General features: G+C 39.8%; 4 protein-coding genes across 8 annotated transcripts; 2 read left to right on the top strand and 2 right to left on the bottom strand.

Moving 5' to 3' along the window:
• The first annotated feature begins 155,415 nt into the window (after positions 1-155,415).
• On the top strand, positions 155,416-172,246 carry PLAAT1 (phospholipase A and acyltransferase 1). Its single transcript, XM_068987449.1, has 4 exons — positions 155,416-155,478; positions 156,087-156,225; positions 162,558-162,826; positions 172,086-172,246. The coding sequence occupies exons 1-4, from the start codon at positions 155,416-155,418 to the stop codon at positions 172,185-172,187; spliced, it is 573 nt and encodes a 190-aa protein (XP_068843550.1). The 3' UTR covers positions 172,188-172,246.
• Positions 172,247-177,305: 5,059 nt separating this feature from the next.
• Positions 177,306-314,746, bottom strand: ATP13A5 (ATPase 13A5). The gene is made up of 31 exons (XM_068968599.1): positions 314,678-314,746; positions 314,152-314,262; positions 273,890-274,063; positions 273,052-273,198; positions 272,621-272,691; positions 272,434-272,514; positions 263,259-263,328; positions 260,246-260,380; positions 249,930-250,002; positions 248,862-248,990; positions 241,346-241,516; positions 238,726-238,883; positions 235,866-236,054; positions 231,971-232,032; positions 229,380-229,530; positions 225,721-225,807; positions 224,910-225,066; positions 222,733-222,850; positions 218,948-219,072; positions 217,994-218,154; positions 216,108-216,233; positions 214,927-215,006; positions 212,515-212,557; positions 210,495-210,604; positions 207,102-207,198; positions 205,031-205,103; positions 189,656-189,830; positions 186,931-187,133; positions 182,135-182,223; positions 179,459-179,539; positions 177,306-177,566 (listed from the first exon to the last, which is right to left on the bottom strand). The coding sequence occupies exons 1-31, from the start codon at positions 314,744-314,746 to the stop codon at positions 177,306-177,308; spliced, it is 3,777 nt and encodes a 1,258-aa protein (XP_068824700.1).
• Positions 314,747-320,224: 5,478 nt separating this feature from the next.
• Positions 320,225-412,973, bottom strand: ATP13A4 (ATPase 13A4). Its single transcript, XM_068968587.1, has 32 exons — positions 412,949-412,973; positions 409,114-409,172; positions 408,348-408,374; positions 403,001-403,174; positions 391,101-391,247; positions 388,590-388,660; positions 388,417-388,497; positions 386,762-386,831; positions 384,594-384,728; positions 379,945-380,014; positions 376,411-376,545; positions 373,622-373,792; positions 372,709-372,866; positions 371,777-371,965; positions 368,354-368,415; positions 361,990-362,140; positions 359,879-359,965; positions 359,501-359,654; positions 358,250-358,361; positions 349,858-349,982; positions 348,253-348,416; positions 347,310-347,432; positions 345,786-345,865; positions 343,836-343,878; positions 342,502-342,611; positions 340,589-340,685; positions 339,282-339,354; positions 331,449-331,620; positions 330,576-330,769; positions 329,173-329,261; positions 325,555-325,635; positions 320,225-320,437 (listed from the first exon to the last, which is right to left on the bottom strand). Exons 1-32 carry the CDS (start codon positions 412,971-412,973, stop codon positions 320,225-320,227), a joined length of 3,642 nt encoding a protein of 1,213 aa, XP_068824688.1.
• Positions 412,974-482,039: 69,066 nt separating this feature from the next.
• On the top strand, positions 482,040-563,625 carry OPA1 (OPA1 mitochondrial dynamin like GTPase). 5 transcript variants are annotated; one of them, XM_068972684.1, is made up of 31 exons: positions 482,040-482,174; positions 486,706-487,024; positions 487,671-487,767; positions 489,398-489,505; positions 490,142-490,195; positions 490,880-490,947; positions 499,703-499,813; positions 504,604-504,657; positions 507,784-507,888; positions 509,921-510,007; positions 510,626-510,739; positions 511,446-511,526; positions 511,653-511,727; positions 512,047-512,118; positions 512,201-512,300; positions 512,855-512,985; positions 515,872-515,944; positions 516,033-516,105; positions 517,237-517,352; positions 518,527-518,591; positions 519,353-519,429; positions 525,339-525,504; positions 527,463-527,615; positions 528,896-529,004; positions 529,459-529,538; positions 532,701-532,841; positions 534,598-534,714; positions 537,017-537,110; positions 537,591-537,701; positions 558,452-558,526; positions 560,697-563,625. In XM_068972684.1, the coding sequence occupies exons 1-30, from the start codon at positions 482,143-482,145 to the stop codon at positions 558,514-558,516; spliced, it is 3,048 nt and encodes a 1,015-aa protein (XP_068828785.1). In that variant the 5' UTR covers positions 482,040-482,142; the 3' UTR covers positions 558,517-558,526; positions 560,697-563,625. The 5 variants fall into 5 exon arrangements, with proteins under 5 accessions (XP_068828785.1, XP_068828802.1, XP_068828811.1 ...); XM_068972701.1 differs by lacking the exon at positions 490,142-490,195; XM_068972710.1 differs by lacking the exon at positions 499,703-499,813.
• Positions 563,626-576,716: the final 13,091 nt, after the last annotated feature.

Below are 576,716 nucleotides of genomic sequence, written 5' to 3'. Positions count from 1 at the left end.
AGACGGGAAGCAGAAAGCAAAAAAAAGAGGAAAGATACACCAATTTGAATGCAGAGTTCCAAAGAATAGCAAGGAGAGATAAGAAGGCCTTCCTCAGTGATCAATGCAAAGAAATAGAGGAAAACAACAAAATGGGAAAGACTAGAGATCTTTTCAAGACAATTAGAGATACCAAGGGAACATTTCATGCAAAGATGGGCTCAATAAAGGACGGAAATGGGAGGGATCTAACAGAAGCAGAAAATATTAAGAAGAGATGTCAAGAATACACAGAAGAACTCTACAAAAAAATCTTCATGACCCAGATAATCACGACGGTGTGTTCACTCACCTAGAGCTAGACATCCTGGAAAGTAAAGTCAAGTGGGTCTTATGAAGCATCACTACGAACAAAGCTAGTGAAGGTGATAGAATTCCAGTGGAGCTATTTCAAATCCTGAAAGGTGATGCTGTGAAATTTCTGCACTCAATATGCCAGCAAATGTGGAAAACTCAGCAGTGGCCACAGGACTGGAAAAGGTCCATTTTCATTCCAATCCCAGAGAAAGGCAATGCCAAAGAATGCTCAAACTACTGCACAATTGCACTCATCTCACACGCTAGTAAAGTAAAGCTCAAAATTCTCCATGCAAGGCTTCAGCAATACATGAACCATGAAATTCCAGATGTTGAAGCTGGTTTTAGAAAAGGCAGAGGAACCAGAGATCAAATTGCCAACATCTGCTGGATCATGGAAAAACCAAGAGAGTTTCAGAAAAAGATCTATTTCTGCTTTATTGACTATGCCAAAGCCTTTGACTCTGTGGATCACAATAAACTGTGGAAAATTCTGAAAGAGATGGGAGTCCCAGACCACCTGACCTGCTTCTTGAAAAATCTGTATGCAGGCCAGGAAGCAACAGTTAGAACTGGACATGGAACAACAGACTGGTTCAAATAGGAAAAAGAGTGCGTCAAGGCTGTATATTGTCACCCTGCTTATTTAACTTGTATGCAGAGTACATCATGAGAAACGCTGGGCTGGAGGAAGCCCAAGCTGGCATTAAGATTGCCCAGAGAAATATCAATAACCTCAGATATGCAGATGATACCACGCTTATGGCAGAAAGTGAAGAAGAACTAAAGAGCCTCTTGATGAAAGTGAAAGAAGAGACTGAAAATGTTGGCTTAAAGTTCAACATTCAGAAAACTAAGATCATGGCATCTGGTCTCCTCACTTCATGGCAAATAGATGGGGAAACAGTGACTGATTTTATTTTTCTGGGCTCCAAAATCACTGCAGATGGTGACTGCAGCCATGAAATTACAAGACGCTTACTCCTTGGAAGGAAAGTTATGACCAACCTAGAAAGCATATTCAAAAGCAAAGACATTACTTTGCCAACAAAGGTCTGTCTAGTCAAGGCTATGCTTTTTCCAGTGGTCATGTATGGATGTGATAGTTGGACTATGAAGAAAGCTGAGCACCAAGGAATTGATGCTTTTGAACTGTGGTGTTGAAGAAGACTCTTAAGAGTCCCTTGGACTATAAGGAGATCCAACCAGTCCATCCTAAAGGAGATCAGTCCTGGGTGTTCATTGGAAGGATTGATGTTGAAGGTGAAACTCCAATACTTTGGCCACCTGATGCAAAGAGCTAACTCATTTGACCAGACCCCAATGCTGGGAAAGATTGAGGGCAGGAGGAGAAGGGAATGACGGAGAATGAGATGGTTGGATGGCATCACCAATTCGGTGGACATGGGTTTTGGTTGACTCCAGGAGTTGATGATGGACAGGGCGGCCTGGCATGCTGCGGTTCTTGGGGTCACAAACAGCTGGACACGACTGAGAGCCTGAACTGAACTGACAGCCATAAGAGTCTTTCACAATCTCTGTTAGGTACTCAGACTCCTCTTTGGGAAGCAAAGATACTCCTGGAGAAAAAAATAGTCAAATACTGCATCTCAATCATGCTAGCTGTCTATGGCAAGCCAACAGGTTGTCTTTGCTCAGCATCATGGCCATCCAAGGATCTGTGATAATGAAAGCTTCATTTTGCTGCATGTTTCCATGGTCTTTTACAGTAGGAACTTCTGTGTGGTGTGTGCTAAGTTGCTTCAGTTGTGTCCAACTCTTTGTAACCCTGTGGACTGTAACCTTCTAGGCTCCTCTGTCCATGGGATTCTCCGGGCAAGAATACTGTAGTGGATTCTCATACCCTCTTCCAAGGGATCTTCTTGACTCAGAAATGGGACTTGTGTCTCTTAGTCTTTATCACTGGCACCACCTGGGAAATTCTTCACTGACCTTAAAGGTCCTACCTAGAAGTGACAAATATCACCTCTATTGTCTTTCACCGGGAAGAAGCAAGTCATATAAACTTACCAAACTTCAATGGATAAGGAAACACAATCCTAAAATGTGGTTAGAAAGTGAAAAACAGGAAATTATTGAACAGTAGAAATGAATACTGGAGTAAAATATGCTGTGATTGATTTAGCCTAACCCCAATGTCTCAAAACTAGTTTTTTGTTGTTCAGTTGCTAAGTCATGTCCAAGTCTTTGTGACTCCATGGACTGCAGTGTGCCAGGCTTCCCTGTCCTTCACTATCTCCCTGAGTTTGCTCAATCTCATATTCATTGAGTCAATGTTGCTATTCAACCATCTCATCCTCCATTGCCTCCTTCTCCTTCTGCCCTCAATCTTTCCCAGCATCAGGGTCCTTTCGAATGAGTCAGCTCTTTGCGTCAGGGTGGTCAAAGTGTTGGAGCTTCAGCTTTAGCATCAGTCCTTCCAATATACATTCAGGATTAAATTCCTTTCAGTTCAGTTCAGTTCAGTCGCTCAGTCGTGTCCAATTCTTTGCGACCCCATGAATCGCAGCACGCCAGGCCTCCCTGTCCAACACCAACTCCTGGAATTCACTCAGATTCACATCCATCAAGTCAGTGATGCCATCCAGCCATCTCATCCTCTGTTGTCCCCTTCTCCTCCTGCCTCTAATCCCTCCCAGCATCAAAGTCTTTTCCAATGAGTCAACTCTTCGCATGAGGTAGCCAAAGTACTGGAGTTTCAGCTTTAGGATTGACTAATTTAGTCTCCTTGCAGTCCAAGGGACTCTCAAGAGTCTTCTCCAGCACAATTCAAAAGCATCAAGAAATTGAATAGAGATGACTATTTCTAGAAGGACATCAGCTCATTCTAAGATGGGTCCCATCTTCATCCTTCCTCATTGTTTTCATGAGACTCATGGATGAATCCTTGGCTAACCTATTCCTAAACCTCTTTTATCTTCTTTGAGATGATTCTCATTAGTAAATATTCTTCAAAAAAAAGTAGACTGAAAAAAATCATCTCCCTAAATGCAAGTGTATTTTGTCTTGATACCTTGGTGCTGTGACTCAGATGGGATTGGAACTCACCTTCAGATGCTGTTGGCTCCATCTTCATAATGGGGCCTCTCAGAGGCTTTTCTGTTCTGTTCCTGACTGGTGATCTGTGGACCTAAATGTGTGTCTGATTTCTGATCCTGTGTTCTGGACTCCTGTGTATCAGTAGCGTAATAAGATTTCGATTTCGATTATTTTTGAGAATTCATTCAATTTCTGGTGCTGCTCCTCTTGTTCATCGTCTCACCACTTAGCAGACTCTATAAATGATTCACAGAGATCTTGTTTCTGTTGTGTGAAAATCAGCAGAGAATCTGGCGTGTCAATTTCTTTTATTTAATTTGTGTGTCTATTTTGAGCCTAAATCAACTGAGAATTCACATCTACTGGGAAAAGAATAACTCTTTGAAATGAAAGTAAGAGTTTCACAAGTCTGTGTTATTCTTGAGTCAGCGCTGAAATTTTTGAATTGACCTATATGGACTCCATCTCTACTTGCCCATAGGTTGATAAGCCTGAAATTCAGGAGTGTCTTTACCTCTTGTTGTATGATTGGGTTATATTTTTTCTAACTCTGGCTGGTATTAATAAATGAGATTATAAAAATCTAATTAGTGCAATAAAATTTTCCTGAAAAATATATTTGCATGCAAAAGAAAATAAATATATAGTTTGCCTGTAAAATATATGTTTAAGTAATAAAAATTAGTTAAAGAGCTTTATTCTGATTGGCTCAAAAATATAACTTAAATTTGCCTGAGAGTCCCTTGGACTGCAAGGAGATCCAACCAGTCCATTCTGAAGGAGATCAACCCTGGGATTTCTTTGGAAGAAATGATGCTAAAGCTGAAGCTCCAGTTCTTTGGCCACCTCATGCGAAGAGTTGACTCATTGGAAAAGACTGTGATGCTGGGAGGGATTGGGGGCAGGAGGAGAAGGGGACGACCGAGGATGAGATGGCTGGATGGCATCACGGACTCGATGGACGTGAGTCTGAGTGAACTCCGGGAGATGGTGATGGACAGGGAGGCCTGGCGCGCTGCGGTTCATGGGGGTCGCAAAGAGTCGGACACGACTGAGCAACTGAACTGAACTGAACTGAACTGAAACTTCCCAGAAATTAAGGAAATTGATCCTCCAATAATTTCAATGTATTAAAAAAAACTAACAGAAACTAATGCAAATGTTTTAAGAAGTCAAGCTCACATAATTTGAGGAAATATTTGGCAAATGAAACTAGCTTAATATTTTTATCTTAACAAAAACCGTCTCTTCTGATTTATCACTGTTAAATATATACACATAGATGTTACTCTACTTGGATATGTTCTTCCTAAACTTACATAAGTTTATTGGTCAAATAAGCTAGCATCACCTCTATACTGAGTTTAAAATTACGTTAAATGTAATTTGTGTTTAACCAAATTGAATCATTATTCTGACAAACTTTATTTCAACAGTAATTATGCTTTGTAGCATGCAGTTTGAAGATAGTTTCCAAGATCTTTAGATAATTTAAAACCTTGGACTGTTAACAAAGTCAAATTATATAATTAATTGGTAACTATTAGATACTTAGAGCATTCCTAGATGAGATACTTAGATATATTAATTTCTAAGCAAAATTTTAGCTTATACTTTCTGCTGTTTATTTTTTTTGTGTGTGGCACTGAGAGGTTATATATTGGATTCTGTTACTGAAAGTGTTCACTTTTACTCCCCTGAGTTCTATACGGGTTGTGTATGGATATACAAAGCAATAGTTCTAATGGAAAATGAACTTTGTTATGGTCAAAGCTAAAGCTGGATGAGCTTACAAGATTTTCACAAACAAGATTATCAATCAATCAATCAATTCAGCCACTCACTCATGTCCAACTCTTTGTGAGCCCATGAACTGCAGCACGCCAGGCCTCCCTTTCCATCACCAACTCCCGGAATCCACCCAAATCTATGTCCATTGAGTTGGTCATGCCATCCAACAATCTCATCCCCTGTCGTCCCCTTCTCCTCTTGCCTTCATTCTTTCCAAGCATCAGGGTCTTGTCAGATGAGTCAGCTCTTCACATCAGGTGACCAAAGTATTGGAATTTCAGCTTCAATATCAGTCCTTCCAGTGAACACCCAGGAGTGATCTCCTTTAGGATGGACTGGTTGGATCTCTCAAGAGTCCAAGGGACTCTCAAGAGTCCTCTCAAACACCACAGTTCAAAAGCACCAATTCTTTGGTGCTCAGCTTTCTTTATAGTCCAACTATCACATCCATACATGACCACTGGAAAAACCATAACCTTGACTAGATGGAACTTTGTTGACAAAGTAATGTCTCTGCTTTTCAATATGCTTTCTAGGTTGGTCATAACTTTCCTTCCAAGAGGTAGTAAAAGTGAAAGTGAAAGTGAACTCGCTCAGTCGTGTCCGACTCTTTGCGACCCCGTGGACTGTAACCTACCAGGCTCCTCTGTCCACGGAATTCTCCAGACAAGAATACTGGAGTGGGTTGCATTTCCTTCTCCAGGGGATCGTCCCGACCCAGGGATTGAACCCGGGTCTCCCGCCTTGCAGGCAGACCCTTTAACCTCTGAGCCACCAGGGAACATGACTGCAATCACCATCTGCAGTGATTTTGGAGCCCAGAAAAATAAAGTCAGCCACTGTTTCCACTGTTTCCCCATCTATTTCCCATGAAGTGATGGGACCAGATGCCATGATCTTAGTTTTCTGAATGTTGAGCTTTAAGCCAACTTCTCCACTCTCCTCTTTCACTTTCATCAAGAGGCTCTTTAGTTCTTCTTCACTTTCTGCCATTAGCATGGTGTCATCTGCATATCTGAGGTTATTGATATTTCTCTGGGCAATCTTAATGCCAGCTTGGGTTTCCTCCAGCCCAGCATTTCTCATGATGTACTCTGCATACAAGTTAAATAAGCAGGGTGACAATATACAGCCTTGACGTACTTCTTTTCCTATTTGAACCAGTCTGTTGTTCCATGTCCAGTTTTAACTGCTGCTTCTTGACTTGCATATAGGTTTCTCAAGAGGCAGGTCAGGTGATCTGATATTCCCATCTCTTTCAGAATTTTCCACAGTTTCTTGTGATCCACACAGTCAAAGGTTTTGGCATAGTCAATAAAACAGAAATAGATGTTTTTCTGGAACTCTCTTGCTTTTTCCATGATCCAGCGGATGTTGGCAATTTGCTCTCTGGTTCCTTTGCCTTTTCTAAAACCAGCTTGAACATCTGGAAGTTCACGGTTCACGTATTGCTGAAGTCTGGCTTGGAGAATTTGGAGCATTACTTTACTAGCGTGTGAGATGCGTGCAATTGTGCGGTAGTTTGAGCATTCTTTGGCATTGCCTTTCTTTAGGACTGGAATGAAAACGGACCTTTTCCAGTCCTGTGGCCACTGCTGAGTTTCCCAAATTTGCTGGCATATTGAGTGCAGCAATTTCACAGCATCATCTTCCAGGATTTGAAATAGCTCAACTGGAATTCCATCTCCTCCACTAGCTTTGTTCATAGTGATGTTTTCTAAGGCCCACTTGACTTCACATTCCAGGATGTCTGGCTCTAAGTGAGTGATCACACTATTGTGATTATCTGGGTCATGAAGATCTTTTTTGTATAGTTCTTCTGTGTATTCTTGCCACATCTTCCTAATATATTCTGCTTCTGTTAGGTCCCTACTATTTCTGCCCTTTATTGAGCCCATCTTTGCATGAAATGTTCCGTTGGTATCTCTAATTTTCTTGAAGTGATCTCTAGTATTTCCCATTCTATTGTTTTCCTCTATTTCTTTTCACTGATCACTGAGGAAGGCCTGCTTATCTCTCCTTGCTATTCTTTGGAACTCTGCATTCAAATGGGTGTGTATCTTTCCTTTTTCCTTTGCTTTTTGCTTCCCTTCTTTTCACAGCTATTTGTAAGGCCTCTTCAGACAGCCATTTTGCTTTTTTGCATTTCTTTTTCTTGGGGATGGTCTTGATTCCTGTCTCCTGTACAATGTCACGAACCTCCATCCATAGTTCATCAGGCACTCTGTCTATCAGATGTAGTCCCTTAAATCTACTTCCACTGTATAGTCATAAGGGATTTGATTTAGGTCATACCTGAATGGTCTAGTGGTTTTCTCCACTTTCTTCAATTTCAGTCTGAATTTGGCATATAAGAATTTCATGATCTGAGCCACAGTCAGCTCCCAGTCTTGTTTTCGCTGTCTGTATAGAGCTTCTCCATCTTTGCCTGCAAAGAATATAATCAGTCTGATTTTGGTGTTGATCATCTGGTGATGTCTGTGTGTACAGTCTTCCTTTGTTTTGTTGGGGTATTTGCTATGACCAGTGTGTTCTCTTGGCAGAACTTTATTAACATTTGCCTTACTTCATTCTGTACTTCAAGGCCAAATTTATAGCAGACATTGTATAGATGTTTTACTAGTATTTGTTTTTCTATCTCTTAAAATGACCCTTTTTCTGGAGTATTGGTCTGCTCTTGCCAAGAGATTATAAAAGATTTAAAAATTTTTTCTGCCTTCATAGCAAAGATTCTGTATCTTACCAGAATAACTGCTATGGTCCAAGTTGACCTTATGATGTCCTTCAATATTTAAGAAAAAAAATTCTCAGATATGGAAGGGTTAAATTTTTTTCATCATGTTACCTCCTAGGTTTACTTTTAAAATATTTTATTGTCACTTAGTTTAATAGGCAACTAAGTGTTGCCTTAGTCACCCTTGATCCAATCTCTCTTTTTTAAACTTCTGAATTCTTAAATTTTATTGTGGTAAGACCCATGATCTTATCCTAATCAGCTTAAATATGCTGACAGTTTTAATAAAATTTGTTTGCCAAGATTGAATTCTAACTAGTGCCTTTTGTATCTAAAATTGTTTTGAGATTTTACAGAAGTTCCCTGGAAAATCACAAATGATTTTCTCTTTGATGTCATAAAAAGACAGATGCTAGAAAAAATTAGGCTTATTTGATATGTTACTATTGATGAATTACATGGGAAGAGTTGTCAAATTGAGAAGTATTTAGCCTTCTCTAGGTTGTTTGTTGGCGGAAATGTTATTAATATGAATATTTCAGAAATTGTATTTTGTTTGGGAAACTCCTAGAGATTTGTCAATGCCCTCACTGTGCATGGTATGCTTCCCTTCATTAGAATCTTGGTGCTGCTTTTCTTGATGTCAGACAAAACAATATAATATCAGTCATAATTTTAGTTGTTTTCTAAAGTATTAACTCAATCTCAATTTTATTTCTTTAATTTGAATCTGGCATCTTCCAACCCTGTGGTTTTAAATTGGAGATTCACATACTTACCTATGGACTTTTATTAATGAAGTTTAGGATGGTTCATGGGGTCGCAAAGAGTCAGACACGACTGAGCGGCTGAACTGAACTGAACTGAACTGAGGACTCTAAATTTACAGCATCTCTGTATTTGATATTTTTAATATATTCTCAATATATTCCAAATACAGGCATGATATATCCTCTTGGTATACCCATTGTAGAGTATGTCTCAGGATTATTATATGTTACATCTGAACATGTTTTTCTTTGTTAAAGAGTATATTCACCTACTTGAAAAGTAGATGTAACATTCACTCTTGTGAAAACAGAGTTATCATTATGTTTAGAGACATTTTACCTCAAAGTTTTTATCTTATTGTTTTACTTTCATGCTGCAGAAACAATAAACTTTCCCAGTCAGTTGTCTTAATCTTAGAATGAACACTCATCAGATTTTTTACTTTTGGAAATTGTAGTAAGAAATTAACCACAGCCATTTAAAGCCTCTTAATATCTTCAGACAGTATTTTGTTTTACTCTAATGCTTCCTTAAGATAAATCAAAACTTTGGGGGTAAAATATCTCTAAACATAATGCTGACTCTATTTTCACAAGAGTGAATGTTACATCTATTTTGTGAATGTTACATCTATTTTGTACAAGTGGATGAATATACTCTTTTGCGAAGAAAAATGTGTTCAGAGGTAACATATAATAATCCTGCTGCTACTGCTGTTAAGTTGCTTCAGTTGTGTCCGACTCTGTGTGACCCCATAGATGGCAGCCCACTAGGCCTGCCATCCCTGGGATTTTCCAGGCAAGAACGCTGGACTGGGTTGCCATTTCCTTCTCCAATGAATGAAAGTGAAAAGTGAAAGTGAAGTCACTCAGTCATGTCCGACTCTTAGGAACCCCATGGACTGCAGCCTACCAGGCTCCTCCGTCCATGGGATTTTCTAGGTGAGAGTACTGGAGTGGGTTGCCATTGCCTTCTCTGATAATAATCCTGAGACATACTCTACAATGGATATACCAAGTGGATATATCAAGCCAGAAATGTGTTTGAGTGTCTCCTGTGGAGGTATGGGTCAGCACTGGACTGCTTCAGGGCAGGGGCTCTGGGTGCAGTAGACCTGGGTATGGTATAAGCCCTCTTGAAAGAGGTTGCCATTAACCCCACCATAGAGCTGCCAGAACTTACACAGGACTGGGGAAACAGACTCTTGGAGGACACAAACAAAACCTTGTATACACTAGGACCCAGGAGAAGAGCAGTGACCCCACAAGAGACAGACTCAGACTTTCCTGTGAGTGTTCAGGAGTCTCTGGTGGAGGCGTGGGTCAGTGGTGGCCTGCTGCAGGGTTGGGGGCATTGAGTGAGGCAGTGCCTGCACAGGACCTTTTGAAGGAGGTCGCCATTATCTTCATTACCTCCACCATAGTTTGGCCTCAGGCCAAACAACAAGGAGGGAACACAGTCCCACCCATCAACGGAAAATTGGATTAAAGATTTACTGAGCAGGGCCCAACCCATCAGAATAAGACTCAGCTTCCCTGTCAGTCAGTCTCTCCCATCAGGAAGCTTCCATAAGCCTCTTATCCTTCTCCATCAGAGGGCAGACAGACTGAAAACCAAAATCACAGGAAACTAACCAATCTGATCACAAGGACCACAGCCTTGCCTAACTGAATGAACTATGAGCCATGTGGGGCCACCTAAGATAGAAAGGTCATGGTGGAGAGTTCTGACAAAATGTGGTCCACTGGAGAAGGGAATGGCAAACCACTTCAGTATTCTTGCCTTGAGAGCCCCATGAACAGTATGAAAAGGCAAAAAGGACACTGAATGATGAACTCCCCAAGATGGTAGGTGCCCAATATGGTACTGGAGATCAGTGAAGAAATAACTCCAGAAAGAATGAAGAGATGGAGCCAAAGCAAAAGCAACACCCAGTTGTGGATATAAGTAAAGTCCAATGCTGTAAAGAACAATACTGCATAAGAACCTGGAATGTTAGGTCCACGAATCAAGGCAAATTGGAAGTGGTTGAACGGGAGATGGCAAGAGTGAACATCAACATTTTATGAATCAACAAACTAAAATGAAATGGAATGGGTGATTTTAACTCAGATGACCAGTATATCTACTAGTACTTCGGCCACCTCATGCGAAGAGTTGACTCATTGGAAAAGACTCTGATGCTGGGAGGGACTGGGGGCAAGAGGAGCAGGGGATGACCGAGGATGAGATGGCTGGATGGCATCACCAACTTGATGGACGTGAGTCTGAGTGAACTCCAGAAGATGGTGATGGACAGGGAGGCTTGGCGTGCTGCGATTCATGGGGCCTCAAAAAGTCAGACATGACTGAGTGACTGAACTGAACTGAACTGAACTGTGGGCAAGAATCCCTTAGAAAAAATGGAGTAGCCATCATAGTCAACAAAAGAGTCCGAAATGCAGTACTTGGGTGCAGTCTCAAAAATGACAGAATGATCTCTGTTTGTTTCCAAGACAAACCATTTAATATCACAGTAATCCGAGTCTATGCCCTGAGCAGATGTCCTTTTCATTATAGGGGACTGGAATGCAAAAGTAGGAAGTCAAGAAACACCTGGAGAAACAGGCAAATTTGGCTTTGGAGTACAAAACAAAACAGACCAAAGACTAACAGAGTTTTGCCAAGACAACGCACTGGTCATAGCAAACGCCCTCTTCCAACAACACAAGAGAAGACTCTACACATGAGCATCACCAGATGGTCAAAACCGAAATCAGAGTGATTATATTCTTTGCAGCCAAAGATGGAGAAGCTCTATATAGTCAGCAAAAACAAGACTGGCAGCTGACTGTGGCTCAGATCAGGAACTCCTAATTGCGAAACTTAAATTGAAGAAAATAGGGGAAACTACTAGATCATGCAGATATGACCTAAATCAAATCCCTGATGATTATACAGTTAAAGTGACAAATAGATTCAAGGGATTAGATCTGATAGACAAAATGCCTGAAGAACTATGGATGGAGGTTCCTGACATTGTACAGGAGGCGGTGATCAAGTCCATCCCTAAGGAAAAGAAATGCAAAAATGCAAAATGGTTGTCTGAGAAGGCCTTACAAATAGCTAAGAAAAGAAAAGATGTGTAAAGCAAAGGAGGAAAGGAAAGATATACCCATTTGAATGCAGAGTTCCAAAGAATAGCAAGGAGACATAAGAAAGTCTTCCTCAATGATCAGTGCAAAGAAATAGAGGAAAACAATAGAATGGGAAAGACTAGAGTTCTCTTCAAGAAAACTAGAGATACCAAGGGAACAGATGGGCACAATAAAGGACAGAAATGATATGGACCTAACAGAAGCAGAAGATATTAAGAAGAGGTGGGAAGAATACACAGAAGAACTATACAAAAAAGATCTTCATGGCCCAGATAATCACAATGGTATGATCATTCACCTAGAGCCAGACATCCTGGAATGTGAAATCAAGTGGGCCTTAGGAAGCATCACTACGAACAAAGCTAGTGGAGGTGATGGAATTCCAGTTAAGCTATTTCAAATCCTGAAAGATGATGCTGTGAAAGTGCTCCACTCAATATGCCAGCAAATTTGGAAAACTCAGCAGTGGTCATGGGACTGGACAAGGTCCGTTTTCATTCCAATCCCAAAGAAAGGCAATGCCAAAGAATGCTCAAACTACCACACAATTGCACTAACCTCACATGCTAGCAAAGTAATGCTCAAAATTCTCCAAGTCAGGCTTCAACAATACGTGAACTGTGAACTTCCAGATGTTCAAGGTGGATTTAGAAAAGGCAGAGGAACCAGAGATCAAATTGCCAACATCCGCTGGATCATCGAAAAGGCAAGAGAGTTCCAGAAAAACATCTACTTCTGCTTTACTGACTACGCCAAAGCCTTTGATTATGTGGATCACAACAAGCTGTGGAAAATTCTGAAAGAGATGGGAATCCCAGATCACCTGACCTGCCTCCTGAGCAATCTGTATGCAGGTTAAGAAGCAACAGTTAGAACTTGACGTGGAACAACAGACTGGTTTCAAATCAGGGAAGTAGTACATCAAGGGTGTATATTGTCACCCTGTTTATTTAACTTATATGCAGAGTACATCATGAGAAATGCTGGGCTGGATGAGGCACAAGCTGGAATCAAGATTCCTGGGAGAAATATCAATAACCTCAGATATGCAGATGACACCACCCTTATGGTAGAAAATGAAGAAGAACTAAAGAGCCTCTTGATGAAAGTGAAAGAGGAGAGTGAAGAAGTTGGCTTAAAACTCAACATTCAGAAAACTAAGATCATGGCATCTAGTCCCTTCACCTCATGCAAATAGATGCGGAAACAATGGCAACAGTGACAGACTTTAATTTTTGGCTCCAAAATCATTGCAGATGGCGACTGCAGCCATGAAATTAAAAGATGCTTACCCCTTGGAAGAAGAGTTAAGACTATGGCGTTTGTGACCGTGGAGTCACAGAATGTTGGAGAAGCACGGAGAGACTGTCACTGCCTCACTCACCCAATCAGAAGGCTTCTAAGTGCCTCTGACTTGTTTGGAAGAGGACTACCGACAATGCTGAACTTTACCTGAGTCTGCTGCTCTAAGAACACAATGACAATTAAGAAATCTCCCTCCCTAAACCTTTTATACACAAAGAGAAAGGCTCATCCTAGCTGTCTAACTATAGAAGACTACTAGGTGCTGGCGTTACAGGATACAGCCCACCTCCCCCTTTCCTCAGTGACTCATTAAGACCAGGTTCCATCCTTCCCATGATCCCCGTAACACTCAGGAACAAACCCATAGTTCATGTACTTCTGTAAATCCCCAGATGCCTTTCTTTCTTTTCCTCTCTCTCACGTTTTTTTGAGATGTTCCCCATTAATGAATGTTCTCCCTATAACAATAGCCTGGATAAAATCTGCTTCTTAATTGTCTGGTACACTTGTCTGATTTTAAATTCTGTCTTTGTTTCTGAATGCTGAAAATTATGCTTTCGTTTTTTTCAAGTTCAGCTAGAAATTTTAAAAGTTAACCCAGTCCTCCTTGTGATAAGAAACCAATGCCACCTCTGTTTTCTTCCTGTTTTTTTCTTAGTGGATATATTTTGTACTCAATTCCTTTAGGGCTTTGCCTTTTGATTTACAAAAACCTCTTTTTCCCTTTAAAACATAAAGTTTAAAATTTTGGCTTTCATAATTATTGCCTCTGAAGTGGGCATAGAGAACCTTTCTTGGAACTCAAAATCTGAACACCAACTCTCTTTGCATTTCAATTACAGTTATATCAATCATTCCTCCCACCCTCCCCCAGCAATGGATGTCTCTGGATTGAAAAAAAGAAGATTTTGTATGTGGAAATGAAAAAGAAAAAGCACTTTTTCCACTTAAAAGTGTCTCAATACAGTCTCAATCATTTATCCCTATTATGTAGCAGAAAATTCTCCTTGAAGCTGTTGTGCTTACTTTCTGATTCTTTAAAACAAACTGCAAAACAGGGGCTCTCTGTTACACACACTCATTCCCAAGTCCCAAACCCCTTTTTTTGACCCTCACTTCAGAATGTTTCTCCTACAAACCAACTTTGCTAATTCCATTAAGCCTTTTCTTTTTCTTTGGATTTGACCCACTCTATTGCCTCATGTGTTATGATTTTGACATCTCCCTAATGTTACCCATCTTAGACAACTCAAATGAGACCAGTCTTTGTTGTCCCACCCTGCACAGAACTCCAAACATTCCCATCAAATTCACCTAATAGGATCTAGACACCTGGGTCCCCCTCAGAAATGTTTAATAGGTCCTTTGTAAGGAACAGATTTTGATTGACAGATGGGAAGTGCAAGCTAGGGAGATGGAGTATCATCTCTGAGATGGAAATGGTGGACTACCAGCAGGAGGGAAAAAGAATCCCATGGGAGAAGAAGCCACATGTTAGCAGTTTATAAAGAAAACTTACTACATAAAAAAAGTATGTGATCAGTGTAGAAGAATGAGGAAGGAAAAAGAAGAAAATATTATTCAGAGATAATCAAGGTTAATATGAAGGTTTTTTAAAGTTAATTTTTAGGTTATATTGGGGTATAGTTGACTTACAATGTTGTGTTAGTCTCATGTGTACAGCAGAGTCGTTCAGTTTTATGCATATGTACACATGAAGACTCTGAAAAAGAATGGAGATATATGTCCATTCTTGTTTAGATTCTTTTCCCATACAGGTCATTACAGAATACTGAGTAGAGTTACTTCTGCTATACAGTAAGTCCTTCTTGATTATCTATAGATGAAGATTTTATTTTCTTGGACATCATCCTAAATTCTGATAATATACCCAAGCATATGTATGCATACATAATTTGAAGAAATCCTTATATTGAACGTTTGGGGTTTTTGGTTGTTATTAGCCTGGCGTGCTGCGATTTATGGGGTTGCAAAGAGTTGGACATGACTGAGCAACTGAACTGAACTGATAAACAAATGATCATGATTATTCCTGTAGCCGGGAATAATTTTTGTATGTTCATTTTGATCCTTTAGTTACATGCTCCTATATTTACCCCATGTAAATATAAAGGAGTTTTGTAGTCATTACTGCTACTAAGTCCCTTCAGTCGTGTCTGCCTCTGTGCGACCCCATAGACGGCTTCCTACCAGGCTCCTCTGTCCCTGGGATTCTCCAGGCAAGAACACTGGAGTGGGTTGCCATTTTCTTCTCCAATGCACGAAAGTGAAAGTGAAGTCGCTCAGTCATGTCCGACTCTTAGCGACCCCATGAACTGCAGCCCACCAGGCTTCTCCGTCCATGGGATTTTCCAGGCAAGAGTACTGGAGTGGGGTGCCATTGCCTTCTCTACTAGTCATAAATAAATAATTGATAACATTCTTGAGTACTTACTGGGGGCTAGGCAATGTTCTCGGAGAAGGCAATGGCACCCCACTCTAGTACTCTTGCCTGGAAAATCCAATGGGCAGAGGAGCCTGGTGGGCTGCAGTCCATGGGGTCGCGAAGAGTCGGACACCACTGAGCGACTGCACTTTCACTTTTCACTTTCGTGCATTGGAGAAGGAAATGGCAACCCACTCCAGTGTTCTTGCCTGAAGAATCCCAGGGAGGGCGGATCCTGGTGGGCTGCCATCTTTGGGGTTACACAGAGTCGGACACGACTGAAGCGACTTAGAGCAGCAGCAGCAGGCAATGTTCTAAATGCTTTGCACAGATTTCTTGGACAATTAATCCTTCATACTAATTCCACAGGACAAGTAAAGGTATTACCACTGTTTTATAGATGAGAAAACTGAAACTTCAAAAGGTTAAGAAAGTTGTCTAAGGTCATACAACTAGTAAGTGGCAGAACCAAATTAAACTGTCTCCTGAGTTCAGAAGCTATATGTGTATGTGTAAATAAACATACACACATATACAAAATGTGCTGGATTAAATGGCAAAGGTTGGCATTCATCTTTTTTTTTTCTAAAGCCAAATTTTAACTATGCCCACATTTTGCCTAGAAGGAATGAACTCTGATTAGTATTTAACATTTCACATAATTTTTTGACTTTTAAAACAATTACATAAAACAAGCAAAAAATAAAATTGGGTCTAGTTTAAGATCTTTAAAAATCATTACAGTCACAAAGATTAATGTATTCATTCACTCCCCCATCCTCAGGTGGCCTTCAATGTGAAAAAAAATTCTAAAAGTTATATATACAAATTCTATATAAGATTTCTAAGAAATTCTGAATTTTTCATAATTACATTGATGGTTCTCTATGAAATCAAATATTTAAATTTTAATTTCTCTCTCTTTCTCCCTGTTGATGTTTTGGAGGATATGAAGGCATTCTTCCATTGATATTGGCTCATGTACGTGAGGTACTTGTCTGTTCATAGGATAATCCAACATCAGGCACAATTACTACTATTGTTAATTTGGAGACTATCAGAAACTGGGAAAGATACACACCCTAACTAGAGATGCTCACCTGGCAAGAGCTGGGGCTGGAAGCCTATGGAGCTTCCAGCTTTCCTGCCCAGTGATGCTCAAAATATGCTCTACAGACCGATGCCAGTAGGCAACTATTTGTTCCTAGTCCTCAGTGTCTAGGTACAGAAACTGAGACTACACATTTTGAAATTTTAATAGCAATTTGATATTGCTCAACAACCAAGCATGGGATTGTTTGACTCATCTCAATAAAGACCGAACAGACCAGTTGTCCCACCCAGTGGAGGATCACGTGGTTGTTAGATGCTTCTGGTCACACGTTGTAGTTTCATGGTTACAGGTGTCATTTCAAGATGGTCTGGGGCTAAGAATGAAGTAGTCATGTAAAATATAGGAAGCCCAGTTAAGTGTGAATTATAGACAACAATGGATAATATTTTAATAGAACTATGTCCCAAGGATTCAGTTCAGTCAGTTCAGTTCAGTTGCTCAGTCGTGCCCGACTCTTTGCGACCCCATGAATCGCAGCACGCCTGGCCTCCCTGTCCATCACCAACTCCCGGAGTTCACTCAGACTCACGTCCATTGAGTCAGTGATGCCATCCAGCCATCTCATCCTCTGTCGTCCCGTTTTCCTCCTGCTCCCAATCCCTCCCAGCATCAAAGTCTTTTCCAATGAGTCAAGTCTTTGCATGAGGTGGCCAAAGTACTGGAGTTTCAGTTTTAGCATCATTCCTTCCAAAGTAATCCCAGGGTTGATCTCCTTGGATTAGACATATTTCTACTAAAAATTATTTTAGGTTTATCTAAAATTCAAGTTTAATTGGGTGTCTTGTATTTTTACTTGCTGAATCTGAAAACTGTAGGTAAGGGTGTGACTAGGTCCTCCACCACAGCTAATGAGAGAAGCCTGCTCCAGTCTCCTTAAGAACTCTGGGCTCAGAAGGGCTCTAACTCATGGTGGTTACAGGCTGAGACTACATCTTTGGTACCTTCCTTTGTTTCACTCACTTGTTCTACCACCAATGTGAGTTAAAACCATCTATGCTCTCTTTTGCTAATCTGCCTAATTATTTTTCAAAACTAGATATTCACAGCAATGCTATTTATTTTTCTTGGCCTTCAGGGGTCTTAAGAGAGTAGGTATTTCTGAATAAAATCTCTGTACTACTTTGAGGATTAATAAGTTAATGCTTCAAAGCACTTTAAGAGATGCATAAATGCTTTTTTCCACAGTTCACTAAACAATAAAATGGTTTCCAGTATACCTTATTGTAATTGTCACCTAATCTGTTTCGCTGTGTTTTCTTCCATTATTCAAATCCATCTAGAAAAATCTCTATTTAAAGATTTATGACCAAATACCTACTGTGCCATGTCCGGTAATTTGAATACAGGCAAAACCAATATGTTCTACTTCAAAGAATATTTGAGCAGCTCAGAAGGGTGAGTTGTCTCAATTTTCTTATTTTTAAAAGTGCATTGTTGTGCTGAGTGGTCTCTAGGGTTCCTCAGCATCTCAAGTGTTCTGCGATTTTAAAAAGGCAGCAGAGAAAGCCAAAGTCTATGTGGAAATGAAGAGCAGACTGCCTACCTCCTTGATCAGGGAGAAGAGTCATAGGCTGATAAATGCCCATGAACACCAGCTGGCAGAGCTGCTTTCTTCTCCACTTCATCTCTAAATCCACCTCCCATAATGAAATTCTCCCATTTATGGGCTCCATCAAGGTGGATTAATGGGGTGGGGAGGTACTGAACTGGGAATCAGGAGGACCTGGTTTGAATCTTGGCTTTGCCACTTGTGAGCCATATGATTTGGGAGCAATTCATAAACCAAATGACCACAGCTACTTTCTACCCTCACAAGAGTGGCACAGTTCACATTAGAATGGATAAATTCTATTGAGGAGAACATCTTGAAGATCTTCATAGACTTTTCTGGTTGTGAAAGGATGGGCTGGGGGTGCTAGTTTAGATGACTAGGGTTGCCTCAAAGAGAATGCAGTGCTGTGCAAGGTAAAAGACAGAGAAGCTAGAGTTTTTGTTGAAGAAAGACATCAGGCCCCTGGAAAAAGAGATAAGGACATTGTAGAGTGAAATATCAGAGAAGGCGATGGCACCCCGCTCCAGTACTCTTGCCTGGAAAATCCCATGGACAAAGGAGCCTGGTAGGCTGCAGTCCATGGGGTCGCTAAGAGTCAGACATGACTGAGCAACTTCACTTTCACTTTTCACTTTCATTCATTGGAGAAGGAAATAGCAACCCAGTCCAGTGTTCTTGCCTGGAAAATCCCAGGGATGGAGGAACCTGGTGGGCTGCCGTCTATGGGGTCTCACAGAGTTGGACACGACTGAAGCGACTTAGCAGCAGCAGCAGAGTGAAATATACAAGCTGTGAGGGCTCCATGCTGGTAATACAACTAGGGGAGCTAGTGTGAGAAGGGCCCACAGAACCGCAGAGGGCAAGGCCAGATGATGCTCTGCTCAGAGAGTAATGCCTAAGTGGAGGTCCAGCACCATCGTATCTTCCAGGGTTTCCATAAAATCCAGAAATCTGGAAAAATCTCCTCATTTAAAAATGTTGAAAACTAAGTAAAAATGTATTTAGTTACTGTGCTGGCCAATAAAATATATCTGTGGAATATATTCGGCCCATGAGCTACCATTGTAGAATTTCTTGTTTAGAGAGAAGGAGTTCAAATGAAGAAACTAAAAATAATTTCAGTAGGGTTAAGCCTTTTATGAGTTGACCTAGTTTGTGTTTGCTATTAGAATCTTAGATTGCTTCAAATTTTCAGTACAAATTTGATATACACAATAGCTTGAATTTGTGATGACTTAAGGGAATGAAAGAAGGGTGCTATCTAGCCAGGGCAAAGAGGTCTAAAAAGGGATTGGCAATTGCAGGAGTGAGATGAAACTGAGAATGAAGATTTGGCAGAAAAAATTGGAAGAGGTGAAGAAGAGAAAACATCCCAAGAACACTGAGAGAAACATAAAACCCTCCTGACAGCATGAATATTGGTGTGATGTCTTGGTCTTTCAGAGCAAATAAAATGGGGGTTGAGAATTTCAGGTTTGATGTAAAAAGAGAGTAACACCAAAAAGCTGGAGAACTTAGAGAAATCCAGGAGCAGATACTTAATTTACAAAGAGAATAAAATGATATTAAACCCCTCAAAGAGTCATGTCCTACACAAATAATACCTGTTGCTAGAATGTTCTGAGGGTGCAGCAGGCTGGAAATAAAAGGAAATAAGGTTTGCTTCTGAGCAGGGCTGGGACGGGTAGGAAAAATTTTGGTGACACTCCTTCCCCCAAAGCTGGTGTCAGACTAGAGAAAAAAGGAAGAAAGAGAAGACCTACTCCAAAGAAATAGAGGAAAACAACAGAATGGGAAAGACTAGAGATCTCTTCAAGAAAATTAGAGTTACCAAGGGAACATTTCATGCAAAGATGGGCTCGATAAAGGACAGAAATGATATGGACCTAACAGAAGCAGAAGATATTAAGAAGAGGTGGCAAGAATACACAGAAGAACTGTACAAAAAGGATCTTCATGACCCAGATAATCATGATGGTATGATCACTCATCTAGAACCAGAAATCTTGGAATGTGAAGTCAAGTGGGCCTTAGAAAGCATCACCACGACCAAAGCTAGTGGAGGTAATGGAATTCCAGTTGAGCTATTTCAAATCCTGAAAGATGATGCTATCAAAGTGCTGCACTCAATATACCAGCAAATGTGGAAGACTCAGCAGTGGTCACAGAACTGGAAAAGGTCCGTTTTCATTCCAATCCCAAAGAAAGGCAATGTCAAAGAATGCTCAAACTACCGCACAATTGCACGCATCTCACAAACTAGTAAAGTAATGCTCGAAATTCTCCAAGCCAGGCTTCAGCAATACCTGAACCGTGAACTTCCTGATGTTCAAGCTGGTTTTAGAAAAGGCAGAGGAACCAGAGATCAAATTGCCAACATCCGCTGGATCATGGAAAAAGCAAGAGAGTTCCAGAAAAACATCTATTTCTGCTTTATTGACTATGCCAAAGCCTTTGATGGTGTGGATCACAATAAACTGTGGAAGATTCTGAGAGAGATGGGAATACCAGACCACCTGACCTGCCTCTTGAGAAATCTGTATGCAGGCCAGGAAGCAACAGTTAGAACTGGACATGGAACAACAGACTGGTTCCAAATAGGAAAAGGAGTACGTCAAGGCTGTATATTGTCACCCTGCTTATTTAACTTGTATGCAGAGTACATCATGAGAAACGTTGGACTGGAAGAAACACAAGCTGGAATCAAGATTGCCGGGAGAAATATCAATAACCTCAGATATGCAGATGACACCACCCTTATGGCAGAAAGTGAAGAAGTATTAAAGAGCCTCTTGATGAAAGTGAAAGAGGAGAGTGAAAAAGTTGGCTTAAAGCTCAACATTCAGACAACGAAGATCATGGCATCCAGTCTCATCACTCCATGGGAAATAGATGGGGAAACAGTGGAAACAGGGTCAGACTTTATTTAGGGGGGCTCCAAAATCACTGCAGATGGTGATTGCAGCCATGAAATTAAAAGATGCTTACTCTTTGGAAGAAAAGTTATGACCAACCTAGATAGCACATTCAAAAGCAGAGTCAATACTTTGCCGACTAAGGTCTGTCTAGTCAAGGCTATGGCTTTTCCTGTGGTCATGTATGGATGTGAGAGTTGGACTGTGAAGAAGGCTGAGTGCCGAAGAATTGCTGCTTTTGAACTGTGGTGTTGGAGAAGACTCTTGAGATTCCCTTGGACTGCAAGGAGATCCAACCAGTCCATTCTGAAGGAGATTAACCCTGGGATTTCTTTGAAAGGAATGATGCTAAAACTGAAACTCCAGTACTTTGGCCACCTCATGCGAAGAGTTAACTCATTGGAAAAGACTCTGATGCTGGGAGGGATTGCAGGCAAGAGGAGAAGGGGACGACTGAGGATGAGATGGCTGGATGGCATCACGGACTCTATGGATGTGAGTCTGAGTGAACTCCGGGAGTTGGTGATGGACAGGGAGGCCTGGCATGCTGCAATTCATGGGGTCGCAAATAGTCGGACACAACTGAGCGACTGAACTGAACTGAACTGAACTGAACTGAATGGAACAAAGAAAAATGCTGAGTCATTCCAGAATTGCATGTCCACAGTAGCTCTGAGCAATTAAGGGAAACTTTCAGTGACCAGCAGTGAGGTATGACCAACCTGGATAGGAGGAATCAAGAAGATAAGGAGCCAGATGAAGTCAGGATCTCTGTGGTTTCAAGGAAAACCACAGGAACTCCTTATTACCAAATTCAGACTTAAATTGAAGAAAGTGGGGAAAACCACTAGACCATTCAGATATGACCTAAATCAAATCCCTTATGGTTATACAGTGGAAGTGAGAAATATATTTAAGGGACTAGATCTGATAGATAGAGTGCCTGATGAACTATGGACAGAGGGTCATGACATTGTACAGGAGACAGGGATCAAGATCATCCCCATGGAAAAGAAATGCGAAAAGGTAAAATGGCTGTCTGAGGAGGCCTTGCAAATAGCTGTGAAAAGAAGAGAAGCGAAAAGCAAAGGAGAAAAGAAAAGATATAAGCATCTGAATGTAGAGTTCCAGAGAATAGCAAGGAAAGATAAGAAAGCCTTCCTCAGCAATCAATGAAAAGAAATAGAGGAAAACAACAGAATGGGAAAGACTAGAGATCTCTTCAAGAAAATTAGAGCTACCAAGGAACACTTCATGTGAATATGGGCTCGATATAGGACAGAAATGGTATGGACCTAACAGAAGCAGAAGATATTAAGAAGAGGTGGCAAGAATACACAGAAGAACTGTACAAAAAGGATCTTCATGACCCAGATAATCATGATGGTATGATCACTCATCTAGAATCAGACATCATGGAATGTGAAGTCAAGTGGGCCTTAGAAAGCATCACTATGAACAAAGCTAATGGAGGTGATGGAATTCCAGTTGAGCTATTTCAAATCTTGAAAGATGATGCTGTGAAAGTGTTGCACTCAATATGCCAGCAAATTTGGAAAACTCAGCAGTGGTCACAGGACTGGAAAAGGTCCGTTTTCATTCCAATCCCAAAGAAAGGCAATGTCAAAGAATGCTCAAACTACCGCACAATTGTACTCATCTCACACACAAGCAAAGTAATGCCCAAAATTCTCTAGGCCAGGCTTCAGCAGTACGTGAACCATGAACTTCCAGATGTTTAAGGTGGTTTTAGAAAAGGCAGAGGAATCAGAGATCAAATTGCCAACATCCACTGGATCATGGAAAAAGCAAGAGAGTTCCAGAAAAACAGCTATTCTGCTTTATTGACTATGCCAAAGCCTTTGACTGTGTGGATCACAATAAACTGTGGAAAATTTTGAAAGAGATGGGAATATCAGAGCACCTGACCTGCCTCTTGAGATACCTATGTGCAGGTCAGGAAGCAACAGCTAGAACTGGACATGGAAGAACAGACTGGTTCCAAATAGGAAAAGGAGTACATCAAGGCTGTATATTGTCACCCTGCTTATTTAACTTCTATGCAGAGTACATGATGAGAAACCCTGGGCTGGAAGAAGCACAAGCTGGAATCAAGATTGCCAGGAGAAATATCAATAACCTCAGATATGCAGATGACACCACCCTTATGGCAGAAAGTGAAGAAGAAATAAAGAGCCTCTTGATGAAAGTTAAAGAAGAGAGAGAAAAAGTTGGCTTAAAACTCAACATTCAGAAAATGAAGATCATGGCATCCGGTCCCATCACTCATGAGAAATAGATGGGGAAACAGTGGAAACAGGGTCAGACTTTATTTGGGGGGGCTCCAAAATCACTGCAGATGGTGATTGCTGCCATGAAATTAAAAGGGGCTTCCTCCTTGGAGGGAAAGTTTTGAGCAACCTAAATAGTATATTGAAAAGCGGAGATATTACTTTGCCAACAAAGGTCCGTCTAGTCAAGGCTATGGTTTTTCCAGTGGTCATGTATGGATGTGAGAGTTGGACTGTGAAGAAGGCTGAGTACCGAAGAACTGATGCTTTTGAACTGTGGTGTTGGAGAAGACTCTTGAGAGTCCCTTGGACTGCAAGGAGATCCAACCAGTCCATTCTGAAGGAGATCAATCCTGGGTGTTCATTGGAAGGATTGATGTTGAAGCTGAAACTCCAGTACTTTGGCCACCTCATGTGAAGAGTTGACTTATTAGAAAAGATGATGATGCTGGGAGGGATTGGGGGCAGGAGGAGAGGGGGATGACAGAGGATGAGATGGCTTGATGGCATCACCAACTTGATGGATATGAGTCTCAGTGAACTCCGGGAGTTGGTGATGGACAGGGAGGCCTGGCGTGCTGTGATTCATGGGGTCGCAAAGAGTCCGACACAACTGGGCGACTGAACTGAACTGAACTGAACTGAACTGAACTGAACTGATATGGAGTTAGTGCACCATTTCATGACCTTCTGGAGAAGTGAAGACAGGGCATATATGAATATAATGAAAATTTCTTTCTTCAGGATATAAATCACGTATTATTTTGAAACTCAGAAGGCAGCTAGTCCTTCTCTTTGCTCTCTACCCTTCTGGGAATTGCACAGGGCATAACATCAATGCTCTCAAAGCCAATGTGGGTTTTCTTTCTCAGGCAGTTTCAGCTTCATCAGGCCCAGAAGTATTTCCATGGCTAACAAAACAGCATTTCTTCTCTCCTTGTGCGTATGGATGGAAGGGTTCAGGATGGGAGTGCTCAGCACCACATTTCTGCAAAGGGAGATAATTTTGGTGCTCTTTCCATGAGAGAGTCTCATTGACAGAAAGGAGATTACTGGCTGTGCCATTCAGTTGGTCGACATAATAAAGAGTGTGTACTGAAGAGAGGCAGTGCACTCTGCACCATCCAAGAAAGCTGGAAGTGTGCCCTATCTGGCCAGGACCATCTAAATGGGTGAGACATGAGGAAGAAAAAGGGACTGGGATTACAGGAAAGCTGGTGCTTAAGGCTGACACATATGGTGCCCTGTGACCAATACTTGGCAAAAATTATCTCATGCCCCACCTCAAATTCCTATGATATAATGATTGTTATCATCATTTTATGGTTGAGGAAACCTAGATTTACAGAGGTTAGGTAAAATGCCTGATGTCACACAGCTCAAACTTGAATTCAGGATTGTCTTATCCAAAGCCCGTGTATCTAACTCCTCAGCAGTGCCATGGTGACTGCTGGCCAGCATATGGCCAAGATTATTGAGCTCAAGTCTTTGTGGAAATACAGATGTCAAACCCACTGCATGGAGAAAAAAGACTGGTCTCTTAAATCACCAATGTGCCATCAACAACTTCAGAGTGCCAACCCCCCACTTCCTTTTTCCTGAAGACTGTCTTTTCATAACTCTTCATCGTCTCCCTACAGTATGGACAGTGTGCATTCTAGCTATTATCCTAGGCCTTCCTTCTGTTCTTCTTTGGACTCCTAAGCCTTTTTCCATTATTTCTTGGTGTTCTCCCCTTGTTTGGTTGTAGAACATCCTGCAGTTGCTTAAAGCCTCACAAAGGAGAGCAGGTGGTCAGTCTCGCAGCTCTAACCAAAACGCATCCAATGACAGGGAACCAACTCACCAACTCACCTTCAGTGACATTCTGACTATTCTATATAAAGGCTGAAATGCTTTTATTTATTCATAACAGCAAACAGAGCCCGAGGGATGCACATTGAGAGAGAGAAAACCTGGCCAGGAACTTGAATATAGCAACCCAAGTGCAGCAACTTGTGTAGATTGTGACTACACAAGTTGTGGCAGATTGTGACTTGTTTTGTTAACCACAACGTCTAATCTGCAGGTGATAAGCTGTGCTCATGATGGGAAAAGAGGGGAAAATATTGATTCATGATTCCAGGGAGTAAGATATTCTTGAAGCAGGAGAGTGGTATTGATTGAGAAGATGGAGTAGAGGCTTTCCCTGATCTTGCCCTGGCCCCTGGTAGATGACACAGGCTATGTAGATTCTCAGGATTCCGACCAAGTATACTGAGGCTGAGGATAATGCCAACCCAGTCTGGAAGTGGAATGCAAATGGGGCAGAACGTCCCTGTTGTCATGAACTGGACAAACCTAGGAAGAAGAAGGATGGTTTGGGTAAAGTGAGTGATAGGATCTGGGATGGCAAATCAAAGCCAACTAATATTCTTACAAGCATCTCCTTATTTAAAACTGTTCATGCACATGGAGCAGTTATTTATCTCCACAGTTTAAAGTTATAGTAGTTCTGGTGGTTAAGATATTTCTGCCTTATGTCTCAGTTTCCTCTGCATAAAAGATATTTTTAGATAATCTCTAAGGAGTCCTTCACATAGAATATTCTGAATCTGAATATTAGCAAAACATAACACAAAAGCATGGAAAAGATTACAGTCATGATCATTCTTGGCTGTTCACAGATTTCTCCCATTTAGCTAGAACCCATTATTAGCCATTCTTAAGAGCTTCTTGCCAGTCCTTTCTTAAGCCACATAATGAAATAAAAATTCATATATTATAAATTTCACTGGAGAGGGATTGAGGACTTTGGCTTTCTAATTCATGAGACAAAGCTAAGCAATCAAAAGACCAATGAATTGTAATTAATTGCAAAAAAAAGAGAGATGAATTTTAAGTAGCAAGGGTGACTTACCTTCTTCTGGAAGGGCCATGGGAGTACTAGGAAGCAGGTTAGGCGAGAAAGAGGAGGGAAACCAATTTCAGAGAAAAGATTTTTGAAAGTGAAGGTGGAGGGATAGTTAGCTGAAAATAATAGAGGAAAATAAGTACCATCTTTCTTTAAGATACAGAAACGAGCCAATTAAGGGACTATATCTGTCTTCTCTCCTTGGTGTCTCTGAGGATCCTGAAGTCTGAATGGCAACTAGAAATATTCTTGGGGAATGGGGAAAAGCACAGACTATACTTTTCTGTTTCACCTGCAATACTTTTGTACAGATGAAATAAGGTTAAAGGGAACGGTAAGACTAAAGGAGTCACAAGGAGTGGCAGACCTAAGAAGCAGGAGACCACTGGACTGTGAGAGCCTTAAAATCCCAGACTGTGATACTGAGATACCCAACACTTCACAGAAGGCTCGGTCCATTATGCAGTAGACACTCCTTGAATGGGTGAGTAGTTAATCCCATGAAATTTGCCTTAGAGAGGGCGAGGGAAAGGGAAAATTTGACTATCGTTATATTATGAGTGATGTATGAATGAGCTAGAGGCTTACAAGCTGGAAGGACTATTTCATCTTAGCCACATACCTTCCAGGATTACCATCCTCCGGTTGGCAATATGGGGCGGGAGGCTATGGTGGAGAGAGCAGTGGAGCAAGGCCTGTGGCATGGTGATCATGACAATTCCTCATCCCCTAGACTTTGGTATGCACTGGTTGTTTTCCTAAAGCAATCTGTCAAGCAAATTCGACTTCAGGAGAAATTCAATAATGTTAAAGATTCAGTAGTTATTTCAATAGAGTGTTTGCCTTAAGTCTGAGTCAAGGCCCTCAGAGATTTAAATTCTCCTTCTGTGTTTAGTTGCTCAGTTGTGTCCGACTCTTTGCGACCCCATGGACTGTAGCCCTTCTAGGTGGACTGAAATAGTCATAGGACTTCCCAGAGTAAGTGGAGCTCCAGATGAGTCCTAGGGAACTCATCTAAGATACTCACGGAAGTGTAACAGTCACCTGTTGCTGTTTCCTTTCTTTGTGTGTTTACTTCCAGCTCCACTTCAGTAGATGGAGAAAGAAGCCTAGACGTGGACCCTGAAGACGGGAATCTCATTGCTTATCAGTTGGTTATCTTTTGGCAAATCTGCAGACATCTCCAAGTTTTCTGATTTGTAAAATAAACATAAAACCTACATGACTTATTACTGTGGGAAACAAAATACCTTAAAATCCAGCAAAATTATCACAGCAATTAGAATATAATCCTAGCACAGAAGCCTAAAAGACTCCTTTTGATCAAGTCCCTGTCTATCTGGTCAATATTCTATTTCTTTCCCCTTATTCCTTAAGTTGCAATGTGGACCTTCTCTTTATTGCTCAATATCAGATATCAGATCTCTCCCACCCCAGGGCTACAGTAATCTTCTCCTTGACATTTCCTTCTTATGCTATGCCACCTAGGTCTCAGCTCATATGACATCTTTTCAAAGACACTTCCTTCATCCATTCTATCAAATATTTCACATCTATACATTCCAGTCCCACCATCAACCCCACTGGTCATGGCCTATTTCATTCTTCTGTTCCATTTTCTTGTTAGCAATTGTCACCATTTGCACTTATTTTGCTAATTTGTTTCTTAACGTGTTTACCAGTTGTCTCTCCCCAATCAATAATATAAATGCAAGAAGAGCAGGGATATTATATTGCTTGTATTTGGAATAATAAATATTTTAGTTAAAGTTGTAGAGTCAATGGCTTTCCAGGTGGCTCAGTGGTAAAGAATCCTCTTGTCAATGCAAGAGACACAGGAAATTCTGGTTTGATCCCTTGGTCAGGAAGATCCCCTGGAGTAGGAAATGGCAACCTACCCCAGTATTTTTGCCTGGAAAATTCCATGGGCAGAGAAGCCTGGAGGGCTATGGTCCATGGGGTCCCCAAGAGTCAGACATGCACACACAGGAAAGTTACTGTTTGAAACAAAATATTTTAATGAAAGGGATTCATAAACTGTGAAGCACTATGCACACATAAAGAAGCATTTGTGTCAGTCGAGAGGGTGCTAGAGGAGAAACAGCAGAAGATGAGGAACACTAGATTTTCATTTTGCCTTGACTGCTTTTCAGTTGTCTGGAGCAGGGCAAGTCACTCCTTTGACTCTCAGTACATTGGTTTCCTCATTTGTAAAAGAAGGGAAGTGGGGACTTTCTTGGTGGTCCACTTGTTAAGAATCCCCCTTGCAAAGCAGGGGACGCAGGTTCGATCCCTGTTTGGAGACCTAAAATCCCATGTCTCGGAGCAGCTAAGCCCAAGCACCACAACTACTAAGCCCATATGCTCTGGAGCCCAGGCACCACAACTGAAAAGCCCATGAATTGCAGCAAAAGACCCCAAGTGCTACAGGTAAGACCCTATGCAGCCAAGTAAATAAATAAATATTAAAGAAAATTAAAAGGACAAATTCATGTTGATGTATGGGGAAAAACCACCACAATATTGTGAAGTAATTAGCCTCTAATTAAAATAAATTAATTTAAAAAAAATTTAAAAATGAAAGGAGGAAAGTGTTACATGCCTCATAGGTTGTTTCGAGACTTAAATGCAATGTTGACACAAATGTCAGTCATATAAATTTTTGTCATTCTCCAAAATGTGATTCTAAACTAGAAGTATTAGGAGTTTCTTAACATCTTTTTTTTTTTTTTTTCCAAAGAAGCAAGCCTTTTGGATACCATTAGTGCAAAATCATAAAGGGAGTTTATTTTATCCAAGAAAGTGAAAGTGAAGTCACTCAGTTGTGTCCGACTCTTTGTGACCCCATAGACTGTAGCCTACCAGGTTTCTCTGTCCATGGGATTGTCCAGGCAATAGTACTGGAGTGGATTGCCATTTCCTTCTCCAGGGGATCTTCCCAACCCAGGGCTCGAACCCAGGTCTCCTGTATTATAGACAGATGCTTTACCATCTGAGCCACCATCCAAATTCTTCCCTAAATCATCAAAATTCTGCCATCCATGCCTTCGTTTTCATAAGAATATTTGCATATCCTAATTAGAACCTTTGGCAAGAATCTGAAGAAAGGAATTTAGGATTTTGCCCTGAAGGAAGAAGATAACTCTTTCCAAAACAGCTACTCTATTTTCACGCTGCAGAAGAGAAGTGGCGAAGGCATCAGTGTTACTTATAGAAATGAGACTGAGCAATCGGATTAACATCAATTTACCAATGGAGCAGGACAATTCATTTCAAGTAAAGCACATGATAGCTTATTTAGCAACAACTGCTTGCTTCTTCTACCTCTGTGTAATGACAGCTGTTCTAAGGCTTTCACAAGGAAGACTGTAAAGAAAGAAGATGAGTGTGTTTACATTTGATCCAAGTCTGTCCACTGCACTTCTCTGCTAAAGTCCAGAGGTTCTTTGGGAAAGGCACGAGTCCAACCGAAACCTTTAGGTCCACTTTTTGACTCTAGAAGAAACTCCGAGCTTGATGGATTCCCAACCTCCCCAGCCCAGGGTTTAGAAAGTCTGGGTTCAGGGAGTGAGTCTGCCATTTACAATTCATGGGTTAACCTTGGGCTAACCATTTCACATCTTTGTAGGCTTTAATTTCTCTGCAACAAAATGGACATAAAACTGATATCTGCCTCATGGAATTGGTGGGGAGATTAAATAAGACACTACATGGAGAAAACCCTTTGTAAAGGACAAAGTGCTATATAAACATCCCACATTTTAAATTCCATCCTCGTCTGTTCTGACACAAGGAGTTACAGCTGTACTCCTCTTGGTAGAGAGGTTTGTAACAGTCAAGGTCCCAAGTGCTCACCGGGGAGGTACATACTTGGTACAGGTGCAGCTTTTTTCCTTCCTGTGCCCTCACTGGCATTGCTAATATATCACAACACTTTTTCCTACTGAGTCTGGACCCAGTCTCAAAGCCCCATCTTCACACTCTGGCAGTTACCATTGATGGAATTGGCATGGGAAATAAAGACTCCTGTGAAACCTCTAAAGCCTGTGGCCAAAGTATCTCACTCTCCTCTCTGTTGTCCAGACTACACATGGGGTGCCAGACATGTGCATAGCAATGTCATCCCAGAGCAACAGAGCTTCAGTCATTACACACATACACAGTGCAATGCTGGCTCAAGCATGTGTTTGTTATGTCTGAGTTAACTTCATGGTGGAAAATAAAACAACCGTTCAGGGAAATGTTGGCAACTGTACAATTTATGGTAAATCAAATTGCCTGAAGACATGTGTAAAAAGGTTTTGGAGAAATCAAAGGCTCTGGAACTGAGCAGCCAATGTCAAGTGAGCTATGTAACTGGTGGGAGTGTAGACATCATGTCACTGGATCTACCCCTTAATTGCTCTGTTTTCCTATCAGCTAGGATAATTAGAAGACATTTTGATTCTCCTTTTGGTTCTGGAAGGAACTGAGCATTTTGTGAAAGTTATCAGAGATCCTTCTTTGACAATCCAGATGTCAGATGCTATCCTGAAAGAACAGAAGTTGATCTGCAGCTGTCAGATATCCTCACTGGCAAATAGGAAACCCTTTTACTCAGTCCTGACACCAGTTTGCCTGACATGAGGTAACCTACTCTGTTACTTTTTGCCAAGGTCAAGCAATGGCACATTTTATGGGAAACTGCACTTGCTGGTTGGAGAAGGCAATGGCACCCCACTCCACTACTCTTGCCTGGAGAATCCCATGGACGGAGGAGCCTGGTGGGCTGTACTCCATGGGGTCGCTAGGAGTCAGACATGACTGACGCAACTTCACTTTCACTTTTCACTTTCATCCATTGGAGAAGGAAATGGCAACCCATTCCAGTGTTCTTGCCTGGAGAATCCCAGGGAAGGGGCAGCCTGGTGGGCTGCCGTCCCTGGGGTCACACAGAGTCGGTCACGACTGAAGCGACTTAGCAGCAGCAGCAGCAGCAGCACTTGCTGGTTACTCAAGCTAGAAGAGAACAGCTCCCTGCTTTGTGTCACTAGGGATATGACCAAAGAAAGATTTACATATAAACAGGTTTTCTTAATTAAAATAATAAATGTGTTTTATATGCATACATAGCCAAAGTCTAATTTTCAAAGAGGTAATTTACAATTTTTATGTTAAATATTTCTTTAAGTCCTAGAAGCCAAGAAGCTCATAATAATGACAACAAACGTGGCATATTTTTTTCTTCTGAGCCTAGAGGTTGTTACTTCTATTTGCCTCAAGGGTCTGCATTAGGGCCCAGTTCAAGAAATACGTCTTCAACAAATGGGTCTTTAACTTGGGCAAGGGATATTGCAGCTCTTCTTATTCCCTGTTGACCCCCTCTTTAAGCCATTTTTTAATCTTAGTGTTAAATAGTTCACAATTTTCTTAGAGTTTATAAAACACTTTTTCAGGCTATGTATCTCTGGTCCTCACATTACAATTTTCACAATATCAATACCAACTTTCAGATGAAATGTGGAGACTCAAGGGGCTTAAACCATTTGGCCAGGATCACATAGCTGGAAAATGCAAAAACATAGGAGTTAAATCCATATAAGCTGATTCCTAGAATGGTCTTCTTTACTACCACACGCCCACCTAAAGAGTGACTTAAGATAGGATTATGTTTCCTGTGAAACTAAGATAGGGAATTTTCTTTTTTTAACCTAATAGAAATTCCTGGGGCCAGGAGAGTGAGCCAAGATGGAGTCAACCTCTCAGTTCTGTAAGCAGTCTCAGAATTAGATAAGTATTAAAGAGAACAAATCAACACCAACAAAAAAAGAGCAAATCCAAAGGAGCCAGAGATACCAGGTTTGGGGCTGGGGGGAGGTAACGGTAAACAAAAGCAGTTGTGAATAAACCAGACTAGTGGTCCCCAACCTTTTCAGTACCAGGGACCAGTTTTGTGGGCAATAATTTTTCCACAGACTTGGGAGTGGGGGGTGATTTCAGTACATTGCATTTATTGTGCACTTTATTTCTAATCTAATGCTGCCATTGATCTGACAAGAGGTGTCAGTTAGCAGTCTGAAGGTTGGGACCCCTGAACCAGACAATTGATTTGCAGTGTACATTGGAAACTAGAAATTTTGTGACGCCAGATTTAGTGATTGATTCAACAGGGCAATTTGTAGCCTTCCATGTGAGCGGAGAGAAAGTAAAGTATCTGAAGTCTATCCCGGTTGGCCTTCTACTGATTCTCTGGCTTAGATGCCCTGGGCTGAGTGGTATTTGGGAGAAACTAAACAGATCACTTTATGGGAAATAAATGGGGAAACAGTGGAAACAGTGTCAGACTTTATTTTAGGGGGGCTCCAAAATCACTGCAGATGGTGATTGCAGCCATGAAATTAAAAGACGCTTACTCCTTGGAAGGAAAGTTATGACCAATCTAGATAGCATATTAAAAAGCAGAGACATTTCTTTGCCAACAAAGGTCCATCTAGTCAAGGCTATGGTTTTTCCAGTGGTCATGTATGGATGTGAGAACTGGACTGTGAAGAAAGCTGAGCGCTGAATAATTGATGCTTTTGAACTGTGGTGTTGGAGAAGACTCTTGAGAGTCCCTTGGACTGCAAGGAGATCCAACCAGTCCATCCTAAAGATCAGTCCTGGGTGTTCATTGGAAGGACTGATGTTGAAGCTGAAACTCCAATACTTTGGCCACCTCATGCGAAGAGTTGACTCATTGGAAAAGACCCTGATGCTGGGAGGGATTAGGGGCAGGAGGAGAAGGGTACAACAGAGGATGGGATAGCTGGATGGCATCACCGACTCGATGGACATGGGTTTGGGTAAACTCCGGGAGTTGGTGATGGACAGGCAGGCCTGGTGTGCTGTGATTCATGGGGTCACAAAGAGTTGGACATGACTGAGTGACTGAACTGAACTGAACTGAAATAAAAAAAGTGGCAGTGCGTCACATTTTAATTCGTTGTTTCCAAGAATGCAGACTGTTACAGCGTAAGTTGTAGTAGGCATGGGAATGGAAACTGACCATCCAGGACTGGACATGTTTAAGAATGAAGGGAGCACATGTACCAGCAATGGAAAATTGAGCCAAATAGTAAAGGGAAGTCAAGGTCAAAGCAAACCCCAAAAAACCATAGCTGACTCATAGAGAGAGCCAGGGACCACCCCAGTAGAAGGTGCTACAGAACCAGACCCATGCTTGAGCCTGTCCATTAATAGTGACTGCTATAATTTAGCATATACTTATGAGTATGGCATGTATACAGTGACTAGAAATATTCTTTCATTAATCTTCAAAATACAGTGAATTGATTATCTTTAAAAACAATGTTTGCAGATAAGAAAGCTCTGGTTCAGAGAGATTCAGTGACTTATTCAAGGCCAGACAGCTAGTAGGAGGCATGCCAGGATTGCGACAGAAACCTGGCTCCAAAGCCTGTGTGGCTTAGCCAGGACGCTCAACATTTTTCCCATTACATGGAGGGATTGGACAGTAAATTGATGGTGGTGAATCATATTTAATAACACTACTCTAAGTATTTTTTTAGTCATGTCAACAACATACAGTTGCCAAGTGTTTTCTTTATGTTTTTACATCGCTCTACTGATTTTTTGCATCATTGGCAGCCAAGGCTCTTCTCTTTTCTTCCTGAGCCTCCAGAACCTCATTTAGTAGCTGATAACTCTCTGGGTACCAGTGTTTGACTAGCTTGTATAATCTTAGAAAATTTTATTGACCTTATAGTGCCCACTGAGCATCATGGGAACAAGCAGTTCAGCATCTCAAGCACAGCTCTAAAGAGAAAGCTTTCACAGAGATTTATAGCGGCCACTGTCTATATTGTAACATCCTTCATAGGCTTTTTCCATTTATTCCACTTTCTCCACCATGACAGTGCATGGCTCATGATAGACAGCTGAGGACACAGGCAAGGTGAAAGCGTAAGCCTGCAGCTGTAACCTTAATGGACAGCTGGTTTGAAGATGGCTATTTTGGGGAATCTCATTTTGATCTGTGAGTCATTCTGTGGACATTTGGCATCACACTGTGGATGAATCTGCCTGCTTTCTCCACATAGGAGCCAAAGATATATTACTTCACTAGTGTCCAGTGAGCTTCAGGATCACAAAATTGCTAGGGCATTTTTAAATATTCCCGCTAAATAAAGGCAGTTGTTGTTCAGTCACTTAGTCATGTCTGACTCTTTGCGACCCCATAGACCGCTGGACACCAGGCTTCCCTGTCCACCATCTCCTGGAGCTTGCTCAAATTCATCTATTGAGTTGGTGGTGCCATCCAACCATCTCTTCCTCTGCCAACCGTTTCTCCTCCTCCCTTCAATCTTTCCCAGCATGGAGGCAGTGATATATTCTAAAACAAAGGGAATGTGAACATCATAAGAAGTAGAGGGTTTTATATTGAAGAGCAAAGAGAAAAGGATTGTATGCCCACATGTCCAACACTCCCTAAACTCAGCTTCTAGTATAGCTCACTCCAATTCAGTTTGATGACCTCAAATCTTCCCCAATAATAACATATTTGTGACTTATAGAGTTGTTATTTGAACATAGGCAGAGTTTTAGTATTAGTGTTTCCAGTTTTAATTAAGAGAAACTGAATTTGTCTGATTTCAACAGAAAAGTAATTCATAAAAATATATATATTAGGAAGCTCTTGGGAAGGCTGGAGAAACAGAGTCAGAATAAAATTAAAAACCAGTTTGGTGAGGAATCTGTTGCTATATGGCCTCAGATGACACTAGAACTCATCTTTACTACGGTCACCGGATCCTGGGTGCAGCCCCTGGCCAGCCTGCCCTTGATGCCAATGAGATGGATTCGCTTCAGATCCTTCTTATTTGCAACACTGACTCCTGATTCAGATTCCCACATGGGTGGGCTGGCTAATCATGCCTAATCTAGGTGTTCATATTCTAGTTGTAAAGGAGGCTGGGGAAATCACTATATGGTCTTGCTGGCTTATAAAGTAGAAGACTGGCTCTATTTCCCTTCAAATTCCATAAAGTACAAAACTGCCCCCATCATGGTACTAGAAGTGTTGAAGGACAGTGGCTAGCCAAAAATGTAACACTTTTTGTCCATGTGACTTTGAAAATTTTCAAATGACATCATCTTCAAATTGCAACATAGGCTTGTGTTTTAAAGACTATTACTTGCTTGTTTAAATTTTTTAAAAATTCTTTTAAAAAGTTTCTGATATTCAAAATTATTCTTATGCCATTCTGAAAATCTGTTCAAAAGCACTTTCTGGTCAGCATCCTCCTAAAACTAGGTAAGTCAAATTCCCAACCCCAAAATATTTATTTTTGTTTCTGGGTCATTTCTATTTAGCTCAATCAGTCACAAAAAAATCCATGATTGCTAAAAATAAATTAAAAAGTAAGCAAACAGATGAAACTGATGAGATACCAAATACTTAATAAATGTCTATTACGTAGATATCTCTTTGTTTTGAATTGCAGCTGTTTTGCAATAAATAGCACAGATAGAAACAAATTCAATAAAAAATCCAGAGTCTTAGAATAGCAGATATTCTATGCTCTTAACTTCCTAAAGAGTCATTCAATATGCCACTCTTTGCTAAGTCACATGGAATCTATTTAGAATCAAATTAATGATTAAACCCCTAAAAGAGGGCCTGTTTCTTTGTCTAAAATGACCAATATTTTAATATAGAAATCCTTTGTGTGTGTGTGTGTGGAGTCAAAATATAACTATATATGTAGGTGTACATGTAATTTTTTTTCACCTGAGAGATAGTCATCATGTTTCAATATTGTCCATGTAATAAAGGACAGAAATGGTATGGACCTAACAGAAGCAGAAGATATTAAGAAGAAGTGGCAAGAATACACAGAAGAACTGTACAAAAACGATCTTCACAACCCAGATAATAATGATGGTGTGATCACTCACACTCACCTAGAACCAGACATCCTGGAATGTGAAGTCAAGTGGGCCTTAGGAAGCATCAGACAAACAAAGCTAGTGGAGGTGATGGAATTCCAGTTGAGCTATTTCAAATCCTGGAAGATGATGTTGTGAAAGTGCTGCACTCAATATGCCAGCAAATGTGGAAAACTCAGCAGTGGCCACAGGACTGGAAAAGGTCCGTTTTCATTCCAATCCCAAAGAAAGGCAATGCCAAAGAATGTTCAAACTACCGCACAATTGCACTCATCTCACACACAAGCAAAGTAATGCTCAAAATTCTCCAAGCCAGGCTTCAGCAATACGTGAACCATGAACTTCCAGATATTCAAGCTGGTTTAGAAAAGGCAGAGGAACCAGAGATCAAATTGCCAACATCCGCTGGATCACTGAAGAAGCAAGAGAGTTCCAGAAAAACATCTATTTCTGCTTTATTGACTATGCCAAAGCCTTTGACTGTGTGGATCACAGTAAACTGTGGAAAATTCTGAAAGAGATGGGAATACCAGACCACCTGACCTGCTTCTTGAGAAACCTATATGCAGGTCAGGAAGCAACAGTTAGAACTGGACATGGAACAACAGACTGGTTCCAAATAGGAAAAGGAGTATGTCAAGGTTGTATATTGTCACCCTGCTTATTTAACTTATAAGCAGAGTACTTCATGAGAAACACTGGACTGGATGAAGCACAAGCTGGGATCAAGACTGCTGGGAGAAATATCAATAACCTCAGATCTACAGATGACACCACCCTTAAGGCAGAAAGTGAAGAAGTATTAAAGAGCCTCTTGATGAAAGTGAAAGAGGAGAGTAAAAAAGTTGGCTTAAAGCTCAACATTCAGAAAACTAAGATTATGGCAACCAGTCCCATCACTTCACAGAAAATAGATGGGGAAACAGTGGAAACAGTGTCAGACTTTATTTTTTTGGGCTCCAAAATCACTGCAGATGGTGATTGCAGCCATGAAATTAAAAGATGCTTACTCCTTGGAAGTAAGGACTGATGCTGAAGCTGAAACTCCAGTACTTTGGCCACCTCATGTGAAGAGTTGACTCATTGGAAAAGACTCTGATGCTTGGAGGGATTGTGGGCAGGAGGAGAAGGGGATGACCGAGGATGAGATGGCTGGATGGCATCACTGACTCGATGGACGTGAATCTGAGTGAACTCTGGGAGTTGGTGATGGACAGGGAGGCCTGGCGTGCTGCGATTCATGGGGTTGCAAAGAGTCAGACACGACTGAGCGGTTGAACTGAATTACAATATTGTATTGGTTTTGCCATACATCAACATGAATCGGCCACAGGTGTACACGTGTTCCCCATCCTAAACCTTCCTCCCACCTCCCTCCCCATACCATCCTTCTGGGTCATCCCAGTGCACCAGCCCCAGCATCCTGTATCATGCATCGAACCTGGACTGGCAATTTGTTTCACATATGATATTATATATGTTTAAATGCCATTCTCCCAAATCATCCCACCCTTGCCCTTTCCCACAGAGTCCACAAGACTGTTCTATACATCTCTGTCTTTTTTAGTGTCTCGCATACAGGGTTATCATTACCATCTTAACAGCATGGACAAAGACCATTCAATTGAAGGGCTTATATATTGCCTGTGTGTTAGTCACTCAGTCGTGTCCAGCTCTTTGTGACCCAAGGGACTGTAGCCCACCAGGCTCCTCTGTCCATGGGATTTTCTAGGATATTACAAGAATACCGGAGTGGGCTGCCATTCCCTTCTCTAATATAATGTATACTATATTATGTTATATCTTCCCAGGTGGTGCAAGTGGTAAAGAACCCACCTGCTAATGCAAGAGACTTAAGAGACTCCAGTTCAATCCCTGAATCAGGAAGAACCGCTGGAGAAGGAAATGGCAATCCACTCCACTATGCTTGCCTGGGAAATCCCACGGAGGACAGAGGAGCCTGGCAGACTACAGTCCATAGGGTCTCACAGAGATGGCCACAACAGAAGAGACATAGCATTCATACTATGTTATGGGGCTTCCCAGGTGGCGCTAGTGGTAATGAAATGCCTGCCAATGCAGGAGATAAGAGACAAGGATTTGATCCCTGGGTTGGGAAGATCCCCAGGAGGAGGGCATGGCAATACATTCTATTATTCCTGCCTGGAGAGTCCCATGGATAGAAGAGCCTGTCGAGCTACAGTCCATAGGATCACACAGAATCAGACACAACTAAAGTGACTTCGCACACACACATACTATGTTATACTGTAGCATAAAATTATATTATATAATATATATATACTAGAACCATATTATGTAATAATGAGAACATTGAAGAAAATACAGAAAGGGAATGTGGTAGAGAGTGATGGACCAAATAGTTGTCCCCACAGAGGGCTGTTTTATATAATGTATCATAAAAGACTAGAGTCACCCTCATATAAATGGTATTTAAAGCTATAGAAGGAAATAAGTTCACGTTAGGAGAAGATGTATCTATAAAAGAGAAAAGAGGGCTGGTTTCTGTTTCAAATAGTCAATACAATGTTTAGACAAAGCAAACTGTTAAATGCTCTTAAGAGTGAAAATGTTTAGAGATTGAAATGAGAAGCAAAGGAGATTGAGAAGGAGAGCTGCATTCAGGATAAGAAAAAGGGGCTGGGGGAAAAGTATACAGAGTATACATGTTCTATTAAGAAGGTTTTAGGAAATTAAAAACTGATAGCAGAAAAACAATTCAATTGAGGACTGAAAGATAAAGTTGAAGAAATCTGTCAGAGAATAAAACAAAAAGAAAGAAATAAGACACAGGAGAGGAAAGATCAGAAATCTAGAAAAATCAATAAATCAACTATACTTGAATTTTAAAAAAAAGGGAATATGAAGCTACTAGCAGGAAAAATAAACAAATCTTGAAAATCAGATCAGTGGTACCATTGTCCAAATGATAGGAGTTCCAGAAAAAGAGAATGTAAAAAGGAGCAGAGGAAATGAATAAAGAGATGAGGCAATGAAATTTCCTGGAAGTGAAGGACACAAGTTTGCAGATTGGAGGGATCCGCTGAATTCCCAGAACAATAGATATTGTATATATTGAACATATATGCTGTCAGGGGAGAGTCTCACCAAACTTTTAGGAATCAGAATGGTATTAGACATAACAGTAACAAAATGGGGAATGAAAGAAAATGGAGCAATGCCTTCAACATTCTGAGGGAAACAAAAGTGTGTGCACAGTAAACCACCCAAGAGTGAGAAGAATAAAGATGTCTTCAGACATGTAAGACCTCAAAAATATTACCTTTTCCACAACACTACTGGAAGATTCGTTCCAACACAATTAGAACATAAACTATGAAAGACACTGAACTCAGGAAATAAGGAGTCACATATGGAAGAATCAAAAGACAAAATCAAATTTCAAAATGATGGGGAAGGGACATCCCAGAATAACAGGTCTAGAGGCCGGCACGTTGAGAGTAGAGAAAGAGGCCAAAGGGTTCACACTAATCTATCTATGGAAGAATAAATGTCTTATAGAATGCCTGATATGCTTGAACAGACTGAGATCTACAATTCTGTAAGGGTTTAGGAATGTTAGTGATAGGTAAATAAAAACAACCAAAAGAAAGTAAGTAAATTCTAAAGAGAAGGAAATGATTTAAAATTATATAAGAACATGTAATCTTGAATAATACATGACTCCACTCTGAATACTATTTAGTCTTAAAAATATAAACACTCACAGAGTGCCTGATGAACTATGGACTGAGGTTCATGACATTGTACAGGAAACAGGAATCAAGACCATCCCCAAGAAAAAGAATTGCAAAAAAGCAACATGGCTGTCTGAGGAGGCCTTACAAATAGCTGTGAAAAGAAGGGAAGTGAAAAGCAAAGGAGAAAAAGAAAGATACACCCATTTGAATGCAGAGTTCCAAAGAATAGCAAGGAGAGATAAGAAAGCCTTCCTCAGCAATCACTGCAAAGAAATAGAGGAAAACAATAGAAGGGGAAAGACTAGAGATCTCTTCAAGAAAATCAGAGATACCAAGGGAACATGTTATGCAAAGATGGGCTCAATAAAAGACAGAAATGGTAAATACATAACAGAAGCAGAAGATAATAAGAAGAGGTGGCAAGAATACACAGAAGAACTGTACAAAAAAGAGCTTCATGACCTAGATAATCACGATGGTGTGATCACTCACCTAGAGCCAGATATCCTGGAATGTGAAGTCAAATGGGCCTTAGGAAGCATCACTACGAACAAAGCTAGTGGAGGTGATGGAATTCCAGTTGAGCTATTTCAAATCCTGGAAGATGATGCTGTGAAAGTGCTGCACTCAATATGCCAGCAAATTTGGGAAACTCAGCAGTGGCCACAGGACTGGAAAAGGTCCATTTTCATTCCAATCCCAAAGAAAGGCAATGCCAAAGAATGCTCAAACTACCACACAATTGCACTCATCCCACATGCTAGTAAAGTAGTGCTCAAAATTCTCCAAGCCAGGCTTCAGCAATACGTGAACTGTGAACTTCCTGATGTTGAAGCTGGATTTAGAAAAGGCAGAGGAACCAGAGATCAAATTGCCAACATCTGCTGGATCATCGAAAAAGCAAGAGAATTATAGAAAAACATCTACTTCTGCTTTATTGACTATGCCAAAGCCTTTGACTGTGTGGATCACAATAAACTGTGGAAAATTTTGAAAGAGAGGGGAATACCAGACCACCTAACCTGCCTCTTGAGAAACCTGTATACAGGTCAGGAAGCAACAGTTAGAACTGGATATGGAAGAACAGACTGTTTCCGAATAGGAAAAGGAGTATGTGAAGGTTGTATATTGTCACCCTGATTATTTAACTTCTATGCAGAATATATTATGAGAAACCCTGGGCTAGAGGAAGCCCAAGATAGAATCAAGATTGCTGGGAGAAATATCAATAACCTCAGATATGCAGATGACACCACCCTAATGGCAGAAAATGAAGAACTAAAGAGCCTCTTGATGAAAGTGAAAAGGGAGAGTGAAAAAGTTGGCTTAAAGCTCAACATTCAGAAAACTAAGATAATGGCATCCGGTCCCATCACATCATGGCAAATAAATGGGGAAACAGTGGAAACATTGGCTGACTTTATTTTTTTGGTTGCTAAGATCACTGAAGATGGTGATTGCAGCCATGAAATTAAAAGACGCTTACTCCTTGGAAGGAAAATTATGACCAACCTAGACAGCATATTCAAAAGCAGAGACATTACTTTGCCAATAAAGGTCCGTCTAGTCAAGGCTACCTATGGTTTTTCCAGAGGTCGTGTATGGATGTGACAGTTGGACTATAAAGAGGGCTGAGCACTGAAGAATTGATGCTTTTGAACTGTGGTGTTGGAGAAGACTCTTGAGAGTCCCTTGGACTGCAAGGAGATCCAACCAGTCCATCCTAAAGGAGATCAGTCCTGAGTGTTCATTGGAAGGACTGATGTTGAAGCTGAAACTCCAATACTTTGGTCACCTGATGTGAAGAGCTGATTCATTTGAAAAGACCCTTATTCAGTGAAAGATTGAGGGCAGGAGGAGAAGGGGATGACAGAGGATGATACGGTCAGATAGCATCACCAACTCAATGGCCATAGGTTTGGGTGGACTCTGGGAGTTGGTGATGGACAGGGAGACCTGGCGTGCTACAGTCCATTGGGTCACAAAGAGTCGGACACTACTGAGCAACTGAACTGAACTCATGAAGAGTGAGAGTCAGTGTGTGCAAGGTATTCAGGACACCAATGCCTTTCACTGTAAACTTTGTAATACTATTTGATTTCTGAAGCTAAGAATGTTAAAAAATTAAGCAGCAGAAAAAATATTCACAGTGTGTTGCAATTGTTTAATGTATTTTGAGTGCAGTATTATATAATTGTTAGTCAGAAAATAGCATATATTGAAATTCAATTATATCTATATCTATATTTATAGAGAAATACAGAAGGTCATATAAAAAATGTTAGCAGTTATTAACTCCAAGTTATGAAATTTTCAGTGATATTTGCTCTCTTCTTTAGAGGTTTATGAATATTATGAACAACACTTGAATTATATTTATAAATAAAATGTATGATAAAGCTACTTCAAATTAAAACATTTCTCAGGTAGATCAGATTTTCATAACCTGACAAAGTTATTATAAAGATATATTTAAGGCTATTTGTGAGCTAAAATGTACTCTAAAACAAAAGGATTGTCTGTGATGCTAACACAAAAGAGGCTACTTTGTACTAGTAATTTTTTTTTTCTATATGTGTTTTGTCTCCCCAGTGATGATGTAAGTTACCTTGGAGGCAATAATTCTTTCTTAGACAATTTTCTCTCCTTCATAGCTCATTCATGGCACCTTGAAAATTATAGCTGTTCTCTCTCTTTTTAGAAAGAGAATTAATCTACTAATACTATTAATTACAAATATAAAATATATAAATATATTCACATTAATTACAAGATATAAAAATGTATTCAATATAAAATGTACATATACATGCATTATATACTGAGAAAACATAGGCAAGTGCCATGCTAAAGGCTAGACGTAACTTGTCCTGTTGAAGACCTATCAATGACATGGAGTTATGTGTGAAAGGAATGTTGAAATCCTAAATATCTGTGATGATTAATTTTATGTGTTGACTTCAGTGGCCCATGGAGTATCCAGACATTTGGTCAAACATTCTGTGCATGCTGGTGTGGGTATTTCTTTTTTTAAAAAATATTTATTTTCTTTTCATGTCAGGTCTTAGTTGCTGATTTTTGCTGCATCACTTGGGATGTTTCACTGTGGTACATGTACTCTCTACTTGTGAAATATGGGCTTAAGTAGTTGTGGCGCGCAGGCTCTAGAGCACACAGGCTCAGTGGTTGCAGCTCCGAGGCATGTGGGATCATAGTTCCCTAACCAGAGATTTAGCCAATGTTCCCTGCATTGCAACTAGGATTTTTAACCACTGGACTACTAGGAAGGGTGGGCTCTTCAGGTGGCACTAGTGGTAAAAACAAAAAACAAAAAACCCACCTGCCAATATGAGTAGATGTAAGTAAGATGCAGCTTCAGTCCCTGTGTCAGGGAGATCCCCTGGAGGAGGTCATGGCAACCCACTCAAGTGTTATTGCCTGGAGAATTCCATGGACAAAAGAGCTTGATAATCCAGAGTGATGCATACAGTCGGAGACAACTTAAGTGGCTTAGTGTGCACACACCTAAGTGGGTATTTCTTGATGAGAATGGTAGACTGAGTAAAGCAGATTGCTCTCCTGATTGTGCCTGAAGAACTATGGATGGAGGTTCAGAACACTGTACAGGAGGCAGTGATCAAAGCCACCCTCAAGAAAAAGAAATGCAAAAAAGGCAAAATGGTTGTCTGAGGAGGTCTTACAAATAGCTGAGAAAACAAGAGAAGCAAAAGGCAAGGGAGAAAAGGAAAGATATACCCACCTAAACCTAGAGTTCCAAAGAACAGCAAGGAGAGATAAGAAAGCCTTTCTCAGTGATCAATGCATAGAAGTAGAGGAAAACAATAGAATGGAAAAGACTAGAGATCTCTTCAAGAAAATTAGAGATACCAAGGGAACATTTCATGCAAAGATGGGCACAATAAAGGACAGGAATGATATGGATCTAACAGAGGCAGAAGATATTAGGAAGAGCTGGCAAGAATACACAGAAGAACTATACAAAAGAGATCTTCATGACCCAGATAATCATAATGGTGTAATCACTCACCTAGAGCCAACGTGAAGTCGCTCAGTCATGTCTGACTCTTTGCGACCCCATGGGCTGTAGCCTACCAGGCTCCTCTGTCCATGGGATTTTCCAGGCAATAGTCCTGGAGTGGATTGCCATTTCCTTCTCCAGGGGATCTTCCCAACCCAGGGATCAAACCCAGGTCTCCTTCATTGTAGACAGATGCTTTGCCATCTGAGCCACCAAAGTCAAGGGGGGCTTAGTAAGCATCACTATGAATAAAGGTAGTGGAGGTGATAGAATTCCAGTTGAGCTACTGATGAGCATCATCATAAAAGATGATGCTGTGAAAGTGCTGCACTCAATATGTCAGTAAATTTGGAAAACTCAGCAGTGGCCACAGGACTGGAAAAGTTCTGTTTTCATTAAAATCCCAAAGAAAGGCAATGCCAAAGAATGTTCAAACTACCGCACAATTGCACTCATCTCACATGCTAGCAAAATAATGCTCAAAATTCTCCAAGCCAGGCTTCAATAGTACATGAACTATGAACTTCCAGATGTTCAAGCTGGATTTAGAAAAGGCAGAGGAACCAGAGATCAAATGGCCAATATCCGCCGGATCATCAAAAAAGCAAGAGAATTCCAGAAAAACATCTACTTCTGCTTTATTGGCTACGGGAAAGCTGTTGACTGTGTGGATTACAACAAACTGTAGAAAATTATTCAAGAGATAGGAATACCAGACCACTTGACTTGCCTCTTGAGAAATCTGTATGCAGGTCAGATGGAACAACAGACTGGTTTCAAACATGGAAAGGAGTATGTCAACCTGCTTATTTAATTTGTATGCAGAGTACATCATGTGAAATGCTGTCTGGATGGAGCACAAGATAGAATCAAGATTGCCAGGAGAAATATCAATAACCTCAGATATGCATATGACACTACCCTTATGGTAGAAATTTAAGAAGAAATAAAGAGCCTCTTGATGAAAGTGAAAGAGGAGAGTGAAGAAGTTGGCTTAAAACTCAACATTCAGAAAACTAAGATCATGGCATCTGGTCCCATCACTGCATGGGAAATAGATGGGGAAACAATGGAAACAGTGACAGACTTTAATTTGGGGGCTCCAAAATCATTGTGTATGGTGACTGCAACCATGAAATTGAAAGACACTTGTTCCTTGGAAGAAAAGCTATGACCAACCTAGACAGCATATTAAAAAGCAGAGACATTACTGTGTCAACAAAGGTCCATCTAGTCAAAGCTATGATTTTTCCAGTAGTCATGTAAGAATCTGAAAGTTAGACTATAAGGAAGGTTGAGTGCCGAAAAATTGATGCTTTTGAACTGTGGTGTTGGAGAAGACTCTTGAGAGTCCCTTGGACTTCAATGAGATCCAACCAGTCAATTCTAAAGGAAATCAGTCCTGAATATTCATTGGAAGGACTGATGCTGAGGCTGAAACTCCAATACTTTGGCCACCTGATGCAAAGAACTGCCTCACTGGAGCAGACATTGATGCTGAGAAAGATTGCAGGCAAGAGAAGGGGACGACAGAGGATGAGATGATTGGATGATATCACTGACTCAATGAACATTAGTTTGAGCAACTCTGGGAGATAGTGAAGGACAGGGAAACCTGGTGTGCTGCAGTCCATGTGTTTGCAAAGAGATGGACAGGACTGAGAGACCAAACAGTAACAACAACTTGTCTGATTTCTTGAGGTGAACATAGGTGTTTCTCTTGCCTTTGTACTTAAAGTAATGCTTTAGTTTTTCTTTCTTTTCTTGGATCTCAAACTTGGTAGCTTTGGGACTAGCACTTACAGCATTGTCTCTCCAGTTCTGAAGCCTTCAGATGCAGGCTGGTATGAGAATCAACTTTCTGTGTCACCAGCATTCTTACTACAATCTTGGAGCTTCTCAGCCTCCATAATCATGTTAGTTGATTCCTTGTAACAAATCTATTTCTCTCTTGTGCTCCACCCTGTTGGTTTCATTTCTCTAGAGAACTTTGAGTTTCTGTATCTATGAAGTTAAGGTCAATATTTATCATTCTTTTGTAATGCAGTACTTGGATGCAAACTCAAAAACGACAGAATGATCTCTGTTTGTTTCCAAGGCAAACCATTCAATATCACTGTAATCCAAGTCTATGCCCTGAGCAATAATGCTGAAGAAGCTGATGTTGAACAGTTCTATGAAGACCTACAAGACCTCCTAGAACTAACACCCAAAAAAGATGTCCTTTTCATTATAAAGGACTGGAATGCAAAAGTAGGAAGTCAAGAAACACCTGGAGTAACAGGCAAATTTGGCCTTGGAGTACAGAATGAAGCAGGGCAAAGGCTAATAGAGTTCTGCCGAAAGAACACACTGGTCATAGCAAACACTCTTCCAAAAACACAAAAGAAGACTCTACACATGGACATCTCCAGATGGTCAACACCGAAATCAGATTGATTATATTCTTTGCAGCCAAAGATGGAAAAGCTCTATACAGTCAGCAAAAGCAAGACTGAGAGCAGACTGTGGCTCAGATCATGAATTCCTTATTGCCAAATTCAGGCTGAAACTAAAAAGAATAGAGAAAATTACTAGACCATTCAGGTATGACCTAAATCAAATCCCTTATGACTATACAGTGGAAGTGAGAAATAGATTTATGGGACTAGATCTGACAGACAGAGTGCCTGAAGAACTATGGATGGAGGTTCATGACATTTTCCAGGAGACAGCAATCAAGACCATCCCCAAGAAAAAGAAATGCAAAAAAAAGCAAAATAGCTGTCTGAGGAGGCCTTACAAATATCTGTGAAAAGAAGGGAAGTGAAAAGCAAAGGAGAAAAGGAAAGATATACCCATTTGAATGCAGAGTTCCAAAGAATAGCAAGGAGACATAAGAAAGTCTTATGATTGATCTTAGCAATCAATGCAAAGAAATAGAGGAAAACAATAGAATGGGAAAGACTAGAGATCTCTTCAAGAAAATTAGAGATACCAAGGGAACATTTCATGCAAAGATGGGCTCAATAAAGGACAGAAATGGTAGGGACTTAACAGAAGCAGAAGATATTAAGAAGAGGTGGCAAGAATACACAGAAGAACTGTACAAAAAAGATCTTCACAACCCAGATAATCACGATGGTGTGATCACTCACCTAGAGCCAGACATCCCAGAATGTGAAGTCAAGTGGGCCTTAGGAAGCATCACTAGGAACAAAGCTAGTGGAGGTGATGGAATTCCAGTTGAGCTATTTCAAATCCTGAAAGATGATGCTGTGAAAGTGCTGCACTCAATATCCCAGCAAATTTGGAAAACTTCAGCAGTGGCCACTGGACTGGAAAAGGCCAGTTTTCATTCCAATCCCAAAGAAAGGCAATGCCAAAGAATGCTCAAACTACCACACAATTGCACTCATCTCACATGCTAGCAAAGTAATGCTCAAAATTCTCCAAGCCAGGCTTTAATAGTACATGAACCATGAACTTCCTGATGTTCAAACTGGTTTTAGAAAAGGCAAAGGAACCAGAGATGAAATTGCCGACATCCGCTGGATCATGGAAAAAGCAAGAGAGTTCCAGAAAAACATCTATTTCTGCTTTATTGACTATGCTAAAGCCTTTGACTGGGTGAATCACAGTAAACTGTGGAAAATTCTTCAAGAGATAGAAATACCAGACCACCTGACCTGCCTCTTGAGAAACCTGTAAGAAGGTTAGGAAGCAACAGTTAGAATTGGACATGGAACAACAGACTGGTTCAAATAGGAAAAGGAGTACATCAAGGTTGTATATTATCACCCTGCTTATTTAACTTATAAGCAGAGTACATCATGAGAAACGCTGGGCTGGAGGAAGCACAAGCTGCAATCAAGATTGCCCGGAGAAATATCAATAACCTCAGATATGCAGATGACACCACCCTTATGGCACAAAGTGAAGAGGAACTAAAGAGCCTCTTGATGAAAGTGAAAGAGGAGACTGAAAAAGTTGGCTTAAAGCTCAACATTCAGTAAACTAAGATCATGGCATCTGGTCTCATCACTTCATGTCAGATATATGGGGAAACGGTGGAAACAGTGGCAGACTTTATTCTTCTGGGCTCCAAAATCACTGCAGATGATGATTGTAGCCCTGAAATTAAAAGATGCTTACTCCTTGGAAGGAAAGTTATAACCAATCTAGAAAGCATATTGAAAAGCAGAGACATTACTTTGCCAACAAAGGTCCATCTAGTCAAGGCTATGGTTTCTCCAGTGGTCATGTATGGATGTGAGAGCTGGACTATAAAGAAAGCTGAGTGCCAAAGAATTGATGCTTTTGAACTGTGGTGTTGGAGAAGACTCTTGAGAGTCCCTTGGACTGCAAGGAGATCCAACCAGTCCATCCTGAAGGAGATCAGTCCTGAGTGTTCATTGGAAGGACTGATGTTGAAGCTGAAACTCCAATAATTTGGCCACCTCATGCAAAGAGCTGACTCATTTGAAAAGACCCTGATGCTGGGAAAGATTGAGGGCAGGAGGAGGACATGACAGAAGATGAGATGGTTGGATGGCATCACTGACTCGATGACCATGGGTTTGGGTGGAGTCCAGGGGTTGGTGATGGACAGGGAGGCCTGGCGTGCATGGGGTCACAAAGAGCTGGACACGACTGAGCGACTGAACTGAACTGCACTGTGACTCATGGCCATTCACGTGTCCTGGGCTACTGCCTATTTATCACTGTTATTCTAAACATAGATTATTCAAAATATGACAACAAATTCCAACTCCTTGTATCAAGGGTAAGAGTTTGAAAGCAACTTTATGTGAATAAATGTCTCTCATAAGCAGATGTTACCCTTACCGAAGTCTATCTGGAGAGAATCATAAATACTGGCAGGATGGAGAGTGTTAGCTTATGGATTCAATATATTATGACAAATAAACATATAATCATCACAGTAATCATAAATAAAGCACCTTCTATGTGCAAAGCATTATGCTAGGTTTTGTGGGCAGTACTGAGATGAATAACATGTGCATGTCTATGAATCACCAATGCTGAGAATAGATAATCTAATATTATGGTGAGTTACAATATGTTTTTTAACATGCAACCCATGGATACAATATAATTTATCTCTTAATGGATATGATTGAGGCATGATTCATGGATGCTTTTTTTATCTGAAAAGAAAAAGTCTTGTGAAAAGACAAAAAGCTACAAGAATTAGTTTCAGGGTTAAAATTTAGTTATCATGGTCTTGTGACTGTAATGGATTTTTATACCCTTGAAAATGTTGTTTGAGTTTCTCCAATAGCCATATCATAGTTATGAGTAATCAAAGAAAAAATATTTCCCTCAACTAACATAATTTCTGACACACACAAAAATGGAAACCTTGATTTTACAATTTAGTGAGTTAGCATCAGTCATGGGAACTATTGGGAAGTTCACAATCATTTGTCCAGCTGACTAAAATCCACCCCAGATATACAGGTAATGGGTTCATTTTTCAAACCATGGCATATTTTGGAATTTCTTAGGTTTCTGGTCCTAGTAAACAAAGTAATCTTGTAGTGGCTAAGGCTGACATAACTTTATCTTTTTCTCAGGAACTAAGAATAGTATTTTTGAACAGCATTTTGTTCAAATATATGAGACTAAAGACATGTGAATAAGTATATTTAAAATAAATGAATAAACAAACAGAAACAGCAAGCACATATAAAGAAAAATATAAATACATAAATATAAAGAAACAAGCTGAATTCTGTTCTTAATTACTTTTTATTTGCTTTCTGCTGATTTTCACTTGAAGTTAAAGTATAAATGGGTTTCTTTACCCTAAGGGTGAATATAACTGGTGCAGCCAGAGCTCCAACTTCAGGCAATACTGGCAAGTCACTCCAGTCTAGTGATAGAATAAAAGGGAAAAAATGAGTTAGGTTGGGGAATGTCTGTTTCTATCAGTTATGTTATCTTGGCATCAATCTTCCTTTCTCAACCAAATGGTAGAACTTTACCTCCCCAATATAAACATGACTATAAATATTTTTTGTTCTGTGAATTTTCAGTTTTAATGTGCATTGTATTTACTGGATGGAAATCAACAGAAAGAGACATCCCTGGCAATAGTTATCTAGGCATACTGAAAAATGGGATTGGGAACTCATGTACACCCATGGCTGATTCATGTCAATGTATGGCAAAACCAATACAGTACTGTAAAGCAAAATAAAGTAAAAATAATAATTTATAAAAAAAGAAAAATGAATAGCTGTTTTCTACATTTTTAGCAAATAGAATTTTTTCTTTAATAAATAATATGGGTATAACTCTTGAAAGTGCATGACTTTCATTGAATCAATTCCATTTGCATGAATATCTCTGTGAAGTACATTCCATGCACAAAGAACCTCAATTTTTAATAGAGTTAAACATAGGCACCATTCATTATATATAATTCTGTAAGTTGGTATTCTGCCTACCTTAAAATTAAATTAAGCCCATATGCTTGCATGCTCAGTTGTGTTCAACTCTGTGACCCCATGGATTATAGCCCACCAGGCTCCTCTGTCCATGGGATTTTCCAGGTGAGAATACCAGAATGGATAGCCATTTTCTCCTCCAGATGATCTTCCTGATGCAGGGATCAAACCCATGTCTTTTGCACATGTCTCTTGCATTGCAGGCAGATTCTTTACCACCATTGTGGCTCAGCTGGTAAAGAATCTGCCTGCAATGCATGAGACCTGGGTTCAGTCCCTGGGTTGAGAAGATCCCCTCCAGTATTCTGGCCTGGAGAATTCCATGAACTCACAAAGAGTTGGACATGACTGAGTGACTTTCACTTCACTTCACTTCTTTACCACCATCAGAGAATCTATCTGTATATATATGTATATGTATATATGTGTATATATATGTATATATGTATATGTATATAGAGAATAAAAACATACCTGATCTGATATAGATTCCTAAAGCCTTGAGATTTTTATTCATATTTGTATGAGGGATAAACAGTGTTAGCAGAAATTAATAACAGGATTTTTTCAATCCTGGTTTGTCATTTTTGAAATTAGCTTTATGCCGCAGTATTGGTTATTTCTTCTGATGTCCTCCTCTAATATCACAAATATGAAGTTCTTTGGTTAATCATGCATGTGTAATTATCAGTCTATATACTGTACAAAATTGCAATCAAAATACTGTGTGACTCTAAAGAAACCCTTGGCATTTTTATTTCTCCTTTTTACTTTTGAGTCACAGATGATAACTCTTAATTCTCAGGATTGTTATGAGCCTTGAATAATTCCATAAGAGTGATTTGTATATCTCAAACAAGTTCTAATACAGCCAGAAGTATTCTATTAACTTTCACAGTGGTAAGTAATCTTGATCTATTTATGACCAATAATATTAGCATTTTATAGGTTAGGTATTTTTAGCCTAAGTATGAGTCCAACTGGTATAAAAAACAAACTCGTTGGATTCTTGCCTTTTTTTGCTGTTTGGGACAATTAGAGAATGTAATCTAGCTGTGAAGCATCTGATTTAGAATAATCAAATTCTAGAGCAGGAAGGATTCGTGAGATCATTGTGTCTTTCATATTTTGCTAAGTATCTTTGAGTCTACAGTGATGGGCAGATGATTTTGAGGGGTGCATACATAGAAGGCTGACCTGTACCTAAAATTCAGATGGTGAGTTTTGAGTCATTATTATAATATGGGTGCAGAGTCATTTTAAAAATGTGATCATGATTTTTTTCTTCTCTTAGTTGAAAACAGTGTTCTAAACAAATTGCATCAAGTTCTTTGGTTTCCACTAAACCTCCCTGACAGTTCTTCTACACCCTCCCTGCCTCTCCCACTGTATTTTGTTGTTGTTGTTGTTGTTAAGTAGTGTCTAACTCTTTTGTGACCCCATGGACTGTAGTCTACCAGGATCCACTGTCCATGGCATTTCCTTCTCCAGGGGATCTTCTTAACCCAGGGATCGGGGCTGCATCTCCTGTGTTGTTGGCAGGCAGATTCTTCACCACTGAGCCACCGGGGAAGTCTCTCCTGCTGTATAGGATGGGTTATATGTTTCTTTACCAATAAGAGAATACTGGCATTGATTCAAATTATAAGCAGCTGGTTGCTGAATCTCATGTAACATTTCAAGATTCCATGATCATGTGTAATTTTTATTTGGAATGTCTTGGGTGAGAAAAATTCATTTCTGATGACAAATTAAGTTTAAAGTTGCAATGAGAAAAATCTTCTTTCATATACTAGCTATAGAATTGTGCTACTGAAATATTAAAGACAATATTTTATCCATCATAAAAAATACCAGAGTGTACTGATGCTTGGGTACCTTGGGTTCAAATCATGATTCTACCAATTCCTAGCTTTGTGACTATGGTCTCAGTTTCCTAGCCAATAACAGTACATAACTAAGTTGCTGTGAGGATTAAATAGGTTAAAACAAGTAAAGTACTCAGAACATTATCATAATAAATGCTAGTTACTTATCATCATCTCATCAACATCTTCCTCCTCTTTTTCAGAAAGAAATCTTTTTAAAGCCCCCAAATACAGACTTTTCATCTTATTGGACATTTGACCAGCCTTTTTTCTTCACAAACTGAAGGTTGAATTTCAACCAAATAATCTTATATCGAAGAAGCCATCTCAAGGGCAGAAACATGCCTACTGAGCTGTTGCACTGTGTTCCAGCACATTGAGGAAGCAAAGTACTACTGGTCTTGGCTCATTAATCTAGGCAATGTTTAAAAACTCCAAAGCAACACACTAACTTGTCTTCAACTAACAAAAACATTTATTTAAAAGACTCAGGTGAGGCATAGAGTTTGGCAAATAAAAACTGGAGTATCAGGCATGCTAAGAAGTAAGATCCTAGGCAGATTCCTTGTCCTATAAGAAAGTCAACCATAGAAATCATAAGAAAAGTGTTTGCATGCTAAGTCACTTCAGTCCTGCCCAACTCTTTGTGACTCTATGGACTGTAGCAGTCTAGGTTCCTCTGTCCATGGGATTCTCCAGGCAAGAATACTGGAGTGAATTACCATGCCCTCCTCCAGGGGATCTTCCTGACCCAGGGATCAAACCCACATCTCTTAAGTCTTCTGCATTGGCAGACGGGTTCTTCACCACTAGGGCCACCTGGGAAACCCATAAGAAGAGTAGAAAATGTTGAAACAGGTAAAAGGCATGGTGTCAGGGGTCATTCCTGGGGTCCCAGGATTTGGGGTCAGTCCATGAGGCCCTGGGATTTGAGTCCACCACATCCAGGCAAATAAGTCATGCAGACCTCTCCATTTTCTCTCCAGACCTGGTCTCCTAGCTGCTCCTATGCAGACGTGATCTGCAAAATATTACTTGGTGTATATGTGTCAAAACACAGTGAAAGATTTTAGTGGCAGAAATACACTAAATACAGATTTTTGGCTAAATAATAAAGACAATATAGAGTCAAATCCAAGATTGAGGCAGAATATAACACTGCTCGTTTCCCTGTGTCCTAGACTTTCTTGATTTAATCAAGTCATGTGTCCAGGAACACCCTTAGTTTCAGGCAAATCAGGATATGCTTGTCACTCTTATCTTCAAATAAGGAATATCTTGAGAATAAGAAAATTGGAAGTGTCATAGAATTTTTAATTGTTCAAATTTTCAGCAGTCAAAATATGGAGTTTGACCTACTGTGGGGACAATAATTTCTCAACACTGTCAATTTTTGTATCACATGTATGGTCAGTGAACTGCACTTTTGAGCTGTGAGCAGATCTTTACTTCCAAGTGAAATAAGTGGAAGAGAAAGATCTTTAGGGCTAACTCTGCTGGTACAGGCAACTGTTCTAACATGTGGTAACCAAGATGTCTAATTTTCTATATTTTCTGATAGTGATGATGGAGGTGAAGATTTCATTCCTTTCAACTCCTGTGGTTGATAATTTAGTCAGTGATAATGATGAATTTCACTGAAGCAAGCTCAGAAACTGAGTATTTCCCTATTTAACTATTGGAAAAATATTTCATTATTTTTCAGTATAAAATGAATGTGTTGTTCACAATCAACATAATCATTGCAGCATTTCACTCTGAATTCATAAATATATATTTATACTTCAACTGATAGGATCTCAAAGACTAAAACATACAAGGAAATTGTAGTCCTACATTTAAAATGCTTACCCATATTTGAAACTGAAAATTCTAACAATGTAGAACAATATATCTAAGTGACATGTCCTATTTCTGTTACACTGACGTTGACACATTGACACATGTGGGTAACTTAGTCAATCTCATGATCATTGAGATTACACATATTATCAGAGATGCCAGGAATGATGCTACAACTGGGTGTTCAACAATTTGGTCTCTTAAAGGCTGAGGCTGAAGCCAAAGTTTGCCGGGAGCCACCACGGGAGATCCCACCCATGACAAGGTCATGTGGAAGAGAACTGTTAAGCAAGGCTTCAGAACTCAGGGGGCTCCCTAGGCTTTCTCGAGCATCTACCCCAAAACCAGCATCTGTCCATTTTACTATTTCATGACTTTCACCAACTCCTCTGACATTAACAGGGGGCTAACCCTGACTACCTTTCTCTGGAGAAAATCAACTTAGGGCTATAGCTAATAAGTCTCCTGGACATGAGAGCAATATTTCAACTCAAACCCCCTCTGTTAGCATTCTAGCTTGCTCGGCAGGTATATCCAGACTCTTACAGCTACACATGTGATTATTTACAGCCTCCCAACTGTGAGAGGCACGGAAAGCCTAAGACATAGAGCCTTTGAAAGAGTTAGAAGTTATTAGAGTAGTGCTGGTGTAGGATTTCATTATTGGGCCAATGCTTGTTGCTAAGTTCCCATATCCCTTATCCACTGTGCACCGGGGAATACGTTAGTTAACATAGTGAGAATGTAAGAAAAACAAGTATAGCCTTGAAATTAACCACATCAGACTTCTGAGCTAACTGGTTCTTTCTTGTAACTCACTGCACCTTTGCTCTGTGAGAAATGTAACTCTGTTTAGCATTTTCTGAGGCTCACATAGATTAGAAATATAAAGAAAAGACACTTTGAGGGAAAATAAGTTTTCTGGTTGAGCAATCTTTATCAAAATAGGGTCATAAAATGTTCACAGGCCTCCAAGGCCAGAAGATACTGTACACAACATCATTTGTGGGAAAGGTATGCAGAAAAATCCTGGGTTCGATAAGGGCAAAACTGCTGGAATGTTTGGGCTGACTCTGTATGACCTTGCATCTTTCATTTCCCTCTATGTACAAAAAAGTATATAAATACCTTTTGAAAATAAAGCTATTGGGCCTCGCTCACCAAAACAGTTTGGTCTCCTCATGTCAATCATTCTCTCTCTCTCCCTCTCACTCTCTCTTTCAGGCTGATCCCTTGGAGCATAGAGGCTCCCTGCGTTCACTTATCTGCCCAGGTTTCTAAGACCTGAACCGGAAGATGTTCTGTGTCTTCACTCCCTTGGGAGACTGGGAGGGCACCTGTGGACTCCATGAACAAGGCAAACTTCTTGTCTCAGAATTTTATTGGCTTTCTATGTAAACCAAGGAATACCAGCCTCTTTCTCTCCTCTATTTTCTTATCTTCAAAATTCTTTCCTTATCTCTCTCTAAATCAATCGCTGACACCGTTTCTCCTTCGGGTTTCTCTGGATCCTGTGGGGGCTGGAATCCAGCAAAAGTTGAACAGCAGATACTGGCTAATTTGGAGGTCAAAGTTATATGTTTGGTTTAGTTCAGTTCAGTTTAGTTGCTTAGTCGTGTCCGATTCTTTGTGAACCCATGAATTGCAGCACGCCAGGCCTCCCTGTCCATCACCAGATCCTGGACTCCACCCAAACTCATTTCCATTGAGTCTGTGATGCCATCCAACCATCTCATCCTCTGTCGTCCCCTTCTCCTCACGCCCCCAATCCCTCCCAGCATCAGAGTTGTTTCCAATGAGTCAACTCTTCGCATGAGGTGGCCAAAGTATTGGAGTTTCAGCTTCAACATCAGTCCTTCCAAGGAACACCAAGGACTGATCTCCTTTAGAATGGACTGGTTGGATCTCCTTGCAGTCCAAGGAACTATCAAGAATCTTCTCCAACACCACAGTTCAGAAGCATCAATTCTTCGGCGCTAGCTTTCTTTATAGTCCAACTCTCACATCCATACATGACCCCTGAAAAAACCATAGCCTTGACTAGACGGAACTTTGTTGGCAAAGTAATGTCTCTGCTCTTGAATATGCTATCTAGGTTGGTCATCATTTTTCTTCCAAGGAGTAAGCGTCTTTTAATTTCATGGCTGCAATCACCATCTGCAGTGATTTTGGAGCCCCCAAAAATAAAGTCTGACACTGTTTCCCCTGTTTCCCCATCTATTTCCCATGAAGTGATGGGACCAGATGCCATGATTTTCGTTTTCTGAATGTTGAGCTTTAAGCCAACTTTTTCACTCTCCTCTTTCACTTTCATCAAGAGGCTTTTTAGTTTCTCTTCACTTTCTGCCATAAGGGTGGTGTCATCTGCATACCTGAGGTTATTGATATTTCTCCTGGCAATCTTGATTCCAGCTTGTGCTTCCTCCAGCCCAGTGTTTCTCATGATGTACTCTGCGTAGAAGTTAAATAAGCAGGGTGACAATATACAGTCTTGACATACTCCTTTTCCTATTTGGAACCAGTCTGTTGTTCCATGTCCAGTTCTAACTGTTGCTTCCTGACCTGCATACAGGTTTCTCAAGAGGCAGGTCAGGTCGTCTGGTACTCCCATCTCTTTCAGTATTGTCCACAGTTTATTGTGATCCACACAGTCAAAGGCTTTGGCATAGTCAATAAAGCAGAAATAGATGTTTTTCTGGAACTCTCTTGCTTTTTCCATGATCCAGCAGATGTTGGCAATTTGATCTCTGGTTCCTCTGCCTTTTCTAAAACCAGCTGGAACATCTGGAAGTTCACGGTTCAGGTATTGCTGAAGCCTGGCTTGGAGAATTTTGAGCATTACTTTACTAGCGTGTGAGATGAGTGCAATTGTGCAGTAGTTTGAGCATTCTTTGGCATTGCCTTTCTTTGGGATTGGGATGAAAACGGACCTTTTCCAGTCCTGTGGCCACTGCTGAGTTTTCCACATTTGCTTGCATATTGAGTGCAGCACTTTCACAGCATCATCTTTCAGGATTTGAAATAGCTCAACTGGAAATCCATCACCTTCACTAGCTTTGTTCATAGTGATACTTTCCTAGGCCCACTTGACTTCACATTCCAACATGTCTGGCTCTAGATGAGTGATCACACCATCATGATTATCTGGGTCGTGAAGATCTTTTCTGTACAGTTCTTCTGTGTATTCTTGCCAGCTCTTCTTAATATCTTCTGCTTCTGTTAGGTCCTTACCATTTCCTTTATCGAGCCCATCTTTACATGAAATATTCCGTTGGCATCTCTAATTTTCTTGAAGAGATCTCTAGTCTTTCCCATTCTATTGTTTTCCTCTATTTCTTTGCACTGATCACTGAGGAAGGCTTTCTTATCTCTCCTTGCTCTTCTTTGGAACTCTGCTTTCAGATGCTTATATTGTTCCTTTTCTCCTTTGCTTTACACTTCTCTTCTTCTCACTTCTCTTCTTTTAACAGCTATTTGTAAGGCCTCCTCAGACAGCCATTTTGCATTTTTTGTATTTCTTTTCCATGGTGATGGTCTTGATCCCTGTCTCCTGTACAATGTCATGAACCTCTGTCCATAGTTCATCAGGGACTCTGTCTATCAGATCTAGCCCCATAAATCTATTTCTCACTTCCACTGTATAATCATAAGGGATTTGATTTAGGTCATACCTGGATGGTCTAGTGGTTTTCCCAACTTTCTTCAGTTTAAGTCTGAATTTGGCAATAAGGAGTTCATGATCTGAGCCACAGTCAGCTCCTGGTCTTGGTTTTGTTGACTATATAGAGCTTCTCCATCTTTGGCTGCAAAGAACATAATCAATCTGATTTCGGTGTTGACCAGAGACCACTAAACACAAGATTAAAGAGGCTCTGGAGTCAAATCCTATGAGCTTCCATCAGCCCTGGCATTTCTTGATTGCTTCTAGCTCTGCTTCTCCTGTTGACCTGCCAACTTACTCACCCACATGAGGTGGGTTGTATTTCTACATTTTGAATCTGAGGGCATTCAAAAGGGCATCCCTGATAACAAGCCTGAGTTCCCAGGTGGCACAGTTGATAAAGAATCTGCCTGCAAAGCAGGAGACCTGGATTTGATCCCTGGGTCAGGGAAATCCCCTCGAGTAGGAAATGGCAACCCACTCCACTATTTTGCTTGGGAAATACCATGTACAGAGGAGCTTGGTGGGTTATAGTCCATGGGGTTGCTAAGAGTTAGACACAACTGCACGCACACACACACATGGATGACAAGGCTAAATGAGACAAGGATATAGTGAGTGCAGATTTCCATAGCTCAGTAAGATGGGATTATACAAGCATTCACGGAGCAATACACACATAATATCTGCGTGTATGGGGTAAGGAGGTTAGGAGATACGTGAACAGATCAGACAGGATTCCCTAATCAATGCAAAAACTGTAGAATATTTGTGCAACCCATTCACCTATTTCTGGCCTCTTGATCTGATGTTTATGAAGAATTGAACCCTCTAACTTTCTTCTAACTATCTGCTCTTACCCCCTACAGCTAGATTCAAAATGACCTCCATCTCTTTATCTCAAGCATGACCCTTTTCCTTAGCAGACAGGATATCTGTCACCCACTCCTCCTACACCCACCCAGTCCCAATTCTTATCTTTCTTTTTTCTCTTTACATTTTTCTTATTGTGTTAACATTTACATAGCAAAATTTACATTTTAATCATTTATAAATATATGGTTCAGTGGCATTCGGTGCAGTCACACTGCTGTGCAACCATCATCACCATCCATCTCCAGGACATTTTCATCTTCCCCAGCTGAAACTTTGTGTCCATTAAGAGGCCAAATAGCTTAACACCTGATATATATAAGTGCATCACATTGCTGTACACCTGAAACCAACACAATATTATAAATGAACTATGTGTGCACGCTAAGTCGTTTCAGCCTTGTCTGACTCTTTGCAACCCCATGGACTGTAGCCATCCAGACTCCTCTGTCCATGGGATTCTCCAGGCAAGAATACTGCAGTGAATTGCCGTGCCCTCCTCCAGAGGATCTTCCCCACCCAGGGATCAAAATTGCTGCTCCTGGCTCCTGCGTTACAGGCAGATCCTTTCCAGCTGAGAGACCGGAAACACCCACATGAACTATACTTCAGTGTAAGTAAAAAAAGAAATTATTCAAGAAAAAAAAAAAAGAAATTACTCAAAGTTTCAAAAGCCAAGGTCATCAGAAGCCAGGGAGCCAGATGAGTGAGTGAAGATTTGAAACAAATAATCCAAAAGTATTATTAAGTAAAGGTTTTAGGGGTCTGTTTTTCTTGGGTGCTGCCCGTGAGACAGAGACTTGGTCCTGCATCTAAGGGTAGGACCTTGCTTCCGAATCTTATTTCTGCTGTTGAGGATGGGATAATGCACAGTAGTAAATGCAAGGAACTCCAGAATAACAACTGCTCTCAGCTTGATTCCAAAACTTCCACCACTACCTGACACTAGTCTTGCTTTAGTCCAAGAGTGGATTGGAATATTGATCCATTAGCATAATTCAGTGACAAGAAAGGGACTTGGAGTTTATCTCATTCACAATTATGTTACCTTTGTAGTCTGGACACTTTCAAACAAAATAGTTTCAAAATTATTCCAGACCAATAATACCCTGTGCGTCTTGCAGAAACAAATGCAGAACTTCAATCTGGGCTACGCAGGATTCCCACAGCCATCAGGTGATATTCACTGAGATAATGGCTTGAGAGATTTTAGGAACCGATGGAAACATTTCACTTTCACAAAGAGCAATGATATCTTCTGCTACGTTGCTAGATATTCCACCTATGACACCCACAAACCAATATAATCACAAGAGGATAGTCACCATACACAAGTTTAAACCAGTGGTTTTAGTATTCTTTTTGTTTCAGTTTTGGGCTTCTCTGGTGGCTCAGAAGGTAAAGAATCTGCCTGCAGTACAAGAAACCCAGGTTTGATCTGTGGGTTAGGAAGATTCCCTGAAGAAGGGAATTGCTACCTACTCCTGTAGTCTTGCCTGGAAAATTCCATGGACAGAGGAGCCTGGTGGGCTACAGTCCATGGGGTCACAAAGAGTCAGACCTGACTGAATGACTCACACTTTCACTTTTCACTTGTTCCAGCTACCAACAATTAAGACAAACTTCTTGCTCAATTATAGTTATTAGTTTGTATCAGGTAATAGTAACATCTATTAATTCTGCTCACTACTTCTTCTCTCACATATATTACGCAATTTTTCATGTAGTAAACTGCTTTTGGAAGGAGGCAGGGTGGAGACCATGAAGGAAGGGGGATGTCATTGTAGGATTGATAATCCTGCCCCTGTTTAAGGGACTAGTGACTCTGACACTAGGATCTGGGACTCCAGTCTGGGTCTCAGGGAACATCTCAAGGTTACCAGAGACCCTTGCTGTTGTCCTCTACTGTCCTTTATCACCTAACTCAATACTGCTTGTTTGCTTCAATTCTTCAAATCAATTGTTCAGTTGGACTTTCTGTACAGTTTTTGGTATTGTAAAGATGATCTTTTTCTTATAATTCTGGGATCCATGATTCAATACCTCTTGCCTCAGCTCAAAATACTAATTTCCAGGTGTTTATCAAGAAGGAGAGAAATGACAAAATGAATAGATTTATTACTTTATTTTACATCTTAAAATTCAACATATTTGCAAGTCACCCTTGTGATTATCAGGATCAGTCACCATTAGAATGGCATGATGAACTCACATTTATGACTGGAGCTATAGATGAACACAATAGATCATCCCATTGTATAAGAAAGAGCACCCCATTCAACTGCAGCTTTCTACATACAGAAATCCTCCTTGGAAAGGAGCAGCCACTACAGGGGAATCCCATTAATGCTCAGCCAAGTGAGAAGAATCTATATCATGGGGAGGGAAATAGCTATAGAACACCAGATGTTTCTAATTATTTTCAAATGAAATGGACTAAGTTGAATTTTAAACAAAAATAATCTGGGAGGGTAAAATAATATAGATTCTTCCCTTGATTTTTATAGGGAAGGGTAATAAATCCATCTAAGTACTCATCACTGCTTCTATTCCAGCCTTATCTCCAGTTATCAAGCCCTTCTTTTTTGTCATAAGAATCATATTCAGCATCTATTTATAAGCTTTTCCTCAGCCCCATCTTCTTGGTTTGCTCTGCTTGAATTCAGTGTAACATGACTGAGGACTTCCCACCTCAAGACTAACTGTCAGATCAGATGCTGCCTCTAGGAATCTCAGAATTATCTGAAGCTGAAGGACCCTAAAGTTTGGGGCAAGAACCCAGCAGTTTTGACAGAATGCACCATATACTCTTTTGGGGATATAAGCTAATTCTGGAAAAGCATAGACCTTCTTCTCTGTGGAGGAATAATTAGTAAAAACACAGAATCTGGGCAAAATTAAAGCTGCAATTCAAAGGAAATGGACCTCACAAAAAAATGAGAATTGCTCTTCACCTAAAACAGATGGATGGGAGGAAGCAAATACATTAAAAACTGTTTTACCCAAGCTCTCAACACAACTCAAAATGGTGCTCTGTCTGTAAAACTAACATGAGACGGACCCTGCATCTTCTTCAGAACAGTTTATCTGACAGCCTATCTCCTGGGCCCACAGCAGATTTCCCAACCTGCTGCTGCTGCTAAGTCACTTCAGTCGTGTCCGAATCTGTGTGACCCCATAGACGGCAGCCCACCAGGCTTACCCATCTCTGGGATTCCCAACCTGGGATCCAGCAAAAGGACTGAGAACCCCTGGGGAATTTGACTTCGAAGTTCAGTGGGATTTGATTACAGAACTTCCACAGGACTGCAGAAACAGACTCTTGGAGGGAAAAACAAAACTTTGTGTGCACCAAGACCCAGGAGAAAGGAGCAATGACCCCACAAGAGACTGAGCCAGACTTGCCTGGGAGTGTCCAGGAGTCTCCTGCGGAGGTGTGGGTTGACAGTGGCCTGCTGCAGAGTTGGGGCACTGACTACAGCAGTCCTGGTATGTTGGTATTTGTCCTTATGAAGGAAGTCGCCATTACCACCATTACCCCTACCATAGTTTGGTCTCAGGCCAAACTACAGGGAGAGAACACAGCCCCACCCATCAACAGAAAATTGGATTAAAGATTTACTGAGCATGGCCTGGCCCGCAGAGCAAGACCCAGTTTCCCCTAAACCCAGCCCCTCCCATTAGGAAGCTTGAACAAGTTTCTTATCCTCATCCATCAGAGGGCAGACAGAATGAAAACCACAATTACAGAAACCTAACCGAACTGATCACATGGATCACAATCTTGCCTAACTTAATGAAACTATGAGCCGTGCCATCTAGGGCCACCCAAGACGGATGGTCATGGTGCAGAGTTCTGACAAAACATGGTCCACTGGAGAAGGGAATGGCAAAGCACTTTAGCATTCTTGCCTTGAGAACCACATGAACAGTATGAAAATTTTCCTTTGACTCTATGCTAAATACATCCTGTATCTGGTGTTTACCCTTATATCACACTTCCCCTTGTAGTTACAAATCAGAAAGAATGCTGCAGAGGCATCAGACTGCCAGACTCAATTACTGGGTTACTGATGCCCATCTGTGACTGTCTTTGAAACAATGCAAGAGGAAGAAATGAACATCCTAATACCTTTGCTTCTCATCACCGACCCCTGAAGGCAAGTCCTCATCTTATATAAACCCCTAGACTCCTTATGGAATAGGGGTACAGCTCTTGATGCATGAGCCTGTTGTGTTCCCCTCTCTGCCAACTGAGAATTAATGCCACTTTTCTATTTCCTCCAAACTTTGTGTCCATATTTTTCATTCAGCTTCAGTGGGCAGAGAAGGCCAAGATTTTGGCCAGCAAAAAAATGACATTTAAATAGTGTCAAATAGTTACAGTATGATGTAATTCTGGGGAAAAAAACTCAAATCTGTCTCCGTCAGGATTGCCTTGCCTTATAAAATCCTGCAAATCCTTTAAAGCCAACTCAAATCCTGCTTCCCTCAAGAATCTCTAAGTGCTCTGGTCAGCCAAACTAAACCTCTCTTTCAGCTCTCTCCTCCTCCAGTGGATGTGTTAACTAATGTTCACGTTTGTATCATTCTTCCAATTGCTTTTATATTCTTAAAGGACAGAAGCTTCACATTAGCCATCTTTGTATTCTTCTATTTGGCCAGAATGTTTGTTGGTCTGAAATAAACTATATTACATTAATCAGATTCACTGTTGTGAAATTTGCAAATACATGGTTCCTCTGAGTTAGAATAGAAAGGGCAACAAGTTCAATGTATTTCTAGTCAATAGTCTTAATTCTGATGAGACATTATTTGCCTGGATTCTAAAAAGGGTATATGAGGGTTTTAATTATAATATTTTAATAAGTATATTCTGCACAGAAGTTGAATCAAATTATTCTATAATGGTACTAACAATATTTCTATCAATTAATTATTATTGGTTGTATTTGGAAAAGTTTTACATAGGGATTACAGTGGAGGAAAGCAGGAATGTCAGAGATAGGTGTTGAGATTATGGGAAATGAAGTTGGGGAAAAGGGGGTGAGAGACTTCAGAGAGCCATGAATGACAGGAAAAACTTAGCACTTCATGGGCCCATTGTTAACTTCTTCCTGTAAAGATTAACCAATGGTGATGATGGTCCTTTAATCTTACTTTTCTGGGGCTTCATTTAAAATGAGGTTTAGCTTGAGACAGTTCCATGAAGGAATCTAAAAACTTTTTTTGTTGTTGTTAACCTAAATTAACCATTTGAAAAATAGGACAGTAAAAGTATGTTTGGGGGAAACAAAAGAGTTATAAAATGTATTAGAAGGAAGAGATATTGGAGACAGGACATTCCTAATAGAGCAGCTTTTTTTTTTTTTTTCAGTAAAAGGAAGGGAAAGCAGAGATTGGAGTGGAAGGAAGGAGAAGGGACAGGATGTGAGAATCACAGGAAACTAAATTGCTCCATTTGCCAGTCTGTCTAGTTACCTCTGAAAGCCTTTTCATTTACTAATGATTCACTCGTTTTGAGTTTTCTTTGGACTTCATTTTTTGTTTGTTACTACTGATTATAATAATAAAGCACTGAATTAGCACTCTCACCATATGTTAAGGTCTTGAAAACAAATGTAAAGAACAAAGATGTTTCTTCTTTGAAAAATCCTTTGTGATTTTAATTTTTCAAGCACTCAGGAAGTAAATCTGAAAGGGTTGGTGATTGAGATCATTTAATAGTATTGTTTTCTGCCATGCTTCCTTGGCTACTGAGTATATTTTGAAGGGGAGTGTGTTATTCAGAGTACTGAGGTGTAAAAGATTTCTTCAGTACTTTGCAATACTTTTCACATAATGGTGAAAAACATGTTCCCTTGGGCCTAAGCCAAAGGCTTTTAATCTATTGCCCAGAAAAGCAACCTTGTCATATAATATAGTAGCTGAGGAACTGGCTCTTACCTTCTAATGAAAGTGAGGCAACAGGGACTGAAATTTTCTTATAGTATTTTGTAAGTTTCACTTTTTAGTAACAAATGGAGTTAACTTGCAAGAAATGTAGAAGTGTCTACAGTTTATTTGAGGTAACATTTTAGGGTTTACTTTATTTCATTCCCTTCCTTAATTTTCAGAAAACAGAAGATATTGGAATACACAAATAAAATAAAAATATTCAAGACAAAAATAAAAACCAACCAGCTGCATTAATTTTGGAATTAGGGTTTTCAAAATGACAAGCTGTTAAATTCCAGTTGCTCTTCTAGATATGATCTCAAGTGGTCTCGGTCTGCAACAGCTTGGAATGGGGCTTGGATTCCCAGCCAGGGATTGAGGCTGGGTCTTGGCAGTGAAAATGGCACACTCTAACCACTAGACAAGTGGTCAGTGACAAGTATCCCGGCCTTTGGCTCTGCAGAAAAGAATTTCCAAAAAGATGGAAAGTAGTGAAGCAAGTAAAGCATTCATTAAGAAAAAACAGTACAGTACGTGTGGATAGACAGGGAGAGAGTCGTTGAGTCGTCCCCTTGTGGTAGCTTTGTTGGGGGTGTGTGCAATTTCCATGTTTCTTTCTCGCAGCAAATATCTGAAACGGGCAGACCAGTGTTACAGCTCAGTTACAACTCAGTTTTGTTCAGGAAACAAAGGATATTTCACCCTCGAGGTGTGAGGGTGCGCTGATCCAAAAAGAGAGGCCTCAATCCATCTTGGCTTCCTTCTTTTACATATTTGTCTCCTCCCCTCCTTGAGCCTACCCTATGCAAATCTGGCTAGCCAAGAAGGGGGCATGTTTGTTTCACCTGAAATTCTCACTTCAGTCCACAGATTATCTTTCATTCCATTTTCACGGGCTTTTCTCTATCTTTGTCTTTTAGCCACTTGCATTTTGGACTCCTTTTTCCTGTTCTAACTACCTAACAGTTTGAATTACTTTTATGGGGTATTTCTTCTGGTTTTCCTTTGGTAAATCATTTGATTGCCTGTTTCACAGTCCATATTTGATGTATCTCAGTATCCTCCCATGTGTGTACATACATCTCTTAGCCAAGATAGATTTTACCAAAAAGGCATCTGGGTAGAACATCATTTGACATAACTCACCTTTGACCTCCAAAGAGTCTTTTCCATGCATGTGTGGACACAGAGGTCTCCTGACTTCGACAATAAGAGATATGTGGTCTGAGCAGGGCCCAGCCTCCTCCCTTAATTATCCTGCTAGTTTTGTTTTGGAATTTTGGTCAACAGAGAATGTCTCAAATTGCTTTACCCAGGGGGAGAAGGGTGTCCATCTGCCTCCTGCCTCATTATAATATGCTGAGAAATGGCGTTTCTGGTTATTAAATCCAGAGCTGAAGTTATTTTCAAATAATTACTGTTTCACTCTTCACAGGCCAATGAAAACAGGCTTGAAAACCAACATTTCCTGAATATGATGCTGAAAGCTCAGCTTCTCCTACACTAGCACCAAATGGAACCTCAGGGACAGTTTGGGTGAAGTAGAAAAGAATAGTTTTATTGTTTTGCTAGGCAAAGGGGGGCACAGCAGGCTCCTGACTCAAAAAGACTATGAGTTTTCATAAGGAGTTTTACAGCAATAGTTCAAGCGTGGGGTGCTGACAAGCTTTGGTTGTATGCAGGGTCTGCAGACACACCCTTAATCTCATCTCAGGTGGTCTCCTGAGCTTGATGAGCTTCTCAGTTCAGTTCAGTTCAGTCACTCAGTCATGTCAGACTCTTTGCGACCCAGTGGACTTCAGGACACCAGGACACTTCCCTGTCCATCACTAACTCCCAGAGCTTGCTCAAACTCATGTCCGTTGAGTCAGTGATGCCATCCAACCATCTCATCCTCTGTCATCCCCTTCTCCTTCTGCCCTCAATCTCTCCCAGCATCAGGGTCTTTTCTAAGGAATCAGTTCTTTGCATCAGGTGGCCAAAGGATTGGAGTTTCAGCTTCAGCATCAGTCCTTCCAATGAATATTCAGGACTTATTTCCTTTAGGATTGACTCTTTTGATATCCTTGCAGTCCAAAGGACTCTCAAGAATCCTCTGTTTTTGAACCATAGTTCAAAAGCATCAATTGCTGATGAGCTTCTCAGGTCCTTTTAATCTTGCCTCAGGTGGTTTATCACCTGCTTTCCCCTTGATTAGCAACTGTTCTAATCTATCTTTTGGAATGCAGAAAAGATCACATAAACTAGATTCTTGCTTACAAGAAATGGGGACAAAAATGTTTCCATGCCCAGGAGCCCCACAGGGTCTTGCTTGGTCTCAAATAGAGAAGGTAAAGATAACATTCAATAAAACATGACTTTGAGAAGTATCTAAACAGAAGATATTTGTTTGCAATTAAGAATTTCTTATCTTACACTGATGCAGGACCCTTCTGGGATTTCTGGGCCCAAAACCCTTTTTGTGTTTCTGTTTTCTTGTTAGCAGGAGATAGGCTTCATTCAGCTTCCATGAATAGGTTATCCCTACTAAATGCTGACTGAGCATGCACACAGCCTTAACAACCTTTTCTGCATTGCAATAGTTAAGTTCAGTTCAGTTCAGTCACTCAGTCGTGTCTGACTCTTTGCAACCCCATGAATCACAGCACGCCAGGCCTCCCTGTCCATCACTAACTCCCAGAGTTCACTCAGATTCACGTCCATCGAGTCAGTGATGCCATCCAGCCATCTCATCCTCTGTCATCCCCTTCTCCTCCTGCCCACAATCCCTCCCAGCATCAGAGTCTTTTCCAATGAGTCAACTCTTCGCATGAGGTGGCCACAGTATTGGAGTTTCAGCTTTAGTATCATTCCTTCCAAAGAAATCCCAGGGCTGATCTCCTTCAGAATGAACTGGTTGGATCTCCTTGCAGTCCAAGGGACTCTCAAGAGTCTTCTCCAACACCACAGTTCAGAAGCAATCAATTCTTCGGTGCTCAGCTTTCTTCACAGTCCAACTCTCACATCCATACGTGACTACTGGGAAAACCATAGCCTTGACTAGATGGACCTTTGCTGGCAAAGTAATGCCTCTGCTTTTCAACATGCTATCTAGGTTGGTGATAATTTTCTTCCAAGGAGTAAGAGTCTTTTAATTTCATGTCTGTAATCACCATCTGCAGTGATTTTGGAACCCGTCAAAATAAAGTCTGACACTGTTTCCACTGTTTCCCCATCTATTTCCCATGAAGTGATGGGACCAGATGCCATGATCTTCATTTTCTGAATGTTGAGCTTTAAGCCAACTTTTTCACTCTCCACTTTCACCTTCATCAAGAGGCTCTTTAGTTCCTCTTCACTTTGTGCCATAAGGGTGGTGTCATCTGCATACCTGAGGTTATTGATATTTTTTCCGGCAATCTTGATTCCAGCTTGTGCTTCTTCTAGCCCAGTGTTTCTCGTGATGTACTCTGCATATAAGTTAAATAAGCAGGGTGACAATATACAGTCTTGACGTACTACTTTTTCTCTTCGGAACCAGTCTGTGGTTCCATGTCTGGTTCTAACTGTTGCTTCCTGACCTGCATATAGGTTTCTCAAGAGGCAGTTCAGGTGGTCTGGTATTCCCATCTCTTTCAGAATTTTCCACAGTTTCTTGTGATCCACACAGTCAAAGGCTTTGGCATAGTCAATAAAGCAGAAATAGATGTTTTCCTGGAACTCTCTTGCTTTTTTAATGACCCAGCAGATGTTGGAAATTTGATCTCTGGTTCCTCTGCCTTTTCTAAAACCAGCTTCAACATCTGGGAGTTCACAGTTCACGCACTGCTGAAGCATGGCTTGGAGAATTTTGAGTATTACTTTACTAGCATGTGAGATGAGTGCAATTGTGCGGTAGTTTGAGAATTCTTTGGCATTGCCTTTCTTTGGGATTGGAATGAAAACAGACCTTTTCCAGTCCTGTGGCCACTGCTGAGCTTCCCAAATTTGCTGGCATATTGAGTGCAGCAATTTCACAGCGTCATCTTTCAGGATTTGAAATAGCTTAACTGGAATTACATCATGTCCGCTAAGTTTGTTCATAGTGATGCTTTCTGAGGCCCACTTGACTTCACATTCCAACATGTCTGGCTCTAGGTGAGTGATCATACCATCGTGATTATCTTGGTCATGAAGATCTTTTCTGTACAGTTCTGTGTACTCTTGCCACCTCTTCTTAGTATCTTCTGCTTCTGTTAGGTGCAGACCATTTCTGTCCTTTATCGAGCCAATCTTTGCATGAAATATTCCCTTGGTATCTCTAATCTTCTTGAAGAGATCTCTAGTCCTTCTCATTCTGTTGTTTGCCTCTATTTCATTGCATTGATCACTGAGGAAGGCTTTCTTTTCTCTTCTTGCTATTCTTTGGAACTCTGCATTCAGATGCTTATATCTTTCCTTTTCTCCTTTGCTTTTCACTTCTCTTCTTTTCACAGCTATTTGTAAGGCCTCCTCAGACAGCCATTTTGCTTTTTTGCATTTCTTTCCCATGGGGATGGTCTTGATCCCTGTCTCCTGTACAATGTCATGAACCTCCGTCCATAGTTCATCAGGCACTCTATCTATCAGAATTAGTCCCTTAAATCTATTTCTCACTCCCACTGTATAATCATAAGGATTTGATTTAGGTCATACTTGAATGGTCTGGTGGTTTTCCCTACTTTCTTCAATTTAAGTCGGAATTTGGCAATAAGGAGTTCATGATCTGAGTCACAGTCAGCTCTTGGTGTTGTTTTTGCTGACTGTATAGAGCTTCTCCATCTTTGGCTGCAAATAATATAATCAATCTGATTTTGGTGTCAACCATCTGGTGATGTTCATGTGTAGAGTCTTCTCTTGTGTTGTTGGAAGAGAGTGTTTGCTATGACCAGTGCATTTTCTTGGAAAAACTCTATTAGCCTTTGCCCTGCTTCATTCCATATTCCAAGGCCAAATTTGCCTGTTACTCCCAGTTGTGGATGTGACTGGTGATAGAAGCAAGGTCTGATGCTGTAAAGAGCAATACTGCATAGGAACCTGGACTGTCAGGTCCATGAATCAAGGCAAATTGGAAGTGGTCAAACAGGAGATGGCAAGAGTGAACATCGACTTTCTAGGAATCAGCTAATTAAAATGGACTGGAATGGGTGAATTTAACTCAGATGACCATTATATCTACTACTGTGGGCAGGAATCTCTTAGAAGAAATGGAGTAGCCATTATGGTCAACCAAAGAGTCCAAAATGCAGTACTTGGATGCATTCTCAAAAACGACAGAATGATCTCTGTTCGTCTCCAAGGCAAACAATTCAATATCACAGTAATCCAAGTCTATGCCCCAACCACTAATGCTGAAGAAGCTGAAGTTGAACGGTTCTATGAAGACCTATAAGACCTTTTAGAATTAACACCCAAAAAAGATATCCTTTTCATTATAGGGGACTGGAATGCAAAAGTAGGAAGTTAGGTTCAAGCAGATGCTAACTAGGGAAGGGAGGGGATGCAGTGTCAAGGGTTGTTGTTGGTCAATCATTCGGTCATGTCTGACTCTTTGCCACCCCATGGACTGTAGCATGCCAGGCCCCCCTGTCCTTCACTATGTCCTGGAGTTTGCTCAAACTCATGTCCATTGAGTTGATGGATACCATCCACCCATCTCATCCTCTGTTGTCCCCTTTTCTTCCTGCCCTCAATCTTTCCCAGCATCAGGGTCTTTTCTATTGGGTAGGCTTTTCACGTCAGGTGGGCAAAGTATTGGAGCCTCAGTTTCAGCATCAGTCCTTCCAATGAATATTCAGGGTTGATTTCCTTTAGGATTGACTAGTTTGATCTTGTAGTCCAAGGGACTCTCAAGAGTCTTTTCCAACATCACATTTTCTCTAAAATGTCTATTTTATTTCATTTTGATGTCTTTGTGAAACCCGTTATGTTCCTTAGGAACCCAAGAAGCAGAAATTTTAGCAGTTTAAATTTCAGAATTACTATAATCCAAAGAACTAAGGTGAACTTTATTTCTATAACTCAATTTGATCTCACTTTGCGTTGCACGGCTTATTGATTGTCAATTCAAATTTCTTCTCCCTTGTCCACCTCCTTCAGGGATACTGTTTGGACTAAAGGAGATGTATATTCCAGGGATGGGCAGGAGGAGTGAAGGTGAGCTTGTGGTCCTTGACAACACCAGTATGGCTTCTGCCACTAACATATTTGGAATGTCTTCTTGGTCTTGCATGGTGACTGCTGTGCAAGAAAAGAATGTGGTGCTTTTCTTGACTCTGCCAGGAATGATACCTAAAGAATTTCAGTCAGTGACTGAAATATCACACCATTTCAATTGTAAGTTTCCTCTCCTCTTTTACGGAAATTTGGGTAGGTAATGGCTCTCACTTTCAGTAAATTTCCATATTCTATTTACGGGCATGACATTTTGGATCTTTTTCCTCACCATTTGTGAGGTAACAAAAAAAATTCAAGAGTATTTATCCCTGTGTCACCTGCCCATTATTTTTAATCCCCAATTATTTAAACACCCAACCCAACTCTCTGCTACCAGGGATTTACTTTTATAAACAAGATGAGGAAAAGTGAGAAAAAAATATTGATTCAGATGGGTGGTAACTACTTTCAAATTCTCCACCTTACACATACATCCATGAGTTTTCCATAAAACCCTCCCTCCCAAATATGATGTCTTTGCCTGTTGGTCTTGACAACTTTTTCTCAACCTTCAAAGGGAACCCACATGCTTCAGGGTTCAAAGAAGAAGGGTCATGGAGGAGAAACACATGCTGATTAGTATAATCAGAATTTACGCTCTGGCCCAAGCGCATGTTTATGGTAGAACCCGTTAAGATTAATGATGGAGGTCCTCGTGGTAACAGAAGAGTGTCATAAGATTCGACTAAATGTCTAAGAAGGTAGGTGCTTCTCTAGATGGATAATGAGTTTTGGCTGCACTTGAGTCTAATTAGGAGAAAATGAGTGTTAATTTTTGAAGCTCAATTGTGTCTCACAGTTTAAAACGTTAACACAGTGGAGGTTGTTGATCACAGAACTAAGATGTCATTTTGCACAGACTCTCAGAGCAGACTCTACCAACGGAATGGCAGGATATTTGCATGAGAGGACATCGTAAATTCACTTGGTACTAATAATGAAAGAAAACTCCTTTCAGAAGAGATACTGTGCACAAAGAGCCAAGAGGGAAGAGATGAAAACGGAAACATCCATCAAGTAAAGAAAGGGTGTTTGGAAAATCACTCCTTCTGCTCCATCCATCATGCTTGCAGAGACTGCTGTGTTAATCCATTTACCACCCCGGAGCATGAGTCCAAAAACAAAGTACAGAAGTACTCCTTGAGGAGAGCTCTCAAGGAAACTTCTGTAGAGCCTAATATAGACAATGGGGATTTCCCTCATGTCACACCCGAAAAATATTGAGAGCAGTTTACATACAGCAACATGCAGCGGCAGGTAGTTTTTCAAATATGAGTCATTTCTTAATTACTTGGCCTAGTGAGTTTTTTTCTTTTCTTTCCTCACAGCACAAATTCTGAGTTGTGAACACATGCTGTAGATTCACCCTCACCTCTTCATGGCATGTAAATTTGCTAATTTCTTCAGGGCTAAAAACAAAATAAGCTCTTACTTCTCTGAATGCTACTGGAGTTTATTGTGTACTCAGTTACAGGAATTTATTAGCTCTCCAGATAAAAGGAAAGGATGTTAGTTAGAAATGTTGCAATAATTACAGAAAATCTTCAAAATATTACTTCCTTAGCTTTTATAATTGCGCCAAAGAAGAAAAGCCAATGCCAAGTCCTTATTTGACTATTACATGTTATCAATTTCAGTATTATACCTTGGTAATGAAAACAGTTCCTTTAATTTTCAGAGTGCTTTTTTGTCTTTTTATAGTGTTTTTGTAACTTTTGGGGGCTTCCCTGGTGGCTCAGTGGTAAAGAATATAACCACAATGCAGGAGATATGGGTTCGATCCCTGGATCTATAAGAGCCCCTGCGGAAGGGAATGGTTACCCACTCCAGTATTCTTGCCTGGAAAATTCCATGTACAGAGGATCCTGGCAGGCTACAGTCTATGGGGTTGCAAAGAGTCAGATATGACTGAGTGACTAATACTTTGTAACCTTTATCACACTTGATTCATTGATATAAATGTTCTGAAAGTTAAGCATTTCCTTATTTGATCAACTAATAATTCTTTCAAATAAGTGAATAAATGTTTCTTTGTGTGTAGAAAAATCATATGAAATTATTCAATGGAAACAGTTTCTGGGCATATTATATTCTAGTGGTTTCAATGGAGCACAGCAACAAAAGAAAAAATAATTAGATCTCATCAAAATTAGAAACTTCTGTGAATTAAAAGACACAATCAAGAAAGTGAAAGAACAACTGATGGAATGAAAGAAAATATTTGAAAATCATACATGTGTAAGGATTTAGTATCCAGATTATATAAAGAAATAATATAACAACAAAAAGAGACAAACAACCCAGCTTAGAAAATGGGCAAAGCACTGAAATAGACATTTTCTCAAAGAAGATAGGCCACTAAGCAAGCATATGAAAAAAATGCTCAATATCATTAGTTATTAAGGAAATGCAAATAAAAGCCACAATGAGATACCACTTCTTGACCAGTAGGAAGGCTATTTTTAAAAAAGTGAAAAGAAACAAGTCTTGGTAAAGATATAGAGAGGTTGGAGCCCTCCTATACTGCTAGGGGTAATGTAAAATTGTTAGCCTCTGTGGGAAACAACCTGGGAGTTTTTAAAAAGTTAAACATAGAGTTACCATATGATCTAACAATTGCCTTCCTATGTATATACCCAAGAGAATTGAGAACATATGTCCAAACAAAATCTTGTACATTAACATTCATAGCAATCAAAACCATAATAGCTACACAGTCGGAACATAGACTGAGCTTCCCTGGCAGCTTAGAGGGTAAAGCGTCTGCCTGCAATGCGGGAGACCTGGGGAGACCTGGGTTTGATCCCTGGGTCAGGAAGATCCGCTGGAGAAAGCAATAGCACCCCACTCCCGTATTCTTGCCTGGAGAATCCCATGGACGGAGGAGCCTGGTGGGCTACAGTCCATGGGGTCACAAAGAGTCGGACACGACTGAGAGACTTCACTTTCTTTCACCTTTCAGAAATAACCCAAAGGCCTCTCAACTGACAAATCTCTAAACAAGATGTGATCAATCCATACAATAGAATATTTTTCAGCATAGAAAAGGAATGAAATATTGATACATGGTACAAAATGGTTTAATTATGAAGACATAATACTAACTGAAAGAGGCAGACAAAATAGGCCATACATTATATGATTCCATTTATGTGAAATGCCCAGGAGAGTCAAATCAGTAGAGGAAGAAAGTAAATTAATGATTGCAAGGGTCTAAGGGAGACAGATCATTCTGTCGTTTTTGAGACTGCATCCAAGTACTGCATTTTGGACTCTTTCGTTGACCATGATGGCTACTCCATTTCTTCTAAGGAATTCCTGCCCACAGTAGTAATCCAAGTCTATGCCCCAACCAGTAATGCTGAAGAAACTGAAGTTGGACAGTTCTATGAAAACCTATAAGACATTTTAGAACTAACACCCAAAAAAGATATCCTTTTCATTATAGGGGACTGGAATGCAAAAGTAGGAAGTCAAGAAACACCTGGAGTAACAGGCAAATTTGACCTTGGGGTACGGAATGAAACAGGGCAAAGGCTAATAGAGTTTTGACAAGAGAATGCACTTGTCATAGTAAATACCCTCTTCCAACAAAACAAGAGAGGACTCTATACATGAACATCACCAGATGGTCAACATCAAAATCAGATTGATTATATTCTTTGCAGTCAAAGATGGAGAAGCTCTATACAGTCAGCAAAAACAAGATCGGGAGCTGACTGTGGCTCAGATCATGAACTCCTTATTGCCAAATTCAGACTTAAATTGAAGAAAGTAGGGAAAACCACCAGACCATTCAGGTATGACCTAAATCAAGTCCCTTATGATTATACAGTGGAAGCAAGAAATAGATTTATGGGACTAGATCTGATAGATAGAGTGCCTGATGAACTATGGAATGAGGTTCCTGACATTGTACAGGAGACAGGGATCAAGACAATCCCCATGGAAAAGAAATGCAAAAAAGCAAAATGCCTGTCTGGGGAGGCCTTACAAATAGCTATGAAAAGAAGAGAAGTGAAAAGCAAAGGAGAAAAGGAAAGATATAAGCATCTGAATGCAGTGTTCCAAAGAACAGCAAGGAGAAATAAGAAAGCCTTCCTCAGCGATCAATAAGAAGAAACAAAGGAAAACAACAGAATGGGAAAGACTAGAGCTCCCTTCAAGAAGATTAGAGATATCAGGGGAACATTTCATGCAAAGATGGGCTCAATAAAGGACAGAAATTGTAGGAACCTATCAGAAGAAGATATTAAGAAGAGGTGGCAAGAATACACAGAACTGTACAGAAAAGAGCTTCACGACCCAGATAATCATGATGGTGTGATCACTCACCTAGAGCCAAACATCCTGGAATGTGAAGTCAGTGGGCCTTAGAAAGCATCACTAGGAACAAAGCTAGTGGAGGTGATGGAATTCCAGTTGAGTTATTTCAAATCCTGAAAGATGATGCTGTCAAAGTGCTGCACTCAACATGCAAGCAAATTTGGAAAACTCAGCAGTGGCCACAGAACTGGAAAAGGTCAGTTTTCATTCCAATACCAAAGAAAGGCAATGCCAAAGAATGCTCAAACTACTGCACAATTGCACTCATCTCACACGCTAGTAAAGTAATGCTCAAAATTCTCCAAGCCAGGCTTCAGTAGTATGTGAATAGTGAAATTCCAGTTGTTGAAGCTGTATTTAGAAAAGGCAGAGGAACCAGAGATCAAATTGCCAACATCCACTGGATCATGGAAAAAGCAAGAGAGTTCCAGAAAAACATCTATTTCTGCTTTATTGATGATGCCACAGCCTTTGACTGTGTGGATCACAAGAAACTGTGGAAAATTCTGAAAGAGATGGGAATACCAGACCACCTAACCTGCCTCTTGAGAAACCTGTATGCAGGTCAGGAAGCAACAGTTAGAACTGGACATGGAACAACAGACTGGTTCCAAATAGGAAAAGGAGTATGTCAAGGCTGTATATTGTCACCCTGCTTATTCAACTTATATGCAGAGTACATCATGAGAAACACTGGGCTAGAAGAAGCACAAGCTGGAATCAAGATTGCCGGAAAAAATATCAATAACCTCAGATATGCAGATAACACCACCCTTATGGCACAAAGTGAAGAGGAACTAAAAAGCCTCTTGATGAAAGTGAAAGAGGAGAGTGAAAAAGTTGGCTTAAAGCTCACCATTCAGAAAACTAAGATCATGGCATCTGGTCCCATCACTTCATGGGAAATAGATGGGGAAACAGTGGAAACAGTGTCAGACTTTATTTTGAGGGGTTCCAAAATCACTGCAGATGGTGATTTCAGCCATGAAATTAAAAGACGCTTACTCTTTTGAAGGAATGTTATGACCAACCTAGATAGCATATTCATAAGCAGAAACATTACTTTGCCAACAAAGTTCCGTCTATTCAAGGCTATGGTTTTTCCAGTGGTCACGTATGGATGTGAGAGTTGGACTGTGAAGAAAGCTGAGCGCCGAGAATTGATGCTTTTGAACTGTGGTGTTGGAGAAGACTCTTGAGAGTCCCTTGGACTGTGAGGAGATCCAACCAGTCCATTCTGAAGAGATCAGCCCTGGAATATCTTTGGAAGGAATGATGCTAAAGCTGAAATTCTAATACTTTGGCCACCTCATGGGAAAAGTTGACTCATTGGAATTTGGGGGCAGGAGGAGAAGGGGACGACAGAAGATGAGATGGCTTGTGGCATCACTGACTCGATGGACATGAGTTTGAGTGAATTCCAGGAGTTGGTGATGGACAGGGAGGCCTGGTATGCTGTGCTTCATGGGGTTGCAAAGAGGCAGACACAACTGTGCGACTGAACTGAACTAAACTGAGGGGAGAGAGAAAAGGGAAGTGAGTGCTTATAGGTATGGGATCTCTTCTTGAGGTCATGAAAAGTTTTTTAACTTTAATATTTGGCACGTGTGCTTAATCGCTCAGTCATGTCCAAGTCTTTGCAATCCCATGGACTGTAGCCCTCCAGAATCCTCTGTCCATGGGGATTCTCCTGGCAAGAATACTGGAGTGGGCTGCCACGTCCTTCACCAGATATATGGCGTAGCAGATTTTTTTGTAAACAAAAAATAATCAGTAAACTGGAACATAGAAAAAAATACTCAAAATGCTTATCAGAGAGGAAAAGTAACTGAAAGTGAGAATAAGTGATATGGAAGGGAGTGAGAAGTCTTGGCAAACTTCTAACTAAACTACAAAAGAAGGGCAGAGAGGCAATAGAAGGGAGTCAACATGTATTTTAAAAAAGAATGGAGACTCAAATATATTTTAAAATAGAAAAGCAGTCCTCATTTCAGAAAACAAAAAATTCTGAAGAGTATATATAAGAAAAAATCCGCAAGTAGACTCAGCACAGCAGAACACAACGACAAGAAAGGAGAAGACAAATAACCTATTGATATGGAAAGAAAAGATAGATTTCCCAAGAGAAATAAATATTAAGATGGCAGTTAGCTTCCCAAGGAAAAAAAATGAAAAAAGCATGCCAGAAAAGAATGGCATAACACCTTCAAGGTATTGAGAGAAAATAACTAACATTCTAGAATTGTACACATCATAAAAATATCTTCCAATAATGAGAGCAAAATAAAACCTTTTCAGGAAAATACTGAGCGAATGGGACAATAACAAACTCTAAATAAAAGCTATTAAAAAAGGTGGGAGGTTTGATAATGGGCAAAGACATAAATACACGACAAATATAAATATGATGAACATAAATATAAATCTAAACAAAAAATCAATAGTATAATAATAATAATAACATCTAACTTATAGAGTTAAATAAATAAGGTGAGTCAAAATGCTGTACAATAGTATATCACTTGGGAAGAAGCTGATTAGAGTTACAGTCATCTGAGGTTCTTGCATTGTTTATGAGGAAGGAAAAGATAATGATTAAACTTTGCATATTAAAATTTTTATACTGAGCATTAACAGAGTAAAAAAAGGCAGTAAAATTTTGAATTGCTAAAGGGAAAAATAAAATGAGAGGAAAATACCAAACCAAATTAAAGCTTCTATATTCACTGTGTAACAAACTAGCCTAAAACATAGTGCCTCAAAACAGCAATCAATTGTTACTGCTCATGAGCCTGTGAATTAATCAGACAGTTCCTCTAAACTGGGCTAGTTTAGTTGTTCTTGAATGGAATCACTTATGCCATGTTATCAGACGCTTTGTCCTTGGGAGCTCGCTAGTCTGAACTAGTCTTAACTAGGACGATTCATCTCTGCTCTATGTGGTTTCTTATCCTCCAGCAGACTGGCCTGCTCTTATCACTTGGCAACTAGTCAAGTTCCAATAGAATGAGTGAAAGCCTGGTCCAGAAACTGGCAAACTTTTTCTGTAAAGATCCATACAGTGAAAATTTCAGACTTTGTGGACTAGACCTCTCAACTCTGCCATTTTATCAAGAAAGCATCCATAGCCAATATGTAAGTGGTTGAGCTTGGCTGTGTTCCTATAAATCTTTACTTACAAAAATAGGCTGCAAGCTAGATTTGGCCAGTGGGCTGTAGTTCATTGACTCCTGGCCTTGGCTTAGAACTGGCACTAGATTCTCTTTCACCTCTTAATATTAACAGAAGGAATTGCAGTCTTATTACCAAAGGGATTTGCTTATAGGGAAAGACCTAATTGTATCATATTTTGAATGAAAAACCCTTTATAATTTCAGTAAATCAAAAAGAAGTCAAGAAAAGATGGGGGAAGGTCCACAGAAAAAGCGAAAATAAGATAATAAGGCAATATAAATAAACTCAAACAGGCTGTTATTCATAAATTCACAGTAAATGTGAAGGGAATCTTCTCTCAATTTAAGGCTATAAAGCCAAAATTGCTAGAACTGCAGAGAGGAATTTTAAAATTCATCATCACTGTGGGAGATTTTAGCTCATTTCTCTCAGTAATTGATTAAGCAAATGACATTATAGAGTGCAGCTGAAGACGTGCTTCACAGCCCTGCAATGCTAGTCCCTGATACATATTTGAAAGTTATTCATATACGTATGCACCAAGTCTCATGTACAAGATTGTTCACAGAAATCATCACGTATAAAGCAAAAGACTGAAACCAATCAAATGTCAGGCAAAAGGAGAATGAACAAAGAAAATGTGCATGAGATCCATAGTAGAATCCTACACAATAGAAAGACAAATAGAAAGACTCCAGCTACACAGATGAATCTTAGGAACTGAGAGGGTATGTACAAAGCACACTGCAGAAAAGCATCCATAATCTGACTTCATTCACCCAATGCACAAAACAAACAAAATTAAGCAATGTAGTTTTAGAAATATACAAATGGTAAAACTATTAAAAAGGAGCTTACCTGTGTAGGTGACCTTTGTAGGATGGGAGTGGGATTGATTTTGGACGAGTGATGCAGTAAGCAGCAGCTTGCAACAAGCAGCAGTGAGCTGCAGCTGGAAGCAGAGTCTTAATTTCCTGGATGGGTGTTCTAACCCCTGGACCACAGGGGCCAGCAGTTAGGGCTAGAGTCCTCAGTCCTTGCCTGCCTAATCAAGAATGAATTCAGATGAGAAGGCAGAAGGTAAGGCGTAAAGGAAAAATTTTATTGAAAAGAAAATTACTGAAGAAAGGCACATGGGCAAACAGAGTCGGGTTTTGAGGAAGTTTAAATCCTTTAGAAGGTGGCAGTTTTCTGGGTCTTTGTCTTCCCTCAGGCAAATCATCTTGCTTTGTCTCCACTTCGTTAATTTGTCTCAGGACCCTCCCCTGGGGTGTGCATGTAACCTTCAGCCAAGACTGATCTCGAAGTGAAGCCTTCTGGGAGGAGCAAGACTCATTTTGGCCTGGAATTATCCCCTGGTTTTTTACCCCAAGGAGCCTTTCTGTGCATGTATAGTGTCTCCCTTTGATTGGTAAAGAATCTGCCTGCAATGCAGGAGACCTGGATTCAATCCCTGAGTTGGGGAGATCCCCTGGAGAAGGAAATGGCAACCCACTCCAGTATTCTTGCCTGGAGAACTGCATGGACAGAGGAGCTGGGCAGGCTACAGTCCTTGGGATTGCAAAGAGTTGGACATGACTGTGTTACTAACTTTCACTTTCACTTTCAGAGATACCTTAATCCTTTACTCAGACAGGGTTTGCCTCCCTTTGTCCTTGCTACAATGGTCATCTGAGTTAAATTCGCTCATTCCAGTCCATTTTAGTTGGCTAATTCCTAAAATGTAGACGTTCACTCTTGCCATCTCCTGTTTGACCACTTCTAATTTACCTTGATTCATGGACCTAATATTCCAGGTCCTATGCAGTATCACTCTTTACAGCATCGGATTTTACTTCCATCACCAGTCACATCCGCAACTGGGTGTTGTTTTTGCCTAGGCTGTGTCTCTTCATTCTTTCTGGTGTTATCTTTCCTCTCTTCTCCAGTATAATACTGGACACCTACTGACCTGGGAAGTTCATCTTTCATTGTATCTACTACTGTGCAAGAAATACCTCTTCCCTGGTGGCTAAGATGGTAAAGCATCTGCCTATAATGTGGGAGACCCAGGTTCAATCCCTGGGTCAGGAAGATATCCTGGAGAAGGAAACAGCAACCCACTCCAGTATTCTTGCCTAGAAAACCCCATGGACAGAGGAGCCTGATAGGCTACAGTCCATGGGGTCCCAAAGAGTCGGACACGACTGAGCAACTTCACTTTCACTGTGCAAGAATCACTTAGAAGAAATGGATTAGCAATCATAGTCAACAGAAAAGTCCAAAATGCAGTACTGGGATGCAGTCTCAAAAATGACAGAATGATCTCTGTTTCCAAGGCAAACCATTCAATATCAGAATAATCCAAGTCTATGCCCAACCAGTAATGCTGAAGAATCTGAAGTTGAACAGTTCTATGAAGACCTACAAGACCTTCTAGAACTAACACCCAAAGAAGATGTCCTTTTCATTATAGGGGACTGGAATGCAAAAGTAGGAAGTCAAGAGATACCAAGTGTAAGAGGCAAATTTGGCCTTGGAGTACAGAATGAAGCAGGGCAAAGGTTAACAGAGTTTTTCCAAGAGAAAGCACTGGTCACATCCAACACACTCTTCCAAAGAAACAAGAGAAGACTTTACATATAGACATCATCAGATGGTCAATACTGAAATCAGATTGATTATATTCTTTGCAGCCAAAAATGGAGAGCTCTATACAGTCAGCAAAAACAAGACTGAAAGCTGACTGTGGCTCAGCTTATGAACTTCTTATAGTCAAATTCAGACTTAAACTGAAGACAGTAGGGAAAACTACTAGATCATCCAGGTATGACATAAATTAAACCCATTACGATTATACAGTGGAAGTAACAGATTGAAGGGATTCAGTTAAGTTCAGTTGAGTTGCTCAGTCATGGGGTCGACTCTTTGCGACCCCATGAAATGCAGCATGCCAGAACTCCCTGTCCATTACCAACTCCCAGAGTTTACTCAAACTCATGTCTATTGAGTTGGTGATGCCATCCAACCATCTCATCCTCTGTTGTCCCCTTCTCCCCCTGCCCTCAATCTTTCCCAACATCAGGTTCTTTTAAAATGTGTCAGCTCTTTGAATCAGGTGGCCAAATATTGGAGCTTCAACATTAGTCCTTCCAATGAACACCCAGGACTGATCTCCTTTAGGATGGACTGGTTGGATCTCCTCACAGTCCAAGGGACTCTCAAGAGTCTTCTCCAGCACCACAGTTCAAAAGCGTTAATGCTTCTGTGCTCAGCTTTCTTTATAGTCCAACTCTCACAACAATACGTGACCACTGGAAAAACCATACCTTGAAGACGGAACTTTGTTGGCAAAGTAATGTCTCTGCTTTTCAATAGGCTGTCTAGGTTGGTCATAACTTTCCTTCCAAGGAGTAAGTGTCTTTTAATTTCATGGCTGCGATCACCATTTGCAGTGATCGTGGCACCAAGAAAAATAAAGACAGCCACTGTTTCCACTGTTTCGAATCTATTTTCCATGAAGTGATGGGACCAGATTTCATGATCTTCGTTTTCTGAATGTTGAGCTTTAAGCCAACTTTTTCACTCTCCTCTTTCACTTTCATCAAGAGGCTCTTTAGTTCTTCTTTGCTTTTTGCCATAAGGGTGGTATCATCTGTGTATCTGAGGTTACTGATATTTCTCCCAGCAATCTTGATTCCAGCTTGTGCTTCTTCAGGCCAGTGTTTCTCATGATGTACTCTGCATATAAGTTGAATAAGCAGGGTGACAATATACAGCTTTGACATAATCCTTTTCCTATTTGGAACCACTCTGTTGTTCCATGTCTAGTTCTAACTGTTGCTTCCTGACCTGCATACAGGTTTCTCAAGAGACAGGTCAGGTGGTCTGGTATTCCCATCTCTTTCAGAATTTTCCACAGTTTCTTGTGATCCACACAGTCAAAGGCTTTGGCATAGTCAATAAAGCAGAAATAGATTTTTTTCTGGAACTCTCTTGCTTTTTCAATGATCCAGCAGATGTTGCCAGTTTGATCTCTGGTTCCTCTGCCTTTTCTAAAACCACCTTGAACATCTGGAAGTTCTTAGTTCACATATTGCTGAAGCCTGGCTTGGAGAATTTTGAGCATTACTTTGCTTGCGTGTGAGACAAGTGCAATTGTGTGGTAGTTTGAGCATTCTTTGGCATTGCCTTTCTTTGGGATTGGAAAGAAAACTGACCTTTTCCAGTCCTGTGATCACTGCTGAGTTTTCCAAATTGGCTGGCATATTGAGTGTGGCACTTTCACAGAATCATCTTTCAGGATTTGAAAAAACTCAACTGGAATGCCATCACCTCCACTAGCTTTGTTCATAGTGATGCTTCCTAAGGGCCACTTCACTTCACATTCCAGGATGTCTGGCTCTAGGTGAGTGATCACACCATCGTGATTGTCTGGGTCGTGAAGATCATTTTTGTACAGTTCTTCTGTGTATTCTTGCCACCTCCTCTTAATATCTTCTGCTTCTGTTAGGTCCATACCATTTCTGTCCTTTATTGAGCCCATTTTTGCATGAAATTTTCCCTTAGCATCTCTAATTTCTTGAAAAGATCTCTAGTCTTTCCCATTCTATTGTTTCTCTCTATTTCTTTGCATTGATCCCTGAGGAAGTCTTTCTTATCTCTTCTTGCTATTCTTGAAACTCTGCATTCATATAGTTATATCTTTCCTTTTCTCCTTTGCTTTTAGCTTCTCTTCTTTTCACAGCTATTTGTATAGCCTCCTCAGACAGCCATTTGCTTTTTTGCATTTCTTTTTCTTGGGGATGGTCTTGATTCTTATCTCCTGTAGAATATCACACCCCTTGTCTATAGTGAATCAGGCACTCTATCAGACCTAGTCCCATAAATCTATTTCTCACGTCTACTGTATAATCATAAGTGATTTGATTTAGGTCATACCTGAATGGTCTAGAGGTTTTCTGCACTTTCTTCAATTTAAGTCTGAATTTGGCAATTAGCAGTTCATGATTTGATCCACAGTCAGCTCTTTGTCTTGTTTTTGCTGACTATATAGAGCTTCTCCATGTTTGGCTGCAAAGAATATAATCAATCTGATTTCGGTGTTGGCCATCTGTTGATGTCCATGTGTAGAGTCTTCTCTTGTGTTGTTGGAAGAGGGTGTTATGACCAGTGTGCTCTCTTGGCAAAACTCTATTAGCCTTTGCCCTTCTTCATTCTGTACTCCAAAGCCAAATTTGCATGTTACTCCAGGTGTTTCTTGACTTCCTACTTTTGCATTCCAGTCCCCTATAAAGAAAAGGACATCTTTTTTGGTCTTGTAGATCTTCATAGAACCAGTCAACTTCAGCTTCTTCAGTATTACTGGTCTGGGCATACACTTGGATTCCTCTGATATTGAATGGTTTGCCTTGGAAACAAACAGAGATCATTCTGTCGTTTTGGAGATTGTATCCAAGTGCTGCATTTCAGACTGTTTTGTTGACTATTATGGCTACTCCATTTCTTCTAAGGGATTCCTGCCCACAGTAGTAGATATAATGGTCATCTGAGTTAGATTCTCCCATTCCAGCCCATTTTAATTCACTGATTCCTAGAATGTTGACGTTAACTCTTGCCATACCCTGTTTGACCACTTCCAATTTGCCTTGATTCATGGACCCAACATTCCAGGTTCTTATGCAGTATTGCTCTTTACAGCATCAGACCTTGCTTCTATCACCAGTCCCATCCACACAACTGGGTGTTGTTTTTGCTTTGGCTCCATCACTTCATTCTTTCGGGAGTTATTTCTCCACTGATCTCCAGTAGTATATTGGGCACCTACCAACCTGGGGAGTTCAATTTTCACTGTCTTATCTTTTTGCCTTTTCATTCTGTTCATGGGGTTCTCAAGAAAAGAATACTGAAGTGGTTTGCCATTCCCTTCTCCAGTGAACCACATTTTGTCAGAACTCTCCACCATGACCTGACTGTCTTGGGTGGCCCCACACGGCATGGCTTAGTTTCACTGAGTTAAACAATGCTTTGGTCCATGTGATCAGATTGGCTAGTTTTCTGTGATTGTAGTTTCAGTCTGTCTGCCCTCTGATGTCCTCTCTTAGTGCCTACCGTCTTACTTGGGTTTCTCTTACCTTGGACATTGGGTATCTCTTCACGGCTGCTCCAGCAAAGCACAGCTGCCACTCCTTACGTTGGACATGGGATTAGATCTGATAAACAGAGTCCCTAAAGAACTATGGACAGAGGTTCCTGACATTGTACAGCAGGCAGCGATCAAGGCCATCCCCAAGAAAAGGAGCTGCAAAAAGGCAAAAAGGTTGTCTGAAGAGGCCTTTACAAATAGCTGAGAAGAGAATCTAAAGGCAAAGGAGAAAGGAAAGATATACCTATTTGAATGCAGAGGTCCAAAGAATAGCAAGGAGAGATAAGAAAGCCTTCCTCTGGTAAATGCAAAGAAATAGGGGAAAACAATAGAATGAAAAAGACTAGAGATCTCTTCAAGAAATTTAGAGATACTAAGGGAACATTTCATGCAAAGATGGATGCATTACAGCATAGAAATGGTATGGATCTAACAGAAGCAACAGATATTAAGAAGAGGTGGCAAGAATACACAGAAGAACTATACAAAAAGATCTTCATGACCCAGATAACCATAATGGAGTAATCACCCACCAGACATCCTGGAATGTGAAGTGAAGTGGGCCTTAGGAAGCATCACTACAAACAAAGCTAGTGGATGTCATGGAATTCCAGTTGAGCTATTTCAAATCTTGAAAGATGCTGTGAAAGTGCTGCATGCAATCTGCCAGCAAATTTGGAAAACTCAGCCATGTCCAGAGGACCGGAAAAGGTCAGTTTTCACTCCAGTCCCAAAGAAAGGCAATGCCAAAGAATGCTCCAGCTATCACAATTGCACTCATCTCTACTGCTGCTAAATCGCTTCAGTCGTGTCCAACTCTGTGCGACTCCATAGACGCAGCCCACCAGGCTCCCCCATCCCTGGGATTCTCCAGGCAAGAACACTAGAGTGAGTTGCCTGCCATTGCCTCCTCCAATGCATGAAAGTGAAAAGTAAAAGTGAAGTCGTTCAGTCATGTCTGCCTCTTTGCGACCCCATGGACTGCAGCCTACCAGGCTCCTCTGCTCATGGGATTTTTAGACAAGAGTACTGGAGTGGGGTGCCATTGCCTTCTTTGTGCACTCATCTCACACACTAGCAAAGTAGTGCTCAAAATTTCCAACCTAGGCTTCAACAGTATGTGAACTCGGAACTTCCAGATATTCAAGGTGGATTTGGAAAAGACAGAGGTCCCAGAGATCAAATTGCCAACATCTGTTGAATCATCGAAAAAGCAAGAGAGTTCCAGAAAACCATCTACTTTTGCTTTGTTGACTACACCAAGCCTTTGACTGTGTGGATCACAACACACTATGGCAAATTCTTCAAGAGATGGGAACCTGCCTCTTGAGAAATCTGTATGCAGATCAGAAAACAACAGTTAGAACTGGACATGGAACAACAGACTGGTTCCAAATAGGGAAAAGAGTATGCCAAGGCTGTATACAGTCACCCAGCTTATTTAACTTATATGTAGAGTACATCTGGAGAAGGCAATGGCACCCCATTCCAGCACTCTTGCCTGGAAAATCCCATGGACGGAGGAGCCTGGTGGGCTGCAGTCCATGGGGTTGCTACGAATGGGTCACGACTGAGCGACTTCACTTTCACTTTTCACTTTCATGCATTGGAGAAGGAAATGGCAACCCACTCCAGTGTTCTTGCCTGGAGAATCCCAGGGATGGGGGAGCCTGGTGGGTTGCCGTCTATGGGGTCGCACAGAGTTGCAATGACTGAAGCGACTTAGCAGCAGCAGCAGCGGAGTACATCAAGAGAAATGCTGAGCTGGATGAAGCACAAGCTGGAATCAAAGTTGCTGGGAGAAATATCAATAATCTCAGATATGCAGATGATACCACCCTTATGGTAGAAAGTGAAGAAGAACTAAAGAGCCTCTTGATGAAAGTGAAAGAGGAGAGTGAAAAAGTTGGCTTAAAGCTCAACATTCAGAAAACGAAGATCATGGCATCTGGTCCCATCATTTCATGGCAAATAGTTGGGGAAACAGTGGAAACAGTAAGAGATTTCAGTTTTTTGGGCTCCAAAATCACTGCAGATGGTGACTGCAGCCATGAAATTAAAAGACTTTTGATCCTTGGAAGAAAAGCTATGACCAACCTAGACGGCATATTAAAAAGCAGCAATGTTACTTTGCCAACAAAGGTCAATCTAGTCAAAGCTATGGTTTTTCCAGTAGTCATGTATGAATGTGAAAGTTGGATAGCTTTCTTTATAAGAAAGCTGAGCACCAAAGCATTGATGCTTTTGATCTGTGGTATTGGAAAAAACTCTAGAGAGTCCCTTGGACTGCAAGAGATCAAACCAGCCACTCCTAAAGGAAATCAGTCCTGAGAGAAGGACTGATGCTGAAGCTGAAACTCCAATCCTTCGGCCACCTGATGCGAAGAACTGACTCACTGGAAAAGACCCTGATGCTGGGAAAGATTGAAGGCAGAAGGAGAAGGGGATGACAGAGGATGAGATGGTTGGATGGCATCAGTGACTCGATGGACATGAGTTTGAGTGAACTCCGGGAGTTGGTGATGGACAAGGAGGCCTGGCGTGCTGCGATTCATGGGGTCGCAAAGAGTCAGACACGACTGAGCGACTGAACTGAACTGAACTGAACTGTCCTTGCCACGATTATTACCTTGACTATTGTCGTGACTATTATCTTAAGGTGTTTACAAGAGACAAAGACTGGGTATTTACCCTGTTTCTGTTGTTACTTCCATTTTGGAGGGCAAGCAGTAGGTTGATTGTAAAGTCCTCAACTGGAGCCCATCTATCTCTTGTCTCAGGGAAGGCAAACAGGAATCTAGCTGTAAGTATCTAGCCTGAAGCCTGCTTTGTGCCCCATGAAATGCAAACTGGAGGTCAGCTGTAAATGTCAAATTTGGAGCCCATCTATCTCCTACCTCAGGATTGAAAAGGGCATACTGGGGTCTTCGAAGATATTTTTTGAGGAAGGAGTCTATTTTATATAATCTTTTCCCAATATAAATCAAGAAAGATTTTCTGAGTTTCCTTTTCTACCATTACTTACTTCATATGCATAATATATACCCTGTGAGGCCCAACACATCTTAGTGGAGGAGAGAGAGAGAGGTTATGTGGCCATGGCAGATGAGGCTCTGGGTTCTCATATATTAAAAATTCCCTTGCAATTATGTTGTCCAGAAAGTGGAAATTGTACCTAATTCTACTAAATAGAAAGAGTTTGCCTTTTTCCCAATTTTTTATAAATGATATTTATCCTCAGGAGAGTATCATTTGATTTTTTTTTCTTCATTGATTCTGGTCTTTATATATGATTTTAATAAATGTGCATTTAGGAATTTTTGTATCACTTAAAAGACTCTTCAAGCTAAAATCTACAAGTCATGTGTAATTGTTTAATACACCAAATAAAATGTGTTATTGCAAAATTTACTCTGAGCATGGGATTGTTTAATCCACCAAGTAAAGCATGTTAAGTATTGCAATTTTTACTCTGGTGTGGGTGTTTTCTCTAACCTGATGCCATTAAACCAGGTGTGCCACCTATAAACCTTGCATTGCATTGGTGCGAGCATACTCAGTCATGTTCAACTCTTTGTGACCCCATGAACTGTAGCCCACCAGTCTCTTCTGTCTATGGAATTTCCCAGGCAAGAATACTAGAATCTGTTGCCATCTACTTCTCCAGGAGATCTTGCTGATGCAGGGATCAAACCTGCATTTCCTGTGTCTCCTGCATTGCAGGCAGTTCTTTACCCCTTAAGCCTTCAGAGATGCCTGTAAACCTTGCATCCTTTAGTAAATGAAATTGAGTCTTGGGTATTCTAGCCATCATCCTATTACTTCTCTGGAATCCTCTTGCTCACTCAGTCACTCTTGATTGGATGAAATAGGAAGGAGAGACGGAATATTTACTCATCAACCAAGGGCTCCCCTGCAGATGCAACCCCTAGAGGATTAAGTGGAGAAGGCAATGGCACCCCACTCCAGTACTCTTGCCTGGAAAATCCCATGGACAGAGGAGCCTGGTAGGCTGCAGTCCATGGGGTCACCAAGAGTCGGACACGACTGAGCGACTTCATTTTCACTTTTCACTTTCATATATTGGAGGAGGAAATGGCAGCCCACTCCAGTGTTCTTGCTTGGAGAATCCCAGGGACAGGGGAGCCTGGTGGGCTGCTGTCTATGGGGTCGCAGAGAGTCGGACACGACAGAAGTGACTTAGCAGAGGATTAAGAACTTCCTTTGAGAATCAGAGACTTCCCTGATGGCTCAGATGGTAAAGAATCCACCTTCAATGCAGGAGACCCAGATTCGATCCCTGGATCAGGAAGATCCCTAGAGAAGGAAATGACAATCCACTACAGTATTCTTGCTTAGAGAATTCCATGGACAGAGGAATCTGGGGGGCTACAGTCCATTGGGTCACAAGGATTCAGACATGACTGAATGACTAATATTTTTCACTTTCGAGAACCAGAAAGGCAGGGAGCACAATATTGAGAGATGACTGATCTCTTAGATGGGATGAGGCAGAAGCATAAACTTTACTCACTCTTTCCCTCGCCTTGTCTCTAGTGCCCAGGCAGCTTTGGGCTTTGTGACCTTGACCCTCACCCTGATTCATGTTCGCCTGTGGGACTTTCTGGCAGAAGTGAATTTCCATGGCTTGCTGCTTAGCAGTCCCTAGCCCAGGGTTTTCACCCTTCCTCTAGCTCTGCCTGCCATGTGATATTTCAGTGACCCATCCCCTAATCCAGATCCAACAGCCAGTGGAGCTATTATTATCCCTTGTAAGTGAGGTTCACATAGCATTAAGGCCAAATCTTTATTGATTTCTTCACATATATTAAATTACCACTGATGGTTAAGAATATTATCTGTAGCATGGGTGAGACTGCTTGGGTTCTAATCCCAGCTCGATCACTTACAAGCTGTGTGCATGTGTGCTCAGCTGTGTCCTATTCTTCGCAACTCTATGGACTGTAGCCTGCCAAACCCCTGGGTCCATGAGATTTTTCCGGGCAAGGATACTGGAGTGGGTTGCCATTTCCTCCTCCAGGAGATCTTCCTGACCTGGGGATCAAACTTGTGTCTATTGCAACTAGCTGTGTGGCCTGGAACAAATGTTCAAGGCTTTGTTCCTGGATTTCCTGTTTGTAAAATAATGTCCCATAAAGCCCAACATGATCTGTTTCCCATTTCTTTCCTCACTTCCTTCAGGTCTTGGTTCAAATCTCAGTCATCTCAATAGAAAGACTTTTCACCACTAGTTTCTGTAAGATAGCAATCTCCCCCTCCTCATCTGATGCCAACCTTGTTCTCTACACCTTGTAACCTGTTTTAGTTGCTTCCAAGTGCTTATAAACATCCAATATGTTACATATGTTGTTGTTCAGTTGCTGAGTTGTTCTGACTCTTTGCGACTCCATGGACTGTAGCATGCTAGTCTTCCCTGTCCTTCACTATATTTGTTCAACTGTTCTCTCCCTCATAGTAATGTAAAATCTGTGCACAGGAATTTCATCTTCTCTGTTCATTACTGTATTCTGTGTGCCAAGAACAGTGCCTGATACTTAGTCGTTCCTCAAATGTTCTTGCTGGTCACTTAAACTCTATGAAACTTGATTTCTTCTTTTGAACAAAGGGAGAAAAATCAAATTGTCTTGCAGTGATGCGGCAGAATCAGAATGAAAGAAAATTCATTTCTCTGACCTCCAAGTCTGGGTCAGAGATGACTCCTAAAGTCTCCTCCAGCACCCAGAGATTATCCTTATGGTGATACTTGTTATAAAGAGCTTGCTTCCTTTTCTCTAACTGAGGTCTATGTGATACCTGTGATGCTTAATTACATGGTAGATGCTCAATCAGAGTTTTGTAAGTGAATAAACGACATAAAAAACAAGGCTTTAAAAAGTAATACATCGTTCCATGCGTACTTAGGCTGCTGTCTGAGGAAGGAGGGCTAGCTTCCTCTTTAAACAATACCCAAGCTAGGGAAAGGAGAGGGTAAACAGAGAGCCTGAATGGTGACAGCAGTCATATTTCAACTGATGTAAATGGGTAGAAAATGAAGGAAAATAAACACTGGTTAGCTCCAGACTATTTCTGATTCCAGTTATGTAGCTGACAATCACCACTACACAATGCATAGGAAGCGTTTCTATCAGTAACACGTCATATTCTGGTTCTTTCCATTTTTACTTATTATAAAGAGATTCTTGCAAACTGAATCCCACAGTGGAATGTCCTGCTGTAAGCAATATGTATTCTTTCCTAATGGACTGATCTGGGTGAGAAGACTTTCCCATCCAACCTGTGCAAACTGATTCTGTGAGCAAAGTCTAGATGGATCCAATGTCATCCATACTGTTTTATTGAGATGAGATAATAGAGTTTCCTTAGTCAACAGTTTCTAGTTTATGAAGCCATAGATCCATTCCAGGAAAACATCTGTCACGTTGCTTTTATTCCTATGAAAGTGTTGTGGTTTTTTTTTTGTTTTGTTTTGTTTTTTGTCATGGAAAATTACTAATCTAGGAGAGAATACTCTTGTCTGGACTTTGCAACTTATTAGCTATGTGATCTTAGTACAATTAAATAACCTCTATGAACTATGATTTATTCATCCAAAAACTGGGATAATTGTAAGAGATGACCCCAAGCGTCTCTAATTCACCAATCACTTTCCCCAGCATCTATCTAGTTTAGTTCAGTTCAGTCACTCAGCCGTGTCTGACTCTGCGACCCTTGGACTGCAGCAGACCAGGCCTCCCTCTCCATCACCAACTCCCGGAGCTTTCTCAAACTCTTGTCCGATGAGCTGGTGATACCATTCAACCATCTCCTCCTCTGTTGTCCCCTTCTCCTCCCACCTTCAATCTTTCCCAGCATCAGGGTCTTTTCCAATGAATCAGTTCTTCGAATCAGGTGGCCAAAGTATTGGAGCTTCAGCATCAGCCCTTCCAATGAATATTCAGGACTGATTTCTTTTAGGATTGATTGGTTTGATTTCCTTACTGTCCAAGGGACTCTCAAGAGTCTTCTCCAACACCACAGTTAAAAAATGTGTTCTTCAGCACTCAGCTTTCTTTACAGTCCAACTCTCACATCCATACATGACTACTGGAAAAACTATAGCTTTGACTATACAGACATTTGTCAGCAAAGTAATCTAGCAGCATCTAGAAAAGTGTCTTAGACATAAAAGATGCTTGATAACTGTTCAAAGAATTCTGATACATGATACTGAGAAACTATGATTGGTCTTTTGCATTTTTATAGCATATCAACTCCTAGCACATAAGTAGAGTTCTGTACATATTTATTAAAAAGGAAATAATTTCCTTTTACTAGTAATAAAGAGTTTCAGATATTGCAATTTGAATTGTGAGTAATCTAGAGTTAATAATTTTAAAACTGTATTATTTAAAATGAATAAATAGATACAAGAAAATCAATCCCCGTGACTTGTGCTTCCTCAGTCTTCCCTGGAAAGCTCAGTCATGTAGTTGCTGATTCATTGCCTTCATAAGGGGACTGTGTCCACACAGAGGAGCATCCCATGTGAATCTGAATCTGAAGATCTCAGGGTATGGTTTTTGACATGGAAATTGGTGAGAAAGTGAGGTCTCAGGTTGCTCAGTGTTTTCAGAGTCAATAACACAAATGTCAGAACATGAAGGAAGCTCTCACACTAGCAATATGAGGAAGAGACAGAATTTATGATGAACTATTTTCCTCCAGGAGAAGAGGAACTCCTGTGGCATTGGTAAAAGTCACCTACTGCCCAGCCCAACAAGAAAACCTTAGAGCCCTCTTGGTGGACACAGCATAGCCTAGAGAGTTGTGAATGGAATCACTGATTTGCAGGCTCTATGGACAAATGATCTTCTCTATCTTGATTTTTTGACATTATGTATGAAGGAATTGTTGATGTCAATCTGTTACACAAACATGGTTTCCCTAATGAAGAGTTGTTTACTTGCAGATATAAATCACATAAAATCTATGAAGACCTCAGCACAGAACCATTAATCTTGCTGAGAAATGAATACCTTGTGAATGCTCTGGAGACTGGAGGATATCATCTTCTGTGAGGTTAGAACATTTTGGATGAAGCTCTATTTCTGTGTATCCAACTGAAAGTGAGTTGTCTTCCTTCTTAGGGTTGGTTTCTCCTGAGGTCCAGAGAATTTATTCCTTCTATTACAGTCATTTGGATGTGTATTTCATTTTTTTTTCTTCTTCCAGTCTTATATGAGATATAATTGACATACAACATCATATTTGTTTAAGGCATATGACATAATGACTTGATATATGTATGTTTTGAAATGATTGCCATGGTAATTCTAGTTAATATTCATCACCTCACAAAGTTATAAAAATTTTTTTGTGATGAGAGCTTTTAAGGTGTTCCCTCTTAGCAAGTTTCAAATATGCAATATAAAGTTATTCATTATAGTCACTATGTTGTACACATTCCCAGGGTTTATTGATTTTATAACTGGAAGTTTTGACCACCTTCACCCATTTGGCCCATCCCCAACTCAAACTTCTGACAAACTATTCTCTGTATCAATGAGTTCAGTTTTTTTTTAGATTCCACATGTAAGTGAGATTAAGTATGGGTTTTCATTCCTTCACTAGACCAAGGAACTGGAGTTGATTTCATAATCATTGCCTCCTGAGCTGAGCCAATTACTTGCCAAAGTGATGTTCCACGTGTGTGTGCGTGTTCAGTAGCTCAGTTGTGTCTGACTCTGCAATCCCCTGGACTGTACTCAACCAGGCTCCTCTGTCATGGGATTTCCCAGGCAAGAATACTGGAGTGGGTTGCTGTTTCCTTCTCTAGGGGATCTTCCTGACCCAGGGATCAAACCAGTATCTCCTGTATTGACAGGCAGATTCTTTACCAGTGAGCCACCTGGGCAACATACTCTAGTAAATAGTAAAAAAAAAAAAAAAAAAAAAAAGGAATGATTTAGGCATTAGTCTACTATTTCAGAATTAATTATTATCATCTTCTCTTTTAAATAAACTCCACTTGATTCAGCTTTAGAAACTAATTGATGCAGAAGCCCTCTGGCTTAGTAGATGGAGTTAGCTTGGAAGTCAGGGGAAGTTTTTTACTGTTCATTTTTTAAGGACCCTTGGGGGAAAAGACCTTACTTAGCATTTCTTTCCTGGAATAATAGAACTGAAACGACTCATAAAGGTCATTCGGTGTATTACCTCAGACACACAGAGGAAGAGGGACATGTATAGATTGGCACTGTACATTAGTGGTCAAGGAGAAGACTGTGTCCTGACCCTCATCTATGGCACACGAGACAAGATAGTGTTGACTTTGGTGGGGAACTGGCTTCGACGCAGTAGGAGGACACTCTATGAAGTGATAGAAATATTCTCTATCCAAATCTGGATGATGATTGCTGGCATGTGTAAACATGTAAAAATCCTGCACTTCTACACTTAAATTTATATATTTTATTGAGTATAACATTATATTTCCGAAAAAATGAAATATTTTAATGAAACTGCCTAGTTCCTCCTCCATCATTTTATTATTTCTTATATGTCTGCCATTTTTCTGATTGCAAAATAATGCATACTTAGTAAAAATTCTGACATATCAGATATGTAAAAAGTTAGATAATGAATAACTTTCAAAATGCCATTATCAAGAGAAGAAATATTGTTAAAATTTTATTATTCCCAGGGTGAACTTTCATTTTAAAAAGCAGGTCCTTTGAGAGTACGGAAGTACTAAGTGTTGCCTTCACCCCAACCTACACCCAGCCCCGGCTCATAATCTCTAGGATATATTTACAGTGGAGAAGTAGTGACAGGCACTACTGTCCCCTGCTTCTCAAGCTTGTTAAGCCCAAGTCTCCTTTTGGTTCTGGACAAGTCTTAGTTTTCTCCACTGTTGGTTCTTCTCTAGACTCCAGAGTTTGAGGCTTGTTTGCCTTTTCGGTGACTCCTCCATTCTACCTCCCTACAATTGACATTAGGAAAGTATTACTGTGTCACTGGTTCTTCCACTATTAAGGAACTTAAAACGGGTTCATGTTACTGCTCTGTCTCAAAGATATTGTGCTAAACATCACAGAAGAATGAATGAGCGATGTGATAGGAATAACCAGCCAAGGAACTGACAGTCTCAGGGAGCTGTGAACACAGTTCTCCTTTGTAAGATACAGGTAGCAAGATTTTAAATTTCCTCACACTTCTGTTCCTATTAGCAGAGGATTAGCAGTCAATTTTGTCTCCTTTTAAATTCCACACATTGGATAGGAGCTAACGAGAACAGAAATTAGCTTGTCTGTCTGAGCCTGGAACTTGCTAGCTCATCTTTTTCCTATCTCTTCCTTTCTGATCAACTCAATCCTGAATAGAAACTGGTGGGTCCAAGTAGATTAGAGGTCAGGACTTAGAACATCTGGTTGTGCTAGAAGGCTAAGGAAGTGCTCAAAGGATGATGGAGATACATTAAAATGACACAGAGCATCAAGATAAGCAATGATAGTAAAGAATTATAAGCCATATTACATACACATTGATTATGAGTCAGTAAATGAATCAACTGAAACCGTGGGAAAGAAAAGGATATTTACATAGTTTCAAGGTACCTCAAAATGCTTGTTATTACAAACAGGAAAATAGTAACTTTATAGTGGATTGGCAGACTCTAATTGACTGATCAAAGTGCACATCATCAGTAATGGACCAAACTGAAGATCAGAGAAATAGAGTCAAGGGATTAGATATGATAGATGTTTGTAACATTGCACAGGAGACAGGGATCAAGATCATCCCCAAGAAGAAGAAATACAAAAAAGTAAAATGGCAGTCTGAGGAGGCCTTACAAATAGCTATAAAGAAGAGAAGTGAAAGGCAAAGGAGAAAAGGACAGATATACCCATTTGAATGCAGAGTTCCAAAGAATAGCAAGGAGAGATAAGAAAGCCTTCTTCAAGGATCAGTGCAAAGAAATAGAGGAAAACAACAGAATGGGAAAGACTAGAGACCTCTTCAAGAAAATTAGAGACACCAAGGGCACATTTCATGCAAAGATGGGCTCAATAAAGGACAGAAATTGTATGGACCTAACAGAAGCAGTGGTAAAGCATCTGCCTATAGTGCGGGAGACCCGGCTTCAATCCCTGAGTCGGGAAGATCTCCTGGAGAAGGAAATGGCAACCCACTCCAGTATTCTTGCCTGGAAAATCCCATGGACGGAGGAGGCTGGTAGGCTACAGTCCATTGGGTCGCAAAGAGTCAGACATGACTGAGCGACTTCACTTTCAACAGATGCAGAAGATATTAAGAAGAGGTGGCAAGAATACACAGAAGAACTGCAAAAAAAGATCTTCACGACCCAGATAATCATGATGGTGTGATCACTCATCTGGAGCCAGACATCGTGGAATGTGAAGTCAAGTGGGCCTTAGAAAGCATCACTATGAACAAAGCTAGTGAAGGTGATGGAATTTCTACTGAGCTATTTCAAATCCTAAAAGATGATGCTGTGAAAGTGCTACACTCAATATGCCAGCAAATCTGGAAAACTCAGCTGTGGCCACAGGACTGGAAAAGGCCAGTTTTCATTCCAATCCCAAAGAAAGGCTATGCCAAAGAATGCTCAAACTACCGCACAATTGCACTCATCTCACACGCTAGCAAAGTAATGCTCAAAATTCTCTAAGCCAGGCTTCAACAGTACATGAACTGTGAAATTCCAGATCTTCAAGCTGGATTTAGAAAAGGCAGAGGAACCAGAGATTACATTGCCAACATCTGTTGGATCATCAAAAGCAAGAGAGTTATAGAAAAACATCTACTTCTGCTTTATTGACTGTACCAAAGCCTTTGACTACGTAGATCATCACAAACTGTGGAAAATTCTTCAAGAGATGGGAGTACCAGACCACCTGACCTGCCTTTTGAGGAATCTGTATGCAGATCAGGAAGCAACATTTAGAACTGGACATGGAACAATAGATTGGTTCCAAATAGGGAAAGGAGTACGCCAAGGCTATATACTGTCACCCTGCTTATTTAAGTTAAATGCAGATTACATCATGAGAAACACTGGACTGGATAAAGCACAAGCTGGAATTAACATTGCCGGGAGAAATATCAATCACCTCAGCTACGTAGATGACACCACCCTTATGGCAGAAAGTGAAGAAGAACTAGAGTCTCTTGATGAAAGTGAAAGAGGAGAGTGAAAAAGTTGGCTTAAAGCTCAACATTCAGAAAAAGAAGATCATGGCATCTGGTCCCATCATTTCATGGCAAACAGTTGGGGAAACAATGGAAACAGTGAGAGACTTCAGTTTTTTGGTCTCCGAAATCACTGCAGATGGTGACTGTAGCCATGAAATTAAAAGACGCTTACTCCTTGGAAGAAAAGTTATGACTAACCTAGATAGCATATTAAAAAGCAGAGACATTACTTTGTCAACAAAGTTCCATCTAGTCAAGGCTATGGTTTCTCCAGTAGTCATGTATGGATGTGAGTGTTGGACTATAAAGAAAGCTGAGCGCCAAAGAATTGATGCTTTTGAACTGTGGTGTTGGAGAAGACTCTTGAGAGTCCCTTGGACTGCAAGGAGATCTAACCAGTCCATCCTAAAGTAAATGAGTCCTGAATATTCATTGGAAGGAATGATGCTGAAGCTGAAACTCCAATCCTTTGGCCACCTGATGCAAAGAGCTGACACATTTTAAAAGACCCTGATGCTGGGAAAGATTGAAGGCAGGAAGAGAAGGGAATGACAGAGGATGAGATGGTTGGATGGCATCACTGACTCAATGGACATGAGTTTATGTAAACTCCGGGATCTGGTGATGGAGACGGAGGCCTGGAGTCCTGCAGTCCATGGAATTGCAAGGAGTCGGACACAACTGAGTGACTGAACTGAACTGATCTGAAGATTAGATGCATTGAGAAGAACACAGCAGCACTCCTGTGCTATTTCTGCCAGAGATGAATAACCTAGATCTAGTTGTGAGGAAACATCAGAAAATAGAAACTGGGGGATATTCTACCAAATAACTAGGCAGTAACCTTCAAAAACATCAAGGCCATGATAGTGTTTCATATAGAAATAATTAAAAAGACATGCACTGTGTGATTCTGTACTGTGTCCTTTGGCTATAAAGGATAAAGGACGTTATTCTGGCAATTAGTGAAATTTGAATGGATCCTGAAGATGAAATGGTGGCCACATTATCAATGTGAATTTCCTGATTAATGGTTGTGCTGAGGTAACGGGGAAGAATGTCCTTGTAATGGGGAAGAATGTTCTTGGTTTTTGGAAATAGAATATATTAAGTATTGTGGGGGGTTAAAAAGTATAACCTCAACAACACTGTTGTTGTTTAGTTGCTAAGTGGTGTCCAACTGTTTTCTGACCCCATGAACTGTAGCTCACCAGGGTCCTCTGTCCATGAGATTTCCCAGGCAAGAATATTGGAGTGAGTTGACATTTCTTTCTCCAGGGGATCTAAATTTACAAAATAGTTTTATTGATACTCTCTAATTAAAAAGGATAATTAATAGACATATAAGTGACATAGTATAATTCAATAGAAAGAAAACAGGTGGGTAACAGAGGGCTAGAGTCTATCTAGTTCCCTCACTGTCATTAAGAAACTTTGGGACTTTAGACAGTCACTTTCTGAGCCTTAGTTTAATATGTATCAAATGAAAATAATAATATCCATCTACATCTGTCTATAAGGATAGAAAGTCACTAAGAGATATAAGTGAAGTAAATTTTTAAATGTTTCAGTATTACTATATAAATGGAACTTACCAGATTTTCTATAAAATCATTCTTAGAATCTATGCATGGGAACATTTTATCTGGTGAAGACAATTAAAAATAGGTCCATATAATACAGATTAAAGCCCTAGAGATAAACTTGGTCCTTTAATGAAGTTTGCTGTAGAGCAAAGCGAATAAAACGCTATTCCAATTGACTGCTGCTGACTCGTTTCAGTCATGTCCGACTCTGTGCGACCCCATAGATGGCAGCCCACCAGGCTCTGCCGTCCCTGGGATTCTTCAGGCAAGAACACTGGAGTGGGTTGCCATTTCCTTCTCCAATGTATGAAAGTGAAAAGTGAAAGTGAAGTTGCTCAGTCGTGTCTGACTCATAGTGACCCCATGGACTGCAGCCTACCAGGCTCCTCCGTCCATGGGATTTTCCAGGCAAGAGTACTGGAGTGGGGTGCCATTGTCTTCTCCTCCAATTGACTATTTAATGCCTAATTAAATATATGATGCCCTATGAAAGTAACAAGCAAAGTATTCAGGCAGTGGGATAAGTTGTGGGGGAGGGAGCAGTGGAAATAATCCCTATGGAGAATTTTAAAAATATTAAAACCAACCAAAAGACCATCTGCTTTTAATTTTTACCATGCGCTAGTGATTGTAGATCGCTGTCACTGTTCATATACCACCACTTTCAGGATGAACCATAGTTCTGCCCAGTCCTTCTACCCAATCCTTATTATATCAACGTATCATAGTGTTTAGGAATAGAAAGTAGACCTTCAGTCCTGCAAGGACAATGTACAGGCTACAGAACACAACTCCTCTTCACACATACATCCACACACACACTCACCCCTCAGTTGGCAGTACATTTCTGACCTTTCTTATCCAAGATCTAAAGGATCTTATAAGATTTTTGACAGAAGTTTGTCAACTAAAGTTGGAGTTCTGCTATGCTCCCAGGCAGCAGAACGTGGAAAGATCAAATCCAGGGAGGCCAACATCTTCTGGAGTGTGAAGAACTGGCTGTGATTAAAGATGAAATTTTATGAAACTTCTTTTATATGGTGGACTATCTTTATCAACGACTTGCTCTTGCTTCGTATTTTAGTTTTGAAATATTTACTTTCATTGCTTCTCACTAAGAAACTATTCAATTTGGCTCCCCATAGTTAGCCAGATAATGAATCATTTATAACTTGCCATTAACATCGAAGTTTTAATTTTTATATCTGGATATAATTTCTATGTCTTTTTCAGACACAGCTTATAGGATTTTTTAAAACTTCTGTGAGGGTTCTTTAAAATCCTCAGAATCTGCAAAATTCAAGTATAGCATAAAACTGAAAACTTTACTATAGAACGTGATTAATAACTAGATGACTTAAAAAGTCTTTGTTAAAAGGAATATTATGTACTTGCAAGCTTATTGGGAGTTTTCAGTTTGTTTCTATTTATTCACTTATTATGTCTATCTTCCATGAAATCTATAAGCCTAAACACAGGAGCTATTTTAAGCATCCGTCTGCTAATTTCAACCCCTCAGTCATCTCTGGGTCTGTTGCTATTGACTACCACATACTCCCCCCTGTTATAGGCGACAGACACCTTTTTGGCTTTTAAAGATAGCTATCTAATTTTTTAATTATAAGCCAGACATTGGCAAGGCTCCATTTTTAAGAGTCTGGTTGCTTTTCTTCCAAGAAGGAGTGTTGAATTTTTTTTATGGCAGGAATAACTGACTGACAGATCAGCAAATTCCCTTGGAGGCTTGTTTTTAAGCTTTGTTAGATGGGGTCTAGGGCTTCCCTGGTGGTTCAGTGGTGAAGTATCTGCAACATAGGAGCTCTGAGTCCGATCCCTGGATTGGGAAGATCCGCTGGAGAAGGAAATGGCAACCCACTTCAGTATTCTTGCCTGGAGAATCCCATGGACAGAGGAGCCTGGTGGGCTACAGTCAATGGGATCACAAAGAGTTGGACACTACTTAGTGACTAAATCATTTTCATCATCGTCAAATAGGGTCAAATGCAGTTCTTAGTGGAGAGCCCGATCTCTTTGGTTCCCAGAGAGAAATCTGTATTTTCAGTGGTCTCTTCAATTGAGATGGTCAAGCTCTATGGGAAGCCCAAAACTTCCTGAAAGCTCACAGAACCCCTGTAGCTATTTTCTGCCAGTTTCACTGAGCTGCCTTGTAAGAACCATATTTAGGTGAAGATAAGAGACCAATAGGTGGGTTTCTCGAACTCTTTCTCTGTGTGACTCCTTCTTCCTGGTACCCTGGCCCACAAGTCCCAGCTCCTTCAGCATCCCCGCTCTAATCTCTGCTCTCCTGTCAACTCAGGGAAACTGCTCTGCGGGGCCTTCCCCTCCCCCACCCAGAGAGTGACTCAGGCTAATGCCTATCCATCCATCAGGGGCTCACTTAGTGCATATTTCTTTTCTTAGGAGTGAAATTCTTGAGCCGCCCATTGTCCAATGTCTGAAAACACTGTCTTCATGTTTTATGCCCACTTTCATATTTGTTTAAAGTACAAGTCTAGACCTGTCAGTACCAGAAGCAGAGACTAATTTGTTTGCCTTTACTTCTCTGTTTTCAATGTATTCAAAAATTTTAAAATATTTATTGACCCCTTAAAAAGTGTTATCTGTGGTATGATTTTCCAAAGTGTGTCCCATGAAAAATTTAAAAGACTGTGTGCTAAAATAGCTTAGAAAATGCATTTGTCTTGACAGCAGGACACCTCAGAGCCATAAAAGGCTAATATGGATTATACATTTTCAAGGGACTACATTATTTGCATTTTTCGAATTCATTTTACCACAAAATCCATTTTTTAACAAACTGTCTTGTGATAATACTAAACAATGGACCACTTTTTGAGCAGTGATGATCTGTGGCTGCTATTTATTAATTTTATTAAAAATTTATGCACCTAATTAAAAAGGAAGTATGGTTATAACTATCTTCTAAAATTAATTTTTAGATGGAAAGTAAGCTCAGTTTCTTCTTCTTTTCCTTAACACACTTCCAGCCAAAATTATTCCAGGAAATCCTCAAGACATCTAGGGAAATACATGTGTACATATACATAGATTCCCAATGGTTAAGTTTGCAGCTGGGCCCTTTTAATATTTTATGTATCATGAAAAAAGGATAGTTTTAAAAGGATAAGTATAATTTTATATTATGGAAACATGTATTTCAGTTTGACATTTTTTTCTTAAAAGAAAAAGGCATTTTTTTGATACTGTAAGATTAAGTCAGTATTTTTCATTCTCTGAAGTTATCGTATTATTGTGCTATTTGATAAACGAGGTGTCACTAAAACATGAGAATGATGAGCCTTCAGGAGAAGCAGCAGCAGCTGTGAGATCTCTTCTTTACCATTAATAATTAAACTATTTTAAGTGTTTCTTACAGAGCTGTCCTCCTCCAACACACACAAGATCTGGATACAGCTGGTCTGGTTGAGAGCACTTCCTAGCTGCCACAAGTCTAGGAATTATATGGAAACAGCAGGAGTTGGGAAGATCCCCTGGAGAAAGAAATGGCAACCCAATACAATATTCTTGCCTGTGAAATCCCATGGACAGAGAAGCGTGGTAGGCTGCAGTCAGTCCATGGGGTAGCAAAGAGTCAGACACAATTTAGAGACCAAACAACAACAGGAGAGGGAACAGACATGAAGCCAACGGACTGAGGGACATTCAAGGCCCCGGGTATAATCTGATTATTTTGCTTATGTCTGCTAAGCAGTGTCCCTCTCTGGACCTTGGTTTCCGCAACAGACAATGAGCTCCTTGGACTAGGGAATTTCAGAATTTGCTTCTAACTCTTACATTCTCTGGATCTTGTTGAATAATACGGTGCTCAGATGCTCATTCATGTCTGACTCTTTGTCACCACATGGACTGTAGTCTTCTAGGCTCCTCTGTCCATGGGATTCTCCAGGCAAGAATACTGGGGTGGGTTGCCATTTCCTCTTCCAGAGGATATTCCTGACCCAGGCATCAAACAGGTATCTCCTGAATCAGCAGGCAGATTCTTTACTACTAGCGCCACCTGGGAAGCCTTGAATAATATTGTGAGTGTGTTGAGTTGCTCAGTTGTGTCACGCTCTTTGTAATCCCAGACCATAACCCACCAGGCTCCTCTGTCCATGGAATTCTCCAGGCAAGAATACTGGAGTGGATAGCCATTCCCTTCTCCAGGGGATATTCTTGACTCAGGGATGGAACCCAGGTCTCCTGCATTGTAGGCAATAAGAATGTGTCAACTGCAAATTGGCACCTACCAAGAGCATTGCCAATGACTGAACAAGGCCTTCGCCATCTGCCTCCATGGAGATTGAACCCCGTGCTGCTATAGCTGTTGAACTTCAACAACCCCGGGGGAGTTCACGGTGGAGTGAGGCACTCCGTGCTCCAGGGAATCTGATGGGACAGGTCTTTAGATAGTTGGATGTTTTTAGGAACAGATTTGGTGATCTCAATCATTGCATCTCCTCATATCTAGAGAAACACTAAATCCCTTCATGGTGACATCAGATCCTCATGACTAACAAAAAACCTTTGTTAGCACTCGACCTAAATTGAGTGCTTCATGGTATTGAACTCCTCCTTCACCAAAATGTTATATATTGACTTTCCCCCACCGCTGCCTTGGAGCAGTCTCTCAGAGCTATCTGCGATGCTGCCTCCCAGGCTGCAGTCCTCATTTTGCCCCAAATAAAACTTAACTCACAATTCTCAAGTTGTACATCTTTTTTAGTCAACAAATGTCACTTCTAGATAGCATTCCTTCTGCCTGGAGTACAAGAGATGTGTTCTGGAAAACACTGGAAAATATGGCTGTCAAGCAACTTGTGGGTTCATTTTAGCTTTATGCCTGTAAACTGAAAAATTCTTACCCCTCATATTTGGCCTTCCTGACTTAAATAATTCCCCCCAATCACTATCAATTTGTTATCTGTCAAAACCTCTCATTTCAGTTCTTGTCAAGTGACGGAGGTGATGGCTTTTCTCCTGGAACATTATTCCATGTTCCTTCCTACCAATAGCAAAAGATTATTAAGCAGGAGAGAGGCTTTTCCTGCAAAAATACAATAGGGTTTTGCAGAGAACTAGAACAAAAGGTTTTTAAATCCCTAAATGAAGTCAGGAGGGAAAAAATAAGTCATTCTGGTTTTAGTTGCTAACAAAGGCAGAGAAAGAAAAAAATCAGTTGCTCTATTACTTCTCCATTATCCAAGCTCAGCACAAAGTGAAGAAGGATTTCCTGATACAACTGTATATTACCTTCAATTGCATTATTGGTTTAGATTATAGCAGAGGGGAAAAATCAAAGATTTCGCCTTTGTTTTCCCTGGAGCCTCAGATGCACCTGATAGTGTATCTATCTCTAGGAGCATTATATACAGATACCATGGGATGCTCTGTGTTGTTGTCCTAAGGACAGGTAAACCTGCAGAGCTGCAGGTCCTGAGGCTGCATTCCCTGAGGCAGTGCATTTCCCCAGAGAGCTGGAGCACCTTGGCTAAGGGTGGTGCAGACTGGAGACTACCCACAAGTAGAAATGCAGGAAGGCTAGCCCTGAGGGGCAAGGCAAGTCCATGAAGCGGGGGAGGGGCAGCGAAGAGATTTGAGGTCTAATGCAAGGAAGAGGGCCCCTCAGTGGGCCATTGATTTAGCTTTCTCATTTTGGAATCCCACAGGCATAATGGCTAAGTACAGGCTATGACAAAGTCACCTACTTACTAACGATATGAACTGGGGTGAGTTACCGAAATCCTCTGAACTTCAGTTTCCTCCTCTGTAAGATGAGGATGATAAATTTAAAACAAATAAAAGAAGTGAGGATAATAAACTTAACCATAAGATGATGAGAAGTATATTGAATGAGTGAAGGCAAGTAAAGCACTTAGTATCCGACTTGCCAAAGTTCAGTGTTAGAAATACTACAGTCACATCCTTCTATCCTCTAGCTTTGCCTGCTTCCAGCTATTCCTAGTAGCTACTAGAATGTAAGCTCCAAGAGGGCTCAGATTGTATCCTTAAGGTTCATGGTTGTATCTTCTGCTTAGTAGAGTACCTGACACATTGTAGGCACTTCATGGATAATTGCTGAATGAATAAGTTAATACATGAAAGAATTTCTGACTAGCACTCTTGGACAGCCTGCCTCCATCTCTGTGAGGGTGGGTCATGCAGCCACGAAACACTGGGCCATCCCAAGCTGACAGGCTTTGCCCTGTGCCTGACCATTCACATTATCGACATATGGCTCTGATGATGTAGGCAAATGTATTTGCGTTTAAAAGGAAATGGCAACCCATTCCAGTATTCTTGCCTGGGAAATTCCATTGACAGAGGAGCCTGGTGGGCTTTAGCCCTTGGGGTCACAGAGAAGTGGACATGACTGAGCGACTAACACTAACTAACTGTAGTTTCCAGCACTTTGGTCCAGGTCTTTCTTGTATGTGTGTGGGACTGTAATGTTATCTTTTTTTGTTACACGTAAACATTTTAAAATTCATGGTGCTGGGCCAATAGGTTAGTAATATCACTTTGTCCTATCTCTCATAGAATTTCCCAAAGGAAGCAATTATAGCAGGCACTTCATTTCATCTGGTCTTCTACAGTAGAGTTTATCTGTACACAGGCAACTCATTATCCTGATACAAATTTTCCACACTGAGACTCAGCCACTCAAAATCTTCTTTAAAGCCCTGCCCATGGAATGACTATCACATTTTAATACAGCTCTTGTGGAATCTCATTTCATAGGCAAGGAAAAGAGAGAGAAAAGATGGGTGAATAGAAGAAGGCATGTCAGTAGCGGTGCAAATAGTAGGCTTAGAAGTTGACAACTGAAGGGGTGGAGGATAACACAGCAGATCAGAGAGGAATCAGAGAAATGAAGGAGGTAGGCAGGAAGGCACTAGTCACTAACAGGCTCCCACCATGTGCTGTTCATGCTTCTTATTATAGTATGCACCACATTCGATGCTATTTTTCTTTTTCTAAAAGTTGTTCCCTACCACTGTATTGTAGAGTTGATGATGCAGACCTTGTTTTAGTCTCCTAGTCTAGCCTAGCCTCTGTCATATAGTAATTCTTAATAATTTTGAATGGGTTAGTGAATTAGTAGATGGAAGGATGGATGAATGGCCAGAATATAAGAGAGAAAGGAGAAAAATAGAGATTATTTAATAAGAGTGATCCAAGTATCTAGGACCCAGAGCAATTCCCAAGGTTGACCACAGGTGCAGAGTCTCTTTGGGTTTGGACTGAGGGAGTTTCTCTCCTGAGAAGGAGAGGATGCAAAAAGGCACAATTTTCAGTCAGAAAGCTGAGTTCCGTATGATAGAGAAAAATCTAAATATATTACCACATGAGAGCAAGAATCAGCATCTAGTTTTGAAAGTAGAGACAGTAGCTTGAAAACAAGTAGACCACATTTCAGGGTACTTACTGGAAACAGATATTGCTACCTAATTAGATCTGATGTGTCTCCTTAGGAAAGCTTATGGGTGAATGGCCAGTTTAAGTGTAGCAACCAATATTTCCCTGCCAAATCATTGATTATTAAAAACATAAACTTGGATTTGAAGGGTTGAGGACGGAGTCTGAATACTGCACAGAAATCTTTCTTACAGAAAAGCTAGGTCATTGGGAGAATGAGTTCATTGCATTTGAAAGGTACAGGGGATGGAGACTTCAGCATGGCTTCAAGAGTCAATATGAGTATGATTAGACCTCAGAGTATAACTCTTCTTGGAGGAAGAGAAGCTCACAGTGGTTAGTTTTGCTCTTATACTTGGGGTACCAGATACCACTATGCTGCCAAGCTGAAGATATAAAGCTCAGAGGCAAGAGCTGGCACATTAGCATAATGGGAATGAAGCCATTCAACCTGCAAAAGGAATGCTGAGGATTTTAAGTTCCAGAATATGAAATGATTTTCCAGGAATAAAACTTCTACCAAAGAAAGAGACTCAGTTCAGTTCACTTCAGTCGCTCAGTATGTCCAACTCTTTGCGACCCCATGAATCGTAGCACGCCAGGCCTCCTTGTCCATCACCAACTCCCGGAGTTCACTCAGACTCGGGTCCATCGAGTCAGTGATGCCATCCAGCCATCTCATCCTCTGTCGTTCCCTTCTTCTCCTGCCCCCGACCCCTCCCAGCATCAAAGTCTTTTCCAATGAGTCAATTCTTCCCATGAGGTAGCCAAAGCACTGGAGTTTCAGCTTTAGCATCATTCCTTCCAAAGAAATCCCAGGGTTGATCTCCTTTAGCATGGACTGGTTGGATCTCCTTGCAGTCCAAGGGACTCTCAAGAGTTTTCTCCAACACCACAGTTCAAAAGCATCAATTCTTCGGTGCCCAGCCTTCTTCACAGTCCAACTCTCACATCCATACCTGACCACAGGAAAAACTATAGCCTTCACTAGACGGACCTTAGTTGACAAAGTAATATATCTGCTTTTGAATATGCTGTGTAGGTTGGTCATAACTTTTCTTCCAAGGAGTAAGCGTCTTTTAATTTCATGGCTGCAATCACCATCTGCAGTGATTTGGGAGCCCCAAAAAATAAAGTCTGACACTGTTTCCACTGTTTCCCCATCTATTTTCCATGAAGTGATGGGACCAGATGCCATGATCTTCGTTTTCTGAATGTTGAGCTTTAAGCCAACTTTTTCACTCTCCTCTTTTACTTTCATCAAGAGGCTTTTAAGTTCCTCTTCACTTTCTGTCATAAGGTGGTGTCATCTGCATATCTGAGGTGATTGATATTTCTCCTGGCAATCTTGATTCCAGCTTGTGCTTCTTCCAGTCCAGCGTTTCTCATGATGTACTCTGCATGTAAGTTAAATAAGCAGGGTGACAATATACAGCCTTGACGTACTCCTTTTCCTATTTGGAACCAGTCTGTTGTTCCATGTCCAGTTCTAACTGTTGCTTCCTGGCCTGCATACAGATTTCTCAAGAGGCAGGTCAGGTGGTCTGGTATTCCCATCTCTTTCAGAATTTTCCACAGTTTCTTGTGATCCACGCAGTCAAAGGCTTTGGCATAGTCAATAAAGCAGAAATAGATGTTTTTCTGAAACTCTCTTGCTTTTTCCATGATCCAGCGGATAGAGTATCCTATTTAGTGATGTTTTAAGGGTTCCTAGATTTGTGTTAATCCTATATGCTGAGACACATAAACATGGAAGTTATTGTCGCAAGGGAAGAAACTTATTGTATTCACAGATTCCCTATAATCAGCTGGGCCACATGGAGTAGCACCAGGGTCAATTAGGAGTTAGATGGAGAGAAGTAAGAGGCTTTGCTGTGTTTTTTGTAGGATAGAATGGATGAATCAGGGGGCTTCCCTGGTGGCTCAGGGGTAAAGAATCCACCTGCCCAGCAGAAGACATGGATTTGATCTCTTGGGTCAGGAACATTCCCTGGAGAAGGAAATGGCAACCAACTCTAGTATTCTTGCCTGGGAAATCCCATGGACAGAGGAGCCTGGTGGGCTACAGTCCATGGAATCACAAAAGAATCAGATATGACTTATACTAAAACAACAACAACAATAACAAAGGGTGAATCAGGGTAAACAGGCTTAAAATTGGCTAGTTTGAATAATTTCAGCAGGCTCCAAGACTTAGGGGTTGTCACCAGTTATCTGCTATTTGGCTCTGATAGTTTTAGGTTTGACTTGGCTGAGCCATGGTACCTAGATATTCAGTCAAACATTATTCTGATGTTTCTGTGACAGTGTTTTGTTTTGTTTCGTTTTTAGATGAGATTAACATTTACATCCAGGGACTTTCAGTAAAGCAGGTTGCTGTCCCTAATGTGGGTGGGCCTTATCAAATCAACTGAAGGCCTGACTAGAACAAAGACTGATCTCCCCTGAGCAAGAAATATTTCTGCCGGAAGTCTGACTTTGTACTCACATTACAACTCTTCCCTGAGTTTCCAGCCTACCAACCTGCCTGTAGATTTTGGGTTTACCACATCTGTACGAGCACGAGAGTCAATGCCTTGAAATAAACTCTCTCCCTCTCTTTCTCCACAGCACACACAAACACACACACATCCCATTGTTACTGGCTCAGCAGAAGCCTGACTAATTCACTGGACATGGGGTGATTAGAACAGATGGATAGCAGCCAGGAGTGTGAGAGTAAAGGAAGTGGCTGGGGATGTAGGCTCTGGACTAGTTGGTTTGCAACACAAAGGACCCACCCAGGAGAGTGGTCACTACCTCTAGGAACTGGCTAGGCCTGGGACAGCAGTCCCTTCAGTGTCATCAAGGTCACTTGTGTCAAACCGTCAACATTTGGAAAAGAAAAAGAGATGGTTATTACAAGTAAGAAAGAGGAAAGCTATGGGAAACTGATGGAATAGATTGGGGGTCATTCATATCTCCAAATAAAAATGCTGCAGAAACTGTTACTGAGAAGCTTCTACGACGCGTGGAGACCAGCAAGGCCCCTGCCCTCAATACGCTTACTTTTAGCATTGAATAAAGGCCTGGAGAGAAGCAGCGGGAATCCTCGAGCTTACTAAAAGGCTAGCAAAAATATAACATATCCCACCCTAGGCTGAGGCTGGTGATTGAAGCAGAGAGAGGCTTGGCCAGGGAAATCTAAGCTCTTGGAAACTCAGAGCTCAGACCATTTAGAATAGATCCATTTAGAACAGGTCAGGGCAAGGGCGATTGTGGGTGACTCTCTCAGCACTGAGTTCATCCAGACTGAGACTGATTTCTAAGTGATCCAGAGGACCTCAGCACAGCAAAGACAGTTGCAGTAGTCCTGCCTGTGGTGTTGCCAGGTCATGAATGGTAGAGGTAGAATGAACCAGGTGGATGGGGAGGCTATACAAGCAATGAAAAAGGTGACCACTGTTTTTTTTTAATCGGAGTATAATTGCTTTACGATGTTGCGCTAATTTCTGCTGTACAATGAAGTAAATCAGCTATATGTATATATATATCCCCTCCCTCTTGGACCTCCCTCTCCCCTTCATTAAGGCAGCTCACCTCGGTGCTCTATGGTGACCTAAAAAGTGAGCACTTTAAGAAACGAATCGCCAGTCTATGTTCAATACAGGATACAGGATGCTTGGGGCTGGTGCACGGGGATGATCCAGAGAGATGATATGGGGTGCGAGTGGGGAGGGGGGGTTCAGGATTGGGAACTCATGTACATCCGTGGCTGATTCATGTCAATGTATGGCAAAACCAATACAGTATTGTAAAGTAAAATAAAGTAAAGATAAAAATTTTTTAAAAAAGGCACTGCCTTTTTCCAATTTATCTATAGGTTCCTATAATCTGCCTTTCATATTTCTTGGTCTAATCTCGTAATAGAGGTGGCTAGCTGTTTACCAAATTAATTTTCTCTGGCAATTAATGTTTGTGGACAGAGTTTGACCACATTTTCCAGCCTCTTTTACTCATAGGGGTGGTCATATGACTCAGTCAGTGGAATGTGAACACAAGTGATGGGTATGGTTTCTAAGCTAAGGGTTTTAAGAAACAAAAGTGCCGCCTCCATGCTCTTTCCCCTTTATGGCTAACCGGGATGGCAACCCCCAGGCCGATCTTATAAATCACAAGTTAAAGACGGCAGATGCATCGCCAGCATGGGTCCCTGAATGACTTTAAGGTCTGAACTGCAGACCAGGAACATTTACCTTGGACTATTAACGTGAACAAAACCCAGATTTTTGGAGCCATTGTTTATGTTACATCAATTCAATATCATGACCCTACTATAAGGATAAATGAACATTATTTTCTCTATGTACAAAGGGCAAAGAGACCATTTCCCCCTTTCTCCTCTTAGTAATTTTTTGTTTTCTGAGATGCACTGAATCTGAGGTTTTGCTCTAACCTTTGGAATAAAGACAAATCTCCATGGGAATTAAGCCCAGGCTGCAGTTTTTGTAATATAGAGATATCTCCAAAGCCATGAGCCACATAACCTTAGCTTAGGGCCCCTCATGAGATGAACTGAGACTGTCACAAGCTTCAGCCCTTTTGTCTCTCAAGAAGATAAAAAAGCTTTTATTGCTTTTCTCCACCATTTTGCTGTATAAATTTGTCTGAAACTCTGCTCATACTTTGTGGTCACTTTTCTACGTTTTGTGCATATAAATATTTTAATGTTCACTCAATAGTAGATCATGTTCTCTCTCTCCTACATAGAAGGATTGAATTATTGTTGGCAGGATTAGATTATCGGATTATTTCTCCAACACCAATCAGAAACTGGTCCCATAAGTGGGACTTTGCTATAACAAAACCCTAAAATATTTAGATTTGACTTAGTGGTCAAGCATCTGCTGGGGAGGAAACAGATATATCATGTTATACAGTGGCAAAATGACAGGTAATATTTTCACCTTCATTGACCTGGAAGCTAGAACAAGTGTATTCTACATTTTTAGTTCTAGGGGAATAGGTTAGAAAAAGCAAGAATGTTTTCACGTCCATTGTGTGCTTTAGTGCACTTAGCGAGGTATTATAAAGAAGAAGTGAACCTGTACAAGAATTGGCTGGTTTGAAAGTAGAAATAAAAGTTGAAAGAGGTGTAGAAATTTAGGTCTGAAAAGTTCACTGCTTCTGGATTCCAAACTGGAAGAAACATAAAGGCTTTGAGCTTTTGAGAAGGTCTGTAAAAACTTACCAATTTAATGAAGAAACTCAGTCCTATAGCACAGACCAGATTAAGAATCCTATTAGTTTGAGAGAATTCAGCATAGGTAAAAAAAAATAAAGATATACAGCCAGCTGGAGCACAAAGTCCAGGAAGGAACTTTGGGTATGATCATTGGTCATTGATGGAATTGACAGGAAACACCCAGATCAGAAGCCTAGCGTTTTTGAAGGAAGTGAAAGTGAAAGTTGCTCAGTTGTGACTGATTCTTTGCAACCCATGGACTATACAGTTCTTGGAATTCTCCAGGCCAGAATACTGGAGTGGGTAGCCGTTCCCTTTTCCAGGGGATCTTCCCAACCCAGGGATCGAACCCAGCTCTCCCACATTGCAGGCAGATTCTTCACCAGCTGAGCCACAAGGGAAGCCCTTTTGGAGGAAACACATTGCTAAAAACAAAACAAAACAAAAACTATAGGATAAGCTTGGCCTTAAAAATTCTTGACTGCAAAAATCTTTGAGCCTCCATCTTCCCAGAAGATAGAGATAGGGACCGTAGAAAACTATAGATTGGGGAGTTCATCCAAGGAGCAAGATCCAAGGTTTATTAAGAATTTTCTCCTCTACAGAATCAGTGTTCTTCATAAGACCCGTCCCTCAGTACCCCTTCCTTGCCATGAACCACTGCCTCCTAGTTGGCCTTACTTCCTTATCCAGAAAAGAAACTTTCATTTGGTTGCTCTGTCCAGGACTGCCCTTGGGTGGTGGGCTAAGTGTCCAGTGGCAGAAACTTCTTGTCTATATTCCCGAACTCAAGATGCCATAAACAGAAGAGAGAGAAAGAAACACATATCTCCAAGTATTCTGGCCTTAGAGGTGGTAAGATGGGACTTTGGGCTGTCTCATTTTGGGAGGAAGGCAAGTGAAGCTTTGGGGAACAGATGGATAAAGATTTTAGGAAGTTATGCTCTATATTTACTCATTCAGTTTTCTTTCTTCTCGTCTTCAAATCTTTAGCAAACCTTGAATGTTTTTCAAAACTTTCAGGGATGGATTTGTTTTTTATTTAATGTTTTTCCCCAGACAGAGAGAGGTTTTAAGGCAGAGCAAATGGTTGAGATATGACCGTGTTATACGCACATCACATTTATTTGGCTAAATAAGCACAGCATAGTGAAGATACCACTAGTACATCAGCCTTTTAAAACAAGCATTATACTTCCATCTTACAATTAAAAATTGTCCCTAAGTCCTGATAGTAGCTTGTTTTACCCATTTTCTGTTTCTATGAAGGAGCCCAGCTTGCTCAGTATATACATAGGTTATTATTACTTCTTTTTAACTCTAGGGTATTTCTGTCTTGAGCTGCAGAGCCAAAGAAAGAGACAGTGTTCTCACAGAAAATGCATGCTTTTCTTCCTCCACTGTGGGGATGGGATGGCCCACAGTTGCACTGGCTTAATCATGCCTGCACCTGGCAATCAATCACTCTTCTGGAGACTGCATCCCATTAGGCAGCAGCACAAAAAGGACTCTTGCCAAGCAGAAGCAGGGGCAGAAAATGCAATTCCAGTCTCTGACAGTGATCGAACATAGATTATGCCAAATCTTTGCCTGTTGTCCCTGGATATGAAACAGGCACAGAAAAGTTGCCAACTGAGTAGCTCGGCTGATGCTTCCTTTAGAAGAAAACACCATGTTTTTTCATTACACAATTTATCCACAAGGGACACAAAACTAAAACTATTATGTTTTTCCTAGAAGAGGAATTATAATATGATACGATATGTGAGATATACTCCAAGTAGAAAGTTCAGTGGCAAAGAACTGACTTAATATTTCCAACCATGTGCAAGAATTTTGTGAATATTCTTTGCAGATGTAACCCTTTCCTTTTCTACCTAATCCCTCAACTGCCTACTTCATTTTGTTCCCTCCCCAAAACAGTTCATTAAAACCCTGGTCCAACCTAAATAAATCCTTCTTGAAAATCACAAGATCACAGAATGTTGAGACAGGAAAATTTCATGAGTGATTTTTGCTTCATCACCTTGTTTTGAGTACTGAGAAACTAAGCCCAAGAATGATGAAGTGATTTAACCAGTTTCAAACAGCTAGAGAAATGTCAGGCTCAGGATTAGTTCAGAGATTTTCTCTTATTTCTAAGCGTTTTTCTATTTACAGTGAGGTTCCTGAATGTTTGATAGACATTTTGTCAGCTGAATCCAGTAGGTCTTCAACTACAATTCTAAATTTTAACTCTGCTGAAGAGACACTGAAGAGGCAAGTTCAATGCTCTATTTAAGGAGAAAAAATAGTGCTCCTTGGGTTCTTTTATGAATTGCTTCCTTTGTACTCATAGATCTTCCTCAAACAAAGATTTGCTGCCTAAGAGTCTAGAGTGAGAAATATTGGCTTGTCCAAAAAAGGCATTTATCCTAGACAGATGAAAGTTATCAACTGTAGACCTGCATATAAACAATAGTTATGTAAAGATGGTTAAAGTTGATAATCAATTATTCAATTAGTTAATTCATTCTTTACTCATTTCATATGTAAATATTTAGTGCCTGTGATGTAGGCAAGATACTGTGCTAAGGCTGTTCATGAAGAACCCAAAGGTGAATAAGTCCAAGTCTGCCCTGAATGAGCTAATTTCTGGTCACCTACGAAACACTAAGAAATGGGTTTTCAGCAGAGTATTTTGACTCCGTAGGAGTGGAGAGAAGCAAGATGTTTCTGGAGGAAAAGGTTATCTAACACAATTTCTCTATATATCCATTTTCAAAAGTAGCTTTTATTGAGGAATGATTGACATACAGTAAACCTCATATATTTAAAGGGAACAATTTAATATGTTTCACAAATGTAAACATCCATGAAAGTCAAGTCCAAATGATAACATATCCACCACACTGTAGTTTGCTAGTGCCCTTCGTAATCCCCTCCTCTCACTCGTTCTTGACGTTATAACCCAGCCCCCAAGAAAACAAGGAGTGCTCTCTGTCATTATGATTAGGTGCAGTCTCTATAATTTACGTAAATGGGATCATCAAACTCTCTTTTGTTTAGCTTTTTTCACAGCATAATTATCTTGGGATCCATCTACACTGTTGTGTGTATCAACAGTTTGCTTCTTTTTATTGCTAAGTAATATTTCACTGAATATATATAAATATATATATAATATATACATACACATATATATACATATACACACATATATATTCACTGAATAAAATATTTACATATACATATAATATTTATTTATATTATAAATATATTATATTTATAGATATTTATACTATTTATATATATTATACATGTATTTGTACTATATGTTTATTTTTTTATATTTATATATATATAATATAGTAAATGTGTGCATGTGTGTGTGCTAAGTCATTTCAGTCGTGTCCTACTCTTTGCAACCCAATGGACTGATCCTGGCAAGCTCCTTTGTTCATGGGATTCTCCAGGCAAGAACACTGAAGTGGGTTGCCATGGCCTCCCTCCTCCAGGGGATCTTCCCAAGCCAGGGATCCAACCTGGGTAAATGTATAAATATATAAAAATAAATATATAGTACAAACACTTATATAATATATATAGATAGTATAAATATTATCTATAAATATAATATATTTATAATATAAATAAATATTATATGTATATGTAAATATTTTATTCAGTGAATATATATACGTATATATCACAATTTGTTTATCCATTTATCTATCACTGGAAGTTTGGGTTGCTTCCAATTTCTGACTGTTACAAATCAAGCTATAAATATTCATGTACAAGTCTTTGTTTATGCAGACATGTGCTTTCATTTACCGTGAGTAAATAGAAGGGAATGGAACAGCAGTGTCACGTGATCTATGAATGCTTAACTTTTGAAATAGCTGCCAAACAGTGTTCCATAATGGTTGCACCATTTTGAATTCTTACCAGCAATGTATGAGAGTTCTAGTTGCTCCATGTCCTTGACAATATTTGGTATAGTAAATCTTTTTAATTTTGGTAATTCCAAAAGTATCTTTCTATATCCACATATACACTGATTTACAGAAAGGCTGGTAGCCTCTTTGGAAAAAACCTTGAACTCCATCTATCATTTCCATTCAGACTTATATATGGAATAAGACAAAATGCACCCCTGGAAAAAAATGTATCATAAAGGGGAAAAGAGTGTGTCAGCGGGAACCAGACTCAGGAACGGAGCCAGAGAAGACTATCAGTCCTGGAGACAGTGTGGTGGTGAGGAAACTCATCTTGAGCCACTTTGCTGGCCTTACACAACACACGCATGCACGCGCGACCGTTGTTCCTTCCCTGAAGTCTGAAGCACTGGAAGTGTGGGAGCCACCTGGCTAAGACGCTCTTTTTCACCCACATAGCACACAGAAGGTGTGCAGTCCTTTTCACTTTACAAGGGTGATGGTAGGGATCTCTTAGGTCAAACTGTCCCCTATCCATCAACAATGGACATGGCAGCTTCCCAGCCCCACTGGGCCTCCTGTGATGGCAGTGGTATTGGTGGGGGTAGAGTTTCAAATCCAGGTAACACCTCTGAGGAACAGTGGGGCTCAGGCTGACCGAGGGGATGATTTCTAATCAGAACTTGATGAAAGAAACATGACAATAGCCTTGAGGATAATTGAGAAAAAACTGTGATTTACTGTTGCATTTCTAAAATAATCAAGCGGAGGATCAGAGTCATTGATCTGATCAATAGATCACATCAGAATAGAATAGATGGTAGAACAGATGGAACTATCCTTACCAATTGCAGAAGCCTGAGACTCTCAGGTAACACACTTATGTAGCCATTAAGTCAGAGAGAATTTAAAAGAGACATAATAGATGGGTGAGGGCCTCCCTGGTGGCTCAGCAGTAAAGAATCCACCTGCTAACGTAGGAAATGTGGGTTCTATCCCTAGGTTGGGAAGAGCCCCTGGAGATGGAAATGGCAACTCATTCCAGTATTCTTGCCTGGGAAATCCCATGGACAGAGAAACCTGGTGGGGTACACTCCATGGGATCACAAAGAGTCAAACACAACTGAGCAACTAAACAACAACAAGAAATGGATAATGACAGTGGATATTTATTAAGAACATAATGATGTATCAGGTAGTATTCAGAGTGCTTTAAATGGATAAACTCATTAAATCTTGTATCACAAGGCTTTCATGTAGGTTGCAAAGCCAATAAACAAAAGTCAAAGCATCTTCATGGGAAATGTATGGGTTTTTTCTTAAGCTATAGGGATGTAGTAACATAGATTCATTTGCTTTATCATATTATCATAACTGTACCTAGAGATGCTGTCAAAAATATTATTCCCATTTTAGAGGTGAGGAAACTAAGCCCCAATGAGCTTAAAATAATTGCCCAAGGTTACGTAGCTTAGAAGTGGCAGGATCAAGATTAGAACCAAGGCAATCTGGCTCCACAGTCTGTTTTTAATCATTCTACTGTGTTGATGTAGAGAGAGATGCAAAATGTTCCTGATTTCAGAGAAATGTAGCATTAGCTTTTACTGAGGGAATTAGAGGAGCTTCATGCACAACAGAGTATTTTAAATTACATCTTTGCATAATTATGACAGTAGAGAATGGGAGGTTTATAACCATTAGGTCAGGATGGAGAGCATTTCTGCCTGATATCAAATTATGCCAATGATTTTGGATACTTTTTTTTCACTCTAAAATTGAGTGGAGTCAGCTTATATCAAATATAGCTGGACTGATTTATTAAGGATACATACATATTTTATTAGCTTTTATATAATGTAACACATATATGAATATTATCTTCATGTCTTCTGACCACTTAGAATCTTTTTTTTTGTAATTAGGAGAAAAACAAATTAAATAAGTAAAAGCAAAGTACATTCTGTAGATCATAGTAAATTCAAAATATAAAATAATTCAATGTACTAGATCAAGGTATTTTTCAGTTACATTATTATGTTACTTAGAGTCTTTTAATGTGATGGGCTAGACAAGGCTGTGGTCCCTGTGATCAGTTTGGTTAGTTTTCTATGATTGTGGTTTTCATCCTGTCTGCCCACTGACAGATAAGGATAAGAGGCTTATGGAAGATTCCTGATGGTAGAGACTGACTGAGGGGGAACTGAGTCTTGTTCTGATGCACAGGGGCATGTTCAATAAATCTTTAATTCAATTTTCTGTTGATAGGCGGGGCTGTGTTCCCTCCCTGTTGCTTGAGCTGAGGCCAAACTATGGTGGAGGTAATGAAGATAATGGCAGCCTCCTTCAAAAGGTCTGATGACTGCTGACCTCAGTGCCTCCAACCCTGCAGCAGGCCACCACTGATCCACACCTCTGCCAGAGATGCCTGGACACTCATGGGCATTTCTGGGTCAGTTTCTTGTGGGGTCACTGCTCCTTTCTCCTGGGTCCTGGTGCTCATAAGATACCAAGGGAACATTTCATGCAAAGATGAGCACAATAAAGGACAGAAATGATATGGACCTAACAGAAACAGAGATACTAAGAAGAGGTGGCAAGAATACACAGAACTATACAAAAAAGATCTTCATGGCTCACATAACCACAGTGGTGTGATCACTCACCTAGAGCCAGACATCATGGAATGCAAAGTCAAGTGGGTCTTACAAAGCATCACTATGAACAAAGCTAGTGGAGATGATGGAATTCCAGTTGAGTCGTTTCAAATCCTAAAAGATGAAGCTGTGAAAGTACTTTACTCAATATGCCAGCAAATCTGGAAAACTCAGCAGTGGCCACAGGACTGGAAAAGGTCAGTTTTCATTCCAATCCCAAAGAAAGGCAATGCCAAAGAATGCTCAAACTGCTGCATAATTGCACTCATCTCACACGCTAGAAAAGTAATGCTCAAAATTCTCTAAGCCAGGCTTCAGCAATACGTGAACTGTGAACTTCCAGATGTTCAAGCTGGATTTAGAAAAGGGAGAGGAACCAGAGATCAAATTGCCAACATCCATTGGATCATCGAAAAAGCAGGAGAGTTCCAGAAAAACATCTATTTCTGCTTTATTGACTACGCCAAAGCCTTTGACTGTGTGGACCACAACAAACTGGGGAAAATTCTTCAAGAGATGGGGATACCAGATCTCTTGACCTGCCTCTTGAGAAATCTGTATGCAGGTTAACAAGCAACAGTTAGAACTGGACATGGAACAACAGACTGGTTCCAAATAGGAAAAGGAGTACGTCAAGGCTGTATATTGTCACCCTGCTTATTTAACTTATATGTAGAGCACATCATGAGAAATGCTGGGCTGGAAGAAGCACAAGCTGGAATCAAGATTGCTGGGAGAAATATCAATAACCTCAGATACAGAGATGACACCACTCTTATGGCAGAAAGCAGAGAAGAACTAAAGAGCCTCTTGATAAAAGTGAAAGAGGAGAGTGAAAAAGTTGGCTTTTATCTCAACATTCAAAAAACAAAGATCGGATTACAGATAAAGATGGCGGAGGAATAGGACGGGAAGACCACTTTCTCCCTCACAAATTCCTCAAAAGAACATTTCAACGCTGAGCAAACTCCACAAAACAACCTCTGTAGGCTGGCAGAGGACAGCAGGCAACCAGAAAAGCAGACCATTGTCTTCAAAAACAGGTAGGAAAAAATATAAATGACGAAAAAGGAGACAAAGGAGGTGGGGAGGGAACTCCGTCCCGGGAAGGGAAGCCCGTCCCGGGAAGGGAATTTTAAGAAGAGAGGTTTCCAAACACCAGGAAACACTCTCCCTGCTGAGTCTGTGGCGAGTCTTGGAAACCCAGAGGGCAACATAACAGGAAGGAAAAATAAAGAAATAATTAAAACCAAGAGATTACAAGCCCAACAGTAACTCCCCCAGCGGAAAAGCAGCACAGACGCCGGCATCCGCCATTGGGAAGTGGGGGCAGGGCAGGGACGCGCGGGAGGCGCGGGCTGCAGTGCTTTGTAAGAATCGGGCAGGAACGCCCCACGCGCAACCAGAACGATCTAACTTGTGCTAGCAAACCAGACTGTGTGATAGCTACCGCACGAAAAGCTCGAACATAAGACGCCACCAGGACCGAGCACAGAACAAAGGACGGAACGGAAAAAGCCGGCTGCAGACCATCCCCCGCCGGGGACAGGCAGCCAGAGCCGTAAGGACTGGAAACGGGCAATTGCAGACCCGGAGAGACTTTACTTACCTAACTGCAAGCGGGCTTCTTTGCTAAGACTTCTGGGGGTGCTGGACAGTCACAATCTGCCTCACTGGGGACGCCAGCGGTCCACCCAGAAAGTTGAGCAGCAGCGACAGAAAAGGTGACAAGCCGCGGCGATCACGCTCGCCAAACTCCTGAGCTACTCGGACCTGGGAAGGGCACAAAGCGCAGTCCCAGCCGAATCTGTGCCTCTGAGGGCTGCCTGAGCGCCAAACCTGAGCGGCTTGGACCGGGAAGTGCACGCAGCCTAGGGCCGGCCCCAGACGGTTCCCGGCTGTGCATCGTAGAGCCGGAGCGGTTTGTGCGCCGCAAGAAGGGACAGGTCAAGCGGGGCTGTGACACTGTGAGCACACAACAGCGCTATTTGTTTGCGGTATCCCCCCTCCCCACAGCGCGACTGAACTAGTGAGCCTGAAAAACCAGCAAACGGAAGAAGTTAAACAGAGGGAACCACGTTGGAAGTGATCCCACACGGCCCAAAACATCAGAGAAGAGCCAGATATATTTTTACTATTTTAAAAATCATTCCTTTTTTTTTTTCTTTTCTTTTTTTTTTCTAACCTTTTTTTTAAAATTGTTAAGTCTTCTATTTCTCCTCTAATTTTTATTACTATAACCTATTATTACTATTTTTTAAAAAAAAGACTTTTTTTTTTTTTTTAAGGCAAACACCATATATAGCCTTTGGATGGTTGTTGGTGGGGTTTTTTTTTGTTTGTTTGTTTTGTTTTTTTTGTTTGTTTGTTTGTTTTAATAATTCTTGGTTTTTTTTCTTTCTTTCTTTCCTGCTTTTTCCTTCTGCTTCTTTTCTTTAATATTGTATTTTTGAAAATCCAACCTCTACTCTAGATTTTTAACCTTTGTTCTTAGGTTTTTGTTGTCAATTATGTTCATTTAAAAACCCAAACTTCACTACCCAAGTTTACCTGAGAGCGAGATTACTGGCTTGACCACTCTCTTCTCCTATGGACTCTCCTTTTTCTCCACCAGGTGGCCTCTGTCTCTTTTCTCCCCCATCTCTTCTCTATCCAACTCTGTGAATCTCTGTGTGTTCCAGACAGTGGAGAACACCTAAGGAACTGGTTACTGGCAGGATTTGTCTCTCTCCTTCTCATTCCTCTCTCTTATCCTCCTGGTCACCTCTGTCTACTTCCTCCCTCTCCTCTTCCCTGTATAACTCCGTAAATACCTGAGCGGGCCAGACTATAGAGCGCACATAAGGAAGTGACTACTGCCTAGCTTGCTCTCTCCTCTTTTGATCTCACCGCATCTCATTCCAGTTACCTCTAACTACCCCCTCCATCTTCTCTTCTCCTTGTAACTCAGTGAACCTCTCTGAGTGTCCCTCAATGTGGAGAAACTTTTCATCTTTAACCTAGATGTTTTATCATCGGTGCTGTATAGATGGAGAAGTCTAGAGGCTACTGTAAAAACTGAAGACCAGAAGCAGGAGGCTTAAATACAAAGCCTGAAAACATTAGAGAACTCTTGAATTCAGGGAACATTAAGCAATAGGAGCTCATCAAATGCCTTCATACTTACACTGAAACCAAGCTCCACCCAAGGGCCAACAAGTTCCAAAACAAGACATATCACTCAAATTCTCCAGCAACACAGGAACACTCCCCTGAGCTTGAATATACAGGCAGCTCAAAATCATTCCAAAAACTTTGATGTCTCATAACCCATCACTGGTCACTCCACTGCACTCCAGAGAGAAGAAACCCAGATCCACCCACCAGAACTCCAACACAAGCCTCCCTAACCAGGAAACCTTGACAAGCCACTGATAGAACCCCACCCACAGTGAGGAAGCTCCATAATAAAGAGAACTCCACAAATTACCAGAATATAAAAAGACCACCCCAAACGCAGCAATATAACCAAGATGAAGAGACAGAGGAATACTCAGCAGGTAAAGGAACAGGAGAGTTGCCCACCAAACCAAACAAAAGAGGAAGAAGTAGGGAATCTACCTGAGAAGGAATTCCGAATATTGATAGTGAAAATGATCCAAAATCTTGAAATCAAAATGGAATCACAGATAAATAGCCTAGAGACAAGGATTGAGAAGATGCAAGAAAGGTTTAACAAGGACCTAGAAGAAATAAAAAAGAGTCAAAATATAATGAATAACGCAATAAATGAGATCAGAAACACTCTGGAGGCAACAAATAGTAGAATAACGGAGGCAGAAGATAGGATTAGTGAAATAGAAGATAGAATGGTAGAAATAAATGAATCAGAGAGGAAACAAGAAATACGAATTAAAAGAAACGAGGACAATCTCAGAGACCTCCAGGACAATATGAAACGCTCCAACATTCGAATTATAGGAGTCCCAGAAGAAGAAGACAGAAAGAAAGATCATGAGAAAATCCTTGAGGAGATAATAGTTGAAAACTTCCCTAAAATGGGGAAGGAAATAATCACCCAAGTCCAAGAAACACAGAGAGTTCCAAATAGGATAAACCCAAGGCGAAACACCCCAAGACACATATTAATTAAATTAACAAAGGTCAAACACAAAGAACAAATATTAAAAGCAGCAAGGGAAAAACAACAAATAACACACAAGGGGATTCCCATAAGGATAACAGCTGATCTTTCAATAGAAACTCTTCAGGCCAGGAGGGAATGGCAAGACATACTTAAAGTGATGAAAGACAATAACCTACAGCCCAGATTACTGTACCCAGCAAGGATCTCATTCAAATACGAAGGAGAAATCAAAAGCTTTACAGACAAGCAAAAGCTGAGAGAATTCAGCACCACCAAACCAGCTCTCCAACAAATTCTAAAGGATATTCTCTAGACAGGAAATACAAAAAGGGTGTATAAACCCGAACCCAAAACAATAAAGTAAATGGTAACGGGATCATACTTATCAATAATTACCTTAAACGTAAATGGGTTGAACGCCCCAACCAAAAGGCAAAGACTGGCTGAATGGATACAAAAACAAGACCCCTCTATATGCTGCTTACAAGAGACCCACCTCAAAACAAGGGACACATATAGACTGAAAGTGAAGGGCTGGAATAAGATATACCACGCAAATAGAGACCAAAAGAAAGCAGGAGTGGCAATACTCATATCTGATAAAATAGACTTTAAAACAAAGGCTGTGAAAAGAGACAAAGAAGGCCACTACATAATGATCAAAGGATCAATCCAAGAAGAAGATATAACAATTATAAATATATATGCACCCAATATAGGAGCACCGCAATATGTAAGACAAATGCTAACAAGTATGAAAGGGGAAATCAACAATAACACAGTAATAGTGGGAGACTTTAATACCCCACTCACACCTATGGACAGATCAACTAAACAGAAAGTTAACAAAGAAACGCAAACTTTAAATGATACATTAGATCAATTAGACCTAATTGATATCTATAGGACATTTCACCCCAAAACAATGAATTTCACCTTTTTTTCAAGTGCTCATGGAACCTTCTCCAGGATAGATCACATCCTGGGCCATAAATCTAAACTTGATAAATTCAAAAAAATCGAAATCATTCCAAGCATCTTTTCTGACCATAATGCATTAAGATTAGATCTCAATTACAGGAGAAAAACTACTAAAAATTCCAACATATGGAGGTTGAACAACACACTTCTGAATAACCAACAAATCACAGAAGAAATCAAAAAAGAAATCAAAATATGCATAGAAACTAATGAAAATGAAAACACAACAACCCAAAACCTGTGGGACACTATAAAAGCAGTGCTAAGAGGAAAGTTCATAGCAATACAGGCATACCTCAAGAAACAAGAAAAAAGTCAAATAAATAACCTAACTCTACACCTAAAGCAACTAGAAAAGGAAGAATTGGAGAACCCCAGAGTTAGTAGAAGGAAAGAAATCTTAAAAATTAGGGCAGAAATAAATGCTAAAGAAACAAAAGAGACCATAGCAAAAATCAACAAGGCCAAAAGCTGGTTCTTTGAAAGGATAAATAAAATTGACAAACCACTAGCCAGACTCATCAAGAAGCAAAGAGAGAAAAATCAAATCAATAAAATTAGAAATGAAAATGGAGCGATCACAACAGACAACACAGAAATACAAAGGATCATAAGAGACTACTATCAGCAGTTGTATGCCAATAAAATGGACAATGTGGAAGAAATGGACAAATTCTTAGAAAAGTACAATTTTCCAAAACTGAACCAGGAAGAAATAGAAAATCTTAACAGACCCATCACCAGCACGGAAATTGAAACTGTAATCAGAAATCTTCCAGCAAACAAAAGCCCAGGTCCAGACGGCTTCACAGCTGAATTCTACCAAAAATTTCGAGAAGAGCTAACACCTATCCTCCTCAAACTCTTCCAGAAAATTGCAGAGGAAGGTAAACTTCCAAACTCATTCTATGAGGCCACCATCACCCTAATACCAAAACCTGACAAAGATGTCACAAAAAAAGAAAACTACAGGCCAATATCACTGATGAACATAGATGCAAAAATCCTCAACAAAATTCTAGCAATCAGAATCCAACAACATATTAAAAAGATTATACACCATGACCAAGTGGGCTTTATCCCAGGGATGCAAGGATTCTTCAATATCCGCAAATCAATCAATGTAATTCACCACATTAACAAATTGAAAAATAAAAACCATATGATTATCTCAATAGATGCAGAGAAGGCCTTTGACAAAATTCAACATCCATTTATGATAAAAACTCTCCAGAAAGCAGGAATAGAAGGAACATACCTCAACATAATAAAAGCTATATATGACAAACCCACAGCAAACATTATCCTTAATGGTGAAAAATTGAAAGCATTTCCCCTAAAGTCAGGAACAAGACAAGGGTGTCCACTTTCACCGCTACTATTCAACATAGTTCTGGAAGTTTTGGCCACAGCAATCAGAGCAGAAAAAGAAATAAGAGGAATCCAAATTGGAAAAGAAGAAGTAAAACTCTCACTGTTTGCAGATGACATGATCCTCTACATGGAAAACCCTAAAGACTCCACCAGAAAATTACTAGAGCTCATCAATGAATATAGTAAAGTTGCAGGATATAAAATCAACACACAGAAATCCCTTGCATTCCTATACACTAATAATGAGAAAGTAGAAAAAGAAATTAAGGAAACAATTCCATTCACCATTGCAACGAAAAGAATAAAATACTTAGGAATATATCTACCCAAAGAAACTAAAGACCTATATATAGAAAACTATAAAACACTGATGAAAGAAATCAAAGAGGACACTAATAGATGGAGAAATATACCATGTTCATGGGTTGGAAGAATCAATATAGTGAAAATGAGTATACTACCCAAAGCAATTTACAAATTCAACGCAATCCCTATCAAGCTACCAGCCATATTTTTCACAGAACTAGAACAAATAATTTCAAGATTTGTATGGAAATACAAAAAACCTCGAATAGCCAAAGCAATCTTGAGAAAGAAGAATGGAACTGGAGGAATCAACTTGCCTGACTTCAGGCTCTACTACAAAGCCACAGTCATCAAAACAGTATGGTACTGGCACAAAGACAGACATATAGATCAATGGAACAAAATAGAAAGCCCAGAGATAAATCCACACACATATGGACACCTTATCTTTGATAAAGGAGGCAAGAATATACAATGGAGTAAAGACAATCTCTTTAACAAGTGGTGCTGGGAAAACTGGTCAACCACTTGTAAAAGAATGAAACTAGATCACTTTCTGACACCGCACACAAAAATAAACTCAAAATGGATTAAAGATGTAAATGTAAGACCAGAAACTATAAAACTCCTAGAGGAGAATATAGGCAAAACACTCTCAGACATAAATCACAGCAGGATCCTCTATGATCCACCTCCCAGAATTCTGGAAATAAAAGCAAAAATAAACAAATGGGATCTAATTAAAATTAAAAGCTTCTGCACAACAAAGGAAAATATACACAAGGTGAAAAGACAGCCTTCTGAATGGGAGAAAATAATAGCAAATGAAGCAACTGACAAACAACTAATCTCAAAAATATACAAGCAACTTATGCAGCTCAATTCCAGAAAAATAAACGACCCAATCAAAAAATGGGCCAAAGATCTAAATAGACATTTCTCCAAAGAAGACATACGGATGGCTAACAAACACATGAAAAGATGCTCAACATCACTCATTATCAGAGAAATGCAAATCAAAACCACAATGAGGTACCACTTCACACCAGTCAGAATGGCTGCGATCCAAAAATCTGCAAGCAATAAATGCTGGAGAGGGTGTGGAGAAAAGGGAACCCTCCTACACTGTTGGTGGGAATGCAAACTAGTACAGCCACTATGGAGAACAGTGTGGAGATTCCTTAAAAAATTGCAAATAGAACTACCTTATGACCCAGCAATCCCACTGCTGGGTATACACACCGAGGAAACCAGAATTGAAAGAGACACATGTACCCCAATGTTCATCGCAGCACTGTTTATAATAGCCAGGACATGGAAACAACCTAGATGTCCATCCACAGATGAATGGATAAGAAAGCTGTGGTACATGTACACAATGGAGTATTACTCAGCCGTTAAAAAGAATTCATTTGAATCAGTTCTGACGAGATGGATGAAACTGGAGCCGATTATACAGAGTGAAGTAAGCCAGAAAGAAAAACACCAATACAGTATACTAACACATATATATGGAATTTAGAAAGATGGCAATGACGACCCTCTATGCAAGACAGGAAAAAAGACACAGCTGTGTATAACGGACTTTTGGACTCAGAGAGAGAGGGAGAGGGCGGGATGATTTGGGAGAATGGCATTCTATCATGTATACTATCATGTAAGAATTGAATCGCCAATCTATGTCTGACGCAGGATACAGCATGCTTGGGGCTGGTGCATGGGGATGACCCACAGAGATGTTATGGGGAGGGAGGTGGGAGGGGGTTTCATGTTTGGGAACACATGTAAGAATTAAAGATTTTGAAATTAAAAAAATAAAAAATTAAAATTTAAAAAAAAAAAAAAACAAAGATCATGGCATCTGGTCCTGTCACTTCTTGGCAAATAGACAGGGAAATAATGGAAACAGTGAGAGACTTTATTTTTTGCGGGCACCAAAATCACTGCAGATGGTGACTGCAGCCATTAAATTAAAAGACGTTTGCTCCTTGGAAGAAAAACTATGACCAACCTAAACAGCATATTAAAAAGGAGAGATGTCTCTTTTGCTGTCTTGCATACAGGGTTATCATTACCTTCTCTCTAAATTCCATATATATGTGTTAGTATACTGTACTGGTGTTTTTCTTTCTGGCTTACTTCACTCTGTATAATCGGCTCCAGTTTCACCCACCTTATTAGAACTGATTCAAATGCATTCTTTTTAATGGCTGAGTAATACTCCATTGTGTACATGTACTACAGCTTTCTTATCCATTCATCTGCTGATGGACATCTAGGTTGTTTCCATGTCCTGGCTATTATAAACAGTGCTGCGATGAACATTGGGGTACACATGTCTCTTTCAATTCTGGTTTCTTTGGTGTGTATGCCCAGCAGTGGGATTGCTGGGTCATAAGGCAGTTCTATTTGCAATTTTTAAAGGAATCTCCACACTGTTCTCAAGAGGGAGAGGGTGGGATGATTTGGGAGAATGGCATTAAAACATGTATACTATCATGTAAGAAACTAATCGCCAGTCTATGTTTGATACAGGATACAGGATGCTTGGGGCTGGTGCACGGAGATGTTCCAGAGAGATGATATGGGGTGGGAGGTGGGAGGGGGGTTCAGGATTGGGAACTCATGTACGTCCATGGCGGATTCATGTTAATGTATGGCAAAACCAATACAGCATTGTAAAGTAAAATACAGTAAAAATAAAAATAAAATAAAAGAAAGAAAAATTTTGTAAAAAAAAAAAAAAAAAAGAGAGAGAGAGAGAGATGTTACTTTACCAACAAAGGTCCATCTAGTCAAAGCTATGTTTTTTCCAGTAGTCATGTATGGATGTGAGAGTTGGACTATAAAGAAAACTGAGTGCCTAAGAATTGATGCTTTTGAACTGTGCTGTTGGAAAAAGACTCTTGAGAGTCCCTTAGACTGCACGAAGATCCAACCAGTCAAATCTAAAGGCAATCAGTCCTCAATATTTACTGGAAGGACTGATGCTAAAGCTGAAACTCCAATACTTTGACCACCTGATGGGAAGAACTGACTCATTAAAAGACCCTGATGCTGGAAAAGACTGAAGGCAGGAGGAGAAGGGGACAACAGTGGATGAGATGGTTGGATGACATCACTGACTCAGTGGACATGAGTTTGAGTAGGCTCCAGAAGTTGGTGATGGAGAGGGAGGCCTGGAATGCTCCAGTCCATGGGGTCGCAAAGACTTGGACACAACTGAGTGACTGAACTGAACTGAACTGAACTGAATGTGATGGGGGAGAGCATGTGCTAGGAAGTAGAACTACCTGTGCTGCTCCAGTTCCTGGCTCTACAACTTTTTAGCAGAGTGGCCTTAGATAAGTTGTCAACCTCTTATCACAACTGTAAGGAGTTTGAGATGTTTCCCTGCTTGCCATCCAACAAGTCAGCCCTGTGACAGTTTCATGGATACTGGAAGAAGATATGAGACTTCTGAGTCAGAGACAAAGAACTTGATTACTCATGGCAATAGCAGTGGCTAAAGTGCCAGCATCTGTGCCAGTCTCCTCAGCCCCGGTTCTTATAGGATGATAGAAAGAGAGCCAGAAATGCCTACACATGCCATGGATTGTGTCCACAAGAGAGGAACCTCAGTGTAGGGAACCTGAATCTTTTATAGTGGGCAGTAAGCCTGCCTGAACTTTGTCCTAAAAAATTTATCTTTATTACACAGGTCAATTAACAGACTTGCCCTTTGTACCTGAGGGAGATGTTATCTCTGTTTTCCCAGCCTGTTTGCCATACAAACATTTCTGAATAGATAGTCTGGAAAAAACTCACCAGTACCTCTGCTCACAAGTTGTACAAAAACATGAGAGACTCATGGAGAATTGTCTCCCAACTTTTGTAGGTGCACAGTTTATTCTTCTAAGAAAGAGGCATAATTATACATTTTCACAGAATTGCTGTGATGCTATATTTGAAAAGAACTTAGAAGATTATACCCACATTTTAAACATTCAGTGTTAGTTGTAGTTCTTGTTGTTGCTGTTATTTTTGTTGCTATTATTAATTATTATTATTCCCTACATCCTTCCAAAAAGAAAAAAAAAAAAAAACTTGTGTACAATCTCAATTAACATCAAAAAGTCCTGCAAATGATTACTGGGGTTTGCATATTATCCATTATTCTAAACTCCTGCTCCTGGTACAGTTCTCTAATTTTTAATGTCTGTTTTTCAGATTCTCCAGTTCTCTCTGATTTGTTCCTAAAATGTGACCATAGTCTCATCTCCTTTAGCCCTGTCACAAGAACAAATAGAATATTCTTGCATTTCCACTGAAGTAAACCTTACTCACTGGAAAACCATTCAAGTTTAGAAAAATGCAACATCCTCTCTTCTTGACAACTGAATGCTTTCCTGTTCACCTCCTCATAAAAGATGCCAATATTTATAAAATAGAAGCATTTATTTTGGCACATTAAGGTTGTTTGACTTTCTTCATATGTATTTTCATACTACCTTCTCTTTTGAATATTGAGATGAATAAATTTAATTTTTCCTACTGTTCAAAAGCAATCAAAACAAAACTTTTTATATCTGCACTTTAATGAGCTTTGCTTTAATGATTAATTTAATGTGAAGTTAGTCAACACTTAATCATTACAAAAATACAAAATAATTATTCAAATGCCTGAGTTGGGGTTCAGTGGTAGTTAAGTACAGCAAAATCATGTTTAAACTATTTTAACAGGAACTTTTGGGATTCCCCACTGGCTCAGAAGTAAAGAATTTGTCTGCAATATAGGAGACAATGCAATAGATACAGGTTTGATCCCTTGGTCAGGAAAGTCCCCCAGAAGAGGGCATGGCAATCCACTCTGGAATTCTTGCCCAGAGAATCCCATGGACAGAGGAGCCTGGTGGGCTATAGTCTATAGAGTCGCAAAGAGTCAGACATGACTATAGTCCATAGAGTCGCAAAGAGTCAGATATGACAGAAGCAACATAGCACATGTGCACCACTGCTAAGTCACTTCAGTCATGTCCGACTCTGTGTGACCCCACAGACGGCAGCCCACCAGGCTCCATCGTCCCTGGGATTCTCCAGGCAAGAACACTGGAGTGGGTTGCCATTTCCTTCTCCAATGCATGAAAGTGGAAAGTGAAAGTGAAGTCGCTCAGTTGAGTTCGACTCTTAGCGACCCCATGGACTGCAGCCCACCAGGCTCCTCCGTCCATGGGATTTTCCAGGCAAGAGTACTGGAGTGGGGTGCCATGGCCTTCTGCGACATGCACCTCAGGAACTTTCAATTAAGGTTTCATTTTGTTTGGGAGAAACAGAAGAGCGAAAGAGGGGGTTACGATCAAATAAGACAGAGCAAAGTAGTTTGCTCCACACTGTGGAACAATTTAAGATAAATTCAGGTAAACACAGGAGAGACCAAGCAGAAGAGGGGCACAGAGGAGAAGTTCAGCACCCTGGTGGTGGAGGTAGTAACGATGGTGGTTCTTGTGATGATGGGAGCTGTTAGTTTTGGGTTATTTTCTTACTATGGCTACTCACCTTGCTAAGCATTTTACTTGTTGAAGTACATTCATTAGGCTCTAAGACTCTTGCATTCAAGTCAAAGGGTGGACAGACAAAAGGTGAATATAATTTAAGAATTTAAAAACAGAATTGGAATTTGTGGAAAGAAACAATGTTTGCCCTTAGGACCATTTCTAGGAGCTTTACTTTTTAAAATGTAATTTTCACAATTGTCACTGGGGTCACTGGGATCATTGGACACAGGAAGTTGGTCTCCTCAGAGCACTTTCAATGGATACATTTCACAATGGGTTGAAATGCCTTGGGTTTTATAAATTTTGTGATTTATCCTAGACCCTGACAAATTCCAGCTGGACTTTTTGGCCTGCAGTAATCACTTCACACAACCAGGCTCAAAGTGGGTGATTTAGAAGATTTATCACAATAGTACAGAAAATATATTTGATGTACAGTCTAAGGAAGGACAAACCCCCCACCGTGTGCCTATCTTCTGGAGCACTGAAGAGGAAAGATGGTTCCTCTCTCTTGGATTCAAATCCAATATCTCTTGGCTGGTTTATTTTAATTAGAGTTAGGAAAAGAAGTGAACCTACAGATTTCATTTTAATCAATACATTCAGTTTTTTTCTACCTAAAACATCTTTTTCCGAATTTTATTAAAAACCAAGCAATGGGAATGGAATTAATTATACAATTTCTTTGCATAGTTGGAGTGTTAATCTAGAGTGTTATGTCTATGGGACAGAGACAAATCCAGAAAGTTCCTGGACCTGATTGAGAGTTAAGCATCCAGGCTATAGAATGGGTTTGAATCCTTGCATTACACTCTCTGAGTATATGGCTTCATTTTCTTCATAAAATAGGACTGTCTGGGAACTCTGCCCCAAAGGACTGTGGGTTAAGAGAACGCAGGACAAGCCCAGAGGATTGTGCCTGGTACACACTGATCACACTATTAGCTACTCTCCCCAGAGAATTCTATTAGCTATTCTGTTAGCAATTCTCTACAGCAACTTTTCTTATCACTTTTCCCGCGTGACTTCTCATGACTCTAATCAAAATAAATTTATAGTCCTATTCTAAGTAGAATAAGATTTTATGTCCTATTCTATGTCTAATGACATAGAACCGCCTCATTACTCAAGGAATAGCATCAGAAATGTCCACACAGATTAGCCAGTCACCTCTCTGATGGGTGCACAGGTATTTTTAGGATGTGGCATTTCTTTGGTCTCTAGTCTCCTGTTGCTAAACTGAGTCTGCATATGTGGTCTTACATGTAAATCGTGCTTCTGGTGACAACTGGCTAATGTACTTTGAATGGAGACCGCCTAGCAAAGGTCCCGGATCATGGTGGTAGAGGTTGGTCTTTTACCTGGATCACAGAATACATCTCAGGCATTGTGTTTATTTATTTATACTTATATGTTTTAGGTTTTTTTTTTTAAATTTAACACAATGTTAAAAGTATACCAGATGGCTAATTATAGCTTCCAGAAACAAAAGACTACACCTAAGTTTATTGCAGTTGCCTCATAAGGAATATTATGATGAAATCATGGTTCCATAAACTTGACAACAAAACAGTGAAATAAACTTTAAATTCAAATTTTGGTTCATTTACAGTCTCATGCCACTTTGCTTCCCAGTAAACAACACAAAATGCTTGCTTTGCAATCACTGAAAAACCCAGAAGTATCTAACAGCATACTCTTCATCTCCAGACTTCCTTCACAATGCCTTCTTCCTCATTATTTTAAGTGGTATTTTTTTCTCAAGTTGAATGTCTATAACCACATTCTTCAACCAAAAAATCATATATTACTTGCTAACATAGTGAAAAATCAGAAAGGTCTAAATTTTCAACAATGAAATAGTGCTTAAAAATTATGAACAGCTAAAGGACCTCTGTACAGTCATTAAAAAAAAATCATGTTCCTACACTTAATATATCATCCAGTCATTCCACTCCTAGTTATTTACCCAAGAAAAAAGAAAATATACACTAAGACTTGTACATGAATGTACACAGAAGCTTTATTTGTAACAGCCCCAAACTGGAAACAACCCAAACATCCATCAACAGGTGGATGGATAAAGAAATTGTTGGCTATCTTATCAGGCATTGCATTCAGTTTGACCTTCTTGCAGAAATTCCTATATTTTAGACATTGTACTTAATTTGATTTTCCTAAAGAACACCATTGTGGAAAACCAGACCACTGGGGCTAAAGTGTAAATAATATTGTATTACTACCCACTATTCCCCTGATGGGGAAGCCTTGGTAGCTCAGCTGCAAAGAACCTACCTGCAATGCACCAGACTGCCTGCAGTGAAAGAGACTTGGCTTTGATCCCTGGGTGGGGAAGGTCCCCTGGAGAAGAAAATGGCAACCCCCTCCAGTATTCTTGCCTAGGAAACCCCATTGACAGAGCAGACTGGTGGCGACAGTCTATGGCATTGCAAGAGTCAAACATGAATGACTTGGCGACTAAACCACCACAACCACCACCACCATCCCTCTGATGAGTTTCAGTTCAGTTCAGTTCAGTCGCTGAGTTGTGTAAGACTCTTTGCAACCCCATGAATCACAGCATGCCAGGCCTCCCTGTTCATCACCAACTCCCGGAGTTCGCCCAAACTCATGTGCATCGAGTCTGTGGTTAGATGATTAGATTAGTCAGTGACTAGATTTCTCATCCTCTGTCGTCCCCTTCTCCTTCTGCCCCCAGTCCCTCCCAGCATCAGGGTCTTTCCAATGAGTCAACTCTTCGCATCAGGTGGCCAAAGTATTGGAGTTTCAGCCTCAGCGTCAGGCCTTTCAATGAACACTCAGGACTGATCTCCTTTAAAATGGACTGGTTGGATCTCCTTGCAGTCCAAGGGACTCTCAAGAGTCTTTTCCAGCACCACAGTTTAAAAGCATCAATTCTTCGTGGCTCAGCTTTCTTCACAGTCCAACTCTCACATCCATACATGACTACTGGAAAAACCATAGCCTTGACTAGATGGACATTTGTTGGTAAAGTAATATCTCTGCTTTTTTAATATGCTATCTGATGAGTTTACTATTTTGTAAAAGGATTTCTAATTCTTTACATTCTCTAAATTTCATAAGCAAGGTCAGTAGGAGCAAGGAAAGGCTCCTTTTCTTGTTTTAAACACAAGGAAACAGAGACACAGCTCTCAGTGTCCTACTTGAAGTCATATGCATTTCAAGCTGCAGAGCCAAGACCAGAATTCAGGCCTTCTGACTACAAGCTGGTGCCTTTTCAGCTCTGCCAGAAAGCAAATCAGCAGGGAGGATGCTGAACAGCTTCTAGTTGTCAGAAAGCCGAGTTTGCAAGCAGTTTCTGGAATGGTAGTGATGACAGCAGGTGAGACAGGGCAGCTGTTTTTATCAGGTCATAATTCTGTGTTAGCAGCTTCCACAGAACATCTTTCATTTACCCTGGAGGAGTTAGTGAGAGTCACCTTACTTTCACTGGCATCTGAGGTTTTACTGCGATGTGGTATCAGAGCAATGGGAACTGGCACTTGTGATTAGCAAAATGAATCCCTGGTGAGAAGTGCCAAATGATGGTAGGGAGACAGAACATAAAACAAAGACAAGCTCCTTCATATTTTCATCCCACTAAAATTAATTTAACCACTATGCAGTCCTGAGTTAGGTATTAGGAACAAAATATGAATAATAAACTACAAAACTATCAATAGTTTTGATTCTGGTGTTCACAACCAACTGGGAAAGAGATCAAAGCACCTCTGGCAAGTACTGTCTTAGAAAGTTATACAGAAATTGTAAGAAGAGGGACAGGCTGCTTTGTTTTTGGTGTAGTAATATTTAAACAACCCCTTGAGATATGAGGCGCTTTTATCACTGAAACAGAAGTCGTAAGGGCATAATGGATGAGAAGACAAGATGACATGTGTCGTGGTCAGGGAATTCTAAGTGTTCATTGTGGCTGAAACATATGGTGTAGGGACTGGGGCTGGAAGGGTGGCAGAGAGAGGTAGAGGTGAGAGATGAAGTCTGAAAGGTATAATGGAATCTGACATCAAGAAGGAAGTGAAGGGCTGAGGAATTTACACTTTATTTCACAGGTGGAAGAGAAAGGTTTAATCAGGAGAGTGACATAATCAGAGCTGCCTTAGAAATAATTCTGGTTCGCCATGAAAGTTAAACCCAGAAAAGTGATGCTAGGCGGGCATGAAAAGGCAACCCAGTAAAGCAATGGGTGTTGCCTGAATAGGAGAGCTGATTTGTATATTTCCCCCCTTAAATTTGCTTCTACTCTTTTATGTATTTGTTTCCCCAGTAGTTTACAGGCATTCTGGAGACAGCGCTGTTTCCAACTAGTTTAGGAGTCATAGTCAATGGTCAACATGAATATTCATGACAGACCATACTATCATTTAACATGAGTAATTAAAGATGTGTTTAAACGGTTCTGGGGTCCAGGAGTCTCTGGCAGAGGCACAGGTTGGTGGTGGCCTGCTGCTGGGCTGGGGGCACCGAGTGTAGCAGTGCATACATGGGACCTTTTGAAGGAGGTCACCATTACCTCCACCATAGTTCAGTTCAGTCGCTTAGTCGTGTCCGACTCTTCACGACCCCATGCATAGCAGCACGCCAGGCCTCCCTGTCCATCACCAATTCCTGGAGTTCACTCAGACTCACATCCATCGAGTCTGTGATGTCATCCAGCCATCTCATCCTCTGTCGTCCCCCTCTCCTCCTGCCCCTAATCCCTCCCACCATCAGAGTCTTTTCCAATGAGTCGACTCTTTGCATGAGGTGGCCAAAGTATTGGAGTTTCAGCTTTAGCATCAGTCCTTCCAATGAACACCCAGGATTGATCTCCTTCAGAATGGACTGGTTGGATCTTCTTGCAGCCCAAGGGACTCTCAAGAATCTTCTCCAACACCACAGTTCAAAAGCATCAATTCTTCAGCACTCAGCTTTCTTCACAGTCCAACTCTCACATCTATACATGACCGCTGGAAAAACCATAGTCTTGACTAGATGGACCTTTGTTGGCAAAGTAACATCTCTGCTTTTTAATATGCTATCTAGGTTGGTCATAATTTTCCTTCCAAGGAGTAAACATCTTTTAATTTCATGGCTGCAATCACCACCTGCAGTGATTTTGGTGCCCCCCAAAATAAAGTCTGACACTGTTTCCCCTGTTTCCCCATCTATTTCCCATGAAGTGATGGGACCGGATGCCATGATCTTCGGTTTCTGAATGTTGAGCTTTAAGCCAATTTTTTCACTCTCCTCCTTCACTTTCATTAAGAGGCTTTTTAGTTCCTCTTCACTTTCTGCCATAAGGGTGGTGTCATCTGAGTATCCAAGGTTATTGATATTTGTCCTGGCAATCTTGATTTCAGCTTGTGCTTCTTCCAGCCCAGCATTTTGCATGATGTACTCTGCATATAAGTTAAATAAGCAGGGTGGCAATATACAGCCTTGAACTACCCCTTTTCCTATTTGGAGCCAGTCTGTTGTTCCATGTCCAGTTCTAACTGTTGCTTCCTGATCTGCATATAGGTTTCTCAAAAGGCAGGTCAGGTGGTCTGGTATTCCCATCTCTTTCAGAATTTTCCAGTTTATTGTGAGCCACACAGTCAAAGGCTTTGACATAGTCAATAAAGCAGAAATAGATGTTTTTCTGGGTAAATAACAGGGAGGGAACACAGCCGCACCTATCAACAGAAAATTGGATTAAAGATTTACTGAACATGGCCCCGCCCATCAGAACAGGACCCAGTTTTCCCCTCAGTCGTCAGTCTCTCCCATTAGGAAGCTTCCATAAGCCTCTTACCTTTCTCCATCAGAGGGCAGACAGACTGAAAGCCACAATCACAGAAAACTAACCAATCTGATCACATGGACCACAGCCTTGTCTAACTCAATGAAACTATAAGCCATGCGGTGTAGGGCCACCCAAGACGGATGGGTCATGGTGGAGAGTTCTGACAAAATGTGGTCCACTGGAGAAGGGAATGGCAAACCACTTCAGAATTCTTGCCTTGACAACCCCATGAACAGTATGAAAAGGCAAAAGATAAGACGCTGAAAAATGAACTCCCCATGTTGGTAGATGACCAATATGCTACTGGAGATAAATGGAGAAATAAGAAAGAAAGAAGAGATGGAACCAAAGCAAAAACAATACTCAGTTGTGGATGTGACTGGTGATGGAAGTAAAATTCAATGCTTCAAAGAGCAATATTGCATAGGAACCTGGAATGTTAGGTCCATGAATCAAGGCAAATTGGAAGTGATCAAACAGGAGATGGTAAGAGTGAACATCGACATTTTAGTAATCAGTGAACTCAAATGGACTGGAAAGGGTGTATTTAACTCAGATGACTAAAATATCTACTACCGTGGGCAAGAATCGCTTAGAAGAAATGGAGTAGCCATCATAGTCAACAAAGGAGTCTGAAATGCAATACTTGGATGCAATCTCAAAAATGACAGAATGATCTCTGTTCGTTTCCAAGGCAAACCATTTAATATCACGGTAATCCAAGTCTATGCCCAGACCAGTAATGCTGAAGAAGCTGAAGTTGAACGGTTTTATGAAGACCTACAGGACCTTCTAGAACTAACACCCCCAAAAGATGACCTTTTCATTATAGGGGACTGGAATGCAAAAGTAGGGAGTCAAGAAATACTTCGAATAACAGGCAAATTTGCCCTTGGAGTATGGAATGAAGCAGGGCAAAGGCTAATAGAGTTTTGCCAAGAGAATGCAAAAACACCCTCTTCAGAAAACACCCTCTTCCAAAAACACAAGAGAAGACTGTACACATTGACATCACCAGATGGTCAATACGAAAAACAGATTATATTCTTTGCAGCCAAAGATGGAGAAGTTCTATACAGTCAGCAGAAACAAGACTGGGAGCTGACTGTGGCACAGACCATGAACTCGTTATTGCCAAACTCAAACTTAAATTGAAGAAAGTAGGGAAAACCACTAGACCATTCAGGTATGACCTAAATCAAATCCTTTACCATTATACAGTGGAAGTGACAAATAGATTCAAGGAATTAGATCTGATAGACAGAGTGCCTGAAGAACTATGGACCGAGGTTTGTAATATTGTACATGTGGCAAGGATCAAGATCATCCCCAAGGAAAAGAAATGCAAAAAAGGAATATGTTTGTCTGAGGAGGGCTTACAAATAGCTGTGAAAGGAAGAGAAGTGAAAGGCAAAGGAGAAAAGGAAAGATATACCCCTTTGAATGCAGAGTTCCAAAGAATAGCAAGAAGAGATAAGAGAGCCCTCCTCAGTGATCAGTGCAAAGAAATAGAGGAAAACAATAGAATGGGAAAGTCTAGAGATCTCTTCAAGAAAATTGGAGATGCCAAAGGAACATTTCATGCAAAGATGGGCACAATAAAGGATAGAAATGGTATGGACCTAACAGAAGCAGAAGATATTAAGAAGAGGTGGCAAGAATATACAGAAGAATTATACAAAAAAGATCTTCATGACCCAGATAATCACAATGGTGTGATCACCAACCTAGAGCCAGACATTCTGGAATGCAAAGTCAAATGGGCCTTAGAAAGCGTCACTATGAATAAAGCTAGTGGAGGTGATAGAATTCCAGTTGAGCCGTTTCAAATCCTAAAAGATGATGCTGTGAAAGTATTGCACTCAATACGCCAGCAAATCTGGAAAACTCAGCAGTGGCCAAAGGACTGGAAAAGGTTAGTTTTCATTCCAATTCCAAAGAAAGGCAATGCCAAAGAATGCTCAGACTACCACACAATTGCACTTATCTCACATGCTAGCAAAGTAATGCTCAAAATTCTCCAAGCCAGGCTTCAACAGTACATGAACTATGAACTTCCAGATGTTGAAGCTGGATTTAGAAAAGGCAGAGGAACCAGAGATCAAATTGCCAACATGGGTTGGATCAAAATAAAGCAAGAGAGTTCCAGAAAAACATCTCTTTCTGCTTTATTGACTATGCCAAAGCCTTTGACTGTGTGGACCACAACATACTGGGGAAAATTCTGAAAGAGATGGGTATACCAGACCACCTGACCTGCCTCTTGAGAAATCTATATGCAGGTCAGGAAACAACAGTTAGAACTGGACATGGAACAACAGACTGGTTCCAAATAGGAAAAGGAGTACATCAAGACTGTATATTGCCACCCTGCTTATTTAACTTATATGCAGAGTACATTATGCAAAATGCCGGGCTGGAAGAAGAACAAGCTGGAATCAAGATTGCCAGGACAAATATCAATAACCTCAGGTAGACACATGACACCACCCTTATGGCAGAAAGCAGAGAAGAACTATAGAGCCTCTTCATGAAAGTGAAAGAGGAGAGTGAAAAAGCTGGCTTATGACTCAACATTCAAAAAACAAAGATCATGGCATCCGGTCCCATCACTTCTTGGCAAATAGATGGAGAAACAATAGAAACAGTGAGAGACTTTGTTTTTTGGCGGGGGGCCTCCAAAATCACTGCAGATGGTAATCGCAGCCATGAAAATAAAAGATGCTTGCTCCTTGGAAGAAAAATTATGACCAACCTTACAGCATATTAAAAAGCAGAGACATTACTTTGCCAACAAAGGTCCATCTAGTCAAAGTTATGGTTTTTCCAGTAGTCACATATGGAAGTGAGAGTTGGACTATAAAGAAAGCAGAGCGCAGAAGAATTCATGCCTTTGAACTGTAGTGTTGGATAAGACTCTTGAGTGTTCTGTGGACTGCAAGGAGGTCCAACCAGTCCACATTAAAGGAAATCAGTCCTGAATATTCATTGGAAGGACTGATGCTGAAGCTGAAACAGCAATACTTTGGCCACCTGATGCAAGGAACTGACTCACTGGAACAGACCCTGATGCTGGGAAAGATTGAAGGCAGGAGGAAAAGGGGACAACAGAGGATAAGATGGCTGGATGGCATCACCGACTCAATGGACATGAGTTTGAGTAAACTCTGGGAGTTGGTGATGGACAGGGAGGCCTTGTGTGCTGCAGTCCATGGGGTTACAAAGAGTCGAGCACGGCTGAGTAACTGAACTGAACTGAACTGAACTGAGGTACCTACTGAAAAGACCCGCAGGCAGACATGGTGGGACTCCTTTGTGGCAGCCCCATCAGGAAACATCCACCGCATTTCCATATGTCTGTGCCCCTCTGCCCATTGCAGGTCATTTTGCTTCAGATATAACAGCTCTGTAGTTTATGTGCAAAATCCCAGGTACTGGCCTGTAAAAGGACAGCGTTAGCAGGATAAGACAGATACTGAGAATCAGTAGTCTGAGGATTCTTGACATTTCCTGTAGCAATAAGCCACATAGAATCACTATTCAAAGTTTAACTTTAAGAAGCAGTGCTTAGGTTGCCCTGGGCAGAGTTAAGAGTAGTAATCTGCTAAATAAAGAAAAAAGTTGGGAGAGAAGTTGTCCCAGGCAGCCCAGAAGATACCTCAGGTGGTTTTGTGATCCTAATGCAATCAATCAGATAAGTGTGGACAGAGAAGAACAAAAAGAAAAGGGTCACCTGAGCCAAAAACTTGATTTCAACAATTTCGTTTCCTGAGTTGAATGATTGGTTTCTGAATAAATTTTCCAGGTAGTTCAGTGACTTGAAGTCACTGTTTTATGTCTAATTTTACACATACACATGAATATGCATAATTTTCCAGGCAGTCAAGTTTTATGAATAGTCCCAGCTAGAGATATATGGGCATCTGTGATCCATTTTACGTAAGGTAATGTCTTTTGTAAGTAAGACATATGGAAGTAAATATCATGCTATAATTTCTTTTGCAATTCTTTTTTTATTTGGAAACAAAATATTTATGTTTTCCTTGTGTCCTTAAATCTACTCAGTCAAAAATCCGCCTCCACTATATCCTTCCAAGTGTCTACTCACTGACCACTTTGGGTAGGGACAATGACAATAATAGCTAACATGTACTTAGCATTTGCCAGGTACTATTCTAAGTATTGAAGAGGGCATGGCAACCCACTCAAGTATTCTTGCCTGGAACCCCGTGGACAGAGGAGTCTGGTAGTTTACAGTCATAGGGTTGCATAGAGTCAGACACGACTGAAGCAACTTAGCAAACAGCACTTTCTAAGTATTTACTATTTATTAATTTGTTTAATCCTCACATTTATCTAAAAATATAGGTCTTCATAAAAGCTGGGAAAATTGGGAACAGAGAAATTTAGTAATCTGCCACAATCACAATGCTACACATGGTGGAGCTGGAGCCCACCTCCAGGCAATCTGTCTTTCTTACCTTTCAGAGTGCCGCCTGGCCAGAGGCTCATAAACAGCAAGCACTAGAATTTGATGGAAATCATGTTAACTCAAGGGCAAAGTGTTCACCTTTAATATCCAGTATCTTTTTCTTTTCTTTGTTGATTATTCCACAAAAAGAACTGAAAGCAATTTTCTAATAGACTAGAGAGCATGCCAATTTGATAAGATGTACTATCTGTGAACCAGGGGGCAACAGGCCTGGGTCCTTATCCCAGATGTCACATTTGACAAAAGATTTCACAGCTAGTGCTCATTTTTTATTAATTTTATTTTACCAGTTTCCCATCCATGCTTTGTTGAAAAAGAGATCCGAGTGGCTAGGCATTCAAATATCACAAAGCTCAAAATGCCTGTGTCACATGTCATCATAACTATCATTACAAAACATAAAACAAAACAAACCCAAAACCCCTCTGCTTATTCTTTAAAAGGCTGCAAGAGAAAACAGTGGGGTTCCACGGTGTCTTATGATCGTATTATACAGGACTTACTTGAAAGTCCGGGAGTGTTAGCATCTGTAATCTTCAGGTCCACATTTCAGACCTGATTCTAGGGCCCTGAGATTCAGAGCCATTATTTTCTTTTGCACCAGAGAACTAGATGCATGGGATGCAAAGTGCTTGAGATGAAAAGGTAAGAAGGCTTCCCTTGCTTCCTCTCCCTCCGCACTTGGTGTTCTGTACAGATTGCTTTCTCATCTATTGCCCTACATATGAGACCTGAATTATGCCTTCACTCTCTAGTTGATACATTACACCACTGATTGCTCATGAAAGACGTGAAGAGGAGAGCTTATCTGGCATCAAAATCTGAGTCTTTTCCAGATTCCCTTGGAACTTGAAGGACACTGTCCTGGGTTATAGTATCAACCTGCCAAGAACCAAGTTTTGGTAAATTATTTAAAGAGAGAAAGATATGTCCAAATGTTACATCAAAACCTGGTCTTATTCTTTTGCAAATCATGAATAAGAATGTGATATCAAGTAGGAAAATATGGCTTCTGGCTTTTGTCCTTACTCCCCAACTCCCACCACTGACACAGCAGACCTTTTCTCAGCTCTTCTGGGCTTGTCCCTTTGGTCATTTTCCTTTATTTAACAATTCAGTTCTCTCCCTTGTTATACCCTTCTACCAACCTTCTCTAACAGAATTACATGTGTAATTTTTTCCACATAATTATATGAAAATATTTTCATTTAATGAAGCTGTGATGAAGTTGGAAAGATAAATCATATAGATGGCTACATTTTCAAGAAGTGAAGGGTGGAAGAAACAGGCATTACAGGGTGAAAGCACTTACTGAGTGCTTCTGGTTTACTAAGCCTTATGGTTTACTAAGTCTCTAATCAGCTGTGTGATATAACTGGAGTATGGGAAGCACATAATTTTATCAGCATGGTGGTTTCATTAGTCATAAGATTCTCACCTGCCTGTGTCCTTCTTTAAAAGCCTAGAAAAGCCAAATACTTTCTCAGCCTCTTTTGCAAATAGAAGTAACCCCTGACCCAGTTCTAGTCAATAAAATATGAAGGGAAATCTGCTAGAAAATTCTAGAAGAATCTTCTCCCTGTTTTCTCCCTGTTAAGAGAGCAGTGCAGGAGGAAAGGCTCTCTCCCCACTGCTCCTTACTTCTATACGTGGTTATGTAAGGACATGATGATGGGAGCTGCTGTAGCCATCTTGCAACAAGAAGGCCAAGAGAATTTCAGGGACACTGACAGAGGGGTTGATGTCACTCAGTTGCTGAAGTATTCACTCAAAAACTGTTGAAAGCTTATTATGCACCAGGCACTGTACTATGATAGGGGTTCATACGTACAAAATAAACAATGTCCCTGCTTATAGGAGGAAAGACAACCAATAATAAATATACATCAACTAGAGTTAAGAGTTATGGTGAACAGTTACGAAGGATAAGGGGTCTGGGAGGTGATGGAGTGATATTATATATAGGTGGATAAAGTGACATTTGAGAGACCTAAAGGAAGTGAGGGAATAAGCCAAGCAGATACTGGGGGTGGGAGTGAGAAGGAGTGCTCCAGGAAAAGGGAATAGCGTATGCAAAGGCCTCATTGCCTCCCTGGAAGCATCGACAAAGGAGAAGATGTAAGTAAGTAAGATTCACTTACCGAGATTTTGCCATGGAGAATCACATGGGTGAAAAAGAAACTGGACCAAGAAAGGAAAGTATGGTTGAAAGGATTTCTTTTTCAAGGAAACAATCAGTGCTTCTAATCTCCTTATTCTGATAAAACATATGGCAAGTCAATTCTGAGACTGAGTGAGGCTGGAAATGACCAAAAATAGTCCTCTTTGGAAAGCTCTGGATAGTTTCATTAGAGCATTTAGTAAGTATATTAAAAAAGTAAAAACAAGCTAAATTAAGGTCATATGTTACTTAACTGAATATATTCAGCTATTATCATTTTGACATGTGACACAAGCCACATTTCAAGTGTCCAGGAGCCACTAATATGGCTGGAATATCGAACAACATATCTTCAGAGAACCGAACATGAAAAGAAATGTTTTTATTAGAAAACTTCTGTAAGTTTGTGTTTTTAAAACTCATTAATAATTGTACCTGTTTTAATGTATGGGCTTCCCTGGTGGCTCAAATAGTAAAGAATCTCTGCAATGCAGGAGACCCAAGTTTGATCCCTGGGTTTGGAAGATCCCCTGGAGAAGGGAACGGCAACCCACTCCAGTAATCTTGTCTACAGAATTTCATGGACAGAGAAGCCTGGTGGGCTACAGTTCATGGGGTCACTCCATTTTATGGAGTCAGACAACTGAGTGACTAACATTTTCATAACCAAAATACAGATCATTTTTAAATCAATAAAACCTAGAACAATATTTGAAAAAAAATCCAGGTCTTGCAAATTCAAGGGAAAATGGAGATAATAATATCCACTAAGTTGATACTTACTAAATGAGATGATACATGGGTTTAAAAAAAATTGAGCACTGTAAGAATACGCCTCTATGGATGTGAATAGTATTGTTTTCTTATTTTATTAGAATCTTGGTTCCTGGTCCCTGGTTAAATAAACACTTCAGAAATCTGTAGATAATTCTTTCTTTCCAATATTATTATGTCATTGCCTTTAAAGCCATTATACACACTGACCAGGAACACATTTAAAGTCCTAGGAATAGCCATTTTTATAAAAACTGTGACCTTTCCCAACATTCGAGAAATATCTGAGTATGACCACATGGAAAATCTAGATAGTTTCTAAAGTAGCTACAAATATGTGGGGAGAGGGAAATTCTGATGGTTTCTCAAGACTTTTCTGAATTAAAATCTGATTTAATTTCCTGTATTCTGTGAGATATAAGTAAATATAAATATGTAAACATCTTTTTTATTGGTAATGACTGAGATTTCTGAATTTCTCTGTAATTATGTTTAGCAGGGGGCTATGCTGAGCGGCTCCCTGGAATCTGTCAGCTTTTCACAACATAGTAACCCGCCGATCACTGCCTCAGACCTTCAGTAAATACACAGGCCATGTGCCTGCACCTACAGAACTTCACAGGTTTCCATGGATACCGGAATTTTAGTGCTAAGGCACATTTACTACCGTTTTTCTTGTCACCGAGAGTCCTGTAAACATTTGTGCTTTAAGATTTTGTTCAGAAATTTAGCATTTTAAAGAGGACTGAGTCAGAATTGCATTTTCCCAAATGCTTTGTGTGATTTCCCCTTAGGGCAAAGTCCCTGAAATCATTTACATTTGTGGCCTCTTTTTAGTGATGCGCTTTTCTTTATTAGACTAATAAAAGACAATAAAGGCTTAACTGCATTGTCAGTATCACTTTTAAGGGATAGATATTTATAGTATATAAATGTTACAATTAATAAATAAGTTTGATCTATATTAAAACAGAAAAAAGCAAAAAGGAAAGCAAGAGCAGGAATATTATGTAGATATTTTGCCATTTCTCTTTCTGAGTAGGGTGAAATATAAGCGTCAGTTTTAAGGACACCCCTGTATCACATCTATTGACCAATCATTGTTTGAATGAACTTTCTTATATTCAGTTTTTTTTTTGTATAATTAAAAGATCTTTTTGTAAATCTGTGAACATGGAAGGCTATGTCATTTCTTTTTTCATTTCCTATGTGTATAACTGAGGCTCAGGTTTAAGGAACACACCCTGTGTCACACAGCTAGCAAGTGGAAGAACTGGGATTAGAACTAAAGACTCCTAACTCACTGTCCAGAGCTTTTCCACTGTGCTTTTCCTGGGCAGAATACAGGCAACTTCCTCTGTAGAAGGCATGCCCCTGTTCTTCCTTCCTTGCCACATGCAGATAGGTTTCTGTGCCTCTGACCTGGGCTCCATTAAATCTTCCTTTTCTCCACTTGTTTTCCGATCATTCAGTCCCCTTAACTGCCTCAGATACTTGGCTCAGCTTAACACACCAAGCTGAGTAATTTCACATACACATAACCATTGGGAAGCAGAGTTGCAGAGACATCACAGAGCCTGGATATGCACTGCATAAGGACTCAGTATGGAAACAGATTTCTAGTTCCAACCATATTGACCAAGAATGTACAAAACCCATTGAATGAGAGGCTCAAGAACTCCATACCAAAATGCAATCTGAGCAGACATGTTGCCTGGATAGACAAGTAGAGGAAAAAGCTTTTATTTTTTGCAGCATTGACTTTTGGGGCAGCACTGGAAGTATATGCTTGTCTCCACTCTCATCTGTTACGCTCTTGTAGCCAAAAACCTCTGCGTCATTTCAGCAAGCATCTCAGTTAAGGTCATGAGATCATCATAACACCATTTTTGAATGAAGTCTCATTCACCATGTATTTGTATAGGCCTTTTGTTTTTGCAGTTTTTTCACCTAAAAGGAAGACATTGCTTTTAATATCTAAGGGAGTCTGGGTAGAGGATGAGCTCTTTTCTAAATTTATTATTAATTGGAGGATAACTGCTTTACAACGTTTTACTGGTTTCTGCTATATAACAATGTGAATCATCCATAAGTATACATACATTCCCTCCCTTCTGAACCTTCATCCCACTGCCCCCTATCCCACCTCCCTAGGTTGTCACAGAGCATGACGTTGAGCTCCGTGTTATACAGCAACTTCCCACTAGCTGTCTGCTTTGCATATGGTAATGTATATGTCTCATTGCTACTCTCTTAATTCATCCCATTCTCTGCTTCTCTTGCTGTGCCCACAAGTCTATTCTCTATGTCTGTATCTCTATTCCTGACCTACAAACAGGTTCACGAGTACCATCTTTTTGGATTCCATGTATATATGTTAATATATGATGTTTGCTTTCTCTTTCTGACTTACTTCACTTCGTATAACAGGCTGTAGGTTCATCGACCTCAGTTCAACTGACTCAAATTCTTTCCTTTTTATGGCTGAGTAATATTTCATTGTACATATGTACCACAACTTCTTTATCCATTCATCTGTCAGTGGACATCTAGGCTGTGAGGAAGAGCTCTTGACTAAGAGACTTGATCTGGACCCTTCCTGGGGGAGGCCCTGAGTGAGGAACTCCATGTCTCAGGCCTCAGAGTGACTGCCAGAACCTGAGGAATCATGGGTTTGTTGTCAGGCTCAAATGAGAGAAAGAATAGGAAAGTGCTTTGCTACTTGTAAAATATGCATTAAAAAATATAGGGTTCTTCCGGATAAACAAGGTCCTAATGTATAGCACAGGAAACTATATTCAAGATCCTGTAATAAACCATAATGGAAAAGGATATAAAAAAAGGAATGTCTACCTGTGTACAACTGAGTTACCTTGCTGTGCAGCAGAGATTAGCACAACGTTGTAAATCAGCTCTTCTTCTATTAAAAACCAAACAAAACCAAGAATTCTTTTGCGGAGTAACGTCACACATTGCCAATTGATTTTAGAGTCCATATGTTAAAAAGGCAAATAATGATTCTTGTTAACACTGAGCTTTTGCTGGATTTTATTCATTTTACAACAAACATGGCCAAAGTATCTCCATTATGGTTATTTCAATATGTGTCAACCCTTTCAGCCTAACTAGGCAGCAACTTAAAGTGTCATCCATGTGGTGCTTCACTTAATATAATAGCCAAAATAATGGGAATTAGTTATTTGGTTGTAATCTAACACCTGGTCCCATCACATATCATGTACAGCCCTTGACATCCCAGGACTACAACTCTAGATTCAGGCAAACTGGCTATTACTACCCTATGCTAATTCCTCATTCTTTCTGGATGGAAATTTTAATTCTGTACTGTTCATCCATAGAGTACCACTGAGGAGTGATTAAGTATCTCTTCAATCTGTAGAAAGGAAGAGAGAACCCAAGAGTTTTCTTGAACAACAAAGCTTTCTCTGTTTCTCCTACAAGTTCCATTCAGACATCAAATTGAATTTACTCTTAACCGAATGCATTTTATCTATACCTGGCAGGGATCTAGAAGTAAAATTACAAGATTTATTTCATTTTAATTCTATCATGATGCATTTAATCACAAATACCCCCCAAAAATGAAAAGACAATTTATCATTCTGTTCTGACTGAGCAACCCTCCTTGGTTCACATTCATGAATCTATAATGCAGGGAGGAGAGCGGATGATTAAGTGTCCGATTAGAGAAAACAGATTAACCTGGCAAACATAATAAATTTAGCTCATAAGCAGGATGGCTTTATAAATGCTCACAATAACTCTCCTGCATAAAATCATGAACCACAGCCTTCGGTGATGACTCAATTGAAATAGTTGGGGAACATAAAGCAAATGCATGTTTATGGATTTCTTTTTGACATATTAAAAGAACACTGAAAGGTATATCTAATTCTGTGTATAACTCTAAAAGTACACTAAATAGGGAACATGTAGGGAAAATATTAACTCATGAAAATAAAGCTACACTCTCAAGTGTTCAAGTTTCTACTCTATCAATAAATATATCTAGATTCCACGTATTTTCAATGTCTACTGAGTAATTTCCAAAGATGTCAAAGCCAGACCTCGATTTCAAAACCTACAGATTCACCCTTAACCTTCACCACAGAACCTGGTTCCTTTATAAAGGCGGCTGCATCTTTAGGTAGTTCTTATTCCATTGGGACAAAACAACATAAAATTAGAGAGCTAGTTCAGCCTTTGAATCAGTAGGGAAAAATCCTTTCTTTTAGCTGAGAGACCACTCATATCAGAGTAAAATCAAGGTTAGGACGACTTGTTTGAAGGCAAGTCCTTGTGCTGTGCTCCAGAAGGTTCACTTAGCAGTCTGTGGGCCTTCCTTACTTAGCTGGTTTGTTTTCCTGGCCTCCCTTTTTTAGCAAGGAGAAAATGGATACCCTTCACGCCCAGCTTTATTTTTAAACTCTTCTGGCTTTATTCCTGGAGGCCTCTGTTGGCCTATGGCCTGAAAGAGAGTCAGATAGGTGCTACCCTGTCACATGCACCCAGGTCACACTGAATAAGAGACCTGCTCTGCTCCTCTAAATAGAAGCAGACCCTTGCTAGGGGCAGGGCAGGGATGTGGGGGAGGGGAATTGGCTGCCTCGGAGAGCCTTGTCTTTAAGGAAGGCCGCATCCGGAGCCAGGTAAATTTCCCACTGGAAGAGACGGGTACCTGTGCACCCTTCCTTCCTCCGTTCCCCACTCCGCCCACTTCTGAAGTTGATCTTGGGCTGCAGGGTGGCGACAGGGAGAAGGCCAGAGTGGGTGGGGGGTCCACGCGTGTCCCCACAGTCCTGGGCGCTGGATCCGGCTCACAGAATACACCATGTTATGTAGGTATGTGTGGTGGGAAGGAGGAAGGTTTTCTAAAGTCACTGCTTCCTTCCCTTCCCCTTTCCCCATTACCCTCCCCCCACCCCCTAGCTTAGACTGAGGTGCTCTCTTGGGGCACAGGGACCGGGACCCTTTCTACTGACTCCGAGAGTCTGTATAGAGCTAGGAGGGGGCGCACTTCGAGCGGATGCAGTGTGTATTCATGCTTACAACATTTCTGGGCTCAACAAGACAAGTTAACTGTACAACCTCCGCGCCTCGACCAGCCAGGACGTCCCAGTGGCGGGGCGCTCCTTAGTTCCCGCGCTGGGGCTGCGCCTCGGCTGTAGGGTTTGTGTGTGCGCCTGTGCGGGGTCGGGGGGGGCAGGTGTTCTGCGGGGGCTCCCAGCAGTGCGGCGTCGGGGGTGACAGAGACGTGTGCGCAGTCGGGGGCGAGCGAGCGGAGGGTACTCCGGCGGCGGCGCGGGGCCGGCCGGCTGGGCGGGCGGCAGGAGCGGCGAGCGTGCGAGCGCGTCAGCGTCGGGGCGCCGGGAAGTCTCCGCGCGGCAGGGAGGAGTTGGCGCTGGAGGCCGCCTGGTTACCGGTAGGCGGCCACTGCCGCCTTGACCTCCCTCCCCGCAGATGGAGCGGAGCCCCGGCCGTTAGCGGGAGGGGCAGCAGCCGTGAGGCCGGCGCGACCCCAGGACCCTCGCCGCTGCCCCTGGAGGGGACACCAAGCCGGCGTCAGAGTGAGGTGTCTTAGGGGTGGGGAGGGAAGACTGCTAGGCCCGCAGACAGCCTTGCTGAACCTATTGTCAGGCGAGAGCCCAAAAACCAGTGGAGAGCGTGTAATTTCACCCACATCTTTTTTTTTCTTTTAAGAGGCCACAGGGAAAGAGAGACTCGCTTTCCTAAATCACACAGCTATCAAATGACAGAATAGGGACTGGATACCTGGTCTTGCTTACCAAGGCCTCTATCCCTTGTGTGTGTGTGAGGTGGGGGTGGTGGTGGTGGTGGTCGTGGGGTGCGCAGGGGGGTGGTAAGTCGCTTCAGTTGTATCCGACTCTTTGCGGCACTATAGACTCGACCCTGCCAGGCTCCTCTGTCCAAGGGGTTCTCCAGGCAAGAACACTGGAATGGGTTGCCATGCCCTCCTTCAGGGGATCTTCCCGACCCAGGGATGGAACTCGCATCACTTTATGTCTCCTGCATTGGCAGGCGAGTTCTTTATCGCTGTTGCTGTTGTTCAGTCGCTCAGACTCTTTGCAACCCCATGTATGCCAGGCTTCCCTGTCCTTCACCATCTCCCAGAGCTTGCTCAAACTCATGTCCATTGAATTGGTGATGCCATCAGACCATCTCATCCTCTGTTGTCCCCTTGTCCCTCCTGCCTTCAGTCTTTTCCAGCACCAGATCCTCATGGAAATGAGTTATAATATAAACCTTTATTATTATTGGAGAAGGCAATGGCTCAAACAATGGTGATATCACCATTCAGGACTGTTAACATAATTTATGTGCTGGAAAAGCCCAGCCATTCTCTTCTCCCTGAGCTTGGGATCCTCATTCCTTCATTTATTAAACATTCTGGGCAGTTATTTGTGCCAGATAAGCTCTGCAGCAAACTGAAGGTGTAGAGATGAACAGGAACCGGCCGTCTCCATGGAGCAGGAAATTCCCTAGACACCAGTAAGTGATGCAGGTGTAGGAAACATAGTGGGAGTTAGAGAAAGGAGTAGTGGTAATTTGGAAGCACACAGGCAGTTCTGGCTGAGTGGAGGAAGACCCTGGGGAGGAGGTGGTATCTGATCTGGACCTTTAAGAGTGGGTCATTTGGAAATGATCAGCAAATGCCAAGTAGAAATTTCATTATTAGCAAAGTAACTCCAGGTGAGAGAGGAATAATGGTCTGGTTTGCTTAGAACATAGAGATGAATAAGGAGTCCAAGATTACAGATGGGGTGCGATGCAGACTCAACATGAGGATCCATGGAGGGGTTCCAGGCAAGGAATGACTGGGCAGTGGCTGAGGAAGCTTCATCAGACTGAGACGTGGAACCCTGAGCTGTAGGGAGAGGATGTTGGACCAAGGATCCTTGCAGCTCTGAGAGTTTGTAAAGTAGCCAGTCTGGGAACAGGGAGGTTTGTGGAACCATGTCAGTGTGGCAGGGCTATGGATGAAATGTGCTGCTGGAGTGGGAAAGGGTCCAAATTGAATTGGGAGACTTTTGGACTGTAAGGATAGCCTGTGATCATGTTTCAGACTGCCGATAGTGTCCTTGGGAGTAGTTTGTGAAAAAGTGCTCTTAGTATTCTTGTAGCACAGGTGGCTTCCATGGACATGAGCAGCAGTTAATCAGCCTGTCCCTCTCTGTGGAGGGGGCTGTTATTTCTTTGGATGTATCCTCGGGGACCAACAGGGAGCTATAAACAGGGCAGCTTGTTTTGGCAGTTGAAAGAGGAAATTCTTGCATAAAGATTACGGACTTACTTTCTTGTCACTCTTTATTATAAACTAGTCAAACAGTTCTGTGCAGATGAACTGTTAAAATGAAGTATTTTTACCTTAAAGGTGACACACACAGCTTTCAGCAGAGGACTTAAAAATGTGTCTTTAATTGGTTCTGAATTATTGTGTTTCAGAAGCACAACATGACATACGTGGGCTTGAATGAAATGAGTGGATGGCCATGAAAATAAAATTATTCAAGCAGACAAGTTTTAGACATTTCTATAAGGTATGAGTCTGGGAACCTTCTAAATGCATCTAGAACCTTCTCATCTTGACACCTCCCCTGCAGAAGAGCAGGGGTTCCCTAAAGCTCCACTTCCGATGACTCACTGGTTCCATGTATGAATGTTTAAAACCTTCTGATGTTGTTTTATGAAATACACATTCTGTATGCTTTTGCAGCTTCTTTATCTGATGGATATTTGAGGAGAGGGGAAAGGTGAAATTTTGTTTTGTAGCAGTTCCTTTGGTTAGTGATGTTAACCAGTGATGTAAGGAAGGAGCACGCAGTCTGGAAAAAGAAGAGACTTGGGACTGAGTTATAGTTCTGTCACTATCTGTGTGACTTTAGTTCTGACACTTAAATCATATGAGTCTCTTGTTTCTTCATCTGTAAAAAGGTGACGGTAATCGTCAGGTCACAAATGTCACGCAGTCTCAAAGGTCAGTAAGGGAGGAGATACAGTGTACATGGGGACAAGCAGTTAAGGATGGAGAAGAGGCTGGCCTAGGCGTAGGCTAATCCAAGTCCAGATGTGGGCTCTGCCCTTTCCCACTGTGTGACTTTGTATACGTCCCTCAGCTGTGGTAAATGTCAGCTTCCTCATCTTTAAAACGAGGGAAATAAGTACGTCTACTTTGTGGGGTTGGTTTGAGGATTGCACAGTTACTGGGAAATAGAATGAGATGAACACTGGAGATCAAAGAGAACTTGGAAGGCCTCCTTACCCTACTACCATCTTCCCCACCTCCCATGGAAATCTTCTTTTTATTGACTGTGACTGTGACTGTGTTTAAAGATCTTCAGTGACAGGGACTGCTATCTGTACGAGGTCCTCCATTTCATTGTTAGATCACCTTCAATGTAAGAAGAATTTTCCTCATATACAGCTAAAAGCTGTCTCCGTATAATTTCCACATATTTATCCTCTTCTATGCTCAGTGGGAAAAAATACAGTGAATTTTCTTTTTCTGTTAGAAGATTTTTATTTTGAGGTAACTGTAGATTCACATGCAGTTGTAAGAAATAATGCAGAGAGATCCTTTGTACCATTGCCTGCTTTTTCCCAGTGGCAACTTCTTGCAAAACCACACTGCAGTATCACAGGTTATTGACATGGACCACATGGAGAGGCAGCATTCCACCACCTCTAGCTTCTCATATGTTGCCTTTTTATAGCCACACCCACTTCCTTTGTACCATTTCGTTAACCCCTGGCAACCACTATTCATTCTCTATTTTTGTAATTTGGTCATGTCAAGGATGTTGTATATAGATGGAATTATATATATAACGAGTTGTGTCATTGGCTTTTTTCACTCAGCACCGTTCTCTGGAGACTCATCTTGGGTATGCTGTTGCCTTTATCAGCAGTTTGTTCTTTTTATTCCTTAGTAATGTTCCATGTTGTGGATGTGCCACAAATTGTTTCTTGTTCACCCATGGAAGATCATCTGGGATGTTACCAGTTTGGGGCTATTATGCTAGAATAGGTTTTTGTATAGGTTTTATACAGGTTTTTGAGTAAATATAAGTCTAATGTCTTCAATCTCTGGAATAAATATGTAGGAGTGCAAGTGCTGGATCATATGGTAGTAATAAGTGCTTCCTTGGTGACTCAGTGGTAAAGAATCTGCCTGCAGTGCAGGAGACATGGGTCCCACCCCTGGATTGGGAAGATCCCCTGGGGGAGGACTTGGCAACCCACTCTAGTATTCCTGCCTGGAGAATCCCATGGACGGAGGAACCTGGCAGGCTACAGTCCAAGGGGTTGCAAAGAGTCGGACATGACTGAAGCAACTTACGCGCACACACACACACACACACACACACACGGTAGTTATGAGTTACGTTTTTAAAGGAATTTCTAGACTGCTTCGAGTGACTGCAACATTTTATATTTTCACCAGCACTGAGTGAATGATTCAGTAACTCTACATCCCTGCCAGAATTTTCTCTGGTCACAGTTTCTTTTTTATTTTAGCTATTGTGATAGGTAAGTAGTACTATCGTGGTTTTAATCCAAATTTCCCTAATTGCTAGTGATGTAACATGGCTTGCTTGACATCTGTGTCTCTTCTTTGACAAAATGTGTCTTTGTGTCTTTTGCTCAGATTCTAATTGTAGTCTTTTCAGTTGTTAAGTTTTGAGTGTTCTTTTTATGTTCTTGATACTGGTCCTTTCTTGGGTATGTGGTTTTCAAAAATATTCTTCTGCTCCATAGCTTATCTTTTTTGTCATTTTAGCAGGATCTTTTGTGTTGCAAAAGTTTGACATTTTGAGGACATCAAATTTGTCAGTTTTCCCTTTTATGGATAGTCCTTTTGGTATCAGTTTCCCAGGTAGAGCAGTGCTAAAGAATCCACCTGCCAATGCAGGAGATACAAGAGATGCTGACTCGCTCTCTGGGTCGAGAAGATTCCCCAGAGAAGGAAATGGCAACCGTCTCCAGTGTTCCTGCCTGGGAAATCCCATGGACAGGGGAGCCTGGCAGGCTGCAGTCCATGGAGTCGCAAAGAGTTGGACATGACTGAGCACACATATGCACACTTCTGGTATCAAGTCTAAGAAATCTTTGTTTACCCTGGAGCCTGAGGATTTCCTCCTGTTTTTCTTCTTTATGTTTCATAGTTTTACATTTTGCGTATAAGTCCCAAAGTGACAGAAGTAACATGGAGAAGACCTGAAACAAGAAATCATATCTCTCACACGTAGACCAGTTATTTTTTCCCCTCCATGTTTTATAATTCAAGGATTTCAGTGAGTATTTTTCAGAAATTGGCATTTGCTACTATCATTTTAGCTGTAAAATGGGATAATAACATAATAAACTCAAATCATGGTAGATTTTTAAAAAATTAATTAGGGTTAATTGAGATAGTGCACTTGAAAAAAAAAACATGCTATACTACAAAGTACTTTCTGTTCAAATGGTGGTTATTATTGTAAGCTTGGATAGATCTCTGAATGCTAACAGGCAGCTGTGTGTGCTTGCTGCTTCCTATTCATGGGAAATGTGTTTGTTTATATCATAGTATAGTATCTATTTTTCCTTTTAGTGCCCATGTGGCCAAATTTTGAACTGCCATTTTAATAAGACTCAAACATATTTGAGAGGGTGGTTAGACTTAACGGTTTCCATAAAGTTGTTTTAATAGTTGTTTTTCAACAGATGGACAGCTTGCATTTGGCCTCATTTCTGTGACAGGGTGATGATTGAACTTTTCAACAGATGGCATACAAATACTTGAGAAAACACCCTCCCAATATTAATTGTTGTAAAAAAGACTTTTTGCGTGCCAGGGAAATAATAGTCTGTATTCCCAAGTCCTTTGCCTGTGCTATTATAATTATAATTTAGATGATTTGGAAGTTTCCCTTTCTGGCACTGGGGTTTATTTTGTAAATGAGTATCTACATTAGAGTGAGAGATGCCGAGGAATACTCTGTTGTCAGTTAGATGTTCGACATGGATATAGCATGAAATCCCTTTTTGATTATCAATGAATGTACATAACTTCCTTTTACTGAGTCATTCTGCTTCAATGCTATACATAGGAAATGTAATGTTCCATAAAAACCACCCATCAGAGACTTACATGTTCTTTCTTAAAAATACTGTCTTCAAAGGAAAAAAATCACCAAACTGAGAATTTTCAGACATACACATTAATATGATGAACCCCCCAAACTTCAAAATTGTCTCCTTTCTGCCTCAACTACTTTGCACTGTTTTAGGATTCAAAAATGAATAATCAGACAGTAAGCAGGGCAGTTGAGGAGTGGTGGAAATCTGGAGGGTGTTTGTGATTGTCACAGTAACAAGGAGCATTTGCTGATATTTAGTGGGTATGTTGCTGAACCTGGATTTGGGTCCTCTTGCTTGACATGCAGCAAAGTCAATCTCCTGAGACTGGGTTGTGGTGAAGGAAAGTATAGCATTCATTGCATGGTGCCAAGCAAGAAGAATGGGCAGTTCATGCTGAAAAGATCTGAACTCCCCAATGGCTTTCAGAGAAGGGTGTTTAAAGGCAAGATGAGGGAGGGGTTCACAGGCTGTGTGATCAGCTTATGCTCAGTTCTTATATTGGATGGTATCCATGTGAAGTTTCAAAGATGATTAATCTTGTGATTTCAACCATTTGGGGGTCTATATGCCTGAGGTCAGTAGTTTTCACCTGTAAAAATAATTTAGGAATGTGAGATCTTTATCTGTATCTTTCAGGGAACTAGGAGTTTGGTAACTCTACCATGTGGCTGATTTATAGTCTAAATTGTTACCAGTTTCCCCACTCAACAGCTATTCCTTTTTTCTACCTTTTCACATTTCCTAATCATTAACTCTTCTTTTAAATTCATTAACTCTTTCTTTGAATAGAAATTATAACAAAAAAGTATTTGTGGGGAATGTCCCAAAGATTAGCTATTTAATTGAGACAGTTGAGACATATATACTACTTGTTATGTGCCAACTACTTCTTTACTTATTTTAAATTTAGTTTTAGCTGGAGGATAGTTGCCTTACAGTGTTGTGTTGGTTTATGCCATACACCTAATCATTAACTCTTGAGCCAGCCTCTTGAGACTCAGGGGAGGTCTGGGAGACTCAGATAAAGCAAAAGACTTTTACTTCAAAGGACAGTGACACAGGGAATTGTATATGGTTTCAGGCGGAGGCAAGTGTGCCTAAGTCTGCACAGCACAGTTCGGCACAAGGAAGAAAGGTCCTGTGTCTTACCGTATGCCTGGATATCGGACTGGAGACTCATCTGAGCCTGGAACTTGTGTCTGCTTAAAACACAGAGTAAGTTTTGCAATTCAAGGTTTTTGCTTTTTTTTTTTTTGCACAGAATGTTAGTGTCTACCCAAACCTCTTCTTTTTGATTTTACTATGTTGCTATATGAAAGGCTGAAAGACTCTGATCTTCTACTTCTAAACCCTGACTTATGTTTATTAGAAGTGCTTTATTATATTTTTGGGTATTCATGAACTGAGCATTTACACAGTAAAACAAATATTATTACAAATTTATTTCCCCTTTCTATTCCAAATAGGACATCATATTAATTTTTGAAATATTGTGTATAGGTAAATTACCTTATCCATGAATTTCTGGATTTAAAGAGAGAATTATGAAATGCTTATTATAACAAAGGAGGCCTGGGGTTAATCAGTATGAGAAGCATTGCTGTAGAAAATTAAGCAATAGCAGACAAATTCTTTCTCCACTTGCCTGTATGTGCACACATAATTCTGTGTTGGAATCATTCAAAGGACAGTGGTGTGAGTCTAAATATTTACTAAGGAATGCAATCCCAATAAAGTCTGTATTGTTATATTTCTGTAGAAGCCTTGAAGTGATTTTCTTTTGGCAAGTCATATCAGCTAGATCTTGGTGTCTGTCATTGCAGATGGCATTTAATGATTGCTTTAGTTTGAGCTATCCTGGCAATCCTCAGCCAGGGGATTTGATTGAAGTGTTTCGTCCTTGTTATCAACATTGGGCACTGTACTTGGGTGATGGGTATGTTATCAACATAGCACCTCTAGGTAAGTTTTGCTTTCTGAAGTTCCTGGGATTTTTTTAGCTTTCTTGCTACAAGGAGTAATCATAAACAAAATCATAAAATAAACCAGAAATACAGTGTAGAAACTAGGTAAATCCAGCTGTTCTAGGTTTTTGGAAGGATATTCTCAGACATCCTGGACTGTGAAGTCAAGTAGGCCCTAGGAAGCATTACTACGAACAAAGCTAGTGGAGGTGATAGAATTCCAGGGCTTCCCTGGTGGCTCAGAGATTCCAGCTGAGCTTTTTCAAATCCTAAAAGATGATGCTGTGAAAGTGCTGCCCTCAGTATGCCAGCAAATTTGGAAAGCTCAGCAATGGCCGCAAGACTGGAAAAATTAAGTTTTCATTCCAATCCCAAAGAAGGGCAATGCCCAAGAGTGTTCAAACTACCATACAATTCACTAATTTCACATGCTAGCGAAATTATGCTCAAAATCCTTCAAGCTAGGCTTTAGCAGTAAGTGAACCTAGAACTTCCAGATGTACAGATGCCAACATCCATTAGATCATAGAGAAAGCAAGGGAATTCCAGAAAAACATCTACTTCTGCTTCACTGACTACACTAGAGCCTTGGACTGTGTGGATCACAACAAACTGTGGAAAATTCTTAAAGAAATGGTAATACTAGACCACCTTACCTGTCTCCTGAGAAGCCTGTATGCTGTATAAGTCAAGAAGCAGTAGTCCGAACTGGACATGGAACAATGGACTGGTTCAGAATTGGGAAAGGAGTACGGCAAGGTTATATATTGTCACCCTGCTTATTTAACTTATATGCAGAGTATGTCATGAGAAACACTGGGCTGGAGGAAGCACAAGCTGGAATCAAGATTGCCAGGAGAATAACCTCAGATATGCAGATGACACCACCCTCATGGCAGAAAGTGAAGAACTAAAGAGCCTCTTGATGAAAGTGAAAGAGGAGAGTGAAAAAATTGGCCTAAAGCTCAGCATTCAGAAAACTAAGATCATGGCATCCAGTGTCATCACTTCATGGCAAATAGATGTGGAAACAGTGTCAGACTTTATTTTTGGGGGCTCCAAAATCACTGCAGATGGTGATTGCAGCCATGAAATTAAAAGACTCTTACTCCTTGGAAGGAAAGTTATGACCAACTTAGACAGCATATTCAAAAGCAGAGACATTGTCAACAAAAGTCTGTCTAGTCAAGGCTATGGTTTTTCCAGTGGTCATGTATGGATGTGAGAGTTGGACTATAAAAAAAGCTGAGCACCGAAGAATTGATGCTTTTGAACGGTGGTGTTGGAGAAGACTGTTGAGAGTCCCTTGGACTGCAAGGAGATCCAACCAGTGCATCCTAAAGGAGATCAGTCCTGGGTGTTCATTGGAAGGACTGATGTTGAAGCTGAAACTCCAATACTTTGGCCACCTGTTACGTAGCACTGACTCATCTGAGAAGACCCTGATGCTAGGAAAGATTGAGGGCAGGAGGAGAAGGGGACAACAGAGGATGAGATGGTTGGATGGCATCATTGACTCGATGGACATATGTTTGGGTGAACTCTGGGAGTTGGTGATGGACAGGGAGGCCTGGTGTGCTGCAGCTCATGGGGTCACAAAGAGTCAGACACGACTGAGCGACTGAACTGAACTGAACTGAATCAACTGGGGAAGATATTTGCCACAAATGTGACAAGAGTCAGTGTCTTTATATATAATACAGATAGATTATTTCAATCACTTGACATCTATTTTTAGATTTTTATTGTCTGTGCCAAATATTATTCAAATGCCAGGGATACATAAGCCAGTCCCTCTACAGTAGAACTTACATTCTAGTGCACAGAGAGAGAGAGAGAGACAGAGACAGAGAGAGAGGAGACAGAGACAGAGAGAGAGGAGACAGAGACAGAGAGAGAGGAGACAGAGAGAGAGAGAGAGAGACAGAGACAGAGAGAGAGGAGACAGAGACAGAGAGAGAGAGGAGACAGAGACAGAGAGAGAGGAGACAGAGACAGAGAGAGAGAGAGACAGAGACAGAGAGAGAGGAGACAGAGACAGAGAGAGAGACAGAGACAGAGAGAGAGGAGACAGAGACAGAGAGAGAGAGAGACAGAGAGAGAGAGAGGAGACAGAGAGAGAGAGAGAGAGAGGAGACAGAGACAGAGAGAGAGGAGACAGAGAGCCAGAGAGAGAGAGGAGACAGAGACAGAGAGAGAGAGGAGACAGAGACAGAGAGAGAGAGAGACAGAGACAGAGAGAGAGGAGACAGAGACAGAGAGAGAGAGAGACAGAGACAGAGAGAGAGGAGACAGAGACAGAGAGAGAGAGAGACAGAGACAGAGAGAGAGGAGACAGAGACAGAGAGAGAGAGAGAGACAGAGAGAGAGGAGACAGAGAGAGAGAGAGAGAGGAGACAGAGAGAGAGAGAGAGGAGACAGAGAGCCAGAGAGAGAGAGGAGACAGAGAGCCAGAGAGAGAGAGGAGACAGAGACAGAGAGAGAGAGGAGACAGAGACAGAGAGAGACAGAGACAGAGACAGAGAGAGAGGAGACAGAGACAGAGAGAGAGAGACAGAGACAGAGAGAGGAGACAGAGACAGAGAGAGAGAGAGACAGAGAGAGAGAGAGGAGACAGAGAGAGAGAGAGAGAGGAGACAGAGACAGAGAGAGAGGAGACAGAGACAGAGAGAGAGGAGACAGAGAGCCAGAGAGAGAGGAGACAGAGACAGAGAGAGAGGAGACAGAGACAGAGAGAGGAGACAGAGAGCCAGAGAGAGAGAGGAGACAGAGACAGAGAGAGGGAGTATGAACAGAATACAGAAAGCAATGTTAGATTAGAGATAAGTGATATGGAGAAAATAAATCATAGAAACAGGTTAGGAAGTGCTGGGGAGTTGTAGTTGCTGCAGTTTGAAATTAGTTGGTCGGGAAAATCTCACGAGAAAGTAACATTTGAGAAAACTTGAAAGAGGTGAGGAAACCCAGCACATATTTGGGGCAAGAGTTTCTTTGTCTGAGGGAACAGCGAATACTCAAATACCAACAAACAAGTGAGTAAAAGATTGTGAACAGTTTGTAGAAGATGAAACTCCAATACCCATTTTTAAAGCATTCAGCTTTTCAGTCATCTAGGAATTATAAAATGATAGGTTTTATGCTTCTCACATTAGCAGAATTTAAAAAAATGAAAATCAGTGTTGATAAAGGTATAATGAAATGAACACAGGATATTGTTGATAGAAACACAAGTTGATAAAATCATTCCCCAAGACAATTTAGCAAGATGTGTTAAGAGTCTTGAGCTTCCCTGGTGGCTGGGTGGTAAAGAATCCGCCTACAACGCCGGAACTGCAGGAGACATGGGTTTGATCCCTGGGTTGGGAATATCCCGTAGAAAAGAGCATGGCCACCCACTCCAGTCTTCTTGCCTGTCCAGGGACAGAGGAGCCTGGCAGGCTACAGTCCATGGGATTGCAAAGAATTGGGCATGACTGAAGTGACTTGGCATGCATGCATGTTAAGAGTCTTAAAGTGTTTCCATGCTCTGACCCTGTAATTTTACCTCTATGAATCTATTCTTGGGAAATATTTTTAGAGAACTTATTTAGGATTCGTGTATGAGAGTATTCACTGCTATCTCATTTATAATGGTTTAAAAAAAGGACACTGGGAAAAAATAGGGAAAAGAAATAAGTAACTATTGATTTTTTATGGTGGGAAAAAATTAGACAATGGATTAATAATATTTAAAAGATAATGGTTAAATGAATTAAGATTTAGCCACAGATATTATGATTCTGTGTTTGGTAGAACTTTTTAGTTGCAGGTAACATAAATCAAGTTAGTTTAGACAAAAGGCAAATTCATTGCTTCACTGAAGGAAACTACAGGAAGGGTAAAGATGATGCTGGTCTCAGGGATACCTGGATCTAGAAGTTTAAACACTATCAAAACTCTTTGTCCCACATCTGCATTCTTTTTGCATATATTTTATTTATTTTCCCAGGCTGTGTCTAAGAAGCTGAACTGATGACCTTAGGCATCCTTAGGCTCACATCCTTGTAGGCTGGTGACCCACAGGAGAGAGATACTCCTTGTCTGCTGAAGTTAGAAAAATCATGGAGAATGATTCTTGATTGTCTGGTATGGGTCCCCTGTCCGTTACTGAACCATCACTATATCCAGGAATGGGACAGTATGACTGGCTTAGACAGAGTCTTTTCTAGAAAGAAAGAAGTAGTGGTAGGATGAGGTGCTAAGCAGACTAAAACAATGGCCACTTTAACAGCTGAAAGTCATTTCTAGATATCTTTAATTGTGTGAAAGATGATCTTGTATGACAACTATTGGCAAATTACAGATTAAAATGCAACGTGTAATATGGTACCAAGTTTGCAAAGATATCATATATACACACATACATGTTAATGCAAATACATACATGTGTATTTGCAAGTGATAAAGACAGTATAAATACATTAAAATAATAAGGATAGTTGTTTATAGCAGGATAGCAGGTAACTTATATTTAATGTTTATGCTGTATTTTTCTGTATTTTCTACATATTTAGAAATGAGCACAAGCTATTAAGAAAAATGTACGCAAATAACAAAGAGCCTAGAATATTTTTTCCCTCAAGATGCGTTAAAAAAGAAGTGTTTACAGGCTGAAGTTTTACTATCTTGAGAGCTTCTGAGAACCTTTAATGGAGTGATTTTTGTGAGATTTTGAGCTATTTGCCACTTTTTCTGGAATACTGGAAATGGAAATGGCAAATAAAATGACATTTAAAATACAGAGCTATTCATTCTGTAGAGTCTAGTGATTAATACTAAGAAATTCTTTATATTATCTCTGCAGCTTTCACATTTAGAAAACAATATGAGGCTTTTGCGCTGTTTCCTTTTTTTTCACGTCTTTGAGCTCCATACTAATATGGTTCAAGCACTGAGCTTTGACTGAAATTAAATTCCTGTTTCTGTTAACTACTTGTATGATGTTCCATAAGTTTCTCTCTCCAAGCTTTGATTCTGTCATCAATAAATTGATTGCTTCAAACTAGTTGATGAGTAATTCTAACTAGGCTATACGTGTTCTGTGAACTTGTACTGTGTAAGAATTTAGAATACGTAAGGTATTGAAAATGCTACTCCAACGAAAAGGAGTTCAAAGGAGTGAAAAAAAAGAGGAGTAGGAAAAAAAGTTTGCTTTTAGTCATTACTGAAAGGAGAAGTGTCTAAACACTGGTTATATAGCAGCCCTTCATCTCATGGTTTTCTTGAACAATGGCCAAGCCTAGCAATCTTGGGCAGATGGAGAGGGCCTAGGGCCTGGCCTTAAAGCTGAACACTAAGGAATCACTTTTCCAGTCTCAGATGACAACCATGGCAAGTCAGGATACAGAGATTTGGGGCTGTTAGGCAAATGCTTACCAATAGCGGCAGTAAGATGGAATGGCGCGGCACAGGGCACTGTAACGGGGGCAGAGCACAGCAAAGGCCCACGTAGAGTGGATAGTGCCTACTGCATTAGGGTTAGTTTTAGGACTTAGTTTCTTGGCTGAAGGAACTAGCAAAACAAAGACAGGGCTCCAGCTGATCCCAACTGACCCTGTCAAATGTGTAGGGTCCCCTGCAGATTTCAAAGTAAAGCCTGATTAAAAGAACAAGTGTAAAAGCAGAGAGGTGGCTGTAAGAAGTGCAGCTTAATTGTAAGAGGAGAGCATCAGTCTTAACACTCTGCTGCTAAGCCCAAGCATACTAGTTTAGAAGGGTTCTAATGCCAAAGAACAGGGGCTTTATAGAAAAAGGGGGCAATGATCTTCTCTGTACTATGTTAGAAACATATGCCAAGATCCCTAATAATAATACTAATTGATAGAGAACTTATACCTCAAGAATGAGTAGATTTTTCACACCCAGTTTGTTCTATATGTTGTTTAGTTGCTCAGTCATGTCCGACTCTTTTGCAACCCCATGGACTATATAGCCCACCAGGCTCCTCCATGGGATTTCCCAGGCAAGAATACCGGAGTGGGTTGCCATGCCCTGCTCCAGGGGATCTTCCCAACCCAGGGATCGAGCCCTCATCTCTTATGTTTCCTGCATCGACAGGCAGATTCTTTACTGCTGAGCCACCAGGGAAGCCCAATGGGGAGATAGAAATTTTCAGAAAGTTTTCTTATATTCTCACTCTTACAGTATCGAATAAGTGTTATTGGTAAATTAGAGAATGAATGTTGATGGTTAGTAAGATTAAGTGGTTTCTGGTTTGAGGATGAGTTAGGATGGCATTGGAGTTCACTGGGCTGGATTGTTGTGTTTTGCTAACCAGAATTCTCCTTATAGAGGATGGCATTTCTACATCGTTTACAAGTGCCAAGTCTGTATTCAGCAGAAAGGCCCTGGTGAAGATGCAGCTTTTGAAGGATGTTGTTGGAAAAGACACATACAGAATAAACAATAAATATGATGATACATATCCCCCTCTCCCTGTTGAAGAAGTTATCCAACGGTCAGAGTTTGTTATTGGGCTAGAGGTGGAATATGACATACTTGTCAACAACTGTGAGCATTTTGTGACTTTGCTTCGATACGGAGAAGGAGTTTCAGAGCAGGTGAGTTTTCTTTAAGAGAAATAAAAAATTCTTACATTGGGAAGATAATAACTACCCAGTCTTGATCAAGTTTTCAGGCCTCAAACAAATGGAAAAGAACAAGAATATATGAGAACACTGAAGGACAAAGAAGGGAATTGAGTTACCCAAGGTCACTCAGAAAGGTCATGACCAATCAGACGAGAACATTTTGTGTCATGAATCTGGGGCTAGAAGGGACTTGAAGCAGAGTCAAGACCATGTCTTTCTGTCTGTCTTAATGCCCCCTGTCCTTCAGTGTTTTTTTTTTTTTTTTCATTACCATACCATACAGCAGTTAAATCAGTAACTATATATATTGAAAAGAATGTTGACTTTTTTGAGTGGGACTTCCTTTGCCAAAAACATAGATGTTAGTACTGAGATTCTTTTCCATTAACTGAAAGAGGCTAACTGATACCATGGATTTGTGGATGTCTTTTTCCCTGGTGGCTCAGAGATTAAAGTGTCTACCTGCAATGTAGGAGACCTGGGTTCAATCCCTGAGTTGCGAAGATCCCCTGGAGAAGGAAATGGCAACCCACTCCAGTATTCTTGCCTGGAGAATCTCATGGAGGGAGGTGCCTGGTAGGCTACAGTCCCTGGGGTTGCAAAGAGTCGGACACGACTGAGCTACTTCACTTTTCAGTTTCCTTGCAACACTAATTTCAAAGAAATGTTGTGCTTTTAAGTGGATCCAACACTAAAGTGTCTGTCTACAATGAGGGAGACCCAGGTTCAATCCCTGGGTTGGGAAGATCTCCTGGAGAAGGAAATGGCAACCCATTCGAGTATTCTTGCCTGGAAAATCCCATGGACAGAGGAGCCTGGTAGGCTATAGTCCATGGGGTTGCAAAGAGTCGGACACAACTGAGTGACTTCACTTTCACTTTTGATTCATTGAGCTTTTGGATGATTTTTTAGTGGATTAATTGACTTTATTTTTAAAGTAGCTTATAGTTTTGTTATTTACCACCACTGTTCAGTAGTGTAGCAGATTCCTCACTGAAAGCAAGGTTGATTCAGTTGCCCTTTCCCTACTTACCTTCCCACCAATTCAATTGCATCATTGATATTTTAACCCAAAGGTTTATTAAATTAGCAGTATCTTGAAATGGTGGATCTGTTGTATAAATGTCTATTCTAAGCATTGAAATTATAACTCTGCTCACGAAAGCTTGGAAGAATGGAAAATAGAACATAATGAAAGGATACATTTATTTTTGTTAAGAAATAATTTAATTGGAAATTCATTTTTACCAAGAAATATATTACTCTAATGAACTATACACATGTAGCAATAAATTGTTTCTGAGCCAAAACACAGAGGATACAGACATAAATATCTGCTCATTTTTGCATTGAAAAGTAGTGGTATAGCTAGGAAATAAAGTTTGTTAATGATAAAGTCATCCACAGTATTCAATCAGCAATTTTTTAGAATGTGGCTAAATCAAAAGATGGTACAGGTCTCTTTTTGCTCTGACTCTTACCTGTACTCTCTCATAGTCTTTTCACCTTTCATACCCAGATCAAGATCCATGAAAAAGTAACTATTTTTCAAGAACTAGGAGAACTCTTCTCTAGCAGGTTCTGATGGGTGTAGTAACAGCCTTAAAGACACATCTGAGCTTTGGAATTCTGCTGATCTGAGCTAGAACCCCATCTTCACCACTTCTAACCTGGATAACTCTGGACACGTTTATCAGTTTCCTAATCTATCAAACAAAGTTGTTTCATAGATTGTAAGAGATTTTTAAAGTCTCTTAGCATGTTCTATTAAATATTATTCATCCCAATAAAAGGTATACTTTCCATCGATATTACTTTTTATTTTAGCAATTTTATAGGTCTTTGTTGATACTGTTCAGTAATATTCTGTTGATCTAACAGAAACTGCAGCATTTGAATTATTATTTTTGTTACTATCAATAATAGTACTAATAATAGCTAATGTTAGATTTGTTTCTGGGGTCCCTTTAAGGCTCAGGGATCTTGAGCATAGAACAGTTTCCTTGGGAAGTGGCTGTGTATTTCCAGTTCAGTTCAGTACAGTTGCTCAGTCGTGTCCAACTCTTTGTGACCCCATGGACTGCAGCACGCCAGGCCTCCCTGTCCATCACCAACTCCTGGAGTTCAGCCAAACCCATGTCCATCGAGTTGGTGAAGTCATCCAACCATCTCATCCTCTCTCCTCCCCTTCTCCTCCTGCCCTCAATCTTTCCCAGCATCAGGGTCTTCTCAAAAGAGTCAGTTCTTTGTATCAGGTGGCCAAAGTATTGCAGTTTCAGCTTCAACATCTGTCCTTCCAGTGAACACCCAGGGATGCACTGGTTGTATCTCCTTGCAGTCCAAGGGACTCTCAAGAGTCTTCTCCAACACCACAGTTCAAAAGCATCAATTCTTCAGTGCTCAGCCGTCTTTATAGTCCAAATCTCATGTCCATACACGACCACTGGAAAAACCATAGCCTAGACTAGACGGACCTTTGTTGGCAAAGTAATGTCTCTGCTTTTGAATATGCTGTCTAGGTTGGTCATAACTTTCCTTCCAAGAAGTAAGAGTCTTTTAATTTCATGGCTGCAATCACCATCTGCAGTGATTTTGGAGCTCCCCCCAAAATAAAGTCTGACACTGTTTCCACTGTTTCCCCATCTATTTCCCAGTTAAACAAAAAATGGTAAATGATAAAAAGATTAGAAAGGTGGAAGGATTGTGGGTCCTATCCTTTTCTTCTTTGTACTTTTCTGTATTTTTTGAAAAAATTAATGGACTTTGCTTTTTAGAGTTTTAAGTTCACAGCAACATTGAGCTGGAAGTATATACAGAATTCGTACATATTCTCTACCCCTCACCCCGACACACACACACATATCCTTCCCCACTGTTAGCATCCCATAGCAGTGTGGATTATTTGTTATAAAAGAAGAGCCAACATTGATACATCATTATCAACCAGAGTTCATACTGAAGGAAACTAGAGCATACCACCCCAAATATGTTACTTTGGCATAAGGATTATTTTGAGCAGTTGAGAAGCAATTGAGTAGGAGCAGAAGGAAATAAAGCTCCCTGCCCTCCTCCTGTTTTTCTAAAAGTAGGACAGAAATTTTCAAAGGTGGCCCCCCTCCCCACTCTACCAGGAAGGACAAAAAGTAATCACCCTGGACAACCCGTGTTTAATGTCAGACCCTTAGCAGCCTGGAGAGGGCACTAGAGGAATCTACTTAACAAACTACTTACAGACTTCTGTATACCATTAGTTTCCTACCATCCCACAGGTTGTTGCCCTTGGAAGACGAACCACTTTTCCCTCACTTCTCTACAAATTTATTTTTCTTTGGTGAAGATGCTTTATAAGGTGGCTCTGAATTCTAAGCCACCTCTTTGAGTTACTTCTTCCCTGAATTTCTCCCATGAATGTATGAGATGTGCATGTTAATCAACTTTTGTTCATTTTCCTCTTGTTAATTTGTCTTTTATTACAGAGCCTCAGCTGAGAACTTGAGATAGGTAAAGAAAATAATTTCCTTTCATCGAATAGTTAACGTTAGGGTTCACTCTGTGTTGTACCTTCTGTGGGTTTTGACAAATATATAATGACAGGTATCCATCATTACACTGGTCATAGCAAACACCCTCTTCCAACAACACAAGAGAAGACTCTACACATGGACATCACCAGATGGTCAACACCAAAATCAGATTGATTATAGTCTATGCAGCCAAAGATGGAGAAGCTCTATATAGTCAAAAAAAACAAGACCAGGAGCTGACTGTGGCTCAGATCATGAACTCCTTATTACCAAATTCAGACTTAAATTGAAGAAAATAGGGAGAACCACTAGATCATTCAGGTATGACCTAAATCAGATCCCTTATGATTATACAGTGGAAGTGAGAAATAGATTTAAGGGCCTAGATCTGATAGATAGAGTGCCTGATGAACTATGGAATGAGGTTCGTGACATTGTACAGGAGACAGGGATCAAGACCATCCCCATGGAAAAGAAATGCAAAAAAGCAAAATGGCTGTCTGGGGAGGCCTTACAAATAGCTGTGAAAAGAAGAGAAGTGAAAAGCAAAGAAGAAAAGGAAAGATATAAGCATCTGAATGCAGAGTTCCAAAGAATAGCAAGAAGAGATAAGAAAGCCTTCTTCAGCAATCAATGCAAAGAAATAGAGGAAAAGAACAGAATGGGAAAGACTAGAGATCTCTTCAAGAAAATTAGAGATACCAAGGGAACATTTCATGCAAGGATGGGCTCGATAAAGGACAGAAACGGTCAGAAGCAGAAGATATTAAGAAGAGGTGGGAAGAATACACAGAAGAACTGTAAAAAAAGATCTTCACGACCCAGATAATCATGATGATGTGATCACTAATCTAGAGCCAGACATCTTGGAAAGTGAAGTCAAGTGGGCCTTAGAAAGCATCACTATGAACAAAGCTAGTGGAGGTGATGGAATTCCAATTGAGCTATTTCAAATCCTGAAAGATGATGCTGTGAAAGTGCTGCACTCAATATGCCAGCAAATTTGGAAAACTCAGCAGTGGCCACAGGACTGGAAAGGGTCAGTTTTCGTTCCAATTCCAAAGAAAGGCAATGCCAAAGAATGCTCAAACTATAGCACAATTGCACTCATCTCACATGCTAATAAAGTAATGCTCAAAATTCTCCAAGCCAGGCTTTAGCAATATGTGAACCGTGAACTCCCCGATGTTGGGTTTAGAAAAGGCAGAGGAACCAGAGATCAAATTGCCAACATCCGCTGGATCATGGAAAAAGCAAGAGAGTTCCAGAAAAACATCTATTTCTGCTTTATTGACTATGCCAAAGCCTTTGACTGTGTGGATCACAATAAACTGTGGAAAATTCTGAGAGATGGGAATACCAGACCATCTGACCTGCCTTTTGAGAAATCTGTATACAGGTCAGGAAGCAACAGTTAGAACTGGACATGGAACAACAGACTGGTTCCAAATAGGAAAAGGAGTACATCAAGGCTGTATATTGTCACCCTGCTTATTTAACTTCTATGCAGAGTACATCATGAGAAACACTGGACTAGAAGAAACACAAGCTGGAATCAAGATTGCCGGGAGAAATATCAATAACCTCAGATATGCAGATGACATCACCCTTATGGCATAAAGTGAAGAGGAGCTAAAAAGCCTCTTGATGAAAGTGAAAGAGGAGAGCGAAAAAGTTGGCTTAAAGCTCAACATTCAGAAAATGAAGATATGGCATCCAGTCCCATCACTTCATGGAAAATAGATGGGGAAACAGTGGAAACAGTGTCAGACTTTATTTTGGGGGGCTCCAAAATTACTGCAGATGGTGATTGCAGCCATGAAATTAAAAGACGCTTACTCCTTGGAAGAAAAGTTATGACCAACCTACATAGTATATTCAAAAGCAGAGACATTACTTTGCTGACTAAGGTCTGTCTAGTCAAGGCTATGGTTTTTCCAGTGGTCATGAATGGATGTGAGAGTTGGACTGTGAAGAAGGCTGAGTGCCGAAGAATTGATGCTTTTGAACTGTGGTGTTGGAGAAGACTCTTGAGAGTCCCTTGGACTGCAAGGAGATCAACCAGTCCATTCTGAAGGAGATCAGCCCTGGGATTTCTTTGGAAGGAATGATGCTAAAGCTGAAACTCCAGTACTTTGGCCACCTGATGCGAAGAATTGACTCATTGGAAAAGACTCTGATGCTGGGAGGGATTGGGGGCAGGAGGAGAAGGGGACGACAGGATGAGATGGCTGGATGGCATCACGGACTCTATGGACGTGAGTCTGAGTGAACTCCAGGAGATGGTGATGGACAGGGAGGCCTGGCGTGCTGCGATTCATGGGGTCCCAAAGAGTCGGACACGACTTAGCGACTGAAATGAACTGAACTGAACTGATCCATCATTACAATATCATACAGAATAGTTTCCCAACCCTGAAAATCTCTGTTCTCTGCTATCCTTCATTCCTGCCTCTCCATAAACCTCTGATAATCACTGATATTTTTTTTTACTGCTGTGTGTTTTATCTTTCCCAGAGTGTTATATAGTTGAAATCATACCAAGCAAAATGCACTTAAAATTCTTCCATGTCTTTTCATTAGATGGTTTGATTGCTCATTTCTGTTTATCACTGAATAACATTCCATTTTCTGGATGCACTACAGTTTATTTATCCACTAACCTACTGAAGGATATCTTGATTGCTTCCAAGTTGTGGTGATTATGATTAAAGTTGCTAGAAACATTTGTGTGCAGCCTTTTTGTGGATGTAAATTTTTGGCTCATTTGGATAAACACCAAGGATTATGATCACCAGATCATATGGTAAGAGTATGTTTAGTTTTGTTAAAAGAAAAAGAAAAAACTGCCAAGCTAGCTTCCAAAGTTGCTGTACTAGTTTGAATTCCCACCGGTAATGAATGTGAGTTCCTGTTGCTCCACATCTTCTTTAGCATTTGGCATTGTCAGTGTTTCGGAGGTCAGCCATCCTGATAGGTACATAGTGATGTCACCATTGCTTTAATTTGCAATTCCTTAAATATGTATGATGTTGACCATCTTTTCATATATTATTTGCTATCTGCATATCATATTTGGTGATGTGTCTCAAACTTTTTTGCCCATTTTTAATTGGGTTGCTTACTTGTTTTCATATTTTTGAGTTTTAAGAGTTCTTAGCATATTTTAGAAAACAGTCCTTCATCAAATATGTCTTTTGCAAATGTTTTCTTCCAGCCTGTGGCTTGTCTTTATTTTTATAAATTCCTAAAATCAACATTTCTCACTGTTAGAGTCTAAACAAGTTATTAAAATACGCCTGTCTTTGTGAACTATGGCAGCACCCTTGAATGCGCCTGTACGAGCTGACACACAGTACACCCTGACTGTGCCTCATTGCAGCACTGTAGCCTTAGAGTCTTGGGGGAAGAGAGAGTTTTGATAACCACTGTAGTTGTCTGTGACCCAGCTTCACTGATAGCTGGACCCAGCTGCTTCAGTTGTAGCTAACATTTCACTGGGCATGTATAGATCCTCAGAATGAGGTCTTTATCATGCCTGTCCCCCATCCCACACACACACCTGAAAGCCCTGTATAGGACAAAGTGTGCAGGATAGGATTTAGTGATAAGATAATTCTAAATCATTCACAAAAAATTCTTGTTCATGCTGGCTCACCACAGACATCCTGGGATATTTTAATCTTGCAGATCGATCCTGTTACACATAACTCTTAAGGGATTTTTCCTTTTAGAATGCAACTTGAAATAAATGTTTGGAATTTGGGGAACTGCACACTGGAAGTAGTTTATTATAATTTTATCTTGCCTGTGCAGTGTCAGGGAATTTTGATTTAGGATTGAGTTGTCTGTCCTCTCCCCAGGTCTCATAGATGTATGAGATTTCTCTCACAAGTTCTGTTTCTAGTGGCTGAAAGACAGCCAGTGAGTTAGGACTGCATCTAGCTGTCCCCCTCCCCCCACAGGATCCTGCAGGTTTTCCCAGGGCTGTCCCCTGCTGCCATTTGACCCCTCTGTCTACAGGCACCAATTACACCTTCCAATTTTTTCACTGCCTGCCACTTTTCCTGTCAGACCCCCTTGGGATCTCAGCAACTACCTGGAATTGTGTGACGCCTGGGCTTGGTTTGCAATCCTTGATCCCTGTCTGATTATTGACTCTGCCCCGTTTTGGAATTCTGCCAGGTATCTTGTATCTCCCACCCTATTTTTGCTCCCTGTGTGCTATGTGGGTAGTTCTCTGCTACAGTGAATTCTGCTTGGAAACAATTTAGGTAGCAACTAATGAAGAATTACAAATAAAAGAAATAGCCAACCAACCAAATACATAAAATGAAGAGTTGTAAACTAAAATAGGATTTTTCAACTGTTTGCCAATGTCATTCTGCCTGGCAACTAGGGATGGTGGCAGAGCAGAGACAATTATAGGCCATGTCCCTACAGACCACAGGGTGGTGTAATGAAGTGAATACTCTTACCTTTGTGCTGCTTTCCTGGCCAGAACCCTTGCTGCCTGTTCGCCATAGGGAAGCCTCAGTTAGGGAGGGAGCATTATGTTGCATTTGTGGGTGGCAGGCTCAGTGGTGGAGGGCTATGGGTTAGACAGAGGGCATGCTCCAGTGTTAGCTGGGTCAGGTTTCTCAGCATTTGGGCTGGTCCCCAGAGTCGTTTAGGAAAAATGTTTTGCTTTATTTGAAAGCCTGACTCTTAACTCTTAGAAAACAACTCTTGTTTTCCAAATACCTGATGACACTGAAGTATCTGAATGTGACCTTTGGGTCATAAAACTGCACTCAGACCCTTGCAGATGGAAGGTAATATTAGTTGAGTGCCATGTGACCATGAATATTCATCAGTTCCCTCATCATGATGATGATTAATACCCTTAAAGCTATAAATGTCTGAACTCCTTTATGGACAATTGAACTTGAGAGTGATTTATTTTTGTTTGTCTACATGAGAAATTTTTTGCCATAATAGTTAACATTAGTATTGATTTATCTTAAAGTTTGTTTATTGGAATAGAAAGTGTATCGACCAAGTAAGAGTATATGATATTTAGCTCAGATCACATTTCTGAAGTATTTTCCTAACAGCTTTAAGTCAGGGAACACACACACACACACACACACATGTCCATCCAAATGCTGTCATATTTTTAATAGACTTCTTGAGTGAGTACTCCTGCTTTCTTATCTTGTCTACACTCCCTTGACCAATGCACACACATACACGCACACACTATTCACCTTGGTATGGACCCAGCCAAATGAGTATGTGCTTAGGAGGAGGGGTGTATAGGGGGAGGACACATGGTTCAGGTCTAAACTATATCTAAATGCCCTGGTGCTATTACCTCCCTTGGGCAAATCACTTTTAACTTCTCAAATTGTATAAAACAGTAATGCTATACTGTCCAGGTGTACCATGTTGATTATTAGGAATTGTGGCATAATAAGTTTATAAACTGTCAGAGGCTATAAAAATAGGACTGTTTACCTATGTGTATTTATATCTTTGTCATAATTATAATAATTATAAATTTATTTCATCTTCATCCAAAATTTTAATTTTGCATTCAGCTTTACATTGTACATTAAAATGAGTTAAATGAATTAAAATTTAGGAAACAAGCTAAAGCTGAGGTTTAGGACACTAAGATGCTTTTAGAATAAGATGTGTTTTTGATTCCTTTTTCCTTATAGGCCAGCCGAGCAATAAGTACCATTGGGTTTGTGACAGCTGCTGCTGGTGCCTTCTCCTTCCTGGGCTTGTTTCCAAAAAGACTAAGACCAAAATTCTATTAATTTACTGAAGAGATATTGGAGCTGAAGGAATTTGTGAGGAGGAAAAGTAACCTGGGATAAATACTTATTTTCATTGCATCATTATTGTTCCAAATTCCAGTGATGGATGGCAGACTCTTTAATAAATGGCTTACTGGCATTATCTCATCATTGAGCCATGGAAATTTTTCTCCCTTCGTAGTATAGATTCATGTGGTAGCTTGAACAAGAAGCAGTGGCCTTTTGAATGAACCAGCAGCAGATCTTAATATCACATCATCATTTATCCTTTTTCTTCTATAAATATTGTTTTTCTTTCCCCTGAGGGTAACTATTCAGAGAGATGAAGAACCTTTTATATGTGACTGAAAAAAATGTTAAAAACCCTTAAGTGTTTGGATTGGTATCAAAATTCATATTCCTTTTCTGGTGAGAGAAGAAATTTGAAATAAAGCGTTTGGTTAGGTAGCTTAAGAATCTTTTATTAGCAAACTGTCTGAGAGTGGATACTCGTCTCCTTGACCCTGTGTAGGTGTGAGCAGGTGAATGGGAGAAGGAGCTCTTGGTTCCAGTGTCTCGGAGCCAGTGATTTCTCTGGCAGCAACTCCTTTGTCAGGAGTATGTGACAAGCAGGAATGGGCTGTGGCTTCTACCGAGTTCCACTGTTCCCTTTGGATTTTGAAGTATTTGAAGACTTTGGCCCTTTAAACCTGAGTTCTGTTCAGTTCAGTTCAGTCGCTCAGTCGTGTCTGACTCTTTGCGACCCCATAAATCGCAGCACGCCAGGCCTCCCTGTCCATCACCAACTCCCAGAGTTCACTCAAACTCATGTCCATCGAGTCGGTGATGTCATCCAGCCATCTCATCCTGTCGTCCCCTTCTCCTCCTGCCCTCAATCCCTCCCAGCATCAGAGTCTTTTCCAATGAATCAACTCTTTGCATGAGGTGGCCAAAGTACTGAAGTTTCAGCTTTAGCATCATTCCTTCCAAAGAACACCCAGGACTGATCTCCTTTATTTTTTTTTTAATTTAAATTTATTTATTTTAATTGGAGGCTAATTACTTTACAATATTGTATTGGTTTTGCCATACATCAACATGAATCCGCCACGAGTGTACACGTGTTCCCAATCCTGAACCCCCCTCCCGTCCCTCTCCCCATACCATCCCTCTGGGTCATCCCAGTGCACCAGCCCCAAGCATCCTGTATCCTGCATTTAACCTAGACTGGTGATTTGTTTCTTATATGATATTATACATGTTTCAGTGCCATTCTCCGAAATCATCCCACCCTCTCCCTCTCCCACAGAGTCCAAAAGACTGTTCTATACATCTGTGTCTCTTTTGCTGTCTCGCATACAGGGTTATAGTTACCATCTTTCTAAATTCCGTATATATGCGTTAGTATACTGTATTGGTGTTTTTCTTTCTGGCTTACTTCACTGTATAATCGGCTCCAGTTTCATCCACCTCATTAGAACTGATTCAAATGTATTCTTTTTAATGGATTGGTTGGATCTCCTTGCAGTCCAAGGGACTCTCAAGAGTCTTCTCCAACACCACAGTTCAAAAGCATCAATTCCTCGGCACTCAGCTTTCTTCACAGTCCAACTCTCACATCCATACATGACCACTGGAAAAACCATAGCCTTGACTAGACGGAACTTTGTTGGCAAAGTAACGTGTTTGCTTTTGAATATGCTATCTAGGTTGATCATAACTTTCCTTCCAAGGAGTAAGCATCTTTTAATTTCATGGCTGCAATCACCATCTGCAGTGATTTTGGAACCCCCCAAAATAAAGTCTGACACTGTTTCCACTGTTTCCCCATCTATTTGCCATGAAGTGATGGGTCAAGATATCATTAAACATAGGTTTAAGGTGCCATATTTGGAAAACAATATCCTATATTACTTTTTATGGCTTTTACTAGAAGGCAAGGAGTATGGCTCAGACTGTAAAGCAGCTTCCTGCAATATAGGAAAGTTGGATTCGATCCCTGGGTTGGGAAGATCCCCTGGAGAACAGAATGGCTACCTACTTCAGTATTTTTGCCTGGAGAATTCCATGGATGGAGGAACCTGGTGGGGTATACAGTCCATGGGGTCTGAAAGAGTTGGACATGACTGAGTGACTAACACTTTTCCTTTTTCAAGCAGGGAGAGACTCATGATTTTATTCTTGCATTTTATTGATTATGTGTTGGATGAAGCAAACTGCTTTTTAATACCTTTCCAATGGAATTCTTGTTTGGTAGCAGATGGGGAAAAATGGATGACAGTCTCTCTATCCTGGGATTATATCAGATATTATAATGTTACCCTCCAAACCACATTGCTAGTCAGTGACATCTTTATTGTATCACGGCCAAAAGCATGACATTAAATAAAGGAAAAGTTTAAGTAAATATGGGGGGTTGTGGTGCAGGGACGGAAACAAAAATATGGTAAAGGTAACAAAACAGCTGCCTCAAAGTCTTGGACATAGTAAACTGATTTGATTTTACTCGTGGGCCAGAAAGTCTGTACAATCTAATTGTAGGATTAAGTACAATGATAACAAGAAAGGGTCATGTGGTTCCATCAGGGCCCATAGAGACCCTGTCTTTCTTCCTGTTCCCTGACTAACCCCTTCCCTTTCTTACGGCACCAATTCTGTTTCCAGATAAACCCCAAAACTCTGTCTTCCTCCCCTGTTCCTCTGGGAATAGTGTAAGTGTCTTCTATCTGATAGCATGGTCCAATATTATCCTTTCATTTTCATTCTAAATTCAATTTCTTATTCCTATTATGTCCTACTCTTAAGTAACAGTAACATTAAAAAAGAAAAAAAAAAAAAAAACAGGCTCTTTCCTAGTATTGTCAAGTCTGGGCAGAACTGGCAGCAGCTTTATGTGTTACGTCCCCCAGGATATGCTTACTTTTTAGTAAAGATGCCTGCAGAGGACAAATGTTAGCCTTGAACAGGAGACCTGGGTGTGGTGGGATTACCACACTGCCTGTGACAGAAGGAATGGAATTGGCAACACAGAGGATATTTTGAGGATCCTTAAATCACACTTCTGGATAGCTGGACACGCCCACTCCAGAAGACAATCTTAGCAATACTGAATAATTGTAACAAATGCACTTTTAAATTCATGGATTCATTTTTTTCACAAATAGTGTTCAGGGCTCTAGTAATGTTCATCCTTAAGGGTAAGCACATAAAGTTAGTCATCAGTTTCCCCTGAAAATGGCCACTCTTGGTGACGGGCAGCTTCAGCCTGTCCATTTATATGTGGCCATGTTCATTGTGCTTTTATCGAACATCTTTTTCCAAGACTAGTAAACATTTCTCTGAGTGTATTTTTACTGTATTAGTCTAGTGTAGAGACCAAATTTATCATGTCCCGTCCCCACCTTCAAAAAGATGTGTGAAATAAATATATCACCTATCAGATACCTAATAGATTGTTGAAGAAACTGGGAGAAGCGAAACATTTATTGAAAAAAGATTAAAAAATATTTTTATGCTATCTAGATATACTAGAGTATCAGCTGAATCCTCTCATTCTAAAAGTAAATTACTAGAGATACGTCAGCTCAAGGAACCTAGCTGCTGTATGTTTTAGGTTGACATATTTCTTAATCTTAAGCTAAAAATATTTTTGATATTTTGTTCTTTTATTGGTATCCACTAAATTAGACATATTTAAAAATTATCACTCTCCAAGAGTTGTGCATCCAAGAAAAGGTTAAAAAGCAAATAAAATATAAACATAAAATGCTTGTTTTCATAGGAATTTGCATTTATGCTGCTGGCTTGTGTAACAAAGTGTATGGTACTATTTACAGCAATGAATTGCTAAAATGTTGAGACATTTTTTCAATCCTAAAGATCTCGTAATTGTAAAGACATGATTGAATCCATATATCACAGTATTAGGCATGTAATGGACACTCATGGAATGGGACTGGTTAGCTAATTGCCTATGACCCATTAAAGATCTATTTAATTAGCAAAATTAGGTTTATGGTTACAAGGAAAATGTAGTAGGTAATTTCAAATGTTCACTAGGAATAAATATCCTCTCAAGGTCATAGTGAGGTTGATATATGTTAAAGGTAATAATGTGCAGAACGTATTTGTAAAGGATGTACCCTTTCTTGTGATCCTTAATGTGCATCTAATTGATTTAGATTATGAAAAGATGAAATGGATCGTAAGGTTGTTTAATATTCTGAGAATTGTCATGCTGTAGATAAAAACATTATGGGTTCCTTCCCTGGGATTGATTTTTTTCAGATGAGCAATGATGAGTCTGGGCCAACTTTTAAAGTTAGAACTTGAGATTTTTCTTTGTCAGTAATAAAAAGCAAATAAAGGTACCATACTTCTTAAGAGTGAAAAGTACATTTTAATAGTTTTATTATTTTTGTGATCTAATCCAGAACCTCTAGCTCACTAGCCCCGAAGCAATATACTTGGGAGATGCCAATTTCAGTAGAGTTTGCTTAGCTGTGCCCAAGCCAAAGTTATAAACAATTATCAGACACCTCCATCTTTCTCCACTTCCATACTTAACAACAGGGATGAATTTTCTGAAGTAAATTTCAATTCTTATTTCTCTATTAAAACCATACAAAGAACCAAAAAGAAGAATTCTGTGACCTGGAGAAAAGATATACGCATGGATGATCTTTGCAGGTGAATATAAGATTAAGTAAATGTGTGACAAGTTATTGAGAGAAGCTTTTTAAAATATATAGATTCTTTTATTTCAGTAGATGAAAATAAAAATACCTTGGTGAAACTTTCAAAATTAAACTCTCCTTTAATTTTTCTTTCTTCTATTGATGTACATGCTATTAATTTTACTACCATAAAAAGCTGTGCATTTGAAGCAAGTCAGTGCTATGCATTGTGAATAAAATTTATTAGAAAAAAATGATACTTTAGAAAATACATTATTTTTCTTAGTGATAGAGGATGAGGTCAAAATAAACATATATAAAGTCCTTTGTTGCAAGGTTCAATGCACTGAGAAACGCACTTTGAATCTTCAGATGGAGGAAGAAAATAAAAGGGTAGACTATTATCACCTCTCTACAGTGTTTTAGATTCTGGTAAAAGGAGGATGCTATTTAACAATTCTGATTACAATCTGGTCCAGAAATGTTGTTCTGTGGTTTGGCCTCCCAAATTAAGTTTTTTTTTTGGAATCTGTTCAGAGCTTTCAAAGCCTTGGTTGATGTAGAATCCATGTCTGCCATCGCCTGAATAATCTGTCCTGTTTGTAGGAGGCCAGGTTGGATCTTTTGCCAGTTTTCTTTGCCAGATCCTATACTGACTTTTAGAATAGATTCCACATTCTTTCTTGATCAATAGCCAGAGAGCTCGATTTTGAAGGATGGCATCCTAGAAGATCAGGTAGAAAAGACAATCAAACCATCACCTATTTTCCCTGGCAGCCAGGTTGCTCATTGCTACCCTGTTTCCCCAGGATTCCTCTAAATGTGCTTATTATTTATGCTCAGTGGCCACTTCTTCTTGTAGCCCCATGAAGCCTAGCAGCTTCCTGGGTTCATTTCCTTGAGAACTGAGTGAGCTTGTGTTCATAGAAATCTGCCAAAAGCTTACAGTCTTTCATTTCCACAGATTTCCTAGTTCAATTCTGGCAGGAGAGTCACTTAAAATTATTTTACTGCCAGAATGAAATAGCAAAATAATGTACTCAAAATCAAGAAAAGAAAAGAAATATCACTGTTACTTGCTCCTTGATACAAAGAAGGCATCAAGTAATGGTTTGTTGAATGAATGAATGAACTCTAAAAACCAAATGGGTTTTGCTTTCCACTTTTTGTTGTTGTTTAGTTACTAAGTTCTGTCTGACTGTTTTGCGACCCCATGGACTATAGGCTCTGCCAGTCTCCTCTGTCCATGGAATTTCCCAGGCAAGAATACTGGAGTGGGTTGTTATTTCCTACTCCAGGGGATCTTCCCAACCTAGGGATCAAACCCACGTCTCCTGCATTGGCAGGCAGATTCTTTACCACTGAGTCACCAGGGAAGCCCTTTGCTTTCCATTTTGGGGGTTCTCTTTTTTCTGTGATTACAAGCACACACAATTTTATGCATTTATAGTAATAGAAGTGATCAAATATTGCATTCCACTTTCTCTGTCATATACAGTTTGTAGCTATCATCTTCTCAATAATCATTTTTAATGATTGTATAATGTTTACTCAAATTTCTGTATTACTATTTAGTAGCACCTCTACTTTTGGAACACTTGATTCTAATATTTTATCACTGTAGATAATACTGTGATGAAAATCTTCATACATGTAAAATTTTCTCTCTTTTTAAGTTATTTTTTTAAATGAAATCTCAGAAATGGAATTCCTTAAAGAGTATGAGAAATTTTAAATGCATTGTGTACAATGGAATATTTGTATATACACATATTTTTTCCTAATTTGGTTGATACCTTTTCTCAAGGAACTTTATGAATCTTTTCTTTTAAACTGTCCCTTAAAAAATAGTACCTGAGTTTTTCACTGAGAAGGTAAATTCATTTAGTGACACTGAGTAGAAGAGAAAGGCTATAGGAAAAGACCTTCAAGGGTAAGAATTGACTAGAATGAGCAATGGCTTCCCTTCTCTCTTAATTAAGGAAGCCCTTCTAGACGGCTCTTCACTCTAAAAGGTCTCACTGAATTTTAGAGCTGGAAGGTCATTTGATCTAGTCTCTACCAGATTATTAAGACTACTAGGAAACACTTCAGTACTCTTGCCTGGAAAATCCATGGACGGAGGAGCCTGGTAGGCTGCAGTCCGTGGGGTCGCTGACAGTAGGACATGACTGAGTGACTTCACTTTCACTTTTCACCTTCATGTACTGGAGAAGGAAATGGCAACCCACTCCAATGTTCTTGCCTGGAGAATCCCAGGGACAGGGGAGCCTGGTGGGCTGCCATCTATGGGGTCGCACAGAGTCGGACACAACTGAAGCGACTTAGCAGCAGCAGGAAAGTACAATATAAGGCCTTCATGTGAGACAAAATTAGCTTAATTTGATGTTTTGCATCCTACACTGCAGATACCGAGAGCATTTCTTTGCAGCCTTCAAAGAATTTTAAATCATTCTCATTTCCCCCAAAGAGGACATGTGTAGTTTTTAAAAAACACTTAATAACCATTACTTTTGGGGGATAAAAGTGGTTGCTCTAAACAATGAGCATCTGTTGAGAGTCAGCCCTTTATTTATCCTTCCCCCCAGATGGTGAGCCATACAGAATCTTCTTTACCTCTACAAAGAAGGCCACACAGAACTGGGTGAGAGCTGCCACCAAAACTGAAACCCTCCATGATGTTACAGTTGGGACGAACTGTTGAAAAAGAAATACTACCTTTATACTTTGCATACTTTACACTTGACATGCATTCTCTTATTTAATTTATATATATTTGTAACAACTCTCTGGGCTTAGAGGGTAGATGTTACTCTCTCAGCTTTACAGATGAGAAGGTCAATACCTTGCCCTAGGACTCAATACCAAGAAATAAATGGCAGAGTCATGAATTCAAATAAAGTCTGACTGCCTCTTGCCCAGTGCTCCCTCCGCTGCCTGATAATAAACATGGAGTCAGCATGCCCTGGATCAAAGACATGAGACAGGACACTTTGGAGCCTGTGTTCTCTCTCTTCATTTTTATCTTCTCAAATACAAGAAAGATTAAATCATGCATCTAATGATATTATTACTTCTAATGCTCCCAAAGCAAAATCTACTTGGAGCTCATTCGTTCAGTAACATTGACATATGAGTAAAAGAAATAAAAGGTAGACAGAGGTTCAAGTTTATTTTGATAGACACTTGGTGGCTAATTTTTGAATAAATATTCTCAGCCCTAAATCTAATGCCTTGATGAAAGCTGAACTGGCTCAATCTATCTCCTTTGAAGGATTAGAGAGTACCCTTGACTACCAAATACACTTATTGAATAGGTGTGAAATCTACAACTTCCTATAGATACATCCATAACAAAAGATGAATTATGAAATTCCTTTCTTGACTCTAAAAGGTAGGATGACTGTGTAGAGGCTGAGCTCTGCTTAGGACTAAAACCATAGACCCTCCATAATGTTTAAATGCTCACCTTTGATTCTTATTCCTGTTCTCATAGGTTATTTAAAGTAACAACATGTTATTTTTCCTCCTAAGTGGAAACAGCCTTTCTCGAGGATGTGAAACAGGCTTGCTGGGTAGCAGGTGGTCTCGAGGATGTGAAACAGGCTTGCTGGGTAGCAGGTGGTCTGGAGAGGGCCGTGAGATCCGGCAGTGGATCACTGGTAGTGGAGCACCTGCCCTCTCCCACATCCTGCTACTGCCCTGAACTGGGAGGTCACTTCTCCAGGCCTGGGCCTGGAAGGGACTTGTCACATCACTTTGGAATTATCTTCTGTGATGCTCTCCCCTCCTAGCTTCTGAGCTATTTGAGAGCAGTGACCACATCTTACTCGTGTTTGTAACCCCAGTGCCAAGCCCACTCTGAAGCTTCACAATGCTTTGTAAGTGACTGAATGGTCTGGGTTTTCATATCCTAACTGCTTCTCTCTCCACAGCTTGTCTTCCCTCACACACAGCGTTCCTGCTGTCATCTAACGAATCTGTCTTAATGCTCCCCTGAGAAACCTGCTCTGATGTCTTCAGTGACTCCCATTGCTCTCGGCATAGTGTTGAACTATCATTGTCTGCCTTCCCCCATCCACGTCTACTCCACAATTTACTGGCTTAATCTTAGCTAACCTTCTAGGTGGTCTGTAAAACAATTCTTGCTTTGGATTTTCCTCTCGGCCATGCTCCATTCTTTTGCATTTCCAAAACGAGAGAGATTGGGCCAGCCCTCTCTGCTTGCGCTTAGGCTGTTCTAGTTGGGAATATCCCTACCTCCTACTTAGCAAAGACGAACCTATCCTTCCAGACCAGATCAAGCTGCATCTCCTGCATGAAGCCTCCTGTGGAAGCCACAGGCCCCAGGGAGAGCTCTTCCTTCCAATGTCCCTCCCACTTCTCTCTGTTTTACACTCTTTTCAAGCATGGATGGCCTCAGGTGGCCATGCCATCACTTCACTGGGCGTGGCTCATCTTTGGAACTAAACTATAGGTAGAGGGCCAGAGCCAATCTTTGTCTTTCTATTTTTCCTACAATGCCAGGTCCAAAAATAGGCTCAATGAACTTATTAATAAATTTAATTTTAACCCTTGAAATAAGACCCCCCCCCCCATTGTCAGTGTCTTACAGACAGAACATGACTGGCTTACAGTCAACATTTTCTTACTCTTCACAACTGCATTATAAAGGACTTACACTATATGATTAAAAAATTAAAGTTGGAGGATTAATTATTGTATTAATGCATTAATTTCATTGTATTAGTATAACATAGAAGAATAAAATATCCAAACACAGTGTTTCAGGTGTAAACAGAATAAATGACCCAATCAATGATACTAATAATATGAAAACACTCAGACCAGCATGTGTGAGATAGAGATATGTTATTTGCTCTTCTAGTAAATGAAAATCTTCTTGTGCATTGCTTCAGTCGTGTCCAACTCTGTGCGACCCCATAGACGGCAGCCCACCAGGCTCCTCTGTCCCTGGGATTCTCCAGGCAAGAACACTGGAGTGGGTTGCCATTTCCTTCTCCAATGCATGAAAGTGAACAGTGAAAGTGAAGTCGCTCAGTCGTGTCTGACCCTTAGTGACCCCATGGACTGCAACCTACCAGACTCCTCTGCCCATGGGATTTTCCAGGCAAGAGTACTAGAGTGGGGTGCCATTGCCTTCTCCGAATAAATGAAAATAGCCTCACAATATTCAGTGACCAGAGAGAATATGGGTGTAACTGACTTATAAATTATCAATACAATGCAAATACAGCCCCACTGCACACAGGAGTCACAGATTCCACATACCTCCATTCCACGGTATATATCTTGAAAATCAGAAAACTGAAGGAAAATTGTGAGGCCCAAGGCAGATGCCAGCAAAAATGAGAATATATCTGAAGAAACAGCAAATATTATTTTTAGATGCTGAGGGAATGTTTCCTGTAATTTGGCACACATGTTTCAGTATCAATTATCTATGTTGGGCAAATACTGGATACATCTTCAGATGTTTTGATATATCCTCATATGTTTTAAAATGTGTTCTAATGCTTACAAGACAAAGGTGATATCTTAAAAATCTTTCCTTGAAAGGCTGAGTGTAGAAAGTTGGTAATTAAATATATTCTAGTAAACTCCATGAAGAAGTTACCTCAACTGAGGAGTCCTTGGGGCTGGGAAACCCTGCAGTGACCAGCTCATGTAAATGGTCACCAGAGAGTTTCTGATGCTTTATCACCTTGGGTCTAGTGAGTCATACATGAATAAATTATTTACACAGTCAGTCTTCTTAGTGGCACCTCCCTCTTCTTCACTGCTTAGAGAACAAAGTACAAGGGTCTTGAATGATTGATGTTCAAGGCCTTCCACAGTCTGGTTCCAATCAGCCTTTCTAAACTCATCTCTGGTTGCTCTTCCTTAAGTTCCGGGAAAGTTAAACCATAAACCTGCTACTCACAGAGACCCAATGCCTTCTAGCTTTTGTGCCATTGTTCACAAAATACCCTGTGTAGATGGTAGTCTTCCAGTCTTGGCAAGTTCCCAGTTTTTCTTAAAAAGCCCTGTTCCAGTACCACTTTCTTTTTAAAGACTCTCTAATTCTCCCTTACCAAGTTTTATTTCATATGGTATTTATCACTCTGCTCTGCATGGTCTTCATATATATATATTCAGTATGTTATAACCACCTTAAAGGGATTTTGATCTGCTTCTCTGGGACTCCAGTTGGAAGTGGAAGTGAGAAACTCACATGCATATCTGCTGGCTTCTTTCTCTCCAACCTGCCCAGATGGCTTTACTTTGGGATGCTCAATTTCTCAGGATGCACAGTGCCAACATCCCCGTCCTTATTTCCCCAACCCCATCCCCTCTTGTGGCCATCAGCTTCTAGGCACTTTGTAGACAGTGCTTTATATATGCTTTTCAATGGGATTAGCTCCTTCAGGCCCAAACAGCAGCATTTAATCAGTGTTCCTGTGATATAATACTTTACAGTCTTCAAAATTTAAAAACAAACTAGATTTTCTCTTATATTCTCTCTACCTCATTTCTTCCAGTGTTGATGGTTTATGGGCCCCTAACTCTGCATAGATCTACATTAAACAGAAATCAGAGGAACTGTCCCACTACAGCAGGCCCTATATTTTGAAGCCACAAGAGCTCTGTTTTAATCCTCACCACCTACACTCACCTTCATATTCATCCATACCTCACTCTACATATACAACTAGACGAAGCGCCTCTTAGAAGAATACCCATGCTTGCTTGAGAGGAGTGTGAGGCAGAGAGGAGAAAGGAGGGAGCTGCATCTCCTAAAATAAAGCAATCTGAGCAGACTGGTGACGAGAAGGCCCTAGGAGGTGGCTGTGTGGAATTTTAATTTCCTTCAGTGTTTCTAAGTCCCAAGGACCCAGATGTTGGGAAGAAGATGATGCCCCAAATGTCCATCCTGATAAAGTACTCACTGAAACTGGGCTGAGTACTGTGCACGTCACACTGCTCTCACACCCGGGGTCTGAAAAGCAGACCAGGCTAGGGCACAAATGAGCAGAATGGAAACAAAATGATGAGGCTCTCTTCTTTAATTCGGCTCTGGACAACTTCATAAAGAACTGAAGCGAATGTTGCCCTCCTATAATTAATTACTAATGATGAGGAAACTGGAATGAATGGGGTTCTGTTTGCACAGGTGATTTGGGAAGACAAGCCCTGGGCAAACCATTATAGACTATTCTCAGATAAGAGGCTTAACAAATTTTCACACCTGTTTCCATAAAAATTAAATCTGTACTTGTTCTATAGCTCATCATCATAAAGTTGATCTGTCAAAGACTGTTAAAAAAGGTAAAGACTTTTCTGTTACATTAAAATAGAATTGTGTATTTTAATAGCCATTCTGAGAACTTCTGACTTGTAACCTTGAGACTATATGATTTACTATAAGATAATGTTTGTTAGAATATGTTTATAAAAAACTTTTTTCATTTAAAATTACCAGTTATGTTTGACATAGAGACTTGAATTTACCCACAAAATTTAAGTCCCTATGATGTAACTAGTTCAGCTCTAATTAACTCATTATGTTTAGAATGACTTTGCAGCTATTATTCAAATTAAAGTACTAGCCAATGCAATATATTCTCCTTGTAAAATCTATTTACAATAAAAAAAATAGTAACCTGAAAACATAAAATAGAATCTTGATTTGTTTTGACAGAAGCCAGGGACATTATCAGATACTATATCAAAATTAAGAAAAATTTGAACAAAAATAAGAAATTCAGGAAAAAAACATTGTAAAAACTGTAATTAAAACAAGATTTTAGCATGCTCTCAAAATCTCTGACAAAACAGCTATACAAAAGAAAATGGTAGGGGGGGATGAAAACAGAAAGTATGTGAATAATATAATTGCTAAAACTGGTTTTATATGATAAATTAATTTTTAATTTAGGAATAAAAATGAGACTTACTTCTCTAATATCTATGACTCTTTTTGAAAATTAGAAATTAGAGTTTATGACATGTGATATACAAAATTGCAGTAAAATTTCCAAATCAGAAATATTACAGGCTAGATTTTCTTTGACCATGACAATAAAACTAGAAATTTGTAACTAAATTTAAAGGAAAAATCTCCCCGCATACAAATCAAAATTCTATAGATCTGTTGAGTCAAAAAGGAAACTAATAGCTTCCCTTTGGAAGCTTTTAAGAAAAAGAGTAGTAAGAGAATGAAAACAAAATCCTTTCCCACTTGAAAATTGAAAACCACTATTCTTGTAACTAGTGGGTCAAAGAGGAATAAGTCATAATAAGAGAAATATGACAATGTAAATAATGTAACCCAAACTACAATTATTGGTCTTGATGTTTTTTCTAATTTTATAAGAATAAAAGAAAATATATGGATTATAAAATCAATTCAAACATTAAAGAATTTTCCAAGGAAAGTAAGAAGAAGGGGAAAATGGGAAAAGCAAAAATGAATAAATTAGAAAATAGAAAACATACAGAAGTATTAAATGTGAGAGCTGGTTATTTAAAGAAAACCAATAAAAGTACATTTCTGGTAAGAATAAATGAACACAGTGCACATAAACATAATATGAGAAGATATTAAAAGTTGTAGATGGCATTAAAATTATAACAATATCATTCAAAACCCTCTCCTAAAAAAATATAATCTCACCAAAATGGAATTATGGGTAAAATTTTTTTAATTTTAAAAAACAGTTTAAAAAGAGGATACCTAAATAAATTCTCAAGAAATTAATTCTTTTAATGAAAATATTTGGAACCCGATGATTTTACTGGGCTCTCATAAATAGTGAAGGAAAAGACTATTTCTAACTATAAAATATTTTTCAAAGGAAAGAAAAAGTGCAAGAATTTTGCAGTCCTAATATCCACACCTAAAAAATCTCTAACACAAAATACTTCAGACCAATCACAGACAAAATATAGATATTAAAAGCAATATTGAAAAACAGTAGGATTCATTTTACTAAAAGTGAAATCCACCACAAATAAGTAGAATTTGTTCAAGAATATGGAAATATTTAATAAGTTTATTAATGTAACATGTTCTAGCAATAGGTCAAAATAGAAAACAAGTATAATCATCCTAGTAGGAAGGATGAAGAGCAGGATGTAAGGAAGACAGTTGATGAAATACATCTCCCATTTTATAATTTTAAAACATACTCTTGATTTACTGGAAATAGAAAAGTATTTTCCTTCACATGATGTGGCCCACCTTGAACCAATATTCAAAACCATATTTACAAGTGAAAAATTACTAGAAGTATTTTTATGAAGGAGTAGAACTATCTGCTGCTTCCACTAGTACTTAACATTGTCCTGGAAATTCTGGATTGTACAATAAAACTGAAAATGTAAATAAGCATTATAGCTATTGGAAAGGAAGAAGGAACATTGTTTTCTTTTTTGGTAATGCCGTGCGGCTTGTGGGATCCTAGTTTCCCAACCAGGGATCAAGCCCGTGGCTCCTGTAATGGAAGAGCAGAGTCCTAACCACTGGACTATCAAGAAATTCCCTGTGGAACATTATTAATTGCAGATGATAGTAATTACCTTTTTAGAACACTCAAATAGCAAAGACTAATAGCAAAATTCAGAAAGGATTCTGAGTAGAAAATAAACATTATAAACAGCACTATATCATTCACATATATTTGTGATCACTGATTAGAAAATATTATGGAAAAAAGTCAATCACTATATAAAAAAATACAAAAAGCAGAAAGAAATTCATTTTTAAAATAAATGCATAGGATCTATAATGGAGAAAGCCACAAATATTTACTAAGAGACATAAAAGAAAGTATGAATAAATTAATAATACTCAAATTAGGATGTGACTCATGACTAATCAATACAGCACATGCTTATCTGCACATAAACGTGTTTCTGCCCTTGGGCTTTTTACCACCTGTGATAATTATGGTTCAGTACTCAATTTTAGAGTATTGCAATTGTTTCCTTCTCGGCCAATCACTTCACCAGTAAGTTGCAACTCTGGGGATAGTGGGAGAGTAAAAAAAACATATTTGAAAAGAAAAATTAAATTTCACACTTACAGTTTGTGTAGATAGGTTTTCGAAATGGCTTGCCCTTAGAAAAGATAAACGCTGTTGTGATACAGTTGATGGTGGTGATCGGCCACAGTGTGGTACTTTCAAAGCTTAAAACTGAACCAGGAAGCAATGCTCCATTTCCAGTCCCGTTTCTTGACAAACTCACATTTGTTGAGAAATTACTCTGGCTGTCCAGAAAGCACTTACTGGAAAAGAATAACCAGCATTTATGGAACTTTCATTGTATTTTTATCCAGCCAGTAGGAAAAAATTAGCTAATCATGACCCAGGGACCTCACCTTGCAAGCTGTTCCAGCAAATAACTACCAGGATATATTTTGTTCACCTCTTGCAGTGGCAAAGCAGAAATAAACTGCAGAGGAAGTCAAGATTGTTCTTTGTCCAGAAGCCTATCTAGAACAAATGATCTGTCTTGCAATGGCACCCCACTCCAGTACTCTTGCCTGGAAAATCCCATGGATGGAGGAGCCTGGTAGGCTGCAGCCCATGGGATCTCGAAGAGTCGGACATGACTGAGCGACTTCACTTTCACTTTTCACTTTCCTGCATTGGAGAAGGAAATGGCAACCCACTCCAGTGTTCTTGCCTGGAGAATCCCAGGGCTTGGATGACAATTTCCTGTGAAATTCCTTTCAATTCAGAGCATATGAACTCTGTGTATGTATGCGTGCATGCTGTGTTTCCTTTTGTGAACTGATATAAATCTCTTAACATGGGTCCTGAGTTGGAATCTGCCTATTCTGACCCACTCTCCTCACATAACCAAAACCTCTTCATGAGGATTTGAACAATCTTCTGCTTATGAGTGTCTGTGTTTCTGTTTTGCTAACAAATTAAACTCTAACTTTTCAGGCAGGCCCAGAAGACTTTCAAACTCTGGTCTCAGTCAACCTTTCCAGCCTTATCTTTTGCCAGACTTCCCATGCTCCTTATACTCCAATCATAGGGGAATATTCCTTTTCCCCTTTGGCACACCTCTGAGTCCACATCCTATTTCTATCTGAAACTCTTTACATTCAGTGGTGAGCATAACTAGTGCCCTTCAGTCTTCTCTCTAGTGATGCATTTAGTTCATTGTTTTGCAATTATTCCTTCACATATTTTTATTTTCCATTCTTGGGATCAGAGTTCTTTGAATGTGAAACTTTACTTCTGGTTTTATTTCCCTTTGCTTGTTTGTTTTACTCAAATATGTAGCAAATTCTTAGCACCTAGCACAGTGATGCCACATGATGTTTTCTCAGAAAAATATTTAAGATATGGACTTTCTCAATGTTAACTGATCCATTTGCAATCTTCATTTTTTCAGTAATCAAACCCACAAGGAAATTTGTTTTCATCGGCTTTCTTGTTTAGTTTCAAACTTTTTGCTAGTATTACAACTGTTTGTAGATAAAATTCATTTTTCAATTGTGAATTCAAATGCGAGGCATAAGTCTTATCCTAGACTTCCTAGGCTCCCAAAATGTGCTTTGCATATAGTAGACATTCAGTTGGTGCCTGCAGAATACATTAATGAAGCAAGCAATCAACAGTCACAAAGCTTTTTAGCCCAAAGGGAATAGATAGACTAGAAGGCCTGAATTACAGAGTTTAACACCAAAATATATCTAATCTAATACACTTGCATGGCAGATAAGACAGTTGAGTAGTTAATGACAAAGGCAGGACAACCCATCCATCACCCTTCTGGTTACCCCAAGTTGCCTCCTAGATTCATTCAGAAGGCCACTTCTCCGAATACATGTGCTCCAATTAGTGGAAAAATCTGGTTTTGAAATAAAAATGAACTCTATACTCTAAGTAATGCTTGAATTGCTGAATTTGGGTTTTAAATGACAATCTGAGACATAATTTTGTAGTTTCCAATCTCTCCACTGATCCCTGGGGCTCTGATGCCTTCAGAATGACAGAGGAGTGAAGGGGAATTTGTACAAGCCCTCCTCCAAAAGGATCAGCTCTTTCTGCCCTTCTCTTTTGGAGATTGGGCAGGCTTTGTCAGAAAAAAACAGTTTGAGCATCTAAGTTGACCTCATCTTACCCTTTTTTTATAGTTAAGGAAATTAAAGCCCTGGCAGGTGAAGAGACTTGCCCTGAGTCTACAGTAAAATCAGAACACTGATACCATCAACAAATATTTTAATTTTAAATTCATTTGAAAAACTGAAACTAATATAAACAAATCTGTTTTGTATAGCAGGGGCCTGTTGACTTAAGCCCATCAGCCAAATCTCGACGCCTGGTTTTGTCAATAAAGTTTTATTGGCACACTGTCACACTGACTTGTTAATGTGTTGTCTCTGGCTGCTTTTTCACTGCAACTGAAGAGTAGTTGCAGCAGAGACCACAGAGCCCACAAGGCCCAAAATTTTTACTACCTGGCCCTCTACTAGAGATGTTTGCCAGCTTCTGGTTTATATGACATCCAAACCACCAGGGAGTGATTATATTCATCCAGTCAAGTAACTATTGCATCTATATATCAATAGCCAACGTGGAGATCCTTTCCCAGCCACTCCACATAGCTCACCCCCGGACTCCAGCCATTGACTCTGTCCTGGGTTCTATCCCATCACTGAGGTTTTGTAGTACAGAAACAACTTTGGTTAATTAAAATTTTTGAATATATTTCAAACTAATTTGAACAAAGTCATTATATATTCATTATACCACCTTCAGAAAGGAAAACTAAGGAGCAAAACTTTACCTGTATCTGTAGACCTCACAATACCAGGGCTGCTGCTTCAACAAAAGAAATGCGCAGACCTGCACAATGCAGCTGAAGCAGGTGTTCAAAACAACTGACAGCAGCAAAGGGGGAGAGAGGAGCTGTCCTGATGGCCGGTATGGAGCCAATTTTGGGTACGCGTGCGTCGCGCTCACTGAAAGACAAATGTATTTTTCCTAGGTCCAATTTCACTATTGAGAATAAAAGATTGAGATGCATGTTATTCTGAGTCTTGCATCAGGGTTCGGATACAGTAAACATGCACTGAGGGTTTACATCTAGATAAGTTCACTGCCCAGCTGCACACCAGTGCTACCAACCTTGGCCTCGTCCATGCTTTGGTTTCATCTTCAGAAATGAAAAGTGATGGATTCAAAAGTTCTATAATTAATACATGTAGGTATATAAAAGATGGCCTCCCACCTGAATAAGAGTACTGTTATCTCTCAAGGATGATGGGAAAGTGGAGAATTAAGTGGTAGAGAGCAAGGAGGCATCCAGTTGGACTAATGTTCATGTGCTGGGAAATGTTTTAAAAAAGCAAAAAACGTTCACTCTATTATTCATTCAGCCAACATTCTTTGAGCACTTCAGTGTACCAGGATAGATGCTACAGGTGTGTTCTGCCATCTCCTGAAGAAGTGTGCAAACGGAGGACTGCTAGAGTGCATTAGACTTAGGAAAAGGAACTTAAAATATTGCCTTTAGATGGGAGTGTTAAAATACATTTTGGTCCTAGTATTTGTTTTTTAACATTTGGGGTTGGCAATGGGCAGTCACCCGTGGCTCAGCAAGAAAGCATCCACCTGCAATGGGTCGGGAAGATCCCCTGGAGGAGGAAATGGCAACCCACTTCAGTATCATTGCCAGGAAAATTGCATGGACAGAGGAGCATGGTGAGCTATAATCCATAGGGTCACAAACAGTTGGACAGAACTGAGGGACTAAGCACACCCTGCAAACCAAACAAAAAAAAAAAAGTGGTTACATCTGTCTTAGAAGTCTCATATTCTAGCAAACTGATAAAAATGGAGTGTACTTTACTCTCAGGGCAGAGCAGGAAAGAAGCTTGGCGAGGTCAGGATGTTTCAGTTCTTTACATCTGTCACTTCTCTCATTTTCATAGCTTATGACTGCTTTCTTTGATGAAAGAAAAAGGGGTATATATCCTTAGGGCTGTGTTCATTCCAGGGGGGACAGGGCACTGAGGAATGAGCATCCAGTGCTGGATAATAAAAGTGAACAGTGGGTCTTTAGTTTGTTCGGTGCATGTTCTGGGGTAACCACAGACAGTCTTTGGTCTTTCATGATCTCATGCATGCATACTAAGTTGCTTTAGTCATGTCCAACTCTTTACAACCTTATATAGACTGTAGTCCACCAGCCTCCTCTGTCCATGGGATTCTCCAGGCAAGAATACTGGAGTGGGTTGCCATGCCCTCCTCCAGGGGATCTTCCCAACCCAGGGACTGAACCCATGTCTCTTGCCCTGATGGGCAGATTCTTTATCACTAGTGCCACCTGGGAAGCCCCTCTGGGGCTTCCAGATGTGTGGGAATATCTAAATGACCTCCAAAGGCTCTAGCAGCTCATTTAGCTAAAGCTCTCTGGCTGTCTAAGCTTTAACTTTACTATTTAATCAATTTTTCCAGAGGATGTAGAGCTAGAGTCTATGAGGTATGCAAAAGTAAGAAGGACATCTCATCTGCTTCCAAACAGCTTGAGTCCCATTGGGAAACACATGGGGTGTGTAATAAACAAAGTGACTAGTCTTTGTCTCAGATTCCCGGGAGGTCACTTCTGGACTCTTGGAGTGAAGAGTCTCACTGTCTTTGTCTTCACTTCCTGGAATATATTCTCTAAATTTTTGGAATTTCCTAATTGATCAGTTCAGTTCAGTTTAGTCGCTCAGTTGTGTCCGACTCTTTGAGACCCTCCCTCCCTGTCCATCACCAACTCCCGGAGTTCACTCAGATTCACATTCATCGAGTCAGTGATGCCACCCAGTCATCTCATCCTCTGTCGTCCCCTTCTCCTCCTGCCCCCAATCCCTCCCAGCATCAAAGTCTTTTCCAATGAGTCAACTCTTTGCATGAGGTGGCCAAAGTACTGGAGTTTCAGCTTTAGCATCATTCCTTCCAAAGAAATCCCAGGGCTGATCTCCTTCAGAATGGACTGGTTGGATCTCCTTGCAGTCCAAGGGACTCTCAAGAGTCTTCTCCAACACCACACTTCAAAAGCATCAATTCTTTGGCACTCAGCTTTCTTCACAGTCCAACTCTCACATCCATACATGACCACTGGAAAAACCAGTCTTGACTAGACGGACCTTAGTTGGCAAAGTAATGTCTCTGCTTTTGAATATGCTATCTAGGTTGGTCATAACTTTTCTTCCAAGGAGTAATCCTCTTTTAATTTCATGGCTGCAATCACCATCTGCAGTGATTTTGGAGCCCCAAAAAATAAGGTCTGACACTGTTTCCACTGTTTCCCCATCTATTTGCCATGAAGTGATGGGACCAGATGCCATGATCTTCGTTTTATGAATGTTGAGCTTTAAGCCAACTTTTTCACTCTCCTCTTTCACTTTCATCAAGAGGCTTTTTAGCTCCTCTTCACTTTCTGCCATAAGGGTGGTGTCATCTGCATATCTGAGGTTATTGATATTTCTCCTGGCAATCTTGATTCCGGCTTGTGTTTCTTCCAGTCCAGTGTTTCTCATGATGTACTCTGCATATAAGTTAAATAAGCAGGGTGACAATATACAGCCTTGACGTACCCCTTTTCCTGTTTGGAACCAGTCTATTGTTCCATGTTCAGTTCTAACTGTTGCTTCATGACCTGCATACAGATTTCTCAAGAGGCAGGTCAGGTGGTCTGGTATTCCCATCTCTCTCAGAATTTTCCACAGTTTATTGTGATCCACACAGTCAAAGGCTTTGGCATAGTCAATAAAGCAGAAATAGATGTTTTTCTGGAATTCTCTTGCTCTTTCCATGATCCAGCGGATGTTGGCAATTTGATCTCTGGTCCCTCTGCCTTTTCTAAAACAGCTTGAACATCAGGAAGTTCACAGTTCACATATTGCTGAAGCCTGGCTTGGAGAATTTTGAGCATTACTTTATTAGCATGTGAGATGAGTGCAATTGTGTGGTAGTTTGAGCATTCTTTGGCATTGCCTTTCTTTGGGATTGGAATGAAAAGTGACCTTTTCCAGTCCTGTGGCCACTGCTGAGCTTTCCAAATTTGCTGGCATGTTGAGTGCAGCACTTTCACAGCATCATCTTTCAGGATTTGAAATAGCTCAACTGAAATTCCATCACCTCCACTAGCTTTGTTCGTAGTGATGTTTCTAAGGCCCATTTGACTTCACATTCCAGGATGTTTGACTCTAGATGTGTGATCACACCATCGTGATTATCCGGGTCATGAAGATCCTTTTTGTATAGTTCTTCTGTGTATTCTTGCCACCTTTTCTTAATATCTTCTGCTTCTGTTAGGTCCATACCATTTCTGTCCTTTATGGAGCCCATCTTTGCATGAAATGTTCCCTTGGTATCTCTAGTTTTCTTGAAGAGATCTCTAGTCTTTCCCATTCTGTTCTTTTCCTCTATTTCTTTGCATTGATCGCTGAAGAAGACTTTCTTATCTTTTTTGCTGTTCTTTGGAACTCTGCACTCAGTTGCTTATATCTTTCCTTTTCTCCTTTACTTTTCGCTTCTCTTTTTTTCACAGCTATTTGTAAGGCCTCCCCAGGCAGCCATTTTGCTTTTTTGCATTTCTTTTCCATGGGGATGGTCTTGATTGATCCCTGTCTCCTGTACAGTGTCACGAACCTCATTCCATATTTCATCAGGCACTCTATCTGTCAGATCTAGGCCCTTAAATCTGTTTCTCACTTTTACTGTATAATCATAAGGGATTTGATTTAGGTCATACCTGAATGGTCTAGCGGTTTTCCCTACTTTCTTCAATTTAAGTCTGAATTTGGTAATAAGCAGTTCATGATCTGAGCCACAGTCAGCTCCTGGTCTTGTTTTTGTTGACTGTCTAGAGCTTCTCCATCTTTGGCTGCAAAGAATATAATCAATCTGATTTCAGTGTTGACCATCTGGTGATGTCCATGTGTAGAGTCTTCTGTTGTGTTGTTGGAAGAGGGTGTTTGCTATGACCAGTGCATTTTCTTGGCAAAACTCTATTAGCCTTTGCCCTGCTTCGTTCCGCATTTCAAGGCGAAATTTGCCTGTTACTCCAGGTGTTTCTTGACTTCCTACTTTTGCATCCCAGTCTCCTATAATGAAAAGGACATCTTTTTTAGGCGTTAGTTGTAAAAGGTCTTATACGTCTTCATAGAACCGTTCAACTTCAGCTTCTTCAGCGTTATTGTTTAGGGCATAGACTTGGATTACCGTGATATTGAATGGTTTGCCTTGGAGACGAACAGAGATCATTCTGTTGTTTTTGAGATTGCATCCAAGTACTGCATTTTGGACTCCTGTGGACCATGATGGCTGCTCCATTTCTTCTGTGGGATTCCTGCCCACAGTAGTAGATATAATGGTCATCTGAGTTAAATTCACCCATTCCAGTCATTTTAGTTCATTGATTCCCGGAAAGTCGACATTCGCTCTTGCCATCTCTTGTTTGACCACTTTCAATTTGCCTTGATTCATGGACCTGACATTCCAGGTTCCTATGCAATATTGCTCTTTACAGCATCAGACCTTGCTTCTATCACCAGTCATATCCACAGCTGGGTATTGTTTTTACTTTGGCCCCATCCCTTCATTCTTTCTAGTTATTTCTCCACTGATCTCCAGTAGCATATTGGACACCTACTGACCTGGGGAGTTCCTCTTTCAGTATCCTATCATTTTGCCTTTTCATACCGTTCATGGGGTTCTCAAGGCAAGAATACTGAAGTGGTTTGCCATTCCCTTCTCCAGTGGACCACATTCTGTCAGACCTCTCCACTGATAGGAGTATCTTTTCTGTTCAGAGTAGGCCTGAAGAGAGTTTGTGCTAATGAGATGACTCAGAATGTATGAGTTGGCCATGCCCAAAATATCAACTGTCTGGTTAGAAGGCTGGGGGCTTTAAGCCACTTGCTATCAACTCAACCTTCAGGGGAAAAGAGAAGAGCTGGAGTCTGTGTTCAATCTTATGGCCAATGGTTCAGTCAATCATATCTATTTAACGAAACCTCAGTAAAAATTCCCTACACTAAAGCTCAGGTGAGTGTCTCTCTCTCTCTCTTTTTTTTTTTTTTTTCCAATATTCTGAATATGGCCATACATCACTGTGCAGGAGAGTAAGGCAAACTGACTCCTGAGGGAGAGGCCAGTGGAAATGTCATGTTTGAGATCCTCCCAGACCTTGCCCTTATGTCTTTCCCTTTGGTTGTCTCTATCTTGTACCCTTTTGCTATAATAAAGCTATAAGAAGCTAAATAGCCCTTTCCTGAGTTCTGTGAGTTGTTACTGTGCATGATTGAATTCTGAGGGACTAGTAAGAACCCCTACATTAATAACCAGCAGATGAGAGGTGTTCATAGCACGGGGACTCTCAAGCTTACAGCTGATATCTAAAGTGAAGGCAGTCTTATGAAGGCTGTGAGGTCTGGCCCAGCTCCAGGTAATTGGTGTCAGAAGTTATTGCATGGGCTCACAGGGCGGACAAGGTGGCCTGTGGTCAGTGCTGAGAAGGGGTGCAAGGAGACGGGGGCTGCAGGAGGCAGAGGCCACAGTGCTTGGAATTCTCTCTGTCATCTAATGTCCAAGGTAGAATGTGACCACAGAGTTCATGGACAGGCTGTGGGTACTGGAGAGACGTGTAATTGCATCTCCGTGCATCTGCCTTCTACTTATTTGGTTTTCTCCTTTTTTGGATGCTCATTGTAATTTCTGCCTTTTACACAGGGGCTGTGAGAGACTGAATTATTGGTCTCATCTCATTGTGAAAGAGTATACTTTATCTCCCCTTAATGTTTTTTTGGACTTCGCTGGTGGCTCAGACAGTAAAGTTTCTGCCTACAATGCGGGAGACCCGGATTCGATCCCTGGGTCGGGAAGATCTCCTGGAGAAGGAAATGGCAACCCACTCCAGTATTCTTGCCTGGAAAATTCCATGGACGGAGGAGCCTGGTAGGCTACAGTCCATGGGGTTGCAAAAAGTCAGACGCGACTGAGCAACTTCGTTCGTAATGTTGTTTTTTACTGTGTGATTTTCTCTGGCCAAAGAGATGTTTGCAGGGTTATTATTTTTATTTTTAATTGGAGGATAATGACTTCACAATGATGGTTTTTGCTACACATCAACATGAATCAGCCACAGGCATACCCAGGTCCCTGCTTTCAGGAGCCTCCCTCCCCATCCCACCCCTCTAGGTTGTCACAGAGCACTGGCTTTGGTTCCCTGCATCATACAGCAAATTCCCACTGGCTATCTGTTTTACATATGGTAATGTATGTGTTAGCAGAGTTGTGAGGCATACTTGCGTGGCTTGGCTTGCTCTCTGGCTCTGCTCTCTTTGCTCTATACTGATAACACGCCCAGGTCTGTCTATTCAGCCTGGCCTCAGAAAGAAAATTGTGAAACAAACCTCAGGTAAACCCAGAACCTGGACCACGACCATCTAATCTACATCCTAAGCAGAGTGGCTCAGAGGAGTCCACCTAGACTAACTGAATGATAGTCAGCTCACAGAAGCATAAGTGGGTGTTGCAAGCCACTGAGTTTTGAGGGTGGTTTATTATACAGCATTACTGTGACAATAGCTGATTGATACAGATTATTACATAAAGATTATTTTAACTTTTTCTGTTTTAAAGATGTTTCATACTTTCTGATAGGGAAATATACTTGTATACTTGAACTATGGACAGAGGTTCGTGACATTGTACAGGAAACAGGAATCAAGACCATCCCCAAGAAAAAGAAATGAAAACAGCAAAATGGTTGTGTGAGGAGGCCTTACAAATAGCTGTGAAAAGAAGGGAAGTGAAAAGCAAAGGAGAAAAGGAAAGATATACCCATTTGAATGCAGTTCCAAAGAATAGCAAGGAGAGATAAGAAAGCCTTCCTCAGCGATCAGTGCAAAGAAATAGAGGAAAACAATAGAACAGGAAAGACAAGAGATCGTTTCAAGAAAATTAGAGATACCAAGGGAACATTCATGCAAAGATGGGCTCAATATAGGACAGAAATGGTAGGGACCTAACAGAAGCAGAAGATATTAAGAAGGTGTTGCCACCTCTTGCCACCCAGATATTAAGAGGTGGCAAGAATACACAAAAGAACTGTACAAAAAAGATCTTCACGACCCAGATAATCATGATGGTGTGATAACTCACCTAGAGCCAGACATCCTGGAATGTGAAGTCAAATGGGCCTTAGAAAGCATCACTAGGAACAAAGCTAATGGAGGTGATGGAATTCCAGCTGAGCTATTTCAAATTCAAAAGATGATGGTGTGAAAATGCTGCACTCAATATGCCAGCAAATTTGGAAAACTCAGCAGTGGCCATAGGACTGGAAAAGGTCCGTTTTCATTCCAATCCCAAAGAAAGGCAATGCCAAAGAATGCTCAAACTACCGCACAATTGCACTCATCTCACATGCTAGTAAAGTAATGCTTAAAATTCTCCAAGCCAGGCTTCAGCAATAGGTGAACCATGAACTTCCAGATGTTCAAGGTGGTTTTAGAAAAGGCAGAGGAACCAGAGATCAAATTGCCCACATCTGCTGGATCATGGAAAAAGCAGGAGAATTCCAGAAAAACATCTATTTCTGCTTTACTGACTATGCCAAAGCCTTTGCCTGTGTGGATCACAATAATCTGTGGAAAATTCTGAAAGAGATGGGAATACCAGACCACCTGACCTGTCTCTTGAGAAATCTGTATGCAAGTCAGGAAGCAACAGTTAGAACTGGACATGGAACAACAGACTGGTTCCAAATAGGAAAAGAAGTGTGTCAAGGCTGTATATTGTCACCCTGCTTATTTAACTTATATGCAGAGTACATCATGAGAAATGCTGGGCTAGAGGAAGCACAAGCTGGAATCAACATTGCCGGGAGAAATATCAACAACCTCAGCTATGCAGATGATACCACCCCTATGGCAGAAAGTGAAGAAGAACTAAAGAGCCTCTTGATGAAAGTGAAAGAGGAGAGTGAAAAAGTTGGCTTAAAGCTCAACATTCATAAAACGAAGATCATGGCATCTGGTCCCATCCCTTCATGGCAAATAGATGGGGAAACAGTGGAAACAATGGCTGACTTAATTTTTCTGGGCTCCAAAATCACTGCAGATGGTAATTGCAGCCATGAAATTAAAAGAAGCTTACTCCTTAGAAGGAAAGTTATGACCAACCTAGATAGCATATTCAAAAGCAGAGACATTACTTTGCCAACAAAGGTCCGTCTAGTCAAGGCTATGGTTTTTCCAGTGGTCATGTATGGATGTGAGAGTTGGACTATAAAGAAAGCTGAATGTAGAAGAACCAATGCTTTTGAACTGTGGTGTTGGAGAAGACTCTTGAGAGTCCCTTGGACTGAAAGGAGATCCAACCAGTTCATCCTAAAGGAGATCAGTCATGGGTGTTCTTTGGAAGGACTGATGTTGAAGCTGAAACTCCAATACTTTGGCCACCTGATGTGAAGAGCTGACTCATTTGAGAAGATCCTGATGCTGGGAAAGATTGAGGGCAGGAGGAAAAGGGGATGATAGAGGATAAGATGGTTGGTTGGCATCACCGACTTGTTGGACATGAGTTTGAGTGGACTCCGGGAGTTGGTGATGGAGAGGGAGGCCTGCTGTGCTGTGGTTCATGGGGTTGCAAAGAGTCAGACACGACTGAGCGACTGAACTGAACTGAACTGAACTGAAGGACAACCATTTTCAAGTCCCTACTCGTTCCTGGGATTCTCCAGGCATGAATACTGGAATGGGTAGCCATTCCCTTCTCCAGGTGATCTTCCTGATCCAGGCATTGAACCCAGGTCTCTGGCTTTGCAGGCAGATTCTTTATTGTCAGGGCCACCAGGGAAGCCCTTTTACTAGGTCCAGAGGCTGTGCTGAGTGTTTTATAAATATTATCATTATTTCTTTAAGAAAGAATGCAATATATGTATTTTTCTCCTACTTTACAGGTGAAGTAACTGATGTTTGGAGAAGTAGAATCCTTGCTATAGTGAGGAACACAGTGGTAATGTATGTCTGTCTGATTGTAAAGCTTCATGTTGGCTCGAATGGTAAAGTATACATGTACCTAGCCGACTGTGAGCTTCCTGAGGAAAGAAATCCTGTCTTGCTCAATGTCTGTCCTTTACTGAAGCTAGCACAGAGCCTGCTGTATGGGAGGACTTAGCAGCTTCAAAGTCTATTCTCAAAGTATAGTTTTTAATTGCTCATCATCATCTGGATATTATGTATGTATGTTTCTCCTAAATAGTTGGCTTCCTGTTTTATTATGGACATTTCAAGTCACGTAAGTCAAATTTTAGGAGGCTAATGAACCCACCCAAACTTAATGCAAAATTTTGAGCATGTGTCAGGAAATTTCTAAGGAGAAAAAGTATCTTTATCTTTCATTAGATCCTTCAAGAGGCCCAAGACCCAGAAAGGACTCACTGAAGCACAGATGAAACTTAAGAGATGTATTTATGTGATGGATAAATCCTCCCTGCAGCCTCCTCCTCTGTACACTGCCTTCTTCCATGTGCTGGAGTGATTGCCCAAATGGAGCTGAATTACATGACTCTTTCCTCATTCATAAAAGTGATTGACCTAGAGTGGGCATCTCACCCAAGTGAAGATGATCAGTTTTCTTTCTAAACAATTTGCAAATGACACTGAGAGGTTGAGCTAAATGGCTGTAGGAGGACAAGCAGAAAGGTTATGGAGACCCAATAATAGTTACCATTTGGGGTCATTTGCAAAGCGAATGAGTAGAAGTCAATTGAAAATAAGGTTAGATAGAAGAAGAAAGACAGAAGATGGTCTCTTGGAAATAAGGGAAGAAGAATCTAGCCCTCCTCAGGCCCAGGTGCTTCCCAGTTTCTGTTCTCAGATTATTTTTTTTGTGTGAGAACTGTAGTCTTAAACATGCTCCTTCTTCAATTTTCTTGTTCTAATTTGAGTGGGATTTACTGAAGAGAACAGAGACATAGCTAAACAAGTTCCCTTCAAGATGGCTTCTATACCTATGAGGGTCAAATGGGACTTCAAGAGATGCATTTTCTTTTTCTTTCTTTCTTCTTTTTTTGGCACTGGTGCAGCTTGCAGAATCTTAATTCCCCAACCAGGGATTGAACCTAGGCCCCTGGCTGTGAAAGCTTCATGTCCTAACCACCAAGGAATTCCCAATGCACACATTTTCTTAATTGACTATTGACTCCATCTTACTTTTGTCCTAGATTTTTCCTTCATATATTATATCTTACTGGTGGTGGTGAAAGTCACTATACAGTCCATGGAATTCTCCAGGCCAAAATATTAAGAGTGGGTAGCCTTTCCCTTCTCCAGGGGATCTTCCCAACCCAGGGATCGAACCCAGGTCTCCTGCATTGCAGGCGGATTCTTTACCATTGGAGCCACAAGGGAAGACCAAGAATACTGGTGTGGGTAGCCTATCCCTTCTACAGGCGATCTTCCCAACCCAGGAATCGAACTGGGGTCTGCTGCATTGCAGGCTGATTCTTTCCCAGCTGAGCTATCAGGGAAGCCCATCTTGTCTTATTAACAGCCTTTGTCAGTTCAGTTCAGTTCAGTTCAGCAGCCTTTTGTTGCCTTAAAATCTTGTGGGGACAATGCGGGGTGTGGCTATATAAGCAAGTAAATAAATAAATAATATGATAGTATTATCTTTTTAAAACATTCTCCAAGAGAATATACTGATAGATTTATTTCATTATGGTTTTGAAATTAATTTTGTAATTTTTTTATACAATTTTCAAGTGTTACAATCCATTCCACTTGCAGTTATTACAAAATATTGGCTATATTCCCCGTGTTGTACAATTTATCCTTGTAGCCCATCTTACATTCAGTAGTTTGTACCTCCTACACCCCCGCCCCTATAGTGTACCTTCCACTCCACCCCAGGTAGCCACTAGTTTCTTCTCTATATCTGTGAGTCTGCTTTTCTTTTTTTCTTTTGTCATGTTCACTAGATTATAGATTAGATTCCAGGTATAAGCAACAGTATTTTGTCTTTCTGTCTTATTTCACTTAGCATATTGCAATGGCATTATCTTTGTTCCTTACTAATTCAGGCTTGAAAGTCAAACCTGGGAACCTGGAAATGTAGATGGGTTGATGAGAGTGATTTCACATTGATCGTCCATGACTCAATGTCGGCAGATAAATGTTCACAGTTCTCAGCCTAGTAGTCAAGATTCTGTGATCTGACCCAATCTACTTTTTCAAATTTTATCTCCTGCTGTTCTTTCCACACACCCTACAGTGTGGTCAAATTGAAAAACTCATGCCCTATATTTATCAGCTCTCTCTTGCTCACGCTGCTTCCTTCTACTTGAAATGCCCTTCTTTTGGTAAAAGATATTTGAAATCTATTCCGTCTTCTTATTTTGTTTTAAATGCTACTTCTTCCATGAAGCCAACCCCAGTATCTCTCTTTTCTCCATTGCTGTCTTGTCCCTAACTACAGATCATCAAAAACAAATTCCCCTTTTCCAAAACTCCCAGAGCATCTGTTGTTTCCTGGTACTCACTATTTTTGAGTTGTATTTCATCTATTAATGTATGTGAATTCTCCACTAAACTCTATATGTCAGTGATCAACATTCTAATGCCCAGGTACTATGTGCCAAACACACAGTAGGGGACGAACACTTTTCTGAGGTGAAGTTGAATGGAGAGTCTCCTCTTGTCTGGGGAATTTTGCTGACCTTCATATTTGAGGACGATGAAAAGAAAAAATAAGTGAAAATGAAAGTGTTAGTGGCTCAGTCATGTCCAACTCTTTGCGACCCTATGGACTCTAGCCTGCCAGGCTCCTCTGTCCATGGAATTCTCCAGACAAGAATACTGGAGTGGGTAAGCCAATACTTTCTCCAAGGGATCTCCCCAAACCAGGGATTGAACCCAGGTCTCCTACATTGCAGGCAAATTCTTTACCATCTGAGCCACCAAGGAAGACCAAGGACAAAGAAAGGTAAGTGCCAATTTAATGTCAAGAGAGACGACTGCCATGTTGCTATCGTACCTACTAAGAGGGATTTGTAATGGTCCTTCAGGGGCAAACAGGCCGTCCTCCATCCCCCAGGTACCTACGTACAGACTATATAAGAGAAAACCATGGAGATGATGAAGAGATTCCTTATAGGAATTGTTAGGAGCAGTAAGAACTGTGGTTTTAGTCTCAGCATCACGGCACAAAGGAAAGCAAATCATAAGAACCTCTGTAGGAGAAGTCCTGAAGTGGCGAGGGTAGAGATTAGCACTCATTGTCCTGCTTGTAATATCAAAGGGAAGAGAGAGGGGGCAGCAGTGAGACCATGTGCCACATCTGTCTAGTAGGCCAAGCAGAAGCTCTGTAAATTAGCCGGGCTAGAGCAGTCTCAAGGAATTTGCCCAATGGGGCAGTCAGCTGAAGTTAGAAAGACCAGCAGAAGAAGAAAGCTGTGTGACATGCACCACCAGAAGGCAGTTAATGAAAGGAATCCTGAGGGGTCAGAGGAGAGAGCACCACCTATGTAAGGGAGTGGTCTGGTTCAGACAATCCACAGGGAATCTCTAAAGAACTCAGGAACTCACTAGTGAGCCCCATGCAAAGGGCCTGAGTTTAGATGCTTACCTTGTTAGAATACACTCGACAGGTGATAAGTACAATATCCCCATTTAAGTAAAAAGTCCTGGGCTCTTGCTACTTGCATTCACCGAAGCAGGGTTGAAAGTAGCTGACACAGGAAAACAGAGTTCATGGCCTTCTCTAACACCACCTACTCCAAGCCATGGGTCAGGCTTCACTTGGGGAAGAAAACTTTGAATTGGATGATAATATGAAATGTTGATTTATAATACCTGGACTTTTCACATCTGAAGATGAGACCATTTCAATACCTGGAAATGACTGGGAAATGATCTGCCTATAGTATGACTGAACTCACAGGGATGGGAAAGTGATAGTGTTCAAAGGCAGAAAGTAAAAAGAGACCAAAAAATAAAAGGTATTTCACTCTGTGTTTCTCACCTTCATCAGTCTCGCTGATTTAGTAAGCCAGCTACACATTTGTTGCATACTAATTGAATGAAGTGCTCTCCTTTGGAAAGAACACTATGATCTATCACCCTTCTTTTTACTCCCACGGGTAACAGTGGTCCTGCTCTGAGTCATCCCAACTCTCCCACTCAGCCTGCTCTGAGATGAGAGGCTATTTCACAGGGTGAGCAACTGGTATCAGAGTCCATAGGCTCTTGCCATGGGAAACAGTAAAGTATACTCATCACCTTGAGAGTCAAATTCGTGACCAAAATGAAAATTAAGTGTACAAAAGCTCAAAACAACTTGCTTGAGGTCTTCTGGCAATTCTGAGGCAAAGCTACCAACCATATTTTTGAATTTCTAATCCAACAGTCTGCTTGTACACAGTCTTAAGTTTTTTCAAGCGCTCAACAAGTTAGTCCATCATCTCAAAAACAAAAAAACACAATGAGGGGTGGGGTAGTGCAATATCGTTCATCTTGTAATGAGTGTTTCTAGGGTGCCATGCACTATGCTATACACTGCGTGCACTGTGTTATCTAATCCACACAACCCTGTAAGGACCTTTCACATGAATCGATTTTATGTGTGTGTGCGTGCTCAGTCACGCAGTTGTGTCCGATGCTTTGTGGCCCCATGGACTGTAGCCTGCCAGGGTCCTCTGTCCATGGAGTTTGACAGGCAAGAATACTGGAGTTGGTTGCACTCCCTTTGGGGGGATCTTCCAGACCCAGGGACTGAACCCACATCTCCTGTGCTTCCTGCAGTAGCAGGCAGATTCTCACTCAGTCACCTGGGAAGCCCCAGTGAATCAATTATTTATTTAGTAAGTAACTTACCAAAGGTCACAGAGATAGGAAATGATGGAGGATGGCCATACCCTTCACTTCATGCTTCTGCCTGCTAGCTTTGCTCTTGAAACCTCCTGGTACTCTTTTCTTTTTTATATCATTGTCCATGTTCACAAGAAAATCATGCAAATTGCTTAAAATATAGCCAACATTGTAGAAGCAAATTTACCCATCGATTTATCTGATTCAAAATTATCCAGTCATATGAATATTAATAACAGTATTTTAATGGGCTATGAATAGATATTTCATTCCTAAGAATCAAAATTGATATTACTTAAATCTCTGACACTGGTAAATTTTGTCACTGTGATAATATAATAAATGACTTCAATATCAGTTTCATGTTTTATGATGCTACATGAAATCCTCAAGGTTATTAATATCCTGCATTGCTGGATGTTTTATCTGTTATTTTTCATAACACTTCTATTGTTGAACAAGGAAAAAGAGATGAGTGTGTCATTCTTTTTCTTTGCTCCCTGTTAAGGCAGTCACCTTTCTCACTTATTAAGAGTTAGTATCAAGCTTTGAGTTCCTTGATAGGAAATATTGTATCAGTGTCATCTCAAAAGAAGGAAATGAGCAATAGTTGCTGTGAGCCACACCTTGCTTTTGAGAGAATTCCACTAGAATAAAATGCTAGCATTTGTTCTCAAACATCAAAGGCCGTAGCAAAAATCTGGTTTCCGGTCAATGAGAAGTATAGCTGAATAATGGAGAATGACCTTTGGGTTTTAAAGATTTCCCTTCCTGGATTTCTTGTACACTTTTCTGTGTATAAGACACAAACCTACAAAGAACTCAGAATATGTTGACAATTTTATGAAATTAAGACCTATTTTTTAATCAGAATATATTAATGTCAAGTCTGAGGACTTCAAGCCTCACCTTACTACCAACACCACTTTCAAAAAAATTGATAGGTAATGAGGTCTGGCGGGCTTCCCAGGTGGTGCTACTGATAAAGAATCTGTCTGCCAATACAGGAGACAAGAGACTCGGGGTTCAATCCCTGGGTTGGGAAGATCCCCTGGAGGAGGGCATGGCAACCCACTCCAGTATTCCTGCCTGGAGAATATCATGAACAGAGGACCCTGGTGGGCTTCAGTCCAGTTTGCAAAGAATTAGACACAGCTGAAGCGAATGAGCACGCACGCACACAGTGAGATCTGGAGTTAAAGTGTCATTCTCAGAAGCTCTTATTTGTATGAATATTTCTAGAATTTTATGGATAATAAAAACAATATGGTTTACTTTGCTAAAGATCTTACTTGTTAAACAGACCATCAACGTAATGGCAACATCTTGCATGAGATACTGGTAATTCCCAAACAGTTGTAGTTGCTGAAAATGAAGAAAAGTAAAGATAAGTGAGGATTCTGATATCAAAACATCTTCACCATCCCCAACACTCTTCTTGAAATCAGTCAGGAAGCAAGTGTTATTTCCCTCCCCATTTTAGAAGGAAAGTGATTTACCTAAGCTCTTTAGCATCTCATTGGATAGAATAAAACCAAATCACTCTTTTTCCAATGTTTAACTTAATTCCATATTATTAATTGCAATGAGAATCAGTCAGTTGGGAAAAACACTCTCTTATTGGTCACAGTGATTTTGGCAACTGCAGACTCAGCCTGGGTAGTTGAACTCTCAACAGAAGATATTAAAACCTGAAAATTTTGCTAGGGACTTTACACTTAAAATTTGAAATCAAGGCTTCAAATCATTGAACAGGGTTTTCTCTCTGTCTTTATCCATGGGTTGAGTTCACATGATTCTCTTGAAACCCAGTTACTTTCACAAACAAGTTCCCTATCCCAAGTAAGCCCATTCAGACTTCATTCTGGTACACCTGCCTCTTTAAGGTTTGTGTAGACATAGAACTCCCTTTCAGTTTATACTGGAAGTATTTAAATAAACGAGTCAGCTAAGTACTCTGCAAGAACTTGCCTTGCAATACCTTTTGCAGACAGGTCAGGTTTTCTTCATAGCTGTTTACTGAGCACTAAGTCATAATCTGGCTCTATGCATATTACCAGATCACACTGATGCCAGTGAAAATATTTCTGTCCCCTTAGAAAGTGAACTCAAGGCCAAGATGTTTCCCGGCGAAGGTTCTTGGAGAACACTCTTAACTTAGATCTAGACCATCAGAGTGAATGACTTGGAGTAGACTGATTTCAATCAACTCTATCCATGGAGACTTTGGAACTGAAATTCTGATTTCTTAACTTTCAGAGAATGCAAATGGTTTCTGAGTTCTTCTCATCCTGCAATTCTATCTCTGTCTTTTTTATATTTCCTTCTCACATTCTTTTCCCCTCAGAATGGTAACATTATACATGCAGGGTGAGATGGAATAGGGAGCACTTTTCAAAGGCAGCTTTACTTTTTATTTTGGGAGTTTTCAGAGAACTATAGAGGGCTTTAGAAATCAGTCAGCCTGACTTCCCGGAGGTGGATAAAAACTCAGCCAAGGGCAAGAATGAATTTGTTCTTAGGGACAGAAGTAGAACTTGAATCCAGGTTTCTTGGCTTCCAACCAATTTCTTCTCTCTATCCACCTGGTTGCCCCTTAGCCTCTATGTGCTTCTCACAATCGTTATCCCACCCGAGGCTGGAGTCCTGTGTTCCTCGCTTTCATCACTATGTCTCAGGAAGGCAGTAAATTAATTCCCCTTGCCCCCAGTGTTCCTTGAGCCTGATGGATTATTTTACTGTAGACCAAGTTATGACTGATGTGATGCAGATTACTTTCAACCTATACGTATTTCTTCCATATAGCTAGTTAATTTTTAGATGATTATTTTTATCATTTCATTTCAAAAGACTTTTCCAAACATTTTTTACAGAACTGCTAATCCTTTACTAATGACATGTAGAGGTTCTGGGCAGGTTCAGAACTAAAGCTCTGGTATGGGAATCTTTCCAGTTTTTAGTCCTTCAAAGTCAAATTCAACAACTTCTCTCTCTTTTTAATCTCTTCTTAGTCTGCCAAAAATATTCCACAGTTGGAGACTGATGCATTGCCTGCTGAGTTATATTTAGGCTGCTCTGAAGCTCTCTCCATACTCTAAGTGAAGAAGTAGAGGCTGGAGGAGGTCAAGTGTCTCAGGTTATCTAGAGAAAAACAACACTCTCAGAAACTGAGCCACATCTACTCATTTCTAGCTCTGTCTCATGCACAGTTATACCAAGTTCTCAAGTTTGCGGACACCTATTTTGAGAAAAAGTAATTTATTTATAAAACATTAAATCCTGTGTAGGAGCTGCACCCCCACCCAAAATAAACAGGGGATGTAAATGCAATTAGAACTGGGAAGAAATTATTTTGGTTCATACCCAATAGAGCAGTGATGTGCCAATAAACTGGATCATGCCGTACATGGTCAAGTATTTAAATACCCCGAAGGATGAAACAAGAGCAGCTCGGCCTTCTCTGTTTAAGAAAAAATAAAAGTAATTGGTTCTATATGATACATATCTCCCAGTCTCTTTTATATTTTCAAAGGAGCTCATTTTAATGGCTTGTTGATATATACTTGGGCTTCCCTGGTGGCTCAGATGGTAAAGTGTCTGCCTACAATGCTGGAGACCTGGGTTCAATCCCTGGGTCAGCAAGATCTCGTGGAGAAGGAAATGGCCACTCCAGTACTCTTGCCTGGAAAATCCCTGGACAGAGGAACCTGGTAGGCTACAGTCCATGGGGTCGCAAAAAGTTGGACATGACTGAGCAACTTCACTTTCTTTCTTTGATATATACATTCACTTCATCACTGATTCATCCTCTCAATGATTCATTTAACTATTCATTCACTCATTCTTTCCTTCAACCATCATCTCACCCATTCCCATTGACTCTTAAGCTCGCTTTTACTTAAAGCTTATAAGATAGCAGCATTATGCTCAGAGTCACAGAGGATATAAATTAATCAGGCGCAGTCCTTATTTTCAACAAGCTTCCCATGAATTAAGAAGATTATAAACACAATACACTATGACAAGGTGCAACATGTCAAGCACTGGCTGGCTTGTGCTTCATTTCATCCTGGCAACACTTGCTCCTTGTGTATGTTTTAGAGTCCCTTAGAGTCATGATGCTAAGGACTGGGTGCTCTCACATTATAGGAAAAAACTAGATGTGAGGCCAATATTTGAGATGAAATGGGCTTTGTTGGCTTCAGTACACCAAGAAGAACCCAGGGTAATAATGGGAGCTGGTTTGGAAACACAAAGAGAAAAAGACAATTGTAAAAGTCACAGTGTCAAAAGTAAATAGTCCCTAGTCAATAATATTTAATAATTTTCTAATGTGTCAGATGGTTACTGGACTTATCATGGTGATCAGTTCATAATATACATATATGTTGAATCACTATGTTGTACATCTGAAATTAATATAATGTATGTCAACTATACTTCAATAAAAAAGGGAAAAGGTAAATATTCTTTAAGAAATTCTGTTTGAACTATTATTCTTCTAGCTGGGTCTAATTAGTAATGGATTATGTCAGGCCAAAGTAGCACATGTCGGGGGAGGGAGGAACTTGGCCAACAAGCACTCCTGCAGCCTCCTCTTGTCAAGGTAGAAGCGAATCCATATGGGAGGCAGCCCATATACTCCTGATCTCCAGTCCCCAGTGACATGGACACCTGTGCTGCTCAAAGTTTTCCTACAGGCCAGGGACATGAGAAGGAAAACCCAGACAGCCAAAAACCACGCTGGGTCTTGGGCAAGGTGAGAAGGTTCTGGTGGGAGATAGGCCAGGACACCTCAGGTCAATGCTTTTCACCAGACTGTGAGACACTACCTTTCTATTTTCAGCACAGAGGGGAGAGAGAAAACCAGGTGAGAAGGGGAAAACATGTGAAACCTAGATTGTTTTCTGACATAAACTGTGTGATTTCATCCTTTATTCTTCAGTTGTGTACATTTCCCAGAGAATAGACACCCAGATCAAAAAAAAAAGTGCAAAAATCCAAAGTGGTAAAGCATAAAGAGTGTTTGCAAGGCCTCCACAATGACTGCTATTCCTAATGGACGTGAATTTTAAGTGGTTCATTCATTTACTTAATGCATTCCACAAACGTTCATCGAAGACTCTGATGTGTCATGGGAGGCCCAACGACATAGAAGTTAATAAGGCATAGTCCTTGCCCTAAAGGACTTGCACTATAACAAGCCAATCATGTTTCAAAGAATAATAATGGAAACCTGTAGACCTATGTACCTAAAACTGCACATTATCGCTCCTCTAAAGGATATTTTCTCAGGACTATGCAGGCATCAAGAATAGCAAGGGTAAATTCAGCATAACAGAGCTGAACTCTGTATTTTTATGAATTTGTGAAGTATAAAAGAAGAGGGTTTCTATCGTGAAGACTTACTAAGCCATCTGCCACTAGAGAAAATTCTGCATCCTGACTTGTATTTTAAAACAATATAATGCAATCATAAATGCATCACACAACTTGCACGAGAAAGAGCATCGGAAGTTCAAGTGCTACTGCCTTTTGGATGAATCAAGTATGCACTTGGTGCAACTGTCCAGGAGTTTGAATCCCCTATCTGAGGCCTCCACACTTGGTGTTTCAGCCTCACCTCCACAGTTCCCATCTGAGAAATCTTCCAGCTCAGTTTAGCAGTCAGGCCCCTGCACTCTCCAATGAAAGCCCCATTTCTAAACATGGCTCTCCATTTCCTTTATCTGGAATTCCACTCCCACATCCTTAGTGTTTCCATACATCCCATTTATCCTTCAAATTGCAACCTACCTCTGAAACAGTCCCTCCTAGCTTGAGTTATCATTCTGAACTACTGGCATGATGACTGTATTGTTTGCACGTTCATTTACGGAAAGCTAATGTATTGAGCACCTCTCATTCCTTAGGCAGAAGATTCTGTGTTAGGTGATTATATTCTACATATATCTTTCTATACCCCTTACTGGAATGTGAGTCCTCCAGGGCAAAGTTCTGTCTCATTTTTAATACACCACATTTTTAAGAACAGTATTTAAAAAGAGCCGCATGAGTGAGGTGAGTGTCCCGGGCACTCTTGTTTTGTAGTCACCATGACACAAAGCAGGTTAAGACAGTAGTGATAGTAAAGGTCAGTTCAGTTCAGTCGCTCAGTCATGTCCAACAAGACCCCATGAATCGCAGCACGCCAGGCCTCCCTGTCCATCACCAACTCCCGGAGTTCACTCAAACTCACGTCCATCGAGTCAGAGATGCCATCCAGCCATCTCATCCTCTGTCGTCCCCTTCTCCTCCTGCCCCCAGTCCCTCCCAGCATCAGGATAGTAAAGGTAGGTGCAGTCATTTTGGATATTCACTAATCTGGACTTTGGAGACATACTACTACTAGGAGAAGGCTATGTGGTAGAGGATTCCTCTTCTGCTTCTGGTCCATCCCCAACTCCTGAGAGAAAGGTTCCAGTAAGCATCCAACATAAAACTAAGGGAGAGGAGAAGCGAGATATACAGCTGGCTTTAAAATATCAATACTAGCGTCCAGAGCCATGTATTCTTTAAAACTCAGCAAAGTCACCTTCTTGATTTTATCAGCATTCTTAGGCAGCACTCACAGCCCCCTCCCCTTAACTGGTTCTCGACAGCACTGCAGCCAAGTTTCTGCCGTGACGTTTGTCACTTTCAATTAGAGTTGAATTCCACCTGGAGCCAAACAGCGAGCCAGACGGTCAGAGGATAGAAGAGGAAGAGGTAGCTTACCTGATGAGATGAGGCACGCACTCGATGTTGGTTGTTTTTGAGGTGAAAGGGGAGGCCACAGATGCCTCCTGCTCTGACAGTGAAATGCCCGCATGAGCCATTTTCAAAGCCTAGAATGATAAATCCATGTTATACCCATGACTCCTCAGACCAGGCTCTAACTGTTCAAACACCTCAAGGCTATTTTTCACATTATAGAGTTGATAGTATTGTACCCTTCCGCTGCTGGATCTCTGTTTAGGCTGCCCCTCCACCTGGATACATGAAGTCACCAATTAAAGAGGCACCAACAATGACTCAGTGGTAGAAGAAGGGGTGTGTGTGTGTGTGTGTGTGTGTGTGTGTGTGTGTGTGTGTGTTTGGGTGTGTGTGTGTGTTGGTTGAGGGGATGTAGACAGGCTAAGAAAGTGGAAGGACTTATTTGAGAAGTCGATTAAAAAGATGACAGCGTTTGGATGGACCTTTGTAGAGGCCTTTACCATCACAATTTTATACTTAACAGGTCATCTTCATGAACTACAGGAAAAACTGTCTAATGCCCACCTTCTCCCAGGCTGCCTGATCCAGCCAACCAGCTAATTGCTGGGATGAACTTTGGGACATAGAGCACCTTTGCTGGAGGCAGGGACCAGATTATACTCATCAGAGAACCTTTCCAAGGTATAGGATGTCTCACTGACATAAGGACTAACTCTTTTCTCATCAAGACTGAAAACTCCTCAGAGAGTGCCCTAGGTAGACAGCAGCCAATGAGCAGGGCAGCCAGCCCCTAATCCTACAAGAAGGGTATGAACATAAAATGAGATTTTGTATTTCTGTACTGCTATAGAACTTGCAAAGTTCCTGGTAACCATGGCCAGTATACACCAAGTTCATGTTCAATGAATATTAGAATATTTCCTTCTTCCTCATTTTTCCCTTAGTACTTTGTACCTCTACCATGTAATTTAGGACCATCTGCTGTATATGTTAGGATTAGTTTTATGCATGATTTTTTCCCCCACCAGGTAATGAACTTTTCAGTGGCAGAGACTATGTCCTGTATAACATCTGATTTATTTGTTTTGTTTTAAATTCCACATAATTAGTGAGAATGTGTACTCACCCTAGATTTGAAGAGCAGACTGACAGCTAACTCCTTTTCACAAGTATGAGGCAGAAAAATTCATAACCACTATCTAAGTATGAGCTTAGTTTATCACAGAACTTTGAAGAAAATATTTAAGAAATAAATAAAACAAATACCCAGACCTTAAGTATACAATAGGCTTTGGAAATACAAAACAATTCTCTTCATTACTTCTCCCACAGATTGGCTCCCAAAATATTTTCTGACATACATAAATCTTCAAGGTAAGCTACTATTTCAACTGTATCTTTGAAACTCAGATTATAAAACATGTAATGCCTTCTATTGTATCAGAGAAGTAATCTGCTGAGAATCTTGTAATTTCAGTTTGCTATTGTATGTAATAACCAAATAATTTGGTTTATGATTTTGCTGAGTGTGAAAATTTGGGAGTAAATCCAGATTGTATAAAGTAACCCTGGTGGAGAATTTGGCAGGAATAAATACGATTTGCACATAATTCAAAGCTTTATCATCAGTTTCAAATTTTTCCTTCACTAAGCCGTTACCAGCTGTGTGACTTTAGGCAAAAAAAGGAAAAAAAAAAAAAAAGAATTTACCTCCTTGAGGCTCATTTCCTTATTTATAACAGGAGAGATTTAAACCACCTAGTCTTGTAAAGTCCCTTTTGGGTCTGAAATACAGGAGCCTCTGTAGCCTTTCTTTGTCTTTATTATTCTAAAAGTTGCTAGAAAACAGCTGAAGTGACTTGTCTCACTTTACTCATCACCACATCCAACCCATACTCTGGTAGAAATGAATATAAACATCAGAATGACTAAGTGATGTGATTGTTGGCAGAAGGGTGAAGAGTCAAACCACAGGGGATGTGGGGTCCTCAGGAGGGATATCAATGCACCCCCTGCGTTAGAAGAAGTAATTTCTACTCACCCCACAGTCATTAGCTCCATCTCCACACATGCCCACATAATAACTGTGAGGGAAAGGATAAGAAACATTAATAGCTTAATGCCTCACTTGAGTAATTTACATCATAATTAACATGCATGATGTGTGTGTGTGTGTGTGTGTGTGAGTGTGTGTGTGTGTGTCTCCTGAGCATGTGTAGAATCAAGCTGAAGGAAAATAACTTGGAGAGAAATATTCCCAGAGGAATAAAGCTCTGGAATATTGTTTCAATCAATCACATGGAAATGATGGCAATACTGCCTAGGACATCCATAAAGATATTTGCACACTTCAAAAGAAGTCCTGTTGGATTATATCCACCAAGGCCAAGTTGAAGTGAGTACTGTCATAATCACAGTGTTTCTCACACCCTAATGCACAGATCATAACCTAGCCCATCTGTGTTTTGGTTGCTCACTGCTGCTGAAAGTTTAGCATGTAGACACTAGGAGAAGAAACATTTGGGAAATGGTTTAACAGATAACAACTAGAGATGTATATACATATTCTAGATGCATCTTGGAGTGAAAATAAGATAACACGCTTCCCATCTATACCAGTTTGATGTGCAGGCAACTGTATAAAGAGAAGAGTGAATTTTAAAGCTGTTACTAAAGGAGTTTCTGATGCAAGACACACTGTGTGTTCCATTATAAGGAAATAATACATTGGAGGTATTGATTAATGGCAATATTATTAAAGACTCAGTGGCAACTTGCTAAAAACACGTAAAATAATACAATATAGGAGAAAATGAAATTCTCAGAGAATTTCCTTATTATTAGTTGACATAAAAAATGGCCATCTTTATAGGTCAAATATGGCCAAATGTAAACAAGTTTGTAGGTTCAATCTACTCTTTAGTAAGTATATATGAAAATCTCACGGTAAACATTTATTTGTGCTGATGTACCTGTCAAGACTATACATTTGCTGAAAATGGCTTCCTTTCATCAGGCATAAAGTATGTATTTAGTCTTTATATCACAGGAGGAATCTTACATCTTCTAGTGTTGTCTGAATAAAGAATAAATGCTGAATGAAGAGCAACATCTGGAAATTGAGAAGATAACTTATTCTGAGATAGCATATATCACCCTGAATTGATTTTTCTTTAGGGGAATACAGCTTTTCAAAAGTAAGCATTTAAGCTGGCAACATTTCTCAAGTATTTGAGAAGGGCAAAATTACTTTCTTCAGCCAATATCATATAATGACCATGTAAGTAAAAATAGTCATTTTAGACACTGGTTACTAACCCAGCCTCAAGGCATTATGGGAGTTAATAGGCAGTTTTGGAAACGTCCCTAAGAATGCTTAGGCAACAAAAAATAATAGTCAAAAGCAGTCTCTTGAGTTTATCTACTACTTATCAGCCATTATCTAAAGTTTTACGACTCTTCATTCCTTACTTCACTTTCTAGAAATCTGAGTCCAGAAGCTGTAACCTTCCCAGCAAGTAATAATGGTCTCAAGAAGAACCATTTCACTCTCATGTGACTTGGTCATCTGTATTTTTGAAGGAGTTAACAAGGAACTTTTTCCTTTGTTTTATTTTTGCCTCTGTACCTAAAACAGTAAAAATATAATTTCTTCTCTTTCCTGGAAGATCTGAAATTGTTTACGTATCTTCTAATGGACCAACCTCAAATAATTCCAGGTGATAACTCACACGCTTCCTCACTTCCCCCCCCCCCCCCAATTCTGAGCTGTACAGAATGCTGTTGTTTCTAGTCTCTGTATGCAAGCAGGGGGATCTTCCTTTATGATAAGCCCTACCAGCTGCAAAAGGAATGTTCTTTGGGGCAGACAGCTTCTAAAATGGCCCACCTTCTGGAATTCATGAGGTTATCTAATGCCTTCCTTTGAGTGTGGACCAACCGAGTGATTTGCTTCTAGTGAAAGGAGTAAAGTGACAGGATAGGATGTCATTTCTAAAATGAAGATATAAAAAATAGTCATCTCTCTTCTCTCTCTCTGACTCTTCTTGCTTGCTAACTCTCACTGGAGCTAGCTGATACTCTGTGAGAATCCCTATGAAATCACTCATGGCAAGGAAACAAGTGTGGCTTGTGCCCAATAATGAGTGAAAAATTGAGACTCTTAGCCCAACTTTCCACAAGGAACTGAATCTTGCCAACAACACCTGGAGTGAGGCTGGCGGCAGATCCTTCCCCACCAAGTGGCTCAGATAACTGCAGGACTGGTCGACGCCTGATGACACCTTGAGAGGGACCTGGAGCCAGAAGACTCTGCTAAGCACGCCTGAATTCCTGACCCACAGTAACGTTAAAAAAAATAAATCGTGTTATTCTAAGCCACTGTGTTTTGGGGATAATTTGTTACACAGCAATTGATAACAAATACACTCTCCTTTCATGCACTATAACCTACTTTAATTTCTGAAATTCTTCAACAAGGCTAGATTTCTGCCCAGGGGACATTCTTGCAAAAATCGTTCCATTCACCAGAATCTAAAAAGAAAAATAACAATTGCAATAAGATTAGAACAAAGAACACTTTTAAAATAAAAGAAGAGTCTTGAAAAATTACTCCTGGCCACCATTTTAATATAGCATTGGGTGATATAACTTCAGACCAAATATCAGGAAAGGGCAAAAGGGGGATTTAACAGTTTAACTTTCCCTTTTGGTTCTCCATCACAAGTCTATTACTTTGTTCCCGATCATTTTTCCAAGATGGGATAAGCTCTAATGAACAATAGTAACTGAAAAGCAGAGGAGTATAGAAGATTAAAAAGCTTAGGCAACTACAGTTCTTTTCATTAAGCACCATCTCCACAATTGCAGAGGAAGGAGCAATAGATTGGGAGTTAAGAATCAAGGTTCTATTATAGTTCTGTCCTGGACTGTGAAGACCTTAGGCAAATGACAATGTCTCTGAATCTCAGCTTTCCCATCTCTTCAATGAGGAACTGCACTAACAGCTTTCTAGACACCATGGGGGTCTAGACTCTGTGGTCCTCGACTGGAAAGGTGACAGGACTTTCAAGACACTGCTAACAGAGGGTTGCTGCCGCTCCACTTGTTTCCTTCCCACCAATGGCATCACTCTGCACGGCACTATTTTAAAATAGACACACAGCAACAAGATAACAAATGATTTTGAAAATAAACCATAAAGCCTTTGTTTCCTCCTGCTGTAATTTAAGAATCCAGACAGGAATGGGAATAGAGCTCAGCCTGACATGAGTTAGTGGCTTTCAGAGAAGAGCAAATTCCAAACAACAGGGAGCGTGTTTGGAACTACCTCTAGGTTCCCTCTGCTGGGGAGGCAGGGAGGAGGAAAACGGATTGCACTGGCTACGGGGGCGGGGCAAGGGGCAACATCAGCCTCAGGCTCTGAATAGGAGGCCTTGGACACGTGGATGTGTGATGAGTGATATAAGAGGAGTGATGAAGGGAAACCTCTTGAAGAAACAGTGCTCCCTGTGAGGCTGTTTATTTCCTAATTCTGAGATAACCTTGCTAATCATCTCCTTTACTGTTCACTTACCCTTTTTATCTCACTAATTTGAGGAGCAAAACTAAACATGTCGTTTCTCCAGTACTTACTTTTGGAAGCAAGCTGTTGAAATGCTGCAGTATCACTTGGTATGATTTCCCACTCATTGCAAAATGGTAACAGCTCCCTTTTTCTTCAACAGGCACTGAACTGTTTCCAATGTTGATGTAGGTTTCCTAAAATCAAAAGGGCATTATTTCTACCTTGGATCTTAAGGATGTTGCTGTTTTCCTACATTTTATGGAAGGAAGTGTATTCATGTTATGCAACAGTGTGAGGACCAGCAAATACATAATATAGAATTTGTCCACAGAACTTAGACTCATATAAACATGACACTCAAAATGTTCCCCAAAAATTAAATGTGTGATGTCAGGCTACTGAGGAAATCATTCCAAGGTTCCAATGAGTGACTCCAGGGAAGAAGAGGAAACATTCTTCCCTTCTTTTCCTGCTCCTCAGCCAACCTTTTGTTTCCTAAGATCTCTTACCATTCATTCAGAAATCATGCCCGGATTTCTTCCCTGTAAAGTAGGTAAACCCTTTCTTCAGAGCCTAACCTGACCTCTGCCCAACACTTCCCTCAAGGTGCCCAGATCCCCTTCCACCTCGTGTCCCTGCACCTTATTATTGTTATTTTTGATGCACTATGCATGGCAGTGGGAATCTTAGTTCCCCAGCCAGGGATGGAACCCATGTCCCCTGCGCTGAGAGCACAGAGTCTTAACCACTGGGCTGCCAGGGAAATGTTTGGACTCTATTAAAAATTAGTGAAAATCTGTATCCTGTAATAAATTATAATGGGAAAAATATGAAAAAAGAGTATATATGTATAACTGAATCACTTTGCTATATAGCAGAAACTAACAACACTAAATCAACTATACCTCATTAAAATACATTAAAAAAATATACCATCCTTATTTAAAAATCTGTATATGTACATGCAAACTAATTTTTATTGAAATATGCTAAGGACTTTTAAAAAATTAGTGAGAATCTGACTTTCATCACACAGTGCAGTTGAGGCAATACATGTAGTTGCTGAGGCAAGTGAGTTTAGAAGGAAATCAGCACCAGAAATCCCCTGAAAGCAGAGATTGGAGCACAATGGATTTGAGCTAAGTTAACACACCTCTTCACAGGGTAGGGGCAGGGCCACTCCATACAGCTGTGTAGCTTGTGTGCTGCACAAAGTCATACTCGACACTGAACAATCTGAAGGGCTGGTCAGCCTGAAGGAAGGGAGCTTTTTGTAATTTATCGCCCTGAGAACCATCTCTTTGAATTCACACAAAAGCAGAGGCGACCCATCTAGTAATGAAACATCAAGCTGCAGCCCATTCTCTTCACAAGAAAGAGCCATCCTGGGGGAAGTGCACAGGAAGCTTGCTGCCTAGAGAAGCCCGACATCTGGTCACGCCACTTCGAAAGTCCAGTACAGTCTAAATGACCATGAATTAGGGAAGTGGGGGTCAAACAGCCCGCTTGATGCCCTGCTCTGCAGCTCGCCAGTGTGTGTCGTGGCAAGCTTACCTCTCTAGGCCTCAGCTGTCTCGTTTGTAAAATGAATACTTTGCTCAACTGTGTAGGGTGACTGAGGATCAGATGGGAACTATGGATGTAAATCAGTGAGTCTCAGCCACATCTGTACTCAGGAATCACTAGGTGAAAGACTCAGTTCCCAGCCCAGAGTGTCTCACTGAATCTCTAGTTTTAGCCTTGGAAGCTTGAAAATGCTTCTGGGTAATTTCTACATGAAGCCAAGCCTGAGGAGTGTCAGTGGAAATGCTAAAAGCTTTGCAAACTGTAAACTCTGGGCAGATGGGAGGGATTACTACTGTGATGACTTCTAATGCTGAGAGAGGGCTGCCCAGGGTCAGGGCTGTATTGCATCAGCCCCGGTCCATGGAGAGGCTTTCTGACATTCACTCACATTCTTTCCAGGCCCATTCTCCTGGTTCTCCACCAGCTGCCAGGTCACAGAAGCAGGGGCGAACTCTTCAGGTTCGTTGGCTTCAACAAGGATGACTTGGCTCCCTCGAGGAATCATTTCAGAATTCTTCGCAACAGTAATGGCTGTTTGAAGATTGTCACCTAGATGACCAAGAAAGAGGACTTGATTTATGTAGAAACCTCTCAGCATCCAGGACTGAATGCTCCCTCCTCTGAGTGACCATAATGTTGTTAGTGCTCTTCGGGGGCATTTAACACTTTCTGCATTTTTTCATAATGTTTATCAAGCCTGTCTGTTCCTAGTGGTCAAACATTATGTCTACCTCTCCCTTTCATCCTAGCATCAAGTCCAGGAACATCTCCTATTTCCAAAATATGCACTAGTGAGTAAATAAATGTTCAAGTGCTTTACAACTCATCCTCAGGAGACTGACAATTTTCAGTGGTGAAGGTATAGGCTTGGTCTGATAACATCAACCTATTCTTGGGATCTCAATTCCAATTAAGTTAAAGAAAAAAAAAACACTTAGGATCAGCCATGTTGAATTTAGTCATCACAAACCATGCCTACGCCACCTCCCTGAAGGACAGTCTCACCCCTTTACACAGAGGTGTCACTGGGGTTCTTCAGGGGTTCTTCATGAGAACCCCGTTCTCATCTTTCAATATCTGCTGTGAGCCTATTGGCCCTGAACAAACCCTGGATAGGAACAGAGGGCCTTAGGCAAAGAGAATGAGACATGGTCCTTGCCTCCAAAGCTCACAGTCATTGAGAGGAGCTCCCCAAGTTCCCAGGTAACTGGAGCAGAGGGTAATAATCTTGACAGCAAAGCATTGTTCCTCCTGCCTCGGCCACAGGGACTCATTCAGCTCACATTGCCTTTTGCTTATGCCTAGGATGGATTTAACTTGTTAGGCTTCCAGAAACGCATACCAGTAATCATCACAGTCCTGATGCGGGCCTCACTCAGCTCCTTCAAGACTGCTTTGGTTTCCTTTTTCAAGCGATTCTCCATTACGAGAAGTCCCAGAAATGTTAACTCTGACTCCACATGTTCTCTTTGGGTTTGGGAGAAAGTCAATATTAAAGCATATCCATATAGTCTCAACAGTTGAATTTATTTCTTTTTAAAATTTCTAAGTTTTATCAATGTCATACATGCACAGGTTTAACAAATCAGAAAGAATCCAAAAGTTCATAATAAAGAAAACCTATTGCCCCTGTCTTCACAGCACGTTCCCCCTTCTCCTTCCCAGATGTGACCACTTCTGCATCTTTTAGCTGCTCTTTCCATGTTTTTTAACTCCATTCTTTTAAAATAATGTATTTATCTTCCAATTCTTCTGTGGGTATTTAAAATTTTTTGTTAGTCATATATATTTTAAATTTGTAAGCATATAAGCAGTTTAAAATTTATAAGTATATAATCTGACATGTAAGCATGTATTTTTAAATTTGTAAGCATTTTAGTTTAGTAGACATTTATTAAGTACATACTGAATACCAGATATTATAGTAATAGTTGGATATGGAATCATTTATTTCAGCCTCCATCTGTTGCCTCCAGTAAATACATGAATGACATCAGTCAAGAATTTAGTTTTCAGAATTTGAAATTGGAGGCTTGGAGTCTAACTGTGTTCCATTAGTTATGTGAGACTTCTCCTTGAAAATAAAGCTCAGGTGTTTTTTAGAAAATAAATTTGGGGGCCAAGACTTCTTTCTTGATCCTCTATTGTTCCTTTTTCTGTCCAGAGTGGAGTTACGATTGCAGGGAGAGGAAGGGGGAGGAGAGGGAGACCTACGGAACCGATCTCTGTGCCTGCTCTCAGCTCACCCCCCACGTTCAGGGTCTACCTTCCATGCGCTGTGCTTAGTCGCTCCGTTGTATCCAAGTCTTTGTGACCCCATGGGCTGTAGCCCACCAGGCTCCTCTGTCCATAGGGATTCTCCAGGCAAGAATACTAGATTGAGTTGCCACTCCCTCCTCCAACGGATCTTCCCAACCCAGGGATCGAACCTAAGTCTCCTGTATTGCAGGCGGATTCTTTACCATCTGAGCCATCAGGGAAGCCCACAAATATGGAAGTGAGTAGCCTAACTCTTCTCCAGGGGCATCTTCCCAACCCAGGGATGGAACCAGGGTCTCCTGCATTGCAGGTGGATTCCTTACCAGCTGAGCTACCAGGGAAGCCCCTACTTTCCATAGTACATGACATATCAGAGGCTCATCCTCCCAGGTTCTACAGGGTGAACCAACTTTCCTCTTGGAGTCTCTCTCTCTCTCTGGCATGATGTAGGCTACAGTTTCTTCTATCCTGCTGATTCAGCTACCACTCTTCCAGTTACTTTACATCTTATAGAAATTTGTAGAAATCTCTCATCTACACTTACTGCTTCTCTAGTTTTCTTTGAAACTATTTCTTTTCTATTATGTTAGTAGGACTTGGGAGGGAAATGATCACATGGTCAGTAAACTTCTTTAAGAGAAAGAATAGAGTTGAATCTCTTGATGAGAAATAATCTACCCTTGGATAAGAATACATTAAAGAAACATCTCTCTGCAGTAGAGAGTGAGTAGCTACATCCTCCATTCAAAAGTCCAATCACTAAATCACTACTTTAGATCTTACATTAGGCACGCTGGTGAACACTCAGATAATCAAATATGAATTCTGCCATCGTGATCTCAGAAAATATTATAATTCCCATCATTTAGCTTCATGACTTTCTATTAAAAATTGGATTTATGTTCTTATTAACTAGAACTGAAAGAAAGATCCCAAAATCTTCTCATCAATTTGTTCTGTTTTGGATCTCTGTTTTATGACTCTTCCCTTGTTCACTGCTTCAGGTACTTGGGTATCTCAGGATTCTACAACATTCCAGCAAAATCCTTTGCACTATCCACTGTTCCTATTGTCTGCAGTGCTTTGCCCTGGATATCTGTACGCCTTACTCCCTCACTTTTACTCAGATCTCTGTTCAATGTCCTCCTTGGAGGACTTCCCTGATCACCCCATGTAAAATACCACCCTCCTGTCATTTAAAAAATCCTTTTAACCTGCTTTATTTTTTCCTTCAGAGCATTTATCACTGCCTGACCATATGTTATAGATTAACTTTATTATTTGTTTCCCCCAAGTAGGATATAAACCTCGAGAAGGCAAGGATTTGATTTTATTCACTTCTGAATCCTCAGTGCCTTGAGGGACATCTAATAATAGCCAAGCTCAATAGGAATGGGCTAAATTCACAAAAGGGTGAGTCTTGTTAAGGAATTTTCTTCTGTTTTTATTTTGTCTTTTTTTCCCTAAGCCATCCTAAGAAACTCATCTACTTCCTCACTATGATGCCAGCTTTTAAAACATTTTTAATTTTCCTAATTGGAAACCTCTCCTAAATATAATTTGACTCTAAAAAAAAAATCCTATTCTTTTACCCTGTTTGAAAATAATAACTGTATTCTAGGAAGCATGATAAATAGGCTCCTGATATTCTTTCAGAAAACCTGAGATGGTTGGAAATCTAGCACATTTATGCTCATTTTTTGTTATATTTATAATAATGTCTATCTCACTGGTAGTTTTTAAATGAGACTATCACAGTTGCCTCCATATATATAGCAGCTGGGTAGTGTCTACATTCCACTTCAAGCAAAATACATCTTGTCTTCACATATGACCTTAACTTTCATTATTAAAATTTGTATCTTGAAAAATTACAAAATCCTGTGTTATGAGTCTTTATGTTTGCTCAAGAATAGCTAACACCTTGAATACTAAACCTGAGAGTGGCATTCATATTTCAAAATGAGCTTTGTGATTCTATTTAGAAGATTAAAATGTCATGACTGAAAGACTCGTTAGAGATCATCTAATCCCACATTTTATAGTTGGGGGAAATAGACACGTATAAGGAAGGGATGTGATTGTTGATTATATTAGAGTAGATGGACTTAGGTTGTAAATAGTAACACACTACATCTATGCAGATGGGCAGATAATTTTTAAAAATTGTATTAAGTGAGGACCTCTCTGTCAGCAAAACAAAATCAAAGATGAGTAACATATACGGTCTCTTATTCAATTTGGCACAGTATTTCTTTACTCTTTTGTCATAAACAATTCAAAAACAACCTTTAAAAGCTGCAAAACTTAAAAAGAAAAAATAATTTACAGATTACCCTCTGCAGAGGACAATTTACCCGTTGAATGTAATAAAGAATACTGAATTCTATTTCATATAAGGAACTCAACTTGCACTCACTCCTCCAGCTTTGAGAGGGTATACTACTGATTCCTGAAAGAAATCAAGTCTAAAAATTTCTGGAGGTCATTCGAAGTGACAACTGTATTCTCTGAACCCTATTTTTCTAGGGGACCCCTAATCTGTCAGCCACATGATACTCCAAAGTTGAAGAGGGGTTGTTTGTTTTGGATGGGATGATGGGACATAGGGCAGAGATAACTCAGTGACATCTGAGAGTTAGGAGATCTCAACTGCCATCCTTGTTTCATCACCAGCCAGCACTGTGGCCTGAGCAAGTCCTCCCCAATGTGGCTTAGAGTTGCCCCTCTCTAAACCAAGGCATTCGATGAGTGATTCTCCATCTCTAAGTGGTTTCCTGGTGATTTGGCTTCCATCCATTCATCTCCAGGGCTCATTCTCTTCACGCACACAGAGCCTGCCCTGGTGCCAATTTCTGAGCTCCCTACCTGGTTAAACTTTTCACTTCTGAAAGCTTCTCCATCTTCAAGACTTTGTGGGCAAGGGCAATGACACGGAAGCCTTGCACTGTGTAACTTCTTAGCTCCTTTGGGAAATTCCTGGGCACTGCCAAGAGAGAAAAGAGAGGTAAGCGCAGGTCCCACTAAAGGTGGCTTAACTCCTAAACAAAATCCTGGATGCAGTCACTATGCTTTGTTCTAACGTTCTCTCCATAGAAATGCTTTAAGAGAAACACTATGGGGCTTTCCCTGGCAGCCCAATGGTTAAGACTTCACCTTCCAGTGTTTGGGGCAGGGGGTGTGTGGGTTCAATCCTTGGCCAGGGAGCTAAGATCCCGTATGCCGCTCAGCCAAAAAATCGAAATGTGAAACAGAAGCACTATTGTAACAAATTCAACAAAGACTTTAAAAATGGTTCACATTTTAAAAAATATTTTAAAAAAATAGAAACACTATAACTTCAGTTAAAAGCCACAAACAACTTCATCGGTATGTTATTCTTGTAATCTAACAGAAATAAATGCCAAACATGTACTGGTCGTCAACTGGGTGTCACATACATTAGCTGAGTACAGTAAAGACAGACCTCAGGACCATCTACCCAGATGAAATGAGGTACTGCAGGCCAAATCTATCCCAGTCTTGATTTGTAATTAAGGTTTTATTGGAACACAGCCATGCCCATTTGTTTGTTACCTATGGCTGCTTTCAGGTTACAATGGCAGGGTTGAGCAGTTGAGCCAGAGATGGTGTGGCCTGCAAGACCTAAAATATTTATTACTTGGCTCTTTGCAGAAACGTTTGCCAATTTAGATAATGGATGACATACACCAACCTTTGTGTGTTTTGACATGATAATCATAACTAAGGTTAATACGTCTATAAAATTTGTATGGTTTATGTATGTATGGTTATATAAAGATATTAGGGAAAAGAATAGCATAATAAGTGTAGTAGCTTAGGCTCGAGTCTCCACTGTGCTGCCAGCTAGCTTCCTGACCTTGGGCATTTTAAGTCTCTCTTCTGCATCTCAATTTTCCCATCCATAAAAAGAAGAGGTTATAGATGTCTATGCTCCCACTCAGCACAGACTTTCTGTAATTCTAAAATATCAATAATTCTGGAGGTGAGGATCTATTTCAAGGAAGCTGCTAACTCTCTATTTCTTAAACACAAGAAGGAAAAAGAAATCACTGAATATGATATGATCATATGTCAAGGATCAGAAGTTAGGACAATAAGAAGAATTAGACTGACCAGACAAATAAGCAGTGGCAAATGACACCTTAAAAAAGTAACAGCCAACTATAGACCAACAGTCTGTAAAGGATGGAGTTAATGGGAGCTATGAGGAAGATCAATGTCAGAAAAATAGAAGGAATTCTTTAGAAAAATGACTCCAAGTAAAGAAAGAAGTGAAAGCAATCATTTGCCAATTCTTAAAATTCTATGCACAAGCTGATGGCTATCAGCAATTGTAAGGAGAATATAGATGAAAATCAGGAGAAAAAAAGGCCAATTTTATCCAAATGAACTCATTTGAATGCAGCAATATTCTTACAAATCTGGACTGCAGCTTAGAGAGTACATGTTTATAAGATGAAGAAACAATACAAATCAGCTTAAAATCTGGCCCAGAAAGATGAAATTGCTGTGAAAATGATCAATTACCTTGCTCTAATACCACCTAATTTACTCTAATCACTTTTTTCCCCCTAAAAGATTTCTTGTTTTTATATTCTCCTCCCACTGATCTGAGACACCATAAGCGGTTCCAGCTCCCAGGAGGTGGGTGACAGAGCATCCCTGTTTGGAGAGTGAGTCTGATGTTCAGACCTGTCTCTTTGGTTCCTTCTGAGCGCTACTCATTCTCACCATCCCTGGTCCTCTGACCCCAGTGTAGTTTCCTGATTGGTCCTGATGCTTGTTTCACATCTTCTCTAATGCCGCAGTGTGGTTGGGCTTTTCTGGCAAGACCACAGTCTGATATTTACTCTCTTTTTGTCTGCTTTGAAATGATCACCTCTGCCTTAGCAGATCTGCTGGGCCCGCTTTCCACCTACCAAGAAAACAACCACCTCCATGTTCATTGATTTAGGCTAGTCTGCTCTGTCTGCGTTTTTAAGTAGTTTCACCTCCTGAAAGAGGGAAGTGCCAGTTAGTACCTGTTTCAGGTCTGCAGAACCGAGCCAGCATCTCCGGGGCTCCCTTCACGTAGACATGGAAGTGATCCTCTCCCGCCAGCCGAGCAACCACAGACATCCTCTGCAGGCTGGAGGAAAATGGAAACTGACGCAGGACGATGATGGCTTCCACCGGACTCTAAGCGCACAGAGAGAGGGGAGCTTAAGAAGCTATTAAGGAAGATTTAGAAGATGTACACCAACAAATAATCTTTACTCTGCAGTGAGCCCAGGGACGTGAGGTGGTATATTGTCACAACATTGATATTTTTCTAGCTGTGTCTAAAGCGGTTCCCTCATCAAGTTGTCTGGTCTACAAAGCCCTTTCCCTTGGGGGCCTGAGAAATCCTAATCATCTTCCAGGCCAAGCTCATAGGTCACCTTCTCTGAGGTACTTCTCTCTCAGCAACACTACTGACTCCCACCTCTGGACTCCCGCTGCTCTTTCTTCAGCCTTTATTCTAGCACTTGGCACATTGTATTGCATTTGTTTGCACTGGTATTGATTTTTCTATCAGTCCATGTATTCCTCCAGCACAGAGCACAACACGTCTAGTTTTGAAATCACTTTATCTCTTAGCACCTAGCACAGAGCTTGAGTATACATAGGTATTTTGTGAGTGTTTGTTGAATAAACTAACAGACAAATTTAGGAATGAAGGAATGAGCAAACCAACTGTACATACAGTTAGGATAAGACAAAATAATAGAAATACAAAAACAAATAAAAGGCAGGGGAATTTCACCAGTTTTAAGGGGAAAGATTTATATAATTTAAAGACGCAAACTATACCTGACTGGCTTTTGGTCCTGGCTTTATTATTACATTTGAATCTGATATCCCAAGTTCACAGTAGTCTGCATTGCAATCTTCGATTATCTGCTTTCAAATGAAAACATTCATAAGATTCCTTACAGAAAAATAATTAGAAAGAAATACCTCTCATTTGCATAGCACTTTAATCTTTTCAAAACCCCTTTTACATTTTTTTCTCTTCTAAGCCAATTATTTTAGTACCATCATTACCAAATTTCTGTTGTTTTGATTCATATTAAGGATCTTATTGTAAAATGTCAAAGAGCAGAATCATTGGGATTACATTTTACGTAGTAACTCTGTGTGTGTGTGCGCGCGCTCAGTTGTGTCTGACTCTTTGAAGCCCTGTGGACTGTGGCCCTCCAGGCTCCTCTGTCCATGAGATTCCCCAGGCAAGAATACTGGAGTGGGTTGCCATTTCCTTTCCCAAGGCATCTTTCTGATCCAGGGATTGAACCCGTGTCTCCTGTATCTCCTGCTTTGGCAGGCAGATTCTTACCTCTGAGCCAGCTGGGAAGCCAGCAATAACTGATGGAGGAAGCATTAACTGCAGCCCACTGGCTCTTCCTAAAAGGCATGTCTTGTAAATGGACAAGGGTAGAGCCCTAGTCTCCACTACACCTGAGCACATTAGCTCCCAGATGACAGAGGACTGAATCTTGAACTACTTCTTATGCTACGTCTATGCTACTAGCCTAACTGGTTAGCTAGAGAGTTACAAGTTAGCTGCTAGCAAATTAGAAAGCATATTTGAAAATAGTTTGTATTCTTCGGATGTTACAGCGCTCTAAGTTATACTATCTGAAGAACCAATATTTAGCTAAAATATGGGAAAGGCAGTCAGATAAAAATAAATAGCAGAAGTCAGAAAATAAGAGACAACATCTGGTCTCTCCTCTACCACTTACTTGTTCAACCTTGGGGACATCACTTTGTTTCTCCAAATCTCAATTTCTTTGGAAAAATATTCTGACATTCCTTATGGTTGCTTATATTCTTAGAGTCTATAAGAACATTTTCACTCCCCCTTATGGTTAGTGAAAGTTTCTTAATAACCAAAAGAAATTTAACTAGAGATTTATCCAGCTTTAAACTCAGTGAACGATCTTGCACTGTTATGCTCCGTTTGGAGTGGATACAACTGGCCTTAAAAACAGTGCTTACAGAGCTAATACTAAAGATTTATGTCCCCATATAAGACCCCAACTCGTATGTCACTTGTGCTTAGAGAGGAAGCCTCCTCTTTTGGAGAAGGGGAAGCAGTGTTAGAGGCAGGATCAAAGTCGTATAGAGGAATAATGACCGTGTGGAGCTCCTCACTGGGTCAGCACCAGCGATGCTGGTAAGGACATTGGCGCTGCTTGCTTACAATAATTACACTGATTCCTCTTCATTAAGATCCAGGAAAGTGATTTCTGTTTTGCCTTTATATTGCAAATAAAAAATACTGCCTTCCGTATCAGCAAACAAAGAATGTTGCAGCCATCAAGCCGTCACATTACAGCCATCTGGATGGTGAACCCTGAGGGAACTCAGGATGGAAACTCTGCCTGCCACCCAGCCACTTCCTACAGTGAACCCTTAGGAGGAGACTCAGGATGCCTGATGGCTCAGGGGTAAAGAATCTTCCTGTAATACAGGATATGCAGGAGACATGGGTTCGATCCCTGAGTCGGGAAGATCCCCTGGAGGAGGAATATCTTATGGGCAGAGGAGCCTCACAGCCACCTCCATCAGTGCACCCTGAGGAGACTCAGGATGTGAAATCACAGGACACTAGCCCCAGACAGCTGAGATGCATATCAAAGAAAAGATTGCAGTGAGCCCAGACTCTTGCATCTTCCCATACAAATAAAAGCACTAAACTCTTTAACTTGAGATATGTGGTTTTCTTTTTTTTTTTATTCCAACTACCTTGTCTTTGCTGCAAAAAATCCTATACATGTATCCTAGCTACATACCCCTTCTTCCCTCTTCGGGACAGTCTCTTAGAATTATCTGAGATGCTGTGTCTTGGGCTTAAGTCCTCAGTTTCGTCTGTCAAATAAAACCTAACTCAATTTTTAGGCTGTGCTTTTTTTTTTTTTTTTTTCCCGACAGTATCAAGCATCTCTCCACAGCAAATGCTCTAATTTTACTTACTGATATCAGAAATTCCCTGTTTACCAGGTTTCCCCTTTTATTACTTTGGCCTCTAGAAATCTACAATTTTCCTACAGTAAATCCTTGAATTAGCCTCTTCGTGAACTGTCCTTCAGGCTTCCCAGGTGGCAAGTGGTAAAGAACCTGCCTGCCGATGCAGAAGTGGCAGGAGACATGGGGTGGATCCCTGAGTCAGGAAGATCCCCTGGAGTAGGAAATGGCAACCCACTCCAGTATTCTTGGTGGAAAATTTCATGGGCAGAGGAGCCTGGTGGGCTCTAGTCCATGTGGTCACAAAGGGTCAGAGAACATGACTGAGCACACACTCTGTCGAGCAGTTCTACAGGTCCCTCCAATTGTTTGTTTTCACTTCTTTACAGCTCTGTTTAAATGCTGTTCTGCATTTCATGTAAGTAGTTTTAGAAAAAAAAATTTTTTTTGAAGGGAAGAACCATGTGGTTAATTAACTAACTAATGAATGAATGAATACCCTCCATTCTTTGGACTCTTTACAATGCCTGGCCCCTGCAGGCTCACAGTTTCAAAGCTCCAGAAGTGAGTCATGGTTATCCAAATACACATATGAGGTAACGATTCAGAACCTTTGTTCCGGATTTGAGGTCAGAAAGCTGGAGAGTGGTGAAGTTGAGTACTTTCCCCATCCTGTCCTGACCGTTGCCAGTAGGACCTTATATCCTTACGCTGTCATTCACACTCAGCTGAGGAAATTGAACCCCCTGGATTGACGGGCCTCCCTTCTGGTGTCAAACCCTTTCACTGGGTTGGGAGGTCCCCTGCAGAAGGAAATGGCAACCCGCTCCAGTATGCTTGCCTGGAGAATTCCTTGGACAGAGGAGCCTGGGGGCTACAATCTGTGGGGTTGCAAAGAGTGGGACATGACTAAGCAGACTAACACTTTTAAGACGTATACTGTCTATTAATACAACAGCTACCAACCAATTGTGGCTATTTCAATTATTTAAACTTTAAAAATTTAAAATTCAGTTCCTAAGTTGCCTACCCACTGTTCATATGCTCAATAGCCAGTGTGGCTAGTGGCTACTGTGTTTACAGCACTGCTTTGGATGAGTGTTTCTCCAAGGGTGTTTGTGCTACAATTTGGCCTGTCAAGGTTTTTGTGGTGAAACAGGTTTAGTAAATGCTGCATATTATATCCTCTCTTGAATATTCACAATATACCACCGTATATTAACATTAAAGAAATTCTATAATCAAGAAATCAAATTATCTTTGTTTAAATATCAGTTCCCAAATTTATTTGGTGGTAGACCCCTATATCATGTTGCAAAGCTTTGTAGAGTTTTGGAGCAGAGATTGGGAGATTCAGGTAGGATCAGACCTTCATTCATTTATATACTGCTATGATTCTCTGGGTTTCAACCAAAGTTAGGAAAGCCTAGGCACTCCCAGTGAGTATTGGATATTTCTTCACATTTTCCTCATTCAGCTGAACCAAGGAACAATCACCTTACCCAAGCGGTGCCCTCAAACATTTTGAGGTCCAGTGGGTCTCCCTGGATGGTCCCATCAAGGAGGATCAGAGAGTGGCAGCTGGCCATGGCTGCACACAGTGGGCCCCAGGGCAGAGCCTTGCCTGAGGTAAAGCTGTGGACTTCCTGGAAACTGGTAGAGAAAATAATTAGCAAGCTAAGGTCTTCAACAAAATCATTTTGCACACCCTGCCCTGCAATTTTACTGAGATAAAATTTACTGATACCTCACCTCTATGCTCAAAACCTTCACTAGCTCCCTTTCCCCCCATACCTTATATGATAAATTCTGAATGTTTGGGTATAATGACAGGGCATCATTGACTCGACGAACATGAGTTTCAGCAAACTCCAGCAGATAGTGGAGGACAGGTAAGCTTGGCATGCAGCAGTTCATGGAGTGGCAAAGAGTTGGACACAACTTAGTGACCAAACAACAACAGAGCCTTTTGTCAGGTTGCCTACAGCCAGCCCACAGGCTGGCAGTGTTGTGGGAAGGTAGAATGTGGGAAGGCTCAGAGCTGACATCCACAAATTGCAGAGCTGTCTCTAGAAAACGACCAGGCAAGAAGTCTCAGTGGGGTAGCAGGGATGGAAAGGAAGCCTGCCTGCTGGCTCCATTCTTCAAGTAAGAGCAGGCATGGATGGGGAATTTCCCTGGCAGTCCAGTGGTTAAGATTCCACCCTTACAACCCAGGGGCCGTGGTTCAATTTCTGGTCCTGGAACTAAGATACTACATGCTGTGCTATGCTGTGCTTAGTCGCTTAGTCGTATCCAGCTCTTTGAGACCCAATGGACTATAGCCTGCCAGGCTCCTCTGTCCATGGGATCGTCCAGGCAAGAATACTGGAGTGGGTTGCCGTGCCCTTCTCCAGGGGATTTTCCCCACCCAGGGATCGAACCCAGGTCTCCCACATTGCAGGAGGATTCTTTACCATCTGAGCCACCAGGGAAGCCCATGTTGTGTAGCATGGCCCCAAAATTTAATGAATAAGTACAATAAAGAAAAAAAAAAGCAGGCATGGATTCAAATAGTTCTCACAAGTCGGCCCTTTGGCTTTCACCCCTATTTCTTAAAACTCCTGGCATGGATATCTAGCATCAAAAACTCATTTCCCTATTTGACAATAGACGGTCTCTCCTCCCATCTTACAGCTGAATAGAAACTGTATCCAGGGTTTCTACTCCTCTCAAAGTCTCCGAGTACTAGGGCAAAAGGAAAGAAGGAATGGAAACTGCAAACATCCCTTTCCCCTTTCATTGCTCTGGTCCGTAGAGGTCTGCCTGTCTGGACCAAAACCTGATCTGTGCATCCAAGCACCCAGAAGCAGAGGCACATTAACAGGAGCCCAGGGACTTCACTGTCACGTAGCCCAGGAATCCTCTGCACCATCACACTGCCTGACTACTGTTCCCTTGTGCCAGGGCTGTGCCCAGGACCCTGTCCCCAACCTGGAGAGTCCCTGCATGACTCCTTCAGTGACAGCAGCCGCAGCCACTGTTGGAGCCCAGGTGGTATTCCCAGAGCTCAAGAGCAGAAGTGTCTCCACTGACTGAGAAGGTGGGTCCCAGCCCTGCAGGGAAGGGAGTGCAGGGGGCATTCTCTGAGGATGGGCCTCCCTCCTGTCTCTAGCTCTGTTTGGGGATATTATTTATGTGATTGCCCTCTCCACTCCCTGTTGTTGTTGAGTCACTAAGTCATGTTCGATTCTTCACAACTCCATGAACTGTGGCACACCAGGCTTCCCTGTCCTTCAGTATCTCCCAGAGTTTGCTCCAACTCATGTCCATTGAGTCAGTGATGCTATCCAACCATCTCATCCTCTGTCACCTCCGTCTCCTCCTGCCTTCAATCTTTCCAAGCATCAAGGTCTTTTCCAATGAGTCGGCTCTTCATGTCAAGTGGCCAAAATATTGGAGCTTCAGCTTCGCTCCCTAGTGCCAGCTTTTAAACTTCATCTGTAAAATTTGCAGCCATACTCCCTTCAAAACCCATCTCATTTGTTATCTCCTCCAGGTGGTATTCCTTGATCTATTCATTTTCAAAATGAATTTCTACCTTTTATCCACTATGTTATTATAAAAATCAGGACTGTGTCTTTTATCAAGCAATCGTTATCATGTCTTCTTCCTTATTGTGATATCTGTGCCTTAATTCTTTTCCCAGCCATGCGGTACATTGCAGATGGGTCCATTTGCACCTTTTATCTCACTAAAGTGTGGGGAGATGGAGGTCTTCCTTTCTGGATTTCCCACCTCACAAGCCACCCAGGAAGTCTATGCAGTTTTAAATTAAGCACAGTCCTGATTTCACTCTTTGCCTTTTGTTTTATTCACTCAACTCCCTAATCATCCACCTTATTCTATTCCATTTTTCATGTGGAGTTTGAAGATATGCTTTCCCCCTCTGATTCCGAATTTAGAACTCATTTAATTTAACAAGCTGATTAATGGGGAGCCAGTACCAGCCAATTATTATGTATATTTTATGTGAGATTCATCCCTCAACACTGGAAGGATGGACTGGTAGCCCTACCGATCACACACACTCTGTCTTCATTACAGTGCCTACCAGTTGTCAACAGTAGGGACAGTCCCCCAGAGGCCCAGTCCATCTTCTGTAAGAGTGCCAGTCTGCAAAAAAATTAGAATGGGTTTTAGCAGAAGATTTAGAGCTTTTAATTATAATTTACACAAAACCCAAGCTCCCAAGAAAACAAAGTATGTTTAGCTGTCCCAAGCCCTTCCTTTTTACATTAGCTGTTCATTAAAAATTTTTTCATTATTGTTTATATTTGTAGTAGGTGTGATACTCAGCTCTCCATTAGTTTTCCTTTTTTTTCCTTCTAAGAACATACTTTAAAGATTTTTATTTTCCACTTGTTCAATGATTCTTTTTAACATTTAATTTGCTTTTTATATATTATTAAAGTATAGTTGGTGTAAAATATTCTACAAGTTATAGGTGTACTATATCACTATAGTGATATTCACAATTTTTAAAGGTTATACTCCATTTACACTTATTATAAAACATTGGCCAAGCTCTTACTGGCAAGCATCACATTTTAAATCAGAGATGAGCACCTGAAGGCAAGATTCAGCCAGTGACAAATGATTCCCAAAAGACCATATTGAAAATTAGGTTGAGTCTAGTCACTAATTACCAAATGCAAGTGTTTCATTTTGTGTGTTTACTGCCGTGACCCCTGCTGTTGCTGAATGAGAAAGGTTCAGTGAATAGAAATACAAGAACCAGCTCAGTCTGACTTCTCAGTTGGCACCTGTTGTCTTTCTAAAGCAGAGGTCAGAATGTTTTTCTGTTTGCAAGACTGTTTAGTTCCTAGTCTGCTATATAGTTCACAGCTATTTCCTAAAAATATGGGTGATATGGTGACTGTCTAGATTGATAATGAAATGTTGATAAAGGGCTTTGAGACTACAGAGAGAAGTGAAGTGCTCCTAATAAATACTAATTAATGTCCAGGGATGGTTTTGACTGTTAGATCAAGAGGAAAATGGTGGGGAGGGCTGATTTGCTGCATCAGGGGAAAGTATTTGTCAGATAATGTAGCAGAGAAAGCAAAATGGGGCTGAGTGCTATCACAGCACTTTTAATTTGCCCATTGCTACACAGTCAGTTATTAATTACAAACCCTACTGTCTTTATGCAATAGGCCAATGGCATTTGGCCTGGTCTACACCCTGTCAGAGCAAGGAGGTGGGTGGCTACCACTGGCTCAGCTCTAACTGTCAGTAATGCATTGCAAAGTGATAGGAATGTCCTTTTCAACACTGACACCTATGTTTCTGACACTTTTTTTCTTGTAAATCTTCACCGTATAAGACACTGAAGTTTTTGGTTTTCCATCAAATGATATCTTTTATCATCGTAGCACATTTGCATTAGCACCATGCTTTACAGAGAAGTGTCTGCAGTGCTTTCTCTTCTTACAACTGAGTAAATAGGGTATAGACAGTCTCAGTATAAAGGTGAAATGAGCGGGCAAGGGTCCATTGGCACATAGACTGGAGAGAAAGAACCAGAATCCAGCCTGTTTGGAGGCTTCCACCAGAAGACAAATGTTAAGTGAATTCTGAAAAGCATGTGGAGAGACAACGTCTGAGCTTCTGGATTAAAGAAATAGGAAAGTTTGTTTTATTAACTAATTTGGACTTCAAGGAGAGCTAACATGCTTCGTGTAGGTTATTCCTTCAAGAACAACAACAGCAAAAGAAAAAAGCAAAACATGTACCTCCTATATTTTATAAGGACTCCAATCTGTGTGATTAGATTCCAAAGGCTCTTGAGTTGCTCCATTTCAGCAAGAGTTAGCAACTTAATTCAAACTGAAATGTTTTCCTGATGATTAGATATGTTTTAAAACATCAATATCTTGAACATGAAAACAGAGATGATACCGTAGCAAAAACAGATAAGGGACAAAGTTATTTCTCTACATGAAAATAACCCTTATACAATAAAACTAGCCATAAATGGAAAAAGCACTAAAAATTACAGTTGCTGTTCTAAAGTGAATAAGATAGAAAAATAAAACTTCTTAGTATAAATACTAGTTCAGGCTTAGACTGAATTGAATAGAAAAGAGAGAGAGAAAACTTGTTTTAAAGAACTTGTAAGAAACCAGTGTAAAACTAGAATATATGGGAATAAATGTACTCAGAAGCCCAGTGGTGAATATCTTCTAAATTGAAATAACACTAGGTGGAAATTCAATTAATTGTGGAGGGTTTTATTCTAACATCATGGTGATAGAGTTTTATAATATGAAAGCTAGAAAGAAACAGAGAATTGTACTTCAGCTATCTTATCTTAAAAAGTCACACAGAAACTTAGTGTCAAATTCATGATTAGATTTCCCATTTTGCTGATTCCCAGTCATGAGTGTTTGCATTATAAGATGCCATCACAACATATGGAGTCTGGCCAAGTCTGCTGTCGAGCATCCTTAAGACAGTCTAGCAAAGGAGCACAAGGATGTGGAAAAGATTTCTGCAGGAAGGAAAGGGAACACCTCTGGAAAAATTAGTTTTAGAAACAGATATGTAATGAACACATTTTGTAAATCTCCCTCCTATATTCTACACCCTGGTGAGGCTGCTGGGTCAGTAACGAATTGTTGTCAAGAGTAGTTCTCTGGCCCTGAATCTAAAAGGTAGCTACTGTTAAGTTAACCTTACAGGTTTCTTTGTCAAAGGAAACTAGAAAAGAATAGAACTGAAACGATGTAAGAGCTATGCCACTTCTACCTGGGGACCAGGACTTGTCAGGTCTGCTCATGGTGTCTCTCCAGCTTGGCCTTTGCTCTCTGTTCCTCTTTGTCTAGGACAAGGAGCCATCTTCTCAGAGCACGTGAAGCCCTGAGCACCTGGGCTCATCGGTTCCAGCTGCATCCTGACCTCATAGCCACGTTCTTACCACCCAGAGTCTGGCTCCCCGCCTGTGGCAGCCCTGGTATCTGTGTGCTGCTGGGCTGCTCATGGCTGAGCCTGGGGCCCATTCTGCCTGACAGCCAAAGCCACAGCTCAGAGGTGAGGCAGGTAACCACACCCCGGTGCTTGGCTTATACTTATTTAGCATGCATTTCACTGTGTTTTCATCATCTGTGTTTCCCTGTTTCCTTCTTCCTCATCTAGCTTGTGAGCTTCTCAAGAGCTTGCAACATCTCACTAATGGGGCTCTCTGCCAATGTCAGTTATCTAAAAAGCAGCAAAACCTTCATCATTTATTTATTCTCATGAAGACAAAGTGAAGACATGGAGGGACCAGACCAGACTTCTGCATTAGAGCTGGTAAACTGGGTGCCCGGGTGAGGTGACTGATACTGCAGCCCTGCCTGGTCCCCCACAGAAGCCACAAGGAGGGGTCCTGGGACCTGTCCGAGAACAGCTGTCCCCTCCTCCGAACATACTTCCCTTCTGCCACCTTTCCAGGCCCTAAGCACAGACAATCTGCCCCAGTCCTAAGGCTCGACATCCTGGGAAGCAAAGGCAAAAAGAAGGACCAGAGTGTGTAAACACAGGTCACAGCCCCTGCTTTCCAGTTCTTGAAAATAAGCAGCGGAGGAGAAATGAATATGCCCCCTTAAGCTCTGGACAAAGCACCGAGGGAACAGAAATGTTCCTCATATTATTTTTTGACTGAAAAAAGCCAGTCACTCATAAAAGTGATTACAGTAAGAGATTGTTTTGAAACCTGAAACAGGCACGAAAATATTAAATTTGCCAGGAAAGAAATGCTGATATGACGGCTAAACCACTTCCTCAGGACTCGGGAGAGCAGGCTTCCAGAACATGCTCTCACACCAGCTCTGTGTGTGACCCTCGTGGCCTCCGTATTCCCATCTGTCCCAGGAGGGTGCTGGGCTAGACAGTCTCTGAGGCCCTTCCCAACTCAGCTATGTCCCAGTATCATTAACCTCCAACATGGGGAGTTGAGCTCATACTTTGTCAAAGCACACAAGGTTGATTTGCCCACACATATTGATCCGCTGTGGGGAGATGCAAAAGATTCTCTTTTTCTTCAGCCTCCTCTGTGCGTACACGATGCCTGTGGTCAGGGCAGCTGGCAGCACAGGAGGGACCGCCACGGTGAGGAGGAGCAGGGCCATGGCCATGGTGTCTTGTGGAGAGGCCTGCGGAGGGAGGGACACACAGGTTAGCCTGGCAGAAAGCACGTGCACCCTTCCGCTCCATCTCCTGTTGCACCAATGAAGTTCTGGAAGCTCAGAATAGTCATGAGCCAGCTGTCTTGGTTGGACTGAGATTTCTCCAGGTTGAGTCTGAGAAATCAACAAATTGTCACCCTCTGCAGAGGAAATGACACCCTGGGCCCCCAGACCACACCCTACTGTCCTTCCTGACCCAGCTTCTCTCCGCTCAGCCTTCTGTCCATCCAGAGGGCCACCCCTTCTTTGCCCATCAGGCATTTGCACACCCTCTGGACTCCTGGTCACTGGGACTAGACTTAAGTTGTAATAGTTCACACGTGGCCTGACTGTGGCTTTCTCAACGGTTCTACAAACTCCTCCGGCACAGCAGCTGTGCCTCCTTCATCTTTGAAGTCATCTTGGAATTCATCTTACTCGTCACCAGATGCAGAGCCTAGCGCCTTCTGACACAGAGAAGGTGCTCAACACATACGTGGAGTGCCTGGAAACCTGATGAAAACTCGGACCAGGATTCTGCGAAGATCTCAGCATATATTCACTGCTGTGGGTAAGCCAATAAAACTAGCTTGTTCTCACTGGATACACACCCTGAAACACTGTATACACACACTGTTTATTTACTCCTCACAACCACCTTGCAATGTAAATACTGTTATTTCCTCCATTTAACAGAAAAGGAAACTGAGACTTTAAAAAGTAAACAACTTTCCCAAGGCCACATGCTGCTTAAATGGTGAGGATATAATCCCTAATCTATTCATCTAGAGGGAGGGCACAAACGTGTGTCATATCACCAAGCCAAGTCCCACAGAATCAGGATTCCAGGCAAGCTACCGAGGATCACAGGACTAATAAAGGCAGGGCCGAGATCAAATCATAGGCTGCATAACTTTCCCTTGCTCTGTTAACTAATGGCTTTCCCTCTACAACCTTGCCTAGGTTTTTATGAAATTACCTTGGTTTTAGCCATAAAGTTCTCTTTTCAGTATTGAAAACATAGATTCAAGTTTAGTAACAATGGCTGCTTGGCACATCTTTGGGCCAATTCTAGTTTATCATGAAATCCATCATTTCCTGATTTTTCCAACCCCAGCCACAGAGGAGCTTTAACCCTGAAGACTCAGCCCTGCCTCATGCTGAGCCAGTGCAGACAGAAGCAGCCTAAAGGTCTGCAGGTCCAGACCTACAAGAAGATGGGATGTGCAATGAGAATGCTGCTTTGGTATGTATTGGACATTGAGTCTTGCCCAAGAAACTCTCATGTGCTATCCCCACCAAGGCTTCCTGGCCCATAGGAGAGGGCTTTTGCTTGTTTTCCTGCTCAATGCTCATGTTTCCCAGATGAAACTGGCACACTGCCTCAAATTCCAGCCCCACTGGTTTTGACTTTCTGCTTCATTCTTTCCAGACTCTATTCCACTGGTGCCCATGTGCCCTGACCTCCTCTAACCTCCTTCCCCCTAGAAATGCTCTCTGAGAGTTTGTTTCAGATTGCAATGACTATGCAGAGTTCAGATTTGAACGTGAACATTACCTAAAAATTCTCATGACTGCCTTTGCCTCTCCCACACTCAACACACACACTTTTCTATGTTATCACCAATGCCATCAGTTTGGGCATTTTAGAATCCACTCACTCCCAGTTTCATACCTGTGTTTGGATCCTTTTATTCACAATGTTTTAATTCTCCCCTATAAGCCCACACTGCTAAGATCCCAGCCTGTTTTATAGAAGGGACTGCAAAATTCATAACAGAATCAGATTCTCAGGACCAGAAAGGACCTCATGGGTTATTTGTTACAATTCTTTTCTGCACAGCCATCACAACTATTCAGGGAGACATCCAAACAAAACCAGACATCATGAAGCTTATAAAGGGAAGGGGGGGGGGGGGGGTCCATATAGTACACAACTCCGTAAAACCAGACATTCAACTTCATCTCAGAACCTAACAAGAACACAGGGCAACTCATTGACTGCATGGTGTGTTGAGTATTCCCTTGACAATGTACACGCTCAAATACAGCAACACTTTCAAACAGGCCAAACATCTAGGCATGGCATTCAATATCCCCTTTAATCTGATCTAATCCTACCTTATTAGATTTATCTCATAACTGCTTGCTCGTTCCAGAATTCCTTTGTGTTTTTCTCCCTTTGCATTTTTGTCATTCAAATGTGTGTATTCTTACTGCTTTCTAATCTTAAGACCAAATCTTCCCCATCCTATAATGCTTGAGAAGCATGTTTTTCCTCTGAGGGAACATGTATTCCTCTGGGCTTGGATATCACAAATGCCACACATGCAGTAACCTTTCACTCCCATCCAGGTGGTGAAAGGAGCTGTGAACTTCACAACTTTTAATAGCTACACCTTCCAATACCATTTCCACTAATCACATGTGGCTATTTTACTTTTTAAAAATTGAAAATTTATTTCCTTTATTACACCAACACATTTCAAGTGCTCAGTGAACACACAGTTAATGGCTAGCAAGTTGACCAGTGTAGAGATACAGAATATTTTCATCATTCGAGAAAGCTCTATTGGATGACATTGATTCTAACCCTTTAGTTAGGTTAAGTTCCTCGAGAAAGTTATCCTATTAAAAAGCCCTACCCCCAAGTACTTACTCCATGGTACGTATATACACCAAGGGCATAGAAAAAACCCATGATTCCAAGGAAGGCCAGGGACACTATGAACTTGAAGGCGTCATTGTACAGTTTGAAGTTCAGAGGCCGGGGGTAGAGGATGGATCTCACCAAGTCCCCTTTGGCTGTATTGTAACCTACACAAAGGTAATCACAAGTGGTGAAAGGTCTTTTAATACATTTTTCCCTAAAACCAAAATGAAAAAAAAATGGTTTGCATTGAATTAAGAATTGGTTAACAGACTCGTTTGAAAATGGAATTAAAACAGTATTGTTGTGACCTAACAGTTTTACATTGATTATTCTTCCAAGTTGCCAGGAATAATAAATGGTGTTCATTTCGCTCGTCTCAATTTCTCTTGCTCTGGAGGGCAGTGCTTCAGTGGCTCAAACAGTGTAACCCCCACTTCACATATGGGGCTGAGGAAACAGACCAAGGAGCTGATGAAGGCAGTGACCAGAGAACAAGAGATGCTGAGAAGAAGACGTACAGAAACATGTGTGTTGAAAGTAACGGAAAATTAAGAGAAAAGTAAAGCACAAGGCAAGGAATTTTATATGCCTCTGGTCATGTTGTTCTTAAATTCAAAAACCTTCCAGGACACACACATTTTAGAATAAAGATCAAATTTGTAGACATGGCATTTGAGGTCTCCCGCCTTATCCCTAGTCCCTGCTTCCTGGTCCCAGAAGACCTTCGTGCATTCCTTCTCTTATGCTTCTTGGACACAAATTAGCCTATTTTCCCAGCTCTCTGCTGTGATTGGCTAAATCCTTCCCATTGTATCAGGTTTGGCTCAAAATACCATCTCTTCAAATAAGTATTTCCAGAATTCTACTCCCATATTTCACAATCAAAGTAATTTATCCCTCTGTCTGTAATTTAGAGCTGGTATTTGCTAGTTTTAAGAAAGGATAAAAACCAACTTGGTATGACATCCCTCTATGCACTGTGTTTTGTTAGCTATAAATGCATTTGTCTCTTGTATCAGATCATAATCTACTTTGTGGGCAAAGAGTATTTCACATTTGCTTTTCTTTAGCCCTCTATGAATAGCACTTAGTAGATACTCACTCACTTCTAAAGTACTGGCAAAAAAATTGGCTACTATATATTCCAGACATGAATCAGTATTGTAAGTATAAAGCATGCTTTAATCCCACTTCTTGATGAACATCTGCTCTCCTCAAACATGACTTTGTAGACTTTGAAGGAAAACAGCCAAATTTTCTCTAACCTGTTGCTTTAGCGTTTTACAAGCTCAGATCAGTAGTTTCCATGATCTCCACCCATGAGCTTTTTCTTAGGCAGCAGCTTGAAGGATATTCTCATGCCCACTGACTACTTTGAGCATAAAAATCCCTCAAACCTTGATATTTTTGATTAAAAAACTAGGTAGAACAGTTGAATCATGGACTAAACTAAAGCATAGGGATATCAAATGCAAGATATATTTTGGGTCTATAAATATATGGGGTGGCAGAAACACAGGTCATGAGTAAATACAGAGAGCTGAGACCAGGTCATGGAAGGTATTGTCATGTGAAAGAGTGGGACTAATATGGGTCGTCTTGAAACATTCTTGAGCATGGTATTTATGAATTGCTCCAAACTATATTTTTGAAGTGAGACTTGGTGACAAATTGAGGAATAGGTTAGAGAAAAATTAAGCAAAGCATAAAAAAACAATATTTAAGGTGAAAGTTAAAGTGATACTTTCAAATAAATATTTCTTCTGTAATAATTTAGACACGATGTGATAGATTCAGTTCAGAGGGAGACAGGATGCAGGAGGTATTTGCAGAATCTGTAGGATGTGGTGCCTTATTTGGTAGGAGAGAAAATGAGGAGTAAAGACAATATGAAGAAACTTGCTAGATTGGTGATGATGTCTACAGAAAGAGGCACTAGAGGAGGATGAGCCCCCTTGTAGATGCCTTGACTTTGAAGCATCTTTGGACCTGCTGAAGGCGTCCAGTAAAACCTTGAGATAACAGCCTGTCATATGACTCTTTGAAAAGAAAAATTTCTTAAGTGATCACAGTTGAAACAGTTTATTTGGTAATCACTCAGAGGCAGTACAGAGTGAAAAGAGAAGAAGTCTATGGACACAGAGTAAAACCAAGAACACAGTTTTGCCTCTGAGGAAGTGTGCTTCATCCCCGTATGCACTTTATCACAAACAACAGTATTCACAATGAACAGTTCAGTTGGAAATAGCAGCAACAAAGGCAATGGCACCCCACTCCAGTGCTCTTGCCTGGAGAATCCCATGGACCGGGGAGCCTGGTGGGCTGCAGTCCATGGGGTCGCTGGGAGTCGGGCACGACTGAGCGACTTCGCTTTCACTTTTCACTTTCATGTATTGAAGAAGGAAATGGCAACCCACTCCAGTGTTCTTGCCTGGAGAATCCCAGGGACGGGGGAGTCTGGTGGGCTGCCGTCTATGGGATCGCACAGAGTCGGACACGACTGAGGCGACTTAGCAGCATTGGAAACCAGAATGTGACAAACTCCATGATTGTAAAGAAGATTTCCCTAATCCAGCTCCCCCACCTCTAATCATGGACCATGTTTACAAAAATGGAATCTACTGACCTGTTTGCAAAACGACTGCTCTTACTGGCCCCTGCCCAGAGGGCTTGACCTGAATAACTTCTGTTCCACAGAAAAGGACATGTTTCCGATAATCTTCCAAGCTGTGGGATTTCCAGGCTGTGGTGTTCTCCGCATGGGGCAATGGTGTCTTTATAACAGGTATACTTTCTCCTAAAGAAGATGGTATTTTGTTGATATTGCGTGAACTTGGGTAGTAATTTAGAGCTGGTATTACCAGTTTCAAGAAAGGATAGAAACCACAGTTAATCTGTTTGTTCAGTCAGATGACTATTCTTAAGGATGTTAGTGATGCAAGCAGTGGTATACTTGATTATATTTCAAATATTTGTTTAAGATTTGGCTATCTTTCCCACACATGGCCAGTATGGTTTACTGTTTTTTATTTAAAAAGCATCCCATTTTAGAGAAAGGAGTTGCCACTTATTCTGGGCATGAAGAAGCTACAAAGCACGTGTATAGTTATTGTACTTGCCTCTTATTCACTTGTTTATCTATCCATTCATCCATTGATTTGGCAAATATGTCTAAGTACTTATTCCATACCAGGCATTGCTCTAGATGTTGGCAACATAATCATGAATAAGACAGAAATTCTGACCTCCTAAAGCTCAGGAAGCCAGACCTGTAAATATCGGTAAATAATTAATTAAAACACAGTGTGGTAAATATTTTGATAGCAGAACCAGGTGATCTGAAGATCCAACCCAAAAGGAAAATCAGGAAAGATTTTGCATGTAAGTAATAGGTGACAATTGAAAGGCAATAAGCTCCGTTAGCTTCAGGAGGAGGGGAGAGTGCTCTTAGGAGATCTAAGAGAAAGAGCATGGTGTGTTCTGGGTATCAATGGCAGTTGAGGGTGTTTGGATGTCGAGTTTGGGGTAGAGAAAAGCAGCCCTGGAAGTACAGAGATGGGTGAGAAATGATGCCTGCCGGAAATCTGTACAATATTCTCAGCACTCTTCATGCTGGGGTGGAAGGAGAGGGAAACAGAAGACTGTCAAAAGGTACCAACTTCTCAATAAGATAGATATATAGTAGGGATGTAATGTAAACATGAGAAATATGACTAACACTGAATATGACCAATACTGTCACATGCTATATATGAAATTTGTTGTGAGAATAAATCCTAAGGGTTCTCATCATAAGAAATTTTTTTTATTTCTTTATTTTTTGTGAGATGATGGATGTTCACTGAGCTTGTAATCATTTCATGATGTAAGCCAAGTCATGCTATACACCTTACATTTATACAGTGTTATATGTTACTTACATCTCAAATCCCGAAGGAAAAAAAATATTCTTCATGATCTTTTTTGGAGCTTGCAGTGAAAGAGAAATTAATGTAACAAGATAGAACCTCTGTTTCCTCTTCCCCTTTCTGGATGACCTCAGCTGTACTTCCATTAATTAGCGTGTCTAGAAGGATATACCAGTAATTCCTCGCTCCATCTTTCCTCTCTCCTGGGCCCTTGTTTGGTGCATCTCAGTTGTTGGCTGTTCATCCCAACCTGGATATTCTGCTAGCCTCTGGAACTCACCATTTCTAAAATCTGTATCAGTATCTTTAGCCCTAAATCTCCTCTTTAAATTCCTGTTTCTCTTATAGTCTTACCTTGTTGCTGAGTCACAGATTTACAGTCTCAGAACCATTTTGATTCCTCCTCTTTCCACAGTCTGCCTTTTCACAGAACGATTTTCCAAGTCCTAACACACCTTCCTCTGAGTGTCATTCTTGGACTCTTGCATCTGGGTCCCAGTGGCTTAAATGGCAATCATTGTCTGGTTCTTGGTAATTGCATTAACAATGGATTAGCTGTGATTTGTTTAGTTCTCTGAAGTGCAAACATGTCCTCTGGGTAACTTGAGGTTACAATGGAACTAATCAATCTTTTTTATAAATAAACATCTCAGCTTTGAAGCCCTGAATTAGGAAAATCCCCAGTCCTTCCTTATGTGTTTTGTCTTTAGTCTCGCGCCTACTACCATATTCACAAAGCTTCTGACACCAGAGGTGTAGGGTTTTTTTTCCTCCACAACATGCAATTCTGTGACATCAGCTGATTGTCCTATAATTTAACTCAATTAAATTCAATTTTGATACCATCTATCTGGAGATAGTGTCACATTCCACAGGTTAAGGGCTCGGTCCTATAAGACTGTCCCCACCCCATTCAGATGTCAGTTGCAAATCCAGTTTGTCATCTGTGCTTCTCAAACATGACCCATAAATCTGAGGTTCCCATGATCCCTTCCTTGGATTCAGTTAATTTTATAAAGTGGCTCACAGAATTCAGGGAAATACTTACTTACATTTAGCTGTTTATTAAAGAGTATTATAAAGGATACAGATGGACAACCAGGTGAAGGGATACCTGGGGAACGGTCTGGGAAAGTTCTGAATACAGGAACTTCTGTCCCCCTGGAGTTGGGGTGCATCATATTCCTGGTATGTGGGTGTGCTCATTCACCTGGAAGTTCTTTGAATCCCATCCTATTAGGATTTTATGGAAGCTTCCTCATGTAGATGTGATTAATTATCAACTCCATTTGCAGCCTTTCTTCCCTCTATAGAGAATGGGGGTTGAGGTTGAAAATTCCAAGTTTCTAATCATGGTTTGGTCTTTCTGGGGACCAGCCCCCATCCAGGAGCCATCCAGGTATCCACCAACAGCAGCCTCATTAGAGCAAGAGATGCTCCTAGTGCTTTTATCAAGTAGGAATTTACAAGTGTTTCAAGAGCCCTGTGCCAGGAACTGGGTCAGAGACTAATACATCTATTTTCTCTTATCTCCCATTCTCCTAACTGTTCCTCCCCTCCAGTCCCCCCTTTCAGTCTTCCCAAACCATTTCCAGATGAATCCTAACAGAGGCCCCTTTTATTATCTCATTCTTTTCTCAAAAATCCGTCAACCTTTTCAATTGCCGTTACTCATAAGCCTCAAACTCTCCTGCTAGGTTGTCAGAGCCACCGCCATCTGAGCACCCATGGCTGTTACTACCCTACACAGACTTCAGCTAAACTAGGCCAGGGATGTATTCTATTACTGATTCCCATTCTTTGCCAGTATTCTTCCTCGACTTTCCCTAATGGTTGTACAACCAGATATTTCAGATACAAAGAAAATCAACTGGGAGTTCAAAAAGAATAAGCTTCAGAGACAAAATTAAAATGCCAATAACACTTCTGGGCTCATAGATTTAAAAAGCACTAGAATCAGTTGAAACTGTCATCAGATTTTTGCTATTCAATTAGCAAGATAATGTTATATTTCCTACTTGGAAATACAGTTGTACTGATGATAGTTATACAAGTTTAGGTTCTTTCTCATGATCTAAGTAATATCAGAGGACAAGGACTTTGACATTTAAAATTTTTATATTCAGCATTTTCCCAGGGATCCCAGGAAAGTATGGATTCTCCAAACAAAAGTTTGGATATCTATGTAGGCTGGAGAGGGTTTCAGAAGGAAAGACACTCACAGCCAACTGTTCACTTGGCTTCTGAGACCCGAAGATCCTGGCTGCTGTGAAGCTGAAACTCCCTCCTTTGTCCACAATGAGCCAGATGTCTCCACATGGTGACAGTGCTTTGAAAGGTCAGGTCCTTGTTTATTTATACTTCTGGGACCATCAGATTATAAGCTACTTGAGGGCAGGGACCTTTTCTCATTTCTCTTGTTGATTCTAGCACACAGTGCAGTACCGGCACATAGCAGGCATCTCTGAAACTTTATTTAATAAATGGATGAATGAGTGAATAAATGAAAGAAAGACAGGAGTGAGAGAGAAGAAAGGAAAATGGGAAGAGAGAAGAAGATCTGATCTGTCCACTGACTACAAGCTTGTCTGACAGGATATAAACATGAAATCACCTCTTAGGGGAATTCCTGTGTCCAGCTCAGATCACTACATGATTCTGCACATACGATTCAGATAGATCAGTAATTCTGATGAGCAGAGGAGGGCGAGGGATTGTGGCAGAGTGAAAGTTACCCCTCCCCCTCATAATTATCCCTGAGACAACGAGGGACAGCAGCTGCAAGCGTAGGCTCTGGGGACACAATGGCTGGGTTTAAGTATTTTATTGTCTTCATAGAACTTACTGTTATTGGGAATTTGTGTCATTTATCTGCCTTCATGTTTTCTGTCCTCCAACTAGAGTCTGCTCCACGAGGGAAGAAGTCTGCCTGTTCACTGCTATCTCCCCAGCACCTAGTAGGGCGTCTGCTCCATAGTGGGGGCTAATAAACATTTGTGGAATGAATGAATGAATGAATAAACAAATGAGTTCTAATTTCAGCTCTATCACTTTCAAGCTGTGTAACCTTAGGCAAATAAATTACTCTCTGTGGACCTCAGATTCTCTCACTTTACAGACTTGTGGATTGAATGAAAAAAACATGTGTAAAATGCTAGCATAACACCTAATACTTATGAGAGCTAAGAAAAATAAGCTATTGCTCCCAGGAAAACATTTCTGCCCATGGTACTCCCTTTTTTCTCTGGACCCTTTGGGAAGAGCTAAATCTTGAAGGGGATCACTGTCTCAGGAGGCACAAGAAAAGAGCAAGGGACTGGCTTTTGAGTTTCAGAAGGCACTCATAAATTTACCATAAATTTTAGAGACCATCTGAGAGTAAGAACAAAGCTTTTCTGCTCATCTTGCCTTTCTTTTACTACGTTTCTAGCCAAATAAAAATCCAAGGAGTAGGAATTGGAAGAAAGTCTAAAGAGAGCTTGGATACTGTATGTCTATGAGAGAAGGGGCCCGAACCAAATAGGACATAGAAACATTCTATAAGTTTGTGGAAACTGAGAGGAAACGTCACTGGGGTCTGCCTCATTTCCTGGTAGATAGGTCCCTGATGTTCCCTGAGCTCTGAGTGGCATGAGAGGCAACCACAGAGAGGAGTGTGTCCTAGACCAGAGGCCTCTCCCCAGTACCTGGCACAACTTCTGTAGCCAGACTAGAATGGGGCCGTGGCGGTGGGGCTCCTGCTAACTGCTGGGGAGGTCCTGCTAACTGCTGGGATATCTGACTTATATCAGATGCTTCACACTACACACTTTCAAGAATGGCCAAATTTGAAGCCGAAATTAAAATGAAGTGTAGGTATAAAATAAAGTTGAGCTTTTTGCATAGTGGAGTTTATGACGAGAGGATGAGGTTAAGATGATGCTAAGGAAAATTTTGCAATGCGCATGGTGCTATAAATGGGACTAATCCTGACAAAAGAAAAGGCAAGGAGACACAAAACACAAAAACAGTAGCTGGACCCCTCCTCGAATCATTGTCTTCACTCCTATGGTCCCTCATGCCTGGAAGCCAATCCACCTCCAACTCCGACGATTCACTCATTAGCTGAGCAGCCCTAGTCTCTTCACCTCAGTTTCCCTATCTGTAAATTGGGTGTTATAATAGTGCCTAGTCTAATTTGTTTTATGCTACAATGAAGTGACATGTAAAAGTTGTTTATGAAAGTATAAATTGCTATACAGATGCTAGGACTATTGCTACTCTTCTTACATAAAGACTTCTGTATATGTAAAGGACTATTTTTGCACATGGGGGATTATTACCTGAGTCACATTTGTGACTCAAATACATACTCAAGAAATACAGTTGCAGTTTCAGGAATCTAACCTTAATCTAATTACTCCATCAGGATCCTTCCCAGGAATACATAGTGAGTGGGAAGATCTAGTCAAGCTATGCAATAAAATATTCAAAGCATGCTGGTACTGAGGTCTATTTCAAGAAATTAATGAGAAAGAGATGGATATATCTCTATTTTATGATTATCTTTAAAGTTACTTTATCAGGACTTAGGCTACATAGATATTAATGCTGATGACTTTGTTTTTCCTGAAACAGGCCCTCAGAAAAGCCACTGACCACTTGAGGTCATTTTAGGTCAACTTTGCACCTTTATTAAAAGGTGGCATTTTTGCCTTTGCTGCTTCTCTGGGACTTTCTGAGCTTTCCTAAGAATCAGGCAAGCAAGGTCCTCCAGGTCAGTAGACCCAGGGAAGTAAACCCAGCTGTGTGTCCCCTCTCTATTCTCACTGCCACGCTCTCTTGCCTTCAGAGACACTGTTCTTGGTCGTCAGGCTGTTGGGAATGAGAGATAGTCATTGCCTCTGAGTGAAGAGCACGGTTTTCTTGAGTGTGAGGCCTGTACCTGAGATACTATGGCGCCATTCTGGATGAGAGATATGATCAGTATGCAAATCCTCATCACTACCATTACAAGGCAGTCAGATCTTCACACATTGGGATATTTTGTAATTATACTGCACATATTTATGTTTACTACATTTTCTTGTCTCAGTTTTAAATTAAGCAGGCTCATCTTTAATGAGAAATATGCTTCTGTTGAACAATTTAAGGATTAGAGAAGGACTCTCTTTATGTTTAGGTGATGTTAAAAAGTTTTATGCATGTGTTTTCTCTTTTCCTTGTCTTTACACTATTTGGAAATGGAAAAACACACCAACTGTAAACACAAAAGACCAATAATTTCTTTTTTGTGATTCCATATGGTTTTTTCCTTCTTTTATTAAGATGCCCTGTGAATATTCTTCTTTTTGCCTTAAGGAATATGTTATAGATAGTGCCTTACTAATTACACAAATTCAAATGGACTGTACAAAGTACAAATGAGGACAAGGACAGTTCAAGCCATAACTAGAAAACCAGTTTTATGCTCAGTAAGAACAACTGGAAACACGATTCTAAAGAACAGAACTGTTTTACTGCCTTTCTGGAAGACCCAACTCAATCTTTCTCCCACTGAAAACTGGGGCTCAGTTTTCCATCTACAGAATACAGGGCTGGATAAAATCTCTATGCCCTGTCAATTGTGAGGTGACAGTTTTTGTCTGTGTTTTGTTCTAACAGGTGTATAAACCATCCTTCCCTGGTGGCTCAGAGGTTAAAGCATCTCCCTTCAATGCGGGAGACTCGGGTTGGATCCCTGGGTCAGGAAGATCGCCTGGAGAAGGAAATGGCAATCCACTCCAGTATTCTTGCCTGGAGAATCCCATGCACAGAGAAGCCTAGTAGGTTACAGTCCACGGGGTCACAAAGAGTCGGACACGACTGAGCGACTTCACCTCACCTTCACCTCATATTTATAAAGAGATTGTGCATCAAACAGTATGGTCCTCTCACCCACCTTTGAACTCAAAGCATCTTATTCCTCTCTCTCATGGGTAATTAATTCCAAGTTGAATCAGTCTTTTCTTCTAGTTTCATATGCATTGTGGTTTTCATTCTTACATTTTAAAATCTTCCTTATCTACATATATTGTTTTCATTCACATGAATAGTCGGGACGTGTCTTCCCCATCTATCTCTCAATACCTTTGTTGCTGTTGTTCAGTCACTAAGTTATGTCCATAAAGCAGGTAAGTGTATGCTGATCTGCTTTGCTCACTTGGCCTGGTTGTTGGAAGGAAAGAAAGAGGAAGCTCCATGACAACTGCCTACCTGTGAGCATGCCTTCATTCACCACACAACTTCCATCAATCAGAACAGCATCGCAAGGCAATGAAAGCTTTCCTGGAAGAATAAGAACATCTCCAGGAACCAAGAGACGGGATTCCAGCTCTTGCAAACCTATATAAGAGCAACATTTTCATGATCAGATGAACGTTTCATGTTTTTACCTAACAATAAAAACAGCTGAGAGCTCTTATCAACTTTTTGATCAAGAACTACCCTGCATGTTCACCTGCTCCAGCCTCTTTACACTCAACTGCAGATTCCCAGGAAACTAGGATTAGGGAATTGGTGTCTGGGTCTTAGGAAAAGATTTGCTCAGCAATAAGATCCCATCTTGATCCTAGTACCTGGGACAGCACTCTGTCCACAGGAGACCCTTAAGGGCATTGTCCATGGAAGAGTGCCCCTTTGTGTCTGCTTACATCCTTTAGCTGGGTTCCTGACCCCCTGTAGCACACTCAGTACTTGGATCGGGGCCCATGTAAACACTCCAGACAACTTCCACTGCTCTGGAGTGCAGCTCCTCACTTCTTGCTGAGAGCCGTGGTCACCTCAGCCCAGGTAACTCAGAGCAAATGCCCACTGTCCATCCAGCCATCCATAAGCCTTATACAGGTCTGGTTTCCATATAACAGATACAAATATATGCTGCTGGGTCTGTTTGAGATGGTTAGTTAGCAAATCAAAAAGCCTTAAGAAGGCTTACCCAGTAACATCTCAATGAGTGAAATATGGAGTACAGAGGGGATTTGAAATAAACCAGACATTGAGTAGAAAGAGTTCAATCAGGGCTGGGGTCAGGGTGAGGCATGCCAGGCACCTAAGGTATAGAATTCAACAAGGGGCTCACTCTCAGTATCCTGCAGGTACAAGTCAGCATTCTTATGGCCTTGCTGCCTTAAATTTTCAATCTGTGATGACTTGTTTGCCTTACCCAGCCCCAGTGCTCAGTATAATCAAAAAAGACTTCCTCCTTGACTAATCATCAAAACAAATGAGACCAACTCCACTCCAAATACCAGGATGCTGATGAAAGCAAAACACATCACTTACCTTTGCCTTTTACAGTGATCTTGACCTGGACTTTGTTGTGATCCTCCACGAGGTTGTGCAGCTTCACTGATTGCTGTAAATTTAAAGTCAGCATTTAAATATTAGATAATCCATATCCTGAAAACCACCTGATCTCAATACAGTAAATGCTGAACCTGCTGCCACAGTCAAACTGACTCTGGGAAAGACTCATCTACTTTCCAAGCTCCTACTTTCCTGTTTCAACCCCTACCTCACTCAACTCCCTATTCAGAGCAGCAAGTATGCTCGTTAGCGTAAACTATTTCAATCCCAGGAAAAATGATGCACAGCCAGTTTCACCGGCTAAAGCTAAGGAGCTGAGACTTCATTTCTGGAAGATGCATGATTAGACTGAAGAAAACCAATGACACCACAAACAGGTTACTCCCGTTCTCTGTCTCTGTTGCTCTGTATGTAAAAAGCAAAGCTGAATTTGATCTGTAAGGGGTTTCCATTGTAAGAGTCTTTGAATATTTAGGTTGTATTTTGATTGCACGTGGAACAACCATCACCTCTTCTATGAACTGGTGGATTTTCATATTGGATAATTCTGCAGACTGGAGTCATACTGCTCTATTTGGAATTCTGGTGCTACCACTTTTGAGTTATTCAGCCTGTTTAACCCCCTTTTCCTCATCTAACGGCGGAGATAAGAACAGTATCTATTTTATACGGTTATTTTAAGCTACTTTATGCTTATTTTACTCATCACTTCGGATAGTACTCATTACTATAGTATGAGTTTGATGAGAGTTGATGATTAATAAGAAAGCTGTAATTAAAGAAACAAAACAAAACACTTTTCTGAGTACATCAGCTGAACAAATTCACTTGAAGTGGGATTCATTGAGATAGGACCCTGACAAAGTGGAGAGAATGGAAGCAGCCTGGAGAAGTGGAGGAAGCATCTCCTAGGATAACTCAGGGATGAGAAAACAGAGGTGAGAGAGGATGTGATCCACAGAGCCATCTAAACTGACTCCTAGGCCACCAGCCAGAGGCGAGCGCAATGCCAGACCAACCGGAGCCTCCTGGAAGGCTGTGTATGGATGTCAGTTGCTCAGATGCCTCTAAGTAGAAGAGGTCTAAATACTGTCAACAGTACTTAAACACCATAATTTAGCTTACCATACAGCTTACCATAATTCAAATATAATAAAACTTCTCTTTAGACATTAAATTATTTTTGTCTGTTTTGTTGATAATGTTTAATGTTATAAATGTCACCAGGCTTAGACAAGAATTCCACACAATTATGCAACTTTCCTCTTGAGAGAACATAATGAGTTTGCTAAGTTTGATATTAATATTTATGTAGAACAATTTATTATTTATTTCAGTTTTGCTTGAAAAGCTAAACTTCAATCATTTGGGCCAATTGAGTGGAAGAAGTGATATTATTGTTGGGCACAGATTCATTGGCCTAAGGTGACTTCCTGAGGCTTACCTGTTGGCGCATTCATTTAATTATGGATGACAATGAGAACGTGGTTTGGTAGCAAGACCGCTGGATTCAGTCAGGATTCCTGAGTGGTGGGTCAGGCTTACCCACTAACCTGTCAGGTACCCCTATATAACTAACACATTTCACCGTATAAGCTGTTTCCTTTGTCAGCAGACAACAATGAATTGGATCATTTTCAGGTTCCCTTCAAGCTCTACGAAAACATGATACTGATTTATTTTGCATATCAAAGATTCATTCAGACTTCCAAGGCTTCATAGGAGAAATAACAGTATAGCAAATGACTCAAATTATTGTTTTTAAATAGTTTAAAACTTTATTCAGTCACCAAGGGCCAAGCGTTATTTTAGGCACTTGGAATATGTTGCTTGATTTTTTTAATCCTCAAAATAATCCTATGATGAAAATGCTGTTACCTCCGGTGTACATATAACTAAAAACAAAAACAATAAAACAAAAAACAGGGGCTTAAAAATGTTAAAGTAACTTGCCCACAATCACTGACTTATTAAGTATATGAAAATCAACAACAACAAAAAGGTTCATGTGACTAAAGCCTTTTCTGTGGGTGAAAATGTTCTCTGAAAGTGCTTGAAAGCAGCTTTTGTCCTAAAGAGAAGAGAAACATCCTTCCTTACAAATTCCTTTATTTTCTTGCATAGCAAACTCCTTTAGTTAATGTCAATTTCAACTTTGCTTAAGAGGACGGTAACACATTTGGAAGTGGTGAAGTCTGGGTCAATAGTGCTTGACTATAATTCTGCAAACTTATGAAGGCATAAAGCTGAATTTGTTTATCAAACTTAGCATCTTGCATAACCTGCCAAGCTTTTCTGTCTTTGCTTGAGCTATTCCTTAGGATATTCACCCCCGTTTTCTACTAGCCAACTCTTTCTATTCCTATACATAAAGCCCTGCTGAAATATCTCCAATCCATAAGTCCTTAACACTCGCAGGAAGAATTAATTGTTCCAGTCTCTGTGTTTCCTCCCGTGTTAGTGCACAGATCCCATTCCACTAGGGCTATCTGTTTTCTTGTCAGGTCTCCCCTCCAAGTCAGGAGGTTCAAAGATGGGACTACATATTCATCTATGTATCCCCTGTGGCCTTCACATAGTAGGACCTCAGCAAATATTTATTTAACTGAGCTGAATAATTCTACTTCGCCCAACAGTTCTGCAGTAAGATAATATAAGCATTCTCTTTGAGCTAACGCACTCAGAAACGCTACACACACGGGTTTCTATGACAACCAACCAGCTAGGAGAAAGCCAGCACTGTGATGCTTGCCATGATTTCCAAGCTCGCTGCCTGATTTTCATTAGGTCCCCTCTGGTTTCTCCAGTTCCTGTTCAGTGAGACCAGGATTCGCTTCCAAAACGAATTTGCATATTGTTATTATGTGGAGTCTGTTGCTGTGTGTCCTTGTGTTTGCGGTGGCTGGATTTCCTCCAGAGATGAATAATGAGGGCATTAACTCAGGTGTCTCCTGAGCCCAGCTCAGTCCTGAATGAGGCAGAGAACTATGGGCCAGCTATGTCCATGCTATTGACAGCAGCCACCCGTGGAGCCGGCAGTGGAGCGTGCAGTACGGTTCAATGGAAATGCAATTGGGTGCCAAGGTCTGTGCTCATATCTGCGTCAAAAGTGGCACAAAGGGACCACGTTGCACTGGGGCGTTTCTTGGCCTAGGCAAGGTAACCTCTCTCGGTGCGACATTGTCAGTGGCTAGAGTGGATGCAGGGAGATATCTTCTTCCACTTCTGAAAATGTTCTTCTCCTTTGCAGTTTTCAAAACCATGTATTTGTTTAGCATAATTTAGAAATGGCAGTAAATAGATGCTTTTTCTTCCCTTTCTCCCAGCTCTGCTGCCCAAATCTGCTCTTTGTTGTAAATGATCAAAACATCATTTACTGCCACAGGAAACTCACAAGTTACTTGGAGATTTTGCTCAAGGGGAAAGTGACTCAGAGTCAGGAAACCTGGGATGAAGGTCTCTAGCCACCCTTCCCGGGGTGAATGTGATTAAATCACTTTACCTCCTGGTCGCTCCTATCCTCCCTCTCATTTGAGTGTCATTTCACAGTTTGCCAACCCTCATACAAGCACTTCATTATAAATATCAAATTCCACTGCAAATTGTAAAGTACTAAATGGATTAGCTGAGGATTATTTAATTAATTAATAATATAGCAATTAACTAATATTAATTGCTGAGGACTTGTGATTTAAACTACAAAGAGATAGTTTCAGGAAACTGGCCCTTTTTGTATAGTGTTACAAGAGGCCTTGCAGGTTGGGTCAGATAAGCTTTTATTAACAAATGCTAACTGCAAATGGGCTTAGTGTCATCATTTCAAAGAAGTCTTTTGCAATATTGCCATCAAGTCTGAAAGTCCCATGCTACTGTTTGGAATAAAGGGAGGCATTCAGGGATTTTAAAGTTGTAGGATCTGAATATTTAAATGCTATGAATAATTTTAAAGTAAATATTAAGAAAATGACAAATATAAAAAATTAAAATACCTAATTTTGGAAAAGGAGAACTTTATAACAGAAAAAAGAGGAGACTTAAAACAAAAACCCAGAAACCATAAAGAAAAAAAAACATTTAAAAGGACAAATTTTTTAAATCTAGCAAAAGTCAAGGTCAAGATAAAGAAGATTTAAAAAATAGAACTTTTTCACATATATAATGGATATAAAAAGATGGTAAATAAAAGTGCAAATCTCTTTTAGACAAAGGAAAGTGTGTCTAATCTCACTAGCAATCAGGGAAGTGTAAATTAAAACATCAATGAGACATAATTTTCAAAAATGTATTAGATGGAAAATTTTAAATACCAAGGTATAACACCTAATGCTGGTCAGGATCTGGGAAATAGATATTCTCATATGTTGCCAGTAAGAGATTGAATTATTCCATTTAGGGAAAATAATACTACAGTATTTATTAATGTCCAAAATATACATATCTTCTTTTGCTGAAAAAAGAGACACAAACACTAATATGTAGGACGCACTATATTGTTCAGTTCAGTTCAGTTCAGTCGCTCAGTCGTGTCCAACTCTTTGTGACCCCATGAATCGCAGCACGCCAGGCCTCCCTGTCCATCACCAACTCCCGGAGTTCACTTAAACTCACGTCCACAGAGTCGGTGATGCTATCCAGCCATCTCATCCTCTGTCGTCCCCTTCTCCTCCTGCGCCCAAATCCCTCCCAGCATCAGTCTTTTCCAATGAGTCAACTCTTCGCATGAGGTGGCCAAAGTACTGGAGTTTCAGCTTTAGCATTATTCCTTCCAAAGAAATCCCAGGGCTGATCTCCTTCAGAATGGACTGGTTGGATCTCCTTGCAGTCCAAGGAACTCTCAAGAGTCTTTTCCAATACCACAGTTCAAAACCATCAATTCTTCGGCGCTCAGCTTTCTTCACAGTCCAACTTTCACATCCATACATGACTACTGGAAAAATCATAGCCTTGACTAGATGGACCTTAGTCGGCAAAGTAATGTCTCTGCTTTTGAATGTGCTTTTGAATGTGTTGGTCATAACTTTTCTTCCAAGGAGTAAGCGTCTTTTAATTTCATGGCTGCAGTCACCATCTGCAGTGATTTTGGAGCCCAAAAAGATAAAGTCTGACACTCTTTCCACTGTTTCCCCATCTATTTCCCATGAAGTGATGGGACCAGATGCCATGATCTTTGTTTTCTGAATGTTGAGCTTTAAGCCAAACTTTTCACTCTCTTCTTTCACTTTCATCGAGTCTTTTTAGTTCCTCTTCACTTTCTGCCATAAGGTGGTGTCATCTGCATATCTGAGGTTATTGATATTTCTCCCAGCAATCTTGATTCCAGCTTGTGTTTCTTCCAGTCCAGTGTTTCTCATGATGTACTCTGCAGATAAGTTAAATAAGCAGGGTGACAATATACAGCCTTGATGTACTCCTTTTCCTATTTGGAACCAGTCTGTTGTTCCATGTCCAGTTCTAACTGTTGCTGCCTGACCTGCATATGGGTTTCTCAAGAGGCAGGTCAGCTGGTCTGATCCCACCTCTTTCAGAAGTTTCCACAGTTCCTTGTGATCCACACAGTCAAAGGCTTTGGCATAGTCAATAAAGCAGAAATAGATGTTTTTCTGGAACTCTCTTGCTTTTTCGATGATCCAGCAGATGTGGTAGTTAGTTTTAATTCAATATATGTGTTGTAGAGAAGAAACCCCTTATTTTCCATAAAGAGAAAAACAGTTGAATAAATTATGGTAGGCCATGGAATATCACATCATTATTTTTAGATATAATTTAGAATTATTTGTTATGGTAGATGGCCATTATATAAATTGTAAAGTGAAAAACACCAGTTCCAGTTTAATTCATATAGGACAATTCTGTTTTGATTAAAAACAAATTAAGAAGTTCATCAAGGAACTTCTCTGGTGGTACAGTGGATAAGAATCTGCTTGCCAATGCAAGGGACATCAGTTTGATCCCTGGTCCAGAAAGATTTCACATGCCTTGGAGGAACCAAGTCCATGTGCCACAACTACTGAGTCCACGTGCCTAGAGCCTTTGCTCTGCAACAGGAGAAGCCACCACATTGAGAAGTCCATGCATTTCAAGGAAGAGTAGGCCCTGTTCCCAGCAACTAGAGAATGTCAAGCGACTGAACTAAACTGAACAGAAACTTGTCAGGCTGGTTTAAGCAGAAGTTGAGAGTATGAAGATGCAGAAATGTCTTATGAACCTAAGGTGGGAAGCACAGCCAAGTCTCCCAAGGGAGTTTCCAGACTAGATACAGGGAAAAGCTGTGAGAATCAGGTTGCTCTGTCTCTGTTGGACTGATTATTGCTTACCTCTATGTCTCACTGTATTTTGTTCACTCTTTTCCCTACTTTTTCTGAGGAAGTGTGTGTGTGTGTGTGTGTGTGTGTGTGTGTGTGTGTGTGTGTTTGTCTGCTTGTCCATATGCAGGGATAGAGGGTGGCCACGCTGGCCCTAACTATACATCACAGATCACTTTCCTAATAGAATATGGCCAGCAGCTTCAAGCTTTTATTCCAGGATCCCACGCAGAAGGATCCCAGTCAGCTTCCACCAGATCAGATGCCCCCTTTCCAACTAGTTGTGCCAGTGGAGGGAGAAAGCCACATGGAACAAACCATCTGTGGGCTTCCAGAGCTCTAGGTACACCTAGTTTTCAGAAAAAAAGGAGTGAAGGTGCAGCATTTTCTCCAAAATATGTTTGCTTCATTGCATACTTGCCATAGAATAGGAGGCTGGGAGGAGGAACCCAAGTTCCTCAGCTCAGCCCCCTGGTGAAGTCCATCTATGCTTTAGGTTCTTGGATTCCATGAACTCAGTTCAGTTCATTTCAGTCACTCAGTTGTGTCCGACTCTTTGTGACCCCGTGGACTGCAGCACGCTAGACTTCCCTGTCCATCAGCAACTCCCAGAGTTTCCTCAAACTCATGTCCATTGAGTCAGTGATGCCATCCAACCATCTCATCCTCTGTCATCCCCTTCTCCTCCTGCCTTCAATCTTTCCCAGCATCAGAGTCTTTTCAAATGAATCATTTCTTTGCATCAGGTGGCCAAAGTATTGGAGTTTCAGCTTCAGCATCAGTCCTTCCAGTGAATATTCAGGATTGATTTCCTTTAGGATGTACTGGTTGGATCTCCTTGCAGTCCAAGGGACTCACAAGAGTCTTCTCCAACACCACAGTTCAAAGGCATCAATTCTTCGGCGCTCAGATTTCTCTATAGTCCAACTCTCACATCCATACATGACCACTGGAAAAACCATAGCTTTGACTAGATGGACCTTGGTTGGCAAAGTAATGTCTCTGCTTTCTAATATGCAGATATTAAGTATGTCTAGGTTGGTCATAACTTTCCTTCCAAGTAGTGTCTTTTAATTTCATGGCTGCAATCACCATCTGCAGTGATTTTGGAGCCCCCCAAAATAAAGTCAGCCACTGTTTCCATTGTTTCCCCATCTATTTCCCCTGAGTTACTGGTGTGTATTTATAATATATATTCCTTTTGTGATGAAGGGAGTTAAAATGGTCTTCTATTATTTGTTCACTCCTGACAGAGTAGTTTATGTGATTAATCAGTCTAAAACTAATAGGGTCCTATAGAAATTTACTCTACAGCACATGCCCCCACATTCCCCGTGGCCAGCCAATTTCTTAATTAATGTTTAAAGTTTTCAAGGGTTCTTGCTCATGCCTTGCTGGTAGCCCTGGCAAAATGATAGAATCCTAAAAAGGTGGGACCTAAAAAAACAGTTTAACCTCCACTATCTACAGCTGAGGAAAGTGAGTCCAGAGAGGAGAAAGAGTTCCCAGAGCCACAGTGGATGAATCAGTAGTGGTTAGAAGCTTATCCTGGGGCCTTCCTGCACTGCTTCTTTGTTCAAGTTAGAATGCCTGTCTTCCCTCTCTAGGCCACCTCCCATCTTTATAATAATCTAGTTATAATAATCTAGTTTCTCCATGCCAAGAATAACAGTAAAAACAGCAACAACCATATCAGTGGTAACAAAAAGTAACATTTGATGAGTGCCTACTATGGACTAGGAACATATGTAATTCAAATGCATTGTTTCATTTAATTTTCTCTACTATATACATGGCATCACTGACTTGATGGACATAAGTTTGAGCAAGTTCCGGGAGTTGGTGATAGACAGGGTGTGCTGCAGTCCGTGGGGTCGCAAAGAGTTGGATATGACTTAGCAACTGAACTGAACTGAACTATAACAGTGAACACACACACACACACTCACACATCTCACAGAAAAGGAAACTGACTACTGAAGTGTCCAGTAACAAACAGTGTCAAGTAATACAAATAGGATTAGTGTGTGTGGGGAGGGAGGATTTTAACTTGAAAAGATCTCCCTGCCAAAGTCCCCAGATCTTTCTGTATTTTTCCTAGAACCCTGAGATGGTCAGCGATGATATACTCAGGTATATGTTGAGTATGTGTCTTCCCAACAGAAGGAAGCGCATGGAAGAAGAACAGTATTCACTGATGTTTGACATCAGCCAGAAAGCACATGAGTGGCTTGCAGGTATCAAATTATCCATTCTATTAAAACAAAGATTTCTCAAAACCCAGGAGCTAGAAATTTGATTTGGGGCTTCACATTACATACCTCTATCAAATGACAAAAGTAAAACAACTATAATTTGTTTCCTACTGTGGCTGAACAGAATCTGGCAGATCCTTTATTGTCCTGGTGTCTATTTTCCTCCTTTTGTTCACATGCTAAGAGTTCACCAGAACAGTCACTCTTCCCCTAGACTTGGCAGCCAGACACAAAGAAATTGTCACCATGAAAGGCAGGTTACTTACTGATCATTATTAATATTTGTGTGGCTTTTGTGATTTTAAATTAGTTCATGATGAAATACACTAGGCCACTCATTTTTAAAAAAGCAAAAACAAACAAAAAACCCTAAACAAAAGAAACCCCTCTAGTCTTCACTCTCTAGCTCAAAGTGTCTCCATTCATTTAACTTTTCATTTTTAAGTCCTGCTTTCTAACTTTTTAAATATATTGCCTTTCTTTCATTTCTCATCAAACACTTCCTAACTCAAAATTTGCAGAATCTAAAACCAGATAAAAAGCCAATCTTAGACCTCATATTTGCCTAGTGACTGAAACAGAGTAAGAATAAAAATCTCTTTCGATTGGACTTGTTTAAAGCCTCCAGGTCTGTTTTACTGACATATGCCCAGACTCCTGACAGCTAGAAGGCAACTCTCCTCTTCTTTCCCAGCAATGTGCTACTTTGGAAAGGATCTTCTGCTAAAGAAATATCACACATGTAATAGAATTTCATTTATAGGGAACCAGAAGCCCTGATTCTGTCACAAAATCACTTTATGACACGAACCAACCCCCTGTATCTTAGCTTCCTCTTCACCAGATGACGGACGAAGTTTGAGACCTGGTGATTTTAAAAGTTCGACAGAGTTGACAGATACAAGTATCACTCTTTCCCCTGTCTAAAAAGTCAATTTCACAATCAAGTTTCCAAAATTATACAACAAATACATTGAGACACACTTAGAAGTTGCCTCATAGTTTAGCCTGATGAATCTTGAGCAAAGTAGCAGAACATTTTCTGGAAAGGTGCAGTGCGAAACAGAGACTTAGAGGGGCTGTGGATTTATAAGTAATATTCAGCTAGATTCCACTTCAGAAAGCATTAGTCACTCAGCCTTGTCTGACTCTTTGCGACCCCATGGACTGTAGCCCACCAGAATCCTCTGTCCATGGAATTCTTCAGGCAAGAATACTAGAGTGGATAGCCATTCCCTTCTCCAGGGCATCTTCTTGACCCAGCTCTTGAACTCAGGTCTCAATTCATTGCAGATGAATTCTTTACCGTCTGAGCCACTAGGGAAGCCATCCACTTCAGAATACGCTGTTATATCATTTATAAGACTGATTTTCCTTAAAAGGAAGATTTTAATTGGCTATAAGATGAACAATGATGGAAGATGACAGAAAGTTGCTATACTGTCATCATTAATCCATCATTTTCCTATCAGACTCAGACATAGCCTCAGAGTCCTTCTAAACATAGTTACTCAATGCAGCCTTCAGTCGATAATCAGAGTTTGCAAAGATGTTTAAATCTATCTGACATTCCTGAAACCCTCCTTCTGAGATCCAAGATTTAGTAAGCCCTTGCTTTTTGCTTTATTATGACTTACGTTTAACAAAGCAACTCTTTGCTCTCAGTGGAACCATACGTTTGGCTTTTCGTGTAGCCTGAGGCTAAATAGAATCCAACTATGATTTCTGTTCTTACCTGTCGCAAATCATACACACTTAAGCCAATGGAGAGAACAGACAAGATGATGATGGCCACTGAGTATTCGATGTAACCTTGAGACAGCCACAAAGTGAGGGTAAAGACTTGTAACACGTAGAATGGATTTAAAACCTGCAGGTACGAAAAGAGATTCTGGGTCACCTGCATGGACCTTAGTGGTAATCTAGATGATGTCATTTCTTTATAGGATTTTTTTCTTTCATTTTTGCAACATACAACAATAGAATTCACTCAGAGCTCCATTAATTTCAGTAGAGGCAATGTCAAGCTCATAGAATGCGATACGGTAGAAGCGAATTTATTTTAGGCGTTCAGAACCATGCTCACAAATTGATCCTTCTTATTTATTTTGAACTTTCAAAAATATTTGACCAATAACAAAATCTAATAGTTTACCTTTTAAAACAGATGTACCCACATTGGGGGAGAAACATGATTCAGACTCTTTTAAGAACAAACTTCAGTTTTGAACTTTGTACTGCAGGCTTCTTTTTCACGTAATCACATGCTACAGATGTAGTCAAGTTGTGCAATGAAAATGAAGGATTTCACTTTTATCCAAATAATTTGTTTAAAAATAATACTCTCATGTCACAGGTCTTAGCAAGATCCTCTGAGAGCATGGACCTTCTCTTAAACAAGAAGGGATAGTCTTACTCAGGAAAGAGAGAAGTCTTTTTCAAAGTTGTAGTGAGAATTATGTGCAGAATGTATCACCAGTTCCAAGCAGGTATTTTTGGTCTCTTAATAATATCTTGGACTTTTTTTATTCCCTCAATTGTCCCCATTCTAGTCCTGCTGACTTTGCTATTAATAATAATAGCAGAGAGGGCAAACCCCAGGGAGCTAGAGAAGGTCACATGACCTACACACTTAGCTTGAATTAAACACCCCTGCTGAGCCGGACAAAGATTTTTCTTTTTCTCAGTAAAGTGCTCTTTATAATTAAAATGAATTAGATGAAATATTACTTAAAATCAGTGCTGTTCTTTCTTACCTCTATCTTCTATAATTTTCTAATATATTAAATAAATTTCTACCTTCATCCTAAAAATAAACTGACATCCTGTTCATAAGTTAATAGGATATAACTTTAAAGTTTCTGAAACCCTTGGCTGTATTTCATTGGTTAAGAAAGCTTGTGTTCCTTAACTTTTTTATTATTTCCATTGCAACATGCTTTTCTTACAAATTATAGCTATTCTGTCTGTTTGGCATGAAATGCTTTAATTATAAATTATGCATTTCTAGTAATACAATTTTGAGTTTGTATAAGCTCAGTAGAAAATTGGTTAAATACTTCTTGTAGAAGAAACAAAACCATCCTAATTAATTTAGTTCTCTTATTCAATATTCTTTTGAAATCAAATGTAAAGACATAGGTTTTCTTGTTATTTTTTCTACTAAAGACCTAATAAGTAAGTGACAGGAAATATTAGCACTCTTTTCAAAGTAGACTAAATAGACACTTGAAAGAGTCTTTGGTAATTTGAAAATATACTTGAATAAGAAGTTTTAAAAGCAATCTGCTTTTTAATAGTAGGAGAGACTGTGCTTATGTGGAGGCATGGGATACAGAGAAAACCTCAGTACCTTCCGATCAATTTTTCTGTGGACCTAAGACTGTTCTAAACAAAAAGTCTAATAAAAAATTATTTTTTAAAAATGGCCATGTAAAAACCAAAATGGCCATCTTTGTGGATTAGAAACAGACTGGGAACATGGAGCACTGAGCAGAGACAGATTGATCAGTGCGTTAGGTTTTACACAAAGACAGGAGATCACCGGCTAGGAGCTCAATTTTATGAGGAGGCAATGGCACCCCACTCCAGTCCTCTTGCTTGGAAAATCCCATGGACGGAGGAGCCTGGTAGGCTTCAGTCCATGGGGTCGCAAAGAGTCAGACACGACTGAGCGACTTCACTTTCACTCTTCACTTTCATGCATTGGAGAAGGAAATGGCAACCTACTCCAGTGTTCTTGCCTGGAGAATCCCAGGGACGGGGGAGACTGATGGGCTGCCATCTATGGGGTCACACAGAGTTGGACACGACTGAAGTGACTTAGCAGCAGCAGCAGCAGCAGCAGCAAGTATCCCACAAATGGCAGGAGACATAACCAGACTTGCTAAAGATAACAACAATAGCCCCTGGATTTGTCCTGCCCCAGAGCAGAGGCTGAGAAAAGTCACAAGCAGCCAGGGTTCCCCAGCAGCAGAGGGCGGAATAGGAGAGACAAGTTTGTGGTGCAGCTGTGACTTTGGCCAAGCACCAAGCTGACTCAGGGCCTGCATCCAACAGATCCACGATGGACAGAGCACAAACCTCCAATACAAGCTCCAGTTCTGAACTTGGGACCCATGGTGGCCAGTATGACCCAGAGAAGGAAAGTGAGCAAGGAGTGAGGGATGCACGGAGGAAGGAAAGTCCCAGCCAAGCTGAGCCTACTAAAATAAATAGATAACTCCACAGCATACAGAGAAAACAAACAGAAACAAACAGAAACACTAAAAAGGGAAGAAGTCACTATCAAGAGACTAGATATAATAGAGTGATAGAACAATACAAAAAAGGGTCAAATAATACTTTTTAAATCTTCAAAGAGATCATGAAATGATAACAATCCCACTATAGCCATCATCGAAAACTGAAGAAAACAAAGAGGAGATTATGAAATGAAAATCTCTCCCTCACACTGGGAAGGAATTTTTTTAAGCAGATTTGAATTTAGAACAAGTGATTATTGAAAAGGACCAGTTATAAATCCTGGAATAAAAATATATATATTTATTAAAATAATAATAAAAAATAAAGCCTCAATAGACAGGAAAAGTAGAAACTAAAGTCAATGGAAATAACCAAAGAAAGTTGCGCAAAGTACAGATTTTTGTCCTTGTCAAAGTATCCATGTTTTTAAGATTTCCCTGGCTGCTAGAAATGAAAAAGGAAAAAACAGTATTTTATTTTTAAAAACAAATGAAAACAGTTACCTGTTTAACAAGAAGCTTCCATATGGGTTGGATTTCAACCTCAATGGCATTTGGCCCGCACACTAATCTTCTGTAGGAGATTGATCATCTATTAGTGTCACACCAACATGCTTATCAATAAGTGAGTACAGGCAACACGAAGCAGTAGTCCCTTCTCTCCCCTTAAGGGACTTTGTGCTTTCAATTAAAAATTAATATGCCAATCTCAAAATACTACTATATTTGTAAATGAAAGCACATGGTGGACAAGTTGTTTTTCTGTTAAATATACCTTAAGTACAGTATAACTCATGAATCAAAATGAATTTAGAAAGGCATTTTTTTAATTGATTATATTCTAAGAGCAGCTAAAAAGAAACAGATATGACAGTGTTCCTAGAATTCTCAGGAATTCTAGATTGCTCTTGATGTTGGAGATCATATCTGTCTTACCTTGGTATCTCTAGCACCTAGACAGGTCTTTAGTTTTTGAACTCAATGAGTACATGAAGAAATGAACCAATGAACTGGAAGATGGTATATGGCTTTCATGGCTAACACTTTGTAAATCCACACACATGTACATTACAATAAGAAGCCCTAAGGGAGGAATACATTAGGAGGTTGGGATTAACATATACATATTACTATATATAAAGTAAGAAATCAACAAGGACCTACTATGTAGCACCGAAAGCTTTACTCGATATTCTGTAATAACCTATCTGGGAAAAGAATCTGAAAAAGAATGAATATATGTATATACATAACTGAATCACTTTGCTGTAATCACCTGAAACTAACATAACATTGTAAATCAACTGCACTCCAATATAAAATAAAAGTTAAATTTAAAATAGTTTTAAAAACAAAAGAAAGAACTGATATTCTCACTTTGCCAATGGGAAGAACTATTCAATGTGGGTATTTTGACAAAGATGCACATACCTAATATTAATCATGACAATGTAACTTTTAAGCAGAGATGACGGTGTCAGAAACTGCATTTAACCATTCATATACATTTTCCCTGTGAGACTTTATATTATCATCATTATTATAAAGAAAACTGAAGTTCAGAGAAACTAAGTAACTTTCCCAGAGTCTCAGAGCGAGAAAGCAGCAGAGCCAGGCTTCCCACCATGGTCTCTACGATTCCACTTTACTCTCTCCCTCAGTAAAGATGGACGAGAAAATCTGCCTGATGGACTTTTGGTCTATGACGGAGAGCTGAGTCCAAGGTTGTCTGACTTCTAAACCATGCTAGTCCAAATGCAATTATCACTTGCAAGGGATTGCAAGGACTCAAACCAAGGTCTTCTGACCCCATGTGTGAAAACACCGTGGTTCAGAGATATTAAGAAACAGTGAAGTCAAATAGCATGTACTACTGTAAGGGACGTGAGAAGTCCCTAAGTCTCACATTGAGAAAGGACCATAGCTCAAGCCACTTTAGTGGTTAAAATCCTTTTCCAAAAGCCATCAAAATAACCTGTGGTTAGCAAGTATTCAGAACTTCTAAGAATCCTAAACTTGGTTTTCCTCTCTCTCTCCTTGGAATACCCTCCCCACATCCTTCACTTTGTTAAGGTCTGCTTAGCCTTTGAGAAGGCGATGGCACCCCACTCCAGTACTCTTGCCTGGAAAATCCCATGGATGGAGGAGCCTGGTGGGCTGCAGTCCATGGGGTCACTAAGAGTCGGACACGACTGAGCGACTTCACTTTCACTTTTCACTTTCATGCATTGGAGAAGGAAATGGCAACCCACTCCAGTATTCTTGCCTGGAGAATCTCAGAGACAGGGGAGCCTGGCGGGCTGCCATCTGTGGGGTTGCTCAGAGTCAGACACGACTGAAGCGTCTTAGCAGCAGCCTTTGAGAGCTAAATCTGATAATAGAGCTTGGTGGTGATACGGAGAGAGTAGGATAACCAAACAGTTTAGAAATCCCACTAAGGGATTATAGATAGAGAGGGAAATTTAGGGAGCTTTAGGAGGCAACTGTAAGTTAATATCACTTGAGAAAACAATCCAGACATTGTAAATATAGCAGGCTTGCTTAATAACAAAACTATACAGGTCAATGGCACCTGCATCTTGCTGGTTGAGGTAAGTAAGTTAATGATCCCATATATATATGAGGAAATGACATTCTAAAGTACAAGTATCTCTTTACACTGAAACCTGAGATAGTTTACTACACTTTAGCATATGTTAGCTTCCCTCATGGCTCAGTTGGTAAAGCATCTGCCTGCAGTGCAGGAGACCTGGGTTGGGGAGCTACCCTGGAGAAGGAAATGGCAACCCACTCCAGTTTCTTGCCTGGAGAATCCCATGGACAGAGGAGCATGGCGGGCTATAGTCCACAGGGTCGCAAGAGTCGGACACGACTTAGTGACTAAACCACCACCACCACCACCACCACCTTTCTACTGATTTGAATAGCTCCATGACAATCTGGGTTTGACTGTGGCGGGACAAGAAGACTCCCCCACCTGATTTAGAGGAGAAACTGATGATGGAAGCCTGATGTCTACTCAAGGATGAGGAAGAAGGTAGTCTCCTCCCCCTCCCCACTTTCCCTTTGATTATAAAAAATGTAGCCCACTAAGTTCTTATGTAGAGTCCTCTGGCCTGTCCACTTGTATCCTTCACAAGTGTCCTATACTAATAACTCACGCTTATCTATCACTTTGCCTCTCACTGAATTCTTTTTATGTCTTGACTCCACCAAGCTCTGAAATGTATGCTGTGGTTTCAGGGGAAAGCACTTTGAGATTCAACAGGCTTGGGTACTGCTAAGCCTTTGTACTTGTTGCCCCTTCTACCTGGGCCAGTTTCTCTCACATCTTTGCATGGCTCATGCCCTCATTTCATTCAGGCCTCTGTTTAAAAGGCATCTCCTTATTGGAGGCTCTTCTCCAATTCAATTTAAAATAGCTACCCTGACCACCAAATCAGATTATCTTTATCTCCTTAACCTAACTCATTTTTCTTTATAGACTGTTTGATAATCTGAAGTTATACCTTATCTTTTACATGTTAATCGGCATGCAAACAATAGACTATCTTCCACTGTTAGATAAGCATCTAGAGGTCACTGGTATATTCTGAATGCCTAAAGCAGGGCCTAATTCATAGAACGTACTGAGGAATGATTTGTTAAATGAGTTGAATGGATGAATGAAGTGTGAGCCTTGGTTCTCTTACCTAGAAAATGGGTTGATAATACCTGCCTAATAAAATTGCTATTAGTAGCCAAATAAGCATTTAGCACAAGTGCCTAAAACATGTGCCATGCTCAGTCATGTTTGACTCTTTGCTACCCCACTGTCCGTGGGTTGGATTGGGTTGCAATTTCTTCCTCCAGTGGATCTTCTCCACCCAGGGATCAAACCTGTGTCTCTTGCATCTCCTCCATTGGTGGGTGAATTCTTTACCACTGCACCACCTGGGAAACCCACCTAGAACATGACAGATCCTTAATAAGTAACAACTATATTTGACATAGTCTCCATTCCTGTATTAATTAATTATTTTTCTTGTCCCTAATAACCCTTCATTTCTTAGTAACCTCTTTGAATTGTAACATATAATTACACGTCTTTTAGCTTGAATTTCCTAGGCTCTCTTTAATGGCAGAGAGGGAGCTTTCTCAGCTCTATTTTTCTGACATCTAGGGGCACAGTATCTGTCACAGAGAATGCTCCCTAAATATTGGAATTAATTAATGAGGACCTTCATGAACCATGACTAGAATACTGTCTCCCCTAACAAGGCTGTAAACCCAGTTTACAGAACGATAGCAGCACACAGGCTGTGGAAGTCAGTTTAGAAAGAAGCAAGCCAAGTGCCCTATGACCTTTTTCTTTGTTGGGTGAGACGGTTTCTAATGTTACCATTAAAGGAGATGTACCCAGCTCTTATGAGAACTGAGATCCAGTAGGTTCATACTGGCCTGTGATGATCCTCTTTAGGGGACATCCGGAACATGTGAATAAAAAATATTGCCTGTCATGTCAGTGAATAAAAGACGTTGTAGCCATTTGACCATCACATTGCTGCAGCCACCTTGAAGTTTCATCCTGAGGGAACTCAGGATAGAAACTGGATGCTTGCTATCTAGAGGCCTGCAGTCCACAGGGTCACAAAGAGTCGCACACAGCTGAGATGACTTAGCACGCCATGTAGCAGTCAACTGCTGCAGCCTCTGATGGTGCACGCTGAGGAGACACGGGATGAAAAAACATAGGATACTGGCTCCAGAGAGCTAATGTCCATACCAAAGCAATCATTTCAGTGAGCCCAGATTCTTGCATCTTCCCATACATAGAAAAGTGCTGCATTCTTAAAACTTGAGACCTCCAGTTTTCTTCAATTAACAGTAACCTGAAGTTCTCACTACCTGGTCTTTGTTGCAAAACTTCCTATATGTCCTGGCTCCTCAACCCCCTTGGCTCTTTGAAGCTGTCCCTCAGAGTGATCTGAGAGTCGGGTCTCACTGGCTTAAAGTCCTCAGAATGCCTGCCAAATAAGACATGATTCTCAACGTTTACGTTGTCAGACAGCAACGATGTTTGAATCACAAACTGGCTTGCCCCTTGATGTTTCACCTTTTCCACTGTCTCTTGCCAAAATGTATTGTGTGGCTAGAGATCATGTACTCATCTCAATCTCAGCATGAACCACATAGAACTTTCAGGGATGTTGACCACTGGTTGAAAACCAGAAGAAGAAATACGAGGTTTGAGTTGGGTCACATTAGCAAAGTTCCAAGGAACAAAGGAGATGACATTCCCTGACTTTAAAAATCTGATAAGCTGGCAGGGAAAGGAAGCCCTAGAACAATTCCAGGTGGCCTGACGAAACTCAGTAGTCTAAATGAAATTAAGTAGACTTGCCTAATATTCAGAACCATTCATAATTACTTTGGATGTAGAAGATCTCTCTTCAAAAGAGATTGAAGCGTTTCTTAACAGGGAAGTTATGAAGGCATTTCTGCACTGGCTATGGGCTACGCTTGAAGAAGCACTGAGATTTCTTGCAACCATGAGATACTAGTAAATGTGCTGAAAGTTATTTATTTCTTAAAAACCAAGCATGAATGACTAGGAATATTTTCTCTGGCAACGGTCTATATCTCTTTTCAACATGATTATTAGTTCATTCATTCATTTGTCAATTTATTCACCAAATAATTGTTGAGAATATGTTGTCTGCTGGGCCTTTTAGGCTCCGGATGGTGAAGACTAGGCTGAGAGTCCTCAAAGAGGCAGAAGGACCATGTCAGAATCACTGGTGAGCATTTTCAAACTTCATATAATCACTCTGCTTCCATTCTGATAAGCCTTCGTTAGTGTCCTTGGCAGGGAGGAAGGTCTGAGGTTTTCCAAAGAGTTAAAACTAAGCCAGGGGATTCTGGCATGATCCATTTTCATGAAATTTGGGATTTTAGGGAGCAGCTTTATTAGTGTTTGAAAAAAAGTTCCCAGGTGATTCTACTAATTAATCCCTCGCTCTCCTAACGGAGACCGAGAAGGAGAGAAGGCTTGAGAAATTCACAGATGCAGAGAAATGGCATCCAACTGCTGGCATTTGGGTATGTCACAGAGTATAACAGGTATGTTAGTCTTTGAGCCCTCCCATTTTAAAATAATAATAAAAGTAAGATCAGCATCTTTTGAGAAATTGCTTTCAGGGGAAAAAATTCCCAATTTTAGCAGTCCAGAGGCTGCTTCTGTACTTTATAATTTATACAGAGAACATTCGTTTTACAAATGACAAAAGTCATTTTATTTTTTCACACTAGTCTTCATCTGTGACCTGTTCCTTTCATTTCCTAAAGCATGTTTCCAGATAACCTCAGGGAAAGTCAAGTTCTTGCAGAATTTCATGCCCTGTATGTGAGCTAATTGAGGTGCTGCTCATCAGCTTTTCTGGGGATGTGCACAGAGCATTCCCAGGCAGGAAGATCCAGAACACAGAGGACCATGAGGGCATCTAAATGGAGGTGGGGGTGGAGAAATCCCAGGGACAATCTCACCAGGGAGACTCGGGTCTTAAGCTTACTTGTGCTTTCGTAATGTTTTGCTCTGAAACAAAGCATTGGAGTTAAGTGATTTTATACTTTCAGTGAACCCAGAACCATCAAAACATGGGTTATATTTTTAAGTGTGTTATTGACTTCTAATCTAATGCTAGGATTTGAGACAATTTAATTGGCTTCCAGAACAATGAGGAAGCCTGTCTCCTCCACTGTGATCAATTCTTCCTTGTTCTTTTCCAAAGAACTGATCTGATGGACAAGTGTCTACACTTGGGTTGTATTTCTAAAGATGGAGATTTCCAAGAGGATAAAGGTCGTGGTATATAGATATGATTTCTTTTCTGACTTTGGCTTCCCACAAGACCTGAGGAGTAAAAGAGTAGGATTTCATAGCAGCCCCGCTCTTTCTCTCCCCTGCCTTCCCCTTGCTTAGTTTTTCTGTCTCTATTCTCTGGGAAAAGCTTCTATCAGCTTGGAGTTGAACACTGAAGGCAAATCCATCCTCTTTTGCTGCTGTCCACTCAGATTTCTTTCCTCTGGTACTAACAAGCATGCCTTTTTTCTCAGTGGTGTAACAAGTGTTGAGAATAAAGTTTGGTCCTATAGAATCACCAAGCCAATTGTGAGTACCACTCCACAGCTCCACATTCAGTGATGTCACACTGGAATCAGCCATGGTTGGAGTATCCCTATTATAGAAATTGGTAAAGCCTATCCATCAAAGCTTTTTTGTTTTTTTCCTTCCAGTGTTCTGGGATACAAGGTGATTGGTCTGGAGCTAGCCCCCAGTTAGGAGGCACCTGGATCTCTTCTGCCAGAAAGTTTTTATGTTTTCAGGAGGCTAAACAGAGGAGGCAGGGACAGGGAGGGCTGAGTGAGGAGATGAAGTGTCACTCGACTGAAAAAAAACTGTTCTAACATGAAGACAGCTTGGATGGATGGGGGATGAGGTAGGTGTGTTTTTTCATAGGGCCCTGTGTCCATGAGGTAAGAGAATTACTCCAAGTGTCTGTATACCTGTCTAGGACAGTCACTAAGATGTCAAGATGTGTTCAGTTCTTGGATGAGTGAAGGTGAGAGGAGGGAACCTTCTCGAATAATTTTTCTGCTTTCCTCTTGATGGATTCCCTGGTGGCTCAGATGATAAAGGATCCACCTATTATGCAAGAGACCCAGTTTCAGTCCCCTTGATACCCTCTGATAGTTTCTCTTTAGGGTAAATGTGTCACTCCTGATGTCTTCATTTGCTTTTTGCTACTGGAAAGTGAGAACTATGTTCATCTTTGCATTTTCTCTCTTTTCCTGGCTGCTAGGAAGACTGAAATAGGAGGTTGTATTTTTTGATGACTTTTCATGATCAGAAACTTTTGTGTATCCCTCTTTCTTTATTTCTTATACTGGGTCCTGGCTTTTCATGCAAGCAAGCTCAAATTCATTGAGGAAACTGTTTAGCTATCACTCAACCAACCAATCCATCATATTTAATTTTTGGAAAAAGTGTTTAGTCTTACATTAAAAAAATAAAAGGGAAAATTTGTGGATGGGTGAGGAATGCTCCATATTTTACTTTTTCTCTTTACTCTCCAAATGGAAAGACTCACAAAATAAAATATGACTATATATTTCTAAGTAGATTATCTCCTCTGTTCTTCATATTTGGGAAACTAGATACTTTATCTTGGTTGTTAGATTGTCAAGTTCTTTATTGTGCGGACCAAGTTTAAATTTAATTATGTATGATGTTTATTAAAGCTTGGCACCTGATAAATAAATAAACGTGAGGTAGCTACATGGATGGAAAATCTGGGGAAATGGTTTCTTAGCAGAGTATATCTATATTCATCAACTAGATTTCCTAAATAGATCCATCCTTTAAAGGTCTTGTCAGTGCTAGGAAAGCAATGTGTTTTTAATGACTTTGAAAACTTTTTGTGCTTCAGTATTTAAGCATTGTATCTGAAATCTTATATAATGAAACCCTGCTTCTAAGGCATTTTGGAATATTGTCAGAATCTAGATGCCCAGTTCATTCTTCATAGTGTTCAAACAGAGGGAAAACTTGAAAACAATAATAGATCAATAACTCACAGGCTTGGTGTGAACACAAATCATGGAGATGCTTGCTAAAAATCCTGTTTTTCTCTCACCACCACCCTAGCTTCTACTTACTAAATCAGAATTATGGAGAAGAACCCAAGAACCTGTATTTTAAAGACTGAATTGCTCCTTCACTTGAGAATTTGTGTTTCTGACCTAGTGTGAAGAAGATCAGGCAAATCCTTCTTCTCATCCCTAAAACTGGGCAAGAAATATAGGGGATTATTAAGATTCTTGGGAAAACTTGCAATGGTTTTCTTTCAGAGTCACCAGGATTCACCATTTTAAATTACAGATGAGTGAAGCAGGGACTCTAGGTCACTGTGAGTTAATGAGAAGCCTAAGCATTTCCTGCACTATTATCCTATCATTTCCTAACCTATGTGCCTTTATAGATCTCATTCTCACAACTGTACCTCTATTCTTTGTCGCTCTTTCCCACCAGTCAGTTAATGTCTCCTGGACCATGACTAAGTCTTATTTATCCTTAGATCCCTAGTGCCTTGCAAAATGCCTGGCATATTAGAGGAGTTTAGTTCACAGATCAATGAATGCATTTATTTATTCATTCCTTCCACACAAGTCTATTGAGCTTCTACCATGAATCAGGCACTGTTCTAGATTCTGTAAATAATAGTGGTGAATGACATAATTAACTGAGCAAACAAAATCCTCATCTCCAGGGCCAGTTCTCCTAGTAAAATGCAATCATTATATTGTCTTTCTGTCTCTCAGAGGACCTGGAGGATTAAGATGCTGATGCTTATGAAATGACTCAAGTTTTTTTGAGGAAAGAAATGAGACAACACAGAGAATACTGTTCTATAATCCTGAGAGAAAAGATCAAATACTATTTGATTGCATTGTTCTTTTAGTCTTCCCTTTTTAATAAGTGTGCCTAAAATGAGAATAATTTAGAACACTCTGATGCCAGTAAATGAACTGGGGTTACGTGAAGTTGAGGTAGCCTTGTGCCAACAATTCACTCATCTTAAGCCATGCAACATTTCCATTTATGCTAGCAAAATTTTCTCTGGAGTACCCCAAACCCTACCTGATCTCTTGTTCTTCAGTGGTAAGACCCAGTCCAAACGTGTGATGGATGTCATAGCAGCTGTTGCTATCTTCCAGCAACCTAGGATGTGGTCAGGACAGGAACTGCACTTCAGTTCATGGTGCTCAACAAATCAGTGTTCTTCCCTTATATTCTGATGAGTGCTGAGGGGAAAACTCAGACTTACCCAACTTTCTGAAACTTCTTCTCCAAGTTGTTCCAAACATACCTGATTTTCTGCACTTGGATACATCGCAACTGCGAGTACAAATGTGACAGAACAGAAAAGTGAAAAGAAAAGAAAACCGCTCAGTTGTGTCTATTTGTGACCTTCCCAACCCAGGGATCAAACCCAGGTCTTCCACATTGCAGGCGGATTCTTTATCAGCTCAGCTAGCAGAGAAGCCCATAAAACAGATGTCATTCACTAAGTAAAGCCCGTCAAGGAAGGTGAGGGTTGGTTAGTCCAGGTCCTTAAACAGCTCTCACTTTTCTTGACATAGAGCTACAATTTCCAGCCCAGCAGTGTGATTTTCAGAACTTTCATCCAATAAATACATTATTCTCTTGCAAAGAAAACACACTGTAACATTGTACTCTTAAAATCAAATCACTTACTTTTAATTCTGGCTTCAGTATAGCTTTGTTTATGACTGAGTGGCAGTCGGCCACCAGGGGTTCTTCTGTGTTCTTGCTTATGGGAATCTTCAGTGTGGATAAGTAGAGGCAGATTACCTTCTTCCTCATATATCTTTGAAATTCATCCTAGAGAAGACAATTCAGCCCATGAAATTCTGCAGTGTTATTCCATAAAGCACTCAGTCAACCAAATACCTGCCAAGTCCTAGACCAAACGTTGCCAAAGTTTGGGCTACTGATAAAAGCATTTGCATTGCCTTGTAACTTGCTAGACATGTAAGAGTCTTAGTCTCACCCCAAACTTGCTGGGTCAGATATTATTGGGAGGCTAACAGTCCATGTTTTAAAGAGTCCTCCAGGTAATTCTGAATTGCACTAAAATTTGAGAACCACTGTGCTAGGGAAAAAAGAGAAAGATATACTTTGCAAGAAAGTTCATATCCAGGAAATAGTCTCCAGCTATCTTAAAATGACATCTAGGTGTTTACAATGTATAATATCCCTCAAAACACATGTTTTTGAAAAACTGAACAGTAATTCCCTTGTATATGTTTAAGAGTTATAACACTGACAGCCATTGCTCATGTTATGGCTAAGAGCACTTACAATTAGCCTGACATGGCAGAAAGTTCTCCAGGCAGATGTGGAGGAAATGTCCTACATTCCTGGGTCAAAATAAGATGTAGCAAATAGATGACAGAGATAGTCCTGCCATATTGTATCTGGGGGCAGGGAAGCTCTTAAACAGAGGAGGATCTGCTCTGGAGTGCTGAGCGTCACAGCTTGTGCACTAGATGCAACACAGAAGGGCACGCACCGTTGTCCTTAGCAAAACAGTGTCTGCTTCTTGCAAGGAGCATGGGATACAGTAGGCCCATACCCTCCACTGGGGCTTCCAGTAGAATATTAGGGGAAGGACCCCACAGGTCAGCAGGGATGTCACAAGGAAGAGAACTCTGCGTAGCTTCTGGGTCTGGTAACCAAACACCTCCTGGAGAGTAAATAAAAAATCACTCTATGTTTTCCCCACATAAAATCACATTTTGTTCCAAGACACACAAACGTTAGGTGCAGGTTGGGTTGGGAGAGGAATCTAGTTTTGGTTGGATAGATCAGATCCTTTGCTTACAGCTGTCAGCTGATACAATAAAAAAAGAAAAAGAAAGAAAGACTCATTTTGCTATCCTGGCACATGGAACTAAAATGTTAGGAGCAAGGAACAGGCAGACTTATTTGGTTCTAAATATTCATGAGTCACCTCAGATTTATTAATATAAAATACCTATGTTTTAGATAAGATTTACTTCTTTTAGATAAAAGGCTTTTAAAAATTATTAATATGAACTTATTGGAGGAAGATGATAAATTATGACCAATAGGATTCATATCTTGTTTTAGGAATGAAAGTGTGCATAAATGTACTGCTTTGTAAAACAGTAGGGTGATATAAATTAAGAGATTATTTGTACATGTGAAAGATTTTCAACAGACAGCTTATAGGTATTCATCCTGAGAGTAACATGTGAAATATTCCTGCTTTTAATAATTGATTAGTTAAAACTTGTCATGAATTGTGTAAAGACTTGAGATGTAGTTTTAGGGGAATATAAATAGCCAAAAACAATAGATTTGCTTAATTAAAGCTAATTTCTAGTTTCCACCTCCTACCACGAAATTTCACAGTATTGTTTTCTAAATTTCAAAAAACTAGATGGTGTATTTAGAAAGCCCAGAGGGCTCCTGATTATGAGTGACATTGTTACTCTACCATTATTTTACTTTCTGCTATTATTGTGTGTGTGGGTGTGTTTTCTATGACTGAAATCCGGGTCCAGATCATAGGAGTGTAATGTCAAGAAAATAGGTTTTTCTACAGCACTTTCAGTGGCGGAATCTCCTGAATTTTATGCCAGTTTACTTTTAAAGTTTTCTCTATTTTCGACCGTGCTGAGTCTTTACTGCTGCACGTGGGCTTTCTCCAGCTGTGGTGCGTGCACTTCTCACCGCAGTGGCTTCCCTTGCTGTGGAGCACAGCCTCTAGGACACGTGGGCTTTGGGAGATGTGTCTGCAGGCTTAGTTGCCCTGCAGTACGTGGAATCTTCCCTGACCAGGGATTGAACCGCTACACTGGCAGACAGATTCTTAACTGCTGGACCACCAGGGAAGTCCTTAGGACAGTTTGAAAGTGAAAGTGAAGTCGCTCAGTCGTGTCTGATTCTTTGCGCCCCATGGACTGTAGCCAACCAGACTCCTCTGTTCATGGGATTTTCCAGGCAAGACTACTGGAGTGGGTTGCCATTTCCTTCTCCAGGAGATCTTCCCAACCCAGGGATTGAACCCGGGTCTCCTGCATTGTAGGCAGACACTTTACCGCCTGAGCCATCATGCTCATAGTAAATCTTTTGGCTTACTTCTTTGGGAAAATTTTTATCTTCAAAATAATCATTTTAATTAATATTTTCTAATAAAGAACTCTGGTAGATCAAGATTTCAATAAAAGTTGATGAAAGTAACACTTAAACATATTGAAAAGGTCCCAGGTTTAAGAAGCAAAGACGTAAGTTAGAGTCACCACTCTGTTGGTTTCCAATTATGTAAACTTTGGTAAATCATTTCATTTCTAGGAAATCCCAATTTACTCTTCTACAAAAACAATTAGAAATATGTACTTTACAGGGCACTTGGACTCAAATGAGATAATGTCACCTTAAGTGTTCTGCAAAGTAATTACAAGGTTAAGAGTTTCTTTCCACTACTCCTTAATAGGATCACCTACTTGAGGAAAAATTATCCATTAAGTTTTGCGATGCAACTATTTGGAAATTATTCATGATAAGCTTTACATGCATCTTAGAAACACACGTTCACTCTGCTTTAAGCATATTTTCAGTTAGAGCTCCTTTCTCTCTCCTGTCTTTCCTCTGATTCTGTAAACCTGCATTGGTTTTATTTGTCAGGTACATTAGGTTTATTAGACTCAAATAAAAAGTACATGCCAGTGCACATATTATGTCAAAAATATGCATTCTTTCACATTTTAAAAAATGGAATAGCTTTAGCTTTACGTTTGTAAAATTTATTTATTTACTTTTAGTTTGGGCTGTGTTTAGCTCGTTGCTGCAAGTGGCTTTCCGTGGTTGCAGAGCCAGACCCGCTCTTCAGTTTTGGTGTGCAGGCTTCTCTTTGCATGAGCTTCTCTTATTGCGGAGCACAGGATGGAGGTGTGCGGGCTTCAGTAGTTGTGGCACATGGCCTTAGTTGCCCCATGGCACGTGGGATCTTCTCAGACCAGGGATTGACCTACTGTCCCCTGAATTGCAAGGTGAATTTTCAACCACTGGATCACCAAGGAAGCCCAATAGTCATTCTTTTACAAAGCTATTTACAGGGTCTGTTTCCAAAGCCCAAGAGTACGCAAAATAGAAGCAGAATAGTTTGGAATTTTAGTTCAGCTTTTAGCTGAAATGAGCACATTTGTAGACAACATAACTTTTTTCTGTTTACTTACATACAGCAATGGCATTGGTAATCATAATTCTGGTTTTCCATCAGGTCTTTTCTATACAACAATTTTTTTAATTAAAAAAGTAACTCACAATCAAGACTTCAATGAAATCACTACGGCTACATACTTCCAATAACCTTATAAATTGAGTAATTCTTTAGAGAAAGCAAGGTGATAAATTGTATTAAGAATTATAAAGATGTTTCTATCCCTTGAATCAGTAATTCCACACTCAAAAATATACCCTAAGGAAATAATACAGAAAGTGATGTATATAAAGATTTCACCACAGCATTATCTGTAATAGCAAAATTATTAGAAAGAATAAATGATAGCTAACAGTTCAATAAGATGTGAGTCAAAACAATGGGCTATTGTGGAGCCATTTAAAACAAAATGTATGAACTCGATTTAGAAGTATGGGTATGATATGCTGCTGCTGCTGCTGCTGCTGCTGCTGCTAAGTCACTTCAGTCGTGTCCAACTCTTGTGCGACCCCATAGACGGCAGCCTACCAGGCTCCCCTGTGCCTGGGATTCTCCAGGCAAGAACACTGGAGTGGGTTGCCATTTCCTTCTCCAATGCATGAAAGTGAAAAGTGAAAGTGAAGTCTCTCAGTCGTGTTCAACTCTAGCGACCCCATGGACTGCAGCCCACCAGGCTCCTCCGTTCATGGGGTTTTCCAGCAAGAGTACTGGTGGAGTGCCATTGCCTTCTCCAGGGCATGATATGATATATGATATAATGTTAAGTGAAGAAAAGAACAGATAAAATAGATGGACAACAAATAGCAATATGATGAACTTTAACCTAACTATATCAATAATTACATAAAAGCAAAAGGTCTTAATTCTATATTTGAAAGCAAAGATGATCAGGCTAGACAATAAAAGATTTAGTATATGCTGTTTAAAAGAGACATACTTTAAATGTAAAGAAGCAGATAGATTACAAGGATAAAGAAGGGGAAAACATAGCATACAAACACTAAAAAAAACAGAATCAATAAAGCTATATTAATGGCAGACAAAATAGACTCTAAAAAAAAGAAATAAGAGGAAAAGGACAAAGATTCATTCAACAAAGAGACATAACAATCTTAAATTTTTGTGCATCTATAAACACAATTTCAAAACTCATAAAGCATACTTGATAGAACTTAAATTTACTCTCATTATTGGAGATTTTAAAACATAAAGAAGGAAATAATAAAGATAGGAAGAGAAATAAAGAAGATAGAAAGCAGACATACAATAGACAAAATCAGTAATGCCAGATTTGCACTTAGAGGGGTTAATAAAATTGATAAACTCAAATCTGAATATTTTATGGTTATTAAAGAAAATGAATGTGTAACTAAAAGCCATAATACCAAAACAGATCTTCAATCCCAGATGGCTTGTGAATCCTTTCAAATATCTGAGGTAGAAGCAATATCAGTCTTTCACAAACTCTGTCATAAATAGAGGATGTAGGAATACCTCCAACTCATTTTATGAGGCTGGCATATTCAGATACCAAGATCAGATAGGTACATAATAAGAAAGAAAAATTATAGGCTAGGATTTATAAGAAACATGGATGAAATCATCCTGAAGTACGTTTTCTAAATCAGTGAAATATTTTAAAAGTGATGTGTCATTATCAAATGCAGTTTATTCTAGGACTACAAGAACCTGAAAATCAATGTATTTTGGTAAATTAACTTGAGGAGAAAAATGATAATCAGATACAGAGAAATTTTCATGAAATTTAATACCAATACATTAAAAAAGAAAGAAACCTCTCAGCAACCTAGCAACAGATAAGAACACCTGTCAGCTAATATCATGCTTAATGATAAAATATTACCGCTCTTGAAGTGACGAGCAAAATAAGGTTACCAGCAATCACCACTAGTATACAGTGTAGTACTGGAAATCTTAACCATTGCATAAGACAAGAAAATAAAATAATGTTTATAATAATTAGAAAATGAAAAGTAATAATACTATATTATATACTTGAAAGTTGCCAAGAGAGGAAGTCTTAAATGTTCTCACCACAAAAGAGAAGTGATAATTATGTGAGGTGATGGAGGTGTTAGCTAATATTATGGTGCCAATTATTTCACAGTATTTAAGTATATCTGATCAATTCCCTGGTGGCTTAGACGGTAAAGCATCTGCCTACAATGCTGGAGACCCGGGTTCAATCCCTGGGTTGGGAAGATCTCCTGGAGAAGGAAATGGCAACCCACTCCAGTATTCTTGCCTGGAAGATCCCATGGACGGAGAAGCCTGGTAGGCTACAGTCCATGGGGTTGTGAAGAGTTGGACATGACTGAGCGACTTGACTTGACTTTACTAATCAACATGTTGTATGCTTTAAACTTACAAATTTTTATATGTCAATTATATCTCAATACCTTTGGAAAAAAGTAAAACTCTGTTTATGAGTAGATAATGTGATTACATACGTAAAGAAATTCAAAAGAATGTGCAAACAATTATCGCAGTTAGTAAGTGAAATTATCAAGGTTTTTGGATACTGTGTCAATATAGAAAAACCAATTGTATTTATATACTATATACTGGTTACTATATACTGTTACTATATACTGGTAACAAACAACTTGAGAGTAATGTTAAATATCATTTGTAGTACTATCAAGGGGAAAAAAATCAATTATCTTGTCATAGTTCTATCAAAATTGTACAAGAGCTCTGAACTGAAAACTACATATTACTACTGAAAGCAAAGATACAAATAGAGAGGTTTATTAAGTTTAAGGACTAACCATTAGCAATCCCACTTAACTAACTGATGATTGAATTCATGGAACTGTACAATGAAGATCAGTGTACTTTTTGACATCACTGTATGTATATATGTCGATGAAAAATAAAACAAAAGTGGAGTTTGTTATTAGATGTCCAAGCAGGTGAAAGTTACTTTACTTACATTAGTGCGATTGAATTGAGCAAGAGAGAATGACAGCAAAATTCGGGAAGTGAATGATAAAAGAAAAGGACCATAGAAAGGACTTCTATGGAAAGTGGGAAGTTCGGTGACCCGGGGAAGACAGTAACTTTCTTGAGCTGTGGATGACTGGAAAGTGCCGAGATACATAGGAACAGAGTTAAAAATCACATCTCTAATAACCAAGATAAATTTCTGTGTAAGACATTGCTTATGGCTGGAAACAACTCAGTATTAAAATATCAACAGCTTTTTCCCTGATCTGTCAAAAAAATCAGTAGAAAAATAGATAATAGATAGAAATAAAAGACCTTGCAAATGTCAGAGTAACTTTCAGAACTGTGTAGCTCCTTGAGCAAAGATGAGCAGAAGGAATGTTTTTGTTTCCTTGATAAACTGGCCTCATAAATCTTAATAAAATTCCTTTCTATCCTTTCTCAGTTTTCCTAGAGTTTATGTGACTAGATATGCAACTTGAGGTCTCAGCTAAAAGAATCACTACTTTATTTGGCGCTCTTCAACCTAGTCTCAATTGGTTTGTCAATGTTTGCGTGATTCAAGTTTATCATATTTTCATTTTAACCAATTAATCTCAACTATAATTTGATTGTTCTAAATGATTATTCTTCGATACAGTAAGTTCACTCAGATTTCTCCTAAATACTGATTCAGTTCTAGTAAAATCCACTAAGAAATGCAGGATAGATGAGAGAGCCAGGAATATTATGTGAGCCATGATCGGAAGACAAGTAGAATGTAGAGGTTTTTAAATATAAAGTTACTGCAAATAGGAGTGAGAAGATCAAAATTTCAAGCTCCTTTCAGTGAAGTGAGCTTTGCCACCTATTAGCTATGTGACCTCAGGACTTAACCTCTCTAAGTCTCAATTTCCATCTCTGTACTCAGGGGATATTAATAACACACACCTGGACAAATAGTTGTGAAGGTTAAACATGAAGTGTAAGGTGCTGAGCACAAAGGAAGTGCTCAGTCAATGTTAGCAGTGGTTTGATAATAGGTTCCTAGTGGCTCAGACAGTAAAGAATCTGCCTGCAATGCATAAGACCTGGGTTTGATCCCCAGTCAGACAGATCCCCTGCAGAAGGAAATGGCAACCCATTCCAGTATGCCTGCCTGGAGAATTCCATGGGCAGAGCAGCCTGGTGGCCTACAGTCCATGAGGTTGCAAAGAGTCAGACACGACTGAGCAATTAACACTCCGGCTTTCCAGTCCAAGGAGGAAAAGAGGTGACTCAGTTTTGAGTTGCAATATACTGAGTCAAGGTTGGCATTGGAAACAGGCTGTATTCCATTGGCTGAGGACCCCAGACCTGCCACTTACTACTGGAATTGAATAGCACAGAGGTTGCGTCCATCTTTGAATAAACTTGAATTGTAGTTTCTCAAAGAAGTAATGTTCCCTCACTTCTTTGTTCCCCAACAGAATTCTGTATTCCAAATACTAGGAGAGGTGGCACAGCCTTAAATGTCTTTTCCTAGACCCAGAGTACAGAGTAGGCAGCCTCTGTACTGACTAGGAGTAACTGAAATGTGCAGGTGCCTTTTGACGGAGGTTCTCTAAGGTCACAATTTAGAGCCTTCTCCAAGTCTGCCAGCAGAGCCCCTGTTCTTTACAGCCGACTCTGTTACCTTCTAGAAGCCCTCACTCCTATTTCTTGCTCTGTCACTTGCCAGTTAATGTGATTTGCGTAAATGATTTAATTCTCTGAACTTTAGATTCCTTGTGTGAAAAATGTGGCTGGCTGTAAAATAATGGAAGTTGTCTGACATCACAGTTAAAAGCTGGGGATAGGGCATAAGAAAACTAAGTTCAAATCATGCCTCTACCACTTAGGCACTTAACACTTGGGAAATCCACATGACTTCGGATTATTCAATTTCTTTCTTCATAAATAAAAATAGAAACATTAACTATTTTTCTGGGTTATTGTGAGAAAATGATGAGATAATGCATGCAACGCACTTAATACAGTTCCTGAAACATCTTGAACATTCAGTATATGTTGAGAGTAAACATTAGCTTGGTTAATTTACCATCCAACAAAATTTCAGTGGCCAGTCTTGTTGAACTGACTGTGAAATGATTTGACCATAGGCAATATTCAGAGCTAAATGCTATTTGCCAAAACCATAAGTCGTGCTTCTAAAAGTGGCTTAAGTGGAATTTTTGCTTTTTCCACAGAGCACAAATTGTCAAAACTGAAATAAAATGCAGGCTAAAGAGAAAACTGCTCACCTTTGTGATGTGTGAAACTAGGAAAGGCTTTAAGATAAACACCAACTTGATCCAAAGACTTACTAGATGTAGTAACTACATACACAAGTATCCCAATGCATACATACACACCATTACAGTCACCCTTCACTAGTATGGGAGGTAAACAGTGTATCAGATTATTCTCTCTCTGATGCTGACATAATATGACCTTTTGTATGTTTCCTTCACTGAGTCCAATTTTCTCAGCTGTAAAACTGATATCTGAGTAACTAGCTCGTAGGGATTTCGTGAGAACATACGTGAAGCACTAGCACATAGAGGACATTAATTATTTCTTCTTTTCTTTATAGGTAGTTTGGCAGATATATAGCTACCATCAGAGACAGAACCAAATTGTTCACACTATTTAGGAAAGGAGAATTACAGGGCCCAGCTTCATCTAAACATAATTTCTTCCCCAAATTCCCCTTTGGTGGGGTATTCTTTGTCTTATAGAACTATCCCCTAGGGTTCCCTTTCTACTTGTTCTGGAATTTTCATTGCATCTGGAGCACTAGAATATATGAACCCCTGGTCTTGTGAATAGGTCTTTTTTCAGTTTTTGTAAACTGTCTTATTATGTTCGCCATTCATGTATTTATCCATCTGAAATATTTGTCACATACCCACCATGCAAAAGCACAATAGTGATTCGAGTTTTTTGGAATGGGTATTTTGGGTTACAGTTCATAACATTCTCATTTATTCAAGCCAGATTATTACAGCTCAAGGTTACAAATTTATTTACTCAAACAAGATATGACATAAATAACTCTCATTACTTCAATTACCTTTTGTGGACGGCAATGCCAATTTCCTGTTGTGACAAGTTGGGTTTTACCGTAAGTAAGAATCTTTCAATAACATTAGAGTAAGTTAGCCTTTTCTCTGTAGGTCTCAAACTTTTAGTCCTTTGAATCATAGCCAAAGAGATAATGTCTCTGTGTTCTTTTATGAAGCTAGAATTCATCATGTTTTATCTTCTTTTTTTAAAACAACAATCACAGCTCCAGGTTTCTATTCATTATTCACAGTCTACCCTTTGTTGTCTTTATCTGGACATGCCAAATTGTGTTCTTTTATGTGTTAAATGGGAGGATATTCTTAAAACTGCTCTCTTATCTCTAACTCTGCCATGTTTCAAAGTTCTTTTCTTTAATGTTAAAGGTAATATTGTCTGTAGGTAATGAATCATAGTAGTGTGGCCATTGTTCCTCATCCTACTATTACTGGTTTGGTGTGATCACAGGTAGTAATTTGTGTTAGTTATCGCTTGTTACCAAGTATTGTTAATTATAGCTTTCTATATTTTGTCCTGCATTCATGCCATGGAGTACCCTTTGGGTAAGGACAAAATGTCATGAGTACTTTCACTTTTATCCACATTTGGCAATAAGAACTAACCTTTCTGAGCATTTACTTAGGTGTCATTTAATCTTCACAAAAATCCTATGAAATAGATATTACTATGTATTAAAATAGGTACTATTATTAATAATAATATTTGTAAATTGTTATTTATAGATCAGATAAACTGAGTTTTAAGGGGGAGGAATAAATTAGGAGTTTGGGATGTACATACATATACTACAATATATGAATAGATAACCCACAAGGACCTACTGTATCAGTTCTGTTCACTTGCTCAGCCATGTCTGACCCTTTGTGACCCCATGGACTGCAGGACTCCAGGCCACCATGTCCATCACCAAATCCCAAAGTTTACTCAAACTCATGTCCATTGAGTTGGTGATGCCATCCAACCATCTCATCTTCTGTCGTCCCCTTCTCCTCCCGCCTTCAATCTTTCCCAGCATCAGAGTCTTTTCAAATGAGTCAGTCCTTTGCATCAGGTGGCCAAAGTATTGGAATTTCAGCTTCAACATCAGTCCTTCCAATGTATATTCAGGACTGGTTTCCTTTAGGATGGACAGGTTGGATCTCCTTGCAGTCCAAGGGACTCTCAAGAGTCTTCTCCACAGTTCAAAAGCACCAATTCTTCAGCACTCAGCCTTCTTTATAGTCCAACTCTCAGATCCATACATGACTACTAGAAAAATCATAGCCTTGACTAGACCGATCTTTGTTGGTAAAGTAATGTCTCTGCTTTTTAATATGCTGTCTAGGTTGGTCACAACTTTCTTTCCAAGGAGTAAGTGTCTTTTAATTTCATGGCTGCGGTCACCATCTGCAGTGATTTTGGAGCCCCCCAAAATTAAGTCTGTCACTGTTTCCCCATCTATTTGCCATGAAGTGATGGGATCGGACGCCATGATCTTAGTTTTCTGAATGTTGAGTTTTAAGCTGACATTTAGGCTCTTTAGTTCTTCCTCACTTTCTGCCAGAAGTGTGGTGTCCTTTGCATATCTAAGGTTATTGATGTTTCTCCTGACAATCTTGATTCCAGCTTGTGCTTCATTCAGACCAGTGTTTCTCATGATATACTCTGCATATAAGTTAAATAAGCAGGGTGACAATATACAGCCTTGACGTACTCCTTCCCCTCTTTGGAGCCAATCTGTTGTTTCATGTCCAGTTCTAATTGTTGCTTTCTGACCTACATACAGATTTCTCAAGAGGCAGGTGAGGAGGTCTGGTATTCCCATCTCTTTCCACTAGCTTTGTTTGTAGTGATGTTTCCTAAGGCCCACTTGACTTCACAGTCCAGAATGTCTGACTCTAGGTGAGTGATCATAACATGATGATTATCTGGGTCATGAATATCTTTTTTGTATAGTTCTTCCGTATATGCTTACCACCTCTTCTTAATATCTTCTTCTTCTGTTAGAGCATTCAGGTATGACCTAAATCAAATCCCTTACGATTATACAGTGGAAGTAAGAAATAGATTCAAGGGATTACATCTAATAGAGTGTCTGAAGAACTATGGATGGAGGTTCATGATATGGTACAAGAGGCAGGGATCAAGACCATCCCCAGGAAAAAGAACTGCAAAAAGACAAAATGGTTGTCTGAGGAAGCCTTACAAATAGATGTGAAAAGAAGAGAAGTGAAAGGCAAAGGAGAAAAGGAAAAATATATCCATTTGATTGCAGAGTTCCAAAGAATAGCAAAGATGGATTAAAAACCCTTCCTCACTGATCAATGCAAAGAAATAGAGGAAAACAATCGAATGGGAAAGACTAGAGATCTCTTCAAGAAAATTAGAGATATCATGCCAAGATAGGCACAATAAAGGACCAAAATGGTATGGACCTAACAGAAGCAAAAGATATTAAGAAGAGGTGGCAAGAATACTGTATAGCAAATGGCAAATATACTCAATATTTTTTAATAATTACAAAGGGAAAGAATCTGAAAAAGGATGTATATATGTATGTGTTTATATATACGCATGTGTATGTATACATATACTGAATTACTTTGCTGTATGCCTGAAATTAACACAATATTGTAATCAACTATACTTCAATAAATAAATAAATAATCAAAAATTGAAATCTTTGCCAACTCTCCCAAACAAAATAAAATAAAATAAAATGTAGACTTGTTGACAAACTAGAAAAATAAAAAATAAGCACATGGGCTGCGCAGAAGTAAAAGTACAACTAAGAATTTTTGTTTGATAAGACTCATGGTGAGAGAGCACTAAATATACATCAAAAGGAAATGAAATGCATAGGCTGATTACCAGGGGCAATTTTAAGAACCAAAATTGGCCCTGTGTCAAAGGCATGGGGCCACATGGCACATTCTGTTTAAAGTTATTCATGGAGTAAGAGCATCACTAAACAGGAGAAGTATCTCAGTAATTATTTGCTTCAAATTTCTCTCTTGGAAAAAAAAATAGCTGTACACCATCTTTCACAGATGAACATCCATTGTCTGCTTAAGACAGACTACTCACTACCTGGCAGGGCTGCACCTTCACTTGTTGGACAGCTGTGATGGCATATTCATTTTTCTATCACTGAATAACAAATGGCTTAAAACAACACAAATTTATTATCTCACAGTGTCCATGAGTTAGGTCTGCCTAGCTGGGTCCTCCGCTCAGAGTCTAATAAGACTAAAATAAGGTATTGTCTGGACTCTGCGCCTTCTGGGGATCAAAGATTTCATTCAAGATCACATAGCTGTTGGTAGGATTCAGTTGCTTGTAGCTTTAGAACAAAGGTCCCCATTCTGTTACTGGTTGTCAGCCAAGAGCTATTCTCAGTTCTCAGTTCTTACAGATTACTCAGAGCTTCTTATTACTCTGAACCTTCTATCTACAAAGGTGCAAAGTAAAGCCTCCTTTGCTCATATCTCTCTCGTCCTTTAAAGCTCTCTGACTTCAAGAAATGTCCAGTTTTTGTTTTCTGGGCTCACTGATCATGTCAGGCTTATCCAGATACTTTCTCTCTCTTTTTTAATTGAAATATAGTTGATTTACAAGATTGTATTAGTTTCAGGTGTACAAAAAAGTGATTGAGTTTTTTTATTCCATTATAGGTTATTGTAGGATACCGAATATAATTTCCTGTATTATACAGTAAATCCTTGCTGCTTATCTGTTTTATATATAGTTTATACTCATCTCACATGCTAGTAAAGTAATGCTCAAAATTCTCCAAGCCAGGCTTCAGCAATACGTGAACCATGACCTTCCTGATGTTCAAGCTGGTTTTAGAAAAGGCAGAGGAACCAGAGATCAAATTGCCAACATCTGCTGGATCATCGAAAAAGCAAGAGAGTTCCAGAAAAACATCTATTTCTGCTTTATTGACTATGCCAAAGCCTTTGACTCTGTGGATTACAATAAACTGTGAAAAATTCTGAAAGAGATGGAAATACCAGACCACCTGACCTGCCTCTTGAGAAACCTAGATGCAGGTTAAGAAGCAACAGTTTGAACTGGACATGGGACAACAGATTGGTTCCAAATAGGAAAAGGAGTACGTCAAGGCTGTATATTGTTACCCTGCTTATTTAACTTACATGCAGTGTACATCATGAGAAATGCTAGGCTGGAATCAAGATTGCCAGGAGAAATATCAATAACCTCAAATATGCAGATGACACCACCTTATGGCAGAAAGTGAAGAGGAACTAAAAAGCCTCTTGATGAAAGTGAAAGAGGAGAGTGAAAAAGTTGGCTTAAAGCTCAACATTCAGAAAATGAAGATCATGGCATCTGGTCCCATCACTTCATGGGAAATAGATGGGGAAACAGGGAAAGCAGTGTCAGACTTTATTTTTTTGGGCTCCAAAATCACTGAAGATGGTGATTTCAGCCATGAAATTAAAAGACGGTTACTCCTTGGAAGACAAGTTATGACCAACCTAGATAGCATATTGAAAAGCAGAGATATTACTTGGCCAACAAAGGTCTGTCTAGTCAAGGCTATGGTTTTTCTTGTGGTCATGTATGGATGTGAGAGTTGGACTGTGAAGAAAGCTGAGCGCTGAAGAATTGATGGTTTTGAACTGTGGTGTTGGAGAAGCCACTTGAGAGTCCCTTGGACTGCAAGGAGATCCAACCAGTCCATCCTAAAGGAGATCAGTCCTGGGTGTTCACTGGAAGGACTGATGCTAAAGCTGAAACTCCAATACTTTGGCCACCTCATGTGAAGAGTTGACTCATTGGAAAAGACTCTGATGCTGGGAGGGATTAGGGGCAGGAGGAGAAGGGGACAACAGAGGATAAGATGGCTGGATGGCATCACTGATTCGATGGACATGAGTTTGAGAGAACTCCGAGAGTTGGTGTTGGACAGGGAGGCCTGGCGTGCTGTGATTCATGAGGTCGCAAATAGTTGGACATGACTGAGCGACTTAACTGACTGAACTGAACTGATACCTGTTAACCCGCACTCCTAATTTGCCTGTTCCTCCCTCCTTCTCCCCTTTGGTAAACATTGTTTTGTTTTCTAGGTCTGTTTCAGTTTTGTACATAAATTCATTTTTATTATTTTTTAGATTCTACACATAAGTGATATTATATAATATTTATCTTTGTCTGACATTTCATTTAGTATAATATTCTCTATGTCCATCCATGTTGCTGCAAATAACAATGTCTCATTCTTTTTTATGACTGAGTAGTATTTCTTTATGTATATATACACTTTGTCTTCTTAAACCAGTTGTCTATTGATGGGCATTTGGGTTTTTTCCATATCTTGGTGATTGTAACTAGTGCTGCTGTGAACATTAGGGTGCATGTATTTTTTTTTTAAACTAAGTTTTCATCTTTTCTAGATCTATGTCTAAGAATGGGATTACTGAGTCATGTGGTGCCTCTATTTCTCTCTCTCTCTTTTTTTTTTTTGTCTCTAGCTGTGTATCACTGCAGATGGTGATTGCAGCCATGAAATTAAAAGACGCTTACTCCTTGGAAGAAAGTTATGACCAACCTAAATAGCATATTCAAAAGCAGAGACATTACTTTGCCGACTAAGGTCCATTTAGTCAAGGCTATGGTTTTTCCTGTGGTCATGTATGGATGTGAGAGTTGGACTATGAAGAAGGCTGAGCACTGAAGAATTGATGCTTTTGAACTGTGGTGTTGGAGAAGACTCTTGAGAGTCCCTTGGACTGCAAGGAGATCCAACCAATCTGTTTTGAAAGAGATCAGCCCTGGGATTTCTTTGGAAGAAATGATGCTAAAGCTGAAACTCCAGTACTTTGGCCACCTCAGGCAAAGAGTTGACTCATTGGAAAAGACTGATGCTGGGAGGGATTGGGGGCAGGAGGAGAAGGGGTTGACAGAGGATGAGATGGCTGGATGGCATCACTGACTCACTGGATGTGAGTCTGAGTGAACTCCGGGAGTTGGTGATGGACAGGGAGGCCTGGCGTGCTGCGATTCATGGGGTCGCAAAGAGTCGGACATGACTGAGCGACTGAACTGAACTGAACTGTGTATCCTTATTTTTAATTTTTTGAGGACCCTGCATACTGTTTTCCACAGTGGCAATACCAATTTATATCCACCAACTGTTTAGGAGGGTTTCCTTTTCTCTACACCTTCTCCAGCATTTATTATTTGTAAATCCCTTTTTGCCCTATGTCCCCTGTATTACAAGGCAGATTCTTAACCAGTGAACCACCAGGCAAGTCCCCAGAGAACTTTTTAAATCTTGATTCTGTCACCTATATTGTTCTTTCTCCCTCATAATGGGGTGCCAGTTGAAGATTAGATAAGCTTGTCAATCTATAATATAAATGGTGACTAAATAAGAAAGAGACAGTAAGGCTCACTTTAAAATTTTCAAAGTTAGTCGTTTGAGTTTTATTTTGTTTGTCCTTTAATGGAAGATTAGGAGTATGTGATAGTGTTTAAAACAATTCAGATGTTCAAAATTTCTGATTTTTCTTACCAACTCTTGACATATTATTTTTGAAACAATAGACTTCAAACAATTATCATCCCCCAAGTTTAAACAGAGGAAGAGGAAATACCCTTAGCATCAAATTCACCTATTACATTATCTCTGTAATTTTTAAAGCCACGTGACACCCCCTGACTCCTTGCATGTAAATTTACCCTTTATATTTTCATAGCACTTTCCATGTTTCCTACATGACCCTTGCAAACCTTGTGAGTCAGAAGGGGTAACTGATGTCATTCTCAGACAACTAGCAAGGTTCCATAAGGTGTCCGTAGCCACCCAGTCAGCTGTGGAGCCTTGACTAAGATCTGCTGTCTGAAGGCCATGGCTCCTCCACTGTGTTCCAGAAAAAAGTTACCACAAAGGGAAGTTCTCTCCTATCAAACCTGTGTCCTCCGCGCCAAGCGGCCATTTTGCCTTCCGGGCTGCTGCCATTTGTGATTCCGACACTGAAGTGGTGGGCATCTGTGCAGAGGGGAGCACCGAGGGAATGGTTGGGCCTGACAACCCGTGTGACTCATGCAGCGCTTCTGTCTCAAGGGCAGAGTCTGTCTCATCTCCACCAAGTAAATGCAGCAAGCAAGGCCCGAGAGGACCCCGGAACAGGGGTGCTATGCACCCCCTGTGCCTCCTGAGGCACGTGGCTGAAGAGAAACATGACTTTTTCTCCCAGGAGAATAATCATAATGCTGAAATGATACCAGTCATTCATTGAAAACAGCCTTTCTTCCAGAGGTTCCATGGAACAGTAGTTATGAGGGAATCTGCCCCGCCAAGAAAGGATTCCATGTATACCATGTGTGAAATAGAGCACACGCTAATGCCCTTTGTGTAGATTCACAGTGAAGTACAGTATACTGAAAGCTCTGAGAGGCCCTGAAGTTATTGGTCAGCCTGTTTCACCAAGTACTTCTCAAACTTAATTGTTGGAGAGAAAAGGGAGAGTTTTTATATAATAAATACTATTAACAATATTGTACAACAGAAGATATTTTTGGAAAGGCTATCTTACCTCATTATATCCTCACCACAATTCCAAATGGTTGGTATTACTAGCCTCATATAACAAATGACCCAGGGAGGTTAAATAACTTACCCAGCAGGACCAGAATCTAAGCCCAGGTCTGCCTGAGAACAAATCCTTATCCATTAGGCATGAACTGTACAGACTCCAGACTCAGTGAGGTTCTGTGGCTGTGAAGGAGGCTGTGGGCTGTGAGTGAAACAGCAGGGTCCTGAGAAGATCACAAGAGGAGACAAGAAAAGCTGACTGCAAATGGAGAGGCTGATGAAACACTTGGGCAGAAGAAAGGTGATGCTTTTGGGGAAAACGTGAAGGAACAAGCGACCACTGGAGCCAGGTGGCGGTGCGGGGGTAGGGAGTGGGAGGCAGGAGACTGGGAAGGACAGTCAAGGCCTGTACACTGATGCTATCTATCACATGAGCTATTGTGATGGTAACCTGAAAGACTGTTTGTCAAACACCCAGCGCAGCACCCACACAGGAAGTATGTGGAGGAGCAGGGGCTGGAGAACAGGAGATGGTAAGGCAAGGTTCAACTGTGATACGCCGGCCACACCTTGTATCTGAGATGAGCTCAGGAAAATGACCCAAGACTGCACGTGGATCACCTCACAGGTCCTCTCCACCCATGGAGGTAGTTTCCACCTCACACCCTTTCACACAATCACAGTGTTTGTTCACTGGAAATGATGACTGCAAGGAGAAGTCAAGTCTGGGCCACAGGAAACCTTTGGGAAAGGAAAAGCAAGCGCTGAGAGGTTGCAAAGGCTGGGATGAGGCCAGGCCCTGGTTGAACTGGCCTACTAATTATATAAGAAAGAAAAATTCCAGAGTTTATCATAAGGCTATTTTACATAAGTATACAGATTTCTGGCTTCTCTTTCAAACTCAAAAGATCTGACAGCGCTGGGCCTGCGACATCTAGAATGGCAATTGCCTGGTGGCAGGTGGCAGTGTCCTGTCAGCTGTGGACCTAGGTCACCCCTTTAGCTTGCCTACTAGCCAGGTTTCCTGACTCACCTCAGTAGGATTTGCATCTGTGCTCTCTGCCTAAGTTCTTGAGTAAGATTTATGAAGGAGAGATCGACAGCCGCTCCTTCTCCCCCTCCCTAAGATGCCCTGACAATGAGGTAAACCTAGTGGGGTTCCTAACAGAGGGTTTTTTTGGTGGATTTCTCTAGAATTGTTTGATCACCAAACATTTTCTTCACGAAAGAAATTGGTGACTCCTGCTATTTAATCCTTTGATACCCATGCCTTCTGTGTGGTTAATAGAAGTAAAACACTAGACTGTAAACTTTAAAAATACAGCACTGAGTTAGAGAACAATGAAGAGAAAACAGATTTTTCTTTTGAACACTCATCGACATGCTGGAAAAAAGCAGCAGACCTGGTACAGAGTTGTTCAGTAGTGAACACAGGCGAGTAAGTTTTAGTTCTTTCCATCCCTTTAGTCTGAGGAGTTTAGAACACTATACCACTGTCAAGATCAAGAAAAATGTAAGCCACTGATGTGAGCCACTTTTGTAATTTCAATTTCCCAGCAGCCACATTGAAGAAGTTAAAACAAAAAAAAGGCAGGTGAAATTAATTTTCATAACATTTTATTTAACCCAATCTATCCAAAACATTGTTACTTCAATGTGTAACCAATATAACAATTATTCATGGGATATTTTACACTTTGTTTTTAGTGAGCTTTCAAAAGCCTATGCGTGTTTTATTAACACACTAAAGCACATCTCAGTTGGAATTAGCTACTTCTCTAAAGGGGCTTCCCTGGTGGCTCAGTGGTAAAGAATTAGCTTGCCAATGCAGGAGACAAGGGTTCAATCCTTGGGTCAAGAAATGGCAACTCATTCCGGTATTCTTGCCTGAGAAATCTCTCGGACAGAGGAGCCTGGCAGACTGAAGTCCATGGGATTGCAAAAGAGCTGGACATGACTAAGGGACTAAACAGCCACAACTTCTCTAAAACCACATGTGGCCAGTGCAGGTATAAATGACATCATTTATTTTCCATAGGTTCACAAGCACAGTAAGTACGGAGAGAGGGGATATGAATTTCCGACAGATTTCACAGGGAACCGGAAGAACAAGGCAGAAAATTGATACCCTTTGGATATATGAACCCTGTCCTCTGGGTTCCTTTCTGCCCTTCAGTGCACCCTCTCTATTCCAGCCTCTCTTTTTCTTAATCTCTATTTCTCATTGCCTCGCTAGAGTGCAAACAGCGCAGGGTGTGCAGCCGGGAGGAGTGGACTGGTTTCCTAGGCTGGCCCTTGGAGGCTAAGGGCAAGTTGCTTAACCTCCCAAGTCTCATGTTTCTTGTCTATGAAATAGGATTAATTCCTTCCATGAGTTCTGAGGATCAAATAAAATAATAAATGTGAAGTCTTCAGTACTAAAGAGATATTGTAGTTTTCAAGATTTTCATAATTACTTTTCAAGATTTATATGTGTTTGGTGGAAGGGGCAGTGGGGAAAAAGAATCAAAGAAGTGAGAACTGTTTGTTTGTTTGTTTAATATGGTTACACTGTAGTCCTTCTTCAGTACTTGGTGCTTAAAATCTCTCTCTTGGCTCTTGTAAGGCATGATTTCAGCCCAGAGCACTAAAAATAAATGAGAAATCTTTAAAAAGAGTTTCGTTTTTTTGCCTGCATTTGTCTAATTATATAGAGTGCCAGATGATAAGTGGGAATGCCTCCGTGAGTACCCTGTGGGTGTGTACAGCCATTACTCTGCAAAATGTCTGAGGAGGGAACTTCATGGGTCCAATCAAAGCACATCAGGATGGCAAGAGCTAAAAGACACACGGTCATCATCTAGAAGACACAAGTTTCTCTCCCCTGAAGGTTCCCCTGCTGTGAAAGTGTGCCTTGTGGATCTCCAGGAGCCTTATCAGACTTCAGCCTCTCCAGCTCCAAGTAGCCTACAGGCTCAGACACTTTTGAGAAACTATAATAAAAAAAAAAAGAGAAGACTCACCAGTTCGTTCTCCTCTCCTGGGTTGAGCAAAGCCTGATGGTCCTTTCTACTTTCCTCCTCCATCTGAACAGGACCGCCAAACTAATTCCCTGGGGAAATGTCAAAACCGCCAGGGCTTCAGTGAATTCAAGAACAATCACTAATTGTCATTGCTGTTCTCAGGCACTTTTAAAATCTCTTAGCACACGCCTTACCTATTAGACTAACAAAGGAAAGAGAGGAAATACTTTCCTCAGCCACAGGATTGGTCTGTTAATCTACCCGTTTCTTTTTTTTAATTCTTAGTATTTACTTGCTGAACTAAATGTAAGTGCCTCCAGACTTAAACTGTTGAACTAGGAAGATAAATCATTTCATGTACTGTCCATAAATATCTCAGCCAATGAATGTGAATGGTCACTTTGCCAAAAACCTGAGACAGAAGGATTAACCAGTGACAGGTGACGGAAAACCTTATGGACTTCGGGAAAGTAATGAGCGTACTGTGACCATGAAAACTGAAGGAACGGGTTTTGGTTCCTGACAGGGAATGCAGGAATCATTTTGGAATCGGGAAAATCTGAATTCTAATCCCTGCTCTACTGATGACTCTGGACAAATCACTTAAAATCTGAAGTGAGGATTTCTATTATATAACATGTCAGCAGGAAGGATAGAGTTGACATGAAGATCTAAGATAATGCTGATAAAAGTCCAGCTATAGCACGTGTCACACTACACAAGAGACCATCATAGTCACACTAACCAAGAAGAAACAAGCTTTCTAGAAGTAAAGTGTAATAATAAAACATATTTTTTTCACTTTCACTTTTTAGTTTAAAAAGTTTTCAGATTAAAAAAAAGTAGATGGATCTAGAAAGGCTAAATATTGGGAATGTCATCTAGATTTCAACAATTGTATAATCACCCCTAAATTTTATATTTTAACAAAAAGTAGGTTCCTTGTGATCTATTCAGGAATTGGTTAAATTGCTCACAATAAAAAATTTTATCATCTTGTTGCCTTTTTGTTCCATCTAGTCCTGGTGCAATAATGTCAGGATGCAATAACTGAACCAAATTCTTGCAGCTTTGGCCATGGAAGAAAGTTTTCTAGGAATGAATACTACTGGAGGATGCTACTTATTGATTGCCTTGAGGGGGCACCATTGCCCACGTTGAAGTTCAGGAGAGGTCAACATGTTTTCTGCCTCAGGAAAAAAGTGGCTGATGAGAATAAACAGACAAGTATAGCATTTCATGCCAGAGGGGCTACTAAAAGAAGAACATGCCGTCACAAATGTTGCATTTTAAGTGACACCAATCTAAAGTAGAGCTCAGACTCAGAGGAAAAGAGCCCACCATTTTAGTAAAACCTAAGAAGAGGTGGCAGAAGTACAGAAGAACTGTACAAAAAAGATCTTCATGACCCAGATAATCATGATGGTGTGATCTCTAATCTAGAGCCAGACATTCCAGAACGTGAAGTCAAGTGGGCCTTGGAATGCATCATTACGAACAGAGCTAGTGGAGGTGATGGAATTCCAGCTGAGCTGTTTCAAATCCTGAAAGATGATGCTGTGAAAGTGCTGCACTCAATGTGCCAGGAAATTTGGAAAACTCAGCAGTGGCCACAGGACTGGAAAAGGTCAGTTTTCATTCCAATCTCAAAGAAAGACAATGCCAAAGAATGCTCAAACTATCGCACAATTGCACTCATCTCACATGCTAGTAAAGTAATGCTCAAAATTCTCCAAGCCAGGCTTCAGCAATACGTGAACCGTGAACTTCCTGATGTTCAACCTAGATTTAGAAAAGGCAGAGGAACCAGAGATCAAATTGCCAACATCCATTGGATCATCAAAAAAGCAAGAGAGTTCCAGAAAAACATCTATTTCTGCTTTATTGACTATGCCAAAGCCTTTGACTGTGTGGATCACAAGAAACTGTGGAAAATTCTGAAAGAGATGAGAATACCAGACGACCTAACCTGCCTCTTGAGCAATCTGTATGCAGGTCAGGAAGCAACAGTTAGAACCGGACATGGAACAACAGACTGGTTCCAAATAGGAAAAGGAATACATCAAGACTGTATATTGCCACCCTGCTTATTTAACTTCTATGTAGAGTACATCATGAGAAATGCTGAACTGGAAGAAACACAAGCTGGAATCAAGATTGCCGGGAGAAACATCAATAACCTCAGATATGCAGATGATAACACCCTTATGGCAGAAAGTGAAGAGGAACTAAAAAGCCTCTTGATGAAAGTGAAAGTGGAGAGTGAAAAAGTTGGCTTAAAGCTCAACATTCAGAAAACTAAGATCATGGCATCTGGTCCCATCACTTCATGGGAAATAGATGGGGAAACAGGGGAAACAGTGTCAGACTTCATTTTTTTGGGCTCCAAAATCACTGCAGATGGCGATTGCAGCCATGAAATTAAAAGACGCTTACTCCTTGGAAGAAAAGTTATGACCAACCTAGACAGTATATTCAAAAGCAGAGACATTACTTTGCCAACAAAGGTCCGTCTAGTCAAGGCTATAGTTTTTCCTGTGGTCATGTGTGGATGTGAGAGTCGGACTGTGAAGAAGGCTGAGTGCCGAAGAATTGATGCTTTTGAATTGTGGTGTTGGAGAAGACTCTTGAGAGTCCCTTGGACTGCAAGGAGATCCAACCAGTCCATTCTGAAGGAGATCAACCCTGGGATTTCCTTGGAAGGAATGATGCTAAAGCTGAGACTCCAGTACTTTGGCCACCTCATGCGAAGAGTTGACTCATTGGAAAAGACTCTGATGCTGGGAGGTACTGGGGGCAGGAGGAGAAGGGGACGACAGAGGATGAGATGGCTGGATGGCATCACTGACTCTATGGATGTGAGTCTGAGTGAACTCCGGGAGTTGGTGATGGACAGGGAGGCCTGGCGTGCTGCGATTCATGGGGTCACAAAGAGTCAGACATGACTGAGCGACTGAACTGAACTGAATGAAAGACTTGAAGGACAGTCATCATTCACTTCTTACTGATCAGTTATCTACTCATATATTTTGCTAGAAATAGTTCTACTCTAGGGAGCATGACTTCAGGTAAAAGCACCAAGGATGAGTCATGACATGTCTTAGAGTGGGCACAGGACCCAGTTCTCAGCAGTAAAATACCAGGGAAAGAGCTGGAGTCTTCTGGGAAAGAATGTCCTATTGACAAAAAAGAGAGAACTTTTTTCTTCCTTCCTTTAAAGATGATACTTGAGAATGCAATACTCCATGTGTGACAGCCATCTTTAGATCATGAAGAAGATGAAAATAGTCAAGTTAATGATGGCAGAGAAAAGGATAAAAGAGCTTAGATCCTTACAATTCCACTGAACCACAGTGCTACCCTGGGACCACCTAGCTCTAGACACTTGTTAAACATATAATTAAATGTTCCTAAAAAGTCACTGTTTGTGGTTTCTGTTACAGCCCAAAGATACAAAATATAACACTCATAGCAGCTCCAATTGACTTTTACTCAGCAATTATGAGTTAAACAACAGGCATTCCAGACCCTGTGCTGAACTCTTGGGAGTCAGTGGTGAAAAGGAGAGAGTCACCACCCCAACGGCTGGTGCTTGGGTACAGTTGCTATAGGCAAATAAACAGCCTCTTAAATAGGAAGGGCATCAAACTCAGGCTTAATGGGATAATAACAGGATAATAACTCAGGATAATAACAGCTTCCTGAAGGAAGTGACACCTATCTGACATCTCAAATATGAGCACATGCTAACTAGGTGAAATTGTGAGCACCCACTAGTTGCGGATGGTGAACACACTCTTGACCAGAGACAGAAGCATAAAATGTGTGAAAATGTTCAAGAGAGGTGAGAAAATATAGCTTATTTGGGGGTACCGAGAGATATCAAAGTAAGGCTTGAGAACCAAGGGAATGAGGAAGAATATTGGACAATGAGCTTGGAATGAAAACAGATGCGCCTGCCACGAAGAGCTTGTAAACCGAGTTAAACTGGTTGATCATGAAGTTCAGTAAGTACTGAGCCCTGGCTTCAGCCACCAGAGGACATGCTCTGTAAGAAAATAATCACTCCTGGTTTAAATCCTACCTCCTGGAGGATTTGCAACAGATATTAAAACTTACAGGATCTGCTGAGAGACGCCCGTAAGCAAGAGAGAGCCAGTCACACCTCAGTGGCTTAGCCAGCTCCTTGAAGGCCCACGAGAGGAAGAGCCTTGTGGGGGGTGGTGGCTAGTAGTGTGGGGGTGAGGATAGCAAGGAAGGTGACTCAGTCACGGTGGGAGGACCTCCTAGGGGTTGTTTAGTCATGGAGCTCAGGAGGTAGAGGTTGCCACTTAAGCTGGCACTCTTCCAATCTTTTCAATCTGGAGAGGCCAGATTCCTGATTGCCTGTGACTGGAAGCAGAACACAGTCATCCTGATGAACCAAAAAGGCAAACTTCCTACTCATGAGCAGCTGTAAGCATCACATCCTGTAAGGTAGGGCCCTCCAGGGACACCACCTGCAGTGTAGGAGCTGCAGGAGACTTGGGTTTGATTCCTGGGTCGGGAAGATCCCCTGGAGGAGGGCACGGCCACCCACTCCAGTATTCTTGCCTGGAGAATTCCATGGACAAGGGAGCCCAATGGGCTACATAGTCCATGGGGTCGCAAAGAGTCAGACACAACTGAATCAACATAGCACTCACTCACTCACTCCAGAGACAGGAAGGAAAGGAAGAGCCAAATGAGGAAATAAAAGAAAAATAAAGTGAAATATTCACTTCACACAAGGACCTGAGGAAGTGATTAACGCCCTTAAAGCCAGGTCTTAGCTCTTCAAAGGGTCTTTTTGTTCAGAGTGAAGCCAGAAGTAAATGACTGAGAGAGTATCTCCCTGGACAATCCTTAACTCAAAATACAATTTCCAGAAAACAAATAAATATAGAGATGGAAGTTGTTTGCTCAAAGCTACACAGCAAAATACTGGCAGATCCAGGACACAGAGCCAGGTCTCTGTTCTAGTCCAGTTTATTTCAACCAGGAAATACAATACCTCCCCCTTTAATGCTGTATTTTCTCTAGAACTCTGCCGTGGTTCTGGAGAGGTGAAGGACATGGGGGTTACGTGGAATAAGGTAGAGGAAACGTCTCCACCTCTAGTCCATGAGGCCTAGAAATGAAGAAGCAACAGGCAGAGTGGAATGTATTAGAACCGTGCATCACACGCCTACATGGTAGGGACAAGATTCCTTCTGAAAGGTTGTTGTTGAATCACAACGCCGGGATTCCTGGCCTTGAAGGAGAATTCAATCCGGGGCCAGAGACGAGGCTTGATTGTTCAGAGCTTTTGTGTAATAAAGTTTTATTAAAGTATAAAGGAGATAGAGAAAGCTTCTGACATAGGCATCAGAAGGGGGTTAGAAAGAGTACCCCCCTGCTAGTCTTCAGCTGGATGTTATATAGTCACTAGCAGTCTGTTAATGAAAGAAAGGAATGTCTTAAAACTCAGAATGGCACCAGGCCCCTCACCCATAAGATGCATTTTGGGATAATCTTGGCACCAAATGGTTCATCCTGGGCCATAAAATGATTAACTTGAATCTTGAAGAAGGGCAGATCACCATACAAACAGTTTCATTTACATAGATTCCAGGAACAATATCTGAGTATAACATACTGGTTTGTCAAGTAGGTTCTGAGCCAAAAGGCGGAACTGACTTGAAGACTGAGTTTGGGGTAAATGCATAGCACATTAGCATAGCTTAAGATAAACATTTCCATAAGAAAAAGGCATCGGTTATCTCTAGGTTTGAGAATAGCTTCAGGTGAAACCAGGTGTCTTTATGACAACACAGTATTTTGAGAGAAACCTTTTAAATTTGTATAAAGAAGGAAACTATCGCTGGTTTGTTTCCTCCTGCCGCTTAAGAGATAAAAACGTCTGACACTTGCAGGCTATTTCCTCCGTTTGGAGACCCCTGGCCTTCCTGCCTGTTACCCTCTCACTTCTCCCCACTTACCCATGACCTAGAGAGAAAACTAGTGTGGATTTAGATGTTTTATCTAGATTTCTCTACTGCACTGGAGCCTTTCTGAAGCATCCCATCGCACAAACATTGTTGGACACCTACATGGGCAAGATTGCTTAGTTAAGGTAAACTGACTGCATAATGACCACAACTGTAACAATTTTCCGTGGTTTAACACAGTAGAAGTGTGGGTCTAAGTCTATAATAATAGGAGGGCATTGGTGGAGTAATCGAGGGGGGGTCTCCTCCAATGATTCTGAAGCTGCGTTCTTCCATCCTGCATCTCCACCATCTTCAACACAAGCTGTCTGAGGCTGCTATGATTGTATGAAAGATGGGGGAGAGTTAATGAAGGTGTCTATGGACTAGTCCTAGAAGAAATACTTTGTACTTGTGCCAAAAGATTGGCTAGAACTGGGTCAGATGACCACACCTAACTGCAAGATGATTAGGGTATGTGGTCTGCCTATGTGCCAAGAAGAAGAAAATGTGAACTTGGTGGTCATCCAGCAGTCTTTGAAGAGCTAAGATTTCCACATAGACCCTGTGATGATCCCAGTGAGGGATAAAGGGGTGGATCAGGTCCGATTCCTTCCCTGAGAAGACTCAGAGTCTGATGAAAGTGGCAAAGCCACGTAGAGATGACTGCAACACAAGAAGTGAGGGCGGCTGGGTTATTGCAGACTAAGGAGGAGCATACGTAAGAGGCCCTATTATCACTGCATTATATTATATCACAGGGCCTGCCACACCCGATGATTCCTCCACAAAACAGGCTTCATCAACCTACAGGAATCTTGTCCCGTGCCGATGAAATTCCATTTCATCCCTCTTACACAACCAGACTTTCCAGGGCTCTCAATCGAATCTTACTAACATAATATCTGGTTGAGGGACCTTATAAGCACTCTGTAATGACCACAACATTAAGAAAATACTTGAATTTCTGTACATGACTAATCTTCTTTCTGAAATATGGATTCAAGAATGTAGGCAAATGTCCACTCTAACTGCACTCAATCTGCTGAGAGGCAGATCTGCCCAAAACTTGCTCCTTCCACCCTCAGCCTTCACTTCACCAAAACAACCCACACTTTTCCCACAAAACAAATCAGGGCAGAGGGAGCTCTGTTTAGGAAACACAAATACGGTGAAGGTATGCTTTGTCTTTCCCATTCTCTACTTTAGATTTCTATTCAGAGATCATCAGCAAATAGAGAATTTGGTGACTGTGTCAAAATTTAGACGAGTAGAAATAAAATTGTATCTTATCCGAGGACAAAAAAAGAATCCAAACTGTAAACAGGGACCTTCCCTTTTTACCCCTCGGCTTCTCTCTATCCTGTTAATTCATTCAGCAAACAGCTTCTGAGCACTCAGATCAGGGTTAGGACTGAAGCAGGTGGGGAAATGAATCACTCTCATCCTGTGTTTGGGGCTTCCCAGGTGGGTCAATGGTAAAGAATCTGCCTGCCAGTGCAGTAGACATGGGTTTGACCCCTGGGTCTGGACAATCCCTTGGAGGAGGAAATGGCAACCCACTCCAGTATTCTTGCTTGGGAATGGACAGAGGAGTCTGGTGGGCTACAGTCTTTGGGGTCCCAAAGAGTCAAACACAACTGAATGACTGAGCACGCAGCACAGTCCTGTCCGTAGAGAGTTCACAGTCCAGTAAAGAAAGAGTCAAAAATGTGACTCTGCTTTAGGGGAAAAAAATGAAATAAGCCAGAGGGAACAGATGGAGAAATGGCTGGAAAAGCTCAGAATCCTTGAAAGCAGAGGAATGACAAACATCTCTCATCCAGGAACTTATTCACTTTGGTGGGGTTACAGAGAATTTTGAGAATTAGGGAACTTTTATCCTCCAAAGAGTAATACACCTATCTATACACATGCATAAAATTTTACTTACATCAGATTTACCTACCCATTATCAAGGCCAATCGGTTTATTTCATATTTCATGAATTTGTTAAACAAATACTTACTGGGGGCTTCCTTTCTAGAAGGTCCTGTTCAAGGTGTTAAAAGGACAGGAAGGGTCAAAGCAGACAAAAGTCACTGCCCGTGGAGATGACAGTACAGTGGGAAAAGACTGACAACACAAGGAAATGCGTTAAGTTCACAGCTGGGGAAACAGTGACATGGCTGCGGAGGGAAACAAGGGTAAAATGGGACTAGGCACGTCAGAGGTGTCTGGAGTGAGGGGGCAGGAAACAGAAGATGTGGAGTTGTATTTTAAATGAATTGGGCAGGGAAGATATACTGACAAGGTGACAAGGACAGAAATGGGATGGACCTGACAGAAGCAGAAGGTATTAAGAAGAGGTGGCAAGAATACACAGAAGAACTGTACAAAAAAGATCTTCACGACCCAGATAATCACGATGGTGTGATCACTCACCTAGAGCCAGACATCCTGGAATGTGAAGTCGAGTGGGCCTTAGGAAGCATCACTGCAAACAAAGCTAATGGAGGTGATGGAATTCCAGTGGAGCTATTTCAAATCCTGAAAGATGATGATGTGAAAGTGCTGCACTTAATATGCCAGCAAATTTGGAAAATTCAGCAGTGGCCACAGGACTGGAAAAGGTCTGTTTTCATTTCAACCCCAAAGAAAGGTAATGCCAAAGAATGTTCAAACTACCATATAATTGCACTCATCTCACACACTATCTAAGTAATGCTCAAAATTCTCCAAGCCAGGCCTCAATAGTACATGAACCGTGAACTTCCAGATGTTCAACCTGGATTTTAAAAAGGCAGAGGAACCAAGATCAAATTGCCAACATCCATTGGATCATCAAAATGGCAAGAGAGTTTCAGAAAAATACCTACTTCTGCTTTATTGACTATGCCAAAGCCTTTGACTGTGTGGATCACCACAAACTGTGGAAAATTCTGAAAGAGATGGGAATACCAGACCACCTGATCTGCCTCCTGAGAAATCTGTATACAGAACAAGAAGCAACAGTTAGAACTGGAGATGAAACAACCGACTGGCTTCAAATTGGGAAAGGGGTACGTCAAGGCTGTATGTTGTCACCCTGCTTATTTAACTTATATGCAGAGTACATCACAAGAAATGCTGAGCTGAATGAAGCACAAGCTAGAATCAAGATTGTCAGGAGAAATATCAATAACCTCAGATATGCAGGTGACGCCACTCTTATGACAGAAAGTGAAGAGGAAGTAAAGAGCCTCTTGATGAAAGTGAAAGAGGAGAGTGAAAATGTCAGCTTAAAACTCAACATTCAGAAAACTAAGATCATGGTGTCTGGTCCCCTCACTTCATGGCAAATAGATGGGCAAACAGTGAGAAACTTTATTTTGGGGGGCTCCAAAGTCACTGTGGATGATGACTGCAACCACGAAATTAAAAGACACTTACTCCTTGGAAAGAAAGTTGTGACCTACCTAGACAGCATATTAAAAAGCAGAGACATTTTTTACCAACAAAGGTCCATCTAGTCAAAGCTATGGTTTTTCCAGTAGTCACGTATGGATGTGAGAGTCGGACTATAAAAAAAAAAAAAAAGAAAGAAAGAAAGATGAGAGCCAAAGAATTGATGCTTTTGAATGGTGGTGTTGGAGAAGACTTCTTGCCAGTCCCTTGGACTGCAAGGAGATCCAAGCAGTCCATCCTAAAGAAAATCAGTCCTGAATATTCATTGGAAGGACTGATGCTGAAGCTGTAACTCCAATACTCTGGTCACCTGGTGTGAAGAACTGACTCTTTTGGAAAGACCCTGATGCTGGGAAAGATTGAAGGCAGGAGGAGAAGAGGATGACAGAGGATGAGATGGTTGCATGGCATCACTGACTCAATGGACATGAGTTTGAGTAAGCTCCAGGAGTTGGTGACAGACAGGGAAGCCTGGCATGCTACAGTCCATGGGGCCACAAATAGCTGGACACGACTGAGCAACTGAACTGAACTGAAGGCATATGGCTATCTGGGCCCAGAGAGCTCTGGGTAAAGGGGATAGCAAATGTCCAAATGCATAAGCTGGGTGCCAGGAAGGAAGTTAGTGTGCCCAGACCTGTGTCTACAAGGGACAGGGCCACAGGACTGGAGGTAGAGATAGACGCAGTACTGGGGCACTGGTATATTTCGCACCTAGAGCAGATAGTTTTATTTTTCATTTTATTTGAAGTATAGTTGCTGTACAATATTATATGTTACAGGTGTACAATGTAGTGATTCTCGATTTGTAAGTTATACTCCATTTGTGGTCATTATAACATAGTGACTCTAATCCCTGTGATATACAATACATCCTTGTAGCTTGTTCTATACCTAATAGTTTGTACCTCTTACTCAGCCAAGTTGCCCCTTCTCCTTCCCTCTCCCCACTGACAACCACTAGTTTGTTCTCTGTCTGTGAGCATTTTTCTTTTCTGTCTTATTCACAAGTTTGTTGTATTTTTTAGATTTCACATATAAGTGATGCTATAACGTATTTGTCCTTGTTGAGTAGTTCATTCTTTTTCCTTCCTCCTCTATGTGACAACTGATTTTCAATTTGTGAGAACAACAAACAGAAAATAAACACAGAGGCCAACATAATATTTTATTGGATTTTGTATATGTAATTACACCAATAAAGCGTTTTTAAAATAAATAAATAAATATTACTGTGCATGAGGAGAGATAATGTTTTAAAATTTTAATAATGTATTTTTACAAAAGAAAAAAATTCATGCAGTATAATTAATAGATATTGTGGTAACTAATACATGAATTTTAATAAAACCAAAACTGCGGTGAAAGGTAAAATTTGGGCGATTATCAAACTGTTCCATGTGATGTAAAATTTTATCTTCTTGACCAGGTCTTTAGTTTTATAATGAACAGTTGAAAATTTAAAAGAAAAATAAATTTGATTTTAAGGATATTCAAATTAGGTAAAATACTTCAAGTATAAACTAAAATTTGCACTTACCAAATGGTATTTCAGTTTGCATTGTGCACTCGATTTTATTCTTTTTGAAGAAAAACTGAGGAAGTAAAACTGGATAAATAGCTGGAGAAGGGATAGGATACCCACTTCCATATTCCTGAGCTTCCCAGGTGGTACAGTGGTAAAGAATCTGCCTGCCAATGCAGGAGACACGGGTTTGATTCCTGGGTCTGGAAGATCCCCTGGAGGAGGAAATGGCAACCTACTCCTGTATTCTTGCTTGGGAAATTCCATAGACAGAGGAGCCTGGTGGGCTACAGTCCGTGGGGTCACAAAGAGTCAGACATGACTGAACAACTAAGCGCACGAATTAAAGCCAAAGGATGGAAATCTGAGCTCTCTGGATAACAAGCTGGATTTACACGGTTGGAACAAAAGCAGCCTTTGGAGTTGTAATCGTAGCTCATCAACCTCCTAAGTTCTTCTCGATTCAATCCTGCCCACACGTACGAAACGCTGCCATAAGCAAAGCACTGTTCTAGGCCCTCAGATGAAAATCTAGTGATGACTGAGACTGGAATCTCGTCCTTGAGCTCAGTTTACTGCAGCCATGCTCTAGAATCAAAATCTTCTATATTCTCCACTTCCCTCCAGTTTCTCTTAGGATCCATGTCCCAGGGAGTGTTGATGAACTCATCTCTCATGGACAGGCTCAAGTTTAGCTTGTCATTGGATGCATAGACCATCCATTGCTTAGGTGGAGTGTCTGAGGTATTTTCCTCCTATAGAAACTAGGTAGTTCAGAATCTATTGACAGAGGCTGTGACTTTTGAAAATGACTGATTGTTGGAATATCTGAGCTTGTAGTAGAACAAGGCAGCCCAGGGACTTCGGATTAGAGCATTTGAATCTAAAGGGAAAGAAACATTCCACTTTGAACACTTACTGCTGTGACCTGGTCAACTGGAAAAAGGCTCCTCCTCTTCTGTTAATGGCTTTTCTCTGGGGTTCTCATTTCTGCTCCTATTTTAGGCATTAGTGCCCCTGCATCTGCCCTTTGTAAGGGCAGAGACACAAGTTGGGTAGCTGACCTAGTTCTTCCATGGCCCTTGTGGGAGTCAAGTATGAGAATTTGTATCTAATACAAGGCTCTACTTCTTCTTTATTGTAAAACTTACTTTATTTAGTTCAGGAACAGTGATTTTGTGTGAGTCACTGAAGCATTAAATTTGTATTTAATTGCTCCTATTTGAGATTTTTAAAATGTTGTCTCTTCAGTCATTAAATGTGTTCATTTATTTTCTCTATTATATAATATTTACTCTATTTATTTACTCTATTATTTATTTAGGGAAAACCACTAGACCATTCAGGTACGACCTAAAACAAATCCCTTATGATTATACAGTGGAAAGATTTAAGGGCCTAGATTTGATAGATAGAGTGCCTGATGAACTATGGAATGAAGTTCGTGACATTGTACAGGAGACAGGGATCAAGACCATCCCCATGGAAAAGAAATGCAAAAAAGCAAAATGGCTGTCTTGGGAGGCCATACAAATAGCTGTGAAAAGAAGAGAAGCAAAAAGCAAAGGAGAAAAGGAAAGATATAAGCATCTGAATGCAGAGTTCCAAAGAATAGCAAGAAGAGATAAGAAAGCCTTCTTCAGCGATCAATGAAAAGAAATAGAGGAAAAGAACAGAATGGGAAAGACTAGAGATCTCTTCAAGAAACTTAGAGATACCAAGGGAACATTTCATGCAAAGATGGACTCAATAAAGGACAGAAATGGTATGGACCTAACAGAAACAGAAGATATTAAGAAGAGGTGGCAAGAATACACAGAAGAACTATACAAAAAAGATCTTCACGACCCAGATAATCATGATGGTGTGATCACTTATCTAGAGCCAGACATCCTGGAATGTGAAGTCAAGTGGGCCTTAGAAAGCATCACTATGAACAAAGCTAGTGGAGGTGATGGAATTCCAGTTGAGCTATTTCAAATCCTGAAAGATGATGCTGTGAAAGTGCTGCACTCAATGTGCCAGGAAATTTGGAAAACTCAGCAGTGGCCACAGAACTGGAAAAGGTCGATTTTCATTCCAATCCCAAAGAAAGGCAATGCCAAAGAATGCTCAAACTACCGCACAATTGCACTCATCTCACATGCTAGCAAAGTAATGCTCAAAATTCTCCAAGCCAGGCTTCAGCAATATGTGAACCGTGAACTTCCTGATGTTCAAGCTGGTTTTAGAAAAGGCAGAGGAACCAGAGATCAAATTCCCAACATCCGCTGGATCATGGAAAAAGCAAGAGAGTTCCAGAAAAACATCTCTTTCTGCTTTATTCACTATGCCAAAGCCTTTGACTGTGTGGAAAATTCTGAAAGAGATGAGAATACCAGACCACCTGAACTGCCTCTTGAGAAACCTATATGCAGGTCAGGAAGCAACAGTTAGAACTGGACATGGAACAACAGACTGGTTCAAATAGGAAAAGGAGTACGTCAAGGATGTATATTGTCACCCTGCTTATTTAACTTCTATGCAGAGTACATCATGAGAAACGCTTGGCTGGAAGAAACACAAGCTGGAATCAAGATTGCCGGGAGAAATATCAGTAACCTCAGATTTGCAGATGACACCACCCTTATGGCAAAAAGTGAAGAGGCGCTAAAACGCCTCTTGATGAAAGTGAAAGAGGAGAGTGAAAAAGTTGGCTTAAAGCTCAACATTCAGAAAACGAAGATCATGGCATCCAGTCCCATCACTTCATGGGAAATAGATGGGAAAACAGGGGAAACAGTGTCAGACTTCATTTTTTGGGGCTCCAAAATCACTGCAGATGGTGACTGCAGCCATGAAATTAAAAGATGGTTACTCCTTGGAAGAAAAGTTATGACCAACCTAGATAGCATATTCAAAAGCAGAGACATTACTTTGCCAACAAAGGTCCGTCTAGTCAAGGCTATAGTTTTTTCAGTGGTCATGTATGGATGTGAGAGTCGGACTGTGAAGAAGGCTGGGCACCAAAGAATTGATGCTTTTGAACTGTGGTGTTGAAGAAGACTCTTGAGAGTCCCTTGGACTGCAAGGAGATCCAACCAGTTCATTCTGAAAGAAATCAGCCCTGGGATTTCTTTGGAAGGAATGATGCTAAAGCTGAAACTCCAGTACTTTGGCCACCTCATGCAAAGAGTTGACTCATTGGAAAAGACTCATGCTGGGAGGGATTGTGGGCAGGAGGAGAAGGGGATGACAGAGGATGAAATGGCTGGATGGCATCACTAACTCGATGGATGTGAGTCAGAGTGAACTCCAGGATTTGGTTGTGGACAGGGAGGCCTGGCGTGCTGCGATTCACTGGGTCGCAAAGAGTCGGACACGACCGAGCGACTGAACAGAACTGATCATTTATTTACTCAAGTATATTATTTACTCTATTATATTCTAGTATTTTCCTAATGCTTTATATGTCCCAAGTTGGTGGCCCTCACTGCCCTTGAATCCACTGACTTTGATTTGGGGACTATTCGCATAGCATTTTATACATAAGTCAATAATGGCTCTTAACACTCTCAAGGGAAAGAATCACTCATCTTCAAATCCAAGCACTTACCTCAGGGAGTGGAAGAAATAGCAAGTGTTCAATAAATACTGTAGATGAATAAATCACTCTTTTCTTGCTTGGGGAAACTGCTTTATACTATTGCATTTTTCAGATTAGGTGAATGCTTACAGAGTTTTCCCTTTAGGATGCTCAATGGCAGAGTGGAAAATAGAACTATAGGAGATATCCGTGGTCTGTCTAAATCCCCTTGAATGTTCTTCAATGCATTTATGTGTTTTCTTCTGAGGTACCTGCAACTCTATGTAGAGGATTGCCCTTGAACCCTTTAGCCTGCCCTAGCAAAGAAACAAAAGTACCTGGAGTTTATTCCCCATACCCACCTGGCCCAAACAGCCATTACCAATGACTAAGGCTGAAGCCTGAAGCTCTTCCTCTTCACCAAGCGTTGGCACACAGAGGTGAAGTTTACATTCTAAAGCTGCCTAGTAGCATTGGGTTGAGGTTAAGACTTTGTCAAAAATGACATTCTCCTTTGTGTTATCTTCTCCCTCATCAGTTTCTCCGAGGAATACTTCCTTAATAAAATATTTGCATATGAATCCATGGCTTAGTGTCTGTTTCTGGGAAGTTCAACTCCAGAAAAGAGCTAAGGGTTCCTAATATTTGTAACCCCCATTCTGGATCTATCAAGGAACTCATTTTTGGGGGGGAGAGATGGGGAATTACTTACTGATAAGCAGATTTCATCTTTGTTTTCTTTCACCTGGCTCTTACCTAATACCTCACTTCAAAGCCTCTTCTCTCCCTAATTTAAAATTTTCCATTCAACTTCTCTGAGTTTGGTCTAACCATTCTTTCTGCCTAAGGTATTAAGATTGTTCCAGGAGAATTCAATAGCTCATTTTATACTTCTGGAAATGTATTGACTCTTGTCAAGGACTTTAGGCCTGGCTAAGCTTAAGCCACATTGTCCCAGCCCTCTGTGTGTTTAGTAGCAGGATAGGACCAGAATGCCTGTTTAATTTCATATTCTGGAGGGTTTTCCAGATGACTGGCTCCAAGAACAAATCTACAAAAGCTGCCAGGTGCATGGCTTGTCAGCTGAGTACTGGAAATGTCAGTGAGAATGATTGTCAACTGTTAACTGCATTTGTCAGGTTAAGTCACCTACCAGTGTCTGACTAGTGGCCAAAAAGGTGTCCCAGTGTTGATAGATACAGATTGATAGAGGCAGAATGAAGGGACAGGGTAGCTGATTAAATAATCTCACTAGGGGATTATAAGTAGAGAGAAGTATGGAAGACCCTTATAAGTTAATGATCATTCAAGAAAACAGATTTGCTTAGCAACAAAACTAAGCAGGCTTGCTCAACAACGAAACTACCAACAGAACTATAGAACAAGTCAATGACGCCTGTATCCTGCTGGTTGAGGTCAGTAAATTAATTATTCCTAGAACATGCTCTCTGAACACACTAAAAACAAAAATATAGGGGAAAGGTGACATTTGAAAGTAGAAAATCTTCATTACACTGAAATCTAAAGGTGATTAGCCATATTTTAGCATATGTTACCACCTTTCTACTGATTTGAATAACTCCACGACAGTCCCAGGTTAACCATGTAGAACAGAAAACTCCCCTACCCAGTGTGGAGGAGAAGCTGATGCTGGAAGTTTAAAGTCTACTGAAGAATGAGTAACCAGGTGATCTTCTCCTCCTCCCAACTTTTCCTTTGATTATGAAACTGTAGTTCTCAGTTCTCAGAGCAGCTTTCTCTTGCCTGCCCACTTGGATCTCTCTTAAGCATCCTATACTATGAAATCCACTTCTTATCTATCACTTTGCCTCTTACTAAATTCTTTCTGGGCCAAGACAAAGGAACCTGAGCATCAGTAAGTCCTGACACTAGATAAATGGTTTTAATTAAAAGACAGTGGGTTCAAGTCCCCTCCTAAGTCATGAATCATGGGTTCAATCCCCTGTCTGAGGTGTGCTTGGGTTCAAGTTCCATCCAAGAATTGCGGCTTCAATATCAATACCTTGGTGAACACTAAACTCATATCTCTGCTCCCCTCACAGCTAAAAATGTTATTGACCATTGAGACCAAATAAAGATACTGATCAGAAGAACAGTGGCATTTCTAAAACTGATGTTGTCACTGCTCAAAGAACAGAGGTTCAATAACATTCATCAATATAAGAGGCTTCCCCAGAAAGAAAACTGCTGGGATGAGATGGGAAGTTACAAAGAAGAGAAATGGACTTAGACATTCTAAAGTGAGCTGGGGCCCAGGATCTATCCTAAGAAGAATATAACCCTCTAAATTCACATCCTAAAGCAAATTTATTTCTTATTAATCAATTCTAAATGATCTAACCTGGTTGGAGAGACGAGTATATTCAGACCTGGGTATGGTCCAGGATCAGTTATTCTTTTTCTTCGTCATCTAAAGGATGGACTAGATTGGATGCCTTAAGGAATGAAGGTTTTACATATACTAACTTCAAGAATACAGAGTATTAAACACCATTCTACATTTTTGCTTTTGGTTAGTGGCAATGCTTTGCTTTCCCACTGAACTTAGCCAGCAGGTGATTGTTTTGTCAAGAATGGAGTACTTAGTACTCTAACAAACAGCAGGGATAAATGAGCTCATCTCAAAGGGAGAGAAGTCTGTCAACAGGCTTTCTTCCCACCAGGAACTGCTTTTTAACATAGAGTCAAGAATATAGCAGTGGCATAGTATTTCCAAAGGAAATATGCCACAAAATATCTCAACACTGCAGGAGATGGCAGAAAAAAAGTGTAGATGAGTCTCTATGAGGACAAATGCAAGACAGTACATTTAGGGAAAAATAAACTAAGTTATTCTTTTAGGATTATAGTTCATAAATCTGATTCATCATCAGAATCACCTGGAGAGCTTGACAAAGCTATGATTCCTCAAGACTCATTCTGGAGATTCAGAGTATATCTGAGCTTGGGTGCAAGACTTTATTTCTAATAAGCTCCTTGGGGATGTTCATAATGGATCAAGTTTGAGCACCATGTTCCAAAAAGAACTTTATGAAGTGTTGTGGACAATTCCTTGGAGAGACTGGGCAAAAAGATCAACCAAACACTACCTACAAATATGTCTGAATCTGGACTATTTACACAGGCCTTTGCATCTCATGGGAGATTCTATAGACTCGGAAGTCATCCAGGAAGGGCCAGTTTCTAAAAAGCAGTGCTTCAGAGCTGTCAGATAATGGGACAAGAAGGGCTTCAAAATAAAGTCTGAAAAGAAATTTGGCTTTAGAAGTGCAAGTAACTCATTCCGTAAACAAAAGCCAGCAGTAGGCCACCCTGCATCTCATTTTAAATAAATAAGGAGATTAACTAAGAAAATAATTTTAGACAATTAGCAAATCATAGATAATTACATTTTAAGTAAAATAAAATTAGATTCATTCAAATCCTGCAAGTTTCTCATCAGTTCATTCATTCTCAACTTATGCATTCTTTTATTTACTCCTTCACTGATTCACACTACACATTAAATAGCTATATTATGTGCAAGGCCAAGATTTTAAAATCCTCTTTAAAGCTTGAGAGGTATAGGAAAAAAATAATGTGCTGCATTTAATATTATTTTATTTTTGCAGATACAAATTAGGTAATAAATAATATTTTCATGCCAATAGTCAGGGAAAGAAGATGTAGACACAGTAATTTGCTCAAAATCACAAATGAAAGAAGTCTGGGTTAGAGTTCAAACCTGCCTGACTCCTAAGCTTACACTCTTAGCTACCATATGCCATTATCTGAAAGAGACACCTTTGAGATTGACTTTATCTATCTGAGCACTGCTTGACCCCATTGAATAGGTCAGACATGGGATACTGGTCAGGAGCCCATGACCTCAGCTAGCATGGCTATTCCTATGCCCACAGAGGCTAGCTCTGTCCCACCCTCCAGACTCCAGGTGCAGGCCTGAGCTCCCACTTTGCCCTGGGACACCTGCTGTGCCAGAGTGAGGTGTGGACAGACACAAATATTTGATCTTTCCCAAATACGAGTTTTGGCATCCAGATCAAATAGGTTATAGGTTATAGAATTTATCTAGGGAGGATCTGAACTTTAAAAATTGTCCCCAGATCAAACCAGTTTTCAATTAGTCATGGATTGTGGTTCAACGCTTGAGGCTATTTTAGCCCTTATCCAATTCTCAAGGGCTTCCCAGGTAGCTCAGTGGTAAAAAGAATCCTCCTGCCAAGACGAGAGACACTGGTTCAGTCTCTGTGTCTGGAAGATCCCCTGGAGGAGGAAATAGCAACCCACTCCAGTATTCTTGCCTAGAGAATCCCAAGGACAGAGAAGCTTGGTGGGCTACAGACCATGCGGTTGCAGAGCAGGACACAACCGATCGGCTGAGCACTCGCACCAATTCTCAAGACTAACCTTAGCCTGAGTCAGGAGAGAAGTGACTCAGCTTTCAGGAAAGTGCATCCAGCCAGCTGTCTTGTACTTTGTTCAGTTCCTGAGCAGATCAGGAACTTGGTATAGCCTTGGGTCTCTGAGCTGTTTGCTCGGAGTGCTTTATCCCTAAGTGTTCCTGCATATACTTTCACCAGATGCACCTTCACCTCCTGGAGAGGTATCTCTCCTATCTTTGTAACCGATGTTTCCTTGGTCACATAAACCCAGGACTGTAGTCATAAACAGGGTCACAGAAGCACTGTCGTACTGAAGTCCCTCCTGGATCACTGAGAAGATACACAGAGTGCTATAGCATGCTCTTCTTTCCCCTGCAGACCACAGTCCACCAGCCCAAGATGATGATGCTTCCGTGAGGTTTCTGTGAGTTTCATTTCACCTGGAGGTTGGTTGCAGAGGACTGCAGTCTGGATTAGATCAATCTCATTGCAATCTGGATAAATCTGGATTAGATGCTCTAATCACGTCTCCTCATCTTCTGTCTCCTTTAGCTACTCTCTAACTCCCTTAGCCATTTGGAGACATGCTCAGACTGTTTGTAACACCTGTGTGATACCATCAGCCACTAGCAAAATGCATCTTACTCTGGGGCTCGCAGAGTAAGCCCCAGTCACCTCTCTGCCAAGTGACAGAGGGCACAGGTGGATTCCCTTCACTGCGCTTTTATTACACCCTGACACACCAACCACAGAGTGGGCTTCTATCTCTACCTGTGCCCCTACCCCTATCCTTCTCTCTCACTGTCTCTATCTCTAGCCCTTTCTCTCTGTTTTCATCACAGGCCCTTGCGAAAGTTTGTAAATTTAGGGTGAAACAGATTGAAAAATATACAGTTAGTTATACTTAAACTTTTCCCCTCTTCCCCAATATCCATTGTTCAGTTTTTCAAACAAGTTTGCCTGGTTCGATTCTCTCTTCCCTTGAGTTGAGTACCTTTCTAGAAGTGCCTTTGCTGTCACAAATAAAGTTCTAGTGTCCTCTGCATACTGAGATGGTCTTTCTAGCATATATCTAGCCCTTCTAATTTCACAGCACACCTCCCCACATCTACTATACACATGGACAGCCAAATTCATTAAGACAACTTTGGAATCACTATACTTTGTACTTTTGGTTGCTTTTATTCATGTGCATTGTTTTAGTTAAGCTTCTTTGTATTGAATGGAAAACAGATGTTCCCAGACAAAGAAGGAGAAGTAAATCAACAAAATGTCCCAGTGATTATATTTTTTATTCAGTCGTGCCACAGCTGCTTACAAAGTCCCAACCATGGCGTTGTTCCGGGTGCAGAGTGGGAAGATGAAATGAATCAGGCTTTGTTCCCAGTTAAAATGGGGTTGCATAGACACTGGGGGAAATTGAAACACTACAGGATCATAATACAAGGTGAAAAGAGCTGCCTGCTGCACAAAGGGTGAATATATAGAGTGTGATGCATATGTAGATATCTTTTGGCTTGGCAGGTTCAGTAGCATCCCAATTGAGAAATAGGTGGGATTTGGATATATGAAGATAAGAGCAACAGTTATAGAGAAAACAGCATGAGAAAAGGTATTGAGGTGGAAAAATGGTTCCTGTATGCTGGGAATAACAAGTGAGTTACTGAGTGCTGGGAACAGTAGTTTGCTGCGTTAGAGAGTGCAAGGATGAGACATGTCTGAGCTGAGGCTACATGTGACCATTGCAAGGGGTCTTAAATCCCTTTCTAAGCAATATGTGTTTTATTTGGTAGATGATGTAGACTATGAAGGGTTTCTGACCGTGGACAGACATGATCAGAGTTGAGCAATAAAATTCATAGAGACCTAGAGAAGCAAAAACAGAAGAGTGACTTCAGTTGGGGAAACTAGATAAGAGATTCTTAATTCAGGCAAAGTTTTGGAGGGAAGGAATTTCTACATGAGAGACAGTGCCGCAAGAGTGTGCAGGGGCTTAAAAACTGATTGGAGCGGGGGACTAATGAGATTCTTTGTTGCATGCTAAGTTTGTGGCTACACAAGGAAAAGTCCTCACTTACCCACAAAGCCTTGATGTCACACAGAGATGCCTCTTTTGGCTTGTGATCCAATAGGAATGGTGTCCTGTGAGCTGTGCAGTGCCTAATACATGCAACATATGTGAGACCTACCTGTGGAGTAAGGCCACAGGTGCAAGGCTTTGAACCAAGGCCACAGAAGCAGAACTCAGAACCAAGGTCACCTCCAAAGCTGACTGAGCCCCTTTGTAACCATTGCCAAAAGGCCCCTGGTCATCACTAACAAGCTTCCTGACACCAAATTAGGCAAAGGTGCCCGGTCTGGTAGTCAGCCAATGGCCTAGTAACCAATCACCTAACGCTGACTTTCCAGCAGGAATTTTTTTTTTTTTTTGTCTTAGGCTGTAAAAATTGGCCATTAACTCACAAAAACTGTTGACTCTCCCTGGTCTGTCAGGAGGTCAGCCCACCGTGTTGGCAGTGCCCACATTATCTCTGCTCTTTGTTCTTAATAAACTCACTCCCTCAAGAAATGCTCTATGTCTGGAAATTCTTTTCCAACCCTCACTTGGACTGCCTCAACACTTCCGGCAATATTGTCATCCCCACCCACACCTTCAAATTCAACAGTCTCCATGGTCGATGTGTGTGCAGAATTTATCACAGGCCAGTACTTTATCAGATTTTTCATGGGGTTGAAACACTGAGAAGAGATAATGGGGACGAGAGAGCAAAGAAATAGAGCTAGGAGAGCCTGGATAATCCCTTGAACATGCTTCATTCAAACATGGAAGTTGCTCTAGAACATGTTAGGTTTCCCCCCCGCCCCAGTGAATTAGCTGATTTGATTAGCAGAATCTGGCTAGAAGTGAAGACCATACAGGATTTTCACTGGGAAGCCTAGACTTGGATATTAGACCCAGGTCACCCATTTCCTAAGTGCATGATTTTGAACAATTGGGGTTTTTTTCGACCTCAGTCTCCTGAAAGTTTGCTCAAGTAATTATGTAGAAAACAAGCTGAGCTAGCAGGGTGAGGAAACCCTTGGATAAAGTGCTCAGATCAGGCTAGACTTTTTGGAAGAAGTGACCAGTGAGCTGAAATCTGGAGGAGAAGGAGACGGCCATGAGGAAGGGGGGTTGGTGGAAGTGGGGGGAATATTTAAGCGAGAGAGCATGGCCAGAGCGGCCTTCCTGATGAAGGAACAAGGTAGACAGGCTTGGGAAGGCCAGGGGGGCTCGGTCAATACCTCCAGGAGAGATACGTTTGGTCATTGTTGCTTTTATTTGTATGTTTGTTCAATTCTGAAGAAAGTCATTTGGCTGATAAAGTTCAAAGGGTCATATTAACAAGTCTAAAGAAATCAAAGGACAGACAATGTTGTGTGGCAGCAATTTTCAAGGGTTTTTTTTTTTTCTTTCACATAAAAAAGTGAGCATAGTACACAGCTGAGAGAGAATTCATATGCCCCTTTTACAGAAACTGTACAAAGCAGAGGCGGAGCAAAGTTCAAGCAGGGATACAGGCTTCTGCTTCTGGAGACAGAAGGCAGAAACCAGAGCTCTATCTGCTCTCATGACATCGGCTCTCAGAGCTCTGGTTTTATTTTACTCTCTCAGCTGTGGGAGCTGACATTTTCTGTGATTGATGGTTAGCTCCAAGAGAACTTCTAGGAAAACTAAAAACTCTTTCTGGAGGAAATCATGTTCATGATGACAATCCAATGGATAGTTGCCTTGCTTGCCTTCTTGTCTGTTGATGCTATGAACATCCCAGGGAGAACAACATGGAGGAGTGACGCCGCAGGGACTTCACGGCAGGGGTCCCGTGTCTGAAGCCAGCTCCAGGCTCCACTCATGAGTCGGGCGCCCACAGACAGGTTACTGAGGCTTTGGAGGGTTTAGTATCTGATGAAAAGGAGGAGGGTAACCCTCACCCTGCCTTCCTCCTAGGATTGGTATGAAGCTTAAATAACAGACTGAGAATGAATTATTTTGGAGACTATAATGCCCTGTAACAAAGCAGGGAATAATCACCTCTGCAGTGTTAGAAATGCCTGGGACTTTGTAAAGAAGTGGCGGTTTTGGCCACATAACTGAAGGAGACTATCTCATTTTATTATCCAGAGTGAAAGACTTCATTGCAGAGAAAGAGAGATCGATTTTAGAACAACAGAATGATAGATTCTACTCATCGCTTTTGTACAGGATAATTGCTGATAGTACAAGGCTCTGAACAGTCACTTTTTCCAGTCATCACATCTGCAAGTGTGCAATGCACACTTCTGTGAACATAGAAGGACACAAATGGCACAGCCATATTTTCATTCTCTATTTCCACCCTTCCATATTTAGTAAGGTGAGCCTGGAGTCAGGGTTCTTCTCCATGGGTAAGAGCTGTACACCTTGGAGTGAAGATACAGGTGAAACCGTTACTCACTCAGTTGTGTCTGACTCTGTGACCACATGGATTGTAGCCCACCAGGCTCCTCTGTCAATGGAATTCTCCAGGCAAGGGTTACTGGAGTGGGTAGCCATTCCCTTCTCCAGGGGATCTTCCTGGGTCTCCCGCATTGCAGGCAGATTCTTCACTGTCTGAGCCACCAGGGAAGTGGTGGTAAAAGAATCTGCCTGCAATGCAGGAGATCCAGGTTTGATCTCTGAGTCAGGAAGATCCCCTGGAGAAGGGAATGGCTACCCACTCCAGTAGAAAATTTAACCACCACTGCTACTTTTAGGGACTTCTCTGGTGGCTCAGATGGTAAAAGAAGATACCAGGGACTCTCCCAAATGATTTAGACCAGGTGACTATGTCCTTTTCTCCTCTATGTCCTGGTTAGGAAAGCACATTGGGTACAAGTAGTGTGGCCCTTGGGTTTGGGGCACTTTCTCATGTTCTTTTTCTTAAATATTTCAAACATTTCTTTCTGAGAAAATACATCAGAAGTATCCCCCAGTTGTCAATTTGTCAGTCAGGACCCCTCACTGTGCACTGTTTTTTTAGATTCCTGTCCCTATCAGAAGCCACCTTCCAAGTGACAGAGCAGTCAGCCTGTGTATCCCCAGCACAGGACCTCCCCAGCCCAGCCCCCCACAGGGTCCAGCTCCTGTTTTGTGTGAGCAGCAGTCATAAAAACTCAGTTGGAGGCTGAGATCCAGGCTATCAAGTCTGAAAGGGATCCAGCAGGTAACTGAGTTTCATCTGATACTTGACTTCCTTTGCTAAATGGTTTTCGAATACCCATTGCAATCACCAATGTCAGGGAGTGCACACCTTGTGAGGTCACCAGCTTCCACCTCTATCCACGCTGACTAATAAGGCAGCAGTCTTCATGTCAGCCTGAAGCCATTCCCACCATGGTCTTAACCCATTGGTGGAGCCACCAGATCCAAGTCAGAACTTTCTCCCTCAGGTTAACCCCTTTAACTTTGAATACCATTCTGGTGTCTCTTGAATCTCCATTTTTCCTGTTTAAACATTTCCTGCTATTTTACTCACTGCCTCTAAGATCTAGTTCATCTCAAGAGCCATGCTTAGAATAAGTCCCTTTTGGCCAAGGTTTTAGGGCTGCTTGGTGGGTGAGGAACCAGAGTTTTCCACCCCTGTTCTCTGCCAGCTGTGTGTAAATTGCTAAGGATGGAATCACTTCGGATCAAGACAAAAGCAACTGAGTTGCAGAAAAACAAACAAACACCTGTGGTCTGGGGTTTTGTTAACACACCTCTAGTCCAAGGCTGGCAGGCTGCCTGACATTCTTTTGAACTGGAGGTGCTGGTATTACAAAGGCTTGCCTCTTTGCACCTGACAAAGAAATTCACTCTTTGTTTGACCGTGAGATCACACCATGCACCCTGCCCTGTTGGAGCTTAGTTATTAGGAGGCATTTGGAGGTTACAGAAGGTTTGCTCAAAAGATGTGTGTCCAAGGTCTGGGTGTGCTCTCCTTCCCCTGAATCTCAGCTTTCGCATTTGTAAAGTGGGGATGGTAAGCCCTTCCTTGTCTGAGTTCCGGGAGAACTAAGTAACTCAGATGGCTAGTGGAGGTGACATAATTGGTGAGAGGGGGCTCTTCAAAGTGTGAACGGTGCACCCATGCTTGCTCATCACTAGGCTGCAGGCTGTCTCCAGCTTGCCCCTGCCCACAACTTTTGAAAAATGAGAACAACTATTAGCTTTAGAAAAGACATTTAGAGCTGGCCTGTCATTGCCAATGCTGACTTTGTAAAAGGAAACATTCCTTTCTGTGCTGAGGAAGACAATGATCCTGCAGCCTGTTTTAATGATTCTTCACACCCTATTTTAAAACCAGAAGCAACAAGATGTCTTTATGGCTGAGAAACACCATGTTCCAGAATTATCTGCAGTCACAGGGCACTGACAATGCGGGAGTTCAGCCAAGGAAGGGAATGCTTGCAGATATTCTCGGTAAGTAGCCAAGTCATAGGGACTCACTCTCTGCCCCGAATATCCACTTAGAATTAGCTGTTTGTCATGAAAATGTTGCTTTTGCCTTAAAAATACTATTTGTGGATGTTTCCCTAGAATTCAGTGTTGTCTGCTGAGCTAACAGAAACCTGGGTGTTTTCTATGCCAAGTGAATTCAATATAACCAATCTGTAGAAGTGATAAGGGAAAATTTTGCTTTCTAAAAACTAAAGCCTCAAACTTAAGAAATGCATAGGTTGTACGAGGACTTATGTCAATGATAATATAATGTTGTAGCACAAGACTAACTTTTCTCAAAAATAATAGAACAAAGGGGTAAAAATTTCTGGAACTGGGCACACAAGATGAGGGGTTCCTAAAACAAAGAAGACCACAGGGTCAGGAGACAGTTTAGTGGACAATTCTAGTGCTCTGTGATGTGGGCTACTTCCCTTTCTTTCCCAGGAATATAAGCCAAACCAACTAGACAATCTGTGGGGATGCTTGTTAAAAATTAAGAATTTCAAGATGGCAACAGCAGAGTACTAAACCAAGAATGGGACCTTTCTGAGCCCTGTTTTGACCATCAGATTGCAAATCCGTGAAGCCAGCCCTAAGGAGACTCTACTTCCAAGCTCCTTTGCCAAATTCCTGGTTAATGAATTGTGAGTGATGGGAGAGATGTATGCCACCTTGGCACAGTGAAGAGCCTCCATCTTCCTTTCCTGTCTCAGTACACATGGAGTGCTTGTGTTGAGTCAGTAAAACCATCAGATTGGAGCAGTCACCATCCTGAGGAGGGCTATTCTAGAGTCACCTGGGTCAAGAAGGACATTCTTGAGTGTAAAGACACTGAGATACTGGAATTGCTTGTTATTACAGCATTGGCTTAGCCGAGAAGGCAATGGCACCCCACTCCAGTACTCTTGCCTGGAAAATCCCATGGATGGAGGAGCCTGGTAGGCTGCAGTCCATGGGGTCACGAAGAGTCAGACAGGACTGAGTGACTTCACTTTCTCTTTTCACCTTCATGCATTGGAGAAGGAAATGGCAACCCACTCCAGTGTTCTTGCCTGAAGAATCCCAGGGATGGGGGAGCCTAGTGGGCTGCCGTCTATGAGGTCGCACAGAGTTGGACACGACTGAAGCGACTTAGCAGCAGCAGCAGCAGCAGCAGCACTAATACATAGGAGAGGCCGAAAATAGAAGAAAACATCTCAGATCTAAAAAGTACCACAAAGGAAAGGAAACCAGATAGTAAAGAGCACTGTGATGGTTCTCCAGCATTTGTTTTTCGATCAATGAAATAAGAACTCAAAAATGATCTTTAACATGTTTATAGTTCTATGCTACTTTCCCTCAACTCATTAAAACATATACATCTAAGAAGAAAGATTACATACTCTCTTCCTTCAGCCAGGCAATCTCTTGGCCCTTTGCCATCCCTGGGATATTCTTCTAATACTTTCAGAAGCCAGGAGAAAAATGCTCTCCTTAGGGCAGTGTTCAGCTCTGTAGAAAGTATCTTATCAAAAAGACTTTAATTTGTCACCATGATTGGATAGGTTTTTGATTCCAAAACCTCCAGCTGATATTATAAGAGTCTTGTTGCTTAAAAAAAATAAAATAACTGAAATTGGTCCCTTTTGTCAATGTTTCTATGTTATATAAACTTGGATATCACATTGTCTTCATAGTTGATCCTCGTTGCTCTCAAACACTGGGTTGCTGTAAGACACTCCCCTGCCACATTCTGGCATATCAGAGTAGGAGGTCTGGTTTACTGGGGGCCAACTGGGGTCATTTGCCAAGGCTCTCTGCCATATCCGATACTGGCTTTTTGATTGATAGCCAAAACATCTTTTGATTATCATCCACAGGGCTCTATTTTCAATAATGGCCTCCTGCAAAATAAAAGAGTTATTGTTTACAATCAGAGGTTGTTTCCAGAATATAGTCCTCATAAGGCACTACAGCACTGACTGCTTCAATCTAGCTTGACAAAGATCTTGAGTCTCTGCCTCCCAAGGTGATTTCATGTAAGAGGTCAAGGCCTCTCAAACCTTTACATTTAAGAAACACTTCTGGAAGAGAGTTTCTAAAACAGAAACATAGCTTGAAGTAGTCTACCTCAAGGATGAAATTTCTTTTGAATTTCATGTGTATCTTAAATGTGAAGTGAAAGTCGATTAGTCGTGTCCAACTCTTTGCAACCCTATGGTCTTGACAGTCCACGGAATTCTCCAGGCCAAAATATTGGAGTGGGTAGCCTTTCCCTTTTCCAGGGGATCTTCCCAACCCAGGGATCCAACCCAGGTCTCCCGCATTGCAGGCGGATTCTTTACCAGCTGAGCCACAAGGGAAGAATACTGAAGTGGGTAGCCTATCCCTTCCCCAGCAGATCTTCCCAACCCAGGAATTGAATCTGGGTCTCCTGCATTGCAGGTGGAATCTTTACCAACTGAACTATCAGGGAAGCAGTAAAAGCATCTAAATTCTGCAGTTTACTCCATATCACATCTATACATGGTTTAATATGCTGCTGCTGATTTAATATAAATGACACTTAAAATACCAAATGGTATTGACCTAATAGAAACCAAGTGTATCCCAGCATATCATTGTGTAACCATGAACACAGGTAAAATTGAGAATGTGGGCCACAGTTTTGGAGTTGGACAGATTTGGATCCGAGTCCTATCTCTGACATCTACCTCCTCTGTGCAAATTAATTACCCCATCTGAGCCTCAGGGATTAGAAGTAATTCTGTCCTCTTAGATTTGTCATTGGGACTGTGTAACTCCTGTTACCAGAGGAGGCGATGGCACCCCACTCCAGTCCTCTTGCCTGGAAAATCCCATGGACAGAGGAGCCTGGTAGGCTGCAGTCCATGGGGTCGCGAAGAGTCAGACATGACTGAACAACTTCACTTTCACTTTTCACTCTCATGCACTGGAGAAGGAAATGGCAACCCACTCCAGTGTTCTTGCCTGAAGAATCCCAGGGATGGGGGAGCCTGGTGGACTGCCGTCTATGGGGTCGCACAGAGTTGGACATGACTGAAGCAACTTAGCAGCACCAGCAGCAACTCCTGTTACAATGCAGGGCATGGCATTGCATAGCTGCCTCCCTTTACTATTCTTCTGAACTATTCATTTAACAAAGGGTTTGGCATTGCAGCCTTTTTCATATAAACCTCTAAACTTCACCTACAAATATTTCATTGCAATCCTTTTTCTAAGATAGCAAAAGATATGTCTCTTCAAAAACATTTTATGTCATGAGTTAAACTGAACCTTGAACAGAGCCCAAGTTATAACTTATAACACATAGTGCCTAAGAGGTTATCATGTTAATTTCATTGTTTTGTCCTGTGTGGTCACAGAGATAGACCATCTTAGAAATTATCATGAAAGAAACAAAGAGGAAAATATGAGGGCCTAAGAGGTCCCTTAGAATTAGAACTAGTTTTGGTGTCTGTCAGTGGTATTTTTGCTAAACTGAAAGAGTTAATTCTGTGGGATTCTACAAGGAATTTTGCTAGAGACAGTGGTTTCCTAAAATCCACCCATCTTTGACATCTGAGTCCACTGCTTATAGAAATCAAAGAGAAGAGCTAGTCTGAATATTCCTCTAAAAATTGATCATCTGCTGATCAGTTAAATGAGTACATAGCTATCTCATCAGCATCTTGGAAACCTTAGGAAACACCTCACCAAAGTTTTTTTGTCCTCCTTAATTAACTAGAGAACAGTAGTTCTCTTTAGAGCTAGGATAAGGTAGGATCATGGGTATTTAATTAAAGGTTTTAAAATCCAACTTACATCCAGGAAATCTTAGCAGGCTTCAGACAAAACAAATCAACACATACACACACACACACAGAGAAAGACTTTTGTGCTCTCCACCATATCTTGAATTTTGTTACAATTCTAGAAATGTGATAACCTATATTACTTTGCTGCTCTGAAAGGGGAAACCAAAGAAAGCACTGAGATATTTGTCTTGTCATTCTACATTGTAAATTAGATACAGAAGGAGAAACAAAAGGAAAGTCTTGATAATACACCATTTCTCTAAAAAACAAACAAACAAGAAACAACAAAAATTTTATCACATGAACTCTTCTGACAAACAATTCAAATAATTCATATATATCTATATATACACATATACGTATATATACACTTACATATCCACACAAATACATAAGCAATACAAGGAGGGCTGTTAAAGCTGCCCACTTTAGCTCCTCTGCCTATAAGAAGGAGGTTAGATCGTGAGATTAGCAAGTATAATAAGGTCTCATTCAGACTTGTTTTTTGCATATCAAATTACCCTCTCCATATGTGGGGTGGGGTGGGGGTGGGGAAGTGGAAGTGGAGGTGGACAGGCTCACTTCTTACATTTAAGAATTGAATAAACCTTTATGCTCAGCAGTGTCCAACATCTTGTGACCTGACGGACTTCAGCCTGCCAGGCTCATCTGGTGGTGGTTTAGTTTCTAAGTCATGTCTGACTCTTGCAACTCCATGGCCTGCAGCCTGCCAAGCTCCGCTGTCCATGGGATTCTCCAAGCAAGAATAATGGAATGGGTTGCCATTTCCTTCTCCAGAGGATCTTCCTAATCCAAGGATCAAACCCAGGTCTCCTGCATTGCAGGCAGACTCTTTACCGACTGAGGCATGAGGGATGCCCTTTGCCAGACTCCTCTGTCCATGTGATTTGTCCGGCAAGAATACTGGAGTGGATTGCCATTTCCTTCTCCAGGAGATCTTCCCATGCCAGAGATTGAACCCATGTCTCCTGTATTGGCAGGTGGATTCTTTACCACTGAGCCACCTGGGAAGCCCAACTCTATGAGACGAGTTACCATTATTATCATCATTTTGCAGATGAGGAAACAGAGACTCAGAGAAGTATAGAAACTTAACCAAAATCAGCCAGCAAGAAAGGGTGGAGCCAGGATTCAAAGGCAAGTAATCTATTCTGCAACTATATTCTTAACTGCAAATATACTGAAGGAGAATGGTTTTCTGTAGGGGGATTATGGCAGGCTTTGTTGCTTGATTACCCTACAATCCATTCCTCCTGGCTCCTCCTTGCCACCTTAAAAAAATTATAACTAGTCTAGGACAATTTGTCTAAGTTTTTGGCATAGATCCACTTTACCAGAATCCTTTTCTACTAAAGCTGACAATGAGACATAGTTCTAAGCAATGAGGCATAAGAGGAAGCTCACTGGTAAGCTGCAGGAAAATTTTTTGTTCCCTGATAAAAGGTTCATACTTGTGAGAAAAAAACCTTGCTGGTACCTCTTCTTCCATTTTTTTTTAACCTGCACTGAAAACAGACTTCAAACCCAGCTAACACAGCTACGTGGGAGCTAAGCTGAGCACCATAAGCAACAAGCACAAATATGAAAGAGCTTCTAAGGATGGTGAGACAGAAAGGTGGAAGAATGCAGATTCCCAGTAATGCCAGAGACCCTAAACTAGATCTGAAGCCACTGGCTTCCAATCTTCTTGCTAAGTGAGTCAATAAATATCTTTATTGTTTAAACCACCATGAGCTGAGCTTTGCTACTTGTCTAACTGATCCATGGATCAGGAAAAATTCACGAACAGGATAATACCAGCTGTGCCACGGAGGATGAGATGGTATTTCAGTATGCAGAAACTGGGAAAGATATTTGAAACAGAGGAAATAAAGTTATCATGGACAGGAATAAGATCTACACATAAGACTATTCCTTAAAGGGCAAGGACAATCTTTTTGCAACTCCTTAAGAGGACTCTCGTGGTGATGCTCTTTGATTAATCTGGTGGCTTTGGGAACTGTATGGTTTAGCATAGGGCTCTTTACTGTGGTTCCTGAGTCAGCTGCATCAGAATGACCTGGCAACCTACTAGAAAAACTAAAACTTGTGTTTACTGCAGACCTACCAAATCAGAAATGCTGGTGGCAGGGCTGGACAATCTGTGTTCTAACAAGCCCTCCAGGGAACTCTGATGCCCACTCAAGTTTGGGAGGCCCTGGTTTAGCGTATAGAGAGATGCTCCTTACCCTAATTCTATGTTCTCTTCTGCCACCAGCTCCTGCGCAGCCTTCACTCTGCTCAGTAAAGAAGGCTCTGTGCTTACAAGACACTGCAGGGACGTAAGGCCCTGGGGCACCCAGCCCACCATGAATCCCCCCTCACTGGAACCATCCTGGGTTTGCAAGAGCAGGATGAGGACAGATGGAGTTTTATAGCTCATCCTCATTCAAACTGGATGCCTTAACTCTCCCCAAGAGTAAGCCTTAAGAACTGGAGACTTTGTCTGATAGCGCTGAAGAAGCAGCGAGTAAAACGGGTAGCAAGGGAAAGGGGAGCACCAGCTCATTTTACCGAGGAAATGGAGCATAAAGAATAAAAGTCCAGAAAAACTTACTGTGAATCTCATTTCCCATCAGTAAAGTAAAAATGATCCAAGTTGTTCAGGGAAAGAGGCTAGACACAACAGGCCACATATCATATGATCCCCTTTCTATGGAATGACCAGGATAGGCAAATTCATAGAAACAGAGGGTGAAGGAGGAAAAAGGGGAAATAAGAAGCAACCACTAATGGGTATGAGATTTCTTCTGGGGTAATGAGAATGTTCTGGAATTAGAAAGTGGTGGTGGTTACACAACTCGGTGAACATACCAAAAAACCACTGAATTGTACACTTTAAATAAGTGACTCTAATATTCGTGACTCATATCTCAATTTCAAAAAATAAATTTAGTTGGCTCTCTAGATGTGAATTTTAGATATGCATAAGACCCTATTCCATCCTCCCCAGCCCCACTTTACAGACAGCAAAACTAATGCCCTGTTTGGAATTCATCACAGGGAACCCTCATTGCTCATGCTGCCAAGGAAGGGAGCCCCTTGCACTGCCGAACCTTTTTGGCTAAAGCTGTTCCTTCTCGGACTCCCAGAGAATGGCCCCCACCAACCCAACGAGGTATCAGCAACTCGAGGGCACTTACCTCCACGACAAGGGACACAACGAAATTGGAGCTCAGCATAATGACGATGCAGACCCTCCACAGGACAGGAGTGCAGAGCAGCTGGTGGGAGATGAAGTAGATTCAGTTTGAAGACAAATCACGCTGCAAAAAGTTCATGCTGTTCATAGTGAACTTTTCCATAGCTTTCAAATTACGTATGTAATAAACCCATGCATAGACGTGTACATTGTATTACATTTAGATACATACATATGCATTTTATATACATGTCTATGCATCAATGCACAGAAAATATGGAAGGATTACACTCAATGATTCCAATAACTTGGGGACCGATGGTTGCTTTCTTTTATCTTCCTTCTTTCTTCTTTTTACCTCTCTGTAATTTCTAAATTTTCTAAAATAAATTTGGTTATTTTGCAAAAAAAAAAAAATAGTAAAAGTGTTTTTGGGGGGTTTTATTAAAATTTTTATTTATTTGGCTGCACTGAGTCTTAGTTGTAGTATGTGGAATCTAGTTCCTTGTCCAGAGACTGAACCCAGGCTCTCGGTACTGGGATTACAGTCGTAGCCACTGGACCATCAGGGAAGTCCCCAAAGTGTTTCTTGTTTACTTGCTTTGTTTCATTTTTACGAGGGAATACAGGAATGTGGCTCTACTCCCAGGAGATTCTGAGGGTACACTTGTCAAACCTCTTCTTTGTGGTGTCATATCTCCCTTCAGCTGAGTCCTGGTTTGATCCCTAAGTCAGGGCTTCCCCCTCAGGACTGTGCGTACAGCTTCCCAGGCTGTGTCATGACAAGGCTTCTCACCAATGCAGAAATCAGGGATGAAACAGATTGTCACTACTATCTTTTGCCCCTCTTTGTCTCTGTCTTCCCTAATCCCTCCCCAGGCACATAATATTTACATATTCATGTTGAATGGTTGAACAAATGAATGAATGAGTGAATGGAAGCCAAGTATACTCTTATGTACCTGGCACTGCCTCATACATTGCCTTATGCTTTGGGGAGGATAAAAGCTGTACAACTCCATGAAGGGCAGGGATATTAAAATTCAAAGTTCAAATCCATTTCAAGGAATTTCTCTTAGAGATATACATGGCTGAAATAATATATGTGTAAAGTTATTTTATTTCAGCTTTGCTGGTAAAGGTAAAAAAATAGAAGCAATTGAATGTTTATCAATAGGGGATTCATATAAATTATGGTATACATAAATAGACATTGAAATATTACATTAGTATAAAAAAGAATAAGGAAACATTATGTGCTCATGTGCAACAATCACCAAAATATACTGTTACATGAACGAGCGAAGTGTAGGATCGTGTATGCGGTTGTGGAAGCCATGAAAATGCTTCACCTGGATCTCCTGCTGCTTGGAGGATAAAAGGCAAACACTCCAACTACCACCGTGCTTGGAATCTACCACCATGCTCACCCTGTGACCACACTGCATCCATGGTCGGCTCAGAGTTAGTAAGTGAGGACACCAGGGCTGCTACTTACACTCATTCTTGTGAGACACCTCTGATGGGCAACTTTGGCTTGACTTTCCTGGAACTGTGCTGCAGTCTGAAACCTGACTCATTCAGCTCACCTTCCATGCCTCTGTCCTTCAGAGGGATCAGACCCATATCATAGTGTGGCTCCCTCCCCACCTTCACTGGCTGCCTAATCTCTTTCCTCTATGGGTAATTTCTCCAACAACTTTCTTGTACATCTCATCTCACCTGGACATCTCCATATCAGACAATTTGGACAAATGTAATAGTTTGCTATTATTTGTGTAAAAATGTAGTAGAATATACCTATAAGAAACCTGTGTATAATACACATGTATACCTATATACACATGTGTATAATACATATCCAAAAGTATGCAAAGTAACTGGTGTTATAAGTTGTCTCCAGAGAGAGGGAATGGTAACCCGGGAACAAGGATGACAAGGGAGATTTTTCACCACACAGTTTCTCTAACTTTTGTATTTTAAACTACGAGAATGTTTTCTCATTTTAAAAAAATTATGAATTTTTTAAAAAATGAGCAATAACTAGGTTGCAAAGCAGCATGATTCCATTTAAAATAAAATAAACTTCATAACTCAGTCAAATACATATGTATAATATATGAATTTTCAAAGATGGAGGGATCCACTCAATAATGTTATAATTTTCCTTACCTGCATAGTTTCATTTTATAAAATGTACCCGTAATTTTATGAAATAATAAAAAATTTATTCTAATGTGAGAAATAATTCTTTGCAGAATCTTTTGAAGTCATGCAAAAGAGTCTTCACTATTTTGTTGTTGTTTAGTCACTAAATTGTTTCTAACTCTTTGAGATCCCATAGCCTGTAGCCTACCAGGCTCCTCTGTCCATGGGATTTCCCAGGCAAAAATACTGGAATGGGTTGCTATTTCCTTCTCCAGGGCATCTTCCTGACCCAGGGATCAAACCTGTGTCTCCTGCATTGGCAGACAAATTATTTACCGCTGAGCCACCAGGGAAGGCCCCTTGTTGTTAAAGAATATAATTAAATTCAACATGTCCCAATCTGTAACTTCTTCAGGATTAAGGAATTTTAACTCACTTAGAAGGCTGGTTGGCAAAGACTATTTATCTCCATGAGTACTTAATCTAGTTCATGAATACAATTGCACTGTTAATACAGTAATACAATTATAAAAATAAAAAAGTGAATGTAGATATTAGCATATATGTCAGATGTCACTGTGCGCTTGTGAAGATATTGCTGGTTTTGAATGCACTATGTACTTAAAAGGCTCGTCTACATTTAGGAACCTAATCTACAAGATCAGTCATCAGTCATTGCCATTATGTACCATTCACTATGCCAGGCACTGGAAATACAAGAATGAATAAGATGGTATCTTGGCCCTCATGAAACTTATCTTTGAGATGGAGAAGCAGACAGGAAATTTTGCAAAGAACTAAAACCTCAGTTCCTTTTATCATCTCTTCTGTATTATATTTATTGGTCTAAAAGACATTTATTAATGGTTAACTTCCAATTCAAAAGAAGAAAAAATTAGAACAAATCAAAATATACATTTTCCCTTGCTTGACTATGTAAAATTTCTGTCTCTTATAGAGTTTCAAAGTTGTCTCAAAATTACAAAATGTAGGAGAGTTCTTGAGATAAGATACGGATCTTTGAAAAGTTTTGAATACGTTTAAGTATGTACGTACAGAAAAAGATGCTTTAAAGATGTTTTTAAAAGATGTAAATACAGATTTGAGAACTAACCCCAAAACTGTTACAGGCAAAACTGTTTAAACAGCTTCAAAACAAAACCATTTAGGAAAAATTCTCTCAGGTTTGAAAAAGGAAATGTATAAATAGAATTTCCAATCTTACAGGGATCTTTCAAAGGTAAAGTGTTCAATGTTTTTTTAAATACTTGAAGTCAAGACTAAACAGAATTTCATCTCCTGACTAGTTTAAATTAAAAAAATGAATAAATTCAGCATTCTTTTTAACCCTCCCATCTCAAGAGAATAATAGCTGTAGAGAATCCATGTCAGTTGCGATTGCAGCCCAGTTTTTGAAGTCAGGGTTTTATATAACTATAAAATATCACCATATCCCAGAGATAAGACTTACATCCAGCCACCTATATAATTCTGGAATATCAGCAAATAGAATGAATAGACACACACTCAGCTGTACGACCAGCACAAGGACAAATATATCTGAGGAAATAAGAATACAAGTTATCATTTAGAGAAATCTAAGTAGAAAGTCTCACATCCACTGACAGACATATACTGATTAACACTGATTAGATTTACTTGATTTCTTCATCAAAATATGCATAATAGATGAAAAGTACTCATTTCTATGAAATGAGTCTCACTTCTACAATTTTTTGCATGCCCTTGAGTTAAGTGGAAATTTTAGCATGCTTGCTATATGTTTTAATTAATAAAAATGGGAATTAGTAACATACAGGGTAATATTGACAAAATATGTTTTCAATAAATGCCTTGGGGATATCCAAATATCTGAGTCTCTTTAATGCAAATCATTTGCAAATACAAATCCTTTTCTGGAAAAACGGAGGGCTGTAAATAAACAGGACAGCAGCAGCAGGAAATGTTTAAATTGCAGTCATGTGGAGGTCAGCATTCCATGGCCTCCTCACCCCAAGAAGAGCAAAATAACTTTCTCTGAACAGATTTATATGAGGATATTGATTCTTCAAATTGTGCATCTAAATTTTCCCACTTGGGGGGCGGGGGTGATGCTATATAAATATATGTCTCTTACCAGATCACTCAAGTCTCCTAACATGCTCCCTTACCCCCAGCCCAGACTGTAAGGAGATGAGAGGGACTTTGGTCATCAGCCTCAATGATCTATAGTCAAGATCCCTCAGGCTGAACCTGCTCCCAGAACTGCCAGTCACGCAGACCACCTGACTATTGTACTGTACATGTCAGTAGACATGTCCAGTTGAGTGCTATAATCCTTCTCACCTCCTCTGAGATGAATTCTGATAAGCAGAGAATTAAATGCCTCTTCCCAACTGGTGGTAAAGAATCTGCCTGCCAGTGCAGGAGATGCAAGAGACACAGTTTCGATCCCTGGGTCAGGAAGATGCCATGGAGAAGGAAATGGCAACCCACTCCAGTATTCTTACCAAGCATATCCCATGCACAGGGGAGCCTGATGGGCTACAGTTCACGGGGTTTTACAGAGTCAGACACGACTGAGTACACACGCACAAGGTCCCCAATTTGGAGTAATCCCATGAAAAGATACCTAGAGACACTTCTAGTGAGGGGAAGAGGTGGATTAAGAAATTCTAGCATTTAATGCAGCTTTGACAGAGGTAGCAAAGGTCTAGGAGATGAGGCTGCACGTGTTTACAGAGCCCTGGAGTGGAAGTCAGAAGACCCTAGATGAGCACCAACTCTGCAACTGCACCTTGAGTGAGCCAGGCATGTCTGTTCTCCTCTCCAAAGAATGAGCTCTCTCCTCTGATTCGGTGTAATTCTACTCACAGTTTTTGTATGTGGGCTGCCTGAATGGTTTTCCTTTAGAGAAGACAAGAGCCACAATGATGCAGTTGATTGTTCCCAAGAACCATATAGTAGTGTTCTCAAAACTTGTGAAGACACCATTAGTTCCATTCTTTACTGGAGCAGTTGGAGAAATGGTTAACTTTGAAATGGTGTCATTTTGCACTGTGCAGGCACTAAAAAGGAAACCAAAAAGGCTAATGAAGTGAGATGACAAGCCCTTCTGAAGCATATGTATTTACATGACTCCGTGCCCCCCAAGGCTTCTATAATTGCCTACACTTTGGGAAAGAATATTGAAAAGTACAACAGGAAGAAATCAGCATGTGTAGATCTGTATTTTTGGTAGATGAATAGATGATAAATAGATAAATAAACAGGTTCAAAAAGTTACTTATTCAATAAATTGGGCATGAATCATGTATTAAACCTATGTGGGAGAAAAAAATGTAAGTCATGACTCTTTCCTCTGTTTGCTTAAGATTTACGAACATTTACAAGAAGGGTGACTGTACAGTTGATTGTCCAACAGGCACAGATTTCAATGGGAAAGGAAAAAATTTAACCATTTCATTGGATTGTCAAGCTTAAAATAGGGCTGCCAAGCTAAACTATAATGTATGCTCACCTTAGATATAAATGATGGTCATAGTTCACTATCATACAAAATGAGTAAAGAGAAATACCAATGAATGAAGCTACCAAACAGAGCTACAAAGATAGACACTCTGTGTGCCAAGGGCATTAAGGAAGCCAAAACCTTTAATGGAATGAAGATCCATTTGCCTGTCGACATATGGGCCAGGTGATGTTTGATAGAAATTGGAAGGTGAGAATCTAAGGCTGTGATCATACCTGTGCAGCCCCATGGAATACCATGGCTGCCTCTGAACCAGAATGAAGCCCACAGTGTGCATGGCGAGGCTGAGAAGAATGTTGAGAATCACGGAGAGCAGCAGAGGCGGGGAGATCAGCCGTCCTGCTGGTCTGAAAGGCACCAGCTTGGGATAGGCACCGTTCAAATTCACTACAAGATAAATTCAGGTTTTATATGGTATATGACAGGAGGCAATTTTTATATTCTTCATTAGAAGTATGGTATAACTTCTTGGTCCCACATATTTGAAGAAACTGACAAATTGGAATATATCACAAATGGAAGAAATAAAACAATGAATGTATGCAAACTTAAGTCATATGAGGAATTCTTGAAAGAGAAGACATAGAACAACCACAAGATACCTTTTTTTTCCCCCTGATGAATAAGCAAACTATTAAATTATAGATGAGGAAGTGATGAAATGAGCACTCTCATATACTGCTTGTGGAAACATAAACTGACACAAAAATACCTTCTGCAGGGCAATTTGGCAATAAATATGAAGAGACTGAAAAATGTTCATAACTTGTGACGTAACTATTCCACTTCTGGAAATTTATCCTAAGCTAAAAAAATAGAGATGTAGAAAGATGTTCACCACAGCATTGTTTACAATAAATTGTGGTACATCTCTACAATGAAACAACAGGTAATCACTAAGAAGTAATGCTTTCAAATACTAATAGCAAAACAAGGCATGACATTAGCAAAATGGCAGATTAGGTGGTTCCAAGATCTCACCCCTCCATAGAAACATTGAAAGACAAAAGGAAGCTGTCAGAACCAGCCTTGTCAGAACTCTGAAAGACAGACAAAAGTCTCCAGCAACCAAGCAGATGCTGAATCAAGAAAAAGATAGCTTAAAAATGGGAGGAAAGCTTTGTGCCATTTTCTACTTGCCCTTGCCCCACTCCCTCCTTAGTTTACTGGCAACCATGAACAAGGTTGTCTGCATTCCCAGCAGGGGATCCTGGTCCCTGGTTAGAGAAGGGAAAAGCAAGCTTTATAGACGAGTTATTACGTATGCCTGTTCTAACCTGTCTGGGGACTACCTGGGGACTGTGCAAGGGGTTCATCTCTCTTTCATCTAATACAAAACTTAGTAAAGGCAGAAAAGCAGCATATACTCCTTGAAAATATCGGAAGGCTAACAAGCAACCCACAGTCACAGGGAGCAAAAAATTGCAGTTGAGACATAAAATAACCATTTGTGGCTTAGAAAGAAAAGTTAAGGAACGTTTATTTGGAAAATTATCGTATTCAAAAGTACTTGCGCCTTTGGAGAATGTAGAAAGTCATGTGCATGCCAAAATGAATGGTCAGGAAAGACCAGAAAAGACCTTGAGTTTTTAACCCTGAATAATCACTCAACTCAGCACAAGCTTGGTCCTGTGTTGAAGTGCCTCAGTACAGAACCAGTCTGCAATACTGGGAGAGGTATTTCTTTGTTCATGTCATGGAATTCAACTCATGGATATTTCTATCAAAATATTAGTTGAACAAAAGCTAAAGCAATAGAGATTTTATTGACCACATGTGACAAATGATCCAAATCTTTGAAAAAATAGTTCAGAAAAGTTACTAAATAAATGGAGGACTATAGCCATCAAAAAGCAGCAAAACAAAAAACATCAAGACCTAGGGAAGGGAAAGAATCTGATTTCCAGAGTTACATTACAATATTTAATGGAATAAAATAAACTGACAGAAATTATTTCTGAGAAAGCCCAAACACTGGACTTACTGGGAAAAGACTCTAAAACAACTGTCTTTAATATGCTTAAAAAACTAAACAAAGTCAGGCAGATAATATATGAGCAAAAGGAGGGTATTAATAGAAATTTTAAAATGAAGCAAAAAGACATTGTTTTTAAAGGACTCTTTTTAATAACTTCTCTTTATTGACATACTCATTTTTGACATCAGTAAAGGTAATTACTTAGACAAATATAAAATCCTATATTATTCCAATTTTGTTTTTTAACCTCAGTTTTTATTCCTACATGATCTAAAAGACAAATGCGTAGAAATAATTATATATGTTATTGAGCACAAAATGAACAAAGATTTAATTTGTAATAACCATATAAAAGGAAACAGAGCTATAAAGCAGCAGTTTTTGCCTGCTACTAACGTTAATGTACCTATTCAACTAGACTGCTATACATTTAGCTTATTACATGTAATCCCCATAATTACATATTATATAATAAAAGACCTACAGTTAGCATCACACTCAAGGGTGAAAGATTGAGAACTTTCCCCTTAAGATCAGGAAGGAAACAAAGATGCCCACGTTCACCATTGCTATTCAACATTGCGCTGGAAATTCTATCTAAAGCAATTAGAGAAGAAAAATAGATAAAAGTCACTCAAATTGAATGAAAGAAGTAAAACAATCTCTACTCACAGGTGATATGATCCTATATTTTGGAAATCCCAAAGAATCCACATGAAAACTACTAAAGTTAAAAAATGAATTCAGCTATGTTGCGGGATCAATACATAAAAAAAAATCAATTGTGTTTCCACACACCAACATAAATGGATAAACAAGATGTGATATATACATATATATATACTGGAATACTATCCAGCCATAAAAGAATGAAGTTCTAATGCATGCTACAAAATAGGTGATATGAAACTATTGTGTTGAGATAAGCCAGAAACAAAGGGACACATATTGAATTGTTCAACTTATTTGAAACGCTTTGATTTGGCAGATTTACAGAGACAGCGAGTAGAGCAGAGGTTATGAGAGACTGGATGGAAGGGCAATATGAATTATTTCTTATTAGGTAAAGAGCTTCTGCTCAGGATGATGCAAAGTGAGAAATAGATAGTGGTGACTGTTGAACACTGTTGTGAAGGTAATTAATGTACCTGAATTGTATACTTAAAACGGTGAAAATGGCAAATTTTATATTATGTATAATTTAATACAATCAAAAGGGTTGAAAATATTCAATGACATTAAAAAGTGGGCATAAAGGTAAACAGAAAGAATCAGGATGCAAAACAATATAGGAAACATAATTCAAATACATGCATATGTATAGACATATATATGGTTGGAAGGAAATATGTCAAAATGCCTCCATTGGTTAGCTCTGGATAGTAGAATATAAACGGGTTTCTTCTTTGCTATATCTTGTAATGTTTTCCATTTTATTTTCACAATGAATTATATTAATCAACCATAAAAACAGTAAAGAGTCAAGTATATTTATCAAAAAATAGATAAAAATCTGGAAATATTTGTTACGGGCAAGAGAAGAATCACAAAAGAAAATGAGAGCTGTTTTCAAATATCTGAAAGACTATTTCAGCAGAAAAATCAGATTATTCTGTCTTCCCAAATGGCAGAACTGAGAACTGAGATGGGTGAAAGTTACAGAGAGACAGAACTGGCTTGATGTGAAGGATTACTCTGTTAACAGTAAGGACTGTCCAAGATGGTTCTTATGGTAGATTTAACAAATATTTAATGAGCTCCTTTGATGTGTCAGGCACTGTTAGAAGTACTGGGAATACAGCAGTGATCAGGGTAGATAAGGTGCTGTTCTCATGCAGTGTACACACTGAGAGAGGGAAAGCAGGCAAAAACAAATAAAAACAGAGATCAAGGCCATAATTTCAGATTGCAGAAATAGCATGAAAACGATAAAGCAGAACGAGTGATGAAGAATAACTGGCTTGGTCACTGTTTAAATGACGTTTCTGAGGTGGTGACATTTAAGCTAAGATCTGACTCTAAAGAAAAAGCCAAAGCCATAGGCAGTTCTACTGGGAGAGTATTTTAGGCAAAGAAAATAGAAAAAGAAAAACAAAAAGATGCTGAGGTGACCACAGCTGGCAATGTTCACAAGACAGAAAAACCAGGGTGTCTAGAACAAGGACGTGAGTTGCAATATGGTTAGAGGTGAATTTAGAGAAGTAGGCAGGATCCGGATCATGTAAGATTTCAGACTTGGTGGAAATAGGAAGGATGACAACAAAATTTACGTGTAAAAAAGTTAACACTTTTACTATTGTGTAAAAGGTAAACTGGGGTGAGGAGAAAGCAGCGAGAGTGGAAGCAAGATCAATTGTGAGGGTTATCACAGAAATCCTTACGTGAGGTGACAGGGCTTTATGACAGTAGCCACACTGGGGATGGCGGGCAAGGATGCAGGATATTTTTTGGAGGCAGAGCCAGTAGGAATTGCAGATATATTATATGTAAAGGTGAAGAAAAAAGGAAAATTAAGGATGACTCTGGGTCTTCAATTTTAACAACTTGCTAGATTGTGGTATTATTTTAATAGAAGGTAAATTTCATGAGGAAAACAATTTTTATTTTTTTTTCCACTGAAGTATTTCAATTGCCTACTACAGTAAGTAGTACAAACCAGATACTCAGTAAATATTTAATAATTTGTTGACTCTCAGATCTGATGAAATAAAATGTTCTGTTTGGGCCTCTAAAGTCTCCATACTGTTAAATAGCTAAGATTAGATGCTTAGCAGCTGCATTTCCAGAGCTTGGGATAGACATCAAGGCTAGAGACACAAATTTGGGATTCATCATCATATGGGTGACATTAAATTCATAGAGTTGGTTGAAATCACTTCAGGAGATGGCGTAGATTGAAAAGACAAGAGAACCTAAGAACAAGCAAGCCTTGGAACATTCTGAAAGTCAGAGCACAGGTAGGTGGCTCAGTGGTAAAGAATCTGCCTGCCTATGCAGGGTATGTAGGAGATGAAGGTTTGATCCCTGGGTCAGGAAGATCCCCTGGAATAGAAGATAACAACCTCCTCTCGTATTCTTGCCTGGGAAATTCCATGGACAGAGGAGCCCGGCAGGCTACAGTCCATGGTGTCGCAAAGAGTTGGACATGACTAAGCACGCATAAACACACACACACATACTTAAAGAAGCAGAGAAATGGGGAAAGAAATGGGGAAGCTGTATTCTTTAAAGCGACAGATAATTCAGGAGTAAGTGGCATCACAAAACCCAAGAGAAGAAACCTTTTAAAGAAGGAGAGTGCTGTTGAGAGATTCAAGTACAATGAGGAAAGAGAAGTGATCAGTATTGTTGACAGCAAGGAAGTCCTTGGTGGACTTGACAAGAGCAGTGTTGGGGAAGTGGCTGCAGAGGTGTGGATAGAACACAATAGTTACTCTCCTTGAGTATGTTCTCTGAAAGCAGAGCTTTTGAACAAAATTTTTTAATGATAAGTTGGTGTGATAGCTATTAATATGATGATGAGAAGGTTTTAGTGGAAATAGTGTGAAAGCAAGACCAGGAGCCATGTGGAAGTGGCAGTCTAAGACTGGTACATCTTTTTAAATGAAGTATAGTTGATTTACAGTGTTGTGTTAGCTAGTACAGCAAAGTGGTTCAGTTATACACACACACATACCCATATACTTTTAATATTCTTTTCCATTATAGTTATTATAAGATATTGAGTATAGTTCCCTGTGCTATACAGTAGACCCCTGCTGTTTACCTACTTCACATACAGTAGTGTGTATATTCTGGTATTTTTGAATGCGGACCCTCCCAGCCAGTGGTGGCTAGAGCTGCTCATACAAGACCACAAGAGACAACTGTGGCAAAGTTCAAAAGTCAGCTATTAAACACGGCCATTATTAAAATAAAATTATATTAAAGAGCAAGTAAATAAATGTCTTAAAAACAAAGATAATGAATACTCAAAACTGATAACGTCGTAATGACAGTTCTCTCTGTTCTTGAAGTTAACAATGGAGATTGAACTTAGCCATTACATCATGAACAATTGTTTTTTAATTGAGGAAATATTCTTCCAGTTTTCAAGAATTATTAGTCAAACTAGCAAACGAGATGCTCACATGACTGACGGGATGTGATTAAAGTTTAATCACATGATGATTAAAGTTTCAGCATAAGGCTTTGTTGTTTTGCTCATTCAGGAAAAGAAAAACATCAACCAACTATTGATGGCTGATAAACCATCAATAGTTTGTCATCAACTAAACATCATCAATCATCACATCGGAACTATTTCAGTCATCAATCACAACCATATAGTGACTAAGGATACAAGATTTTGATGAAACTCAGTTAAAGCATTCTGTGAAAATCAACTGGTTAAATGGAATTTGCAAGAAAGAGTAATGTATATTTTATTATTATTTGTTAATTGTTCACTACTTATTTTCCTTTTTAGTAAAGCTTATAGTAAACTTATATGCATGAAAGTGATAGTCCCTCAGTTGTGTCTGATTCTTTGCAACCCCATGGCTGTGTTTAATAGCTGACTTTTGAACTTCGCCACAGTTGGCTCTTGTGGTCTTGTATGAGCAGCTCTATAGTACATGAACTGTAGCCCACCAGGCTACTCTGTCCATGGAATTCTCTAAGCAAGACTACTGGAGTGGGTAGCCATTCCCTTCTCCAGGGGATCTTCCCAAGCCAGGGATCAAACCTCCATCTCCTTTACTGAAGACAGATTCTTTATTGCCTGAGCCTCCAGGGAAGCCCAAACTTATATGCATATGCAAATATGTGTGTGTGTGTGTGTGTGGGTGTGTGGGTGTGTGTGTGTGTGTGGGTATGTGTGTGTGTGTGTATGAAGTGAAGTGAAAGTCACTCAGTCGAGTCCAACTGTTTGCGACACCATGGTCTGTACAGTTCATAGAATGTTCCAGGCCAGAATACTGGAGTGGATAGCCTTTCCCTTCTCCAGGGAATCTTCCCAACCCAGGGATCCAACCCAGGTCTCCCTCATCGCAGGCAGATTCTTAACCGGCTGAGCCACAAGGGAAGCCCAAATATATACATGTATATATACAATTTTTGAAGAGCTGGTTGTTAAATATTTGCCAGGAAACCACTGCCTCCCACCAAGCAACAGCACAGGTTCAACATCCAAATCCATTCCCTTGAATGTTAGAATCTGGCCGATTAAAACAAAATGACAGTAGAATTAGAGATGGCAGTGGACAAATTTGGTCTACTCAACTATTTGGGAAGTTTGACAATAAAGGGGACAACAGTTTATGGTGGATTTGGGGTCATGGAAGAGCTTTCTAAAGAAAGAAGATACAAAAATATATATGTATACACTGCCTGGAACGATCAAGTAGACCAAAGAAAAGTTGATGGTGGAAAAAAAGATTTTTTACAGAAACAAAATCCTTTAGGAGGTAGGGGCAGGTAGGATTAAAAGTACAAGTGGAACTGGTGGCATTCATATGTAACAGAAAAAAGCAGAGAATATGGTCAAGATGATGGTTAGTGGTCAGGTTGGGAAAACAATCCCACATCAGGGACACTGGGGAGACAGTTCATATATTATTGATAGTTGGAGGTGGTGGGTGAGAGTAGCGTAATGGCAAGATTGCATTTAATCTCTGTTCTAAATCCTGAGAGGCTAGGATTGGAAATGGAAACCATGAAAGCCATTTAGCTTCTATAAATTGGGCACATTTGGACCATAACTATACTTAAAAGCACATGGAAGTCAGTGTTCCTGATTTTCAAAGTGCATTTTTTCATTTTAAATGTTTAGCAACCTTTTATAGAAGCTCTATATTTTGTGGAAAACAGTAAAATAACTAGCCAGCTTTTCCTTGGATAACTCTTTCAACACTTAAAACTGACGATTCTGTTTCCTCTTTCTCTCCCTGCAGACTATATCCCTTTGAGAAGAAGTCACGCATCACTGCTGCTATAGCGACTACCTCTCATGGTGGACCAGCCCTGCAGGGAGAGAGGGACACAGGTGCAGGAGAGCATCTCTGAGAAGAAAATTTAAAAGATGTCTTACTTGTTACACCAATAATAGTTGTAATGGCCAGATCCTGGAACAGAAACTGGTAATTTGAAAGGTTGTTTGTCTCCTGAAAATAAAAATGAAAGTGGCTCAAAAGAGTTAGAACCTTCTGGATGAAATGTGATACAAACTGTACTCATTTTCTCATGGCAACATAGGATTTTTAATTAGAAGACCAAGGCGATATGGTCAGGGGCATGGTCATGTCATCAAGAGTACCAAAGACAAGCCCAAGAACTTCTCCCTAATCAGTAGGGGCACCGCTGTGTGCTTTCTGGGCTGGTTCTTTGAGCATCTCTGTCATTCCTTGTTGAGGGGAATACCTCACTCTATTAGATTCATCTCTTCTCTCTGTTCTACTTGTTATCAGAAAGATTGGAGTTTGGTCTGGCACAACAAAATGGACTTTCTAAATGGCAAATGAGAAATGGGGTGATCTTACTTAAATTTCATCAAGGGAAAATAAGAATAACTAAACCCATGATTTGCATTCTTGGGTGTTGTTAGAAAGTCTTGATAAAGCATGCTGATATTCTTAAGAAAGAAATATTCAGGTCTTATTGATTTCAAGGAACTTGCTTCCTTGCCCCCCAACCCCTTAGTGAAAAGGCAATAATGATTATCCATTATCTCTACTTTTAACTCTACTTTTGAGGATAATGAGTTACTGGGATTCTAAAATACGGCCAGATTTCTGTAACCAGCCTCTCCATTTTCAGCCCATTCATCAGTGAAAGGAAAAGGACTTATATAATCTGAAAATAACAGAAGTAAAACCTTCAACCCAGGAGCAAGAGGGTAAGACATAGAGATGAATCTGGATACCTTCAGCAAAAGTGGCATTCCCTTTCTCAGGGTTAGTCAATAGAAGAAGCCTATAGGTTGAGTTCACAAACAGGTATGTCTTTTCTTCTTTGATATTTTGTTAAATAATAAAAGCTATCACAAGATCTATGTACTTTGGGGGATATGATATGCCTATTTTCAAATCCCTATATTCAAGGAATCAGTGATATGCTGCTTTGTACTAACTCATGAAAGTCAATTGCTAAATTTTCAGGAATTTAGTAAGTTAGTTGTGCGTGTTTAGTCATTCAGTCATGTCCGACTGTTTGCGACCCTATGGACCATAGTCCATCAGGCTCCTCTGTCCATGGAATTCTCCAGGCAAAAATACCATCTGAGTCACCAAGGAAGCTTGAAATATCCTATTTGTACTCTTTCTTTAAAAGGCATTGCAGATTGAAAGTGACCACTACTTTTAGCTCTCACTAACCAAGAGACTAGGTCCCAAGTCATACCCAGTAGAGCAGCAGAACACCAACATATTGAATCATGCTGTACAGAGCCATGTACTTAAACATGCAAAATGAGGTGACGAGAGCTGCACGGCCTTCCCTGCATGAGAAAAGAAATGAGAAAGGAATGAAATGAAAATCACAGGAGGAGATGAGGTCAGTTATCCTGTGCTGTTCAGCTGAGCTCAGAAGAAAAAAATCAAAGCCTGATAATTTGATTGTTTGTCTAACAGACTGGACAGTCTTGAGTCAGTGGGAATCAGTGGTCAGTATGCTAGATTTTCAATGAAGACTAATTCCAGTCCAAGGTCCACAGGCCTTTGGTCGAGCTTTGAAGCCCAGATATGGAGTTACTTTTGTCCTGTCTGTAAGCATTATTTCAGCTCCGAATCAGGAGATTTGAGAAATAGTCCCAGAGTTCATAATCATTCACTAATGTGGCTTGGAAGCTCATTTTCCTTCTCTTGGTCACAGTTTCTTCATCTGTGAACTAAGGAATTTAAATAACATTGCAGGTTTGGGAGCTATTTTCATGCTCCAGGTGCTTCAGGGGTTTGGCAAACATCTCATTCAAATTTCATTTGGCAGTCCCAACTTTTTCTAAAACTGAACTAAAATAATATACACACTCAAATAAGGCTTGCATCCAACTTAAAGAGATTGGAATCAATGAGCATGTTCATTTGTGTTACTGTTGATTAATTTGAGTCAATGGTATAAATTTAAACCTTAAAATAGATCATTTGGGGAAAAAAAGAATTTAAATTTACTTCTGGTTGGAATAGTTTCCTGGGATTCCAAAACCTGACCCTCAAATCAGACATTTTCCTGTATCGGGGCTTTGCTGCTATAGCTAATTCCACCTAGAAGGTGGTTTCTCCTCCTCCCTCACCTCCTGAGAAAGGCGCCCCGACACAACCACATCTGAAGAAATTGATTCCATCCACTGAGCTGTCTCGTGACTTTTCACACTGCTCCTGATTTATTTGTGTATGAGTTACTGCCTGGCTTCTTCACCAGAAGAAAGCTTAGTGAGATCAAGGAACGTTTGATTTATTTGCTTCTGGATTCCTAGTGCCTCCAACAGTTCTGGGTACTGAGTCCCTGTTTTATAAATATTTGTCGAGTGCATGAATACATTTGTTAAATAGGGAGGAGCTAGTCAAAACATTATTTTAATGTGGTGGAAAGAGTATGACATTTGTACATAAAACATATCAAAACAAAATTAATTCTAATACAATCTTCAATCTTATATGGCAGTGAGCTTGGCTACATGAAGTTCTCAGAGCCTCAGGTTCTTTGTTTGTAAAAGAATTAGTGACCATCCCTACAATTCCAGGCTGGCTGGCACTTCATAAACTGTAAACACATACTAGTTATAATAACCAAAAGCAGCCACAATGCTCATCATCTCTATTATTCAAACAAAATGCAACAGAAGTACATGTTCTGGGATGGGGGAGGAGAACAAAGCACCAAGGGAAACTGTAGTAGAAGCAGCAAAGATGAATAAATATTCTGGAAACCGGGGATAGGAAGGATATTCCAAAGAAGTTTAAAGACGCAAGAGGAAAGGAAGACAGGTAGGGAGAAGAGGGTTTCTGTAAATCCTCCATTAAGAAAGTATCTAAGGAGATATATTCAAAACAATGCTGAGTATGATTAACATTTTCAAAGCAGCAGCAAGTTCCAGATTCCAATCTTCTAAAAATAATCTATTCAGTGCTTTTCGTTAGAAATGCCACTGCTTTCCCAGGAGGTAAATCCACCCCAAAGTAGAATCTTTGCTTCCTCCCATAAAGCACCCTTTCCACCCAGGGACACACATTTCCCCTGGTTTTTGCAGAATAAAGGGATCTACACCTAAAAGTCAAGAGAGGTTAAAACAGTGCTGGAGGAAAGTACCTACTTACTTGATAAGGTGAGGTACACATTCAATGTTTGGAGTTTTGGAGGTGAAAGGCGAAGCCACAGACGCCTCCTGCTCTGATAAAGAGACGCCCACATGAGCCATTTTCAAAGCCTGAAAGCAAAGAGTCAGCTTATTGTCTACTCACAAACATCTCTCCTGAGGCTGCATAAGAAAGAAAGTCTACAAGCAATAAATGCTGGAGAGGGTGTGGAGAAAAGGGAACCCTCTTACACTGTTGGTGGAAATGCAAACTAGTACAGCCACTATAGAGAACAGTGTGGAGATTCCTTAAAAAATTGCAAATAGAACTGCCTTATGACCCAGCAATCCCACTGCTGGGCATACACACCGAGGAAACTAGAATTGAAAGAGACACGTGTACCCCAGTGTTCATCACAGCACTGTTTATAATAGCCAGGACATGGAAGCCACCTAGATGTCCTTCAGCAGATGAATGGATAAGAAAGCTGTGGTACACATACACAGTGGAGTATTACTCAGCCATTAAAAAGAATACATTTGAATCAGTTCTAATGAGGTGGATGAAACTGGAGCTGATTATACAGAGTGAAGTAAGCCAGAAAGAAAAACACCAATACAGTATACTAACGCATATATATGGAATTTAGAAAGATGGTAACGATAACCCTGTATGTGAGACAGCAAAAGAGACACAGATGTATAGAACAATCTTTTGGACTCTGTGGGAGAGGGCGAGGGTGGGATGATTTGGGAGAATGGCATTGAAACATGTATAATATCATATATGAAATGAATCGCCAGTCCAGGTTCGATGCAGGATACTGGATGCTTGGGGCTGGTGCACTGAGATGACCCAGAGGGATGGTACTGGGAGGGAGGTGGGAAGGGGGTTCAGGATGGGGAACACATGTACACCCGTGGAGGATTCATGTTGATGTATGGCAAAACCAATACAATATTATAAAGTAATTAACCTCCAATTAAAATAAATAAATTTATATATATTTTTAAAAAAAAGAAAGGCGAGTTAATCTTGCCACAAGGTGGCTTGTAGGCCCAGGCTCTGGCCAGAAGATGATTATACTTTGCTCTGCCTACCACATAGGAAAGAGATGTCACTCCGACACCTAGCCAAAGAAATTCAGAATCCAGAGCCAAATTCTACCCATTCCGTCCATACTGGTCATTGAGTCATTGTGTGGCTCTGGTCTAAACCTTCCGAAATCCTTCCCATCAGTTTCACCATCAAGAGGAATGGAGATGGTACATAACCCCAGAGATGCTATCTCTTCCTGGGCTTGGAGCAAATACAGTTGAGGGCAAGATGCTGGCCCCACACTGGCAGCTACTTACCCCACAGTCATTGGCTCCATCACCACACATACCTACAAAGTAACTAAAAGGGAACAAAGTGTCAATTGTAGAGGAGATCAAAGCAATCTTACCTACTAATTGTTCTAATTAAAAAGATAAAATAAGCTTTATTACTTAAGACCCAAACTTATTATTTATTTTAAGGGAGTTTCCCTAACAGTCTGGTTTGACCAAAAGTAGAGTTTGACTCAGCATTTCCTGAAATGGATTAAGAAAACCAACATGGCCGTCCTAAGTCCAGGTGCTTCAAGGAGACCCTGCACTTCACTATCTAGGAGGCAACTCTGTCAGCTGTAAAATAGGAAGTTCATCATTATATGACAGCATGGCATGGTGGGAGGCGCACAGGATTTGAAACCAGGAGATCTAGATCTTTAACACTGATCACTTTCCATTTTGACTCTCATTCATCTCCCCTACAAAGCATTACAAGTATTCAGTGAGGTGGGGCATTCTAAAATGATAAATAAAAAATAGTTGTTAGCAACGTTTAGTCACTGGAGAGGAAATCCACTGTGTCAGCAGTCACTTGAGTGACTCAAAAATGGGCTGCCAGGATCAAAAGCTGAAGAAACAAAATCTATCTCTATTTCAGGATAGATTTTCAAAGCTGAACAGATACTGCTATCTTGAGTTGTTGATGAAGATAGTCTGCTTTTTAAGGCAGGAGCAATCTGACAGTGTTTGCGTAATTTGCTGTACTTCTCTTCCACACTGCTACTTAAGACAACGAGTTTACTGCAGAGGTTTTCAGCCATGTTCAGAAGAGAGGACTGTTTGCCCTTTCAGTGACTGAATCAAGTGAATAGGAGCTGGAGTTGCATGGGTGTGGTCCAGTACCAGAGGTAGAGAAAGCCTCAGAGACTCAATGGAGTTCCAGTAACAGGAAATAAAGGATCCCAAATGATGGGATTCTGTTAGTGGAGATACTTTGTATTAAGAATATCTTTCTAATTTAGGATGGATAGGATTCTTTGCATAAGAATGCTTTAATATTTCAGGGTTATGTGAATCTCTCTCTTGTTATAGGAGTCCCCCATATATTATAACTATAAAAATAATTTGTAAAAATAAAGTGTACATTTTCATTGTACCTTCAGGAGTCAAGTTCAAAGGACCTTTCCAGAGTTACTTCTTGTGCCCCCTATGTTCTAGTTCAGTGGGATTCTCAACTCTGGATGCAAAATTGACTTATGAAAGGAATTTTTTTAAAGTGCTGATGTCCAAGCACCCATAGGAGTAACTGAATCAAAATCTCCAGACTGTGGTGTCTTGGTATTGCTAATTTTTCAAAGCTCCTGAGGTGACTGTCATGAGTAGCCACATTAAGAACCCTGCCCTGGACTTCCTTGGTGGTCCAGAGCTAAGACTCTGCACTCCCAACGCAGGGGACCTGGGTTAGATCCATGGTCAGGGAACTAGAACCCATAGGCTGCAACGAAGACCGAAGATCCTGTGTGCTACAACTAAGACCTGGCCCAGCCAAATATATACATGTTTAACATATAAAAATAAAAGAGGAGGGGACATATGTATACCTATGGCTGATTCATGTTGATTTTTGGCAGTGAAAGTGAAAGTCGCTCAGTCGTGTCCAACTCTTTGCGACCCTATGGACTATTCAGCCCGTGGAATTCTCCAGGCCAGAATACTGGAGTGTGCAGCCTTTCCCTTCTCCAGGGGATGTTCCCAACCCAGAGATCCAACCCAGGTCTCCCTCATTGCAGGCAGATTCTTTACCAGCTGAGCCACAAGGGAAGCCAATTCTGTAAAGCGGTTATACTTCAATTAAAAATATTAATAAATTTAAAAGAAATTATAAAACAAACAAACACTGCCTTAAACAGCTGAGTGACTTCCTGTACTTCTTACTTTCCCCCGGTTATGCCTGTATGCACTTAACACGACCTGAATTAGTAAAGAACCTACTCTAGTTTCTGAAATTCTTCCACCAGACTGGATTTCTGCCCTGGAGACATTCTTGCAAAGATGGTTCCATTCATCAGTATCTGGAAAAAAACGCAAAAGGGAAAATTTTTAATCATGCCAGCTGGTCATACCTGAAATAACTGATAGCATTCAGAACACTGACTGGTTAATGATATCCATGAGTGAGAAAACAGTGTTTCTAAGAAGTCCTCCTTCGGATTTTAAGACAGATATTGAGACTTTGGTCATCAGGTTAGCAATCAGGAAGACTAAAATCAGTAAAGATGACTACTTAATAGACAGAGTTGATGAAAACAATGACCTACAAGAATTTAACTCAGCTGCCATGGAGATTGCGGTCCTGAAAAACCTGGAGCTTAATAGAACCTTAAACCAGCAGAGTATGAGAAACTGCAAGATAAAATGAGGTCAGGATCCCAAAAGAAGGAAAGGAGGTAACTGCTTTTTGGAAAAGTCGTTTGACTCTAGCGGGAAAACCACCTAGTGATGAGAGAGTGATTATCTGTAGCCTTTGACTTAACCGTACTATCTGGGCTTGACCAGTTGTGAAACTCAGCTGATGTCTCCAGCCTAATTTGGGCTATGAAACATTAATTGATTGTTGTATAAAAACCTCTACCAGTTCCATCAACCTGAGCCCCATCTGACAGAGTCTAAATTCTTCTGTTACAGCTGTATGCTCCCTGCTCTTCTTGGCAGTAACCTCAGCTTAGAGTTCGCTCAGCTTTAAGTCTTCATTCTTTTTTTCTTAAACAGTACCCAAGATAATGAGCAATTGAATGCAAATAAATCATTTTGCTTTACTATGAACATAATCCTCCTCTAGTTTGTTCAGATGTTTTATATATATGACTTACCAGCCCCCACTATGGGTTTAAGTTTGACACTCTTTTGTATAGAGATTCTCTATCAAAAGCCTAGTGGAATTCCTCTATCTTTGGTCTGCCCTTGCTGTGTTGCTTCAGTTGTGTCTGACTCTGTGCAACCCCATGGACTATAGCCCATCAGGCTCCTCTGTCCGTGGGATTCGCCAGGCAACAATACTGGAGTGGGTTGCCATTTCCTTCTCCAGGAGACCCTCCTGATCCAGGGATTGAACTCACCCCTCTTAAGTCTCCTGCATTGGCAGGAGGGTTCTTTACCCCTAGTACCATCTGGGAAGCCCCATCCTTGGCCTGCCTTCCTGTATAATTGCTGGATTCCACTATACTGTGAGCCCCCCTCAATAGTGGCAATATAGTGACAGCTACCTCAAAGCAATCTTATCACTTGAGAAGTTACTAATGCTTTAATCCTACAGTTGATGGATAACTGGTTAATCAAGTTTACTTATTTGAAATCTAGCAGGAAATTAAACAGGGACCTCTGCAAAACTATCTGCTTTCCTTATAATACATTCTATAGTTATATCTAACCTAGTTAAAGGTTTGAAATTACTTACTATCGTGCTCTTTGACATTGTTAACATCTTTACCAGGAGATAGGTACCATCTTAGAACTTACCTTTGGCAGTAGGCTACTGAAATGTTGACTTATAACCTGGAAAGATTTTCCGTTTAGAGCAAAATGGTAACTTCCTTCTTTGCTATTATCAGAGATTTCTTCCCTGATATTAATGTAATTGTCCTGTAAAGCAAGACACAGTTATTTTAGACTTGATAAGGTGGTTAGGATCACAAGCATATCTAAGCAAAGGCAACTATGACAGTCTGGGGTCTCTCTTTTAAAGTCACACTCCAGCCTTAATTCCTCAGAGAAGCACTTTCTCTTTGCTGGATCAACCTTTGCTCATCAACGGCCTCTAGTGAACAGAAGGATAACACTCATGTCCTGTTTGCATCCTGATTTGATCTCGGTGAGTCCCAGAGAAAAGCACATTTCACACATTTTAAGTGTAAAATATGAAAGCATTGCAGCTTAATAAATCTCTTCCTGAAGGGAAAACTTTCCTTTTTTTTTTTTTTTTTGCTAGCAGAATTAATATTGTTTCACAAGGGGACAATAAAGATAGGATACTGACAAGATTGGGGATAAAGGAATAAACTTTTTTCCCCCATCTTGAAGACATGGTCTGATTTTCCAGTGCACACAGCAGTGTCTCTCCCAGGGACTAAATCCACTTTGAACTCAATGGGATAGCTGGCAAGCAAGGGCGAAAAGGGAAATTAGATTTGCAGTCTCACTTACTATATTCTTTCTAAAGACTTTTTAAAGTTTAACAGAATGTATTATTTCCACATCCTGGAAACCACCACACTTTAAAACTCAGTATGAATGGTATGGAAAAGTGATATAGTTGAGTGCTTTGAACTGCATACATGTTAGACATCTGAAGAAGTATGTTGACCCCAGGTCACCCGTACACCTCTGCCAGTCAAAGCTGCTCAGTAGCCAACACTGTGTGATGAGTTAGATAATATGGCAGAAGGTCTGATTTTCGGTATACCTGATTCCTGTATGCAGTATGTTTCTTCTCTTCTAGTAGTTTCCAAGAAATAGATGCTGATGAGGACCCAGTTGTTTCATTTGCTTCAATGAGAATGACTTTCTGGCTTTCAGAAACCATCCCAGACTTTCTGGCCACTGTTATTGCAGTCTGCAGATTGTCACCTAGAAAGGAAGAGTACCCCAAAATGGGATTGAAGAGACAGAACCAATTCATGCAGAGCCTGGAAAACTATGTGTAAATACTTATCAACTGTGTAAAACTATATATAAAATGATGTGTAAACATGAAAATACATAACTGAATCACTGCTGTACACCTGAATCTAACACAACATTGCAAAGTCAACAATAGTCCAATAAAAACTTTCAAAGAAAGACTCTAACCCAAACTTCCTATACCTAGGCAAGACACATTCCCTTGTCAAAGCCAAGAAAGATATTTCAGGGTATATAATAAATCAGAAAGCATATCTCCCTTTCACCTCATCCAAAGACAACTCTTCAGAAAAATTACAACCAAGCAAGGGAAGAAGCAGGACAGAAAATTTCAATATGAGGAAACAGGTGAAGAGGGAAGGTTGTGAGCCATGAGTTCTCACTTCTACATAAATCTAACTGGTTAAAAATAATTATGAGAATGCATACAATAATTTTACATAAAAATTTTGAAATAGAAGCGCCATAACAGAAGCGGAATTCTAGTAAGTAGTAAATTAACTCAGCAACATCTAGAAGTTGGACTGAGGGGCTCAGAAAGGAGAGGGTAAAAGTGATCCAAAAATCTCTTGGTTTGGAGGGGTGGGTAGCGGAGGTACCATAGGGGAGGTGAATGTACACTTGAGTCCCCAACATAGAACTGAGTTCAAGGGCAATAGGGTGGAGAGAGAATTCTTTGGTGGGGAAAGACTATATCTTGGTGCCACAATTCATAGAGCTAAATGCATCTGACTTTGAGAGCAGAGAAAGGGAAGGCAACACACACTCAAAAAACATAAATAATTAAGGAACTCATTGACTCTCCACTCAGAAGCATTCATTAAGAAATTTTACACATTTCTCTTGTGTGATCCTTTCTCATCATTCCCTTGTTTGTGATTTGGGGTTTGAGAGTGAGACTAGAGGGACATTTCATAATTTCCAGAATCATAGATCTCATTTGATGGGCCTTCAGCATAGTGTACAGACCACGCTGACTAAGCATTCTTCTTCTCTGAATATTTAACAATGAAATCAGCATCTCTGCGTGGCTTAAGTCTTCTTATTCAAGTGTTATTTCGAAAGTCCCCTTTCAGAAAGAGCACCTCATCTAAAGTAGCCGGTCAGACACACTTAACCACATCAGCTGTTCTGTTTTACGTAGCTTATAACACTTATTGTTAGCTGTTTGTTTGGTTTGATTGATTGACTGATTTTCTATCTTCACCCATGTGAATGAAAGCTCAGTGAGAATAGTAACTTTGCCTTTTTTGTTGCCCATCTCCAGCATCTAGAATGGTGCCTGGCCCATATTAGGGAGTCAAAAAGATATGCTACTTTTTGAGAGAACTATGTCTGTTTCTGAATCACATTCTTCCTGTTTTCACACACGCATTTCGTTCTATACCTGTGATCATCACAGTCCTTATCCGGGCTGAGATAAGCTCTTCAAGGACAGGTTTCGTCTCTTCTTTCAGTCGATTCTCCAAGATCAGCAGTCCCAGAAATATCAGGTCTGATTCTACCTGGTCCCTGGAAGTATATGAATGACTGAACAGAAATCGCCCATTATAGTCTTTCTTACAGGAAGCAAAACAAAAACAATGACAGATATCTTCCTCTCAGAGTGGTCCCTACTCACTCATTCATGCACCATTGCTGAGGCCCTGAATATGTGCAGGAACCTTCCAGAAAAAAGACAAGAGAGAGCACAAGGATATGGAGACATTTGCTCTGATGGAATTGAGAGGAAGAGAGGGTGCTTATTCGGTACATGATTCACTTTAATCTTGGTAGAGAATGAATAAAATAACCACAAAATTGTCTTCCATCTGATGGCGTGATTTTTGTCACCTCACCTGTTAGCAACCACCAGAGAAGTTCTAGCTCCAGTACAAAACATCATGAAAACTAAAGCAGCACAGAAAAATAAAATAAAACACTAGTTTCTCTAGAAATCAAAGCTATCATCAATACTGTTTTGGTCCCGAGAGGCATGAGGCCATAGTCTTAAAAAGAGCCCTTCTTTTGAAACCAAGCTTCTCTCTCTCTCTCCCTTTCTCTGTGTGTGTGTGTCTAGCTCTCAGTGGGTAGCATTGCTCTTCTACATAAAGCATGACTGTTTCTGTAAACAAATGAATTCTCTGAGGCTCCTGCCCATCACAAGAACATTTCCAAGACATTCCACAGGACTAATTACAGGGGAGTACATCTGGGGTTGGGGTTTCAGTGATTCTTCCATGATTCATTTATCTGAGACCCAGATATGTCTAGCAGACACAAGAGCAAGGCACTAGCACCTCTCAAGTCTGGCCCAAGTACAGATGAACGCAGAAGAACTAAACTGCCTTGCTTGCTGTGTGTGTCTCGATGCTGGGCCTCACTTCAACCAGCAGCCCAAACTAGAATGAGGGACACTCCCCAGGCCACTGCTAACATCTCTACAGGAGTGGCAGGAAGTAGATATAACTTGAACTACTCACCTCAAAGCTGGCTCAGAGAGATAGCACTCCCTATCCTTCTGAACCTAGCATTTAAATCTCTCCATAATCTGAGTCCAAAAGATCTTTCCAGCTTCATCTATCACTAAATTCTTCATCCACCCCAAATTCCAGCCAAGTTAGACCATGGGTATGTGTGTACACAACCATCTTTAAACATTTGCTCTAGACTGCCAGAAGACATTTCTTCTTACTTCATAGAAAAGGTTATAAGTTCCCTGTGATCTGCCATGGAAACCCTTCTTATATTTTGCAATCAAACTCCCATGCACCTCCCATGAAGACGTCCCCAAATAGAAATAATTTCAGCCTCAACCTATTACTTCTACGTTCAGCTCGTATTTTATTGGTCATTCTTTGCTATTTGATCTATCTCTCTGTCTCTGATCCTTAACAGTAAACTTGCTTGGTTCAATGACAAGTTCAACAACACCCATGTGGTGCCCAGCACAGAGGATGTGTTCAGCAAGTATTTGCCAGTTGAAATGCCCTACTGCCTAGTGTAACTGTTTTTCCTAGACATCCCTGGAAAATTCATTTCCTCTTTCAGAAATTCTACTGCCAGAGTGTTCTCATGGGAACTGAAGCCAGAAAATCTGTCAGATCAATAACCAGTTAGTGGACACCTAAATAAATGTAAGAACGTTTCTGGTGGCTCAGTGGTAGAGTCTGCCTGCCAATGCAGGAAGCGTGGGTTGGATTGCTGGGTCAGCAAGATCCCCTGGAGAAGGAAATGGCATCCCACTCCAGTATTCTTGCCTGGAAAATCCCATAGATGAAAGAGCCTGGTGGGCTACAGTCCATGGGGTTACAAAAGAGTCAGACATGACTTAGTGACTAAACAATAACAACGAAATAAATGCAAGGAATGGGGCTCAGAAAAGAGGAAGAGAATATACAGGGGTTATAGTAGTTCCTAACTCCAGAAACTTGACATTCAACTTGGAAGGACAAGATTAATCCTGATCACTTTGATTATATGGAAAGCTGGGGAAAGCATCGTGATCATGTACAAGTAAGAGTTCTCTGGTGTCACAGAGGAGGGTGTAATCATTTCTGGGTGGAATGACTAGAGAAGCCTTCCTAGAGGAGGTGATATTTAAGCTGCTTTTTGAAGGATAATGTAGTTGATGCCTAACTGAGGTCCTCCAATCTTTCTAGCAGTTTTCATACACAGGCATCAGGTTTTAGATATTTTCAGAGATCACTGACATGGTCCAACCACAAGGCACCAGGCACCAAGAAAATGGCTGCAGTGTCAAGATCTGACAAAGTCTGCAGCCCACTTCGGCAGTTATTTTCCTGGTTCCTCTGGTACATGGGTTGAGGGCACAATAATCAGGAGACCAGCATTCCAATCCGAGCTCTGAGGCTACCCTGCTGTGTTACCATGGGCAAATCACTTTCTTTGCCTGGCAATTTATCTCTACTTTTTCAAAAGCAGGTGGTGAAAATAACGAATCTGCAAAGTCTCTCCTAGCTCAAGTGCGGCACAATTCTTCTTTTCATTCAATGTGATCTAGAAAATGAGATGAGGAGAAGACATAGTCCCTTGAAGGGGCTCACACTCTGTAACTTGGAATGGCATGCTATCTTTTCCTGTTTCCTGCACAAACGTTGTACCTCCTCCGGAAGCACCTAGAAATAATGAAGAATAGGGAGTGTAATACAAAGGAGCATTGTCACTCCTGTGATTACACTTCATGTTCTTAAAATCCGTGTGATTTTTTTAAAAATGAAATAGATATAAAGAAAGCCAGGAACCATCATAGAAATTATGATATCAGTGCTGGAAGCACTCTGAGTAAACACACACACCAGAAAGAATGTTCTGCTCTAATCACGGATTAGGGCAAATTTCTAATTAGGTAAATTGACTTTGCCAGAAGTAGATATGGTGGTGATGCAGCTTTAACACAAGATGGGCCAAATGACGACCAAGGGTCAGATTCTACCAGTGAACTTGGATATAGACCTTACCAGATTTTGGAAAGTTGGAATTTCAGTGCTGTGGGCTATGTACTCTCCTGTCTGCTGCTGCCCTCACCAACCGCCCCTCCCAACCATGTGTCCCTGCTGTGAGTGCTTTGTTATATTCACAAGCTCCAAAGTCATGAATCTGAAACTTGATACACAAATATTTCATCATAGTAATCAGAAGCAGCAGCGCCTCAGCCAGAACCTTGATATATATGTGTCAAAAGACTCTCAGGAAACAAAGCTCCATTCCCAATTCTGCACATCCCCGACCCAGGTATCCTCTTCTTTAAACTGACATTCAGTCTCAAGTTCACTTCTAGCTCTCTAACCTGAGTGACCTGGGTTGGTTAAATTACAGCAAAGATCCAGAGCTGTAATAGCCAAAGTTTTAAGGGTCACAGTAAGCTGGCCCACTGTCCTTGGGCCAATAAGTCCAGGGAGTCAACACTCAGTGATTTTGGATGAGTCACTTCCCCCTCTGGGCCTCACCTACCATTGACAAAGGTGGGGTTGAAACTGATCAGTAATTCTTAGCAGGGGCGATACTGCCTCTCAGTTCAGTTCAGTTCAGTTGCTCAGTTGTGTCTGACTCTTTGCAACCCCAGGGACTGCAGCACACCAGGCTTCCCTATTCATCACCAACTCCAGGAGCTTATTCAAACTCATGTCCATTGAGTCGGTGATGCCAGCCAACCACTTCATCTTCTGTCGCCCCCTTCTCCTCCTACCTTCAATCTTTCCCAGCATCAGGGTCTTTTCCAATGAGTCAACTCTTCGCATGAGGTGGCCAAAATATTGGAGTTTCAGTTTCAGCATCAGTCCTTCCAGTGAATATTCAGGACTGCTTGGATCTCCTTGCTGTCCAAGGGACTCTCAAGAGTCTTCTCCAACACCACAGTTCAAAAGCAGCAATTCTTCAGTGCTCAACTTTCTTTATAGTCCAACTCTCATATCCATACATGACTACAGGAAAACCCATAGCTTTGACTAGATGGACCTTTGTTGGCAAGGTAATATCTCTGCTTTTTAATATGCTGTTTAGGTTGGTCATAACTTTTCCTCCAAGGAGCAAGAATCTTTTAATTTTATGGCTGCAGTCACCATCTGCAGTGATTTTAGAGCCCAAAATATAAAGTCTCTCACTGTTTCCATTGTTTCCTTATCTATTTGCCATGAAGAATTGGACCAGATGCCATGATCCTAGTTTTCTGAATGTTGAGTTTTTTTTGTTGGTTTTTTTTTTGAATGTTGAGTTTTAACCCAACTTTTTCACTCTCCTCTTTCACTTTCATCAAGAGGCTCTTTAGTTCTTCTTTGCCTTCTGCCATAAGGGTGGTTTCATCTGCATATCTGAGGTTATATATATTTCTCCTGGCAATCTTGATTACAGCTTGTGCTTCATCCAGCCCAGCATTTCTCATGATGTACTTAAAATTCTCCAAGCCAGTTCAGCAATACGTGAACCGTTAACTCCCTGATGTTCAAGCTGGTTTTAGAAAAGGCAGAGGAACCAGAGATCAAATTGCCAACATCCGCTGGATCATGGAAAAAGCAAGAGAGTTCCAGAAAAACGTCTATTTCTGCTTTATTGACTATGCCAAAGCCTTTGACTCTGTGGATCACAAGAAACTGTGGAAAATTCTGAAAGAGATGGGAATACCAGACCACCTGACCTGCCTCTTGAGAAATCTGTATGCAGGCCAGGAAGCAACAGTTAGAACTGGACATGGAACAACAGACTGGTTCCAAATAGGAAAAGGAGTACGTCAAGGCTGTATATTGTCACCCTGCTTATTTAACTTCTATGCAGAGTACATCATGAGAAACACTGGACTGGAAGAAACACAAGCTGGAATCAAGATTGCCGGGAGAAATATCAATAACCTCAGATATGCAGATGACACCACCCTTATGGCAAAAAGTGAAGAGGAGCTAAAAACCCTCTTGATGAAAGTGAAAGAAGAGAGTGAAAAAGTTGGCTTAAAGCTCAGCATTCAGAAATCGAAGATCATGGCATCTGGTCCCATCATTTCATGGCAAATAGATGGTGAAACAGTGGAAACAGTGTCAGACATTACTTTTTGGGGCTCAAAAATCACTGCAGATGGTGATTGCAGCCATGAAATTAAAAGACACTTACTTCTTGGAAGGAAAGTTATGACCAACCTAGATAGTATATTCAAAAGCAGAGACATTACTTTGCCGACTAAGGTCCATCTAGTCAAGGCTATGGTTTTTCCAGTGGTCATGTATGGATGTGAGAGTTGGACTGTGAAGAAGGCTGAGCCAGACGAAGAATTGATGTGTTTGAACTGTGGTGTTAGAGAAGACTCTTGAGAGTCCCTCGGACTGCAAGGAGATCCAACCAGTCCATTCTGAAGGAGATCAACCCTGGGATTTCTTTGGAAGGAATGATGCTAAAGCTGAAGCTCCAGTACTTTGGCCACCTTATGCGAAGAGTTGACTCATTGGAAAAGACTCTGATGCTGGGAGAGATCGGGGGCAGGAGGAGAAGGGTACGACCCAGGATGAGATGGCTGGATGGCATCATGGACTCGATGGACGTGAGTCTAAGTGAACTCCAGGAGATGGTGATGGACAGGGAGTCCTGGCATGCTGCGATTCATGGGGTCACAGAGTTGGACACAACTGAGTGACTGAACTGAGCTGAACTGAACTCTGCATATAAGTTTAATAAACAGGGTGACAATATACAGCCTTGACATACTCCTTTCCCTATTTGGAATCAGTCTGTTGTTCCATGTCCAGTTCTAACTGCTGCTTCTTGACCTGCATACAGATTTCTCAAGAGGCAGGTCAGGTGGTCTGGTATTCCCATCTCTTTCAGAATTTTCCATAGTTTCTTGTGATCCACATAGTCAAAGGTTTCGGTCTAGCTAATAAACCAGAAATAGATGTTTTTTCTGGAACTCTCTTGCTTTTTGATGATCTAATGGATGTTGGCAATTTGATCTCTGGTTCCTCTGACTTTGCTAAAACCAGTTTGAACATGTGGAAGCTCACAGTTCATGTACTGTTGAAGCCTGGTTTGGAGAATTTTGAATATTACTTAGTGTATGAGTTGGGTGCAATTATATGGTAGTTTGAACATTCTTTGGCATTGCCTTTCTTTGGGATTGGAATGAAAACCGACCTTTTCCAGTCCTGTGGCCACTGCTGAGTTTTCCAAATTTGCTGGCATATTGAGTGCAGCACTTTTACAGCATTGTCTTTCAGGATTTGAAACAACTCAACTGGAATGCCATCACCTCCACTTGCTTTGTTCATAGTGATGCTTCTTAAGGCCCACTTGACTTCACATTCCAGGATGTCTGGCTCTAGGTGAGTGATCACACCATTGTGGTTATCTGGGTCATGAAGATCTGTTTTGAATAGCTCTTCTGTGTATTCTTGCCACCTCTTCTTTATATCTTCTGCTGAGGTCCATACAATTTCTGTCCTTTATTGTCCCCATTTTTGCATGAAATATTCCCTTGGTATCTCTAATTTTCTTGAAGAGATCTCTAGTCTTTCCCATTCTACTGTTTTCCTCTATTTCTTTGCATTGATCACTGAGGAAGGCTTTCTTATCTCTCCCTGCTATTCTTTGGAACTCTGGTTTCAAATGGGTACATCTTTCCTTTCTTTCTTTGCCTTTTGCATCTTTTATTTTCTCAGCTATTTGTAAGGTCTCCTCAGACAACCATTTTACCTTTTTGCATTTGTTTTTCTTGCAGATGGTTTTGATCCCTGCCTCCTGTACAATGTCACAAACCTCTGTCCATAGTTCTTCAGGTACTCTATCAGATCTAATACTTTGAATCTATTTGTCACTTCCACTGTATACTGCCTCTAGAGGACATTTTGAAAACTTTTTAGGCATGCAAAATTTTACCCTGCATCCCACATGCCTTTTGAATATTTTACAGGATTCACAGACACTAAAAACACCCATGGGTATATTGAAATAAGCAAATATAAAATTGTTTATACTTCCCTTAGCTCTGTCTTACATATAAACACAAAGTATTTTTTACATATTTTTAATATTTCATTGAGTTTTCCAGGAATATAATGTATATTGAGAGGAAAGTGTTCTATTATATTCAGGTTTACTAAGAATTTTTAGTCATTTCACAGAGTCACCTCATTGACAGACTGCCAGAGATATCTGAGATTCCAATAAATAAAACACGTATCAATCTGCATTCCTTCCTGTTAACATCCCCAATGATTCTACATATGGTGTAAGCAACGTATTGTTTCGTTTTGTTTTAATGGAGTCGATTGAGTATTTATTGAACTATTTATTACTTTTTGTAAGGCACTATAATTTGTGCTTCTATTTTTGCTATATAGAGGGCATTATATTTCTTTCTTAAACAGAATGTGTGCAGATCATGTTACCTATGAATTTTATTTTCTTACATTAAAAGAAGTGATACCCAATAGTTATAGTAAGAGAGTGTTGAATCTGGCAAGGTTGAAAACAATTACATTGAAAACAATTACAGACCTTCCAAATTTAAAATCCTAAATAACAAACTAAGCCTTGATTATCTCCATAGCAGTGTCACCAATAGTGGCTGACAGAGAATATTGGACATGACTTGAAAACGAAATAAATACCATTCCCTGAAAACAGTGAAAAATAAAACAACAAATAAATTTGAACTACTAATCACTCCAGTACATTTTAACTTTTGAGCATCCTTATTTTAATCTATCTATAATAAAACTCTCTTTAAAACTCTCTTTATAACAGATTCTCTGAAGTTTTTCTTGTTTTTCAACAAGTATTACCGAGATTATATGTTAGGCCCAAGCTATATTTATTTGTTTTATTAAGTTGTGCATTTTTTATCAAGATTTTTTTTCAGTCAAATGTTATGTTTTCTAACTTTCAACAAATTCACCACCTTTGACACAAAATAAAAATAATAAAATCCCCAAATAGCTAAGTAATGGGAAACAAAAAAATAATTTAAAATCAAACTTATATTTGGTCCAAAATGAGAGCAGGACCACAATTTCAAACTCTCTGAAACATAGGTTATATTCATATATTTGGTTTCACAAAGCTGCACAACCATATTTTACAATTTTTACAGCTATTTCTGGTCAATTCTCCCAGTCAAGTTCACATCACCTTTGTGATTTGGGCAGGAAAGGAATGACTATATCCCCGTTTACTAAGTTCAAGGACATTTTATACATAAAAATTCAGAAAGCTGTGTTGCTGAGTCCACTGCCCAGTCTGGTGTATCTTCCCATGAAATCATTCTGCTTTACCAAAATTCTCCCCTCCGCCCCTCTTACCTCATCAAGGCAGAAATGTGGTGATCCATTTCCAGCTTTTTGTAGGCCAGTCCTATGACCCGGAAGCCCTGTGTCGTGTAAATCTGAAGCTCACTAACAAAACTAGTTGGTACTGTTCAGAAAATAACACAAGATTAGTGTGCAATATAAAACTCAATTGGTACTGGCAGAGAAATTCCTTGCAAACAGAACCAACACTTGCCCAAGAAAACACACCTCTACAAAAGGTATGCAAACAAGTCAGTGGGAACTTTAAATATCACTACGTTGTCATGACTGACTTCTTGGGATCCAGTTAAGCAGAAGTGAAAAGGAAGTACTCGAAAAAAAAAAAAGAATGAGTAAGTGTATAATTCTTTTTTCTCCAGTTTAACCAACAAAAATTTATTGAGAGTCTATTATGGATCAGGCATTGTTTATGCAGAGATTGAACTGTAATCCCTGCTCTGAGGGTCTTTGTCTAGTAGGGTCACAGCCAGTAGACTAAGAATACAATTGAATGAGACGCTTGCTATGACCCAGGCAATTGGGCAGCACACTTTGGGAGCATTATGCATCTACCAGACTGGGAGGAGGTGGTCAGATCGAGAAGGAAAAGGGCATGTGGCTGAGGGAGCATCGTGTACTCGGGCATGGGGCCACGAGGCAGTAAACCTTGACAATTCAGCTCAGGGGAAGCACAGGATGTGAAGATAGGAGTAGTAAAGAAAATCTGGAAAGTGTGATAGAAGTCAGATCAGGAAGGCTTTAGATATGATTCTAAAGAAGTTTGAGATTATCCTGAGCCTATGAGAAGCAACCAAAGAATGCAAGTAGGAAATAACAATATAATTAGGCTACGTGACAGAAAAACTGATCTGCGCATAGTGCAAAGGATGAATGAGAGTAGGGAACGCTGGGGAGGAGGAAGCCAATTCACCAACTATTGAAGTGATCCAGGAGCAGGAGGATGAGAGCCTGAGCTGCTGGAGTGGCAGAGCCGTGGATTAGCAATTGGCAAGATAGAAGTGCTGAGGGAGAGACAGGAACCTAGGAAGAATCCTGAATTGGGGTGGGGGAGTAATACTTTCACTCACTAAGTTAGAAAATACAGAGAGTGAGAAAGATAAGCTTGATTTTGGTACTGAGTTTGGAATACCAATGACTCATCAGATTGGTGATGACCAGTAGACAATTGGATTTGCCAATCCAGTGCTGAAGGGACATATGTGGGACAGATTTTCCTGTTGTAATGTAAGTCTGATCACTTACCTGTCTCAGGTTGGCAAAAGCTGGCCACCCTCTCTGGCGCACCTTTCATGAACACCAGCTGGTCACCCCCCATCTCTTGGACAATGACGGTCATCCTCTGCAGCGCTGAGGAGAATGGGAACTGATGCAGGATTGCAATTCCTTCCACTGGGACCTGGTTGAGGGAGGGGGATGGAGACAGACACACCACATAGCTTCTAGCTACGGGGAGTTAGCTACTGCTCCCCAAGTCCTCAGTCTGGCAAATAAGGGAAACAAGGTCTCACCAATTTTCACACAAATCAAAGAACACACATTCCTGAACTTTCAAAATTGTGAGTCTCACAGGACTTTCCCTCTGAGTTGGGTCTTGTGGGGTAGAGAGCAGGCAAGGCTTACCTGACTGGATGTTCCACAGGGCTTAACAACCATGGCACATCCTGGCACTCCCTTGAGGTGGAAATCGTCCCCGGAAGCCACCATTTCCTATTTCATACAGGATATTTCATTGTGGAGATTTCTTTCCCTTTCATCCACGAATACTGTGCTCAAATCCTCCCCTTGAGAAAATCCTCAGACTGTCTCAATGTATTCTCCTCCCTCAGATACATGGAGGTAAACAAGACTTTAATTCACCACAAAAAAATAATACATCAGAAATACTATGGAACTTGAAGGCCAGACACTTCTGAATTAGTTATATAATTTCTCCTGCTTTCTCTGCTAGAATTTGTGGCATAAAGGCTCTCTCCATTTCAGAGGGCTTAACTTGAAAACACTGAGCATGGATGGCCAATACCTTATTGTCTTCCTTCTCCTGGTTCACTGTTTCTCCTGCTCTTTCCTCTCTGTCTAATTTGGATGGACGGTCCTCAGGGTACAGGAGGGCAGGGACTATGATGTACATGGTTAACTTTTGGTAAACAGTAATTGCTATAATAATGATCCTAAGTTATAGGCAAAGGAACCTTTTACACAAAGATGCCATAATGCTTTATAATCATCTCGTGGAGTGGCAGAAAAAAAAAAATCTCAGAGAGGAAATTATAATTCCTACTTAAAGATACAGAAACAGTAACCCAGGAAGGATGGAGAAAGTTATATCACACTGCTACAGACGCATGCCCTATTAACAATGGGAGGTGGTAGTGGTTTGGTTGCTAAGTCATATTGGACTCTTTGTAGCCCATGAGCGGAATCTCCCAAGCAAGAACACTGGAATGGGTTGCCATTTCCTTCTCCAGTGGATCTCCAGACTCATAGATTGAACCCATGTTTCCTGCATTGCAAGCAGCTTCTTTACTGACTGAGCCACAGGGAGGTCCTATTAATGCTGGAAGGGACCCTAAAGATTGCCTCTTTCAGTGAGGATTTTACACATGTTATTACACAGACCTGGAACTGAACCAGATTACGGAGAGTGAAGTGGGCTGTGGCTAAGCACGTGGGGACGCATGTTCCCTAAGCTGTACCTTTACTCCCCATCTTCTATCTCAACCAGAGTAACTCCAATGATTTGTTTTGGGTAGGGTGCTTTTGAATAAAGTTCCCTTTTAAGGAAAGATTCCAGCTTTTTTGTTTTCTTTTATGTGAACACTGCTGGTCTAGTTCAATTCCCTCATTTTAAAGTCATGGAAATTCCCAACAGGATAGATGACCTCATGAGGTCAAGGAGTCAGAGCAGAGCCAAGATGAGAACTGGGAGAGCCAGATACTTGGTCCCGAACAAGATCATTTTCTCTGAAATCCACTTCAGAGTCTCAACAAAAGCTCTCATGGTGTTCTTTTTAGTGCCTAGTCTTAGAGACAAAAGTATGCTAAAGTGATAGAAATAAAACTCCTGGTAACAATGAATTACCCTAAGCACTGGGGAAGTGATGCTTCCTAATCCCCATGTTCTAGACAACTTTGAAATCAGACACGGCTCATATTGTAGTTGAGAAGAGTTAGAACGTAATTAGGAGAAGGCAATGGCGCCCCACTCCAGTACTCTTGCCTGGAAAATCCCATGGACGGAGGAGCCTGGTGGGCTGCAGTCCATGGGGTCGCTGAGGGTCGGGCACGACTGAGTGACTTCACTTTCACTTTCATGCACTGGAGAAGGAAATGGCAACCCACTCCAGTGTTCTTGCCTGGAGAATCCCAGGGACGGGGGAGCCTGGTGGGCTGCTGTCTCTGGGGTCGCACAGAGTCGGACACAACTGAAGCGACTTAGCAGCAGCAGGACATAATTATATGATAATTATACTGAGACTGTTGAGCTAGTAATAGATTCCAGGCACAGTACCAGGGATTTCTTACATGCATCAGTCCGTTTAATCCTCACAGTAACCCCAATACAGAAATACATTGTACAAGCAGAAAACGGTTTAGATGAGCCCGCCCCTCACTGCCACATGTAATCCATATTGGAGACCTCTAATGCTATAAGCAGTGCAGAGCTGTAATAAAACCTGAGTTGGCCTGGCCTTGAAGAAGCTTCTTAAAATCTCTGAAAAGCAGAGGCTTACCCAGGTGGTGGCCTCAAACATTTTGAGGTCCAGTGGGTCTCCCTGGATGGTCCCATCAAGAAGGATCAGAGAGTGGCAGCTGGTCATGGCTGCACACAGTGGGCCCCATGGCAAAGTCCTGCCTGAGGTAAACCTGTGGACTTCCTGGAAACTGAAGGAGAAAAGGGAAAGGACTTTAGTCCTCTTCCTCCGGGCCAAAGTGAAGCTTCTGGAGGTCATTATCCTTTAAAAATATAAGTTAATATGCTTTGTTGCAATACATACTCACTTTCGAATCCCCTCAAATGAACAGTGTTTCATTCAGCCATCAGCCTTATATGAGTTCAGTGAGTATGAGAAAGGTCCTGAGGTTTCAAGCTCTTTCTTCCCTCTTTTCCCTATGCCCCTCTCTGGCACTGATTTAAATCCAGAGATACAGAAAGAGCTATAAATATCACCCTTAGTTCCAACTGCGTCTACTCCCACCTGGACTTCTGGACCCACTATTTCCTATGCTGTGAGACAGAACAGGCTAGCTCATACTATAGCTTCTTGTGTATATATCGCCTTCAATCTATCCTTCAGGGCAGGGTTGTTTCTTCCATAGCTCTTTTCAACATATCTGATGTTTGGTCCACGGCAGACAGTTGGCAAATTTAAGAGTAAATAAATGAATGAGTTGGTTACTGGAGATTTGAAAGACCATAATGTTAAATAAATGAAAAATTTTTAAAGCATTTTAAAAAGGACACTGCATTTTCCTCTTCTACCCCAGCATCTAGGGTCTATATTGCAGGCATCATTTCCATCACTTCCTATAGAAGTGGCCTCATTTAAAAATTTACCAAGACACAACTCAAATGTCACATGCAGGGTTCTTTCACTAATTCAGTACGGAAGTTACCAAATTTGGCCTTGGGCCTATGAAAGGGTCTCCTCTTATTGGTCAGGCCCTTCTTACACGTGCTGCACAGTAAGCAGTTTACAAAGCAGTCTATCCTACTTGGAGAACCCTGAGTAGCAGAAGGTGCTTCCCAGATTGAGGCCAGATCTGTTTCTTGGAACCAGTCAGAATCTACTTGCCCATCCTCCTCCATGTGTCCACTTCTTTCAGGTTTGTGGGCAGCTTGGTTGCACACGCTGTATTACTCCCTTCCTCTGGGATTCCACAGGAACCTCTAGCTGTGCCTTCAATATACAGTTTCTAGACCTCTGAACTTCCTATTTACTCTTTCTTGGAAGAGTTGGTATTTTTCACTTTTTGTCATAGTTTGTCTTAAAATTTGGTCTTCAGGATCAGACTATTATTTCTCATGATATGGACACTGTGTTTCCCTTGGTTGCTCTAGCCTTTTGTTCCTGAAAGCAGGTTCAGCAGAATATTAACTCATAACCTAACCCATTTTTCTTCCTGGCTTCCTCATTCAAGCTTCCTTAAGAGCTCAAAAACCTCTTGACTGATTACTGACCTTGTTGATGGTGGTATCTATTATTATATCCTGAAAGTTCAAGTACCTCAGCGGTTACAATGTGTCCCTGGTATTTTAGTAAACAACTAAAAGGAACCAATCACCATCAGGGATTAAAACAGGTTCTCAAGCTCACACTGTGCAGCAAATAGATCAGGAAAAAAGAATCTTATTTTTAACACGGCACAAAAACTGTCTTCCATATTAATTCTGGATAGTTCTATATTTCTGAGGATTGGGCCAGACTCTGATTTGTACAACAAATAAGTAGAATTCTCTGTCATCCTTGTCCTTGAATTTTTATTTGAATGTTTGCGATTTATCAAGGTCCTGTAGTCAGGTAGATTTCCAATGGTTTTGAAATACCTGGCACATTGGGAAGGCACATTTTGAAGTACCTGGCACATTGAAGTACCTGGCACTCTTTGGAAAAGATAAGAATTATTACAAAATGACCTTATATTTTACAATAATATATTTAATAGCTTTAAATCAAGTGCTGACTTCTTACTTAGAGCTCAATCTGTTTTCTCTTATTCTACTAATTAAATCTGTCATTTTTTAAAAAACTAATTGCTCTTTTAGTCACTTGCAGCCAACTTTGAGCATTTGGAGAAAGGAAGGGACTGGGAAAGAGAGTGACAGGCTGAATTAATCCATCAATAATCTAAATATTATATCAGTTAGTTTTATTAAATTTGACAAGTCACTTTTAGCAACAGAAAGTTTTAAAAATTTTGTGACTAAGATGATGTTAATTCAATAAGCAGAAGAGCATTCAAAAGACAGAACATACTTGGTTCATTCTAGATAAACAAACATTTATGGTGCATCTACTGTGTATGCCAGCTATAGAGCTATATGTCACTAGGGACAAATTTAATAAATAAGAAAAAGTGCTCTCTAAATCCTCACATATTTGAATAAATGCATATACTTTTTATAGAGCTGAAACAGAAAAATACTAATAAAACTGGCTATATATCCAAACTTACCTTTGAAAGAAAAAAAAAAAACTAGAAACTTTACCACTTACAACAGCCTTCTTCTATAGACTAAAATGGCTAAAAGCACCAGAATCAACTTTTTAACTCAGGAAATGGACTTGTATCTTAATAGTATATTAATATGGAAATGTATTCAGTTCAGCTCAGTTGCTCAGTCGTGTCCAACTCTTTGCGACCCCACGAATCGCAGCACGCCAGGACTCCCTGTCCATCACCAACTCCTAGAGTTCACTCAGACCCACGGCCATCGAGTCAGTGATGCCATCCAGCCATCTCATCCTCTGTCGTCCCCTTCTCCTCCTGCCCCCAATCCCTCCCAGCATCAGAGTCTTTTCCAATGAGTCAACTCTTCGCATGAGGTGGCCAAAGTACTGGAGTCTCAGCTTTAGCATCATTCCTTCCAAGGAAATATCAGGGCTGATCTCCTTCAGAATGGACTGGTTGGATCTCCTTGCAGTCCAAGGGACTCTCAAGAGTCTTCTCCAACACTACATTTCAAAAGCATCAATTCTTCGGCACTCAGCCTTCTTCACAGTCCAACTCTCACATCCATTCATGAACACTGGAAAAACCATTGCCTTGACTAGACAGACCTTAGTCGGCAAAGTAATGTCTCTGCTTTTGAATATACTATCTAGGTTGGTCATAACTTTTCTTCCAAGGAGTAAGCGTCTTTTAATTTCATGGCTGCAATCACCATCTGTAGTGTTTTTGGAGGCCAAGAAAATAAAGTCTGACACTGTTTCCACTGTTTCCCCATCTATTTCCCATGAAGTGATGGGACTGGATGCCATGATCTTCGTTGTCTGAATGTTGAGCTTTAAGCCAACTTTTTCACTCTCCTCTTTTACTTTCATCAAGAGGCTTTTTAGTTCCTCTTCACTCTCTGCCATAAGGGTGGTGTCATCTGCATAGCTGAGGTTATTGATATTTCTCCCAGCAATCTTGATTCCAGCTTGTGTTTCTTCCAGTCCAGTGTTTCTCATGATGTACCCTGCATATAAGTTAAATAAGCAGGGTGACAATATACAGCCTTGACGTACTCCTTTCGCTATTTGGAACCAGTCTGTTGTTCCATGTCCAGTTCGAACTGTTGCTTCCTGACTTGCATACAGATTTCTCAAGAGGCAGGTCAGGTGGTCTGGGATTCCCATCTCTTTCAGAATTTTCCACAGTTTCTTGTGATCCACACAGTCAAAGGCTTTGGCATAGTCAATAAAGCAGAAATAGATGTTTTTCTGGAACTCTCTTGCTTTTTCCATGATCCAGTGGATGTTGGCAATTTGATCTCTGGTTCCTCTGCCTTTTCTAAAACCAGCTTGAACATCAGGAAGTTCACGGTTCACGTATTGCTGAAGCCTGGCTTGGAGAATTTTGAGCATTACTTTACTAGCATGTGAGATGAGTGCAATTGTGCAGTAGTTTGAGCATTCTTTGGCATTGCCTTTCTTTGGGACTGGAGTGAAAACGGACCTTTTCCAGTCCTGTGGCCACTGCTGAGTTTTCCAAATTTGCTGGCATATTGAGTGCAACACTTTCACAGCATCATCTTTCAGGATTTGAAATAGCTCAACTGGAATTCCATCATCTCCACTAGCTTTGTTCGTAGTGATGCTTTCTAAGGCCCACTTGACTTCACATTCCAGCATGTCTGGCTGTAGATGAGTGATCACACCATCGTGATTATCCGGGTCATGAAGATCTTTTTTGTACAGTTCTTTTGTGTATTCTTGCCACCTCTTCTTAATATCTTTTGCTTCTGTTAGGTCCCTACCATTTCTGTCCTTTATCAAGCCCATCTTTGCATGAAATCTTCCCTTGGTATCTCTAAGTTTCTTGAAGTGATCTCTAGTCTTTCCTATTCTGTTCTTTTCCTCTATTTCTTTGCATTGATTGCTGAAGAAGGCTTTCTTATCTCTTCTTGCTCTTCTTTGGAACTCTGCATTCAGATGCTTATATCTTTCCTTTTCTCCTTTGCTTTTTGCCTCTCTTCTTTTCACAGCTATTTGTAAGGCTTCCCCAGACAGCCATTTTGCTTTTTTGCATTTCTTTTCCATGGGGATGGTCTTGATCCCTGTCTCCTGTACAATGTCACAAACCTCCGTCCATAGTTCATCAGGCACTCTATCTATCAGATCTAGGCCCTTAAATCTGTTTCTCACTCCACTGCATAATCATAAGGAATTTGATTTAGGTCATACCTGAATGGTCTAGTGGTTTTCCCTGCTTTCTTCAATTTCAGTCTGAATTTGGTAATAAGGAGTTCATGATCTGAGCCACAGTAAGCTCCTGGTCTTGTTTTTGTTGACTGTATAGAGCTTCTCCATCTTTGGCTGCATAGAATATAATCAATCTGATTTCGGTGTTGACCATCTGGTGATGTCCATGTGTAGAGTCTTCTCTTGTGTTGTTGGAAGAGGGTGTTTGCTATGACCAGTGCATTTTCTTGGCAAAACTCTGTGAGCCTTTGCCCTGCTTCATTCCGCATTCCAAGGCCAAATTTGCCTGCTACTCCGGGTGTTTCTTGAGTTCCTACTTTTGCATTCCAGTCCCCTATAATGAAAAGGACATCTTTTTTGGGTGTTAATTCTAAAAGGTCTTATAGGTCTTCATAGAACCATTCGACTTCAGCTTCTTCAGCGTTACTGGTTGGGGCATAGACTTGGATAACTGTGATATTGAATCGTTTGCCTTGGAAACGAACAGAGATCATTCTGTCGTTTTTGAGATTGCATCCAAGTACTGCATTTCGGACTCTTTTGTTGACCGTGATGGCTACTCCATTTCTTCTGAGGGATTCCTGCCCGCAGTAGTAGACATAATGGTCATCTGAGTTAAATTCACCCATTCCAGTTCATTTAAAATATGTTATGGATAAGTCACTTGCATTCGCATAATGCAGAAGAATGTATAACAAGTATGTTATACTCGTGACTTCCATTGCAAGTATGAGAGGGAAACATTCTCATTAAAAAAACAAAACCTGAAATCAACTATTGTTGCTGTTGAGTTGCTGTCGTGTGTGACTCTTTGTGACCCCATGGACTATAGTCTGCCAGGGTTCTCTCTCCTTGGGATTTTCCAGGCAAGAATACTGGAGTGGGCTGCCATTTCCTTCTTCAAGGGATTTTCCTGACCCAGGGATGGAAGCCGGGTCTCTTGCATTGCAGGCAGATTCTCTACCATCTGAGCCAAGAAATCAACTATACCTCCATTTAAGAATAAGCAAGCAAACTCAAAACCTGAATTTGTCAAATGTTCGTGTTCAGATCAGACTGGAAGTTGTAGTGGGAAGAAAAAGGAGGCTGTGAAACAAACTGAAACGAGAGAGCCCCAGGAGAGGGACAGGCAATACATCTTTACTACCTTGAGTTGAAAACTGTCAAAATGGAATCCTTTCTGGCCAGAAATAGAGGAGTTTCCAGGAGCCAGAACTAGAATATAAAGGAAAATGAAGTACACTAGCTGTGGTTCCACAGATACTCCTTGTACTGAAATTCAGTGTCTGCAAGTCAGGGCCACGTTCCTCCTAGCACATGGAAGGGCTTCAGCTGGTGCTATGAACTTTAACTCCTTGAAGGACAGTGTCCAGGTATTGCCCAAATGATATACACTGGCCTCTGACTAATACGCCGACAGCCAATCACACGGTAGCAAGATGAATGCAGAGTCACAACGTGCCCTTCATTTCCTGGGTTCTGTGAGAATCCTGGGGCTGGGACAGGGGTGGAGGGAGGCTGCACATTTTAGTGAGTCTGGAAACAGTGAAGAAGAGAAATTAAAAGAAGTTTGGCCATCACTCTGGCAATCACTGCTTACCAAAGCCAGTGCCAGAACCTCTTCTTTATTAGTGTTCAGGATAAAGCTGGGAAACAGGAAATGATAACGCATTTGGTCCCGAGTACTTACCCGTTCCCATCACAAGGCACGACTCCCCAGAGATCCAAGCCATCCCTTGTTAAGGTGCCTGTCTAAACAGAAACAAGAGCTCACTTTACTCTGAAGATTCAGCAGCCCATAGTGACACCAGTAAGCTATGCTTTAACAGGGAAATGTATGTCACAAACCCATGATCAAGATCAGCACTTTGAGGAATGACACGATCAGATGGGCATCTGGAGTCCTGGGTGGAAGCTTTGATGAACTCATACCAGTTGTGGGACAAACTGGCTCTTAATCTCTTTGAACTTTAGTGTTCTCAGAGATAAAGGAAAGAAAACAGTTGCTGCCTACATATTTCAGAGGCCTGTTTTGAGAATTTAATGAAAGACTGAATGGATGGGAGAGGCGTTGGTAAGTCTGCTCTGAGAGCTAAAATGTGTGTCCACTGACATAGACAACAGACTTGTGGTTGCCAGTGGGGAGGTGAGGTGAGGGGGATGGACTGGCAGCTTGGGATTAGCAGATGCAAATTATTATATATAGGATGGATAAACAGAAGGCCCTACGGTATAGCACAGGGAACTATATTCAGTGCCCTCTGAGAAACCATAATGGAAAAGAATATGAAAAAAATATATTTGTGTAACTCAGTCACTTTTCTGTACAGCAGAAATTAAACACAGCATTGTGAATCAACTATACTTCAATAACTTTAAAAAAAATGGGTGAGTCCCAGCATTTATAGCAGAAGTTAAAAGTATGTCATCAGAAATAATAGAAGTATAATTTTTCACTGTTCTAAAGAAATAGTTTGCTATTTTGACATCTATTTGTTAAAAAGGTGTTTGTTGGTTTTTCTCTTAGTGCAGTATAGTGATGAAGAGTTTGGACTGGCTTAAAACACGGGCTGTGTGACCTGGGCCAATTATTTAGTCCCCTAAACATCAGAGTCCTTATCTGTAATGTGGTCATAATCATATAGGGTTGTTGCAAAGATTAAATGAGATAATATAGTGTTGAATATAATGTCTGCAAAGAGTAAAAGCTGAGAATAATGAAAGTTGTTCACAATTGTTACTTTTTATTCAAATTCATATCACAATTATCTTTCCCACCCCTGTCTCCCTTTCCAAGCTCAAGGATAATATGATCCTAGAAACAGAACATCTTTCTGTGTGATGCTAGCTTGATCACAAATTAACATTGACATGGTGGCATGAACCATATTAACCTTCTGTTCCTCATAAATCTCTTTGATATTCCAGTAATTATAAAATACAGCTCTGATCCCAGTAAGTTTCTGCTATCCCAGACCTTCCCAGTACTGTTTAATGTGTACGGAGTTTCAGTTGAGGAAGAGAGAATAAGTTCTGGAGATGGATAGTGATGATGGCTGCATAGCAACATGAAAGCACTTAAAGCCCCTTAAAAATGGTTAGCATGGTAAATTTTATGTTATAAATCTTTTGCCACATTAAAAAATAAGTAAATGGAAGGAAACAATAAAAAAGAAGAACACACTTTCAATGAACGTCTCCCCACTATCTAAAATGCACATAAAAATTTCTTAGCCAGATATTCCAGGTCTACCACACCCTTTCCCATCACTAAGGTTCTGCTCTGATCAAAGTCATTCTGTTCTCTCCTGACTCCATGCCCACATTCACATGACTATAATGTCTGCAAATTGTTTATCTTTAAAAATTTTTTGTATATATTATGACATTTGACATGCAAAAGGACTTTCTCTTTTTCAATTTATTTTTAATTGCCAAGACAGTGGCTTACATTACATTATAAATAACATTATATAAGTTTTTCCAACATTATATTTCTATTTCAGTATGCTGCTACTGCTAAGTCACTTCAATCGTGTCCGACTCTGTACAACCCCAGAGATGGCAGCCCACCAGGCTCCCCCGTCCCTAGGATTCTCCAGGCAAGAACACTGGAGTGAGTTGCCATTTCCTTCTCCAATGCAGGAAAGTGAAAAGTGAAAGTGAAGTTGCTCAGTCGTGTTCGACTTTTAGTGACCCATGGACTGCAGCCCACCAGGCTCCTCCATCCATGGGATTTTCCAGGCAAGAATACTGGAGTGGGGTGCCATTGCCTTCTCTGTTTTCAGTATGCTCACCACCAAAATTTTAATTTAGGAAACCCTTCTGATGGAGAGACTGCCTCCTTGGAGCTAGCCAGTTGTTAGAAATAGCCAGAGTCTCAGCCAAGAACATGCCTTTGATATGCAAACTAACCAGTCAGGAGTCATACCTTCCCTATCTGGCCACACTCCCCTGGAAACATCACCCCAAGGCCAGCTACTAGACAACTAGAGATCAATCCTATAGACCAAAACCCATCAAAATCATTCCAAATAGCTAGTTGTCATCTATGTACCCTGCCCTGTCTTGTCTTTCCTGCAGAAACTCCTTTATAAAGGCCATAACCTGAGCACTCCCCTCAATCTTCCTTTCCTTCCTGATCAAAATCTGGCATTCCTTCTCTGGCCCTGCCTGGTAGGACACACCTCTTCTGTCGGGGAACTGTAACATTAAATGCATTTTTCAATGGCATTTTCTGCCAACAGGCACTTAGTCACCTTTATAAATTAAGACACGGGTACAAAACAGCCCTTCATATCCATCTTACCCTCTTATAGCTCCCACCTTCATACCAGCATGTGTATACAGATGAAAAGAATATATTCAGGAGAAGGCAGAATAAGAGGCTGGTTGGGAGTAACTGGTATGGGATCAAGGATTATTTTAAGCAATTTACTGCAGATGGAAAACTATAGAAAAGAAAGATTTCCTGGGGATTTATTTTAACCTAGTCTCATAGTAAGAGACAGCTAGATAAACATTTTCTTTTTTATTCGTTCATTAAGTCAATGAATATTTATTGAACACTGACTATACGCCAGGCAATAAACCTAACATTAGGGATTCAGTAGTAACCATAGTTGCTGCTACTGCTGCTGCTAAGTATCTTCAGTCGTGTCTGACTCTGTGCGGCCCCATAGACGGCAGCCCACTAGGCTCCTCCGTCCCTGGGATTCTCCAGACAAGAATACTGGAGTGGGTTGCCATTTCCTTCTCCAACGCATGAAAGTGAAAAGTGAAAGTGAAGTGTAAAAGCTTTAAATTTTGTATGATGGTTTTGACTATAGAGGGACAGAATGCTATTTTGATTCATTGTGATTCATAGAATATTGGAGCTGGAAGAACCCTAAAAGATTCACCTACTCAGTTCCTACTTTCCCTCCTCTAAACCCTAGAATCTGAGATCAAGAGATGTATCTGTCCTAGATGACATATCCAATCAGAGACTAAATGAAATCAGGTACCCAGTACCCACATCCAAGGTTTCCTGCCTCACAAGAATGTAAAGCACCTATGCATGATGACAGTGATGATAAAAACGGCGCTGAGGGTGATGATGAAACATACATACCTTGTCAAAGCAGACCAGGTTTAATTGTCCACATACGTTGATCCTCTGGGGGCTAATGCAGAAGATGCTTCTCTTCTTCAGCCTCCTCTGGGCATACATAATGCCTGTGGTCAGAGCAGCAGGCAGAGCGGGAGGAACTGCAATTGTGATGACGTCAAGGGCTTTCTTCACTACCTCCCCGGGAGTTTCCTGGGAGGACAAAGTTAGCTATTACAGAGAAATCAATTATGAACACTTTAATGCGTATGACTTTTCCCCTCCTCTTTATTTTCTATTTTGGTACAGATTTCTAGAAATCATATGAGCTGGCCAAATGTGATTTAAAGAGAATGAACACGTTTATTGGCTCTCTCTATATTTTGCCAAAGTGTAATGAAAAAGTCTGTAACAATTCATACTGCTACCAGTGGAGAACAATGTACCAGTGTGCCACAACCTTATCAACATTGGTTTTTATTTAAAATTCCTCATTAAACAGCTATAAAATACATTATTGGAATAAACATATTCTCAAATTGAAGATGAAAAATAGAGTAAGGCAAAATCCAAGAGTAGAGGCATGTTCAGTTCAGTTCAGTTCAGTTCAGTTCAGTTTAGTCGCTCAGTTGTGTCCAACTCTTTGCGACCCCATGAATCGCAGCACGCCAGGCCTCCCTCCCATCACCAACTCCCGGAGTTCACTCAGACTCACGTCCATCGAGTCAGTGATTCTCTATAAACACAGTGTTTTATTCCACTAGATCCGATGGCTATTATGGAGCTTGGTGATCAACTGCTTATATTGGGGATCTGGGAATATGTAGGCAGGTTTCAGCATTTGGCTTTGTTTTCCCAGGTTTGAAAACCACCCCTTAGATTAAGGTCAACAGGAGAATAAGAGACACTATAAATGAGCGTACATGCGCTGTAGTAAAAGAACAAAAGCAGCTTACCCCACTGAGCACATAGATGCACAAAGTATAGACCATCCCAAGGGTGGCTGTCCCTACGAGGCACAGGAGGAACCTGATGGCGTCTCTGTAGAGCTTAAAATTCATCGGCTTGGGGTAGAGAATGGACCTCACGAGGTCTCCCTTTGCAGTGTTGAATCCTGAAGCAGTAAACACACACCTCACACTCTCAGGATGACAAGTCCTTCTGCTAGTGCTCTTCTAATCTTCAACAGGGCTATTGTTTCCTCTAGAGAAACTTAAACAGTGCTTAAGCCCAAACACAATTAAAGGATGATTGGCAAAGTACCTAAATGCTACAAAGAATATATCCTAGCTCTTTCAGAGCCTGTTCCTCTCTGGCTTTCCTTCCTTATATTTCTAATTTTAGTGCATCCCAGAGATAGTAACGGAGAAAGCAATGGCACCCCAGTCGAGTACTCTTGCCTGGAAAATCCTATGAACGAAGGAGCCTGGTAGGCTGCAGTCCATGGGGTTGCTAAGAGTCGGATACGACTGAGCGACTTCCCTTTCACTTTTCACCTTCATGCATTGGAGAAGGAAATGGCAACCCACTCCAGTGTTCTTGCCTGGAGAATCCCAGAGACGGGGGAGCCTGGTGAGCTGCCGTCTATGGGGTCGCACAGAGTCGGACACGACTGAAGCGACTTAGCAGCAGCAGCAGCAGGAAATAGTTTATAAATTACAAAGCACGTGAATAATACTTATTGTCACCAGTGTTATTGTTTTACTAAAAGGTATATGCCATAGTTAAATTCACATTTTAAATATCTTTATTTACTTATATGGGGTTTGTCATCTAAAGACTGCTCCTTACCTAATTCATTTAAGGCACTAGATAAATGGAGTGAAAATATTTCATGAAAATAATAAAATGCAGGAGATGCTAACTAACCTGTCTGCAGTACCACTGCTTTCACGGTGCTGGAGCAGGCCCCCTTGGCCTGGATAACCTCCGTTCCACAGAAGAGGACATGCCGCTTGTACTCCCCTTCACTCTGTGTTTTCCAGGGCACTGAGCCATCCATCTTAGGTAATGGAGTTTTAGTGACTGGAATACTTTCTCCTACAGAAAACAAGCATCTCAGTTTGTGAGGTGGGGGACATTCATTCATTTAAATCATGCATTCACCAACCCATCACATGCCAGGCATTTTTTTGTGAGCTTCTCTCGTAGCAGGAACCTTTGGTATGGACGATATAAGGAGAAAGATAGTTCTTGTGTTCAAGAAGTTTGTAGTCTAGAGAGGGAGACAGCCATTAAAATAATGAAGTATAATGTCATGTTAGAAATACTCTAAGACTTATAAAATCAGACAGGGATGCTGAAATAGATTGGAAACAACCATTTAGCGAATAGCAAGTTGTGCAGTCTAGAATGCAGGATCTGGGGAATAAGAGGTCATGAGAGCTATGCAGGAGCCAGAGCTTGGAGAGCCCTGCGTGCACACACTTGAGTGTTTAAATCCCTTTCATTAGGCACTGGTGGCAGGAGAGAAATAGGGAGGTATTTCGTTGTTCGATTCAGGAGAGTACCATCACATTTACGTACAAGAGAGTGTACTATCTCTTCAATACAGGGAATGAATTGGAAGACTGATGAGGCTGCAGGCTCATACAGTCGGGAAACCATTGCAAGGGTCCCAGTTGAAGAGGACAAGGTCTGAACTGTGGCAGCTGACAGTAGGAGTAGGAAAGAACTGGTTTTGAGAAATAAAAAGTGAGCAGCTACCAAACTTGGGGAGATTTTTATATTGGTAGATCATAGCGACAGAGGAATTTTAAGTGGTTTCCTGGTTTCTGACTTGAAAGAGTGAGCAGAGGGTGGGTATTAATCATGAACATAAAGATTGTTGGAATCCTTATAGGAGGAAGGAGGGACTGCCTTTGGTCTCTGAGTTAAAGGTGACTTGTGGAAGGACCACGGTGAGTCGCTTTGTAGGTAGTTAATTTATTTGGGTCCTGAGCTCACGGGAGAGGTCTTGACTGGAGATATTTAGTCACAGTTCATCACCCTATAGACAATGATTACAATTATGGGAAGAGACAAGATTATTTAGGGATCACATGAAAGATGAAAAAAGAAAAAATCAAAGAACCCTGAACAGCTTCAGAAATCGAAGAGGTGGAGGAAATGGAGCCGCACAGGACACCAGAGTATTATTCAGAAAGAGACAGTGCTATCTGGGAAGGTTAGAGAGACGTGTTTTCAGAAAGAAGAAGTGGTCAGAATAGTCAAATGCCACGGGTTGGATAAAAAGATGAGAAATTTAAAGAATCCATTGGATTCGCCAATTGAGACTTTAGCGACTTTCACCAGTGTACTGGGAAGGGCAGATTTCAGTGGACTGAAGTGCTAATACAAGGTGGTGAATGAATTGTGAAAGTAAATAATCGCGCCTGTTCTGAGAAAGCTCGTTAAAATCCTCTACCTCCATTCATAGAAAGGATAATATAAAGTCAGGGATATGTCCCAGTATACTAGAGCTGCTTTCATTAGGAAAATGATATATGGTATTGTAAGCATCCCAGCACAAAGGGGTTTTTTATCAAATCTATGGATTACTTGGGGAAAGAAACCTGACCTGTCACATCGTTTTTGTTTTTGTTTTTTCGTTAAGTTCACACAGGAGGGGACTCTGTGCTGCTGTCTGCATTTCATGCCTTCCTGGCCAGCCAGGAGAAATGGTTTGATTTGGACTTTAATGGGAATCACAGGACATCAATACGTTTACAGCCTCCAATTCCATCTCTGAAAAAGTGTTTGTGATTCTTACAGAAAGGCTGTAACATCTCCTCCTAAGTGCATATGTGAGTTAGAACTTAAAGCACTGTGACCTTTAGTAAGACCTTCTCTCTGAACCTCAGCTCCCATATCCCTGACATGACATCCCTCCCAGCTCCAGCATGCAATTGAAAAATTAAATCCAGGGACTTCCTTGGTGGTTCAGTGGTTAAGAATCCACTTTATAATGCAGGTGATGCGGGTACAATCACTGGTTGGGGAATTAAAGTTCCATATGCCTGGGGCAACTAAGCCCATGTGTCATAAAGATCCAGCATGACCCAACAAAACGTTCCATGAGCCGCAACTACGACCCAGTGAAGCCAAATAAATAAATATTTCTTTATTTAAAATTATAATAAATAACAATGAAAAGTAAAAATGAAACACAGTTATTCAAAAATATCCAGTGTGCATTTTCAAAGTAGCAGCTTTGGCAAATCCTGCATCAACTACTTTTCAACATTTTCAGACCAAGCTAGAAAGAGCTTGAACTTGACCTGGGGCATGAAGGGTGTTTCAGGATGTCATTAACGGTTTGCAAACCATCTGTGTTTATCTGAAGATGCATTTTATAGAAAAACACTAAACATAAAAGCCACAAGTGATTCTGAAACATCAAATGATCTTTAAATTTTTTTAAATCTTTAAAATGACAGGATTGTAATAATCTTTTTTGCAGGAAAGAAATGCTAAACACTCAAAAAGTTAGGACTGTTATTAAACCTAGCATATAGAAATTAGCTTTAATTTGAACTCTCAGGTCTGTCCAGTGCAGGACTATTAGTAAGATCTGTGAGAGTAGGAAGGTCCCATAGCAGCCGCATGCTCTGCCATTATCATTCAGGAGAAACCTGGGAGAGCCAGCAGAGGCTGTATGTGAGGCGATAGAACTGTACCTGTCAACATGCTTTCATTCACTACGCAGCTGCCATCAATCAGAATGGCATCACATGGCATGTGCACTTTGCTCCCCATCAGAATTAACAGATCTCCAGGTACCAGGAAGCGTGATTCTAGCTCCTGGACTCCAGCTGAAAGTGTGAGGAAACAAAGTTGAGTCAGGTTTTTTCCCACAAAAACACAGTACAACCTCTACCTATATTGGGAATCAATGAAAAAGCAACCAAAGCATATATGACAAGGAAGCAATTCCACAACATTGACTCTAAATCTGCAAACAATAAGAAAAAAAAGGTAATAAATTATGTTATATAAAATGAAGACCTTTGTGTGACAATAAAAAAATAGAGAAAAAACTAATGACAAATTCAGAGACCATGTTTGAAACTTACGTTGCAGACAAAAGATTAATATTCCTAATTAAAAGAGAGTTTGAGAAAAAAAGAGATGTAAAGCAAATGACTGTATAGCAAAATTGCTGGATATGCTACCATATAATTCACATGCAAACAGACACACATATATACTACAAGGGGCATGGTGTTTGAAAAGATATTTATTCTTACTCATAGTAAGAAAATTGAAAAATATATCCTTCCTTTCTGCCTTCTGTCCTTCTTTCTGACCTTCCTTTATTTCTTACCTTCCTTATTCAGTCCCAAAGCCCCAAAGCTACAAGCAGTGAAGCAAGATAGACATCATGCAGGGGGCTGGGTAAAGTGCGGATACGAGTAGTAGTACACCATTCCACATGGTGAAGCCTTAACTGGATGAGTGGGTGCTTACGTGGCTGGGTGCAGAGTGTCAGAGCCCAAGGAGGGAGACAAGATCTCCATAGTGGCAGTGGTCTAGTTTGAGATATTGGAGTCCAGCCAGGGTGAGAAAGGCAGGATTGATACGATAAGTTGATATAATGAGGCTGAAGAGAGACAGGTTTCTCACTGAAGAAAGGAAGTTATAAGAAACAGAAATAAAATCAGAATGAACTTTGTGGTACTGGACTGGAATTGGAAATGATAGTGTAAATGGAGGATTTTCAATAGATAGACAGTAAAATAACATAGATGTGCATGTGTGTATATAAGAATATATACAAATATATTTGCTTGTCTTTTTCTATATGTAGTTTCTCTAATTCTGTTCTCTGAGAGGGGTTGTGAGCAGTAAAAACCCAGTAATGAAAAAGAATGTAAAAGGCTCTACACTGAGAACTATAAGACATGACTGAGAGAAATCAAAGATTAAATGGAGAGATAGCATGTCCACAGGTCACAAGACCCAAACGTGTTAACATACCAATTTTTCACCAATTGATCTACAGATTCAACACAATCCCAGTCAAATTTTTAGCATTTTTTTTGGTAGAAATCGACAAGCTGATTCTAAAAATCATATGGAAATGCAAAGAGCCCTATATTGCCAAAACAACTCTGAAAGAGAACAAAGTTGGAGGACTAATATTATTCTATTTTAAGACTTATATAGTCACGTTATGTGGAATTAATATAAAGACAGGTAAATATTAGAATAGGATGAATAGGATAAGGAGTCCAGATAGATCCATTCAAGTACAGGAAACTGATTTTTGACAAAAGTGCAAAGACAATTAAGTGAAGAAAGGATTGCCCTTTCAATATATAGTATTAGGACATTTTGGATATCTGTTTGCAAAAAAAGAAAGTGAAAGTGAAGTTGCTCAGTCGTGTCTGACTCTTTGCGACCCCATGGATTGTAGCCCACCAAGCTCCTCCGTCCATGGGATTCTCCAGGCAAGAATATTGGAGTTGGTTGCCATTTCCTTTCAGGGGATCTTCCCAACCCAGGGATTGAACCCAGGTCTCCCGCATTGTGGGCAGACGCTTTAACCTCTGAGCCAGAACTTCAATCCTAAAGAAAACCCTCAAAATAAAGTACAGACCTAAATGTAAATCTTAAGACTATAATACCTCTAGAAGACAAAGTGGAAAATCTTGATGACCTTAAATTAGGCAAAGATGTCTTAGATGACACAAAAACGTGATCCACAAAAGAAAAAATCAGCAAACTAGACTTTAACAAAAGTAAACAAAAATCTACCCTTTTAAGATACTATGAAGGGAATGAGAAGATAAGTTACAGACTGAGATAAAATATTTGCAAATTATATCTGTAAAAAGTCTTGCATCCAGAATATAGAAAGAACGCTCAAAATTTAATAATGAGAAAATAATCTAATAAAAAGATTTGAATGGACACTTCACCAAAGATATAAAAGTAGCAAATGAAAATGTGCTCGATGCCATCAGTCATTGAAAGAAAGTGAAAGTGAGGTCGCTCAGTCATTCTCGACTTTTTGCAACCCCGTGGACTGTAGCCCACCAGGCTCCTCTGTCCATGGGATTCTCCAGGCAAAAATACTGGAGTGGGTTGCCATTTCCTTCTCCGGGGGATCTTCCCAACCCAGGGATCGAACCCAGGTCTCCCGCATTGCAGGCAGACAGTTTAACCTCTGAGCCACCAGGGAAGCCCTCCATTAGTCGTTAGGAAAATGTAAATTAAAACAACAATGAGATACTACCACTCACCTATTTAAATGATTAAAATGAAAAAGACTGACCATACTGAGCAGTGGTAAAAAAGGGAAGCAACTAGAACTCTTACACACTGCTGGTGGGAATGCACAATGGCACAACCACTTCTGAAAACAGTTTTGCAGTTTCTTTAAAAGTTAAATATGTATTTTTCATATGATTCAGTCATTCTACAGTCAGGTATTTTCCCATAAGAAATGAAAATGCATGTCCATAGAAAGAATTGAATCCAAACATTCAAGTAGAATTATTTGTAATAGTCCCAAAGTGGAAATAACTCAAATTTCCATCAACAACTAAATCCATTCACTAACTGGTCTACCTGGACAATGGAATCCACTTATAAATAAGAATAAGCTATTGATGTTCTTAACAAAAAGGATGAACTTCACAATTATTATAAACTTTGTTCTCTGCAAAATTAAACCCAAGATATACTTTAAAAGTTGATGATGGAAAGGAAAGCCTGGCGTGCTGTAGTTCGTGGGGTTGCAAAGAGTCGGACACGACTGAACGCCTGAACTGAACTGATACTTTAAAAGGCAAAAATGCATACAGTGCAGTACCATTTATAAAATATCCTGAACATGCAAAGTGGTTGCCTGAGGATGGGGATGCACAGTAAGAAGTTGAGAGGGAAGATTACAAACAGGCACGAGGCAACTTTTAGAGGTGATGGACAGTCATTATCTTTATTGTGGTGATAGTTCATGGGTAGGTACAATGTCTAAACCTACCAAATTGTACAATTTAAATATTAATATGTTCAGTTTATGGTATGTCAATTTTACTTCACATTTTTTAAGTGAAAAAAAATGTCAAGTTCCTCAGCCCTTTAAGTAATTGCACAGTAAAACAGACATGTGAAGATGAGAGTAGTAGAAACAATCAGAAATAAAAATTTAAATCCCTTTCTGATTTCATATGGACAACACATAGATCTAAAATGAAGTGACTTACCATTTTTCCCACATATAGAGACTGTAATGTTATTATGTGCTTCAACTAAACGGTGGAGCTTTACAGATTGCTGAAAAAGAAGAACAGACAATAGAAAAAAAAGCCTTTTCTATTTTAGGATAGGCCCTAGATAATAGCCAGTAGAGTCTCAACCTTCTTTAAAGATGGAGCCAATTGAATGTACTCTTTATAAACAAGACGGAGTAGCCTGCTAGTCAACTGAAAAAGCATCCAACTTGTGGTGGTCTTCATCCAGTGATAAGAAGCATGTGTTGCTTAGTAGAAAGAAATTTCCCAGCATGCTCTGTCCACTCAAAAGAACTTTGATCATTCAAGATTTATGTTTATACCTAAATAGCTTCAAGAACCAAGCATTATTTCAGCTTTGGGTCATCCTACATCAGAGTTCCTAATTTAACTTCATAAAGAGTTTAATGGTTCCTGTTCTTTCCTCATAGTACTTTATATACTTTAATATATAAGATATATGGGACATTGACAGTGAAAAAATAAGAGCAGACAAAAATAGTAATATAATTATATTTGATTTCACATTTATTAGGAAACTATTGTGTGAAAGACCTTTTACATGGTTCTGGGGATTAAAAAGTCCCAATCATTTGGTCTTTTCATTTTCTTTTTTCTGATTTTGTTATTTAAGACATTCCTTCAATCTCCTAGCTTCAAATCATTTACAGATTTGATTAATATGTCCTAAGAATAGTCAACAGAATAATATAAGGCGAAAAAGTTTTCTGCTATTAATCTATTATTTTATTTATTTATGCAGTCATTCCACATTTATTGAGTAATCTTTATGCTAAGAGATAGCAGTAGAATGGTCAACAAAGCAGAAATGATTCTTACCATCAAGAAATTTACAACCTACTGGGTAAATACATCTAATCAAATAATCACGCACATAAATACATCACTATGATCAACAATAAAATGGAAAAAGTAAAGTATTTTTGGAGCATATATAGCTAATGAACCAACAGAAATGTTAGTGACATTGAAATAAATAGGTTTTTGAACTATGAGTTTCAAATTCAAAAGAGATATTTGGACTGGAAATATATACATAAATTTGAAAGTCATTAGCATATGCTTTCAGAATTCATTAGTATATACAATATAAGGATAGTGAAGACTCAGTTGTACTCTCATGAAAGGACCATCAAGACATCATTATTAATAATAGCAATACAGCTAGGTAGAAAATAATATAATTTTGCTCCCTCCTACATAGGAAAGAAAAACAGAATATATGTATATTTCAAAAAAAAATTTTGGAAGAAATCACAAGAAGTTAATAAAAGAGGTTGCACAAGTGGAGGGATGAGGGAGAGGAAGCCTTTAAGTGGGTAAACATTTTCACATTGTTTTGGTTTTTAGACATCCATGTTTTGAAAAGCCAGGTTGAGGAGTTTGAACTATGAAAAGAGACTTCCCTGGTGGTCTAGTGATTCAGACTCCTCAGTTTCACTGCAGGAGGCACAGGTTCAATCCCTGGTCAAGGAAGTTCCTCATTGTGAAAGGAGCAGCCAAAAAGGAAAAAAAAAAAGAGGTGGGGGTGGAGGGGTTGGGGGGAGAATGGAGGAACATCTAGAGAAGTGGAGAGTGTGTTGTCAGTGAAGCCAAAGGGAAAGTAGTTAACATAGTCAAATACAACTGAGAGGTTTAGTGAAATCTACAGTTCGGAAAAAGTATTCACTGTAGGAAAGGAGTCATAAAATCTGCAAACTAATGACCAGCCACCCAATAAAAATTAATGAGGGACATGAATACAGTTCACAGCAAAAGAAAAACAAACAGCTTAAAACAAGAAAAAAAGTTCAACTCTCAATGGAAAACATGCAATTAAAGTTAAAGAATTCTGTTTTCTCTTATAGTGGCAAAAATGAGGAAAACACTCATCTACTCTTGGGGGAACATTAGTATTACTTGTTTAAGAGACATTTCACAATGTCTACTAAAATAGTATACAGCTTATGATTAAGTAGTTCTAGTTTCAAATATAGAAAATTCATATCTCCTTATCAATATGGATACATTATACACACATTTACATGTGATATAAATTACACATACTTGTGATTTATACATATTTGTAAACACACATATACATTGATGTGTGAAAACATATATGTGTAAATATCCTCAGTGTATCAGTGTTTTACCAGCAAAAGACTAAGAACAATCTAAATATCCATCAATATGACTGTCTTCAAAATTATGATACATTTAGAGAAAGCATATTTATGCAGATATGGAAATATATTTAAGATACATTAGGTGAAAGATATTTAAGATATATTAGGTGAAAATCGCAACTGTATAACAGTATACATAGCATATTTCCATTTGCACAAAACAAATTAACGCATATGTGTTTAACTGTGCTGCTGCTGCTGCTGCTGCTAAGTCACTTCAGTCGTGTCCGACTACGTGCGACCCCAGAGACAGCAGCCCACCAGGCTCCCCCGTCCCTGGGATTCTCCAGGCAAAAACGCTGGAGTGGGTTGCCATTTCCTTCTCCAATGCATGAAAGTGAAAAGTGAAAGTAAAGTTGCTCAGTCGTGTCCGACTCTTTGCGACCCATGGACTGCAGCCTACCAGGCTCCTCCATCCATGGGATTTTCCAGGTAAGAGTACTAGAGTGAGTTGCCATTGCCTTCTCCCTTAACTGTGCTAGAAGCATGTAAAGCATCTGGTCCCAGTGAATGCCTCTTAAAAGGAGACCCAAACACTGAAAGGAGGAGTATTTACTCCTCATTTACAGTTTTGTCCTGTGTGAATTTTTTTTATTATATCCATATGTTATTCTTTCTATTAAGAAACACCACCACCACCTAATTTAAAGAAAAGTATTGTCCTTTAATTTTAAAGTTATTTTAGGATTACAGTGATGACCTTAACAATAGTTGTTTGAATGGAATCACAAGAGAGGAAGCCAGCTCAGTATCAGTGAAACATGAGAGGGAGATGAGTAAATGAAGAAAGAAGCAAAATGAGCTCAGTAAGTTTTGCTTCAAAGGGAGAAAAGAAGTAGAGTCGTAACTGAAGTTTAAGGCACGGTAAAAAAAAAGGGGGGGGGCAGATTTTTTTCATTTGTTTCTTTTTCTATTTTTAAGTTGGGAAATACTTGAACATGTTTAAATGCTGATGGAGAAACATGAGCTTGTTTAAATGCTGATGTGAAAGCTCCCAAGGAGGGGGAGCCAGAAGGAGTCATTCACTGACCACATTTGCAGGCTGAGAAGGTAGGACAGAATGCTATAAAGCATGGGCACAGGACTTCCCTGGTGGTTCAGTGGCCAAGACTCTGAGCTCCCAATACAAGGGGCCTGGGCTCAATCCTTGCTTGGGAAACTAGATCCCACATGCAGCAACTAAGAGTTCCCAAGACCTGGTGCAATCAAATAAATAAAAATAAATACAAAAAAAAAAAATTAGAAGAAGAAGGCAGGCAAATGGCATTTCCTCACATGTAAGAGAGATCAAGGCAGGAGGAAGGTGGAGACAAAAATCATCTGGTTGTTGGAGAACGGGGAACGGAGCAAATTCCTGTCTTATGGTTTCCATCTTTGTGAAAAAAAGCAATGAAACAGACTATTAGCTGAGTTAGAGGAAAGGTAGAATGTGAATAGTTAGGCATCTTAGAAACTCGAATGAAGGTTTGGTCTGAAACTTTAATTTCAGAGAATTGGAGAGCATGTTGACTAGAGATATATAGAAAGCTTGCATCAGATTTATAGCACAATCAACCAACCTATATTGTGTAATACTTTTTCCCAACAGCACCTGGATCCCCTGGTATAGGTATAAGGAAAACCAAGAGTTGGATTGGGGTGTTGACAAGTGAGTGCCAACTCAACGTAAAAAGTAAAGATACTAAACATTCTCTGGTGGCGACGGTTTAGTCACTAAGTCATGTCCACCTCTTTGAGACCCCATGGACTGTAGCCCACCAGGCTGCTCTGCCCATGGGATTTCCCAGGCAAGAGTACTGGAGCTGGTTGCCATTTCCTTCTCAGGGGATCTTCCTGACCCAGCCCAGTGTCCTGCACCGTGGGCACTCTTTACTGACTAAGCCACAGAAGTCCCTATTAAACATTAAAGACTCCTCTACCTCCACCACCTTTAAGATCCATCAGTATTCTCCACATATTTTTCACTTATTTTTATATACATATTCTAGTAAAAATAAACTAAACAGAGGGGAAAAATACCTTGAAAGGTTAGGGATTGAGATGTGAAGGAATAGAAAGAACTAGTACTTGTTGAGTATCAGCAATTGTGCTAGATATTTACAAATGTGGTCTCATTTGTTATGAGGTGAGCAGTGACTTCTTCCAGGTGGCTCAGCAGTTAAGAATCTGCCTGCAAGGCAGGACACCTGGGTTTGATCCCTGGGTTGGGAATGTCCCCTGTAGAAAGGAATGGCAACCTACTCCAGTATTCTTGCCTGGAAAATCCCATGGATCAGGAGCCTGGTGGGCTACAGTCCATGGGGTCACAAAACAGTCAGACACGACTGAGCACACACATGGTGGGCAATGACTATTTCCCCATTGTACTCTTTTCTAACAAAATTTCAACAAAGTCAGAATTCTTCCCTTTTGAGACTTAGTGGTTAAACTCACCTCTCTGAGATCATATACAGTCAAAGCGATGGAAACGATGGACATGATTATGATGGCAAAAGCATACTCCTTATAGTCTTCACTAAACCACAGACAGACACTGAAGAGTTGAAATACATAAAATGGATTTAAAACCTATTGGCAGACATAAAAACAGGAAGACAAAGGAGATATTTAGGCTTTACACTTGGCTATTCATTGGCTTTTTTGTTATCATAATCATCTCCATGACACAAATCATCCTATTAAATATTCTTATTTTATTTATGCAGCAATTACCATGTGCTAGATACTACACTAAGCAACTTGTCCTGAATTTACTCATTTAATTCCCATAATTATCTCATTAAAACAGAAGTCATTACTTATCTCCATGGTAAAGATGAAGAAACTGACCTTAGATATTGAGAAATTGCCCAAAGTCACAGAGCAGCAAGTATCATAGACCAGGACCTGAACCCAGACAATCTGGCCCCAGAACAACTTACTTTTAATCACCACCGCTGCTGCTGCTGCTGCTGCTAAGTCACTTCAGTCGTGTCCAACTCTGTGCGACCCCATAGACGGCAGCCCACCAGGCTCTGCCATCCCTGGGATTCTCCAGGAAAGAACACTGGAGTGGGTTGCCATTTCCTTCTCCAATGCAGGAAAGTGAAAAGTGAAAGTGAAGTGGCTCAGTCGTGTCCGACCCTCAGCGACCCCATGGACTGCAGCCCACCAGGCTCCTCCATCCATGGGAATTTCCAGGCAAGAGTACTCAAGGGGGGTGCAACTGCCTTCTCCGTTAATCACTACTGGACCTTATTAACTTACAAAGGATCATCACATGTTTCCTCATGTTGACCATGACAAATGTCCTTTGAGGAGTACATAATATCATGGCTTCCCAGGTGGCTCAGTGGTAAAGAATCTGCCTGCAATGCAGGAGACCCAGGTTTGATCCCTGGGTCAGGAAGATCCCCTGGAGAAGGAAATGGCAACCCACTCCAGTGGTTTTGCCTGGAGAATTCCATGGACAGAAAAGCCTTGAGGGCTACGGTTCATAGGGGTCACACAGAGTTGGACACGACTGAGTAACTAACTCATTGTATGTCTATCACATGTACGTAGTAGTAGAATCATGTCCAGTTTACATTTATTGGCCTTCAGAAGACTGAAGCAGTAGGTCAGGTTTACAAAGTTTAAATTCTTTCTAGTTTACTGTCCTTCTCTATGACAAACATTGTCATATCTAAAGCCTTTCAAGTACTTTATTGTATGAGTTGAAGACTAAATTTTCTCATAAATAGAGAGCCAAGCTGAAGGGATAATCTGTAGCTGAGCATCTAGAACACTATGGGAGAAAGTAGAGATTTAACTCCAACAGTTGTAATCCTGCTCGGGTTAAAAACATTTTGTGCCTTTACTCAAATTCCTTCTAGTTGATTTTCATCTTTCTAAAACAGAAATCGTAATCTTTGCCTCTGGCTAGGGAATAAGCACAGAGAAACTTTTCTTATCGGTGTTTTCTGCTCTCATTCATGCCTTAGAGCTCGCTAAAAATTATTGAGAAAGAAGCTGGGGTTTAGTAAGCCTGTTTTAAGGCAACGAGGAGCAGAGGTCATGTGCAGGAGAGGATCCAGAGTATAGCTGTACAGTTACAGTGTCAATAATCACTGTAAAATGAAGAAGCAGCCCAGGGGTAGAGTTAAAGAGAAAAAATTCAAGGAAGTAAATGATGGTCAAATCTTTCTTTCCCTCCCCCACACACACTGAGATCAATAGAACTAATAAGGCTGAACAAATGCGTTTCTCTTACAATTTTAGGTGCTGAGGTAATTGTGTATGTTGTCCATAAGAAAGGGATTGAGTTGGTTAAGTTTTAATTATTATTACAGTGTCACAAAGATGAGACAGAAGATAAAAGCAAAGGATTCAAAAGGAAACATAGAACGAAAATCCTATGTTCACTGAGTCATTAAAGGGTAAGTAGACACGTGACCATCCTATCTTATGCTATAACAGGCAATGTGTATGTAAAAATGGACCCCAAGAAAGAGTAGGGATGTGAATATGCTTACCATTCTTTTAAGATAGTCCAAATTATGGTTACCATTGACAAATAGCATTCTTGATCATTTGAATAGAACCAAACTTTTCTAGCCAGCACCAAGAGAAAATAACGATACCTCCTTGATGAGCAGCTTCCAAATGGGTGTGATTTCAACATCGATAGTATTTGGCCCACATATCAACCTCCTGTGGGGAGAGATCACAGATCACTCAGTCACTACTAATAAAAATAAACGATTTCTCATCCATTCATAAAAAGGTCTGGTCCATGTTCACTATCTCACTTGTCAGATCAATATAAGTCTCCCTTGTAACATAATACCTCCATCTTTCTCAGAACAACTGGAGAAAGGGAGGATTTCCAGGTGCAAAACCAATAAACATGATCCTATTACATTTACTGAACTAGACTCTTCATGAAGTTAAAATTTTTTCCTGACGGTAATTTGGATATTTAGTTTTAGTCATTGTTCTATTCAGTTTCATGACTGGCACCCTCTCAACTCTGTCTCTCCCCAACTCTGGCTCCATGGATGTGAGACAGGGGTTCATTACAAGAGAACAGTTTTACTGATAAGAAATACCATGCCTGCTTCCCTCCTCCTATTCAGTTCTGGGAAGCTGCAGAATTTATTTTAGTGTGAGTGAAAAGATGTTGAGTTCTCAAAAATAGTTGCACAGATACACAGCCCTTTAATTGAAAACTCAGAGATGTGTTTCCTTGATTCTACAGAACAATGACTCTCTGTGAGTATTTTGCTGTTAAGAACACTAAAACACTTTATCTGTGGCTTCTATGTAAATGCTCAGATCAAAGAACTTAACAGAATGTATTACAGCAGTGCTTCCCAAATGTAATGTTCACATAGATAACCTTGTGGTCTTGTTAATGGCAAGATTCTGATTCAGTAAGGGTGAGGTTTGGTCTGAGATTCTGCATTTCTAACAAGCATCCAACTGAGGGTGATACTGTATGTAGACTGTGGGTCTATGCAAAGTGCCACCAAGGCTCCACTCTAAAATGGTCAGGAGGGGAATGCACGGATCATAGAAACTTAGGACTAGCAGGGTGTGTATAGAGTTCTCCTTCCCCTCTTTTAACAATTAGGAAACTGAAACCCAGAAAGGAGAAGCTATGTGCTTAAAGCACACAGGAAATTAGTAACAGGCTCTTGACATTCAGCACAATGCCCTTCCCAAACATCACTTCTATGCCCAGTAACTGATTTGGAATTGTAGAAGAGCTACAAGTCTTGAGTGATATTCTTCTACCACTCTACGATTATTATTTTGCTACATTATATAGTACATATTTCCTGATTAGTCAAAACTGGTTCAACCTTATTATAGTAACATTGAGAAGCATCGTGCAGAGTAGAAAGATAACAAAACCTATAGTCAAAGATGTAATTCTTCCTCTGTCACTTCCATCTGTGTGACCTTGTCTAGGCCGTTAACCGTTCTGAGTCTCAGATTTTTCATCTGTTTTATTGAGATGATAAGGGTGTCTGTTCTAACTCCCCCACAAAGTTGCTCTGATGAAGTAAGATAATGGATATAAAAGCATTTGTTTTAATAATATTAAATAGAGCACTACAACATATTCTGATATTATTAATAACCAGTTAAGACAGCTATTTCCTGGGCCCTCTTTTAGACTACCTGGTGACAGTCATTTCCAGCTTTCAATATAGATTGATAACAATATAGATAACAGTATAGGCGTTTATGCATCTATAGGTACGTAGATAGATAACAAGAAACTTGGTACCTAATCTCTTGTTCTTCAGTTGTCAGACCAGATCCAAACTTGAGGTGTATCTTGGCAGAACTTAGGCAGTCTTCCAAACAGCTAAAATAATAATAATATTGAGAAAGACATATTAGTAAAATATATCTGAGATAGTATTTTTCTTTTTGGATATAATTGTTCAAACAACTTACCCAATTTTCTGGAAATGTCCTTCCAAGTTGTCCCAAACATATCTTATTTTCTGCACTTTTATGCATCTCACCTGCAAAAGAAAAGTGCTAAGAAATCTCCAGTTTGAGTATCAATGGATACACACAACCCAGAGACTAAAGAAGCATTTGTGAAAGAAGTGAAGTATGTTAGCAAATCTAACATACTTAAGATTTTATCCTTTCCTAGCATATCTTATCCTTGGCTATGACAGAAATGGCATTCTTTATTTGAAGTCTTCATTCAATCAATGTGTACCATGGACTTTACTATATAAGTAAAACTCAGCCTCTGCATTCCACTGCTTGATAACCTAACAAGGGAAGGAAATATGTTATAAAAAGGGAAAACTGTATCATATAATCAAATTATATAAATGTCAAAGAAATGAATGCATAATAAAGCAAAAATTATAGGATTGAAATACTGTAGAAATATAGAGGGTAGATGACAGAAGGTGTCATGGAGAAGAATCAGAGCTGCATTCTTAAAGGATTGGAAGAATATTGTTCAGACGAGAAGATGACATTTCAAAGAGGTTTTGTACAATTTAGTTGTGGGGGAAGGCAAGTGAGGGGACCTATTTGACAGCAGAATGGAGAAAGAGGCTGGAAGGATGAATAAAGATCAGAGTATGAATTCTCAAATGCTTGGGTAAATATTTAGAACTTAATTTTGTAAGCAACAGATTTGCAGAATAACCTATGGAAGAGATACTAAAAAAAAAAAAAAAGATTAGACTGACAGGTTCTAGAAGTCTTTGAGGACATTATTGCAAGAAAATGAACTCTAGGAAATGAGCATCCAAGGGTACTGACAATGGGAAGGAGAAGAAAGGTTAATGCTTATGACATTATGACTTTCTATTTCTAATTTTTAAAGCAATTTTACCTATGAATCTGAACTTCCCTTAACTGGTGGTCTAATTAAGCACAAAGAGAAATGTAAGACTGTCATGTTGTCATGCAGCACTAGTTGGAGTCAACTAAGGCACTTTTAAAAACACTGATAAGTGCAGATATTGAGCCTAGGTCCCAGAACGTTCCTTTTTAAGACTTCTGCCCCTTCCTCACACTTTGTTGAACATGTGTCTTCATTTGTCAATCCACTTATTTGTTTGACGGAATTAAAGATGGTGGAGAGACTTCCCTGGTGGTCCAGCGGCTAAGACTCTGAGATCCCAATGCAGGGAGCCCAGGTTTGATCCCTGGTCAAGGAATTAGATCCCACGTGCCATAACTAAAGACACCAACAAAGACTAAAGATCCCATGTGCTGTAACTGAGACCTGGTGCAGCAAAACAAATAAATTATGCTGTTGTTGTTGTGGTCAAGCTCAACTTTTGTGATCCCACGATCTGGAACCCACCAGGCTCTCTGTCCACGGGATTTCCCAGGCAAGAATACTGGAGTAGGTTGCCATTTCCTTCTCCAAGGGATCTTCCCAACACAGGGATTGAACCCACATCTCCTGCATTGGCGGGTGAATTATTTACCCCTGAGCCACTAGAGAAGTCCAGATAAATAAATAAAATTTTTTTTTTTAATTTAAAGATCGTAGACGCCAATAATATTCTGAGGTTGTATCCATGGGATGATTTGGGATGCCTACTTCTCCAGGTTCATGGCCAGCTAACAGGTTAAGCAATCTGTCAGCTGGGTGCTTGACCTTTTTTGCTTTTGTTTATTTTGGCAATTATGACATCTGAGTGGTAACAATTGACAGTAGAGAAACTCTCAGCAATTGATTTTATTATTTCCAAAAACTGACCTTGAGCTCATAACCAATTTAAACAGTTGCCTGCACCTATATAAATTTAAGAGAAAGAAGTCTGTTATAAATATGTTTTAAATATGAATGTTAACTAGTCATAATTTAAGTAATACTAATTTAATATGATGGGAAAAGAGTAACCCAAATGCATTTGAATGACAGAATTCAAAATAAGATGATCTTATAGACAAATTTCCTAGGATATTCTTTGGGGATTAACCTTTACTGTAAGACAAATCCTGTTGCATAGGTTATAATACAGGCATGATACTCCTAAGAGTTAATATGCACTGAACATCTACTACATACCTCCAACCATATTGATCTTTGCATTTCTTAATTAACTGAATTGCATCAATTAATATTAGCAGTAGGCATTATCAGAGTTTAGTAATTGACTCAAGATTGCAGTTTTGAAGGATGAAGATGAGATTTGAACTGAGCTCTGGCTCCAAAATCCATATTCTTTATAATGTTCTATACTGTAAATTAAAGATTGGCCCAGTGGAGGATCTGAATTTAACCACTTTTATTGAAATATAGCAGCTGTACAATATTCTGTAAGTTACATGTGTACAATATAGTGACTCACAATTTTTAAAGGTTATATTCCATTTTTAGTTACTTTAAAGTATTGACTATATATGAATTTAATCTTGTATTTGGAAGGAAAAAGATTCAATTTCTCTGGCATGTGCAGGAGCCATAATCGCACTTACCTTTAGGTCTGGCTTTCTTACGGCTCTATTTATGATACTCTCCTCGTCCGTGATGAAAGGATTGCCAGGACTGAACTGAAACGCGCTGTTCAAGGCTGACAGGCAGATCCACGTTACCTTTTTCCGAGAGTAAGTCTGGAATTCATCCTGAGGAAGTAAATACCAAAACTCCCGTGAAGTTAAGGAAGTCATCAGGCTAAAACTCAACCTGAAAAGCAGTGTTTTAATATAACTGTGTAAGTTTGCAGAGTTAATAAACCCTCTTGATGGGACTCTATGCCTTTGAAAGCTAGTAGATTTAGAGCTTTAAGGGGGCAAAGTCTCGGCATGACTTACTGAGGAATCAGAAGGTGAATATGATGCCTTGGCATACAACAGCACTCAAGAGTCCTGAGGCAGATGTTCAGATAAGAACCAGTTTTCCCTATTACCCTCCAACCATGGGGCTACGACCACATACAAATTTCACAGGGAAAAGAAAGTCTCAAACAAGCAAGCATTCCAAAGTGTTTCTAAAGGGCTAAGAGACCAGGTGAACCGAACCATCCTCTTATTTTGAGGCTGAACTTCAATTCCACGGCTTCCAGAACAACCCCTTTAACACTTCTTGTGGGGGTGGGGGTGGGGAGGACCGTCACTACACCAACTCCAGAAGACTGCCACTGTCCCTCTCTCGTGCTCCCAATTACCTTCTGCCTTACATTCCCTTAGCTCTTCCAGACTGTCTTGAAGGTAGGTGCCATATTTTACTGTCGCTTACACCCCATCCGCGTGGGGAATTTTGATTCACTCAATGAGAGTCTGATGAATGGATGAGAAAAGTATGGAAAGTGTGAGCGGAACATGCCCAGGGGTAATTGTCAAGATGTTGGCAGAGGCAGCACTGAGGAAGGCATCTTAGTGCATGACCCTGATTGAAGCTGCTTCCGCTTCAGTTCGCTGATGACTCCATCACAGCATAGGACTACAGGCAGCAGCTCTGGACTGAGTAACCATGATGGCCCCTTAGAGGCTGATTGATAATAACCGTGGTTATCATCTGAATGGGCAAATGGCACACATAAATTCCACTTGGATGTCTGGTAAACCTCAGGAGCTGGGAAGAATGGCCAGGAAAAGGGAAGCCTGGGAAGCAATTTGAGGCCTAGGAATGTAGGTCAGAACCAGAGATTGTCTCCATCACAACCACTTTTGCCACGAAGAGTGAGCTGACTGCAAAAGGCAGTGAGAAGCGTTAGTAGTTATTGTAGCTAAGTCTCTTACAATGATTCTCCTCAGGCAAAGCCCACCTCCATGCCTTTGTTCCTGCTGTTTCCTCAGCCTGGAGTCTCTATAAGTCTCCCTGGGGCCCGATCCTAACCATCCTTCTGACTCAGAGTTCACGTATGGGAACATTCCTAGTTTCTCTGATCTTTCCTCTAAATCATCAGGGTACCTGAGATTCTTACCACATACAACCTCACTGCATCATCTTTTGTCCCCTCACCTTATCACTCCTCTCAGACTGTAGGTAGAGATCATGACTGATGGATGTCTGTGCTCCAGCCTGGCTTAGCACAGATTCTGAGAGAAACAACTGGAGAGAGAGAGAGAGGAGGGAGATGATCAGGGAAGGCAAAACAAAGGGAGTAGAGAGAACAGAAGAAGGGAGAGGAAGAGAAAAAAGGAGAGGAAAGAGAAGGAAAGAAGAGAAAAGGAGAGGAAATTTTAAAGAGAGAGGAGGGGAGGAAGGAAAAACCTTAGTAGAAATTTGAAAGTTAATGAGTTAATATTAAAAACCAGTAAAGTTGGCTATACTTCATTTTTTAATTACTAAATCAAATCATATCTGCATGGAGTTACCTTCACAGCCTAAGAATGACTGAAGGTGGCTGCATTTCCAGTACTAAGCCACTGAACTAGGGCCTGTTCCAGGTACTGTGGAATACACCACCAGCTCCCTAGAACACAACTCAACACAGCTCAACATCATCCAGCTTTGCCTTTAATCACATGAAAGAGTCAAGGGCTCTGTTACGAGAAAAACTTTGTGTTTCCAATAGCAGTAATACAACAGTTAATATTTACTGAGCACTTATTATGTTTTAGGCACATATAACGCCACATGCGTATGCTTTCATTTAAAGCTTGAAAACCCTAGGAGGTAGTTACTGTTCATCACCATCCCCATTCTATAGGGAGGAAACTAAGTCACAGTTGGTAACCATTAGAGCAAAGATTTGACACCCTCATCCCCCAGACCTTCTAGAACCTGTCTTACCCTCTGCTCTAGTCTATATTTTGTTTAAAAATACAGTTTGATTGAATTGCCATTTTATACCCAGCCTGAGCTAAGATTACCAAAGGACAAAGTATCAAATGAAGTATCAGTGAAAACCTTGGTAAGAAAGTATATAATTTTTAGATAAACAGGAATACAAATTACAAAAATGGCCTCAGGATCAGAGACCTCAGACCACCAAGTGAGGACAATTAGGAAAATAAGTTCCTCTGCTGCTGCTGCTGCTGCTGCTGCTAAGTCCCTTCAGTTGTGTCTGACTCTGTGCGACCCCATAGACGGCAGCCCACCAGGCTCCCCCGTCCCTGGGATTCTCCAGGCAAGAACACTGGAGTGGGTTGCCATTTCCTTCTGCAATGCACGAAAGTGAAAAGTGAAAGTGAAGTTGTTCAGTAGTGTCCGACCCTCAGAGACCCCATGGACTGCAGCCTACCAGGCTCCTCCATCCATGGGATTTTCTAGCTAAGAGTACTGGAGTAGGTTGCCATTGCCTTCTCCAAAGGTCCTCTTGGTCCTCTTAAATGAAGCAAAATAATATTAACTACTAATTTTCAAATGATTACTTGATAGTTTTAAGCAATTGCTGTGCCAGTTGTCATATTTTAGGTTCACAAATCTCCAAAGTTGATATTAAAATCTCCATTTTGCACATGAGAAAATTCTCCATCAATAAGGCTAAAAATTGTCCAAGCCAATCTGGTATGGGGAGCAAGAGGGAACAGAGACCTGAGACCAGGTCTTCTCATGCTAAATCTTGTCTCCTTCCTCTTTGTTTCAACAAGTCATCCAACAGTGTTTGTGGTTCATGTATAGAAATCACCTTGATTTCTAGACTGTATATCAAATAGCATCAGTTGCTCAGAATCTCTGATCTCCTAGCAACAGAGAATCTGACTCCCAAAATCAAGCTGTCACCCTCTGGTTCAGTGTGACAGCAAACAGACCTCTAGACCTTAATCCCTAAAAGGGAAAAGGCAAATTGGAACACTGGAACTCCCAAGCTCTCACGGGCCAGTATTAATCCAATGTACTGACTGCATATCTTAGTCTAGGCAAGTATTAAAGGCTGAAATTCTTCTTATTAGTCTAAAGTATTACTAAACTGAAGGTGCTTGGATATAGTCGTCTCTAACCTCATCCCCTTCCTGTCATCCCCTTTACTCCCAGGGCCATTTAATTCAAATTCTCTGTAATGCAAAGTAGAACTCTATATGCTAAATAAAGATGCCACCGTGACTTTTCCTTTGTTTACTACTCTGTTAAAAACTGTAAAATCCTGCATATTTTTAATAACTATAAATGAAAAGTAACCTTCAAATATTGTATACTTTTAAAAAATGATAATTAAAAAAAAGAAATACACCCAACTTTTTAAGGACAATATAAGACAAAGAAAGGGAAGGAAAGTGTGTCACTGTGGAGTGGTCACCCTGGGTGAGCTCATAACTTCTCTCCATTTTCAACTTGGTGTTGTCCAGTATGGAAAAGGCATGGGCTCCTTCATGAGATCAAATCTCAGCTCCAAACCCAACTGGAAAATCATCGCCACTCTCTGAACTTAATTTTCATTATCCAGGAAGTGGGGGTCATAATACACACTTCATGGATGTTTTCAGGGTTAAAGGCATAATGTATGTGACCCAGGCTGAATCTGGCCTCTAACTGCTGTGACAAATGTTGGTTGGGTGCAGTGCTGAACCTCATTTCCCTAGTATGTTGTTCCTGAGATTTGCTATAACTAGGAACTTATTTTCCCTTTAAAGAAATTTAGAATCTCTAAGAGTCTGTTTCTCCTTCTGGAAAAGAAGTATGCTGCTGCTGCTAAGTCACTTCAGTTGTGTCTGACTCTGTGCGATGCCAGAGACAGCAGCCCACTAGGCTCCCCCATCCCTGGGATTCTCCAGGCAAGAACACTGGAGTGGGTTGCCATTTCCTTCTCCAATGTATGAAAGTGAAAAGTGAAAGTGAAGTTGCTCAGTCGAGTCCGACTCTGCAACCCCATGGACTGCAGCCCACCAGGCTCCTCCGTCCATGGGATTTTCCAGGCAAGAGTACTGGAGTGGGGTGCCATTGTCTTCTCCCAGAAAAGAAGTATATTTACCTAGAAATGGCTATTTCCTCTTCAGTCTGTTTCCTAGCTCTCTCAAGCACTTACTGAGTTACAAAATACTTAAATACACTGAAGACCTACCACTTTAAATAATTGCTTTGTAATGCATGGGCTGGAAGAAGCACAAGCTGGAATCAAGATTGCCGGGAGAAATAACAATAACCTCAGATATGCAGATGACACCACCCTTATGGCAGAAAGTGAAGAGGAGCTAAAAAGCCTCTTGATGAAAGTGAAAGAGGAGAGTGAAAAAGTTGGCTTAAAGCTCAACATTCAGACAACGAAGATCATGGCATCTGGTCCCATCACTTTATGGGAAATAGATGGCGAAACAGTGGAAACAGTGTCAGACTTTATTTTGGGGAGCTCCAAAATCACTGCAGATGGTGACTGCAGCCATGAAATTAAAAGACGCTTACTCCTTGGAAGAAAAGTTATGACCAACCTAGAGAGCATATTCAAAAGCAGAGACATTACTTTGCCAACAAAGGTCCATCTAGGCAAGGCTGTGGTTTTTCCAGTGGTCATGTATGGATAGGAGAATTGGACTGTGAAGAAGGCTGAGCGCCGAAGAATTGATGCTTTTGAACTGTGGTGTTGGAGAAGACTCTTGAGAGTCCTTTGGACTGCAAGGAGATCCAACCAGTCCATTCTAAAGGAGATCAGCCCTGGGATTTCTTTGGAAGGAATGATGCTAAAGCTGAAACTCCAGTACTCTGGCCACCTCATGTGAAGAGTTGACTCATTGGAAAAGACTCTGATGCTGGGAGGGATTGTGGGCAGGAGGAGAAGGGGACAACAGAGGATGAGATGTCTGGATGGCATCACTGACTCGATGGACGTGAGTCTGAGTGAACTCTGGGAGTTGGTGATGGACAGGGAGGCCTGGCGTGCTGCGATTCTGGGGTTGCAAAGAGTCAGACACGACTGAGCAACTGAACTGAACTGAACTGAATGCATATAATCCAAACTGTTTGCCTGGCAAATCTAGATGTTTTAACACTCAAGTGTCGTCTTTACCTCCTCTTCACCAAGGGAATGAATCAGACCCGTCCAGTCCTTGAACTCTAAAAGAATAAGATTTAAAATAACTTGAGTGGATTTCAAAGAAGGAATGTACACAGAAGACTTAGGTTTGACCTGGACAGAAAGATAGAGAAGCAAACCTGGACAATTTTTATCTCCTGTGGACTTGTACTTTTTGGACCTTGGAAATACCAGACTAACTTTTATATTGAATGAAGTGAGTGACCTTGCTTATCTCTTTCCAACCTTCTGCTGTAAGCACCTCATCTCTTGGAGTTTAAGAACAGTGTAATGGTCACTTCAAGTTCAGGCTTATCCTCTTGTATAGAAGTTCACTTCACAAAATGCAGTACCTCTAAGATGGCCTTAAGAAAAAAAATGTTACGCATTGCAAAATTCCAAACAGGTAGTAGGAATCAGTATTTTTCATTTGGGGTTGCATATATTACCTTGGATCTGAGTAAGGCAACTGCAAGATTCCAGTGTGCTCTGTGGGCTCCCTCAGTGGCCCTAAGGAGACCTAGGACCATTGTCCTGACATGGCAGTAAGTCCCCTGTACTGGAACCCCCTGTCTTGGTAGGAGTCAGGTTGTCCTTTGTTACCAGCTACTGCCCTCTAGGATCTTTCTCCCTATCTTCTCTATTTTGCCCCAGTGGCCTTCAAGGTTTCACTTTCTGTTTTGTTTGGTTTGCTAGCTTCTGTTCTCAGGATTTTGGTTCTCTTTTTTCCTTTCTGGTAAGTAATTACTCTTGGAATATGGGAAGTTCACTCTCTAAGGGCAGTCTCCTTCTGGAATTTCTGCTGGTCTTCTATATAAGAACTATGGACCTGAGTTCTGCAAGTATTTGTCTTGCTGGACTACAATTACTTGGGATGATTTATAATAAAACTGGCCAACGTGGGGCCTCTTTGAAATTCCTAAATTAGTTTCCCTATGCAGGGCTTCCTGGTGACACAGATGGTAAAGAGTCCATCTGCAATGCAGGATACCTGGGTTAGATCACTGGGTAGGGAAGATCCCCTGGAGAAGGAAATGGTTACCCCCTCCAGTATTCTTGCTGGAGAATTCCATTGACAGAGGAGTCTTATGGACTACAGTCCAAGAGGTCACAAAGAGTCCGACACAACTCAGCAACTAACACTTTCATTTTCACCCATACAGTCAATTAGAAAAATGTAAGGCAAAAATGGAAGCATATCTCAACAAGCATTTTTGAGGACTCGGGAAACATAATAATTAATCCACTTCCCTCAGAGAAACTGCTCACAATTCTGTTGAAGGATTTCAGAACTGGAAATTCCTCTGAGGCTTCTGAGAGCTCTCTTTGTCTCTCTGACTCTCTCACGCTCACTCTGCTCCTCTGTGTTCCTCTGAAGATTCATCACAATGTTTTCCTTGCTATCCATATCTCTCTGAACTTTCTTTTTATAGCGCTGCTGATTGATTATTACAACAATAATTGTAAGGACCTGATGAAAATGTCTATGATTATTGTGGTCATTTTGAATTGATGGCCCTAATTCTGACCCTAAGGGAACAAAAGTCCTCAGAGGAGTTGTGCATTTCTCCCCCTGTTTCTTTGAGATATAAATGTTCTACCTCATCTTCTCAGGAAACTCCTGTCTAGACCATCTCCAACTCATAAGACTGAAAAAAATGGAAAAGAGGTCTTTTAATTCAAACTGCTAAAAGGACTCTCTGGCCCAAACAGCCTCCTTAAAATTGCTTGTCAAGGGCAAATGCAAATCTTCTAAGTCTTTCCCACACAAAATAAAAGACTTCAGCCATCTGAGCAAGCAGATATAATTTGTTGCAACTGTTATTTATAAACTAGTGAGCTTTTTTTTTTATTGTACCTGATTCATGACTAAAGTTTTAAAATTCAAGCTATGAGATTTCTAAACTCTCTAAAATCATATACCTTCTGCATGATCACCTCTCTTTCTCCTCTGTGGGACATGGCTGTCTGGGAATGAGTCTCCCCAGTGCCAAGGGGGTTAATACTAATGTCAAATAACCAAGTGGTTGATCATTAATGCTTTCTAAAGAAACGTCTCTATCAGAAGGGAGAAATTTGGAGAACTGTGAATGGAAAACCAAAATGGAGTCAGTATTGCTAAGAGAGCACTCTTAAATGGAGCCAGGAGACTATTAAGGAAGTGTGACTTATGCACCTTTCACCCTGGATGAAATCTGACTTTTTGATCTGATGAAGTCATCCACAATACCTGCCACAAATTCAAAATACTTATCAGGCCCTTACCCTAAGATAACTTACATCAGTCTATTTATTTATTTGACCTCTACCCAGAAACAACTGTGATTTCTTAAGGACAGACATATTCTGACTTGTGTCAGAGTCAATCATAATTGTCCCCAGGCAACAGTGGTGACTTTTTATTCTTATTACCCTTCACTCTCTCTTTGCCAGAACACTCTGTCAGGGTACTCAAATCTGTCTCCAGAATTGCAGTTCTTGAGACTTCAAATAGGTTGTATCCATGTTTATAAGCAAAAAAAAAAAAAAAAAGGAAAGAAAGAAAAACCACAGAAATCCTTAACAACTCACCATAAATTTTGTTTTCACTGCTTACAGCTCTGGAACCATGAGCCTTTCTTTTAACTTCTCTATGTCTCCATTTGTAAAATAGGGAAAATATAATCTCTACCAGTAAGGACCAAATAAGACAGCATATATGCAAATGCTTTGCAAATCATAAGTCACAATATAAATAACCCTATCTTATAAAAGATAGTAGCCTCAAGACTATTTGCCCTAACAAAAAAATCATCTCAGAGATTCCAGCTTATGAAATTTCAGGCATTTCTGGCTAGATTCTTAACCAAAAAGTCGTTTAAAGTAGGGGGATAGGGAAACAGAATTCAGAGAAAGGAATGCATACCTAAAAGAAACATAATACTATCTCCTCTTACTTTCTCACTCATAGTGTTTCACTTTACTGTCTTGATAAAGTTTTGGTAGAATCTGTGAAACCATTTATTGCATGTTCAACTCATTTATTTAGTTTAAATAATTAGTGAGCACCTGCTGTGGCCACAAGCTAGGTGCTACACACAGTGAAAAGCCATGGTCACTGTCTCCAAAATACTTCTAGTCTAACAGGATAAAAAGCTATAAAAAGAACTATAACATAGTGGGGAAAGCTCTGGGCTTAGAGATTAGGAACTCAGGTTCCCCTTCTTTATCCATGTGGTCCCCTTTACCTGGACCATTCCCCATGTGCTCCTCCCCATCAGCCACCATCACCTTTTAATGTTTGTCATCCTCTGATGCTCAGAAAAGTCTTCCCTGGTTTTCTTGACTTGGTCAATTCCTTACCTCTAATCCTATAACCATGAAACTTTCCTAAGTATTGTGTTGGCCAGTAAGTTCATTCAAGTTTTTCCATAAGACATAACAGAAAAACTCAAACTTTTTGGCCAACCCAGTAAGACTTGTAACTGTTGGATTTTTGCATTTACTTGTATAGCGATCTGTTGAATTCTGTGAAGAACCCTGATTTTACTATGATACTTCCTGCTCCTTGCCCTGCCCGTGAGCTAGCACTATGGTTGACATACAACCTGTGCTCATCAAGTTTATAAAGGGAGGAGGAAAGGAAAGAGACAAAAAGGAAGGGAGAGGGAGATCCTGACTGACATTTACCAGGTCGCAAAGTTATTGTCCTCTCTGTATCCTCATCTCTAAGATAAAAATGATAATGCCATTTTCCAGGGCTTTTCTGAGAATTAAATAGCATAATCAAGGAGATGCTGTTTTGTAAAATGCAAAGAGAATTGCACTGTAATGGAAGGCAGACTGCAGAAAGCATTATAGCAATGAGACTTGAAAATACAGAGCTAAAAAAGAATGAAGGAAAGGTGATTAATTTCTTCCAAACTTAGGACAGAGAATGGATCAACAAAGATTGAATAGACAAGGTGATTTATGGCCCAGGAATGATTAGGTTTAATAAGTAGAGATAGAATGCCTACTCTCTATATTTACTGTTATACAGAATGTCAGGATGAGTGCATGCAAGTGAAAATGAGTTGAGTCCTCTCCAGAATGTCACTCAGTAAGAAGAGGGATTGCTATCTGTTTTGTTCATAGCTGTATTCCCAGTGTCTATAACAATGCCTGGTAGATGATTGGTGCTTGCTCAACAAACAATGAATGAACAAATAAGTGAAAGAATGCATGGAGGAAATAGGGAATATCAGAAGAAATGTATGAGTAAAATCATGGACAAATTATCTGATTATCTAAGAAAATGTTGCCGATGTGGGGAGCCTGGGTTTGGAGAGAGGAGGCTGAGAGGAAGAGGGAGGGGAGGAAATAAGGGATCCAGGAACCATGATCACACATGAGCATCTGGGTGGTCTGGTGGACCGCAGGTGTCATTTGCATGGCTGATTTGTGGGATTTTGAAGTTTTCAAATTAAAGCCCCTAACTTTGACATCTTTAGGTAAAACTGGAGGGAAAATGTTCCCCGTGAAAACATAGAAGTGATATGCCTAGAGTCAGGCCTAATAGTCAATCATCACAAAGTTTTCTGCACATCCTCCTTGGCAACACGTGACACACAATGACAATGAAGGGAAAAAACGTATTTGTGATTATAATAAAGATTAAAAACTACAGAAATCATCAAGAGCATCTGAATTCAAAACACCAATGAATGTAAATCATGTTATTTGCATAGAAATGTGGCATTGATACAAATATTGGTTAAAATTCAGGAGTAGATGAATAATAAATAAAATGCCACTTTTAAAATTATAAAATAGAAATGTAATTACTCTTATCATTTAGAAAAAATCTCACTCTTCGAGGCACTCAATAAGAGGAGGGGAACAGAAAGTGAACTACGTGCTAAAGACTTCCAGCCAGTATATCACGCTACTATTTTTTTTTCAGTTAAAAAATGACTACCTAATCAGTAGCTAGGATAATGATCTGTAATCTTACCAGTGTGAGATTGATGATAAATACCAAGTACTGATTTTTTAATAACACAAAAAACAGATATACAACACATTTTCAAGTAGGAGTCATCCAGGTTTCCTTACTGGGAAATCTTTACTGTTCAGCTATTATAATATAATTCAAATAATGTATTTCTTAAAGTGTCATTTTAATGCGAATAACCCAACAGCAGACTTTTAAACTTTTGGCTCCAAAAGCTTATTTTTGTCTAAGACTCACAGAGTAGAGGTGTTTGAAATAATTGAGTTCTCCTCTAATTACATAAAGACTAATTTAGCACCTCATTTATTTGGAGAGCCTCTGGCATAGCAAATCCATTTAAAATGACTCACAAGAGCAGGTAATTAAAAATTAAGGTTGAAATCAAGATGAAAAAGACAAGATTGAAGGTGGTTTCAACAGCTCTGATTAGTAGAAGAGGATAGTGAAATGAGAGAAAGCCTTTCAAAGAGTTAGGGGGTGGAGTGATGGAATACAATTTCCTGAGGCACCAATGCCTTTTTGGACTTTCTGCTGTATGTTCAGTTGCAAAGCCAGCATGTAACTAGGAGACGAGACCTGATTAACTGTAGATGAGTGTTGGGGATTCCTAGCTAAAGGGTACTTTCCCCATGTATCCTGTCCTACAAGGAAATGCCTATGGCTAGTAAGGGAAGGACATAGCACCCAGATGAGCAAGGCCATTATAGGTAGATGCATCTAGGCTACAGCAAGCCCTTTTGTTCAGTAAGCCTGTAAAGTTGCTGGATAAAAAACACATACACGCACAAATTGGTTCACAGTGCTTTTCAGGTCTACTGAATCCTTCTACATCTCTGTATAATCATTCTATTAATTTTTTAGTGTATGATATTGAAACTCTAACTAAAAATCTAAATTTATCTACTTTTTAAAAATTGTAATATATAGTGGAAATATATTCTGTATATTTTGTACTATAACTTTATTCTGTATTTTCCAATACTCCTGTAAATGTGTTATCATATTTTCATAATTTAAAAAGTAAAAAAGAAAGAGAAAAAAAATGCATACACAGACACACAAAACAATCTTTGATAATGACCAAAGACCATTTACAATTTGTAAATGAGAGTGATCAAACCATCTACATTTTGTAAATGGCTTCTACAAATGTAATCTCACTTCAACCTCACACCAACCCAAGAGAGAACATGTGCTTTTACTAGTTCCATTTTACAGATAGAGAGACTGAGGTCCCGAAAGGTTAAGTAACAAACTTAAGGTGTCACTCCCTAATTTGACATTCACTACAATCGTAATTTTAAAAGGAACACCCTATGAATTAGCTCTTCTTAACGAAATCAGATCACATACAAATTATTAAATTTTTGGTATATAACTGTAAGGCTAAGATGGATCCAGAGGCTGGACCTCTAGCCACTGCCTGCCTTGTCCTCATCTCCCCACAGCCATCCCATATCAAGATGATCAGGAGAAAGGACTGCCAGTTAGAGAACCAGGGACACACTTACCGTTGTCCTCAGCAACACGACATCTGCCTCTTGCAAGGAGCACGGGATGCAATTTGCCCACACGTGCCAAGCGGGTTTCCAGTAAAACACCAAGGGAAGGATCCCAAAGGAGAAGATGGATCCAGCAAGGCAGAGGGTTTTCCGGCAACTCTGAGTCCGGTAGCCAAATATCTCCTGGGGCAAAGCCAAAATGAATCCAAATATTAGTTAAACACAATAAACAACAAATGAACAAATTGGAATTTTGCTGACAAAACTGGTGAGGGGACCTGCAGAGTGTGAAGAAACTGAAGAGGCTGAGGGGAGAACAGAAGAATGGAGTGAGGGGTTGAGAAAGTGGAGAAAGATCCCTGACAAAAATTCTTCATAAGCTGTGATTTCAGACTTCCAAGAAGTTGTATTCCAACCGGGGAAATTCGATTTCTACAATTTCAGCATCTGGCTACCCTGAGCCAAACACGATACATCACCTTGTTTAAGTCTCCCAAGCATGCTCTGAATAGGATAATATGACCCTCACTTCATAAATGATGAGGCTGAGCTCAGAAAGGCTGAATGCAATGATTTGTCCAAGGTCACGGAGCTGGCAAGTTCTGCTGTCAAGATTCAAACCCAGATTCATCAGCCTTCAAGTCTTGAACTTGATCCACAACCTTCACAGATGTGACCATGAGCCATGTGGGAGACAGCAAGAGTGAATGATTTCCCTAGCTGAGACCAGCAGCTTTGTAGGGAGAGCAGGAATGGAGTGGGGGGAGCTGGAACCAGGCCTTGATTTAGGAGTCAGGATTTGGTGAAACTGTTTGACAATGAGGAGAAGGCAATGGCACCCCACTCCAGTACTCTTGCCTGGAAAATCCCATGGACGGAGGAGCCTAGTAGGCTGCAGTACATCGGGTCGCAAAGAGTCGGACACGACTGAGTGACTTCACTTTCACTTTTCACTTTCATGCATTGGAGAAGGAAATGGCAATGAATAACTAAATCTCAGCTTGCCTTTGGGGATTTAGGGCAAAGACAGTTAGGCCTTTCCCCCCTCCTCTCTTGTTTAGTAGCAAAAAGAATTTTATATTAAGGGGGGGGAAAACCATAGAGACTATTTGATTTATTTCATCTCCTGCTTATTGAGCAGCTGCTATGTGCCATGAGGGGCGTTCTCATGGAGAACTCAAACATTAACAAGGTAAGAGTCTGACGTGTAATAAATTTCTAATCTGGACAAACTTTCCCCTTCCAAGGAAAGCCTGGGACAGAACAGAAAAACTCCCCTGAAGTTTATGGTCTCTATGCCACAGCTATAGCCCACAAAGCCATAGGTATGTTGCACATTAAGTATAATAACTAAGGTTGAGAGGAAGGAGCATGTCTGGTTTAAAAGCACATTCTCTGGATCAAGATACTTTGGGTTCAAAGCCTAGTCTTTGGTTTACTGGGTGTGAGGTTGAACAAGTAAGTTAACCTTTTAATTTCTTGCCTTGTCATCCATAACATGAGGGTGGTGACGGCACCCACTTCCCAGGGTTGCTGTGAAGTTTAAATGAGTTACTATATTAAAGTGCTAACATGAGTAATTACTGCTGCTGCGGCTACATTACCGTTTCCTGGAATATAGACCTAAAATTTGATTGGAAATTTGACATAGCTTACAGGCATTTAGATCTAAGAATTCTTGGTATCAACTGTTCTACTTTTGTAGAACAAAAAGTAGGAAAAAAAGGGGATCTGGAAAATGCAACTTTAAATCCTCCAACTTTCCTGTCTCAACTTGATAAAGATGTATTAGCAGGAAAGTTCCTGTGATCCTTGGCTGAAAGCTGCTTGCAGATGTAATTACTGGGTTCCTTTCTCTTATTAGCAGTGCACACAGATGCTGATAGCTTCCTTAGGTAGTGTTCACATCTGGAATGCCTTTGATAAAATGTTCACCTCACTGCAGAAATACAAGCTCTTGACTGACTTTGCAAAGTAGAATGTCTATCCTGACATAAATACTCCTCTGTCCCACACTCCAGTTGCCGCTCCCCAGATGCCAAATCTGAAATGTTTCTGTACCCTCACCACACTGGAAGCAACGCTTTGTTGGCTTCATACCAAGCAGGGTACCAATTCTAAATTCCAGACCTGTCCTGAGTCCATCCCATTACATTATTACATTGCTACACGGTGGAACAGATCAACTCTACCCACCCTTCCCACCCAGCCATTTTTTCACCTTTTTTAAAATATTACATTTCTATGCATCCTTATCTTGCCATTCAACTAAGCCGCTGGTTAACTGTGCTGAAGCTAGGCCAGTTCTGTCCCTAATACAAGCACAAATCTCCTTACCACTGTGCATTCTTTTACAGGCTATTCAGGGAAAGCTTTCTGTAGTTTCCCAAGTGTCTTCATGTTCATTATCAAAGTAATGCAAGAATGATGACCTTCAATTTCCAGCTAAGAAAACTAGAGTTTTAAACAAGTATAGTAATAGTTTTTATTAGCAACTAATGATTTGGGGCTTCCCTGGTGGCTCAGAGGTTAAAGCGTCTGCCTCCAATGTGGGAGACCGGGGTTCGATCCCTGGGTCGGGAAGATCCCCTGGAGAAGAAAATGGTAACCCACTCCAGTATTCTTGCCTGGAGAATCCCATGGACGTAGAAGCCTGGTAGGCTACAGTCCACGGGGTCGCAAAGAGTCAGACACGACTGAGTGACTTCACTTTCAAACTTTCAATGATTTGGAAACAATGATGGTAGCTAACATTGACGGAGCACTGAAAAACCTTTCACCGTGTACTTTACACACACTTTGATCTCACTGAAAAAGATCTAAATACATTTTTCAATGCACAATATTCATAAGTAACTCAGAACTGAGCCTCAAGTCCAGGTGTAGGCAGCACACTGAAGGTAATGTGAGCTGACCATTTCTACTCTAAGGCCTTTCTTCATTTTGCTTTTAAGTTCAATTTAAGAAAAAAAATTTTAAGTGTACAGCAAATTGCAGGCATTGCAGGGACTATTCATAGATACTGGGTTTAAAATGGTAAAAATGTGTTCAGTGAGGTTTCTTATCAACCCATAGCAATTTCTTTCCTGCATTACAGAGTGCGTTCCATGTCTCTGAAAATGTTTGAGGGGATGGTTCCTACTATTCTGCATTCCACCCACACTTTGTCCCACAAAAAAAGAGTCCATCAGACCAAAAAAAAAAAAAATTGTTGGGCAATCGTCCCTGAAATACTACCCTCTTGGCAGTCTTCTTGCATTACAGAATAGCAAGCTATCCCTTTCTTCATCCCCCTCCAACCCACAGATTCTCCTCCTCCCTCTGTCCCAGGGCATCTACATCCTTTTACCCCTAAGGACCAAAAGTCAGACTACTAGGTGTATAGGTCTTCTCCCTTCTCCCCTGTGCTCAAAAGTCAAACTATGTTCCCTGAAAGTGAAAAGTGTGACTTCCTCGGTTGTGTCCGACTCTTTACAACTCTATGAACTGTAGCCCGCCAGGCTCCTTTGCCCAGAATTCTCCAGGCAAGAAGACTGGAGTGGGTTGCCAATCCCTTCTCCAGGAGATCTTCCTGACCCAGGGATCGAACTGAGTCTCCTGCATTGCAGGCAGATTCTTTACTGTCTGAGCCACCAAGGAAGCCCCAGGCAATGATCTAAGTCGCCTTGGCCAACAGAACTCCGTAAGAGTCTACAGATGTTCTCCTCAGAAATACACACACATACATTTCCCCACAGAGATTCAGGGGGGTCCTAGAGTCTAGAAAAGACCCTGCACTAGAGGGCTAAGTCTAAATCAAGGCTGATCTTAAAGAATTTACACTCTGTATGTGAACTTGGGACCTGATACTAGGCAAGCACTTAGTGAAAGGAGACGAGTGAGGACAGGATCTCATGGAAATTCGGGGGAGGGTGAGAGGGCGGCCACCAAAGCAGAGCACTGGCCGACTCCAGGAAGCTCCGTGAGGTGCTCTGGTCACCCGGGGGCCACTGAGTCCTGAGAATGGCTGTCAGCCTTCTCGACCCAGTGACTGACAGGAGAACTCTTCCCAGAGAAGTCTCCAGTTAAACAGATCCCAGAGACAGGGGTGTCATGAGAGAGAGACGTACATACCTGTCACACGGACCAGGTAAATACATGTGTGGGCGTTAGGAGTTCGCTCTCTTTCCAGTGGCACCACCTCCACAATTGTGATTGTCCTGCCGGTGGAGCCATATGCAAACATAGCGCTTAAACTGGGCTCTGGAATCTCCTCTCACCCTGACTAACATGCTTTCTTTAAATATATTTGATCAATTACAGTCAGATCCTGTTGGCCTGGGAGCCATTTATTCTCCTTACGACAATTTTGCTTTTCTCTTGTAGCTTCATTAAATATTGGAAAGTTAAAGTGATTCATTTTTTAAAAGCACTGCCCTAAAGATAATCTCTTTTCCCTTATTTTCAGAAGTTTCACGTGAAGAGAATGTTTTGTTCCATTTCCAAGCAGTACAATAAGTTGTACTGAAAGAACAAGGTTTAACTCCCTGCTGATCTTAACCACACATTCTATTCAAATTTCTGCCTGGGTTGTTTCATGTTTGCCATTCTTTAGTGCTAAAGAATGATTTCCTAAGTGTCCCCTAAGTTAATTTAACTTCTCCATTCAGGTGAGAAATTCTCAACCTGAATGACCTAATCTTAAACTTGGAGGCTCAAAACGAATGGCCTGCAGAAAGGTTTCTTGTTGGCCTGTAAGTATTTCTTAAAACTTTAAATTGGTGCCCCAGTTATTTTCACACAGAAGTTCTACTTTTTCTTTAAAATTAAATGAGAAATTGTGACCATCCTGTACTCACATTCTTGCATTGGAAGAAACAACTGGGGACTAAAAAGATGACACAAATAAATTTATTTACAAAACAGAAACAGACTCATGGACACAGAGAACAAACTTATGGTTATCGAAGGGGAAAGGTGTGGAAGGAACGATAAATGAGGAATTGGGGATTAACATATACACACTACTGTATGTGAAATAGATAAACAACAAGGACCTACTGTAAAGCACAGGGAAATATACTCGCTATTTTGTAATAACTTATATGGGAAAAGAATCTGAAAAGTATATATGTATGTATGTGTGTATATATGTATATATACACACACGCCCATGCACACATATATATGAATCACTTTGCTGTAACCCTGAAACTAATACAACATTGCAAATCAACTATTACTTCAATAAAAATAATTTTTACAAAAAGAACCAACTAGGGAGCACAGACTCTTGTACAAAATAGTCCAGGAACTAACCCAATACCACCCAGGGAGACAGAAGATGATACTCTGTGGTGTGTTCACACTACAGGACCATTTGGCTCTCACCTGGTGAGAGGTGCTATGAACATGACAGGTCCCAAAGGACCTGATACAGCACTTCAAATAAATCAGCTCCCAGCAATACCCAAGGGTAGGGATGACTTCAGTAAAACAATAGTAAATGAAAACAGTCAGTGCAAAGGCTTACATCAGCATGGTAATCTTTTTATAAAGTTAAACACAACTAAAATGTTAAGGTTACTTATAGGATACACTTAGAGAAAAGAAAACTGCATAGAGAGGAAATAAGGGAGTAATGACCACATGGTACAGGACAATGGGTTGCTTCTCTTGGGGTGAGATAGGGAAAGAGGGACCACTCTGTCACATGTAGGTTATTGTCAAAATTCTAGATTTTATTTGAGTGGTGGGGTCATCAGATTATTATAAGGAATTAATTAAATGACTAAATTAATGCTAGACAGAATGGGCAGAGGACGAGTATGTCACGAACCAAAGATTATGGACCACTAATTGTGAGACCTGAAGTCTTAAGGAAAAAAGGAAGGATCAGCCAGAGTGAGTGGGAGATGCCCCCCTTGAAATGAGCAGGTGCTCCTCATGTCCCATGGTCTCTGCCAGGCTTTCCCTTTTCCCCAGCACTGAGGGTCTATGCCAGCTTCTATTTTTCATTTCATCCGGGTCCTCCTCACTGGAAATACAGCCTCTCACTGTAGGTCAGTGGTTCTCAACCAGGGCTGATCTTGCCCTACAGCGGACATTTGGCAATGTCTGGAGATATTTGGGGTCACTCTCACCTGGCTGAGAGGTGCTACAGACACCTGATGGGTAGAGGGCGGGAAGGCTGCTAAACATCCTACAATGCAGAGGACAGCTACCCTCAAAAAGTTATGTGGCCCAAAGTAGTGAGGAGGTTGAGAAGCGTGCTTTAGGATTTGAGCTTCCCCCAGCTAAGCAGGTCTCTAAGTCCTAGTGCCTCAGACGTCATCCTCAGCACTCAGAAGAGAATTAGAAATTTTGACATTGAAATCTATTGTCAAAAAGGACTTAATGCCAAAAGACCACTAAATTCAGTAGTGGTCACAACAATTCATTCTGCAGATGAGGAAATAGGAATTAAGAGAGAAAATCAAATGCCCCTATGGACTGCACCCATATCCCTCTCGGACCTGATCCATCCCCTCGCTCTCACTCTGCCCCAGCCACCAGGACATTTCCCTTAAACTCACAGAGCCCTATCCTGCCTCAGGACCTCAGAGTGCATTGAAGAACAGAATTCCAGTTTAAGGTAGTCCAGGTCCGTGTATTGCGGCGTTCTAATCAACCCCCTCTTATACGGACAAAGAATGCAACTTTGGGTGGGACTTCGGGATTCTAGGGCATGTCCTCTAAGCCACTAATCAAAAGAGAGCTTGCCAAACCCTTGAAAGGCACACTTGCATCTCTCCCCTTCCACAAACAGCAGGCAGACCTCTTGTGACAATCCTAAAGCTGGGCCCTTGGGCAAAGTCAGGGACCGAGGCCTCTGCCTAGCTGGGCATTCCAGGTGGGCAGCAGTCTGGTTCTGGAAGGAGGAAGAACAAAAATGTCTGGGGCTTCAGTGTCCTTCAACCTAATCAGGGTTTCCTTTTCTCAGACCAGGAGGCTTCCAGCCTGGGCTGTGGAAACACCTCCTTGTCAGGGCAGTTAGTTGACAGAAAAGCAACTTGTTCCACCCATTAGTGACACCCTGCCCTGTAGATAATTGTCCTCGCAAGCTTGGCTAAAGCTCATGAGACATACAGTTTATATAAATAACTTGTCATTGTGTACCAGTCGCCCTCACACTCTGCTTTAATCTTCACAACCCTACAAAGAAAGTAATATCATCTGGAGGTGAGATTAAGACAGGTAAGGTTCAGGGAGGTTAAGGAAAGTCCTCAGAGTCACCCAGCTGGTAGGCAACAGGGAAAAGTCTTTCCACCAATAGGGTTACCTCTCATGAAGACACTCCTGCCCCTGCCCTCTGATAGTCTCATCTGGCGGGGGATAGTGCTTGGATCCTTGCCGATTATTCACATTTGAGCTAATGGATGCACCACCCAGACAGGTTCTTAGGTTCCTCTTAAACAGGTTTTCACAAGCTTCAAACGGCAGAGAGAGAGGAAAGAGCACAGAGGGACACCACCCAGCAACCAGACAGTGGTTTCCACAATCAACATCGTTTTCTGGTCTGGTAACATTGGCAAGATGCATTTTCTAGATTTCCATGTGATGCTGAAATGAAAACTTTCCTTGCTGGTGATGTCTGAGTAGTGCTAAGACCGGTAGGCCTCAGGTAGATCAGTATCCGAAATACCATCCCATCTGGGGAGCCTCCTCAGTGCACAGAAGAGAGACTCAGACAGCAGAGCAGGGGAAACACCACAGGCAAAGACCAAACTCTTGAGTTCAAGACCTGTTTCTGCTACTTACTAATGTTAGCATCTGGAAGTCACTACACCACCTAAATAAAAATAATAATGCCTGCCTCACAAGACTGTTATTGACAAGGAAATGGGATAACAGTGGCAAACAAGCAATTTAAATAGAAGTTGTTCTTATTACAAGGGCTTTTAGACTTAAGGTTAATTGATAAACCCTCAGAGATGCCCTAACGTGGCGGCCCGCCCCCCATTATCACTCAGATCTCAGCTTCCCCAACCACACAGTCTAAAGACGCTATCCAATCATGCTCTTCCCATCATCCTTTTTAAATCTCTACAAGCCCCTATTTTTATCTTTGTTTGTTTGTTTGTTTGTTTGTTTCATGATAGGTTCCTAGAATGTAAGTTTCACAGGAGCAGAGCTTCTGTCTGTCTTGTTCATTGCTGAATCCCTGGTACACAGCAGAATACATCCTGGAACAAAATAGGCTCTCTAATACTTTTTTGAGTGAACAAATGGCTCTGATGACATTATTAAATATCACTAGACTGCTAAACAGAGATGCCAAGAATGAAAATTCCAGACTGTTAGCGTGTGGTGAATCTTAGCAAATATCCAGTCAAGTATTTTTTAAGAGGAGAAATCTGAGACCATAGGAGAATTCTCAAACAAGGGCACACACAGAGAAAGCATAGGAAAAAAGCAATGATCTCCTTCCAAAGTCACAATTTCACTCTCGATCAGTGGAGAATTTATCTTGACAATAGATTGTATCCTCAAGGATTCTGCTTTTATCCCCAGATATGATTGTTTGTCACTTACCATAGGATATTATAAATGAAAGATGGGGGAAGTATGCTATCTGAACTCTGAGAGAAGGAAGGGTCAGAGATAATCCTGCATTTCTTTCACAATATGAAACATCCAGACTACCAATTAACCAAATCCTACTTCCTGGGTAAGCCTGTTTCATTTTCAGACAACCTTACTAATGACCATCATGTACCAGAAAGTGGGCTGAAACCCAGAAGCTGGTATTCTAAACTCGAACATTTTCCTCTCAAACTGAACAATTCCATTTCTATCTGTTCAAACAATATAAAATCAGTATAAATATACTGACCTTCCATTACAGGTACATGCCTAAACAAGGTGGTCTATAGACAAAAATAATTTGGAAAATCATCATTCTGAAAATTACCAAGCTCTTTTGTTGAGATGGCCTGAAATCTTTTCCATAGAGAGCAGGTGGGTAGAAAGCATGCCTATAATCACTACTTACCATCTTTTTAGAATCAGCTCTTTCTTAACATTGCTGTGCTATCCAGCCTGCATATCTTCCACTGGTAAGAACCTTCTCTGCAGAAATGTATGCATGTGTGTACCAGAAGACATGAATATTAAAAAAATCAAAGATGAAAGCAATCCAAAAGTCCATCAACAACGAAACCAACATTTTTAAAGTATAGTCTTATAATGATCTGTTTGGATACAATGAAAATGAATAAACTCTAATTTTATGCAATAATATGGATATATTTCAAAAATAAACAGAAGAAGCAAAACACAAAAGAGTATAATCAATGTGATTTAACTGTATAAGTTTCAAAAATATTGTCATGGGATGGTTAGAAAAAACATTTTAAAGGAAAGAAAAAGGGAATTACAGAAAGCAAAAGGTTATTTCTATATTGGGTGACAAAGATGGGTTATGGTTAAGGAGGGCCTCAGGAAACATCTGGAATGCTAGCAGTGTTCTGTCTTCTGACTTATGCAACGGCCATATGAGTTTTGATTTACTATTAAATTGGTTGTACACTTTTTTTGCACATTTATTTGACAGCTTTTAAAATGATTGGTTTCTGCTTTTGCCTATGGAAGCTGTGAAAGCTTATTGGACATACAAATCCTTGGACTATAGTGATAACTCTTGAGAGTCATAGATTTGCAAACACCAATGCAGAGGGGAAAGCACTGGCTTGGAAATGGGGAATCCTGGGCTCTAGTCTGAACCTTGATTCTATTAAATAACTCCTTTCCCCAGTTTGGGCCTCAGTTTCACTCTGTCACAGAGGTGATGGAATTATATGATCTCTCAAGTCCCTCTAAATTTTGATGTCTGTAGTACTTATAACAATAGGAACCTCGCAAATATCACTTATATGATCAGCTTGCAGTCCCCTCATAGGTGCACATTATGGTTATAAATCCTTTCCATGGAAATACCTGCCCCTACTTCATAGCTGCCCATGTGGCCTTCACTCAAGCTTCAACATTCCTTTAAGGGAAAAATAGAGGGTGCTTCCTATGGTAGCGTTTGGGCAGTTTACTGCCAACATATTGTGCAGACCACTTGCCTGAGACCATCAGACAGCCCTCTGAAAAAGGGAGCATGCCACATGAAGAAGCCCCATGCCTGGCCCCAAGGATGGGGGCTGGCACACCACCCCATTGTGACGTAGTGTGACTTCCTGGCCACTGTGCCTTATTCATCAACTGAGCATCTTAATTCCCCAGTGTGACAAAACTACATTATTCATTTCCATAACTGGTATTCAGACTTGAGCACTTCCTTAGGGAAGGTTTCTCGCAGTTCTGTAAGATGGCACCATCATGCCATGAGTTTTGACTGACAGAAAAGAAGCTTCCTAATCTGCTGGAGAGTTTCAAGCAATAATGCACCAAAGTGGAAGTTGATGAAGCTAGGCTGGGTGATAGGGAAATGAGGGACCACAATAAAAATGGAAAGTTTAGAAGAGTAGTGGAACAAAAGGGAGGCCAGAATTTCTAGTTTGTTGGCATAGCCTGAGATGCCACACCCAACTAAAGGGTAATTCAGTACACTTAAGCTGGGCCAGATAGTTATGATATATTTGCAGGTATTTGTTTTATGCCTTTGCTATTACAGAAGCAGTACTTGTTCATTTAAAATCAGAAAAGAAAAATATAGTTTTAAATCCCCATAGCCCAAAGTCACAGTTAACAACTTACTGCATATAGGTTTCTTTTATCAAAATGAAATTGTACTATAAATACTCTTTTATAATTTGCTTTTTCAATCACGAACCTCTATTTCTCCATGTCTATGAGTTTTTAATCTCAACTAGAATGCAAATTATATTCAGATTTTTCAATGGCTCCACTAATGTCCACTACAACTGTTTTTTCCCCAAACTGGAGTGGCATTATCCTGTTTCTTAATCTTGATGATAATTAATAGATTTTTCACCTTATAGTTAGCTTTCCTGGTGGTTAAGATGGTAAAGAATCTGCCTGCAATGCAGTAGACCCGGGTTTGATCCCTGGGTCAGGAAGATCCCCTGGAGAAGAAAATGGCAACCCACTCCAATATTCTTGCCTGGAGAATTCCAAGGATAAAGGAGCCTGGCAGGCTACAGTCCATGGGGTCCCAAAGAGTCAGACACAACTGAGTGACTAACACACACACACACATACACACACACACATACATACACACACACACAAACACTGCTTGTAACTATCCATTAAGCTATATAAAAATATTTCTTGTGCTTTTATATAGGTACTATATAATATCTCACAATAAAAGAAAAGGGGAAATGTCACATATTCTTATATGTTCACCATTGTACTTTTGCTGGTTCATTTAATCTAGTTCTTGCCCTATTTCACGATAATAACTTATGAAACAGACAGTGCTTCTGCAAGAGTTCAAATGCTAATAGCTACATTTCCACTGATATCAGATGTTACACAAAGACAACAGAAAAATGACCTAATCTTCAGCTGATTTTATTTTAATAGATTTTTTTAAGAAAAATAATATCTATCCCACAAAGAAATGGTAAAAAAGAGTTCTGTTTACAAAGAACTTACTCATTTCACAATATATACATATACCAAAGCATCACATTACACACCTTAAACTTACACAGTGTTATATGTAAGTATGTATCAATAAAGCTGGGGAAAAAGTTGTCTATGAGCAAGAAAGAAAAAAACATAATTTTTGTTTTGTTATCTTGCATTTTAATAAAAACAGAGGCATGATTTTATGTCATACTTAAATTAGCTTGACTATGTGAGTGTTAGCTGCTCAGTCGTGCCCGACTCTTTGCGACCCCATGGACTGCAGTCCACCAGGCTCCTCGGTCCATGGGATTTTTCAGGCAAGAATACTGTAGTGGTATGCCATTTCCTTCTCCAATTTGACTATAAACCAAACCATTAAAAGACATTTCCTTAGCACAGTACTTCTAAATCTTTTTTCTACAGTGAGACCCATTGAAAAATGATAATATTTTCACAGTGCAGATCAGATAAGTAGGTGAGGCTGCTTAAAGCTGGAAGGAATCAATATCTCAGCCTTCCCCTAAGAACACCTATAATCTATCTCTAGCACCCCAGTGCCATCCATGACATATTACTGGGTAGCCTTGCCTTAACCTATATTCGTAGTAGAACACCACCTTTTTTTCCTCTTATTTCTCTCAGTCTAATCAGAGTCATAATAGGCAAAGTTGTATTTAAAATGAGTGTCAAAAATAAAAATAAATAAAATAAATAAAATAAAATGAGTATGTCCTACAACTACACATCATTCCTAGAAACACCCTCTTACCTATCAGTATGCCTTTATTCAAGCAGGGTTTTTCTTTGTTTTTACTTTGCAAATGCCAGCCCCTATCTTGTTGTTCCTTCTCCTAGGGAAAATAAAATCCTACTGATCTTTAAATAAATGGATTTTATTCAAATAAAACTTTCTCTATGAAGTCTCCTCAATCAGAATTCATCACAAATTTAAAACCCTCTTCTCTTTCTGAATTACCACCACCACCACACAACCAGTTACATGACTCAGAAATCTAGGGATTCCCTTGGATATCCTCCCCCCTCCTCCCTCAACATCTAACTAGTTCAAAGACCACGGACTGTGTTTCCTAGATTTTTCTCAAATTGGTCTCCTCTGCTCCATCCCTGATATATCTCTCTGCTTAGTTCAACCACTATGCTCACTAGAATCACTACAAGAGCCGCACTGAGGCTCAACGTGCACCTATAGTGTTGTCCACACTGTACCTTCCCAAAGCAGACATCTGCTTTCAATCTCTTACTAGAGTAACAAACCACCCCAGTTTGTCAAGGACTGAGCGGTTTTTCAGGGTGTGGGCTTTCAGTGCTAGTGACCAGAAGGTCCAACCAAACCACTATGGTTGGCCACCTTCTTAGACCCCTTCATTCCTTTTAGAATGGCAAGCAAAGCCATTCCTAACCTTCCCCACACCATCTTCTCAGCCTCATCTCTCTCTGTTCTTCCTGTCCCACTCCAGCAGATTCATGACACACCGACTTTGCCAAACTGCAGTCAGTTCTCCAAATAGAATGTGCTTTGTCTCTTTACACCTCGGTACCTTCATACATTGTGTCTCCTTGATTTAGAATGTTCTTCACCTTATCTGGGCTTACTGGTAAACTCCTCTTTGTCCATCTCGATTATTTTCATTGGCAATTTTTCACTGAAATCATCCAGGAGTTGGCTGTTGCTTCCTCTATGTTCCCACAGAATCTTGCTCTCATAACACTAGCCCACTGAAATCCCTAGGCCCTGTGACTTTTCTTTGTAACCCTAATACCAAGCACAAGGACATTGTACAGGAGCCAGTGATCAAGACCATCCCCAAGAAAAAGAAATGCAAAAGGGCAAAATGGTTATCTGAGGAGGCTTTACAAATAGCTGAGAAAAGAAGAGAAGTGAAAGGCAAAGGAGAAAAGGAAAGTTATATCCACCTGAAGGCAGAGTTCCAGAGAATAACAAGGAGAGATAAGGAAGCCTTCCTATGTAAATAATGAAAAGGAATAGAAAAACAATAGAATGGGAAAAAATAGATACATCTTTATCTGTATCTAAAGACTAGATACATCATCTGTATCTGTATCTTCATCTGTATCTAAATACTAGATGCATCAAGAAAATTAGAGAAACCAAGGGAAAATTTCATGCAAAGATGGGCACAATAAAGGACAGAAATGGTATAGACATAACAAAAACAGAAGATATAAAAAAGAGGTGGCAAGAATACACAGAAGAACTGTACAAAAAAGATCTTAATGACCCAGATAATCATGATTGTATGATCACTCACTTAGAGCCAGACATTCTGGAATGAGAAGTCAAGTGGGCCTTAGGAACACTATGAACAAAGCTAGTGGAGGTGATGGAAATCCAGTTGAGCTATTTCAAATTCTAAAAGTTGATGCTGTGTAAGTGTTGCACTCAATATGCCAGCAAATGTGGAAAACTCATCAGTGGCCACAGGACTGGAAAAGATCAGTTTTTATTTCTGTCACAAAGAAAAGCAATGCAAAAAATCTTCAAACTACCATACAATTGCACTCATCTCACACACTAGCAAAGTAATGCTCAAAAAAAGAACTTCCAGATGTTCAATCTGGATTTATAAAAAGCAGAGGAACCAGATATCAATTTGCCAACAAACACTGGATTATAGAAAAAGCAAGAGAATTCCAGAAAAACATCTACTTCTGCCTCATTGATTATGCTAAAGCCTTTGACTGCATCAGTTCAGTTCCATCAGTTCAGTTGCTCAGTCATGTCCGACTCTTTGTGACCCCATGAACTGCAGCACGCCAGGCCTCCCTGTCCATCACCAACTCCCGGAGTTCACTCAGACTCACGTCCATCGAGTCTGTGATGCCATCCAGCCATCTCATCCTCTGTCTTCCCCTTCTCCTCCTGCCCGCAATCCCTCCCAGCATCAGAGTCTTTTCCAATGAGTCAACTCTTTGCATGAGGTGGCCAAAGTACTGAAGTTTCAGCTTTAGCATCATTCCTTCCAAAGAAATCCCAGGGCTGATCTCCTTTAGAATGGACTGGTTGGATCTCCTTGCAGTCAGTCCAAGGGACTCTCAAGAGTCTTCTCCAACACCAAGTTCAAAAGCATCAATTCTTCGGCACTCAGCCTTCTTCACAGTCCAACTTTCACATCCATACATGACCACAGGAAAAACCATAGCCTTGACTAGACGGACCTTTGTTGGCAAAGGAATGTCTCTGCTTTTGAATATACTATCTAGGTTGGTCATAACTTTTCTTCCAAGGAGTAAGCGTCTTTTAATTTCATGGCTGCAGTCACCATCTGCAGTGATTTTGGAGCCCCCCAAAATAAAGTCTGACACTGTTTCCACTGTTTCCCCATCTATTTGCCATGAAGTGATGGGACCGGATGCCATGATCTTCACTTTCTGAATGTTGAGCTTTAAGCCAACTTTTTCACTCTCCTCTTTCACTTTCATCAAGAGGCTTTTTAGTTCCTCTTCACTTTCTGCCATAAGGGTGGTGTCATCTGCATATCTGAGGTTATTGATATTTCTCCCGGCAATCTTGATTCCAGCTTGTGCTTCTTCCAGTCCAGTGTTTCTCATGATGTACCCTGCATATAAGTTAAATAAGCAGGGTGACAATATACAGCCTTGACGTACTCCTTTTCCTATTTGGAACCAGTCTGTTGTTCCATGTCCAGTTCGAACTGTTGCTTCCTGACCTGCATACAGATTTCTCAAGAGGCAGGTTAGGTGGTCCGGTATTCCTATCTCTTTCAGAATTTTCCACAGTTTCTTGTGATCCACACAGTCAAAGGCTTTGGCATAGTCAATAAAGCAGAAATAGATGTTTTTCTGGAACTCTCTTGCTTTTTCCATGATCCAGTGGATGTTGGCAATTTGATCTCTGGTTCCTCTGCCTTTTTTAAAACCAGCTTGAACATCAGGGACTTTACAGTTCACGTATTACTGAAGCCTGGCTTGGAGAATTTTGAGCATTACTTTACTAGCATGTGAAATGAGTGCAATTGTGCGGTAGTTTGAGCATTCTTTGGCATTGCCTTTCTTTGGAATTGGAATGAAAACAGACCTTTTCCAGTCCTGTGGCCACTGCTGAGTTTTCCACATTTGCTGGCATATTGAGTGCAGCACTTTCACAGCATCATCTTTCAGGATTTGAAACAGCTCAACTGGAATTTCATCACCTCTACTAGCTTTGTCCAGAGTGATGCTTTCTAAGGCCCACTTGACTTCACATTCCAGGATGTCTGGCTGTAGATGAGTGATCACATCATCATGATTATCTGGGTCGTGAAGATCTTTTTTGTACAGTTCTTCCGTGTATTCTTGCCAGCTCTTCTTAATATCTTCTGCTTCTGTTAGGTCCATACCATTTCCGTTCTTTATCGAGCCCATCTTTGCATGAAATGTTCCCTTGGTAACTCTAATTTTCTTGAAGAGATCTCTAGTCTTTCCCATTCTGTTCTTTTCCTCTATTTCTTTGCACTGACCGCTGAAGAAGGCTTTCTTATCTCTTCCTCTATTTTTTGGAACTCTGCATTCAGATACTTATATCTTTCCTTTTCTCCTTTGCTTTTTGCCTCTCTTCTTTTCACAGCTATTTGTAAGGCTTCCCCAGACAGCCATTTTGCTTTTTTTGCATTTCTTTTCCATGGGGATGGTCTTCATCCCTGTCTCCTGTACAATGTCATGAACCTCATTCCATAGTTCATCAGGCTTCTATCTATCAGATCTAGGCCCTTAAATCTATTTCTCACTTCCACTGTATAATCATAAGGGATTTGATTTAGGTCATACCTGAATGGTCTAGCGGTTTTCCCTACTTTCTTCAATTTGAGTCTGAATTTGGTGATAATGAGTTCATGATCTGAGCCACAGTCAGCCCCTGGTCTTGTTTGTGTTGACTGTATAGAGCTTCTCCATCTTTGGCTGCAAAGAATATAATCAATCTGATTTCAGTGTTGACCATCTGATGATGTCCATGTGTAGAGTCTTCTCTTGTGTTGTTGGAAGAGGGTGTTTGCTATGACCAGTGCATTTTCTTGGCAAAACTCTTTAAGTCTTTGCCCTGCTTCATTCTGCATTCCAAGGCCAAATTTGCCTGTTACTCCAGGTGTTTCTTGAGTTCCTACTTTTGCATTCCAGTCTCCTATAATGAAAAGGACATCTTTTTGGGGTGCTAATTCTAGAAGGTCTTGTAGGTCTTCATAAAACCGTTCAACTTCAGTTTCTTCAGCATTACTGGTTTAGGCATGGATCACATCAAACTGTGGAAAATTTTTAAAGAGATGGGAATACCAGACCACCTGACCTGCTTCCTGAGACATCTGTATGCAGGATGAGAAGCAACAGTTAGAACTGGATGTGGAACAACAGATTGGTTTCAAATCGGGAAAGAAGTACATCAAAGCTGTGCTTATTTAACTTATATGCAGAGCACATCATTAGAAATGCTGGTCTGCATGAAGCGCAATCTGGAATCAAGATTGCTGGGAGAAATATCAATAACCTCAGCTATGCAGATGACACCACCCTTATGACAGAAAGTGAAGAAGAGCCTCTTGATGAAAATGAAAGAGGAGAGTGAAAAAACTGGCTTAAAACTCAACATTCAAAAAACTAAGATCAGGGCATCTGGTCCCATCACTTCATGGCAAATAGATGGGGAAACAATGGAAACAGTGACAGATTTCATTTTCTGGGGTTCCAAAATCAGCACAGATGGTGACTGCAGCCATGAAATTGAAAGCCTCTTGCCTCTTGGAAGAAAAACTATGACAAACCTAGACAGCATATTAAAAAGCAAGGACATTACTTTGCCAACAAAGTCCATCTAGTCAAAGCTATGGTTTTTCCAGTAGTTGCGTATGGATGTCAGAGTCGGACTATAAAGAAAGCTGAGCACCAAAGAATTGATGCTTTTGAATTGCGGTGTTGGAGAAGACTCTTGAGAGTCCCTTAGATTGCAAGGAGATCCAACCAGTCAATCTGAAAGGAAATCAATCTTGAATATTCATTGGAAGGACTGATACTGAAGCTGAAGCTCCAATACTTTGGCCACCTGATGAGAAAAACTGACTCATTGAAAAAGACCCTCCTGCTGGGAACGACTAAAGGCAGGAAGAGAAGGGGACAACAGAAGATGAGATGGTTGGATGGCATTACCAGCTCAACGGACATGAGTTTGTGCAAGCTCCAGGAGATGGTGAAGGACAGGGATGCCTGGCATGCTGCAGTCAATGGGGTCTCAAAGAGTCGGGTATGACTGAGCTACTGAACAACAACAACAAAGCACAGAGACCCATACACATAAGTGCTCAGTAAGAAGGAAGGAATGAAGGAAGAAGGAAAGGAAGGAAGGAAGAAAAGGCATTTCCTTAGATCACTTTACCTTCTGTGTATAACTAATATTTGGATTAGCTGAATAAAATGTTTGCCTCTTCCATTAAAACATTAGCTTGTTGAAGGCTTTATCTAGCCCTATAGCATGCACTTTCAGATGTCCGTGAACATCCAGACGTTAAAGCTGGTTTTAGAAAAGGCAGAGGAACCAGAGATCAAATTGCCAACATCTGCTGGATTATCAAAAAAGCAAGAGAGTTCCAGAAAAATGTCTATTTCTGCTTTATTGACTATGCCAAAGCCTTTGACTGTTTGGATCACAATAAACTGTGGAAAATTCTGAAAGAGATGGGAATACCAGACCACCTGACCCGCCTCTTGAGAAACCTGTATGCAGGTCAAGAAGCAACAGTTAGAAGTGGACATGGAACAACAGACTGGTTCCAAATAGGGAGAGGAGTATGCCAAGGCTGTATGTTGTCACCCTGTTTATTTAACTTATATGCAGATTCAGTTCAGTTCAGTTGCTAAGTCGTGTCCGACTCTTTGTGACACCATGAATTGCAGGACGTCAGGCCTCCCTGTCCATCACCAACTCCTGGAGTTCACTCAGACTCACTTCCATCGAGTCAGTGATACCATCCAGCCATCTCTTCCTCTGTCATCCCCTTCTTTTCCTGCCCCCAATCCCTCCCAGCATTAAAGTCTTTTCCAATGACTCAACTCTTCGCATGAGGTGGACAAAGTACTGAAGTTTCATCTTTAGCATCATTCCTTCCAAAGAACACCCAGGACTGATCTCCTTTAGAATGGACTGGTTGGATCTCCTTGCAGTCCAAGGGACTCTCAAGAGTCTTCTCCAACACAACAGTTCAAAAGCATCAATTATATCATGAGAAACACTGGGCTGGATGAAGCACAAGCTGGAATCAAGATTGCTGGGAGAAATACCAGTAACCTCAGATATGCAGATGACACCACCCTTATGGCAGAAAGTGAAGAGGAACTAAAATGCCTCTTGATGAAAGTGAAAGAGGAGACTGAAAAAGTTGGCTTAAAGCTCAACATTCAGAAAATTAAGATCATGGCATCCGGTCCCATCACTTTGTGGCAAGTAGCTGGAGAAACAGTGGAAACAGTGGCAGACTTTTTTTGGGGCTCCAAAATCACTGCAGATGGTAACTGCAGTCATGAAATAAAAAGACACTTGCTCCTTGGAAGAAAAGTTATGACCAACCTAGACAGCGTATAAAGAGCAAAAACATTACTTTGCCAACAATGGTCCATGTAGTCAAGGCTATGGTTTTTCCAGTAGTCATGTATGGATGTGAGAGTTGGACTATAAATAAAGAAAGCTGAGCACATAAGAATTGATGCTTTTGAATTGTGGTGTTGGAGAAGACTCTTGAGAGTCCCTTGGACTGCAAAGAGATCCAGCCAGTCAATCTGAAAGGAAATCAATCCTGAATATTCACTGGAAGAAGTGATGCTGAAGCTGAAGATCCAATACTTTGGCCATCTGATGGGAAGAACTGACTCATTTGAAAAGACCCAGGTGCTGGGAAAGATTGAAGGGAAGAGGAGAAGGGGATGATAGAGGATGAGATGACTGGATGGCATCACCGACTCAATGGACATGAGTTTGAGTGAACTCCAGGAGCTGGTGATGGACAGGGAGGCCTGGCATGCTGCAGTCCGTGGGATCTCAAAGAGTCAGACACAACTGAGCGACTGAACTGAACTGAACTGATAGCATGCACACTGCAGAGATTCATTACATTTATCAATTGATGTTGCTTATCTATTGTCTAAGTCTGAGAAAAGATGGATGACATGAAAGTTCTTTGAAAGTGGATTCTTTACCAGCTGAGCCACAGGGGAAGCCCAAGAACACTGGAATGGGTAGCCTATCCCTTCTCCAGCAGATCTTCCCGACCCAGGAATTGAATCAGGGTCTGCTGCATTGCAGGCGGATTCTTTACCAACTGAGCTGTGAGGTAAGCCCATTTAGAAATAAAGTCATAAGATAATATTTTCTTTAAAAACAACTGAGACTTTTACTTCTGGAAACATGGAGTAGACTTACTTTCCCCTATTTTTCCCAATAAGTGCGACTAAAAATCTGTGAACATTATATAGAAAACAAACGTAAGAAGCCTGAATGAGGGAGAAAAGCCAGACTGACTACAAAACTTGGAAACCAAGGAACCAATGACACAGTAGTGAGTTCCCTGGGTTTCCTCTTTGCCTCATCTGTGGCTTGGAGCAAAAGAGACTGGCAGTGAGAGAAGACATAGAAACACAGACACACACAGCGACACACACACACCGAAAGCCTTATCTCTCTATCCGAATGGCCAGGAAAGAAGTCAAAGTCCACACATTAACAAACTGGCCCCACCCCACCTATACCAGCAAAAGCCAAGTTCGGAGTCTAGACTGTTCTTCTCCCTGTGCAAAGAAGGAACCTTAACCCCCCAGCAGGAATGGTGTCACATAAGGCTAAATAATGGAGCCGAGACTTTCATTTCCAGCAAGTAGTAGCAAGCACCCTTTTCCCTGTGGTATCAGTGGAAACCATGTGGAGCCTGGATTACCACTCCCGCCAATCAAGTAGCAAGGCTCAACCCACTCCCACCGATCAAGTAACAAGGCTCAACCCACTCCCAACGATCAAGTAACAAGGCTCAACCCACCCACACCAATCAAGTAACAAGGCTCAACCCACTCCCAGTGATCAAGCAACAAGGCTCAACCCACTCCCAACGATCAAGTAACAAGGCTCAACCCACTCACACCAATCAAGTAACAAGGCTCAACCCACTCCCAGTGATCAAGGAACAAGGCTCAACCCACTCCCAGTGATCAAGGAACAAGGCTCAACCCACTCCCAGCGATCAGGTAACAAGGCTCACTTCCTCCTCCTCCATGCTGGGGTGCTGTCAGATGAAGACTATGGAGAATCAAAGCTTTTTACTATCACCTAGCAGTGGTAAGACTCCCTTCCATGGCATCAGTGGAAGCCATGAGGAGAAGAGCAATGAGGCACTTCTAACTCTCTAAGCCAGAGAGTTATCAGTAGAGCCTAGAGGTACTGAAACTGTCACCCTCAACCAGCAATAATGAGAAGCATTCCCCTCCTCAAGTGTCAGTGGTAGTTGAGTAGGTTACCTGACTTTCCCACTAACTGGCAGTAATGAGCTAGTGCCCTACTCTTCCTCTGCTGGAAGAGTTTGGCAACAGAAGCGGACTAAGATATAAGTTTTAAATAAGATCCAGAGTTTGTAACATAATATATACGGTTTTACTTTTTAAAAGTCATGCCGAAAAGAATAAGAACTCAAACTGAGTGAATAAACACAATCAATAGATGCCAAACCAAGATAACAGAGATGTTAAAATAATCTGATAAAGATTTTAAAGCCATCATAAAAATACTTTGAGGAACAACTATAGTCAAATAGACAACAAATGAAAAAAAAAGAATATCTCAGCAAGAAGTAGAATATCAAAGTAGAGCCAAATAGAAACTTTAGAACTGAATAACACAATGCCTGAAAAAAAAAAAAAAAAACAGAAAATTTCAAAGGATGGGCTCAATAGTAGAATGGAGGGACAAGAAATAATCTGTGAAATGAAAGATTAATAAAAGTGGCCCAAACTGAACTACAGAGAGAAAATAGTCTTATAAATGCTGAATAGAACCATAAGACCTGCGAAACTATAACAAAAGATCTCATTATTCCTATCATTAGAAGGATAATAGATAATTTGAATAACCCTAGAACTATAAAGAAAATTGAATTTATACTTTTTAAATATCTAAAATATCTAAGGCCAAGTGGTTTCCCTGAAAAATTTTACTAAACATTTAAAGAACAATTAACATCAATTCTTCACAATTTCTTTCAGGAAATGAAAAAAAGATGAAACATTCCCTATGCATTTTATGAAGCAAGTGTTATCCTGATAACAAAACTAGACAGACAGTATTTTTAAAAAGAGAGGAAGGAAGGAAAAAGAAAGCAATCAAACTGCAGACCAATACTCCTCAGGAATATAGAAGTTCTAAGTGAAATATTAACAAAGAAAAATCAGCAATATGCTAAAAGAATTATGCAATGTATAATTACAGGGTGTATTACAGGGATATAAGACTACTTCAACATTCATAAATCAATCAATGTAATCCATCCTGTTAAGAGAATTAAGAAAAAACACAACCAGAATCAGATCAATCAATACAAAAAATATATTTGATAATAGTTCACACCCATTCATGATTAAAAACTCTCAGAGAAATAATAAAAGGAAATTTCCTCAATTTAACAAAAAGCATCTTAAAAACATATAGGTAGCAATATATTTAATGATGACAGTGTTTTCTCCATAAGATCAGAAACAAGACAAAGTATCTGTTCTTTCCACTCTTATTCAACACAGTACTAGAGTTGCAGTTCAACAAGAAAAAGAAATAAACAGCTACAGAAATAAAAATCATTTTTACATGTATATGTCAAGATTTTCTATATAGAAAATTCCAAGAAATCTACAAGAAAATAACTTCTTAGAATTGATAAATGAATTCACCACATTCACAAGGTACAAGGTAAACACTCAAAAATCACCTGTATTTCTATATTCCAGTGATTAAACACAAGAACACCAAAAATAAAAATATAAGACAACTTGCAATCATTCAAAAAAAAAAAAGAAATATTTAGGTGTTAATATAACAAGATATGTACAAGACTTGTATATTGAAAACTACAAAATGGTAAGGAAATAAACCAAAGAAGATCTAAATAAATGGAAAGACGTCATGTTGATGGTTTGGAAAATTCAAAATAGTGAAAATTTTAATTCTCTACAAATTGATATACAGATTTAATATAATTTCTATCAAATTTTCAATAAGAATTTTTTAGATGTAAATAAAATTATTCTAAGATTTGGAATATGGAAATGCAAATGAACTGTAATAGCCAAAACAATTTTGAAAAATAAGAATTAAGTGGGATTTCAAAACTTATTATATAGTTGCTTTAATCAAGACAGTGAATGTAGCATTGGCACATAGCTCAGTGAAACAGAATAGAAATCAGGAAATAGACTCATACAAATATGCCCAATTGACTGTTGACAAGTATGCAAAAGTGATTTAATGGAAAAAAATAGCCTTTTCAATAAATGGAACAGGAGAAATTGGATATCCATAGGCCAAAAATGATCCTCAACATTAAGTCTCATACCTTGTATGAAAATTAACTTTCAAGTGATTACACACTTATATGTAAAACATAAAACTTAAAGAACAAAAGTAGGAAAATATTTTGGGACCTACGGTTACCCAAAGAATTCTTAGACTTAACTTCAAAAGCACAATCCATCAAAGGAACAAAAAATGATAAATTGGGATTCACTAAAACTTTAAACTTTTGCTCTGTGAAAACTTTTGCCTGTTAAGAGGATAAGAGTCTATTGACTTGGAGAAAACATTTGCAAGCCACACACCTGACAAAGGACTAATATCTAAAATGTATAAGGATCCCTCTAAGCTCAACAGTAGAAACAAACAATTCAATTAGATAAGACAAAAGGCCTGAAGATGTAGATGGCTAATAAGCTATGGTTTTTCCAGTAGTCGTGTATGGGTGTGAGAGTTGGACCATAAAGAAGGCTGAATGTCAAAGAACTGATGCTTTTGAACTGTGGTATTGGAGAAGACTCTTGAGAGTCCCTTGGACTGCAAGGATATCAAACCAGTCAACCCTAAAGGAAATCAATCCTGAACATTCTTTGGAAGGACTGGTGCTGAAGCTGAAGCTCGAATAATTTGGCCACTTCAGCCACAAGAGCCGGCTCATTGGAAAAGACCCTGATGCTGGGAAAGATTGAAGGCAGGAGAAGAGGATAACAGAGGACGAGATGGTTACCTGGCATCACTGACTCAATGGACATGAGTTTGAGCAAGGAGGTGGTGAAGGACAGGGAAGCCTGGTGTGCAATAGTCCATGGGGTCGCAAAGAGTCGGACACGACTGAGTGATTGAACTACAGCCACAAGCACACAAAAAGATGTTCAAAATCAACAGCCATTAGGGAAATGGCAAACTAAAACCAGAGTGAGGTATTGCTACATAATACCTATCAGAACAGTTAAAATTTAAAAAGATAGTAACAACAGTAAATGCTGATGAGAATGTAAAGAACCTAGATCATTGAGACATTGCTGATGGGATAATAAAGTGGTACAGCCGTTCTAAAAAACAATTTGGTACTTTTGTTAAAAAAAGAAACATGTAACTTATATACAACCCAGCAATTTTTCTCCTGAACATTTGTTCCTGAGAAATGAAAAGTTACTTTCACACAAAAGCCTATACACAAATATTTATAGAAAGCTTTGTTCATAACAGCCTACTACTGGAAATGACTCAGATGACCTTCAATGGATGAATGGTTAAATAAAACATGGCACCACGGAAAACTAGGAAACACTAATCAGCAATAAGGAAAGAATGAACTCTTGATACACACAGCAACCTGGATCAATTTCCAGAGAAACAGAGTGAATTAAAAAGTCAATCTCAAAGTTTATATACTGTATGACTACATTTATATAACAGTCTTGAGATGATGAAATTATTGAAATGGGGAACAGATTAGTGGTTGCCAGAAAATAAGGAGGGAGTCCAGATAAAAAAGAAATGGATGCAGCTATAAAAAGGCAAATGAAGGATCTCTTGGGTAAGAAATGTTCTGTACCTTGATCATATCAATGTCAATTTCCTGATTGTGAGACTGTATTGTAGTTTTACAAGATATTATCAATGGTACACAGAATCTCTCTGCATTATTTCTTACACCTGCATGTGAACCTACAATTATCTTTACCAAAAAAAAAAAAATTTGTGTTTTAAATGACTATGTCAGACTAGAATATTTCTGAGTAATTTTCTATACTTGAAATTCCATGATTTGAGGGGTCTAAGGATGCATTTGACTCTTGGCGATAAATGGCTACTCTATGTCCAGCAGGCAAATCTTACAGATCTGGGCCCCGTGTTCATGCTAGTAAGAGTCTAAGCAACCTCAAATGAAGACAGGTATGAAACTGAACCAGACAGATCTTACACGTCTACATCTCTCTAGAGATGGAAGAAACAGAGGCCAGACAAGGGACATTTCTCTCACAAAATGAATGATTAATGGAAGTATTTGTACTGGAAAGATACTGGACTTCTAAACAGGCCCTTTCAACTACAACAGTTTGTAAATATCTAATGCTCACACAGGCAGCCTGTCCAAACCCTTAAACACCACCCAACCCCAGGCCTTTTGGAACTCTACTAAACCAGTATTGGTGGAAACCAGTATTGGTAGATAAAGAAAATATGGGCAATCTTAACAAGTAACATTTTACTATAGCAGTGAAGGAAAAGTTGTTCTTTAAAAAAAATAATAATAATAAAGAATGAGATCAGAAAAGAAAAGAAAGGAAAAGAGCTTTTCTATAAAGTACCAGATAGAAAATATTTCTAGCTTTGTGGGCTATAAGAACTCCCTCACAACTACTCTGTTCTGCTGAGTAGGGCAAAAGTAGCTAGAGACAATCTATAAACAAAAGCAGGGATCTGTTTTCCAACAAAAGTCTATTTCTAAAACAATCAGTGAGCCAGATTTTACCCACAGTCCATAATGTGGAGACCGCCGCCACAGGAGACCATCAGAAGCATTTAATAGTTGCACCTGTAGAGACAGTACCTGCCTAATAGGGTTTTTATAAATTCAAAATGAAGTATCACTTGAAAAACTGCTTATGAAAGGACATAGTTACTATTAAATAGTCAATAAATGCTACTGTTACAGTTATTAGGCAAGAATTGTAAGTACTTTTCTTTTTTTACCCATTTTCTGTTTGTCCATCTCTATTTCCCTCAGACTTTAATTATAAAAATGAGATCACTAGGTAACATTTAACCTAACACATGTTTTATGCTCTACAAAATATACACAATGCTTTGTCTAACTTATTGATTTCTTTCCTGGATTAAAAGGAGTAAGAATGACAACTTAAGCAGTTAAAGAATGACTGATTCTTCAAACAGAGAAGGAGAAATATCATATGACATCATTTACATGTGGAATCTAAAAAGAAATAACACAAATGAACTCATAAAACACTCACAGATTTCAAGAAAGAGCTTATAGTTGCCAGGTATGAGGTTGGGGAAGGATAGAGCAAAGGATAATTAGGGAGCTTGGGATGAACACGTACACACTGTTATATTTAAAATGGATAACCAACAAGGACCTATTTTATAGTATGTGGAACTCTGCTCAGTGTTATGTGGCAGACTGAATGGGATGGGAGATTGGGGGAGAATGGATACATGAAAATGTATGGCTGAGTTCCTTTGCTGTTCACCTGAAACTATCACAGCATTGTTTGTTAATAAGCTATACCTAATACAATATAAAAAGTTTAAAATAAAAGAAAAAAGAGTGACTTTAACCACAGCATTGCTGTTGTTCAGTTGCTAAGTCATGTCCAGGTCTTTGCCACCCCATGGACTGCAGCAAACCAGGCTCAGCTGTCCTCCACTATTTCCCAGGATTTGCTCATATTCATGTCCATTGAGCCAGTGGTGCTATCTAACCATCACGTCCTCTGCCAACCCCTTCTCCTTTTACCTTCAATCTTTTCCAGCATCAGAGTCTTTTCAAATGATTCAGCTCTTCCCATCAAGTGGCCAAAGTACTGGAGCTTCACCTTTAGCATCAGTGCTTCTGTTAGGGGAAGCACACTGATTGAAACCGCCCACCCTGGCCAGCACATGTGTCTCCTCGGACAATTCATTGCCGAGTGTTAGACAAGAGCCCAGTTTCGGGCCCTAGAAGGGGTGCCTCTTCCTGCAACACTTCCAGTGAATATTCAGGGTTGATTTCCTTTAGAAATGATTTGTTTGATCTCCTTGCAGTCCAAAAGACTCTCAAAAGTCTTCTCCAGCACAATTCAAAAGCATCAGTTCTTCAGCTTCCCTGGTGGTTCAGACTGTAAAGAATCTGCCTGCAATGCAGGAAAACTGGTTTCAACCCCTGGGTCAGGAAGATCCCCTGGAGAAGGGAATGGCTACCCACTCCAATATTCTTGACTAGAGAATTTCATGGACAGAGGCTATAGTCCATGAAGTTGCAAAGAGTTAGACATGGCTGAGTGACTGACACTTTCAGACTTCTTTATGGTCCAACTCTCACATCTGTATGTGACTACTGGAAAAAGCACAGCTTTGATTACGTGGACCTTTGTCGGCAAAGTGACAGCTCTACTTTTTAATATATGTCTAGGTTTGTGATAGTTTTCATTCCAAGGAGGAAGTGTCTTTTAACTATATGGCTGCAGTCACTGTCCATAGTGATTTTAGATGCCAAGAATATAAAATCTGTCACTGCTTCCACTTTTTCCCCACCTATTTGCCATGAAGAGATGGGATCAGATGCCATGATCTTAGTTTTTTGAATGCTGAGTTTTAAACAAGCTTTTTCACTCTCCTCTTTCACTCCCATGGAGAAGTTCTTTAGTTCCTCTTTGCTTTCTGCTGTTAGAATGGTGACATCCGCATATATGAGGTTGTTGATATTTCTCCTGGCAATCTTGACTCCAGCTTGTGATCCATCCAGCCCAGGATGTCACGTGATATATTCTGCATATAAATCAAATAAGCAGGGCGACAATATACAGCCTTGTCTTACTCCTTTACCAGTTTGGAACCAGTCAGTTATTACATGTCTGATTCTAACTGTTGCCTCTTGTCCTACATACAGGTTTTTCAGGAAGCAAGTAAGGTGGTGTGGTACTCCCATTTCTAAGAATTTTCCACAGTTTGTTGTGATCCACACAGTCAAAGGCTGTAGTGTGGTCAATGAAGCAGAAGTAGATATTTTTCTGGAATTCTTTTGCTTTCTCTATGATCCAGTGAACATTGGTAATTTGATCTCTGGTTCCTCTGCCTCTTTGAAACACAGCTTGTATGTCTGAAAGTTCTCGGTTCACGTACAGTTGAAGCCTAGCTTGGAGAATTTTGAGCATTACTTTGCTAGTGTGTGAGATGAGTGCAATTGAACTGTAGTTTGAACATTCTTTTACATTGCCTTTCTCTGTGATTGAAATGAAAACTGACCTTTTCCAGTCCTGTGGCCACTGCTGAGTTTTTCAAATTTGCTGGTGTATTGAGTACGGCACTTTCACAACATCATCTTTTAGGATTTGAAATAGCTCAGCTGAAATTCCATCCCCTCCACTAGCTTTGTTCCTAGTAATGCTTCCTAAACCCACTTGACTTCCCACTCCAGGATGTCTGGCTCTTGGTGAGCAATCACACCATCGTGGTTATCTGGGTCATTAAGACCTTTTTTATAGGGTTCTTCTGTGTATTCTTTCCACCTCTTCTTAATATCTTCTGCTTCTAATATGTCCCTACTGTTTCTGTCCTTTATTGTGCCTATCCTTGTATGAAATGTTCCCTTGATATCTCCAGTCTTCTTGAAGAGATCTCTAGCCTTTTCCATTGTGTTGTTTTTCTCTATTTCTTTGCATTGTTCATTTAAGAAGACCTTATTATCTCTCCTTGCTATTCTCTGGAACTTGGCATTCAGTTGGTTATATATTCCATCCCCCTTAGCTAATCTGTAGGCAAGATAGCATCAAAAGAAAGCTCAGGGGGAGTCTCCACGGAATGGAAACATGACAAAGAATCTGACCCCCTTAATGATTAACTGAGATTTTTCCCCCTTTTCCCTTTACTCAGGACAAGCAGAATCTTCAGTTGACTTGGGGACACAAAAACCACCTTCCACCCTAACTGCCAACTTCCTGAGTAAAGCAAACTTTCCTTTCAAACCAAGACTTGTCTCTTGAGTATTGATTTTTCAAGTGGCAAGCAGAGGAACAGAACTTGGTAACAGAATAAGCCTGCTCTAAGACCTGTCTGGATCTGAACAGGCTGCTCTGAACTCCTTACCATCAACAGCCTTAGTGACCCAGTAAGCGGCTCTTCTGTGTTCCCCCTGGTAGACGCACCTTTACCCAAGAATCTCTGTTGATTTCAAAGAAAGAATTACGTAAGAGAAGGTAGCTGCTTCTAATTATCATTCCAAGATTTTCTGAGGTAGATTTCAAAGGACATGAGGAATGACTGAAGAAACTGTATACACTGGAGAAAAGATACCTGGAAGGGTAGGGCAGGGGAAATACAAGAACAATTTTTAAATACCTGACTTGTAGAACTGGAAACTGTTTTTTTTCCAGGAAGTCACCAAAAGCAAAAGAAGTAAGACTAATACCACACAGCACTAATACATTCAGATTAATAGAAACATATTTCAGTTCAACACAAGGAAGAGTTTTTTGGTTTGTTTTTTTAAATAGTCAGCTCTGTCTTATAAGAAAATGATTTGTCTTATTATAAGTTTCCTTCTCTCTGAGGGCACTTCAAGAAAGGTTGGATGAATGAAGTAAGGGGCAGGAGAAGGTCAGATAAACTTTGAAGAAGATTTTTGCCTGAGATGCTGTGGAACAAGAAAAGTGAAGTGTAGTAAACCAGGCATCTATTTCTCTCAATTCTCAACATTTTTTTTTAATTTTATTTTTTTTTCTTAAAATCTTTAATTCTTACATGTGTTCCCAAAATTCTCAACATTTTTAATCTTTTAATTTGTATGCTATTTTATATTGTTTTGGAATTTAACTGTAATAAGCTTCATTCATTCATTTATGTCTTTAAAAAATACATGTTGTTTAGTTATTATGTGCCAGGCATTTTTCTAACCATTGAACATACAGCAGTGAAGAGTTGATTAATTAGCTATGAGAAATTAAATAGAAAAGTATATTTTCCTTGGGATAATTAAAAAGTATTTTATTTGCATATTCTTTTATTTCAATTTGCCAATTAATTTATATATGGATCCTTTGTAGACAATTATTTCAATGATGTTAACTCCAATAATTTTTTTTCCTGCTCTGTGATCTTTGTAAAATTTCAGAAGGAAGATAATTGGTTTTCTCTCCCAATGGTTTGAAAGCCCTATAATCAGGCATTTATTAAAGAACAGATACTATAGCTGTGGCAAAGGGATTAGAATTTGTTACCAAGATATTAAGGGTTCTAGCTTTTATTTATTCCTCCTAGGGTAGAAAGAGCAGGGGGAAGCTACAAGAAAAATTTTCTGAAATAAAATATGAAGTTTCCCTAGCCTGTTGCTCCAGCCCTGTTCACCCTTGCAACATGGGACTCCTTGTGGTCAGAACTGACCCTTCATATGCACATGATGTCTTTTGCCTGAAAAGCCTTTGGATAAATAGAAGCATCACAACTTTCTATTACATACTTCCTCTTTATAGTTTCCTGAGTGGAGAATGGCAAAAATGGCATTTCTGAGCATCAAAAATCAAATCCCTTCCTGCAGCTCCACTTGAGTCTAAATCTCTACTACTGAGAGGGGTTAGCCAATCTGGCCTTACAAATATGCAGACCCCCCAAAAAATATGATTTTAGGAACTAGGAAAGACTTGTCTTTAAAAATATCCCTCTAACATACAAAACACAGAGAAGATGTATCTGCAGAGATATTCACTACAATATTATTAGCAGTAGCAGTAGAAATTAACCTATGTATATAAGAATAAGTAACCTATGTATATAAGAATAAGGTAATTATTAAATAATATTATATAGCCATTAAAATAATGCTTAACTATTTTTAATAACATGGAAGAAATACATCTAATAATATTAAGTGAAGAGAAACAACATAATTATGCAGTATGATTTCAAATTTAACTGAAAAAACGTGAAGCACAAACAAAAAAAGTCTGAAATATAAATGTATAAAATAAAATACTAGTGGTATTTGCCTTGGGTGATGGCATCATTGTGATTCTTCTTTTATTTTTATATTGTGCACATTTTAATTATTGAATACAATTAAATGAACTTTTTGATAACAAAAATTATTTTATTTTTAATTTTCATTTTATATTGGGGCATAGTTAATTAACAATGTTGTTAGTTTCAGGTGTACAACAAAGTGATTCAGTTATGCATATATATATATACCTTTTCTTTTTCAATTTTTTTCCATTTAGGTTATTAGAGAATACTGAGCAGAGTTCCCTGGTCTATGCAGCAGGTCCTTGTTGGTTATTTATCTTAAGTATACTAGTGTGTGCATGTCAGTCCCAAACTTCCACTCTATCCTTCCTCCCTACCTTTCCCCCTGGTAACCATAAATTCGTTCTCTAAGTCTGTGAATCTGTTTCTGCTTTGTAAATAAGTAAATATGATTAAACAAACTTTTAAAATCAGAAAAATAGCAATAAGGATGGAGCTAAGGGTTGTCATACTAATTGAAGTAATTCAAAGACAAACATTGTACGATATCACTTATACATGGAACCTAAAAAAGAAATACAAAGGAACTTGTTTACAAAATAGAAACAGAATCACTGACATAGAGAACAAACTTATCTTTACCAAATGTGAAAGGGAGGATAAATTAGGAGTACAGGATTAACAGGTACACATGGCTATATATAAAATAGTTAAATACAAAGGGTTTACTGTATAGTACAGGAAACTATATTCAATATAACAGCCTATAAAGAAAAGAATTGGGGAAAAGATAGATATACAGAGAGAGAGAACATAATTACTTTGCTGTACACCTGAGACTGATACGATATTGCATATCAATTATATTTCAATTTAAATACCTTTTAAAAATAAAAATAAAATTGGAAAAACAAACATATATTTTAGAAGTCCTTTTCCTCCTCTGCTTAGATATGTAAAATACCTTCAGAAAAGCTCTATATTTTACATTTGTTTAGGCAAAAATCACAGGGGATCCAACCACTTTAAACTTTATTTGTTCAGTTCAGCTACACTACTATTTATTGACTAGAAGGGAAATCCTATTTGTCCATTTGTACTTTTTTGTCTAGACCTTCCAATTCCCATTTATTTTACTCCAGGTAATAGCATCCAGTACTCCAATTTTCTTCTGTCAAACCTCCTCCTACCACCCTTTGCTGATGTGCTTCATGCAGAATTGCCTCTGACCCTGACTCTTGGACTGGGAATGTGATTAAAACCATGATATTCTCCTGTCCACACGAATAAGTTTGAAAAGAGGAGATGATCCGATCAGAGTCCATGAGAAAATATGAGTCTTTTTACTCTTCTATTTTATTGAGAAAAGAGAACAATTCTATATATTATTGAGAAATAATTGTATTTTTTCCATTGACTTAGTACCTGGAGATATGTAATACTGGAGTTGTTAGAAAACGCCATGCAAAGTCTGAGACTAAAACAAGCAGGACCAAATGGACAAAGGTCACTTACTTGAAAGTAGGAAATCCTCTCTGACAGAAGCAAAAATGCACTGATGCTGGGTGGATCCTCTACCACTTACCAGGCATGGGTCTACAAATCACACTCAAGCAACTCTGAAGGGAGGGGCAAGAAAACACCACCCAAGGCCAGTGACAGACAGAAGTGGCTGCCATGGAAAGGACAGACAAGAATATTGACAAAGCATCATTCCCTGAAGCCCCAATACAAAAGGACTGGCTAGGCTCACCCTCTGTGCCCCTACTAGAAGCCTAGCACCAAGCCAAGTAGCCACACTGGTGGAGCATCACCACTTCTGTGATGCTGGCAGGCATGGATGGCTGAAAACTACAGGGGAATCTGGGTGACCTGATTCCATAGCCTGTGCCTCTGTTCACTTCTAGGCCCAAAAGATCAGAAAGCTATGACTTTATAAAAGAGACCTGGAGGTTTTGTTTCTCACAAGTTCAAAATGAACCCTAAGTGTGAAATAGCAGCTAAACTAATACTCACTGGCTTGGGCTTATTTACTAGTTGTAGTGGTGCTGGTGGTAGGAGTGATAGTTATGGTTAGTGAGAGGAGTAACAGAGGTGGTAACCGTAACAGCAGCCAGGAAACTATTGGAGTTAGAGTAGGAGTTTGGGATTCAACCTGCCAAGTTTCAAGATCTGTTTCTACTGCTTCTTAGCTTCCAGATTTGGAAAAATTATATATTCTCAGTACTTGCTTTTGTAAAATTCGGTGTAACAACCTAATTCAGTTAGGAAAGAAGAAAAAAAACTTGTAATATTTGCAGTCTTCAGTTCATCTTATCAGAAACATATTAAGTAACGTTGGTGTTCTGTGTAAGATATAGACATGAAATAAGATGCAGTACCTGCCCATACTAACTCACAATCTGTTGGAAGAGAAAGATAAACACATTATTACAAAATGCAATAAAACACTCTATTACAAAACCCAGTGAAATTGCTATAGTAAGAGTTGAAACACATTCCAGACAAGGAAGGGACCGACTGTGACCCAGGGACTCACAGATGGCTTAAAGAAGGAAGTCAGATTTGGGATGAGTTCTGATGGATGGGCAGAACTCTGAAGACCAGATATTAGGGTGAAGACACCTTCCTGGCAAAGAAAGTATATAAAATATTCTGGGAAGAGCAAGAAGACCATGTTAAGGTGATCAGAGAAAATAGAAAGTAAAAAATTGTCTCTTAGAAGTGACTAAGGGAAAGACCTGTACAGGGTAATGTGGCATCTAAGCTAAGAGATCCTTATCATGCTTGGTGATCAAGCCTGATCTTGAGACTCAAAGTTTAAAAAATCCAGAAATTCAAAATCCTGCAGCCATGGTTCCCCCCAAGAAGCTAGTAAATTATGGAAATACTAAGGTGATTATAGTCTCAGCCAGAGCCCTGTGTGCACAACCATTAAAAATCAGAAAGTGTCCTGGCCTGAGGGACATAACATTTCTCTGGAAAGCACGCAGCACATTTGGGCCTCCTTCTGCTCTTTATCTAAAGGGATATCTAGGGCATAACTGTGCTCATAGCCTCAAGCTGAGGACAGATTTGAGGAGGCGATGTTCTGAGATGCCTTCCAACTCTACCCAGCCATGATTTTCAGGCAGTTCACCAAGGTTTACATGATGGGCATCTAGAAGTGCCTGTAGCCCACTGAGATAGGTGGTCTCATTCTGTCTGGTCTTCATAAGGCTATGAAACAGCCACAAAGTGTTGAAACTGGCATCTAGGGGTGACTTTCCTCTGGACATAACACCAGATCTCCAACTCTTCTGAAGCCCAAGTCCCTGTGCTCTGTGTCTTCTGTGGGCCTAAGGAAGCTGTAGATTCAGCCTTGGTTAATTATCTACTGATAGTTTTACTCTTGATTCCTTTATTCATGAGTAATTCATAAAGCAATGGCCATAAATTTCCAGTTCCCACTTACTGTAGTGTCTCCAGATATGTCCTTCTTTTCATGACTTAAAACAATCCACAGTACTTTTAAAAACTCAAGAATATCACTTAAATTTCTTAAGACGTTTCACAGAGATTTTATCCACTTGCTTTAAAACTTTTTAAACCATATTTTTATGTGTGTTGGAAAGGACCCCAAGAAACCATCTGCATTGGTCCCTGGCTCAAATCAGTAAAGTATTATTATCTCCATCGTGCAAATGAAGTGACATCAAAGAGAGGTGACCATTATCTACTTTAATAATGACAGAACAAATACCATGGTGCTGATCTCCAGATTCCTAATGTGGTGTTTCTTTAAATTATGCCCTGCTGTTTTGCAACCATTAACAACTAAAGTAGTGTGTCCAAAATTAAACAAAACCAGAGGCAGTCAGCTACATGTTTAAAGCAGGAACCCAGGCTATAGCCTTCTATTTCCTGAGCTAGATGAACCTAGACATGTCATTTAATTTCTCTGTGCCTATTTCTTCATTTGTAGAAGAGAGATGCTCATTCCTCCTAGGGTATTGAAAGGGTTAAAGAAGTCATTACCTTGTAAAGTTCCCAGTACAGATCAAACACCATGTAAGTATTTGCTACAGCTATTGCCATCCTCACTCCCAACCTGTTCCTATTTTTCCCTGTAGGATTAAGGGATGGCAGCATCTTTTTCCCATTGGAAAAGTAGGAACTTTAAAGTCTTCCTTAGTAACTACTCATCCTGTTCACCCCTTCTCTCTTATCCCATCTATGGTTCATGAAGTCTTTTTTAATTCTAATTTCTAAATATCTCTTAAATCCATTCTCTACTCAGCATCCTCTTTAACAAGCTGTAGTTCCACCCTGAATCTCTTACCTGGACTGTTTCAAACACTCCTTCCTTGACTTTCCTCCTCCAACCAAACTTCCTCACCCCTGATGTAACATCCTTTGGAAAGGAAAATCCTACCATATGAATTCCCTGTTTCAAATTTTCCAGTGGCTTCCCCATTGTGCTCATCAGGCTGATATCACAATAAGTCCAGCTCGATCATCAAAGATTCTAATTTAGTAGACCTGGAATGGGGACCTATGGATCTATTTTTTAAATGCACTCTCCAATTTGATTCTGGTATGTTTTTTTTCATGGACCAATGTTCGGGAATCTGTGGAAAAGACGAAATGTACACTCGTTAGGATGTCTCATGAAGTCCTTCACAATCTGGCCTTCATCTACCCTTCCAGAGGAAAGGAATGCCCTCTTTTCCCTTTGGATTGCTCTTTGACTGAGTTGTTCCTCTTTGTGCTCCCGCAGCTCTGTATGCATACGTCTCACAACAACACCTATTTCAGCATAGTTTCATTACATTTCACCCCTACTTGACCCAATTGTAGGACCAGCTTCATGAGCTTGTGGCTTGTGCAGTCACAAAAAGCCCTGCTCTTGGAAGGATGCTCTGCTAGAGTCATCCTAAAGTTCATAATAATTGTTGAGCCAGAGGTAACTCATTTTTATTTTGCACTGGGCCCCATGAACTACATCCTTGGTCCTGCCCATTCATCTTTGAACTGCTTGAAAACAAAAACTGTTTGCTATTCACTTGAAATCCTCTTTGGTTAGCACAGAGGATGCTTGGCACAGAGGAAGGGTTTGGTAAATATTTGTTGAATACACGAATGAATAAAAGAGTAGAATAAGATATCTCATAGGAAAATAGCATAGTATGGCTAATTAACTCCAAAGAATAAGCTTTGTTTATGATTGATGGAGAGAGCAGTCAATTGATAAATTCACAAGATGACTGACAATCCCCAATAAACAACATAAATTTCTTAGGTTTCTCTTTCTTCAAACCGTCTCACCCTTTGAGCGCCACTGCCCCCCTGTTCTTCTCAGAGTACAAAATTGCAGGTTAAGGGAGCTTGATGTTGTGCCATCAGCTATGCCCTGAATGTTTGCACCAAGCACTGTATTATATTCTCGGGACTGGGGAAAGGGGAGAAGGAGGCCATAGAAAGGTAAACCAAACAGGTCCCCTATTTTCAAGAAGCCCTTAAATCTTACTCTTCAAGAGTTTCAATCAAAGATGAGTTGACTTCATGGGAGCTCTACAGCAATGAATCAAGAATAAAGACACTAGACTTGGCCAGTGGCCCGGCTTCCTGAACATTTCAGCTGACAAAATGTCTCAGTCTGAACACAATTCCTCCACTATGAGATCGGTGGGTTTGCTAGTTAACATTGGCAACCAACTCGGAGGTGCTCAACAAGCATAATAAATAAGTAGCTATTGAGGTGGGGGAGGTGCTTTTGCTCCCTGGCATTAGGGAAGAAAGGGCCAACATCAACTATCAAAGCGAGCCCAACAATTGCTGAGGACAGATGCCCCTGACTCAAGCTGAAGGCACGACAGGACTTCCAATGCGGCAAAGACCACACACCACTCTGCTGCCACATTATGTGCCTATGGCACTAGCTTCTTGCTGCTCCCAATGACTTGGAAGTTCAGAAAGAGTTGCTTTTGCTTTTCCATATTCAATGGGAAAAGTTACCCCGTCTACTGGGTTACCCAGTCTACCAGTCTACTGGAAAATATTTAGTTACCCAGTCTACTGGTTGATATAACATCAGTGATAATAATAAGATAATCTAGTAAAAATAAATGCTGACAAACATATAGATGTGTGATAACTTTCAAATAAAGGAAATGAAAATATAACACAGCCACAAAGTATCACTTTCACATTCCAGATGAGACAAAGGTTAAGACTGATAGTGCTCAACAGTGGCAAGTATGGTAGAGAAAGGAAGCATTCTCAAAAAAGACTGCTGCTGCTAAGTCACTTCAGTCGTGTTGAACTCTGTGCAACCCCATAGACAGCAGCCCACCAGGCTCCCCTGTCCCTGGGATTCTCCAAGCAAGAACGCTGGAGTGGGTTGCCATTTCCTTCTCCATAGCGTGAAAGTGAAAAGTGAAAGGGAAGTCACTCCGTCATGTCTGACTCTTTGCGACCCCATGGACTGCAGCCTACTAGGCTCCACTGTCCATAGGATTTTCCAGGCAAGAGTACTGGAGTGGGGTGCCATCGCCTTCTCCAAAGACTCCTAATCAGAGTATAAACTCGTACAACCACAATCTTAGGGAAGGCAGTTTCGTATTAAAATCATGTATCAATCAAAATTTATAATACACATCCCCTTTAAAGCAGCAGTACCTTTTTCTAGGACTTTTCCCTGAGGAAATGCTCTGATGAATATATAAAAATACATGCACAAAATTGTCTGTCACAGCCAAAAAATATTTAGAAATGACCTAAGTGTGCAACATGAGAGATGTACTTGGTTTAATGTAGTCCATCCAAACATAATTTAAACATTAAAATGATTATATGAAGCTGTAAATATCAAAAGGAAAATATGTCCCTAACACATTTTAAGTGTAATGAAAAAGCCAGCTTTAAAAAGAGTATAAGTGGAATGACTCCATTTTTGTTTAAAAAAATGTATTTAAGATAATGTGTATATATTCTTTTAAGAGTAGATTGTGACCATCTTTTGATTCAGCATGATAATAGTGCAAATAAATGGATGATATCCAAATACAATATTCTTATTTATTTTATTTTTAAAAAATATTTATTTATTTGGCTGGGCTGGATCTTAGTTGTGTCATGCAGGATCTTCAATATTCATTGTGGCATGTGGGATCTAGTTCCCTGACCAGGAATTAAACCCCTGCCCCTGCCTGAGAAGTGTGGAGTCTTAGCTACTGGACCACCAGGGGAATCTCAGTATTCTTATTTTATTCAGGCATGTATGGAGGAGGGAGAAGTCTTGAAGAAATAATATGTGCTGTAGTGTATGGGTATAAAGTTAACAACCAGCCTTCAGGTGGAGCAGACAGAAGTTCTCTGCAGCACCTTCCGATTTCTATGGCATAAATACTCCCAACATTATTAATTTCAAGCTACTAATGTGGCATCACTGAATGCAGAGTTGAGAAGAGATGCACAGTAGCATATCATTATGTAGTATTTCCATGATATAGGTACAACAGATAAAAATAATTGTAAGAACATAGATAACATTAAAATGTAGTAAAATGCTAGCAAGTGATAAGTTTTGTACATGCATTTTTTATAAGTCTGAAAGGAGAGTCACCAATATGATATTGATCATGTCTGGTTGGAAAGTTCATGAATCATATTTACTTCATTCTTTACACCTTTTATATGTCATTGCAACATATTTTACAATAAATGTATGCTACCTTTATAATCAGAAAAAATTTTCAAGGCTTTTTTTCTTTTTTAATTGCTAAAATCCAGGAAGGAAAAAAATCAGGGAACACAATTTTTGAAACAAGTTTCAGACTTCCTTGGTGATCCAGTGGCTAAGACTCTGAGTTCCCAATCCAAGGGGCCCAGGTTTGATTCCTGGTCAGGGAACTAGGTCCCACATGTCAGAAATAAAGAGTCCGCATGCTACAGTGAAGATGGAAGATCCTGCATGCCGCAACTAAGACCTAGCACAGCCGAGTAACTCAATAAACAAACAAAAATATTTATTGAAAAACATCTCACTGGAATAAAGCACTTCCCCATGAAGGAGTCTGATTTCACTAGAGTGTAACTAAATATAATAGGGAGTAAAGTTTGAATCTGGAGAAGGAAATGGCAACCCACTCCAGTGTTCTTGCCTGGAGAATCTCAGGGACGGGGGAGCCTGGTGGGCTGCCGTCTATGGGGTCGCACAGAGTCAGACACGACTGAAGCGACTTAGCAGCAGCAGCAGCAGCAAAGTTTGAATCAATTAAATCATATCTTTATACAGTTACGGTATAAGGAAATGAGCACTCAGTGTTTCTAAGACCTTTCCAAATATAAATATGTAACATCTGAATTTGAGATCCCAGGCCGTCTGATACTCTCCTTTTACAAATAAGGAAACTGAGTCTTAAGACTGGTGGGTATTTTCCAAAGTAAGCACTACAAAGCTGATTATTAATAAAGAAACTCAGCATCTCTCCATTTATAAATGTTTTCTATAACTTGTGAATAAAAGTGTATATTCTTCACTTGTCATTATTTAATGAGAAGAGATGACCTCATTCGGTGGGGAGGGAGGTGGCAATATTCATTCAACTGGTTAACTGCTGAAGCCCTGACTTTTATCTTTGGATAGATACCAGCTTACGATTTTCCAGAATTTTAAATTTCTTCAAACACTTCCACATAAGAACCCTGTGAGACAAGTAAGAAAAGGACTACACCCATTTTACAGGCACAAAAACTGAGGCTAGAGCAGGCAAGTGGCTAGCCCAAGGCTAGTGAAGGCCTGATCTCTGGTCCCACTCGGATGATTTCTGGGAGACAGTCTTCTTTTTGAGGCCTCTCAGAGGCAGTCATTTGGGGAAATCTTCTCTGAAGTTCACTTTTCCCCCTGTTCTGCCTTATCCTCCTAACAAGTGCTTTCTTCCATGGGCTCCTGTCTCAATTTACACCTGAGGATATTAATTTTAGGTCACCTAGAGTGTCTCTTTGGAGAAGGCAATGGCACCCCACTCCAGTACTCTTGCCTGGAAAATCCTATGGACGGAGTAGCCTGGAAGGCTACAGCCCATGGGGTCACTGAGGGTCAGACACGACTGAGCGACTTCACTTTCACTTTTCACTTTCCTGCATTGGAGAGTCCCAGGGATGGGGGAGCCTGGTGGGCTGCCGTCTATGGGGTCGCACAGAGTCAGACACGACTGAAGCGACTTAGCAGCAGTAGCAGAGTGTCTCTTTAGTTTTTAGTTTATTAGTTCTAGAGTGGAAGATAGTCCCAGGCATCATTAGGCCTGGAAGTATTCCGTTCTTCTTTATTTGACATGAAGGCTAAACCCTAGAATGTTACTTTCCCTTGAAACTTGCAGTAATTAGAAAGCCAGAAACGATAAACACTTGGTGTGACACATTTCTAGACAATGTTGATTTGCCAAAAGGAACTGCCATTGAGGCCAAAGGAGACAGACTGACTCAGGAAATACAAGTCATATCTAATAACAAATCCTGGGGAATCTAAGCAGATCAGATGCTCCTAAACTTCGTTCGGTTAAAGGAGGAAATGTATTCTCCCATTAAGAGTACCATATCCAGGACTTTCCTGGCTACAGTATTGGTCCAGCCAATACTCTGTGCTTCCACTGTAGGGAGCGCAGTTTTGATCCCTGGTCAGAGCACTCCAGTGTTCTTGCCTGGAGAATCCCAGGGATGGAGGAGCCTGGTGGGCTGCCGCCTGTGGAGTCGCACAGAGTCAGACACAACTGAAGCGGCTTAGCAGCAGCAGCAGCAGCAGCAGAGAACTAAGACCCCACATGCCTTGCAGTGCAACTTAAAAAAGAAAAGGAGTGCTATACCCTCTGCAAAAGCTGAAGAAGGCATTACAGGGTGTAGTGAAAACTAAGTTAGTTAGCGGGCAAAAACCTATGTTGTAAACTAAAAATCACTCTTAAAATGTGTGGTGTACATTTAAGATATCTTGCTAATTTTGATGCTTGCTGTTCTGGGTGAAAGGAGTAGGGTGGTGTGTTTAAAATGGACAGTGTCAGACACAGTAATAGGCAGGTGGCCAGGTTTCTCCAGGCTGAGCAGGCTAGAGAGCTCAAGAGTGCATACTAATTGCTGCACCTCCGCCGAGACTGGCGGCTAGATGACTCCTCTCCAGAAAACACAGTGTGCTTTCCACGTCAAAGGCCCTCTCCTAGCCGGGCTTTCAGTTGCATGCAAAACTAAGCTGACACCCGAATGTGCTGACTGAGTGATGCCACTGTGAAGGTGACCTACTGACAACATTGCTTCGGTAGAATATGTAGGCTACAAAAGGGAGACTAGCTTCCCGGGAACTAGAGACGTCCCGCCAGCAAGCAGATGATTCTTCATGACTCTGGAATGACAAGTGTGGAAGAGAAAAAATGAGTGTACAGGAAAAGAGTAGCTGTATTTCCAGCTGAGGATTTGAGGGAGAATAAAAAACCCTTCGAGGGAAGCAGACTTTGCCTTCTTGTGAATAATATTAAAAATGAGGATCAGATTTTCAACTTAGTATAGAGAATTTTCTCAAGTTTCTTAACATAGAGAAAACACTTTGGAGGGAAAGGGATGGATCAGAAAAAGGGATAGATCAAAAACATGGATCAGAAGGTCATTTCTGGTGACATTTGTGTAGGGCCTAAAGGCAATTGTTATTTGGTAGTCAAATCCAAAAGAAGTAAGGAGACAGTTAAGAAAGCCACATAAACTTGGGAGACTTTGATTCCCTTATAAATGTTTCAGCTTTGATAGTAGAAGGGATCTACTTTTGAAGTTCCAAAAAATGTTGTTGCTATAGGAACAGGTAAGCAGATTAGACTTGAAAGACCAGTTTAGGAACAAAGAATTTAATAGTCAGAGCTAAAGCAATTAACCAAGAAAACAATTTTAAGTAAATATCTTTTGGGTTTGTTACTTATACATTTACTCCAGGAAAATAAAGATACTACTGTAGAATGAGAATTTCACATTTTAACATTTTAATTACACCATTACTGGCATAAAAGACTATGCTTACACAATTAGCAGAACAGCCTTATTAACAGAAGGACACATTTCTAACTCTCTCCTGATTAGATTGTAATTGAGAAATACAGCTTTAATTTCAGCAAGAGCATAAGAATCATCTTTCATTTTCCTACAGTTTCTCAGATGGGAACATACCTAAAATAAAAGAGACTGTGAACTCCAGAAAATTTTCTGTAACCAAACTGTATGAAGGGAACAACAAGTAAAATTCTAGAAGTAAAGAGAAACAAACGTAGGCTGATAATTGTTACTATTTTTATGTGTTTTCTGCCCAGACATCTTTGTGAACACAGATATGTGGGCAGAGGAGGTCAGGACCCCATTGCCCTCTTACCTCACTGAAGATGTGCCAGTTCTTTCTATCAGGAAATATGCTGCTCCCGACATCAGGGATTTGCTAAAATTAGAAGGTTTTGACCAGAACTGGCTCTATTGATGAGACACGAAACAAACCATAAGGTGGCATTGTACTTCTCTCCCTTTCAATTCTACTTCAAAATATTCTTGATAAAATGAATACAATATGTTTAAGCCTACCAGATTTCTGGTGTCAGAGGTTACATTTATGGGAAAGGAAGGTTTCTTGTGCATTGTCTTTTCTCACATAGTGCCAAAATCAAATCGCAGAGAAGTGTGTGTATGAGCATGTGTTTGTGTGTATGAGTGTATATAAGCGTGTCAGCGTGTGCGTGTATGTGTGTGTGTGTGTGTGAGTGACTGAGTGTTGGAGGCTGGGCAGTGGAAATGGAAAGAGGCGGAATGTGGCTGGAATCTTACCATCTCATTTTCTTCTCCTTCGTTGAGCAAAGCGTGCTGGCCCTTCTCAAGGTGGTCCCCCATGGAAAAGCGATTCCACTCCTCCCTGCCCTTCCGGAACAGATGCGTCCAGGTTGGGTTTGAACTTGCCCAGCCACCACCGCTCTCCCTCTCCAGCTGACTGAAAGAGTTAATGCGTTAACAATCCTCCAGGTTAAAACTCGCTCTGGAGCACACACCTTCTCTCAGCAAATGACAGTACTTAGCAAACTGAACTCCTCCCACGAGCCACCCTCTGCTTGGAGGAATTTCTGCCGGCTCCTGGCTAACTGCATTCTCTCTAAGCCGCTGTCCCAAAGGAGGCTGCTCCCATGCTGGTCTTTTTGTACCCAACTTACAGGGAAAGAACTCATTGCCTGCACAGTGCCTGCCAGCCCAAGACATCTGACTGCAAATCCGGCAGGACAATGCAGAGTTGGCAGGACCTCTCCGAGGAGTGGGCAACAGGCAAAAGGACTCCCGGATTCCTTCACAGATGCTAAGGAACTGTGTGGGAGGGAAGCTAACAGAGCTGCAGATTTTATTTGATTCATGAAAGCCCTAATCCATCGATTTTTAATAGGATCTTCATTCATTTTGCTTACCAAAGGTAAAAATTGCGACTAATCCTCTTCAAAAGGTATTGGAAATCACATTTCTCTGTGTGTGTAAAAAAATACTCCACTCAATGTGTATGTGGAATTAAGTTTACTTTCTTGAGAAACTTGCAGGAAAAAAAAAAGGTATAATCAAACTATACCATGCAGTCTCCTCTCACTAAAATACTGGTGGTTGAACTCATAAGGAGTCTAGACTCATTTTTAAATTTTTTCACACATTCATTCAACATACATTATTTGAGCACAGAGACCACATATATAAATCAAGTCATATTTGCTACCCTCCAACTAATGTAAGTATTCAAATACACAAACAAATGTGGTAAAAGGTGTTTAGTTATTTTGAGAGCTGGACTAGAAGTCTAAGATAACTGTCAGAAGTCCCAGTGCTATGGAAGGAACACACATTCATGTCTGCTCTGAAAGAGAAAAAAAAAAGCAATCTGACTGCTCATCTGTGCTAGCCTCACTGTAAGCATTTAACCTGCAGGAGCTGGCTCTTCTCAACCAATAACTGGAGGAATTGAATGGGGGCTTGGGGAAGCATGTTATACAGCTCTGATCAAGGACTGCCATCATAATTAAGCTAGACATCCAATTTAACAGCAGTCACTAGAGCACAGTGCTCTGACTTTGGAGGTTCAGTCACTAAGTTGTGATTCTTTGTGACTCCATGAACTACAGCACACCAGGTCCCTGTCCTTCACTATCTCCCAGAGTTTGCTCAAACTCATGTCCATTGAGTCAGTGATGATGCCATCCAACCATCTCATTCTCTGCCACCCTCTTCGGAGGGCCTGGGTTCAAATTTGGCCTTTCCTAGGTATGCCACATTGGGAAAACAAGTTTCATAAGCTCCAGAAGCCTCTATCCGCTCCCATGTAGAATTAAAAAATGATAGCAATAGAACTTACCTCCTGTGTGAGGGGTAGTGCCTGGGAAACAGTGTGTGTTCAATAAAGGAGAGTTATTTTTACCTTCAGTGTGTCCACCCACACTCTTTCAAGCTACCCACAAATGCTTGCACTGATATCACCAACCTGATATGAAAAATCCTAGCAAGTCAAAGACTGAAGTGTGTGTGCGTGAAACATTGAACAAATGGTAAAGTGTCACTAAGATAAGCATTAAAAAAATTGCCTATTATAATATTAATTACTATATTTATGCATACATGCAGCTGTCTGAATTTCTAAAAATTATCAGCGCAACTTAACCACATAAATAAAACATTTTATCACAAAATCAAAATATGAAGAGTATGAGATTTCTTTTTAGGAGGATGAATATCTTCTGGAATTAGAGAGTGGTTATGGCAGCACAGCTTTGTGAAAATACTAAACTCATTAAATCGTACACTGTTTAAAGGGTAGACTTTATAAATGTGAATTGTATCTCAACAACAAAAAAATTATATCTCAAAAAAGGGTAAGTGAATTCTTTAGAGCTCTAGCAAGAGTCATGTAAATATTTAAGAGACTTCAAACGTTATCTCAGCTTATGAGGACTGAGGAATGTTTGTATGTGAAGTGGTAAAACTATACCAGTGCTAGTGGGCAAGGGAGAAACAAGCGTTTCATTCTGTCGTCTAGAACTGGCAATTCCTGCACTTTTTCCTTCGGACTGGGTTCCTGAATACACTTGGCAATTCATGTGCCACTGTGGGGTTAAGTTGAGTGTGTAATTGATTAAGAATTTCAGGAAAAACTACACATGAACTTAACCTCATTAAACAGATCTGATTATTGCCATAGCAATATTTAAGGCAATTGAATAGCAAAATCGGTCCTTAAGAATGTAAAAAAAAACAAAAAAAAAGTTATTGAAAACCAGAAGTTCGTGGAAAATCATTTCAACGACATGGTCCAGGAGGACTGAGGACTTTGAAACAATGGGTTTCCTCACATCCCTCCAGAAGCTCTAATGATAAAATATCCAAGTGCCTCTACAAGCCCACATGACTCATGGGCAGCCTCCTGTGTCTAGTACTGTTGGTGTGTGAGCATGAGTGTACCTAGAAACAGAGCTACCTTCCATGAAAAGGAGACAGAACATTTACAGAACACTTCCACATACCAGGCACTATTCTGAGCATCTTACACACATATTTACAGTCCTTACAGCGACCTCTGTGCTGCTGCTGCTGCTAAGTCGCTTCAGTCGTGCCGACTCTGTGCGACCCCAGAGACGGCAGCCCACCAGGCTTCCCTGTCTCTGGGATTCTCCAGGCAAGAACAATGGAGTGGGTTGTCATTTCCTTCTCCAATGCATGAAAGTGAAAAGTGAAAGAGAAGTCGCTCAGTCATGTCCGACTCTTAGGGACCCCATGGACTGCAGCCTACCAGGCTCCTCCGTCCATGGGATTTTCCAGGCAAGAGTACTGGAGTGGGGTGCCATTGCCTTCTCCGTAGTCAGTACTATTCTGGACCTTCCCACTTAGCAGACTGGGAAATGCCAAAACAGAAAATAAACAGTGCCATGAGAGTATTTGGACATGGCAATGCAGCTCTCCCAATCCACGATCCTCATTATTAGGTTAATACAGCTTCTACAGGTTCATTTGGCATAATCTAAGTGCTTTCTGAGAGATATTAACTCTATATGACCTGGAGAGCCTCTTCGGGAAGGAAGTATTTGAGAAGGACCTTGAAGTCAGATAGGAAAAGCTTCAATAGATGGAGATCCTGGGGCTTAGACTGGAAGTGGGTCATAGGAAAGAGCATCTAAAGCAAGGGAGCCATCAGGAGAAGCACACAAGCTGGTTCAGAATTAATCCATCGCCTTTGCTGCAATCAAGGTGTGAGTGAAAGAAAAAGGGAGTGAGATAGGGCAGGAAATAGAGACTAAGGTCATTACCTGAATGGCCTGAGTCTGAGCTTAATACAATAAGTAATGATGTCAGTGGAAATAAACTGGCATCACAAACATGCATATTTTCTTTGATCAGCCTGTACCTGACTATTATAGGAAGCACTGAATAAGCAAGTTCTAAAGTAACTCAGTCTTTCTAGACAATAGAAAGATTTTTTGAACCCTCTAAGTTAAATGTACTTCCTTTTACAACATTGTTAGAAAATTAATTATTATTTATTAAATAAATTTAAATAAATTTCAATAGACTTTTTGGGAGCATTTTTAGGTTTGTACTAAGGTTGAGCAGAAGGTAGAGAGATATTTCATATACTTTTAAAAAATATACGTCTTTCCTCCCCTATTAGCATTCTCCACCAGAATGGTATATTTGTTACCTATTAAACCTACACTGACACATCATTTTTACTCAAGGTCCACAGTTTACAGTAGGATTCACTTTTGGCGTTGTCCATTCTGTGAGTTTTAACTCCTATAGTATCATATAGTTTCTCTGCCCTAAAAATTCTCCCTCCTCCCACTATTCATCCCTAACTTTCCAATGACCTCAGGCACTGGCTGATTTTTCACTGTCTCCATAGTGTTGCTTTTAGAACGTTACATAGTTGGAATCATACAATATGTTGCCTTTTCAAGTTGATTTCTTTTGCTTATGCACTTAAGTTCTAATATGCACTAATATGCACTTAAGTTCTCCTGGTCTTGTTTTGATGGCTCATTTCTTTTAGAGTTGAATATTATTCCATTGTCTGGATGTACCACAGTGTATTTATCTGTTCACCTTCCAAAGGACGTCTCGGTCGCTTCCAAGTTTTGGCTATGAGAATGGCCGCTATAAACGTTCATGTGCAGGTTTTTGTGGAGACACACGTTTCAGTTCAAACGTACGTTTAGGAACAAGGAATTTAATTAACCAAGAAATAATTTAAGTAAATAACTTTTGTGTTTGTTATTTATAATCACCTCATTTGATTATGCCATCAGGGAATTGTAAATTAAAGCAACAATGAACTACCCCTATATACCTATCAAAACGGCCAAAATCTGGAACATTGCCAACACCAGACACCAGCAAGGATGTGGAACAGGAGGTTTCATTGCTGCTGGGAATGCAAAATGGTGCTTTGGAAAACATTTTGGGAATTTCTCACAAAATTAAACATCTTATCATACAATTCAGTTATTACACTCTCTAGAATTTACCCAAGGAGTTAAAAGTTTCATTGTTTAAATCAGTCTCTCTTTCCCTTAATATCACCCATTTGAAATATATTCTCCAGTGGATGTACCTCACAGAGTATAGTGTGACATGGTGAGCGCAGCAGATGTGGTTTTGGCGTGATCTGAATTCAAATCTTGATACTTTTCTAGCAGAAACCATTCATTCATTTATTTAACACTTGTTTGATTCACTTCATTGTGCCAACTTGTGCTAGATGAAGAATGTGAGTTGATATACCTTGGAAGAGCTAAGTCATTAAGAAGCAAGACAAACATCAAAATATGAATTCCAAAACAAGTGCTGATTACAAAAGAGGGGCAGAGAAAGTTCAGGTAGAGTAAGGACAAAAAGACTTCATGGAGGTAGGAAGCTCCATGCCAACCTAGATAAATGGAGATTGAGAGAGAGAAAACATTACTGACAAGACTGAACGCAAAGGCCCACTGAAAAGCATACATGTGAGCCCATTCTTAGGAATCTGAATAATACACACGTATTTATATATTGATAACTTAGAATTGGGAGGAATTCCCAAGAGAAAATGTTGCTTCAGCCATTCCCTCTCAAATACTCCATTTCAAATAAGAATAGAAAAGAAAAAAAGAAGAAAACCAAAAATTAGCTGCCTCTTTGCTGATCTGGTGTCTCAGTTTGCTTTCATTTATCCCAGGATCATGTCCACTGCTCTATTTCTCAGCCTCTTTGGATGAATATAATGGATGCAAAATAGAAATAATGACACTTCCAGTTTCTGCCAGGACTCTGGGCCTGTGGCTTCTTCACATCCTAACCCATTTAGATGGTGTGAAGATAAGTGGTAATCATGTTTCATCATGTATTAACCTCCACCTTTCATCTGAGAACTCCACAGAAGATTATAAACATTATTCCTTGCAACATCTCTATGAAGTAAGAAGATGAGTAATATTACTGCCCCCACTTGAGAGCTGTAGGAGTTGAGTCACAAAGGGGTCACAAAGACCAGTTCAAGGTCATGTGTCCTCAACATAAAGTGGAAATCAAAATGAGCGTGATGTCTCTGCTTGTCATCCTTGGCAATGAGCTGCCTCAAGCTTCATCTCCAGTCTTCGTTCCTCCAGTCTGCTTATTTGCAAAGCACGTGAGACCTTTAACTCTAGAACTTAATCTAAACTCATCTTATTATTAGTTGTCCTAATCTGCACTACTGTCTAATCTGCACATGACATCGCAGCAAGCAAAGATGTGATGTCCCACAGAGGAATTACCTACCTCAGGGTGGTGCTATGAAGGTTAATTGAATTAATTTCACTTATGAAACATTTAGCAGCCCTAAGATGAAAGAGTCTAATACAGGGATACAGGGACTCCCCATTAATTACAGTAGGAAAGAAGAGGTTACCACTCTCTCTACTTCTCAGAAGTATCGCTCTCAAATATCCTTGCTTGGCATCGGGTTCTGACCTTCCTTAGGGTGACTTGGCCCATTGGTCCACCTTCAGAAGCAACCACCTGGCTTTCTGTTATTTTCAAAAATGAAAAACTCCTCTCTGGAGGTAAGGCAGCTTCTCTTCTGTGAAGTGTATCTCAGTTGGCAACTATTACAACAATACCGGGTCATTAAGGACAGTCTATAAAAATGGAAGCCAAAAGAGTAAATCCCCAGGCAGAAACTTCATGCCAGTGTACATACTTTTGAGAACTTCTAACCAGAAATTTTGAATACACAAAATCATGCATGCTAAGGTAGAATTATTAAGAATCACAGATTGTTACAAGTAGACTGGACCTTAGAAATTACTAAATTACCTTCATTTTTTTCTCAGATGAAGAAGAAGTTCCAAGAAGACTGTATAATGATTTTCCGAGGTCACAATCTATGAGAGGTGGGCCTCAAATAAAGAACTTGAGTCTTATATAAGGTACTTTGTTATTGGTATTATCGTTCAGTCACTCCGTCGTGTCTGACTCTTTGTGACCCCAGGGACTGTAGCCCACCAGGCTCCTGTGTCTGTGGGATTTCCTAGGCAAGAATTCTGGAGTGGGTTGTCATTTCCTTCTCCAGAAGATCTTCTCAAGAAGACACTTCTCCAGAAGACACTCCTAACCTGTGTCTCCTGCATTGCAGATGGGTTCTTTACCACTGAGCCACTAGGGAAGCCCATAGGTACTTTACACTGCACCATATTGCTACCCACTTTTTGCGAAGGAATCAGAATAAGATTCTTTGAACAGTCTCTCTAGTATATTTAAAAGAGGATTTCATTTGGAAAGTCCAATTTAAATAGAACATTTGCAGAATCCACTAACTAGGTAAAGCCATGGCTATATCACAGAATTGTAGGATGTATCCAATTACTGATTTAGGCAGAATAGAAAGGATTGTGAACATAGCCAATGGACTTGATATCTGTACATGGCAAACTGATGAATTTGCAGGTGCTAACAAAGGAAGATCAATCTAGCCAATTGTCTATGGCAATCTTTGCCTACAGCTCAGGAGAGCAGTTGGCCATAGGAAGGAGGCCGTAAGAAAGAAGTGGAAATGTTTCCAAAAAGCAGCTAAGTCCAGCCGTGAGGAGCATGGAGCAGGTGATACTTGGAAATCCAAACAGGAAGCTGGCTCCAGGAGTCTATTCTCTAGTGGCCAAGCCCAGCCAGAGACTTTGAGCCTGGGGGAGTGTTCCAATTCTGGGTAGGAGCCTGGCAAGAGAAAGCCTGGTTCTTACTCCTAAGAAGGATCTGGGGCTGGAGGCAGGCTGCCAAACAGGAACTTGGGAACAGTGGTACCCACAGGGGCTCTTACGTTTGGGGATGAGACAGAAGCCCAATTAGCAGGATCAGAGTGAAACTGTTACATGTCATTTCTAGGGCTCCAAAGAGCTCTGGCCCCACAGTCCTGTATGTCTCAGTGCAGAAAAGAACTCAGCAAGAGACAAAGTAATAGATAAGAAGTGATTTATTAGAATAGGATGCTTATAAGGTTCACAAATGGGAAGGCAAGTGTTGTGCTGCCCTGGGTACTCAGTGAGCTACATTTTTATAATCAGAGGAAGAGAGAGGTGGAGGAAAAGGTCTTCACTGTCTCTCTTGAGTAGACATCACATTTCCATCATCAGTTCCTCCACCACGTAGAGCAAGGAAAGTTTGCTTGTCTTTCCCTGTATGGTCAGGCCAGGTTTGTCATAGCACTTTGGAAAAAATACTTTCAAGTCTCAGTGCAATGAGGGTCTTTCATTTTGAAAAGTCGCCTTCCCATAAGTGATTACTTTTTGTGTACGCAGACCCTGTTTGGGGAGTCATTAACTTGATGACACCACTGGGCAGGTAGTAGTCCTTCTTTTCTACTCTTGTTTCATTGTTTTGGTCGCATGGTGCAAAGAACATGTCTTAGGGCCAAAGGACATGTTTAGGGTGTTACCAGCTCACTGAGCTCACTGAGGAGGATAAAGCTCTCATGTCACCATAGTTTATTTTTTTGTTTTGGATCATGTCTCATGCTTCTGTTGCATGGTTTTGTTTTCTAAGCCAGTTAGCTTGATTTTATCATTAAGCAAGCCTATCTGACTGTGATACTAAGTGACTTATTTTGCCTTATGAGTCAAGCAAGCCCACCTTGTTTCAGAATTTTTCCATTACTTTCTTGAGTGATCACTAATCCTACTGTGGTCTCCCCAATCCCCTAAATTTCCCTCTCTATCTACAATTCCCTAATAGGGTTTCTAAGCTAACTCTTTGACCTTCCTACTCTGTCTCTATCAAGAGAACTGCCTCTGGTCAGACTGATGGGTACTGTCACTTGGAGCTCCTGGTGTAGACTGAGGCTGGTCTGGGTTTGGTAACCCCACTTTGGGATGACCCAGGAACAGGGCTGAGCCTCCTGGTGGGAATCCAGAACAGGTCCCTGCTGGAGGTGGAGTTCAGTTCAGTTCAATTCAGTCACTCAGTTGTGTCTGACTCTTTGCAACCCTATGGACTGCAGCTGCCAGGCCTTCCTGTCCATCGCCAACTCCCAGAGTTTACTCAAACTCAAGTCCGTTGAGCTGGTGATGCCATCCAACCATCTCATCCTCTGTCGTCCCCTTCTCCTCCTGTCTACAATCTTTCCCAGCATCAGGTCTTTACAAATGAGTCAGTTCTTCACATCAGAAGGACAGGTATTGGAACTTCAGCTTCAGCATCAGTTCTTCCAGTGAATATTCAGGATTGATTTCCTTTCAGATTGACTGGCTGGATCTCTTTGCAGTCCAAGGGACTCTCAAGAGTCTTCTCCAACACCACAATTCAAAAGCATCAATTCTTATGTGCTCAGCTTTCTTTATTTATAGTCCAACTCTCACATCCATACATGACTACTGGAAAAATCATAGCCTTGACTATATGACCATTGTTGGTAGAGTAATGTCTTTGCTTTTTATACGCTGTCTAGGTTGGTCATAACTTTTTTTCCAAGGAGTAAGCGTCTTTTTATTTCATGGTTGCAGTCACCATCTGCAGTGATTTTTGGAGTCCAAGAAAATAAAAGTCTGCCACTGTTTCCCCATCTATTTGCCATGAAGTGATGGGACCGGATGCCATGATCTTAGTTTTCTGGATGTTGAGCTTTAAGTCAACTTTCTCACTCTCCTCTTTTGCGTTCATCAGGAGGCTATTTAGTTCCTCTTCACTTTCTGCCATAAGGGTGGTATCATCTGCATATCTGAGGTTATTGATATTTCTCCTAGCATTCTTGATTCCAGCCTGTGCTTCATCCAGGCCAGTGTTTCTTATGGTGTACTCTGCTGCCTCTGCTGCTGCTAAGTTGCTTCAGTCGTGTCCGACTCTTTGCGACCCAATGGACCGCAGCCTACCAGGCTCCTCTGTCCACGGGATTTTCCAGGCAAGAGTATTGGAGTGGGTTGCCATTGCCTTCTCTGATAATGTACTCTGCATATAAGTTAAATAAGCAGAGTGACAATATACAGCCTTGACATACTCCTTTTCCTATTCAGAACCAGTCTGTTGTTCCATGTCCAATTCTAACTGTTGCTTTTTGACCTGCATACAGATTTCTCAGGAGGCAGGTCAGGTGGTCTGGTATTCCCATCTCTTTCAGAATTTTCCACAGGTTGTGGTGATCCACACAGTCCAAGGGTTTGGCATAGTCAATATAACAGAAATAGATATTTTTCTGAAACTCTCTTGCTTTTTTGATGATCCAACAGATGTTGGCAATTTGATCTCCAGCTCCTCTGACTTTTCTAAAACCAGCTTAAACATCTGGGATTTCACAGTTCATGTATTGTTGAAGCCTGGCTTGATGAATTTTGAGTGTTATTTGCATGTGAGATGAGTGCAACTGTGTGGTAGTTTGAGCAATCTTTGGCATTGTCTTTCTTTGGGATTGGAATGAAAACTGACCTTTTCCAGTCCTGTAGCCACTGCTGAGTTTTCCAAATTTGCTGGCATATTGAGGGCAGCACTTTCACAGCATCATCTTTCAGGATTTGAAATAGCTCAACTGGAATTCCATCACCTCCACTAGCTTTGTTCATAGTGATGCTTCCTAAGGCCCACTTGACTTCACATTCTGGAATATCTGGCTCTAGGTGAGTGATCACACCATTGTTATTATCTGGGTCATGAAGATCTTTTTTGTATAATTCTTCTGTGTGTTCTTGCCACCTTTTCTTAATATCTTCTGCTTCTGTTAGGTCCATGCCATATCTGTCCTTTATTGTGCCCATCATTGCATGAAATGTTCCCTTGGTATCTCTAATTTTCTTGAAGAGATCTCTTGTCTTTCCCATTCTATTGTTCTCCTCTATTTCTTTGCACTGATCACTGAGGAAGGCTTTTTTTTATCTCTCCTTGCTATTCTTTAGAACTCTGCATTCAAATGGGTATACCTTTCCTTTTCTCCTTTGCTTTTTGCTTCAATTCTTTTCACATCTATTTGAAAGGCCTCAGACAGCCATTTTGCTTTTTTAGCATTTCTTTTTCTCAGTGATGGTCTTGCTCCCTGTCTCCTGTACAATGTCACAAACCCCCGTCCATAGTTCATCAGGCACTCTGTCTATCAGATCTAGTCCCTTAAATCTATTTCTCACTTCCACTGTATAATCGTAAGGGATTTGATTTAGGTCATACCTGAATGGTCTGGTGGTTTTCCCTACTTTCTTCAATTTAAGTCTGAATTTGACAATAAGGAGTTCATGATCTGAGCCACAGTCGACTCCCAGTCTTGCTTTTGCTGACTGTATAGAGCTTCTCCACCTTTGGCTACAAATAATACAGTCAATCTGATTTCGGTATTGACCATCTGGTGATGTCCATGTGTAGAGTCTTCTCTTGTGTTGTTGGAAGAGGGTGTTTGCTATGACCAGTGCATTCTCTTGGCAAAACTTTGTTAGCCTCTGCCCTGCTTCATTCTGTACTCCGTCTGTTACTCCAGGTGTCTCTTGACTTCCTACTTTTGCATTCCAGTCTCCTATAATGAAAAGGACATCTTTTGGGGCTGTTAGTTCTAGAACGTCTTGTAGGTCTTCATAGAATCATGCAACTTCAGCTTCTTCAGCATTGCTGGTCAGGGCATAGACTTGGAATACCATCATATTGAATAGTTTTCCTTGGAAATGAACAGAGATCATTCTGTAATTTTTGAGATTGTATCCAAGTACTGTATTTCAAACTCTTTTGTTGACTGTGTTGGCTACTCCATTTCTTCTGAGGGATTCATGCCCATGGTAGTAGATATAATGGTCACCTGAGTTAAATTCACCCATTCCAGTCTATCTTAGTTTGCTGATTCCTAGAATGTTGACATTCACTCTTGCCATCTCCTGTTTGACCTCTTCCAATTTGCCTTGATTCATGGACCTGACATTCCAGGTTCCTATGCAATATTGCTCTTTACAGCATCAGACCTTGCTTCCATCACCAGTCACATCCACAACTGGGTGTTGCTTTTGCTTTGGCTTCATCCCTTCATTCCTTCTGGAGTTATTTCTCCACTGATGTCCGGTAGCATATTGGGCACCTACCATCCTGGGGAGTTCACCTTTCAGTGTCCTATCTTTTTGCCTTTTCATACTATTCATGGGGTTCTCAAGAGAAGAATACTGAAGTGGTTTGCCATTCCCTTCTCCAGTAGACCACATTCTGTCAGAACTCTCCCCCATGGAGATGGGAAGAGAAAAGCAAAACTGAGAGTGGCTACTGGGGCTCGTTGTTTGCCATTCTCCCTTATGTCCACTTCAGGATAACTTTTGCTAGTTATGGTTTTCATGACTCATCAGCAAGTGACACTGCACAGAAGGAAAAAGATTCTCGAGTGTATCAACCAATGATATTTGGGAAGGGAGAAGAGACTGCAATGAATGCCTCATAAAGTTGAGAGCTTGTATTTGTTCATCTTACAGGTGTCTTCCAATGCCTTAAGCAAATGGGTGAGGAAAGTGTTATTTCCTGATGGGAAACTGAGTGGAAATTGGAACTGAAGCACTTCTAGTACTCAGACTTGCCCCTCCATTGTGAGGTATCAAAGGGGGCTTGCTGAGGTCTTCAGCTTGCCCAGGCCCTCCACTAACTCTACTCAATCATCTTAGATTAATAATCTAAGGAAAAACTGAGTTTGTCATGCAAACGCAACTTCAAAACAAGTCCCCCAGCTTCCAGCTCAATCTCTGTTCTAATAGAGGATTTTGGGGGGCCTTCTCTGTCTTGCCGCTGACCTCCTCTGCAAGGCTCCGTGAAACACTGCCTTCTTCCCGTGTCTGTCACAGGAATGTCCCTGTACTTCTTGCACTGGGGCCTGAGAGCTTACTTCCCCTTTAGTCTCCCTCTGGTCCCAGGACACTTGTCATTGTCTGCCTGCTTTGTCGCTCTGTTTGTTTATATCCCATTCACCCTATAGGGCATTAGTTTACTTTTTCATTTGTGAAATGGAATAATACTCATGTTCTACTCCGTGAGGTGGTTGTAAGGATGAGTAAGATAGTGTATACATACCCGGACTAGTGTCAAACAAATTATAAGAATATTTTCTAAAGGAAAAATTAGTGGAAGTTAAAGATAACTGTACCTGGGAATTTTTTCTTCCCTAAAAATATTTTTATATGAAACAGATATATATGTATAATATATATACATATACAAAGCACATATAAATACAAAGCATATCATAAATACTATTTGTATATTTATTCTATATAGACACAGAAAATGGGGGGAAAAGACAAATCTTTTTTATTCTAGCAGGGAGAGGCAAGATAGGGGGATGTGATCAGGAGATATAAACTACAATGTATAAAATAGACGAGCAACAAGGATACATTGCACAGCACAGGAAAATACAGCCATTATTCTGTAATAGCTTTAAGGGCAGTATAATCTATAAAAATACTGAATCACTATGCTGTATAGCTGAAATTAATACTGTAAATCAACCATACTTTGATAAAAAAATAAATAAGATAAAACAGTTTTATTAATCTTTTAAAATAAACACACACACAAACCAATTGGTTGAAAGATGTCATCATTTGGAGCAGGCCAAGTTAAGTCCAAGACATCCCAGCCCTGGCCACTGAGCCTGCCTCACTAGGCCTTGCTCTGGGCACCGCAGCCTGCCACCTACAGGCCTGGTTGCACCCTGTGTGCCCTGTGACAATTGTTGCGTGGCTTTTTGCAGATTGAAGAATCATCCAAATATTCAATTACTTGGGCAAAATCAGTTTGGGAGGGTTAACGAGCTCATAAGAGAAACTCAGTTAAGTCTCATGAAGTGTATTTGCAAGAACTCTCAAAGGTACTTGAGGAAGAGAAGAACAGAAGATTTAGGAAGCACAGGTTGGTCATCTGACTGGTTGTCATGTAGGATGGAACTGAGATTGAACTGGGGAAGCCAAGAGGAGAATTAGGATTAATAGAGAGAAGCTGCTATCCAGTGTTGATGAAAGAGGGCTTCAGACCTCTTGATTTTGGTGATCATCTCATAGGTATACACTTGACATATTTTATACTTTATACATTCTCAGTGTATTGTAGTCTATTTATGTCAATAAAGTAAAAAAGCTTATGAGCTTATGAGCCCAGTGTCTTGGGCTCCAATTATTGCCTTGCCACTTAAATTCAGTGTGATCTAAAACCAATTCCTTAACGTCTAATAAATCTCTTGCATTTTGATAAGAAGATAGGTGAGATAATGCATATAAAGTGCTCAGTGCAGAATCAATGTGGCAAACATTTGCCTAGAAGCTTCCTTCGAACTTCACAGAAGGCCTCCTGCCAGGCCTAGCAGGGGCCAGATCTGGGGTGGTAGATTTCCAGAGACTTTTGAAAGGCCAACAAAGAGCACTGTAAAGTGGAAGAATCCCAGCCAAGTTTTGTTAGCATCACTGTCCAAGGTGGGCAACCTCAGCTTTTTAAATGAGAGGAATTCAGAGTGAGATAATCTTTCCATTAGAAGGAACTCTGGGGATTGGCTGGTGCAGTTCCAACCTACACGTCCCACTCTGTACATGAGGTGTCCCAGCCTACCCCTCCTCTCTACTTCTGGTGCATCTGCACAGGGCACCTTCCTTGGTCAGCCTCTTCTGGCATCTGGCAACCAGGAGCTCACATACGAAGTGCCTACTAATAGTCAAGTATTTGGGACAGGAGGTGGGAAACACATTAACTTCCTGTCTCTTGTTCTCTTGCTACATGATCTGAAAAAGTCACTTCACTGCCGTGAGCCTCAGTATCCTCGTCTGTTTGATGAAAGCTATAATCTGCTTCATCCTTGTGATCTTGTAAAGCACTTAGTACTGCTCAGAATAGGATCAAGCACTCCATGAAGGGCAGATCACAAGACCACAGTGGATGGGCATCATGGGAAGTAATAAAGGTAAAATCCACGCAGAAGGGAGTGTCCAAGTCCTCAGTTCACAAACCTGTGTGGCTGTTGAAAGGGGCAAATCAAAGCACTTTCTTCCCCTCCAGGGGAAGAAACACAGACTCATTTTATTTTGTTTTTTCAATTTTTATTGGAGTACAGTTGAAGTACAATGTTGTGTTTGTTTCATGCTTATAGCAAAGTGAATCAGTTATACATATATCCACTAGTTTTTAGATTCTTTTCCTATAGAGGCCATCACACAGCATTGAGTAGAATTCCCTGTGCTATACATTAGGTCCTTATTAGTTATCTAGTTTACAAGTAGTGGTGGTGTTGGGTTTGAGCTGCACAAACCTACAAGGCCTGTACTTGCCCAGCTTCAAGACTGAAGAAGGAGCCCAGAGTCAGCAACAGAGCCAACAGTGATTTAATAGATGGGGGCAGTTTACACATCCGAAGCAAGGTCCTGGAGCAACACCCCACCATGTGCGGGGCACAGCAGGCAGGATATGGTGGCACTCTTTGTTCCCAGGGGGAATGGGGTGGAGGAGAGGGGAGATTATCAGTTATAGGGGGAACTGAACTCAGATTAGGCTCATTAGTTACCAGGGAAACCAGCAGAGGGGCATGCCCCTCATCACTGCATTGATAAGCCATCATTAGCTGGGGCCTGGGTCATGCATGCAGGGAAGTCAGTCATGTGAGCAGGGTGCAGGTAAAGCAAGCCCTGATTGGGCAAGGGATACACAGAGAACAAAAGAACAGCCATCTTGGATGGCCTGACCATACGCTCCACCCTAAATACCCTATACAACCCTTACAATCTCGGTCCGCCAAGCCAGATGCATTTTAGACTGTGAGTCCCTAGAGGCAATGCTCCCACCCTTGTTGTCTTAACCTACTCTTTTTGATACCTCCCTAAATCCCAGTATCCTTTACCGAAATTTAATTTCTCAACAATCATCCTTAGTTTAAGATCTCCTGGATTTTCCTTGCTGTGATCTTTTAACGTCTATGTTAGAACAGATGGTCCTCAGCATATACCTTCTCCACAACTGAATATTCCATTCCGATCTGGACAACAGCTGGTCTGCCTCCTTCCTCAAAGAACTGACCCCATTCAGCTTATTTTCTGCCTGCAATAATCTGTGACTGCTCCCGGGTGCACAGCCCCAAACCTGATCTGCTGGGGACCCCCAGCCCCAGGAAGATGTTAGGTATCACAAGAGCCTTGCATCTCTTTCCCTCAGGTGCCACAGTGTAACACACACACACACACACACACACACACACACACACACACACACACACACACCATTCCAGCATAAACCCTGGTCACATTTCCATCAAGATGCAATGGGGACATTTGTCTCACCATTCCATTCTATGGTATTTCTCAACCTGTTAATCGAGTCTTGGAAGGCCTATTGCTAATTTCTTCAATTCCCTTATGCCAAAACCCCATTTCTTACCCCAGATGTCATTCACAAATCTTAGCATTCTGATTCACAGTATTTTCAATTACTATTAAAATATTTAATGACATTCTTATGTTAAGAATGACAAGGGGTCTTCTGGAAGGTTAGTTTTTAATATTGACCAAATGGAATATATTTGCAACAATTATACCTAACACTCATTGAATGTTTGCCATGTACCAAACACTGTTGTGAGTGGCTTAATTTCTCTGATCTCATTTTCCTGACATCAACTCTCTGGAACACATACTTTTCTTGTTGTTGTTGTGAACAACTCTTTGTGACCCCATGGACTGCAGCACACCAGGCTTCCTTGTCCTTCACCATCTCCCGGAGCTTGCTCAAACCCAAGTCCATTGAGTCGGTGATGCCATCCAACCATCTCATCCTCTGTCACCCTCTTCTCCTCCTGCCCTCAGTCTTTCCCAGCATCAGGGTCTTTTTCAATGAGTTGGCTGTTTGCATCAGGTGGTCAAAGTATTGGAACTCCAGCTTCATCATCAGTCCTTCCAATGAATATTCAGGGTTGATTTCCTTTAGGATGGACTGGTTCAATCTCCTTGCTGTCCCAGGGACTCTCAAGAGTCTTCTCTGGCACCACAGTTTGAAGGCATCAATTCTTTGGCACTCAGCCTTTTTTATTGTCCAGTTCTCACATCCGTACATGACTACTGGAAAAGCCATAGCTTTTGTTATAACCACTTTATTCCAATTCTAGAAATTTTTCCTAAGGTAACTATCTTGGCCATATTAAAAATGTACATATACAAAAAATTTACCAGAGCGTACTTAAAAGTGAATGTATCTAATATGATGTAATATTATATATTTATTAGATATCAAATTTTTCACAAATATTGAATAAGATGAAAAGGTAGTCAAATATTAAGTGAAAAACAAGATGTAGGGGATTTCCCTGGTGGTTCAGTCGTTAAGATTTCACCTTCCAGTGAAGAGGATGTGGGATCAATCCCTGGTCAGGGATCTAAGATCCACATGCCTTACAGCCAAAAAACCAAACCACAAAGCAGGAGCAATATTGTACAAATTCAATAAAGACTTTAAAAATGGTCTCCATTAAAAACTCTATTTAAAAAATGCAAGACGTAAATTTTTACATGCAACATGAACCACATGTTCATGGTTTTTATCCACAGATGCATAGACGAAGAAAAAAAAGAAGAGGAAACACAGCAAAATTTTAAGAGCAAATACCTCTAATGGGAGAATTTTTGTTTGTCTGCGTCTTCTGGGAAAAAATGGAAAGTGAAATTCTTCTAAATTACCACAACAAACATGCCTTAAAGTCATAATCAGAAAAAAGTAAAGGTTATTAAAAGTATCTTTTGCTGTAGCACAATTTCTTCAAGTCCTACTTAACTTCTACTAGAGCAGAACAAGCCTCTTACTTGCCTTCACTGAGAGCTTTGCATTGTCAACGTCTTTGATGGGACCATCTGCTAGAAGTTAATATTATTACCAAAGATAAAGATTTGGAAAGGTAATGCAAATTTATTCCAATTACACAGAAAATATCCAAATAAAGAACCTATGTACCTCACTCTGTGGCTGGCAGAGAATTTATCCTTATTAAGGAGCCACTGAATCTCCTTAACTGCCCAGAGAAATGGAAATTTAGCTACCACGCATTAGGTTCTCTCTTTTCAGCAAGAATGGTTCCTCCTTTCGGGTTTTTCCCCTCAGCGATGTTCTTTGTTTCTTTCCTCCCTGCCATCCTCTGACCCTCCAAATCAGACTGGCCCAGGTCCTGGTTCGAAGCCTGCCAAGCATCCTCCAGAGAGACCGTCTCCCTCTAATCTTGTAAGCCAGGTCAGCATAGCCTAACTGAAGTCCTGGGTCCATGATGGTGCCCTCAGTAAATCGGGGGTGCTAGAAATACCACTTTTCTTTAACTGCCAGGAAGCTTCAGTGAACAACTAACTGCAAGACAAATTCTTTCTCTGGGGGGATAAAAACTAAAGGGAAAATCTTTCATCCAATTACAGGGAATAATGTATATTCCTCTTCCACTTTAACCATTATTTCTGGGCATACTGAAAGGAATATGGGTTTGTAGTCACTTCACATCTGGACATGAGGCCAGGCTCTGTTATAAAAGCAGGGGGAGCTTTTGCATGGCTGTGAAGAATGGTCATCTATAAAATAAGACTAATAACTTTATAAGTTGTTGTTTAGTCACTAAATTGTGTCCGATTCTGATTCTTTTGCAACCGTGTGGACTGTAGCCAGCCAGGCTCCTCTGTCCATGGGATTTTCCAAGCAAGAACACTGGAGTGGGTTCCCATATCCTTCTCCAGGGAACTTCCCTGGAATTCCCTGGGATCGAATTCCTGTCTCCTGCATTGGCAGGCGGATTCTTTATAGCTGAGCCACCAGGGAAGCCACAGTTGGAAGAATAGAATTATACAAGATGTATAGCTAAGTGAACATAAATCTAGCACCCTGAGTTTTGCTTCTAATACCATTCTCCAACAACAGGGACCAGGGCTTCATGGGAAGAAAAATGGCTGATTCCCAAACTAGGATTTCCCAGATGTTGCTGGTGGTAAAGAATCTGTCTGCCAATGCAGGTGATGCAAGAGACATGGGTTCCATCCCTGGGTTGGGAAGACCTCCTGGTGTAGGAAAAGGCAACCCACTCCAGTATTCTCGCCCGGAACATTGCATGGGCAGAGGAACTCAGCGGGTTACAGTCCATGGGGTTGCAAAGAGCCAGACATGACTGAGCACATAATTTTTCTTTTCCAGAACTAAGGCAGCAAATATACAAGGTGAGCTGGGAGCCTCTTTTATGGCCAGGAAGCTATGAAGTGCTCACACAAAAACACACAACAAAGACTAAAAGAAACATGCCAAGAACATTGAAAGGGCACTGGAGAAACGGAAAGAGTTTTCAAGGGCAGAAACAATATGAGAAACAAAATTTTTAAATTGGATTTGGATTATAACCCAAAGTATAATGTGGACCCATGAGTCCACACTGGTATAAACAAAGGATAAAGTAAATAAATAAATGGGGAAGAAGAGACAAGTCTCTGAAGCCAAAGAATCCATATAATGTGTGTAGATACTGCCTCCTTCAGGAGGGTTACACAGCTCCCTGCTCCTTAAGTGTGGGCAGCTCATCGTGACTACCTTTCACAGTGACTGCAAAGTGAGGGAAGGAATCAAAGAGTAACTTAGCAGTGGAGATGCTTGACAAATACTAGCCCAGTGAGGTGATCAAGGTCAACATCAACAGTCCTAAATCATATTCACGGTATGTACTCTTAATAAGATGAGATGAGAGTGATACTTTACCTCTGTGATAATCTTCTCTCAAATTCATAATAAAAGCCTAATAATGAGAAAAAAAAAATAGCCAAATCCCTATAGAGGGACAATGTACAGAATACTTGACCAGTATACCTCAAAACTTCCAAGATCATCAAAGAAATTTCAAGAAACTGTTACAGCCAAGAGGAACCTAAGGAGCCATGACAATTACGTGAAATGTGGTATCCTGGAACAAATACAGAACATCACCGACTCAATGGACATGGGTTTGGGTGGACTCCAGGAGCTGGTGATGGACAGGGAGGCCTGGTGTGCTGCGGTACATGGGGTGACAAGGAGTCGGACACGACTGAGCAACTGAACTGAACTGAACTTAAGGAGACTTCAATAAATTAGACTTTGGTTAGTAATAATGTGTCAATACTGGTTCATTAATTGTGATAAGTGTACCATGCTAATGCAAGATGTTAGCAGTAGAGAACACTGGGTTTGGAACATATGGGAACTCTCTACACAATTTCCACAATTTTCCTGTAAATATAAAACTATTCTAAAATTAAAAGCTCATTCTTTAAAAAATAGTATGAATAAAAGTTTGAGTCACTGGAAACTGCTTATTTTAAATATATAGCAACCCAGCCTTTATCATCTTGTTAAGATAATTGAAGCCACCTTGGTGGCAATGTCAGGATTTAGATCTAAATTGATAGTATTAACTGGTTTAAGAAACAAATAGTACCTTAGTTTAGTGGGATAGCTCTGCCCTCTCGTGGCTGAGTATAATCTCTACAATTGTGTCAAAGGACAGCCTTCAGCTCCAGTTTTGATGTTTCAAAGCCTAGACAAGAGTCAGAACCCTTGACCTCCTGAAGCATGTCTCCACTTCATTCAGATACATAGATCTCTGCCCTTTGAGTGGTATCTGAAGAAAGGGACATGAAGGAATCAGCTGATGGGAACATAAATGGCATGAACAGGCCAGAGTTGTGTTAATCACTCAGTTGTGTTCAACTCTTTGTGATCCCATGGACCACAGCCCGCCAGGCTCCTCTATCCTTGTAATTCTCCAGGCAACGATATTGGAGTGGGTAGTCATTCCCTTCTCCAGGGGATCTTCCAGATTCAGGGACTGAACCCAGGTCTCCTGCATTGCAGTCAGATTCTTTACCTTCTTTACACCATTGGACAACGTGAATAGAAAATTTCAAAACTATTTCTATACCTTTACCCAGTAATTCCACTTTTGGAAATTGTTCCTTAGAAAGTAATACAAGTTATAGTAAAAGCTTTAAGCTGTTTTTTTTAAAATGCTTCATATAACAGTGAAAAATTAGAAACAAAGTAAAAATCAAACAATCAGGGAAGTGTGGAAGGAAGTAAAAAAGGAGGTAAGAGAGGAAGGAAGGAAGTAGGAAGGGGAAAGGAAACTATACCTACATGATAGTTTTATTACGCAGTCAGTCAAAACATGCCCAAGAATATTTAATGGCATGCTTAAACTGCTTGTGATAGAATGTTCAGTAAAACTCTATAAACAGTGTGATAAAAACTTTAGGGACTAGCATAGGTGATCGCACATACACATACATATATATATAAACAATGATACGTATTTCTTAGGTTGCAGTGTGCAGGAAATGTAACTTTACGTTTTTATATCTCAACTTGATTTTTTCTTTTACTACCTCATTTTGCCTGATGGCAGAAAATGAATCTAGTCAACTATGAGTTAGCTAAGTCACCCCAGGATACTCCCAAGTACTTTGTGTTTAAACAGTCCGTTAAGGATTTCCCGCTTTCTGCTTCCTTCCATCAGATTCCATTCCCCAGATGTTTGTGTCCCAGAGAGGGGAAGGAAGACACTGTCCTCCATCCTTCCCTGGAACAGGTTGAGCCATCATTTGCATACACAGTCATTTGCATTTCTAGGCTTGCATCTTTGGAGACATCTGTGGCTCCACTGTGGGTTGTACCTCAGCCTTCTCTCAGCCCTGCTCCACACCTTTAGGCCAAATGAAACACTAGGGCACTTCCCAAGCCTCCTGGACCACCGTTAATGTAGGCGGTGGGCCCCTGCTAGGCTTTTCCTGCCTCATTCGCCTCCTCACTTCTGCTGTGAACTCCGGATTTCTCTGTCAATGTCACTGTCCTCTCAGACTTCCCCAGGGCTCAGGATCCAGTTCTCTGCTTGAGGTGTCCAGCCCCACTGCCCTGAGCCATCTGTCATTCCACAAGGTACAGGTGTGTCTCTGGGACTGACACCAGCATGAAACTCAGACTTCCCAAACCTCTCCTTCCTCAGCTGTGAAATGTGTGTCAAATCTGTGACCCGAAAACTGGATCTTACATCATTCGTTCTTCCAAAGTCTACTATTTATAAAGTAAAATTTAGCTTTTGTACAAAAAAATCAGACTCTAAGACACAGAAGGACTTCTCTGGTTGTCCACTAGTTAAGACTCAATGATTCCACTGCAAGGGGCACAGGTTTGATCCCAGGGCAGGGAACTAAGATTCTGTATGTTGTGCAGCATGGCCGAAAAGGAAAAAAAAAAAAAAAAAATCATTGCTTAAAAAAGGGGGAAAAATGACTCAGAAATCCTTTTTCTCTAAGTAAAGTATCTTTCGGAAATTTCAAGTCTATTTCAAAAACTTAAGTACTGATGATTGTCTCGTTTCTTTCTCTTTGCTTTCCTATTGTAAACTTACACTGACTGCCCTTGGAAAAGTCTCGTTGGTGATTAAGCAATTGGGGAAAGGATAGGAGGAAAAAGAAGTGACTACATGTACACATCCACAAACATATATAGATGCTTAAACATACATATTTACATAAAGAATAGGAAAATCAATTCAACAAAAGGTTTTGATGGTTACCTATACATTTATCCCCACATTTCCCAAATTCCTAAAAGGAATAGGCTTCGACTCATCAGAAAAAGAAAATGGTATATAGAATAGTATATAAAATGGTATATAAAAATGAATCAGTGAACAAAGGCTCTGACTCCCGGCATCACCACCCGTAGTGGGGGAGGAAAAGGATGGTACCCAACCCACCTGTTGGCCTCATCCAAAGGCCTCTTCTCTCCAGTCTCTGTGCTACACGATCTTTGACCACTCTCTTCCTGAATCCTCTCTTTTCGTCAGCTTTCAGAGCACCAAGGTCTCTTAGCTCTTTTCCGAGTTCTTTTATCCACCTCAATTCTGAGTCTGTTGCTGTAATAAAATGAGACACTTGCAGGTTCTTGGAGGGAAACAGGGCAATCTGCCTGAAGGAGTACCGTCTAAATTTGTGGCCAGAAGCTGTACTATGGTAATAAAGATGACTGCACACTTACTTGAATCGGACAGGCTCTGTGACTACTTTATCCAATGTGCGAGACGTGACACCGAGGGGTCACACTTTAAGAGACTGGCAGCTTCTAACTCTGTCAGGAGGAATCTTTTCTCTAGGAGTCCTGAGCCACAACATGAAAGGTGAGCTAGTCTGAGAATAAATACTCTGCTGCAAGGAGCCCAAGCTAACCATGTGATATGCCATTTGGAGAGAGGTGGGAAGATTGAAGCAAGAAGAGAAGGGGATGACAGAGGATGAGATGGTTGGATGACATCACCAATTCAAAGGACGTGAGTTTGAGCAAGCTCTGGTAGTTGGTGATGGACAGGGAAGCCTGGCATGCATGTGGTTGCAAAGTTTCTGACAAGAAGGAGCAACTGAACTGATTGACTGACTGAGGATGAAAGGGTGGTTGTTTTAAGTCACTAAATTTTGGGTAGCGTCTATGCTGCGATGGATAATTAGAAAAGATTCCTTCCAATAAAAGGGGCCTAATACTACAGTAGCTCTAGGAGGAGCTTTGGTGAGAATTATCTTCACAATAGGTTCCAGAATTTCTATGGGGGGCTTTTCTTTTTAGGAAATTACCTTGATAAGCCAAGACAAGTCCCTAAGAGGATGAGTTGGTACAGAGAAATAAAAAGATATAACTAAACCACTTTGAATTGAAAATGGACAGGAATTTGGAGACAGGGAAGAGAAAAAAAAAGAGAGAGAAGAATGCAGTGATAAAGGAAGATAAATGGGAAAAGGGGCAAATAATGTGGTCAGAAGCTAGTAAGCAAGTTGCAGAAATGACCAAAAGATTTTTTTGAAAACATGAGCATCTAACAAATTTTATTTGTTTACATATTTGTGATGAAAATCTATTTCTCCAGAACTTCCATCAAATTTGGTATTAGTATTAGATTAGAAATGAAATTAAAGATAAAAAAAGATTCTAAAAATTTACATTAAAAAATTTTGGTGGAAATAGAGAAAAATGTCTGATTGCCACATGTATACAGACTTGGTGAGAACAGGTGGCAGAGCAGTTCCTACACGGTATTAAGTTAGAATAGTGGTTCCCAACAGGGAGTGAACTTGCACCACCACCCCATGAACTACAGGGAACATTTAGTATTGTCTGGGTACACTTTTGTCATGACTGGGGACACGGCAGTCATGACATTCGAACTGGCATTAAGTGGGTAGATACTGGGGATGCTGTCAAAAATTCCTTCTATGTACTAGACAGGCATGCACAATAAACAATTGTGCAGTCCAAAACATCAATAGTCCCAAGGTTGAGAAATCTTGATTTAGAGGACACTAAAATTCTGAGTCTGATGTGTCTGTGAGAACCCAAATCTCCTACAGAAGTAACAGAAATCTTGGAGAAGGTGTTAGACTCTGCAATCCATGGAGTAGAATTGCAATCAATCTTATCTATATTATCAGGGGAGGGTTATTCTAGCCAACATCTGGGTTATGACATCAAATAAGAAAATTGATTTAGTTATGGTTCTAATTTGCAAGTAACTGAAACTGAAACTCTTGGAAAATTAAGCAGGAAAGGAATGTATCAAGCAATAGTGGGTAGCTCATAGAGTCTCTGGAAGAGGTGGAGAATATGGCCTACAGGCTATGCAGAAAAGAACAGTCATAAATGCGTACTGCAGAACGGGTCTATGGAGACAGTGGTGCTCCCGTCACTAGCACAGACGCTGCTGGGATGAAGGGAGGAAGTATGGAGGTACTAGCAATTGTGATAGAATGCATGGTTCAAAAGAGAAAAGGAAAAAGAAACATGACATCAAAAGAGTCTATTACAAAAACATACAAATATTGGGACTTCCATGGTTAAGATTTCACCTTCCAATGTAGGGGGTGTGGGTTCGATGCTTGGTTAGGGAGCTAAGACCCCACATGCCTCATATCAATAAAACAAATATAAAACAGAAGTAATATTGCAACAAATAAAATGGTCCACATCATAAAAAAAAAAAACTTCAAAAAAAGCATACAACTATCTTTAAGCCTTAACATTAAAAAAAAATCCTCAGCCATTTAGGCTAAAAGTTTCACTGTCACCTTTGACCTCATAATCCTAATCCAAGTCAGAACACATTGGATGATTAAAATATCCTCCTAAATGGGCTCTCTGCTTTTGTCTCCCACCTTTAACCAATACTGCCAGCCACTGGCAGGTTAACCTCCACAGAGCATCATATGGATCATGGTGCTTCCCCACAAAGAAATTACATGTTCCTTTTGCCAAAAGAAAAATACCCAAACATAATTTGACATCTTCAAAACACTCTTGTGTTTTGCTCTGAACCTACTTTTCTGTTTTCTCTTCCATTACTCTTTCAGCCAAATGGTTTGCAAATGGAGCTGTAAATATATTAATACTATACTTGAATTTGAAAAAGTTCAAGTGTGAGCTTAAGAAAATGAACATATTTCTCTGAACCCATAAAAATAGAACATGGAAGTCATATAGTCTCCACTGCTCCTTGGGAGACTAGAACGTGGAAACCATGCGGTCTACACTGCTTATCGGTCTCACTGGTAGCCCTAAATCCAGTGTCCAACGTAACAGGAAGGCGAACATTAGAGCACAGTCTTTCTCGTGTCTTTTCAGCTGATGCAATGGGATTCATTTCCAAGTCCAACCTCTTATCAAATGGATCTCTAAGTTGCAACCCAGCATGTAGATGTCTACATCCCACAAAAACCTTTCTGTTAGGACTCTTAAAAGAACTAGGATTTATTAACAATTCTGAAAGTTGAAAATACTTCAGTCTCTTTCAATCTCTCTGCATAAAGTGTATATTTAATGGAGCAGGTATAAATCACAGACTGTAAACTCAGGTGTGTGATAAATATTGTGTTTATTTAAATCAACTGAATTTTAATTATGAGCCTTCACATATTTGGTTTCTGAGAAATTCAATCACTTTCAATATGATGGTCCTGTTACGGAAAGTAAAATAAAACTAGGCTATGGGACTTACCCAGTTGTCAGTGGTTAAGATTCTGCCTTTCAATTCTGGGGGCACAGGTTCAATCCCTGGTCAGGGAACTGAGGTCCCACATGCTGCAGAGTGTGACCAAAAAACTTTTTTAAATAAAAAATAGAATTAGGTTATTCTCTCTTTATGGAAAATAAAAGTAATAAAAGTAGGTTTTAGAAACAGAAGGACATGGGTTAAAAAGTAACCTAAAACTATAGGTTCAATGGAAATATAGATAGCAATATTTAGAAAAAAATATCTCATTTTTGGCGAGTAATGAATGACAGTATTGTTATTGTAGCTAATGCTTATAACAAGAAGCATTAGCCACAAGATAGGCACTCAGAACAACTGTCCGTGTTCTCCTTGGTAGTTTTGAGCTTTACTAGTGGTCACGTTGGTCAAGGGACTATGTTCTGGCCAACAGAATATGAGCAGAAGTGAACTTTGCCCCTCTTAACCACTCACATAGTGGTCATACTATGAAATCCTTTCTAGCCCTTAAAACTACCAGACAATGCTCCATGCTCACCAAAGTGGCCTTGAAGGCCACTTGTTTCAGATGGTATAGGGTCAGGTGGGAAGCAACTTGGGCATCCAAGTCACCTGCCTTCAGGAGACCCTCCCTGCCCAGGGCACATCAGACTATCATATAAGAAGGAAATAACTCTATTGGGATTAAGTCCTTGAGATTTGGAAGTTTATCTTCTAGAGCAGCCCATCTCAACCTATTTCAACCTACAATTATTATGTTCTTGCTCTGTACCAGGCTTTGCTTTAAATGCCTCCTATGCATTAACTCATTTTGTACTCAGATAGATACATCAGCATGTACTGTAATGTCAGAGTGACAGACTGATTTGTTGTTGTTCAGTTGCTCAGTTATGTCTGACTCTTTGAGACCCCATGGACTGTAGCACGCCAGGCCTTCCTGTCCTTCACCATCTCCCAGAGCTTGCTCAAACTCAAATCCATTGAGTCGGTGATGCCAACCATCCCATCCTCTATCATCCCCTTCTCCTCCTGCCTTCAGTCTTTCCCAGCATCCAGGTCTTTTCTAATGAGTCAGCTCTTCGCATCAGGGGGCCAAAGTACTGGAACTTCAGAACGGTGCAGAAGTACAAACCTAAAATGGTCGTTGACCCCCAGACTCACCACATACACTCTTATTGTATTTCTTCCCCCTCATCCTTTCTGCTTGTCTAAATCTCACCCATCCCCTAGGAGAGAACAAAATGGCAAGCTGGGTAAGATAAAGGAAACAAAAGAAGGTGTTCTAATTTGTGTTCATTTTATACAAACAGGTAAATCTAATTCTGCTTATTGAGAACTTCTTGGAGGCTATGCATTCCTATCATCTCTCCTACCAGTACAAGCTGATAATTGAATCACCTGCACACAGATTCAGTTTGCCTTCTTTAAATGCAAGCACCATTGCTGCTAAGATGGTCTCCTGACCACGGGATGGTGGATCTCTCTCTTCTGGTGGTGTTTGTAAACTGGATCAGCATTGTTGTAGCAGGCTGCTGCCTCAACCACCCATTTTGGCCCTTGCTGCCATGAAGGAAAGTTAAGGCGAACCGAAGTATGAGAGAATTAGGAGGCAGTCGACAATAGCAAGCAGGTGGGAGCTTATCCCTTTGCAAGGCACACAGTTCAATCTACTTCTGCTGAGAAGGACACCAGAAAGCTGGAAAACCTGGGTGACCATGCAATGTTACTTAACAGCTAGAATATTTCTTGAACAGCTGAGCTTGGAAATCGGGGGGAGGTAGGGGATATGTTATTCATCTAAAAGACAAGAAAGGAGGAAATGTTTCAAAGTGTAGAGAAAAAATATCTCTAAGCAGGAGGAAGAAAACTCAGAACCCTAGGAATGGAGAAAGGAATATTGTGCAGGCTTTAGACGTGGCATTAGCCTAAAAGAGGACACAGCCGTGTAAGTGGCCAGAGGTACAGGAAACTTCAAAACGAAGGGAAAAAAAAAGCTAAATGGCATAATTTTTTGTTTATTTGTTTGGGGTGGGGGGAGGGGATTGGCCACACCACACACCATGTGGGATACTAGTTCCCCAACCAGGGATTGAACCCGTGCCCCACCTTCAAAGGAAGCACGGAGTCTTAACCATTAGACAGCTGGGGAAGTCCCATAAGTGGCACAAGTTTTCAGTGATGAAAGGTGTGCCTGTTACCCAGGCATACATGTGCACACCAGTGTTGTCCTGGGAAATGTTTAGCAATAGCTCTTCCAAAACAGCATGCATCCATATGCATAAGCTCATTATAAACTTTACTAGGAATAAGTGCTTTATTATCTTTATTACTACTGATGCTGAATAACATACTATCGATTACTAAATGTACTAAAGAAGTTGCTTATAGCACTGGCCTATGAGTTCAGGTTCGACATGAATATAAGTTGATATTCTCTATTCATTAACAAGTAAGAGAAATGTGAAATGACAAAGGCATGTCAGAACTTAGATCATCCACGATGTTGTGTAAGATTTCTTTCCTGAATCAGATAACAGATTTTAAATACTGGAAGAATATTTCCTCAATGTTCTGTGCTATTTACAATGGAACAGCCACAGACACAACATGCTTTTAAATCGAACTGGCAGTATTGCCATTTCTCTATCACCTACTTCAGACTAAGCAGTCAACAAAACAATAAATCAAGTCTTGATTGTTTTATAATAACTAATATAACTAATTTCAACCTCCCAGCAAGATGTCACTGAAAGAAGAGTTGGGGAAAGATACACAGTAGCACACTGTTATATAGTATTTCCGTCAGACATAAATAATAGACATAATAAGTAACCACATGTGCAGAAAATAACCTTTTTTTACACTAAGTGGTCATAGATAACTTCTAGAGTCCTAGAATTTCCTAATCTTCATCATGCCTTTGAACCTGATGGATCTGCTGTTTCCAATCATGTTTTTTCATTGTTTTTGTTGTTTAGTTGCTAAGTCATGTCTGACTCTTTTGTGACCCCATGGTCTCTAGCCCACCAGGCTCCTCTGTCCACGGGATTTTCCAGGCAAGAATATGGGAATGGGTTGCCATTTCCTTTTCCAGGGGTCTTCCCAACCCAGGGATTAAACCCCCGTCTCCTCCATTGGCAGGCAGACTCTTTACCACCAAACCACCAGGGAAGCCTCTGTTGAATAATACATACTTTGCAATAGAAAGCAAAGTAAACCTGCTAGCCTAGAAAAGCAAGGAAGAAAAAGTGAAGCCTGTGAAAAAAACGTACGAAAGAATGGAAAGAGGTATCTGTAAAGACGGAGCTTGGTGCCCAGTACATTCAAAGAGCATCCACTGGTGACTGTAATCACAACAGTCATAATACATGGAGAGGAAGATGATATCCATTATTTTACTATCTATGAGATTATTTACGACAGGGACAAGGAAAAAAATTAGACATAATTTTGCATCTTTAAGATAATGAAAAAACTTGACCTCTAAGGTACAGGCAGAGAAAACAATAAAGATAAGTAAGGGCAATATCTCAAGATTTACAAGGCAAAAGAATATTAAAAATGACTTAGAAAGCAGGAAACGCAACAGTACTGTTGCAGAAAATGACATTTGTGACATGGAATGCACACTTGAGATTTCCTTTTAGACTGCAGGAAAAAATATGACAAATGTATACAAACATTAAAAATAAGAAAATGATAAATTTGTAAGCAAAGATTAGAAGTACAAATTTAAAACTACAGATATTCCCAGGTGTAGCTGGGTGAACAGGTGGAGCATGATACGTCAGACACACACATACACACATACATCCCATAGTATCAGAGAGAGATCAGTCAAAAAATTTAAATGGAGCCATGTTGTAGGCAGGAGAATGCCTCCCACAAAGTCCATCCTAATTCCTGGAATTTGTGACTATGGAAAGGTGAATTAAGGATGCAGTTGAAATTAAGGTTGTTATCAGTCGATTTTAAAATAGGAAGATAAATGTAGATTATCTGGGTGGGACCAATGTAATCACAAGGGTCCCTAAACGTGGAAGAGGGAGAAGAGTTAGCGTCAGAATGTTACCAAAAGAATGTGTGGGGTCTGTCTGCTTGCCGTCCAAAAAGCCAATAAACAGGCTAGGTTGGTGGAAAGGAAAGATTGTTTTATTTCAGATGCTGGCAACTGAGGGTGATGGGCGGAGGACATCTGTCCAAAGGCCAACTCATCCCACTGGCAACCAGTGGGGCAAGAGCTTTTATAGGCAGAAGGAGGGGGCTACATGCAGAAACAGCAGTCAGCTCTGACAGTCATCATCAAACTGGTCATCAGTGGTCTGACCAGAGTCATCTTGATTATTTTAGGTGCAGTTATCTTCAGTTCCAAGATCCATTTGTTCCATTTCTCTGAGGCCAATCCTCATAACTGTGCAGCTCGTGTCCTAGGTACAGTCTAGTCATCATGTAGCTAACTTCTCCACTGGTGTTTCAGTGTCTACAGGACAGCTCACAGGATGTGGCTCGGAATATTATCTACAGCCCTGGGTCCTTGACCATGCTTGATGACTACATTATTATTATTATTTCGTCCCGTTTGATTGTTTTCCTTTGTTTCCGCATTTCTCATTTCTCTGATTAAACTTATTCTTTGACTAAAGTTTTCCACAGACAAAAGGCAGACAGATGACATGGTGAGGGGGCAAAGACCATAGGGTCCTGCTCCATTTCAGCTATATCACCTAACATTCCCATCAGCAGTGCCTGAGAGTTCTGGTTGCTGCACGTCTTCATCAAATGCAGTATTGTAAGTCTTTAATTTTATTAGCCTTAGTGGAAACATAATCAGTATCTTGTGGTTTTCACTTGCATTACCCTGATGACTAATAGGGATTCCCTGGGGACTCCAGTGTTCTTGCCTGGAGAATCCCAGGGACGGGGGAGCCTGGTGGGCTGCCGTCTATGGGGTCGCACAGAGTCGGACACGACTGAAGCGACTTAGCAGCAGCAGCAGCAGCAGCTGGTGACTCAGTGGCAAAGAATCCACCTCCAGTGCAGGAGACACAACAGATGTGGGTTTGACCCCTGGATCAGGAAGATCCACGGGAGGAGGGCATGGCCACCCACTCCAGCATCCTTGCCTAGAGAATTCCATGGACAGAGGAGCCTGGTGGGCTACAGTCCATAGGGTCACACAGAGTCGGGCACCAATGAAGTAACGGAGCGTGATGACTAATAATGTTGAGCACTCGTTTATGTGTTCTATGGTGTGTGCTGTAATTTTTGGATTAACGACTTCTTCCTTTATCTTATACTTTGCATAAGATACAGTTTGATCCTTTGGTTCAAATACTTTCAGGGCTGTGGGTTGGCACTCTCTTTGAGCAAATTCACTAAGGCCACCCCCATGGCCATTGATTTCATATCAAATATGGGTAATAATTGAAGAAAGAAATGGCAACCCACTTCAGTACTCTTGCCTAGAGAATCCGATGGACAGAGGAGCCTGGCAGGCTACAGTCCATGGGGTTGCAAGAGTCAGATATGACTTAGCAGCTAAAGCACCACCACCATGCTGTGTGTGTATATATACATATATATACACATATATACGTACATGCACACATATATATATATTCCTTTATGTAGTGTTTGTTTGAATTTTTGCCCATTTTTAATTAGGTTGTGCCTTAGTCAGTTGGGCTTCCCTGGTAGCTTAGATGGTAAAGTGTCTGCCTACAATGCAGGAGACCCGGGTTCGATCCCTGGGTCGGGAAGATCCCCTGGAGAAGGAAATGGCAACCCACTCCAGGACTCTTGCCTGGAAAATCCCATGGACTGAGGAGCCTCGTAGGCTACAGTCCATGGGGTCTCAAAGAATCGGACACGACTGAGCGACTTCACTTCACTTCACTTGGTCAATTGGGGCTGCTATAATAAAATGCCATACACTGGGTAGCTTAAAAAGAACAGAAACATTTTTCACAGTTCTGCAGGCTAGACAGTCCAAGATCATGGTTCCAGCATGGTCTCTTTCTAGTTGATTAGATCCTCCGATCTCCGGTTCATCTTCACGTTGCCTCCTCCTCTGTTTGTACGTGTGAAATCCTACTCTTGTCAGGATACATGTAATGGCATTTAGGGCCCACCTGAATAATCTAAAATAATCTCCTCAGATCAAGATCCTTACTATAACATCTGCAAAGACCCTTTCCCCAATTAAGGTGACATTTACAAATTCCAAGAATCTGGACCTGATATATACACAGGTGTCTTTGCAGGTATATAAAAACACAATTGTTTTTTATATATACTTTTCTGGGACTCAACTCATTGAATATTTCTACTGGCTTATTTTTTTTCTTAAGGTTTACAATGTAAGCAATCAATTGAAAATGTTATGCCTTGTATTTCTTTTTCTTGCATTATTTCACTGCAGGTAATACTTTTAGTCCTAAAATATAAACATTATAAAATAATGTAGATTTAATAATTTATAAACGATTTCAAGTTCTTGCACGGTTTTACAAAGGTTAATGTGATTCAGTTTCACGTTTATAAAGACAATTCTCAAACCTGTATTGCAAGCTTTACCTCCCTCTGGAATTCCAGGATTTGATTTCTAAGAGCCTCATAAATTTTTCCACCTAGATAACTCATTAATGCCTCAGCGTTAATCATCAATCCAAAAGCACCATGATGGTCTCTATTCCAAAATAAGTTCCCAGTATCTGTGACTATCACTAGCACTGTTCATTTACTACAGATTGAAATACCAATCATCTTTGATTCCTGTCCTGAATTTATACATTCAGCTTTCCATTGCTTTAAATACTCAGAAATATTTTTTTTAGATAATCTTTCACCTCTATCCCCATTGTTGTACCTGGACCTCTCACACTTACATTTCTCCATAGCTTCTTATCTAGCCTTCCCCAAATTCAGTCTCTCCTTACAAATTCATCCTTTTCTGTTTTCTCCAGAATTATCTTTCTTTAGCCCACTTGCTTATGCTATAGTTCTGCCTGTAGCAGAACTTCCATTCCTTACTTGGTCCTCAGTGTCTACTCAACTCAATCTTTGTAAACACTGTTTATATTGTTTACCTTTTTAGGTATGGGTCTCTGTAGCCAGACCATGGGCACTTGAGAACAGGGTTGGGTTTTACTCTTTTTCAAAAATATATATCATTTTTCTTTAAATCCCGAAATGAGGATTTGTAGAAAATATTTTATAAATGTTTATTGATGAGGATTATGACATCCTTTTCTGAAGGGTCAGAATAGTTTGATAACCATAATGGTGCAGTTATGCATGACTTAGCTAGTTTCTCTCCCTAGGAAACTGCAGGTGAAGAGTGCAGTGTCAGGGAATTGGGGCATCTTCCATGAAGAACCCCAGAAACGAGGGAGCCTGGTGAGCTGCCATCTCCGGGGTCGCAGAGTCGGACACGACTGAAGCGACTTAGCAGCAGCAGCAGCAGCAGGAAGAACTTAACAAAAACTTCTATTATAAACATTTTAATATAAAACTTAAAAAAAATAAATGCAACATTTCAGTTTCCATTAACATCTCACTTTCTGAAGATCTCCGGGATTAAAAGATAAACTGAGTCATTAAATATTTAAAGAGTTTATTTTTTAATGATGCTGATTCTAATCTTCTGCTATTTCATACAGTGCAGAAAGAAACATCATGCATACATCTTTGCACAGTTTGTAAGCAGATAAGGCAGAGGGTCTGAACAGAAAATCAGGTGTGGCTTTCTTGGCATGAGAAGTCATTTCTGGCCTAAGCTGTTTTGTGATCTAAGCCTGGCCACAAAACTTGTCCTCAGGTCTCAGGAATTAATGATCTTAAGGGAACAGAGAACTGGACCATAAAGAAGGCTGAGTGCCAAAGAAATGATGCTTTCAAATTGTGATGCTGGAGAAGACTCTTTAGAATCCCCTGGCTTGCCAGGAGATCAAACCAGTCGATCCTAAAGGAAATCAATCCAGAATATTCATTGGAAGGGCTGATGCTGAAGCTGAAGCTCCAATTAGCCGCCTGATGTGAAAAGCCAACTCACTGGAAAATACCCTGATTCTGGGAAAGACTGAAGACAAATGGTTAGATAGCATCACTGATTCAATGGACATAAACCTGAACAATCTCCGGGAGAAAATGAAGGACAGGGAGGTCTGGCGTGCTGCTGTCCATGGGCTCTTGAAGAGTCAGATATGACTTAGCGACTAGACAGCAATAACAACAAAAGGGAACAATGCAAAAGAATGCAGAAACAAAACTGTTATCGGGCAAGAGAACTAACAATGCATTAGGTGTAAAGACTTCCAGTTCTAGTTCACTGGTAAAGGTTAGCCTGAAGCCTCAACCATCAGATCAACTGGAACCTAAGGGATGATGATGTTGACCTTTTCTGACCCATGTGACTCCAATCAACTAAAGCTTAGATTCTCTTAACTCGCCAAGCCCCTTCATGAATATGCATGTACCCTTAGCTTAAAAACTTCCCCAGCTTTTTAAGAAAGGATGCACTGCTTTGGAAAAGATTCCCAGGTGTCTCATCACATGCTGCAAGTAATAAATTCTCCCTTTTCCCCAGCTTTGGCTTGACTGTGTCTTTTGGCTCGACATTCACCAAGAGGAGAACCCAATTGTTGGGGGAACAGATTCAGCAGGCTAAATGCCTAGAAGTAAAATCACAAAACAGGAGTTTTGTAAAATGTAAAAATCACCCATACAGGAAAGGAGTTGCCATTATTTGGTTTCCATTTTTTTCTCCGTTAAAACAACTGGGACTTAACAGTACTGCAAAAAGATAGTCTGTACAGATCAGTATAGTAAGTTCCTATTTGCTCTTTTAACACAGTCACCGCATTAAATATAATAAAATTCCCAGAGTCCTTCATGTGGGAAGTTTACTACCAAAGGCTGGGTCTATATTTGGTGTCAGTTTGAAGGAATGGATATTGATTTCAGATCAGTTCAGTTCAGTGGCGCAGTCATGTCCAACTCTTTGCAACCCCATGAACCGCAGCATGCCAGGCCTCCCTATCCATCACCAACTCCCAGAGTCTACCCAAACTCATGTCCATTGAGTCAGTGATGCCATCCAACCATTTCATCCTCTGTCGTCGCCTTCTCCTCTTGCCCTCAATCTTTCCCAGCATCAGGATCTTCTCAAATGAGTCAGCTCTTCGCATCAGGTGGCCAAAGTATTGGAGTTTCAGCTTCAACATCAATCCTTCCAACAAACACCCAGGACTGATCTCCTTTAGGATGGACTGGTTGGATCTCCTTGCAGTCCAAGGGACTCTCAAGAGTCTTCTCCAACATCACAGTTCAAAAGCATCAATTCTTCTGCACTCAGCTTTCTTCATAGTCCAAATCTCACATCCATACATGACCACTGGAAAAACCATAGCCTTGACTAGATGGACCTTTGTTGGCAAAGTAATGTCTCTGCTTTTTAATATGCTGTCTAGGTCGGTCATAAATTTCCTTCCACCAGTAAGTGTCTTTTAATTTCATGGCTACAATCACCATCTGCAGTGATTTTGGAGCCCCCCAAAATAGTCAGCCATTGTGGGTTCTGATAATTGAGGGCAAAGGAATTTTCTTTGTGTATAGCATGTGTGGGGGTGGAGTCCTTAAAACTAAGGGTGCTCTTAGTTTTAAACCCAGCCCTTTGATTTTGGTTCTGGCTATACCACTAATTGACATCACTACCTTTCACAGGCCATGTCCCTCGTATGAGCCCGTTTCCACATAAAACATAGAATGGCAAGAGTTGTAAGGGGGAAAAAGATATTTAAAGTTATAGAACCGCCTCAAACTACTGGCAGAGATAATGAAGATAGAGATGGGGTCCAGGATTTCTTGAGATCTGGAACCGTTCATTGAAATGCTGGGAGGAGGAAACAACAAAGGAGACTGCGGAGTAGCAGGTCCTGGAGAAAAGGTTAATGTGGGTCCTGAAAGCCGGGAGAGTGCTGAGTATCCAATATTCTGAGCTGAACGTGGAGCAGTCCAGTACCACCACCCATTGTTGGTGACTTTTGACAACAGCAATATCAACAAATTAGTGAGATTAAAAGCCAGATGACTGCCAGTTAAGGAGTGAATGAATGAAATTATTTTTGATGCCTTTATAAACTGCACATGCTTGTATCAAGTCTTCAGCTCGCCGAATTCATGAGCTTCTCTTGGCTCTCCTTCCGATTCTAAAGCATTTAACCTGTCCAATACTCCTCTCAGCCTGCCAAGATTGCTCTAAACTTATGAAACTTCTTCCTAAACAAAGACGTCATACAAAGGAGCAGGCAGCAGTGGGTTTTCATTACTCTGTTTTATTGCTCTATCCCTGTATTAAGTCATTCTGTATTCCCTAGCCTCCACTATGCTCAAGCAATATTAAATTTTCTTAAATTGGTAGCCACCCAGTGAGAATTTATCACCTGTATTTCACGCCTTTCAGTCCCTGCCCTTCACCTCCACTCTTCCGCTCCTCAAGAATTTAACTTGAGGCACAAGTTCCCAGTTCCGCCCCGGAAACAGAGGGCGGAGAGGGGAGGGTTCCTGTAGAGTGCTTTGAGTGCATGCGCGAGTCCTCCTCCGGACCGTTTTTGCTGCCCTCCTGGAAGAGCGGGGTGGAGGTTTGACCGACGGACCGAGTACGGGTGCCCAGCAGGCTCTTACGGAAGTCCATTCGCCATTGGGAGGGCCGCAGAGGCTGCTCTGTGCCCTTGTTGCTGCGGGCCGCTTCCTGGGTCATTCCCGGAGCAGGAGCCGGACTGGGGCTAAACCCGGGCTCCCCGCTGGCCGCCTCGGCGCCTGTGTGACCTCCTCGCCGGCGGGATGTGGCGAGTACGCCGGGCTGCCGTGGCCTGGTAAGTCCGGGCTCCGATCTGGCTCCGTTATTTCTGGGGCGTCCAGAGAACGGGGCTGCCCCATCACTACCTCCAGAGTGTGCAGGTAACTCTCAGGCCAGGCGGAGGGCAGTTAGATGGTTCCGGGATATTTTTGAGGTCCCAGAGTGGCAGGAGCCCTGACTGGGTTTACCTGAGATGCTGGCCCCAGTAGTGGCCCCTGCCCCTGTTCCTCTCGGAAGATTCTGGGCCCATTTCAGTCTTGGCCTGTTTCTTTTGTCCTTTTGTGTCTGCCCCATTCACCCTTCTGTCCTCGCTGTTATCTCTCTCTGGTGGCTTCTGGTTTCTGTCCTCTCTCTCTCCGGGCTTCGGTGCTTGCTATCCATGTGTCACCTTTTCTGCGTCTTTTTCTTCTACCTCCACGCTAGGTTTACATTGCCTTTGCAGGTACCCGAGCTGTTCTGTTCGAGTAAAGAGGACTCTGCCTCTTTCCTTAGTCCGCTGAAGAACATGATTTGGAGTCAGATTTGGAGCAGTGAAGCATACAGTGTCAGAGATGGTGATTAGAGATATTCTCTTAATAATAGCTTCCTTTTCAGTGTTCTTGGAGGGAGAGTTGCTTTTTGGATGTGAGGTGGTGAATGTAGCGCCACTTTTGTAATCACCGTGTTACTGTTGACCTGGTCTGACTTAATCCTAAACCGAAAATGATAGCAGTATTGACATTTCTATGGGTTGCTATGTGCATTTTAATGAAATTAAATTTGGCTCTAATTTTTACACGTAGTTGTGTTCTAATGTTCTTAAATACCTTCAGAGTTAACTCATTGTTGCAGGCATTTGATAAGAAGTAACGTGTATCAAGCAAAGTTGGAAAAACCTGGATTTCCTGAATTAACTCAGTCTCTAAACACCTGTCCTGAATATTTTTTTAGGATTGTTTTAAGTGGTGTAATTTATAGTGTTTGTAAGTGATGGAATCCATTTGCTTTATATAGATTAACCTGGAGTCTAAATTTAGAACTGAAAAAAGCATACAATAGTTGTAGTTTTAGTCAGTTAGAATGCTTGGATAAGTTACTTCTGACCTCACGGAATTTTAATTTCCGAGTATATCCACAGCCCTTCGTACTAAACTAAGTTATTTACAACATTTTTATTTCTACTTCTCAGTATTTACTAGGGAAATATATCTAGTTTTCTTTAAGAAGAGGAAAGACTTTTCGGAAAATAGCGCACTGTGTTGAATTGATTAAGTTATTTAGGAAATGCTTTAAAAATTGAGTTTAGAAACAAACTAGATATCAACTGATAATTATTTATTCAGTTGGATTCTGTCAGCTAAATTGTTTCTAAAGTTACTATTGACTCCATAGTCATGGTTTAAGATATCTTATGTTGACTGCACAGTTTAGCTGCCTGCCCAAGTAGAGATGAGGAAGGTCAGATGCCCCATGTTCTGGAGTTTGTCTTTTGATGTATTTCCTGTGAACGTTATGAAGGAGTACATTTAAATTCTTACTCTTTAACAAACATTCTTTGATGTGTATATCTAAGTACATACTCATAGACACGTAAGAAGAATAATGACCAACATTTATTTAGATGCAATAAGTATTTGCATAAAATTGTTGAAAAAATAATTACATGCTAGGATACCGTGCATAGGTTAAAAGAAGATAAATGAGAATAGATGATTTCTGGAGTGAGGATCGGGGAGCCTTGTTTTGCATCACATTTGATTTTTAGTTTGGCCTAAATATAGAAGTATATATTCAAATTCTTTTCCACCATTCACTAGTCATTCTACCTTAGGTGAGACACAGTTTAAAAAAGCAAATTGGAAAAATAAGGATCCTTACCAGGTTTTTCTGAGAGTTAACAGTAGCATTTGTGCAAACATCTGACATAATGCCTGTCAGTTACGTACCCCTTTCCCGTCACTGTCTTTCTTCACAACATAATTTCAGTGTTTCTCGATTCCTTTTTCTTAAGATATTTAGAAATTAGAGTCCCATGTAATTAAATGAAATATTTTATTTCTTTAGAACAGGCCCTGGCCCTAGTGAGCACTATGACTGTGTGTTGAATGAGATAATCAAATGTATGTTTGTTGATAGGAGACTTTCATTCTCTGCCAGGAAGAACAAGAGGGAAGGGCTCAGATAGTAACATGTGCATTTAGATCCTTTCTCTTTGGGGTGTTTTTTGTTCTCTTTGTTTCTGGGGAGCCTGGTACCTGAGGTGTTAATTTTTTCTTAATTTCCATCCCTGAACCATCCCTGGATTGTGAGACATGAGAAGGCAAAGAATAGTTATTGTAAGCTACTGGAACTTTTGTGATTAAAAGTAAAAGTTTATGTGCTCCTTTTTGTATAAGTGCATCCATAATTCATGTTTATTTTCTTTCCTTTTAAAAAAATTTTTATTCATTTTATTTATGTCTATGCTGGGTCTTTGTTGCCGCAGAGGACTTTCTCTAGCTGCAGTGAGTGGGGTCTACTCTCTAGGGTGAGGGCCCTAGGGCACATGGGCTCAGTAGTTGTAGCGCTGGACTTAGTTGTCCCCCAATATGTGTGATCTTTTCAGACCAGGGATCGAACACATGTCTTCTGTATATGCAGGTGGGTTCTTTACCACTGAGCCGCCAGGGAAGCCCACATTTATTTTCATCCCTATTTTAACCTAACATTACATGAAGTCTTTTGGTATATCTACATGGTCTTCATACTTATCACTTTAATGGCTATACAGTATCCTCTTTTGTTTATATGCCATAGTTGATAAATTTTTGCTCTTAATATTATATGTTTAAGTGGTAACATTATTTTTTGCTATTATAACACATCTTTTTTTCCAGTTTTATTGAGATATAATTGGCATACATCACTGTATAAGTTTAAGATGAGCAGCATAGTGATTTAACTTAAATACATCATGAAGTGATTATGACAGTAAATTTAGTGAACAGCTGTAGTCTCATAGATTCAAAATTAAATAGAAAAAACATTTTTGTGATGACAATTCTTAGGATTTACTGTCTTAACTTTCATATATAGCACAACAGCTGTGCTGATTGTATTTATCATGTTGTACACTACAGTCTTAGTATTTATCTTCAGTTCAGTCGCTCAGTCGTGTCCAACTCTTTGCGACACCATGAACAGCAGTACACCAGGCCTCCCTACCCGTCACCAACTCCTGGAGTCCAGCCAAACCCATGTCCATCAAGTCAATGATGCCACCCAACGATCTTATCCTCTGTCGTCACCTTCTCCTCCTGCCCTCAATCTTTGCCAGCATCAGGTTCTTTTCAAATGAGTTAGCTCTTCGCATCTGGTGGCCAAAGTATTGGAGTTTCAGCTTTAGCATCAGTCCTTTCAATGAACACCCAGGACTGATCTCCTTTAGGATGGACTGGTTGGATCTCCTTGCAGTCCAAGCAACTCTCAAAGAGTCTTCTTCAACACCACAGTTCAAAAGCATTAATTCTTCTGCGCTCAGCTTTCTTTATACTCCAACTCTCACATCCATACATGACCACTGGAAAGACCATAGCCTTGACTAGACGGACCTTTGTTGGCAAAGTAATGTCTCTGCTTTTTAATATGCTGTCTAGGTTGGTCATAAATTTCCTTCCAACGAGCAAGTGTCTTTTAATTTCATGGCTGCAGTCACCATCTTCAGTGATTTTGGAGCCCAGAAAAATAAAGTCAGCCACTGTTTCCCCATCTATTTGCCATGAAGTGATGGGACTGGATGCCATGATCTTAGTTTTCTGAATGTTGAGCTTTAAGCCAACTTTTTCACTCTCCTCTTTCATTTTCATCAAGAGGCTCTTTAGTTCTTCTTCACTTTCTGCCTTAGAACTGTAAATTTGTGCCTTTTGACTGCTTTCCTCCATTTCCCCCTTCTACCACTATGCCTGTAGTAACCACGAATCTGATCTCTTTTCTAAGTGTGAATGTTTGGTTTTGAAGTATAATTGACCTACAACACTACATTGGGTCCTATTGCACAGCATAGTGATTTATTATTTCTATACCATTTCAAAATGATCACAGTGGTAAAGTCTAGGTTGGATATGTCACTAAATAAAGATACTTTGTTTTCAAATTTATTGACAGCAGGTAGCTGTCAGTAGCTAATAAAATAAGTCTCTTTTTTCCTTTAGTTTTGATTTTGGGGGCCATGAGCATTACCCATATATAGTAAATCAAGGGACAGGCTCTGGAGTCCCTCTGTCTAGGTTTGAGTTCCTCTGGGAGCCTCAGTAACTTACTTATATCGGTCTGCCTTTTTCTTGTTGATAAAATGGGGACGATCCTGGTAGTTTTATCATAGGATTATCAGGAGGATTAACTGAGTTAGCTCCCATTGCAGCAGTGTCTGGCACACAGTAAATGGTTAGTGCCTGTGCGCTATTGTGAGACATGGTGTAATTGGTCAGGTGTGCCCTGTGTGTTTTCCCTTTTGCATATTGCTTTTTTAATATCATTTCTTTACATTGTTTCCCTGTCTGATCTTTCTCCCACACCTACTTCTCTTTCAGCGAGGTCTGCCAATCCTTAGTGAAACACAGCCCTGGAACAAAAGGAAGTTTACCACTACAAAAGCTACATCTGGTTTCACGAAGTATTTATCATACACATCATCCTACCTTAAAGCTTCAAAGACCCCAGTTAAGGACATCATTGCAGCAGTTCTCCTCTCTAACTAGCCTTCCTTTACGTAAACTGAAACTTTCTCCAGTTAAATATGGCTACCAGCCCCACAGGAATTTTTGGCCAGCCAGATTAGCAGCAAGACTCTTGAAACTCCGGTATCTCATACTCGGATCTGCTGTTGGGGGTGGCTATACAGCCAAAAAGGTGAGTTTCACTTTGCTACTGCTTTTCCAGTTATTCCAGCGAATATTTTAAAGCTTCATAGCATATGTTGTTTTTCTTTAGTGCAATAGAATATAATTAGATGTTTAAACATTTATTGTGTGTCTCTGTCATGTGCTAAACTGTTTTAATGGTGCTAGTAGGAAAATGCTCTCAGAATCTTAGTTATTATAAGAGGTGAAAATGGCCTAATGGAAGGAGCACTGACCTGGGAGTGAGACTACCTTGGTTTGATTTGCAACTCTGCCATTTAGTAGCCCAGGAAGGGAAGTTAGGTGGCATGCTCCTGCAACTGCTTTGTGGCAACTCTGGGACCAGAGGCAGGGTCTCCTGATCCCTGGTTTGTCTTCCCTCTATTCTTCGAATCATGTTTAAAGTCAAATCATGAAACCTATTTTTTATTTCATTTTTCCATTTTCTGTATTTAGTAAAGAAACATTTACATGCTTTATACACTTGTCTGTTAATTTATTTTTAGAAGAGCAAAGGCTACTTTGTTTCTCAAAATTGTGAACATAATACATTACTCTTAGCAGCTTAGCAAGTTTTAACAAAATAAATTCAGCTAGTTTTTCTTTATATTTTATATGGCATTCAGATCATTTGATTGGCATACTTTATCTTTTAGACTTTTGATCAGTGGAAAGACATGATACCTGACCTTAGTGACTATAAATGGATTGTGCCTGACATCGTGTGGGAGATTGATGAGTATATCGATTTGGGTTTGTATCAACATTAGAGTACTTTTCTTGGTTGTCTCTTTAGGAGAGAAAAATAGTTGTACTGAGATAGCTCCTTAACTCTAAGGTTGCAACAGTTTTATTTTCATAATGAAAGTAATAGACTAGCAGAGGAAAAATTGGTAAGAAACAAAAAATAATCCACTGGTTCATCACTTCAATACAGCTGCCAGTGTAGTTTCTTTTGATTGTACCTACTTTGTGTATGTGGTTAATATTTTACTTTCCTTTTTAAAAATTGTATAGTCATAGTGAACAAACACTTTGCTATCTTGTCTTCTGTTAGCTAACACATTTGTCAGCATTTTCTACGCTGCCAAGCAGCCTTCTTGAACATCATTTTCAGTGTTGTATGTTACTCAGAACAGCTTCACCTAACTAACTCTCTTTGAGTACCTTGGTTACCTCTACTTTTTATTACGAAGTTCCTTAAAAGCCTGCTAGTGGCCAGAGTAGTTTCTCCTGTTAGTCTGCCATTGTTCCCTTTTTCTAGAGGGAGATGAGAAACAGGTATATTTGATAGTTGTAATTGCCAGTAAGTCATGGTGATCTTTAGGAAAAAAAAATTGTCTGGTGAAATTATTTTCCTCAGGTCTCTCTTTATAGACTTTGTGTAGACTTTTTTTAGACTTTAGCTTAGGTGTATGCAGGGATGGATTTAATCTCTGCATGTACTATTCACAACACTTTCTTAAAGATTGTTGCACTGATAAAGATATATACAGGAAAAGCACGCCTTCAAATTATTTTTCTAACATTTATGAGGAGAGCTTTTTAACTTGATAGATTCACCAGTAATACACAGTAATGGCCACGGGCCTCGGTTCTGAAGCTAGGCTACCTAGGCTTAAACCTGACTGCCTCACTTCGCTGGGTGCACAGGTCCTGTTACATCTCTGTGTTCCATTCCTTATCTGTAAAATGGGGCTGATGAGAACTGTTTTGTAGCATTTCCACGAAGATGGAACAAGTTAATGCTTTCATTGCATTTAGAATAAGATGTAATACATATTTTTATTTTGAGAAACTTTGTGTTTTATCTTCTCCAGAGAAAGTTAGAAAAGCCCTTCTTGAATCAGAAGATACTATATAGTTGTACCAAACTGGGACAGAATTGTTGAGTATTTGTAAACAAAAGTAAATACTTGGTCACTTTATAAATAAGGCTAGCAAAAATAAAGGCTTGTCTTGGGTTCATACACAGTTTTTTCGAATGTAATGGCAACATAAAAGGAGAAAGAGAAGGAATGAAATTCTGTTCTTGAGTTTAAACTGACATTACTCTTTTAGAATTTGGGCCAGGTGCTACAAAAGATTTTTAAAGTACTTCTGATTGCAATCCAGTGTTAACATTTATACCTTGTTTCTGTCTCAAGGCATTTAACTTATGAATCAAAAATATCCAAGCCGTATGTTTGAGTCTTTTTAAAAATTTTTCATGGCTTATAGAATATTATCAGAATAACACATTGTTTCAGATACATGTAGCAGTTATAGTTGGAATAGAGAGAAAAATGGAAAAACTATTTAAGTTTGTATATGATTATTTAAATTGTATGAATGGTTCAGTAGTCACATATTAATTTGGAAACTATCCTTTTCTTTTCCTCAGAGAAAATTAGAAAAGCCCTTCCTAATTCAGAGGATCTTGCAAAATTGGCACCTGACTTTGACAAGATTGCTGAAAGCCTCAGCTTACTGAAGGACTTTTTCACCACAGGTAAGGAAAGACCTGTGTCTGATCTCATTTAAAATATCAGGAAACACAGAGGAAAGATACTTAAGATACATTCATATTTTCCATCTTTTAAATGAAAATATTTAGTAGCTTTTATTTACAAATAAAAGCCACGTTTTTTTATTAGAAAGATAAAACAAAATTTTGCTGCTCCATAGTTTTAATTTTTTAAAATTTATTTATTTTTATTTTTTGGCCACATTGAACAGCATGTGGGATCTTAGTTCCCTGACCAGGGATTGAACCCACGCCCCCTGCAGTGGAACCAGAGTCTTATCACTCTGGAAGATTCCCGTGGTTTTAATTTTTGTTTGGCCCAGCAAAATGAAGATTTTCAAGAACTTAAACATCTTGGCTTTAGTCAATGAGGGGAAAGTAAGTCACTTGTTCTTGACAAGCAGATGAGACTTCCTGTGTGTTTGCTTTTCATAATTGATTAGAGCCGATTTTAAAACATTTAATCATGGACCATTATAAGTAGAATTTACTAAGGTCAATCCTGGTGTATTTGCCCAATTCTGCCCTACCATAATATAAATCTGAGGTCTCAGACATCTTTGTTTGCTCATTTCTGATAAATTTTACATTTCTATTTCCCCTTTTGCTGATTTTTCACAGGTCACAAATTGGTTAGTGAAGTCATAGAAGCTTCTGACCTACTTCTCTTGTTAGGTGTGTAAACAGATATTTTTGCTGATCTTAACATGTCTTTTAAATGCTTCTAATAAACTAGTTGCAAATAAAATTACAGACCAAATTTATAATGCTGCTTGTGCTGAATTTTAAAATGTCAGAATTATATTGGGCAAATTCATTATCCTAAATTTAGGTGGAAATAATAAAATAATTATTTTGTGATAAAATTAAATTTCCTAAGTATGTATCTATATTATAAGATTAAAACTATTAAAAAGAAAGTTTACTTAATGAAACTATTTTCTTGAACCAGATCTGGTTGTTTCTCATAACTGAAACAAAGCCATTTTAGTTTGTCTCATCTGTCTGGTCCCAGTTGACATTTTTACTTTTTTTTTTTTACTGTATGTGGTCTCTTATGGCAGTAATGTATGGCCAAACTGTAAGTATTCTTGTGTAAAATAATCTTACCAAAGATTCTTATTTTTTAATTGTACTTTACAGCGACATTTTTAAAAATCAGTTAAACAGGTCCTGTAATTGTTTTGAAAATTTTTTTTCTTAGGTTACCACTTTGTTTCTTAAAATAAGAATAGCTTTCCAAAATGATTTTTGCTCTAAAAATCCACTTAGCTTTCAACTGACTAAATATGATATGGAATTTAGTTTAGACTCTTGGCTTCACTGGAGAATTTATAAGACTGAATATTTATCTTTAAGGTTCACCTGGAGAAACGGCCTTTAGAGCAACAGATCCCGGATCTGAAAGTGACAAGCGATACAGAAAGGTAAGTATAAAGGAGCACTCTTCACATAGATAGTCTTGAAAGATTTTTTTAAATTTTTACCTACCCTGGGAGATTTTAAAATGGTAACATCTGAGAAGCAAACATAAAATTATCCAATGGAGGTATTGTTATTATTCTTGGTACAAAATGGAAGGCATTTATGCAACAGTTCTGGAAATATAATTGGATAATCCGGTTTCCCTCAAATATATTTGAGAATTATTAGTTTCCAGGGTTTTTGCAACAAAGGGTTTTGTTGTTAAATATGTGTGGGGGAAAACTGGTGTAAATAAAACAAGCAGGCTTCTTTTCTCTGGGATTTCTCAGACCTGATATATGCATGTGCACTGTGAAACTATAAGAGATTCATCAAAATATGTAGTTTTCTAAATATATTTACCAACAAAACCCTTTTTTCCAGGAAATATCTTCTAGATACCAATGTTTCATGTTATATACTTAGGGGAAATCTTAAGGAAATACCAAGTTTGTTACTGGGGGATATAGATTTCTATTACATTGGTAGTCAACAAAATTATGTGTGGAGTTATTTAGGATATGCTAATTTCCATACATGCTTTAAAATCCATATAAAGTTTTAGGAGATTTGCTGATATAGAATAACATGCATTGTTGTGTATTTGTATTCGTGTTAGCCTGATATTGTCTTAATCTTCACTTTTTTCATCTTTTCAAAATTGTGATATAAGTGATTCCTTGAAAGCTTTTTTCAAAATAATACCTAGATGAATAGATATCTGGAAAATACTCTATGAATGTTTAAAAATTAAGTGCAAACATTTAACAAATAATGAAGATTATTGTGGTTTTAATGCATTGAGGTAAATAATTTCACGGCTTTTGGGGGAAGCAGGAAGAAAATAATTCCTTTGTGTAGATTTCCATCTGGTTTCTTATCCTTCAGCTTTGAACTTCTTATGTGATATTCCACGTGTCAATTATATTTCAAAAGATTTTTTTTTTTCTATTTTAACTTGATCTTTTGGAGAAAACATTTTTCAAGATGTGTGTATATGTGTGTGTGTGTATTTTTTAAACTTGATCATTTTTTATATCCTTTTCCATTTCCTTTACCCTTGGTGTTATTTTGACCAGGGACACCCTTGACTATGCATGCTACTGGGAAGAAAAATCTGAATAGAAATTAGCCTATGATGATCAACTTTTTTTTGAGCCAAAGGCTTGACCCTTGATGCAGGTAGATTTAATGTACAGAGAGAAATGAATGTATATGAAGAGAAGGAACCTCTGTTACAGAGATGGTAGTATGATTTTCTTTTTTTTTTTTTTTGGTAGTATGATTTTCAAGTGCCAAGATTTCTTGTTGCCTAGATCAGTTAGGCGAGGCCTGCATCTCTGTTCTTTTCTGACATGGCCTATGATTGTTTTGGTTCCTGAGAATCCTGCCTGTTTTGGACCTGACAGATAATTCCCTTATAATCCTGCTAAAGTGATAAATGAGTAGTAGTAATTGATAAATGGTCAGAAGCTCCGCAGTATAGAAGAAACAAGAGAACTAATCTCTGAAAATTTATTTATATTTACAGGTTTTATTTTATACAGTAGACATGAGAGCAAATTTATTGCTTTATTTTATAGTTCACTTTGCTTGAAGATAAATACTGCAGTAGACTATTTCTTTTAAATTTTTCCATAATTTATGGTGATTATCTTTCCATTAAAAACTCATCAGTTATTTCCAACTATTTGTTATAAATATTACATCAAGTTCTAATTAAGCCATTTTCATAGGTTAAATCAAATAGTATTAAATGTAGTATAAATATTTACTATATAGAGAAAGTATTGTCAGCCTCAACTGGTGGTTTTGAATTTTATTAATATGCAGCATTTTTTCAAGGCTTAAGTGTGTACCTGTGATGTTTGAAAATAATGAACTACGCAGACAAGATGCAGATACATGGATTGTAAGAAACTTGTCTGTAAATGGATGGTTGAATGTAACCATGGAAAGGGAGACCTTAGCAGAAGCCTCCTTGAAATTACTCTAAAACATCAAATTTGAAAATTTGGGCAATAATCAGAGGTGGTAGGATGGTAGCCAGGCAACCCACTCCAGTGTTCTTGCCTGGAGAATCCCAGGGACAGGGGAGCCTGGTGGGCTGCCGTCTTTGGGGTCACACAGAGTCGGACATGACTGAAGCGACTTAGCAGCAGCAGCAGGATGGTAGCCAGAGTTCAGGTGGTGCCTTTTTGGTTGGTTTAGTCTGGTGTTTGAGAGCCTCAAGATTTAAAATAATGGTCATGACTTAGCTTAATGATTGACTGGTTTATACCAAAGTTTCTAGCTGGACTTATCTTAGAAATGTAAATGTGAATTGGATTTTTTTTAATGTAATAAAAAACATTTCTATGAATGGAACTAAAAAGAAAAACTTGTTCTTTTTAATAAGAGAACACATCTGGAAAAATACTGGTGAGTAGGACAGTTAGGAGCCTTTGTAAGTCAGCTTAAGTGAAAGTGACAGGGAGTTGCAGGAACATAGAGGTCAATTGACTTGAGTCAACAGAATGAAAACAAAATAGACAGATTACCTGTTGTTCCCAGTCTGGAGGTGTTAGACTTGAGGTGTTCTGAAAAATTGTACTTGAGGTCTTCAGAAAGTCAAAAAGCATTTATTTCCACATAATGCTGCACAGGTTAACTAAACATCAATCAGATTTCTTTGATTTTGCCTGGGTTTATATCTATTCAGTTTGTGGACAGTAGTTATGTCGATCAAAAGTTCTTTATGTATTTTTGATAAATAAAAAGTGGGAAAGTGCTGAAACTACATTTTAGTAAATGCTTTTAATCAGAAAATTTTAAACTTGTGTCCACTATAGAGAAATACTGGAAAGAGCCCTTAGTGTGAACTTAATAATGTTTTTGAGACCTGGATATTTGAAGGCAAATTCAGAATTGGAGTGGCAAGCCTTCTTTAGTGAACTAATGGACTCACCTGATTTGTAAATCCCCAGATTTCTGTATTCAGTCATAATATGTATAGTAACAGGACCACATAGTGTATCTCCTCTTTTTAGATTCATTAACATTGATGTGTTCTAGTGAAAATTTGTTAAATGAGACATTATCTGTGCTTTTGTTCTATCATGTTTCTGATTGGTCATAAACATTTCACAGAAGTAGTAAATATTATTTTGAAGGTTATAAGTACATTTATATTTATAGAAAATACTTGAAGTCCAAATCAAAGTGTTGTTACCATTTTAAAAATAATCATTAAATAGTAATGTTCTTCCTTTCCACATGTTACTGTAATTCTTATTTGTGTGGCTTTACTTATTTTGTAAGTAAAACTTGCCCACTTCTCTTCCCTTTTCTCTGCCTAATTTTTCCTCATCCTCAAAGTTCAGCTTCATGAAGCCTTCTGTAACCATTTTAGTCCCAATAATTATACTCTTAACATTTAAGACATTAGACAGATGAAACACTATTTACTCTGGGTTCCATTCTTAGTATTTAATGGGCTATTTCTGTCACAAAATCTCTGTTCTCAAAGCACCTAGGATATTGCTGAACTCTTAAAAAAAAACATCTTGTCAATTTATTTAACTCGGTAAAAGGCTAATTTAAAGTAAGTAAATTTGGCTAATGCTAACAAGAGTGGGCCCAGATTTTTATGTCTTTTTGCTCTGATTACCTGTGAATTTCTCTTGGGCTTCAATATTTGAACAACTATTGAGGAGAATAAGAATGTGAAGGAGCACATGTACTTGGATTTCTGAATTGTAACAAAGCAGTATTGCTTAAGTGGGATTTACATTTCTGGAAATCCTCATGCAACAAATGATGTAAACTGTGGCAAAATGAAATTCTCAGAACCAGCACCATCAAGAAGCCACAGATTCAGGAAGCTTAAGTTTGCTGAGCAGCTAACAACTAACAACTGTATGTGATTAGATACTTATTTTATTCCTTAATGATAGCATATTGCATTTTTATGTTTTTTTTTTACATTTAATATATACTGTGTACATAACACTGTCTTTAGGTGTAATAATTTGGAACAAAGGGGATTTGGTAGAAATTGTAATTTTGATGAGAACTATTGGTAATAGACTGATTTGTCCATCTTTAAAAATTATCATTTGTAGAAATTGTCCAAACAGTAAAATAGGATATGGTGTTTCTGAATTGGGGCAAGTTAAATAATTTAAGTAGAAAGACTTATTTTCTTCTGATCTCCAATATTAAACATATTTTGATTGGCTCTGAATATCTTGAGAAGAATTATATATTACTAGGAGGGAGAAAGGAGAAGGCGATGGCGCCCCACTCCAGTATTCTCGCCTGGAAAATCCCATGGGCGGAGGAGCCTGGTGGGCTGCAGTCCCTGGGGTCGCGAAGAGTCGGACAAGCGACTTCACTTTCACTTTTTCCCTTTTATGCGCTGGAGAAGGAAATGGCAACCCACTCCAGTGTTCTTGACTGTAGAATCCCAGGAACGGGGGAGCCCAGTGGGCTGCCAGACCCGCACAGAGTTGGACACAACTGAAGCGACTTAGCAGCAGCAGGAAGGAGAAAAATAGGAAAATAGATCTTTATAGCTAATAGCAGAATTATTCAAACTTTGAAAAGTAGATTAGTGCCTAGAAATATTTTTTAAGTGGAACTGGGAGAAGTTTTTACTTTCACAAAAGTTGTTTTCTGGACCCCAAACTAATAAAACAGAAGTTGACAAGCTTTTTCTTAGAGGTCCAGATTGAAAATATTTTAGGTTTGCAAGCCCTATGGGCTCAGGCAGCCCACTATAGTTTTCCAGCTCCTTCTCTAAAGGGTAATTTACACATGTCCTCTGAAGTGTTGTAGTTTTACCATTTTCCTTATTTACATGTAGATTGAACCTGAAGGGTCAGACACTGAAAATAGTGAGACTGTAGAGCTCACAGGATGCTGTCAGGTGCAGACGTTGGAGTCACACTGCCTGTATTCAGACCCTGCCCTTCTGGTTTTCTGAGGTGTATGACCTTGGATAAGTTCCTTAGTTTCTCCAAGTTTTTGGTTTCCCCTTCAATAATAAGGGGCATGCTACCTGATAATGGTTAGTGTGGGCATTTCGTAAAGCCCTTCAGCACAAGATCTGGCACATAATAAAAGTCAATAAATATTAATATGATGATATTATCTTATACTTTGAATTGTTGCATGAGTTAACAGCATATTAATGTTATTGATTAATTTCTTCTTCTTGTTTCTTGTTGAGTATGTTCTGGGAATTGTGATAAGTGGGAAAAATGGATTGTAGGCTTGATGTTTAGCTTATTTACAGAGTAAGCAAGTTTTAGACAACCCAGTTTGGATTTTATGCTATAAACTTTGTGTATTTTTGCAACACACATGTGCCGAGCCCTAACCTAGGTGCTGGCCATAACACACCTGAAGTGTCAAGACCTTATTCTATGTGCTAGGTATAAAAACAAACAAGGTGTAGACCCTCCTCTGCTATTGATGTTTAGAATACTGTTAAAGATACAGTATTTTTATTTTTTTGGCCATGCCTTGTGGCTTACAGGATTTTAGCTCTCTGACCACCAAGGATCAAACCTAGGGCCTTAGCAGTGACAGCTCCAAGTCCTAACTACTGGGCAGCCAGGGAATTAGCAAAATATAGTATTTTAAATGTATTCACATAAAAATGAGTCATAATTTCGAGGTTTTAAAAAATAACAACCATCAACTTTCAGAGGTCTTTTAGCACTTTCAGTTATGTCTTGGTTTTTGGAGTTGGTTTTCTTGGTCTGATGCTATGCTTTTTTAAAAACCCGAGAACGTTGTACATGCAGTATGGGACCGTGAGAGCAGCGGTGTCAAACTGACAGTAACCAAGAGATGTTTTGAGAGTGTATCACCTGGGCTCGTTTACAGTGACTATTGTTATAGGCCACAAGTACTGCGTTTTTAATATATGTCATTTAAAATTATGTGCTGTTGCTTGAGAGAAAAATGTCTGACCTTGGGAAAATATTTATTAAGTGTTTTGTTCATATAAGGATGTATCTGACACAGGAGGCACACACATTTTTCTTCCTCCTTATTCAACATGGCCTTGGCTTTAAAAGCTAGCCCAGCAGTGTTTAGATAAGTGAGATGTGATGCCTAAAATAAAAGTAGCCATTTTTAGTTGTATAGTATAGTGTAAATAGTTTTTTTCTGTGTCTAATTCTTGTTTTCTTCCTACTTTTTTCAGGAGGTAACAGTTAATTTCAACTACCTTCACATATCAGTGCTTCAGTAACAGACTTGGAAGGAAAGTGAGGTGTCACTAGAAAGAGGATGTTTTTCTTATACTTTAATACATGTTAGAGTATTTACCATACAGTTTGTATATACATGTAAGCAATGGATTAGAGAGGGGTGTTTAAGTTATCAATAAATAAGAAACTTGGGCGTGAGAGACCAGCACAGTTTAGAAGTGTGGAATATTTTCATACTGCTTTGGCATTTTATAAACTATAATAATGGGAATTATGTTAATTAAAGCACAGGCACATTAATGTGTAAGCCAACATGGGATGCCTTCTTTAAAAGACAGCTATTTTGAGAAATCTAAACACTTGGATGAGTACAAACTATTATGATAAATGACTGAATAAAAATGAGCTGAGTAATTTCTTTTGCCTGACGAAAAGCAGGGATACATGAAATGAAAGAAAAGGACGTAAAAAGTTATGCGAATGATGAGGCTAGTGAGTTGACATTGCATTTCTTTTAGATTTATCAATGACCATAAAAATGTTTATTTAAAGAATATATCTCAAAGATAACTGCAGTTTTTTATAAGTATATTTTGTACTATTGAATTTGGAAACAGATGTCGAAATTTCAGTTATGTTACTTGCCACTTTGATGTTCTCTTACTTGTCATGCAGAAATATCAACTAGTTTAATCCTTTGATTTATAGTAAGTTAACCAGGTTCATTATATTGGTACAGCTTAATGTGTTAAACCTAAGAATCAAGGTAAAAATTCCCTTAATTGTTTGTTAATATTTTCCTTAAAGTGCTGTACTGTATAATACAGCTTTTCTTTTTGTATTTATTTCTTTTCTGCTAAACATTTTTATTTATATAAATGTTTGGATTATATAAACTAACTTATTAAGCTTCCGGGTGGGTCTGCTAGTTAAAATGTAAATGTAACATTAATCAGTATTTCATTTTAAGGAGCTTTATGATTATATTAAAGAAAATAAAATATTTTTGGCAGTTATTTATAAAGCTCTGAGGCTATTTGAAACTCCTAACTTAGATTATTTAAATGAGTGTTAATTTTCCTAACTTTTAATTTTTATGACTTGGTAAAAATTGAGCCCATTGTTCTCCCAGGTAAACTATTCTTATGAAGATTAAAGGGTGACTTCATTGCATCTTTACCTTTTTAGGGTTTCTAATTGAGAAAATATAAGGTTCGTAGCATTGTCAATTCCCAATTGTTACTTCTCCTACATTGCTTGAGGTTGATTATCTAATAGACCAGCAGTTAAAAACGCTGTAGAAAATGACATGTATTTTAGTTTCATTCCACAAGTGAATGCAGTGCATTAGATGAACATTTCATTATTATAAATGGAATGACATTTTAGCATAGAAATGGTGATTACTTTGTACATAGGTCCAAACTGAGTTTTTTTTCTTCATTGTTTCTGTAACAATTGTATTATCTCCATATTTTAATTATGTTCTTTAATGGAACTTGTGCTTTAGTAATTAATGTACCCTTGGTTATATTCTCACAGGCCGTTTTTACTTAACAGCTCATAAAAAGTGAAAATTCAGTCACAGTTCTTATTTGTTGTTGTATAAAACTAAAATAGTACCTCAAACATTTTTTAATTTAAAAAACTCTTAAATTTTAATCAAATAAGATTATGTGTGTAGACATGTAAAATTATGAATTAATGTAAAACCTTGATTAACTTGATGCTCAAAACTAAGTTTTCAGAGGTATTTATTGATTTATTTACTTTTTGGCCATGCCACATGGCATGCAGAATCTTAGTTTCCAGACCAGGGATTGAACCCGTGCCCCCTGCAATAGAAGCAGGCAGAGTCTTAACCACTAGACCACCAGGGAAGTCCCTTAAGGGATCTTTAGCTGAAGACATTAGATGTTAAGGAAAAATATTTACTTAAAAGTAATGATTTAATAAGTAATTAAGCTATTATGTATTCTCCATTTAGTCTTAAGAAACTTAGTGGTTGAGAATTAGATTCAGGCCTGTATATCAACATATGAAAAATCAGTTTGGGCTTTTTTTTGCCCCCCATGTATCAAGTCAGGAACATACACTGGTTCATATTGGCAGTTCAAAATTAAGGGTGAAAGTATTTGTTTTCTCAGTGTTCTTGTTACTCATTTAGTTAACTGTAGTGCCACCTTCCTTGAGCATTCCAGTTAGTCTAGGTTTTACTGTATGTTGATATTATATCTGGCTCATTTTATTCAGCAAACAGTCACTTACTGCATTTTCCTTTTCACTTTTTAGACTATGGTGTTTTATATTTGAGACATAATTTTACTGAGGGGAAAAGTGGAAATGTGGTACAGAGCCCAGTTATATAGTGGCTCTAAAGGTACATAACTGAGTTTCCATTTTTGTTACAAGCTATCCATTCCTCCCTAACTTACACCTGTTCCTTTCTTGTACCCTTTGGTTTAACATTGTTCTCCCCAATTTTCCTCTTCTCCTGGCTGTAAACTCATGGCAGGGTCTGCTTGGTGAGCTCATTCTCTTACAACAGCAAATTCAAGAGCATGAAGAGGAAGCACGCAGAGCTGCTGGCCAATATAGCACGAGCTATGCCCAACAGAAGCGCAAGGTGATGGATGGTTTAAGGGGCTACTGATTTGCTTACACTAATCAGCCATTTCTACCAATATCACGTCACCTTAATCCATTCATGGACTACAATTTTGAGAAATTAGTTTTGACAAGATAAAAATATGAAAGATAATACAGATATGCAACTTTCTTGAGTATGCAAACAAACCCAAAATATTAAACATAGTAATTTATTTTCTGAAAATTAAATTATCTGTGAGGGTTCATGGACTTGTACTTAGATAAATGTGAATTGCGGTGTACTTGGCCCAGTTATTGAGTCACCCTAAATCTGTGGCCAACTTGTCTATTCTCTAAGTTTTCACTTCTAAATTGAAAAGGGGTACTGTGAATGACCATGTTAAATTAAAGAATGAAATGGTTTTTAGTTAAAATGATTCAGCATAGAATTCTTGTTTCCTACAAAAGAAAACTATTTTGACCTAACTTTTGGACTGTTATTCTTAAATACTTTGATTAACTTTTAATAAGACTTTTGACATTTATTAACAAAGTCAGCACAGATTTTCACCTTGTCCACTGAAAAACTGAACATTGGAAATTTGATATAATTCTGGTCACTAAAGGACAGATTCTAATAAAACTCAGTGTAACACTGTACAAATATTTGCTTATAGGTGTCACCAAGAAATCCTTAAAAACAATGCTTTGGCTTTAGATGATCCTATAATGTAGATCCTCAGGTTAATGTCCTAGAGAGACTAGAGTCAAATGAATGTTTAAAATGATTTTAAAAATTTTATTGTAAGATCTTGACATCAGCTAGTTACATATATTAGAAAAGTGTTTACAGTTAGGTACAAATCTTAAGGAAAATGATCTGGTCATATAATTAGTGTCCTGTACATTCTGATAGTGAAATCAACCAATATTACAGATAATTAGTGAAATGATCCTGCTGGCTAACCCTGTCACATTTGGTGGTGGTTAGCACAGTACTAATCATAATTTATTCTGTCAGTGTAGCTTCCTGGCTTTTCTCAATTCCATGGCTGTGAAATCAACTGCTATATGTCATTTAGCCTTCAGTAAATGAATAATATAGATGGAAATAGAAACAAATTATTTTCCTACATGTGTTAAATCACAGGAGGACTTAGTGTAAATCACAGAGTAGCACTTAAGTATACTAACAAGCTGGAATGCTCAGGCTCAGCTTCTGTCCTTAACTTCATTACAAAAGAGGGAAAGAAACTGTTATGTTTTGGTGTGTTAGTTAGAAATATGAATATAGCTCTTGTTTTCAAGACCAGTAGATCTTGTTTTTTTCTTAATGGTAAACTAATTTACAGTGAGCCCCATAGATCTGCTATTTTAAGATTCTAGCACAGTTTAAGATTATTAATATCCTATTGAATCTGACAGTTTAAATGAAAGCAATAGTGAATACTGTTTATTTTCTACACTGCCAAGGGTTAATGTTCATTTGGGGCCTTTTTTCAGACCTAGAGTTATCCTTCCTCATCCTAATATTTATTGGATGATCCATGTATAACTCCTCTTTTATTCCTCACTCTCCATATTTGTGAAAGAGCTACTGACAGGGCTGTACCTCTGTCTGTTTTGTTTATTAAGATATACTTAGAAGGGCACAAAGCGGGGCTTGTTCCTGCCCACTTACCTTGTGTGAAAGTAAATGAGACGAAAAACAATTTGTGCACCGCTATAATAGTATCATTCTTTTACTGTCCTTCAAGATGATTTCCTTACTGTATCTTCCCTCTGTTCCCCTTACAGTTAGTACACTGGTGACTTCAGCCTTACGTTGTCATAATGACCAACGTGCTAATTTGATGAGACTTTTATCTTTCCAGGCATTTGAGGTTTACTTGAGGTACAAAACCGCAGCTACTTTTTGTCATTTTTTGATGATTCTTTCCTACTACATTTTGAAAATATTAGTAGGCCTTCTTTTTTTTATTTTAATGCTTGCTTTTATTTTTTGGTACTACTGTGCAGCATGTGAGATCTTAGCTCCCTGACCAGGGATCAAACCCGCACCCTCTCCATGGATCTTAACCGCTGGACCTCCAGGGAAGTCCCTATTTATATCTTATTGGTAGCAGCTAGTAGATTTTCCCTGTATCATCCAAGCAGAGGAGCTCATGCAGAGATGGTAGATTAAAACTGCCCTTGGTAGATTTGCCTCCTGTGAATATGTATGTACGCATACGTAGAAATGTTTGCAAGTCTTATACATTTCCATATTTCAGAATGGCTACAATTGCTTAGTAGGAAGAGATACTTAAAATTTAAAAATCAGGCTTGCTTTTGTTAGGAGCTAGTAAAGGTTTTTCTCTTTCAGCTTTAGCTTGTTTCTGCAGAGGGTTCCGCTCTTTCTCCATCAGTTTTACAGCCCTGGAATTGTAGGAAAGCTCTGGTTTCAAGACTATTGATACCCATTTCTGTCAGGGTGAGTTTTGAACTAATTTAATAATGAAAACTAAATACATTAAACCATAAGACAAGGACTTACTGTAAGTAGCTGAATTTTGCTAGTAAAGTGCATCGAAATAAAATATATCCCAGGTTGCTAGTTAAGACTTCAAATAAGTGATAGACTAACAGTAGCATGTATTATTCTCTTAAAATATGTCAAAGTATCTTATCACTAATCTTTAAGATTTATTTTGTGAACCTGAAGGTTTTAATCTTGTTTCCTGTAAAATCCTAGATCTAATTCTTGACTCATCATCAACCTTTTATATAATATAGTATTAACCTTTTAATTTAACGTTAAGCAGACAGGAAGTGTATTGGTGAAACTGTGCATGAGTTATTCCTAACAGTCAGGCCAGAAGGGCACATGATAAATTTAAATACTCCTAAAAATACAAATTTATAAAAATCCTAAGTCATTGTTACTAAATACTAATATTAGCATAAAAATTGTGTTTGTAATATTCTAATAACCTTATATCATTTTAGTTCTTTATATGTCTTTTTTATTTTACCAAATTGTCAAGGTTAGTCCTTTATAGTCCTTGGCTTGTATAAACATTCTGTTTTGTGTAATTATATTGCTTTCTCAATTATTGCCCCAGTTGTAGAGATATGTTGGATTTTCTACTGTAACTCAGATTATATTGCATGATATCATTAAGTATTCACATCCTATACTAATGCTGTTTATACATTTCATACTACTTAACTTCAGTTGGATGAATATTTAATGGAACAGTAAATCAGTAACTTTCCAGATGAATTGGGATTATAATCTGCATAACAATTTTTGCAATCACATTATTACAGTGTGATGTCATGCCATATGATCAAAATATGGAATTTATTTCTTCATTGGCCTTCAGGATTTTGTTCTTTGGATTGTGGGCTCCTCAACATGCTTGTTTTCTCACATTTTAGGAGATGATTAATAATTCTTGTCCATTTTACACAAACACATAGTCAAATGAAAAATGCTTCTATCCACAAGTTGCTGCTTGCTGTACTGGAGTGAGAAGCAGTAATACAAAGTTTGTTTTATGTTGCATTTTTCTCATTTGCAAAATAAAATTTGAAATTTTTAGACATAGGCTTTTTAGGAAAAAGCAATTATGGATTATGTACCTATCATTTCTAGTAAGTATTGTCATTTTTATTTAAAAGAAGTTTGGGGGGAATTTTGAGAAAGCATTTGGAAATAGGAATTAAAATCTCAAAATAACATTTTATTGCATGGATAAGAGTTATTAATGTCCACTTCAATAAGCAAATCATTTAGAATATTTTCATATATGTTTGCTACCATGAAGTCTTGGCTGCTTAAGTAGCCAGTGAAATCAGGATGAATAAAGATTTACCTGCGTTTTAACTTGATTTTTGTCTCCTGTGGAATAAAATCATGTTTAAGAATTTTGAGTACAGAAATTAGATAATTATTTTAAGATTGAGAATGGCAACTTTGGCATCTCACTAAGGAGTCAAAGCAGTTATATGGATTTGTCATAAATGACATCATTTTAATTGCAATTGATTATTGTGTTTTATATTTAGAGTTGTGATTACTTTTCATAGAATAAAGTTCTTTAGTTTGAATATCTTATCTTAGAACTATTAGCATTAGTAATAATTAGGAGTAGTTTCCCCAATACCTGTGGATTTTATCCTACTTTATTTTCAAATCAATTTTGTTTGCTTTACTCAACTTCACTGCCTCTGCATTCATTTTATTATGGGTTAGAAGATCTTGCAGTGGAACTAAATTTAAAAACAAGTATCTGGCTCCACTTAAAGTTCTGAAAATACAATTGTTCTTTGCATATATTAAACACTTTCCTGCTTATGGAATGAAAATGGATAAGTGTTTGCTTAAAAGATACACTATGACCAATGAATTTTTTCAGTAGCTGTACATTATAACGCGTCTGACTTCTGAAAACATTATTGTAAGGATTTCAGTGCCTTATTTCTCTCAAGCATCCAAGTCCCTGTGCTTGAGTACAAAACAACCTGCCAAGGACGTAGTAAATGTATGTGTCGATCTGTTATTTTTCTAACAAGCCAGTCATAAGAAATTACTAGAATGGCAATAGGAAGATGATTTCTTTTTAAGGTTTTCATTTATATAAACTTTTCATGAGCTGTTTTTGTTGATGAATAAGATTACTTTCTTAAATAAGCATTTGATTTAAAATTTCCTTTGATTAAATATCCATATAAAGTATATAGTTTTTACTCTTCAAATGGTTTGTTTTAAAAGTTAACTTACTGTATATTCTGTATAAACATAATTCTACTCAAATAAAAAAATTTATTTTAAATATTTAGGTGTCAGACAAAGAGAAAATTGACCAACTTCAAGAAGAGCTTCTGCATACTCAGGTAATACTAATGTAATTCATAGTCGGGTAAAAAGAACCAAAGAGTTTGTCTTGTACTCTAAATTTGGTGATGTGGAAATTTATCTTTTTAACTGAGCAAAGTTTGTAGTGATTTAATGATAGAACCTTATCAATAGATGCCCCCATAAGTGCAAAAGCTAATTGAGAAACAAGAAATAATGAAGGAACTTGATAAGTTTAATTAACTCATTTATGTGTAAAACCTATTGTTGAGTGAATCTTATGCTATTAATTTTTGAGGAAGACTGTGGCAGAAAAGACTGGGGAAAGTGACTTGTCCTTGTGTAAACCTGTGCTTGCATTTTTACATTGACTGGCTAATTAGAGTAACAGTTAAAAGAAATTGGGGTGAAATCTATCACAGTTCTCTAAAGTCCAAAGCCAATCAGATAATAATCTTTCCAAAGGTATTAATATTTCTGACACTACTTTAAAGAGTTATTCTCTTATAGTTGATGATACAATTATTATTTTAAAGACTTGTTCTGTGCAATGTAATTGAGTAGAGAACATTCTTGTGAAAAATTGTCACGTTATCCACTCTATCATTAATTATTCTCTGTAGATGCAATGATATGTGGTAATTAAGTTTAAATTAAAAAGACTCAATGGGTCGCTTTTTAGGGAAAAGTATGACAAAGCAATTTAAATGAAATTAGGAACCAGTGTATATTGAGTCTCAGGTTTTCTTAATATCTATGTATTGATTCTTATACTCAACTATATGTTAGAATCAAGGGTGCTCTGAGCAGCCCTAACATTGTTATGGCTTCACAGCTGGGTGATTATAGTCTGCAGCCAGAGATTAAGACTCACTGGCCTCAGAATGTGATCTCTGGAGCATTAGCATCAGTAATACTCTTTGGGAACTTGTTGGAAATGCAGATTATCGGTCCCATCCCAAATCCACTGAATCAGAAACTCTGGATATGGAACTTAGCAGTCTTTGTTCTTTTAAAAACCCTCAAGTGTTGTTGATGAGTTCTTGAGAATTACTGGCCTAGAACTTTGCAGGATGGCCCAGTAGCACATCTCTGCAGGAAGCCTGCAGACTGACATATACCAAAGAGTGTTTCCAGCCCCAGAAAATGTAGACCCCATAATTGATTCCGTATTTACCAAGTGAACCAGTAGAAACCCTACCACCGTATATACCTATTGATATCAATCCTTCCATTTGTTGGAAGGTGCTAGGCATTGATGAAAGTACTTTATGGAGAATTCATGATATAATAATGGCATTACCTATATTAATAGTGTCCAGTTGAAATAAAATGCAAGCCATGTGTACTTTAAAATTTTTGCATTAAAATAAGGGTAAAAATAAATAGGTAGAATTTTAATGTTAATAATATATTTAACAAAGTGAGAAGGCAGTGGCACCCCACTCCAGTACTTTTGCCTGGAAAATCCCATGGATGGAGGAGCCTGGTAGGCTGTAGTCCATGAGGTCGCTAAGAGTCGGACATGACTGAGCAACTTCACTCTGACGTTTCACTGTCATGCATTGGAGAAGGAAATGGCAGCCCACTCCAGTGTTCTTGCCTGGAGAATCCCAGGGACTGGGGAGCCTGGTGGGCTGCCGTCTATGGGGTCGCACAGAGTCAGACACGGCTGAAGCGACTTAGCAGCAGCAGCAGCAGCAGCAGATCTAAAATAGTTATAGATCTAGTCAGTATGAAAATATTAATGTGGTATTTATGCATTTTTACTGAATTACAGAAATCTGATGTTTGTTATTCTTAACACACACCTTAGTGCAGACTAGCCACATTTCAAGTGCTAAGTATCCATATGTGGCCAGTGGCTACCATCTGTATTAGACAGCATAGGTCTAATTCTTAGATAACTACCAGAAGTTTGTTGTGTGTACTGTCACTGAATATAAATGAATAAGTTCTGTAAAAATATATTTATAATATAAACTAGCCTATAGTTCTACCTGTCTCATACTATATAATTTCTTAAATTTATCTTTAGTTGGACATTCTCTGAGGATAAAGCCATGATCTCTTGTTATTTACTTTGTGCTTGGAAGATTGTAACAGCCTAACATATTTTCCAAGAAAATTTTCCATTTCTTTCTTTCCATTAACAAAAAAAACATGTTACTGTAAAATTGGACAAAAACATCCAGTTGGTGGGATGGGGAGGAAGGTTGTGGAGGGAGGGGATATGTGTATACCAATCACCATGTTGATGTATGGCAGAAACCAGCACAATATTGTAAAGTAATTGTCCTCCAATTGAAAATAAACTTTAAAAATCCAGTTGGTTATAAGAAAGCGTAATTCTTAATGATTTTCTGAACATGGTTAATGTTTATAGAATCGAGTATAAACAGAGAAGACCAGTTAGAAAAGGATCTCATTTATTGGAGAACAGTGTGTAGCCAAGCATCTAATTTGACAAAAAAGCTTATATAAACGTATTAGTCTTTTAAATTGTTCTTATGTCAATATTTTAAAAATTGATGTGTAATCTCTGGCCATAGGAACCTACCAAAACTGAAAAGAGTTTGGGCCCTCAACTCAGACCTGTATTCAAAACCATGTGACCTTGGATAGGCTCCTAAGCATCTCTAACCTCTGATTCCTAACCTGTATAACCTTAGTCTCACATGAAGCGTTAAAGGAGTTAATACAGGTGAAACACTGAGTAAAGGGCCTGTCATGTAACGCATGGTCAGGTACCGTTAGCTATTTTTATTTTATTCCATTTTAATAATATAGGAGCATAACGAAAATTTGAATTTTTGTCAAATGTGCCTAAACTGAAGATTTAAAATTTTGATGCAGGAAATAGTGCTTCATGGAGTATACTTAAGAGCTTGCCTTTTCAACTCCTTTTATTGTTAGTATTTTTATTAATTTCTTCAACATAAACAGCAAAGAATTTTCCAATAAGATGCCAATTATAACAAAACTATAAAGTTCATTGTTTTAGATAATATTCATGATTATTTTGTTCAACATTCTCATAGATGATTTTAAATGAAATAATTCATTTTAAGTGCTTCAGGATCAAGGAAGATTTTAATTTATACTTAATGTTATTTTTTAACCGATTGGTTTCTTATGAAGTTACTTGTATTACTGTGTTGCAGTTAAAGTACCAGAGAATCTTGGAACGGCTAGAAAAGGAGAACAAAGAATTGAGAAAATTAGTATTACAGAAAGATGACAAAGGCATCCATCATAGAAAGCTTAAGGTATTTTAAGTGTGTCTTAACTTGTTAGCTCTCAAAACCCTGCCATTTCACGCTGTGTGTTCATCAATACCAGTTTTTAAGGAACTGCAAAGGGTTCTATCATCCGTTTCTTTCTAATCTTATGTCCTTGGGGGAAAGGGAGGTCTCCTCTTCTGTTAAAGACTTCGTAAACTACAGTCTCCAAACATTTGGTTTTTTACTAGATCCATAAATTCTTCATGCTTGTGAATCAATGAGTCCGTTTATTTTTTTCTGAAAATTTGAAACTTCCCCAGTGGCTTAGGTGGTAAAGAATCTGCCTGCAATGCAGGATACCTGGGTTCAATCCCTGGGTGGGGAAGCTCCCCTGGAGAAGGGAATGACAACCCACTCCAATATTCTTGCCTGGAGAACTCCATGGAGAGAGGAGCCTGGCAGGCTACGGTCCATTGGGTTGCAAAGAGCTGGACACGACTGAGTGACTAACACTTTACTTCTAGGCTTACTTCATTTCTGCAGCTGTAAAATCAGTAAGTTAATAGAAAATTACATATGTCCTATCTTTATTGCCTTACTTGTAGTGCCACTGCATGAAGAGCCCATTTTCTTCAGTTTTACAATAGTTAACATTTTCTTCTGGAAGGTTCCTTAGGCATTTTAAAGAATTTTTGAAAAAACAATGCTGGTATTGTTATCAGCACGTTGATAATTACCATTATCAGTAAATTAAATACTATTATTCCCCACTAAACCAACCTGTATGTGCTACATTAAATTGAAGTAATTCTTTTTTTAACTTAAATGTCATTTAAATAAACAGACTGTATATGAAGCAAAACTGCAATACATCATGACACGTACGTTTTGTGGCCAAGATCCAAGGATATGCAGTTCTGGTTTAACCAATGTGTTAGTTCTGACTCCAAATTGCAACTGCATAATACTAGCATGACTTTATTTATAAGCCAATATATGGCAGTTGGAAAGTCACATCCAAGTGTTAATAAATATAGAGAATTTACCTGAGCAATTGTATTTTCTCTCTTTAAGTGAAATAGTAATGAAGATTTGAAAAGTTTGTTGTTTATCTTTAGGTTGAAGGGATAATAGTTGCTTTCCTTTTAATTACTTTTAGGTGTTAGGAGATGAAAGGAACTTAGGCCCTCATTTTGTTGCTACTTTGGTATTAAAACTTACCTTTAATTATTAAATGCTTGGTAGCAGCCTTTTCCCCAGGCCTGTTTGCATGTTCAGTCATTCCTCAAATACTTGAAGTTTGTTATTTTCCGGAAAACTTGCTTGACCCTGGGTTTACTGGGAGAACAACACAGGATGTCTGCTCCTGGCGCTCTCACGTCTTAGTCTGCCCAAGTATCACTATGAACTGCTCGCTGTTACCGATTTAACAATAATCATGGTGATTCTTTCTCTACTCTACTCTTTCTTCAGTCTCTCTCTTCCTCTCTGACGCATGCACCAAACATTCCTTTCAGTTGGTACCTGGCTTATTGGACCTTTTGAGTGTTCATGGTCTTTCTTTGTTGGGCACTTAACATTAGCTCTTCAGTATTTTTTTTTTTTAGTACTCATTTATTTGTCTGCCCTGGGTCCTTAGTTTTAGCATGTGGGATCCTTAGTTGCTCTTAAGTTGCAGCATGAAGGATATTTCATTGTGGTGTGCAAATTCTTAGTTGTGGGCATGTGGGACCTAGTTCCCGGCTCTGGGATCGAACCAGGGCACCTAGCATTGGGAGCTGGAAGTCTTAGCCACTGGACCACCAGGGAAGTCCTTAGCTCTTCAATATTAAACAGTAACCTCCCTCTTTTAGTGTTTAATTGGAAGATTAGGAAATCCTGAAATAACATACTGTGTTAATTCACTGTCTCTTGAAATAAATTGGATAAGAAGAATTTTATTCTGTACTGTTTTACATTTACTCAGAATATAATTATGGGAACTCTTAGAATTTATCAGCTTTTTTATCCTGACACATCTGTGGGTTTTTAAAAATGTCTTCTGTATTTTATAATATTGATTTTTTGAATTTTGTAGAAATCTTTGATTGATATGTATTCTGAAGTTCTTGATGTTCTGTCTGATTATGATGCCAGTTATAATACACAAGATCATCTGCCAAGGGTAAGTGAAAAATTGGTACACAGTGAAGTTGCCCATTAGCAGAAAAGCACGTTAGTTTTTTAAAAAGTTATGTGTGTGTGTGTATACATAGACAAAGACAAAATTTTCTCTATAATATTCATGTGTTCTAGGTGATGTCTCAAGCATCGAATGTTGTTTGACTATTTTGGTCCATTAGTTTACTTATATTTATGCATAATGAAGGAGGGCTTTCAGATATTTGGCATTATATATGCATGATGTCCATGATATTAAAATTCCTGATTGGTAGATAAAATTAGGTACATAGGAGAAATATAACCTCACAGAATTGAAAATGTCTTTGTAAAGAGTAAACTATCTATGGAAGAGATTTATGCAATAGTAATGTTAATCTGGTTTTAAAACTAGTAGTTTAGCATTAGTAATAACAATTTGGCTATAAATAATGGATCCAATTAATGTTTTACTGTTTATTTTCAGTACACATCCATGTATAAACTATCATTTTTTTTTTGGATATTTTAAAATCATTAAACTGGACAGTTTTTAAAGACTAATTCTCAGCAGCATTACAAATGTATCAAATTTAAGTTCATATCAAAAAATATGAGTATGTGGTATTTATTTTGTGGTAAGGTTGTTGTGGTTGGAGATCAAAGTGCTGGAAAAACTAGTGTGCTGGAAATGATTGCTCAAGCACGAATATTTCCTAGAGGATCTGGGGAGATGATGACACGTTCTCCAGTTAAGGTAAGAAAATAGGCCCTCTGGGTTAATAGACTTATTGTGGTGATCATTTTCTAATGTGTTTAAATGTTGAATCACTATTTTGTACACCAAAACTAACACAATATTGTTTGTTAACCATACTTCGGTTAAAAGAAAAAGGCCAAACGAAGTTCTTCAGGGAAGTAATCACTTTAACGAAGTTTGTCCATTGTGTTGAAATGAAAAATTTTGACAAAAGAAATAATTGATATGTAGTGTTTGGAATTATTCCTAGTGTAGAAACTAGTAGAAGTCACCCCTCAGACAAGAACAAAGATCAGGAGTGTGCAGCTTGCCTGTGGGATGTTAACAAAGCAGCAGCTGGATATGCAAGTTTGAGGGCGATCTGGACTAGAGATAGAAATGGAGGAGTCATAATCAAGCATCTAAAAGTGGTAGTTAGCTCCCTAATGGATGAGATCGCCTAGGGAGTGAGTGGAGATGGAGAAGACCTACAACCTCTGACACATTTAACTCTCAATAAATAGATGTTAAAGAAATGAATTGTTACCTAAATTTACCTGTTGATGTGAAATGCAAAATTTCCTTTTATTTTTTTAAGTTTTGAGATTGATGGTTTTGTGCTTGGTACTCTGTATAACATTGACTGGGAAATGGAACCATGTAAGTACTGTGGGAATTAATAGAAATTGTAAATGCAGTCTTCTCAATTTTCTGTTAATTTCAGGTGACTCTCAGTGAAGGCCCTCATCACGTGGCCTTATTTAAAGATAGTTCTCGGGAGTTTGATCTTACTAAAGAGGAAGATGTAAGTAGGTTTTGTATGAGGTTTATATGTGTAATTTTTTATAATCTGTGTAAACTTACGAAAGATAACTAAATAGAATATTTAACTGACAATCTTTTTAGGATTTTGTTGTTTTTCCATTGATAGCTTGCAGCATTAAGACATGAAATAGAACTCCGAATGCGGAAAAATGTGAAAGAAGGCTGTACTGTTAGCCCTGAGGTAAGGGCTGCAATTCATTTCAACCATGTTTTATGAAAATCCAGTGTTTTATTGTTTAAAATCATGATATTAGCATTGATATTTAGATTGAAGCAGTTCAAAGATAGTCTTTTTTTTTTTTTAATATTCCAAAGAATGTTTCATTTTGTAGGAAAGTTTTATGAAATAGTTACTCCCATGATCAGAAAAAGCATAACTTTTTTTCTGAACACATATCTAAATGAATGAGATAAAGAATTTTCAGGATATGTGTCAACAAAAAATTCCTAACAAGCTGCCTCTCAGTTTTTTGCTTTTGGATTTTCTTTTCCCTGAACAGACCATATCCTTAAATGTAAAAGGTCCTGGACTACAGAGGATGGTGCTTGTTGACCTACCGGGTGTGATTAATGTAAGTGTATATAAAACATGTATCTTATCTTATTCTGTTGTGGCAGACATTTATAATGACCTTTAAAACCTTTTTCTTTAAGACTGTGACATCAGGCATGGCTCCTGACACAAAGGAAACTATTTTCAGTATCAGCAAAGCTTACATGCAGAACCCTAATGCCATCATACTATGTATTCAAGGTAAATCTTATTGAAAGATTTTAATTGCACTAGTATTCTTCCTTATTTAGCAATGAAGGTTTGTTTTACATATGTGTTGCATAAACATGGGCTTCCCTGGTGGCTCAGATGGTAAAGTGTCTGCCTACAACACGGAAGACCTGCGTTTGATCCCTGGGTCAGGAAGATCCCCTGGAGAAGGAAATGGCAATCCACTCCAGTTCTCTTGTCTGGAAAATCCTATGGATGGAGGAGCCTGGTAGGCTACTGTCCATGGGGTCACAAAGAGTCGGACACGACTGAGCAACTTCACTTTACATAAAAATATAAAATAAATGTTTATTTTCTCCTCCTGTTCATTTTATTAGTAAGTAGAATTGAAGTTGGTGATATTTTGATGAATTTCACTGTGTAGCCATCATAGAAATTCTTATTGGCTAGAATTTCTTTTCACAACTAAGATAAAATATTAAGAAAGATGATTTTACTGTAGTGTAGACACAAGATGTAGCTTCTTGAAGTTTTTAAAACCCACTTTGTAGCCATTACAGTGTCATTTTTCAATTTATTTTCAGATGGATCTGTGGATGCTGAACGCAGCATTGTTACAGACTTGGTCAGTCAAATGGATCCTCATGGAAGAAGGACAATATTTGTTTTGACCAAAGTAGACCTGGCAGAGAAAAATGTGACTAGTCCAAGCAGGGTGAGGGCAAATTCTTTATGCAAGCTTTAGTTATGACAGAAACGGATTGGGGGGAAAAAGATTTCCTTGTGAAATAAAAGTAGTAATGGGATTTTTCTGGGTTTTCATTAAAAAAGCAAAGTATTGTAAAGTTATAGTAAATTATGTAAGTGCAGAATTGAGGTTTAAGTGTAATTCTACAGTTATAACTAGTTTGATTCAAATTCTTAAAACTAATGTTGCTTACTCTAAGTTTTGTAGGCTGACATAGTCATTAACCTCATTGCAGTATTTTTTAACATTAGTTAATATTCATAAATTAGTGTAAAACTAGTGATAGTTTAGATTCCTTCTGGACATTACTTATGTTCTTTGTTTTAAATTTTTAAATTTTTTATTCAGATAAACATTACCTTTCTTAACTGATTAAAGAGCGTGTGGCAGATTTTCATAATAAAGAGGGCATTGGATGGGGTGCTTAGGCTCAGCATTCTTATCCATGCTCTACCAACAGCTGGCTACATGTCCTTGGGCAAATCTTGTTAATTTGTTCTGCATCTAGGAAGTGCACAATCTAGTCTATTAGGCTAGTTTATCTCTAGGGTCATTTTCATTTCTGATATTCTTGTGACTTCTGTATGAGCTTCCCAGGTGGCTCAGTGATAAAGAATCCACCTGCCAATGCGCAGGAGACACGGGTTCAATTCCTAGGTTGTGAAGATCCCCTGAAGAAGGATTCTTGCCTGAAAACTTCCATAGACAAGAGGAGCCTGGTGGGCTACAGTACATGAGGTCACAAAGAGTCAGACGACTTAGCCCCTGAGCATACACGGAAACACACACACGTGACATCTCTGCATGGTGTTCCGTGTCCATTTTCTCCTCCTCCCTTAACAAGGAAAGAATTTTGTTCCAAGGTACCATTGTGTGCAAGTTTTACTAGGGCATGCTCTCTTCTTAATTGTGAAGGCATAATGTAAAAGTGGGTGAAAGTGCACAAACTAAGCCAGATTGCTTTAGTTTCCCATCTGCTCTGCTGTTCCTATGTAACATTGGGTAAGTTATTTCACTTTTTCAGTGCTTTAGGCTTTGTCACCTGTTGGAAATGAAAATATTAATGGTACTAAAATTCTGCAGCACAGGAGACCTGAGTTCCATCCCTGGGTTGGGATGATCCCCTGGAGAAGGGAATGGCAACCCACTCTAATATTCTTTCCTGGAGAATCCCATGAACAGAGGAGCCTGGCGGGCTGCAGTCTGTGGGGTCATAGAGAGTCTGACGCACCTGAGCAACTAAGCACAAGCACATCTCATAGCTTATGAAGATTTATTGAGTTAAATGTTTGTTGTAAAGTGGTTGAGCTTAGCATGATAGTGTTACGTAAATTGTGGCTATCATCCATTGTTGTTATTATAACTTCATCCCCCATAGAACAAGAGCTTAAAATACAAGTAGCCATCCCTTGTGCTTCTGTTTAGAGCTTCTCTTTTTATCACAAATCTGAAAATTTGTGGGACTGTGCCTCTGTGGTAAGGATTCCCAAGAGAGACCACCCCTAGGTTCACTGATTGTCTGGAAAGACTCACAGGACTCAGTACACAGTCATACTTATACCTAAGAAGAAGATGCAAGAGATGCTGTCTGAAGGAAACCAGGCTCAATTTTCCAGGAGTCCTTTCCCAGTAGATTCACACAGGAAATGCTTAAGCCTCCAGCAACGAGGTACTAACTCGAGACTCAGCACCTAAGGTTTTTATTGAGGCTTGGTCACATAGGCACCCACAAATACCAAAATTCCAGACGCCCAAAGGAAAGCAGATGTTCATAAACCACATTGATTGCACAATAAGCCACTGTTACTTAGGGAAAGTTCTGTATCAATGTAGGGGATTGTTTACCAGTTAAGTTCACAGATGCCAGCCAAGGACAAGCAGGCCTTTCTGAGGACAGCAGTCTCAAGCCTGCTGTGTTAACTCTTTTCTGCAGTCTCCATGACCTTAGCTTTGCCCTGTTTTCAAGGAGAAGGCCTGCCATGGCAGTGTTGGTCCTGTTATGGAGAAGGGGGAAAATGAAGTAGAAGCAAACTTCTGTGCTTCCTTCCCATTTCCCATCTTTTCTTTCATTTTCTTCTCTTCTTTAGGGTAATGAGCTTGTATTCCTTTGAATACAGTTGAAGCTTATATCAGTCTTTCCTTTTTACACTAAAGATTTAGCATTAGCTTAAGAATGTTACTTATCTTAGAGGAGGGATTCTTACCTCAATATTTATCTGAATGAGTTTCTGGAAGTAGGAATTCTTTTATATTGTGTGTGAATGATAAATCTGTGCAAATGTTTATTTTTCTGGGGACAGAGTCTGCAGTTTTTACTACATTTAGAAAAAGAGATTTGACCCAAAAGAGTTAAGGACCAATGGATCCAATTTTTTTTTTTTCAGAGTTAATTAAAAAAAGACCATCCAACTTTGTTAGAATGTAGATATTGGGGAAATAATAATAGTAGCTACTGTTTACTGATTATGTCTGCATGCCTGGCACTGTGTTAAATATCATATACTCTTTACAACTACCATTTCGAAAAGTTAAGGAACTTACTTAAGGCCACATACCTAGTTAGTGCCAGAGCAGAAATTCAAACTAAGGCCTGACCCTAAGCCACTATATATCATTCCAAGTTCTAATTTTGGTGCTTATGTTTTAATAATACATTTTTAATATAACAAAATTAAATGTTTTATTTTTTCCTCAAATAGCATTTGAAATACATTTCAGCACTTGTACAGACATACATTTACCTAAACATATACATATACAGCATTGTTAAATTTGCTTTCTAAATAGCATATTATGCTTTGAAATTATGTAAACTCACATGTCATGTTTATTTTTTCCTACTTTTAAAAATAGATTCAGCAGATAATTGAAGGAAAACTCTTCCCAATGAAAGCTCTAGGTTATTTTGCTGTTGTAACAGGAAAAGGTATGCAAAGATGGATCATTACAGTTTTTTGTTTATTTCAAATAATAAAAATGAACTTAGTGAGAACTTTACCACCATCTTTCACTAGGAAACAGCTCTGAAAGCATTGAAGCTATAAGAGACTATGAAGAAGAATTTTTTCAGAATTCAAAACTCCTAAAGTAAGTATCTTGGTGAAATATTTAAAGAATTGATAGTGAGGGAGTAACTTCAGCTGTTTTTAATTTAAAAGTTTCTCTTATAGCTATCAGTTTGACTTTGACTTTCCAGAGATGAATTCTCAAATAGTGATCTGTCTCTAGTAAGCAAGTCCTCAGACTACTGTGACAAAGTTGGGGGCAGTTGATCACATAGTATAAAACATTGTGTCGTAATCAACTGCCCCTTGGCATATGGGCACTGGAGACACCACCAGTACCTCTTAAGTTGTTTTACTTACAAGGTGGTTTTTTAAAAAATCAACACTCATTTTTAAATACCTGTCCAGATTTCTTTTAGAGTATTGGGGAAAGTTGGGAGTGAGAGGCGGCAGTGTCAAAGGGATGTCCTTAAATAGATACTAACAGACGTTAACAGAAAATAAGATACTAACAGAAAAGCAAAAAGGAAATGCTAAAGAGAAGCTGAATTCTAAAACATTGTAACATGTAGAGAATCTTGAGCTGGAAGAGTGTTTTCCTCTATATTAGTATAGTAAGTCAAGGCAGTCCTTTCACCCATAATCTTGAGAATTATCTTTTGGGATGGGGGTAGAACTATGCTAGGGCTTGCCTGGTGGCTCAGTGGTAAGGAATTCTGCATGCCAAGCAGGGATGTGGGTTCAATCCCTGGGTCAGGAAGATTCCCTGGAGAGGGAAATGGCAACCCACTCTAGTATTCTTGCCTGCAGAATTCAATGGAGGAACCTAGTGGGCTCCAGTACATGAAGTCTCAAAGAGTTGGACACTACTTAGCGACTAAACAATAACAATAACTAAGCTATTGATTACAGTAGTCACTAACCCTGTGTGCTTGTTTGAATTCAGATTAATTAACATTAAAGGAACACTGGAGTTTCTCAGTCACACTAGTCACACATTTCAAGGCATCAGTAACCTATGTGACTAGTAGCTGCTGTATTGGACAGCACAGATATAGATTACTTTATCGTGGAAAGTTCATTGGACAGCCCTAGTATAAAGCAATTAAGTAGTTGTTTTCATTAGGTTATAACAAGCACATGCTCAAACTTGGTGATAGTATTGTCCTTTCTGCTACTTTAATATACTTGAATTCTGGTTATTGTTTTGTAGGACAAGCATGCTAAAGGCACACCAGGTGACTACAAGAAATCTAAGCCTTGCTGTATCAGACTGCTTTTGGAAAATGGTACGAGAGTCAGTTGAACAGCAGGCTGACAGTTTCAAAGGTATGTTGGTTTTTAAAATAAGCTCTCAAATTTATGTATTTTATTACCTGACAGACTTAGCCATCCATCAGATTCTTGACTTCCTTTAACAGTTGCTTTTCATTCATTTGCTATAATAGTATATGGGAAATGGAAAAATACCAATCTTCAGTTGTATGAGAGCAGGATTTTTCCTTCCAGAGGAACAATTGCTAGGAGCACATTACAAAGTTTAAACAGAAAGTTTGCAGTAATGTTTGAGAGAAGGAGCCTAGAGAACTATAGAGAACTCAGATTCCGCCTTGTTAGAGGAATGAAAGGAAATGTGTTGGGAGGCAGAGCAGCCAGTGTACTTTCAGGTATATTGTACTGGTTCCTGAATTCCAGGCCTTCCTTTTCCACGGTTTGGCTTGCTTCCATAGTTTCATTTGGCAAGAGTATACCCTCCTTCCGGTTTCTCATTAGGAAATCCTGCGTATTTATCCCATTAGTCCCTCAGCAATCTTTTATTATTCTCATTTTACCAAAGAGCAGACTGAGACAGAGAATAACTTGCCTAAGTAATAACACACCCAGCATCACACAGTAACAGATAATAGACCTGGGATTTGAATGGAGTTCAAAATCAGAGTTGAGTTGGTGACTTGACTTCAGAGTCTCATGCTCTTAGCAGCTGTACTAAATTGTGTCAGCTGTGTGATCTGTGGATTGAAAATGGAAAAACTAAAGTCAAAAGGATTACTTTGGAAAACTGTTGCAATAATGCAGATTCTGAGATATTGAGACGGAGAAGGACATGGCAAACCACTCCAGTATTCTTGCCTAGAGAATCCCGTGGACAGAGGAGCCTGGTGGACTGCTGTCCATTGGGTTGCACAGAGTCGGACATGACTGAAGCAACTTAGCATCATGCGTGCATTGGAGAGGGAAATGGCAGCCCACTCCAGTATTCTTGCCTGGAGAATCCCAGGGATGGAGGAGCCTCGTGGGCTGCCATCTGTGGGGTCGCACAGAGTCGGACACGACTGAAGCAGCTTAGCAGCAGCAGCAGATGTTGAGAGCCCAGAGTACTCAGGAGCTATCAGTGCACATTCAGAAATTCAGTTAATATACCAGATATGTGAGATAGCCTTTAAGCACTGTGACTGGAACGAAGGAGATTCCTCAAACCTGAGCATCTTTCCTTCTTCCTCAGCAACTCGTTTTAACCTTGAAACTGAGTGGAAGAATAACTATCCTCGCCTGCGAGAACTTGACCGGGTAATATTTGTGTGCCTTATGGATCTTGTGTGTGTCTAATTTAATATTGTGCTCCACCAGAATTTAAGTTGATGAATAAAATCTGGTAAGCTAAATTGTTTTTAACCATGATTACTAATTTTAGAGTTACAGGAATACATTTGGAGGAACAGTTGTCACTTCTATAATAATTTAAATCATTTATTACATAATACTAAAAATCAATTAGGGATTCTAGCATATGCAAACAAGTATTTAAAAAATTTTTTCTGAGAAGTTGAAGACTGTTCTTTCAAGGTCTTATAAATTAACATGTTTATGTAATATAACTTTTAAAAATAGTGCATCAGCTTTTTAACCTTTTTACTATTTATACTCTAAGTTAATAGGACTTAAGTATTGGTTTTCCTTTATTTTAAAATGCCATCAGTTGTAAAACAACATCAGATACTGTCACTACTATATTAAATTAATATGTGTTGACAGCTGTCACATAATATTAAATGAAAAACTTACCTAAACAAATGTTACATGAAAAGCTACATTCAGAATTGAGTGAATAAGGTAGGCATTTGTGTCAGTTTTTGTGTCCTTATCTGGTTATTGGCATTCCTAAAAAGAGTCTAGACAAGAAGAGCATTACTTGCAGGTCATGGATGCTTCAAACCTAAGCCCAACCAGTAGCCTGTCACAGGCTTTCCTTTTAGTTATCTCTGAAAATCATGGCAGGGCACATTGACTGTCTTACGAAAATCTTACTTACTTTTATCTATGTTGCCTAGAATGAACTATTTGAAAAAGCTAAAAATGAAATCCTCGATGAAGTTATCAGTCTGAGCCAGGTTACCCCAAAACATTGGTGAGTATTTGACCTTTTCTCAAAGACTTTACTATGTGAATTATAATGGAATACTAACATTTAGATTCATAAGCCAGCGATTTATTGTAGCCTTGGCTCATCCCCCAAGCACTTAGTAAATAGGCAAGAACATAAAAATGTCTTTATAAAATAAAACCTCTATTTTAGTCTAACCAATTAAATATTTTAAGTATAATGAATTAGGTATTTATTAAGTACCTCTGAGAAGAGATATTCTGGAAGATTGCTTTCTCCATGCTCTTTTGAAATCTTAATTCATCTTAGATTTTTCCTTACTTAAAAAATACATTATTTTGATTTCTGTAAAATCATTTAGGTAAAAGTTATGTTATATCGTGTTTTTAGCTAAGTATCAGTCTGTCAAAAACTGTCAAAAACTAGTTGTTCTTGTTTGATCACACATAAAGAACAAAACTACAGAGAAAATTGATTTGTAAAAGGAGAAGAGTATATTATTTTAAAATTCTTATATATACATAAGAACACTGGTGCTTTTGTAATATGTGTCTAATGTGTTTTGTGCAAATCACATTTGAAAATAAATCCTATTTGAGATGTTTTTAAAATAGCAAATAAATGTACTCTTGAAAAATACTCATGCATATTGCTTTTAAGGCCAACTGTCATCTTCAATTTATGTTTTATGTCAATATGTTGGAATGGCACTGTAACCAAACAACTAGGGTCCATGTATCTCAAGCAAACTATGTATAAATATCCTTTAAGTTTTTATAATCTGTATTTTAATTAATAAATAACATATAAAAATTACCTTCATAATAAAATCTGTAGTATTTTAAGAATTTATTAACCTCAGAGTAGAACTGTCTTTACTGCCATTTATTATAAATATTTTTTTTCTGTAACTTTTATATGCTCAGTTGGAGATTATCAAAATTGAACGTAGACAGTAGTATCCATTCCTGAAGTTTATATTCTGTGCTAGTTTCCCTATGTTGGTGCCCTTTCTTCCTCAGTAATCTCTTAAAGTAATCAAAATTTGATTTTTATTTTAAAGTAAAATCTCTTTTCTCAAAGTAATCAAAATTTGCCTATTTTTAATCTCTTCTCCTTGTCCGAAAAAGAATTCTGATCTTACCTATATTTGTTGATTAATCTGAGCCATCAGGAAAGTGCACAACACACACACAACAACTTTGTTGTCTTTATTGGAGATACGAGTTCCACCCTTGGGTTGGGAAGATCCCCTACAGAAGAAATGGCAACCCACTCCAGTATTCTTAACTGGGAAATTCCATGGACAGAAGAGCCTGGAAGGCTATAGTCCATGGGGTCACAAAAGAGTCAGACACGACTTAGCAATTGAACAGCAATGCTTTTCTGTAGGTCATCCAGCTTTTGAAGTTTGCCAGAGATAGATATGTGTGTGTGTCTGTATGTAAACATATACTTATATACATTCAGAATGAATAATACTATTGACCTTACTAGATTGTATGAGGATAATATACAAAAAAAGTGATTTGTAAAATTATAATAACTAATACTATTTATGGAGAAAAATGTGCCTTTGTAAATTTCTGGCATCATCAAATGGAATGGTTAGTTTTGTTTGGACAGAGGAAGTTTGAAATCAAAGTATACCTACACTTAAGTGAGCCTAGAAGATAAACGCATGGGTGACAAAGTGAATTGTGGAGGCACAAGAAAACTATATTGTCAGATTGCCTATTGAGCCAGCAAGGAGAGAAGTGTAGGACATCTGGTTGCTAGAGATTTATTCTATGAGTTGCTGGATCTTTTCTTCACCACCCCTTTTTTTCCCCAGACTCTGTAGATTAACACACTGATCAAAATAGCAGGTCCTAATCTTGGCTGTTCATGCCACATTGATATCAACTGCATTGCACCCAAAATGTTTTATTTTTGTGACATAGTTTATATTGTATTAGGTAGTATCTTTTTGCTGCTCAATGTCTTATGTGACATTTTAGGATACACCTTTATAATGTTTATTATTATTTGAGTCAGAAGACTGATCTGTATTTGGTGATCCAGAAGGCACTCTTACAAGTTTTTTGTCTACTGTACTTCAGTTATATTTTAAGAAAGTTATTGGCAGTTTACATTTGACTTATGATTCATTATAATGAGAAATACACTCAGCATTTTCACATAGTATACTTCACTTGATCATTAGGAGTTGCTTATGTACACTAGCAGGAGATACTTATCCTTATTTAGAAGGATAGCTGGCTGGATTTATAGAAATACACTTAAAAAATGATATCATGGTATGCATACATTTTTTGGTGAGAAGTATTAAGCTTATTTTGTTGAAGTTAAAAGAATGAAAGGAAAATAGGAATGCATAGATAAGCACCCTAACTCAGGTGTAAATAATCAAAAAATGTTCTTATAATGAGATTTAAAGAATATATAGGTGCTAGGTAAGCCAGTGACCAGAATATTTCAGAGGCCAAGAGATGAGAGCAAGAAAAGTGACAGGGTTACTTAAGGCAGTTACTTATAGTTTTAGCGTAGAAGAAGCAAGAGGCAGAAGATGAAATAAATGTAGGTATAAACAAAATACAGATGATTAAGGGCCTTAGAAACCATGTTCAGAAAGTTGGAATTTATCCTACAAACAGTGAGAGCCAGTGAAGAGTTGAGGTCAGATTTGCATTTCAGAAAGATTTTTGTAGTAGGGGGAGTGGAATACAAGTGGAAAAAACTGAGCAAGGAGACAGTTGGCTATTGAGATAGTCTAGATGAGAAGAGAATAGTGACTTGAATAGGAGATAGTCTAGATGAGCATAGTGACTTGAATAGTAGTTGTGCAGATGGAGAAGAGATTACATTTTTGAGATATTTGAGAGGCTACCTAGAGGATAGAAGTGATAGTATAAGTGTAAAAAAAAATGGAAAACTAGGTTTTTATTTGGAATTACATAATATTTGATTTATCCACAGAGCGGATTGCTCTGTAGCCATTGAAAAATATAGGATGTTAACATGGAAACCCATGTACTATACAGCTTTATACTATATTAATTAAACAGTATGTGTAATATCACCTGCATCAACACACAAATAGTAATGTAGGCATTAAATTTTTTAAATGATAAATTCAGCTGTGAATAGTGATCATCTGGTGGCTTAGATTGTAAAGAATCTGCCTTCAGTGTAGGAGACCAGGGTTTGATCCCTGGGTTGGGAAAATTCCCTGGAGGAGGGCATGGCAACCCACTCCAGTATTCTTGCCTGGAGAATTCCATGGACAGTGGGCCCTGATGGGCTGCAGTCCATGGGGTCACAAAGAGGCAGACACGATTGAGTGACTAACACCTTTACTTTCAGTGAAAGAGAAATTATGAAGGACTTCTTTTTCTGTATTGATTTTAAATTATTTTATGGAGTAAGTCCTATGCTTTAAAAGAAGAAAGAAAAAATTTTTTAATTACAAGAAAGAATATATAGGTAAAGTTTGGGAGATAAAGAGGGTAATAAATAGAACTATAATGGTAACTGTATTTTGTGTTTTAGTGGTACATGGGGTCGCAAAGGGTCAGACACGACTGAGCGGCTGAACTGAACTGAATCAAATCCCTGGATGATTGCAAAACTTAGAGTAGAGAAGAAGCCTACAGTTACCCAGAACATTCACTGGGGAATTGGCCAATGTAAGCTGAGGACTAATGATTTGGAAGAGAGGTTGTGGGATTGGGAGAACATAGCTTCCTCTTCCTGACACTGAAACACGTTCGGCTAATGAGGAGCTTCAAGCAGCAGAATTTGAAGATAATCATTGAGGGTCCTTTGCAAAAAGTTACCTAAGTTTTGTCAGAATTTGATGGTCTGGAATTTTGTTACGATCTCCTTGAAAAGGTGTATGGGTTGTGGAGTCTTGTTACAGACTGCAGCAGGAGCAGCGAAAGGCCTTCGTGGTCAGAGGCTGACTCCTGACTTTTTGTTCATCTTTCAGAAGTCTTGAGTTCGTGTTTAAAGTTGCCTGAATAGATGACCCTGATAAGCTTCTTTTCTTCCATTTTGCTCTTAAAATTCTCCTGTTATCTGTCATTATCGCCATGACTAAATGGACTTTATCCTTCTGACCCTCAGTGTACATCCTCTCCTCACACTCTGTCTCTCTGTCTCCTTTCTCCCTCCCTTCTGTTTTTATTGAAATGTAGTTGATGTACAGTATTATGTTAGTTTCAGTGTACCACATAGTGATTTGACATTTGCATACATAATGGAACAATCACTGGTAGTCTAGTAACCATCTGTCCCTATGCAAAGTTGCTACCTTATTATTGGTCATATTCTTCATGCTGTATATTATATCCCTGTGACTTACTTATTTTACAACTGGATGTGTATATACGTTTTCATCTTCTTCACCTGTTTGGTCCTCCCTTGCATACTTTTGTTTCCTGGTGGTAATGGAAAAAAAAGACCTGAAAATTAGCAAAGGAAAACCTGCAGCTAAGCTCATTGACCCAATAGACTTAATGTTACACAAAATGTTGAGTGAATATGAGTCAACTTGCACAGTAGAGAGTGTTCAACCAAGAAAAGTACAGTTTGGCTTTTGGACAGAAGAGGGTGTTTCTGTTACCCTGAGCTTTGTAACTGTATCCTAAAAGGTGAGATTACTTTTAAAACTGATCACTTGATAAGCAGGGTGTTTTTTTATGTTGTTGGACTATTTTACAGTAGAGATTAATTTTGGAGAATTTGAATAAATATTTTCTAGAGATTACAAATTTTTTCTTGATTAAAATACTTTTCTTTTTTCTATTTAGAGAACTGTGTTCTTGTAAGATGTCTTTTAAGATACAATTTTCAGCTTGATCATTCATCCTTTATATTATCATGAAATGTTGAGCAGTTTTACCTAGCAATATACCATAACATCTCTGTGCTCTGTGCTGATAAATTATTAGAATTGTACCAAGAAGTGTACAGTCTTGGACTCCGCTTCACAGTCAACACATATAAAGTGTGTATTAATATTAGGTAAATGAATACATGAAAAGATACTTAGAATTACTAGTCATTGGGGAAGTGCAAATTAAAACCATATTGAGATACCACTGTACACCTATTACAGTGACTAATGATACCAAATGTTGGCAAGATGTAGAGTATCTAGAACTTTCATACTCCTCTGCTGGGAATGTAAAGTGGTTCCGTCAATTCGGAAAATGGTTTGACAGTATCTTTTAGAGTTAAATATATAATTACTGTATGATCCAGACATTCCACTCCTAGCTGTTTGCCCAAGAGGAATAATAGCCTATGTCTTACACAAACTTGTATTGATACGTGAATGGTCATAGCAGCTTTATTTGTGATAACTGACAACTGGTAACAACCCAAATGTTCATCAGAAGGTGAATAAGTAAACAGACTCGTGTAATGGAATATTCAGTTCAGTTGCTCAGCCGTGTCTGACTCTTTGCGACCCCATGAACTACAGCACGCCAGGCCTCCCGGAGTCCACCCAAACCCATGACCATTGAGTCGGTGATGCCATCCAACCATCTATTACCCAGCAAAAAAGGAAGTGAAATACTAATATACGCAACGTTATGGATACATCTCAAAATAATCATGCTGATGCAAGAAGACAGATGGAATAAGAGTACATGGTATATGATTGCATTTACATTAAGCTGTAGAAAATACAATCTGTAGTGACAGAAAGTAAATCTAGTGGTTGCAACTTTTGCAGAAGATGAATATGTTCATTATCTCAATTACTGTGATGCACAGACATATATGTATGTCAGAACTTTAAATATATGCAACTTATTGTAAGTTAATGATAACTTTAATGATTCTTCAGTGAAGCTGTTTATAAAAACTTGATATTATGTTTGAATTTGATGTTCTTGGAACTTTTTTTTTTTCAATTTCAGGGAGGAAATCCTTCAGCAGTCTTTGTGGGAAAGAGTATCAACTCATGTGATTGAAAACATCTATCTTCCAGCTGCACAGACCATGAATTCTGGGACTTTTAACACAACAGTAGATATCAAGCTTAAACAGTGGACTGATAAGCAGCTTCCTAATAAAGCAGTCGAGGTTAGGATATAATTTAATTAAATGGGTAAGAAGCATTATCTGAAGAGAGTAGGAGCTGTGAATTTTATGATTTATTCCCATCACAGCCTCTATAGTTCCTTTGCATCTTAAGCTCCTTTTATTCTTTATTCCTGATCTCTGTGTTGGGATTAACCTTAATGCTGCTCTCAGTTACCACTATTAAAAAATTTTGCTAATTGCTATGGTGTTCGTGTGAGGGTATTGTTTCTCCTTCCAAAGGTGGCATTTAACAAAACCAGCAAAATTTGCTTGAATGTGAAATATTTTTAACTTCTGTGGTTAGATATGCCATAAGGAAAATGTTTAACTTTGTTTTCTGCAGGGTTCAATTTTAATTAAATAGTGTCCTTAGTTAAGAACCTGCCAAAAGGTTAGACGAGGAATATAAGAAAGTTACATTTTCCTCGTAGAGAAAATGCATTTCTGATATCTGTGTACCTTGGTTCTACCACTGTGCAATCTTTGGGCTATTTGCTTAGTAATGTTTCTGTTTTCTCATCCCTAAAATAAGGGTGAAAATGTGGCCTACGTAAACATTGTTATAAGGAGTCAAGAGTTAACATATGTAGAATACATAGACAATGTGTGGTCCATGGTAATGACTCAGTAAATGCCAGCTGCTTTACAGTGATGACCACCATCATCCAAATTGATCTTGCCACGCACGTTACTCTCAAGAGTGATTGTTGTAGATCAGAGTCAGTGTGTCCTCTGCCTCTGTGTGAAGTTGCTCACAAAATTAGAATCCATTTGAAAAATAATTTTGTTTTTCGTACTTACTAGAAACAAAATGTCAGTATCTACTTACTCAAGTGTATTTTACCCTTTCCTATCCTGCTAGTCTTTGCTGCTTTATCTCTGCTCTCAATTTCCTCAAGTCTCTTTTTCTAAGAACTCTTGCAGCCATTCTGCCTTCAGGTGTTCCTAACCCTTGGTCTCAGCACATTTCCCCCTAAAGTAATTAGAGAGCTGCTGCCACCTCTTCTCACAACTGGCCCTGACATGGGCCATGTTCCATGATAGCATATTTTCATATCCTAAGGTTCAAGCAGTGGAAGCAGTCATAAAAATGGCAAGTGACTCTCTTTTGCTACTTTCTCCGTCACACCTAGGTGTGGTAGAAAGATGTGAACCTGTTTAAGGTCAGGAAACAGATTTTAATACCTCACTCTGTATTCTTGGACAGTTACCTTCTTTATGCCATACTTTCTTCATGTTTAAAATGAAGAGGGCAGAATATTAAGTACAACAGTAACTAGCCCACGTAGTACTAAGTAGGTTTAGTTCTTAATTGCTTTTGACACCGTGCTCTCGTTTCACTGTTCAGATCATTGGGAGTTAGCAACAGTACAAAACTCAATAGTACTCACCTTTGTTTGAAAGTGTTGACACATTGCTTCATACATTTGCATAAGGGAAAAGATGTGAAAAAGACTAAATCATTAAGAAATTTAAAACTTTTTACAGTATGAAAGAGGCAGGCAAACTCAGATGTTGTAGAGAGTGAAGTAAATAAGTAAGTGAACTGAGTCTGGTGGCTGATGGGGGCTGAATGCTTTCTCTGCTCCAGCGGGCAGAGGTGTGTAGAACGTGGGCCCAGTGTTGCTAGACAGTTCAAGTGAGACTGGGAACAGATTTTAAATGAAGTCTCTCTGTTTTTAAATGTTAGTACTAATTTTTTTAAATTGAGGAGGCCATATATGTGTTGTAGCAAAACATATCAGTGGGCCAAATCTATCCCACCAGCTACTAGTATGAGGTCTTTAGGGCAGAGTTTGTATTTGCTATCTTTTTTTAAAAATGTGATTTCATATGCATTTTCTGATAGACTGATTTATCACAGCTACCTGGCTTATATTCATGTGTTTATTTTTCCTGTTACACATTAAATGAAAGTATGAATATAAATACAGCTTTTTTCTTTTAAATCATTCTAGGTAGCTTGGGAGACCCTACAAGAAGAATTTTCCCGCTTCATGACAGAACCAAAAGGAAAAGAACATGATGACATATTTGATAAACTCAAAGAGGCTGTTAAGGAAGAAAGTATCAAACGTCACAAGTGGAATGATTTTGCAGAGGACAGCTTGGTATGTCATTTGTATATTAGGGTGCCAGTCTCATTTTTGTATGATTTCTCAAATTGATATTCTTTGATAGGAGACTATTTTTATATGAGTTTAAATTAGGTTCTGAGTTGAAAATACTGAAAATAATGAAGGGAAGAAATAGATTTATAGAATGCAATCGGCCTTTTGACATTTCTCTGCCCTTCTAAAATCACCCTCTGCTATTTCTTCCTTGGCTATCATTTCAGGAAAAAAATATCAAACCTTGTAGTAAACAAGATTCTATAAACTTCCACAAAATTTGCATGGGCCTGAGCTATAGATAGCTGCTTCTCATTTTACCCTCAGTGATAACAAAAGGAATTAGATGCATTGGTTTTTGAGTGGAACTGAGTCAAAATGTTAAGACTCCTAAAATCATAATGTGTTGGATGCTTACATGGTACCAGAAGCTTGGCTGTGTATTTTGTAAACATTATTTTATTTCATTCTTAAGCATATCTATTATTGTCACTGGCAAAGCTGGGATACATGCCCTCACTCTGTCTTAGTTACAAAGAAAGGCCTGGCTCCTGACCTTCATCACCTGATAAATCTTTTGTTATGTAAAATGTTCTCATCACCATAGTCAAACCTTCATTAGTTTGACTTCTGCTCAGTTATGAGAGGAACTGTTGCTAAGGTTGCTCTGTTTTCTGGAAATGCATATCTTACTGTGGGCCAATCCTAATTATAATGTGTGTTTTGTTTTGTTTTGTTTTGTTTTTTAAGAAATGTTTGTCTTCATATTTGAAAGCCATATTTATTCTTGTTAAGCATCTTAATAAAATTGGTTTTCTGAGAGAGAATGGTGCCATTTTCATTCATCCATTAATTTTAAAAGTATAAGATTTGAAAACCAATTTTTTATAATAAGTAGCTCACATTTACTTAAGATTGTGTAGATCTTTTAAGCCTCCTTCCATTATATTTTCCACTGTTAGTAACAGTGAGATAATGTTTATGCTTTTTTTCTTCTTTTCCTAAAATGCCAACACATAGGGCATACGGCAAAAAGAAGCAGTAGATATGATCTGAACCATTAGCTCCTGAGTACCAGGATTCTAGGGTGTAACTTGAAGTATACAGGACGCTGACGCAGGCAGATAATGGGGCCCTCTGCATTTGCATGAGAGGGACATACTTTTACGTTATTGTAGATACATCTCTTAGTTTGGATATTTGCTGAGCTGTTGGTTAGAAAAAAGTTACTAAGATGACAAGACATAAATCAAAGTAGTTGTTTTTCTTTGTTATTTCAGAGGGTTATTCAACACAATGCTTTAGAAGATCGATCCATATCGGATAAACAGCAGTGGGATGCAGCTATTTATTTTATGGAAGAGGCTCTTCAGGCTCGTCTCAAGGATAGTAAGTAGGAATGTGGATTATTAAATTCTTAGTATTCTCAGTGGAAAGTCATCTAACTTTAGTGAACACTGGTTAAAAAAATTTTAACATCTCAAGTTCTTTGTCAATACTACTCTAGTTGAATATTATTTGTGCAGTTTTTCAGTCAACTGCTTGTAACTACTAAAATGTTAAAGTGGACACATGTTTATGTGTAGTTATATTCTAAAAAGCTGTAATTCAGACTGTTTTAGTATTTGCTACTATACTTATGGAAACTTCTTAAGCAATTAGAGTTTTCATAGATTGTAAACGTATAAAATTCTTTAGCCTCTATATGCACCATATCAATCATATCATTTTTTTCTTTATTCCAACTACTGTATTGACACAGTGTTTTGAAGTAGTTAATAAAGCAAGATAGTTACATTTTATGTGCCTGGTAAGTGATCAATTTTTTTTTTAATTTTTCTAGCTGAAAATGCAATTGAAAATATGGTAGGTCCAGATTGGAAAAAGAGGTGGTTATACTGGAAGAACCGAACTCAAGAACAGGTAAAAACAAACAAATCTTTAGCATTTTAATTCAGGCATTAAAATATAATCTCTCAATGCCTCTAGACCAAACTTAATAATTTCAAATATTTTATATCAGCCTTTCTAAAATCTAATAAATCTTTAGAATAAACAATAAACTACAAAAGAAAGTTTTTTGAAAAGTGAGGTAGCTGTGATTAAAAAGAGTGATTATTTTGTTCATTTGAAGTGTTTGAGGTAAAATAGTCAGGTTTAAACAGAAGAAAAAAATGATAAAAGATTTCAGAGGATATAGAATAGATGTGATTAGAATAAAAGATACAACTTTTTTATTCTATTATCACTGAAATTTTCTGTTGTCTATTCAAGTTATTTTATTTTGCATTTTTGCTCCTGTGTTCACAAAATAAGTATAAAAATTTAGACAAAAAGTAGAATTACATAATTCATTCATTTTATAAACACTTAATGAGCACTTTAACAAAATGATAAGGCAAATATAAGTAACTTTATAAGTGAATAAATAGAAGGAAAATGTGTAGTCATTAAAATCTTCCCTCTACCCATTTTTATTCCTTCCTTGTTATGGTTTCTTTTCCTAAAATTAAGATTGTAAATAGATTATAGAATCAAAATACATAGATGAAGAAAGTAATGGATAAGAAAAAGAGGTGGCATACAATTCATTTCCTTTCTTCCTTTTGAATCCATATAATTAGCAAAATGAGACCATCAAATGTGGAAATACTGAAAGAGCAGATAAAGAGAATGAAAGGTTACCAAATGATATATCACATATTTTTTTCTTTATTTTTTGTTTTCATTTTAAAAAGAATTATGTATATTAATTATATGATCAGCACCCTATTACTTTTTCTGGTTTTACACATTTCTTGTTTCATAAGCTGACTATGCTGAGTCCCAGTTGTCTTAAAATAGTGAGGGGACAGTCTTCCTCCTTTCTTTTTCTTTCTGATTTGATTTTTTTGGGAAAATGAGTCATGAAGAGAAGGAAGAGAAGCTGATGAAGTGGACAGAATTACTCTTGGGTCTTGCCTGTGTTCCCCTGGAGAAGGAAATGGCAACCCACTCCAGTATACTTGCCTGGAATATCCCATGGCTGGAGGAGCCGGGCTGGCTACAGTCCATGGGGTCGCAAAGAGTCAGACGTGACTGAGCAGCTTCACTCACTCACTCGCTTGCCTGTGTTCAGAGTACATTACTTACTTCTGCTCGCCAGATGGGCTGCGGGGAGGCAGTCTTTCAAAAAAGAATTTCAAGGATATCCATCAGAGGTTTCTGACTTTGAGACAAGAAGAGACATTGATTAGAAAGAACTGGTGTAAGGCAGATAAACTCCAAGGAAAATGATGTCTGACCCTTAAGGCTTAGTTAGGCTTAATTAGGTCTAGAACAACCAATGATGGCAGAACTTACTTCAGCGACTAGTTGTAAATATGCTTTAGCCAACATTCTCAGAGAGGAATGGTTCCTGGTTAAATGTTACTTTCTCAGGAACTTGAACTTAAAGGGAATCCCTTAACGAGAAACAGGGGAATTACTGGATTGACCAAAAAGTTCGTTCAGGTTTGTCCATAAAAAACAACAACAGGAAAAACCTGAACAAACCTTTTGGGCAACCCAGTAGTTTTAAGGTTAAGCAAGGATCTGTAGAGGAAACTTTCTTCCAGGGTTTCAGGGCAGCGTGCATAAGATCCATAGATGAATGGAGGCCATACTTTGGAGAGGGGAGTGACAGGAGAATCACAGGGGAGGTGTTTGTATATGAATGTTTTGTTTTCTCTTTCAAAACAAAGCTTGTCAGACTCACCAAATTAAGTTCTCCTCTAGTCTCTCTAACCCTCCTACTCCCAGTTGAAAACCACTGGTCTAGGCTTCATACCTGGAGGTTTTAGTGAGAAACAGATTCTAGAAGAGATTGAGAATATTCCTAAAGTCTCATACTGCAAATTTAGATAGCTGTGTAACAGTTTCATTTCTTTTTGAATTGGCAGGACTTAGGAAAAGAAACTTAAGATTGTCCTGTGTTGAAGAGGAGAAATCCATGTTCTGAAAATTATTTTTTACTTTTGTATTGTAACTTTTACTTAATCTGGGGGGGTGGGGGAAATCCATTCCTTTGAAGCATTCTCACTTTGAGCTAAACTAATGGAAATCTTGGTCAGGATAGACGGGAGAGTAGTAGTCTCCTGGGCACTCAGTGTGATGGGGCCAAGTGGAAGTGAAACAGGGCGGGAAGAGTGGGAGGATGTCATGATTAGAGATTTCCTTCCTCTCTCAGACCAGATAGCAGAAGTTGAAAACAGTGAAATTTCTCTTTATTAAATGTCTTTTAATGTGTCATGTTTTCAGAGAATACTATTTAGTAGTTTCATTTACAAGCCATTTCTTTGTGTTTAAGTGTTATTCTTACGGGCAAGATGCTATGGTAGTAACTTGTTTCGTGTAATTTGTGAATTTGAAGCTAGTTTCCTGTACCATGCAACTTGGAAAGGGTGGAAAACTGAAATTATAAAGTTACTTTGACACCATATGCTAGTTTTGCTTTCAAAGTTATCACTAGTGTGTGTGTTTTCCTCATTTGGTGAAGAGATTATAAGCAATATAATTGTTTAGGAGAGACTGGAAGTGAATTTAAGAATGATAGATACCTCACAGAAGCAGTCTAATAATGATTTTTAATGAAAAGACTTTAAAAAAATAAAACTATGAATTTCATATTTAATTTATCAGAAAAGGACTATGTCAACAGGCACAGGGCCTTATAGTCATCCAGTTCTTAGATATAAGGCATTCATAGAACATTATCTCTTCCCATGTATACAGGGTACTTTTTCCTAGATTGAACTCATACCCTAAGGTCAAGAAAGGAAGTGCATAGTAAGGTGTGTGGTTCTGTAATTTGGACAGTGAAACACTTCAGCCAAAGTAAAATACCGTAAATAGGGCTAATCCCCTTACCCCTGTGGCCCTTCATATGTCCAGGTGGTTTTGCATTCGTAAGCCGTGCCGTTCTGGTCTTCCTTGTTTGTTACGATTGAGCGTGTGTCACCAGTCTTGCCAAAGTAATGTATGTATTAAAATTGGGACTCTGTTTTTATAATTATGCCAAATCATGAACTATCTAATAAACACAGACCTCTTTTAAACGTTTCAAAGTGTGTCCACAATGAAACCAAGAATGAACTGGAGAAGATGCTGAAGTGTAATGAGGAGCACCCAGCTTACCTTGCGAGTGATGAGATAACTACAGTCCGAAAGAACCTTGAAGCACGAGGAGTGGAAGTAGACCCAAGCTTGGTAATAAACGTTTCTGAAAAGCATGAGTTTGCTTCCTAAGTCTTCATTTCTTATAGTAAAATGTTATTACTTCTGATATATTACCTAGATACTTAAGTGCTTAATTTGATTTTGATCATGGGTACTTTTGCTGACAAAAAGAACTCAGTGATTTTGAGTGTGGAAATAATTTGAAATTTTGTTCTCAGTATTATTTTTTTAAGTGTAATGCTTTAGTTTGTAAATGGGGAACCTGAGACCTAGAAAAGGGAAGTATCTGGGCAAATTTAGCAGTTAGTTCTGGCAAAAGGGGATGAAACACATTCAGATCTCTACACCACATTACACTGGCTCAGATTACAAAATAAAATTTTTGCTTAAATATAGTTCATTTATATGTATGTTTTTTCAGTCACATGTGTTTTAATCATACTTAATGTGTATGAGTAAATTGGATAATGTCTTTGAGTTCTATCTCTTTTTCCTTTTTTAAAATAAATATGAGGCTGTATAATTATAGTTTAGTACTTTTTTGCTTACTTTCATGATGCTTATTTGGAGAAAGTCTTTGAAAAGCAATTGTGTTTCTGGATCTATGTTCCCTAGTTAGGGTGTAAAGGATCGACTTCATTTTAATATTAGCTCAAGTGAATTCCCTTTAGAAAAGGACTTTAGTGGGTAAAATAATCATTTAAGAAATTTCAGAGCCACACATAGATTCTTTTTGAAAGTATTTGCTTATGTTTCTGTACTTGAGAAAAGAGTATACTTATTTAAAAAAATTAACCAGAGATCAGAACAAGAAAAGAAAACTGATGAAAAGAAACAGATAAAAATGTTATATATCTCATTGTTTATAAATTGAAAATGAAGTTAAAGCTAGTGATTACACACAGTTATTAGTTGAATATAAATGTAATTTATCCACATTAGTCCTAGCTCTCACTAACAATAAATTGTGTTTGGTTGGATACTTTTGAACTGTAGGAGGGACTCTGTCCATATCTTAGGATGTGGATTGGCTATATATCTTAATTTCTGTGAGTAAGAAAATAGCAGTTTTTTCCCCAAGAGAAACGTATGTTCACGGAACAAAGTACTGTAATCTAGATGGGCGAGATGTCAAGAGATGTGACTTCTGGTACATTTCCACTCCATTAGCTGGTAATACTGCCTCTAACAATTGGTACACACTCTCTCAGCCCCCTTCCCAACCACCAGATGGTGTTGGTGATGCTTGTTTACTTTCTTAACATTATCGTTGTCCTCAAGAAAAGACAGTAGTGTGAGAGAACCTTGAACACTCTGACAGGCTATATAGTAATAAAACGATGGGGGTCATGTTGCTGAGGTAACGATATTTAATAATGAGAAAGGAAATCTCGTTGGGTTGATGGACATGGTCTAAGACCTGCTTCCTAGTCTACTCCTGACCTCAGTCAAGGCTCACAACCTCGTTTGCCTCAGACACCTTAATTCTAACTAGGGGAAGATAATCCCCACCCTGTCTACTCTACTGGATTATTAATAATAATGGTTGTTAGAAACAGTACAGAATTTTGAAATACAAAGACTGTTAAGGAGTCAGATTAGTAGTAATCTAATCTTTATTTTGAAACAAATTTTTTAATGGATATAAACAGTTGATAGAATAACAACATTGCTGTTTTTAATTTTTTATAAATAAACTTTGTATATGACTTTTCAAAATGGGTTTAATCAATCTGGAGGGTATACAGTAACTTTTTGGCCTTGGTTTTCTTTGTTTTTATTTTAGATTAAGGATACTTGGCACCAAGTTTATAGAAGACATTTCTTAAAAACAGCTCTAAACCATTGTAACCTTTGTCGAAGAGGCTTCTATTATTACCAGAGGCATTTTGTTGATTCTGAGGTAAGGTTTCCTAAAGCAAGGAGAAATGTTTTTTAGTGATAGTTGTTTAAGTGCTTAAAAGTAACCTTTCTTGAGGTTTAGCATTAAAGTCTTTTGATCTTCTGAGAAAAAAGTATGCATTATTTAGAAAGAATAGCTTAACTCATATTTTTTTCAAAGATATTTGCCACTTTGGTAGTAATTGCATTTTACATGCTGTCATTCCAGTGCTTATAAAACTGTTTGTGTATAATAGGCACTATGCTACTTTTGAAAGACTTTTTTTTAACCGTTAACTTTATGTTAGAAAGATATACTTTTCCATTTTGGAAAGTAAAATGGAATAAGTAAATGTAAAACATACAAAAGTAAATAATAATTTATAATCCCCTTGAAAGTGAAAGTTGCTCAGTTGTATCCCACTCTTTGTCCATGGAATTCTTTAGGCCAGAGTATTGGAGTCGGTAGCCTTTCCCTTCCCCAGGGGATCTTCCCAACCCAGGGATCAAACCCAGGTCTCCTACACTGCAGGCAGTTTCTTTACCAACTGAGCTATGAGGGAAGCCTATAATCCCCTTGCTGCTAAGTCGCTTCAGTCGTGTCCGACTCTGTGTGACCCCATAGATGGCAGCCCACCAGGCTCCGCCGCCCCTGGGATTCTCCAGGCAAGAACACTGGAGTGGGTTGCCATTTCCTCCTTCACTGCATGAAAGTGAAAAGTGAAAGTGAAGTCGCTCAGTCGTGTCCGACTCTTAGCGACCCCATGGACTGTAGCCCACCAGGCTCCTCCATCCATGGGATTTTCCAGGCAAGAGTACTGGAGTGGGGTGCCATTGCCTTCTACTTAGAAGTAATTTTAGTCAGTTCTTTCTACACATGTTGTATGTGTGTATATTTATAGCATAATCATCCATTTCATAGTGGAAATAATCATGTAATACATTTTTATCATTCTTTTTCTCCATATTATAATTCTTTCTTTATATCATGAAAATTTTGCTTTAATTCTTTAAATAACTGTATAAAGTTCTTAAAATGGACAATTGCACAGTTTAATGTCATATTTTACTGAGTAACCCCTAGGTGGCAGTGTGCGTGTTTTTCAGTTATCTGACTGCAACTCCATGGACCTAGGGAAGCCCCTAGGTGGCAGTAGACTAATGTATTTGAACATTTTCATGCAAGCAGAAATGCTTTTCAGAGTATACTGAAAGAGCTCTGTTAATCAGCAGTCCTATTTGAGATCCATAAGATGTTTTTCTTTTGAGCAGCTTAAAAAAATTTTTTTGTTTAAATGTGACAATGTAAAATTTGACAAGTTTTTTTCATCATTTTAATTGTTGAAATGTGGCTTCCCCAGTGGCTCAGTGGTACGGAATCTGCCTACAATGCGAGAGTCACAGGAGACACGGGTTCGATCCCTGCGTTGGGAATATCCCCTAGAGGAGGAAATGACAACCCACTCCAGTATTCTTGCCTGGAAAATCCATGGACAGGAGCTAGGCGGGCTACAGTCCATGGGGCCACAAAGAGTCAGACACAACTGAGCAACTAAGCACAGATGCAGCTAACACACAATTGTTGGAAAGACCTCTCTGTATAGAATAAGCTTTATGTCTCCCTCTGTTGAGAAGCAGCATGCTAGCTTTTTTTTGAAGTATGGTTGATTTTACAAGATTATATTAGTTTCAGGTACACAGGATAGGGATTCAGTATTTCTAAGATTATGTTCCGTTTAAAGTTGTTATAAAATACTGCAATGTTCCCCTGTGCTGTACAATATATTCTGTAGTTTATTTATTTTATACACAGTTGTTAGTACTTAATCCCTATCCCTCTTTTACTCCTCACCCAGAGGATAAGCTTCTTTTTAAAAATATCACTAATTTATTTTCATTTGCAAGTGAATTTCAAAAATGGCTTGAGTGCATATTCAAAGAAAAGAGGTTAGCCTGAGGACATATTTAAAATAATGTGATTGTTAGCTGAAACAAAATGCTAATTAAGGATATATTTTGTGGACTTCTACTTGTATAGAACATAATGAAATGCTCTACCTCCCAAGTTTACTTTGCTTTGTCATTGAAATCGAAACTATGTAGCTGTGCAGCAGATAAACCCAAAATCATGCAGAACTTCATAGATCCTATACAGAAAAAAAATCACTAGGTTCTCTCTATAAGAGGAATATGTATATTAGGTAAATCTGAATCTTTTTATTGAATCATAAGCTGTAGGTACTGACTTTAGTAGTTGTATGGTTCATGATTGTGGTTTTCATTTTTAAATTGCATCTGGTAATCTTAACCACCTCATATTTCAGTTGGAATGCAATGATGTTGTCCTATTTTGGCGAATACAGCGTATGCTTGCTATCACCGCAAATACTTTAAGACAGCAACTTACAAACACTGAAGGTAAGCCACAGAGGCACCGCTTTCTAATTTGACATCAAAAAACAGTAATGTTCATTTTAAAAAGGATGCCAAAATACTTCCTGAAAATTAGATTTATTAAGAAAAAAACAAAAATAATTTGCCTTTAAAATATTAATGAAAATAAAATCATAATTGAGAAATATGGGAAATAAACATACCAGGAGACTTTAGTACCCAAAAACTCTGTTATGAAAGGGGTGCTAAGCATCACTTAGGATTTGGGGGAATCTGTACTTCCTTGAAAGTAATAGGGCTTAAGAATAAGACTGTCTCTGAGAATATATAAAGTACTGTATATCAGGTAGAGATTCTCCCTATAACTGAGAAGTCTGAACTTACCAATAGATTTACTATGATGAGAAAAATAAGAACTTGCTCTCCATATATATTGTTAACTTTGTCATTCTTGTACGTTCATAAAAATGGTGCTTCTTGTGTTCCTTTATTTGCTTTAAACAGTCAGGCGATTAGAGAAAAATGTTAAAGAGGTATTGGAAGATTTTGCTGAAGACAGTGAGAAGAAGGTAAAATTGCTTACTGGCAAACGAGTTCAACTGGCCGAAGACCTCAGTAAGTAATCCTGCCTTCCCTCCATCTCACTGCCTTTTCCTTTCACCTTCCCCATGTCCATTTATTTCTCCATTTCATTTTAAACTTACAGAAGAGTGTATGCAAAAAGCGTTTTTCCCTTGAACTGTTTGAAAGTTGCTGTCCTAAAGTTCCATCCGTTCCAAGTATTTTGATGTGGACTTTTTAGAAACAAGGATTTTCTCCTAGCAGCCGTCAAAATCAAGATTTTAATAACAAGGATAAATTACTACATCTAATTTTTAGACTCCATTCAGGTTTCACCTGTTGTCGTTACAGTGTCCTTCCGTATCACAAGGTACTCCATATGCATCTCTTATTTTCCCTGACCCAGCTTCCCTTTTTTGTAGAATGATATTTAGAAATCACAAAGAGCCAGATACAACTGAGCAACTAAGCACAGCACAGCCTTTAGAAATCAAGAGCTGGGAGCTAGATAATGTTTATTGTTACTGAAATATCACTGTTCCCAGAAGTGCTCAATGGAGCAAGGGAACAAATATGCATATGTGTGCATATTTGTGTGTGTGTATATATATACACATTTATAACTGTATTCCTAATCAAATACTGAGCTCATTCTAATTTTCTCTTTTTCTGTAATTAAAAAAATATTTACTTATTTATTTGGCTGTATCAGGTCTTAGTTGTGGCACATGGGCATGCAAGACCTTTTGCTCTGGCTTGCGGGCTCACCAGTTGTGCCATGGAGGCTTAGTTGCCCCACAGCACATGAGATCTTAGTTCCCCAGCTGGGGAACAGACCTACATGCCCTGCCTTGGAAGGCAGATTCTTAACCACTGGACCAGCCAGAGAAATCTCCCCTTTTCCGTATTTATAATTCCTTTTTCTGATAATGAGAAATCTGGCTCTTAGTGTCCTTAATATATTTACTTATTCTGATCAGTCCTCTTACATGCCACTAAACTTGCCACTGTCCCCTTCATTGCTCAAATGTCCTCGCCCAGCTCAGGTTCTCTTCACCTGACTCCAGGCCATCACCACAGTTCCTCCCCCTGTGTTAATACCCTTCCCCCTCATCTCAGTTGTGACATTCTGTGCCAGGATGCCCTTCCTCAGGGAGTCCTTCTAACTGATCGCATGCTCTGACACTGCCAGGCGTCTCTCCTCCTCCCTATCCGACTACACAAGGACCTTCCTCACCTGAGTCCCGACCGTCCTTTTGTAGAGACACCGTTTTTGTCTGTCTGTGCTTTGGCACTTTGCACTGCCTGCCTCCCCTCTTCCATGGATCCTCTCCTCACTCCTGGGCAGGTCACCACACCCCCATGTGAATGCCTCTTAAACCTGGTCTGGCTTTAACACATACACCAGGACGATATGGCTCCCTACCCTCAGCCCCCAGTCTCGCTGGGCCTTGTTCGTCACTTTGTCACTTTGTTTTCAGGCTGTAGGGGTCGGGGTTCTTTCCTGGGTGCTAGGGAATCCCTCACTTTAAGCTGTTTGGATTTCATGGTAAGATTTACTTAGATACTTCTGAATCCAAGGAAATCGGTGAAAGATTTGTATTATTAAATAAAAATACTAGTGGTCAGTGCTACTGTTTGCGTTAACCTTGTAGCAGGTTTCCCTTATTTCAGCTTCATGAAATAGTAGTTTTTCCTTTCAGTGTATACTTAGTTTTACTATCTATTTTTCTGATGTCCAAAAGATAGCACATGCTCAACAGAAAGCAGTTACTCAAATCTGAAAACAGTTTTTAAGCTGATATGTAGCACTACAGCACAATCCCCAGAACATCCAAGAAAAACCAGGCAGAGTTTTCCTGTCTTCCGCCCTGGGCCGGAGCGTGTGTTCTCCTCCACTGTTTGTCCTCTCCTCGCTCCTCCCAGCTTACCTCGGCTTCTTATTTCTTTCTCCTTGCCTTTTCCTTCTTTTCTTTAGGTAATCTTTCTTTGAAACATATCTCACTTTAACTTTTGTTTCCATCTCCTGTTGCTCTTCTTTCAATTTTCGCGCCACTTTGGCAGTATAGTTAAGTGTGTGCTAACTCACAGGTCTATACTTACATCTGAACTACCATGTACTTAAATCTGAACTACCATGTACTCTGACTCTTTGTAACCCCATGGACTGCAGCAAGCCAGGCTTCCCTGTCCTTCACTATCTCCTGGAGTTTGCTCAAACTCATGTCCATTGAGTCAGTGATGCCATCGAACCATCTCCTCTGTCTCACCCATCTTAGGCAGGCTATCTCCCACAGCCTTAACTTCTTTGAAAGAGTGGTACTACAATAGTTCTTTTTTTTATAGGATTGTTAGGGCAATTGGTTCAAAAAACATTTGTAAGTTCCTGGTTCATAATTTTATGCTGAATTAGTACTGTTCAGGAAGAGATGTATCAGTTTCACAAAGTATACAGACCTATTTCTTTTGTATCTCTCAAGAAATAGTTATCAGACAGTGAAGTACTTCCATGTGTTTTACCTGAAATATGCCTTTTTAAGTGATTAGAATGATGTGCCTTTTCTCAAGTTTTAGAATAGTCTTCTTTTTAAAAAATTTTTATTTACTTGGCTGTGCTGCATCTTAGCTGCAGCACGTGGGCTCTTTAGTTGGGGCATGCAAACTTTTAGTTGGAGCATGTGGGATCTAGTTACCTGACCAGTGTAACCTAGGCCCCCTGCATTGGGAGCTTGGAGTCTTAGCCACTGGACCACCAGGGAAGTCCCTTTAATAGAGTCTTGTGTAACCCCATCCCTTTTCACTCCCAATTTGATTATTTAAAGAAAGCGTATTGCTAACACAAATTTGTGTACTGTCAAGCCAATTCTTATGTTTTCCTGCTGTTTTTCCTGAAAAAGTACTCATGACTCCCTTGAAATGACTTACCACTTTTGTGTGTGTGTATAAATATATAATTATCATCATGTTTCTGTACCAAATAATGTCCTTGGAAGCAAGTGTTTGACCAGTGACTCAGCCTTATCAGTCACACTAAAGAAGATGAGACATGACTTTGTCCATTAGTTGAAAAAGAATCTTGAGAGTACCTTTTCCTTACTGTTTATCTTCAGTCTAACACTTGGGAATATGGTCATGGATACTTTCAGCCAGAAAACTTTCGGAGTTTAATGGTTACTACTGTATTATACAGATCAAAGTTCCTAGTATAGCATATTCAATTAGAATATGTTAAGTTGGTTAATGAAATTTAGAGAAAGGGAAGCAGATAGGGCTTCTGTTTTGTTTTGCTTTTTACAATTTGAAATGGGTACAGGATGAAATATTATGGAAATTGGTACAAGTTTGATGCATCATGTATTTTGCCAGTCTTAAGCTTGCCCATTTTCAAATCATTTCACCACTTTACTTTGGAGGTTCAGCAACTGATTATACTTTAAGATGATTACATAAAAAGTGCTGTGATGTTCTTTCATTTTAAGAAGAGATACCACGTTCAATATTGAAATGAAGCCACAAAACTAGAATTAGAAAGATGAGAGAAGAATTTGCCTCTTCTAGTCTTAGGAGGCTCATCAGTTGAGGAGTCGTACAAGGAAGCACAGTGGATTCCATTGGTGGAACAGGGAAAGGTCAAGAGGACCCTGGGGCATCCTGAGGATGTAGAAAGTAAGGAAGCAGTTCAAGGATGATAGGGACATGTCAGCAAGATAACATGCAGAAGCCAACATGCAGAGATTCCTGCTAGCCAACACTAGGACAATTTGGGCATCAAAGTAAAGAAGCACGGTGTAAGGAAAAAAGAGTAACTGTATGTGTGGAAAAGACTGGTAATAACCACCTTAATCAAGCGGTTAAAATAATATTATCAGTAATGGTCAGATCAGAACTATGTGATACCTTAGAGAATTCGGTGAGAAGAACCCAATGTCACTTCTGTGATTTTCTCACCAAAGATGTATAACTTAAATTCAATCATGAAGGTACATCAGGAAAACCCAAGTTAAAGCATAGTCTATAAAATAGCTGGCCTGTAATCTCTTAAGTGTAAAGATCATGAGTGACAAGGGAAGACTGAGGAACTGTTCCAGCTTGAGGGAGACCAAGAACAGGAAAACAAAATACAATGTATGTGATCCTGAACTGAATCTTTTTGCTCTGAAGGATGTTAATGGGACAGTTGGTGGGGATCTGAGGGTTACATGGTAGTCATATGTCAATATTATCAATTTTAAAACTTTGATTGTTAGATTGAGATTATTTAGGGAAATAATCTTATTTGTTGCTAACACACAATACAGTTGGGGCTTGTGAGGCATAATGACAGTAAATGATTCAGGAAAATTATACTCTTTGTGGTATTAAAACTGTTTCCTAAGTCTGAGAAAAGGATTAAAAAGGATATATCCTGATACAGGATCAGGGGTCATTTGAAAATAATTTAGAGAAAATGAGGCTTTTGAAAACATCATCTGTGAAGGTGTTGAAAGACTGGGTCACCTCATGGACAATTTAATAAAATACATAACTGATCTTTCCACCTTAATCCCTTTTTTGCAATGTCTACTCATATTCGCAACTGCCCGGTATCCACTGTGACATTGATGAAATTCTTTTGATTTTGTAGTGAATATTTTCTCAGGATTTCTTTTTTATAGATATTCAAGTACAACATTAATTTAGATAAAATCCATTTGGATTCCCTGCATAATTTTTAATTTTTAATAATGTGTCCTATCTATTTATTGAAATAGACTGCAATTTTATTTTTTTTATTTTTTTATTTTATTTTTTTTTTTTTTTTGCCCCCAGACAGAATTGGGGCCAGGGATCCCCGCGAGGGCGTCCTGAACGCCTCCCGCCACAGTCCAGTGGTAACGGCAGAGCCCGGACAAGGGCCAGCACTGGCCCCGCCCTAGACTGCAATTTTAAAATGCCTTCTTTGGAGAGGGAAAAATCAGCATGTTATATAGCTCAATTCAAAATTTTTCTATAATCTGTTTATGATTTATAAGATCTATTTTATGATTGTCATTATATAAAATAATATTGCTAAAACCTCGTAGACTTCTTCAGAATTTATTCTCCACTCCAGCCTGGAAACTGAGTGTCTGGGCACTGGTAACAGCTGCTGATAGTGTTGCTAAACTGAGTTTCATCAGCACAGCATGGGATTCTTTTGTTATTTGCTCTATGAATATCGTATCAACAGTTAACTAGATTATTGTGAGTTTTTGGACCTTGATATCAGTTGCAAGGAGTTTAGAGCTTAGGTTTCTTTTTCAACTCTTATTCACTAAAGTCTGAGTTATACTTTTCATTCTTTGTGTGCATAATCAAAGAATCACTGATACCCAATAATTAAAGGGGTATTAGCAGTCGTTTAGATTTTCCTCTCCTTATTTTAGAATAAATTCCTTTTCATTTTTGTATCAGAACCTGATTCTGCTTGTGAAAATGAATTAATATTTAAATACATTTCCTATGCCAGATACTAGGTTATGTGTTTAAAACACATTTTCATATTCTCAGTAAGTCATTTTTTCTCATTTATATATAATAAAGAAATAGAGTCCTAAAAACACCCACATAGTGGTAAAGCCAGGATTTGAGCTCAGGTTTAACTACTATGCTGAACTATTTTTTTGAGGGGAGAAAAAAAACCCCAAGGCATTAGACAATATAATTATATGAAACGGTCTTGTATATTTGGAAACTTCCATAGTTTACAGTGTCCCTCATGGAGTGGGTCAGAAAGATGTACATACTAGTTAACGCTCATGATCATTACCATCCTGTGTACTTCCTGTAGTACAAAAGCATCGCAGCTTAAACTTTCAAACAGTGTGAAACCTTTAGAGAATTAGGGAGTCTGGGTAGGAGAACACTAAAGTGTGCACGGCACCAGTAAACATTGAAGGAAGTTCGTTTTCCTTATATGACTTGTAGACCTGTCTCTAAGTGCACTCGATCAGATTCCGCCAGAGGTAAGTAGTATCTAAGTTGCCCAAAATCTAGACACAGCTTTTCAGTCTGGTGTGATTGTACTTCTTAGAGACTTAAGATCCGACTGTAACAGATACAGAATCTTTACTTGAGCATAATGGCTATTATTCTTAGTTGAACTTTTTTGTTGAGCTTGTCTGGGAGTGTTGAGATGTTTTATAATAAGCTTCAGTATATTTCTTCATATTTCTTGTATTTTACATGAAGAGAAGATATGCTTCAGTCAAAGCCAAATATTTCATATTTACATCTCATTTACTAACGAAATATGAAAACAGTCATAAACTTTTTACTTGGGCTACCATTGCACAGGCTTATTTTAATGATAATTTTGATGTCCTTAATGTTAAAAACAGCGTAAAGAGGCTGGTAAATTAGAATTTTCCAATATCCGCAGCTTTTCTCTCCTGTAGTTAATTTGCTCTGCTGACTCCCTACGCGAGGTGGCAACAGCTGGCCTTTTTACTAGAGCTCTGGGGATTAGAGTAGCAGTCGCAGCAGCGTGCTCGGCCTCTTGCCTCTGTTGACTGTTCTTTATTGTTCGATGCCTGAGCATCTCCCAGACAGCCAGCAATTGTTTCTTGAATCCTAAAGTTTGTTTCTCTTGGGGAGTATACAATGCTGGTGGGGCTCGTCTTTGTATCTCCTCACTTTCCCAGTCTCCTCTTATCCTTTCTGTGCTTTCTCTTGATAATTAGAATGGAGTAAAGATACAAGTTTTGTATCTTAGTGTGCAGGAGATTCAGTTTTGATGCTAAAAACTTAGAAATATAGATGACAGATGGAAATTTCTTTTTTTCTCTGAGCTATCAGATAGTAACAAATTATTTTTTTTATGAAAACTTTGTTGTTCATGATTAGTATACTAGTGGCTTTATAATTTAATTTTATAAATTACATAAAAAGGGAGCAACAGCAGAATGATCCAGTGCTACATTTAAAAGCTAAAATTGGAAGAGAAATGCTCCTTAGCTGTTCCAGTTTAAGAAGTACCTTCATTATCTCTAAAATATAATTCTAATTTATAAGAGTTAAGTTTCTTCACACCATGTTAAAACTTGGGTAAAAAGTAGTCAGAAAATATCAAGATGAGAAAAGCTTCAGCAAGAATAATTTTGTTGTTCTTCATTTAGAAAAAAGAAATAGGTACCTCTTGAATTTAATTTTCATTGGTTCCTCCACATTCCTAAACTTCTGCCATACCTACAGAATCTTTGAGGGCCTTCGTGGATGAAAATAGCGGCCTCACAGCAATGTGAAACTAAAAATTATCCTTGAAAGATTATACTCAGAATCTGAAACTTAAAACTGTAGAAAAGGGAAGTCATGTTTAAACTACCTTTCCCAGAGCCAGGGCTCTGGCGTGCGATAATTTGCCAAGTCTCTGTAGGTGGTTCTTGCCATGCATCACAACAGCTACTCATGCCATGCCCTCAAACCAGTACTCTAGAGAGTTCTTCGTGTTTACAGCAGTATAATCTGCCAAATTAGTAACTGGGGTGGAATTATCATGTATCTTCTACTGGTAGATTGTGACAAAGCATGTGACTACTGAAAATTTATTTTTTGAACTATCATCTGTAGTAGCATGTCCATTTTTTCTGTAAACATAACCAAAGAAAATTAATTTTGAAGGGATTTGATTTAAAGGATAAGAGGATAGTATTGAGTTGTAGAATTCTAGGTACCTAGACAATCCTTGTGGCATTTATATATAAATACTGTTATTGCGAGTTTTGGCCAACAATTATAGAACCTCAATACTGGTGTCTCATCTCTGCTGGCTTCCAGCATGTTTCTAAGCAGTCTTTTTCCCTTTGTCTCTCTTTTTCTAATATCTCTCACTGTTCCTTCTTCTATGTCATTATTATCTCTTGGTCCTGAACTAGTGTTTTCCTCCTCTCTGCTTTTTAACCTTCCTTTAGTGGTTAGAAACCTTACTGAGGTACTGCCAGTGTTGTTTGATTGAGCATAAGGCAGGCTTCCCACTATAGACAACTGTAGATCAACCAAAATAACCAATTTAAGAGAGTTTTGTTCATGTCTGTTATGTATGATCTCTTCTGCCCAAGTGATATGCTTCTTTCCTAAATTCGCCTTACTTTGTAAATCATACATTGTATATGTTTGCTGAATGTTGAGTCATGTTGCTTCAATACCAATTCTTGATTAGCCCACTTCTCTTAACTTAGAGAGAAAAGAAGGCTTTCTCATCCTAAGGAAGCTTTCTTTCCTCTGTGTTGCCAGGAAACTGCCATCTCATTTCTCTTGTGGAACAGCTCACATTTCCTGCATTCAGCTCTGTATCCACACATTGCTTTGCTCACATTTTGTGATCTAGCTTTCATCCCTAACAAAACCCCTGCTTTCTAGGTCACCTGTGATGTCCTAATCACTGGTCCACCCAATTCACTGAAGCGTTTTCATTTTTGTGTGTGTTTATTAGGAAGTCTTAAGTCAATTGGAGTATTTTTATTCTCTCTGATATTTAGTACTTTTTGGAATGGTTAGTAGATGAGAATATATTTGAAAAATGGAAAGATTGGAATTTTTTTCTTCACTGCAGAATAAATAACTGCTTCCTGTGTTATCAGTGTTTGAGGTCATTCAGGCATCTTCTCAGGGTAAAAGTGGTTGAGTTTCTAAATTCTGCCTTCGTGAAATATTTTTCCTGGTAAAATGAAATTGACAAAGCAGCTAAGAAAGAGAGTGAAGAGTTATTTTTACCTTGAGTCTGCAGAGATGAAGTAGAGTCTGCCTTTGTGTTGTAGCCCAAAAAAGGGGGAGAGAGAGAGTGTGTGAGTTGACACAAAGAAGAAAGTAATCCTCAGGGAGAGTCCTCTGTGTTAAGAGAAGTAGTTATTTACAGGCATGATTCCACACGATGAGTCCAAATTGTGTGCTTTCCAGGTTATTGATGAGAAAATTTAGACTCAAAATGGGGCTTTTAGAATCAAGCACATTTTTCATGCACTAAGTCTGTCTTTTAAGGACAACATTGAAGGATATTGATAAATTGGTACAAGATTAAAAGGATATTTACTTCTCTAAAATCTTAAACGGGCTACTGGTACTCCATGCTTTACTAGCAAGTATGTTCATTTTGCTTAAAAGCCACATTTTTAACTGATAAAAGTCAGGATAAGGATAGAAAGGACTCTTCAGTAATTTATGAATTGAATTTTGGTTATCATTTAAAAGTGGATTCTATTTATGTGTTACTGTGTTATGTGTTTGTGTGTATATTAATATGTATAAAAAAGCCAGTGCTCATATTTAAAACTAGAAATTAGGCTGTTTTCCCCCTTGTTATCAATGCTTACCACTCCCTCAGTGAGAGTTTAGAATGAAATAATATCTTTATATTTGGGATTAAACTTTGATTTGTTTTATTTTTTAATTATGTCTTTTGTACTATTCTCTCCATTCTGAGACGGAGAGAAAAATGGAATCTAGTCATTGAAAACCAAATCGAACTATGAAACAGTTCATCAACATGTGTAACAGTATATTAAAAAATAAAATTAAGCAGAAATGAATAATCTTTTTCAAAAATTGTCTTGAAGGACAAATTGATGGATACTGAACTGGTAATCTTTATGAAATAGGGTTCTCAGAATAGTTGTGTGGGGGTGTGTGCGTTAAGGGCAAAAGGAATTTTAATTTCTTTACCATTTTATACATTCCTTAACTGCCTCTTTGCCCAAATGAGCATAATTCAGAATTACCTTAGAAATTTCATATTCATAACTGTCATGTTCATAGAAGTGATAAAGCTGTGATTTGTGTTTGTGATATGATAAATCTTAAGAGTGACCGATACCTTCCCAAATAACCTCTTGGTGATTGTGACACCAAGAGACATTTCATGGGGCTGCATAATAAGTGATCATTAACGTATCATCCTTTGTGGTGGGAAATTCACGTTGAATTCTTCTCATTTCCTTCATGGATCTGTCATCTGTGAATGAACTGAAACCTTTCCTGTTGAACTAGTGAAGTTTTGAAGCTTGTGCAGCCTATTAAAGATAACAGATTTTGTCTGCTTCTTGGTTAGCTGGTGCATGGAAATGGTCTCTCTTAATTCCTCTTAAGAGAATTCTTTCAGTCTGTTCCTTTATTTGTAGTGCTGTAAGTTAGATCTTTTTTTCTGGGTCAAGGAATTCAAGTCTTATTTAGTCTCTCTCTTTATTGGCACCACTGCATGGTGCCAATTCTGAGTCATATGTACCTGTTTTCACCCAGTACAACTGTCAGAATTTGGGGTGTTTTTGTTTTCTTCTTTTTTTAAATCACAGAACTAGTGCATATGCATTGTGTAAAATTAGAAAATATAGATGGAGAACTTTTTAAGCTATTGCCACTGCCCAGAAATAACCACTGTAGCTCTGTATTCTAATAAAGTTTTTAATATGATCTTAGGGCTATAATTTGTGTCACATATCTGGAACACATTTTTCATGAAGAAATCTTGGATTAGCTTCCACCTATACCCTGAGTCTTCAGTTTGTTGTCATTGCTCCTATTTCTGGTTTCTCATCTATCAGAGTAGGCTAAATTTCTTTTTCTTTTCTTCATATAAACTTACTTCAAAAAGATTGTTTGAGAGGAATAAGGAGCATTAGTAAAAATCAAAACTATGATGCTCATTACTTTAAATAGAGGAGGTATTCCAGAGGCTATCTTATAACAAAACATGTACTAAAAATTACTGTTTTAAAGTCAATCTCCATCTGTATTTAGGACCCTGGCACTCCCTGTACATGCTTGTGCCTTCACTGTGTCTCCCCTTCCTTCAGAGATGCTTGAAGCTTCGCTTCTTAAAACTGTGGGGTCAATTCATGATTCTCTTTCAAACAGGAAAAGATTTGAATGTTTGGCTGCTACCTCTACTTTAAACCATCCACTCTCTTCTTAACTTTGTAACCTTTTATTCTCACTGAGACTGCTGACAATCAAGAAAGCAATGAGCTGTAGTTTCTTAGGTTTGCCATGTAAAGCCGTATAAGGCTTATAAGTTATTATCCCCATTGTTCAAATGGGAAAATTGATGTTCATTGAGGAAAATGGTTTAGCCAGGAACAAAAATATTTATGGCAAAGCTGGGACTAACAACATGTATTAGAGATAGTATCTTTTTAGATTTGTTTTGGGATTCTGTTCATCTTTAGTCTGGGATTGTGCTAGTGGGTGACTGTATATAACCAAGTTCATATAGTTTGGCTTTCTTTTTTATATTATTTTCAATGTGTTGGTTTCAGACCCTGCTCTTCTAGTTAAACTAATCACTAAGTATAGAACAATAAGTTTGTCTCCTAAAGACATGTAATGATTTCATTCTTCAAAAAAGATAACTCAGGCATATAAATCTATGCATGCTTATTGCTTTTTCAATTTTATGATTATTCCTTTTCTGTAGAAATTATGATTATAATTTAAAGGTGATTTTCTAAGTTAGTGAATGCATGAAATTAATTCTGAAGTTATTTTTGTGTCTTTGAGCCTTATTCTGACTTATGAAACCAGTGTCAGTAATGATACCTCTTTATAGGGTTATAGTGAGAAATAACTGAAAACTTATGAAATCAGCCTAAAAAAAAAAAACATGAATGCCTGTTAGTTCTCCTTGTGATAAAATTAATAATACTTTGTTCTAATGCAACATTTTATTTAAGAGATAAAATTATATTTCATTTTTGTTTTTCATCTCACTTAATTCTTAATTTTATTAAAGTCTACAAGTTTTAATTCCATACTTTCTACAAACTTTAGTTTGGTTCATAAATCAGAATTGCATTCTCCCTTGTTGTATTTTTTTCTTTTACTTTTAAAATTACATTAATGAGCTGACTGTTTAAGAATCATTCTCATGATTCATTCATCTGTTACTCCTCCCTTTTAAACCTTCAGAACTGAAGGTCTTTTGACAAACCAATATTTATAACAGTTTGACAGCAGGATGAGGAACAGCGTTTGTCTTTGTAACAGCTTGAAGAAAGACCCTTTCCAGGATCCAGTCATGCAGTTACAATCTTGACCTCTTTCTTATGCTGGGAACATACATAGAGCAGCACCTCCCATGTGTTTTCTTGTCCCATTGACTGTCCATTCACTTCCCATCTGTTTGGCAGTCTTAAAGGAACAGAAGGGGCCCTCTTCTTATAAATCTGTCTTTGCAAGTGATAAATGATGTCCTGTCTCTTTAAGAGCTGCCTGGGTGGTTTTCCTTTTCTTAAAATGTTTCAACGTCTCTCCTAACAAAATTCAGAGTAAGATATACTTTTAAGAATAAGAAGAAAATAGGAAAGAAAGAAATGATGAATTATTTTTATACTTTCTTAATTGTTTGGGACTGAATATCTTACTGGTCATAAGGCTAGTGCTTTTTTAGCCTTCCCAATTAATTACCTATATCATAGTTGTTAAATTGTATTGATTTTTAGGCTTTCTTGTGGGGGAAGAAAAGAAATCATTTACTTTGAGATACTGTATTTAAGCTTTCTTGAGGGGAAAAAATCAATGTATTGTTAATGAGTTAGCATATAAAATAACTTCTGAATATTTTTTCATCATAATTTTGAGTTGATAGTTGTAAGAATATGGAATATTTTATGTACTAGACAGAGAATGAAATAACTCACAGGAGATGATTATAATCTTATGGTAGAATCTAACTTTTAAAAAAATGATCATGAATCGTATAGAAATGTATGATTTTCTTCTATTGCTGAAAATAATGACTTTAAGTATAGATATTTGTATCTTTGAGTTTTCTGAGAATTGAGCAGAAATGAAAATATTTTTTCTCTCATGTAGAGATTGTTCATAGAAGGTTAAATGTGATAATATTGTTTCCCAAAAATGTTCTTAAATTACTGATTTTAAAAGTGCTGCCTGTATAAAAAGATCATTTTTAGAGTATTATAGTATATTGTATAAATCAGCTGCCTGTGGTGTATCTTCTACAAACTAGCTTCTTAGTTTACTAATTCCCTACCTTATTCCCGAAACAATTTGATGCAGCTTATGACGATCTACGCTGTGAAAAAGGTAAGAATACTTAAATTAAAAGGGTGGAAGGGAAGAGAAAATCCAGGCAATGCAATAATGTGCAACTTAGAATGGGATTGATGCTCTCGAGGGTTCTGCATACTTTGCTATAAACAAGCTGTCAATTTAGTCTGGAGCTTCCGACTGGTGTTGCCGAACCCCTAGCCCTATGTACAGCAAAGCCAATCAACTGACACTGGGTTGTGGTGAAGGAATGTTGTTGTTCTATCACTAAGTCATATCCGGCTCTTTGCAACCCCCATGACTGTAGCAGGCCAGGCTCCTCTGTCTTCGCCTGCTCCTCTGTCCTCCACTGTCTCCTCGAGTTTGCTGAGGTTCATGTTCATTGAGTCATTGATGCTCTCTAACCATCTCCTCCTCTGCCACCACCTTCGCCTCCTGCCTTCTGTCTTTCCTGGCATCAGGATATTTCCCATTGAGTTGGCTGTTCACATCAAGTGGCCAGAGTATTGGAGCTTCAGCATCAGTCCTTCCAATGAATATTCAGGGTTGATTTCATTTAGGATTGGCGGTTTGATCTCCTGGCAGTACAGGAGACTCTCAGCAATTCAAAAGCATCAATTCTTCATTACTCGATCTTTATGGATCATCTCTCACATCTATACGTGACTACTGGAAAAACCATAGCTTTGACTAAACAGACCTGTTGGCAAAGTGATGTCTCTGCTTTTTAATATGCTGCCTAGGTCTGTCATAGCTTTTCTTCCAAGGAGCAAGCATCTTTTCATTTCATGGCTGCAGTCATCATTCACAATGATTTTAGAGCCCAAGAAAATAAAATCTGCCACTGTCTGCCACTGTTTCCACTTTTTCCCCATCTATTTGCCATGAAGTGATGGGACCAGATGCCATGATCTTAGTTTTCTGAATGTTGAGTTTTAAGCCAGCTTTTTCTATTCTCTTTCACCCTCATCAAGAGGTTCTTTAGTTCCTCTTCACTTTATGCCATTAGAGTGGTATCATCTACATATCTGAGTTGTTGATATTTCTCCCAGCAATATTGATTCCAGCTTGAGCTTCATCCAGCGCAGCATTTCATATGATGTACTCTACATGTAAGTTGAAAAAGCAGGGTGACAATATATACCCTTGTCATTACTCCTTTCCCAGTTTTGAATCCTTAGTTAATTGTTCCATGTCTGATTCTAACTGTTGCTTCTTGACCCGCATACAGGTTTCTCAGGAGACAGATGAGATGGTCTGATACTTCCCATCTCTTTTAAGAATTTTCCACAGTTCGTTGTGGTCTGCACGGTTCAAAGGCTTCAGTGTAGTCAGTGAAACAGAACATAAATTATAATTTATTTCACTGACTTTCCTTATGGCAGCTTTCTTTCTAAATCATATTGTTTTGGGGTCTGAAATAAACTTCTAAACTTTTAAAATCATCTTTTAAAAAAAAAAATTATTTGTTTGTTTGGCTGCACTGGGTCCTAGTTGTGGCATGTGAACTCTTAATTGCAGCATGTGGGATCTAGTTCCCTGACCAGGGATCGAACCTGGGTCCCCTGCATTGGGAGCATGGAGTCTTAGCCACCGGACCACCAGGAAAGTCCCTAAAATAATCTTTAATGTTTAAATTAAGTATTGGTTAAGTCAGATCACTCACCTGTCAATAAATGAGTGAACAATGCATGAATATTCATGGGCATCTATTATACAGCAAGTGTAGCACTTGCTGAGTGATTTTAAATGACAGACTTCTTTGTAAGGAGATAATTCATATAAGCAGTCCTGTTCCTGGGTGCGGGCGGGGAGGAGACAGTGTAAAATGAATCTTTCTAAGATGAACTCTGCAGTCCTATGAGAAAAATATTATCATTTGTGGTTGCAGTTTTTGCTAGTAGCTTAATATCAGATAAAAAGATACTAAAGAACAAAAGACCACTAATCAGTTTTAAAAGGTACAATTATTAATAACATCAGAATAGTACATTTCAGTCCTAAGTTTTAAAGTACAGTAATATAGACTTTGAGTTTTTTAAGACATATTCCCTCATTTTATAGATAAAGAAACTAGGACTGTGATTTGTCCACAATAGTAAGGTTAAAGGTAAAGCCAGGACTAGAAACTTAGTTCTCCTGATCACATTATCATATGCCTGTTAGTACAGTATGGTCTCATTTTTATAAAAATGATATGAAATAACTACCCTATTGATTATTAGCATTTGACCAAGGATTCCTAACATTGTTTTTTGTCAGACACTCGTTTCATTTTTGTATACTTCATTTTGCGAAGTCCATGTTTTATAAGATTTGTCTATAATATGCTTTTATTTTTAATTTGAAACATAGAATTGCAATTATATCTCTTAATAAGCCAAACAAATAATTGTTACAAGAGTAGATGTAATTCTAGCCCAAACAAAGATTTCCATTTGAACTTTTGAAGCAATAGAAATAACCCAGGGAACTCTATTTCTACCTCACAGACCCCTGGAAGTCTGGACCCCACCCAGCTTTGAAATTACTGTCCCAGTCTCAAACAGCTTTCCCCAGGACGTAGGAGATGACACCTCCCTCTTCTGTAACAAACAAGTCTACTGTTTGTCTTCATTAATGAGTATGTTTAAAAATAATCATACCTATTTGTAGGGAAGAGAAAAAAAAAAAAACTAGAGGGCCAGGACTCAGAAGATAAGTGTTAGATTTAAATGTGTATCTTTGACTCTGTATCTCTTTGGCCCTTCCTTTCAGCTGTCAAAGGTGTACACGTTTTCTGGTGCTAAGTCTAAGATTTTGACTGTAGTTTTGAGAATCTTGAATCTGGTCTCGATTCACTTGTTTTTGGTTGGTGTTCTTTCCTTGTTTCCCTAAATGATTCCTTTAAACACTGAATTTCTAAAGAGCACTTAACAGTGTAATTGTCTAATAAAAAGCAAGCCTGTTCAGGAACAGCATATGTAACATAATAAGTGTTCCTTTAATTTTCAGTCCCTTAGCGAATAGCTTTTTATAGCAAAATTTCACCTACAAGGTGTCCCCAAGCTTGGTAGAAAATGTGCACGCAGCGTGTTATGAAACAGTTCTCTTAAGGAACATTTGGATCTTTGGATGTGTGCTTGTATAAAATACACTGCATCCATAAGTTTGCAGCTCATTTCTCTGTGCTTTCTCTAAAAACATCATAAGTTGTAAAAGGTTTATTTCGGTTCATGTGGTAGTGTTTTGTGTGTGATTCTTTGTTCCTGTTCTAAACTGTTATTAACCACTGAAGTGAACCTTCTCCCGGGTTTGGCCTTTTGGATTCACAGTGTATTCAAAACCTAATTACAGATTAGTGTGTTTTTGAGATTTTTAGAGCAAGTATCAGAAGACTTAAAAAGAAAATGAGAGTAGTGGTATCATTTCATGTAGAGATAAAGAGACCCTAAACATGAATGGGTGTCAAGTCATCTAAAGAAAAGAAAAAAGAGAAGGAACTTCATTCAGAGACTGATGGTTTATGAGTTGGGGATTATGGGAATATTCATGACTCAATCAAGAAGCACAATGAATTGATGTTTGAAATTGTTCATCTTTTAAGTAAACATTGGATAAATGGAAAGTAGACTCAGTATTCACTACATGTGGAATTGGCTGTTTCAGTGTACAGAAATAGCAGTTTGTTAATCTCTTCCTGAGTTGGTTTAGTTTATCAAGTAAATCACAAATTTATAAGAATTCTCTAGCTATGTAAATATTTAATGCAAATATTTAATAGAAAAAGGAGTTTGCACTATAATTAGCCTTGCTAATATATACACATTTTTCCATGGGAAAGTAAGTTCTAATGTTGATAAATTAAATACCGTTAAGATTTGGGGATTTGAAAACACTGTAATAGTGAGACATTAATTTGAAGGATCAGAAAGTGGAAAGTGTTAGTTGCTAACATTCCAACTTGATTTTTATGCATAACTCAGTTTTCTGTGCAGCCAGATACAAGACATTGTTGGAACTTTACATCAGAATTTAAAATTAATTCAAATATGGAAAATAATGTTGCTTATTATTTGTAATATAACTTCCTTGCAAAGCTTGAAATCATGCTTGTGTGTGCTTATATAGTCATCATATTTTAGCCTTCTTAAGTAAGGTATAATAATTAAGTCCTCCCTCCACTCCCCCACCAGTTGCTATTGTGTTCTAAGACCTGAGTATTCTCTGTTCCTTGTTGTTGGGAGCCCACCAGCTTTCCTTGATCTTCATTGTCAACGTGTGCCCTGCCTCTTGTTCCAAGACTTGCTCTAGCTCTTGTGATCGTAGCATAACATCCTGGAAGCATAAGTGCTTCTTTCCCGCTTCTTGATAACCTGTAGCCATCATTCTCCATGCCATACTTGTGGTAACTTCATTTATCAAATATTTATTGAGTATGTATAGTAAGTCAGACATTGTTGTAGACACTGAAGACGCTGAGCTTTTTTGGTCCAGTTTCCTGCTCTAATATTGTTCTCCAAGGGTCTCTCCAAATGTGTATAGATCTAATCTCAAGAGGAAGAAGTAATAATACTCATCATAATACTCATATTATGATAACATAATATACATTTCTTAGACATTCCTAGACACAGAATTACGTAAGAGGTGCTCAGTAACTATCTTATTCCCTATTTTTATTATCAAAATATCTTGTTTCACAGAAGGAAAAACTTGCAACAAATACACTTGCAATAATAGCATTTGTTTTGTTACCATTTAGAGTCTGCATATGATAGTAGATCTAGTATGTGTCTCTGAATTGGAGAACTGTGGACAAGGCTAACTCTCCAGGCTTAATAGCCTCGTCTTTGGCAGTGAAACGTGTGGGGTTATATGAGGACCAAATGAAATGTGGGATCTGAAATCACACAAAACATAGTAGACACTTACAGACTTAGAGAGAGGTAGAAGGTAAGCAAGGAATTCGTAAAGGCAGGGTATCATATGCCCCCATGTCACTTCAGTAAGTACATTATATAAGTGAAGGAACAAATGAAGGAATGAGTTTTCCAATTTAGTATGAAAAGGAAACATTGATCACAGTTACTCTTTTTTCTTTTTACTTTTACCTCCTTCCCCTTCTCTCTCGTCTCCTCCCATTACTTCCTAGTTACTTCCTAGTGTTCTTTGTGTTGTTCTTGAGGTTTTAGGGCATAGAGGTACAGTGTCTTGATGTTCCAGTGGTAAAATATTTTGTAAAAACAACTTTTTAAAGGGAAAATTGGTAATTTTTTATTCTGTGGTTTTCATATATAGTTTAAAAAAAAACTTTATGAGAAGCATCACTTATCTTGAATTTTGGAAGAATTTGAATTTGATTCAGATTCCACAGTTAGACACACTCATCAGAGTGGCTCTTGGTCTCTGTCAATACAAGTAGACCTTGCTGTGAGCAGTCTTGTGACACACACTCACAGCAGTCTGTCCAGCTGAGCGTAGAGGTCATCGACGGGGCGAAGGACGGCTAGAGCTGGCCCTTCAGCTGCCTGATTTTACTCAGATGATGGAGCAGATAGATTGCGATTTACTTCCTTCATACAATACAGTTTTCCGACGTAGAAGTAGTTCTCACTACAGTATTCAGAGAGCTGCTAAGGCTCTGAACACTTGTTTGAGATTTCCATGTTTTGTGCTCTTTAAGCTAGATGATTTTTTAAAGACCTCATCCATTTCCAAAATTCTATGAGATGTAAATTTAGAAAACTTTTTTTCCCCTATTTCTCAACTTCCTCTAAAGAAAGTCGTCAACTGAGCTATAGTATCTGAAAGTCTGTAAATGTTCAGTGAGGAAGATAGGTGAACTGTTCCTAAGTAACTATATGAAATAATTTTTAAAATAAAAATGTGGCCTTATTTTGTGAAAGGAAGGATGTTTACTGGTTTGACTGCTAGATAACAAAAAACCCCACCAAAAAAACAGACTACAAAAAGTACAAACTAAATTTCCAAGAATCTGATTTTTTTAGATAGAAGCAAGGAATTCTTGCTTATATTCAACTGTAATGTATCTGCTCAGTAAATAATTTGTTTAAAAGAATAGGGGACCCCTCTGCCCTGGCTCTTTTTGGTGTGTATTCATCTCAGTCTAGTACCAAGAATTAGAAGTTCTAAATTACTGGAAGAAGAAAATGAAGACAATGCATTCTTTATATACAACTCTGGTGGGCTATGCTGAGTTCCTGCAGTGCTAATAAGAATTTACCAAAAGAACAGTTCTTTTTATTGGCTACTCATCACAAATACTATCTCATTGATTAAAAAAAGGATACTTATATCTTTGACTGCAGATTATTTTTAAATGTAAAAGATGTAAATGTTATAAATCAAGTATATTTCAGTTTTTAAAAAATAAAGGAAAGCTGAAAAAAAGAATATAAACATCGTTAAGAGTAAGAATAGCAGGTAGAAGGCTTTGCAGCTTTGCCTTTAGGTCACCAACTTTGAACCAGTCATTTCACTTTAATTGATAATTCTCACTAACGTATTATGTTAACAGGATAAAAGTACTTGTTATCATGCTTACTATTGTTATTCAGTCACTAAGTCATGTCTGACTCTTTGTGACCCCATGGACTGCAGCACGCCAAGCTTCCCTGTCCTTCACTATCTCCTGGAGTTTGCTCAAACTCACATCCATTGAGTCAGTGATGCCATCCAACCATCTCATCCTTTGTTGCCCCCTTCTCTTTTTGTCCTCAATCTTTCCTAGCATCAGGGTCTTTGCTAATGAATCACATCAGGTGGCCAAAGTATTAGAGCTTCAGCTTCAGCCATCAGTCCTTCTAATGAATATTCATGGTTGATTTCCTTTAGGATTGACTGGTTTGATCTCCTTGTTTAAGGGACTCTCAAGAGTCTTCTCTAGCAGCACCACAGTTCAATAGCATGCCTAACCTGTGTTTTAAAATAGGAGCTACATGATTAAGTCAGTAGTGAAGTAGAATAAATCATGACTCTTCCTGCTTTTAATATTAGGAGATTGGCATTCCATGTGAATACATTTTGAAGGAAATTTTTATATTTCAGAGAGAATTTGTAGATTTTATTTGAACACCTAAAGTGAAAACCTGAAATCAAATAAAATAATGTAAATCTGTCTTCATGGCTCTGGTGTTTTAAAACTTAACTTTCTTCATTCACAGAAAGAAAAGTACATTTTTTTTTAAGTGTTGTTGCCTTTTTCATTTTTGTTGAAGGTACTTCGTGTAGTTTCTTTTTTGTCTTTCAGTGTTAGGACATTTTGACATACAAAGTGTACATTTTAATGTGGTCATATTGGTTAATGTTTGTAACTCTTCCTATTACTTCACACCTAGAAAGTCATTTCCCAGTTGAAGGCCAGTTATATACTCACCTGTATTCTCTTCTAATTTTAAAAAATTGGTTTCATTATGTTATATTTTCCTCTGTTCCAGATAATGCTAACTGTGAGTCCTTGGTTAGACCCCAGAGAATCTTAACAACTCCTTAAAATTCTACACATAATTGTATGTGTATCTATATCTGTATTTGCCTTTTTCTGTGTAAGAATCTGCAACATTTATTAGATTCTCAAAAGGATCTGTCCCTTACACTCCTTCCCTTTCCAAAAAATTATTAGAAGGGGTACTGCTATAATCTGTTTGAATTTCATCTGGATATCAGATGGTATGTCATGTGAAGGTAATGTTTCCCCTTTTCCTGAGTAGTTCAAGTATCCCAAACCATTGCCGTCAAGAAATAAATTTGTTTTTAATTAATTTGTTATCTTTTTATATCTACAGAAAAAGTTAGAGAAATTCAAGAAAAACTTGATGCATTTATTGAAGCTCTTCATCAGGAAAAATAAATTGTAATAAGTGAGTAAAAAAAACCTCTTATTGCATTGGTACTGACTAAACACAAAATTTATATTTAAAACTTACTTTAATAGTTTATCATTCTACTTAACTATATCCTACTTACTCCTTAATAATAATCTTAATGTAATTAAATAATTTAAAAAGCAGAAATTTCTAAAACTAGATTTTACAGCTTTTGTGTATGATGTTCCTTTGAATAAAATCGCCTTGTGGTTGAACTAAAAATATCCTCTAGAACTCATTTTGAACAGAAAAAGGTGAACAAAGCTAAACTATTTCATGATATGCTAGTGGCTCATAGATTTTCTGTTTATAAAGAATTGAACTGTTGCACTCATTTTGTCATTGTTCATATTCAATGAATAATCACATATATGTTCACTTGCAAACTGGGTTGACTAAAAATTTTAATAATTGTTCTTAATCTTATTTTCAGTATTTAAAAACATTTAAATAAACTTTTTCAATTTAAAATAACTCGACAGCTGTAGAATTTAGGACTCTACTGATAATGTATGGGCTCTTGTCTAATTCTGTAGTGTGGCATTATAAGCAGTGCCTAATAAAATATTATTTTTGAAGACTTCCCTTAATAGCAAAGTTAATTGCTAATTATTGCTGAAAAAATATAATTAGGAAGTCTTTTATTGAAGAAGTTGAGAAAGGGAAAATGCTATAATTAAGACCTTTTCACTTATTTAAAATATTTAATTATTTTATATGTGAGTCCTTGCTCTGTAGACAGCTTGCAACACAGAAATAAACAGAGTAGAAATGTGGAAGTTTGTCTCCTTAGCTGCACTGTGTTCAGAAAAGGCCCTTGAATCAGACTCCCTACTTTCTTGTACTGTCGAGGCGATATATTTGAGAAAGCAAGCTAGAAAAAGGAAGCACAGCTCAGACCAGCATCACACAAAACAGTGCACCAGCAAGGAATGAGAGAGGAAGGAGTAAAAAGCTTTAGAATAATGCTTTGTTACTTTGTTTGTTTCTCTTTCATAAACTAAGACAGGTATATGGATGTATACAAAAATGTGCCTAGAAACTAAATATTAATCATCTTTCACAAAGGCCAAAAATAATACAGTGTTTTTAAGTGTCTGTGCTCATAAACATTTTTATACAGTTTCAGTGTACGAAAATTTTCTTTTAAAACCATGAAATGTTATGAGGTCTTCCTCACTGTCATAGTTCCTTACTATCAGTAGTTAATGTTAGAAACATTTGAGAATCTTCTGGATTTGGAGATTCTCTTCATAAGCATCAGAGTTTGCTTGATACTTTTGTTTACAAATATAGTTTTTTTGGGGGGGTGGAATTCACAGAAACCCAATTAAATATCAGGTGCATTTCCATCTCTTAATGAAATAAGGAAGCCCAGAGCCAGCCAGGTCAGTGTCACCTACCTAAGCTGGTCAGTGTGACATCTGGAGTAATTGTTGCTGCCAGGAACATGCCTTTTTCTGCCAAAGTGTCTGTCCCAGGTGAAGGCCAAGACAGTCCTACGAGGCAGGTTGTGTACCGGAAGACAGTCCCAGCATTTTTTGTTCCCTACTTGTCCCTGCTCTCTAGGGCACTTTCCACCCCTTGGGATTCATGGCTCTGTGAAGTGTTATGTTTATCTGTGAGATGGACAGATGATCTATTTTTTATCCTGCAAATCCACTTAAAGGAGTAAATCTGGGACTTCCCTGGTGGTCCAGTGGTTAAGACTGTACTCCCAATGCAGGGAGCCTAGTTCAATAGGTTCCCTGGTTGGGGAACTGATCTCAGATGCCACAGGCGAGGCTAGAAAAAAAAAAAAGTAAAAGAATAAATCTGGCAAAACTGTAGCCTTGCTTCATTTTGACCATTTAATAAAAGTTGCCAGGCATTTTAAGGAATTTGTATTCCTCTCTGAGTTTTGAGATGCATGTAGTTACTCAGCCTGATCATTTTGAATAACTGATACTTGCTGAAGATGAATTCCAATATTTTTTTATTCATACATCATATTTGATAAAACTTTTATTGTTCAGGTGGATATTTCAAATTTAATAAAGCTACCAAATTAGGCAGTTAAGCTTCAATATTTTTAAGATCATACAATAGTAAAATTTACTTAGAAATTTTACACTTGTCTCCCCAGACCTAAATTTACCAATGAAAATTCTGTCTGTTTTTACAGAATCCTGCTCATCATATAATCACCTCAGCATACACCTGAAGAAAGAAAGCTCAAAAGTCTTTTGTCTTGCCTTTTTTTCCTTCTGCTATTCTGCCCTTTCTAAACATAAAATAAAGTCATGTAATAAAAATAATTTATGTGTGTTAGAGGCACTTTAACAGTCAGCTGCCTTTTGAATGGAAGAACAGTGGAAATGCCATTAACATTCTGTTATATTGTACTTAAGTGACAAATTGGGATAATTTAAGTGGTGTGGCCATTAGGCTGTCCTTGAAGATAAGAAACTTGCACTCCTGCTTGTTGTTTCATTTCTAGTGGCACGAGTTCAACTAACTCTTTAGCCAACGTTACTCGATGTAATTTCTTTTCCAGAGAAAGAATGTTAGGTGTTTTGAAATAAAACTTATGGCAATTTTCTAAAGGCTATCAATTGTATATAAAATGATGATAACCTGCTGAGTTGTTGTCTGTATCTGCAATGTTCTGTGTACAGAACCTATTCGACCAGGATAGTTCAGTTTAGATTTACTTGAATGAAAGTGAGTTAACAGAAAAATTCTTCAAATAGGTTAATTTATACAGTTCTGTGTACATTCAGTGAAAGATTTCAACCCTTCATTGACAGCTTAGAAGTTGCCTTAGAAGCTAAGTCAGTAGCAGCTTACCTGTTTGATTCAGTTGATGTTTTTATACTCTGTCTATCCATTTGAATTCATTCATTTTGGATGTTTTATACTTGAGCTAGGCTTTCTTGTTGACTGTTTTTTTGTTTGTGTTTTTACCTGTTGACAGAGCTGTTGGATTTTGATGGGGAAGATTAAGAATAATCAATTGACTAATTCATTTAGACTACTGTCAAACATTTCATTGAGGCCTCAGGAAAAGCCTTCTTTCATAAAACTGTGTTTTAAATGGAAATTATTTCAACAATTAGAATTATGTTGACCATTCCCTTCTCTGGATGTTAAAGAAAAATATAAAGTTTAATTCATTACAGTTCAATTATGGTAGTATCCTCATATCATTTTCATGTTGTTTTTTTTTTAATAAATATTTTGTAATGGCTAAAGGACTTTAAAGCAAAGAAATAGGCCATTTTTGACTCTCAATGTCTTTGCCATTTAACTCTGCTTCTTGCTGCCATTTCATTACACCTTTAGTATTCTAATAAAAGTGTCCATTTTGTGACAGTTTTTATTTTACAGTCTACTTAATCTTTAGCTTTCTTGGAATTATGTTTTGGTAACAGTTCCCACATTTTTTAAAGTTTAACATCAGTACCTTCTTTATTGTGGTCTCTATCAAGATCTGACACAATGTGCAAGGGTAAAGGTCACCACAAAATATTTGAGTGAAGATTCAGGAATTAGTTGCTGTATACTGTTTGATAGGATGTAGATGCAGTTTTAAGCAGAGAGTAGCAATGTATTTTATTTGGGAGCTGAGTCATCGAGAACATTTCTGTATCCTTCAGACCTAGGGACAGTGATGAGTGGTTGGGTGAATGGAGAGGGAACAGAGTGCCCTGATGCTCTGTACAGAGGTTAAGAGGTGACCGTACTGGTTAACTCCCTCCAACTAGTGCTGGCCAGTGGGTAAACACCCTCACTGAAGCAGACATCATTCAGTTAGTAATTAATATTTTTGCAGTTGTAAAACACAGCAACTTTAAAACTACAAATGTATTTCTAAAAAAAGGAAAAGGACCGTGTTTATTTCTATGAGCTATGGATAGGGAAAAATGCACTCCGCTGTGTTTCTACAGATTTCCCCCAAGCAAAAGGCTGATGTTAAGTCAGTGCTTTTATTGCAACTCTTTCTATAAATTTAAGAAGGGGTGGTTAAAGGAGATGTCACCATTTCTTTGAGATCAGTATTTGTGATTTAAATATATAAATAATAAAATGTTATTAAAAATCCTATTTTAGAGTCCAGACATTTACCTGTCCTACTTGGTAATATGACTTCTTTCATGGATTATATATTGTTTTCCTTTATGGCTGATCTCACACTAAGCATGCTTCCCTCCCCACCCAAAAGCTAGCCATTTCTTAAAATTGGATGTTTTAAAAGAAAAAAAAAACCCTCAGATTCTCAACAGTAAACGGTAAACTGTGTTGTGTCAGTAGTTCAAAAATCACAAATGATTCAAATGTAAACAAATCACTATGCAAAAGTATTAAAATGTAACAAATAGAAACAAATTCAATATACAAAAGTTAAATTCTAATGAGACCAGGAATCGTTTTGTTTTTCACCACAGAATTTGCAAGGAATAGAATGAACAAAGCTCTGTACTGAAGACTGAACAACTATAAATAGATTTAAAATTTACTCGATCCAGGTATCAATTTAAGAAATCAAGCTATGTAGGCAGTGAATGATAGGAAATGAGCGGTTCCTGCAGCTTCATGATTGAACCATAGTTCAGCTGAGCTGTAGTTACAAGCGGAGCAGTCAGCCTTTCTTAGCTGCTTAATTATGTCCTCTTTTCTCTGTATTATCCCCTTTTTCCAGGCTTTACTCTGACACACTCCTTCCCACATATTATTTAGCCTCCAGATACAAATGAATAGTGTAATAATGAGAAGGGAACATTGCAGAGAGTGGTATTTCCTGACCTTATAATTTGGGAACTTTGCATATGATATTAAGATTCAGAGTGTAGGTTTAAAAGGTAAATCCCTTAACCAGTCAATAATTTTATTTTTATTTATTTTAGATGTATTTATGTGCTAAAAGAAATACGTTTTAGTTTTCCAATAAAGGGGATCAAAGTCTTGTGGGGTTTTTTTTTTCCTGTTTTGGTTCTCTAAGCTGGTATGTGCTATAGTTTCTGGAACTTCAGCAGTATAGAAATGTGCTTATAAATATGCTTACCTTTTGAATAATCATGGCTTTGTGTTTAAATATTTAAAATTTAGCCTTGTTTTTACTTGTGCACTATGAATGAACTTTGTATTATTTTTTAAAACATTCACACCATCTGTAGATGTTACTGCAATTTATATTTTGCCTGTGCTTGATCTAAAATCATTGGTGTAGATGAGTAATTAAAGACACTGAAATCCTGTTATTGGAGAGCATCTTTTAAGTTGTCTCTGTTATAATGAGGGGGAGAGAGAGAGAAACTTATGCACCCAGGATGATAATTGACTCCACAGTGTAACCAAATTCATGGTCTAATAAGCCTCTTAACGTGTGGCTCTTCTTTGAATGCTTGACTTTCACATGCCTCACATTGCATAGTTGTAATTCATGATCTAACTGTGCTCTTTTACATGTCTTGATATTTGTCAAACACTTTGGTATTTTCTTTGGTTAAATATATTTTTTAAATGTTTTTAATTGCATTTTGCTACCATGGCCATCATTTTCATTGATGCTGCTAACCTGTTTAGTCATTTATGAGGCTGCCTAAGAAGGCATCATTAAGTCTTAGAACCAGAAGGAACCTTAAAGATCACTTCATTCCATCCACCACCCAATTACGAACTCCCTTTTTTTTTTTTTTAAATTTTAGAATTTTTCCCAGAACTTTGCTCATGTGTGTGTTTAGTTGCTCAGTCGTGTCCAACTCTTTGCGACCGTATGGGCTATAGCCCAGCAGGTTCCTCTGCCCATGGGGATTCTCCAGGCAAGAATACTGAAGTGAGTTGCCATGCCCTTCTCCAGGAGATCTTCCCAACCCAGGGATCGAACTCAGGTCTCCCGAATTGCAGGCAGATTATTTACCATCTGAGCCACCAGGGAAGCCCAAGAATACTGAAGTGGGTAGCCTATCCCTTCTCCAGGGAAACTTCCCAACTCAGGAATCAAACAGGGTCTCTTGCCTTGCAGGTGGATTCTTTACCAGCTGAGCTAAAGATTTGGTGATCATTAGATATGTAAAATAAGACTGTGTGGGTGTGCCTTCTCCTTGATGCATGTGATTAGCTAAAGCCGAAACCAGGAGGAGTCTGTAAAGTCACGATTGCGTCCCTAAGTGGTACACAGTTGCTGGAGTGTGGTATATTTTCTGGTGAATAGATGTTAAGACAGTCTTTAAATTCCTTTAGAAAATTTATAGGGAAGGACATATTTCAATCATATTAACAATTATTTCACTTATCAGTGCTAACAGACCACTCTTAGTGTGAGGCCCCAAGCGTAGTTGCATTTTAAATTATTTCATCCTTTGTGTCCTTCAAGATCTTCATAAGTCAAGAAAGTTTGAAGAGTTTGCTTCCTGAAGATTTAATAGGGTAATTTATCTGTTTTCTACCAATACTTTCAGCTGAAGAATTAGCATCTTTGTCAAAGTGAAGTAGCTACCATGTGCCTGTAAATAATAGAGATCTATTATTTAATCATGTTACAAAGTGTGTTTTAAAATAACAGTTACTATTTAAATTTAAACAATAAAATATTCAACTTGTGATAGCTAAGTCACAAATAATTTCTGCACATATTAGACTAAGTTGATAGATGTAGAAAACTTAAGAGTTAAGACAGGTACTATAAAAGTTGTCAGAGATTAAAAAGCAGAGTAGTGTCCAGAGTTTAAGTGTGAGTGATACTTAGCCTAAAGACACTTTTATAAAATAAGATGAGAAAAGGTGTACATCATAAGGCAGCGGGTTAAGTGTGCATCTTGAGATGAGAGGTGAGTTACCAGCTTGACAGAGAATGTGTATATGATCACCCTATGAAGCCTTCATGTGGGTTTTGTTCACATTCTACAGGATCACTGTTGAGGTTTATTTGGGGTCAAGTCACTGACCAGGGTAACTACAGCTTTTAAATGTTTTTGTAAACCGGTCCCTATTCTGTGTGGTAAAGAATTCTATTTGTTTTTAACTAATTAACCTATGTGTAGCATGGTTCCTATCCAAGTATTTGAGAAATCGCAAAAAGTCATTTAAAAAATTGTAGGCCAGAGACCCCACTGAAGATCCAATGAAAACTGCCAGCAGCCTCCAGAGAGGCATTGTCTCATGGTTGAGTTAGAATATAGGTTTCACTCCTTAAGAGTTCGAAGAAGAATGTCCATTTTGAAACCGTCTCTTGGAATAACTAAATCATAGCAACAACACAAGAATTAGAATTTTACCCACTTGTGAAAAATTATGGTCATGGTGTACATGGTGTACATCTAACACTTGCCAAAAGCCTGTGAGACTTCTAACATTTGTGAGAAAGTATGTAGGGAATAGGGTAACTCCATCTTCTTGTTTGTTTTGCTAAAGTTTATCTGAGAATTAGGCCAAATCAGAAGGCAGTACTGCCTGAATTACTTCCTTTACTCACATTAATTTATCTAATGTTATGCCCTTTGCTTTCACAGACAAATATTTTATGATGCACCTGTTTGAAGAAAGTACACAGCACCTTTTGCAAAAGTAAAATGACATGTCTCAGTTAACACTTAGGTTCTTTAAGGATTACTAGATAGTTCAGGACCAGCCAAGTTTCCCACTCCAGACCAAAGCATGTAGTGCTTAAAAGTGTTAATCACTCAGTCATGTCCCACTCTGTGAATCCATGGACTGTCTGTCACCTGCCAGGCTCCTCTGTCCTCACACTTCTTCAGGCAAGAATACTGGAGTAGGTAGCTATTTCCTTCTCCAGGGCATCTTCCCGACCCAGGAGTCAAACTTGGGTCTCCTGCATTGCAGGCAGACTCTTTATTGTCTGAGCCACCAGGGATGCCCATATACAGTGCTTCCCTTCTGTCAAAGAGAACTCAAGACTTCACCTGTTTTTTTGCCTCAGCTACCAGGAAATATTGAAATGAACATATCTCTTAAGGAATGAACCTATTCATTTCTCTGCTTCCTTAGTTTGTGTTCCATTTTTATTTTTAATCTCTCTTTTCCATACATCTTAACACAGAAGTAATCATGGGTCATTAACAAAAATGCCATACTTAACTGCTTCTTCATTAAGAAATGTATTTGTCTAGAGGGCTTAAGTCAGAAGTTCTCACACTTGCAGTCAGTGGTGCTCCAGGTGGTATGCAGTCAACACTTCTAATCAGCACAGGAGTTCTGACCTGCGCCATTTCACCCCTCTTTAGGCAACCTGGTAGTCCCCCACTCCCAGGAGGTCACCATATTGATGCCAAACTTTGTGCAGACACAGAATCAGCATAGTGCACAACAGCCCAGAACTCCTGGGCTCAGATGATTCTCCCGCCTCAGCATCCCAAGTAGCTGGGACTACAGGCACACACCAGCTCTCAGAGAACGTGCCTCCCCCTGTCAGCAGCAACACTAATGAGAGGAGGTGGTGCTTGATGTGTTTCGGAGGAAAGGTGTGCAGCCACCTCAGTCTACAGCGTTGCAGGGGTGGCCATACAGCCTGAGGAGGACTCCCAGAAGGACTCTTAGTGTCCATGTAAAGGACAGCAAGGAAGTGGACTGTCACTGGCCGTGAGCTTTGGGGGATCTATTTAGAAACCCCCCTGAAGCCCTTTAGGCCACTCGTCTGTCTTTTCCAAGGATTAATCCCATGAAACTTCTTTGACTTTCCTTTTAAATTTTGAAGAAAGAACTTTAAAGCAAAGGAACCAGTACGTCTTGTGTTATGCATCCATTGTCACAGGCAGGGTTATTTCCATTTTATAAATGAGAAAATAGGCTCGGAAAAGTTTTAAGTAACCAATGTCATTCATGTGAATAGAGTCTAAACTGGAAAACAGATCTGGTTACACACAAGCCACTGTCCAAAGTATACTCGCTCGCTCTCAAAAATACTTTTAGGAAAATGAACTTACTATAAATTCTGAGTATATTAGGGCACTGATATACCTAGAAAGTGCAATTTGAGCTAACTTTACAGAAGTGCCCTAGGGTGGCTTTTCCTAACTACGAGGTTTCTGCTGCGTCATGAGAATTGAAAGCCCGGCAGAGAGATGTGGTTCCTTACAGGGCCTGGGAGGCAAGGTGATACTGAGATTCGGGGGGGTTCTAATCTCAGTGCTATCTCAGACCTTGAAGTTGTAGAAGTGAAAATGAATACTCTGCAGTTTTCCCTCAACATCTTAATCATGTTAATTTTCCCATTTTACCTCTACAGATCCTCTCTTTTTGAGTTAGCCCAACTATTAAGATACAGAATTATTTTTACGTGTTTTCAAAACCTTGATTGAATATTTTATTTTTCCAAATGTTGACTTCCTTAAACACTTTCAGAAAGCTATTAACGGAAACCTTTGCAATCTTTAATAAGTTTATTTTCAGGAATATCTTATATATTCCTTAATTTTCTTGCCCTGAGAGTTTCTAGTTTCCCAGGAAATGGCAACCCACTCCAGTACTCTTGCCTGGAAAATCCCATGGATGGAGGAGCCTGGTAGGCTGCAGTCCACGGGGTCGCTAAGAGTCGGACATGACTAAGCGACTTCCCTTTCACTTTTCACTTTCATGCATTGGAGAAGGAAATGGCAACCCAGTCAGTGTTCTTGCCTGGAGAATCCCAGGGACGGGCTAGCCTGGTGGGCTGCTGTCTGTGGGGTCGCACAGAGTTGGACACGACTGAAGCGACTTAGCAGCAGCAGCAGCAGCAGGGCTATTAGAATAGAAATGCTAAATACTTTCTGCCAACATTCTTACGAGTTTCTCTATTCCTCTGGTACCCACTAGTGTGAATGCCTAGTTAGACATCTCTGCCCTCTGGAGCCTCTGCTGTATTGAAGACTCAGCAGAAGCATGAGGCCACTCCCATTTTCATACATTCAGATTTCCTTTTTTAAATATCTGAGACACTGACATTCTTGCTAATTATCCTAATTGCTCTGGTCATCACTGAATCAGGATCCTGAAACTGTGGGCCCATTCACTTCAAAAGTTCTGGGTTTTGTCACTGTAGCAGGGGAACAGGGCATTTGGATCTCGTTCTCTGGGCCAGGCAGCCCGATCGGTGCAGTTCGCCAGCTGTGTGCCCTGTGATTGGCTGGGCTTTTGATGTGCAGATACTACAAGTTGGTCACCAACTTGTGTACAATGGGCGTGTTCTGGTTCATGTGAAAATCAACATCCTTTTTTTGTGTTCCTGGGTGACAGGATGCTACAATACTATTAGCATTTGCAAAGAGTGCGCTCTGTCCAAGGGTGTAACCGCAGAGCGTGTGCTGCTCAGTTTGTGTTTCTCTATTATGTGAGAGACACAAAGAAGCTGAAGGCTGGCAAAGGCCTGTCAGATCTTGTAATGTAGCGCTCGACCCCCAAACTCCACTTGGCCTCCAAGGGGCTCTTGTTCCCAGTCCCACCCCTTCCCCTGAATGGGCTCTGAGGTAGGTAAATGAATTCAGGGGCCTGGTAGGCGGGGGATTCCTTTCTGACCTCATTCCTGTACCATTTGTTTGCAGGCTTGTAGGGGGAGAGGAGGACATTTTGGAATCCTTTGTGTCAAATAATTTTCTTGCAGGTTGGGGAGTTAATGGTAACTTTGTCTGAAGCCACCGGAGCAGAAAGCCTCCACGGCCGAGGCGTGGCGTGCTCAACCTCAGAACGACAAGATGAGAATGTGGAAGCAGGGAAATTTCCATGGCAGATGGATATGTAGCAAGTATGCATGCTCAGCATCTGGTGGCGGGCAGCTTCCATCTTCCCGAGCGTCTGAGACCCAGCACCTTGTCCTTTAAAAACAGCTTCCTCTTTCTGAGTTACCATGACTTATATACCGGCGCCTATAGTTTGGATAATCTTTTGTGTTAACAGTTATATATATTCTGAAACATTTTTAAAACCTCCTACCGCCTGGGTAACTGTACAGAGTATGGTGTGATTTCCAGAGGAATTATATCTTTTTTTTTCTACTCTCTGATTTACTTTGCTTATCTAGAAAATGAATTATAGTTTTAGAACAACAATAGCGCTTGTTTTGTTTTAAAATAAAAAAAAGTAGAAGAAAAAAAGAGGCCCAGAGAGAAGAAGCAATTTGTTCAATTAGCGGTCTAGCTGAAACCTTGCCTCCTGACTCCCCAGGGAAGTATTGTTTCTGTTCCATGAAGGTTTATGTCAGGGGACACAGATGTAATACCTCCAAAGCCAATCATTTTGTAGAAGTTGGGGATCCTGAGAGTCCTGTGAAAACTTCCTTTGAAATGTTAGCTGATTTTAAGAATCTTAGTGTGTGAGTCAGACTGAAACATCTGTAAGGCACTACCCACACTATTGGGTCACCATTTGAAATCTCTGATTTAAACTGTAACTTTATGCTCACCTCTGGCCTCAATGGATTTGAGTGACAGTATTACTAGGGCTTCTGAAAATAATATGATTTCTGGTCATTCTTAGAGATGCATAGGTTTTTAACTTCATTTAGATACAGAGAGCTCTAGCTTCTCTGATGATGCAGCTGGACTAAAGGGAACATGTTACCAGCAGTTCAACTCTGGCTCAGAGAGGCTACCTGCAGTCCTAAGACCGGCTTGTTGGCCAAGTCTTTCTGGGATCCCAGGTAGGTTTGAGCACAGAACCTTGAACAAAGTGCAGGTGTTGGATGGGCTGGCCACGTGCTAAACAGCCCTTTCCCTCCCCTCAGCTCTTCTGAAATGGCAGTTCCTTTTCATGTTGTAAGCAGCCTGGCAAAGAGGCAGGTATATTCATAAAGGGAGAACTGGATGCCCTACTTCCAGCATGACTGGGCGAGTCAGTGCTCAGGGAAAACCCCAACTGAACAAGATGCACAGACTTACATAAAAGTGTTTCGTTCTAAACATCAAACTGTTCAATTCTGAAAGTCACACTGGTGAACCTCAGTCAGGGAAAACAGCACTTGTCATGCCAGTTCCTCATATTTTCAGTGAATTCTGAGTATTCAGAGCACATTATTTTTAAGGTTTATTGAGGAGGAGGTACTAGGCTTCCCCAGTGGCCCAGTGGTAAAGAATCTGCCTGCCAATGGAGGAGACCCAGATTCGATCCCTGGGTTGGGAAGATGCCCTAGAGGAGGAAATGGCAACCGACTCCAGTATTCTTGCCTGTAGAATCCCATGGACAGAGGAGCCTGGCGGGTCACAAAGAGTCGGACACAACTGAGCACAAGGAGGAGGTAATCTAGAATCTTGGTATTAAATAATTATTTTGTATTGATTATTTGTGGCACAGGTTGAATAAACCACCTCACTCACTAAAGCATGCTTTGTCATAAAGGAAAGTCTATTGAACACCGTGTGTGTGTGTGTGTGTGTGTGTGTGTGTTTCCTGGATTTGTAATCAAGAATTCATCACTGGTTCCAGAAAAAGAATTCTTCTTGGAGCAATTCCACCAGAAAGAAGGTAGCTACTAAGAAGGGCAAGGCCCCGACAGGCACATACATTCAGGTCTGGAACCTGTGTGTTATATGTAGGAGGGCAAAGGCAGAGCACAGGCCATGCAGCCAGAGAACTGTGCTTTTAATCATGCTCCGTGCCCCCGTGGTGGGCGGCCTTAGCGGAGCCCCTTCCTCCTCTGGGATGCTCCCGAAGGCCTCTAGCCCAGATGGCCTATGAGTTTCTGCTGGTGATTACACTTGGCATCTAAAAATGTTTTCCCAAACCCAAAGGAAAATGTCTCCTAGTCCAGCTAAGTCAGGACAGGACATTTTCCAGATTACATGCTCTTTTCGGTGGAAAGCATCAACAGTTCCGTTCAGTCGCTCAGTCGTGTCCAACTCTTTGTGACCCCATGAAACGCAGCACACCAGGCCTCCCTGTCCATCACCAGCTTCCGGAGTTCACTCAGACTCACGTCCATTGAGTCAGTGATGCCATCCAGCCATCTCATCCTCTGTCATTCCCTTCTCCTCCTGCCTCCAGTCCCTCCCAGCATCAGTCTTTTCCAATGAGTCAACTTTTCGCATGAAGTGGCCAAAGTACTGGAGTTTCAGCTATAGCATCAGTCCCTTCAAAGAAATCCCAGGGCTGATCTTCAGAATGGACTGGGTGCAAGGTGTTCTCTAAATCCTCCTAAGTAATGATAGAAACGTTTACTAAGTGCTGATTATGTGTCAGGTCCTACTGTAAACACTTAACCTACATGAACACTGTTGGTTTCCATAGCTCTGAGAGCTAGATTCTGGTATTCCCCCCCCCTTTCATAGATAGGGGAAGAAAAAGAAATGGAGTCTCTGAGTTGTTCAAGTTGTCAGAGTTTGCTTGGCCTTGTCAGTGGCAAAGTGGGGATTTCCACCTGGGATATCTGGCTTTTTGTGTCTGTACACTTAACCGCTGCCCTGGAAACTGCCTCTCCACTAGAAATGGCCTGCATCGCTTAGCAGGAAGCCTGAGGCTGAAGCTGCTGTTGGCAAAGGGCGTCAGAGAAGTTCGAGAGGCTGTGAGTTCAGAAGGCAGGCATTTGAGAGTTGTAGATAAGAAAGTTCCAGCTCCCTCGGGAATGTTTGCATTTTTCTATTTCTAGGACTCATTGCCACACCTCACCACACCCAAGACCTTGGGAACCGGGCCACCCAGCCTTGGGATCCCCTGACTGCCAAGAAGACAGTTCACGCCCAGATCTCCCTGCCAGGGGGAAGGGCACGAGCTTAATTTGCACTGGAACATGGGAGGGAAGTGGGACCTAGTAGGTTTTTGAAGATTGTGGATTGGCTGGCTGGGAGGGCGCAGTGCGAGCTGTATGAATCCTCATGTTCCCGGGGGCTCAAAGGGACTGGCTCAGTATTGCCTACTGGGCCTGCTAACAGGCCACGCTTTATCGCATGAGTGTAAGGAAACTTGGATTTGGGGCATCGTATTCAGTATGCCTGCTTGAGTTAGCTGTTTTTACATTTGTATAATTTGAACACGTTTTCCTTCATTGTCCACCACTTTATGTCTCCACTTCGTCCTCCATTTTATACCACCACTTTACCTTACTGTCTTCCGAACACTTTGGGTAGAGTACCTGGAAATAAAGCAAGTTAACTTTTAAAATGTTCTTGAATCCCAGGATCTAGAAATGAATCATCTCCCTTGAACCCTATATATCTGTGAACTATGCACTATCTTTCTTTCATTTTCAGCCAAGCTCCTTGGAAGAGAGATCACCGCCATATCCCTTCTTTAACTCACTCCAAGCTGGCATTCTCTTTGCCAGCTGGGCCTCCCTCCTCCATGCCATCACTGCCTCCACCACTGCTTTGCAGAGGCCGCCAGCGACCTCTGTGCTAATCCCCCCAAACGCTTCTATACTTAGTTTGTTTGACGCATTAAGGCCGGTTAATACTTTGTTGATACCTGTTCTCTCTCTCTCCCTGTCAGCTCTTATTTCTTTGACTTCTGTCCTTTGGTGACCCCACTTTCTCCTCGTCCTCCATCTTACAGCAGAATGGCTGCTGGTTGTCAGGACTGTCCCCCCACCCCCCAAGGGGGGGCCTTTCTCAGAGTGCTCCCGTGGAACTCTCCTTTTCTGTCTCCATCCTCCCACCTGCTCAACTTCCAGCCACACTGCTTGTGACTCTAAACTCTCCAGTTCCATCCTGTTCCTCTCTCTCCGCACCAAACACCAGCTCGAACTCCCTACTTGCATGTACCCTAAACGTCTTACACTCAACTTGTCCAAAGTCCAAGCACCCCTTTCTTCATTAAACCTGTTCCTTCTCCGGATTTGACTGTTTTGGTGACAGGCACTGTGACGGCTACCGAGACAGACACCCAGAACTCCCCCTGTCCCTGATACAAACAACAGACCTAGTCATCAATGTCTACAGTTTTGACCTTAGTATCTTTCCCCCTGTCTCTGCACACCTCAGATGGCCCCACGGCTCATCTCTATTCCCACCACATGCCTTCATTCTCACTTCTCTTAGGCATCCTTTACACTCTTGCCAGAAAGAAGAATCTAAAATGCAAACGTGACCATTTCTGATTAAATCTGTCTCCAGATAACTTTCAAATAAAGTTCAAAATCTTTAGCACAGAGCTCTTCAGGGGATGGGATCTGCCCATTTCTCCAGCAATTCCAGCCACCCTCCTCAGCCCACATCCATATAGACAACCACAGACCTCCCTGCAATCAGCCCGCCTTCCTGCACACACACTGCTCAGGATGGAATGTCCTCCTTGCTCTGATAACTCTCATCCCATCCTTGGGGACCCTGCTCCAGCACCACCTCCCCTGGGAGGCCTCTGTGCCCCTCCCTTCCTCCCTGCCTCCCACCTGAATCGGCTGCTTTCCCGTTAGCACCCCGCACGCGTGTCTGTCTTGACACAGCATTGTGCACTGGGATTGTTGTTTACCCACATGCTTCTTCGTGGGACTGGAGGATATTTAAGGGCAGACACCGAGTGTCACAGATCTCCTTATGCCTAGCATTTAGCACAACATGACAGATATTTAAAAACCTATTTAAAAAATGAGTGAACTTTACACATCTATAAAGCATATATTATGTAGACATTGAGTTATGTATAAGGCATGGTAACATTTACTGCTATCTGTGTGTTTACTCAAGTTTATGTGTTTGTGAGCACATGCATGTGTTCTATTTTTTCATTTCCTATCTGGTATAAATAATTAACTTTTCACTTCAGTAGGCAAAAAAAATTTATGCACCCATAAACCAGGATTTGCTACAATTTGGAATGTCCTTTGCATCTTTATTAATTTCCTTATTGATAAAATATGAGAGTTTGATTGGCTGTTCATTAAAGGTCCTTCTAAAGCTGACATTTGTAAAAACCTTTGATACTATTTTGATATAAAATGGCCTTTTCTAAATAAAACTGCCCTGAATTGGGATATACCCTTCAGAGTTATTATCTCACTTGTTCTTTAAAATATAAGGTAGTCATTGTGATGAAATGAGTACATTTCAGTTATTGGCTTATGGTAAGCATTTGTCCAACCTTAATCAAATAACTTGATTCTAGCACTAAATTTCTGAAGTATTTATCGCTGCAACACAGGATACATTGCTAATTCCTTTAGCTATCAGAGCTATGCGCAAGATACAAACCATTTGCAGAGGGAAATCCTCTTCCTTTTTGGCGTCTGGAATCTCTTCTAGAGTAACTGCTGTCTTAGATGCCAAGTCTTCTACATCAGCAGCTGAGGAGACGGTCCATGGACCCCCGGGGGTCCTTAAGACCCTTTCAGTGATCGCGTGGTCAACACGATGTTACAATAGCACTGGTGTTTTGGTTCTTCTTTTCACTATGTCGACAGTCACTGGCTCTGTGAAAGCCGTGTGGGTGACACCGCTTAGCATGAACCAAGACAGTGGCACGACCCGTCCCAACGGGTGCTGTGTCATCTTTGCTAGGATGCACTCACGGTTTAAAACAAAAAAATTAACAAGCTAGTTTAATTAAAAAGTGGCTTGATAAAATAGTAAAAATCACTCATTTTATTAATTTGTATTGCTATGTTATCAATGTAATTTATTGATTTTTAGCTTTATTAAATCTCAACCCTTAAGTATTTTTTTTAATACTCGGTGACAAATTAGGAGTGTCACATAAAAAACTGTTTGTAATCCAGAATATGATGGTCATATTGATAAAACGTACTTGTGCAATTATTTGACTTATGACCGAAACTGTCATTTTCTTCAAGGAATATCATTTTGCTTAAAAGAATGACTAATAGACTGTGGTAATTCAAGCTGACTCATAAAGCAGATATTTTCTCAAAAAGAAGAGTGAACCTGCCGCTTCAAGGAAAACCTCTGCTGTATTGGTTACCAATGGTAAAACTTACACATTTAAGCCAAAATGAGAATTTGGAAAAACATAACGAGTTTGACAGCTTCTCAGTATTTTTCTGATGAGATGGAGGATGGTATCCAGGAATGTGATTTTTTGGTTATTGTCAAAAGAAATGTGTCAGTTGGAAGATCTGCATAACCAAGGAAACCAGTATTTTCTGATCAGCTAGTGTGTGACAGGCCTAGAACAGGCATGGGGGGAGCTCCTCTCTAAGCAGAGGCTGGACCAAGGGATTTTATGTCACAGAGGATAAGTTCACTGACTTGTCGAGGGTTGGTGTTGCATCAAAGAAGCTGCACGATTACCTGGAAAGGATATTCCCATTCCCTTCGTTTTTTCTCATCCATTATTGTGTGAGGCCAAGTTTTCTTCACCGCCTTCAACCAAAACAACATATTGCAACAGACTGAATCTAGAGGCAGATAGAAGAATCCATTTATCTCCTATCAAGCTGGATATTTAAAAGGATTGCAAAGAACTTTTAGAAGGTTACTCTTGTCTCTACATTCTTTTACTTTTCATAAGAAATATAATTTATGTTAAAACATGGAATCGTTTTATTTTTAAAAACGTATTAGAGTAAATATTTAATTTTTTATGTTTCAGTTTCTAATATATAAATATCAAATATTAAATATCAGTAGACATAAACCCATGTCAGCAAAAACTTTGGCATGCACAGTACTTTTTAAAAGATTAGAACTTTGAAAATGATTGCTTTGTACTATAAGGCTTAGCGATAGGATCAGAGCCTTTGTTTAAAATATCTGCAGCAATGCTGATCCCGTAAGAATTGGTTGTTTCTTAGCCTGAATGCAGGATATATTTTAAATACAATGGCAAGAGTAGAAGGAAGTCTAGAGAGTGAAGTAATCATTGCTATGTGAGTTGTACATTCAACCATTTTAAAGCACAGTTGAAGGAAACTTAAACCAGAGATGATATTTTCAATCCAGTACATAGTGATCTTGTTTGAAGACTCATCATCTCACCATTCAAGGGGATGGGGTAGGGAGCAGAGTTTCAGGCCTTAGATTCTTTCTTTTTTTTTTTTTTCTTTTTTACGTTACTTTGTTTTTATTTATTTAGAATTCTTTTTCACTCGAGTGTAGTTGCTTTACAATTTTGTGTTAGCTTCTACTGTCCAGCAGAATGAATCAGCCAGACACATGTGTGCAACCCCTCCCTTGTGGATTTCCTTCCCACCCGGTCACCAGAGAGGATCTAGAAGAGTTCAGTGTGCTGTACAGAGTGTCCTCTTGTTATCTATTTGATACACAGTGTCAATAGTGTATATGTGTCAGGCCTCGGTTTCAAGACCTGTGCTTCCCCTGTGTGCCTGATGTGC

The sequence above is a fragment of the Capricornis sumatraensis genome, chromosome 1 (assembly GCF_032405125.1).
Source record: "Capricornis sumatraensis isolate serow.1 chromosome 1, serow.2, whole genome shotgun sequence".
Taxonomy (NCBI): Eukaryota; Metazoa; Chordata; class Mammalia; order Artiodactyla; family Bovidae; genus Capricornis; species Capricornis sumatraensis.
Note: the sequence above shows the minus strand (reverse complement) of the source record. Positions and strands in the feature narration are given on the sequence as shown.

Bases quoted from the DNA above. Each gene is read 5' to 3' on its own strand.
- PLAAT1 (XM_068987449.1), top strand. From the start codon at position 155,416: ATGCCTGGATATCGGACTGGAGACTCATCTGAGCCTGGAACTTGTGTC. The intron at 156,226-162,557 runs GTAAGTTTTGCT...TTCTCCTTATAG, and splicing joins TATCAACATAGCACCTCTAG to AGGATGGCATTTCTACATCG. The intron at 162,827-172,085 runs GTGAGTTTTCTT...TTTTCCTTATAG, and splicing joins GAGAAGGAGTTTCAGAGCAG to GCCAGCCGAGCAATAAGTAC.
- ATP13A5 (XM_068968599.1), bottom strand. From the start codon at position 314,746: ATGGAGACTGTTGAATTTGAAGGTGTGGGTGGGGATGACAATATTGCC. The intron at 272,692-273,051 runs GTAAGTGATTTG...TTGTACTCGCAG, and splicing joins TACTGAAGCCAGAATTAAAA to TTGCGATGTATCCAAGTGCA. The intron at 225,067-225,720 runs GTATAGTTTGCG...CTGTGCGCTTAG, and splicing joins CAGGACCAAAAGCCAGTCAG to AGTCCGGTGGAAGCCATCAT.
- ATP13A4 (XM_068968587.1), bottom strand. From the start codon at position 412,973: ATGGGCAGCTATGAAGTAGGGGCAG. The intron at 373,793-376,410 runs GTACAGTTCTAT...TGTTTTCTGTAG, and splicing joins GAATGAAAGCATGTTGACAG to GAGAAAGTATTCCAGTCACT. The intron at 345,866-347,309 runs GTAAGTTCTAAG...GTTTTTTTCCAG, and splicing joins TCAGTAGCCTACTGCCAAAG to ATACTGATGAATGGAACCAT.
- OPA1 (XM_068972684.1), top strand. From the start codon at position 482,143: ATGTGGCGAGTACGCCGGGCTGCCGTGGCCTG. The intron at 504,658-507,783 runs GTAATACTAATG...ACTGTGTTGCAG, and splicing joins AAGAGCTTCTGCATACTCAG to TTAAAGTACCAGAGAATCTT. The intron at 512,301-512,854 runs GTAAATCTTATT...ATTTATTTTCAG, and splicing joins CATCATACTATGTATTCAAG to ATGGATCTGTGGATGCTGAA.